General features: G+C 41.8%; 19 protein-coding genes and 1 long non-coding RNA gene across 31 annotated transcripts; 15 read left to right on the top strand and 5 right to left on the bottom strand.

Moving 5' to 3' along the window:
* The first annotated feature begins 16684 nt into the window (after positions 1-16684).
* barhl1b (BarH-like homeobox 1b) lies at positions 16685-23229 on the top strand. Its single transcript, XM_063889859.1, has 3 exons — positions 16685-17885; positions 20252-20474; positions 21676-23229. The coding sequence occupies exons 1-3, from the start codon at positions 17435-17437 to the stop codon at positions 21962-21964; spliced, it is 963 nt and encodes a 320-aa protein (XP_063745929.1). The 5' UTR covers positions 16685-17434; the 3' UTR covers positions 21965-23229.
* Positions 23230-52767: 29538 nt separating this feature from the next.
* gtf3c4 (general transcription factor IIIC, polypeptide 4) lies at positions 52768-60657 on the top strand. Its single transcript, XM_063888875.1, has 5 exons — positions 52768-53103; positions 55157-56896; positions 57955-58085; positions 58486-58574; positions 60433-60657. The coding sequence occupies exons 1-5, from the start codon at positions 52789-52791 to the stop codon at positions 60495-60497; spliced, it is 2340 nt and encodes a 779-aa protein (XP_063744945.1). The 5' UTR covers positions 52768-52788; the 3' UTR covers positions 60498-60657.
* Positions 60658-95962: 35305 nt separating this feature from the next.
* On the bottom strand, positions 95963-103053 carry LOC134868023 (uncharacterized). Its single transcript, XR_010166234.1, has 4 exons — positions 102957-103053; positions 102204-102258; positions 101745-101806; positions 95963-96221 (listed from the first exon to the last, which is right to left on the bottom strand). It is a non-coding gene; the product is annotated as an uncharacterized LOC134868023 (long non-coding RNA).
* Positions 103054-103896: 843 nt separating this feature from the next.
* tsc1b (TSC complex subunit 1b) lies at positions 103897-128537 on the bottom strand. Of its 2 annotated transcripts, none has more exons than XM_063889781.1 (22): positions 128282-128537; positions 121838-122050; positions 121645-121748; positions 120632-120784; positions 119798-119942; positions 119521-119675; positions 119361-119434; positions 119086-119264; positions 118151-118269; positions 117320-117485; positions 117092-117213; positions 116477-116570; positions 115567-115674; positions 114128-114764; positions 112531-112574; positions 110334-110500; positions 109295-109477; positions 109079-109189; positions 107525-107647; positions 106641-106828; positions 106388-106561; positions 103897-106220 (listed from the first exon to the last, which is right to left on the bottom strand). In XM_063889781.1, the coding sequence occupies exons 2-22, from the start codon at positions 121944-121946 to the stop codon at positions 105551-105553; spliced, it is 3825 nt and encodes a 1274-aa protein (XP_063745851.1). In that variant the 5' UTR covers positions 121947-122050; positions 128282-128537; the 3' UTR covers positions 103897-105550. The 2 variants fall into 2 exon arrangements, with proteins under 2 accessions (XP_063745851.1, XP_063745852.1); XM_063889782.1 differs by having other exon boundaries at positions 112561-112574.
* Positions 128538-130722: 2185 nt separating this feature from the next.
* On the top strand, positions 130723-135497 carry gfi1b (growth factor independent 1B transcription repressor). Its single transcript, XM_063888948.1, has 7 exons — positions 130723-131290; positions 131692-131792; positions 132401-132580; positions 132667-132896; positions 133614-133751; positions 134476-134641; positions 135042-135497. Exons 2-7 carry the CDS (start codon positions 131699-131701, stop codon positions 135218-135220), a joined length of 987 nt encoding a protein of 328 aa, XP_063745018.1. The 5' UTR covers positions 130723-131290; positions 131692-131698; the 3' UTR covers positions 135221-135497.
* A 6701-nt stretch (positions 135498-142198) lies between these two features.
* gtf3c5 (general transcription factor IIIC, polypeptide 5) lies at positions 142199-148614 on the top strand. The gene is made up of 11 exons (XM_063889020.1): positions 142199-142569; positions 143358-143556; positions 143665-143866; positions 144002-144185; positions 145222-145326; positions 145694-145808; positions 145948-146028; positions 146760-146848; positions 147559-147641; positions 147927-148069; positions 148334-148614. The coding sequence occupies exons 1-11, from the start codon at positions 142369-142371 to the stop codon at positions 148507-148509; spliced, it is 1578 nt and encodes a 525-aa protein (XP_063745090.1). The 5' UTR covers positions 142199-142368; the 3' UTR covers positions 148510-148614.
* Positions 148615-150271: 1657 nt separating this feature from the next.
* Positions 150272-154125, top strand: LOC134868035 (bile salt-activated lipase-like). The gene is made up of 11 exons (XM_063888902.1): positions 150272-150487; positions 150700-150847; positions 151379-151498; positions 151575-151772; positions 151879-152009; positions 152149-152256; positions 152381-152495; positions 152859-153045; positions 153156-153359; positions 153508-153717; positions 153837-154125. Exons 1-11 carry the CDS (start codon positions 150425-150427, stop codon positions 154018-154020), a joined length of 1668 nt encoding a protein of 555 aa, XP_063744972.1. The 5' UTR covers positions 150272-150424; the 3' UTR covers positions 154021-154125.
* Positions 154126-157499: 3374 nt separating this feature from the next.
* On the top strand, positions 157500-161516 carry LOC134868550 (bile salt-activated lipase-like). The gene is made up of 11 exons (XM_063889776.1): positions 157500-157638; positions 158238-158385; positions 158513-158632; positions 158715-158912; positions 159030-159160; positions 159564-159671; positions 159834-159948; positions 160059-160245; positions 160334-160537; positions 160833-161042; positions 161139-161516. The coding sequence occupies exons 1-11, from the start codon at positions 157576-157578 to the stop codon at positions 161329-161331; spliced, it is 1677 nt and encodes a 558-aa protein (XP_063745846.1). The 5' UTR covers positions 157500-157575; the 3' UTR covers positions 161332-161516.
* Positions 161517-162943: 1427 nt separating this feature from the next.
* zgc:92275 (cholesterol 7-desaturase nvd) lies at positions 162944-173818 on the top strand. Its single transcript, XM_063890023.1, has 7 exons — positions 162944-163331; positions 168134-168322; positions 169127-169305; positions 169449-169574; positions 169794-169913; positions 170314-170490; positions 171775-173818. The coding sequence occupies exons 1-7, from the start codon at positions 162944-162946 to the stop codon at positions 171934-171936; spliced, it is 1341 nt and encodes a 446-aa protein (XP_063746093.1). The 3' UTR covers positions 171937-173818.
* Positions 173819-182722: 8904 nt separating this feature from the next.
* On the top strand, positions 182723-213289 carry grin1a (glutamate receptor, ionotropic, N-methyl D-aspartate 1a). Of its 8 annotated transcripts, none has more exons than XR_010166326.1 (22): positions 182723-183460; positions 185484-185618; positions 186936-187112; positions 190858-190920; positions 191680-191777; positions 192850-192971; positions 193940-194114; positions 194808-194952; positions 196654-196740; positions 197176-197324; positions 197629-197755; positions 199016-199180; positions 199395-199513; positions 199867-199979; positions 200444-200592; positions 200963-201120; positions 201663-201824; positions 202124-202233; positions 202594-202739; positions 207144-207170; positions 207687-207958; positions 211304-213289. XR_010166326.1 is itself a non-coding variant. In XM_063890182.1 (22 exons), exons 1-22 carry the CDS (start codon positions 183212-183214, stop codon positions 211370-211372), a joined length of 2844 nt encoding a protein of 947 aa, XP_063746252.1. In that variant the 5' UTR covers positions 182723-183211; the 3' UTR covers positions 211373-213289. The 8 variants fall into 8 exon arrangements, 7 of the variants coding, with proteins under 7 accessions (XP_063746252.1, XP_063746251.1, XP_063746254.1 ...); XM_063890182.1 differs by having other exon boundaries at positions 197176-197311; positions 197628-197755; positions 207848-207958; XM_063890181.1 differs by having other exon boundaries at positions 207848-207958.
* A 2226-nt stretch (positions 213290-215515) lies between these two features.
* On the top strand, positions 215516-228915 carry entpd2b (ectonucleoside triphosphate diphosphohydrolase 2b). 3 transcript variants are annotated; one of them, XM_063890111.1, is made up of 10 exons: positions 215516-215767; positions 215880-216031; positions 219658-219775; positions 221313-221463; positions 223982-224141; positions 225236-225463; positions 225995-226264; positions 226937-227056; positions 227253-227387; positions 227475-228915. In XM_063890111.1, the coding sequence occupies exons 2-10, from the start codon at positions 215915-215917 to the stop codon at positions 227688-227690; spliced, it is 1515 nt and encodes a 504-aa protein (XP_063746181.1). In that variant the 5' UTR covers positions 215516-215767; positions 215880-215914; the 3' UTR covers positions 227691-228915. The 3 variants fall into 3 exon arrangements, with proteins under 3 accessions (XP_063746181.1, XP_063746179.1, XP_063746180.1); XM_063890109.1 differs by having other exon boundaries at positions 215517-215767; positions 215877-216031; XM_063890110.1 differs by lacking the exon at positions 215516-215767 and having other exon boundaries at positions 215798-216031.
* Positions 228916-229557: 642 nt separating this feature from the next.
* On the top strand, positions 229558-231301 carry phpt1 (phosphohistidine phosphatase 1). The gene is made up of 3 exons (XM_063890113.1): positions 229558-229935; positions 230612-230739; positions 230874-231301. Exons 1-3 carry the CDS (start codon positions 229770-229772, stop codon positions 230964-230966), a joined length of 387 nt encoding a protein of 128 aa, XP_063746183.1. The 5' UTR covers positions 229558-229769; the 3' UTR covers positions 230967-231301.
* Positions 231302-232806: 1505 nt separating this feature from the next.
* Positions 232807-246921, top strand: mamdc4 (MAM domain containing 4). Its single transcript, XM_063889037.1, is given in 30 exon segments — positions 232807-232932; positions 234483-234575; positions 234821-234988; positions 235147-235272; positions 235905-236138; positions 236277-236399; positions 237312-237467; positions 237610-237713; positions 237927-238082; positions 238585-238675; positions 238766-238879; positions 239263-239355; positions 239443-239580; positions 239701-239840; positions 240159-240267; positions 240352-240456; positions 240816-240950; positions 241151-241278; positions 241485-241701; positions 241792-241929; positions 242038-242165; positions 242386-242476; positions 242641-242790; positions 242995-243078; positions 243081-243119; positions 243229-243353; positions 243522-243624; positions 243883-244076; positions 244760-244825; positions 245827-246921. Coding segments are annotated over 30 exon segments (3633 nt in total). The 5' UTR covers positions 232807-232880; the 3' UTR covers positions 245860-246921.
* Positions 246922-250506: 3585 nt separating this feature from the next.
* LOC134868986 (glutamine synthetase-like) lies at positions 250507-254693 on the top strand. The gene is made up of 7 exons (XM_063890424.1): positions 250507-250608; positions 251247-251421; positions 252253-252414; positions 252500-252646; positions 253278-253405; positions 253535-253734; positions 254139-254693. Exons 2-7 carry the CDS (start codon positions 251253-251255, stop codon positions 254467-254469), a joined length of 1137 nt encoding a protein of 378 aa, XP_063746494.1. The 5' UTR covers positions 250507-250608; positions 251247-251252; the 3' UTR covers positions 254470-254693.
* Positions 254694-256860: 2167 nt separating this feature from the next.
* arrdc1b (arrestin domain containing 1b) lies at positions 256861-288106 on the top strand. Its single transcript, XM_063889724.1, has 8 exons — positions 256861-257064; positions 273198-273308; positions 279746-279796; positions 283336-283490; positions 283792-283974; positions 284507-284683; positions 285865-286366; positions 286590-288106. Exons 1-8 carry the CDS (start codon positions 256947-256949, stop codon positions 286652-286654), a joined length of 1362 nt encoding a protein of 453 aa, XP_063745794.1. The 5' UTR covers positions 256861-256946; the 3' UTR covers positions 286655-288106.
* A 1670-nt stretch (positions 288107-289776) lies between these two features.
* slc31a2 (solute carrier family 31 member 2) lies at positions 289777-296266 on the top strand. Its single transcript, XM_063889406.1, has 4 exons — positions 289777-290199; positions 293172-293238; positions 293998-294226; positions 294624-296266. The coding sequence occupies exons 1-4, from the start codon at positions 290191-290193 to the stop codon at positions 294787-294789; spliced, it is 471 nt and encodes a 156-aa protein (XP_063745476.1). The 5' UTR covers positions 289777-290190; the 3' UTR covers positions 294790-296266.
* niban2a (niban apoptosis regulator 2a) lies at positions 295903-321155 on the bottom strand. The gene is made up of 14 exons (XM_063889405.1): positions 320913-321155; positions 315676-315806; positions 314530-314658; positions 314329-314434; positions 313508-313675; positions 307252-307367; positions 303163-303267; positions 302911-303073; positions 301036-301223; positions 299779-299934; positions 299436-299549; positions 298817-298924; positions 298628-298739; positions 295903-298526 (listed from the first exon to the last, which is right to left on the bottom strand). Exons 1-14 carry the CDS (start codon positions 320965-320967, stop codon positions 297619-297621), a joined length of 2559 nt encoding a protein of 852 aa, XP_063745475.1. The 5' UTR covers positions 320968-321155; the 3' UTR covers positions 295903-297618.
* A 1130-nt stretch (positions 321156-322285) lies between these two features.
* stxbp1a (syntaxin binding protein 1a) lies at positions 322286-347297 on the top strand. 2 transcript variants are annotated; one of them, XM_063890013.1, is made up of 20 exons: positions 322286-322437; positions 331379-331428; positions 331557-331638; positions 331717-331793; positions 332557-332635; positions 333325-333428; positions 335008-335156; positions 335528-335612; positions 335778-335908; positions 336136-336243; positions 336337-336397; positions 336643-336708; positions 336789-336869; positions 337028-337166; positions 337941-338050; positions 338453-338554; positions 339079-339164; positions 340054-340208; positions 341714-341871; positions 345183-347297. In XM_063890013.1, the coding sequence occupies exons 1-19, from the start codon at positions 322401-322403 to the stop codon at positions 341821-341823; spliced, it is 1812 nt and encodes a 603-aa protein (XP_063746083.1). In that variant the 5' UTR covers positions 322286-322400; the 3' UTR covers positions 341824-341871; positions 345183-347297. The 2 variants fall into 2 exon arrangements, with proteins under 2 accessions (XP_063746083.1, XP_063746084.1); XM_063890014.1 differs by lacking the exon at positions 341714-341871.
* A 54-nt stretch (positions 347298-347351) lies between these two features.
* akna (AT-hook transcription factor) lies at positions 347352-362577 on the bottom strand. Its single transcript, XM_063890015.1, is given in 25 exon segments — positions 347352-348396; positions 348527-348653; positions 348861-348953; positions 349088-349201; positions 349364-349474; positions 349574-349698; positions 350083-350211; positions 350632-350782; positions 350886-351121; positions 351316-351422; positions 351539-351788; positions 351956-352105; positions 352205-352365; positions 352835-352973; positions 353058-353176; positions 353253-353312; positions 353396-353496; positions 353662-353697; positions 353700-353808; positions 354706-354780; positions 355937-356121; positions 356124-356239; positions 356324-357029; positions 357488-358091; positions 362468-362577. Coding segments are annotated over 24 exon segments (4023 nt in total). The 5' UTR covers positions 357861-358091; positions 362468-362577; the 3' UTR covers positions 347352-348146.
* A 5583-nt stretch (positions 362578-368160) lies between these two features.
* Positions 368161-497948, bottom strand: whrna (whirlin a). The gene is made up of 13 exons (XM_063889815.1): positions 496401-497948; positions 439198-439416; positions 433160-433285; positions 403691-403965; positions 400605-400641; positions 386614-386826; positions 385130-385351; positions 384662-384694; positions 381050-381124; positions 379433-380015; positions 378670-378836; positions 377204-377326; positions 368161-370037 (listed from the first exon to the last, which is right to left on the bottom strand). Exons 1-13 carry the CDS (start codon positions 497142-497144, stop codon positions 369855-369857), a joined length of 3000 nt encoding a protein of 999 aa, XP_063745885.1. The 5' UTR covers positions 497145-497948; the 3' UTR covers positions 368161-369854.
* Positions 497949-509160: the final 11212 nt, after the last annotated feature.

Raw genomic sequence — 509160 nt, 5'->3', positions numbered from 1 at the left:
CTCTGTGATATCAATCGACCAGCTCTGAGGGGCAGACAAGAGCGACACACATGCACACGCACTCACTTTTTGAGTACGGCACCATACAGACAGTCAATAACAGAATGGGGTGTGAGATTAAAACTAAGCCCACCTTCTTTTCATGTGGCAGAGCAGCCGCTGCCCCGAGATCTGGCACCAGATGGCGCTGTGCCGGTCGGTGCCAGGAGATAATCGGGACAGATCGGGCCGCATTACTACCCATTATCTTCTAATTATTCTTGTGTGGAGCGCTGATCCTGCCGTTTGTGTAAGTGGATGGCACAGAGAGCCTGTCGCCCCCGGCAGCACGAAAATCCTCCCCACTTCCCTCACCCCCTCTGGGGATGGAGGGAGAGATCAGCCGAGGGAGTGAAGACGGGAGGGAAGCAGGAGCTGGTGGATAAAGCAGCCAACCTGTATATACGGGACATTCTCCTTTGTGGAATATAACGCAGCGTCCGATAACGAGACGATGATGTCATATGGAGATCCTGCTGACCTTTGACCCCTTACTCGGTCACAAGCAACATCTTGTTCCTCCAATGAAACCAGAGCGATAACAGCATCTTTCTCCTCTGATGACTTTATAAAGTGTGATAAAGGATACAATTCAAGTCTCCCAGGCTCCATTTGTACAGCGCCTGAGTGAAAACAGGCCCCAACCCCCCCTACCCCAAAGGATAGCGCATACTGCGCGGAGGCATATGGCTTACCATGTGCTGGGTCCCACGTGCACACTCTTAAGCGCAATCCTACCCTGAACATCTTCGCTTAATTATCATCATTTTGTTCAGCATCCTCCTATTTTGCATATTAATATCTGTCAGCTCAGAACGTAATATGAGGAGATGAAGGCTTAGGCTACGCTGAAATACCAACGCAAACACAGGCTTCGCCGAGCGACAATATACATATACTCCCACGGGGGGCAGAGTCCAACAAGATGTGTGTGTTTTCAGAACCTTTTAACCAGGTCTCAAGTGTGCACCTTTGCATATATGTTTGTAAAGTGTAAAAATCTGCAAGCGAAGCACAAACTCCGTGTGTGTTTGTTTATGAGTATAGTTTGTTGTGCGTCAAGGCCATCAACATGTGTACCGCCGGTATACACGCCTGCATGTGCTCACACACATGTGTTCCTATGGCATGTGGTAACCGCTCCTTCCGACTGACATGCAATAAAACACGGAATTGTTGATCAATCTCGCCAGCCCACGGGCCGCACAGCGAGGGCATGTATGCAAATGAGGATAGCTAAATGCCACTGAGGGGGCGGGAGAGGGAGGCAATCACTTCAGCTGACAAACTACACAGTAAGGGGGGATGCAGTTGCAAAGGAGGGAGGGAGGTGGGGGGGACTTGATATCCAGGGGGACGTTTTTAATGCAAGGTGATCTAAGAGAAATAAAGACAGCGGGCTTAATTACAGGAGGCGCTGCGAGAGATGAGTTTACCTTCACTGCAGTTTGGAAGAGCAGGTTAAAGAGAATCATCACAGCGTCGACTGTGCTGATTCCTTTGCCTGGTGGAAGGAAAACAGTGCGTTGTGTGTGTTCCTGTGTGTGTGGCAGTGACAGAAATTCACAGAGCTGTGATTAAAATGTAAGAGAGGCAGCGGCTAAGACCCGAGCCATTCTCCGCCAAGCCGGGGTCAGGGCAACTGATCTGGGGGCCACTTGGGCAAATCCGAAAGACAAACACAGCAGAAGAAAGGCACAGGGAGAGCGAAGAGGCTGGTGGTAAAAAGACTGATAGAACGCGTCCATGGGAAGATGAACAGACAGGGAGATCATGAAGGGAGAGCTGATTAACTCGCTTTTAGATCTCTGGGAAATATCCAAAGGATTGTGCCTCTAGCTCCACAAATCCTGACCCTTAATGCTGAATCTATCAACCCTGGGAGCCCCTGTGCAACAATGAGGAGTCTATAAGCTGGTCCAAGCTGCTCCATTGACGGTTCATTAAGCAACAATGAGGACAGATAACCACTGCATTGCTGTATTGGTGGCTCTCGCTTTACGCTCAGAAAAGGCTTTTAGCTTACGTCACCCTGGCTTTGAAGCAGGGGGCATTCCCCTTATGCTAAGCCGAGTCGGCGCATTCAACAAGCGAGAGGCAAAAGATTGAAGCAGGTGTTTTTCTTCTCACTCATGAGGAGGCTGGGTTGCATGTTCTAACTGTCAAACGTGCCATCATCAATCGTTTTTTATATTCCTATGAAGATGAAATGGACATCATCATGAGCAGAGAAAAGGTGGGGAAGTTTTGATATTAAAGCTCGAGCCCCGGGCGTCATCCAACTTCAGAAGGCCTTTCCCCGATCAAAGATCACAGAGCAGCTGGGGGGATACTGGTCAGAGAGAGATTGTCCTGTAAATGTAGGCTGCAGATGTGATCCCTGAAGTAGCCGGCTACCAGCACCTGCTCTCCAATACTGAAAAGCCGTATCGCCAAGTGTAGTCAAGCTTCAGTTGCTAACTATTGCTGTAGTTTGTTGGTGTTTCCAGCACCCTTTCAGCATCTCTTATAACTGTATTGAGATGGCAGACTTCCACCAAGGCCATGCCCCATTTGTAACGGTATTGGAATGGTTATGTTTGTGTTTCTGCCCCAAGATTAAGGTCTGATCCAAAATGCAATGCGTCCTTTCTTGGCCTATTCTACAACTTCCCATTCATTTCTTGAAAAGCTGTCAGACAAACTTCTTTAAAAAAAAAAAGCATACCAACTTCTTATGAATCCTGATTGGTTTCACCTGCAAAATGTCTGTACATAAACTAACAAAGAAATGGCTAATAGGCTTAGATAAAGTACTTTGGTTTCCCATATATATTCTTTGCCTCTACCTTTCCTTTTAGTTCAGGATCTCAGCCTGACACTGCCAGAGTACGGTAAAGCAAAACGTTACAGTGTCAGCTGCCAGAAACCAAGCCATTTTGGAGTGACATCATTGCATATTTAACAGGGTTGGTTTGTCTTTGGCAGTGGCTGAACATAAGATCAATAATTTGCATCGAAAAATGAAGATATTGTTCCTGAGGTAAGTATTTGTTGTTTGTGATGGCTTTAATATTTCTTTTTTTTATTTGCAACTCGACATGTGTAATACCAATTCAACTTTGGCCATGTGAAGAAATCCCACATTCTAAAAAACGTAATTGCATGAATAAGAAAAAACTACGATGGTGAGGAAGATAACATCTGGGGTTTAACCAAAACGTGAGCCTGTCTGCCTGCTGTGGAAAACCTTGAGTCATGGTAAGAAATATATCTTTGGTGGTTTGCATCAGCTGTACTGACTCTCTCTGGCTAAGGAATTAAATGCTGTATGTGGTTTATTTTGAATATCTGATATTTTTGCTTCTATATTGTATATCCAAGTATATATGATATGGATATCTCTAGGGAAGGCGATGCGAGTTGGCTTGGGCTTTCAACATCTAGGAGCAATAGTTCACAGATGATGACACTGAGATGGCAGCGGCAGTTCCAAAATAGATAAAACGTGGTTCATTTTTTCTTCTACATCATCTACCCACTCACAGCCTCTTCATATTGGCTAAAAAGCAACCTTCCTATGTTTCTTGTATGGAACCAAATCTGTTTATTGCAGCCAGTATTAAGTAAAAAAATCCTTAAATGCCCACTCAAACCTCAAACTTGTTTACTTGATATTCATTTTGATGATTTTTGGCCATTTGTTTTTAAGAGGAAACATTATTGTATGTCTGCTTGTTCTTAGACAAAATATAAGAGCTTTTTTGTTGTCATTTTCTACACGTTTTTCTCATAATAGGTTTCATAAAATGGATTTCCTTGGTTGTTTAACCAACTAGAACACATTAAATGAGGTCTAGCCCTATCAAGTGTTTCAAAATACAATAGGAGCACTCTGAAATGCAAAGGAAGCTATTCCTATGTGATCTCACGTGTCCCCTTGCCATACATTTACACTCCACTCTTTGATTCCAGGGCTTCGACCCCCGACACTAGGTAAAGACACACAACTGATCACAAGGCACCTGTGTGTCACCTTCCCATGAGGCTTTGTGTTCCCTCTAAGATCGAGGTCCACCTAGCAACAAGAAGTCACAGCTTTCTCCCTCTTTTTTTTTTTTTCCTGCCTTGAGTGTCAATCAGTGGCGAGTCGTGACCCGAGTGACAGTAATCAAAGTGAATAGAGGAGTGAGCCAGGTGGTAATTGTGTATTATTCAACTTGCGGGGCGCACGCTGCTTTAGCCTGTTGATCGCTTATGTTTAATTTAACGCAATCTGTGCATGTATTATAAATGAACAGGGTTTGCGAAGTGGCAAATAGAGTGCAATTAATGTCTCGGAGCTCAGAGCGTGCAGATTGACTGTCTTTAGCCTATTTCTCCGTTGCTCATTTCCCTCTCCTTTCGTCCTTTTTTATCTCCCTCCCTTCCCTTTCACATTTTCTCTTTCTCTCCCCTGTTCCCCAACCTCTGCTGTCTCCCTCTTTCTCTGGGAGTCAACTTTATAAAAGGAGTATGAGTGAGAGTGAGTGAGTGAGCACTCTGGAGGCAGTCAATACCTTATCAACTCCTGCCGAACGCTGACACCTTGACGCCCTTGACAGCAAATTATTACTTTTTTGTGACGCAACCAGCTGCAATTACAGCAACATCTTTGCGCTGTATCCTGCTGCTCCTGCAACTGTCAAAAGGCGTTCCTGGTGGGATCCTGGAGGAGCTGAGACATCAGTCTCTCAGTCCCTCCCAGATCTCTCAGGCAAAGACAGACTGACAGACAGGAGCGAGGTACAGTAAGGGGACGGAGTGCAAAGAGAAAATCGAGGGAGCCATTCCAACATGCCCAAAGATTCAGCAAATACTTGCATTCGACTTCAATTCCTTTTCCTGGGAACACTAAGAGGTTTGTTTAGAGGCCTGTTGACTGACAGCCAGAATGTGAGCGAGAGTTTTGTTGTCGTTGGGTAGCGAGCTAGCTGCTAGCAGCGCGGTAAACAACCGTGTTTGTAAAGTCATCACACGCTCCTCACACTGTAGACCCTGTAGGCCTGATTATAAAGTTTAACCACACTTTAACACACAACAACACTGAGGGAGGGGGAGAAAAAAACACCAGGTAAACCTCAATTAAGACTTCAGAGTGTCACTTTCTCCCCGTAGCGTGGCAGCAGAAGAAGAGAACACAAAGAGCCCACAAAGCCTGTGATGCCACCCCTGTGAATATGGTGACGCTGGGAGGTGGGGGAGAAACTTTGCCATCCTGGAGGTGGATGTTGCCTCATGTCTCTTTGTGTGTCCCCTGGTTGGGAGCAGAGAGGGGAGACGTACTGTAAGGGTTGCTGTGGCAATAGTGTGTGTGTTTGTTGGTTTATATGTGTGTGTTATGGAGAAGAAGGACAGGTAAGAGGAACAGAACACACTCTGAACGCGCCTGAGACACCTGAGAGTCTCCCCCTTTCATCTCACACTCATCCACTGATCCTCACCCCTCTTCCTTCCCCTCCTTCCTCCCCCAACTCAGCCAATTTCCTCAGTTTCCCTTTAACACACCGTGCGCCTAGCAGCTTTTTTAAAACACACACACACACACACACACACACACACACACACACACACACACACACACACACACACACACACACACCTGACTTATGTATGTAATGACACCTCCGTGAGCTATTGGTTTTTCTCGGCCCTCTGGTGTTTTTTCTCTTCCTCCTGTTGCCCTCCCTCCTTCCCTTCCTCCCCCCCATCTCTCTTCAAGCACTGCCTCCTCTAGGCCGATATATGGTTCAACATTGCAGGCCCTCCTTGCGTCGTTGCGTGCACCTCCCAAAAATTGTAACCTTGCCTCGAGGTGACGCAGCCGTAAGGGCTGTGACTGGTCCGCCACAACGACAAACGTCATTTCGCTTTTCCCGGGTTTTCAATTCCTACAATCCACAAAGACCGCCATTTTAAAAAACAGCTAGAATGGACCAGAGCTATATAGATACTACGAGTTGCGACACTCCCCTAAACCTCCGTTGTAAAAAAAATGGCAGCGCCTACTTCCAGGGTATGGACATCGAGATAGTTCCAAACCACGGCAAACCTCTTAGCGCTACCACGATGCTAATGGTTGAATCGGAATTTATAAGCAAAATCACGAATCAATAAAACAGCCCAGTGACGTTAAAAGGAAAATCATGAGACGTCTATCATCAGATGTGTAAAGGAACCCAAACAATATGGTTCATGTATTTGTTAAATTGCTTTTGTTTTGTTATTTTTCATGAACAAGGATGTGCTTTTATTTTGAAGAGACGAGGAACGGAAGTTGAGCAGAAAGACGTTAACGAAAAGACGTTAACGAAAAGTACGGTAACACAGAGAAACGGTGCAGTAACACGACATATAAATAAGTAATAAGGATGAAACGGGAGAGTATAACGGAGTTTAGCTCCAGTCGAGAGGGAAACAAGGTAACTGCATCTGTGTGTGTCTAACTGTCAAATAATTTGGAGTTTATTTGTGTATTTGTTAACTTTTCAGTGCTAACAGAGTTTAGCTTAATGTGTCTAATGTGTATCATTTTGTCTTCTGTCTAATTTCTACCTAGCTCTTACGTTGGTCAATGCAGTAATGTTGGAAACGGAATAAACTACATTAAACCATCAGTCCAGGCTTGTATTAATTCGTTTGGGATGCTACAAGATGAATGATACGGAAAGGAAAAGTTAAGTTAGAACTACTAAAGCCAGTAGTGTGACCCATGCTAACGTGAACACTAAGCTTTTCCCCAAAAAACTTTGAAACTAATCTAAGTAATACACAGCTTTCCGTTGTCACCCTGCCTCTCCAAATGCAAAACTGACATTAAGAAATATGCAATAATGAAATAACAGGTGTGTGTTTTCTTTCATATTTACCATTCAATAACGCAATCGCTGCTGTCTGTCCCATAGAATAACATGACAGAACTGCGTTTGTTTGGAACTATCGGGGCTGACATGAACCACGTGACTGCCCTGGCAGCACATCAAGGAGTGTCGCAACTCTCAGTATCTATATAGCTCTGTATGGACCGAGCAGAAGAACGTCTGGTAAACAAATACAACGAGCGACGACGATAGACGTCAAAAGAATCTTGGTCAGTCTTTACAAAAAACATTGTGCCCCCTACTGTTGTGGCGATGAATTGCATTGCGTCATGTAAACCCGACCCAGAACCATAAATGTTCACGCGTCTGTGTGAGCGTTGCGTTACGTCGACATCGAACCATAAATCGGCCTTCTCTCCTTTACTCCCTCAGGCCTCCCCACTCCTCCCCTCTCTTTTTTCCTGTGGTGTCAGACACAGATTTATTCTGCCTCTGATGCGTGTAGAGCAGAGGAGTGTGAGTGAGCTGGGAGGGAGAGGGGGTGCAGGGTCAACAGGGGGGGAGGTGTGTGTGTACAATAAGAGATAAGATCATGGCTCCCCAGGGGCTTGTTTGGCCCTGTACCCGATCCATCAAACGCCGGCTCCAAGTGCCAAGGTCAACTCTAATGAGCATTTTCTGGGGTCTTATTCTCCACGATGAACACTAACACACACACACACGCACGAGAACATGAACACACACTCTCTTAACACACCTTGGACATACCTGCTTAGCTGTAGGGATGGATGGCTGTGACAGGAAATATAACATGCTTGCATGAATCCCAACAGGTATTTCCACTCAGGAATCAGACCCCGCTGCAGGAGAGGCGGGCAATCGAGAAAGACAGGCAAGGGGAGTGATCCGTGTCATGTCAGGTGTAGGGATGAGTACACACACACTCAATGTTTTCTGAATAGCAACCAAATTGTGTCTGTAGCATCACTTATCAGGCACTGTCAAATATCAGGAAGCTGGTATTGGATCGAGGAGTCCGGTTGACAGTCTCTCATGTCAGATTCACGGCTCTTAAATAAAGCTATGTTAGGGTTAACCTAAATTCAATATTCAAGATGCTTCATTTTTCAGCCAACATTTTCACTGAAAATGTTGACGTTTTTGGACACTGACATCTTAACTCGTCTTAAAGAACACAGGGTCAGTGAAGATGTCTAAGACTGAAGTTTTAGGACGCTTGAATTGCTTTAAAAAAAGAAGAATTTGTGAAAAAACTAAAGAAATGTAGGTATTGGGACCAAAGCTATGTCAATAATATCAAGGAACTTCAAATAATACCCAGGTAACCCATACAAATCATAACCCCAGCTCGCCCAGCTGTTCGCCCTACTTCCTGCCTCACCAGGTTGGACGCACAGTCGTACAAATACCGGCCGTGGCGCCAGGTAGGTGGGCTTTTAGCGTAGAGGGTCCCTCGTCATCCCCTCATCAGGCACTGATCTGACAAAAGTTGTTAGGGTTTGCGGAGCGCGGGTGTGCGACGGAGCATGTGGAGGATACTAATGAAGCAATAAAAGTCACGGCGGGAGGGGGTGAGGGCAGGGGGGCGAAGGCATGTTGAAGGGGAAGGTAGCGGCGAGCGGAGCATTGGGAGCCTCTGACAGGAGGTGCCATAATTGAGATGTTGCGACCCCACATATCACCTGCAGTATTGGCCAAATTAGGAAGCAGGGAATTTAAGACAAGAGTGGAACACTGGAGAAAACGCCCCCCCCCCCCCCTGACAAGATACATGCAGTCTGGTGCATAATAAGATGGGGTTTGCAATCATGTATGTAAAATTCAGCACAGATATCGTCTAGAGAGGAGCACACACACACACACAGGTCGTCTTACCTATATAATGTAGTCATACCGTGACGAAAAAGTAAAAGATCTGTATTCAAAATGTTAGAAGAACAAAAATATTTGAATCTAATATGATTAAAACTGCAACAAAAAAAAATAGCATCTACTTCAAGCACAATGACCCATTTCAGAATATCTTTGACGCATTCATGTGTAAATCCCTTTATGGCTGCACCTGATAAAGCTGGAGCTATTTATTTATAGACCGCCCATTTGCTTATGAATTTCGGCAAGGCATCAATTTGTGCTATACATCTGAATCTCTAAGTAACTAAAGTTATGGAATAAATGTAGGAGTGAATAAGAACACTTGCAACTGCCTTGGAGTGAATCCATCACGGCAAACATATTCTAAAATCATGTCGAAAATGTTGTTGATAAAATGAAGTTCTTCACAAAAACTCTCCATCATGTAAAACTAAAACTCGGTTTTAATATTTGGACTACAGACTTTTACAAAGCTGTATCACAAAATAACCATTTCATCACAACACAGTGCCATTATTTTTCAGAAAATGTTGAAAAAAACGCCTGAATAAGAAGCCAAGGCCATCGGTCGGGTGGAGGACACAAACAGCTCCTGCAGCATCTTGTTAACCACTGGTTACATTACTCCTGCATACGTGTGTGGGCGTGTGTGTGTCCTGAGTGACACTGGCGATGTGATTCATGGATGCAAGAACGGCCTTCTCAATCCCCACATGCAGGGAAGGGGCCAAGGTGCCAAGCCCACCTCGGCCTCCCTTGGCAGGGTACAGGGTAAGGGGTGAACCGATACGCTATGCCTCTCCGCCCATGGAGGCACAGTAGATGGAGGCTAAATCTCCACACTGTCCACCAGCTTTCCTGTGTCTCCCTGTGGCAGCTGCAGGGGACCCCCCGCCCAATGTAAGCCCACCAATACACCATCACTCAGGGGGAGTCTACATGACAGGTTAACATTGAACTTTGACACCGACCGTGGTGAAAACACCTTATCTAGCACTGGTTTGGCGGCTGAGATTCACTGGTTCAAGTTTATCCAATAGAAGAAATGTCTTTATCTTGTTAAAGAAAACTATTTGTACAAGCTTTTCATTTCCATTTATTACATTCTTGCAATATATACAATAAGACAGTAAAGAATATTTGACAGACTGATATAGACGCAGCATCTAGACGCAAGAACTTAAAAGTTAGAATTGGATTGGAAGTTTTGTTGTTTAGTTTTTCAAGTCCTAAAGCTATTTGTAAAAGATAGTACAATTCTGAACATTTAAGAAGTTTGGATTTCTCAGTAGGAAGAAAATATAACACCCTCCTCAATTTCCCTCGGGATAAATAAAGCTTCTTGAATCTTGAATCCAAGCTTAAAAACGTAATGTTTTGGCTTCCACAATTTACCAAAACTGTTGGGCAAGATAATGTAACCAAAACCCACTGGAAAAAGTAAATCAATCATACAAGTTCAGGTAAAATGTGCATTTACACAACGTCAATCCAAAGACGGGCCTCCACTGAATACTAGCAGACTGAATGAAGGCGTAGCTACTGTTGACTAGCTGGTGGCTACGAAAACAACTCTGTGTGGATGAGGAAAACCGTTTGGGTTGGAGTGAATTTATTTCGGTGATTGAACCTGCATCGCCAGCGCAAAGAAACAAATTACCGTTAAAAGAAAACTGGGAACAACACGCTCCTTTTTACAAAGTTGTGTTGTTTAACTACATCCTGCTACTTCAGCCTTTAGCTGTTGACAGAAGAGCCATAATTCACACATTTTGTCTCTTAATCTTAAACGGATGTTGTTTTAAGGCGTTGGAAAAACTGGTATGACAATCCTGCATTGCGAACAATTAGAATACTTGGTAACAAAAATACCTGACGCTCCCGAAATAAATCAATTAAAGCCAGATCCCCTCCATTTAATTCCTAATGACCTTCTTGGTTGCCGCCCAAGAAGGTCAAAGGTAAAAAAAAGTAGGGTTTGCCATAGTTTGAAGGAGTTGGCATTCCTCATGAGGGACGGATATGATGGATGGTCTTAGGTCCACGTCCTCCCCCCTTACTCACACCCCTCTCCACTGGCTACTCACCCACCTCTCTGCCTCTTGGCACGGTCCCTCCATCCCCTCTCCTCCTCGGACCAGATGTGTTCGCTGAACTCTGTCAAGAATAATAAAACACTGGCTGTAAAGGGGCACGCACGCCAGGGCCGACAGCGCTGGACCGAAGGGCGGGTGCACATCCAGAGGCATGTGTGGACCTGCGATTATGAAATACACACACATTAGTCAAAAGGCATCCTAATCGTTGTGACTATTAATTAATTGCAGTCTTTGAGAATTGTCGGGAAGGTTAGGACGTCTAGACACATGAAAACAAATGAAAAGTCATTTTAATTACAATCAACTGAAAGTGGAACACCATCAGCCTCCTTCACAAACAGTTCCTGGTAAACAAAATGGGATAACCTTTCAGGCACAGTGATTTCACTATTTAAATATGCTACCTTCAGGTACATTTCTAGCTTTTTATAACACAAGCCATCATGATTCCAGAAAAGATGAGGCAAGGGACAGTACAACAGATGTGGGGGACGCAAAACAACCTCTCTACCAAACTCAACTCTAGAAAAGTAGAAGGAGAAGGGGCCCCAAGTTAGGATGTTAATGTAAAGGATGATTAACGCCTCTTATTATATTTAGGAACAAAGTGGACAAGGAGCTGTTTCTGTCCAGTTGCAGTCTTAAAGCAATGCATTCAATACGTTTGTGAGACTAGTGAAATTCCCAGAGAAAGCATTGGCATAAATGACGAACCATTAACAAGTCACTGAGTCAAATACCTCATCAGCAAGTTTAGTACTTTCACTGGTAACACAGCCGTACCAGCATTTCACTGACATAATTACCAGGTCTTAAGGAACTAGAAATTCAAGGTTGAGATTTCCAAAAAGAGAAAGAGCCCTATTCCTATTCACACCCGACCCAATGCAGGAAATGTTCCTAAACACTTGAGTGAGTGAAAGGGACTTTTGTTTGACCATGAAATTGCAATTCCGAGATGCTGCTTCAGTGTCCACTAGTGAAACCGTGAACACGGACATATTTAAACTTGTCGAACTGATGACCGGCCATTGAGGCTTTGTAGAGACCAGAGAATAAAATCGCTTTTAAATAAAATTGAAAGTGCTGTACGTGACACCATGGAACCAGCATGGTGGCCGTTAATGAGCTACACAAGGCCTCTACTACTGAACACAAGTAAGACTGGGGTTCAATTACTTATCAAGTTGGTTTCCTGTTTCCATTTTTTCATTGGCAAAGAACAATGGTCAACACTCACATTATTAGACCTAAATTATGTTGAGATGATACTGTTGACTTTGCCCCCCCCCCTTCTGGTTTCAGACTTCCCAGCAGATGTTGAAACATTGGTAACACTGCTGTTGGGTTGTAAGGCTCTCAGTCGGTCTTCCAGTTCATACCAAATGTGTTAAACAAGGTTGAGGTCAGGGCTCTGTCCAGGATAGTTCAACCTCTTCAAAAGAACATTCAGCTTTGACTTTTAGAAACACATACTTCTGTTCTCATGTAAATGCCCTTATAAATAACTGCAACAAGTTCCCAGACCTGGTCAAACCAAAAAAAACTGAGGTTGGTAATTCAGGAAAGAATAAGAAAGCTGCACTCAGACTCAGACTGAACACAAACCTGCTTTTTGTCTTTGGCTTTAGACTCCATTTGCACTTTAGCATCAATTATTTTCAGATTCGCCCACATTCAGCAGATCTTTAATAACCGCCAGCCGGCTAGATATATATCATACAGCCCCCTCTCATAGTGACATTTGCTCTCATGGACAGAAAAAGTTTAGGATTCATTGTTTCCTCTGGTCTCAGTCGACAGAGGGGAATAAGAAAATGTCAAACAATTGCTCATCCTGTTTTTGAAAAAGCTGGCAGCTCTGTTGATGGAGGATAAAGAAAAGAGGGAAAGATGAAGAAGAGTGGAGAAAGTGTTCTCTGCTCTGATGTTGCTGCTCAGGAAGCCCTCCTGGGACAGAATCAAACCCCCGACCCTCTCACCGCGGGGGGGGGGGGGGGGGAGGGGGGGCGGTGACCAGTGGCCCCCGAAGAGATGCCACATGAGAGCGGAGACGAGGAGTGATGGCAAAGATGGAGGCAGGGCGAGCACATTGATGGCTGGAGTGATGATTTCCTTCACACACACAGACACAAATGCCCCCACTCATCCCCCCCCCCCCAACCTCTCCCTGGCCCTGCAGGCAACACACACACTTTCTACCTCACACACACACCATGGTTAGGCCTCCAATTAAATCAAAAGTGGTTTGTTTTTATTGGTCTTTTGCGCTGACAAGTGGGCTATCATTCTGACGGCTCTACCTGTCAGTGAGCAGCTGAAAATCCTCCGTTGACAATGCCCAATGCTTCCAATTAGGAGAGAATCAGACTCCTGGCGCGCTAGCCATCTTTCCACCCTCCTCCTCCCCCCCCCCCCAGGCCCACCTTCCCTCCCTTTTTTCTTCTGCACTCGCTCCACGATCCTCTACCATTCCCCTCTTTCCCTCTAACTCTTGCTCTCCTCCTTAATATCTCCCTCCTCCTCCTCCTTTTTTCTTCTTCTACCTCCTCCTTTCCTCTTTCTCTCCAGGAGAACGGGGTCTGTCTCCGCTGCAAATTACCGACACAAAACGAAGGTGGTGGCGGCGCTGGCGCTGGGAGCTGCCGGTCCAGGGCCCTGTCAGCATTAATGAGACGATGAAGGTTTATTTCGCCCGCATGCATGTGCTAAATTCTTTCTTGTGTGACAGCTGACTGGGAAATGTGAGTGTTAACCTTATAAAAGATTCAGCGGGTTCTCATTATTTTCTGTCAACTCCGGTACCTGATGGCGTTAAGGTGCATCATTTGCATCCCTGACTGGTCCGGGGTGCAGCACCAGCTCAAGAGCAAGCGCCTTTTTCTTTTTTTTCCCCTCAGCCTTTTTTTTAATGCTGTTTGTTTGTTGAGAGGAGTCGTCTTTTTACACATATCCCCCTCCAAAGACACGCTTTACTCCGTGTATCAAAACGTAAGAGATGCCAAAGTTTATTCAAAGGGGACACAGGTTTTTACAAAACATAACTAGATATATATTTAACACACCTGTTCAATTGAGCAGAGAAATAAAATGTAGCACAAAGTTTTCTCTTTTTTCTCCCCCTGCAAAAGCCCAGTAAGCCCAGCAGGCATTATTAGTAGTAAGTCTTATGGACAGAATTCCAATAATACAGAGAAAAGTGAAGACAAACTAAATAAAGCAGCACATAGATTATTAAGGCTGACTGGTCAGTCAGGTCTATTATGATGAAACTACACCTGGCGCCAGGTAATGTTTTTTTAGGTTTTAAATTGTTGATATAATAAATGAGTCTGATCAGAATTAGGAACATCAATATATGGTCTTTAACTCATGGAATTAAATTAAAGCATCAGCCCAGCTAGAGGAAATAATATTCTGCACTTCACTGAAAGGGCCCAAAGATGCCAGCTTTGTTTTGGTTTTAAAAAGCGAGTGGAAAGTGGGGGATTGTTTAATGGTATCAATAAGAAGTACGATTTTGTCATGAGATAAAAACAGATGGAGTGGTGAGACAGAAAGCCTCCACTGACCATCCCCTCCTGTTCGGTTTCCTCTCTTTAACACCAATCAATAACATCCTCTCACAACATCAGTGTGTATACTAGAAATTGTGTGTTTTATAATCGGGGTAACAGTTGCACTGGCCCTCAAATTCAGACCACTTCCTAAAAAAACAAGAACAAGTACAATATCGACCTTTCCACACACACACACACACACACACACACACACACACACACACACACACACACACACACACACACACACACACACACACACACACACACACACACACACACACACACACACACACACACACACACACACACACACACACACACACACACACACACACACACACACACACACACACACACACACACACACTAAACATTTAGAGAAAGATCGTTCACAACGCCATCTAATATTGTTGTCCCATTTGCGTATTCCCTGCTGCTTTTATTGTTTTTACATCATTGCAAACCGAACAAAATGAGCTATAAAAGAAATGTGTATTTTTCACTTTTTGGACCTTTTAAAGCCAGTATTGAATACATATAGAATGGAATATTTAATAAGGGAAATCAATCGTTGGTTCCACTTTTTGTTATCAAGTAAAATCCTAATGCACATGATGTGTTTTTTGTTTTATTTTAAATCCTTAGCATTTTTCTTGTATTACTATAACTTTATTTTGACCCACTGGTTTTGTCAGAAAACAGAGATTAAATCTATGTAATCTCAATTCACTTACTTTATTTAATTTAAATACATAAAAAAAGTGGTTAAAAAGCAGTTTGTTAGAAAATTGCTAAAATTAAAATCAAATTACGTAGTTGTTTTTAAAAAAAACAAATCAAAATAATCTTCTTTATAAGTTCTGTAGGAGGTGTGGTGATGACAAAGAGGAAGAAGTCGGTTTAATCACCTTATGATTTATTTACACTGTGGACATGCTGCACAGTGAGGATAAAGAGAAGAAGACCGAGAGAGAAAGCATCCAACCAACCACTGCTGCTTTTCATGCCCCAGCAGAGGAGAAAGAAACAGCTAAGTCAGGGTGGGTGTGTGCTGCCTTATATCTGTGTTGTCCCCGCCTCATATGTGACAGCTTGCAGCCGTGATGGGACCCCATGGGAGCGGGGAGCGGATTCACTAACCTGCCGGTGTCTGAGACCGACGCGCGCCTCCAATCTGGTGGTCACATGGGGTGGAGGCGGAGGGGGGGCGTGGGTGTGTTGATGATGATGAGAGGGGGGTTAGTTAGATTATTAGGGGCTGTCGGGGCCGTCGCGCAGGGCAAACTGTTGTGCATAGTGGAGCTAAAAGTGCAAACAATGGGATTTTTTTTACGCATGTTAAAAAGGTGAAAAGTGCACACAATGGCGCTTCACGCGTCTTCAAGTTGTGCGTCACGCTGCTCAGACTATTGTTAATCATTGCCAGACTATTAGATCATTATGAGGCTCTAAATGACCAACGATGAGACATTGTTGGAGCTCAAAAATAAAACTTTTGCTTTATATCCACAAATTGTAGTATTTAAAACGGGCAACTTTAACATATTTTCACATGATTGTGCAAACTGTCAGGGGATTTTCAGTTTAGAGAAAAATAGTAGTTTCGCTATGATAAAAAAAATTAATAGAGGCCTCCAAAATTATTTTAACAACTAAATGAGGAAGGGGTTATACTAATTATAATTTTATAATTTTAAATGAATATCCTTGATATGAACACAGATTTATATAATAATATGCTCGAGTCAGGTTTGTCAATTAATTTTGCAGAAAACAATCTGCAGCATAACCATTTTAAATATTCCAAACCAATAAATACAATTAAGAATCAAAATTATTGATGATAATAAAATGCAAAATGCGGAATAAAAAGTAAAAGAAAACAAAAACGGAGGTGTAGGTGGGAAACAAATCCAGGGAAAGAAAAGGGGAGTCGTGTGAAAAACACCGAGCCGCTGCACATAATAACCCCATTATAAGCCTCATCAATGATGTAATGCAAGCAAACAGTGTGAAAATTGCTTGTAAACAGTTGGATCTGAGTCTCCTGATGAATTCAGTGTCTCTTTTATCAAAGTGAGGATGAGCCAGGGAGGATGGGAGGGAGGGAGAGAGAGTGGGCGTGTAGGGAGGTCCACTTGCAGCTCCCCTCAGCCAATGAAGGCTTGTCACAGGGGACTCACGTGGACGAGGCGCTCTTAAAACCTAGCTCCTGACTTTTCCTCAAGTTCAATTTTTTGGGATTCCCTCCCACCCCGTCACTTCTCGTCCTTTTACTTGCCAGTTGTGGCTATTTAACCCAGTTTACCTCTCCTCTTTGAGATTCTGCAGCTCGCATCGCGTCGTCTCGCTCCTTCCTCCTCTCCTGCTGCAGCTCTCGCTCGGACTCCGCTCTCTACTTCCAGTTTTTTTTTTTGGTTGTTATACTTACAAGGAATGCGAACAGTTTTTGTGTGTCCACACGAAGAGCTGAACATTTTTGCTACTGTCCTCTCTCAGGTTTGATGCTTGTACCTGTCCATGGTGCTGAAACGCATTTCTTCCCGGTGCACGGCTGCTCCAAAGAAATCCAGAACCAGTCATCGTTTCTGCATCTTTTCGTGCCCTGCGGGTGAGATCATTTCAGCAATAACTGACGAGGCTTCTGAACTCAGAACAGACGGAGTTGGTCCTGAAGGAAGCAAAAAGAATCGACTGTGACTCTCCCAACAAGCGGCCGCATCGATTTCAAGAGGACTCATCTAGACTTGACAAAAAGACATTCGGATGCATGGACGATTATTGTAACGCACTTAGCCTGGAGATATTTGCTCTTTAAAGAACCAGTGGGGAAATCGGATGAATAGTCTTCATTTGTAGCAAAAGCATTGTTCTGGGTGCGGGGAGAGGGGTTCTTTCTATTCTACTGGATCAACTTTAAAAAAAAACACACTGCCTCCCTAAAATAAAACTTGTCCTGAATACCAAATGGTAGTTTGAGGAGGCCTCGATCGAAACAATGGAGACGTCCGCCAACGGGTCCAGTTTTGGCATCGACTCGCTGCTGTCACACAGGCCTGGAAGTCCGTTGTCCAAAGGGGACAGCCTGGTGGGGGAGTGCCGGTCTCCTCTGGAGTTCAGCCCGAGATCAGACGTGGAGAGCGGCTGCTCGTCGCCTCCGTCGCCGAGGAGGGAGTGCGGAGATGAGGTGGCCCAGAGGCAGGGTCACGGCATCGGCCTTCCTCCGCACCTGCAGCACGCGCAGATATCGGCCGGGTCGCAGCAGAGGAGCGTGACCTCCTCGTTCCTCATCAGAGATATTCTTGCGGACTGTAAGCCTCTGGCCGCGTGCGCCCCGTACTCCAGCAATGGACAGCCGACTCAGGAGGTGGGCAGGCTGGCCGCAAAGATAGCAGAAGACTTTATGGAGAAAATCCACAGCAACTCTTCCTCAGACAGTGAATACAAAGGTAAGGACAGAAAAGTGTAGCGAGATGCTCTGCTTTGAATATCAGATTATTGGTGAAACTGATTTCTGCAAAGGAATCCTATATATAGAAAAAAAAATCCTCTTAAAATGTGTATTATCTGCATTTTTTAACAGCTGCAACTTGTCTGGTCTTGCTGTTTTCTTTCCTAAAATATATATTTTAAATTCCAAAACAGCCTCAATAAATGGTGTTTGAGTTTATTCAAATCTGCTAAATTAAATAGTCATAATGAGTAACACAATTGTGGTGCATCTGAAAAAAAAAAGAGTTGGGAAGTTGCAAAACATTACATTTAATTTCAACGAAAGCAATTATAATCAAAACATAATATAAATATTAAGCTGACCTAAATGCTGAGACACCATTTCAAATCAAATAATTTCACATCAAATAATTTCAAATAATAATGTAGTTTAATTAAGACTTTTTACAGATTATTTCTGATAATATTAAGAATCAGAGTATACAAATAATGACTTTATATTTCCTTGAATCATTTTAAGAGGAAAAGGGATAAACTGGTATATATAAAATAAACTGGAAGGATAAGTTGCAGGCCATCGAGGGCTATCATTTTCTTCTGCTGCATCACAGGTGGTGGGAACATGAGATTCGTCTGCACAGTGACAGGAGATCATTATCATTAAGTTTCCTTACATTTGAAAATCAGCGGCTGCTTGTCTGCATGGGTTTCAAGCATGGCATTAGCAGAATATCCAGAAAGCATCTGTTGATGTCAGGGAGGAAGAAGAGGAGAGATGACAGGGTCGCCTCCAGATAAATGCCATCAAGGGCCTATCTGTTTCCAATCATGTCAGCCATAACACACATGTCACCTCCATTGACAGTTTAATGAAGCAGAGCCTGTAAAGAAGGCTGTAGGCTATGAGGGGAATTATTAATTCAATATATCAAATAAGTTTCATTTGTTTAGCTTTTTAGGCTCACTGTGGTTTTCTTCCTAATTCACTTTTACTTGTAAGTCACATCATTCGCTCAATAGATCCAGTGCGCGTGCGTGCGTGTGTCCGCGCGTCCACGTGTCACAGTGGATGGAGATGCTGATGGACGCGCTGATTGATTGAGGGAGCCGCGGGGCCCACAGAGCGCCTGTACGGTGGCTTTGATTCCCTCCTATAATATTTCAGGGATTTGATGCAATTTGTCCCCGGCGCTAATCAGATTTGTTCCCGCGCGAGGCCGCCCGGATCTTGATTTCATTTCCCCGGTCCTGTGAAGTTCCTCCGGTCGCGGTTGAAAGGCTTCGTCCTTCCCTTGTGGCTCAATTAGGCGGATTATTGTGCTTCTTGAGACGATTCAACTATTCAACTACCGAGATCTCTCGCCTCGCCCGCTTCTATCGCCCCCCTCCCCTTCTCTTTTTTTTTCAGAGAATTGACTATAAGGACCGTATATCAATGCTCGCCCTGACATGACACCACGCACAGAAAGAACAAAGACTGAGGCTGTGCTGACGGGAGAAATATCACATTGGAAGTGTGAATATTGGAAGAGCTCTTCATAACAATTTAAGAACAAATCAAATAGCTCCATATCGCCTATAGGCACTGTTTCCAGAGCCGTGATTTCAGTCAAAACTTCCAATCCCCCTCAACTGAGCAGAGCCGCAGCATGCTTAAAATCACAAGTAAAAAATAAATTACAATTACTATTTAAACCTCTCTTTTTTTTTGCCTTTCCTTTAGAATACACATTGAACAAATGTGGGGTTGGGGTTCAAACATATCACCTTGCTCCAAAATAACAGTTTATTTTCATGGTTTCCTATAGTTTTTATTCATTCACGTAAATTGAAATAAAAATAAATGAAGTTTTTAATAATTACAAAGGCTTTATCCCGTCTATTGAAAAAGAGGGAAGAATATTGTTAAAATGTTGTTATTAGTATTATTATAATTAAATATAGCTAAACAAACAAACAATGAAATAATACGTTTAAATGAATGAGCTGTTCTTTCTATCATTTTAAAAAAATCAATTTAAAAATGAATCAAAGTCTTGTCGCGTGATGTTTCACCTTTTAATTTGTTTATTTTATATATTAAATATTTGTATTTGATTTCTTAAATCCAATCCCTAATTTAATGCAGAAGCTTCACACTGATAGAAATGTACAGGGTCAGAAAAAGGACTTTTATCTGTTTCTCGTTGACACTGACATGTGTCTGTCTGCACAGATTTCTTCACGCCTCTCGTGTATGTCGGTATCACGGTCACACGAAGATGGATGTATTGTTACATTACGCAGTATGAGGCCTTGGCTCTGTTTTCACCTTCTTCTTCTCTTTTTGTCTCTTTTTCTTGGCACCGTTTGTGTCCTCCAGTGAAGGAGGAGGGGGACAGGGAGATCTCCAGCAGCAGAGACAGCTCTCAGGTCCGGCTGAAGAAGCCCCGGAAGGCCCGGACGGCCTTCACGGACCACCAGCTCGCGCAGCTGGAGCGCAGCTTCGAGCGGCAGAAGTACCTGAGCGTGCAGGACCGCATGGAGCTCGCAGCGTCCCTCAACCTCACCGACACACAGGTCAAGACCTGGTACCAGAACCGAAGGTAAAGACGCTGCTGCTGCTGCTGCTTAAGAGGGAGGAGAGGGGGGGTTAATCTGTTTTCTCACGGCTGGCTCATGACTGATGGACTCGGGGGCGCCATGTTTTCCTTTCACCCTAAGGTGAAGGCATAAGTTCACTTAATTGCACATGAGCCACTGCAACAATTTTAATTATTGATTAAACTGACGTTTTTTTGTTTCGATTAACCGACTACTATGTAATATGTCAGATTGTATTGGACAGACCCTCAGCATTGGCATTTGCTTATGAGAAATTCAGTCATTTATAATAGCACAATGTACTCGTTTACCATTTTAACCATTTATTAGTTATTATATTAGTTCCGGATTAAATGTTCTATTAATGAACCAATGATTAACCATTGAATTAGTTTAACTCTATTCTAAAACAACATAGGCCTACATCCGGTGGATATACCAGGAGCAATTATTGATTTACAACTGAATAATTGATCTGATTTTATGCGTCACTAATTGTCTGGAGACGCCCTTGTGCATTTTTTTTTTTTTGGCACCCTAATTTGTATTTTATTTGTGGCTTTCTATTAAAAGAAAAGGAAACACTGCAATACGTGTTTCCTTCGATGTATGAAGTACTAGTTTTCAAATCCGAGTTTTTTCTGCAGTTTTGAGCATTTTCATTCAACAAGATTTTTACGTTTTATATTCGATTTTCCGTCACATACAATGACCCTGCAAATAGTTTGAAACTCGAGGCGTCAACGTTTTGTAAATAAATAAACCTCCATGCACCAGTAAGAGAAACCGTCTCCGCCATGTAGAAACTGTTTCCTCAGTGTTCGCCTGAGTTAACTTGAGCATTTATTTGTCTACAGCTTTGACTCCGAGGCAGCTAAATGACATAAATAAATATAAAAACAACACTTCACAGGATGAATAATGCATTGTTGCATGTGTGCATATCAATAATTCAAACAAACCACTATATCTACTCAATTATCTTGATTATGAATTATTCACCTGCGTGGAGTGCATCTAACAGACATGGGTGTGAATACAAGTGGCAGGTTGGAGATGTTGGTGATTTAAAAAGTAGAAAAAAACAGATGTATTCCTTACAGAAGTCAGGAATATTGGACCCTAACAGACTTGTTTATATTTTGGTGTGTGTCAGTAATACTACATGTATTTATGCTGAAGGCTGTATTTTCTTTCTTCCAGGACAAAGTGGAAGAGGCAGACGGCGGTGGGACTAGAGCTTCTGGCGGAAGCAGGAAACTACTCCGCCCTGCAGCGGATGTTCCCATCCCCGTACTTCTACCCGCAGAGCCTGGTGTCTAACCTGGACCCCGGAGCAGCCCTCTACCTGTACAGAGGCCCATCGGCGCCCCCGCCGGGCCTGCAGAGACCCCTGGTTCCGAGAATCCTTCTGCACGGCCTGCAGGGGGGCAGCGAGCCTCCGCCTCTGCCCCCTATGTCCGGGGTGCTTTCTCGGCCACCTCCGCGATGAGCCGAACACTGATGATGATTTTTTTTTTGTACGCCAATAATGGCAGCTTTGGACTCATGAGAAGAGATAAAACAAAGACAGATCAAATTAAAAACGCGACGAACAAGAGGAGGACTGTTCGAGGCCTTTATACGGTGCGAAATGTCTGAAGTCTGGACGGAGCTTTGTGACTAACTTTCTGTACTGAAGGATTTTCTTCATTTTTTTGGGACAATGAGCTTTATTTATTATTTATTTATTTTTCAAGAATCAAAGCATCTAAGTTATGTATTTATTTGAACCACGTTTCAGTATTTTTCCCCAAAAGATAGAACTGTTGGTGACACTTTGACCTACAGTTCAATGCCAATTAGACCCCCATCATTGGCATTATTATCGTTATTACGGAGAGTTAAAGGCGTGAAGAAGCATCCTTGTCCATGTAATATGAATATAATGTAGAGGGATCCAAAGGAACAATTAATAAATACTTCCTCTTTTTTCTTTCTAAATATGTCATTGATTTCCTTTGTTTACAAGTGAAGATGATTAGCTGTCATAAACCTGTAAATAAGAATATTTTGCATTTTATTCAAAAGAGACTGATTTTAAAGAAACCTCTTTTTTTTTAATCTATCAGTGCTTCTTTTTTCAGACCACGGTGATGCAGTTGAACATAATAGGCTAGATTAGCCATCAGAAACTATAAAGAAAAGTGGAAAAAACCTGTTTGTCTGAGAAAGAATGCCTGGACCCACATAACACGAGAACTGCGGAGAGAAATACATCTATATAAAAGGCTTTTTCTCGTTCTTAGTTGAAGATTTAGCGGAGTAAAAATGTCAAGTAATTTATTAAAAAAAAAACAGTTTTATCCCTGCAGAGGGGAAAGGGGGACGCAATCACCTCAGACATGTTTCATTTTTAATTTATTTTTTATGGATAAAAAGCGATCGGACTCGGGTCCAGGTGCACCTGCCTGTTGATTTAGATGTATTTTGAACAGACGTTGTGCATTACTTATGTTATACTTCATATGAAGCCGTGATAACCCTTAATTGTTATACTCTCCTTTGGTGAAAATGTATATTGCAGATATCAAACTTGTGGAGTGGTTCTCGTATATTTCCTGGATCGTTTTTTTAAATTATTTTTATTTGTTTCGTCCCTCTAGCTTTCCCCTCGAGCTCTCTCCCCATTTGGTGAATTTCGTTTTTGTGAAATTCGCAGCAACAGTTGGACAGAAAAAAAAGGGGAGGGGGGATTTGATGTAAAAGAGAATTACTTTTATAAATGTGGAAATAAAAGTCTTTCCTTTAATCACGTGGCTGCTTGAATATGTGAACAACAAATACCACCGGGCTTGGTTGACCGATTGAATCAACACGTGGATTTACGAGACAAAAGGCGGACAAAACAGCAGCAACACCTGATAGTTTGATGCAACCAATATGCCCGTGATAAACGTGATACTTTGTGAAAGGTCTTGTTGCATTACGCTGGCCTATACATTAAACCTTAAAGGAAAGTAAGTCAGGATAGCCTTCCTATAAGAAATCACCGAAGTGTCAGACAAATACCGTTTGAATAATACAATTTCAACATCATAAGCGAACATATTTGGTTTAAAATGAAGGAAATTTGATATTTTAACACTTGTGTCTGGTGCCAAATGAACGCCTCTATTTATCTAGATCGGAAGTAGGAGAAAAGTTCCTCGAGTTTCTATTTTTAAATTCAGAAAAATACATAGGCCTGTTTGAGGTTTTTTGGGCTTGATTAGCCACCGTTAAAAATATGATTCATTAGGAAGCGATACGAACACGTGTCACTGTCAATGAGCAAAGGTTAAGGAAATGGCTGCTGAAGCTTTAATTAAACATCTCAACTTTTCTGGAAGCAGCTTGAAAATAAACAGTATTTTCAGGGCTCGCGGGGTTCTATTAGGGGAAATCGTGTTTGAGTGAATTTTGAACATGTCTGTCAAACGACTTCCTCCTCTGTTTGGTTTAGTGTCGTTCATTTAATTTGTTTAATGTTGAGATGAGGGGTTGGGGGGGGGGGGGGGGGGCGAAGAAAAGTTAATAAGAGTGTCACCAGTAGTGGAGCAGGTACTTTTACATCCGTTTTCTTTAACCTTTTCCAAAGAAGAACGGAGATTTGCCCAAAAAAAAACCATTTCACAAGTTCAAGTTGGAAAAATGTTTCCTTTAATTACATACAATGATATATTTTATATTGGTCCTTTAATGAAAAGGTAAATGCATGAACACGGGTTTAATTGCAATATAGCAAAAAAAAGTTTGATTGGAAATTAAAAGCAAACATTAAGCGCACACACGAGGGCCTATACGCCCAAGAGAAGCCATCCCTCTCCTTCTCTCTCTCCCTCTTTCACACACACTCGTTCAAAAGTGCAATCAAAGATCAATTCCAGCTAATGTCTTTAGAGCAGGGCCAACAAAGCAGAAGGGTGTTCTGTCCAAAATGGAGCCTTTGTCACTCCCCTCCACCCCCCTTCCTCCCATACTCTTCTTCACCATTCCCACTTTCCTAAATTAACAGCAGCAACTCCAATTCGTTTTCCATAAACAATGCAGGAGATGAAATATTAATGTTATGTGCACAATTGTTTAAGTGCCCTAAATGATCCCATTTGGAAATTGATTGTTTCCATCCTTCTTTTCCTTGAGGGTGCTGGATGTGCGCTACGGTGCCAAACGGCTCCAACAGCTGGTGACCGGGCTGGAGCTGACTGCAGACCGGGGATCAGCGTGGGGACAGCTGGTCAGCGGCTCCACTGCCACCCCCCCTCCTTCCGCCCTCCACCATACACATTTCACCCAACTATCCCCCTCGTAGTCTGCGAGGACTATCAGGGGCTTCGGCGCGTTGGGGGTTAAAGGAGTTCAGGCTGACGGACAAGACTTGGCGTGTAGGATGTTAACGATTAGACAAAAGACTTTAATAGGTTTTAATTGAAAGTCGATAATGGCTTTGATAGCCGGCTCCCCCTGCTGTCATCCACGCATGGCACCTGTTATCTGGGGCCTCCACTTAGTGGTTGACCACGCCGTGAAATATCAGACTGACGGCCTGATAACTGGCGCGTTTATGATGCGGAAAATTGCATTAAAAATACAGTGGGCCCAGCACAGTTCCGAGGACTGGGAAAGTGAAGGGGGGGGGGAATCAAACACCTCCCAACTTGCCAAATGATCATTATAGTCCCATCATGAAGATCCGTGACCGATTCAAATAACGACGACCCCTCTTAATGAAAAGGGGGTTATTCTTGCAAAGTGCGCAGCTTGTTATATAAGGGAAAGCCCCCGTGTGTCTTGTTGGGTGACTCGGAGGGTTTTTTTCTTCTTCTTTTTTTGCATGTGAAAGGCTGGTGGTAAATCCCCCGGCTCTTACCGTGGATTGTCCCCAGCTCAGGGTTAATGAAGTGCGGATGGAGTCTCGTTGAGCTCCCGACAGACAAAAAAAAAAGAAAAGGCTTAGGCCCAGAGGATCAGTGACTCTGCTTAATCCCATGGACTCTTAATAATGATAATAATTCAAAAGGAGAAAACTAAACAAAAAAACAACCTCTTTTGATGAAATTAAGGGTGAATCAAAGCGTAATTTGCATTGTGCTCGTGGTGTGAAAGCTTTTAGATTTTCCTTTCATTTCTTCCAGTGGACCAATGAGGCAAATCTGCAGCTTATTGTTTCAATGCACTGGCAGCGTTTTGCTTAAAAAATCCGCGGGGGAAAGATGAAAAATAGATCAATTAAAATGTTCAAGAAACGCATGGCCTATTTTGCGGTTCTTCCTAGCCATAAACGAAAGGAACTCATTTTACAGTTTCATGCCCATAAGCGGAATGTGCCTTTATATGGGCTATTATATCAGCTGTTAGTCAAAGAAGAAATTACATCAATTTATTCCCACATGTCTAAATATATATAGGCCTCTATATCACATGTATTTAGGACATTTGAAATAACGTTTGAAGGCATCATAGCACACAGAAGTGTTTCAGAAACAGAGCAAAACCTTCTTATTACACACATACCCTCCTGTGTAATGCTCCAACAAAAGTGTTTGACTTTGACTTCTTGAAATATGGCAGTGTGTTTTAAATAGGATCCTTCAGTCTATTTGTTAAAAAAGTAAATATATGATACAGTTGGATGCAGTTATGTTTGTTTTATTTAAAGTAGAAGGGAAAAGTAGGCAAATGGTGTGTACTGAACCTGAAAGTATTTTCTAAATTTATATAAATATACAATTACAAATATAATATTCACCCACCTTTATTAATGCGACCAACATTTCAATATCTCAAAAGCTGAAAATAAGAAACAAGAGAGTCTGGCATTTAAATAAATGTGAGTCAGCAATGCACACTTAGAGAGATGATGATGAAGTACCAGGCAGTTAGAGCTCCTTGCCTGGAGGTGCGGGGGCCTTAAGGAGGAATGAAAGCTTTGTGGACTGGAGGGGAGATAACCCTACTAATCATTCCCCCAATATGACGGGGGAGAACTACAAACTTGGGTCAGGGGTGCGGGGATTGACATCCCAATCTCAACAAATAATGAAAGCTTTCCTCTCGGATCAGAAGAAGGGTTAGGGAGGCAGGCAGGAGAGGAGAGCGGGAGAAGGGGGGATAGATGCAGGGAAGAAAGAGGTGGGGCTGCTGCTATTGCACAACCACACACACACAGCCTTCACCTAAACCCTCTCCTTTCTTATTTCTACTGGACTGCACAGGACAGGGAATATCCCAAATCACTGAGTGACACTATAGCATTTATGACAGAAACTAAAACCCACAAAAAAACAATAACTTCACATTCTTCAGATAGGATTCACAGATATGTGGAAAGTTATACAATTAACTGTATATATACCAATTATAACTTATATGACTATAACTCAAATTTGTCAAAACCAACCACACAGGCTGGAGTTATTGTATGTTTTATATCGCATACATAGCCTCGCTAAGCCAACAATGCTGTAGTCAAACTAACGCTGTATTCATCCAATAATGGCAGAATGGAAACAAACTGAACACATTATGATCAGGACGTCACTATACATCATAACGGCATCTTCTATGTTTTTTAAAGAGTTACATATTGTACGGTGGTTATTGGAAAACAAACTGCGTAATTGATTGTATTAGGGTTAATATTGGTTATAACTTTAATTGTGGCCTAAGCGCCATGGATGGTTTTTCACTTATTCCATTTTCTGTTGCCAATTGAGAAACATTATGGCTTACAGAAAGTCACAATAAACTGGTTATTTCCACAAATGTGATGGATTTTTTTTTGAAAGATCCATCAGTTTCATAAGAATACCTGATATTAGAGTGGAAATATTTGGAAGCATGAAATGCAACTCCTAAAAGTCACTACTGTATTGTATTAATGTACAGTACATTTCAAATGAAGCAATATAATTATTCTACACCCTGAAAACATTTTTTAAACAATATAAGCCATATCTGCTGAGTGCTTTGACAAAGGAACTGTGCAATAACTTTGCTTCAACAACACAATCCCAAGTTAAATAAGAAGTGAACACGACTATGAATTAAACCAAGCATTCAATGCTAACTTCCGGCACTTTGATAGGCCTATATGAGGTGCTAAAGACACATTTCAGTTCCCCAGTGAAGCAGCAAACCAGAATTTTGCTCGAATTGCAATACTCATGGAGAGGGGGAAGCAACGTTGGAAATTGTAGCAACACAATTAATATTCTCAAATAATAATCCTTTCAAGACAAATTAAATACGCATATATAAATGAGACAGTTGCTATACGTGTTGGAAGGTGCGGCGGCTGGTAAAAGGAAGAGTAGGCTACTAAATGTGCTATAACGTTAGGGGGATACAATGAGTTTGAATTTTCATATACTTGTCATATATATTGCATATTTATAAAAAAAGGCTACACTTAGAAATGAAAAACTTAAAAAACAACTCAATAACTAATCCCACACACAAACACACACATACACAAACACACACACACCCTTTTCCCAGGGAGTGCTGAAAGCTGTGTGTCTTGCAGCGGGGGGTCCGTGTAAGCCACATTGCTATCAGATGACAGAGAGATTATTCAATCAATATCTTGTTGTGTTACGGCAGGCTCCGCCGCCCATCACACTGCGCTCTCAGCAACCACAGAGGCCAGACGACATGGCAAAGAAAAAAAAAAAAAACACACCCTGAGGCTTTGACCCCCACCGGCCAAACCAGCCCTGGAAATGCCTCTGGGAGCATACGACAACCTGGAGCAATGAGCGAATCTCACACTGATCCGTAAACGTCCTCCAGACAAAGACATTCAAGGATATGCCAAAACTGGACTTTAATTTAAATAAAATCCCACCACGAACTGTCATTTATTTCATAATGAAAATGCAAAGTTATTCATTTTCAGCAAATACAAAGTGATAAATTCAGCAAAACAAGAGAGTGAAAAATAACCCTTCGGTGTGCAATCTCAGACTGTTTGATGTACAGATATGAGTTTCCTTGACTGCTATTTTGTGATTTATAGTGACAATAACTGCATCTGATAGACGACAGGAGGCATTTCACGACTGCGTCTTAATTGAAGTTTTTATCATTTCCATATTTCTATATAGTGAAAGGTTACACAGCCCTTAATAGATGGAAATAACAAGTGGTAAGACTGTTTAAAAATACATCATATCCCATTATACATCCAAGGTCAACATCTCATAATAAATGTAATTCTCCAAACCCTGAAAAAGCAGATCTTTCCTTGAGACTATAAACAACACAGCAGCGATTTACTATTTATAAGTATTCCCTGCATGCAGCTTATAAATGTGGAAGAGTGTCCATGATGCGGTCTCATTTGAAAGTGGGCTAAATTAAAGGGAACAGGCAGTTTCTTGGACACCCCGGTGGACCTTGGGGGTCACTGACCGGGACCACAGGGAGGCCTCTCACCTCATAAACATAAAGGGAGGAGAGGTGCATCAATAAATGATGAGGAGTGGTATACATGTATTTTTAACGGTGCTTCCGTGTGATGTCTGGCAGCTATCTCACACTCGGTCTCCTGGTGGAGGGCAGAGAGCAGAGAAGGACCATGCATTTTTGAATTAGACCTCTCCCCCCCCCCCTCTCCCTCTCTGGGTTGGGGTGAGGACGGGGAGGGGGCTGAGTTAAGGGGGCCAGGGGGTCTTTGTGAAAGTAAATAAAAATGTATCGATGGCCAACAGGTTCCGGATTTTGTCAGCAGGGTGTTGCTGTTCTTAATGTAACTGTTGATATAAAGCCATAAAAGACAATGTGATTTGATTTATTTATTATGTAACCAAGATTGAGGTATTTGCTCGAGATTGGGCTGTATTTAATCTTGTATTTAATCTTGTATTTAATCATTTTTGACATATAAACATTATACTATACATAATTTTATGGTATATATTATACATCAGACAAAAGCCGTCAAAACGTTATGTCTGCAACGTGAAATTAATTTCACTATGGAATTCTATCAAGTATTTCTAACGTAAATTAATTGATCCTTCAGTGTATACATACAAATACTATGGAAAATGAAAGCAGCCCAAATTATGTATCAGCTTTACATGATAATGTCATTTACTTATTAACATTTAATTGATTTAGCTCTTCTGCTTGCATCCCAACGTTTAGTAAAATGACGAGTTATTTTGATATATCTCCACATTAGGAATCATCTACATGAGAGAAAAGTATGTGTGAGACTTTCAATCATGGAGTATAAATAAATGTTTATCCATGAGGTGAATTACTGGCAACATGTGTAGGCTGCAAAATCAACCCTCCAAAAAACCATAAACTGTTGATTTTCTTTTCACATTTTTCTCATATTAAGCATCAACTCTCAAAGCTGGGTGAATTATGGGATAGTTGCAGAAAGGCCAAGGGAGCAACATGGTGTTGTCTGGCAGGAAGGAAATGATAGATGTTGTAGCCTACAGGGGAGCGACGACAATAGATTCATTCAGGAATAACAACACAGCCTCATTTTGATTTACACCTCCGAGCGTTCACAGAATTATTGTCATTATCAAAGTAAGGGCTACGATAGGACTTCTATTATATATCTCTCAGCAGCTTTGTGCTAGTGCAGAGCTCTCCCTTATTAGCACACCAGTAGATGACCTCCGAGTGTAAACACATTAACAATATGTCCCTTTTTATATCAACAGATTGTTGGAGCATCTATCACTGAGCTCTTTGAGCGGGCAAGCAACTAATGAAGCCTGGTCAATGGCAGCAGAAAACTAAACTTATTGTGCTTCTTATGAGCCTATAATTTAACCTGACGACCTGAAGGTGCACCACATTATGTATGAAACCTGTGCTAATTGTTTATCATGATCTAATTCATCGCTTAATCTATAAAATGAAGTAAAAAATGCTCACAGGAGCTTTACGGGGAATCCTAAAGTAGCTTTTTTTTGTCCGACCAATTCAAAAAAGTAATAACATAAAACATCATTATTACTAATTACTACTTCTGATAATGAACTGAATTAATTTATGATCACACAAACAATAGTCAATGAGTTTTTCAAGTACATTTACTCAGGTACTGGGGTATAATGGAGGTTTCCATATCACGCATATTAATCTCCAATAGATCTTACAGGGAAAATATTTTCCTCTCCACTAAATGTATCTTATAGTTCCTGACTTAATATAATATATAAACCAACTCATTATGATCTGTTATTATAGATTACACTACCTAGTTTATTTAGTAATACAAAAAAAGCATACATTTATGAGCTGCAACATTCAATGCATGCTTTATTATAATCTGAAACTATAACAAATCATCCAGGAATGAGCATCTTGCATAAAGAATGATTTTACTTTGTGTTTAATTCTATGCCAACACTTCCTGTAACAGAGTGTTATCTTTACTAAAAGTAAAATATCCATCTGAATATTATGCATACACACTCGCACAAATATCAGCCATCCTCATACTCATTAACGTGCCCCACATGCATGCACAGAACACAGTGTGTTTGTTAGACCTTGTTTGTCCACCCACCATATATCTGTGTACCTGTGCTGCTGCAGGGTGTCAGGTGTGTTCATCTAGGGGCCAGAGATGTCGGAGCATCAGTCAAGAGTGGACGAGTTGGGGACTTAAAAGGGGGGCCAAAAAGCCCCTAATTGGACAAGTGAGACTGGTGGCGGTGAGGGAAGACAATCTACCTCAGTGACCACTCCTTGACATGCCATTTGCCTCTGAGGACCCCCAGGGCTGGCCGAGCAGCTGCCCGACAGAGCCATAACTCCAGGCCGAGGCGAGGACCTCGGGCTAACAAGGCGATAACGAAAGACCGCTGGAGTGTGAGAGGGAGAGACAGCGGAGAGCGGTGGAGCAAAAGTGGGAATAGACCGAGAAGTCAAGAGGAAAGACACAGATGCGCCGCGACACTTTTTCTGCAAACTTTATTCTCTCGCACAAGCAGCAGCCGGAGATCTCACGCTGCTCAGAGGATGGCTTTAATCGCAAAAGAAGCAGTGTGGTTCCCCCTGTCTTGCTCTGGATCCTAATGCTCATTTCATCATCAGATAAACCGATATATTTACATGGAGTGGGAACGACAGAGGAATTTTGAGGCATGTTGCCTGGGAGATCAGAGGCCTGGTTTATAGAATGGAGGCAACACAAACAAACAACAGGAAAGGCCCCTGGCTCCACACACACACAAACACACACAAACCTGAGTGTAGGGAAACACACGTCTCCCAGGTTTGAAGTTTGTGTGGCGTGGCATGCTGAATAAAGCTTGTGAAGCGGGATGCCAGGAAGGAGAGAGAAGCATCTTCAAACGGTTATCAATACAATTGGCTGTGCCAGGCGCGGCAGTTTAACCTCTTTAGCACGCCGGATGTCTGCTAACTGGATGTGACGCTTTCTCTGCAAGGCGCCTTCTGTGGTGTCGTCTTCACAGAGACTCACAGGGGCCTGATGGGTACTGAGAGTCCCAGTTTAACTGTGCAGCGCCTCGTCCCTTTGACAGTCCCCAAACTCAGCCGCAATAACACCCCAAGAAAACACAACAAATTCTCCCACTTGCCAGAGAATAACAAATAAATAAATAAAAAACACAGGTTGTGATGTGCGGTGGATATTTGCAAAACAGTAAATAGTGATTCATCTCACAACAGATGTCTCAAGTTAGCCTGTTTATGGGAATCAACTTTTCCTGACTGCTCTCATAACACTTTTTTGCTAAGAATATCAACATCCTCTTACTAACAGTAAAGGACAAACACCGTGAGCCGCACAAAATAATTCTAACATATTTGTAAACATTGACACGAGTACAAAGACAAACAGGCTCCTTATACAAATCCACAGCATCAGACATTTTCTCCTGCACTGCAATCTGAAACTCCATCTTGCTTGTTTTATATATTATGCAACTACTTCCAGAGGTAATTACCCATAAACCCTTAGCTCTATCAGATTTAAAAGCTGAGCGAAAATTACGTCTAATGGTTCCCACTGGTCAAACCCCGTCATCTGATGGCATAAGTCTCATAACCTGAGGCGGGAAGAGGAAGAAGGTAAATGCATTCAGAATGAGGAACCATAAGATGGAGAGCTGGGAGGAAGAGGTGCAGGGGCGCCGCCTGCCAAGGAGGTGGCGGAGGCATTTGGGATTGCGGTTGGCATGCAGTCAGGCTGGGGGAGGGGAGGGCGGCAGCAGCCCCTGCACCCCTTGATCCTGCACAGAGGCAGGTCTCTGCAGACCCGTGGGTGCCAAGACACCGCCATCCAAAACCTGGAACCATCAGCCTCCACATGGACACATGAAAACAAGAAGAAATGTATGTATATGCATGCAGGCGCACAAACATGTCCTCCTTCGCTTTGCACACACACACCCCCCCCCCACACACACACACACCTCTGACAGGCCTGTACACAGATGTTCCCGTGATAACTATGACAATGTCAACACTGCTGCCTCACTCGCATCCTAAGTCATAATGAACTAGCCTACATTTCTTCTTCTGGGCTCCTCTCTTGACAATTTGTAGACTGCCTCTGGCGCCAGGTTGCATTTGTGACCCTGAGGAGGAGGAAGAGAAGAGGGAGAGAGGGAAGAGAGGCTCAGAGAACAACAGTGGCTGAGTATGTATATGTAAGGCAAGCTGATCAGGATGGAGAGACGTGTCACCTGGTAGCCGAGTTCTCCGTTTTACCGCCTCTTCTGAGAGTGACCCTGCGGAGCGGCTGTCCCCTTCAATTAGGCCCGGGAGAGGATTAGCAGAGAGGGGAGGCAGGGGGACAGGTAAAGGAGTCGAGGGGGGGGGGGGGGGGGTGATGGCTCGAAGAGATAGCACAGCTTACGGAGTATTAGAGAAAGGAGGTTGAGTCATAAGAGGCAGTGGAGGGAAAGGTGAGGAGTCGGCGGGGGTGGGGAAGATAGACAGGCCGATATGAGGACCAAGGCGGTGTGGTGAGAAACAATACAGGAGTAACTATAGCTGCGCTGCATCGTGTTCTGTTCCTATAGAAAAGTCTCACACACACACGCAGACACGCACACCCACTGTCTCTGACTGTGAGTAAAGGCTAGATGTGCAGTAGAGGAGGGAAAGGCTGTTGCTTTAAAGCTTAACTTCCAAAATTAGCTAGAAAATGATTACTTAAGCTTGCATAAAGGAACTTATAATGAATAGGGAACACAAGTCAATGTCAATTTTTTATAAAACATAACACCAAATCAGTTTTGGATTCAGTCAGTACAATCACCATTATTTCCTCAACGAAGGAACCTGCAGTACACTCATTCTTTACTTAGAAATAGTGTGATTTATTTTCAAAATATTGCTTTTCAACACCCAAAAGTCGAGTTGATGCTTCCAGATTAGGTGCCAGTTCTGGGAGTAATTGTTATTTTATTTATTTATAGTGATGACATTAAAAAAAAATCCCTTTAATTAGACCAATATCTGAAAGAAAAGAGAGATACAGCATTGTTTAAAATATTTCACAGGTATTACAAGCAAATATGTTTGATGATTTCAATAATTACAACATGATGCAATATTTAAGGTCTTTGATAATGAGACGTGACCTCAGAAAAGTGGTAAAGAAGTGACCTTTGCCCTTTCTTTCCTAAAGCAAAAAGCCATGGCAAGTCTCCCCTGCAATCCCAGCTAAACCACAACAACAAACTGTGCCGTGTCCTGCTGCTCATCACCATTACAGCGAACTTCGACCACGATTACCAACGAGGGAGCACTGCGAGCCCTCGGCGCGGAGAAAAAGTGCTCCACTAAACGAGATGGAGGGGATGACGGAGCGAAGCCGCCTCGAATAACTATTTTGCAGTAGCTTCCAGCGTCTGTACGCACACACAGTTAAATCAACTGCTGCTTTTTATTTTTGGATGCTTTTATCACTGAACCCGAGCTCCCCTTCAAGCTATTAATTTTAAGCCACAAAGTTTACTGCCAGTGCATCGCCTCGTATTTCCACCTCTGCTAAAAGAGGGGAGGGTAGAGGAGAGGGAGGCAAAGAGTAACTTATTGTTTTTATATGAGATCTATTCCCCCAGTGTTCTGGTCAATAATGACTTGATATATCAGTGACTGCCTTGCTATTTGCACTGTTTTCGGCGTGTTTTCTCTGCCTGTGATTGAGCGGAGCTATTTTCAAGCGTGGAGAGAGGTGGTGGAGGACCAGGGAGGCTAACGTCTGTTTGATCAAAGTTTATGTGAAATTTCCCGGGGCCGCCAGGGAAGTCGCTGTTTATGAACAGTAATAAAAAGAGTCATTTTGACGGCGTGACCCTGGTGCACGGGCAGGAGGGGGGGGGGAGGATTTGGTTATGTCTCTGTTTGCGAGGAGGAGGTGCGTTCACAGGCCTCGGAGAAAGAGAGGGAAAAGAGCAGGAAAAATGGAAAGCAAGGTATGAAGAAGTCATTTCTAGCCCAGAGGTGAGAGGTATAAGATACAAATGTAGAGGACGAGAAAAAGAGTGATGGAAAAGGATGGTTAGATAAAAGAAAAAAGGTGAATGGGGGGGAATTACACCCCTGTGTTGTCTTAGCAGCAGCTCTTAATGAAACACTTCGGTTCAATTTCTGATTCATCTCGCACAGCGTGATCAGCTTTGTCCCCAACAATCCTCCTCTCGTCTGAGTTTAATGCATCATAAATGAGAAATCAGAAGGCACACATTTCTGCAGACGCCTCTCGAACAGGAGCACAAAGAAAAGCCAGATGAAAATATGCGCCGTTCCTGCACCTATAAGTACGTTATGAGAAAAAATGGCAGTCGATAAATACGTATAAACAGTAACCTTTGAGAAAATCAAATAATGTTGACCTTTCTGTGAGTCGATAGTGTAATCCTCTGTGCTCCTGGCTGCCTGCGGAGACACTTGAACAGTATCACACATTTAATGAAGAGATGATTGGTCTCCGGGTTGAGGAGCTTACAGCTGGACTTGGACAGATGCTCTCCAAAAGCATACTAAATGATAGGTTAACATCACATTAGCTATTCCTCTCATAGGATAAAATTAAACCTGAAATCATACTTTTTCTCTCCTTCATTTGCCTGATCATATGGTGAACTGAAAACAGAGTTCCTGCATGAAGTCTTCCCCTTACTCTTGCATATAAAATAACAACTCAATGAAAGAAATCAGTGAAAGTTCTAATTGGACAGATCGATACCCCCTCCCATCTTTCAGCTGAGGCTCAGCGGAGGGTGAATTTAAATATTTAGCAGCAGATGTAATTAAAACGCTCACAGACGACACCTTACAGCGCCACCGTGCCCTGCTGCGTCTCTAAATAAAACCTCCCCGGGTCAGTGGCGCTGCAGGAAAAATCACGGCGGGATCCAGGGAAGCTTTGCAGTGACAACACTCCTGTCTAGTTCCTGTCGGAGATTTATCAGAGGTTTCACAAAATCAATGCGGCTCACTGTAAGAAAGATCACAGCAAACACTAGAGACCCATCAGCAGTAATAGCCATCTCGACATGGACGGGGGGAGGGATGTGTTTGTCAGAAGTAACGATTTACAGAAAAAGCACATGAGACAATGAGTTGAAATGTACAACGTGTGACACTTCTATTGATATACATAAAGGCAAGAAGATATTCAGACCCAGCATAATTGAGCTTTATGCACATATATGTTGCTATGTGATAAAGATTGGTGTAATGTGTCCTGGACTTCCTGCCAGCCCAAACACAAGCACACACATCCATCACACAGCACACCTATGGGTCTGTGGCTGCATGCCACACACACACACACACACACACACACACACACACACACACACACACACACACACACACACACACTCACACTCTCGCACACACACTCTCACACCGGCAGGCGGAGGATTATTGAGGTAGTATCAAACAGGAATAATAAAGCAGGTTCTTAAGATTTTAATAAGAATAAAATGAAACAGTAACCACCGAGGGGCCAGCAGGGTTAATCCCTTCTATATTACTGAAAATAAAAAAAGGATAAAAACAGACGGGAGGGCAGAGCAGGAGCCGGAGGAGAGAGAGAGGGAAGGAGAGGAAGGAGAGGGGGGCTGCGGAGATGAAATATAAGAATAGTGGTTGGCTGCCGTCAAAAGTAGGGCCAGTTAAAACGGATGGAAATTAACAAGTAGGTTTAACATAGCACAAGAAGGCTAATAATTTGGGGCTTCGATTTTATTCCCTGACACACACACAACCACACACACACACACACACACACATGTTCACACTCACACAAAGATGACACTGTTTGACTGTGTTTAGACTTGATGAAAGCTTGGTTCATTCCCTATGCGTTGAAACACCCGTGTCGGTTCAGCAGCATATTTCCAATGTCAAAGCACGTGCGCCGGCAGCAGATGGCATGAAACAGTTGGCAAGAGTGAGCGAGCGTGAATATCTGTTTACTAATAACCCTTTAATTACTTCAGATGGGCAATGGGATCAAACATCCGCACCCACACAGGAATAAGCCTTAAATGAGACTGGACTGGAAATCTAGGCTAACCCCTTATGTTGCCGTAAAGACCTTTGCTGTGAGGATTGGCGCTAAGAAAAAGCCTTATCGGCGGAAAGTAGACACACTTTGAATATTCTCTTTTCCATTTAGAGGGTTTTATTTATAATCAAACATAGCAGATGCTTTTATGTCAATTCAAGACCAGGAGGAATCCGGAGAGTCATTCAAATAGGGTTGAATTCAATGATTACTGACTGAACTATGCACATTATACGTAACCAAAGCAAGGTGACATCTTAACATAGCTAATTGTGTCCCAAAAACAGTCCAGAACCATGATGACCACAGCTCCTCCTGGCTTTAATAATGCTACGGTGCTGAAGTATCAAAGATTCCTTACAGATACAATGGACATCCACACACCAACAGTAGGACTGCAGTCTTATGTGTTGCTATTTCTGCACAAAAAAAGGACAAATAACCAGTTAGCAAAATTATTTCCGATGACTTTCCTGTCGCAAGTCTTTTTTTCGGTACTCGTACGATTCTGCTGGTCCCATTAATAAACAGAAAGGACGCCTACTCCACCAGAACCAACAGATACAAACTAAAAAGCCATTTTACATTTGAAAGATAAGAAATAATTGATATACCAGTCCTTTGCTTTCAAACATGAACCCATAACAAAACATTACAGAGGTTATGTTTTCGATACAGTTTGTCTGTTTGATGTCAGCAGTAGTACTGAAAATCTACGCACAATTTCTATGTAAATTGGTGGAAGAGTGTAGCATGGACCAACGAAGAACCGATTACGAATAGGAGCGGATCCGGGCCAGATACACCTTGGCTAGGGTCTGCGAGTGCCCTTCAAAATGGGAGGGACCAAGATATACTCTGATCCGGTCATTAACGGTTAATGGTGAGCTTGTCAGTGCTCTCTGGTGGAGAAAATGTGAAATACGATACTGGTTACACTGGTCTACTCAAGGATTTCTAGCTACTTATTGGCCAACATGTACTCGAAAACCAGTACATCTTTGAAATTCTAAACATCAAACAACCCTTTTCTACAAACATGTCCAATTTGTAAAAATTGAGCAGATTACATCATCAAAAGTATGAATCTCTTACCCCGAGTATTTGATTCCTGCAACAAGGAAGCACTTTTAACATTGTGTACGATTAATGCATATGCCACTGCTCATATGCTGCATAGTCGAGTGTTAGGAGGGTGCTCCAAGGGAGAAAATCCCTGCTGTGTGTAAATGTCATGAAGAATTCCTTCATCTGCCAGAATAACGTTAACCTTCTACATTTTGTTCCACTGAAACCACCTCTCGGGCAAATGTGTTACAAAGACGCGCTCCTTTCTCCTCAGCCCGCACATCGTTCACGGCTTATGCCTTTCATTACATGAACGGGGAGTGAATGCAGTTTGCAGGCTGACCTTTTTTCCACTGCTGGTGCATTGAGAAAGCATACATTTTAATGACCGGACCTTTACTTTGGAACAACAGTGAGGAGGGAGGAAAATAAATTGCTGTTCAAAAGGAGATAATACTCCTGGCATTGTGGGATTGCCGGGGATTGGGCAGCTGTGTGGCGACGACCCCTACGCTGAGACCAATTCGTATAAATTAAGATATAAATAGCCTCATCTCCAGTAGTATTACCAGGGGTGTGCTTGAGTGCTCCAGCACATACTTAATATATGCATGTAGGTGTGTCTTTGTGAGTGTGTGCACCCTCATGAGGAAGGCAGAGAGAAAAAGAGCATGCATATGTCCATAGCACAATCTGGTGGCATGACAATAGTGAGTGTGAGTGTGTGTGTGTGTGTGTGTGTGTGTGTGTGTGTGTGTGTGTGTGTGTGTGTGTGTGTGCGTTGAGGGGAGAACACACATACTTGTGACAGAGTGCTGGGGAAACCTAAATCCTGCTCAAGTGTAAGGCAAACAGTGGTGGCAGTGTGTGGTTATTGTATTTTCTTTGCTTGGATCCCAGTAAACACCCCCAGGCCTGTGCTGCCTGCCTGCCTGTCAACGCGGCCATCCTGCCATCAGCGGCCAGCTTCACGCTGCAGCCAGAGCCCTGGCGCAGGCCCCACAAGGAAATTAAAAGGGGATTAAAGCGGGCTGACACTTTGTGGCCGATTACTCATTTATTTTTTGTGTGTGAGAGAGAAGCGTAGGGTGGCAGAGTGGCTGGGAAGAGCTGGGTGGAGCCTGGGGCCAGATACTCAGATGAAGTGTCATAATATTGTAAACAAACACTTCTTAGTGACTCCAACAGCCTGACTATATGAGGGCCGGTGTTGCTAGAAATCTTCGTTACTATTCTCAACACCCGAGGTTGGTATGAATTTTACAATTAATTTTTTAACAATCAGACGTCTTGAATAAACATTTTTAAACATAACGGCAGAAGAAGGACTTTCATTGAATAATATTGGAAAAGTATATAGAAATGATAAAATCAGTTCAAGAATGAGTAAACGAGATTGCAAATCTCGCCAGACATTTGACGACCTAGTTGGTATGACGGCTTTAATACTGAAATAAGTATCTGATCTTACAACAGGTCCTTGACCATCTCATCCTTGTGAAATTTGGATTTGTCCTTTTATTCGACCTCTGTGGTGCATGATCCTGGCATTAAGTATGCTTAGCAGCGAGTCCCCCCTTGATTTTGATGCGTGTCAGGGAGCCCAGGTTTACTGCCTCTTTGTGTTAGAACTCAATATCATCGCTGCAGGGATAACAAATTGTACAGATGCCAGTGTTTGGTCTGCTAATTAGCAGTTTGTATTAGTAATTAATAGGCATTACCAGTCAACCGGGCTCCTGCTCGGCAGCCTCCAACAGCCTGTGAAGGAGATCCAGGCAGAGCCCCCCCTGCAGCACCACGGTGTAGTCACCAAGACAGGACGAGTTAGACACTGTGTGCCCTATCGGACTGCAATCCCTATTTTTTTTTTACGGGTTAATGCAGCAAAACGCCAAAGGTCAGGGCTGGGGTTTTGAGCATTGGTGTCTGCAGCGCCAAGTATAGAAAACATCAAACACTCGTTGTTTGTCTTAATTTGATTAGCTAGACTTCCTGAATTATTTGCCAAATGTTTGCCTGTATTTTACAAAGAAAGAGTCGTACAGGTTATTGTGTTATTGTGTTAGAGGAAAGAAAATATACAATTCAAACCAAGGTTGTAAAAAAGGATTGTTATATTATAAATAGAGTATAGGCACCAGTAACAAAAATCTAGAAAGACAGAGGATGACTACGGGCACTATACACACCATTAAGTCGAGTATACGTTTCACTTTTTCCACCTTTGCTTCTGGTGTGAAAAATAATTTCTATGGTGCAAAACAACCTGACAAGCTCTAAACTCTGTACAGTAATGTGTCCACCACTGATCTGGGTAGATTATGAGCCGAGGTGTTGTGGGCACGAGGTGAGGCAAGGTGGGGTGGAGTGGCAGAGTTATCAATTATCCAGAGCGCAGTGGCACTCTGGCTTCCTCCAGATCTGGTGTTAAATTAAGTTGTCAGCGCTGTCTCTCCGATTTCCCCCATCACACGAGGAGATGGTGATAGCGTATGACGGCCGCTCGCCGGAGCTCGGCACCGGCTGCCGCCCCGTATCTCGCCTGCAATTCATCAGCTCCTGAGCACACTGGCCCAGCCTCTGTCCACGCCAGCGCACGCCGCGTTGCACTGGAGCCAGCCAGCTAGCCAAGCGCAGTGGCAGAGGAAAAAGGATCGGATCACCTTCCAAAAACCCGCCGTAGAGGACAGGGTGCAGTGGACTTCTGCCCCCACGTCTGAGGCCTGAGTGGACTTTGTGTTGGTGTTTGAACTTGAGGTGCTGTTTGTGTGTGGGTGTGTTTTTGTTATGTTTGTGCAGCATAGAAGAAAAATAATGGTGGAGGGGAAAAAGTGGAAGGGCATCATCTTGGGAAGCACATAATGCACACTAAAGCCTCTGGCCCTGTTGTCCTGTCAGGGCAAGGCCTCAGGTGAGGGCAGAGAATATGGGACACAAAGCAGGGAGGCTTGGCACATGGGCCCTAGCCACCAGCTCCCTCCCAGCACACTGCCGAGTTGAAGGGCACACTCCTGGAACAGTCAGTGACAAAAGGGAAATGGAGGCAGTGAGGGGAGGAGACAGAAAAAGGACAACCAGGTGACAGAAATAATGGATAACTGTAAAGCAGCAGGGTGCTAAGCTCTCAGTGCTTAAGTATTTATTTGTGATGAATAGTAATGACGGCACACTTACAAAGCACTTGTTTAATATGGAAAGGGCTCAAGAGGGGCTAGGATCGTTCCTGCGCTGCTTTAACAGGGCCGGCATGCTCCGAGGCAAAGGAGGGGCGATGCCAGACCCTGCCCGGCCCTCCACCTCCTATCTGCATTCAAAAAAGACTTGCCGTCCCTTAACACTGTCCCTGCCTCGGTGCTGAATAAAACATTAAACACCATTCTGAGATATTAACCTACTTATTGAAAAAAAGTCAGTGATTTATGTCGATTTGGTTGGCTTTCAATGCTGCCCAGCTGTCACCGCTGAGCCTGTAACCTAAATTATCCAGCGCTGCTCTTTCACTCCAGTTAAGGGAATAAGCATGCCTTTAACACTTCAAAAGGGAAAAACTGCACTAACTCTGGGTTGTTGTTTTTTTTCTGCACTTCTTAAGTTCTGTAATTATTCAATATGGGTGATAATGAGCTCATGGTTGACCTTGCGGATAAAGAATATTTCCTTTTATGTTTATGCTTCATGTTTTCCAGGCTAATTTAAGAAAACAGTGCTTAATCTTTCACCAAAAGCAGCAAAACACCGGGCCCTCGGATCCTTAGAGGCTCAGTGGGAGGACCCCTCCGGTTAATAAGCAGCATCCAGGCCCCGGTGTATAACTGGCAACGGGTTCGGCAGCCATGGATCAAACAGTCGTAACCTCCTGTTCAAAAGATAAGCTGCAATCAGATCTGTGGGGGATCTTTAACCAGGAAGGAGAGCGTATTTGTGTGAAAATGAGGCAGAACAGACGGGGGAAGCAAGCATGAAAAACAATGTGAGGGCGGGAGGAGTGTGTATGTTTGCAAGTGTGTGGTTCATAGGGATGGAAAATGGCCGCCCGCTCATCAGTGACGTGCCTGAACGGAACCCAGAGGGGGGCGCGGACTGAGCCCCTGCGCTTAATTGGGCACTCAAATGTTACAGAGTCCCTTCCCAAACGACTTGGAGGTGACACATGGGAGAGAGAGGGAGTGGAGAGGAGCTTGTGGAGAGAGGAAATGGAGCAGAGGGTTTAGCACCTCCTGCGGCCAAGTTTTTTCTCTCCCTCTGGGTTTTTAGGTCGGCATGGCGGACCGCGTGAGTGATGGTGCATTTGGCCTCTCACTGTGCCGAGGATGACAGGGCAAAATTAACCCCTCTTTGATAGGCACAGATGGAAATGAGGCTATAGTTTCACTTTCAGTTTCACGTATTTGTTGCCGAGTGTGCCCGTTCATCTGTCGCAGAGGCGTGTGCAATGGTGGTAAAAATGCATCAACTCGTAAAAAAAGATAAATCTCATCCCTAAAAAACAAATCTGCACTTTGAGAATGGGTGTGAAATTCTATATAACACTTGCCTTCAATGATTTAATTTAACGGAAAAGCAGGAAATAAAATGCAGTTTTTGTTTAAGAAGACATGGACTTTTAACATGCAAGACAGGAACAAATTCATAATTTCTTTCCAGTTCATCAAAGCCTCCGCCGGCTAATCCCTTTCTTATATAAATAGCTCTTTTGGTGGAGAGGGTAGCTGCCGCATAGAGCTCTAACCCTTCTGTCCCTGAAGCTACAGCCAGGATAAGCTGTGTGTTGGATTGGCACATCGGGCTGCCTGGGGCCTGCTGCTGCGCTGGCCGCCAGTACAGATGGAGGGCAGGGCTGGGCAATGCCAGCTTGTCAGTCGGATTAAAACGACTCATTTATTCACTGAAGTATCGTGCAAAGCGACCTGGCCAAAGCGGGGTGAGGCGAAAGGGGGAGAGGAGGGTCGAACAGCGGAGAGATGAGGGCAGCTTGGGTGGGAGAGAGGGTCCTCTGCTCTCTGGCCCTCCCTCCCTCCTCATCCTGCTCTCCCACCTTTTCGCCTGTTACTTATCTTTCCAGGGCTGCCAGAAGCCATTACCGCAGTGTACGGAAGGCGGCCGGCAGGGTGGCATCTCCTAGTGCCCGGGTGACAGATTGCCGCTCGGCTTTGGCGGTGGAGGAGGTAAGGGGTGGAAAGTGATTGGCTCTGATGGTCAGGAAGTGGGCATAGAGGGCTGTACAAGGAGGAGGAGGGACAGAGAGTCAGGGAGAGGATGACAAGAACTGGCTGCGTGACCTTTGGTATCGTGCGAGTTACTTAAAGGGGCACAGGCCCTGCTTTTAAGGGCATGCTTGGCAGTAGAGGCCGCCGTGGTGATTGCAGGCCGAACACGGATGCCAGGGCAAGGAGAGGTGGCCTCGATACTGACTTCTCTGGTTGAGCCCAGGACCCCGCTGTCCCTGCAAAACCTCAGTGAGGATAAGTAGAGGACAACTGGCAACGTCTGCAGATTCATCGGAGATAGTTCACTGTGGACGGACTCACCTCTGCAACTTCAGAGCTGTTGCCAGCATCAATCTTAGAGTCCTCAAAGTCAGACTTTGACCCAAAAGAGCAACAATATTTTAAAGAAGAATATCTAAAAGCTCGTTATTTCATTTTAAAATGTAATAATTGTGACAGAGTGGTTTAAACAAAAAAGCTCAGGCCTTCTTTCACCTAATGGCACAAACTCAGGTCACTGACAGGCCAAAGCTGTGTGTGTGCGTCTGAGTGTGACAAGGGGGGTGAGGCTTGGAAGGGTTTTATCGGGTCTAATTACTCCCGATAGCTGTAATTTACAGGTTGACAGCAGGGAGAAATCGGCAAGATTCACACTTCTGCGGGTCAGCATCTGTCGCCATTACTGCGCAGAGCACACTGCCGGCCAGTCGGCGAGCGGGAGGAAACAGTAAACAACAAACGGCGTGTGACAGATTAGCAGCGCGGGCTAAAGGACCTTCCACTGACACATCATTTCTCTCGCTCCCCGAGTTTGTTTCGCGGCAGCTGTCACCAATAAAATGGAAAAGCAGGAGATGGGGAGGGGAGGTGGCGGCAGCGGAGGTGGCTTTTGTTCCAGATCCAGAGAGGTGGGTGGTGGAAGGAGGAGGAGGACGAAGGAAGGGTGGAGGAGGTGGAAGAAATGGAGATGGGAGGGAGACTTAGTAAGAGTGACCTGTTTTAAAAGTCTGGCCCTCACTTTTTAATGGAGTATTAGGCGGAAACCAGGGCAGGCCAACGTCAAACTGTTTTCTTTCCGCTGACTGTAATTACCCTCACTATTCCTCCCTCTTTTTAGGTCTGGAGTACAAATAGCCAGTGTCACTCTGAAGTGGTAATTTTAGTTCCGTTTGCATCAGCCTGTGTGGTACAGTCAGCAAGGAGCAGAGTTATTCTAGAGGGTAAGCATTATCTACAGTATGTGAACACATTTGTTAACACTGCAGCACTGCAGACCGCTCCAACACACTTCCCTCTCTCCTCCCATCCCATGTGGCTCTCCTTCTCCTGGTCCCACGCAGCTCAGAGAAGAGCCAGGTCGGTCCGGTGCCAGAGAGGGCTGGTGGGCTACGCTGCTCTCCCCCCCCACAGCCCACCTCATTGCCTACAGACAGCCTATCTGGCCAGCTCCTGTACGCGGGGCTAACGCCGCGTACATCCTGGCAAACTGATTTTCCCTTGACCTCCAACTAGAGGACGTTCTCCAAGTTGTTGGCTCATCAACCTGGACAGTTTTTGTCGGCCAGCTCAAAAGAAACAAAAGAGGAGCATTCTTGGAGTAGTAACTTAAACTGAAGCAGAACGTCCAACAGAAAATGGTATTGTTAATTAAAAAAAAAAAAGTTGTGCTGTTTCCAATACATTTGGCACCCAATACAGTTTGATGTACTTTGCATGTTTTTCTTGCACGGTAACGACACCAGACAAATTACAGCATGTTTACGAGTTAGTATCGTAGTGAGAATATGGTATGCAGTTGAGAAAAATTACTCAAAATACTGTATGTTTAGTTCTATTAAGGAGAGGATTATGGAGCCTTTCGTCGATATGCTTGTTATCTGTGCTATCAATGCTAGGTAATGGTAAACTACACTGGAAAAGTCTTTGTCAAGCATTTTAAGGCCTAAACTGCTTCAGCTTGGTAAAATGAAACAATCCCTACGTGAAACTGCTCACAACGACGGCTGAGGATTATTATCTTTAGTATAATTGCTAAGTTTTGTATGTAATTTTGTGGCAGTTTATAGCACCACGAGCCAGGTACCGTGTAGTTCCATTATATGTCCAAAGGAGGCCATCATCCCTACAGCTGATATCACAAACACTAGGCAACTCCCACCAAAACAATTTAGATTGATAAATAGCACAAGAGATAAGAGGAAAATAAATATTTTTGATTTTAGGCTGAACTGTCCATTTAAAGGAATAAAACATCCAAAAATGTCCCTGGGCCAGATGGGAGCCTCTGGTGCAGGTGTGACTCCATCCCCATCAGCAAGCACATCCATAACGCTCGGTGGTGGTGGGGTGAGCACGTAGGTCTGGCCCTGTCCTGTTTAATTTCTAACGGGAGACTGCCTGGTGACTCTACGTGCCAACCTCAAGAGCCCCCAGTTCTTCTCACAAGTGCCATATGGGCAGCCCAGCCCCATTCCATTAGCGGGGCCTGAGCAGAGGCAAGAGCAGGCCTGGACCCCCGCCCTCCTGGCCTTCCCCTGGCACTGCCACAGGGCATGTCCTGCCTACTGCCAGCTGCCCACACTGGGTCAGAGGACGCAACAGCCGCTGCTTACCTGAGTCTGGCAGCAACCACATGCTGGTTACACTGAGACAAGACGAATCAATGTTGAGGAAAGACCATGCAAAACATCTACTACCGAAACAGAACCCACAACAGGGAACAAGCTGCAGGGCTATCTTACAGCACAAGATTTAAATAGCATTAAAAAATACTTGTTTTACATTCAGTCTCAAAACACAAGAGCACTTTCTTGCTTCATGGACCAACCTGTAACTTATATTATACTAAATCAACTGTAGTTTTATGCCTCCGAAAATCCTCATGTCCCCTTTATCTCTGAGAATTATACAATTGTTTTAATTATCATTTCTTTTTCTGTTTAATGCCAAAGGATACGATATAAATTATCCAAAGTGCCCAGAATAACTAAGCTGTGTGTGTGTATGTGTGTGTTGCTCTGCAACCAAACATGTCTCCTCTCAGATTATTAACTAAATTGAAACACGTTACATCACACACTACTCGTAGAAGTACCCCCAGTCTGTGTTTACATACGATTAGCAGGCCCTGGTCTTTCACCTCATGTATTTGTGAAGTAGGTTAAAGTGTTGGGTGCACAGGCATGTAACGTGTGTGTGAGGGCACTTTCCCTAAAGACGTGCAGAGGGAAGCAGGAGGAGTCCGGGTGGAGGCACATCACATGGGAATGTCAGTGTGTGCCTCGGCAGCCTGTACCTGCCACAGGACCCGGGGCCTTTTTTAATTAATCATCACACAAGATGAATAATTCAGCCATTATCGCAGGGAATAAATAGAAAGGCTGGTTTTCCTCCACAGCTCCACCCAATCAGACTGCATGTTTCACTTAATAACCAGCAGATTAGGGCTGGCCCCAGGTAAACATACATCCCAACTAATAGATAGTGGCAGGATATTGTAAACTAAACAAATAGTGTCTTGATTCAGCAGTTCTAGAAAGTTACTGTCCTGCAGATTTATATAATCATGCAAAATGACCACAGGTGATGTACTGCTTGGCCAGTGCTCATCATTTTCTATTGCATATTGTTTAGTTACACAGAAATAGCCGCCTGACGAAGATTTGTCATATTTTCTTAACACCATGTCAGTCAACTAGTGGGGATATATTCAACATGGCCACTAGTTAAAACGTATGTAAGGGTACTATATGAGAGTACTATGAGTGCACTTATAACACAGGACGCTGCATTTGATGCCAGTCATATGTAAAATCGACCATGCAGTCACCCAGCAGCAGACTTTGAGGTTGTTTACAACAAAGCAGCTCCAAACATCGCACAGAATATAAAGTGCAATTCAATCAAATGGTGTTTATTTAATACAATAAGACTGAGCTATAAACCAGCGGTTACAGAGAGCAAACGAAAGACCAAGACAACAGCCAACAAAATACAATCTTGATATATCTAGCTTTCTTATCTCAAGATAACATGATATTCAAACATTATCAGGAGAAAATAAATGTTGATTCAGGAGTGCCATGCCAGCATGCATAGACAGCGTCTTGACAACTGTAACAATTATTATAGGCTGAAACATGAAGGAGTATCCATTATTGATTCGCTCATCAGACACTGTATATAGCCTACATATTTAACCCAGAAAAAAGCATTTAACCCTGGTTAGCATGAAGCAGATATGTCCAGCCTCCTGTGGTGCTGATTAAGGCAAAAGCAGCAGCAGCTTCTATTCTTTTTACTCCACTTCCAACTAAGGGCACTACTTGGACAGCTAATCTGGTTCTACAGCGAAGTGTACCCTTTGTAGTTTTCTTGAGAATTGGCATCAATTAATACTCAAATAATTATATTAAGAGGAAAGATCTTCACAAATACACAGCAAGAAAGCATCATAACTCATCAACGACCCAGGAGAAGCGCCATGCTGTGAAGCCAAGCGCTGGCCAAACCTCATTACAATTACCACGACCATCACGTGATGCCTTTGAGATCAAACATACTTTTCCCTCACAGACAAAACTTAGGAAAATGCGTCTGTAATCAGTATTGACACTTAAACAGCCCTTATTTATATTTGGGATAGTTAACAGTATGTTCTAAAAGCTGCAAAATGATACTAATAGCTTAATACCTCAGAACAATGAAATGTATGATCTGTTATTAACCATAAAGACAAACTAACCGCAAGAACAATTGCTTGGCTACTACCACAACACTCATAACTTATATCAATACATACATTTCACACATGTATACGCAGAAAATATACATTATTTGACAGCAGACAGGTGAAGTTGTCATAGCAGGAAGAGAACAGGTCACATGAATTAGTGAGCTAGCATGTACAGGTAACCTCAGTTTACAGCAGCTAAATGACATTTAGCCCAGAATTATTTGCGATTATTTACACCTGTCTGTGGCATTTCAACATTTCTCCCATGAGTAAATGCCAAAAAAAAGTAATATGATCACCAGCAAACAGCAAGACATTTCTCAAGATATCAAACATTAGCATAAACAGCAATTAAGTTAGCTTCTTACCTTGTTGAGGGAAGGCCTCCGCGATGTCTGGCTGCTGAGGTTAAATCTAAGTTTTCCACACAAAATAGGAAACTAAAGTTTGATGTTTGGAACGGCATTAAAGGGTTTTAGTGGAATAACTTGTCAATCAAAAGCAACATTAACAGTAGGAGTCGCAACAAGTTGTTACAGTGAAGTTACGTTGCATTTTTAAACTTTTTTTCTGTCGTAACTAGCAAACAACCACAGATGGACCAGGCGCGTGGGCGTGGCACGAGCTTTAAATAGTCCGCGTTATTGCGATGCTGCATTCAGGTAGTGTGAGAAAATCAGAAAGATCCACTCCAATTGGGGAAAATGTACGATTTAACAACTCAAACGCCACAGAAAAGATATACAACATGATGAGTTCACGTCATGTTAAGCAGAAACATAGCGGAGAAACACAAGTGTTGGTTTATTGTTGAGAATTATATTAACTGGAGTATGGCAAATACATTTTTGTTCACGGTATTTCTTGGCCTTATATGGCTTGTATTTGGTTTAAAATGTTAGTTGATGTCAACAAAGGGTGACCTGCATTAGTTAGAAAGACAATTTATGAGCATTTTTACATTTCATGCTCAACAACAACTAAACGGGTCTAGTCAAATTACACGAAAACAAATTCGTTTACTGAGCTGATAGTTTAGTAACATTAGCCTAGGGTTAACATATCTGTGTCTACGATTTCAAACATTTTCTACTTCTGGTCTAAAACAAAGTGCTGTGCTGATTTTGTGAAATGTATACTGAGTGACCAAAAATGATGTGAAACTGCTTTTTCCCTTGAGTTCAAAATTATTGTCTGTTGTTATAAGGGAATCCTTCCTCACTAGGCATGAGGTAGATGTCAGAGGTTTCATCAGCAATATTTAATAGACCACTGCCAGAAATCAATTTGTATTCAGGTAAAAATACACCCTTTGCCCTCTTGTGTGTTTTTTAACCAGTGATCATTTGTTAGTTCTGGCCTTGAGTCTGTAAAAACAGTTCCCAGCATGTACTATTATTCCTGCACTGAAGCCCTTCCTCTGATCCTGACATGCGATCACCTTGACCTTTAACAGGTGACTGAACATCCCTGAGGGGAGCTAAATAAAAGACTAGCACTGTGTTTCCCGCTGATGTCACTGATGTGATATCAATAGTCTCTCATCGAGATGGGGATTTACTGTTTCTGTTGTGAAGCAGTACATCTCAGAGCATCGCCTGTAAGAGGCTGTCAGGATGTATGAAGGGGGAGGGCGGGGGGTGGCTTCTGTTCCCTCCAAGGACAGCATGGTGGGGGCAGAGGAGCACTGATTGAGAGCAACACCTGTCAGGTGAGGCTTTCGCAGTTGACGGTGCAGAAGGAGCGCCAGGTCGACTGCTATGACTGCTAATCTCTGACGTGGCATCCTGCCGGGCCCTGCCGGTCTCCAGAGGGGGGGGGGGGGGGCACCAGGAGCCTGCACGGTGAAGCTTTTCCAGGGCTGCAGTCCTGCTAATGTCTCCCCGAACAGAGCAATCTGCGCTGATATGCTCTAAATACATTTCATTATCATCATCATGATTATATCACTAATTGTGTGTATCCGGTAATGTGCTGCAGCAGCGCTCTCCTGGGAGGTGTCTGAGAGACCGAATGATTAAAACATGTATGATGAACCATGCATCAAAACGTCCCTGCGGGCTCCCCCTCACAAGATACATGTAAGCAGCTCCGGTGACACTCAGGGCAAGCAAACAGCAGAGGAGGAGGTCTACTGAGGGTTGAGAGGCTGAGGAGGAACCTGCAGGCAATAACGAGACAGCAGGAGGATATTAGAGATGCAGGGGATTGACCTGAGCTGACCCCATCGATATCCATAAACCCTCACTACATAACCTATATACCTTTAGACATGACTCCACAGCAGCTTAAATAATTCTACACAATGCGTAAACCAAAGGCCGAGGTTCAAATCATCACCGGGCTACTTTGGGCCTGTTTCCGTCTTTACGTGTGGCTGACAGGACAGGATAAAGTTTTTGTGACAGCATTTGATAAATGTTTAATCCAACATTCATACATCCCGGGCTGGGATATGGTCCCCAGTCAAAACCCGCCAAAGACACACAGCAGGTGTGTGAAATATTCATTCACTACACGCTTCATTAAGAATGAAACATACCATGGTCCCGTTCATTTATTCATTTCGATTATCGAAACAAAAGACAGAAAAATGAGAGATTAAAACATGGTGGGCGAGCTATTCCGTGTTTGTCTCACAGATTTGTAACAATTTGTTTTGTGACAAATAACTCCTGCCTGTTGAAATCCCGCTGTCATCTCGCTGAGAGTCAGACGAGCTACTGCGAGAGAGGAGCTTTCATGTGAGGGCGGTAACAAATCACTGTCTGCCTGCAAGTCTCCAGCTCTGCATCCGACTGTTTGACCTCCGACCTGTCCTGGAGCATCTGGTGACTCGTCGCATTGAGCATGCTGATATATATCTGAGCCATCAACCGAGGCAGGGACAGTTTTCATATTTTTTCATTAATTAACGGTGAAATGTGACAATTAATGATCCCTCTGAGTGACTGATCTCAGACGGATGAAATGACTGATGTGGTGCCTGTCAGGCTCATTCTTCTTTTCTCTCAGAGCGGTGAATATGTCATTGTTGAGCGCCAGCGATGTTTCGACGTAGGCCTAATCTCGCTGAGTGAATGTGTCACATGGATTGCAAAATTTCCCCATGGAACACATTAAAGTTTCATCTAATCTAGTCTAATTAAAACAAGGATGTGCAAGTCCTGACACACTGCCCAAGGCTGCATGTGCTGTTCTGTTCCGAGACATTAAAGTCAATTTACAGCAGCAATTCCACCTAAAACAAACACTAAAACATGCTTAATTTTCATTAGGAATTTCATAAAGCTGTTTTTGAAAAAAATGCTTAATAGGTATGGGACTGTTGTCAAGGTGTGGGGTTACAATATGTTATTTATTTTTCAGCAGTATATGTGTACTAAAACCTTTAAAAAAAATCTATGGAGACAAAATATTTTACAATAAACATTTTCCAGAATGCATACACATTGAACATTTGATGGCACAAATGAAGGATGGATTTTATAGCTGCGATATAAAAAAAACCAACACATTAATTCTCATATTTTCTTCAGTTTAATCCATTTAAACTTCATTGTCATTCAACACAATTTATATCATAATATGTCTTTGTCCATTATTTTCCTCTTAAAGGTAAATGTGGAGGCATTTGAGATATAAAAATAGACACATTTATAAAAGGAGTATCCAACATGTAAGTTATATAAATTGCTAATATGCATATGAGCATATGTATGGCTAATTACAACACTCATTAACATAACATATCTGTGCAAGGTTATTGACTGTGATTCCTTCAGATGCTTGCTGACTGTCTTTCGGGGGGGAAAGGCAGCTTGATTGGCACTCAACTGAAGTGCATAGTTGAAAGGGCAATATTTCAGAGATCAGGGATGGTTTCTTCCACGTTTGATCCAGTGCTAGTTTTCCTTATGGCTACAAAGGGTTAAGATTAAAAAAAAAAGCTGATACACCTCTTTCATATTCTCACATTATCATAGTCCCACACACGTCTATCTGCTTATCTTGAGACTCATCAACTACACATTTACAGTACACCATGTACAGCTAAATAACCTAAGGGGTCTATAATCTTTTATGTATATTCAGGTATGTAGAAAAAAAACCCATGAATCAATGGTTGCTATTCTGTTGAATGGTGACCGCTTTCATAATTTGTTTTTATTATTTTAACTCTACAAGCAAAATATACATTTAAGGTAAATAAAAGTTCCAAGATCTATACAATTTTGCATTACTGTGACTGAAGTTGTGAAATTATAAGGTGTGTTTCCACGTAATACTTCATATTTGGCTTGCAAAGTAAACTCGACTTAAGAGTAAATTTAAATATACGCTTTCAGTAAAAAGGACAATTTCAGGGTTATTGAAAATGGAACACTTGTTATTCAGAATAAAATACAATATTAAACAATATGACATACACATAGTTAGTCAGGTAGCCTACACCTTAGGCCTACTAAATGTATTGCAGACTATTAACAGTCCTGCAATAAAGGATTTCTAACATGATCATTATTATAACATTATATATATAAAAGGAAATATTAAAATAGAGTATGCATGCAAATATAAATGTGTGTTTAATACTGTTAAACAGATGTGGTAATTAGTCTGACCTGCCAAAATTAGACATTAATGTTGACATCAAACACAGTGCACTATTTAACACCGCGGAGGAAGTCCCTCCTTCCTCCCCTCCCGCTCGCCAACGTCACTTCCTCCGCAGGGAAAACATGGCGGCTGCCAGTCAGTCGGCTTCGTTGCCTTCACTGCCCAGAGATGTACAGATTAAGACCGAGCCAGAGGATGAGGATGCTCTCTTGATAAGCCCGGTGGATGTGCCGGTGAAGCGGGACCCCGTCGTCCCGCTCATCGCCCCGGTCAGCGGGCTGCAGCCGCTCACATGGTCCCAGGATCACCGCCTGGCTGTGTGCACCACCAGCTCCCTGTCGCTGCTGGAGCTGGTGTGTGATGTTCACAGCAACAAACAGGAGCTGACGCTGCACCGAACTTCCATCCCCGTCCCGACAGAACCAACAAAGATGCGGGTAAATATCCGCTAATGCACTGTCCGATAAAGGAAACAACATCTATCACTGTAAGGTCAGCATAACGGGGGAAGCTGTTGATAGGACTTGAGCATGTAAACATTGAGGCTGGAAGCTCAACCTGCCACTAGACAGCATCTGTCAACATCTGAAACTGTCTGTTAGAAAAACAACAACCACCACTGCACCGCTGTCTACATCTTCAGGTGCAGGGTACCTGTTGAAGTGGGGTGTAAAATAAGCTATTTCCAAATGTGAGAGGAATTATAACGATCTGCATGAACAGGCTACAGTCTGTCCTAACAAGGAAGACGACCATGGTTTGGAGTGTATTGAATTAGAGCTGTAATAAGTACTTACAGTTAAGACAGTACAGAAGATAAGCAATGCTATGTACTGGGGAATGTACTGATGCACGGTAGACGTGCCAGGTAAAATATAAGTCACCTAAAAGAATCAATATCATTTAAAGTGTAACTGGCTCCATTGACAAAAAGACTCATTTTTACCTTGCAGAACACGTTTAAAACACTGGTCTACCACTAAGTTGTTGTTTAGTTTGTTGGTATTATTTTTAAGGTTTAATTTGGATTTACCAAAGCAAGGTAAAATGACAGTTTTTGTCAAAGGAGGGTGGTTGCTTTGAAGAGATGAATAGATAAGGGCTTCTGTTAGCTATCAGAAAGGCTGTTTTGACATATGGAGGACAGCAGATGAATCTGAAAAAGGGTTGATATTAGGATCAAACTTCTCCCATACATCGGTCTACACAATGAAGATCAAACAGTGAAGCAACAACAAGCAAAACACATTCATCATAGAGAGAGGCAGTTCATCCGAATGTTGGAAATTAACTTTAACAATCTCGGGACACAAAAGCATTTCCATTTCTAAATGTTTAAAAGCTGAAAAGAACTATCTGTAGGTTTCTGATAACAAATGCACCAAACTGGGGCAATTGTTTTCCACGTATTTTATTACAAAGGAAGTCATTTCAGCAAACGCTCCAATATACATTTTAAGGTAATATCTACGGTGGCCGACAGATGCATATGAGCTACAACGGCCCAAAACATTTCCATTAGATGAAACACGCTGCATCTTCAGAAGAGGCAAATAAAAAAGCACAAAAATGCCAATGTTGAATGTTTTTATAAACCCTGCAGCGCGTTTCTAAAATGTTCTGGGTCATTGCAGTACGTTTGCATGTGCTGGCCACCGTAAATACCACTGCTAAAGCGAGTGAAACACAAAAATCCATCACAGGTCATTTTCTAAAATACATCTGTAAGTCTGTTGGAGTAGAGTTGCTACTATTTGTCTACTTGTAAGGCACTTGTTTGCCTCAGATAAACAGCCAGGCTACTATTCACTTGTGTGCTATTAGTTTGGCAGTGGAGTCTGTTTCCATATTTTTTTTATTTACTAAAGTGAAAGATAATTTAACGAGCTGACATACAAATGAAAAGAGAAACTGAAAGACATTTTTGCTGAGGTAAATCTGTCTCGGCGCAGCTGCTCTGGTGTGTAAACATGATTGTTTATAGGTTCGTCTCCACTCCAAAATTCCACTTGGCAGAAAAAATACTGGATGGAGCTGAATTTTTATAATCCACAAGGCGCAGTGGCAGACAGGCAGAGTTGTTTCCAGCTATAGATATGATTAACTGCTTGTAAATAGAAGAGCTGCAGCAGGGAGCGGTAGATGATGGCACCCAAAGAGGTCACATCTGTCTGCTGATCGTGCTGCATCATCCATCCGCATGGATGCCGTGCTCCCATGGCAGAGGCATGATACCGGAGGAATACGCATTCAGTTTGATTTGTTTGTCAGCAGGATTATAGAAAAACTACCGGTCCAGTTTTCAGGGGTCAAGGGTGAACCCATTATATATTTGAGTGGTTCCAATAATTAATACAACAATTATTATTCACTTTTGTTATCATTGCGAGATGGTGAATAGCCTTGTTGAAGGTCTATGCTTTCCACTGCCACTGACTAGCTAATGTTTACCTTAAATATTGCTTCCATTTGTTTTGTGTCTCTCTGAAGGTAGGACCATCAGCAGAGCAGGCTGAAGCGCTGGAGAAGTTCTCTACACATGCGGACCCAGCAATCAGGCAGCTTTTTTGGGCAGACAGAGCGATGAACCCATCAATAGGACAGCACAAAGGAATAAAATACGCCAGTTGGTCTCCGTTAGGTTGTGACTCTAGCGGGCGCTGTCTGCTCGCTTGCCTAACACTAGACCACAGACTGACCATTCACCACAGCTACAAGCGTCTCAACTGGAAAATGCTAGAAGATCTTACCAAAAAGTATAGCGAGAGGCTAAAGCAGCGAGGCTATTCCCAAAAGGACGACATTCCTCCGCAGGCGTCCCTGCTGGACTTTGACGAGCTGCAGCGGCGCTTCAGAATGCAAACCCCTCTGAGGATGGAGTGGTCGAGCGTTTACACGACCAAACAGGTTCAGCCGGACAACACGTGTGCAAACATAGAGATGGTCCTCCTCGCTGTCCTGATGGAAAATGGAGACCTAGTTTTGTGGAAGTTTGTGTTGCCTTTTTTAGACACTTCAGATGTAGAGTTTTATGACATCGTCGAGTCAGGTGTGAGTCGTCCCAGCGACCTGGCGTGGTGGGAGTATGAAAGCACTGATCGGCGGATGAGTGGACTGATCGTTGGCAGCGAGGTGGGACCCGTCAAGATTGTGCCGGTCAGCCTGACGGGAGTGAAGGGCTACTTCACCCTCCGACACCCTGTCATCCTCTGGAAGGAGTGTGATGAGATCGCCGTGGAAAACCTCAAATGTGTTCCGATGATCCACCCGATCCAGAAGACCAGCTGCAGTCTCATCGTAGCCTCACGCGGCTGCTACGTCTTCTGGTGTTTGCTCATGATTTCGCCAGCCGGACTGAATGTGCACAACTCTCACGTGGCCGGGCTGCACTCGCTCCCCGTGGTCTCGCTGGCGATCAGTCAGCACGGAGTCTCAGTGTACACATGTTCTGTAGACGGGTGGATTAAAAAACTGACGCCAACATTTACAGGGAACACTTTGATTTTCAAACAAGAGGAAATGCTGCGTCCTGAGAACATCGCAGGGAGGAAGATACATGGAATTGCGGTGAGCCACAACGGAGCCTACATTGCGCTCACCAGCACACAAGGTATGGTTGGCGGCTTTCACCCAGTTAACAAGATCTACCAGGTTCACTTTGTGACCCTGAAAACGCCAGAAACGGCAGGAGCTTTGCTGCTCAAGTCCCCCGCACAGAACTTGTACAAAACCGCGGACCTGCTTGATCTCGTGAGGTGGCAAATTTTGAAAAACAAGTCCATTCCGGCATCACTGCTGGAAGAAATCGATCAAAAGATCCAGGAAGTAGACTCGCCCTACTTTTGGCGTCTAAAGCTCTTCCTGGTGAGGGCACTTTACCAGTCGCTACAGGAGCCTCTCACAGATCACCGCTGGAAACCAACGCTCGAGGAGAACAAAGTATTTATAAGGGAGGAGGAAGAGGGGGACGGAACGGACGGAGAAGACGCTGCTAAAGAGAAAAGTGAGCCTGTTGGTAGAGTAGTGAAACAGGAGAAGGAGAATCTGAAGGAGCAGATGGAGGAGGTGCAGGCTTGGATCAATTCTGTAGAGAGCCACATCATGAGGGAGAACATGAAGAAGGTGCTGGGCGTGGTTTACCTCAACACCTGGATCGCTCAGAACACCAGCATCCCGACCTGTGGCCTGGTGGAGTTCCTCTCCAGAGACTCCAACGACAGAGCTTCAGAGGTAACGCTCAGGGACTCTGACACTGTTTAACTTCTTAGTGTCAATTCCCACAGTGGCTGCAATTCAGAAAACTTACATAGACTCCCTACAAGGGTTTAATTGCTTATTTGACAAGGCAACAAACCACAGTAACAGCCTAAAAGGTTCTACAAGTATAAAAACACTAAAGGTCTATTTCGGAAGCTATTGCCTTATTGAATTTTAAATTATTTTAGCCATTGTAGTATGTCCTTCACATTAGATTATGGAAAGTAAAGTGAACATGCAATAGATTTGGGTCAAATCAGCCAACAGTCTTTGGAAAGCCTCTGATTTTCAGAACAGCATAGTGTGGCTGGTGTAGGTTAAAGGAAAAAACTACAGAGCTTTTAAAGAGGTTTAATATTCTGAGAAAACAGGGACATTTCCAGGACTTTACTCGTTGTTATATACATTTTTTATCTTCATCTTGTACATTCCGGATTTTAATTCTAGAGTTTTTTTCTTTTTTTATTATATAGCAAATTATTATTAATATTATTAATATTAATAATTGCAGAGAATACAAATATTTGTTTTCTCAGACATTTTTAAATAGTATCCCCCTTTCATATTTTCAAAAAGGTGTTATATTCTGAGAAAGCATGGACATTTCCAAAACTGAAGTCATTAATAAACCTTGGATATTTTACGAGATTCAAGCTTCAAATGCATGAAAGAAAATGTGGTGTTTCTAGGCTAATATACTGATTTTTAGATCTGATTTCTAATTGTAATTAGTTCCTCCCCTGCAGGCATTCTACACAGCAAGCAGTGGTTTGATGAGATATCCCAAACCGAACCACTGTAATTCTTGGACTTGAATTCTAGAGCAAATCACTTTATTATTGCAGAGAATAAAGATGATTTCTTTCTCTGAAATTTGAGAGTTTAATCTTGGAATTCTTTAAATAGTATTCCCCTTCATAGTGTTTTTCGACCCTTATGAGATCAGCCCTATACTCCCATTCATACTTTCACCATTACACAACTTTGATTGCCTTCACTTACACCCTCTGACTCTGTCTCATCCTCCTCAGGTCCTGATTGGCCACATCAAGAACAAGATGAACAAGCAGACGTTCTCGGAGCGCTGCAGCCTGTGTCAGGAGGTGCTGCCCTTCTCGGACCACAAACAAGCCATCTGTAAAAACGGTCACATGTGGCTCAGGTACGGAGATCATTCTCTTAAAATCACACAAAGAAGAGGTTTTGTATATATTAGCTTTAGCTTCACAACGTGCCTGACAGGACATGAATTGAATCTTAATGCCAAGTGCCTTCTTTGACGGTTTATTTACCTTCACGGAGCAGTAATCAAGCCTCCCACCTTTTGATATTTACCCATGCGCCACTCTCGTCGTCTCATAAATATCATCTGTCAAACATCGCTGCTGCTTTCTCGCTAGCTGGAATGCGGTGGGCACCGAGAGAGAAATCTGCGCCCGTCAGGTGTACCTCAGCGTTCTTCCTGCTCTACTTTTGTGTCTCTGTGTGTGTGTGTGTGTCTGTGTGCATGTCTCGGTCCCTGGCAGCCAGCTCTCTAATGCCTCCCTCTCGCTCTCCTCCAGGTGTGTGTTGTCATACCAGGCCTGCCAGACGCTGACGTTCAGACGTTGCCTCCTGCTGGATACCATCTCCAGACTGCCAGAGCCCGAGGGTAAGCGACACTCTCCATTTCTCCCCTTTCAGGCTCTCCGTCAGCCAATACGGATTTCGAGGCAGTCGTAAAATTCCTGCCGATGAATGAAAAGTTGTGGAAATTAGCTCTTCGTTAAAAGACCTTTCTGACCTAGGCTGCCTCCTGAAAATAGAGGCTTAACACACTGGTCAGAATGCTTGGTTTTATTTCTCTTCCCTTGCCAATGTATTACAAATGTATTCTCATCCCAATTTACTCAAAGTTTTGCAAAGTCAAAATGTAAACTTTGTGATGTTTTATTTGACAACAGCGACACGTACTTGAAGCAAGCGCGTAGCCCTAATTGAGTTATATGCTATTTGGGCAGATGCACAAAGCCCCAAAAATCTCATGCATTTCTCAGGAATCTCTCATTATTCCAACTTTTCAGAACTAGAAAAGGGAGGATTTCCTCGCCACGTATATGCGCAACAGAGTTTCTAATTGGCTTTTTTTTTTTAACATGCAAGCGTGTGCATGACAAAGACTCCAGACATGGAAAGTATCTGGGAGGATGACAGGAAAGATCAATATGCCACACAAAGCGATACATCCTTGTGTTATAGATAATTCCATCCAAAGCCTGCGCTACAGTTACCAGGTTATTAAAGTGTAAGGCCATTAAACTGCGTGAACCCAGACTGATTGATTTGGGCTGTCAATCATTCCTGTGTTCGTTATGGTCAATACACAAGAGTGTTATTGAACTCGGAGATTAGCATGAATCACTTCAACTTAAATGTATTTATCTCTATCAGTCCTCGACACGTAACGATTGCGTCGTCATATGAGCGTAACATCGGGTGAAAACAGATCCATAATTATGCCAATAAGAGACAGGACTTTGAATCAATCATTTATCTTAATTGGTAAGTAAAAAGCTTACTTATTTATCATGAACCATGTATGATGGTGGTTAGAGTTAAGGCAGACATTTCCGAGAGTTAGGGGATTGGCTTATTCTGGCTGCTAACATTCCTCCCAGGTCTTTATCGGCCTTCAGCACCTGAGGCAGGACTCCTCTGGTCATTCCAGCCTATCAGCGCTACAGACTGACGGGTCTGTGCACCTCTGGCATCTGTCAGAATCAACATCATCACAGCTCCTTTCTCAAAGCATCTCCCAGATTTTTGCCTTCTTTATTTATTTTTGGTTGTCCATCCATTGGTCTGTCCTATCCGATGACGTGATATCTGAGGAAGGACGTTTGTAAAATTGGCAAAACTGTCCTCTTGGGTTCTAGGAGCTGCTTAAAAGTCAAAGGCACTGTGACCGCACAAAACACTTTTTTTGGCCATAACTCAAAGATACGATTTCACTCAAATATCAAACAGCATGAAATGATGGTGTAATGGCATGTTGGAAGGACATGGATGTGAACTGCAACTTCACTGGTTGCTTAAGCATCAAACCACTAGGCCATAATTCTAGATTAGTCCTAATTTTTTATTTATTTACTATTTACTGACTGACTGATGAGCGAATGTAAACTAAATGGTCATCACCAGAAGGTCAGTTTCTACACACAGTTATCTTAATGACTAGTATATACGTGAAGCATGAAACAATTTTCTTAACCTTTCTCAAACTTAACCATATCAACTTGATCTGGCGCTTTACTTTTTATCTCTTTCCCATTTCCCTGGGATAGTCTCATGCCGACAGCTCAAAAAACCTTCGGTGACGATTTTTAATCAATATTATGACTTACTGCATCCCACGTAGAAGTTATCAGCAGTTATATTTAATATAATGCCGAACGGGGTAGTTGTTGCATTGATGTTATGGTTCTAAAGTCTTTAATTACATGCTGATAAACCCTGTTTTCTCCTCACAGATCCAGAGTGGATAAGGAAGGTTCTGCAGGGCCCCTGCACGCTCTGCGACTCGCCCATGATCTAGAGCTGATGGATAAGAGGAACCTCAGGGCTTCCCCTGCGAACCTTCAGAGTTCCCCGCTCTGACGCAGGGTCCACATCACGGCTGCCGTCTTTATTTTGTTCATATCGTGTTTACTTTAATATTGGGTTCTTAAAAGTGCAAATTAAAGGCTTTGATTATACCTTCTGAGTCTTATTTCCTCATAACCTCCAGAGAAACTGACTCCGCCTGCCACGGCTGTAAATGAATAGTTCACTAAGGTAAAACATTTTGGACTCAAACTTTACAGATTACATTATTTCCTACGTACTTAAATAAATTCCCTGTCAGTGTTTGCACGAGGGTGCACAGAAAGAAAGTTCAAAACTTGCTTATATGTGGAGGTTTCTATTATTCAGCAGGACTTCAGGGCACCATAAATAAGAACCCTCATTTTCCTTATGTTGACTTTATTTCCGAACCTTTGGTGTAGTTTTTATTCCAAGTAAGTGGAACTTACTCTGCTAGTCCTATTTCAGTTTTTCTTTTCTTTTTTTTGAACGCAACAAATAATACACTCTGAATAATACATACTCTGGAAAAAGCTCAACATACCTACTTTAATTGGCACTGTAAAACAATTTCCAAGCTCTGGGATGGGAGGAGGAGGAGGGAGGGTGGTGCTCAGTCATTCTCTCAGATGAGGACTTCCGCTAATGTAAACGCAGAAGAGAAGCAGCGGCGAGGTGGATGAGACGAGCAAGAGGCAGGAAGAAAGCGAAAAGTGTGCTTAAAATCCCGGCGCGGTCCCTCCCGTGGGAGCGCGCTGTAATGAGATTCAGCAGTAATGAGGGACAGAACATGGCGCCAGATGTGATTCTAATTCTAATCAAGGAGGGGAGCGGGGTGCTGATGGGGGGGTGGGGGGTAGAGAGCATATTGTTAAATACAATTAACCCTTTTCTCATATTTGGAGGAACAAGGGCTGGAGAGAGCTCAGCGGCATGTTCTCGACCCCGGCTCCTTGTTTTGGAGACATGGAGGTCGGCGGCCGGTGATCAAAGCTGGACCTCAAACACGGGGGGGGTGGGCAGCAGCAGAGCCTCTAACACCCCTTACATCAGCAGGCCCGGCAGAGGTGGGGTGGGGTCTGCCCTCCCTCTGGTGTCACTGGAGATGATAGCCTGCCCCGGGGCGAGGGGAGAGGAGAGAGCTCGGCTTCCAAACACAGGACTTCATGAAAGGGGAACTCCACATTTTATTCCTTTTAAACCCCACATTTCTTCACCCACTGGTGGCATTTACTGGCCCAAGACTCCGAGTGAAGATTCCTTCCTTTTGGGGAAGAAAGCGATATCTCTGGCTTTCTAGAAAGTGAATCATTTATCACATTATCCTGTCTGGATATTGGAAAGATTAGTTTGAATTAGTACAGCTGCAAAGGGGATAAAAACAATACCAGTAAAAAAAGATTTAAGACAATGATAATTAACTTAATCAACTCAATGACTAGCTGACAGTTGAGCCCAATCTTACAATAAATTCAAAGCCTCTATTGCAAAGATTTCATCTGATACGTCCAAAGATCCTGGCCCATGTGGACTTAAACACGCCTGTTGTTTCTTGTACAGTACTAACAAGAATAGAACAAGAAATTCTTGACCCATGCCGCACTTATGAGCGTATTCCAGAGCTTTTTATCACATCTCATGGTCTTCCTCAGAAGGAAGGAGTCAAGTGATGTATCCTTAGTTTTAGCTAAAGAAAAAACAGCTAATAATGTGCGGTAAAATATTTATTTCATGTCTAATTATAAAACCTAGTTTTCCTCGCACTCCTCTTGAAGGGACCCTTTGATTTCCTGGATTTATTTTAGCTGAGCACAAACACAAATGGACTTTTTAAGCCGAAACCACCACTTGCCAACCTGACATTTGACTACTCTGTTTCCCAACCTAAACCACAATGAGTTCCCATAACCTTTGCAAAAACAAAACAAGAAAATGAACCATCATTTAATTTCATTTGATGAAGAGACATGTATAAATCAAGCTTTCTGTAGAATATATAGATAATGGTGGTTTCCAAAGTTAGTTTAACTGTGACATGTGGTAGCCACCGATGTTTAATAGGAAGGCTTTCTTACAGATTCTAAAACAAAGCACTACAAGTTCAAAAGAAAACATGAATCCTGATGATTGTGCCAAAACAGCAGAACTGTAAGCTAACCTCTCTTTGGTGCAAATTAGCTGAGATCCTTAAAACGGCTTAATAACAAGTCTCGGACTCCTCCAAATAGCACGAGTTAACGGGGGAGCTAAAGTACCCAAGCGCCTCGCAATGAGCTGTGTGTATAGGAGCTTTGCGGTGTTTGGTGTCTTCGTGGCTGCCGGGTTTCCTTTTTTTTTTCCCAGCCGGGAGATTTGGTGCTCCGTTTGTCAAGTGGAAGTGGCTCTTCAGGTTGTAATGTTGCTGTCACTGATAGGTGGAGACCAGCACTGTTACAGAGGTTAGCCGTGTTTGGCTGATCCTCCTCCCACTTTAATATAATAATCCGTCAAAGAGCAGCTCAACTCGTAATTACCTGCTTCCCCTCCCTTTCTCTCCCACTGTCTTTGCTCTCAACACTTCAAACGGGGGATTTTTCTCTTTGCATACAATATTTATATCCTTTATGTCAGTGGCTGGCTGCTATAAAACATTCATGGCACCTTATCACACCTTAATTTCCTGTGATATTCCTTTTGTTTTGTTTAGATTTGATTTGGAACATGATGCGTCCCACCGTATTCTCTCAAGGGTATCAATTCATATGGTTGATTCAGTATATTTACATTGTGAGACGTCGCACCTGCTTGACACGTGACTGCATCACCTGCTGGAATCACGATGTTTTATAACCCTGCTCCTCTCAGAAGTCGCCTGTTGATTCCTTGTACATTTTGTCACAGTTGAGGAGTATTTGTGAAGATAAACGCCCCGAGATAACACAAATTTGTCAAACGTCAGAGAAGAAACGGACTACAAAGAGGGAGCTTTCTTTAATATCTCCAGTTGTTTCTTTTGTGTTGACGTGCTTTGAAAGAGTAGTGCAGGGATGACACATCGTGGAAGTCATTTGATTCTGGATTATAGCAGACACGTGTTTATGATGCTTGTTCAGCAAGATAATAGCCACAAATAAGATCACTTTAAATCCTTTTTGAAGCGTAAATGCCATCGCTAGAAGTAAAAAGCTAACGTAATAAACAAAGAGACTATGACATGACTTCACGTTAACATCACTAAGGTAATGTTAAGCGTCCATTTAGTCTCGTTTGCAACCGTTGTTTCTTGAGACACGTTTCAGACTTTATGTGGGGTATTTTTGATGTGTTTAATCTAGAAAAAACATTTGAAAACCAGAAACTTGAAACGACCAGAAGTGTGAATGCTAACTTAGCTAACTAAATGCTAACTTTAGGACTCATTCCTGCACCATTTTTATATCCTTTATGTCAGTGGCTGGCTGCTATAAAACATTCATGGCACCTTATCACACCTCAATTTCATGTGATATTCCTTTTGTTTTGTTTAGATTTGATTTGGAACATGATGCCGTCCCACCGTATTCTCTCAAGGGTATCAATTCATATTGTTGATTCAGTATATTTACATTGTGAGACGTCGCACCTACTGCACTTCTGCAGCTGTTCCACCTCCACCCCCACTGTGATTCTCAAGTCTTCTAAACTCAGCTGCTCCCCCCCTAACTTGTTGGTGCTAATGAAGTCAGTATGCAGGGTTGTCTTCTGCTCTCTGTGATCCAATGGGGTGAACATGGTTGTCTAACTGGTTGACTCCCTCGACTCTGCTGTCCCCAGGGAACCGAAAGAGGGAGGGAGGGCAGTGACCCGAGACCAGCAGAGGGCTTGTGCGATGAGGATAGAGAGGGGGGAGGTTGCATGTCCATCATTAGAGTCACTATTTGTTCCCGGCTTTGAGGGCACTGGAGTGGAACTAATACTGAACAGCAGCATGGACATGGAGAGGGAGGGCCACTTTTTACTGCTACATTAATTAAACTCATTCTCAACATGCTCCCTGTCTCCTCTCCTTCTGCTGGAGTTAAGTGGATCCTGGGCTGCATCGCCTGCACGGCTGCTTTAACCTTTCCTGACGTTAAGCACTTCATCCCTCACTGATGAGAAGTGAGTACATTTACTCAAGTACTGTGTCTCAGTACAATGTTATGGTTACTAGGGCTGGAGCTGGTGGTGATTTTCATGCTTTAGCTGTTGTTTCTCTAAACCGTGTTTGGCATGAAAATAGTAAACATTTTCCGACATGTGTTTCTAGATCTGGTTTTTTTCTGTCTCAAATTTAATGATTTTTCAATTGAAGATGAACTAAAACATGTCATGCTGAAGAAGCTGGAAGCAGAGAGTACTTGGTGCTTGTCGAATGTCATAATTACCTAATAGATTATCAAAAATGGTGATTATTTTTTTATGGAGTTATTGTTTAAGCAATATAACTACAATACCTTTTGTTTACCAGTTGCCTTTCCAGATTTATATTTTCCATTTAACATTAAACAAGCTCATTAAATACTATTTGAAAGGAGTAAGGGTATTAGAAACAAGCTTGTTTCAGCATAATAAATATCAAAAGTCAGGCTGAAAACCTCTTCTATCTTCAGTTTGGAGGATTTTCAAGGTCCTAATTTTAAGTGATGTATCTTAATGGTATGCACACCCAAATGTTTTATCGTGTGTAAAGGGAAGTGATGCACCCTAAACAATTATTGAGTGAAGCTCCAACCATGGCCGGATTAGCAACCAGGCACAGCGGGCAGGCCCTCGGGGGGCCCGGAGGTTCCTGTTCACCTCGTGGCAATTATTTGTGGTATTTCATTATTTTCACATTTGTTACTTAAAGGTCCTGAAATCAACAGCTCACTAACGCTTGAGCTCAGATAATGTCATAAAGTTCCATATTCCAACATTTGAATCAAAATTAGTTTGCTTATTTTGGTAAAGCACATCCGAGCAAACTACAGACGCACCGTCCCCGTAGAGCAGCGGAGTTTCAGAGCGTTACACTTTAAATAGATAATAACAAAATGTGTTGTTCACAAAATGTGATTGTGCTTATTTAGTCATGAATATTTAATGGTATAGAGAAAGACTTAGACTGTGTTTTTGCATCTGGCAACAAAGCACAATAAATATGGAATATTAGGGGCCTCAAGGAAGTAAAACCTAATTGATCGGCTACAATCAAGTCAACAAACTAACTATTAATAACTAACGAGTACATTTACAATGCACAGAGAGAGGGGGTGAGGAAGGCTCTAGCTTCATTTCAATAATAATGCATTTATCGTGTTTCTGCATTTTCAGCCACGTTTATAATCCAGTTTTGAATATGTGGTGAACGCAAACACGTGTTACCGTAACATAAAAGATCATAAATTGGGAGTAAATACTGTGTGTTTGTTGCCTCGTGACTTCATTACTTAACGTAGATAATATAGATAAGTCAAAATAAGTGAATAGTGACTTTCGGTTCCATGCAGGACCTGAACAGCTATCTTTTGGGTAAAAGACCCTGCTTACAAAGCAGCTTTACACAAAATGTCATTAAAAATGTATTTGCTCTACGTCAAAAACCACCAAGAATGTAAGGTGTCACCACATGACAGTTGAGATCACTTAAAAATAACTTTATTTGATAAGAAAAAGCAAAAGAAGTGTGTCTGAACGAGCCTTGTTGGACATCCAATGATTTTCAGTCTGAATTGGGCCTGACGTCTGCCCATAATTGAAAGCTGTTACGGAACTTTTGATAAGCTAATGCATCCAATTCAGGTGCCTTTTCTGGAGTAAAGATTTAAGTACGTCTCAGCTTAATGAGCCCCTTGTGATGTGGCTGTGAGTGTGATTGATGGACAGTTATTTCTTTATCGCCTCAGAACTCTATGTTCCTTCTTTCCTTCAAGACGACGGGGACAGGAAGCCCTCGTGGCGGTGCCTGGGCGTTTTTTTCCGGCAGATCTTAAGTGAAACCTACTGCTTCAGCAGGCCTGCAAGACATCAGGCGGCGTGTTCGTAAACGCGGCGGATGATGGATGTCTGTCTCCATCAGCGCCTGGCACCGGGAAGTGACAGCTCTCTGTTACGGTGACAAGTTAAGGTTCCAGCGGAGACAGATTGCCTTCAGGTGGCTCCGTTTTCAAAATCTTACCAAGAATGTGAAGCGCTTAACTTTCCTTTTGAAGGCTGAAGGGCTCTCTATGCCTTTTATATTCCACATTTCAGCAGGAAGAGAAAGTGTGGGGGGGGGGAGGGGGGGGGGAAATGGCTCATTTGAGAGTTTGCTTTAATATCTGTCTTTCAGAGATCAGAGGGTGTCATATTCACACACCTCATATTTCATAGCATCAATCAGAGGCCATGTAAAATTCCTTTAAAAGTGCATTATGCAATATAATAGCAGGTTTGGGTGACATTTATCTGCCGAAGGGAGGAAAGGCTGCTTACAGACCTCTTGCCTTTTACAAAAAGGATTTCATCACACGGGGAGCCTTTGTGGATTTCTCCGGTTTGTCTAGCGATTGCAAGCCGATGACTGAAATTAAAAATGAACTTCGTGCCTCCACGATAGATAAATATGTTTTTTGCACATGCAAATATCGACACCTTCGAGCAATTGTTTTGGGGAGGATTCTCATAATAGTTCTGGTGACTTATTGATGAAGCGTCGCCTGAGCATTTGATCTGGATTATCTTTGTGCAGTCTGCGTGAGAGCGGGAGAAATTATTTCAGGGCCTGGTTATGCAGAATTTCTAATGAGTATTTTTGTTTTCTTTAAAAAAAAGCGGAAATACCGGTAATAACTGTGCGCAAAACCATTAGAATGAATATTTATGTTGCTCGTTATGAAATATTCATTAAGTCGGTATAAAAAAAGAACAAGGAATGGGACCGGGGAGAGGGATTGTGTGTGTGAATGTGTGTAAAATGGGGGGGGCCTCATCACCTATTGCACAGGAGTACTGACAAAACCCCCGGATTGAATATCTGACATCTCTTAACAAAAGCAGCATCAGCAGCAGTAGCATCTTCCCTGTATGTTTTGTAATTTTGTTTCTCTTTCCCTCCGCCCGAGGTGATACGAGTCCCTCCGTTCATCCGATCTCCACATTTCTCCACCTTTCATTCCCTCACTTCCCCTCCGTTCCATCTACCCAAATTAAGAAATTAATGAGGGATAGGTTCTTCAGCAACTGCCCCCGCAATGTTTACCACTGATGAAATTATAATGTAGGCCCTGCTGTATTATTTATAAGCCAATTAGGGGAAGTGTTACTTGATTTGATGGGGAGCCGACACACAGAGTACATTTAACTAATGGAGACCAAGAGAGTAAAGGGAAGGAGGGGAGGGAGGACAGCTGAGGCGGACTATTCCGTACGATGCTCTAGGATTACGTGGCTAATTGCCCTGCTTTATCTGTCTGTCACGGATAGCCATGCATATTTTAGCGTTCCCAAAGACTTTGATTGTTTGCACTCGTGTTGGGGCTGTAACAAGTAGAGCAGAGGCCAGAGTGGAGTGTAGTTAAAAACTGGCAGCAGGGGAGGCAGGGAGGGGGCGACGAGGGGGGAGTAAGGATGGAGGGTGGGTGTTTTGAGGGGGGCGGTCGCGCGCAAAACTCAGACACTGTGACAGGTGGAGGAAGAGTTTTGACAAGGAGCAAAGGGGTGTCGAGGTGGGAAACTGTAACAGGGGGGGAGAAAAATGGTAGCCATTCATGGAGAGGCTGCAATTAGATGGCAGCACAAACAGTAATTAATTTCACTTATTGTAGCCTGTAGCCAAGAGCGCCTCGCTGACCTTCTTCTGCATATTGTTAAAAAACTATTTCATAATTCTGGTTGCTCATTTGCATGCATCATTTGCACAACGGCAAAGGGGAAGTTGTGACATCCAAAGAGTCAACGTGGGACCGGAAAAAGCCTTCCAGTGAAATGTAGCTGGAGAACTGTGGCTAAAAGAACGATGTAGGGCTGCCGAACAAAGCCATCTATTGATAAGCTGACTCAAAAATGAACCAAAATGTATGGCAGATTTGTCGTTTTAAGTCTTATTAAGTGAAACTGGAAAACATAGGAAGGTTCCTGCCTCTCAAATGAGACGTTTGCAGCTTTTCTCAGTTTCATCACACTAAAAATTGTGCTCAAATGGTTAGTTGGTTACTTCATCGTCTGCAAAAATGTACTGCTATTAAATCATTCTTAATTCAATATCTTGCATATTATGAATATACTTAGAAAAACTTTCTCATTGTCCTCCTTTTTTCTGGCTTTTATAAACTAAACCATGAATTATAAAGTTGTTAGTTGGGGTTTTGATTGACAGAATTAATGTCCCTGAGTGTCTTTTTAGATAAAAACTACTTAAACTAATCAATATCAGCTGCAGCTCTTTAAAAGTTACCAAGAAAAAAAACTCCAGGCCTCAAATATGTTACAAAACAGTACCTATGTAATTGATAATGTAACGGACGGGTTTTCTGTTATCTATATCTAGTGGGATAATTGTTTTCCAGCTAGTTTATGGTGCAGATCCTGCAGGAACGTCCTTAGGCCTTTGAGTGGAGCAACTCTGACTGATGAGCTTTTTGAAAGTTGATCAGACACTTATGCTAAGAAGGGGAAACTGGAGCAAAGGCATCCTTAATCATCTGATGAGGGGAAGCTTATCTGAACGGTTTCTTTTTCTCTCCTCTTTTATCCTGTCGGATCACATTGCAGATCTTTACATAACAAAAGAGCTACCTGACTGGCTTGCTTCATGTTAAACTTCCCCCCCCCGATCCATACACACTATGTGCGTGTGGGTCCGTCCGGGTTCGGGTCTAAGGGTGATCACGTACAGCGACATATTGTGTAGTTGTAATTTCCCTGAAATCCTGCGGGATAAAGATTTCAGGTCCGAGCATATTGGAACATTTAAGGGTTTTCTCCCTGCGACGAGAGTGTCATTAATTCACGATTAAAAGTATTAGTACAGGCTTTGTGTGGTGATTTATTTAAAGGCTGGTACTAACGCTGGCTCGGTTTCCTCCTTTAGGAAATGGGTAATAAGATCCGATGCCAAGCATTCTTTAGCGTGCCTCTCCACGCACACACATCCCATATTAGTGTGTCTCCTCCACACATAAGCCCTGTCACCACCGCCGTCACAGTCACCATGTTAACTTATTCATCCCTGTTAAAGCCCATGTAATTGGATAGCTGTTAATTAATATAGCTGTCGGGTAAATGGTTGCCGCCGGACCATCGCCACCATCCATCAGTAACATGATCTGCGGCTTGTGTTCATGCCAGGCCTCGGGCTCAATTAAGATAATGCTATGCAAACGAGGCCTCTCGCCATTAGCCTCATCACTGAGGGGCCGTTTATTGGCATAACTGGGGCACTCCGAAGAACAATTAATGTGGCGCCTCCCTCCCCACCTATGAGATCAGCGAGAGCATCCCGTGAACACGATGGAGGAGTCGCGAGTCGTGACCGCGGGGCGACGACTCTCGGCTGCAGACTGACCCGGGAGGTCCAACAGGAGCAGCTGGAGAGTGCAGATGAGCCCCTGCAGGCCTGCGACCTGCCTGACTGTAATTATCACCACGTCATGCTTTATGTTGGATGTGAGGATGCTGTTTGTAACGCTCATTTAGCACAACATGACTCACAGCGCAGTTGATGTGCTTTTTGCTTGACGATGCAGAACAAAACAGCCTCTTCCTGTTAGAGCTGGTTTTTGTTCTGGATGGAAATGTCATATACAATTGATTGATAAATGTTATTGTTCAATCAGTTTCTTGTCCGTGGGCCCTCATAGCAGACTTTCCAAAATGTCTTAACATTGGTTGCACTGGTTCGCTTTACTTTCATCATTAAGTAAACCAGCACATCATTTAGGTAATGGCAATGCTTCAAATGCAAAAACTGAAATTGGACAGTTTACTCTTGCAAAATCTGTATATCCTGCTGTTGTTGTATGTGGTGTAGCTCTGGCAATCTCTCAGGGTCAGATGAGGCCATCTCTGTTGAAGTTATTGGGTCAGGATTAGGCCTCATGCTGGGGCCAGGGAATACAGGTTAAGATGAGCTGACCTCTGTCAATCATGTTGGGTCTGGGCTGGGCCGGGGAAAGATGTTATTGTCAACACATTTTTTCCCCCGTCTATACAATCATTATTTCTCTGGTAGTTTAAAATAATGGCTTGCTTTAAAGATGTCGCCCCAGGAGTACATTAAACATCCCACCCTAAATAAGTAAAGAAGTACATCATGGTCAGAACCAATAAGAGGTAAAGTAGGGGCGGGTCAATGAAAATGTTGAGTCGCACATGGGTGCAAACTGTCTGTGGTTGCAGAAGCTCTGACACAGGCATAGGTAATTTGATCTGTGTAATCCCAAAATCCCCCAAAGTAAAGAGTACTTAAAAGTACACTGTGGATTTGTTGTAAATGGCACACAGACAAGCAGATTATTGTTCCAATAATTGAATATCAATGGCAGTTACACGCCAAGTTCTAACCTTGTCATTTGATTTTTCTGAAATGGAAATAACCATGCTTACTTGGACAGCCTTTTTTGGGGGGGAAAAAGTGTGGCAATGGGGGGGCAGTGGGCTGATGTTGGTCCTAAAGGAGGGAGACAGGAGGATGGTGTTGGCAGAGAAGTGGCCATGGTGAAGGTCAGTGAGGTAGGAGAGGGGGCGGGGGGTGTGTGTGTGATGTAGCAAGAAGAAGTTTGAATTGAATGTGCTGCAGGAGCCAGTAAACTTTCTAAGAGTGGGAGTGAGCAATTGGGAAGCAGAGTTCCGAATGTATTTTGAGGACTTTTAAGAATGAGCGACATAGTGGGGGACCGTAGTGATCTACTCTGCATGTGTGACACGTGTCCTACAAGTTTAAACAGATCTACTTCACATCCATGGTGTCCGCAGCTGTCTTTACACACGTCCATTGGGGAGTATAATGGAGGGCATAACACTGCTGGTGGAGAAACTGAACTGGAGATTTATCACTTGAACTCTGAACACCCGAAATAACTCCGTCAAGGAACGGAATTCGGACGGTTACACGGAAAATGAGCAAAATTGTCATTTCTAGTATGATCGTTATTGAGTTCAATTTCTGACTAAATGTAACATTCTGAATATAGCATTTGGAAAAGTTTCATGGTCCTTGCACTGTGAACCTGCCATCCTAATTTGTACATTTCCAGACTTACTGTGTGCTGAGTCACATTCCCACACACTTTCCTTCACCGCGCGTTTGTTGTTGATTTGCAGGTTTTCTCCCTTCAGCTGGAGAGACAAAAGCCATCTCTGCAATACTGAAGCCCTTCCCATCTGTTGTCTGCTCACACCTCCACTTTGCTACAAGACACACACACACACACACACACACACACACACACACACACACACACACACACACACACACACACACACACACACACACACACACACACACACACACACACACACACACACACACACACACACACACACACACACACACACACACACACACAGCATAGGCGGGCTTCAGCACTAGCACTAGCTATAATGATTCCTCTGACACACATTGGGGCACATCATTCCACAGCACAGCACAGCTTTGCAGCTCAAGGCCCCTAAACCTCGCTCACACTTCTCTCTAGCAGGATGCTTTCCGTGTGTGTGTGTTCGCGGACGCACGGCTGAGAAGTGAGAAGCGGCTCCTTGGGAATTTTAAGAGTCAAGCCCCCCTAAATCTTCTTGTTTCAACTTTAGAAAATCAATAGGATAAATATCCTGTTTGCCCCTCTTGTCCTCAGCCGCCCACCTCCAGCTTGCTCAGGTTACTGGAGCGGAGAATCTCGCTCTCACCTCAGGCTATGTTTAATACAATCCCTGTTTTTTTCAGCGCTGAACGGGCAAGGATCTCAGGTGCAGTTTTTTTTTTAAAACAGCAAGCAAGAGGGAGAATCATGTTAACATATGCCATTGGAGAACGCCACCGGCTAAGTCCTCCAATCGACCCGCTCCGTGTGTGATTAGGCTAGTGAAGCTGAGCCCGGCCCAGACACAGATCGAAGAGGGTACACTCTCAATATGGATGCGAGCCGTGCCTGCCGCGGCCACATGCAGCTGCACCTATTGATTTTTCTGTCCTCAATTATATAATAGAAGCTCTGTTCTGGATTTGAACTTAAATCACATAGTTTGGCGAGCGAGCGTGTCCCATAAATCAAGAAAAGCATTTCGACTCATAAGAAATAGGATTTTTATCGACTGTGTTTGGCAGCCCCTCCGGAGAGATTTGCGTGGCTACTGTGTGAACGCGCGGTACAAAAAGGGCCTCTAGGTTTTCCTTCTTCTTATGTGTTCCAGGTGGTTGGACTAAAGACAAAGGGGCACTGACACAAAACTTTGAGTGCACAGTTCAGCAAGCCACAACTCATGCTCTCACAAATCTGTTTTGAAAAGCCCCTTGGATTAGTTCTCCCAGTACACAGTTGACTCTTCTAATTGGAAGACACCCACTTCTTTTTAGCCATTTGATCCATTGGCAACTTTGTTGAAATACATCCTTGCTGTCTTTATCCTCCCAGGCATATCGATAGGAACATGCAGGTTAAGGCATTGTGAGTGAAAACACCGCAGGCCACTTATCCTGTTTTATGGCAAAAATAATATTCGGCTCAACCTAACAGCCATTAAAAGTTCAGTTCAGTCCAACAACAATCTGACCCCCTCGTAGGAAGTAAAAAGCATTTACCAATAAGAACAAAAGACTCTTTAAGTGAATCAAAAACTCATAATAAGCCAACTCGTTTTCTGCTGAGAGTTAGATTAATACCATGTGTTTTATTACTCAGATAATAACCCTTTCAGGGGTTAATATGGAATTTCAGATCAATCCTGTCAAAGCAGCTGTTTAAGGCTTACAGGGCTCTCTTTTGTCCCTCTCGTAACCTCCTTTCCGCCTGTTGATTGCTACGATAGGAAATATTGAATTAATAGGTAACGTTTATTAACAAATCACGAGAGGCTAAGAGACCAAAGTTATACGTGCACCAAGAACCCAATACAGTAAGCACAGCTAAAGGTTGTCCAGAAAAATGCGTCTTGGCCCGATCCTGTTGTTGTTTTTACAATTTTTCTAGAGCCACAAGCTTAAAAACAATGGGCAAAAGATACAACTGACGGGGCTAAGCTACCTTAAGACCCCATGTGGCCTTCAAGAACGTACTAAAAAAGGAAGAGTACTTTACACAACTTCTGCAAAAGGAAACAAAAATGCTTAAAAAATTCAGCATTAGTCTTGTTTCCGGACAAAGACGCCCACTCCCTGCGATAAACACTGCTTTAAACCTGGCAGTTTACACCGAACGAGATCTGCCTCTATTAGCGAAGTTCAGAAAATCTACTAACAATAGAAAGTGAAAAGAAAAATGGCTAAAAAAGAATCACAAATGAGCTTCTCATTATGCAGCCTCGCATTGTAAGTAAAAGAAACACGAAGTCATAAAAGGTAAAAGTGTTTGCATTGCAAATGTTATTTTTTAAATCCAATTCTCACCCTGAGTTTTAAATTATTGATTCTTTTCAATTGGATTTATTCAGTCACTTTTCAGTTTTTTAAATTAAGCATGCAGACAAAACAAGTGCAATATTCTTCGCAGCGAACACGGCGTAACACCACCTCCATCATTGCACAAAGATGCCACAGTAAACAAAGTATTTCATGCCCTGTGGACTTGGTAAACTGACCCATCGTGTTCCGCTCACAGAGTACAAACATCGACCTCATTTCAGACAGCCCGTCCTTCCTGCAAACGAGCACCATCATTATCACCGAGTGCCATCAGACACCTGCAGGAGGACGGTGTGGAGGCGGTGGCCGAGGATGGCCGGGGGTTCGGTTCGGTGGGAGGGAGGGGTAACCTGAGCCTCAGATGCTAATCTTGCTACGCTCGGGCATTTTGGGGGATAATTGTAGCCCTGGTTGAGCTCAGGTGATGATGCAGGTGATCCGCTGGAGTTAAGCCCCGTCAGTTTGCTCTTCTTCCCCTCACCTGTCCTTCTGCCTCTGCTTCGTCTTAATCTCTCTTTTCCTTTCTTTATCTTCCCCCTGCTCCCTCGATATGAATATTCCACTGAACGCCTGACAAACCCGCAGTAAGAGGAAATGGGGAAGGGTCGTGGGCGTAACTTTAGCTGGAGTAATGAGGCCTAATCCCCTGCTGACTGGGGCCTGTTTAAACAGCTCCTGGCTGAGCCACCCAGTAATAGAGTAATTAACCCCAGCGCCCTCTTCTGCCCAGCAGCTACGATCCTCTGGAACCAACGCCCCCCATACTCCACCGCTGCTCTGCCATTGTCCAGGATGCGATAGGGAGGAAGATGAGATTAGAAGGAAAATAAGCTGAAGAGTGCAGTGTAATGCAATGCAGCCCTTCACAGCCTCTTGCTGTACTCGCCTGACATTGCCTTTGTAGTGACTTGTCTTCATGAAGGCAGCAATATCATGTGCCGTGTGAAGAAACAGTAATGGGAACAGTTCAAGGGTCATTATGAGTGCCGTGAATCACTCAGGTGCGAAACATTTCGCTCTCCACTGATCTGATTTCCAGACAATCATACACGGCAGATTCTTTGTATTTGCTTTAGGTGGGCTCACGAAAACAATCAGCACAATCAAACAGCATGCACTACACACAGGCATCCCATCAAGCCAATAGGAGAAGCCTTGTGTGTTCACATCCCGGCTCTTGCCGTCTCCATCCGGCTTAACACGGAGAGGCGCCGGAGCGTTTGAAGTAAGCAGCCACCACACATTATGCCAGATGAAATGCTATCATGCGTGGTCGCTGAATGGTTTGTGTCATTAAGAGAATAAGGCAAACAGGGAGCAGAGCGCGCTCAGAACCTGCCTGCTCGCAATCCCTTTCTGAGGGGAAGGCAAGATTAAGGGGATGCTCAGAGGCTCTCGTCTGTCAAGACTTCAAAGATGCCATCGACACTCCTTGTTTCTGCCGGCGCAGCGACCAAATCGCACACACTCTGCCGCCTCTGTGGCTGTCAAAGCCTCTCTGACATCCCCTTTATCAGGTATACAGGCTTTAATCCAGACACAGATAAATAAATCAACACACGGGGGTCCCGCTCCTCTCAGCGCCTCCTGGTGGCAGGGTATCTGCACAGCCAAGGAATATATCAAGCAGTCATTAGCCGTCTGCTGGGCACAACAAAGAAGGGCCAATTACAGGGTGCAGAAAGGATAATTAATTCACAATTGTCAAAAGCAAGCGAGCAAAGAACTAACTAATAAGCAGTGATTTTTTTTTCTCAGTCCCGTCAGATTATTCAGAAATGAAATCTGCATGAAGGCTTACACATACTGAATTGGGCTCATCTCCCCCTGCATGCCTGAATTGAATTTCAAAGTGTATCCATCAGTTTCTACAAACAGAGAAATGTGTTGCTTTCCGGGCTTTTTTTTTGTTTTTTTCGAGGGAACAGAGATCCATTTTGACACCCAGTGCAACATCTGGAGCAGACAGATGAGAGGAGAACAGAGGAGTTTGAATTAGAGTTGACACGTCGACATGCAGGCAGACACGGTGCACATCAGACAGCCCCGCGCGCCAAGATGGACACATCAGTCTGTTTGGATATCGGCGAATCGTGAGTGTGAAAAACACACAGCTGAGTGTGACCGCGGGAAGCAATCTGAGATATCGACAATGGAATAAATACACAAGAACAAACCAAAGAAACAGAAGTGTGTACCCAATGTGAGTGCTTTAACTCGTAGAGAACTTCCCAGGAAAGGAGAAAAAAAGAAGCTGGAAAGACAGTGTTGTACCTGTCGAGGTGCATTTCCGTTGGTTCTTTTCATTTTATTTTAACAGCAAAAGCGAGGCAGACAAGAGATCACCACAACAGATATATGGTGTCTGAACTGAGAAGAGAGATCTGTTGTTCCATTGTTCTGTTTGTTTGTTTTGAAGACCAGTCTGGCAGCGGAAGGCACATCCCTTTCAGAATACAAAAGATGCCTTAGAGGCAACATAAGTGAAGTTTTATGCTGATGACTGACTGTTTGACAAACATCGGGGGTGAAGCTGCAACTCCGTTCAGTGAGGAAGGAGGAAGAAGGCGCCGGTGAATAAAATAACAGGGGTACCTGGGTAATGTGTAAAAGAGAGAAAAGGGGGTGTAAAAAACTGAGGGAGAAGACAAAAAAAACCTAATTTATATCCTATAAGAGGAATGTGAGGCACCCAGGGGGGCCTGTAAGTTGTGAAAAATTAAAGGAGACGGATTCAAACTGTCCAATTTCCACATCAAACAAACCCCGGGCTCCATGCTCCTGGAGAGGCTGCCTCATATCCAACACATAGCCTCAGAAAAAGGTGCCCCCCCCCCTCCCCCATACACTCCCCTTCTCTTCTCTTCTCTTCACACCCCCCCTGCCTCTTCATCCCCTCCACGAGTCCACCAGTGCTGCAGCCGCCACGTTATTTTTATTTTTTTATCTAGTATTCTCCATTTCCTCCATAACCCCGCGCTGTAATTCCCTTAAGCACTGTACTGGTTCCACTCGCCACTGTCTCTCCCCGGCCTAATTATACCCTTGTGAGTCTATTAATCAACTTGTGAATTATTTAAGAAGGAGAGCTCTTCTGCCTGTAACTGGCTTTGACAGTGTGAAGGAGAAGAGGAAGGCAGCGGGTAGGCGGGGGGGGGGGGGGGGGGGGGGGGGGGGGAGGCTAAAGCGAGGGGGGACGAATGTGAGGAAGGAGAGAAGGAAGGCGGTAGGTGGGTGGATGGCTGGATGGAGAGAAAGGAAATGAAAAGGAGAGAAAGGAGAGAAAAGGAGAGAAAGGAGAGAAAAGGGGAGATGGAATCAGGGTCTTCTCGCATTCGTCCCCCGAGGACCGGGTTGCCTGAGCAGAGGGCACCCAGACGAGACAAAACCCCCCCGTCAACATTCACTGTTTGTTTTTCTTTTTTTTTCTGTTGTTTTTGTTTTCCCCCACCCCCTCTCTTTCCCCCCCCTCTATTTTCATGCATAAGTTTTCATGATAAACAAGGACATTCATGAATATATGGAGTGATACAGTGGGAAATGGAGGGTGTGGGGGGGGGGGGGGGGGGTGAGGTGAAGGAAGAGGAGTGAACAGTCAAAGCCAAAGAGTGAGGCGAGCCTGGGATGTAGACAGCAGCACACACTTGCATATGTACACACACAAGCAGATGCAGTCACATATATTTACACACACACACACACACACAACTTCGTATTGCAGGTGAACCGAGGTCCTTCCGCTGTTTGACAGGAGGCAGCATCTCCCCGGAGCAGCAGGTACGCGTGGTGATGATGATGGTTGTGGTTGTTAGCGTTAGGAGTGTGTCCTCCGCCCGTCTCCCCAGGTCTCTCCTGCTGCAGCCGCCCTGCTCATCAGTCGAGAGGAGAGCCCGACCTGTCTAATGACTCCCATCGACACCGCCGCCCGCCATAAGCAGCCGGGGCAGGAAGAAACAGGCGTGAAAGTGAGATCATTATTATTTTCATAATGTTTTGTGCTCTCAGTCGGACCCCTGGCGCACACGCCGCGCTGCCCGCAGAATCGTAATGAACTCGAGTGTTTTGTGGGCCGAGAAGAAGAGGAGAAGTTTATTTGAAAGATGGCGTGCCGGTTTGAAGACCCCATCCGCCTACATTATAAAAAATATATATTTTACATCTTCCTCTTGTGGTATCCAACAATTCAGATTGTTTTATTTGCCCAAGTATGCCTACTCTCAAATATAAAGGAGGTAAATTGAATTCTATCTTGAAAAATGACATTTGAAAATGAAAAAGCAGCATCTCTTTCTGGATTCAATGTGTCTCGAAAGAATTTTAAAAGGACTATTTCTTCCGTATAAAGTGTTCACTGCACTTGTTGGTGGATAACCCAAGGTGAACAGCTTCTAGAGATAGTAAGGCTAGTACTCAACCTCCCTTCTAAGAGTATCAAGTATTAGTTTCAAAAGTTGCTTCGACGTGCCGGGTGAGATTTTAAAGCTACCAACGTTTTTAAAATATTGGCCTGTAATATTTCTGCCTTGACCCCTAATATATTTGAGGCTAATTGAATATAGAAATTGGTGCTCAAAACATTGAAATATGTGTAAGAATCCAACAGCTTTTCAAAGACTAGATTGTGTTTGGTCAATATTGCGCTAGTTTTTTTTTTATACCAGAACGCTGCAACGAATAACGGACCGTTTCAATGGAGACCGTTGATTTCCGAAGACACAGCGAGAGGACTATCTATTTTAGAGGAAGCAAAAAGAAGTATACTGAATATTCTTAGTCAAATTAAATTCAAACCCGATATGTAGCCTTACTCCAGACAATATATAATATATAACATATGTATTATATATCATTGCAGTGAACATTATGCTGTGAGCAAACCGAAAAGTCTATTCACTTTCTGTGTATTGGATGTAGAGATTTCAGAACCACATTTTCTAAAACTTCTGTGAATAATCCAAAACTATGGTCATGGCTGCAGAGTACAATAGCAAGATATAGTTTCTGTAATTTACAAACCAGCTCTTTAACACTCTGTCCTCTAGGCAGCACGCTTGTGCGTTTCCAGAAACAGCGTGTGCACATTTGCTGTATGTGTGAATATGTTTGAGTAGCACATCTCATTAGGCCCGAGCGTTGCTGTTGTCTGCGAGGGTACATAAGTCCACGCTGCTCCGTCTCTGTGGGATGTTTATTAAATTAATAAAAAGTTGCTCAAGGCGAGCTGTACCGGGGAATGCCCAGGGCTCGGCCGTGATTGGCACTCTCTGCCGCCCTGCGTTCTCTCCAGGGTCCGCCTGCGTTTGCTTTAACTAACTGGCCGTGACTGAGGAGAGCAGGCTGACATGAAGCCCCTCTTCTCACTTTACTCCCGCTACCCCCACCCCCACTTTCTTCCCATCCATCTCACCCCTCCTCTGTCTAACTGGGCCCTAGTCGCTTCGAATGAGGGGTACAGGAAAGCATTCCTTGTTATCTTGTTATACTCATTTCAGAAGTATCAATTAGCCAGCCTGGAGATTAGACTAGGTGGGCCCTGGGCAGACATCTGAAGAAGTAGAAAATACTAAATGTTTTGGACAAGTTTACACTAATCAAGTTCTAAATTCTTGCTAAATGCTATCGTGAATCATCTTCTCTTCTATAAATGCATCTACAAGGCCTAGTTTAGGAGTTTCTCATTAGGTTCGCTGTAAAAAAAAACATCTAAACCACAAAAAATAAAAGCTAGGCTCATGAGATTTAGATTTTAGAGCATTGATGGTACTTTGTCTGCTGTTTCCATTTACCCAAATGTATAAGTAGTTACTTGGAGTGCGAGGTCATGTCTTAATTTAAAAATAGAGAGGTAACCAGACAGAGCAGAGGTCATGGAGAGGAAACAGTATTTATATCCAAAGAGAATATTTAGACAGGCGGGCGGAGGAGACTCCTGAGGGGCGGATGGGGCTTGTTTGTTGGAGGAAAAAATGAGCGATTATACAACCATTTCTAACTTCACACAAACACTTTATTTAGACTACCGGCATTATGTTCCAATTAAACACAAAAGAAAAGTCTGGCATTTCAAACTCTTCAGAGAATCTGCATATCGCCTTTCAGGAAAAAAACAAAGGGAAAAATTAAAATATATTATCATCTTTTAAAAATCCTTTTAAAAATAAACAAGACAAACACAAACAAAACACAACAAAAAAGCCCCACTGTCTCTTTCACTTTATATCTCTGCGTCTATCTGGTTCTCTCTAGCTGAGCTGGGCGAATCTCTGAGGAGGAGTGAGCAGAGAGAACTCATTTGCATATAAACTGTGAGAGGCAGGGATTGTCATCGGCGGCACATTAGACGCAAGCAGCGCGAAGGGAGAGGATTTTCATGTGCAAATTTCAGCCTCGCCAAGTCCCACGCATTATTATTTCATCAGCTTCTGAGAAGGAAACCCCTCCGATCCCCAAACCCTGGCACCATCCCCACGGACACTTCAAGATTCAGACCAAATCCCCCCGTCGCGCCTCTTCCCTCAGAAGGCCCCACTACTGAGTAGCTGTTTACACCGAGTCAATCCGCCTCGGAGACGGCCATGAGATCAGATGAGAGGGAGCCGCAGGAACAGATCTACACCAGTCGTGACCAGCTATATTGGTGTTCTCTTGCATTAATTGCTTGTAAACTGCGAGGCTGGAGGCTCGCTGGCTTTCAAGTTTAAAAAGGAGATTACAGCCAATTAGCAGGGCCTCTGAAAACCCTTTACTGCCTGGGGAATAGCGGCTGATCCCTAATGTGGGACAGCTGTGAGCAACAAAGGAACAGTCGCAGTCCTGATTTTGAAAACACACTTGCAAGCAGAGCACTTACAAAAACACACACATATATGCACACACGTTTATAATCTCACATGCAAACAACCAACAAAAAAAACCCTGATTGATAGCGATAGCTGCGAAGAAGTACTATTACGGGCATGAAAAATGAATGAGGACATAAATGCTACCTTGCAAACAGACACAAAAGTGCGATCATTATTATTTTCATAATGTTTTGTGCTCTCAGTCGGACCCCTGGCGCACACGCCGCGCTGCCCGCAGAATCGTAATGAACTCGAGTGTTTTGTGGGCCGAGAAGAAGAGGAGAAGTTTATTTGAAAGATGGCGTGCCGGTTTGAAGACCCCATCCGCCTACATTATAAAAAATATATATTTTACATCTTCCTCTTGTGGTATCCAACAATTCAGATTGTTTTATTTGCCCAAGTATGCCTACTCTCAAATATAAAGGAGGTAAATTGAATTCTATCTTGAAAAATGACATTTGAAAATGAAAAAGCAGCATCTCTTTCTGGATTCAATGTGTCTCGAAAGAATTTTAAAAGGACTATTTCTTCCGTATAAAGTGTTCACTGCACTTGTTGGTGGATAACCCAAGGTGAACAGCTTCTAGAGATAGTAAGGCTAGTACTCAACCTCCCTTCTAAGAGTATCAAGTATTAGTTTCAAAAGTTGCTTCGACGTGCCGGGTGAGATTTTAAAGCTACCAACGTTTTTAAAATATTGGCCTGTAATATTTCTGCCTTGACCCCTAATATATTTGAGGCTAATTGAATATAGAAATTGGTGCTCAAAACATTGAAATATGTGTAAGAATCCAACAGCTTTTCAAAGACTAGATTGTGTTTGGTCAATATTGCGCTAGTTTTTTTTTTATACCAGAACGCTGCAACGAATAACGGACCGTTTCAATGGAGACCGTTGATTTCCGAAGACACAGCGAGAGGACTATCTATTTTAGAGGAAGCAAAAAGAAGTATACTGAATATTCTTAGTCAAATTAAATTCAAACCCGATATGTAGCCTTACTCCAGACAATATATAATATATAACATATGTATTATATATCATTGCAGTGAACATTATGCTGTGAGCAAACCGAAAAGTCTATTCACTTTCTGTGTATTGGATGTAGAGATTTCAGAACCACATTTTCTAAAACTTCTGTGAATAATCCAAAACTATGGTCATGGCTGCAGAGTACAATAGCAAGATATAGTTTCTGTAATTTACAAACCAGCTCTTTAACACTCTGTCCTCTAGGCAGCACGCTTGTGCGTTTCCAGAAACAGCGTGTGCACATTTGCTGTATGTGTGAATATGTTTGAGTAGCACATCTCATTAGGCCCGAGCGTTGCTGTTGTCTGCGAGGGTACATAAGTCCACGCTGCTCCGTCTCTGTGGGATGTTTATTAAATTAATAAAAAGTTGCTCAAGGCGAGCTGTACCGGGGAATGCCCAGGGCTCGGCCGTGATTGGCACTCTCTGCCGCCCTGCGTTCTCTCCAGGGTCCGCCTGCGTTTGCTTTAACTAACTGGCCGTGACTGAGGAGAGCAGGCTGACATGAAGCCCCTCTTCTCACTTTACTCCCGCTACCCCCACCCCCACTTTCTTCCCATCCATCTCACCCCTCCTCTGTCTAACTGGGCCCTAGTCGCTTCGAATGAGGGGTACAGGAAAGCATTCCTTGTTATCTTGTTATACTCATTTCAGAAGTATCAATTAGCCAGCCTGGAGATTAGACTAGGTGGGCCCTGGGCAGACATCTGAAGAAGTAGAAAATACTAAATGTTTTGGACAAGTTTACACTAATCAAGTTCTAAATTCTTGCTAAATGCTATCGTGAATCATCTTCTCTTCTATAAATGCATCTACAAGGCCTAGTTTAGGAGTTTCTCATTAGGTTCGCTGTAAAAAAAAACATCTAAACCACAAAAAATAAAAGCTAGGCTCATGAGATTTAGATTTTAGAGCATTGATGGTACTTTGTCTGCTGTTTCCATTTACCCAAATGTATAAGTAGTTACTTGGAGTGCGAGGTCATGTCTTAATTTAAAAATAGAGAGGTAACCAGACAGAGCAGAGGTCATGGAGAGGAAACAGTATTTATATCCAAAGAGAATATTTAGACAGGCGGGCGGAGGAGACTCCTGAGGGGCGGATGGGGCTTGTTTGTTGGAGGAAAAAATGAGCGATTATACAACCATTTCTAACTTCACACAAACACTTTATTTAGACTACCGGCATTATGTTCCAATTAAACACAAAAGAAAAGTCTGGCATTTCAAACTCTTCAGAGAATCTGCATATCGCCTTTCAGGAAAAAAACAAAGGGAAAAATTAAAATATATTATCATCTTTTAAAAATCCTTTTAAAAATAAACAAGACAAACACAAACAAAACACAACAAAAAAGCCCCACTGTCTCTTTCACTTTATATCTCTGCGTCTATCTGGTTCTCTCTAGCTGAGCTGGGCGAATCTCTGAGGAGGAGTGAGCAGAGAGAACTCATTTGCATATAAACTGTGAGAGGCAGGGATTGTCATCGGCGGCACATTAGACGCAAGCAGCGCGAAGGGAGAGGATTTTCATGTGCAAATTTCAGCCTCGCCAAGTCCCACGCATTATTATTTCATCAGCTTCTGAGAAGGAAACCCCTCCGATCCCCAAACCCTGGCACCATCCCCACGGACACTTCAAGATTCAGACCAAATCCCCCCGTCGCGCCTCTTCCCTCAGAAGGCCCCACTACTGAGTAGCTGTTTACACCGAGTCAATCCGCCTCGGAGACGGCCATGAGATCAGATGAGAGGGAGCCGCAGGAACAGATCTACACCAGTCGTGACCAGCTATATTGGTGTTCTCTTGCATTAATTGCTTGTAAACTGCGAGGCTGGAGGCTCGCTGGCTTTCAAGTTTAAAAAGGAGATTACAGCCAATTAGCAGGGCCTCTGAAAACCCTTTACTGCCTGGGGAATAGCGGCTGATCCCTAATGTGGGACAGCTGTGAGCAACAAAGGAACAGTCGCAGTCCTGATTTTGAAAACACACTTGCAAGCAGAGCACTTACAAAAACACACACATATATGCACACACGTTTATAATCTCACATGCAAACAACCAACAAAAAAAACCCTGATTGATAGCGATAGCTGCGAAGAAGTACTATTACGGGCATGAAAAATGAATGAGGACATAAATGCTACCTTGCAAACAGACACAAAAGTGCGTAGACGTTCCCAAAGTGACAAAGCGGGAGCAGACGGGGAGGTAAATATGTTTTAAAAGGTGAGGGGGAAAACGTTTGTGGGTTGGGGAACGCATTTCATCCTTTTAAATCAATTTGTCAGCTTCTTCTTAGAGACGCGTTACCAAAAGCGCCGAGTGTTTCCCTGTAAACTGCCATCTTTAATTTCTTTGTCTGACATGCCGCACTGTACCACGACACACCAGAGACGGAGCATGAGGTGAGCAAAAAGGTTCAAAGCCCAGATGGGAGCAGAGCCTGTGTACCCCTGAGCACGGTGGATTACCTCATTCACTCTCATGTCAAACAGAAGGCAGGTAGAGGAGGAACACAAGTCAAAAGATCTCCACAGGCTCCGTAATCTACCGCAATTTATGCCGAACCCCGCGACTCCCACTTACGAGTCTAGCTCAATGATTTCCTTCTTCCTCTTTATCTTTTATCGCCGTGTTTCATTCCGCTTTCTGTCTGTTTTCCCGCCTGTGTACCTTTCTGTCACGTTCGCTGTGCACCTGCAGCTACACCCCGCCATCCTCCACATTCGTACACATTAGCAAAAACAGCTATCCCGACTTCAGGTAGACATTCAGATGCTTCCCGTGTACCGAAGAGCTTCACCCAAAAAGGTTTGGGAAATATAAGTGTCTAAGATAGCTTTGTAGTCGCAAAAGTACAGGTTCTCTAAAACCCGTAACAGTCAAAGGTTTTATTTGTCATATGCACAGCAGATACAGCGTATATGTTGGCAATGAAAATCTTATATCCCAGGCTCCTCCAACAACTCAACATACACAGTGCAAATAAGATACATAAAATAATGCAAAAATGAGAGAAGAATAAAACGTATATTATATAGATGTGTGTACTATAAACGGATGTGAGTAGACATTCACAGAGCTCAGGAGTTCAGCAGTCTTATAGCTTGTGGTATAAAACTGTCCCGGAGTCTGGTGGTGTTGGTCCGGATGCCGTGGTCCTCATGCCATCAAGTGAATTTCCAAAGCGTATGTTGGCTAATGTTAGCAAACTTTAGAGGCATATTGCTGCTCTGTTACTGACATTATTGAATGCATTCTTCATGACTCTTTTCTACTACTTCTTTCTATTTATTGGACAGTTTTATCACAGATGTAAAGTACTTGTTGCCATGGACAAGAATGGCGGATGTCTGTTCGAGTACAGTACCAGCACAAATATTTCAAATCATCAATGTCTGAATCTGAAGCTTCAAGAAGTGGCTCTCTTACTTGTTGACTGACAGCCATCATATACATGGTATACAGATATTTTGTGGACAATAGTTCACTAAAAGCTGGGAAAGCTGATGCTTAAAAGGTGCTGGTGCTCACATGTATTGTTCTGTATTGAACTAACCATCATGACACGGAAATTACGAGCCTAGATCATAGTTTTCACCATGAATGTTTTCTGGTGTCTGGGAAATCACCATATGTTAGCTCAAAGAAGGCTGTGATGTTTTCTTGCACTTCCTCTTAGTGAGGAGGAGATCAGGCTGCATGCTATGGCCAACAGTCAAATGAGTTTTCTTTTAATTGACCACACATGTTTCGTCTGCCCAAATATAGTAAACTTGGCGAAAATTTGGAAATTGTAGCTTCTCCAATTAATCTTTGTTGTGCTTTTAATCATTTTGTGCGAGTAGTTGTCCCCTTCTCTCGCTGTGCTCAAGGGAGTATTTGTTTAAAGCGTGACCCTATCAGGCAAGTCAACAGCTGTTTCCAGCCCGGCTTAGCAGCGACACCCCCATCCTTCAACATGATGGCGTTTGCCTTTTAATGCATCGCAGTTAACCACATCTTAATTAGAACTAATGACTCGCTCCTTAAAGAGCTCCGCAGCTCATTGGCATACAGAACTGCAAACAGGGAAACACCACAAAGAGGTCAGGATTTTTATTTTTAAACTAGTATGAAAGTTGTAGAGCGCGGCTGACCAGGAAAAGCTGTTAACCTTCTCATCAAACTGCATTTTTAATTAGAAATAATCAATATTCAAGGCAATGGATTTACCACAGTTTATATATCCATCAAGGATCATGAATACTTAATGCTTTAAAAAACATCTCAAACCCCAACACACCCCAATTTTTATTCCCCAAGTTTATGGCAATCGGGCGAATCAGATATTATTAATTATAAATTGAACCATTACAGCGCGCTTCAGAAGCTCACGTTCACAAATTGCATCCACGAGCCGGGGTTGAACATGGATTTGCTCTCCTGGTATTTCTGAAGCTCGTATGCAACGTCGCCCGGTCTGATTCACATGCAGGGTCCGTTCTGCACCCTGTAGTTTCATTTAGATCAAAAAGACTCCAATAGACAGAGAATCACAGGATATCCAGAATATCTGATCATTTCCCCCCCACCTCACCTTGCCTCTGAGAATCTTGGAGGCTCCAGAGACGATCTCATTAAATCATAAGATGTAAGAAGCAGAGAGGGGAATATACAACTGAGATACACCCTGCTATTGTTTTTGCTATAGGACACAGTGAATCCTGGGGAAGGGCTGACGCTATCCTCCAAGCTGGTCCGACTCAATGCAAGGAAGCTTTGACAGTCGCACCACATTAGTGCAGTAACTGTAAGAAGGCCTTTCCTGGGATTTGTTCCCTAAAAATACTCACACACCACTGGAATCCGAAGCCTCTCAGGATTCCAAACCTCGCAGCCTGAGGACAAGGCCATCCAAAAGCGGCAAAATAAATAAAGATAAAACAGCATGCCCCCAAACCGCTCCTCTTACAAACACAGCATGGCAAACAGTGGAAAACAATAGAGTTATTTCAGCGTGGCACCGAGCGGGACGGAGAGCGATGGCATCTTGGGGCACAGGGCTGCAGGGCGAGGTGGGGGCCTACCGGGCTGAGGTGGAAGGAAGGGTGCTCTAATGGGCTCGGGGAGGCTGGCTGGCCCTGCTGGAGGCCCACAAGAGGCCCTAGCCTGTGGTCTTGCCTTGGGCAGGCCTGCCACAGCAGCAGTTAGGTGGGCTGACAGACTGAGGGAGAGGAGGACCTCCCCATGTGGCCTGCCCCCCCCCCCCCCACGTCCCCTCCCTCTGCACAGATGTTCTGGGTTTAGGGAGCAACAAGCTGTGCAAGAAAACAAACAAAGAAGAAGACTTCACATCTTGGAATGCAGCCATATCGCTCTAATTGAGTCAATTTGCGCTGGTTTTTAAATCCAGACGAAAGCATGTGTCGACAAGCCCGATTAAAAGTTAAACGCTTGCTCATGCAACATGGAGAAGACTGAAGTATGAGGTTTATGAATTAATGTTCATTTACAGGGTTGAATAAAACATCGACACAAGCCCTGTGCGTCCATACGTATTAGTATGAACTTTGTTTTTGTGCCGTGTGTGTAAAAGAGAAGGCTTCAATGTGAATCAACTCGAGGATTTTTCTCAGCTGTGTTATGGAGCTGCTGTACACTTACACAGGTGACCTTTAACCCCAGAGCTCCCTGAAGCCCCATCCATATAGCCCACTGTAGGAGGTAAAGATCAGGGCGGCCAGGCCTGGAGACTTCCCTCCTGACCGGCCAGGCGTGTGAAGCCTCTGGCATGACTCTCAGCATGGGAAAAGTGCAGCTATATCACCGCTGCTCAAACATTCATCACACAGCCTTCTCCTGCAGAGCGCTCCAAAGGGAGACAATAGCGCCTCCATCAACTCTCATCTGAAGCTGCCGATTTGGGCAGGAGGTGGCAGAGAGGCAACTTCAAAGTTCTTATTCCGGGGGCCGGGGTCGACGCACGCATCACACCAAAGAAGAAGAAGAAGGAGAGGAGGGACAGACGAGGAGGAGCCCCTCCCCAGTCAGATGGGAGGTCATTATCGGGCCATGTTTACGGCTGCACAGAGGCTGCTGTTTTAACATTTGGAATACAGAGCTGCAGCCATCTCTGCAGGCAAGATAGTTTATGTCCCTGTGTCTGTGTGTGTCTGTGTGTGTGTGTGTGTGGTTGTTTTACAGTCTACCGAGACGACACTTTAGCAAGTATTTGCATAATTTCCTGCATAGAGAGGTGAAGGTCAGTGTTTCCCCAGCGAATATCAACAACTTTGCACAAACAGCTGAATGAATACCTGATACTGTAAGGCAGCAGGAGAATACACTGTGAAAGTACCAGATTTAACAAGTCATTAGGTTTGTTATGAGCCCCTGAAACTGTCATTTTAGTTCCTGCTTTCCAAAAATAGAGTTGATTAAGGAGTTTAGTTTCATTTAATGAATACATTTTACCGATTATTGTCGGTATAATTATCAGGAATGTATTCATTTAATCTCAGGTGTGCATCAGATTAGACAAATAAATATGAAAGATCAAATTCACCATAATAACCCAATAGGTGGTTTAATATAATATTGTGTTACAGACATTGTAATTAGGTGAAAATGTCTATGTTATTTGTGTCATTTGTACACATGTATATCAAACACTTGATCCTTGATCATTCTAACAATATTTGCACAGAATTACAAGCCGACAATTTAGACCTACACTTGGCACAAATGTCACATCTTGCAAAGGTTTGTGTATTTAGATTTTTTTGGAAAGCACTTTTTAACTGTACATTTTACATTTACATTTAATTTAATATGCCATTCTTGCACACTAAATGTAAATAATATCCCACTTTTATATTGTGTTTTTAGCCCTTCAGAAGTGTTTTATGTGTCAGATAGTTTACATAGTTTTAATTCACGTTCAACTTTTATATTTTCACTCTTTTAGTTCTGTTTTATCTTCTATTTGGAGATGTCTATATAGTCTAATTGTTTATGTTCTACTCTTTTTTTATTTCTAATTTTCTATATTTATTCCATTTAATATTCCACACCTTCACACTGATTGCACATATTATATTCTGCTTTATATTTTGTTTATATTTTCTGTACATTTTTTGTCCAAATTGTATCTTTTTGACTTTCTTTTTAAAAGGCTATTTTATTTTATTGTAATTACACTGCCTTGTTTTTATGTGTTGTATTGTTCTGCTGCAACGAAAAAATGTCCCAAATTGGGATCAATAAAGTAATTCTATTCTAACTATATGCAATACTTGTTTTACATGCTGCTGCAACGAAAAAAATGTCCCAATTCGGGATCAATAAAGTATATCTCGTCTTTAAGATGCTATCCAGGATCAATGTATTGCCCATTTAAAGGTGAAGGAGTGTAAAAAAGTTAACAGAGGCCATTTTTTAACATTATTTAAAGACTGATTCTATAACCTAAGTAGGCTTTAAAGCACATTTTGGATAGGTGATATAAAGGCTGTTCTTTGTCAGTGTGTGAGACCTTTATTTCATCAGTAACTTAAACCTTAGTACAATTTTAGGCCGGTTTCAAGTTTCTATTGAACCTCATTGAACTACTGGTCAGAGTTGAGCAGTTCCAAGCTGTTCTAGGCTGCAGACATGTTCAGTGTGTGTGTGGCGATCTCGATCAATTCACCTGTACAGTATGACATTTAAAGTGATGTTTAAACACGTGGTGAAGATGAATGAAATGGCACAGTGTCTGCCAACCACCAGATGAGTAAACTGCTCTGTTCTGCTCTATATGGAAGTAAAAAAACAAACAGTCGGAATCCTTTTAACAATCAAGAGCGGTAAGTGTGCAGTTATATCTCTCGGTGGCGGCAGAGATGTTTACAGACCTGCTGTGCCTCTCCTGAATCTACAGAGCAGTTAACCCATATTCCATAAACATACAGTGGTACTGAAAATAGAAAAACAAAGTCAAACTATGCCATATCACTGGTGTCAAGTGAAGTATGATTGCACATTTGAATTGGAAATCTGGCAAAGTGACGATAACAACCTCGTGCACTCTCCGGGAAGGCGCGAAGAGGGTTAAGTGAACAAAGCCTTGAAAAAGAGTCCAATCCTCCAGCTCCTGCCCCGATCCTCGCGCTTACCCCCGCAAAGTACACAAGAAAAAAGAAAATAGTATCATGCATATCATTCATTAGCAGCAAATAAAAGAAATTCTCTCTAATAGTGCCCCCAAATCCCCGAGCTCCCAGCATCCACGGAGCGGGGAACTAAAGAAATGGGGGAGAGAGAGATGCAAAAGAAAGCCATCTCCCTCAAGTGCTTGTTAGGCCCAAATTATTATGGCGATGAATAATTTTAAAAATAAATAAGAAAATAAATAAATAAAAAAAGGGAAACATTTATAGATCTAAGTATTATCAGAGGAGCCGCGGGTCTGTTGCCAAGCTCTCTGGGCCCGTTTGAAATCCGCCTTTGTTTTTCGCTTTGATCTCTAACAGCTAACCTATCCATCGCGTCACCTGATCCTCCGTTAGCGCCTCCTCACCCACTTCCTGCCGTTAAACTTTTTCTCCGCGTGGCACGCCACTGCCCGCACTAAGTGGTAATCATATCCTCATCATCATCATCCTCATCATCATCCTCCTCATCATCATCATCATCATCGTCTTTCTCCTGGTTGTCGTCATTAACTTTCTGTTCTTTCACAACAATCATTAACATAGTGCACAGGGAGCAGGATTAGGCGCAGAGATGCAGGCGTAAATGAGGGAGTGCGGAGGAAGGCGGAGAGCAAAGAGACGAGGGAAGGAAGCCATGTTGGAGGAAGAAAGAGAGGAAGGAGACATGAGAGAAAGATGCGACCAGCTCCTCTACTCTCGCTTCCTCTCATCATCGCAATTGCTCTCTCCTTTTTGTTCCGACTCCTCTCATCTTATTTCCTTTCCTATGTAAATCTTTTCCCCTTGTTTGCTATTTCCTCTTTCCTAATTTCCTTTCTGTTCCTCTTGTCTTACTTACTGTGTCCCTTTCCATGTAATTCCTCACCTCATTTCCTTTTCTGTCATTTTTCGATTGTTTCCTTTTCTTCAATTTTCTTTTATCCCATGGTTTCCTCTCCTCTCACTTGTTCACTTGCCTTTTTCCGGCTTCCTCTCTTTAGGTTTAGTTTCATTGTTTTCCTTCTGCCTATCTCTTGCCTCCTCATCTCCTTGTGTCTCATCTGATATGTCTCCTGTAAGTTCCCGTTCTCTTACACTTATTTCCTTTACTCTCTTGCTTCCTCTCCTTTCATATTGTCTGCTTTCATCCAGTTTCCTTTTCTCTCTTCCTGTCACTTGTTCACTTGTTCTCACTCCTCTTGTATCCTCCTTTCATCTCTAATATCCTTTTGTCTTATCGTCTCTCCCAGTTCCTCCTCTCTTCTCATGCTCTCTTTCCTGTCCTCCTTTCCTCATCACCCTTTTATCTCCTCCTATGATGTTTCCTCTACTTTCATCTTGCTCCCTTTCTCGTTTCCTAAGTTCACATCTCATTTTGTCTCATCTGATCTATGTCTTACCATATTTTGCTTTATTTCCTCTCATTTCATAGTTTAATTTAGCCTCCTCTTTCCTCTAATCTTGCTTCCTTTCCTTTTGCATTTTCCACTTAATTGCTATTATTTTTAAATGTTCCTCTCTTTCTTTCTCAATCTTCCCTCATCAACTTTCCTCACAAGTGTGTTTCCTCTCTTTTTCTCAACTCTTATTTCCTAGGCTGTTGTGCCATTTACGTCACTTCCGTTCTCCACTAGTTTTCTCTCCCCTCTCCTCTCCTTGTTTCCTCCCCTCTCCTCCTAAGATTTCTGACCTCCAGTGCAGGGACATCCCAACACTATGCTCGTCCTCTGATTGATATTGTAATGAGACTTATCCCAACATCCCTTCCTCCCTGTACTCACCCCCCTCCTCCACCCCCTGGTCCTGTCTTCCTTGGTACCCTTCCTCGCCCCCTCTTCCCCCCTTTGCTCCCTGAGCCCCCGAGTGGCTCGCTTGATTCTGTTTCATCGCACATCAAACAGGCCTGACGCTCTCCACGCAGGCAGGACCCAGGGACTGAAACATCTGCACGGGGAGGCATGCAGGGGTGTGTGGGGGGGGTGACTCCGGCCTCTGAGGGAGGGGAGGGAGGACCCGCCGTGCCACAAGCAGATGTCACCAGGACCCGAACAGCAGGCTGGGGGGACGCCGCGGGGAAAGAGATGTGTAGTGAGGGAGCCACCCCTGCAGCCCAGCCGGGGGAAGTCTCTCCAAACCTCTGCTCCCCTCTCCTCACCTCACCTTGCAGCCCAACTCCCCCCTCCTGCTCCCCCTTTTGACAGTACAATTAGGTAATTAGTCACCTCTGCGCTAATAACCTAATCATTACTTGTCTGTGTGTGTTTTTCTCTCTATTTCAAAATGCGTATCCTCCACAGGCGCCCCCCTGAGTCCTGACGTGGAGGTGGAGGGGCCGATGAGGCGCACAATTACCTTTGTCTGGATACTCCCCGTGGCACACAGAGAGCCCAGGCTCTGATCCAAACCAAAGTAAAAGGCCCATTTTTAATGGAGACAGAGAGCCTGCTTTTTGGAGGGGGGTCAAGATTGCTCTAACATCCATTAGCACCGGTGCTATTTCATCACTGCCACATTCTGGCAGGCGGGAGCTGCGGAGGGACTGTGATCAGCCTCCGTTGAGCGCAGACGCTGACATTTCCCCAGTTAGTGAAAGTGGCAATCGGGAGCTTCTGCTGTCAATGAGTCATCAAAGGGCTTGTTTGAGAACAGCTGTTGACGTCAGTGCACTGCCAAAAGCATTAACCCTAGTTGAGAAGTGAAGTTTTTTCCTGAATTGCTGATGATCCTTTCATCTGCATGGGCAACATGCTGATCTCAAAGTTCACAGAAGTGTTATCTGTCATCAAAAAGGGATCATCTCCTGACAGTGTTTTCTGGAAGACTTTGGAGAGGATGAGCAGAACAATGAATGTAATTAATGTGTTTTTTTGCATTTTGGGTAAGTGCTTTACATAGCTGTTCAACATTTCCAAAAGCATATATTTAAAAAAAATGGATGTATATTTTTTCATGTTTCGGGAACAAATGTGATTCCATTCATTCAAGTTGTGTGCGGAACTTAACGTGGATGATACATCATTCCTTTTCTCACTTTTATGTCTACTTTTTTCAAAGATATGTTCTCACTCTGCATTGGTTTCAAATAAGTTCATGCTCTCACCGAGTGATGAAGCTTAAGACTGAGTTAAAAAAGTTATAGAGACAGGATTTATACTCCTGTGAGACTTGTGGATTGGAATAAGAAACAAATGTATTGAAGTAAAAATGTCAAAGTAACAACAACCTACAGCCACTGCTCCTAGTACTAGGATGGGTTAAATGCAGAGGACTAATTTCACTGTGTGTGCTCTGCTGTGTGCATGTATGTGACTAATAAAGAGGGTTTCATCCTCCGATTCTAACTTCTATCTGCTACTGACTCTTGTGCTTTGAGCTAAATGCTAATGTCAGCATGCTAAAATGGACACAATGCTAACACAAAAAAAAAACTAAAATCATTCCTGAATACTTGACTTGGACTTAAAAACATTAAAGCAGCTCTTAAGTAATGCCAAGATTACTTAAAGTACATGATTCACTGCTCTAAATCATGTACTTTGAACTGAAAGAAGAACAACTGCTCGTCAATTTTTCGATCTGGAAACGGAAGCAACTTCAAGTAAATTAGCAGGTTTTTAAAACATGCGGAAACATTGGCACCAGCTGATCTTTCCCAGATTGTTTTTAATTTGAAGCCTTAAACACATCTACTTTTCCCTTTTGAATCATTTTCAAATCTCCACAGACTACAATCTCCCCAGCAGCACAGAAAAGCTGCTCATCTTTACCATGAAACCGACCTCTTCCACTCCTCATAATCTAGGCTCATGTTTTTGGTTTGTGGAGTTTGGATCCCCTGCTGTGCTCGCAGCAACAGCCGTCATGTCATCCTCTTTATTATTCAGATTTCTTGGAGCCAAACAGCTGTTTTGCATGGCAGATGCCGTGCATTAAAACTCGTCCTGACTCCTGACATTCAGGTGGCAGATTGAAGGTCTTGAATAAGGCGCAGCGAGAAACACATAAAGACTAGTTGCTGTTGAAAACAAAGTTATATCGTAAATTCCCAGTACACCGGTGAAGAATTGCAACAGACTCTACTTTTAAATGTACTATGGGGGTTGTTAGTGTGAAATCTGCACATAGTTTAGATCCATACTTGTATATAAATTAAGTTCTAAAATGAATAAAACATCTAGACTTGATATGCAGGGATTTTTTAACTACGGAGACAAGCGTCAAAGCACAGAGAGAGAAAATTAATCGCCGCAGCAAGCAACAATATTTCTCCTCCATAACAAACTGCTGCAAATGGATTTCACAGGCTAGAGCGTGGTAGGCAGCAGCCTTTATTAGACGGAGCTGAATGCATTGCTTTTGCTTGACGCCGAAGTCGGTGCACTTTATCACGGCTCGGGTAATGAGAGATAACTTCCCTGCGTCTGCGGGAACCGAGTCCGGCCCCCACAAACCCCATGCATTTTTTATCAGCTGCAATTACTCAGAGCTTGTTGATTTTTCCCATTCGTTTCATTTGGGAACATTTGCATCAGATAACCAGAGGCCCGCTGTAGGGCTAACGGAGCCGCGCTGCAGTATATTATAGGTCTCCGACTGTTTGACAGCACACCCGAATATTTCTAATCGTCAGGCTGCGGCAAGAGAGGTCAGCTGGTTCCTTTTGACGTTTGGTGTCAACACTATTTCAGTTCAACTTTTCTTTGGTCAAAACTTCTAAATGTTAGATAAACTCAAACGATGTGATTAGTATCATGAGTATCCAACTAATTAACCCCACCATCAATTGACAACCCACTCCCCCTCCTACCTTCCTATCATATTCCTTCAGTTTAATTGATTTCACAGTTGGGTGCTTATCCATTTATGCTTAGAATCAGTCCTTTCCTTGAACATTAATTTAGATGTAGTCTATTTGACATGTGGTTGACATTACTATTAAATGCATTGTGCAATTGCTTATTTACATGGCAAATACACACATCTGCTCAGAGTCATTCGGCTACATTTGCACTACAGTGACACTATAAATAAACAGACCATAAATCATGGATCGTGTCCTGAATTGCTTACAACCTTCCACCGTTCATACCCAATTCTTTAATATTCCAGACATCATAGGTTTGTCTATTGCTATGTGTTTTTTCCTTGCGGTTCAGATCCAAAATCAGATTAAAAGTCATACAAATAAAGGAGGATCGTGCAGACTTTCTTTTCTCTTCTAGTAGATTTTCATAATTTTTTCTGGTGAAAAAACTATTCTGACATAAGCAATTTATAAACATATAATTCACACAACTGGTACAGAAGTGTATTATCTGTATCCATCCCTGTGCCATGCTGGCAGGCCTCTCTCATCAATTATAATTAACTGCAGTTCGGATCAATTAATGGTGCATGCTTGAAGTGAAGATGAAGGGCTGAAAATGAAAGTCTCCCTGACAGGACAGGGTAGAGGAGGGCTGATTGACAGGACGCCTCCTCACCCGATCGGGGTTACGAGACCGGGGTGGCTGCTTCCAGGTGTCTCGGATTTGTTGTAATTGACAGGTGCAGAGAGACGTTACGGGGTCCTGGCGGAGCTCTGCGCCGTTTATGCATATTAACGCGTCAAAAGTACAAATGAATAAATAAACTGGTAAGCACAAATCAGGCACTTAGCCTGAGGGGATGCCATCATTACCAGATTAAACAAAGTGACTAATCACAAAAACAATCCGCTTCTGAAGTGGAGGGAGTCAAAAGACGCCAAAGCTTGGGGGTGAAAAGCTAAGTCTTCTTAATTATTCAGCTAGCCAAACAAAGACGTGAAATTATAATGAATAGAGTCGTGACAGATAATATTTTTATTTTTCAACAGCTACTGTAGATTATGCAGCTGCGGGGTGGCTGCTTTGATGACCGGCTTTGTTCAATATTTACATGAGGACATATAGGAGAATCGGGTGTTTTTGACGATGGAAATTGCAGAATTCAAACCGAATAGGAGCCTTGAGGACGAGATCACAGGGATGGCACAAATTCCCAAAGCAGCCATCCAGCGAGGGTACCCGAGGTAGAGGCCTTGTGGGAATACTTTGGGTCAGTCTAAAGAAGAAGGTGAGAAAACAGATAACGAACAATCGAGTCCCACGCAGGGTGTTTTGACAGTAAAAAGAAAATCCTTCTTCCTTTGAAACCCAAATGAGCCGATGCGGGGTCATTGTTCCAAACACACAGCCATGCCACTGCCCATGAATCAATTCCTTAGATGTCAGAGTCGGAGCCAGACTTTCCTGGTGCTTTTTGTTTTTTTTATATCACCAAGCTGACCAGAGTAGCCGTAACCTCAGCTTGAACTTCCTTCATGCCTGGACACAACTCAGCTGTAAACACATCACTTCTCTTAAATTGGCCTAAAACCGCCCCTGGTTTCCAGACTTCCTGGCACGCGCCGCAGACACCAGCCTCCTTTGACCTTCAGACCAAGCCGCGGCTTGAACCTCGGCTATTGATTTTTCTAACTATCTGTTTACTCCTCGTCTGCACACTTTCCCAGCTGCTTGGAGAGCATCGTTTGCCCCGAGGCGATCAGCAGGGCTCAGCTTGTTCCAGTCTTTGATCATCGTTCAGCCAGCGGATTAACATATGCACACTCTCTTCCTCCCTTTGTCGCTGAGCTTGATAATAAATCTACGGCCTTCCTCTCTCTCTCTCTGTCTCACTGTGTCTCTCCTCCCTCTTTTTTTGCTCCAATATGGGACGAGCCATGAATCAATCACCCCGCTTTACGCCCTCGTGTCCGACATGGATGCAAATCACAGAAGGATCTGCTGGTAAAGCTCTGCTTATTAAATCCCGATGCCTGACTCATTACAAACCGCTCCGGCACATGCATGTCGCCAAGATGAACAGCAGGTAGCACCCGTGAAATACAGCAACATTGGTGAGGCTAAAACACAGACAGATGAGATTAACCGATTTCTGCGACTCTTATCTCAACGGAGGCCCAAACTATGCCTCGCCCACTTTGCCAGGACTAAGAGAGAATGGAAGGCTAATGAAGTTAATTACAGCATCATTACGGGAGGTTACAGCCCCGTCTAAAAAGAGGCTTAATCTGAGGAAGGCTGCAGCGCGAAGGCTCGCATTCATACCTGCCCTCGCTGTGCAGTAAGTGTACTAATTAGGTTGGTTTGAGCCTACAACCACCCCAGTTAGCTCGCTTAAAGGGACAGGACTTCTGGGGTTTAGAGAAACAATCACAAGGACTCTGCAAGTAGGACACTGACTAAATATGTGTGAGACCGAGTAGAATAAAGGGAGCATTTCCAGGTGGACAGGTTTAACTTTTTTTTCGAAAAATGCAACCTCTCTAATGGCCTCAGTTGAGACACGCCCTCTCTCTCCACTGCCTCCCTATTTTATTACGACCTAATTATATCAGTGTGTCAGCTAATGGAACCAGCACCTTGCCCTAAATGCAGCAATGCTCTCGTGGCTGAGCTTGTATTTACAGACCTTATGTTTCCGAGCCGTGTACCATTTAACCACGGCTTCTCAAGGCACGCAGGGTTGTTTAGCCTGCACTCCCCAAACCCCCCCCCCCACACACACACACACACACTCACTCACTCGGCCCATCAAGAATGCAACGGACGAGACAGAGGAGCACATGCAGTGAATAAAAATACAGTAACAACATGAGCTGAGGACTGGCAGGAGTAGGAGGAGGAGGAGGAGTGAATTTTGGACGAGTTCCCCTCTTCATCATCAGCGTGTCGGCCTGAGTGGGCCTGCGAGGTCTTGGAGCTGGGGCCCTATTAAAAAACCGAAGCCCAGCTTGTGGGAAAAGATCCGTCCTCTCACCTCGGAAAACAACAACCCCACCCGCCCCGACTGCGAGACAATCAGCCGTGCGCTGCTCGGGGTGAGGCGGCGGTGACCCGGCGTGCCGAGATGAGGCCGGTTCTACACACTGATGAGCGCTCTCACAGACATCAAACGGGGTGCCACAGACCTCCCCACGACCTGCCGGTGCTGCCTTGTCTCCTGCACTCTTCTTTTATTTGAGGTTGATACGGGCAGACGGATCGGCAAATATCGATCACGGCTCGCTCTGTAAAATTCTCCCTCAAGGTTTGAAAGGTGATTACGGGCCCTGGACCCAGCTGATGCAGACTGTGTGTGTGTGTGTATGTGTGTGTACATTTAGGTTTTTCATTCCCCACCTGTCAAGATGGGCCGAGGATACCCGCCCTATATTCTTTGGTTGGAGTGTCTCCAATCAACTGCAGAAGAGAGACGTCTTTAAAAATAAGAAACAGACAGACAGACAGGCGGGCGCTGTACACCACAGAAAATAGGTTATAAAGCGTGGAGAATAATGCATGTGAATCCCAATCATCGGAATTCAAATGATTTGGATGCATCCCCAACCAGCCATCCTCTGCTTGTCTGCCTTCTGTCGAGGCCTCAAAACTCACCAATAGGATGGGAGGGAAACAGGCTGCAGATTCGGAGGGTTTGCATTAGGAATGGCCCGTTATTAATTAAGCTTGTGGGGAAGAGTTTTTTGACAGCGGCTCCCGAGGCGGCGAGCGGTGTGGATCTTGGCGCTGACCTGGCCCAGCAGGGGAAGGAGCTGTGTCTTTGAGGTGGTGGCGGCGGTGGGGGTAGAATGGGTGGTGGGCGGGAGAGAGAGGAGGAAGGGAGGAGGGGAAGGGGGGGGGCTGGCTCCATGCCGACAGCCAGGCCTGCCACGTCTGCGTGCCCGCTTTGAAGTGTCACCTTGAGGGAAGAGCCGATGGCCGGGAAGCCGGGAGGGCGGGAGCCGCGGAGAGGAGTGGCACGGTTGGCATCGCCAGACATGGCGCTTTAATATTGCATGGGCTCCCGTCCATCTCTGTACACACTCAGGACATTCCTTCTGCTTGATTTAGTTTGAAAGTAGATCTTTGTTTTTTTTTTCCACCTCTCCTTTCCCCTCCTCTCTCGACCATGCTGCGGCTCAACACCTGTGCTGGGTTTGTGCTCATTCTTGCCTGAACAAATGTCAAGCTCTGCAGTCAGAGTAACTTTAACAACTGCCTGCGTTATCAGAGCTGACAGTGTTGCATCTGCTGAGTGAGGCAAAGTATACAGCTTGCTACAGCATGACTATATCAAATAATTACACTGCAGAAGTCCTCTCTATCCAATCAAGTCAGCTTGAATTAAAAATGATTTGAAAAATTGATTACATTTTGGAGAAAAAAAAAGGGAATGTTTTTTTTGAAATCCTTTAGAAAGCAACCGTAGAAACGACCGTCTCTTCAAACTGTCAAAATGAAATACCAAAACCCTCTCTCTGTTTCAATCTTCTTTTAAAACACAGGACCTGAAATAATACTGCAGATTGAAAAAGGTCATTCGGAGTGATTTTAGTGCACTAATGTTCTGTACATACAGGATTTGGTGATAGAACAACCTCAACCTAATTTCCCCCTTCATGCATATTAAAACAAGCAAGAACAACACAGTTTTCTAAATGCATGAAATGATTCATCTGCACAGGAAACTGACAGACTTTCTTCACTTGTTTAAGACCAAGTTAATAACAGAAATGATTTGACTGGTAAATTGATAATGCCATATTGGCCGACATGCAGCAAAAATCTGAAGAAATATTCATTCTGTTGTTGCTAATTGCCAATGCCGCTTTCATCACTTCATCAAATGGCATCTTCCTTTACGAAAATGAAGCCGTTTCACTGGGGACTAAAGTTAAACTTTTAACATGCCTCTCCAGTCGGGCTGTGTTTGCCTGACCTGCTGCCAGCGCAGTTACAGAGCGCGGCGGAGAATCAAACATGGCTTTAGTGTGAGGAGATGCAAGAGAGGGAGTTTATCAACAGAGGCTGCAGGAAGGAGGTGTTTTGAAGTGAGGAAAAACGCATTTAGAAAAACACTCGCACTGCTCGCACTTTCTACCCACTTTAACAACCGTCCCAGTTCACAAATAGCAGTTTTAACTCCCCTGATTAGCACTGACATCTGCAGCCTTTCATCTCTCCCTCCATCTTGTTTTTTTAATCAGATTAACCCAAACGGGCATCCTTTAATGGCCTCTTTTTTTAGGAAAGCTGAAAGAGGAGAGATAATTAAAATAATTAAACCGCTGGGACTGTCTGTGCACGCTCATCTCGCGCTCTTTTTCTTTTCTTCTTGCCTTCAAGTTTTGATTCCGTCTTGCTTACTGATTCCAGCAGCACAGAGAGAGAAAGACTCATCATCCTCACTTAATTGCATTAAGTTGACTCTCGGAGGTCCAATTTTTCCCTCCAACGGCAACAGCCAATGCAGGAACTGATCTTTAGGTGCATGTCAGCTTTCTAAATGTGGAAGTAGAGGGGGGAGGGCATGCTTCTAAACAGCCTTTATGGAGCATCTTTATTTAGTCAGTGGGTGTTTTTTGCATAAGGCCGAAGATAGAAAAAAAGGGGGGGGGAAAGTATCCTCTTTAATGATTATTTATTCATGGACTTTTAAGCTTTTAATGAGGACAAATGAAGCCGTTTCCAGAGTGTCAGTATGTAGTATGCTTACCAAAAAATATTCTTGTTTAGCATTTTCTTTTAGCACTGTGTCCGTGAGGAATAAACACTAACATTTGAATATAACTACAAGTTTGGAGCGAGACTTTTAAGCGATCAGTTTATCTTGATCTCGCATTAATATCAAATTTCCCACAAGTTAGGATCAGATGATGATTTATTAATTTTCAGTGCTGCTTGTTATAGGGCTAAATTGATGACATGTAATTCATGACCAGTGGATTAAAAGCAAATGGTTTATCAGAGCAGCGTTTCAAAATAAATATGTCCTTCAAATTAAAACTTTATCAATCAATGAACTCTCCGAACTTGACGAATGTATTCTCCTTTATATCAATTATTCACTCCTGTGTAATTTATTTTCATTCAAATGAACACATGTGTCGCACGTTTGTACCTACAACTTGCAAATTGACAACCGGAGAATAAAAAAGTAGGCTATACCGCTCCGTCTGAGTTATATTTCGCGCTATAGGTGTACACAGCTCCAATATTATAATTACACATCTTCAGATGAATTCAAACTTTACTTCCTGTCAGAAAAAAAGAACCTAATGAATTCTTGCATGAGGATTTTACCGAGAGCATGAGCCCCGAACATCCTCCTCCGAGTGCAGCCCCAACTTTACACAAGCTGGCATGTCTCTCCCCCCCCCCCCCCCCCCCCTCACACACACACACTTTCATTCAGATCATTTTCACAGGGCTTCATTTCAAGTTGGCACTAAAAACAGGGGAAGAATCCCTTTGCTGGAAATACTTAAGATTTATGTTTAAATTTTCATGGAATCTTTGAGAACATTGAGGAGCAATTTCACATTTGCACTGACATCTAATTTCTCAAGTAGAGTCTGAAAGCACAAATTGCCAAGGATTCCCTATGTGCCCAATTATCCTGCATCAATTTCCTTGACCCTGCGGAATGCTGGTAAATTAATCATACCACTTTTTTCCCTCTTTTTTTTTTGGACTCTCTCTCGTGAAATACATATGCACACGTTTGATAAACTAATCATACTTGGTCGGTTGTACTCACAAAAAATGATTCAGTCCTGGAAGCGGGATGAGAGTTCACAGCCAGGCCTGGGGAATAGAGAGCTGATCTCTCTCACACACACACACACACACACACACACACACACACACACACACACACACACACACACACACACACACACACACACAGTGACAGAATGCTTTTAGTGGAAAGGCTGTCGCATTTTCACCCTTATACATCCATATTTGTGTAAAAATAATCATGAATTAATAGAAATAGAAATTGTTGTAGCATCAGTCATATTCTATTTAATGTCTTTACAGAAGGGTTTTCTGCCTTTTTGATACTATTTCCTAAAAATACAGGAAAAATAACAGCTCTTCTGGTCAATATCATGAATCCAGCTGTCATATATTGAAAAGCACCATTAACAGCCTAAGCATGTGGATCATCTTCAATCATCATCTGTGTAACACCATCTTTACCACACTGCCTTACCTGTTGATCCCAACATGGCTGCGGAGTGGGCTGCATTTTGGAGCAACAGTGTCCTCTGGTGGAAACAGGATAACAAACAGAAGAATGAAAGTAAATACAAACAATAAAGAAACAGGGACACTTACAGGAGTGTGAATAAGGAAGATGGTACACTATTAAAAAAAAATAAATCGAGCTAAATCCAACATTTTGAGTGACAACATTCTATATATCCAGACACAAATCCTCAGACAAAATAAGTGAATAAACCCGTATATCCCGTTTTATAATAAAATAACTATGATAAAACCAATATGAATACATTTAGCCTGATATTGTATTTGGAGTAGGGATTACAGAGGACTCACTTCCACTCCAGCGAGATCTTTCAGCATGCAGATTCATTCTATTAAAAAGCACCACCTCCCAATTTACACTTTAAATATGAAAATGCAGATTCACTGTACAAGGTTAAATTGAGATATCCCACAACACTAAAGCAGGCTAGTCAATAAATATCCTCTTAAATCGTTGCTACAATAACTAAGCTAAGTCATTTGTGAATAATCAACATGCACCTTGGTCACACAACTGTCCTACAGTTTGTATATATGCTCTTTTCACTTACATTTATCATCACTTGAGAAATGACAGTTTTCATGCATGTAAATCAAATTACAATCATTGTTGCTGCACTGTAGGAACTAGCTAACAGCTATATTTTGTTTTGCTAACAAAACCGAAATGTTAAATTTGAGAACATTTCAGACTTACCTCTGTTGAAGAAAAGGAAATAGACCATCTTGTTGGGACTTTACGTTAGTTTAAAAGAAGATATCCATTACAGTCAAATATGCTACGATACGGCACGAGGCAGGTTAATTAGCCTAATTAAGTTCAGCCGCGCGGTGTATAACCCTTGAACAGGGCTAAGCTAACGGTTTATGCTAAATTAAGCTAATGGATGGTTAAGAGGACAGACATGAGAGTGGGAAAAACTTACTGAATGATAAAAGTATTCTACAAGAACTGCGTCACCAAAGCAGTTCTAGAAATTAATTTGACTATGTTTGTATATTTTTAAGCCGTTTTTTTTTAATGGAACAAAGGTAGCCTATTGCTAAATGCATCCCATCTGAGCCCACGCAGAGGGCCTACAGACACTATTTAAATGGCTGTGATTAGAGGGGTTCACATATTAAGATAGGGAAACTAATGAGAGATTGTAAATGCGGTTACAAATCTGACTAAAAATAGAAATAAAAAACGATAATTTCCTATAGCATTAATTGTCTGATCAACAATCGATCAAGTAAAAGTGTCAAGTGTCAAATAATCAGATTTAAGGAAATGGTTAATTAAATTACTAAAATTATGTATCCCTATTTTAATAATATCACTTTTTTTTTCATCTTAGTGACCCATACCTGTGCTTTTGTGCGTTGTTGGGCTTTATTTCACAGGGTTGACAACCAAAGACAATCATCCAATACTCTAATGTCATGACAAAGCTCTCTTTCTCTGTTTTCCATTGAGCTCGAAACCAACAGAACAGTTTAGAAGGACAGACTCTTCTATGAGCAAACATCTGAAAGTGTCCCGTCCCCAAACCAAACTCAACCTCTACTGGACATAATGAAAAAACACCATGGCACCACATAGGTACAAATGGAGGGGGAAACATTAAGCGGCAGAAAGAAAGCCAAACTCAGAATTGTAGTGCAAAACATTGAAGACGATCTTTATTGTTCACAGTTAAACACAAGCCACTGCTTTAAGAACTTCCTTTTTTGCCATTTTATCCCAGATATCTCCAGCTCTGGTCAGAGTCCTGGTTTTTCTTCAGTTTGTGCTGATTGTACCTTCTGTCTTGGTTTGCGGTAGTTACTACTGTTGGCATTTAAAGTGGATTGTTGAACATGCTTTAGATAGCGAGGCAAAAGGAAGTGACAGCAGGAGTTCCAGGTGGACAACAGGATTTAGATGACTTTCAATGCCAGAGTTTACTTCTAATAATCAGAAGGAAACGAGGAAACTCCCTGTTTATCAGACCTGCAGAAGGACACAGGATTGGACAACATGTACTTGGTTTGTTTCCCACGCTGTACTAGCTGAATGTACACTCAACATGAGAAACAAACACAATTTAGAAATCATCTTTCAACAGAAAAAGATGACTTTTTTTAATAGCTTATGGCTTGTGTTACTTGCCAGGTCTGTTTAAATTTAGGATATGTACGTCATGGGAGCCCTTCATGGCTGAATAAATAAAACATAAAAGGTACAATGGAATACATAAAAATGCAAACAGTTTTATCAGGTTTCATTTTCATACACTTTCCTCATTGCATTTCTGCTGAAATGCGAGAACCAACACGACCTACATGCTCGCCCATTCGCAAATAACACACATTCTCTCTCTGACTTAATTTGGACAAAAACTCAATTGAACTTTGTATGGAAATGTCAGTTTTTCAATTGGTTTCACTTCAAAGTTTCTCGATAATAAACTTATCACCGCTTTGATGGAACCCTCGACTTGCGTTCTGATATCTAACATATATTTCAGTCCATGGTCAACGCCAAAGCACGCCTAACAGATGATCGTGACAGATGTAACATTACTCGCTCCTTGTTTGGATTTTAAAGGGTCATTACACCCAAACTATAAAAAGGAATTCTCCATGAACTCTAGTAGTATATTGTTTTATCCTGTCCAAATGTTGAGATATCTGTCTCTTAGATTCCTGTTTTCATAGGCAACACAATGGTGGTGAAATAAGCAATATTTGGCATGCCCTGATATCTTATAAATATCACAGCCAGTCTGTCCTGAAATAGTGTCCATGTTAACCCACAAACCTCAATATGATTCTTTTTTAAAGTGACTATTTCTTTACTAGAAAGTAGTTCGAGTACAAATTCAAAATGGTTTGTGGACTGTCACTGGTTCAGAAGACAAGTTGCTGCTAACATTGTGTTGGCTGTGAAGGCATTATAAAGCGACTCGAGCAAAGTGGGGTTTTTGTATTTTGCATGAACTTTTCATTTCACTTTCAGACTCACAGTGTCATCTTGCTAGCATTAGCATCTTTGCATCAAATCCAAATTCCTACGACTAGCATCTCCACCGGTAACAACACACCTTGTCAACATTTTTTCAGGGGAATGACAGTATAAAAAAAGAAGCAAAAAAAAAAAAGGTAGGAAAACATTATGGGAAATCCTGTTGTCCACTCAGAGGATTTGAACAAATAACACTGAATTCCAAAGAGTCACTGACATGTTAACTCTTCAGCTGATTTGTAGCTCTTTCTCCATCGTTTAAAACTTGTAGTCTCTCGGCCGCCGCCCTGCATCCCGTGTCTCTAGCTGTGCTCGTGGTGTGTTTCGTTGTAGTCCATGATCTTTAGCTGCTGCTGCCGGGGGCGCCCTGACCCTGCCTGACCTCGCCCTCCGCCTGAGCCTGACGCTGCCTTCCTGCGGGGGCTTTCCTGGCTGGAGGCCCGCTGCTTGGGCTCAGAGGGCGGCTCCTTGATGGGCACAGTGAGAGGGGTGGTGTGGGCCGGGGTTGGAGTTGGAATGGGGGAAGGTGCGGGACCGATGGGGGCGTCGAAACCTGGGCACGGCGGCTCCACGCACAGATCCGTCTTCAGGCCGTGGGCGAGACCGGAGAGACGCGTCGACGGTTCTTCCTCGTCACACTGACTCTCGCTCTTGTTGCGGAACAGCTCGCGGGCCCTCATCCCCAGGAAGCTCTTGGCGCTGGGGTAGGAGCCCACGGTGACCGGTGCTTCGCAGGGAGGCAGGGGAGTGAGCGGGTTGCTGTAGGGACAGGTCATGGAGGGCTCCACCAGCAGGGGCGGGGCCGGGTCCTGGCTGCCGTTGATGGAGTTGGCCGTCGTCTTGGAAGAGTTGCTCGGTTTTGGATGGCGCGGCAATAAAGTGCTGCCATTTCCCTGGGGGGAGTCGTGGGGCGGTCTACCGTCCAACTCCTCGATGGTGTGAGGTTTGCTTTGTCCACCTGGCACCGTGACACTGTGGAGGAGAAAATATTAACACTGGTCCGCTTAAACTGCCACAATGCACAACGATTGGGGACCATTATAAACCATAGCTCAAGTGGATTACATTGTGTGGTCGTATTAGCACTGAAATTGCAATACAACACAACAGCAACACTAAAGAAATGAGCTGAGCCTGACCTGGAGTCAGCACAAGTGTGTGGGTCAGCTCTGCCCCCTGGTGGTGAACTGCAGACAGTGCTGGCAGGAGCCTCCATCTCCACCCTGCTGTAGAGCTGTAGGAGTTCAGTCTGCAGCATCTGAGTGATCCTCCTCTGGGCCTTATACCTGCTGTCTGAGGCCTGCAGCTCCGCTCTGCAAACAGAGAACGTAAGATGAAGAGGGCAAAGAGGATACGAGAAGCTTTTCTGAGGGCTTGGAGGTTCACACTCACTTTGCTTGACATTTCACATCCTCCAGGAACTTCTTCTGCTCGGCGATGAGGTGTTCCTTCTTGGAGAGGTGCGTCTCCAGCTCGGCGACTCTCTGCTGCGCCGCCTCCAGTTTCTGACCCTGAACCAGCAGGCTCTGCTTCAGGGTCTCAACCTCATTTCCGTAAGACACCTTCAGCATCTGGGCCTCCTGTGTGGTGGTGGTGGGTCATTGTCCACACAGGCACAAAGTGAAGAAAATTAGGAAACTCTTTAATCCTCACGCTTTGTCATTTCTACCTCCAGACTTTCCTAAACAGCTATTCATGCAATCTTTCTCTGACCCAGTTTTTCAGACCTGATAAAACAAAGTGCTAGTGACTATTAGGTACATCTATGTTATCTTAAAGTTCTAAATCCCTGAACTTAAGTGTAAAATTCAGTTAGTATTCAGAGTATTTCCCTTTTTCTACTTTATATTCCCATCAATCTCATTGGGAAAAAATGTACTTTTAACTCCATCACATCTTTCTGACACAATCTGAAAAACTGGGCTTTTTCCCCGAGAAACTCATTAAAAGTTGACATTTTTTAGAGATGCGTTGTTCTCATGGAATCAAACAAAGCTTCAAACATATGATAACCTGATACGATATCATTATTTAATGGAGGTTAAACTACTTAACTGTTTATAGGACTTTTAAAATGAGCAAAACCTAAAACAATAACAGCAGCAACTAATAATAATATGCAACACTTTTCCTTGTAAAGTAGTATTTTCCCAGGATGGTAAGAGTTAAGGAACTGAATACTTTCCAACAATACCAGTAAGTAAGTGTTCCTTTTTTGTCTCTGTAGTACTTTGCATCTGTCCCACACACAAAGACACGCCCTCTCTCCAATGTACCTTGGTATTATCGGCGCCTGCGTGCTGCAGGTCCTGCATGGACAGCTTGTGCGCCTCCCCGAGGAGCAGCAGCTGCTTGTTCAGGAAGCTCATCTGCTGCTGGGTGCTCTCGCTGTTGCTCAGCTGAAGGACACGCGAGACAAACAATGACGATGGAGGGCAAAACAGCAATTATACTACAAATCACACCTGTCCCGGAATATCTGGGAAAGCATCAACACTGAGTCTGGCAGATTGAGTCATTAATGATCTCTCCAAATGAGCTGTGCATATCCCAGCATACACATCTGTGGAGGAAATGTCACTTTATGTCTCTCTGTTCCTATGAAAATCCCCTGAAGAAATTCCTCCCCAGGCCTTGATATGATAGAATACCAAACCATACAGGCTATTTCTTCTGTCTGAGTATCAGAAATAGGACCTTTAGTCCGCTAAAATCCTGCTTCCTGGGTCAGAGGATGTAAACAGACCTCACACAAACCCCAGGAGGCAGAAAAACACCCAGACCCCCTGTGTCGCTGACCCAAAAATAGAGAGGGTGGGACACCATCTCCAAGGCAACGGAGCCCTGGGACAGTGTGCAGACTACAGAGAGGTGGTAGGATGAGGGTGGGGGGGCATGTGCTGCTGTAACCCTCCTATAGTCTGACCCAAGTGTCTGATCACTATCCGGCCCAAGTCCTTTTTTTAAGTAAGGCGGGAGGAAAATCTGACAAAACATTACTTATGACTCTTAGGCAGGTTGTTGTAAATAATGGTACTTTTTTTTCTTCCTTCAAATAATTACATGTCTATTATCTTTAAACTATATTCTATTAATTGACGTTCAAAATTCCCTTTATCCGTTTTCTTTCCTTTAATTGAAGTATCTTTTCTTTCTTGCTTTTATTCCTCTTTTGTTTTGTAGATTTTTTATGTATTAGAGTTTTGATTACATTAATTTGTATTATTATTGCTTGTGTAAGACCTGTAACCATACACTTTTTTATAATGCAAAAGAAGATGAATGCTCTATTTAAATTGCTCACTAGAGGAGCCTGAATGGCAGCGACTAAACACTACTTCTGATTTAACTTAGAGAAGAAAAATGCTTTGATAGTGATCATGTTTATCTCCTTATGTGAAATGGAAAACCTGTCCAGACATGAAAGATAAAACATGTAGAAGACACTCTGCTTTTGGAAGGAATCCATACAGCACAGAAAAAATCGGACACAAGTTGAACTGAAGGCTTCACGTTTGTATATAGCTCAGAAAAGTTTGGCTTTTTGGAATTTATTTGCAGGATTTTTGCATTTTTCTTGCATATATCTTCATGGTTGATTGCACCTATTGTATGTCTGTTGGATGAAAGGATCAGCTCAATGAGACGTGACATAGTGTATAAAAGGCTGACGTTTTCCGTGGCACCTTGTTGAATCTGGTTTGCTTTCATTCATCCATACAGACAGAAATAAAAACCCTTCAGGTTACAGGTTCAGTACTGAATAAACCGCCTGAAACTGAGGAATTAACTATTATAAATCACACCATGACTCGGGTGTTTTTTTTTACCTTGATAGTCATCTGGTTGAGGAGGTGACCAGTATGGCAGACTTTGTTGTTGGCCCTCTGAAGCTCCGCCTCCAGCTCATCCATCCTTTTCTGATACTCCTGCAACTTGCTCTGAAGACACGACACAGCAGCAGATTAAAGAGATGTATCTGATAAATGCAACCACTGTGGACGCGTGTGTGTACTGTCTGATTATAAGTGTATAGAGATGTGTACCTGAAGCTCCTGGTTCTTGGTGTAGTAGTCGTCCCGCCCCTGCTGCAGCTGTCTGATCTGACTGTGCAGTCGGGTCACCACCGTCTCCCGGTCGTCCCACAGCTGCCTGTAGCGCTGCTGCTCCACCTGCAGACTCTCCCTCAGAGACACGATGTCAACACTCTGCAGGTTCAGCTGGTCCTTCTGCTCACACACACACAAAATGCACACAATAAGCACAAAGTGTAGAGCAGTTAGATAAAATACATCTGTTAAGGCACTTTGCAGCAGTTTGTGCAGCCCAGACGGTCTTTTTTGCTGCGCTCAGACTGCAGGAAAGAGTGTCCTAGAATGTTAGGTTTATCCTGTGCGACTCAAGATCTGGGGGTTTTTTTTACCGGGTGAACAAAAAACTAAATCACATGATCTCTGGGAAACAGATACAGGTTGGAATTGGTGAGACTTTTACGTCACTCTAGATGGAAAACTCATCACACAGCTCCGTCCAGAAGTAGAAGCCACTGCTCCTAAAAGGCCATACCAGAAATGTAGCTCTTTTTCTTCTATAGAAATCCACCGTAAAAGCTTACGTAGGTGGCCTCCATGTTACATTTCCTATGACAGCATGCGGAGTATGATCTAATTGTTGTTTTTGCATTTGGGTCAATTCAGCACCTGACATTGCCCACATGTAAAAACATTATGTGAACAGCCAAACAAAAATCAAATCTGATCTACGCAAATTTTTCCTAATAGAGCACAAAGCTTTGCAGTGTGAACGTACACTTAGTGAGGACAGTTTTTCCCCAATAAAACTCAATTACCATGCACAATTTTCAGCTGATTACGGCATGAATGTGTCAGTGTTTCTCCACTTTGTTTACATTTCATCCCAGAAGACAAACATCCTTCTTTGAAAGCGCCACTTGTTGTCGGGGTCACCTAAGCAACTTCAGTCCCAGCTGCGTCCTACAGGTGATTCTTGACTAATTTGACAGCTGGAGTTTTTAATCGTCTCTGAAGATATCTTTGAAGTAAGAGAGAAAACGTGCAAACTTGCCATGGCGTTGTTCTGCTCCTCCAGCGCGGTGGCGTTGATGATACGTCGGAGGAGGCGGCGGTTGCGGACGGCGTGCTGCTCCCTCTTGTAGCGCTCGTACAGCAGCTGGTTGTGCAGCAGGAGCAGCTGGCTGCGCAGCGTGTGAAGCTCGTCCAGCGGGGCCGAACCTGGGGAGCCCGCGGTAATAATAATGTAAATAACAAGGTCACAATCATGACACGCATAAGAGTTTAAATGTACTAAGGTGTATTATATTTTACATTTCAAGCAATACCAGGTTTTCCGGAGTAGTATTGTAATTAATACTTTACTACCACTGTGGTTCCGCCGGGATAAACTGTTGCAAATCAATTTGTACAATATGCAAATATTTACCAAACTCATGTTAATATAAATATTTGTATTCTATTCTAATTATCTTATTGTTGCACATTTGTATTCCTTATTTATGTGAATATATATCGTTATTTTCTAATATACAGTACATTTCTTTTTGCCCTTAAATGTACTATAAATAAAGTATTCCGATTTCGTTATCATCCAGGGTGAGACACCAGAATATTACAGATCATTTAATGACAAAAGGAGCAAAATACCATATAAATACTACGGATCTTATATTTAGGGATACTTTCATTTAAAAATGTGCGAAAAAGGGTGAGTTTTTGCACAAAAAGTTACAGAAAACTCAGAGTCCAAGGCTTTGAACCCTCTCTGTTACTGACTACAATCTGACTGTAGCAGCATAAGAAATATCTCCAAAAAATAACTACCATAAATTTGCTTAGACCATCTGGTGTAACAGCCCTAATCTTGTTTATCTACTCTTTGATTTAACAGTTTGTTACTTCAATCTAATTTTCCAATTGTATTTGGTACAGTATTTACAAAAGCCTTTTGTGGTATTTGCAAAGCACAATTTAGAAAATAAATACACACCCCGACCAAAATGCTGCAATCTAATTAGGTGCAAACAAGTGAGCTGCATTGTGCAAAAAACCCTGGATTTTTTTCGGTTTCAAGAAACGATATAATAAGATTCCCAAATTTGCACTTAAACTAATCACTTGTACCTTGGCTCATGGTGAGAACTTCCCGCAGGCAAACAGGATGAAAACAACTTTAAATAGGTGACTGTTTTACAGATCCATATCAAGTGATTGTATCAGCTTGTCTTTGGATTTGAACCTCTGACCTGATGGTTAGAACTTTACCTGGCTGACCTTAAAGGGATAATTAAATGTATGTTTGAAGTGAGGTTGTATTAGGTAAATATCAAAGATAATTGTATTACTTTAGGCTTGTGTGCAGGTAAATGGTCTGCAAGGGCGAAAATCCCTGTGTTCGCTGCAGAGAGGCATAATTGCCAAAGAGTTTGGTGGGTTTGAAGAGCGTGTTTATAACTGTTTTAGTTGTGTGAACAGAAAGGGCTGTCTGAGGGTAAAGTAAAAAATACATTTAGCTGCTGCCGCCATCCGAAGCAGAACAATGCTTAGCTTCCTTTCTCCTGTGTTTCTCCAAACAAGTGGCATGCCGACACCCCTCTACTTTAGGTAAACAGACTGACTTTGGATTAGTTTACACAGCTCAACTTCAAATCATGTACACTGTCCCTTTAAGGCTGAGGTTTACCCAGTTGATCACACTGTAAGATATTAAAAATGTGAAAAATGCTGTACACTTCCAAGACAGAGCTTCACTTGTCAACGTGTACAAAGGGGAAGAGGGCAGAGAAGAGGGGTCACATCGGTTTGCAGAGTTAGAGGGAGAAATGACTCCCATCAGTCAAACCCGGGGAGATGATTACGTTCCAGAGTTGTAATTACAAGTTGGCGGAGAGTTTTCATAAAAACAACAGAGCTTTTCTGTTTTGTTGTCAGCTGGAGAAGATTAGATTCTGGCTCCGGTTGACTGAATGCACACAGGGGAGGTAAATAAACGAGGGGTAAATCTCTAATAAGTGGCAAACTTTTCGAATTTCCGAGTTGATCGGGTTTCTGCGTGACTGTGGGAACTGTGAGCGTCTCGACACAACCCTCTGCTGAACACATTCCCTGTCTGTCTGTCTGGGAAGCGTTTGTTCACGTCTCGGACCTTGTGACGAATCACTAGTCATGCCTGAGTAACGCTGCTTCTGCAGTCCTCATAATAGAGTCTTTTATCAGTGTACGGCAGTGCTGCGCTGCCAGTGTTTTACCTCCAAAGTGCGTCCAGTCAGCTGACTTACTTGGCAAAGGTAATCTGGAAAAAAAGGAGAGAAAGAAAAACATTTTAGATGGATGATCTCCCTGGGATGTTTCTCTCCTAACTGCTCTGGATAAGACCGTAAACAGAACCACTTCCAGTAGCCATTTAAATGTGTGTATAAATAAGTGTTTGCGGAAGAGTTTGTGGTTTTTGGACTGGAAAAAAATATTGCTGTGTCCAAATTCAGCCGTGTTTTATTGACGTTGGTTGTAATACAAAACACAATACATCTCAAACCAGGTTTTCCGGATTTACCACAAGTACTGTGCCATATTAAAAAAGAAACACAGGTTTTGCCAGTTCAAACAGAGCAGATGCCAGACTTTTGTCCTGCTCCAATAGAAAAAGGGAAGGGCCCAAGCAACAGGCAACAGCATTTCCTATGTTATACGGTTGAATTTGATATCACAAAAGGACAATAAATGTTAGTCAATAAAAAGCTATCCATACTATATATATATATTGTCATTTACATCAACTTTACATGTAGTGAAAGCACCCTGTGTCTTTTTTAATATCTGTTTGTATGTTTACTTAGTAGTCAAATGTTTATAGTCCTTTCCGAATGAATTAACTTAATATTTTAACTTAAGTGTATTTTGTTATTGTTTATTTTTGACCGTAATTTTACCGTAAATATTATATGGTAGAAATTGTACTGCTAATGTTATAATTGGTAGGCCTATCAAGTATTTTGATATAAAAACCCCACATGTTTTAATTAAACCAGGTTTCCTGTTTAAGAAATGTACATGCCTGGCTTTTTTTTTTACAAACAAAACTGCTGAAAAATGTGTTCAAACTTCAGCGAGGTGTGAACATTTTAAACCTCCTGTCTTGATAGACATACAGATATTAAGGGGGCGTGGCCTAACTGTACCAATATGGCCACCGTGTTGACATGTAATGCAATGAAGAGCAGAAGCCAGTGTTTGGCTCTGATGAAGACAGGAGTGCTGGACTAGGGAAATGAGTGAAGCCAGATTGTTCTGTGTCCAGCGTTGACACTGCTGACGCGGTCGTATTATTGGCTCTGACCGGTTTGCTTTGTGTGTGTGTGTGTGTGTGCGTGTGTGTGGGGAAAGAAAAAAGGGGGCGGCGGACACTGAACAATGTCGTACTTGTTCTCAACTGGCTGTTTTCCTTTCAGCCGCAGTAACAGACTGGAAACGACCCAGACAGGCTGAGCACAGGAGAGAGTTTTGATGTAATCCACTAAAGCGCTGTGTGTGTGATGGGCGATCTTCTGAGAGAATTTGTAGTCAGGAGCTCTGCCGTGATGTGTGGCAGTTACAGCAGTGAGTCGAACAGTGCACACTTGACCAATCTTGTAGAACTGTATGCCATGTGAACAATTATGGGGAAATCGTCTCAATATGTTGTGTACGTGAACGGGATTACAGGAATATTGGTGTGTGGTTAAAATAAGGCTGAAAAGGAGTTAGGGTTAGGTGGAAAACCTCTTCAGACGAAACATATTTCTAAATAACATAAAAAAGTTCATTAAACCTTGATTAGATTCAAACAAATCGAAGTTAGCCTCTCACCTCTTGAGAACTTTATCGTGGGTGTCGCTCCCCTGCTGAACAAGGCGATCCAGCACCTCCAGGGGCGAAGCGGTCGCTACCCCTTCCTCCTCCCCGTCCTCCAGGCCTTCCTCCTGCTGCAACAGCCTCTCCAGCGCCGCCTTGTGCACCGCCTCCGACGTCTTCTGGCCCACAAAGAGCGACGCTGCTCGGGGCAGAGCCAGGTCGAAGAACGACTCGTAGGGCACCATGGCCGGGGTCTTGCTGCACGGGCTCGGGGAGAACATCCCGAACTTGCCAACCTCGTCGTCCGGGGCCGAGGGGCTCCTGTGCAGGTGGTGGTCTATGGGGGTGAAGCATGACTGGAAGGACCAGGACTGCTCGAGACCGGGGGCTGACCCCCTGCTGTCTCCCGCTCCCCTTCCTTCTCTTTCGCTCCCGACGCCGCTGCTGCTCGCAGTGGTCTCCGCTTTGTCTGGCGTCGATTCAACATGGTAGGTGACAGGGTCTCCAGACTGGGCGTTGGAGAGGGTCTTGTCTTGTGCCTGACAGCCGGTCAGAGTCTCAGTGGTGTGGTAGAAGGGCGAGTCGAAGCCCCTTAGGCCCGACAACTCCTGCTTCTCCTCGGTGATCTTCAGCAGCTCCTCGGTGATGGCAGCTACATCAGAAACAACATAAGGAGGATTTTGGAGGATTTAAACCTGCATGTATGTTCAGAACTCCAATATCTGAGCTTAAATATTTCTGCCGACACTTTGAGTGCCAAGTACCTGCTATCCTAAACAGAAAGGAAGAAGATTTCTGGGCTTCTGTTCCCCCCCCCAAAGAGAGTGGAAATGTTTAAATCTAAAGCAGCGAGCTTTGGCAGCAGATCTTGTACCATTTGGCAGGTGCTTTGATCCAAAGTGGTTCACAGAACTGTAGGTGCATTTATTTTTAGTACGGGTGGCTCAAGTGGGATTCAAACCAATAACTGTGCAGAGCTAGCTAAACACACACAGGATTATAAATTGTATACGATAAGTATCTTGGATATTTTAGTCAAAGTGCATGAGCTCAGGTTCATTTAGATGAAGTGAACTGTAAAAGAAGGATCACATCATAGTGACAATATCTTAAAGTTGCATTTGGTGACAATTGTGTTGTTATTATACACATTAGTAATTGTCTAGGCTGCATTTATGTTCTTTATAAATACATATTGTTTTAATTGCTGGAACTGGATAAGCAGACTTGAGTCAGGAAACCCTGTGGTTTGGCTGGTCAAACACGTTTTGTGCACCTCCATCTTACCGAAGACAAATCAAAAACAGTTCATTTCTTTTCTCTGTGAGCCCAATGTCAGGCTTCATTTGGTTTTGGTGGATAACCTTTCTTAGTGAAGATACCCACAATGTCTCCTGGGGCTTTTCCATGCTGAGTCGAACACTGATTGTATTTTGTAGTATTTGGATACTCACCCTCTTCCCTCTCCTTCTCTGTTCTCAGCTGAAGCTCCAGCTCCTGTTTCTTCATGAAGACCGACAGCTCCGTCAGAGTCATGGAGACGTTCTCAGCAGCTCCTGCATCTGATGAGGAAGTGTGGATAATGACACCTCCAAAGCATCAACACAACATGAAACCAACTGATGTTTTTTTTGTTTTTAGGACAGACAATTAGATTTTGGTAACAATTTTGACAACATAGTGACAGCTCTGGGCTCTGGTTTCAGACAGAGGGTGAAAGAGGTGCTGCAGCACAGGCAGTATGAGAAAAATGAAGACCCTTTTGAACATTTAAGCATTGAATCAAGTCACAGTAGAAGCATAGAAGTGAAAAAGTATGCCCCATTGAGTCAAATGTGACAAGAGGCAAAAAAAAAACCACCCTCAACTGCTTGGGTTTCAGAGGGTTAATGAGCCAAATTATATAAAATGTTGGCAACAAAACGAGAGCTTAAGCTGAGTTTCAATTATAATCCTGCTAATTAAGTCCGGGTTGGATCCTGTTGTATTGCAGCAGGTCTGTCTGTCTGTATGTTGAACATTTGAGAGGATCAGAGAGGACTCTGGAGTTCAGATCACATGGCACACCAGAAACGTGCTTTTTGAGGCAGACAGGGCTGTAAAAGCGCATGAAAACTATCTCTATTATGGCACCTTTTAACTGCGGGTTAATTGCTTGCTCATGATGTTCTGTTTCTCATAGAGGTCTTTTCAGGCTAGACATATTTTGGCTCCGGTCTAATTATTCGCGCCACTGACTGCCCCCGGGTTCTTTCCAGATAGACAATTAACCATGCTAGTTGCTAGAAGTCATTTCAGATACAATAGAAAAAATGAAGGACCCTCACTTTGGAATTACTGAGCATGAGCCGCGTCGTGACTAACCTCTGTTTGCGGGAACTTCTGCGCTCTTCTCCGTCTCTCTCACTGGCTCCTGTCTCACCAGCACAGGCTTACTGCTTTCTCCTTGTCGACGGTCCTGGAGAGATACGCAGTTTATAGTTTTAATAATGAGTTTAGGATAATTATATTCTCAGTGCTTTGATTTTGCTCTTCTACTTTTGAGAATATTCCAATGATGTAATGTTGGATGAAAGACATGCAGAGGTGATTAGAGACTCTATGATAATGTACACACTAGAATAAAGAACATTTATGAGATAAAAAGCCAAAAAAAGACTCAAACAAGAGAAAATTAAAATGCGCCTTCAATGATTTTAACTATTTTTGTTGTTGCTTTACAAAATTTCTATCAAGGAAATTTGCTTCACATTTTTAAAATCCTATTTGCTTGGATCTTCCTCGTTAAGCAGCATAAGAGGAACAGGATCTGGATTAAATAAACTGCGAAGAAATTCAGCAAAACAGCCGCCTGGAAACTAACATTTATCCCAAAGTCATTGACCTTTTGTAATTCTGTTGCGCCGAATATAATTGGAAAAATTAAAGTAAATGGGGAGTGGTGTAACAATGTTAGAATGGAAGGGGGGGGGAGAATACCTTTCTAGGCGGACTGGACTGGACTGTGTTGGCTGGTAAAGAGATTATGGGGAAGTCATCTGATAGGGTGGGAGGCGGGGAGGAGGTGGCTGGAGTGCTGGAGGCTGGCGTTCCTTTCCCTCCTGCTCGGAAAACAATCAACAGGAAAGAAAATTCCAGTGTTACTTATTCAGAACATAAAAAATCACTACAGTAAATCAACAGCTGTTTGAGTGTAGGGGTGTGTACCTGATGTGCAGTGGAAGCGGCTGGGAAGGTGTGAGGCACTGTGGGAGAGCTCTAGGTTGGGCGACATGCCCCTGGAGGAAGGGGGCGTGGCCATGCCGCACAACGAGGAGGGGCTCCACAGAGGGTCCTTCCCCCCGCAGGAAGAGTTGAGTTCACAGGTGGAGTTCTGCACGGAAAGAGACCCAACAGTACAATTATTACACATCTGACAGCAAGAATGGCTCAGAATAGGTCTCAAAAATCAGCAGAAATGTATTTAAAAGCATATCTCTGATGCACATGGAAGGACTACATAACACCATGCACTAAACCCATAGATGAAGTTAAACTGATTGTGTGTTTTGAGAAGTGTGCACATAGAAACTGTCTAATTTCCTTCATTGGTGTTTTCCCAATTATTCCTCAGTATGTCTGTAGCGTCTATTTGACTCAAATCCTCAGAGAGAAATATAAAATAACACCCCTCCCTTGTGTGGAGGACCCAATAATAGAAAGTAAGGGACTTGATCTCTATGGCAACCAGCCCTAGGGAGTGTCTACATACTGTAGAGAAGGCAGGATGAGGACTGGTGCACATGTTTGATTCCTGAAGATTGATCTGCCTTTGCTGACTCAAAAACTATCCTCCTGTCAGCGCTTTTTTAGAACCACATTGTTGCTGTGATTGAGAGTAATGTGTGGTTTTCAGAGGACTGCCCTGACATATGGAGTGCAAACATGGCCGCATTCACAAGAGTAAGCGGCAAACAGAAGCTTAACGGCATGGTGCTCTGTTACTACCCTCCGAACCATGATTGTGACAGCCATTGACCGCACTGCGGATGATCTTACCTGCCGTCTGGAGGTCTGTGGGCTGCGGGAGGAGGACTGTGTCCCTGAGAAGGGGGGCAAGGACAGGGGCGGGGGGAGCGGCTGCCGTGGAGTGGAGAACGGGGTCGAAGAAGAGCTTCCTGTTGTCGAGAACACAAAATAGTCTGATCAATCTTTGAATGGATGCACCTACCGACCTGCAGTGGTGCCTGTCCGTTAAACGAGTTCAAAATCAATTGAAGAAGTCACATTCGGGTTCAGAGTCAGAGAAAAGGATACAGAATATTTCTTGTATGAAATTAAAGTGGAATCGAAACATTATTTTTGACAAAGCAACGAAACAAATGATGCATATTAGAGTAGCACTAAACATGGGCACAACTAGAACTCACTGTTGATAAAACTGAAGGATGATTCCTTTGATTTATTTTGCACTGAAACCATGAGTGGTTTACATATGGAGTATTTTGTCTGACTTTAGGGCTCAACAGTTTGGAAAAATACCAAATTGCGATTTATTTTAAGTGATATTTCTATCTAATTATCCGCATTGCATCACTTTAATGATGACTTCTTTTTTCCAATACTGGATTTGTAAATGTTTTATTATATTGTGTAATTATTTGCTGGGTCATTCAGAAACAGGCTTGCCTAAGAGATAAGATAGGACTTCATTTATCCAGAAGGAAATTGTTGTGCCAGAGTTACAAAGATACAATAAACAAAGCAGCATAAGAAGTAACAACTATATCCTTATATTACCCATAACATGTAACACACATACGGGGCTCACAAGATTTTAAACACTGTTGTTCTTGTTAACTATCCAATATAGATGGTAGAATAATTAGGCACTTTTAACGCTGAATCTAAAATTAACTCTTGCCTGAGACAAAAATATTAATAATTCCAGTATCATTGAGGAGCTATCAAGTGTGTATGACGCGTTTGCTGACCGTAGCTGCTGTGGAGGTCAGTGTAGGGGCTGGAAGTGCAGTCTTGTGGTCGCAGGTGGATTTGGGGGTAGAAGTTCTCAGGCATGGTGGCGTATCCCTCCTCACAGGAGGCCTCCTTCGGGTCTAGAGACACTTTGGCACATTCGATGACGATATCGTGGATTTCATACTTTTTCCACCTAAAGGAAAGCATAGCACAAGAGTCAGAATGCTGAAGCAGACTTGGAAGAGAAGATTCATCAGAGAAGTTTCCAGGCAGAGAAGGAAAGAGTTACCTGGTGGGGTCCAGCTCGTGGTCCTTGGTTCCCGTCACCAGTTCTGGGTGAATACGGACGTGCTCTAGCATCGGCTGAAGGGGCAGGTCAAAATCTTTGTTAGTAATCGGCTGCAAAGACTCTAATGAAGTGCACACAGCAGCAGGGATAACATCCTCACCTTCACTACTTCTTCAAAGGTTTCCATGTTCTCCTTCATGCTGTAATGGGAGCGCAGGTAGGACACGAAGTTGCACGGATACATGCCGTAGAGACGGTGGAAGAGGGAGTAGACGCTGGCGTGCAGGTGGATCAGATACACCTCAGATACGTGCCCTGAACACGTGAAGAGAGTCACAAAGAAATTCAGGTAAAGTATCAAGTAACAATAGCTACAGTCGAACTCATTGTGATTCTTGATGCTATATGTTTTGTGGGAAATGAAGGGAAGCTCCTACCTGGATTCTTAAGGTTCCAAGACGCCAGGCGACCGAAGATGTCGAAGTACTCCCACAGGTGTTGTTTCCCAGCTTGAGGGATCATGGGGAGCAGAGTGATCAGCACCAGAACTCCAGTTATCAGCACCACCACGTCTATGTCCGTCTGCAGGAAAACCAGACACAAGTATTCAAGTTAGTTATAAAGTCAGACATTGAAAGCTTGAAAAAAAGGAACCTTTAATTGTTGATCTGACAAGAGGGTCTCTTAGTTTGATGTTTCTGAATATGTTATTATAATGAGGATGGTTTTAAAGCTTAAGGAGTTTGACAGCAGTATTTGAGCTATGCCAGTGAGGACAATGGCATTGATAAGTAATTTATCGTCAATACTTAGCTTGTAGTTTCAAGAAATGGCCAGATAACTTTAAAATGTTTAGCTGGTAGGGGGTTGAGGAGGCAGGTGGTTGGTTAGGAAGACAACACCAGCTTACACCATGCTTTCAAGAGAGTCTAACTAGCATTCAATATGTGAATACTATTTTACGAGAGAAACTGGGAGTCATTTTGCTTCTAATTCAGCTATTTTCTGCAGTTTCTGGGGCAGGTTTGGCTGAAGTGTTATGGAAAAATCATAATAGGATTAATATTACCTATACAATTGCTGTTTGGCACAGCATGCTTGTAATTTAATACAGCCTCTCTCTCTTACTGTCTTAGTTTGGCAGAAAGACGTGCAAATGAGTCCATGAGACTAGAAAGGTCCATGTTTAGGTCGCCAGAACAACTTCAAACAGTACCGTGGAGTTAGAGTTAGCAGGACAATGCAGAAGAAGCCACATCTCCTTTGGTTACCTTCAGGCATTTGAGCAGCGAGAGCAGCAGAGGGTATCGAGCGATCTTGTGGATCCAGGACGGCTGCTTGCGGATGACATGGCCGAGCAGGGTGAGGGTGGGGAGCCGGCAGGCCTGTTTGGTCATACACTCATTCATCTTGTCCAGAAGGTGCTGTGAGGGAGGGAGGATAGCTTTGTATTTAATACATCAGGTGGTTGGAATTTTTCTTGTCAATGACTTATAAGCAACTTTCGATTAGAGAACTTAATTTAGTTTTCCATTTCTACAGATATTTGTATTCAGAAATCAGTTGTTTGATTGCTCTCATGGAAGTTCAGACTCCAGGATGGCAATATTGTTTTGACTAAATGCAAATAAAAGTGACTGTAGAAATAATGAAAATCGCCTCTAGGCCACAACAGATGCACATCTTTGTTAGCCATGGCAATAAGCAAATACTAAGAACAACAACAACAACAACACAAAGACAATTGATACCATTTGGAAGAGCTAAGGGCATCACCACCAAGACAATAAATGTGTTCTGTTGTTTTCATTGTTAATTTAAACTTGTTCTCATATTTTTTGAAAGAACTAAAGAAAGATTTCATTTTTAAACCTCCTTTATTTTGTGTCAACATTACCGCATCTGAAGAACGTCAGTGTGGAAATTGTGTTGCTATTTTTTTACACTGTTCTGCATAATAGTGTAGACTTTAAAATATGTATAAAATATCTTTGATCGTGACTGTGTGTATGGTTTAATGTCCATCTTATTCCTTTATTTTACATGATGGCTAGACCTCTCCTGATCATCAGTTTGTCTGTGTATGTAAATTTGATGTTGAGATTTGATTGTTGGTCCTGTCTCTCTAAACTAAAGCAATTCTAAAGGACACAGGGAGCTAAAAGGAGAAATACAGGTCAATGAGATCCTCTAATCCCGGCGTTCCTATTGGAAAAATTGATTCCACCACCAAATTGTGAATTTTTACATCCCGGTTTGAAGGCGTTAAGCGTGCATTTCTCACCTTATCGTGGGGCTCTCTGACTGACGAGAGGATATGCATGGCCTGGGCAGAATTTGTTTCCAAAAAGTAATCAACCAGTCCGTTTAGCAGCATGGAACCTCGCTCTGTAAGGACAACAGGAAGTAGCAGTTAATTAAGTTCCAGAAAAGAAGAGAAAGGAGTCTGGAGACACAAAGATAAATGTTTTTCCTACCGGTGCTGAGATGCTCGTTGATGAGGCCTCGGATCTCTTCTAGCTGCTGGAGGTCGGAGGTCTCGAGGAGCGGGAGGAGGTCCCCCACGTTGGGCTGCTCCCTGGCCATGGTGGTGGCAGTGCTGGGGGGAGGCAGCGTCTCTCTTACGGTGTCCGTCCCTGCCTGCCTGGAGGACTCCTGGGGCCACCCACCAATACAGTCTCCAGGCACCTCTGCATCACACCGAGACAAATGCATAAACATTTCCCAGAATTAGTTAAGAGCTCTGATCTTGGATTAGCAGTCACATGACAATACCAGCTCAGAACTGGGGAGCAGGGTTTGTGCTCAGGGCATAAAGGAAAAAATTGAAATGTTGTCCTTAATGAAGGGGCTTTTATCAAATGTATTCAGACATAAAGAAGAAAGGCTCTGGATGAGATAACTACATTTATCAGTGATATGATGGACTGCAGATGATATCATCCTTTCAGACAGACTGGCTTCAGTTCCCATGAGGTCAGACCATTAGAGACGTTGATATCTTCGACCACATCTTCCTCTTTTTCAGCCCTTTATAGTTGTAATACACATAAACAGAATAGCTTTGCTATGAGGACTCACACATTGTTACTGAATTCTGCTGTATAATAAACAGAGGGTATTTCAACATGATCATTATTCTATGGCTTCAAAAACCCTTCGCCCCCAAATGCTTCACTAGAGAAGCTCAGTTGCCAACAGAAAACCCAGTGGATGTGCTGGGCAGCTCTCAGGTGTGAATGTGCGAGAACTGTGAGTGTAACCCGGGCGTGAAGAAAAAGAGCACTGCTCTGAAACGTCCCTGGATAAATAAAGGTTAAACCTAATTTGCTGCTGCGGCTGAAGAAGAGGCTATAATGTTGCACACCAGACACTGAAAACAAGTCGAGTGTTGGCCATAAATAAAAAAGGCAGTGGCGAATGATGAGCACTAAGGGTTAACGTTGGACGTTCATACACCAGGAAGACATAATCAGGACTCCAAATGAATGTTGCTCAGTGTCAGCTGGAAACGAGCAACCGTTTGTTAGCACTTTAGCCCGGTTAACTTTCTAAGGTGATAATATGTCAGTGTTGTTCACACCGCTTGTTGCCATCAAGAAATTAGTCCTGCCAATGGATTCACACTATTACACAGATCTACAGGTCGTGCTAACGCGGATATGCAGCTATGTGCTTTTTGCAGTTGACAGTTGGACTTGTCAAGACAAAAAAGGAAACAGGTGTCATTAAAGTATTAACGAAGGCCGCGTTGTATTTAGAGGGCCACAGCCTGTCATGGTCATTCATTTAACTAATTCCACCTGTGATTTTCTAACGATGAGATGTTAATATGTGTTCAATGAGAGAAGGGGTAATTAAATTGAGAACATAAATATTAGCATTGATTAGGGCTGCACAAAGAATTGACGTTTTATCGCAAGTCAAAGTTATTTGTTGAAATCTAAATGTGTGTTAAAATAAAAATGAATGAAGTACGGTGGAGCTGCAGTGATATCCCAGCTAACAAATGTGATAGGCTAAGGGGCGGGACATCTCTAAGCGGTTAACCAAAGCTGGCCAGCTAACCAATCAGAGCAGACCGGGCTCTGGTTTGAGACAGAGGGTGAAAAGCACAGTTCAGGCATAAAATACAAATATGAACTTTAAATGAGTATAATGTGACCTCTTTAAGGAGCAAAGAGAAATGTCCAAGATGTAATTAAGATCTAATAAAATACAATGACTTGCATCTTCTTTGACCCCATCAATTTGAATCCTCTCTTTTTCTTACCACTTTATTTCAAGACCTAGCCTAAATTAAACATCTAATTATACCCAAAAAGTAATTGACTTGCCTAATGTGTTTACCATTTCGGATTATTAGTCTATGATACATTTAGGCTGAACGCTGAGTCAGCCATTCCCAGAAAAGGAGGCCAGTGGAGCCTTGCAGATCTCCATGTGAAAAAAAACAGGCATATATAATCCTGATAGGCAGGTCATTATCGCCAGGGTGCACCAGCAGCTTATTCCCTAAACCCGAGTAATGAATCAGCAGCAGACATCTCATCGGCTCTTAAGATCGCCCTCAACGTGCGAGAGGATGAATCTGACAAACTGTCCCATTAACGCGGAGTATTCAATCTTTTCAACACAGTCACATGCTACCAGGAGAACAGCGAGAACTAATTTGGAGCGTGGGACGGGAAGAAATGAATCAATATCCAGCGCATTTGATCTTATTTCCACTGAGGTCATATGTTGGATAACAACACTGCCCTCTGGGGAGAAACATGACAATACAAATGTCCTCGGGCCTCTCCAGCTCTTCTCAACATGCTCCTGGTCGTGGATTCACAGAAGACGTCATGGAGCGATTGTCTCCCTGTTATTAATTAACTGCTCAGGCACGGGGTTGGGAGTCTGTAGGCGGAAAGTGGATTTGAACACGGATGGGGGTGTTTTTCACCCTGAGAGGGAGCGTCTTGCGGAGGACAGGTCCGTCTGTGGCACAAACACGAATCGCACCGAGTGTGAACTCAGCTTGGGAGCGTCAGAAGGACACAAAGGAGCTTTATGCGGCCCCAGCACTTCCATTTACACACTGGAAATTGCATTGGGCTGTGTGCAAGCTGTTTACCACAAGCCTCTTTTTCTCCTGTTCTGAGTGAATGCTTTAAAGCAATTTCATAAAAGACACAAACAGCCAGCTCAGTCCATTTTTTTCAAGAGCCCTTTTCAGTTAGCAAACGGCAGATTCCTTTTATCTACTTGCTGCATGAGATGAAAGGGGAATTTCAAGATGGTTGCTGGACTAGACAGGGTTTAGAGCACATCTTACAATAATTGTCGTTACAGATTAATTAATGGGTAATTGCTATTAACAATGCACCAATCTATCAGCCAATGGTGGCAGGTTTTGAGGTGATTGGCCATGACTGGTGAGCAACCGATCAATCTTGATTATTTTGCCAGTCAAATTTACACACACGTGCTGCATGTTGGTTTTTATGCCACACACACTGAACAGTAGGGACAGTAATCTGACAGCCGCACACACACCAGTGTTATCACTGAGAACATTTTAGAGCGTTTGAAGAGAGGAACCAAGTGAAAATAAACCATGGAGGTCCAGTAACTCCTAGTAATTAAAAGTTGCTTAACTATAGTTCTAATTTGATTCATCAATTAACTAGTCTGTGAAATGACACAAAATGGGGCAAAGTGGACATCATCATCTTCCCAGAGACTACTGTAATGTCTAACCAACTGGATGTCCAAAGTCCAAAGATATTCAAAGTAGTAATTCCTTTTATCCGAGAAGGTATAATCAGACAATGTAACTTACATTGTTGCTAGAACCGTTTGCATTTACCCAATTCAAAGTTGGTGTCAGTTACTTTTCTGTCAGCTTATGAATTGATGAATCGAGGGTTTGCAAGTTACAGGATGCAGATAAAGACCATGGCCAACATTAAATTATGTTACATGGTAAATGGACTGTTTTTTTATATTGCCTCTTATTCGTCTATTCACACGTGCAAAATCCATGCACCACTGGTTGCAGAGTAACTCAACATGAGGACAGGGACAGCTGTGATCGAATTGCTAACCTTGATAGAAGGACAACCTGTACTACCTCCACAGCCACACATAAAACATCTAACAATTGAGAGGTATCGAATTATATATAAAGAAAACTTCAAACATAATTATATTTGAACAAGAGGATCAAACCATGCAATATCACGCCACTTTTTCATCCTATACCGTATATGATCCCTCTGAATATGCACTCAGTCGGCTAGCAACTACACAGTTGATTAGCTTGAATGCATAATCCTTGAGAATATAATGCAGACGTGTTTCTATCAAATATTTAGTCTACCATGATTAACATAAACATGGTGGCCGGAACAATAAAAAACCTGGTTAAAAACACAGTGCATTTCCACAGAATCCCAAACTGTAAGCTCCAAAATGACCATTCAGGTTTCTTGACACACTTTAACCATGACGAAGGTAGGATGTATTACTGGGCTGATGTATTAGACTAAGCACCTCATAAACTTAACAAGACGAACAAGACAACTTACAAAACAACATATCTCATTATTTGTGGGACATTATACGTAAAGTAATTATACTTTTTAAGAGGGATCTATGTTGTGCTGTCTGTTGCTGGGGGGTTCACTCAGCAGAATGTGTGGTTTGTTGTTGATTTATGTGTCTAACTCATTCCACGAGGGATCATGTAAATGTTACGACACAAGAATAAAACTATTCATTCGTTTATATCATAAAACATAAAACCTGCAGCATCGGCCAGACAATAATAAGCAAACTACCAACAACAGTAAGTGGGTGGGAATCATCTGAATCGCTCCTTGCTAAATAACAAAACAAACAGTGTTAGGTTTGCACTTCTTGGAAATCCCACAGACCCTCACTCTATACCAACCTTAATTTAGATCAGCAGATATCCATCTTATTTTAGATCACGTCTTGTTTTTGCAAAGGTTCTTGCAAGGCCGCTTTCGTGTATGGCCATTAAGCGCTGATGCACTGAGACACTTTGCATTATTTTGATTAAACTGTTAAAGAAACACGTCAGTATTTTAAAAGAGGAATTGGAAACAAGCATTTTTCTAATTTACATTAACAAAAAGATAGTATTGCAAGTGCTTTATAAAGGGCCACAGGGAATTTGAGGAGAGCCTCTGGTATTTCTCAGGGAATGTGCTTCCTGGGGGAAGTTTACTTCTTTAAAAAAACCAAAAAGGCTCACTCTGTTATTTTGACGCTCAGTAAAGTGACACTTCACTACTTTCAGGCCTACTTCAACAATTATACGTTTCAGCTAGATCTGTAATCCTTAAAATGCTCCTAAAATATCCCAATAATTCATTATTTTAAAGTTTTAAAGACCAAAAACTGTGGAACTCAATGCCTCCGAATAGGTCATTTTGACCTGGTCATCTGCACACTTACATGTAAATATATCTAATCACCCAAAGACAAATAGGTGGTGTGCATGTATGACGGTGACTAGATCAATTTATTTTTATTTTTTGTGAATCTGAACTGTCCTGTTTTTCACTCTCACTCTGTTGCTGCTTTAACTCCTGAATTTCTCTCCGGGGATAAACAAAGTTTACACTTGTCTTATCTCAATGTTGGAATCCAATCAAATTCATTTTCATTAATTTGGAGCAATGTTATTTAGTTTTTCATTATCTTGTGTCCCTGGTGAATATTTTCTCTATTGTATTGACTTTTATTTATACAAATTAACATATTTGTATTTTATTTTTATATTTATTTGTCTATATGAAGTACTTTGGTCTGCATATATAAAAGGTGTAATATAAATAAAACAATAAAGTTGAATACAGGTTTAATTTATTCCCTGATTTAAATCATGCCAGTCATAAGAACACTTTGAAACTGGCTTTGGGAAATCCGATATACAGAAGAAAGCTGAATAAATAAAGTATGAACATTTAAAATACATTTTAGGTTTCTGTTCGGACAAGAACTCATCACATCAGACGTTCTGAAATACTGGCGACAGCCTTCTACTCAGAAGTTAGTGTTTTCATAGCTTATACAAAGTTATGTCAAGCAGACATGAGACATGGTGACAGTGAGTTTAGTGTAATGTGACAGAGAGGTCAAGAAGGTCACACCATGAAACTAGTGGACCGTTTTGTCTCCATGGTGGCAGGAGAGCTTAATGACGACTGAATGAACACATGCTAACAACAGTACATTAATGATTAGCATGATAACGGGGTAAAAACTGGTGTATTAGAGTCTGATGCAACCGAAGTCAAAAAATGAGTAAAATGCAGAATGATGCAAAACAAATATTTTACTCAGATGCATAATGAGCAAACAATTACGCAAATAGGCCATAATTATAATATGTCGTACTGACATGCATAACGAAAGCGGGACAGAGCCAGGACAAGCCCGGACACAGCACGTCAGAGCCCGGCCAGGCTCAGGTCTGAGGACCGCTGCTGTGGAGGACTGACCACTGGCTGCTTGTCGTAAACAACTCGCAGAGAACAATGGGCAGGGTTGGGTTTACTTTACCCGATTATAAAAATATGCACATATTTTTTCCCCCTGCGAGCAGATAACCTATTCAAGCCCTGCAGAAAACGCAGATATAACCTCGATTAAACATCAAAAGCACCAACGTCTACTAAATCCATCACTGGGTCTCTCCAAAAACAAGTCAGCCCCAGCGCGAGAGCTAACGTTAGCTGGGAGCAGCGACCCACTCTCGGTCGGGGATTTATCTTGCCTGTCAGCCGTGTTTAGTGGTCCAAAAAGCAAGCCGAACACCCCGTGTACAGTAAAACAAATCATATGCGTTGATATTCACTGTCAGAAAAACACATAAGCCATAATTAATCGGACCTGTTTACCTGTTAGAGTAGCTGCACTCCACAGGGCGCCGCCATCTTGAACACCTCACAGCCCATCCCACCGCAGTCTGCCTCCGCTGTCGGGCTGCATGCAAACTAATCCCACAAGTTAGCGCCCCGCAAGTCGCAAGAGAGACTTTTACAACGAATTCAACCTTAACAATAGCTGGAAAAAATGTGTTGACTTACATTTAGTCAACAATCAATTGTATAACCATCTGTAAACCGACACATACGTCGCTCGGTTGCAGATCTAAGATTGTTGTTCCCATCTCACCCATTGGTGGAAGGATGAAATGAGTGTAATGCGGTTTCGCGTGACCCACATGTGAAGAGCGCACGCGCATATTAGATTCTTTTTTTTTTCACCAGGTAGTGGTGAGATCAGTATGGAAGCCCAATGACGCCAGAAAAAATAATTACAAATTAGATTAATTAGGAATTGCAAAATTGAAACCTATATTTGTATGCAGTATTTGGAATGAATTAAATATAATCAAACTAAAAGTGTTTGCAGTACCCTTATCTCCACTATACATGTATTTCTTATTTGTCATTTTCTGTGTCGTTAACTACTGAAACTACAAACCATTTTGGGCCATAAAACTAAGCAGTGACATTTTTTTTATTCTGACATTAATCATCTTTAAATGAACACATGGGATCCACTTGTCAAGAGTAAATGCAGATTTTAGTTTCTGTGGTTTTTTTTGTGCAAATAGTGGTGAGATAAGCATTGAAGCCAGTTAACGCCAGCAAAACCTATACAAAGTTAGGAATGGCAAAATGCATGTATGGAGTCTAGGGAGTATGACTTACATGTATTCAAAATATTACTTTACCTTGATTTTGTAGCAAATGATATATACTGTAAGTCATAAGTGGGCCTAACTCAAGTAGAGTAACATATGTCATATATTTTGTGTAGTTAACAAAAAAAGACAACCACTGTTTGTCCATAAAAGGTAGGAATTTTAATCTTGCAATTTCTTTTGCCATGACATTTGTTGAAAAGGAACAGTATATATAGTTGGAGCAGATATGATCAGATCTGACTTTTAAATCTAAATGCAGTTCAGAGTCAAAAGGGAAAGTAGAAATGCAAGTAACAGTAGATTAACATAGCCTACAAAGCCTTGACTGAATGTATTTCTGGCATGTACTGTAGACGATGAAGCAGGCAGGAGAGTGAATGTCCCTCTGATACATTTACAGTAAACATGGGGTTATTTGCAAAATGTGATGCAAACATCTTGAAAATGTGGTTATTAATGGGGAAGTTGTTAAACAGGAGCTATGCACTTTTTTATTACGTGTGTGTGTGTGTGTGTGTGTGTGTGTGTGTGTGTGTGTGTGTGTGTGTGTGTGTGTGTGTGTGTGTGTGTGTGTGTGTGTGTGTGTGTGTGTATGTGTGTGTGTGTGTGTGTGTGTGGTCCATATTAACATCATGTGTTAATGATTAAGATATTATGCTAATAACATAAACTGACAATGCACTTACTTCATTTTTGTTACAGCAGCTACCAACACAGTATATCATATTAAATTATATTAAATGAAATTATATTATATTATATTGAATTAAATCCTATTGTGTTGTATATTATTTTAAATTATATTATATCATGTCCTAATATTTGATATGACATCACATTATATGACATAATATATTATATAAATAATATTATTTTAATATTATCCTATACTATAGTAAATTATATTATACAACTAGAATTACTTTAATTATTTACATTATGATATAACATCCAGATAAAATTGTACAATTTATTAATTTTTATATCAGACAAATAATTTAACGGGTTTTTTTTACATTCAGAAAGGATGAAACAGGATGTTACCAATTTAATAAATACGTTCATTTTGATAGAGCGGAGAAATGAACTGAACAGAGATCTTTTAGAAATAAAAAAACAAACAATATTAGAGATAAAATATTGTAAATATTTAAAGAATCTCAAATCCCTGATGCCAGTTCAAGTCTCAAGAGTAGGACACACTTTGTCCGCCAGATGTCGCACCTGCACCACCTCCTTCATATAAATCCTCATCCTCAAAATGTTTATCCACTCTTCCACTTGCTTTTTTAAGATGATTTAAATAGTTAATACACATAAGTATTTAATGAAAACTTTTTCCCCTACAAAGACGATTTAACTGCCTTATTTTATCATATCAACACATCTTTTAATTCTGCAACCTGTGCGTGACAGTGAAGCATCAAACTAAGAAATCTGTCATGTCTGAATACTGACGCACTTTAATAAAGAAAGTCAGCAGTGTACATTTTGTCAATCTGTCAGACTGGTTTGGTGTGTGTGTCTTTGGAGGTGCTACAGTATCATATGATCATTTAAATCCTGCACACAACACAGTCATACAGACAGTACGATTCAGTAAATCCCGTAACTCAAACAGTGTGTGGTGAAAATAGTTGGTCGGATTTTCAACTGGTAAATTCTTGTTTATATTTTTCCTTCTTTTCGAAATAAATAGTGAATTAGTCGAGGTTTTTTTCTTCTGAAATGTCTCTGAGTTCAGCAAAAAAACCTTAAATGCATTCAAATTAAGCTAAAATGAAAGCACACAAACTTTCTTTTTGGAAGAGTATATTCATTAACTTCGTTTTTAAAGCTTATCCCTATAATATATTTGTTTTACCTCGGAGCATTGCATGTTTTGTTTGCTGACTGTTCCAGGGACAGCCACCAAGACCCTGTTATTTTACGCAAATTTGCACCTGCATGTTGGCCTTTTCATTGGTTGAAACCACAGTCAGATTCCGCTGGGAAATTATCTGATTGAAAATCAGGGAGGGGAGAAAACGGGAGAGCAACAAGTGTGATGGTTTTAGACTGCTTTGCTTTGCTGACTTTTTGGTGAAGGATTTTTGCGTCAAATTTTCCCTCATCTGAGCTTTTTTCCAACCGAAGAAGGACATTACTTTCAATAACACCAATTTCATTTTTGCAGAAACTTTCTTGGTTAACGGTGAGTCTAAAATGACTTCTAAAAACAGTTAGTACAACTTTTGACAACTTGTTATACTTTTTCAACAAATAATATGACAATTTAAGCAGTAAGATTGATTATCCAACATGTGCTAATTTAACTTTATTCTGTTGACCAAGTAGCTAGATACATATTCAGTACATTAGCGTTAATTTAATGAGATTTAAAAATATGACATTAGTGCAGAGTCTCCCACCTGGAATACAAGTAAAACATATGTAGATTAAATATCAAATTAAATGATAAATATAAAGTCATTCAGAATATTTTAGATAGCGGTGTTTTAAGAAACGTAGGCAATATTCTTTGGGGTTACATGGCAAACCTCGTTTTCATTACGGTTTGATCCTGATTGTGTGGCACATTGTTTTTGCCTTTAGGATCAGCATGCCGCGGTCCTTTCTGGTGAAGAACAAAAGGTGTGTGTCCTTTAATGTTCACCGGTCTTATGAAGACGAGCGGAAGGCCCCCTTACAAACAGGTAAGACTCCAATAAAAATGAAGTTATCTCAATATATATGTGGAAATACGGTTAAGTTAATTAAATGAAAACGGCCTGCTTGTACTTCTTTAGGTCGTTACTTTAAAGCAGCTGCTGCGTTTGAGATATTTGCATACATTTTCGATTTGAAGGCAGTTTTGATAAGAGATATGCATCAATCTTACATGTTTTAATAATGATGGCAACATAATAATAGAATGGAAGTGACCTATTTTAACAAATTGTGAACTGCAGAGTTAAATTGTTTTATAAAAAGGTACAATTTGAAGGTTTTCCTTTATTTAATTCACTCAGTTATTGTTCATAAATGATACACTGTATAGTTGACATATCCACATGTCTATATTGTCAGTTTTCAGTATATATTTAATGTACTTTTTGCTTCATCTTTATTTTGTTACATGTACTTTTTTTGAATTGTTCCTCCAACTTATTGCAACACTATGTCTAATGTACTTATGTTATGTTTATGTGTAAGGACCCTGAGACTTGTGATATTAGTTTTGAAAACTATGCTATAGTTGTTCTGCATAAGACAAATAAAGCCTTTCAATCTTTTGAATCTTTTATTGTTTGTTGCTTTGCAGATGACCCACCTGAGGCTCAGAGCACAGACTCTGAAGACAGGCCTCAGTCGGTGGAGCAGTCTTCCCCTGCAGACCACTGCTCCTTCGAGGAGGAGGAGGTGAAGCTTGAATGCCCCTTACCTGCTCAACCAGAGAAAACCAGACCCCCTGTGGCCCCCACACAGACATACTACCTAAATGGTGAGCTGCAAAAGAATATATCTCCTTCAGTTTTTACTAAAACTTTTGATCAGATGGGTGATTTTTCTGTATGTGTGCTCCCTCAGAGCCTCACATGGCTGGATTCCCTCCCTATTACAAGCCGTCCTACGCCTGGGAGCCGATGCCCCCCTCCTACAAGATCCGTCAGATGAGCTTCAGCCCCACGGTGCTGCAGCACGCCAGCAGCCTGTACGGCTCCCACATCAGCCGCAGCCCCCAGCCCCAGCAGCCTCTGGACTGCAGCACGCACTACTCCCCCACCTCCAACACCTACCACTGTATCACCTGTGAAAAGGTAGGTCAAGACGTTCAAGCAATAACCTACAATGAGTTAGGTAGAATTAGAAATGTATTATTTTTGAGAGGTACTGTATTCAGTTAATTACCAAAACTGTGTTTCATTTATTTGTCTTCAATAATGAGTGATCATCTTTGCAAATATGTCCACACAATATTACAAAACTCCTACAGTCCTGGTTGTTCCTAACCAGGTGAAGGATTTTAGTCATTGCACGTCTGGATCTTAAAGTAATTAGAAAAACAAGCTGAGCAAACGTTAATTTCAGCAAAAACAGCGTAGAAAAAACACACATTTTGAACATGACAGATCTTTAGTTAGTGTTTCTACATATTTGAATCCCCTGGTCTGATTGGTTATGAGAGGTGGAAACCCATATGGTTAATTTGGTTCCCAGCTAAAACCTTGTGATAATCTTGATCGGAAGTTATCACAAAAACAAACCGAGCAAACCTTAGAGGCAGTTTAGCTTACAGTCCTCCATGTCCTTGGAGAAGCAAAGATTATTGATGTGAACAGATCTGTTTGTAACACTATTTGTACTGGGTTTAATCACTGTGCCCTTTTGTTTTGGAGTGGAGGTGACCAGTGTGGATAATGAGGCTCCTGCTAATAACCTCCTGAACAATGAACCATGAAGTAATCCTAGTAAGAAGCTGACTGCATAGACGTTAATGGTGATGAAGACAACACCTCCCGTGTTATCTGTTTCAGGTGTTCTCGACGCCCCACGGACTGGAGGTTCACGTCAGGAGGTCACACAGTGGAACGAGACCCTTCGGGTGCAGCATCTGTAGGAAAACCTTCGGCCACGCTGTGAGCCTGGAGCAACACATGAACGTCCACTCCCAGGTACACCTATGCTGACTCTCAAAAGCTGCATACAAACGTTACAAGCTGCTTCAATTGAATGGGATACTCCATTAAAGGTCAAGTTCCTACATTTCCCAAAAGTGTTGCCATTCACCTGTCCCTGCACAGGCTCTGTTTAACATGTGTCTTCATCTTCATTTAAAAAATAATGTTAATTGACAAAAGGATAATATACAACTAATTCAAGTACACAATAGCAGCACATTTAACATGTATGAGTGATGTTAATACATATGAAGGGCATAATTACATGATAAATAAGTAGCTTTTTCAGCTTCAGGAGAAAAAGGTGAAATCTTAAAAATGGTAAAATGGAAGTTCCTGCTGCTTTTGCATTTACCCGACCTGTTTCTGAGTTTTAAAGGATTGTTGTTGAATTAATGGCACATGAAGATCATAAAGTAATGGTTATGATAAATAATAATAAATAAAGATGATACCATTATTAAAAGCTGATTTCACTGATTGATTTTATGCAATATAGAAAACCCAACCTGTTCTGATCGATAGACTCAACAGGTCCATTGAGTAGATATTGAAGGTGTTCAAACTTCCATTTTATTTTTTATACTATTAAGAACTTCTTCTCTATGCTGATTTAAATGTGATTTACAAAGTCAGAGTGCTCAGGAAAAATAGATTTTCTGACATTTTGCCTGTTTGTTGATAACTGTGTAACACTTTAACTTTTTTCTTTGACCAGGAAAAAAGCTTTGAGTGCAAGATGTGCGGCAAAACCTTCAAGCGCTCCTCCACTCTGTCCACGCACCTGCTCATCCACTCGGATACGAGGCCGTACCCCTGCCAGTACTGCGGCAAGAGGTTCCACCAGAAGTCTGACATGAAGAAACACACGTACATTCACACCGGTAGGTCACAGTACGCAGATCATTTTTACAAAAGACCATATATGAAGCTGTTCATGGATGTTATTATCTGCTCTCCAGGTGCAGCAAGCAGGAATTGTTTCGAGGAGTAATAAAACTACTGATAAATCAGAAAAAGAAACTTAAACAAATGTCCTGTCGATTTGCATATCTGTTTTTCCTGCTTCCATTCAGCGCTCAGTGAAAGGAAGTCTATGCTGACGCCATTAGTTAGAAATAAATGTTTGACAAATCTGAACAATGGCATGATTCTTCCCCCGTAGTTGTTGATGCAAACATTTTCGAGGGAAAAACACACACGCTAGTGACATTTTGAATGAATCAAATTGAAGAAATGTGATATATTTTCCTCACTGTGTTGTTTTTGTGTGTTTCATTATAGGTGAAAAACCCCACAAATGTCAGGTGTGTGGTAAAGCGTTCAGCCAAAGCTCCAACCTGATCACACACAGCAGAAAACACACCGGCTTCAAACCATTTGGGTGTGACATTTGTTCTAAGGGCTTCCAGCGAAAGGTGGATCTTCGCCGGCATCACGAGAGCCAGCACGGCATGAAATGAAGAGGAAAACAGTGTCTGTGTACATTTGTATTAAATAAGCTGATACTGATTTCTCATCGAAGGCCTTTTAACTTCAGTAAAAACATAATCTGTGTAATGAAGAAATTGCTGAAAATGTATCTGTTAATATATTAAGTGGTCATTCAAAGATGTGTTTACATGATGAGTGGGAAGATGTGTCATTTTAAATATACTTTTATTTTTGATTTCATATAATTTATTTAAAGTATGCCTGAGCTGTTCAATGCTTTCAATTGGAATAAAAGGGTGAACTGTCTGCCGATCTTGCTTTTCTTTCGAATAAAGACATGCAAAGGGAAATGCACTATAACATCTTCCACCCTTAAGGCAAAATACATGTTTGTCTAAGATGACTGAATGGGAACTGGATGAGAACTGTAAACACACGTTTACTCCTCTGTTCGCCTCTTTCTGTGTGTTTTTCTCAGTCACTTTCCTGTCAGAGCAGGATGTAAAATATCTGACTTCTGCCTTGGGTGAAAATCTCTTACTGTACGGTTGTAATGGTGTAACGCTGCATTCAAATAACAAGCGGAACAACATGCAAATATAAGCCCAGAGAGTCGACTAGATAGCAGATGAAGGATTAGGGTTAGGGTTAGTGTTGGTCTACTAATCTGAGTAGAAAATCAAAATTGCACAAACTGTCGGATGGCCTATACGAACTTTGGCCACACACCTTTGCACACATGCAGTCAGTGTAGCTGCTCAGCACTTATCGTGCATTGAGTCGAATGGGATACAGGGATTAATGCGGGACTGTGTAAAAAGGGATTGATTACTTAGTCAACTGTTACCACACCCAGCAGCCCTTTGGATTAACTTCGACAAACAAGTGTCGGCTCTAACGAAGACACACCGCCTTCCTCAAACATTAAACCTGTTAGGACATTAAGCTGCTCCAGGCAAATCAGATCATCACCTGGGCCTTATAAATCTGACACCAACCGGATGCAGGGGCTGTCAGAACTTCAGCTGAACTTATCCACAATAGAGTGGGGAACTGATGATAACATTTTTAGAGGCCGACCCAGGTTAGCATCACAAGGCAGAAAGCTAATTGGAATTTCCATTTGGTTTTGGAATATAGCAGAAAATAAGATCTGTGGCAAACAAAATTCATCCAGATAGTCCCCAAATACTATAAAAAGTGAACGTTACGCTACAAACAAACTACATCATGACCGCTAAGCTAAAGGCGGCTAATGTTAGCATTATGATGTGAAGAAGTCTCACTTAGTCGATGTTACGGTAGCAACCACTGTTTTTATGATAGGTAGAAGTATTCGAGCTTGTGTTGACTTTTTTCAGGGATTTAACGAAAGAAAATGTTAGGAAAACATTGACTTCGAAACAAGGTTCCGGTAGTGGTGAAATGCAAACTACTTTCTAGGTTTGTGGACTTCCTCCTGCATCACTCTATGGGATCTAAAAAAAGACATATGTATTAATAGTTATAAACTGGGATCATGATTTCACCCTTGTTATGCCGAGGGGAGTCACTGCTGTAGAAATCAGTGTCTGCAAGGGGAAAGAGAGGATGAGCGAGGGCTTACGGTCTGGCAAACAAATCTGAGGTCTTTATGCAAAATGTGTTGCCATTACCACGGCAACAGGGACCGTTGTGATCCACTACAGTTACAACTGCTGCAGCCACCGACACATCCTGGTGAGATCAGACGGAGCAAATCAAAATATTGCACAGGTTTAGCTTACAGTACAAGGGATGGAACTTGGGTGTGACTTAAACAGGACATGAAGTTCCTGAAAGGGGAGGGAAAAGCCTGGGGGGAAATGGTAAGGCGGTGAAAAAAGCGAGGACTTATCACCTGTAACACAAGTGTACAAGTATCTGGTTGTGAAAAGCTTAATGAAGTTGAGAAAGTTTGCTTTTTTAAGATAGAAGACTGTGCGGGAGCATTTTTTAAATAATGCGGTTATCTAACCCTTTGTTCATTTGCATACATGTGTTCCCTGAAGCGTTGTGATATCGTGAAACTTGCAAATGTGCTCTTTCTAACTGTTCATTTCCACTAGTATAATATCAGTTCCTAACGTTCAGTACTCAGCATGAAAAGGTGCATACAATATTTTGAATTTAAAGTATTGTTTGCACGGTGACCGAAGTCATTCCTAGAAGTTGCTGCCATAACAGTGGAGCCTTAGCGCCAAAATCCCAAAGCTGTTCCATCCAACAGCCAACAAATGAACAAGTCAAGACTAAAACACATCAGCACTGTGCCTCAAAAACCAACAAACACCAGTCCAAACGCAGTTTTGTCCCTCTGTATCTCACATACACATACCAGACGAACAGATAGATCACACAGCTCAAAATTTGTCTTGCAAATGAGTATGCAAATGAACCCTGGCTGGCTATGTGGCGTGGAAACACTGCAGGGTGGCAGGATAGCCTGAGGCAACTTCAACTGCTATGTTTTAGAAAAGCACATCCCCCCCTTAAAAAAAATCACTTTTACAGTTGTAGGCCCCAGATTTGTTCCTTCTTTTACTACATTTAATCTGATTGTGTGATGACTGTTGCAGCCGTTCAGGAATTTTTACTTTCATGTTACTCAGAGTATTACAACTAACTGACACTTTACCTCTTCTTTAAGGCAGAAAATTGACAGAGCAGCAGGAAAAGACCAAACTGGTAGCTCAAGTATGTTCTTAGCCGAGCAATTACCGGTTGGTAAGGACTTGCTCCCCCAAACTAACAGTTAAGAGGAGCGAGGGGTAAGCAGTCAATTACGGTATGGCAGCCGATGACATGGGTTTCAAAAAATGGGAATGACCACACCCATGAGAGCTTGAAGTCATACATGTACCCAGAAATATTGGACAGATGGATCCAGAAGTGTTAGAGATTAGCTCTTTGCAAACAGACTGATGGATATACAACTGAAAAACTAAAATATTATATAAACAAAATCTCACATTTGAAGTGATTTCACAAATATTATACATCAAAACATTGAGTAAAGAGTGTAAGGACTCAGAGCATGTGTTAACCAATAGAAAGCACCTTAGAGCTTTTGTCTTTGATCCATAAAACACACAGTTTAGTAATCTAAACGTAACAAGGAAAGGTTGGCCCTAAGGTCCATTTAAGCACTACTAAGCTATACATTGTGTTGTGTTTTTAAAGTCAGTGTTGAATGACATGCCAGTCATCCATCACGCTAACAGAATCCAAATAGAAAAAGAAACTGTCAGCAGATTTCCTCCGTGTGACTGAATACAGGAAGATGCTGTATGATCACATCCTGTGTGTGTGTGTTTGAGATACTATTTGATTGCTAGTGGCACTATGTTGTGGTCCAGGCTGAACGTTCTGGCCTCCCATTGATAAGTGCAGCGATGACGCACAGAAGGCCACGCCCACAAAGAGACATACAAGAGTGATGGGAAAAAAGTGTTTGTGGTTGCATGAACATTCCTTGATGTGGTTACAGGTCTCGGAAATTGTTTAATTATAAGTTTGTAAATGTTGATGTTTAATGACCGTCAGACTTTTTGAGGACTCTTTATTAAACAGGCTCTATTTAAATGTATTCCTCACAAAACACATTTGCTGCAAAAGATATATCAATCGGCACGCCTGTAAAATATGTAAGCGGTGGTGAGTGCTGATACCCCAGGAACCATACCCCTAACTCTGCCCTATGTTTCCCTGCCAGAAGTGTTTCACAATGGTAAAACAATGCTATACAAATTTGACTACTTGATTGGACTGGATAACGTCCACTACAAAGCTAAATCTGAAGATGCATGGCATGATAAAATGGAGAAATAAACTGAAATAACATTAAAGTTAGTTAACTTTTTATATTTTCATTTCCAGGCCTCTAAAGCAGGGAAACAAAATCCCTCTGATTATCTTAGTCATGGGATAGAAGATTTTTCAAACAGTGACATGGATCAAATTTAGACATTGGCAATTTAAGAGTTACAGCTAAAAAAACTGCATTGTTTCCTTGAAAGGTGTGCTCAAATCTATATAATTAAACTACCGATGACTTTCAAGAGTGCAGCGAAAGCAATCAGCTACAATAATCATGGATTTTGCATGCACAAGATGACAAGGCCCTATAGGTGTGGCTTTAATGCCTACACCACATACCCAAATATTGTCATGCATACGGATACTTCTTTCAGACTAACATACAGCCAGCTGCAAACCTCAGAAAGTCAGAAACGTTGGAGGTCCAGAAGCTATTTGAAGGGATGACAGGAGAGGGGAAACGCTGAGTGAGAATGAGTGTCAGAACGGGGGGATGAAATCTGAGGGGAACAGGCTCTTTTAGAGTAACTGTCTGATAACCTTATCATGGCCTCCCCACACAGTAACGGCTGGAACAGGCCTGCTGCGCTGCAGGGAGGAGTGGACAGGCCCTTGACTGAGATAGCAGCCAGAGTTGGACCACGGTTCAATGGACGAGGGCCCCCTAGAGACGAGAAAGAGCAAAAGTAGAAATCCTTACCACAGCGCACAACAGATTGTCTGTCTTCTGTCCCCTCCTTATATTCATACCACAAAACAATGAGCTTCACAGTGTGATAAGCCAGGCTGAACGTCACCATTTATGTTTTTATTGAAGCTCTGATAGTGCTCACTAAATTGATTCAAATTCGTTCTGACATGCTTCAACATTGTCTGAATATCCTCAAGTTTATATTTGAGAGCAAACCTGTTTCTATCAAAGACTTCCCAAATTATTCAACCATCATTGGTTTTTGTCCAGTCAGTGTTGTTGACGTTTTCTAGCTGATATAAGGCCACGAGCCTTTTTCATTGCAGGAATTTAACTTGTCATAGCAGAGCAAGCACAGGTGTCACTGATAACGCTAACGAAAGCTCCTCTCTGAATAATTTTCACAGTGAGCCATGTATGTCGATCAGAGAGCCTTTGTTAACGTTATGGATTACACCTGTGCAAATGGCCGCAGTTAAAGAAACAAACTTACCCAAAGTCAGAGGAATGAATCATATATTTAAAGAAATACTCCATTTTGCTATCATGCCTCTATGGTGAACAAAATGTTTGATATTCCCATGAATGTAAAATTATAATGAATTGAACTAAATTTGGGCTATGTTTTAAAAAACTGGAAAAATAAAAACATCGTTCTACAAACTCTCAGAAAACTCATTTAGTTTAATCCAGTTCTCATTTATCCAGTCGTAGCTCACTTTTTTTTTAAAATAGGGGTAATTACATTTCTTACAGCAAGTAAAGAGCCAAAGATAGCTTAATATTAATTAAGAAGCATGCATTAAAAATATATCTTAAAATATATATGTCATCAAAATGAAAAATTACTGCTGAAACACGGCTGCCACTCAAACGGCGCCCAAACCAGAAATTACTTCTATTTATCAAGATTGCACTACTTTTTTCAACTGGAGCCATTTCTTAATTTACTGTGGCCTAACTGCCTTAGCCTAGCTAACTTTGCCTAGCTAACTTACTGTAGCCTAACTGTTTTAGCCTAGCTAAGTTACTGTAGCCTAACTGTTTTAGCCTAGCTAACTTTGCCTAGCTAATTTAGCTTAGCGTAGTGCAGAGGCTGGAGACAAAGGGAAACGGTTAGCATGTTCACCAACAAACTAAAACATAATAATAATAATAATAATAATAATAATAATAATAATAATAATAATAATAATAATAATAATAATAATAATAATAATAATAATAATTAAATCATAGAAATGTTGTCTAACGAGTGCTATCACCCTTGTTTTGAGATGTTTGTGTCTCCGGCCTGTAGCTACTAAATAAAAGTTAGTCATTTTTGTAGGACATCCTCAATACTAACTGCTTTACATCTTCGAGCTAATGTGAAACGTGTTCCAGACCTGTCCTAACCTACAGGCTCATAACTCGATAGTTACCAAAATCAGCATCACATTCTCTAGCTGGTCTCCAATTTAAGGAAGACATTTTCCCAATCCCAACAACTGCACATGAATGCACCTTTCCAGCAAACCTTCCAGTCGTCACCAAAACGGCCCTCTCAAGAACACCAACAGAAAAACACAAAAAAAACAAACAAATATGAGCTGGCTATTGGCCCATGTTGTTAAGAAAACAATGTTAATTGTTGTACTTGCTTAAAGGCACAAGAGAAAGAAAGAAGACAAACTAGAATATAAGTAAACACAGTGTCACCTCATGTTAAAGACAACTTTATAACAGCATCTTACGCTTGGTAAACAAAACTGTTTTTCTTCAAAGTCTTCTTCACTGACAGTCTGCTGACAGATTCTGGGAGTGACAGCACCCAAATCCTCTTTGCAAAGGTCACAACAGTGTGTATCTTTCTGCTAAGATTATAAAAATGGCTGTTTTAATATGTGATCTTCAATATAAAATGATACTACGAAGACAGACCCGATTATTCAACAACATTAATTGAGTTACTTGCGTTGTTTAGTTTTGATGGAGGCTTCATGGTGTTCTCAGTGCTTGAGGATTTCCCCCGTCATGCATTTTCTTTGGTGTTACAGCGCCATCCCCTGGCCAAATCTACACATTGAGTTCATTGTGACTGTGGTAGCTTTAAAGATATTATATAAATTATATAAAAATAACATTTGCATAATATAAAAACAGTATTTAACACTGTCAAATTAATAGTATATATAAATTAAAACACACGTCAAATGTAACACAATCTTATCTGATTCTACATCACTCTTTTTAGTATGTGAGATAGATCTCAGCATTTATATTCCTATCTTTTGCTTTTAATGATAATTGTTTTTCAGGTTGTTTATACAGTATATGGATAAATTAAAGAATTTGTAATCGCCACAATTAATGGTAAACTAATACAAATTTCAAGGTAAATATCGACACCTTTTTGTTTTTATTTTCTTATTTGAGATGTTCAAATGAGTGCTTTGTTCACAGCATTTATTAAAGAGAGGACCTCAATCTAAAATATGGTACGTACGCCTGCGGAACCAACGTTAGCTGATCTTGTTTCCGCACGGAGTTATTTTGAACTAGGACATAATCTCACACACTGCGGTAATGAGTTGAGCGCGCATTCTTACTTCTAGTTTACACTTTTGATAATATGCCCGCGTGAATATCCCAACTAAAACATCCAGCATGTCGGAGATCAAGGAGCTGAAGCTAGACTTCATCCTGAAGGAGCTCACTCTGTCCCCTCAGACTGAAGATGTTGTCCCCGGCAGCTCGTCCAGCGTGGAGCTGCAGGACAAGAAGCTGGTGTGTGTGGAGTACCCGGCGGTGGTCACCAGTGCGGACAGGATGCTGGAGACTCTCGGGGGGGAAAGAGCAGTGTCCAAAGTAAGCAGATCATCACTGGGACACACTGTTGTGGCTCTTAAATCCTGGACGTTTATATGGATGACTTAAAACAGTCCTGCAAACCGTTCCAGTTCACTGTTATGCTGTCCATTATACCTGTATTCAAATGCCCTCACCTATGAGCTATGTTAGAATATCATCCAAATATGCACAGTATGCTGTATGCAAAGATAATATAATATAGTAATTGGTGTTATATCACTAATGTTATACAATGTTGTCTGTTATAAAACTGCATAGCTTCGTTGTTAGCCGAAATGCTAAAAAATGTTTGGCTAGCTAGACTAGAATAGAAGTGCGCTTAATGTTATAGTACAAACTAAAGTTTTTTGATTGACAATATTCAATTGTTAATTTAAATATGAAAATAAACCAGTAATAAGATAAACCTTTATTAATCCCTGTACGAAAATGCAGGTGTTGCATCGAGAGGATTAGATATTGGGAGTGATTGCATTTTAATTTGAATGCTGTTTCCCTGACTGTAAGAATATAGAATAAGGTCGATTTGCATTTTCAAATTGTAGTAAAATGACAGTCATTCTCCAAAGGCGGATTCATTTTAACTTGATATATGAAACATGCACAATTTAAGTTTAGTATATGCAGACAAAATGAGGGCCTGGATGGTTGGTTATACAGTTTTGACTTGAAGTCGCGTATTTCTGCGTACATAACAGTTAACATTACTGCTCTTGTGTATCATCAATGCTGTTTCTGTACTGTACTAATCTGATACCTGTCTGCATTTCCTGTGAATCCCACAGACCTTCGCTCACCCAAACAGGCGTCTTGAGCTGCGTTACAGACCTCAGGATCCTTTCTGTCACTCCCTGTGTGGAAACCGCTACCCATCGAGCAACCTGGTGCTCAGAGTGCGTCGTCGGGTGCGAAAGAAGGACCCCAAGGACGTCGAGATCCACATGGATATCCTGGGAGTCATTGCAACTACATACAAATTCCAAGGTTTGATTTAACATCCTTATTGTGTAGAGAAGTGTTTTCCCCTTTCACTAATGGGGGATATTTACTTGGTTTTTCCTTCATAGACTGATTGCGTCTGTTTTTGTGCAGGGATGGCAGACTTTCAGTGCCTCGCTGTTCATTCAGAAGGTGGAAAAGACACTTCTTTGTACGATAAAATCATCCTCCGCAAACCAGAGAATCAAGAGTTCTTTGAGAAGCCCATTCCCCTGTTTATTCCCCCGGCCAGCTTTTCCCGCCTCGACACCCCGGTGGATTATTATTTCCGGCCTGACGTCAATCAAAGTTTAGGGTAAGGGAAAAACTTAATTTAACCTTCTCCCTTATTTGTCGTCTGTAAACAACAATATTGGACCCTCAATGTCACTGTGTTAAAGCAGCATATCTGCATAATAGTCACACCTTTTCTTCTCCTCTCTGTTCACAGCCAGGGGCCCATCAACAAGAGCAATTTCATCGGTTTGAATCGAGCTCGTCGGCCCCACAACGCCATTTTTTGCAGCTTCAATGATCCCATCGTCCCTGCCGAGTGCCTCGAGGCGGCAAAACTCAACTGGAGGCGAGTCTGCATAAAGGACAGCGACAAGCAGGCCGAAGAACATTTGAGAGAGGTACGAGTGCTGCTGTAGTCATGGTTCCTGCTTACTGAAATCAGAAAACCTACTGTAGTTTAAAAATTATATAATGAAGGCCGAATCCAGTATAGTATCCAGGGAGGCTTCTCTTGACAAAATGTCATTAAGGCGAATTAGATAAAAAAAATCAATTCTGGCTCTTTACTTGAAAAGGTTGAAAACTACTAAATGAAAATCTTGATTTGAATGTTAATTAATTTACAGCAATCATTTGTAGTTCTTCATCATGTTGAAAGCTTATCGTTTTAGCTATAAAAACCAATTACCAATTGTGAGCATTTGCTTCCTTTTTCAGTTTTATATCATTTTATTATAAATATCTGGCTTTCGGACAATAGGCCCAAAATAAGTGAGACTTACTGACATTATATCTAACAACATATATATACTGATGTTCTTATTTCAATATTTTCTATGTTTTGATAAAAGACATGTTGCAGTTGCAGCGTTTATATTTCCTTCCCTGTTCTCTCAATAGTAACATATATTTTAACTACAGATTTTTGTCTTAGTGTGCATGCTTATTTAGTTTTGCTTTGATAAAATAAGCATTTTAAAATGGAAAATAAGGTAAAACTGAGATCACCGAGGTAAGTATTCACTTGGTTTTCTTGTACTGAAAGTTACTTTTGGTATTATTTATCAAAACAAATGGTATATCTATTAAATTCATCCCCTTACTCATACACCAATTGCCAGGTTGGATTTTTGATTTGTAGATTTTTAAACCTGCAGTGTTGACATCCATGTTCGCAAGCTTGAAGTTTTCTTCTCCACTGATCCTGCAGGTGCATTGCTGCGTTTTCAGCTAAAGGTTTGAACGTTTTGTCCTCCAGGTGCTAACAAAGCAAAACATGGCTCCACAGCGCTACTAGTGGTTAAAACTAACATATAGTAAACAACCCTATGACCCTAAATAGCTGCTTGTCACCTCAACATGTTTTTATTCAACATCACACAAGTAAGACTTTTAATCTAATCTGGAGCCAAACTTCTTTTTTTTTGTCCCTAGATGTTTGAGAGCCGGCCCATCTGGTCCCGGAACGCAGTCAAGGCCAACATCAACATCCACCCTGATAAACTGAAATTGCTGCTGCCTGTCCTCGCCTACTACATGGTGAGCTGAGGGGACACAGTGTGCCTGCTACGGAGTTAAGGGAGGGGTGGAGGAAAAATGCCAGTCTATGGATATTCCATGATGTCATTCAGGGGCAAATTGAGCCTCAGGGAATCGTTGCTTTGCAGTCGATGAAAAGAAATGTCTTGTAATAGAAATACAAAATGTAGGATTATTTTTTTGACACTGTGGTGTGTAAAGTCCCCCTGAGGATAAAAAAAATAAAATGTGATACTATAAGCTTTATAGAAGCTGTGTTTTGTAAAGAAAATGTTAAGAAAAAATGACTACACTAAATGAAAAAGGAAGAATCTTTTTTTTATTCTCTCACACAGATGAAGGTTAAACATCAGATTTGCTTTTACAGGTGACAGGGCCGTGGAGAAGTCTGTGGGTGAGGCTGGGTTATGACCCCCGGAAGACAAAAGAGTCCAAGAAATACCAGCTACTGGACTTCAGGATCCGCTGTAGCACCAAGCATGGTAAGACCCTGAGGCACTACTTGTTTCTACCAGAAGTTTATTGTCCAAATGTATTTTAAAGACTGCGTTCTTCTCACTGTTTCTATTTTTAACATCAACGATTAAGAAAAATGTCCATCTGGCACTGTTTCTTTTTCAGGGTATTCATTATCTGACATGCCAGTGAAAGCCAAGAGGAGTGCCCTGAACTACAACCTGTCTATCACAATGAACAAAGCAGGTGAGTTAATGTTGACACATCGTACAATGAGGTGCAAGAGATATGTGAAGTTCACAAAAACTGAAATAACAGCTTAACTAAAAACACATTTCATACAGCCATGTAAACACAATTAGACAGTAGTGATCGAGCCTTTGGGCGCATGAGGAAATTGGTTGTCTTTCGCAACATTCTCATAAAGTTCTCTGGGATGTGAAAAACACACACCTGCTGTTACTGCTTATTGCCGTAGGGGAAGCGGACACTAAAAACATGTTTGCACAATGCTGCCTTTATTAAAACTGCACAGCTTATACTTAACTTATCATTCTGTTATAGTGCACAGATTGTTCAGTTATTTGCTGCTGTACTTGTCTGTTATTTTTAAAATATTTTTTACAAATGATTCAAATAAGCATTTATTTTCATTAAAACATTACGTATTTTTTCACATTCAATTTTAAAATTGAAATATTTTTTAGCCTTTGACCCATCCCAGTGTTAGGATCAATGGGCTGCCGGTGAGCAGTGTGGCTCAGGGATACCTCGGTAGCACTTGGTCTTCCCTGAACCGGTGACCTTCTGGTTCCCAGGCGAAACCTAATTCTGGTTCTTTCTGAAAAAGCATATGCCTTTATAAAGTTTCAAGCATCGATACTAGATGTCCCATCTGAGAATCTGTAAAAGAATCTCCCTCCTCCCGCTGCTGTTTCCAAACTGACATAGGCCTACTGTGTGTTTTCCCCCCCCAGGTCCTCAGGCTGCGAGTGTGATGGAGCTTCCTGCGCAAGAGGGTCCCGGCTCTGCTCGAGACCCAACCCCGATCACCTACCAGCTGAGGGTGAGTGAGAGTTCAGCGTTAGTGTAATGAAGTACATTTACCCAAGTACTTTACTTGAGTACGATTTTGAGGTAAAAGTACTTTACATGAGCGTTTGCATTTCAGGCCACTCTGTTTTAACTCCACTACATTTATGTGACAGCTTTGGTTACTCGTTTTTTTTACAGATTTTTTGGCTCATACAAAATATTGAAAAACTATTAACTATTATTATTATTATTATAGGTTAAGATTTTTCAGTAATACAAAAAAGCTCCTCTATTACCAGCTCTTAAGAACACATAAATGCATCATAATCCAGTAATTCAATGACTCTGAAGTTGGCCATTTTAGACGATAAGTTATTTTACTTTTGATACATTAAGTATATTTTACCACCAATACTTTTGTGCTTTTACTTAGATTTTACTTGCAACAAAGTACTTTAACAGTTTTGTATTCCTTCTTTTACCCGAGTAAAAAGTCTGAGTAATTCTTCCCCTACTGAAGCTCAGTAACTGGAGTTATGGGACAACATCACCGAAGCATGGGTCTGACATGCTAGTTTTAAATCTTGTGATTTTATTAATCTAAATGTAGATTGATGTTAGAAGATAAGGGTTGCTTAACTTTTTCGAGTCTAAATAAAGGACTGAAGTGAACGCTTATTTTAGTCATGGAAAACTTTCCTTTGACAAAATCTTTATGATTTTTGTGTCTCGTCCTCACAGGAGTCTTCCTACATTTTCAAAGAGGGCATGCTGCCTCCACACAGACAGATGTTCTACCAGCTCTGTGATCTGGATGTGGAAAGGTACGTTAAATTGCTGACGGTGCATACTTCTTTCTGGTATTCACTTCACTGAGTATTCATTGAAGTACTGAAACTCATATCATCCTGGAGGGAAATTTGGGATTTCAGCCTTTGTAGACCATTTACATGCACAGAATAGAACACACTACAGGAAAGGGAACACCCCCAAACAGCATCACGAGGCCTCTTTAATAACAAGTACCTCAACATTTTAATTCCAGTGCTTGAGAAATTGTTTCTTCGCACCAGTGTCAGTGTGTGATTCGGCTGCTTGTGTATCTCCAGTATCAAAAAGGTGATCGCTCAGATTGCCGATGAGGATCAGCCCTGTGAGGAGCGGGACGGCTGGTGTGTCCTCGGCACTACGGACAAACTGCGGGACATGATCTCAGCCATGATCAAGAAGCTGGTCCGAGCCAATAAACCACGTAAGGAAAACATCCATCACAGCTGCTCTAATTCGGGGTGTCTGCATGGACACGTAGGACAAAGATTTTCAAAATGACACATTTATGGTTAAGGTAAAAAATACTGGAAGCCGTTAAAGGTTTAACAAGGCTTCGGAAGCTTGCTAATTAAAAATGCTGCTTTATACTTGGATACTAACCATTGAGGAAATAGATCCTAATGTTTGTTAGTGTGGACAGAAAACCCTTGAAGAATTGGTTCTGATTTAATTTCTCTCCCTCCAGCAATGCCAGAACTCCCCAAGAGACGCAGACGCAGAGGCCTTGCAATATCCCCGGAGAGTGGCTCTGATTCAGAAGAAGACAACAAGGATGGCGAAGAAGATGATGAGGACGACGAGTTCCTGCCATCGGAGGGCAGCGAAAACGAGATGGAGACAGAAATTCTGGACTACATCTAACAAAAGACATTTATTTTGACTGTTAATATCTGCCATTTCCTGCTAAAGTTCATAAGTCTGAATTATTTTTTCAGTTAAATATAAATAAAAAAGAAAGTATTTCTAGTGGTTTTGTCGTTTATTATGTTTTGGGATAATAAAGTACAACTGACTAACCCTAAGCCCTAGTCCGCCGCAGCATCTGGCAGCCCATGGTGAGACGTTATTATCAACATGCTACTCGAGGCGGGAGCCCTTGTTAACCTCCCAACACCTCTCTCAATCCCCTGGTAGCAGAGAGAGTGCAACGATATCCTGTGGGAGGTGTGTACAGGGGCGTGTACAGGGGTGTTGTACAGGGGTGTTGTACAGGGGTGTTTACAGGGGTGTTTACAGGGGTGTGTACAGGGGTGTGTACAGGGGTGTGTTGGCGGTGTGGCAGCAGGAGAGAGCTCTCATTGGGCCATCCCCCCTGTTAAAAATTAACAAATCCAATCTGCACAGGTGCTTTTTCCACAGCCATGACGATGGTTGGTGGATTGTTGGACAGCTGTGTCAACTCAGCAGATCTGGCCGCCTGATACACAACTGCAAGGCGCGAAAGAGTTAGTAAGGCAACTTTATAATGTGGCACTCAAGAGGAATTACTAAACCTTAAGGCGAATACAAGCAACACTTGATTGCTATTTATTAAAAATTCTTCCGTCTTACCCAACCCCATATTTTAGACACGAGGCCGACAGAGTAATTTGAGTTGAGTCTCAATCTGGGGTTTTGTGTAAAAGCTTAAGGTGTAAGTGAACTAATACCCTGTTTAATATATTTTTCTGCTTGGTCGCCCTGGGACTGTGTTTGCTCACCTTTACTTTATATCCTGTATACAAAAACGTGCTGAAGTGAGCATGAAAACAAAACAAAATTGATACCCAATCACTTAAGAGCTTGTCACCTGGTGTGACAAATATTTCTTAGTGCTAAACAAGTCCGGCTCTCAGTGGCGCTTGAAGTCCAAAATGGAGCAAGTGCAGATTCGGAAAGTACGTGGATCATCTGGGGCCTTTTGCGTATAGAACCTGCGTTCCCGTTCTCGGCCAAGCCCCCAGGAAGTGCGCCAGGCGTTGAAGCACATTTTCATAGTGGCCAAACAGTGTTATGTGTCCGTGAGGTCATTGGGCCCAAAAAGACATACATTTTTGAAAGAGAAGTCTGTAAATCAGCGGTTAAGTTAATCTTTATACAATCGCCGTGGCTTCTTCAAATGAATAGAGAGGGAAAATAACTGGATCTTGCACTGAATGCAAAAAAAAAGTCATACGCTGATTAGCAGATTTCTCTTTCCCACTATTAATCAATGGGGGGAAAAGTATTTTGGGTCCAAATGACATCACTAGAAAGTAACTGTAGTACCGCTGTTGGGCCATTAAAAAAAATGCTTTAATGGGACTTAGGGTTAGACTATGTATTTCAGAACTTCTGTAATAGGACTACATTAATTATGGACCAGGATGTTGGCTATAGGCTTCAGGAAGAGGAGAGCTTTCAAGCACAGAAAAGGAACAGTCGATTGCCCTGATTATCCTCATACATTATTGAGTTTGCATGTTGGCAGTTTCAAACATAATTAAGGTTGTACTAATAGTTTTTATGTGTGATATGAAAATAAAACCACACTAATGTCGGCCAATAAAGTATCTTTGAACATTGGTCTTAGGTCATAGAGATAAGTTTGTGTGTAATCATTTAAATATTGTGATTTAGGTACAGAAGTGTTTGAAGTCATCACTAAAATATATTTTAAAAAAGTGCTGAGGATACAGGGCGGTTAAGCATTACTTATTTGTGAAACCTCCTTCTGGTCAGGTGTTGTATAGGGGAGGGGGTCTCCATTATAAAAGACTGGTAAGCAACCTGAGGTAACCTGCTTGTCACCATCAAGATGTGGAAGCTTGGGATTTTGGTAGCTGTTGCTGCGTTTTTGGAGACGGTCTCTGCGACCTCTGTAAGTGTCACAAATGGGTTATTCTCATGTCACTCTTTTCAGTATCTCTTTAATAGTATTCAAGTTTATATATTTTCTTAAAACAGGCTTCCATTCTTTCATTTTTCAATCATCAAACACTGATAGATGTATTTCATTTGAGAATATCTAATTATATATCTGTGGTATACATAAGGAATGAAATAAAGAAATGTTGTGTTTGATTTCTGCAGCTCGGGGTGGTGTACACAGAGGGAGGTATGGTGGACGGCGAGAACATCCGTCTGGGCTTATTCCGTCACATGGACATTTTCAAAGGGGTTCCTTTTGCTGACATCCCGGGGAGGTTTGAGAAACCAAAACGTCACCCAGGATGGGACGGTGGGTAGAATGACTGAGATGAAGCCTATTGGATTTTGTACTTCAGATCCTTTAACAGTATTTAAACAATTTTACCTGTCATTCTTTTGCTATAATAAATAATGTTTCTGGATTAATGTTACTTCTGCATTAATGTATGTTACATTGTACAGTTATAGATGTAAAAGGCTGTGTATATTTTAAATCCTTTAGTTTGAGCTACAGCTGGGCATTATATTAAATAAGATCATCATATGTGGCTTTTGCTGTCCTGTGTATGTGTGGCTTTAGAGGGAAGACAACAGGGGCCAGTGCTCTTGCAACACTGAGCTTGGCCTCCTGTGACCTCCTCTTTCGAGGAGTCCATGATAATACCACTCTTGATAGTGTTGCAGCAAAGACTGTGCTTTAACTGGAGCTTAAGTTAAGAGTTTTTTGGTTTTCAATAATGTAATTTAATAAAATTCAATCTAAAAATGTGTGTGTGTGTGTGTGTGTCTGTGTCTGTGTGTCTGTGTCTGTGTGTGTCTGTGTCTGTGTCTGTGTCTTCAGGTGTTATGAAGACCAAAGAGTACAGGAAAAGATGCATGCAGGTGAACATGTTGATGAGTGATACCAGAGGCAGTGAGGACTGTCTTTACCTCAACATCTGGATTCCTCACGGCCGCGCAGGTAACGATTGAGAAAACTCATTGTCGTCCATATTAGGTCTACTCCACAAATGGCATTAACGTTCCCTGTCTTTTAGTGTCCTCTGGTCTGCCTGTCATGGTCTGGATCTATGGCGGAGGTTTCCTGGCTGGAGGCTCGATGGGAGCTAACTTCATGGATAACTATCTGTACAACGGGAAGGAGATTGCAGACAGAGGAAATGTCATCGTGGTGACACTGGGATACCGTGTGGGAACATTGGGCTTCCTGAGCACTGGAGAGTCAGACCTCCCTGGTAGGTGCAAGCTTTTTTTTCAAATACGGACAAATTGTTGGCCTCCCTGCCAATTTAATATACCAATAAACTTCCGTTATTAAGTGAAACATTTGATTATCGCCAGGAAACTACGGTCTCTGGGACCAGCAAGCCGCCATTGCCTGGGTGAACAGGAACATCCGCGGATTTGGAGGAGACCCTGAAAACGTCACTATCTTTGGCGAGTCTGCAGGTGGAGCTAGTGTCAGCTTCCAGGTCAGTGTCCATCCCATGGTGTGGGATGATCGATATATTATACATATATAGTACATTTAATACAATTCACAACTTTCCAAAGTATGAGTCTAACTTAATCACCAAAAAGTACTAAAATATCTGTTTTTTCTGCCCACAGACTCTCACTCCCCACAACAAAGGGCTTTTCAAGAGAGCCATCTCCCAGAGCGGTGTCGCCCTTTGCCCATGGGCTGTCAACAAGAACCCCCGCAGGTTCACTGAGGAGGTACACAAAAGCTTCACTTACATGTTTTATTTCTTATATGGAAAGTTCACTGAAAGTTGTAGCTGATAATAACTAGAAAAGTTGCCCGTTTCCACTTTTTAATATTATTTAAATTCTTCCCCAGGTTGCTATTAAGGTCAACTGCCCCACCGATCAAAATATGGCTGCCTGTTTGAAGATGACTGATCCCGCGGTTCTTACGCTGGCAGGCTCTCTCAGTCTGTCCAGCTCACCTGACCGTAAGCTGCATTACACAGACAGTTTACATTTTCTGTTCAGACATTGCGGTGCTTTTTACCAGGGCAATGGAGAGGAAAAAAAATCATCTACTTGCGCTAACTCCTTCTGTTTCTGATATGGGCTAAATTGAGATGGACTTTTGGCTAGTGAGTGTTGCTCTAACATAACAAACGTCAAACACTTAGTGGCCTCACACTGCCTAATGTTGTCTAAAATGCATACTTCAACACACTTAAGCTCATGCCATATATAAGCAAAACAATACAAGAAATCTAGAAAATGGGAAATTAGAATGCTACTTTTCGTTAGGCATACAGTTAGTACCCTACATGCTAAGGTCTCATTGTATCTGCCTCTGTCAGACCCCCTTGTATACAACCTGGCCCTGTCTCCTGTGATCGACGGTGACTTCCTTCCTGATGACCCTTCCAAATTGTTCCACAATGCGGCCGACATCGATTACATCGCTGGAGTCAACGACATGGACGGACACCTCTTCACTGGTTTAGACGTTCTTACGATCAACTCCCCCCTGGTGGACACCCCTATGTGAGTTTAAGCCATTTAGTCACAGTGAATATTCTGAAACCAGAGCAACATATAATACTTTGGTTGGAACTTTTTCGTATGTTTCTAATTTCTGACATAACTGATTGCAGCGAGGATGTAAAGAGGCTCCTGGCTGCCTACACTAAGGACAAGGGCAAGGCCGGTGCGGACAATGCTTATTCCACATACACCTTAAACTGGAGCTCAAACCCCAGCAAGGCGACCATCAAGAAAACCGTGGTGGAGATCGGCACAGACTTCATCTTCCTGGTTCCGACTCAGGCTGCCCTTTACCTTCATGCTGCCAACGCAAAGTGAGAATAAGATCTTGTTATAGGGATGATGCTGTTATTTTATTCAAGGGCCCTTTTGTTCCACATCATCATGTTGAATTTGCCTGAAGTTTTAGGCATTATTTTGTTGTGTATTCATTGTCACATACCTTTTTCTTCTTCACCAAAGAACTGGCCGTACCTACTCCTACCTGTTCTCTGAACCGAGCCGTATGGGCGGCATTGCCAGGCCCTACCCCAGCTGGATGGGAGCCGACCACGCTGATGATCTGCAGTACGTTTTCGGAAAGCCTTTTTCCACACCACTCGGCTACTGGCCCCGCCACCGTGACCTCTCAGGCTACATTATCGCCTATTGGACCAACTTCGCCAAAACTGGGTAAAAGTTCTGCAGATACAAGACATAGGAGATTCAAACAGACCTGAATAAGACATTCAAGTAGAAACCTAAAACTGTCTTAAATGTTTTGCACTTTCTTTTCCTCATCGTATCCACAGGGACCCCAACAAAGGAGATCTCAGTGTGCCCACTACTTGGCCTAAATTCACCAACACTGGACACCAGTTTGTGGAAATCCATCATAATATGAACAGAGACTATGTGAGACAGAAGATGAGAACGCGTTACGTGCATTTCTGGACCAGCATCCTACCCAACCTTCCCGTATTAGGCTCTGAATAAACTACTTGTGCAATCAGATATGTAGCTGCAGTGTGGACCTATAGGCCAGTATTATCAAATAATCATTCGTCCATGAAAAGAATAAATTGATGAAAATAGAAATGATATTTCCTTGTTTGTTTTCTTTTGTTTGACCTATTGAAATACATACTTAGTAGTACTTCAATTTACATGGAACCTGAGTTAAGTGTTTGTTTGTTTTTTAGATGATAAGAATGTGTGTTAACTAGTTTTATAAAATAGACTGCAAACCAGATATGAAAACGTGAGAATAGTGTATTTTATCATCATACAGTCTGCACTGCTGTTCATCTGTGTTGGCTAAAGTAGAAGTTGCATTTTTTTTGTTGTTAATATGCTTTTTAAAAACATGTTGTGGCAATGCTCCGTAACAAAAGATAAAACATAAGATGGGGCCAAGTTTTCTATAAAGCAGATAAAGGTCAGTCCTTTTGTTTGAATCTGCTCACAAGAAAGCTGGAGCATTTTTGAACAAGAGTTTATCTCTTTAATGACATGGACACTTACCAAAGAGGAGGCTGTTTTTCAAGACAAAACATTGAGATAATCAAAAAGATTAAGGCAAGACTGTGCCCGTTTGATGACAGATCCAGCTAGCTAACATAGCTAAAGCTAACACAGTCAATGGGTGTAACCCAGTGGCGGCTGGCCAATAGAGGACGCTAGGGCGCCGCCCCACCACTCACCTCTCACCACATTTCCTTGAATAAGACATAAAAAAAAATAAAATTAAAATGAAATAATAAAATTAAAATATTTCGAAATATATGTATATATTTTTTTAGATGTGCAAGATAAATATTTCATAGTTAATGATGAGTAAAGTTGTAGACTCTCGTTAAAAATTGTACATGCGCAGTAGCTCCTCTTCAATACAAGAGATAGGACGATTTTGGGGCGCACCTCTCCTGCGCCCCGAGCTGAATGCAGCTGGATTTGGCGGCGGGGCTGACGTCACAGCCTTCTGTCATAAAGTATGTGTATTGTCCATGTTATATATGATATATATTATTTAAATATATAGATATAGAGATATATCTAGAGATATATAGAGGGATAGATATAGAGATAGATGGATAGATATTTATTATGTATATTGGCCCTCTGTATAGTAATATAGCACATCTGTATATTTGTTCATACTACATCTGTTTATACTATGCCAATTATTCCCACCTCTTTATACTGCCCTTATCTTTACATAATCACTCTTAACTGCATATACTGTACATACTCTATATATCGCACTTGTTTCTCTTTGCACTTCTATCTATCTATCTATAATGTTGTTTTTGGTGTTTTCATTTATGTAAATACACTCGTTTGATACCTTAGTACATGTATGCATGCTTTTTTTTTTATATACAGTTTGGAGTTATAGCCCCCCCTGGAGAAAACTCCACCAGCTGCCACTGGTGTAACCTCTATTCCGACATCCCCCTATTACGACATGCCTGTATTCCGACATGCCCCTATAACGACATGCCTCAATCCCGACATGCCCCTATAACGACATGCCTGTATTCCGACATGCCCCTATAACGACATGCCTCTATTCCGACATGCCCCTATAACGACATCCCCTATTCCGAAATGCCCCTATTCCGACACAATTTTAGTACCGCCATTCCGACAGTCTACCCAGGCGCGTCGGGGCATCGTCTTTCTTTCATTTTTGTTTGTGTGTCTTTAACATATACATTTTTAACATATTCAGTTTATCTTGTATGATATAATATAGCCTATTGTTGTAATGGATGCACTGACTGGTTGGCACTCAATTTCGTTGTTGTCCGATCACCCTGCATCCGATCTGCAAGGGAGTCGCTCAAAGAAGTTAAAGCTATGCAAAGCCATCGAGGCTGCTCCCAATTCTGCGGAGCTGTAGACCGGAGCTGATGGGATGACGATGGAGAGACTTGGAGGAGCAGTGGCGGTGGATTCGGGAGGGCTATCAGAAGCGCCCAGGAGGGGGGGGCCCTGCGTGTCTGACAGTGTCAACTACCGCTCCGAAATGCTTCCACTTAAGTGGAGCTATGCAGACCCAACGCACCATGTCGGAATGGCGGAATGTTTGAAAAAAAAGTAAAGTGCCGCTACTCCGACAATTACACGTCAATGTCGGAATGGCAGCATGTAACCAGCGAACACACTGTATTAGCCGCTGTCCTAGCCGCTGCCAATCAACATTCAGTTGTTTATTTTGTCCTGCTCCACATAATTTCACTCAAGGAAGAGACATTTGAGTTGTAATAAAGATTAGGCAAAAATAAATTAGTTGGAACAGTAAGCTGACATGGCAATTAAATAATGATTTACAAAGCCAGAATAGTGAGGCCTATAGCTTAGTGCTAGGCTAGCATGCTACTAAAATGTATCCCTTCAAGAGTAGGTGCAGGAAATAAGAAAAGGTAAGTTTGGATTTAAATGAATCTTTTCTCTTACACCAGTTTAGGAGTTTAAGAATTTGGTAGTAGGGTGATTCAGAATCTGATCATTAAAAATGTATTCTGGTCACTTTGAAGTGTAAGAAAATACATTTGTCTGCCTATAAACCATGTTTTACCTATAAGTCACCAACAAAAAAAATGTCAATTGAGGCAAATACAGAGAAGTTATATTGCAGATGAGTGGGGTAAAGTAAAGATCAATAGACTACCCTAACATTATTTGATTGACTCACTTAAATTACATTGTATAAATTCAAACACTGATTATTATTCTATCTCAACAAATACATGTGCAGTGTTTGCTTTTCTAACAGTTTTACAAAGTTATCACTAAAGTCGGTTGCAGCCTCTAAGGTGTTGAGAAAGAGGCATAGCCTACAAACATGTAAAATGAAGTGATTGGATTAATACAAATTAATTCAAAACATACATTTGATCGAGGCAGGTCTACTATTTTAGTATTTTTCATATACAGATAAGCATAGCTGCCGACAGTTTGACACTTGCTAAGACAAGTATAACAATGTAAAATGATCCTCTTATCTCACATTTTGTGTTGCACTAATAACATCTGCTGTCTCTGAATCTCTACATTTAGTAGAATATTTAAGTTCAAGAACATTTTTCAAACAACAACTTAACCTCAGATTATTTTTGTAGTCCTATCTAATCTCAAACTGTGTGTTATTTGCTCGTCTGAGAACCAGTCCACCTGGTGTCAACAGAAGCATTTGCTAACTTCAGTGTTGACCTGTCATTTGGATGAATTATCTTTATGTTTTGCTGATTACTTGTATCATCACAGTTTCAAGTCTAATAAAGGAAAGATGGTGGAGAATAGTAGATTGAGTTCTTCTCAAAATGCTGGAATAAATTGTATTTGGGTAACAATGGCATGGTGCACATCAGGTTGTTTCCCATCAGGGGTCAGGAATTTGAGGTCAAGTCATCGACAAAGGGAAAAAGTATTGATGTAAAACTTATATAACACAAGTGAACAGCTATATTTACCATTCATTCTCTTGCAGGGAGGGTCTCGTGTATATAAGCGCACTGTGAGGCATTCGCTGGTTTCTGGACAGCGATGGAGAAACTGAAGATTCTGCTTGCTGTTGTCTTATCTCTGGGGACGGCCTCAGCAGCCTCTGTAAGTCTGCTTCAATTTTAATCACAGGCATTCTCGATTTACATGGCGCAATTAATATATTCCATGCATTTAAAATATAAATCAGTTTTTTGGGGGGTGGGGGAGGGAATGAAATCTGTTGTTAATAGAATGTGATAATTGTTAAAATGGTATCTGCCTTCACTCATAATAAGTTCACCCAATCCCCTGTCAACTTTATATAATTGATTAAGTTCAGCATAAGCAACATCTTCTTAAATTCTGCAAATGTCCAATGAATGCAATTTCTCAAAATCACTTATTTTTTCCATTTACAAAACATAAATAGTTTTTTTTTTCTTCCAAAAACTCTTTTAAATGATTTAAGGGGAAAGAAGGTGAAAGGATTGGAGCAAATGTTTTCAAATCTATCCAACCCATTTTGCACAATGTTACAATTTCAGTGTTATTACTAGTCATTTATTGTCTCTCTGTGGTCATTTTGTGGCTGTTGGTGGCCATTTTGGCTCTATTTGTGGTTATTTTGTGCCTCTCTGTAGTTATTTTGTGTCTCTTTGTTGCCTGTTCAGTAATCTATCCATGTCATTGAAGGTCAAAGCTCTTGTATGTCGTGTCTCTAGCTTGGCGTGGTGCAAACAGAAGGCGGCAGTGTTCAAGGAATAAACGTCCCCCTTGGACTTTTCCGCTCTGTGGATGTTTTCAAAGGAATTCCCTTCGCTGCAAAGCCTGGAACATTTGAGAAACCCCAACCTCACCCTGGCTGGGAAGGTGCGTTTAAAACCCTGTCTGACCAAACATTCAATGCGTTATCTGTGTATAGCATAAACAGCAGCTTAGAAATCTCACTTAAACTTTAATACTTTTAAGAAATGAATGATATTGTTTGATTCCCCAGGCGTCCTGAAGGCAACCAAGTTTGCCCAGAGATGTTCCCAGATCAGCATGTTCCAGACTTCCAGTTTTGGTTCTGAAGACTGCCTTTACCTCAACATCTGGGTTCCTCAAGGCCGACAAGGTAGCTTTTTTCTTCTTTGATTTCTCAAATCATTGATACACATGTGCTTGTAAAATTAAATAGCTTGTTCTTTTTCCCAAAGTGTCATCAGATCTCCCCGTCATGATTTGGTTTTATGGAGGAGGCTTCATAGTTGGTGGTTCAATGGGGCCCAATTTTTTAAACAACTATCTGTACAGCGGTCAGGCAATTGCAGACAAAGGTGGTGTCATCGTGGTGTCCGTGGCATACCGTGTGGGAACCCTGGGCTTCCTCAGTACTGGAGATTCTCGCTTACCTGGTAAGAGAAGTTCTTTACATTCAGTAACTGCTGCAAAAAAGTGGGGTATCCTGGATGCCTGTATGTCAGCAGACCTGTTGGCTTTGTTATAATTCTAAAATTTCGTCATCACTACAGGTAACTACGGCCTGTGGGACCAGCATGCTGCCATCGCCTGGGTGAACAGGAACATCCGCTCTTTTGGAGGAGACCCTAGTAACATCACCATCTTTGGAGAGTCTGCAGGTGGAGCTAGTGTCAGCTTCCAGGTGAAATGCTTAAAAGGAACAATGAATGGCTTATCTAGTTTCAACCTTAGTTCAAGAAACATTTCAACCCCCTGCAGTTTTTCAGATTTCTACCCACTCTCCAGTGCAATGGGACTTGAAGGCACTGCAAATAAATTGGGTTATGATATCTGGAATGCTTTTGAAATAAAGCATTCATGAGTTTTCTTATTTTGGCCAATACCTCCAACTCTCAGCGATGGGGTTTAATAAAGATACTAGTTTCAACGTGTACACCCCTAACAACCTTTTCCATTTGACATTTTTTAACCCTCTCACTTCTACTATGTCACAAGTGTCAAGTAAGACCTGAAAAGTGCTATTTCATAAATTATCCATAACCACAGGTGTTAATTGTATATTTTATTTTTGTATTCCTACACAGACTCTCTCCCCCCACAATAAAGGGCTGTTTAAGAGAGCCATCTCCCAGAGCGGTGTTGCATTCTGCCCCTGGGCTATGAACAGGAACCCGCTCAAGACCGCAGAGGAGGTGTGTTATTATTTTATGTCGGAGATGGACCATAAAAAAGTCCTTATTTTTCCTTTATAGTGTAATTTATAGTGTAGGGATTTAAATAGAACTGAATTCCACACAAAATAAAATGTCCTCGCAGTTGCTTTAAAACCTGCTTTATTATCACCATGTGCACAGGTTGCTGAGAAGGTCGGCTGTCCCATCGATGACACGCTGGTGGCCTGTCTGAAATCAATTGATGCTGCAACTCTCGTCATGGCTGCTCCCAGCATCAAAATGGGCTCCCCTGACTGTACGTATTATCTTCTGTCTATCTTACTGCTTCATATAGAATATAACAATCAATCACAATTCAAAACTTATGGTGTAACATGACGTAATGTTTGTGCCACTTTCTCTCAGCTCCCGGGGTGACAAACCTGGTTCTGGCTCCGGTTGTTGACGGAGACTTCCTCCCCGATCAGCCTGCCAACTTGTTCCACAATGCGGCTGATATTGATTACCTGTCAGGGGTTAACAACATGGACGGACACTTGTTCACCACCAAGGACATTTCCTCCATTGGTGACAAGAATGGAGAGACTTCTGTGTAAGTCTGATGATTTGGAAGGCTTTTTGTTTGGTTGGCCCTCAGAGTTTTTTCACTAACCGAGCTCTTTGCCTTATTTGCACTGCAGAGAAGATGTTAAGAGGCTCCTTGCTGCTTATACGAAAGAAAAAGGCCAAGCTGGTTTTGAGGTTGCCTTTGCTGAATATTCGTCCAACTGGGGATCAGCACCCACCCAGACCACCATTAAGAAAGCTGCTGTAGACATTGGGACTGACTTCATCTTCCTGGTTCCTGCACAGACTGCCATCTACCTGCATGCAGCTAACGCCAGGTCAGGCCAACTGCTTCATTCCCTTACCTAACCCTAACCCTTTCTACCTTCATATACATCTACCACCAAATATAGAATCTTTCTTGAAGTGCAATGAACCAAGATGAATGCCATTGTTCAGATCTTGCAGTTCTCCTTCACTGTTTGTTCTTAAACCTATGAATTGACGTACTATAATTTGTAAGCGTTCTGTTATGTCTTTGGAAGTTGAGAGTAAACTTTGCAACTGGCATCGTCATCTTTTTTGACAACAGTAATATCTGACAGATACAACACACTGTGATATCATTCCCAGGTCTGGCCGTACCTTCTCCTACTTGCTGTCCGAGCCCAGTTTGATGGCTGGACCGGGCAAACCCTACAATGACTGGGTGGGAACCGACCACGCTGATGACCTGCAGTACGTGTTTGGAAAACCCTTCACCACACCAAAGGCTTATGGGGACAGACACAGAGACCTGTCTGGCTATATTATCGCCTACTGGACTAACTTCGCCAGAACTGGGTAAATGCATGTGCAACACGAAGTGGACCAGTTTAAGATTATTTGATACGAAATGTGTCATGTGTGTGGTTTTTTCTACTTATTTTTTTTTTACAGAAACCCCAACAAAGGAAACATGCTGGTTCCTGTGACCTGGCCGGAGTTCACCAGCACTGCACACCAGTTCCTGGAAATCAATGCTAAGATGAATGAGAGCTCCGTTGGACAGGAAATGAGGCTACGATTTGTTCGCCTTTGGACGAGTACCATTCCAAACCTCCAATCACATGGTGTCACGGATGCTCAGTGATGAATTTGCATTTATTGCATTTCAAAACCACCAATTATACAACAAATGTAATGATTAGTGAATAAATCAGTCGGGGGCTTACTAAACGTTTCCACTTGACTGCTGGTAGCCTTTATAATCAGCAGTGGATGTTTAATGAACAACTTTGCACTTAATGAATAAATGATAAACCTTGACACAACCTCCAACCCACATCATTTGAAGGGCTTTTAAACATACTGTGATCATCAGCCATCATTTTCTGTCACTGTCATGAGTACTGGAGCAATTAGACGTAAACACAAGAGACTGTAGGCAACAGAAAACTCAGAGATAAGGTTTTATTCAAGGTTTGTGCAGGCAAGGTGAGACTGATTATAGTCAGAACAACAGTTACAGTTACAGTGATGACCTATTTACTATCATTTATCAACCCTACACAGATGATTATATGGTCTAAACAGTATGTGAATTGGCCTTAGAAAGCATATGATGTCCTGTTGTTTTTCTCTTCAGCTGTGCTCACTCCCATGTGGGGCAGATGCTGTTCCCCGCGGGCAGGCAGACAGAACTCTAAAACACCTGCAGCAGCTATCCACACTGATGTGTCAGAAGTGTGCGTGTTTAGAAAGCCTTTCAAATCAATGCAGGTTTTATTACTGTCCCAACAACAGTAAAAAAAACCCACCAACGAACAGATAATCAACACTTCATTTGAAACTGATGTGAAGAAACCTCATTTCATTTGGTATGTTCTTGGTTATGTCCAATACTAGCCTACATTAAACTGCACTTAAGGCTTGATCTTGTGCAATAACTGTGGAGCTCCAATGTCTCCCAATAAAAATCGAAGAAGCCTTTCCTTCTTCACAGTCTAGGTCCAGGAGCTTACAATTAAGAGCATTACTACTAACAGCCTACAAGAGGGCGCATGCAGCTCAGGAGTCAGGCCTTGTCACATTACAGGTTAATTATACAGGCCTACCAAAAAGGCCTAAGTCTTACATTTAAGAAACCATTCAACTTAACAAATCTAAATAATAAAAAACATAATGCATACAACTTATAACTGACATTATCATAACCATACTATAACATTGCCCTATACACTTTATTTCATACTCGAAAGTATGTGAAAACCCCTGGCTGTTTTTATGGTTTGACAAGAATACAGGATCCTTTATCTTATAATATAAACATCCAGATAGAACAAATACCACAGTGATTAATGTGATGCTGTTGTGTTGAGGATACATGAAATGTTTAATTCATTTGCAAAACGTATGCAAATATTCTTGTTACATAAGGCCCATTCAGAACTTTATATTCAATGCTGCTCTCGTGGTTTGACAGGGAAATGAATATGCAGTCTGAAAGTATAAACGTGTATGTGAAATGAGTGAAAGTAAAAACAGGACCAGTGCTTTTATTTTGAAAACTTTAGCAGTTGAACTGATCTGATCTTCAGTAATCTAATTAGCAAGTCTAAATCCAGGCAGGCTGATAGCAGCAGAGACAAAAGAGGGGGCTGACAAATCAAAATTAAGCCTCCATGCCAACACTAGGTGTGGCTTTCTGTCAGATGAAACTAACAGACAGAAGCACCACCAGATTCAGATCCTGCAGTAAGAGCATGTCCCCTGGGAAGCTGGCAATTATTTTTGGGCTGGGAGTAGCTGCGGTGCTTATAATACAAAGTGGAGACCCGCTGGACTCCTGGTACCCGGTATGGCGGGAAACCGGGCTGCTCGCACGCGCGGGGGTGTTCCTCATCGCCGGGGCTTTCCTCTTCACCCTAGGCTGGCTACACGGGTTCCTCTTCGGTCCCCTGGAGTTGCTAAGGGGGCCGGATGATGTGGGATACATCGTCGAGAACGGTCGCTCGAAATCCCAGGCTGCAAACGAGGTCCGCCGCAGAAGGAGAACCGGAGACCTGCCCCCGGTGTATCCGAACGGCTGGTACCGAGTGCTGGACTCACACATGCTGCCGAGGGGAGAGGTCAGGAGTATCACGGTGCTAGGTAGGCTGTGAGATGTACTGCTGGTTAGATAATTACTAAGCCACTTAAGGGTAGTGTAAAAACAAGTATTTGATTATTTACATCAAGCGTGTTTGAATATGCAAATTAGGCTGATTTACATACTTTTTGGGGAGCAGAAGTCTGAGATCCAGTCTGAAGTCAAGTTCAAAATGATTGAGTCAATATTTTTTTGAGAGGGAATTTGAGATATATCTTTGTATCACTCCATAAATCTAAAAACACAAAACACATCTTGCCATAGGAATAATAATAAAATAATGTCCTATGTTTGAAGGATATAATAATACATCAGGCTGTGAGTCACATATGAACAATCCCTTCAGTAAACACCTTTAGTAGATGGGAATTAACCTGGAAAGTTTGTAAGAGACTGACACAAGTTATGAAAAGCTAAATAGCCCAAACTTTTAAGACCAGCTGACACATTATTATAGGGTGTGATGCTTTTAAAGTGCATGTAAATGCAGTAAAAACACGTCCATTAGTGTCTAACCATCATAAATAACACAATTAACTAGGAATAAGAGGTTGTTCAAACATCAAATTGTGTCAAAACGGAGATCTGGTAAGATGAGATGGATAAATGGGCTCAGCAGTGGGGCAGGTAGTGAATGTGCTGACAGTGCACCCCTTTTTGAGGCATCAGATATGTGAGAGGCAGATGGGTGTGTTTACGCTGTGTGAAACTGGAGATGCCGGAGAGGAAATCACTTGCCTTTTTATGTCCTTAATTGCATCCCATAATAGAGTCTTCATTATTGAAATAATTATGAAACATTTGGATTAAATCATCTTTCATCTTCATGCAACAGTGCAATTTAGACACTGCATTTAACCCATCTTAGTGGAAAGCTACATTTGAATGATTATGATTCAGTACCTAAAGTAAATGGTAGAAGGTGCAATTGCTAATACAGAAAATTCACCTCATATTATTTGAAGGTATATTTGAATTAGAAAAAAAAAGGTCATTTTAAGTACTTTAGGCTTTATTGCCTTTCTACCGCTCTGGTATCTGTCAGTTCACCTGGTCTCTGTTGCCAGGTAGCTTTGTATTGTGGCTAATTGCCGGGATACAGAGACAAGTTCATATTACCAGATTTCTTTTTAACTTAAAGTATACATTCTAAACACAATGGCCTACCATCTATGTTAGTTAAGCGATCACGTTCCATGTGTCTTGGAAACGGGAGTGTTTATTAAATCATAATGTAATGGAAGTAATCCAACAATTGTTTTCATCTATAGCTAACTTGTGTTTTGCCAGTGAAATGCTTTACCGTTGAGCTGCAGCAGTAGTATCAGCATTAGCAGTAACAAAACATAGCGTTTTTTTCAGGAATGTCGCCACAGATCGTAGCACTTCAAATACTGAAAAACTATTGTCAGTAAGCCATTGGTTTAATCAACATTGTGTTATCCCATTTATTACAGAGAATCCATGTTCAGACCAAGGATTCTGTTATTTCAATATGATCTGCGGTGGTGGCGAAGTCCATAGGGGCTTGGCCTGGGAACTGGAAGGTCACCAGTTCAAGTCCCCGAAAGACCAAGTGCCACCGTGGTGTCCCTGAGCAAGACACTGGTTACCTACACTGCTCCCCGGGCGCCGTACATAATGGCAGCCCACTGCTCCTAACACTAGGATGGGTCAAATGCAGAGACCGCATTTCGTTGTCCTAGTACTTGTACTCTGTGCAATGACAATAAAGTTGAATCTTCTTCTTCATCTTCTTAGTTTAGGTTTCACTATAAATCAAGTATTTTTCTACTTTTGGATGTCTGCTTGGCAACTACTCTCTTTGTTGTAATGATGCACAGGATCTACTGTAGATCCAGTTTATCCAGCTGGACCTGATGCCAGCAGGAAGGTCTTTGTTCAACCTTATTCCCTGTTGGACAGGTAAGGTCAATGTATTCCTTTTTTGATTACCTGATTTTTAACAGTTGGCCTGTACTTGTTTTGGCTTTCTTTTTTTGTCTCTTAAAGTAGAGAGATATTCTGCCAATTTAAAATCTCTTTTCAGGGCTAGAAAACCTTCAGCAAAATATTTAAGCTTATTACTACTACTACTAATACTGTAGACCTCTTTACTTACCAACTCCTTCATCAGGGGGAGAAGGCCGGAAGGGTGAATGGGATGGGGTTTTTTGGGATGAAGGAGGTAGATATGGTGTTGAGGATAGAGGGCATGGGGGTGGAGACAGCTTCATTCGACCCCGTTGAATTCTCCTATGATCTAAACCTTCCTCAGATGGGGGCCGAGGTGGTTCCCCCAACATTTCAGGTCATTTGATTCCTCTTGTTGCTTGTTATTTTCAGCGGAAACAGATGGTTGACCCAGAAGTAAAATATAAAACCTCCCATACCTGCTTGGTATGCATAAACTCTGTTACAAAGTGTTCATCTATTTCCCACAACGATACCTATGTGGTTTACTTGGGCATTTTTTCATTGACGCACCTGATTTAAAACAGACGTGTTTCCCGTTTTAGATGAGTTATTCCTGTGTTGCTATGCGGAGGGACTGTTTGATCTCTTCAGAGAGTTTCTTTGCGTTAGAGTTCAAAACGGTTTCAAAGAGTGTGTGGAGCTTTCATGCTTCTGTCACATCACCCGGCATAAATAAACGCGCAGTATATGAAAGGTTTCCTACCTGAAAAAACGTATCCACTGGTGAAGAGACAGCTGCTCTTGGGGAGCGGATATGCATACAGCTTCGCTTAAAATAATTAAACTTTTAACCGAAAAATCTTATCAGCTGTATTTGCCATAAAATGCCCCATCTATGAAATATTTTCTAAACAATCAAAACAGTTCACTAGATGTGTTTTGTGTGTCTAAAAAACAGATTTCTAACTAATAATGATAAACAAAAGCAGTAAATCCTCACAGTGTTTCTTGAGAATCCATTTTAAGTTGACTACTGACCATAAGAATAACAGATCCAGTCAATCAAAGCTGCTGTCAATTCTGTTATGTCATTAACAGGAGTCGCTTAGTATCATGACGGTTAATCCTCTGAAGCTTAATAGTAGTGAAAGCTTGACTTGGCTTTTTTTTTTTGCCAAACTAATCTTCCCACTGTCAAGAATGAATGGTCATGCTTTTGACAAAAAGTAAATAAATTACAATGGATTTTGTGATTTAAAACAACATCAAAGAATGCTAAATATGTAAATTGCCATGTGAAAACTCTTAATATTGATGCACATTTTAAGAATCCTGATCATTTGTTCACTTGTTAGCTTCTCTAGATAGCAGATTTTCAGCAACCACTAGTGTTTTAAAGCTTCTACACACTCAACCTGGTACAGGCTCTGTATTAGACAACCTCTTGGTCCATGATGCTTAATATAATGTAGAAAATTGTATATGATCTGGTGCTTTCACCCCTCTTTCAGTACACGTTTTTCCTGCATCCCCCTCTCCATTTTACTGTCCCACATTCATTTGAACCAAATCCAAACTTAGCTCTCTCTAGGATCTGCGTCCTGCCGTGAATAACTGCAGCTCCTTGCTCTTAACTTTTCTGTGCAGTCATCCATTTGCATCATGTATTAAATTCTGCCTTGTCTGTCTTTTGCCCGTTGCTGCTGCGATACATTACGCTGTGGTTCAGTTCTGCCTCTCAACAGTCTGGGGTCGGCAGTGCAGTGCTGTCTCACCCTTCATTTGGATTTCTTAGAATTTGTTTCTGGAGAGTAGCCTGACTAGGCACTGCTAGAGCTGGCTCAGGGGTAACGCTGGGACACACGCTCTCCACCTATGCTAATCTGGGAGAAATCTTAAGAGTGTAGGTCAGCCAAAGGTCAAGCCAAAAACAGGAGAGACAGGAGGACGACATTTTAACATGTGCTGTGTGACCGTGCATGGATTCAGCACGCACCATGCAAAGTGGGTGCCATGCCACACTGTGCTGTAATCCTTGTCCTGGTTGAGTACAACGGTTGAGTTAGGGTGGTGAGGGGCAAAATAAGCATTTGAAGTGACTTAAATGAATCATGTTAATAGCCACTATGTATTGAATTTGAAAATCCATGCACACCTAGCCCAACTAATTATACTTTACTCGTTTTACCATAATAGTTGCATTTGCTACAAACGAAACAAAGGCCATTTTAATAATTACACACATTTTCCAATTCTACTCAGAGGGGTTTTCATTATTGATGAAGTCATTTAAAAAAATTGTCACACATAATAAAAAGAAATCCAATCACTGCAACATTTGATTCAGACTTTGGTTGCACTCAATACATTTCAAATAAAATGTATTTGGGGCCAGTTAGCTTGTAACCAATTATATCATTTTAAAACAGCAGTCGCTGCAGTCCACACAGTGACAAAGCAAGTCTACACTATCTCTGTTTGCCAGTCGCCTCTATAGTAACAGGCTTCATTAAAAATAATTGGAGTAACCTTTTATAAGAGTCTTTAAATATATTGTATGGATAGTTGCTTTTGCCTGTCTAATTTAAATCCTCTCATTAATTTCCCATGGAGAATCCTTTTATGGAGCCTCATGCCTACTATTATTCTTTATTGTAATTAATATTTACCCTAGTACGGTTGGGCAATACGTTTTATGTGCTCCAACAAATTAACAAACCATTAAATTGGCAAAATAAATGAAAAAATCACCCAAAAAATCAACCAAAGCAAATCGTAAAAAGTATTTGCCCAATCCTATAACCTACCTCTTAGAATACCACTGAATTCCAATTAGTGGCAGCTCATTCATTAAAATGTATGTCCCTACTGTCATGAATCGCTGTAGGTGAGCAGGTGGCAGTGTTTCGGGGCCAGGATGGGGAAGCCTACGTGGTGGATGCCTACTGCCCTCACCTGGGTGCCAACCTGGCTGTGGGAGGACAGGTGGTGGGGAACTGCATAGAGTGCCCGTTTCATGGATGGCAGTTTCGGGGAACGGATGGCAAGTGTGTGAAGATCCCCTACGCAGAAAAGGGTAGGAGTTTCGTGGATAGTAAAAATTGACTTGCAATGTCTCAGTGCTATTGGGCCCTAATTGGGTGGATTTTATCTTATACATTCATTGTCTTGAAATAAAAACATGCATTACTTTTTCTAAAAGAATGAAGGCCTTGCAATTGGCTAGTGCTACTTGTCCTGAAGGGGATGCTATAGGACATCTTGTAACAGTTGTCTTATGTTGAGAGTGTAAAATTAAAGAGATTGGTCCTACAGTTAGACTAGCAGAAAGGTTGAAGATCGAAAAATGAAGAACTAGATTCATATTTGAATTTTTACAGCACATTTGAAAGTATTTTGTCTAAAACTGGGCATCAGTTTGTGTCAAAAGTAAAAAGATGTGCCCCAAATAAATATCTTACATACTCCCAGGAGCATGAATATGATTAGTTACCCACAATTAATGTTCTATAGTATTGAAACACAAGCTGAAGATATCTTAGAATCAGTAAACAGACTGTATGGAGAGGACAATGTGAAATACTACCAGTTTTAAAGTAGCTATACATGTTGACTAAACTCTGAACCCATCAGCTAAAGCTTTGACCATTATTTAGCCTCTGGGGGCAACGACTATATTACAAGAGTTCCAATGCAGCCACCATAGAAGAGGGAGTCTACAGATGTTGGGAGAGGAAGTCCGTACTACACTGGCGATAAAACGGAAACCAGAATGCTCACATTACCTACATGTTGTCCTATTTCCTACAGATTCCTGTTTAATATGCAGATTCAGAGATAACATGTTGATTAAAGAGACCGTCTTTGGTTTGTCTTCCAGTGCCAGAGTTTGCCAAGGTGCGCATCTGGCCCAGCTGTGAGCTCAACGGGCTGGTCCTGGTTTGGTTTCACTGCGATGGAGAAGATCCTCAGTGGCTGGTCCCGGAGCAGCAGGAAATTACAACGGGAGAGTGGGTGTACCGCGGGAGAACTGAACACGCTATCAACGCTCACATACAAGTAGGTGCATTTGTGGATGGATGTGTTGTTACTTACATGAATAGGATTTAGAGATTTTAAATAGAAACCAATTTATTAAGGAAAAGAAGGGGCTTTTCTACTTTTACCTAACTTTTAACTCTTTCATGGTCTTCCAACTTTAGGAGATTCCTGAGAACGCAGCAGACATCGCTCACCTCGGTCACCTTCACACGCCGGCCATTGTCAGCGGAGTAGATCTGCGATACACCAACAGCAAAACCTGGGAATTCCTGCGGCATGACTGGAAGGTAAGGAGCTCACATGGTGGTCCTTTAACAGTCCTCATAGTTTTTAGGATGCCAGATCATTTCTCAACATTCAAAAGCGTTCAACACACTCTTCAATCGGGTTGATTCTACTCAGACTGTACAGAATACATGTTTTTTAGGAGGATGAAGTTCTTCTGATTGGTGTATTTCTGTGTTTACATGCCATTGTGTGTACTTATGTATGTGTTTTTATTCAAGGTTCATTGGGAGCCAGAGGCAGAGCCCAACAAGCATTGTTCTCAGATGTTAGTGAAACATGCTCTTACTGTCTTCGGATGCACCTGGCCTCTTCTGGATGTCAGTGTTTTGGCCAGACAGGTACAGTTCAAACGTTTTAAATTCTATTGACGGCATAATCATTAAACTTCTCCACGATTTGATCAGAAATGTAAATGGATTTCACCCAAATTTATAATGTTTCACCTCAACTCAAGAAAACAGAACTTTTATTCCTTAAATAACTTTAAATATAGTTAAAATGAACATGGTTTCTGGCTTTTGTGAAAGATTTGCAACCTTTAAGTGTTCATAAAAAGAACCCAAAGGACACGAACAGAGCGTTTTATAACTAAATATAAAACACCAGTGGCTTGAATACCAAATAAGTACTGAACATGCTTTAGTTTTGCATGTAACATTAGCAATTACTATGCAGTCCTTGCCTTTTCTTAATCTTGTTTACCCAGCTGCAATGATCTGACATGTGGCTCTGTTGCAGGTGGGTCCAGGAGTCGTGTTTCTGCTGATTGAACACAGCTTCTTGGGCCGGGGCGTTATCCTGCAGTGTGTGACTCCAGTGGAGCCTCTGCTGCAGATTGTCACTCACACCATCTTCTACCAGTCTAATATCCCTCCTCTGGTCCCCAAATTCATCCTCAAAGGAGAGTCCATTCAGGTAAAGCACACACTCACCTTTTACTGTGAATATCATACTGTATAGTCCGTCATGTTATATATGCTGCTACATCCAACCGTACGACAAAGATGAACTGCATGAATGAAGTGCATTTAGACTTTTGCTAGTACGTGTATAATTCAGGATTGCATTGACGGGATGGGATCATTGTGTGCTTTTGCCTCTCACGCCGCCTTTGGTTGAGTCCTGCCTCCTCGTTGCCACCAGAAGTAACACCACACATTCACAGAGAGAGGTGTAAACAGCCCTCGCTAAACTCGATAATTGGCCGTGTGGGGAAGTGAAAGAACACAGTCATGGTTTTGAAAGAAAGGAAATCTAATTCATTGGTGATTGTGTTTCTAATTCACAGTCCTTTATCGTGGTGGAGTCACTAGCATTTTTTTGTCTACACAAGGACAATTTATCTGTCTTTGCTGTTGAGATGTGTATCATTCTGTCACCTTAAAAGGGCCATATAATGCATTTTAGGGGTTTCCCGATCCTGTAGTGTGTTTTGCGCATGTAAATGGTCTGATAAGGCTCCAATCTGCATGCTCCCTCCTTTGTTTACTTCCGGGACACTACAGTATGTAACACTTGCACATCTATTGGCTGGCGCTCCATCACATTGTACGTGATAAGGGTTCGTGGCAGCTAACCAATCAGAGCAGACTGGGCTCTGGTTTCAGACAGAGGGTGAAAAGATGAGAAAAATAAACACCTTTTTGAACATTAATCATGTAAACATGTCAAAGTAGAGGCACAAAACACAAATATGAACCTGAAAATGAGCATAATAGTGGATCAGTAGATGCTTTAGGTTACTTTAATTGACAAAAAGCCAAACTTATCAAATGTAAATCGCAAGCAACTGTAAATCATGAGAAGAAATATACGATATTATTTTGGCATTCACACAGTGCAATTTTGGAGGACATTTCAAGAGGTGGAGTGAAATGCCAAATCCTAGCAACTGATGGAGTAACTGTGGCGTGACATTTAATCAACAACACTTCACACAGAAATCCCTGCTGATATATTATAATAAATCAAATCCTACAATAAGACAGGAAACAAATACAGATGGCTGCCTCCTCATTATGTAAGTGAAAGTCAGTTCCGTTTTAAATCTTCTGAAAATGGGCCACCTGCTGATTATCAAGTGCTCATGGGAAGTTATGACGAAGTGCTGGGAGCAAACACAAACATGTTTCTAATGTGACACGAATCACAACTGTGTCCACTGACCTTCCTCAACCTGTCTTATTTTTTTGAGTCTAGTTCGAGCGGGACGTAATGATCTGGAACAATAAGAAGTACATTTCCAAACCTCTCCTCGTGAAGGAGGACTCAGCCATCCAGAAGCACAGGCGCTGGTTCAGTCAGTTCTACAGCGACAACAGCCCTCGGCTGCGACACCAGCGTGACACTTTGGACTTTTGATCTCCCTGAATCACAGGAGGAGAGATCAGCGGAGAGATGTCAGGTCAGACCAGGGTTGACATCAATCAGAGGTGTCAGGGGAGGAAGTCTTGGCTTGGATGTTTTAACTGTCATATATAATAAATGAAAGGAGGATGGACCTGTTTCTGGGCTCTTCTGAAAGCCTGAACCTTAAATTACCCTTCTTTCAGTCTTACTGAAGTTGCTTGTATCGATCTACAGCTTTATACACAAGTGCCTACAGCTGTCATGTCCCCTGGTTGGACTGGAATGAATATAATATTATTTATAATGTAATAAGTGACTGAACCTACAAAGCAAGCAATACTGAGATCACCACTATTGCCTCGTTTATAACTTGTCAGAGCAATTTTACTCTGCAACATGTGAATGATTACCTTTACTGTGATACATGTAGTAACTGTATTCTTCTTAAGTGACTTTCAAGCAGTTTTCTTCGAATGTTTTATATGGGTTAATATATAAACCTCTATTTTGAGTTTAGGGGAAACTGCTGTCATGTGATTCGATATGTTTGTCTCTCACTTTGGCTTTATCTTCTTCTGCCACAGGTATAACGGCAGGTGTGTTTGTTGTTTAATTGATATCTCAGGTTACTCAACAGTTGGCTGATAGGGATTATTTAGAAAAAAGCTGTATCGAATGACAACTTTAAGGCTTTTCCTTCAACGTCGATTCCTCATCTCTCATAACAATCTTTAGGATTTTGGGTCGTCATGACCCAGTGGGAATTATGAGTTGGGGTGAAAAATAGATTAGCAGTACTGCTCCATGGGTTGACTGTTCTTTCTGAGAAATAATTACAATTACAAAGTTAATTCAAACATTAAAAGTGTTTCGCAATTTGTAAATGGATTAAGCAAAAAAAAAAAACATCATTCTGAGTAAAGTTGATAGAGGTGAATTTTATCCTCCTTTCCCATAAATCCGACAACAATCACAGGTGACCCGAGCCTGATGAGCTCATTGCAACGTAACCCAAATGTTACAATTCATTTTATTTATTAAACAAAAACACATATCGCACCAGAGCGGACAACACTGCATCATACGGACCTGGATTTTCGTAATTTTACTAAAACAACATGATGATGCTTTAGAGAAGACTTGAAACAAGCGATTGAGATCATGAACTCATAGGGAAAATGTTTACTGAGGTCATAAATCAAGTGAGAAATCAGCAAATTTTCTCATAGACTTCTATACTATCTGATTCGCCCCCTGCTGGACATTAGAAGAACTGCAGGTTTCATGCAATTCACATCTCACACCATAATGATATGATATTTTTATAGCTGTTTCAGGGACTCAAAGTCAGTACAAACAAATATCATCAACAGGCATGGATTGATAGGGCGGGGGTACCTGCAAGTATGTGCAATAATTTTACTCTAAATGTTTTATTTATACGTGTGTCTTTTATTGACAAATGCACAATGAAACCCTTTATTTAAAATGAGTGTAAAGCTAAACTCTGATCATTCATGTTCCTCTTACCACACTGTTTGGGTATTATTCCATGATGTTTCCATCACTGCTCTGGCAAGTCTACATATAAGACATCAGTGTCTCTTTATTTACTCCCAGCAAACACTGGTGACTCCGTCCTAGTGATGACTGCAATGCTTCAAGGCTTTATTGAATAAAACTAGTGTGCAATAATCTTCAGTTGCCATGGGTGATTGGGGCTGATTATGTTGGATTGCTCGGCATTACATTTTAAAATCCGAAAGAGAAGACGCAATACAAAGCAATGTAAAAAACCCTCACAGTACTTGAGGTTAATGTCAGATGATCTATGTTCCCTCTCAATATTAAGATGTATTTTTGTCACTGGCTGATCTCTATATGTATTGATTATTTAAATATGCAGAATAAATCTGTCTAATGTGTTTTGCTGGTGCATTTTTCAACTCAAAAGCTTTTCATTTCGCTGAATGCAATAGTGTGTTTAATTAAGCGGAATAAGGAAATGTGTTTTTATTACTTGTCCAGTGGCACTTTTGTGAGGCTTGTATTTTATGCTAAGCACTCCTTATCTGTGAATGTGCTTATCTTATCTGGGTTTATGGTGCCTTTTGTTCTACTGAAGCATTACATCAACATTTGGCTCACTTGAGCTTTTTCCAGGAAGAGAGCAGACTTGGTAAAATGAGGAAACATTGAGTGTGCGTTAGGGCTGTGTTAAAGGCAAAAGAGTATTTTTAACTAAAGGATGGCTGAGGCAGTAGTCCTTGAAACCCAGGAGGAAGGCGTTGTTACACTCAAAGCAAAGCACCTGGGAGCTACAGAAGAGACTTATTTAGGAGTTTTCTACACCACGAGGAACAGGCAGGAAGACGAGAGCGAGTCGGTCGTACAGCCTCTGTTGCAGCACAAACAGCAGAATCACAAAACAGACACGCAAAGGGCACCAGATGGGGCTGACCCAAAGACATCTGTTCCAGAAGAGCTGGATTTGGCTGTCAGGCGTGAGCCCAGCTGCAGTGGAAGTGTCAGGAGTTTGTGCAGTGACAGCAGTGGGCACGAATGCCCCATCTGCAACGAGCTGTTCGACTCTCACTGTGTTACCTTCCTCAACTGCAACCACGCATTGTGCCACCAATGCACAACTGGCATCATGATACGGGCAAAGGACCAGAGCCGGCTGCAGTGCCCCTTCTGTCGACAGACCACCCCGTTCCCGCAGTGGGAGATCAGGAGGCTGCAGGAGGAGTCGTACAGTAGCAGCGCTTATGAGCCGGAACCGGCCCTCGTCGGGATTCCTGAGGCGGAACTTCAGGCTGTCTTTGCTGCGGACACACACAGAAACACACGTGGATGCTGCGGCAGGGGATTGATGCGACTAAACTGTTGTTGCTCGTCCATCACTACCCTGCTGCTGGTCTTCCTGCTGATGCTGGGATGCTTCCTGTTCATAGGAGTTCCTGTTGTAATGCTGCATATATTTCTGGGTAACACATAGATTATCATTGCGAGTAATCTCAGGTGTCTGACTTTGTAACTGCTTGATAACTATTTTGATACTTGAAAGGGCAATAAGACACATCCACCAAGGCCATATCTCCCAACGTAAACTAAAGTAAAAAAGGATTCTTGTATACGGCCAGTGTTTGGGATACCCTCCAACCTCATAATCCTACTGACAGACAGACCGACCGGAAACATTAGCTCCTTGGCTGGGTCAAAACTTGACTGAGGTGGGGGAATACAAACATCAGTATGGTTGGCACATTGAACAGGGAATAATACACAGCTTGGAAGAGTCCATTTATCCTCAAACAGTTACTATTCAATGTCAACTATACTTCCATTCTTTAGTCAACATGATTTATAACCCTTTTTATAAATGATACCTGATTAATCCCGACTCACCTTTGTGTAGCAATCTTGGAATGAAGATCAGGGTTGTCCAAACTATGGCCCGGGGGCCAAATGAGTTCCTTGGTGCATTTTTTATTGGCCCGCGGGAAATTCTAAAAGTGTAATGGAATATGGCCAAAACTTGTTCTTGTTTTAAATTGTTCATCTTAAATATATCTAAAAATATATTACATGTGTTGATAAGCCCAATTTTCAAATAAATGCAGTCAGTTAAAGTTGAAAACATTTTCAAACTAATTTTAGTTGATAAAAAAAATCCTAATAAATTATTTGCATTACAAGTTTGAAATATAGCCTTCCTATTTCCCCTTATTATCAGCAGTCTGAATCAAGAATCATTTAAATTTGATTACATTTGCTGACTTATAACTTAACTTATGAGGCAATATACCTCACCTCTAGTGGGTGGCCCAGCCCTTCGTGAAAAAAGCTTGGACACCCCTGAGATATTATAAATACTAAAAAGTCCACTTTGGATTTGGTAAAAACCTAGCTTGACTTTTGCTCGTGAACCTGAAGAACACAACGTATGCCAGGCGGTTTCTATAAGGTTAAATGATAAGTGTATCCGCCATGTTTTTCAGATCACATCCAACATTTACGAAGTTCTTCCTTCGCCTATTCTACACCCTTTCACTAGGTTTTATTTGGGTTGAGTTTTATGATTAATCATGCTGACAGATAACAGAAACCAACAAACCACGAAGGCAACTTTTTTCAGAACTGCTCATTGTAGAACATTTCTAAAATATCTCCCAAACTAAAAGGCTCTCTTATCAGTTTGTCAACCTCTGATATTTCTTTGAAGAGTGCTGCAGCTTTGTACCGTAGAGTTTGGTGCCACAGATAAATGGAAGTTTGACTTTGGAACAAAACTCTACATCTCTTTCTAGGTCTAGTACTGACCTACTTCTTATCAGAACAGTTTGGATGCTCTCAGCTGTGACGGCTGCATATTCTTAGCAACAAAACTCCAGCTTGATCTCCTTTATAGTGCACATGGCGGAGACATGGCCCTACAATTTAATCCTTTATATCCATCTTATTCACTCAAAGAGATAAAGAAAGAGAGCAATGATGAAAGCTGGAATTAAAGCTCCTTTCTTCCCCTACTAAATATGAGTACTATATGAGTATTTGGTTCTATGAAGACTTTGAAAATGCATTAAGGGATTAAGGTAACTTTACCACATCAACAGTATGAATCCATCCAGGAATCTGTTATATCACCAAACATTAGTAATGCTTTTACCCATAAAAGAAAATGTTTGCCTTGCTCTTTGACAATGTACAGACAGAGATTTATAATAGGGTGAGTAAGAGAGAGGCATATGACGCGAAACAAAGGTCCCAAGGCTGGATTGGAGCCTGGACATTGCAGAAATGTGACATGAGTTGTTGGCTCCTAAATGTGAAATATGAAAGGAGTCACTCATAGTGACAACCCCAAAAAAATGACTGACCACTGGATCTGAGCCTTTATTTCCATCTTGGCTTTTGCCTAGTTTTTTTCTGGCAACCCTGTTTAGAAAGGTATCCATCATTAAAAGTTACGTGCTTTAATACGTGCACCAAAAAGTGATAACGTTCCCATGAGGTTATAGCTTTTTTATTTAACCTAAATGATGATGATTCAAAGCCTAGCAAAGAAGTGTTGTTGCTAAGCCTCACCAGCCGTTTTAAAAGGAGAGGTGAATTATACATTTCTGCAAGCGTAATAAAAGACTGATATAAACTGTCTATATAATGTTTTTCAAACGTTGACATTCAAAGTAATCCTCGTTTTGCCGGAGCGTACAATGGCTTCATTTGTTTTAACTTGCTTGTTTTTTCAGGAGAGAGATTATTGGATTTACATTCATGAGTTGGGCAGAAACATCACTCTTAGGGACAGAAATAATACCTCCTGTTTAAAAAAACATGTTAATTATTTACATGTTCACCATTGCCCTGCTGCCCCCTAGTGGCCAAAAAACAAAGGAAATAATACATGACTAAACTTGGGCAGTGTCTTTGGGCAATATAACCAATCCCAAAGTGCTTCCGTAGGGATGTCTAAGGTGATTATGGGTTTTGAAAATATAAATTGATCTCAACTATACAGATGATTTGTATATAATTTGACTTTACCTTAAATTCATATGTAACATTGATATTTTTACGATGGACATAATCTTTTTCGCCATCTTGCTTCAGTATCCTAAACTTAGAATCTTTTTTTCCTGAGATGTCCTGAGTTAGGTTCCCACTATTCTTGGTTCAGTGGCTATAAAGTCTAATGACGTACTATAAACAATAGTTAATGTCTTGTCTTTGGCACACTGATGTAGAGGCATAACACCTAGCTGCACAACATAGGCATTCTCTTATAAACTTGGGTGTGTATTCCACACTTGTATATCAGGTAGTGTGTCATTAAAAAGAGGATCAGGATCTTGGTGGTGTCTTTACATGTACTCTTAATTCTCTCCTGACTTGGGGAACTGTGTCAATTAGCCTACTGGAGCAAGAATTTGGAGCTGACAGGCCCCTCTAATGTGAAACTAAGCATTGATCCGTATTGATCTGGCCTCCCCCACAAGGCTTTGCAGCATGTTGGCCGGGTTATAAAATCCGGGAGATTCTTTGTGTTCTCTGCAGCATGAATACTTCAGCAGCGGGACAAGCGAGCACCGAGGGGGTTCACTCATCTAAAATGCATGCGAGGACTTCACACTACATGAGAAACACATCAGATAGGCAGGCATCCATCTGCACATGACTCACTGAGGCAATCCATGCCAAAGACTGTGTTTGTGTCTTTGCACTGGCAGACCTGTTTTGCTTCAAGCTCTGATCAGATAGTGCAGGCGTCCAACCGCCACGGACATCAGCTCCATGCCAAATGCTGCCTGAAGCATCTAAGTGACACATACTGTCTATACATATATATTCATGGTGAGCCGCTTCACACCATTCAAGTTGGACATGTTGAAGTTAGAGAGAAATGTGTTCTGAAAAACGCTCTCATCTGACACAAAGGGCAACACGAAGAGCAGGAGACACGCAGTTTGCAGACAAATACGCAGGTGTCTTGCTAAGCGCTAATGCATGTACGAGTTCAAGTGTGACATGCTCTGCCTGTTCTTTCACTTTGTGTTTCATACATGGGTGGTTCGAAAATAAAGTTTACCTCCTCCAGTTTTACCAAGTCAGTTTTTCTTATAGGAGGCCCTTTGATGGTTTTGGGGGATTTCTCTTTCCTGTAGAGTGTTATAGGTTTTTGTGCATGTAAATAATCAGCAAAGGCTAAAATCCCAAAGGTCCCTTGCTCTTTTATTGGCCAGCGCTCCAACACAATGTATGTCATAGGTGAAAGGGCGGAGCAGCTCAAAGCCATTAACCAATCAGAGCAAGCTAGGCTCTGGTTTCAGACAGAGGGTGAAAAGAGGTGCTGCAGCAGAGGCAGTACGAGGAACATAAAGATCTTTTTTTAACATTAAAGCATTTATCGAGTCACAGTGGAGATACTAAATTGAAATATGAACCTGTTTGATCCCTCTCTCAAGAATATGTGGGAATTTAAAAATCCATATAAAGTGAAATGTTAGATTTGTTGTTGAACACATTAAAGAGTTAGAAGAACTAAAGTAATAATAATCTAAACTATATACTAAGTTGTGGAGTTGAAGCATTAATCTATTTTTCACCATTTTTGTGTTAAGCATTTATTTAAACAGGAAATTATGTTTTGGAAACATCCACAGAACCCCTCCTTTCACTTGTTTCCTGTTTTATTCTGTAAAAAAAAACACACACTCCTTGTGTCATGTCTGGCTTCACTTCCTGTCTTTGTGTTTTCCCTCCTTTTTGTGATAGCTGGCCCCGCCCCTGATTGGCTTCACATGTGTCTAATCACCCTGCTGCCTGTGTTTCTCCAGGTGTGTCTTGTTAGTGGGATCAGGTCAGGGTATTTAGGCCTGTTTTATCCACTGTTCCTGTCCGGTGGTTGTCGAAGTTACTCGATGTTTTCTGTTTGTGTTCCTCCCTGGATTATTCCGTGTTCTCAATGGATTCGCTGCCTGTGTTCCTCATGTCTTCCAGGTATGTTCTTTGATTTGTTTTTGCTGCCTTTCCTTTACTAGCTTGGCCTGCTACTTCAGTTCTGTGTGTAGTTTTTTTAGCCAGCTTTACATTCATCAAAACCCACTCTTTGTTGTTTAAACCTGCCTCCTGTTTGTTGTGTGTTTGGCTCCAAATATACTTTTATACTGCCATTTATTTTACAAAATATAGTTGGCTGGGTTTTTTTTTTTTACCTAATTTTTTCTTTAATATGATTCCAAATGGATATTTAATTTTGGATTACCTTAACTTTCAGGCTTTCTTTTCTATGCTACATTGGTAATATGTAAAAAACATTGCAAATTTTAGGCAAAAAAACGATTTATTTGAGCTGATTTCTCAGACAGCTTGTATCGTTGCGTTTTGGGTGCTATGTGCAAATGAATGATGTTTCCTTTCCCCCTATGAAACACTTCCAATGACTGTTGGTTAGGCACAATAATACAGCTTTTTATGTGGGTTTGTATTACATTTGAATATTATTTATTGGTGTATTCTGTTGTATTGTTGGTTAAAGGTTAGCTACATTTTGTCCGTTTTGGGTACTCCATACATAAAGCATCTTAATTTCCATTTCTGCTCAAATTGTATTCATTATAAACTGAAGCATTACAGTACACGCACAACGTCCCTCTCCTAGCCTTGCAGAAGACTGTGTGGGTGGTGTATGAGTATGTATGTGTGTGTGTGGGCGGCAGATTGAAGTGTAAACTCAAGAGTGTGTGAGTGCTCTTCGGTGTAATATGTGTGCATGCTTAAGTAAAACTGCCTTCAATGTGTGCCGGACGGCCTTCGCTTATTTGTGTACGTCAGTCCGCCTGAACTGGAGATTGTTCATACATAAATTCTAGTGTTGTGTCGCTCCTCCAGCAAATGTATTATATAATGGCTGCAGAAGCAGATTGGTGTAGCTTTATTGATGTGTGAGTGGTGGAGGAGTGTGCAGGAGGAGAGGAGGGCTTCATAACCTCATTTAATAAGAGGCCAGCGCGCCGCCAGGGCCATCCAATAAGTGGTGAGTTAACAAACTGGCTGTGGCAGTCATGCAGAGGCCGGGAGGGAAATCATTAGATGCTCTGTTCAACACCATTATTTTTTCCACTTATACTCAGTGTTTTAATGGTGGCAGGGCCTTGTCTCCTCCTGTCTGGCATTTTGAAAGGCAGGGTGTTTTGTGGGTTCAGACTGTCCTAACTTTTACTCATTCACTTCAATGATAAAACAAGCCTTTGAAAGCAGGCTCCAGAGGGGACGCTGTGTATTAAAACCCTGTATCCAACCAGCGTCAGCTTCTCCCAGATGTATGCTCACTGTCACATTGCTTTGGCGCTGTTATACAATGGCTATGAAATGTGTATTCCCTTTTAAAACTGTAATATTGTTCTGTTGCCTTCAGGGTTTGTTTCTCCTCTGCTTCTGTTCTTTTTGCATTTGTTGATTTTTGAGAGTTGGCACAGTCACGTTGGCAACTCCATGTTCTTGCTGGTTTTTTTTCTTCATGTTTTTATGTTTCGTTTTGTTCTTCTGTCATGAAAGGTTTTCATTTTAGAGATACATTCATTAGACTCCAATGTTTTTTAGACATTTGTTGTGAGCACAATTCAGTATGAGAAAAATAAAGAGCTTTTGAACATTAAAGCCTGGAAACATGTCCCAGTAGAGGCACAACATACTATTTAAATCTATACTTTTGTCAAATACAGATGATGAAAATCAACATCGACCCAAGACAGAGCATAATCTTCTGTATGAAGAATCTGGAAATCGTGAATTTCAAAAGGAAAAACTGTGGTGATTTAAGGTGGATCATGTTGAAATATAAGCATTTCCTGTGCATCACGTATTTAGAGCCTGTTTTGGTTTTACTTGTACACACTGGGTGTTAGTGCTTTCAAAAATGATGCGTTAAGTGCCTGTCATTCAGGGAAAATGTGGAAGGAATATTAAAAGCAAAGTGAGGTATTATTTACAAGCTGAACCTATGTGCGCAATGGTGCACATAAATCACATTTCCGTTGTCTCACGTCAAAAAAGCTCAGTTAATCACAGAGACAGGCTCATTATGGGAGCACACAGCCAGCAGCTGATGACTGTTGAGTCCTTCAGCCTTGTGATTAATTTATCAACACACACACACACACCCACACACACACACACGTGTTGTGCGATTTATAATTCAGAACACTGTTCGATGTCTTTAAAGTGGCCTCATTTCATAAACACCTCTTTCTTCAGTGGAATGATTTGAGATCAGTCGAAATAAACACACAACACAAAATCTCTTGAGGATAAATGTCCAGATTCTTGACTATTAATAATCAAAATGATATAAACTGCTGTTAGAGTACTTCACTGGAATGACTGTTTGTTTTGTTTTTCATGTATTTTAACGTCGCCTGCTGTAATGAATAAACTCTCTGTCGGCTTGTCAGTGAATATTTCCTCTGTGTGTGTGTGTGTGTGTGTGTGTGTGTGTGTGTGTGTGATTGTGTGTGTGTGATTATGTGTGTGTGTGTGTGTGTGTGTGTGTGTGTGAGATTGTGTGTGTGTGTGTGTGAGATTATGTGTGATTATGCGCTCGCGTACAACATCTTGTTTCCTTGGTAACCAGGAGGTTGATTCTGCTCATGCAAGCTCTGTCTCTCTGCAGGGATGCTCCAAAATGCTACTGACACACTCCAAAAACGCAGATATGGATATTGATTAGCTACACAACATCACCAACACTGGCACAGGATTTTACTCAAGACACATTATTACATGTGACATCTGTCCCTGACATGCTGCGTAATTAATGAGCCATCCGGTGAAGAGTGCGGTCCACTTTACGCAGAGAGAGCTACGCGACAAACCCGTCTCTGCTTCCAGTTGGATGAAAAAATAACTCATAAAAGCCCTGCTTACATCTCACCTGTAACCTGTTAAATTGGTATAAATACCCATCCCTTCTCCCCTATCTGCACTAGTGTTAGCCGGCTATTACGTCTTTACGTGTTAATTTAGCAGGCTATCCACGCCCTGCAGGTATGAAACGCTATGCTCTCATTCATCTCCCCTTCCATCTCCACTTCCATATCTTGTTATGACTAGCTTCGTGGTCGAGTGGATTTTAAACACGAAGGTTCATTTACTTTTCATACGATCAGCTTCTACTCCTGCATCGTCATCGTCATCATCATCATCTTCAGCAGCAGCAGCAGAAGCAGCACGCCAACGCGCAAAAACCAGGAGTGCTGGAGCAGATACGACGGGAGCGCGCAGTATAGCACCGCGGCGCGCATGCACAGCTGTCAGCACCAAGGACAGCAGCCTGCTCAGTTCGGAGCGAGCAGTCAGCGACGCATCGGGCTGATCAGTCCGCACACAGCGCACCGAGCAGCGGCTAGAGGGTGCGACTCACGCCCCGGAGGACAAGCCGCGTGGAGGATGATTTAACTATCTATGAAAAAAAAAGCGATTCTGCAGAGGAGAGCAACAATAAAAAAAAAGATGGACAATGCGGGTTGGATGTCCACAGTTGACAGGCTGCTGTTAATATGAGCATGCACATTCCTCCGCATTGCACATAAATCCATCTTTTTTTTTTTGTCTTCTCCTTCCTCTTCTGGCCCTCCCCCCCTCCCACCCGTCGCTCTCACCGCCCACCTGGATCGTGCATTGAACGGGCTGAGCCGTGCCGCCGTCCAGAAGCTGGTGGAGCCGACCCGCCACCGGGGAGAAAAGCGACCGGGCTGCACTGAGGAGCTGTTTGCTGGTGGTCCACACGATGCGTCTGTTTCTGTTGGCGGTGCTCTTCTGGTGCTCCTGCGCGCGGGCCGGCTGCGAGCCGAAGATCGTGAACATCGGGGCCGTGCTGAGCCAGAAGAGATACGAGCAGGTCTTCAAAGATGCCGTGACCCAGGCCAACCAGGTTTATGGAAGAGATAAATTCAAGCTGACCGCCATCTCCGTCACGCACAAGCCCAACGCCATCCAGATGGCTCTGTCCGTGTGCGAGGACCTCATCTCCAGTCAGGTACTCTCACTACCTCTGCATGCATGGGTGCTTAAGCAAATCATCTCTGAGTCATAGGTTACATATGATCCATGCACACTTCCACACAACTGCAAATCTGGTTCTTTTTAGGAGTGTTTTTGGAACAAATCCTTGCAATAGATAGTTGCTAGTTTTTTATTCAAGTGAGGGCCACTCAAAAAAAGAAGATTGTTTGTCATCATCAGTTTAGAGCTCTGAACCAGTTGTCTATTCATCCTTACAGTAGCAGACTAGATGTCCATTCAGCATCAGCACACTAGAAATCATCCCATTACCACAGGCCTGTCATTTATCCAATTTGGCACTAACTCTACGCACACATGAGTCCTCTTTGTGTTTAGTGCTAATACAGTGAAGTCCCCACACACCCATCTGTCACACAGACATCCAGAAATAGGCTTTGGGTTCGGGGCATATCTCGGATGAGAGGGCAAGTATATGTTTCCAGGACACACAGCTGCAGATCTACTGAACTGCAAAGGAACCAGTGAGGAGTGAAAATGTGCAGTATACATCACATTACAATGAACCACTCCACTATGTACGTGCTCCATAACATCGTTCTTGCAGGGGGAGGCTGACACTTTCTGTATGTTTGTCTCCAGGCAGTCCGTATGAGATGAACAAATGTTCTTTTATTCTTGCTCTATGCGATCCCCGTTTAAAAAAGTACACAAAGAAGCAAAGAGTCATACATTTGTGTGCTGCAGATCTAACAAACAACTCATATTTCATAAGTAATGTATGATGAGTGATGCTCAACATGGCTCTTAAAAAGCGCCTGCGTTATGTCACAGCACGTTGGGGCGTCAAGTCCCACTCGCTCTCGCTCTTGTTTCTCCCACACACATAATGAGGCTTAACAACAAGAAAGAAAAAAAAACCCCACAGCTTCAGTGCTGCTTTCATGTTCTTGTGCTTCTCCACTGAGTGTAATGCCTCTAATTGATACAGGCTTGTGGAATAATACTGTCTCACTTGGTCTCCAAAGTATAAGCACACATAAAGCTGTACAAATTGCACCAACGATGCTTCAGTTGTGCAACATGCCTCTGTTGTAATCCACACGGTAGTCACAATAATAAGTCAGAAGGTCAATGGAGGGTTTCAGTATAAGAGCTTTTGGCTTGTGGGCGAATACAGTTACTGAGAAGGAAAGTCTGTGGCAGATGGAGGAGTAGATGCCTGCGAGCAGTCTTTGGAAGATAGACCTCATTTTTGACCCAACCATACGGGCAGCTCATATCCAGAAATCCATGCCTGCGCACAAACATGCCAACTTATTCCTCTTCCATCTCCGAGGCATCTCTCAACGCTGAGCTCTCAGACGATGTTTCTTTGCTCCTCTACAATTTATTCCAAAATGTTATTTTTAACCAGTTATACAACTCTACGGAGCAGCAGTCGCACCTGCTAAATAAAAAATGACGATATTGTATTTTAAGTGCGCACCACAAATGTAATCAAACTTGAGGTGAAAGGACAGATGTTTTCTGTCAAGGATTACAGACCATGCAAGGCAGACAGATGCTGAGGGGCCCTGGATGCCCTACATTCAACACGGCAATCAGTGTGTGATATTTTGACTAAATAATTAAAGTGACTCTTGCATATGTACTTCATCTCGAGGCTCTGCCTTAAAAAAGTAATTTCTTACGCAGTGTATTTCTTTAAACACAAGCATTCATTCCTCTTCTAACCAAATTAGAATGGAGAGTTCGGGGACTCAGATATGATATTGTTATAAGGTCAATATTATACAGTCATCTTCCAAGTGTGCTTAGCAAACACTGTCATGTTAATAAAACAAATGGCATTACAAAGTCGTTTCGTACTAGAAATGTTTAAATATGATGGGTAAAAATGGGTAATTGTTGAAGCAAGAAAAGTCTGAATCGGATTCCCTTTTACAATTTGATTTCGAGTAACGGAAGAGGTTCCTCCATTTGCTCCTAATACTAGTGTCAGAGTAACAGAGTCTTCTTCTTCTATGCCTCTGCAGGTCTACGCTATCCTGGTGAGTCACCCTCCCCAGTCCAATGACCACCTCACTCCAACGCCTGTCTCATACACTGCGGGCTTCTACCGCATCCCCGTGGTGGGGCTCACCACCCGCATGTCCATCTACTCCGACAAGGTGAGTGATGGATGAGATGTGAAGAGAGATAGAGGCAGAGGAAAACAGGCAGAGAGTGAAGGCGGAGCGAGCGAGTGAGGAGCTCCCGTGGGGCGGCTTCAAAAGCCTTCTAGATTAAACGTCCCATCACTGTCCATTAGGGGAGCTGTGATTAAATGGGTTTCCTGCTGAAAATTGAAAGAGCGTCATTAATAATGCGCTTGACCCGAGTTTTGTTTTTATGAAGCACATGCCACTGAAATGAACCTTTGAAGCAATGATATGAGCAAGACGTCGAGGACTTTAATAACTCAATTTAAAGCCTATTTGATTGACATGTCTTCTACTATTGTAGGTTGAATGAAATCAAAGGCATTAAATTCAGTGATTTATTTGACTGTTTTTATTATTGATGCATGGTTTCCCTTTCAGAAAACCTCAGCCAACAGCATTATTCTGGTCCAACCTGATACGACTCTGTGTTTTAAATCTTCCACCAAGTGTTGGACATGGTTTGACAACATGACATAATATGACGTTATAATGCTGTGGTTGAGGGTTGAGGCACAAAAGGACTTGGTTAGGGTTAGTATAAGGGGATTCAAACTCAATTGGGATCCCTTTTACCAAGTCTGCGTCTTATTGGTCGTAGCAACTCTAAACAAACACTGGCGTGTTCAGGATTAGGGTTAGGGTTAGAAAAACAGGATTAGGTTTAAATTACTGTTTCTCGAAGGTTAGAGAATGACTAAAGGACCAAAGGTGAACAATAAGACTCCCATTCTTGCAGTTAAGTCAGAAATCTTAATGGACCCAACCAGTCGCCCCAAATCCTCTTGCTCTATAGATTTCTTGCTCTTGGTCCTGACACGATGGTAACATAGATTTGAGAAACTCTTGGGCGACGGTTGAGGTCAGACATTGACCTTGGATGTTTACCGTTTGAACAGGGTTATCTTGCTGTGAGTCTTTTTTACTATTTAGACACAACCATGCCTCTATAACAACATCACCAAACTTCCTCTTTTGATTACATTTTTTGGACATGAGCCATTGTCATGTTGGAACAGGAAAGGGCCTTCTTAAACTGCTGGACCAATTGGTGTTAGATATATATAAATGTTGGAGCATTATTATGACTAAATTGGAACTACATCGTCCTGGCTCGAGTCCCCTCCAAAAGCATTCATGCATATAAGAACCAAAAGGAAGTCACCCATGAGGCATCATCTGTCCACTTTACTGGCATGTTCTTAACGATGAGTCATGCATTAAAAATTAAGCTGTTTTGGAAAACCACGCAACTTTAATCTCCCCGTCCTGTTCCCGCCTCCACAGAGTATCCACCTGTCCTTTCTGCGGACAGTCCCTCCCTACTCCCACCAGGCGCACGTGTGGTTCGACCTGATGCGTGAGTTCAACTGGAACCACATCATCCTGATAGTGAGCGACGACCACGAGGGGCGCGCTGCTCAAAAGAGGCTGGAGACCCTGCTGGAGGAGAGAGAAACAAAGGTGAGATGCTCCGGCTCCCAGGCTCCCCGAAAGAGTGTGAGCGCGCGAGTGTTTAAGGTTTTTAAACCTCAAAAGGTCTTCTATGTAACTGTTTTCCTTTCTGTTGTGTGGCCACATCTCTTTCTCACCATTGTGTAAACATTGGCTAACATTCCTAGAGACATCAACAGCGTCTAATGTGGTCTAATCTGACAAAAGTTTGTACCTTTATTTGCTCATCTTCACGTTGCTTTTCGTCATAGTCCAAATTATCCTGTGTCTATCCACATTTGGGAGCCAAATAGCGGACTTTAACGTGGGGCCTTGCAAACCATCACAGACTGAAGTGTGTAATCGGGGCCCGTGGCGGAAGTCAGGTGTTTCCTCTCAGAGCGTGATGAATGGCCGGCTTCATTATTGTACACAGAGGCCTTTTGTTTATTGCACCCTGTTAGCGCGTGTGCACATGATACGGGGGATTGTTCTTGCCTTTTCACATCGCGCTGATGCATCCATTTTAAGTGTAGCTCTGAGCACTGTATGTGGGTCACTGAAATGCTGATCGTCTTTGAGCCAAAACAGACTTGAGACCGCGATGATGTGTGCCCTTTAGGAACAGAGAAAGATAGCGAGAGAAGGGGAAAAAACAACTGCCATCTATTTCATCCTTTTAATAAGACGAAGTTACCTTGGGACATTTTTTTTCTCTCTTCCTACTCTCTGATGCCTCTCTCTCTCTCTGGGGCACATTGCTGTAATTGTGTGTTCAGAATGAAATGAGTCCTGATTCTGAGATTTAATTAAATCAGAAGCTGAAGAGATGCTGGAAATGACACACACCCACAGAATTCACAGAAGCAACCGCAGCCAAAGCAAAAGCTACTTAAATTAAGTGATTGATTGATACACCAGTAGGAAAAAAGTTTCAAACGTTAAGTTGGAGAGTACATCCAAATCCCTGCAGCTAAATCAATTATACTTTTCAATCTTGGATGATACTCACATCCTGAACTATTGATATTAAATCTGTGTATCAAAAGCCCTTTGATGACAATCCAGGAAGTTCCTTTGATTTCTTTTTATGAGTTTGGATCTCAAAGTGAACCCATCTGTGCGTCCCATTCAAACTCATAATACTCAGGATGACTCTCTCTACTTCTCAGATTTAATTAACCATCTATTTAGTCATTACTACACGGCCAACTCAAGCTAATTTGGCGCCATAACCACGATTTATTTCAAGATCCCAAAAGTGCGCAGCCATAATTACACTAAAAGCCTGGTCAAACTCAAAGGATAGGGCTATTATATTTATTGTACAATAAACCAATCCAATAAAAAACCCTCCTGCTGATCCTATTGTCCTGCTTACAAAGCCTAATGATTCCTATCCCTTTGTATTTGATATTATATCTTATTCAATAGATCTCCATTTAAACAGCCACACTGTTACACTGCGTTAAGTGCTCCTTAATTACAATCAGCACACACTGTATTTTATATTGAGTTGGACCCGCATGGACCGAGCTACTGCTGTAAATTCTCACTAGAGCATCAAATGTGTATTAATCCACAGCTGAAAATAGTCCCAGACAAATGTCAATGTAATCCTGCTATAAGTGACATTAATTGAAACTACAGAGCCCAGTTTTAAAAGATTAGGCTCTTAAATAAGAACCATGAACCTCATCACCAAACACTGGGTAGGGAATTTGAAAAGTACGGAGAGGTGAATATTATATGGGATAAGAAAATAAAGATATCTGGTAAAGTGTCATGCTGATAGAAATGTAATATGCATTTTTTAAAAACTGTCTCTATAAAATATATCCAGTACATCTCAAAACTCGGTGTGTTTCGCAGCTATGCACATTTGAAGATTGGCCCCTTGGTGCTATAACAACATTAGATATTCCACCTTTAGATACTGAAGTGCTAAGAAAATAAGCACAGAAAGGGTTAGGGTTAGGTGGCTACACCTCCCTGTGCAGCTACGTAGCTCCTTTTTCGTCTTAGCTCTGACATGGCATGTATGTCACCACATGAGCGGGATAATGAAACCTGTAATAGCTCTCCCATTGCATGTATGTTTGTGAAACAATGGAAGCTAAACAGCTGAACTATAAATGCATCGACAGCTTGGACGGTTTTCAGTCGATGGATGTTAGTTCGGATGTGTCCGACGTCAGTGTTGTCACATTATGCTTTGATGAGAAGTGGTGTTGTGCTCTCTAACCACCTTGTTGTGCTGCATAGACTCTGCAAATTGAAGTGTTATTTTTATCCTCGTGGCAAGTAGTGAGCGAGGTCACACCGTCGCAGGGGGATCGCAGTCACAACCAGCACAGGCTCTGGACACAGGAGAGTTTAGAGTGGCAAACGTGACCAACAGAACATCAAATATTAAAGCCGGTGAGGATACTAAAATAGAGCGCCCAGCAACACTCCAGGGTAAAAAAAAAGGACAAAGTGTTTTATTTTTGTCAGCAGTGCTGCTGGATGGTACTTGTGGATGATTAAAAATCCTTGTTTTATGATCAAATGGTATTACGCAGTAATTACACGGCAGTTGAAGTCTCATGATTGCTTTTCTGTAATCGTGTTTGAGGTTTTAACAATTAGCTCTTGACATTTAGTTTTGAGTTTTTTCTGAATGGCGTTTGATGTGAATTTGCTTGTCAGGTTGTCTACTATAGTCACCTTTTGTGAAGGTGGGACTCAGACTGCACTGAGGTGTGAGCTGTGGAGCCAGGCAGCTGCATAAGAACCCCATGAAGCAGAAAGATTATGTGTTCTCCTGCAAAATGGCTGCCAGTCTCAGGCAGGGCCCCAGAGTCTCCTCCGTCAGAACGGGACTCGAATCCAAAATGATGACACCTATGGTGACAGAATATAGTCCGACCTGAGAGTCAGTACATTGTGTGCTGTGATCGAATACCATACATACTAATTGCACACAGTTAGTACTATAACATCTTTACTTTATATTACAATACAGTATATAATCTACCTTATGGGAACAATATAGTATATCGGATGTCAACATACTTGGGGTGTGGCTCAGCAGGGGCCCCACGATACGATAGAATTACGACACTTCAGTCAAAATACAAATGAGTGCTTTCAAAAAATCCATTATGCATTATCAAACATAAAGAAATATAGCAATTTATCCCGTATTTCTCATTGAAATGAGGCATTTCTGCATATGCAAGAGCTTAATTCTGAGCCACATTTCTTTTTACTTCTTTCCCAAATGTATCTATTGCTGCTGAACTCATCAGAAACAATTTCCATTTCCGTTGGGACTCATTAGCTTGCTTTGATACGATCTGAGTACAACTCACATTTTGGTAGATGGTATGCTGGTTTCCACCGTATGATGTGTTGCATTAAGGATGGTAAAAATGTTGTGCTACCTCCAGAGGTAATAGGATAAGTTATCCTTTTGATATTTTGCAAAAACTTGATCATACTTCGGACAAGATGGTGTGTTGGTGTGTAGATGTTCTTATGGCTCGTGTTGACGACCAACGTTTATTTGTTTATTTGAGTTGTATGTTAATGCTGTTGTATTGGTTATTGCTGGAGCCAGAGCGCTTCCATCCAGCGGTCATCTCTGATGTTTTGCAAGCCCCACCGTTAAAGCTCCCAATTTGAAGCAGAAAAGTGGAGATTTGTTGGAATGCTTTACTGCCCTCCATTTTCAACTGTTTATAATATTTTTCTGTGTCTGCATATTTTCTCTGTGCACATTACTCATCAGAATAAAAAAAGGAACTATGAAAACCTCGACCAACTGTCCTATGACAACAAGCGAGGACCTAAGGTATATTTGCATGGTCAATGCACGCCGCCCACCAACTTTCCAAACGTAGCAACTAGAAACCAGCCCAAACCAGTCACCAGCCGACCCAGAAATGTTCCTCTCTTGGTAGCACGTGTTTTCTTTAATTTTTTACTTTGAGACATTTCCCTATGATTTAAATGAAGAATGATTTTGTTATGAAAAATCTATAATTTTCGGTCATTAAAGAAAAAAAAAGAGTCAGTGAACAGCGCCCCGCTTTTATCATTTTCATTTTCTCCTTCAATAAAGGAATGCATGAACTCAGAACACACATACTCACACACAAAAAGAGTTTGCAAGTCCATTCCTTTGTGGAGAACCGGTAGTGTGGGACAAAACCGTTTCCCAGATGCTACTTCCTCCTGTTCTGTAGCACTTCCCTAGTTTTCAGCAGTTTTTTTTCGTTAGGGGAAAACGTCCCCCTCACCCCCCTTCACCCGTTTTTAGTTACTGGTTGCATTGACCTTCTTCTTCCCCCTACCTAACACATGCACGTCCTTCTTTGGAGCCTTGATAACCCTCAGTTTGCATGCAAACAAATGCAAAAGTTTTTTTTCCCTCCAAGCTTTTTTTTTTTTTTTAGTTCAGCCGGTTCCCCTGGATCGCTTTCCTTTTTATATCTGTCTCCCGTTTTCAAACAAAATCGACCAAGCTCGAAACCAAACAGGTAAAGAGGCAGCATGGTGTCTAAGGTAGGGAAAAGTAGCTGGCTTGACCTTTCTTATGCCCCGATCACAGGCAGAGAAAGTCCTCCAGTTCAGCCAGGAGACTAACTTAACTGCCCTGCTGCTGGAGGCCAAAGAGCTGGAGGCCCGAGTCATCATCCTGTCCGCCAGGTGAGCTTTGTATCCCAAACTACACATACGTTTCTCCCAACGGGAGCATTGGTGAAGGTAGAAAAGGTACCTCAAACCTGATTTAAAACGGCATATAAGATTCAAGAAAGAATTGGGTAAAACATAAGCAAGCTAGATAGATAGATTTCAACGGTAAAAACGAACCATTATTTTTATTATAAAAAAGTGAAAATTGTTTTTTTCTTCAGAAGTATTTTAGATTTAATATGAGACAGAAAAAAATCGAAAATCCAACATTTTTAAAGTTGGATATTTTGGTAATTGTGCTTGATCATTTACAAACACCATAAAAGATTAAAATAGAAACAGATTATTCTTTGTTAATTCACTAATTATTCTAATGCTTACAATTTATTGAATAGAAATTCAACCTCTTGAATTTGTGGAACAAAACTAAAATGAAATTCTGCAGAAATGTCATTGTTTTTCATTAAAATAATGTGTTTGTAACATACCTTAAGTCCAGTATATAACTTAAAATAAGTCCATGTGGTGAGTTGTGACACGAACAGTGATCTCCTGGGTCTATCAATCAACCTGACATCTGGCCTCCTTGGTCCCTCTTTTATAGGTCACCTAACTTCCTGTTTTGCTCATGTTGTTATTAATACGAACACTGGAGCTTGCACCTAAAAAAGGTTTATCTTCCTGCGGTGATCCATCATATAAATGGATGATAAATGCCTACTGAGCCGACTAGGAGGTAGAGTAGGGAGCCCTAGATTTATGCTCTCGATAGAAGCTGATTTAATCGACTGATAAAATTGGAAGCAGGTGAACGTTCCTCGCTCAATTCCAGCAGTGAACTGTAATGTCCCGGTGTCTTTCCTATCGTTTCCTGACAACTATCCAATAAAGGAGTTAACAAATACCAAACAATTAAACCATTAAAGTCGTAAAATGTAGTTATAATTAATTGGACATGCACCAATCCCAAACAACCGGCAATGAATCACCTCCTAGAAATGAACACAACATCTGCTCCTTTCACTTTCATTCCACGTGCTGTGATGTCAAACAAACAAAGAAACAATCTTTTGTCAAACTTCAGTGAGGAGGACGCTGCTGCAGTGTACAAGGCTGCCCGCTTCCTCAACATGACGGGCTCGGGGTACGTGTGGCTGGTGGGCGAGCGGGAGATGTCGGGTAAAGCCCTGAGCGAGGCGCCAGACGGTATGTTCATCCAGCAGAGATCAGCGGGAATGCACGAGTTAATCCTGGGCTCTACTCAGAGGCCGATCATAACACATACAGGATTAGAGAGATAAACGATGGATGCTTTACATGATTATCTGTATAACTGCCTGTTGTGTGTTAAGCATTTAAATGTTTAAGCACTTTGTGTTTAAAGGTTTAAATGGGCCGTGTATCGACGGTACACTTTTAGCTGCGGATAAGTCAGACCATTGTGCTTTTTGTGACATTAATGCCCTGATTTCTAACGAACTACAAAGTTTTTTCAACACATAACTGATAGAATGGTAAGCGACATCAGCCTTTCTTGTCTCTACTCCCTGGATTTGTTTTTGTAACTCACAATATTTAATCACTTTGTGGTCACAAACGTCCAGCGTCTTTTCCCCCCGGGCACTCTTAACACAACCAACCCCTGCAGAGCGTTTGTTGTCCCGTCTATGTCCCGTCTCTTCCACATCCACTGCAGCTTCTTCCAGGAGCCTGCAAGGCTGACGGACCTGGTTGCAATGAGAAAACTTAGCTGAAGTTGGATTGTTGTTGGATTAAATTTAGGTCCTTTGTTCTTTTTTTTCCTTAACACAAATAATGCTTTGCCTGTGCTGATTCCCAAACCATAGCCGGTAGGGTGTTAATAAAAAAAAAGTAATCCAACTTCAAGGGACTCTTTACACATGCTGTGAAAAGGTCATCAGTGGCAACATCGGCAAATTGATCCATGTTTTCAGCTGCCTCGTTTCCTAAATGACAAGATCTTGATATTTCCAGACGGGTTATTAGATTAACGGGCAACGAAGATGGATCATGCGGCCGATGTATGACCTTTATTCAGGATGTCTAAACCGGCGGCCCTATAAGTTTTTACACTGTGTGCATTGCAAACGGATCCAGAGAGGCCGTAGTGTGCTCCGGTCAGTGATTATGTTCTGTTGTTGGCCTGGTCTCAGGTCTGATCGGCCTCCAGCTCATCAACGGGAAGAATGAGTCGGCGCATATCAATGATGCGGTGGCTGTGGTGGCGCAGTCCATCCAGGAGCTCTTTGAGAAGGAGAATATCACAGAACCCCCGAGAGGATGTGTGGGCAACACCAACATCTGGAAAACAGGGCCGCTCTTTAAACGGTAAGCATGAATACAGCCGGGAGGAACTGAGTCCTTTCTTTTTCTTTACTGATGTAAAACGCTTGATCGGATCATGTATTGTTTGTTGGCTGAGTCATGATTCAGCTATTTTGACAAACAATCTAATGGCTTTCAAGATTATCCCATTTAACTTAAACTCAACTTAAATCTGACTTCATTTAGCTAGCTGCATTCAATCCTGACTTGTTAAAAACAGCTTTTTTTAATGTGTGAAAATATGTTTACTCAGTTTCTGTTGAATTTCACATTGTGAACAATATCGATTTCTATTAAAGCTGCAATTAACAATTAATTTCAGATAACAACTGATCAGATTTGGATTCTGAAAGGAATAACTTTGATGTTTCAGGAGTGTCAGGTCTTCAGTGTTTCCAAGATGAGCAAGAAACTCTATATTTTTCACTTCCTTGTAACAGGTTATTAAATTTAGGCTGACGCACTTATGGTAGTTTCTCAGAAGCGAAACAAATAAGAAAAAAAACCTGGAAGCTCATATTGCAACTTGTTCATCATATGCAGACATTTCACCACATCCACTAGCCTCAGAGCCTTTCGCCGAACCAATCGCAATAAAATGCAATGCAGCGTTCCTAATAGGTGACACACAACACCGATGTACGGACACACGTGTGCTCATTCACACAGATAATCCTTTTCATTTGCTCGCCCCAGGGTGCTGATGTCCTCCAAATACCCCGAGGGCCTCACAGGTCGCGTGGAGTTCAATGACGACGGGGACAGGAAGTACGCCCATTACAGTATCCTCAACTACCAGAAGAGTCGCCTCATTCAAGTCGGCATTTACAATGGGACACAGGTAAACTGGTTGGCACTGAAGTAAAGTTAGGTTTATCATTTACTCCATAATTAAAGTTTAACCCGTAGTTCATTCTCGTTGATCAAGTAGGTCAGATCTGCTCTTTTTTTTGCATTTGTTCTGGACATGCAGCTCCAGTTTTCTATCTATAGTACACCACAGTTAATTTAGGGCAGAAATACTGCAGTTCATCCAGAGCAAACACCATGATGCAGCAGTGTGTCGCAGTGGATTTGTGGAAGGTATTGCAAATACCACATGTTTTTAATAGTGCTAAATGATTGGAACATGACATATAAGCTAAACCTACTGCTCTTTCTAAAGTGTGTCTCACCTGTCTCCTAGAAGACGTCAGTAACACCCACTTTTCAGGGGTGTGTAAAGTTAAAAATGACAGCAAACTTATGAAAGGGGTTTTGTTATCTTTAATCAAACCTAAATGGCAACCAGAAGCTGCATGCTACTGAAAATGAGTCCTAAAGTAGGGATACAATGCTGTTTTTATTGCAGAGCATTTTACAAAGCTCAACCTAATTTTTCAGACGAAGGTCCCACCTTTCAGGCAGCCGCTGTTTTCCATTTGTTTCAATATAAAAACCAAGGTGCCAACAAGCCCCCACGAGGCACATTTGTTCTGATTCTGATATTGTTGTACATAAATCAAAGGACATGGCAACAACACTCAAGATTTGAGTGCCTGTTGGAAAAGAACGATGTAAGAAACAGCCGTATTGCAAATATTGCTGTTTGGAGTTTGACTTGACAATAAAAACAAGTTGACTTTAGATCATCCATTTTCTTTAACCCGATCATTGTAATATAACATGACAAAAATGGGAAAAGCACACAATGTTTCTTGGATTGCATTACCCATAATGCAAGTTTTAACAAGCATTGCATTGAATCCCTTTAAAACAGGTGTGCATTAACAATAAAAGCATGAGATGTATTTGATTATTAAGACTCATCAACTGGGGTATCCTATGGCTGCAAACCTGTTCTTATATAACACATGTGCTCCACTCCAATGTTTCATAACTCAATTAATTTGATTCTAAAGACTTAATTTCATTATTTCAGTTTTTGTTTCAATGAGTAATATTTCTTTAAATTGAAAAACTTTAATGCCAGGAAAATCCGGGAATTTTAGAGGTTTTTTCTTGCAAGTCTATGACACTCTAATCTCAGAGAATATTCAGTGTTTTCCACGTAGAAGTTTCGTGTTTAGTCTGTGCATTTTCTCAGAAATATATCCCACCCTTTCCTGGCGGCAGTAGTTTGTTTTAGCCATTTCTACATCTATTCTTGAAGTAGCTCAATGAGAACTGAGCAGCCCGAGGAAGACTTTTAGATGTATCTCTGGGAAAACAAGCTTGTTGACGAAGGGTTGAGATGATTCTGTCAAATGAAATTCATTTGTGGTGAATGTTGCATATTGAAGCGGGCCGGCAATCCAAACACAGTGAAAGCACGCACTGCGAGGATCAGCACTTCACTCTGCTGCTGATGTGATAATACTAAGTTCCTGAAACCCTCAGGTATGAGTCAGAGGTTTATGAAGTAAATAAAGAAGCCGCTGAGCTGCTCTTATATAAAGCTGACTCATTAGTGGTGCTCACCCCCCATTGCTGGAGCCTCATCAGCTCTACGCCTTGTGTCAGCACTCACCGATGATGCTGTACGTGTGTGTGGCATTCGCAGGTGGTAATGAACAATCAGCGGAAGATCATCTGGCCCGGGGGAGAGACAGAGAAACCACAGGGCTTCCAGATGTCCACTCGACTAAAGGTAGGGCGCCTTTGCTTTGCTGCTGAAATCTGACAGTTTTGTCTACACAGATCCGGACCTGAGCTGATATGCACTGTTGGACAGCTCGCCTGCACTTCTTCCTCCCAGGGGAGTGAAGAAAATCTATGCTGTGATATATTTGCCATGACTTCTGATCTCTTCAAATTTGTCTTAGGCTTCCAAAGAACATCTCATCTGTATCCTTGTCAGTTATTTTTACATTCATCTGTCTGTGTGCGTCCATGTATATCTGGGAGTTTTTGTACATGGGTATTTGTGTATCTGCTGGGTTTTTCATGCATGTTTTCTCCCTCCCTCTCTCTCTCTCTCTCTCTCTCTCTCTCTCACGCTCTCGCTCTCCCTAAAGTCCCTCAGGATCTTAACTGATCCATATCTGTCTATGTGATAAACAGCTTTCTGTCCCATCTGTTGTAGATAGTGACGATTCACCAGGAGCCATTTGTGTATGTGAAGCCGACTCAACCGGATGGAACATGCCACGAGGAAATGACATTAAATGGAGTCTTAATAAAAAAGGTTATCTGCACTGGGCCCAATGAGACCATCCCAGGTAACCTATCAGGGACGTTTATATTATCTCTGTGCTTTTACTGCACCCGCCAAACACCCACTGGAGATGCATACATATATATGCAGTAGGTATCTATATATGTATGCATGTAGCTGAGTGTGCCATTCAGAATGTGTGTTTGTGGGGATGATAGGACATGCTTGGTGTTTGTGTTTCTGGCAACAGTGTGACTGTGTGTGGTCGTCCGCAGTGTCATACATTTCGTTCCGTCTTCGTTCGCCGCCTTTAGATTTCCAAACTTACGTGTTGCCTTAAGAGTGATTGTAACTTTTAACTTTCGCTGGTTTTATTGCAGGACGCCCAATTGTACCCCAATGTTGTTACGGATTCTGTATTGATCTCCTTATCAAGTTGGCTATGACCATGAACTTCACCTATGAGGTACACCTGGTGGCTGATGGGAAATTTGGAACGCAGGAGCGGGTTAGTTTTACCGACACGGCAATATTTGTTGTATGTTTGCATGAGGCACATGGTGCACGCAAATCCTCACATTCAATATGTAACGACTTTTTAATCTTCCTATTGTATTCCACTAACAGTAGTGATCTAACAACTATTCAGAGCTGAAGCAATAGGCGGTCATAAAACGGAGACCCCCAGGTATCAAAAGTGCAGCAGGTCAACTGGTGTCAGCTTTTAAACACTGAGCAGCTATCACCAAAAGGGTTTAAGTCTAGGATATGCAGATTGGTTTTCACTGGCAAAACAGTTATCACGGTCAGTCTGAACATAAGTAATATACTGTCAAGCGGCCGCAATGAAAATATAATGTCTCTACTAAGATTAAAAGATTGAGTTTGCTAACTTACATTTACAACACAGTAACGGTTTCTTAACAGTTAGCTAGCGCTTGATGTTTAGCTCACGTTTTTGAGCTAACACTAGCTTAGCTAACATTGGCTAACAATGGAAGGAATAAAGGTTAGATATTTTCTAGATAAATTGACGATTTGATGCCTCAAAGGTTGATGACTAGCATCAACATGGAAGGATTAAACATCATACACTACTAATTAGTTTGTTAAATCCCATATTTAGTGCATCTATAACCTAGGTTTAAGGTCTTCTATGGGGAGTGTTGTTTTGAATTGATCGGTTAGCAGAATGACAGAAACCATTCATTGGTTAGGGCTTGTTCCATCAGGTAAGGTGTTGACAATAAATCAGGTTTTACAACAACCTTTGCTTAATTGTTATCCCTAAATAAATATAACTTATTTTAGAGAATTTTAATGTGGACGTGAGCAATAAAACTTAATAGTCCTCTACTTAAATCCATTTGCACAATCCATTAATACGGCTATCATTCAAAAGAAAATCAATGTGACAAAAATAGCAGGGGTCGCTCGTAACGATTAACCTACAAAGAGTAATCACCTGAATCTGCAGCTTGCTGTGGCCAAGTTTCCTCTTCATTTTATCCAAACAGATTTTCTGTGGAAGAATGCATGAGCACGATATTCAACAATGTGTGTGTTCTTCAATGCATGATCTTATTGATTCCTATAAATAAGCAAGCTCTGCTATAATACCCACATAGCCAGATTCAGAGATTTGGAGCACGACTAGAACTTATATCCCCACTTGGCTTAAACCAAATCCTTAAAGTCTGCAAACATTCTGTGGTCTAGACGACAGCAGGTTGATTCTCATCTCAACACTTTCTTTCTGGGGCTTCAGGTGAACAACAGTAACAAGAAAGAGTGGAATGGCATGATGGGAGAGCTCCTGGGGGGCCTGGCTGACATGATTGTAGCCCCGCTGACTATTAACAACGAACGCGCCCAGTACATCGAATTCTCCAAGCCCTTTAAATATCAAGGTCTCACGATCCTTGTTAAAAAGGTAAGTGTCTTTAGTCCTTTTGAGGATCTATTAGTCCAGCTGTATTGTGGAATTGTCTCCTTGATTTGTAATCCTTGTGTATCTAACACTTGCAATGACCATGTTTTTCTGATAAAAATGCCACCTTTAAGTTCACTGTGACAATACTCTGTAGAAGTAAAGGAATTTAAAGTGTTGTTTTTGAAATGACAAACTGTAATCTGTGTTTTTTTAGGAAATACCTCGCAGTACACTGGACTCGTTCATGCAGCCGTTCCAAAGCACGCTGTGGCTACTGGTGGGTCTTTCGGTGCATGTGGTGGCGGTGATGCTTTACCTACTAGACCGGTTCAGGTACAAGGGGGACATCTGTGTGTATGCGTGTACCCATGTGTGTGTTTACGTGTACTCACAACTGAATGAGTGAATGTGTGTGTGCGGAAATGTGTGTACATGCACTCCTGAACGCTGCAGATCTTACCTCGGTATGGATACGGAGGCCGACAGAGGTGAAGATCAGCTCCAACCATCCCACCGCTCTGTCCCTGTCTTTGTCTGTTTTTCTTTCCCAGTTCGTCTTCCTACTTGCTTTGCCCGCTCATTTTCAGTTTGCTTCCCTGCCTGGGGTCGCCAGGGTTTTCCTCATTACAGGTTATCGGCAATTTCTCATTTTATCTCCTGCAACCCTCCCAATTTCTTCCCTCTAGCCCGTTTGGAAGATTTAAAGTAAACAGTGAAGAAGAAGAAGAAGATGCCCTCACCTTATCATCGGCTATGTGGTTCTCCTGGGGAGTGTTGCTGAATTCTGGTATTGGAGAAGGTAAGATTAAAAAAGAAAAGCCATTCCTGAAAATCTCTTAAACTTCATTTAATCAGAAGTAAATGTTGCCTTTCTGTCAGAACACTGCTATGCTGTTGAGTACTTTTGTCTTTACACAGTTTTGTAGTCGGAATAATCACAAAAATGAAGGCATTTGTGGCTCCAGGCGATGCCTTGCTGTCATGTTTTTCTTTGAGGATGACAAATGAATTCCTTTCGAATCTAATTTAGTTGAGGAAGAAAGTGACAGAGCCCATCTTTAAACAGCTTACATCTGTTCTAATGATCTGTTTCATTTGTCTTCCAGTTTCCTTTTCATGTCTGGTATTTTTAGTGGGCTATATTTGTATTTCTATTTGAAGTTATGCAATTGTAATATACGGGTAGAGGGTTCAGTATTTGCAGTAGTAGTTGAAGTAGAAGAAATTATAATTAAAGTTGGTTTTTTTTCACTCACTAACCAGGTGCACCGCGCAGCTTCTCAGCGAGAATCCTAGGTATGGTGTGGGCCGGATTTGCCATGATAATTGTGGCATCCTATACTGCCAACCTGGCTGCCTTCCTGGTGTTGGACCGGCCTGAGGAGCGCATCACCGGCATCAATGACCCAAGGGTGTGTACAGGGCGGTACAAGGACCAACGTTAGTGTTATATTGGAAGCCAGCGTGAAGCCAGTGGATATCTTGGCCGAGACTTCCTCTCCAGTGTGATGTTTAATGGTTTTCTGTCCAATTAGGATCTTGATATGCAAGAATGGAGTTGATGGAGAAAGATAATGTTTACAACCAGGTTGAAGCCAGTTAACAAGCTGATTTTAAACAACCAAAAATGAAATGATCAGACATGAGCAGATGGGGTCCCAGATTGTATCTTGATGTGTTTCTCCTTTTTCACGGTTGTATATGTCTTCAATTACATTTGTTATTTAAAACGTAGTAATCATTACTCAACTGTTTGTGTCTTGTCCCTGTCTCTGTGTCCAGCTGAGAAACCCATCGGACAAGTTCATCTACGCCACGGTGAAGCAAAGCTCCGTGGACATCTACTTCCGGCGGCAGGTGGAGCTTAGCACCATGTACCGCCACATGGAGAAGCACAACTATGAGAGTGCCGCCGAGGCTATCCAGGCTGTTCGTGACAAGTGAGTCTCGGCCAGGCCGGGCCGACCAGAGCTAGTGTCGGCCGGCTGCTCGACCTATCAGACACACAGACCAGGGCCAGTCCAGTCAGCTCAGTGGGGGGGGGACATGGACCTTTGGATCAGACGGAGGTGGCAGGACTTACTGCAGCGGTCCCTCTGATCCGGGCCCATTGCCCAGCCAGGACAGACGTCAGGGACAGGAGGAAGAGGCGTGTCAACAGCATTGGCACAAGTGTAAGGTTAAGCTAACATTGAGTCAAGGAGCACCCTTTTTCAGGTTGTACCAAGAGGAACATCTTTCAGATGGGGGGAATCCAATGGGGGACGCGCCCTCACCCATCTGGCATTGGATTTCATTTGGGCCATAAAGAGCGGTAGAGATTGCTGGTAAACGCTGAATGACACACACGATCTGGTGTGCGAGAGAGAGAGGGGTGGGAGCCGTAAATGTGTATGTAAATCATTGTACTGTTGCACCGTAACCCCCTCCTTCCCCTCCTCCCTCCTCCCTCCTACTCCTCCTCCCTTCCCCTCCCCCACAGCAAGCTGCATGCTTTCATCTGGGACTCTGCGGTGCTGGAGTTTGAAGCTTCGCAGAAGTGCGACCTGGTGACCACGGGAGAGCTGTTTTTCCGTTCGGGCTTTGGCATAGGCATGCGCAAGGACAGCCCCTGGAAACAGAATGTGTCCCTGGCCATTCTCAGGTCTGTCCCAGCCGAAGCTGCATTACTCGTATGACTTTTTTTGGTTTCTTATCAATATGATTTCATGGTCAGGTATTGACCTTTTTTTTAACCATCTAATACATCGCCTTATGTCACATCTTATATCTCTGTATCTCCCCTTTCCTTCCCTATCTGTCTGTCTGTCTGTTAGTGCACCTGTCCTGCTGTCTCCGTCTCATTTGTGTTGCGATCTGGGAGTAGGCAGCTCAGGTATTGCGCCAATCGCAGCGTGTATTAACTTTGTTACCTCTCTCTCCACCAACCCCAACCCCTTGCAGTTCTCATGAGAACGGCTTCATGGAAGACCTAGATAAAACCTGGGTGAGATACCAGGAGTGTGACTCAAGGAGCAATGCCCCAGCCACACTCACCTTTGAAAACATGGCAGGTATGGTCCACACGGCATAGAAAAAGCGTTAAAAGTGATTGGACAAAAACTGCAGTGGTAAGGTACTGTAGCCCTTTTTTGTCCAATACCTTTACAAAATCGTTGTGTTAGTGTCGGCGTGGGTGCCTTGTGGAAGTGTGCCGTACAGTATCTTGTGCTGTGACTTGTGCGGTTGTGGTTCAATTAATATTGTGTGAGTTGCAGTTGCCTCCGTCAATAGGAGCTGGTTGAAAAAGGAGGGGCGACCGCTGATCCTGACTGGCAGACCATGCATTCACGATCAGTGGGAGCGGCGATGTTATAGATCGGCATCTAACATACCTCTTTCTCTGCTCTGCGTTTGCTTGTCTCTGCCAACAGGGGTATTCATGCTGGTGGCCGGTGGGATTGCAGCAGGTATCTTCCTAATCTTCATTGAAATCGCCTATAAGCGCCATAAAGACGCCCGCAGGAAGCAGATGCAGCTGGCCTTTGCGGCGGTCAATGTTTGGAGGAAGAACCTGCAGGTAAGATCGATCCCCTCTACTCGCTCACACCCAGGTTGGAAAGGCTTTGTTTCGATAGAGCCAACAGAGCCCCCTACTAATGGGGGATCAATTGGACTCTCAGCCTCTTTAGGTTCCTTTCATTTTGCCCATGAGTTGTGGTCAGATTGCCAGATCACTGTCTGAGAAACGGTGATCTCGGATGCCTTCATGCACTGTAAGGCATCCTCAGTGGCCACCGTGTAGATCACAGTTCCTAGAGGCCAACGTGTCTCTTGTGTTTGCCTGCAGGACAGTAAGGAGGTCTCTGGAAGTCAAGCGATGGGAGGGACCCCCTCATTAGTATGTAACTAACTAGCCATCTCCACCCCATGCCATCTCTGGCTGTTAGGTTAACAATAAGATAATTAGCATTGCGACCCTCTAACATGAAGGACAACTGAGTAACACTTCACCTCCCCTACGTCCATTGCATGACCTTTTAAGGTATTTTCTAACCTGGCGCTTACACACTTCATAAGGTCAGATGACGTGGACATGGAAAGCCAGTCAAAATTAGCAAATGTCCAGCCAGAAACCTCCTAAAAAAACAATAACTACAGCCCGGATGATGCACTTTGTTTGTGTCATCATTGATTGCCTTCACTCTGAAGGTCATACCAACAGCAGCCAGGAGCTAACAATGCAAATAGCATAAAGATTCAAATCAATGCCCTCACTCAATCACATCGCAGTGCTAGTATTTTCAACACTGTAAACGTGACAGTGTGTCTCTTTATTAACTGCCGTGTGCAGACACCAAACACGACTTAAAACTTATCTTGCATGCCAGAGGGCTTCATTCATGCAAGCAGAAGCAGGCATCAATTTAAAGGGTCAGCTCACCCACATTTAAAAATATATTTCAAATGTTCTACTTGTCCAACTGTGTCTGGCTATGCAGATTTAAGTATCTGTCTTTGAATCAATTTATGTTTCGTAATTTGAGTGAGCCATCCTTTTAAGCTACAATCAAGAAGTACGGTCCTCCGCTCAGCTGATAAGGAACATGATTTGCCCCCGTTTTCTAATGCAATCAAATGTTGGTTGTTGAGCATTGGAGTACCCCCTCCTCCTCCATCTCCACCTCCACCCATACACCCGTTCACTCCCTGATTGGATAGCTTGGAAGCTGCATGGTTCACACATTTAATGGCCCGTCACACTCTGTAAACATCGAGCCGATGCTTAGTGTTTGGCCCTGCTGTCTCTATAAACGGCAGGGCTGGAGGAAGGTACAGTATAATATCACAAGTGCCTGTCAGCGAATCACTGTCCTTCTGAGAGTGTCTGCCATCGACCTGACTACTGTGTGTAACTGTCTGAGTGTCCTCATATGGATGTGCGTCCTCTAGGCCCATACGGCAGGCGAATTGCATGCAGGCGGGCGGGGGTCACTGAGAAGGGAGAGGGACACACCAAACTGCCCGTAGACCTCGCGCTTCAGACTCATGTCAGCGATGATCGTGTCGATTTCTATGCATCGCTGAACAAAGGCTGTTCATGCATGCTCATCTTGCTCATCGACCGTCACTGTGAGCCCTGGAGCTGGAATAACGGACACACACTATCTTTCTCTAAAAATAACCGCGGTAATGGATTGAGTCTCATGCAAGGAGCACACTGGCCTACCAAGTGAAGTTGAGCCCAGACAATCTGTTCTCTTCAGCATATTATTCATACTGTTTGGGTGCACAGATTAGATTATTCACCGTGATCTAATTCCCACAAATAAAAAAATCGACATTCTGGTCATGTAGGACACAAGCTCATCACGATGGAAAACCTAAGATCAGAGTTTATGTGGCCCTCTTCCTTCCTTAGTGCAGCAAGCACTGAAACCTGGAGCCCATAGCTGACATCCTTTTGAACGCTTGTGCGTGTGTTTGAATGCCATTATGTGCTTCTACTGCCTCAGGTGGGTGTAGTGCTGTGCACCCTCAAACCTTTAAACAAATGAGACGTAACCTGAGAGATCGTGCACTTCTGACTAACGAGATCTGTTTATGCGCCCGCAACATATAAGTTTGCTTTACTAAGGAATAAAGGTGCATGCCGCTGTAGTCACAGAGATGTAGTGGGGAGGTATAACTAGCTCTCATTGAGCACCTTTGTATATCCTGATAAAACATACAGCCTTTTTTTAGCCGATTAAATCTTTCTGATCTCAATGTTTAATTTGTGTAACGGATGTTCTGTACAAACAATATGAGATTATGAGACCCTGGAAACAGACATGCAAAAGGTCCAAACACTTCCCCTACATAGGGGTAACACATACAGACTTCAACATTGTTTTCCCTCTTCTTGTTAAGTGTCTCTTTGTTGTCATTTGTCTCTTTGTACTTGCTCTGGATCTCTTTGGAGTCATTAGTGTCTGTGTATAGTCATTTAACGTCTCGTTGCTCTCTATCTCTTTATCATTTAGTTTATCTTTCCGGTTGTGTCCCTTTCCATTGTCACTGTCATCTTTTTACAGATGTTTTTTTGATTGGAACGTTTCTTTTTGAGTGACATTATGTAGGTGATGGCCCTGGGCCAGCTCTCCGTAGGCAGCAATCCATCCAAAGCAAAAAGAAGAGTGAAGTTTGGATTTACATTCACCCAATAAATGCGTATGTTGCTCTGTATCTGCTGCACATGTAATTATGCAATTGTTTGCTAAGTACTTTGCATTATCAACAAGGTGATATGTGTCAGTTTTGTGTTCACAGCTTTTTTTCCTTTCCTGTAAAATGGACAAAAAAATCAGTACTGAGAACTCACTGAAATGTAGTTAATTGAAGAAATATATACAAATTGCAACAATTACACATAAAAAGCTCCCTGTATGTGTATTTACCTACACTGCATTTTTGTATACATATAAAAATGATGCATTACATCGGTCTGACTGGTGAAACATCCCTATATATTTTATATTTTCATGCACAGTTTTTGCCACCCTGTCTTAATGCCCCTAAATTCAGGTTGCTCTATGAATGTACATCATATAGATTTATGTTACTGATTTCTCCTACCGCGGTCACTGGTGCGGAAGGTTTTGCCAGCCACTACATAACTACGAGGCTACATGTCTGCCTTCCAGTGTTCCATTTGAAACCAGATGTTACTCAGAAGTGCACCGTCTGAAGGAGACAGAAACTGGAGTCTGTTTGGGATGAAAACAAAAAAAGTCATGATGATGAATATGGTATTTAATGATGAAACCCTGCAGCGGCTCGCCTTGGTTTCGGAACAGAAACAGGCGGCTGCTGAACGCTGTGCGAGTCACCATGCCACGCTTCATCGGATGGTCCAGCATGCCGTGCATGTTCGGGACTGTGCACACGCAGCTCCTCATCAGGGCTCAGAGCTCCTGCTGCCTCAGAAATGTGTAAAATATGGGGGAAAGTAATGATTAAAAGAAGTGACTTCACTTTGGCCCTTTTTTTTCCTGAATGAAGACGCATACAGTTAGTGGCACTTCCTCCATTTACTAACATGAGATGTCATCTTTCAACAGGAAAAGCACTTTATTTTATATACCTGCAATAAAATCGAGTGATGTCGTGCACCAATCACTCCTCTGCCGGCGCTCATCTATCCTCCCTGCCAGCTAACGCCACCATGTCGTTAGAAAACAAAAAAGAGAAAGCGCTGGATGGCGGGGTGATATAATGGTGCCCTAAAAGAGCCTAGTCATGTGATCTGATGAAAAAAGGATGTACTGCGGGGGCCAGTGCTGCCCAGGATTGATTTGTCCTGCTATTTGTTTTGTGTTTACTTATTCTATGTTTTCCTCCTTTTTTCCCTCTCTCCATCCATAAAAACGTTTTGGCATGTTGAAATTCACACCACACTGCCCCGCCCGGCTGAAGGGCCTCCCTCCCTGCAACTACTCACTCATCCTCCACCTATACTTTACTAACATCCATCCTAGAACGCTTTCTTTTGTTAAAGAAATAGCAATGAGAATAGCAAATATTTTTGTTTCTTGCACTTTAACTGAGATGAAGAATATATTTTGCAGCTGTAGTTGGTTGATCATTTCTTTCTACATTTCTTTTTAATGCACTCTTCTCCATTCTCCATCCCATTCCCTTGTGTGTGGGGTGAATTTCCATTATACCGCTTTGAGGTATAATGACTTTAAATGGGCTTAACTTACGGACTTTTTGTCGCTGCTGTATTCGCTCTTTGATATGCATTTATTGGCCTCCGATACTGAAGCTCGACGTTTTTATACTTGCCTGGCTTTGGATGTGGATGTTTGCTTTGCTAAGTCTTCTTTAAACACCCACCCTTTTTTTGGTTCCCTCGGCTTTTGCTTAAGGATCTTTTTTAAAGTAATAACGATCAAGTGGATGGAAATTTATTTTATTTTCCTTTTCTCCCCCTATGCAGCCCTCTTCCTCTCTAGAGACTCAGGATGTAAGAATACCTTAATATGAGTTTTTATTTTGCACACAAACACTATTCTTTATTTTGTCATGAGTAGCTGTGGGGCTCTCTGATGGTATGAGGGAGGGCCATCTCTTAAGGATACGGTTAAAAATGCTTCTCTCTTTTCATTTCTATTTCTGTTTTTGAAAGAACTGCATTTAGTCATATTTGTTTAGTAGTTCCAATTTTAAATTTGCTTGTTTGTTGAAATGAGAAAGTGGAATCTTTGTGTTCAGGCAGAATATATTTAGCAGTAGGTATCACACCCACTGACATCTTTACTAGTCATCACTCATTCCAATGCATTTGTAGCGGGTCGAGTGAATGTGTCAGCACATTTCTAGAAGGCTATTGGGCCATCTTGTGCAATCCTAGTGTAATAATGTCACAAAGTAGAACAATGCCCTCATTCAGAATGAAAAGACTACTTCCACTCTCACATCTAACAGGCTTTATCCCTTTCTTTCTCCCTCTTTGCGCATTTGACATTTCCAAATGCTGTAGTCTTTCTCATAAGGACCCTCTCTCTATTTAGACCACATACAATAAGGTCATTGAGTGGGGGGGTAGTAGTGGTGGTTGTGGGAGAAAACAGAATGGGTGAAACCACGGTTGTCACCCTGGCCAGAGGACATGAATAATGTTTCTACATATATTCATTTTAGGATAGGAAAAGTGGTAGAGCAGAGCCCGACCCCAAAAAGAAAGCCTCTTTTAGGTCCATCAGTACCAACCTGGCCTCCAGCATCAAGAGACGTAGGTCCTCCAAAGACACGGTAAGGAGACGAAGAAGCAACATCTTCCCCCTCTTTACTCTTCCTCCTCCTCTGTCTCTACTTCTCTCCTTTCTCCTCCTCTGTCCTCTCTGGCTACATCTCCATCTCCGACCGCGAGGGAGTCCCATGTCGTCACCCACCCATTTCCACACGGCTCCGCGGCCTCTGCCACGTGTCTGTCCGTTCACCATCGATCAGCCATCACCATTTAGCATCTGTAGATCCTCTTACAGGCTGGAGGGCATCAGGGCAGGAACTCAGGTCAGGCCAGGCCAGGAGCTGGGCTCTGGATATGGCGGGCAAGCCAGGATCTATTAGGGCTTTTCATGGGATTAGTGACTTCTGAACAAGGGGGGGTCACGACAAAGCAAGCAGTTTGCCAGTGGTGTTTTGTCTTGGGCTGCTCTTACTCCCCGCCTATGGTTTGGACGTGGATTCTGGCGATTGTGTGCTGTATTGGTGGCGTTGTGGTGTGTGTGTACTGTACTTTACGTACAAGATATATTTATGTCCTTGTCCTGTCCTTTTGACTTGCTTGATCCTTTGTATATCCATCGTTTCTTTGCACCTCCCAGTTCCTCCGTTTGGGTTTCAGCCGCTGTTTTTTTGCTTTTGGTTGGAAAAGCATGCGCTGGTGTTTTGTCATTTTTTCTCCCCAAAACAATCCATTTTCAAGGTTGTCGCGATGGCCGGTGCTCGTGTGGAAGAGAACTAATGTCTTATCTTTTTTATCAACATGTCTATTTCAGGATTACACTCATGGATTGATCAATTTACTTTTGGCTTTATCATATTTTCTTTGTCATAATTCTTGGTTTTATTTCAGTGTCCTTGTGATCCAAACTGTGCATGCCTTATTCAGGGTATATTTCAGGTGGTGATGACGGTCTTCTTTTATGTTTTAATTATGGTTTTTGTTTTTTTCCGAACTACAAACTGCAAAGCCTTAGACTCTCACTGTGTTACAAATATGAGCGATGCCTTCTTTTGCTTCAAATCACCATCTCTATACTCCTTTGTTGCAGCACATTGAGAGTGTCAGGTTTTTCTCCGCTCCCTTACAGTCGAGTTGAAAAGTCCTGCTCATTGCGGTTGGGAGAATGTACTCCATACGCTCGGAGTACTCTGACAAACCATTGAACTGCACTCATTTGTGCCCAGCTGCTCCTCCACATATAGCTGGTCCAAATCTGGCATGTGATTTAAAAAAGCATCTCTGGAGATAGCACAGACACCTTCAAGGAAAAGCTTCTTCCCAGGGGAGATGTGTGCTATGTCAGCTAAGCTAACGGCTCACAACAAAACTCTTCTGTGTGTTTTAATTTGATCTCATGTCTTTCTCTTTTTCTCTTGTGTTAACTGTCTTTTTTTTTCAAATCGATGTTTTCTGCATTGAATCGAACCACCTTTACTCTCCCCTGGAGGTTTCTCAATAGCATTGGTCACATATGAAGAGAAGAAGAGTGGGATCGCCTTACTATGTTTGTCTCCTACAAAGTCATGTTCCCATACAACTAAACCGCATTCTCAATAACGTTCCAGGGGTATTTTCTCCCGTTGTATTACGGTCAAAGTCTCGCACACAGTTAACGTTGAATATGAAAATATGTTTCCCTCAAAACCAAATTGACAATGTAGTTTCATTGTATGGGAATGTCATTTTTAGGAGAAGGTTTCTGATGCCTGTTTGAGAGCTGAAGATAATGGCTCAAAGTGGTCAAATAAAACAGCGTAGATACTCCAATCGCAAGATTTCCCATTCCCAGTCTTTGACCATTATTTTGATTTTATATAAATGTTCTTCTTTTATATTAATGGATATCAATGGACTTGAGTGTCAGTGTCCCTCACCCACATGCCACACTGCTCCTCTCTCCCTCTGCAAGCATGCCGACGACTGTAACTGTCATAGCCGTAGCAACAGAAATAACCTTTGTAGTTACACCTTAAGAAGAATCACCATAGCTGTGTTGCATACATAGCTTTATAACCATTACCTGTAGTTGTGATGTCAGAGAGGTGTCTCTCTTTTTGCTGGTCCACTTGACCCCAGTAGGGCGCGCTGTTAGCCGGCCCTCAAGGTACAAGACATGAGAAGACCCAAATGGGGGCTGTAAGCCATATGATGATGCAACCTGCGGGTCAAGGAGATGAGGGACATTCACTCTGACTGTCAGAAGATTGGACGTTTCTCTATTCAGAATGGATGTCGCTCCATCTGTCAGCATGTTGGTTGCATCATAACAGCTTCTTAAGCTCGTATGCTTGAATGTATTGGCTCTATCGGCTTAAAACGAGAGGCACGTTAATCCTAAGATCTTGCTCCATTGAGAATGACAAACAAAAAGTACATTTAAGACGGGTACACTGAGGCAAGACTCTTCAGTGTTTTGGTTACGCAACGTAAAATATCCATTAGTAATGCATTAAGTAAACAAAAGATGCTCTCATGCACACTGGATTATTGAAACAGGATTTTCCAACATAGTGCTGCGAGTCAAGATTATGCTGGCAAGTTGGAAATCAGGACAAAGTGTAGATGAGTTTCCACACGATCTGTGTTCCAAAACATGAGCCTTTTCTGCTAAAAACCGCATGTTACAAGCTCTAAGTATGATGCAATCGACTGTACTCACAATGATAAGCACTAATTGTTTCTATATTTGCACTTGTTAGCAGGAAAAGCAGCCTGCAAAATATGGCTTACGGCTGTCAGACCACACACATTCAATACTCAAGGCAAAATCACAGTTGCCATAGAAACTAAGGACCTGCATGAAAACGGGATCTTGTTTTTCCCTCTCAGCACTGTAGACGCCTAATAATTCAATGCACTCTGCTTTAAGAGAAGCACATTGGAGCCGGGAATGGACGTAAGAGTCCGGCACAACAGCACTTTGAAATTCTGACATTCATCTTCTTGTCCATGAGCTAAAATTAGAAAGGGCCGCCTGTCTGCATGATGACTGTGGGGAGATAAACGACCTGCCTGTGTTACCCTTGGCAGGGAATTATCACCCCGAAAAACGAATGATGCCTGATTCAAATGTGCTGTTGTCTCCAGACTTCGGACTTTACGTCTGCTCCCAACTAGCCCACCTCAGGCACAACCTTAGCAAAAAATCCAAACTGATCCATCAAAATAAAACGACAAAACTGTGGTTTGCCCGAGAGGGGTTAGAGAACCCTCATGCTTCTGTATTTCTGCCGAAATGAAGCACAGGTGTTCTTAAAATAAGATATGAATGTTTAGATAAGTGTGCTAACGTTCTGGAAAATGCTGCTTTTGTCTCGAAATGACTGTCTGTCTTCTTCCTCCCTCCCCATTTCTCTTCGTCTCTGCAGCAGTACCCACCTACTGACATCACGGGCCAGCTCAACTTGTCTGACCCGTCTGTCAGCACCGTGGTGTAAAGAGAGGGGAGATGTCGAGGTCCGCTCCCCGAGGAGAGAGGAAACGAGACGAGGGAGAAAAAGGAGAGGAAGAAGTGGACGAGGAGAGGGAGAAGGGAGAAGCCATCTCCTCGTTCCCTTCGCCGCTCAAGTCTGGGCTTTCATTTCATCGCAGGCCGACGGAAGCTTTGGAGGAAGCTTGCTTGCTGAAGAAGTGTCTGAAAAACACTGAACTTGCACCTTTTTTGAAAGTCAGGATTACCTGGCGTTAGATATTTGTAGGGTCCCTGAGCATGCAGAGAAGAACCCATCTGACTCACATATACAATCTTTTCCTTATGTATATTATTAGCAAACTTATTTAACCTTGTTTTTTGTCATTTTGCTCACTCACAGAGATTTACTTAATGTTTGATGTTCAAAGTTCCTGACCCGCTGTATAGGTCTAGCAAGCCAGGTTTAGTTTAGTTAAGTTTAAGGATGAAGTACTTTACTGTACTTTACATATCCCTTTAATTAGGGCTTAGATTCCATAGTGACAGGTTTTCCTAACAGCATATACCGCAATACAAAACGTACTGTACGCTTCAATGGATATCAGTTATTTTTTAATGCAAACTACCTATGTTTTTATCTACACCTTAAAGGTTTTTAGAAGATGTTGCTTTCTTTGAGAAGCACTATTATTGGCACTAATGAGAAGGAACTTGTCTACGAGTGAAGATGAAGGAAGCATGTGAGCGCTTGTATATGAATAAGAGCTTTATGTATCTGAAGGATGAAATTGTTATTTTGAAGGCTATATACCAGATTCTGTAGTTGTTTTCCCCTTTAATCATGTCCTAATCAACCGAATGCATGTTTTTGTGTTCTTCTAAGAACTCAAAGACATCCTGTCAAGCTTAACTGTCATTCAAAGCAAGGTACAAGCTGAATACTCCCTGAGTAATTTGTGATCTGATCAAACAGTTAATTAAGACTGGTGTTCTTACGTTCTGAAACATGTTCTCATTCGTGAGCCATGTTGCTTTTGGGGGCGCCCTCTCTCTTCCTCTCTCCTGCCGCAGCAGTCTTTCTCATTTCTAGTCTCTAAGGGGTTGCATCAAAGGGCCAAGTTTTTTACTTAACCCTCACTCGGTCTTTCATGCGAAACCTCGTCCTGGCGTAACGCCGGACAGTTTTCCACGAATGGAACCCGAGTGAATTCAAAGCAAGGTCTTGGTTAGGCGTAAAAACAGGCCGTTTCCCATTTTCTGGAGCTGAGAAACCACTGCTGTTTGTTGAATCACCTCGTGTCTACTCTCTGGCACTGCATAGCACTTTATGCTGAGGCGTCTCCCAAACTCTCAAATAACGACATCGATTTGCCAAGAAACTACAACAGAGTAACACCAGTCAGACATATTAACTTCTCCACTGTAATTTCTCAAATCCCTTTTTCATTTCACTACAGATACCTTTCTTACAGAGCCTTTAGAAGATTAATAATGACCTTGGAAACAACTACAAAACAGAATTAGGTTTTTCTAACTCGAACCTGGAGTTTGCTTTCTGATCACGTTCTCATTCCGGCCTTTGCATGCTTACGTGTTACAATCAGTGTTTGTTTTTGGATGCGTGTTGTTGCCGTGTACAGTCAGCCGAGCTGTGTCAAGCACTTCCTGTAAATAGATTTGGTGTAGATAGGTTTGAGGAGATTGTACTGCTTGTATTACGACTGCAGCTGAGAATGTCTAGTAACACACGCCAACAACAGTTGTGATTCACTGGCATGAAACATACACACACAAACACATACACACAAACACACACACATACATTGTCACACACACACACCATCACTTGTTTTTCTTACCTTTTCAAGTAATGATCTTGCATTGAATCATCTTGTTTATACAACTGTAAATAAAATATACTTGCATTGCCAAGTCTACCCAATCCTATGATGTTATAGTTATTTAATGTCGCAACAACACTATAAATAGATGTTATATTTAATTAATCCATTTAAAGTATTGTGCACAAATTCAAAGGAATTCTAAGAAATATCACACTCACATTGCATATTAATGATAACTTCAAAAACAAGAAATAAGAAACAAATTAGGGTTGCATTTGAGGAATTAGAACCCAAAAATGACAGCCTTAAATGATTGATGTATTGTCAAAATGATCAATCAATTTGACTTGGAATGACTTGTGGATTACTTCATAACTTGAATTATCAATGTTATACGCATGATGTAATCACATTTCTGTGCTTCTACAACTGCTTCCTTGAGAGTTTAAAAGTAAAGTAAGCACGTAACTGTACTAAGACTTAAAATAATTGGAATATCAAAAAGATATATACAGCTGTTAGTCCCTCTAATGGCTTCTTGTATTGTTTGATTTGGTCTGCCTTTAAACTGTATGTTGACTCCATGAATTCATCTTGTACAAGTACGAGTGTTTTTTTTTTCGACCTGTCCAGCAGGAAGCAGCAGAGAATCATACAGAAAATACTTGGCTTGACACCAAATCAAAACCAGAGTGGATACTGGACATACATTTATCAAGGGGACACAAACCCTCTCCAATAGGCTCATTATTGCGCCTTGCGTCGGGTGAATATGTACGGGGGTCTTTAATTAAATTATGAGTGTGGACAAGATCACGGCTGTATTTGGTAATTAATGACAGACTTTGATAAAGCCGAGGTGGGTTGCAGGGTATTGTCAGGTGAATAATTTGTTCGGGTCCATTGATCTTCTGCTATGATCACAGCTGACACTGTCACACTCTGTCAGAGAGATAAATGTTACTCTGTCCTGCATGTGGATAACAACCTGAGGGTAATTACTGGTTGAACCCTAGGAACACACAGTGGGATTGAAAGTTGAAGTTAGAAAGGATTTTACTTTTTAGGTAATAAACAAACTCTAGTAACATAAGAACATTATACAGTAGACCCTTAAAGTGTGCATCCCTCTTTCAAGTAAGAAAAAGCATTAGCTCTGTTCAAGTATAATGACATATTCCAATAAATGCCAGCTGATAAAGAGATAGCGTGCTAAAGCTGCATTCACATCACACCCAATGTGCTCTTAGCTCACGGCAATGCTCAGTTTGGTTAAGTTCTGTTTCTGTGGTTTCATCATGCTAGCAAGCGCCGCTCTATTCGGTTGGCCTCTGATTGCTTGAGCGTCAAAACGTCAGAAAAAAACAAGGTCAAGTTGAAATGAGTTACACCTCTGAGGCGCTTGGCGACATTTTTTGAGCTGTGGTGAAAAACGCAATTGAGTTGCATTATGGGAAGTACAGTATGCAGGATTTGTTTAACATCACACATTGTGCTTTTCTCGAGGCTAAAAGTCAGGATGTGTAAGTCAACCGTGACTACACTACTATATATGACACGATCTCTCTTATGTAGATCGTCTGAGCTTCCCTTGTTAAAATTGTGGTCTTGCTTTTCTACTTCTCTACTCTGCAGTCTGCATGTTGGGCTTTTCATAAACAAAGAGGCCACTTCATGTTCAGTACATTTGTATAAGACCTGATAAAGCCCAAAATGGAATGATGTCAAACATTTACATGTCTGCTAATTCAAAGTAGCCTATGTTATTTGTACAAAGACTGGATAAATCTATCTGCGATCAGCACCCAAATTGTAGTCATGAGACTTGAGGCAGCAATTCAGCTGTGTTTAAAACATCTATAATAGAAGAGTTTGAGCTGTTGTAATCTATTCTGGCATTTATGTCCCAGAAGATTGACAAAATCAGATGTATTATTGATAGTTACAACATTAGCCTATATTTTTAAGCATCTAGCATATTGCAAAGCATAGGTACAACGATGAAAAATAACTGCAAAAAAAAATAAGTGCAATATTCAGAAGCTCCTTCAAAAAACTCAGTATATATTCTGCTAAATTTAGACTCTGTCAGAACAGGGCTCATCAAAACATAGCTTTTAAAAAAAGTTACATGCACAGATAAAGAAGAAGTGTAGGCCTCAAGTGAAAACTTAATTTCCATGTTTTACTTGGACATTCAAATGAGGGCACTATTTGCAAGTCAGGCTTGAAACTGCACCCATTGACATGCAAATAGTGGACTAACACAACAGCCAGCCCTGCAGCTCCTGAAGTGCAACAAATGTAGACTTCTACCAGGAGAAGCCACCCCTTATTTCCCCATTGCTGTTGGAAGAATTATGATTCATGTGGTAATTAATTGTCTACAACTAGGAAGTGATTAGACTGAAGCCATACAGCTACAGCCTGTGAATGCACAGCACCTTCTCTATCAACTCTAACTATGATAACAACATTTTTCCCTCCATGGCACCAGTAGCCTTGGTGCTGCTTTCATACACTGACTGAGGCGGCACATGGAGGAGGGCTTGACAGCGCAGGAAACATAAATTCCGGTAAGACTTTGTGAAATGTTAAACAGGAGGCAGACAGGCAGCAGATAACGCCGGCAAGTCAACCACAGCTCCCACGTGGCCGCTGTTAAGTCAACTCTCGCATTTCCAGCAGGCGCAGAGAGGAGCTGCGCGGAACACCTTCTGTTCATGGCTCAGCGCTCCGCTCACCCCGCGGTGTCCATCGCGCTGCTGGTGTTCGGACTTGTTGCTATCCTGCTCCTGACTATCCCCATTGAAGACGTCCAGGAGCCGCCGGGGTTCATGGTAAGGTTGGGTATTTCTGGATTCAGGGTATAAGTTGTCGGGGCTAGAGTAACCGAAGCTGTGCCAGGCCAGGGTGCAGAGATGTAAAGAAGGTGTTACTAGCAGAGTCTGTCACATTAGCAGCGGCGGATTTAGTGATTTGGGAGCCCCAGGTCCAGGCAGATGGGTATACTCCAAGATTTTATACTGAAGTAAAAGTATTATTTTCTCAATGATAAAGTCTTGTGTTTACTTCAAGTGAAGGGTGAAAAAGAAGCCATATCAGGGCAATGTACTTTATGTACTTACCATCTGTTCAAGGTGGAACTTAGGGAGTATGCATACTAAAAACTATTTTTGAAGTAAAATGAATAACTTAATAATAAAACACTGCCATAAAAGCAGTATGTAACAACATTACTTTAATTACATTCAATTTGCATTGTTTAATTGTTATATGTTGCCGGTAAAAATCCAAATCAACATTGTAAACAGTAACATCACTCTGTCAGGTAAACGTAGTAGTTCAATATGTTCTGAAGAAGCTCACAGTAAGTAGGTTTGGTTGCATATTGCTTTGAAGCCTTTTGCAATACTTTAGGGCTCATTTGGGTATTTCTGGATCCTCTTTCTGAATCACAATAGTTATTTAAGTTGCGTTGCATATTTTATTTCAAAGTGCTTTGAAGCCTTCGGTGGTTTTGTGGGGTCAATTTGTATTCCTGTTTGTGAATGTACAAGTTCTTGGGATAGAGTAAGCAAAGCTGTGCTGGTCAGGTTGCAGACAGGGAGCACAAAGATGCTGATGGTTGTGGACTCATTAGCAGGGGCGAGTCTAGTGATTTTGGAGCCCCACGCAAACACCATCTTGTTACTTCTCACCAGTTCTCTAACTAGGAGTATTGGTTTTGCCAGAAGAAGAAAAAATACTTCTAAAAGTTGAAGAGGTCAAGAGTGGCCTTATCAGCACAATGCAGTAAAATGTACTAAGCAAGAACATTACTAGAACATTAATATAATTCAGTGTTTTATTTATATCTTATCATAATAAACATTTAGCTGTTGCAGGTCCCTTTCAGTCGGGGGCCCCAGGCAGTTGCTTATCATGCCTAAAGGTAAAGTCTGCCCCATCAGCTCTAAGACTAAGCACAGTACTAGAAATACATACACATGTTTACTTAAGTACTGTCAGTGAATGTCGTTACTTTCAACTCGGTTTAGATTGTCTAGAAGACCAGGTGTAACAATATTTTGATATTTGAATTCTTACAAACCCACAAAAAATGTCCCATAAATGTCATAATTAATGCTCGTGATTAAATAATTAATGGTCTTATCTTGTTTAACTTGTACCCTTTTTTCGTTGTTTCTTCCATGTTCACCTTCTCAGTATGGATCACATTGATTTTTTTACAGTGTTATTTCTAACATAACCTTTGACAATTGTGCAAATGTCATCCAGTTTATGTAAACCCAGCCTCAGGGCTCTGGAGTTCCTCCTAAATGTCTCTGTTGTCATCTTTAAACTTTGTGTGAATGAATGGTTCAAGCCAAAGGCGTTTGCTCTAAAATAACTGGGTTTCCCTTCCATGATTCCTCCGGTAAGGACCACATTTATATTTGACATTTTAATGACAACAGCATGAACCAACCATTATTCTAGTATTAACCTCAACAGCAGTTCTTACGATGGGGGTAAAACAGGAAGTCAGGTGACCTAGTATAAAGGGCGACAGAGTCTGGGTGGGCAGGACGTTGATTTTGATGGATGGGACCCGTGTGAAATCAAAAGCCACTTTTAACTTCCTCTTACTTACACACACACATACACATTACTCACGTGATAAACCTAACAAAAGTCTTCAACTTTTTTTCAATGCAAACCATGACCAAACGTCAGCAGTCTATTGAAGTAACTGGTGCATTAAAATGTGTCTCCAGGGGCTCGTTAACAAAGCGGCATAATTTGAGGATTATGAAGGGAAAACTCGTTCCAGAAGGAACTCTGTGAAATAAAATGTGTCGAGTCTTGCCTACGAAGAGGCCTTCGACAGAGGTGACCTCATGGCTGAAACAGTGATAAACTGTTGGTAGCTTCATTGTCATGAAAGATTTAGGAGACTGCAATATACATTTGGTATGGGAATCAAGCTTTAATAGCTTTGGCATTCAGAGGGGGTTACTCCCCAGGTCAGCTGGAGCCTCTGTTCCCTCTGCTCCCTCCACTCGCTCTATTTTGTGTAACCGTCTAAATATCCCATGGTTCCTTTTTTTTAGTATAATGTAGCCGCCCTTTCACTCGGTATCAATGTGGTGGAACAGTCACAAAACAAGACACAGTGGGGTTTTGCACAACAGTTCCCATAGTTTATCAAATGAAAGGACAAAGCAGATAACAAGGAGCTGCTCTCTGTTTTTGGCAAGTGTTAGAGCGAGTCCTTACAACTCACTGAACAGTGATAATGAGAAAATATTCGGACAAAATTAGGATGGACACTCCCCCTTTCCTGCAATTCACCTGTTTGAAAAGTTGAGTGTTTGAGTGTAGAATTTGCAAGTGTATCTACTTTTGCACGTAGATTCTCGTCTGTGTGTGTGTGTGTGTGTGTGTGTGTGTGTGTGTGTGTGTGTGTGTGTGTGTGTGTGTGTGTGTGTGTGTGTGTGGTTCTGTTATGTCGATCGTCAGCCACATAACTTCCTGCATGGCTGGATTTCTACACATTCAGAGTGTTTGCTCTCAGTTGAGCAGAGATTAAAGTTGCTTGACATTCGACATGGTAATGAAGGTGGTAGCACTGTCAGAGCAACAGAGTTTCCATCACAGTGAGTAGACCATGGTATTTGAGGGAAGATGTAGTGCTAAACAAGTGGGGAAGTCAGTACTATCTTACCAAATGTAAGGAGAAATGACTTGTTTAAAGCCTTAACCCTAACCGCTGATACATGCTGAGACACCTTTTTCTCTTGCATTGTACAGATCAGGCACATCTGAAATTGAACGTATGCTCTCAGGATTACTGGGACAGATCAGAAGCAGGGTGAGGAATAAAGCGCTGCAGATTTCATTGCGGTGACCTGTTCTTTAATATAGGAGTGTTGTAAGAGTTTACGAGTTTCAGATCATGAAGGTTATGGAACTGTATTATGAACTGATATTTGACCTCAATACACAAATAGCGGTCAAGAGCTCTAACACACTTGTTGCAACATGAATTATATTGCCTAACCCTGACAAATTGACTAGATGCAAGACGTGCATTTTATAGGAGACTACTCTTTCTAAGAATGGATATTGCCTTGCTGTGGTCTTATGCAACCCAATAGCAATTTCCTAATCCTCTGAAACAATACAACGTGTAATTTCAGTACTCAAGTCAACCTTAAGTCTCTCCGGTTATGCAAAGATTCTTGTGTTTGTATAGGTGAAGTAGATATGGTATGCATCCATTTCTGTCCAAAATATCCCTCCTAGGGGTTTCTTTGAAGATCAACTTCCCTAGTAAACCTAGGATGCAGCCAAATGGCTTCCAGAGGCCACAATTAAGGGTACACAGCCACCAGCATGAATGTCTTCAGACTCCCCTTCTCAAGGCCTTCAGCACAAATACCTCTCTTGATGTTTCTCTTCTGCCTGTTTCTCTCCGTAGTATGGGATTGTCTTGGATGCTGGATCTTCGCACACAGCTCTGTATATATACAAGTGGCCCGCAGACAAGCTGAATGGAACAGGCGTGGTCACCCAGCACACTGAGTGCCATGTTAAGGGTAAGAATTATCACTTTCTCCACCAAAAATCAAATGGTACCAATACTCCCAACTCGTACACTTGAGAGATGGATCTGAAAAGTTGTAACTCTATGATGAGGGCAGTGTGTGTAGATCAGCTCAGCTTTACAACACATTCCAACCCCAACCAGGATTAGCTAAAAATGTTGCTTTAGATTTATGCTAGCATCTCCGTATTGCCCGCAGAAACCTACATTAAGCTAAAGCCAAACTCATAGCTATAAACGGAAGTAACCAATTTGATTAATGTTTTCATTTTGAATGTTGTACTGACAACTGAACATTTCTGTCCCGCAGAATCACCCCTAATGATGCCATTGTCTGTCTCACTGTCATTAATCTATGGACCGTTTATTTCTTTGGGAATATTGTCACAGTGTAATCTGTTTTGGTTTATAAAGATGCTAAAATGTGCAGATTTTATTACTAGCCATTTACCCTAGTGATTCCCTTTTCACTGGATATACTATAAGAAGCCTACAGCTGGTTCAAAATGCCACCCCGCTGTTTCCTAATTTTTTTTTTCTGTGTGAATCACTTTGGGCTGCATGTTTTATGAAAGATGCAGCAATATAAACAAAGACGAATCATTTATATATGCCGTAGGAGGGGTTCAACACTTTCCGTGCCCAGCGTTTTGCACTAGACTGAAAGAAAAGCTGTATATCTTGCAAAATGTTCTATTATTATGAGGAAAATGCACATAGTTCAAATATACGGAGATGGACGATGACTACAATGAAATTTGGGAGTGGTTTGAAAAGTTTCAATGGACTCCTTTGTTACTGTAATGCCACACTCACTGCTTGTGGAAGTTGCTCAGGTGATCCAACATCACATCATAATAAGGCCAATTAAAGTCGATGGTTCAAGATAAAACATTTAATAGGGCTTTATCTACCATGCATGGTATTTTGAACCCTTACATAACCACGAGTTGAATGTGAATGTTCCTGACTTCTTTTAAACCCTAAACGTGAACTTCTCCTACTCAAAACGCAGGTTTTTGTTGCATATACCTTCTAGTGAAAATATACCAGGAGAGTCATTTTTCTTTTTTATTCCCCAGTGGGTGGGAGGAACTGGAAGAGTGCCAGCTGTTGCCTATAAATGGAAAATGTAATCATATCACAAGTGAAGCCAACGTTTGTTACAGGGCAATCATGAATCAGGAATGAGTCAGAGTTGAGCTCTGTGCTTTGCCACTCCTGTGCTGTCAAAGGGTCTTAAATGTGTCCTGGATAAACAAATGCTTGTTTCACCAATTAGTCATGGACTTGATGTTTCAGCTGTCATCTTCCGTAATTTAAATGTCAATCAGAAGTGAACTTTGAATGTTACATGTCAGGAGTTGTTAACATATGGCCATGCTGTTTTTCCCCTGAAAATCTCTAGTCGTCTGGGTGTGATGTGATTACATCATGATGCACAGAGTCTACAACATCTAACAGAGTAACAAGATTGTGCATGTCGATAATGTGATCAGGTGCCTTATTTTCCTTTTTTTGTCACACAGGTGGAGGCATCTCCAGCTATGCGGGCCAACAGGGAGCAGCAGGGCGGAGCTTAGAGGTATGTCTGGACCAGGCGGTGAAGGACATCCCTAAAGAGAGACACCTGCTCACACCTGTGTACCTTGGCGCCACAGCTGGCATGAGGCTTCTGCAGTGAGTCAGAGTGTTTGTGTGTGTGTATTGTTTCTGTCTGTGTGACCAGAATGTCACTGGCTGTGTTTATTCTGCTTTGTTTCTATTTATTTTTCTCACACCTAGGAATTAATCCTCATGTACGTTCTATACATATCAGACCGTCACATGTTAAGATAGAAGAATCATATTCTGATGGTCATTTAACGTAGATCTCGGCACACGTAATGGGGAGTGTTTTGGCAGGTTTGAAAGTTTTGGTAGGTGAATCAAGTGTTCATTGTTGTAATACTTATTTTGGCCACTAGAGGCAAAGTGCACCACTACCCCATTATGTTTTATTCTAGGTGAATCTTCAATTCTCCTTGAACTCTAACAGAACATACGTTGTGTGTTTGCAAATTATGTTACACCACTGTCATAACTGAGACATAACGTGCAACAAAATGTGGCCGAAATGAGTATTACAACAACAAACAGCTGTTGTTTTTGTTGTTTTGTTATTCAGCAATATTATCCACTTTTTCATTCGTCAAAAACACAGTAGAAATCAAAGACTCATATCATGGATCACCTGTTTTCTCCTAGCTTGCTTCTAAGGGCTTCCGTACCATCCTTTTATACAGTGTGATAATATTTAAACCACATTCATTTACACTACTAGATTCTCAAAACATAATCATTAACCTTATACAATAAACATACACAATCACATTGACAGAGGTCTGAACACACAGGAAAGAGAATGTGTTCTAAACTTAGTGTACTTGCGTATTTTATCTTGTATATCACACATGTGGGAACCAGAGTTGTGTTTCACGCCCTGTTGGTCATTTTTATCTTTTTAAATCAGTTAATACAAACATATAATGCCTTTCCTTTTACACATATGAACTTACCAAACCTTGCTCTGCTTAAAACAGTTCTGCAGCAGTGCAACATTACATGTATTGTTTAATAAGTATAATGTAGAATATCTGTTTGTGCACGAGGTCAACGGTCTTTGCAGGATTGTTACCTTGTCATTATCTTTGTCTTCTTTCCGGTCTTATCAGCAATCTGTTTTGATTTATCGAGGAGGCTTTGTGAATTTTTACAGCTCCTAGTAGGGGTGTTGACAGAGCACTGAGACACTGTCCACATCCCTATGTGTGAGGTTTAAATATATGAGAATATGCATCAAATAAACAGCTGTCCAATCACTCAGCCGGAGGTGCATGTAAGTCATAACATGTTGAAAAGACAAACACACAAAACAAAACCAGGATTTTTACAGTTTTAATGACAAAAACTGTGAAATACAAAAAAAAAACCTTAATTTTAAGAGAGATTTGAAAGGGGAAACAGAGCCGAGGATCTCAGGCTGGATTCAAGATTGTGAGATGTTACTATAATCAGCCCAACCTTTCCTCTTAATTTATCATTTAAATTTGAAAAACAATTTTGGAAATAGCAGCTAACCAGTGCATGAAGAGATGCTGAAATGTGTTTTCTATGAGTTGTCTTGCTGCAGCTCTTTAAACTAATTGAAGTTTGGAGCACTTGTATTGAATGAGACAGGAATGGAGCGAGTTAAAGTAGCGTAAGCCAACCTAGGACGACAGGCTGGGAAAATATCTTAGTCTTTAGATATTCTCCGGTGGGAAAAAAATAAGGTTTTTAAAGATCCAGATTTCAGAACTGGTTTATAATGCAACCGGTCAGAGAAGAAGGTCTTGACGTATTGTAATGAGTATTTCTTATCTGAGTTTAACTGCATAAACATTCAGAGAGCCCGTTTTTTACTCTTTTAAGATGATCTGTATTGAGAATTATCTGTATTGTTTTGTATTGACCAGTTGTGTTGTGTCAAAAGATAAAGGAATCCTCAAAATGAGAGGCAAGACACAGTCTGCCTATTTTATATCTGTGCGCTCTGAACATCCCTTTGCGATCATGACTTGTTGACACTCAAATAACTCCATCTGATGTAGATAAACTAACCTACTTCCTGATGGTAACGATCGGGATGAGCACCCTCAGTACTGGTTGCGGCTCAGCCTTTCGTAAACCGCTGCTCTGAATCATCTCTGTTGATTAATCTGATACAAATAGGTTTGGGGAGTAAAATACGGGACAGAGTATTTAGGTTATTGATAAACATAGGACTTGTTGCATGCAAAAGGATTATTACAGAACAACAGTTGGGCATCGGTTACAGATCAGAAGGTGAAAAGCATGTCCGTGTAGGAGATGTTCACTTTGAAGCCTTGTTGGAGTCTTGTTGGATGGTTGAAATTGTCATCATGCTGGTGCATCTGGTCCTACTGAGACACACATGCCACTGATTTCACCGTGGCCTCACAATGATACTTAAAAGGTAAACCAGCCCTTAAGATCTTTGACAGTTGTATCTCTATAGTTTTTGAGTTCATCAGTGAAACCTGAAGCGTGGGGTGGCAAGGTTTGACCAATAAACTCTCTTGTTTACTCTTAATGACAACCCATGAGAGTCCCTCACACAGCTGTAACTGAAATAAGACATCTTTCTCCCAATAAGGATCTCAAACCCGGAGCTCTCGGACCAGATTCTGCACGAAGTGGGCCACAAAATCCAGTCCTACCCTTTCAGCTACCGGGGGGCCACTATACTCAGCGGGCAAGAGGAGGGGGCGTACGGCTGGGTCACCGTCAACTACCTCTTAGAGAACTTCATCAAGGTACCACAACTCGTATGAAATGTGTTTTATTTTTGTAGTCCCAATTCTTATCCAAATCAACTAAAGACAGTTGTTTAAGCAGTACCTTTTTTGGTTAAAAAAAACATCTAACAATAACCCTTTACAAGTAGTCCTGGATTCAATGTTATTTTGTAAAAGTACAGAAGTATTATCAGCAACATATACAGTTTTTATTCTTTTTTTTCACTATCAAACCCTTCGAAGAAATATGATATAAGCCACACGTATGTTTTCATATTAAAAGGCCCTATTCTGCTCATTTTCAGGTTCCTGTTTTTATTTTGTGTCTATACTGGGACATGTGTCAATGCTTTTATGTTCAAAAAGCTCTTTATTTTTCTCATACTGCCTGTGCTGCAGCACCTCTTTTCACCCTCTGTCTGAAACCAGAGCCCCTAAGAAAAATCACATACAATATGTTGGAGGGCTGGCCAATTAAAGCGCGTGTTACGTAGATATGTCAGTATGTCGTGGAAGTAAACAAAGGAGTCCAATGGAGGCGTTTCAGCTAGGGGGGAGAGAAACACAGGGATTCTAGCCTTTGCAGACCATTTACATGCACGAAAACCTATATAACACACTACAGGAAAGGAGAAACCCCGAAAAGTATAATAAGGGCTTTTAAAAAACTAACTAGTAGGTGTCAGAAAATCCTAGTGCATTAAAAGGTACAACATTTCCCTGCTGTACATGTAGAGGTGTGAAGTTAGGCAAAGTACATGTAAATGTATTTAGTCACATTCCACCACCGACAATCTAACAGTCAAATGATGGTCCATTTTAAATTCACCTTGTGTGCAGCAACAATGGTAAAAGCAGCCTCTATTTCAACAGTTTCTCTTTATGTTGTTTAATAAAAACAACTTCATTTTTGTACTTAATTGTTGCAATGGATATTCCAGCTTCTTTTTAGAGGGTGACTGATGACACCTAGTGGTCTCTGCAGCGGGAATGATTACCCCTATTTCTTCTGATGTTTGTGGTCAACATGTGTATGAAATTGACAGCCTTTCTTAGTATGATCCCCACAAAATATTCTCTTATGCTACTGTTTACTTCACCATTTCCTCTAGTATGGTTTCGTGGGGAGCTGGTTGAGCTCCGGCAGACCCACGGTTGGGGCGCTTGATCTTGGCGGAGCGTCCACCCAGATCACATTTGAGACCCAGGATAATGTGGAGGATAAAAAGGACCTGATGACGCTGCGTCTTTACGGTTATGATTACTCTCTGTACACACACAGCTTCCTGTGCTACGGCAAGGACCAGTTCCTCAAGAGACTCATGGCTCACATCTTGAAGGTAGTGTCACATGGCTTTTACCTGTTGTGCTATTGATTCATCTCAATTGTTTTGGTTAGAGTTGCTGGGTGTTGGAGATATTGCCTGTAGAGATGTCTGCCTTCTCTTAAACATAATGGGAGTAAATGGCACTCAAATAAACAATATTTGATCAGCAATGTCTCCTTCCAGAAATCATTACCCAGTTACTCAAAATAATCTACAGACTTGTTTTGTGAGCAGTTTCATGTAGGAACTGTTCCCAAAAGGGAAGCGGTTCCCACATGAAACTACTCTAGTACTACTGGAGTTTCACTACTGATGGCTGCATTGACATTTGAGACATTGCAAAATTCAATATACTATATTTATTATGTGCATGTGATACACACCGAGAATAAAAATCCCTAATATTTGGTTATAAGATCATTCTGACTGACGGTTACTAAGCAGGACAGTTCAGCAGCATGCTACTTGGAAGGATAAAAAACTGATACTTCCATAATATATTCCAATACTATTTCAATGGTTTTGTCTTTTGTCTTCTCTCAGTCTCAGGGTTACTCTGGGTCCGTCACTCACCCCTGCTATCCTGCAGGCTATTCCAGAACCGAGAAGTTGAACAGTATATTCAAATCTCCGTGTACAGCAAAGTACAATCCCACCTCCTACGACCCCCTGGCCTCTGTCACATTGACGGGCAGCGGACAGTACGAACACTGTCTGGGCAACGTGTCGGAGATCTTCTCCTTCGACAGCTGCCCCTTCTCCCAGTGCTCCTTCGATAAAGTCTTCCAGCCAAACGTCAGCGGCAGCTTCATGGTAAGAGAGGCTGTAGGGAGAAGATGACACTAAGCTGTCATCTTTTTGACATTTCTTGAAACACAGACAGCCAATATTATAAACATAGCCAGAACACAAAACACACAAAAAATAGGACCTTTCATATTGGTCAGCACTTATTGAAATTGTCATATTTTAAATGGAAATCAAAGCTGAAACCAATTTTTTTAAACAGTATTTTTTAAATATATCTGTGTGTTTCTTTCTATTTTATAACAAAAAAGTAAAGAAAACTCCTTATAAATGTATAAAAACTGTATTTGTGAATTCCTCTATTCAGAAATACACTATTTGCAGCAAATAATAAAAATGAAACTACAAAATAAACTGTTTTGTATGAAATAACAAATATACAACAGTATTCAAGTGGAGTACAGGCCTCTCAAATGACACCTGTATTTATAACCCTTTTCCAGCCTCGTTAATGTGTTTTAATTACTGTAACTAAATAGCTGCTTTGAATACAATAACTGCAAGAAATGTGTGACTTTGTACAAACACATCATTTTCAAAGCAGAACAAGTACAATGCCTCGATGTGCCAAGAAAAACCTATAATGCGTCAATATTTCTCCCCTTGGTGAAACATTTTTCGATGTACTATTTGTTGCCCAGTGTGATTTTTGTATTTTTCGCCCTCTTTGTGCATCAGGCGTTCTCTGCTTTCTACTACGCTCACCTCGCGCTGCAGCGTACCACCGGCATCACTGCACACACTCGTTCACAGCTGGAGGACGCGGCCGAAACTCAGTGCGGCATGACTTTCAATCAAGTAATGCTCCTTTCTATTTATGTTCCATTTGTTGTTTCAATTTTTGTCTTGGCATGTATGAATGAATGTGTGTTTAATATCCAAATACCTGAAAAACTACTAATACTTCAATCGAATGAGTGATATTCAACTTTGACTTTCTAGTAAATATATTTTATTCTACAACCTGCTTACACTGTTTTATTTTGTCTTCCAGCTGATGCTTCGTGATCCCAACCAAAAGTCTCGTTTGCAGGACCACTGTGCCGGCTCTGTGTTCGTTAAGACTCTCATGTTGAGAGGATATGGCTTTGATGAGATGTCATTCCCGCATGTTTCCTTCCAGAAGAAAGTGAGAACTTAATCACTATTTTACAAAAAAGTATATCTTCAATACTCATCTGCCTATTTTCCACTAACTTGCTTGCTGGTCTTCCAGGCAGGGGACACCTCGGTGGGCTGGGCTCTGGGCTACATGCTGAGTCTGAGCAGTTTACTGCCTGCAGAGACAGTGGAGCTGAGGAAGGCCCTGACTCCAGGAGCATGGGGCACCCTCATCTTCCTCTCTGTCCTCCTGCTCGTGGGGGTCCTGGTCTTCGTCTTACTCCGGTCTTGTAATGGGAAGAATAAAGGAGGAAGTGACGGCGCCATCTAGATAATATAACGACATAAAGTTCAGTCAGAAAAAGCGAGACAGTAGTAGGTTTTTGTTTGTGTTGGCGCTGTACTCCGACATATTGGATCTGAAATGAAACTATGAGGTTTATGTAAGGGTGATTACATTAATAGATGGGAGCTGTTTCTCATTGCACACGTTGTCCCCCAAGTTTAGGTTAATGCAGCAGGAGAAAAAGGCCCGATTCACAAATTCAAGAGGTTCTAAGGAAATTCAATGACAGGTTTTTAAACCACAGAATGTTTTTCACTTGTCCCCATCGTCCACATAAAGGGCAGGAGACTGCAGGGCTGTGTCTATCCACAAGTGGATACACATTATTACTACAATTCATTGAACTTCACAATTTTTCCTTTCAAATGTAATTTCTTGGAATATAAAGCAAACACAAGGAACAAACATGTAGGCTTAAGTGTATTGTATAGTAGAGGCACTGACATTCATTTTTTGTAGAAGTGTGACTACTATGAAGTGCTGGTTTATTAAGTAACCCCCAGTTTAATATGCAAGCAAACATTATTTAATTATTTTTTAATGTGTATTTAAAAATGTATTTTTTTGAAGGTAGCTGTTTTAATTCACATTGTATCCGGCCCAAGTCAAAAGCATTCTTTTGCATATTAGAAATATCTGTTGACTTAGACAAGTTTTAGTTTCATAAACCTTGTGTTGTTTGGAGGAGGTGGGTAACTGATAGAAAACAACTCTTCAATCTAAAAATGTTTTCTTGATGCCTTCTTTATGATATATAGTAAATCAAACTCATATTTAAACCCTTCCGTGAATTGGAAGGTAAGCTACTTGTTTTGCTTTTAGTGTGCCCACCTCTAATGAATTATAGTAGGAGGAATTTGACAAGAATTTCCTAAATCCTTTTCAAATCCTGTGTGTTGATTTTTATGTATCCGTATATTGTAGGATCTTTCAAATTATTCTTGTGGCATATTATATTTTTGCTAATGGAAACATTTGGATACTCCTGTCGAACATGATGGCAGTTTACTTGATGTGGCTTTTAGCATGTTATGACTATTGCCAGTCCTTACTATCATAGCATTAGCCGTTTTAAATGGATTGTTAATATGATGGCATTGTGAGTTTTGAATTATCATGGCATTATTGGTGTCTGTTTGGTCACATTGTATGTTTTGTCATTTGTTTTACTCGAAATAACAAAATTAATATATTTTTTTCCTTTGTACAACTTGTCTACTGTATTTGGTTCAATCGTCTATGATCGTTCCAGTCTGCTGTGGACTACAACAACCACAATGCATTGCTCTACCAGGATGGCGGGCAGTTCAATAACTTCCGGTATGGTCGTATTTCAGTCAAAATAAAAGTGGGGAGTTTCGCAGTAATGCCATTTTTAATATATTGTGCTGTTTATTCAACTAAGCACATTCAAATATTAGCAATCGGATTCACCATTATGATTATACAATTATAAAATGGAAGGAAAATTGTATTAAAATAGTTTTAGGTTGTTTAAATTAACTATACGTTCGTGACATAAAGCTGGGGACTAGTCTTTGGTCTAGACCTGCATGTTTGTTTTTTAAAGATGAATCTAAAAACTCTAGAAAATATTGTTTTTGCTGAACTCCAGTGGTTTACAAGTGTAATTCAGGATCCAATGACATCAATGTTGGGGCTTTTAACAGGTGCAACAGCGCACTAACATGACTCCAATTAACATATGTGAAACAAGCTGGAGTTTTTAAACCGGAGTAGGCAGCAAAAGCCTTATTTTCAGCCTGCCTTCAGGTAAGTAAAAAAAATAGAGTGCAAATACTAACATACTAACAATCATGAGTTGTTCCTGGCTTTTATTTTGGAAGCGCTGTCACCGGAAGTTTTCATGTGCGGAACAAGCGTGACTGGAGTAACCGCGTTCAGGGTGTATTGAGTTAAAGTTTAAACATTTAAAACAAGAACATAGAAACGTACTTCAAAGCTGTTCAGCTCCGTGCATATATAGACACGGAGTTTGTTAAGAACATACCAGCGTTGTGTCTGTTTGCTAGTGTGCTAGTGAGCTCGCTGAGGAGTCTTGAGATGTGCACTCAGACCAGAGCTGCAGCCCTGATGGCTAACGTCCCGCGGGCAGACATCGACCCCTCCGGCGTGTTTAAGTACGTACTGATAAGAGTGCACAGCAGAGAGGAGGGTGACGACTCGGAGATAGATATAGTCCGAGGATACGGCTGGGCTGAGTTCCATGGTGAGTCAGGGGCAATAAAAAACAAAGAAAGCTAACGTTAGCTACGGGTGCACCACAAAACGCGACAGGTCCAAGGTGCTATTTCCACCCATGGATGACAGACATGGGCTTTATGAGGCTATGGCTCAGTGGAAACGCCTAACCAAAACGAATGCAGTCCAATACAACTGTTTACAACACACTCTACCCTCATCAAGGTTGTAATGTTCATTGTGTGTTTTTAAAAAGGTGTTGATTCATGATGTTGTCGTCATTTTTGAAAAGGCTTTGGAGCAAATGAAAATGTCATTTCAAGATTATCCTTGCAAAAAACAATTATGACTTGGATATAATCGCAATAATAACCAACCATGCTTAGAAGTGTTTACCTTACATTTGTTAAAGACACCTTTTTTTTATGGCTTTACAGAAGTTATAGTAAACATCCCTTTAAGTCTCATTAACCCATCCCTATTCCGTAAGTTAGAGTTATTGTTTTATACTGACCAATAGTCCAAGTATGCACTTTATTATCCTATAGTTGGACAGATGGGACACTACTTGCTTCATTCATAAGCCAAACATCCTACTCACAGTTATATTGAGGCCTGTATACCATTTTTTCACTGTTCAAAATGATACATATAGTTGAAATGTATGAGAAAATGTTTACACCATCACATGCTTTTTCTTGCAGCTGATATCTATGATAAGGTTTCTGAGGAACTGGAGAAAGGCGGCCACCTGGACTGTGAGTGTATCGGAGGAGGGAGGATCAAACATGATCCACAGGACAAAAAGATCCACGTCTATGGATACTCGATAGTGAGAGATTTCTGCCTTATTGAAACAGTACATAAAGCTCATGTGGAATACAAACGTAATTCGAGCATTCAGTATGAAGTATAAATTATTACAGCTTTACTAAATGTTATTTAACTCTAATGATTTTGTTTTAGGGATTTGGAAGAGCAAACCATGCAGTAACCACTGAGATACTGAAGGCTCAGTATTCGGACTACGAGGTGACCTGGGACAACGAAGGATACTGAACTGAACTGAACTGAACTGAACTGAAATTAACTCCGATCGGCCTCTGTTGGGCGCCCTTTCTCCTGGACAGTATGGCACTTATCTGTAACCCCTCCGATAAGGAGCTTTTTGATAACCCAAGACTAAAACTGACGTACAGCTACAAGTCCTAGGCCGGTTTTGAACTCATCTTAAGTAACAATATGTCTTTTAAAAAACTAATCCATTTCACATTTCGACTCAATTTTGGATGTAAAACAAAGACATGATTGTTATTGTAATCAGTACCGTGGAATATCATCTGGAATCATGAAATAAATAACCCTCATTGACTTGTTTTAGAGTCACATTGGAACTAATTGCTAAGTTATGTTTTGATATTTCATAAATGTTTTATGAAATCTACTTTAAAGTCTTAGTCCCTTCTGTTGCAGACTGGTCTTCCTCTCGTCCACTGACAAGACTGTAAACTGCTGATGAATGTTGTGCATTCATTTCAGTGTCTGGGGCGTTTTACGTGTAATAGATAGATAGATAGATAGAATCGGAGGATGAAACCCTCTTTATTAGTCACATACATGCACACAGCAGAGCACACACAGTGAAATTGGTCCTCTGCATTTAACCCATCCTAGTACTAGGAGCAGTGGGCAGCTATTGTGCAGCGCCCGGGGAGCAATGGGGAGGGGGGATTGGAGGTGTCCGTTGCCTTGCTCAAGGGCACCACAGCAGGGCATAGGAGGTGAACTGGGACCTCTCCAAGTAGCAGTCCACTTTCCACATTACACAACAAGCTAGAAATATAAAATTGTACCAGGGGTTTAAAAAAAGTCCATTTTGAAAAAAATATCAGATTTGGTCAGACTTTTACACCTTGGATATTTTCTTAAACATTTCCCCAAAAAAAAGCATTCTTTGACATATAATTCACGAATTATTTGTCATTTTAAAAGTAAGAAATCAGCGTAAAAATGTGTTTTCAATTAAAACATTTTAAGTTGCATCAGCGCAAAGACTGGAAGTACGGAGAAGTGTTTCATCAAAAGTGAAGCATACCGTCCAGCAACTACGAAAGCTGTTTTACTTACAGGTTGTAAATATTTGCTAGTATGCTAGTTTCTGGTTTCAGCAACGATACATTCATGGTAAAGTAACAGGGCTCATTCCTTCAACACCGCTGGAGGGGACCTTTTAGATGCTGTGTACTCATTTTGCAAGTGCTGTTTGTTCAATCACAATGTCACATTTTCACACTTCAATGTGTCAAATATGCAAGATGCCATTGTAGATCCTAACAGCTGTGGAGTGTGGGTGGGTGTTTGGTTATTTGGGAGCAGAGCATGCAGTTTCTTTTCAGCTCTCATCTTTACACTGATTGTGGCTTAACATATTCTTCATGTTTACAGATGACTTTGAACGTATTGATCTTGTCTTCATAATTGAATTCCCAGGATCAGTTGTGAAAACAGGCAAACAAATTGTTGGCAGGTGTGTAATTTATAAGACTATCCACCTGTAAAGCTGATTCAATAAAGATAAAGGAACTCAGAAAATACTTTCCTTGTACAGCAAGAAAAAAATCCTATAGAAGTTACGTGAGGCAAAGCACTTGTGAAACAAACTCAGTGAACTCATAATAGAGGTAAATCAAGGTGAAACAAGGATAGTATCTTCCAATATGTTCATGTAGAATACCCGACTACACTTGCAGACTGGGTCTACTTCACTTATTGTGCAATATACGGACGCATGTACTGTGGGACTCTGCCGGTTGGAGGAACCTGTTTTATGATGCTTCGTTGCAGTTGTATGCTGGGGGAATATAAAGTTCAGGTGTTATCTCTTGGAATGGGAGAAGAGGTCAGAGTGAACTCCCAAAGACTCCTGGTTGTGTTCAGACCTCCGGACAGATCAGGAGAAGAGGGGAAAATAAGATGTTCCTCTGGAGGACCCCGGCCCTCGTTCTGCTGCTGACTCTGCAGTTTGGTAAGAACACATTCACAATATTCACACTTAGATTAAGAAACACTTAAGTCATAAAAGGGGTGCGTTTATCTTAGTCTATTGTGTACATGACTACTAGTGTTCCAACACCTAGAACAAGCCCTAACAACTAGACATACCTTAGTTATTCAGAACCTTTCAAAGCTAATGAAACTAAGAATGAACTTTGATGCTCAATACACACAATATTCCACCTCTGTGCCTTCCTCTGATGAGGATAGACAAGTATGACACATCCAAAAAGATAAAATGATGTATAAATATATTTCCCACTTATTACCTATTTATTTTTAAATATAGTCCTGATCATCACCGTCATTTGTTAAATAATCTTCAGAATTTCAACCCCTTAAAGTTGCAGTTTGTTTATAAAATGCCATTGTTGTTTTTATGACCAAAATACATAAATATATATATTATTCTTTGTGATAAATGCCAGGGTCCGGAATATAGCTATGATCAGCAACAGCATACATTTACATGCTTTTTCATTTTTTTGTAAACAAAACAAAGCATATATTTGCTAAATAAGGCAAAGATAAATGTTGCTCTATTATTGTAAAATATTGTAAAGTAAAAAGTTCAATTTTATTTCCCGGGCCTTAAATGTAAATGCCTGATAATATATAAAATATAAGAAAATAAAAGATGAAAAATTGTGGTTTTAAGGAGTTTCAATGGGCACAATGTTGTCAAAGGTGAGAGTATGCATGTTAGCTATAAAATGTATTATAAACTTATTATAGGAGCTGAGGTTAAACTTACAAAATGTAGAAAAACACCCTTACACCCCTTGGTGCTGACCCACTCAATCTGTCGTCTTGAGTCTCTCATATGCAGGGCTGTAGTGACTACCTTAACCACGTTAAATGTAATACCGAAAACATGATAATATTAAATGATTCATGAGTAAATAATTAACTAATAAAGACTTATGGAATAATTAAGAACAACATCATTCATTAATTATAATAATTACAATAATAATAGTTGTCCACATTAACACATGAAACAATACAAATAGTCAACAGAAACTCTGCTATCATGCCACTGCTGTTCAAACAGGCTCTGTATTCTGAAATGTTCTCCTTATGAAAGGTGAAATCTTGAGTGTTAATCAGAGACCTTTGGATGGACGGATGTCACTTTGCTTCTGCTAACTTTCTCTCTGTCCTTTGAGCCTGTCGCCATTAGTGTCGCCATAAAGCTTCGACAGTAATGAGTCCAGATAGTGGAGATGGGCGTTGAATCCTTTGCAGGATTTTCTAAATACAATAACTTCTTAATCTCCACTTACTCATTCTGGAGCTTTTTACCTTATCCCTCAGTCTTGATGAGCTTGTGATGTTTGCTGATTGGTGTGTTTTTATTGTGGTTTTAATATGGACAATGGACGTTGAGTAAAGATTGTGTTCTCCAAATTGGATATGCATTTGAAGAAATCAGACTTCCCAGAAAGTCTTCAATATAAACAAATATTTTGTACATTACAGCTTTTATATTTATTCTTTCCATTTTATGTCGTTGCACAGTGAATTGCTTTTCAGCTGATCCGTGTGTGACTCCTGAGGTGAAATGTGACTTTGTGTGCAACTGTGAAGCTTGCAGCGATGAACAAGACTGTGGTAAGATTTAAAATATGGTTTATAACATGTTCTCATCTTTGCTTATCGAGAGTATCTTCAACGCCTGATCTCACGATAGCCCTTCATGATTAACATTTATGTAAAATCCACTTATTTAATCTGAGCATTCTCTGCTGAAATCAATTACAAACATCCTCTGTCAATAATGAAAAATAATGCGACTTAATGGATTAATCCCAAGTTTTTTTAACCTGCCAATTAAAAAAGTGTTCACACCTCTCCAGGCTACAGCGGAAACGCATTCAGGTGTGACTTTGAGGAAGCCAGGATGTGTGGATGGACTGACGAGTCCTTGAACCCATCAGTGTACAGCTGGGAGAGGCGTCAGAGAGGGGGGGACAAGCTGCCTGACAGCGGGCCGTCCTCTGACTACACCACCGGGACAGCTACAGGTAAAAATACTTATCCCTTTTTATTGTCTTCTGACCTCATGTTGTATACAGTATGCACCCCTCTCTCCCCTGAGAGTTTAACAACAACATCTTCCCAGCACTTCAATTTACATCAGCCATTTTTGGTTATAACATATCAAAATGTTCCCTTCACACAGGTTGGTTTATGGGAGTGAGTGCGGTGACGACAGAGTCCCTCAGCACTGCGGTGTTAATCTCTCCGGAGATGAAGCAGTCTTCCCAAACGTGTCGCCTTCGTCTCAGATACTTCCTGTGGGACTCAGGTAACACTATTAATAACTACAGGTTATAATCTGATCCAAACTCTGATATCTTGCATTTTTTTAAAGTGATTTCATAATTATTTTACTACTTTTATTCACAGCATTTGTATGTATTTTTGTGCATCTGTTGTCATTAATCTATGGAAGCCCTGAAAAAAAGAAAACCCAGTTGATTCATTTATTAAGTCTGATCTTAATGGTTTTAAACATGGTTTTCCAGGATTGTTTTTCTAAGATGAAACATTTCCTGTATGTTCTTGGTCCGTTTTGTGGGCGAAATGAGTATAAGAACAACAAATACTTATCCTGACAAAAACAAGAACTCATCTTTTGTCACAGAGGAAGAAGAAACGTACAAATTATACAATATTCAGGAACTCCAGAAAGGATTATCTTGGCAACATTTCTATTATTTACTTGTGCAATTTCGATCAGACTGCTTCTACTCTCAGGGTTTCTGTATTTAATTTTTACTGTATGTCTTGTGACGTTTTTTATAACTGTAAATTGGACTGACTCTACGCCCGGACCTCTTTCGACACAATTATTTCTACCAGACTTAATAATTGTTGTACACACTGAGATCTACTTTCCGTAGCAGCTGAGTTACTAATCAGATATTCCACCTGCAGGTCACTCAGGTCTGAGCTCTATTCCCTTGTGGGCGTCCATCCTTCACCAGGACTCCCGGGACGCCGTAGTGTGGCGTCCTGAGGCCACCAGTGTGCGTGGCTGGAGGGAGGCGAACGTCTTTCTGGGCCGTGTTCCCACATCTTTCCAAATCCGTCTTCACTCGCAGCGCTCCGAGGGGCAAAAAGGAGATGTGGCAGTGGACCAGCTGGAGTTTCTGGACTGTGCTTTGCCCTGTGAGTCTCTCAAATGATCCTAATACTGTTTCTAGCACCTGCCTTTCTGTGGAGTGTCCCACCAGCAATGAATTATAATGATGCTAAAATATGTATTTGATTATTTTGATGTTGTTTTTTCTCTTAATTTGTCAACAGCACCACTTAATGATACAGAGTGTCCACCTGAGTTGAAGTGTATGCGGGGAGGCTGCGTGGAGTGGCAGCAGCTCTGTGACGGCAGCGATGACTGTGGCGACGGGACAGATGAGCAGAACTGTGGTGAGGACAGAAATGATGTAGAAATCTGTACATCGAGCAAAACAATAGAGTCTGTAGAAACAGTGCTAGACAAATTGTGCAGAAGAGATTTAAGAGGCAGTTCAACAACCAAACAACATTTTGCATTTTGCCGTATCTACAGAATGGAAGACCAGATTGACTCTGCTTGCTATTTAATTTTTTAAATCATGGTAAATTAAACTTTAAGGCCTTACTGTTCAATGGGATTTTAAATGATGATCTTAGACATGATCAAATGAACCACAAACGTTGTTTCTAGTATTCTGTAATTATCCTGTGATCTCGAGAAGGGGTTTTCTTGTGATAAAAGATCTTGTTGTCTTAAGAAATTGACAAAACGAAACTAATTATGACAAGATTGTGAGCGTTCGGGCTCACACCTGGGTTCCCACTGATGGAAGGACCACTGGTACTTTGAGACAAAATGAATGTATTTCCGAACAGCCCGTTAACAACGTTCTTGCTGGGTAGTCGCTCTCGTCTGGCGTGGGAGGTGGAGACAGTTCTCCCTCAGGACCCAGTCTACTGCAACAGAACCCAGAACCAGGTTACGACCATGACTTTAATCAGCGCCTGATTACCTGATCCCGATCAGCTGTCTGGCCTCCGGCTGAGCCACTCCTACCACTCCAGCAGCAGGCGCCCTAACCAAACCCCGCTGCCACAAAGATGTATCAAGATAACAAATTATGAAAGCTGTAGAATAAAATCTAGAAGGTTTATGTGAAGTAGCTCCTTTGCAAAGTTCACAAACATTCCCTCAACTCTATCTTTATAGAAAGCACTTCTCAAAACTCAAATATTTTCCTGAAATTTGATGAGGAGACTTTACACACTAAATGTTGTATATATCCAGAGAGTTAATGTGAGCTGTGATTAATGTGTCTCCAGAAGGGTACAGGATCTGTGACTTTGAGGAGGGTGAGTGCGATTGGGACCTGAGGTCATTCTCCAACCTGTTATGGGTTCGGACCAATCAGGAGGACATCTCCATCACGGATCCTCTGCAAGGACCGGGCCGGGATCACTCCAACAACTCTGCAACAGGTATCATACTCTGATCAATCAAAGTATATTTATGTAGTTTTTTTATTACAGGCAATAAATACAAACAATGGACCCAACAGTATGATGAGATGACATCGAAACAAAGCATTTCAAATATAGAATATCATTACTATTGTTGCAGGTCACTTCCTGTATGTCACTGTCCCTGATGGGGGTCTCAAAATGGACTGGGCGGCTTTTCAAAGTCCTCGCATGGAACCCACCAATAGTTCACATCCTTGTAAGGTGAGTCTCAAGCTGATTCCTTCTTCAATTAAACAGGTTTTAAATGTACTCTAATGCTGCATTTTCTCAATAATTCACTAATAATGGCTTAACCTCTAACGATAATGTTCAATATTTGGGAAAGAAGAAGATAACGGTGGAGAAAATGGATTCAATTGAATGAATTTAGTTTTTAACCTGATTGGATCATTTTTCTGTCTGTGCCCGCTGCAGATGGTGATGTACACTCACCAGTTTGGGCCGAGGTCCGGCGGTCTGACGGTGCTGGTGGCAGATCAACAGATCACCCCGGTCTGGGAGAGGGGCGGTGCTCTGGGCGATGTTTGGGTGAAGGCAGAGGTGGAGATTGTCACAAACTCCACTTTCCAAGTGAGTACTTTACCTGAGATTGTACCTACAGCACTGATTAAGCCTTAAACAAGGATGTCAAATTCAAGGTACTTTATTGATCACAAATTGGGAATCTGTTTTGTTACAGCAGCATGTTAACAAGACATAGTACATAAAAAAACATAAACAGTAAATACATACAAATAGACAATAGGAATATATCTATAGTATCAACAGGGTCAGTTATAATACATGATAAAAGCCTCATAGCAACAAATATAAACATAAGATACTCTACACAATATACAACTCTGACAAGAAGTTACATTTTGTTTAATTCAATTTAAATAATGCTTGATAAATATGGTCATTATGAACATGGTATAAAAAAAGTTCTACATTTATAGTTTTCTTTTCAAATCAGGCTTAACATGTAATCTGGTAGCTTCTTTACTTTTGCTTTTAGACCCGAACTGATGACAATTCGGGTTAAACTTTGAGTTATATCTACATGTGAATCTGACTTACTACACCATTACAGATTCTAATAATGGCAGCTATCAGAGACTTTGCTTATGGAGGGATCGCTGTGGACAGCATTGTGTTGTCTCCAGAATGCCGCAACTCATCTGGTAATTCTTTAATACTCTTTGGGATCTTCAATACTTTCACATCAACAGTGAAGACTAATAAACCTGCCATCTCACATTCCTTCTTTACAGGCAGTAGTACCTTGGAAAAATTTCCTAAATCTCCCAAAAATCCATGTGCTGAACCGGACAAGATGTGTGACTTCTACACTGACTGTGTAAAAGCAGAGGATGAAGCCAGATGTGGTGAGTCGATGAGCGCAAGTTTTTTATTTTTTTTATCATGTATGATGTGTTCTTGTGCAGTTTTCATACTTGTGATAAAAGTGAACTAAACATTTTGACTGGCACCGCTAAGGCTAACGTTAAGAGTTAATTTCCACAAAAATCGTATAAACAACCATTTTACGCCATTTGTTAGCTAAGTTTGATTAGTGTTTTCAAATAATGTAAAAGCCTGTAACGGGTAAAGTAGCTGGGGATAACTTCAAGGTTTCGTGCTAGCTTGCTAACAGTTTAGCTAGCTGGGTCACTACAGGGTTGCGCAGACCTTTCTGGCCCCTGTCTCACGCACTGAACTTGATTCTAGTCCAATTTTGATCAAGATGTCTGCATGTCTCTTCCTGCAGGAGACTTTTCTTACACTGAGGGCAGCTCAGGCTGGACTGACTCCAGCATTGGGAGTCAAGGCTGGGTGCTTTATGAAAATGCTAAGTCCAAAGGTACAACTAACATCCCCCAACTATTGATTAACTAATAATGAAAACATTACAAAGCATTCACAAAATGTGTTTCTTTGATGTTTTTAGAGGAGTACCTGTATGTAGCCGAGGCCCCAGGCCAGCAGCTGACCGAGGCCCAGACACAGACCCCACTCCTGGGCCCCTCCGGCCCCGCCTGCGACCTGAGCTTTGATTTTGCTCTAACTGGGATCCCAGATCAAATTGGTAAAATAATCCTCTTGTTATTCGATGTGTCTTTGTTTCACCTCTTACCTTTTCCCCGGACACACGGCCAGTGGTGGAAAGATCTTTTAACACGACTGTTTTACATTTGCTCTGCCGCAGGTGAGCTGTCCGTCAGGGTGATTGACAGCTTGCTTGGCATGCGGCCTAAGCTGTGGGAGTTCAGCGGGAAGACAGGAACCGAGGAGGGGGCGTGGCGACACGTCAACGTGCCTGTTGGATTTAGAAAAGACCGCTTCCAGGTCAGCTTGGACTCCTGAAGGGCTGATTTCCCCATATTTAATGTTGGCATTGATGAAGAGATTTGACAGAGATCTGTATCACTGTTCTGAAAAATAAAAAGAGGTCTGTCTTTAAGGTTAACAAATAGGTTTCTGATAATATTAGGTGGTGGAGATATCTGATATATCCCTAAATCTACAAACATGGCATCTGATAAACCATTTGACGTTTTTCCTTTGCTGATGATTTATAGCCACATTTGCATATTGGGACACAGGTTAAAAGTGACTGTACATACCTTATGTAATTCTCCTGTTTTCTTTGTTTTGTGTCACCAGCTGGCATTCGAAGCTCGTGCTGTGAAACTTGATCCATTGTCCAAGATTAAAGTGACAAACGTTAGCTTTGTTAGCTGTCATGCTAACTACTTCCCATACTCTAAAACAGGTAGATGACAACTATTTGCAGTTCTCTCATATTTTACTGGGAATTTTCTCTGAGCTTGATTAACCTTTTTGTCTTTTCGATCAGGACTGTCATGTAACTTTGAAGACGGGCTGTGTGGATGGTACCAGGACAACACTGACGACTTTGACTGGGCGGTAATGGGTGGGATGGACCACACCATCACGATCGGTAAGCATGAAGATGGCTCATAATCTACCTAAATGCTAACTGCCATACATACTACTTCTATTCAGTGTTCATAATGACTTAAGATTTAAAGAGTTGTGAGAGTTTTAGTCCCAGCATTGCCTCAAGGGTGCAAGCTACTGTATTATGATTATACTGGTTCCCTGACAACACACTACAACCGCTAAATATAAAATGGGGTGGCTCAGGGGTACTGCTTCTTCCAATCAGAGGGTCAATCCCAAGCTGCTGGAGTCCACATGTCAAGTGTCCATATAGAGGTGTTTTGTAAGTTGTTTTGGATAGAATCGGCCAAATGAAATATAATTTAATGTCATTTCACTTCCTGTCTTTCTGTCCAGGCACCAGCCTCATCGTGGACTTGTGGAGTCCTGCTCTCCGCGGTGCGTTCGGACGCTTAGTCTCATTCACACAGTTACCAGGTCCCTCAGATTACTGCCTGTCCTTCTTCTACAAACTGTACGGGCCCAACACAGGTGAGATTCTGAAGCATCTGGTGCTTTAAGCCTTGGGGGGGGGGGGGATACCTGAGGTTTATCATACAAAGTACTGTCTGCCTGTTAAAACACCGTCCCTATGAGTAACTTTCACATACTTTGGTTTGAATTGAAATATTGCATACTTACCTGATAGAAGCTGGAACTTTTCTTTGTCTGTCCCCCCCTCACCCCTCCAGGTGTTCTGAATGTGAAGCTGTTAGGTAACGACGGTTATGAAAATGTCCTGTGGACCCGCAGTGCAGCTGATGGCAACGAGTGGCACGAGGCACACTGCCCGGTACCCTACCAGCTCACTAACTTCAGGGTATGGAATAAGCCTGCATCACCAATTATACATTTCTCCTAGGAGGCTTTACAGTGTGTTCCTTAGACCCTCAGAGCAGACAAGAAAAAATTCCAAAGAAACCCCACAATCAGAAGGGAAACATGGAAGAAACTTCAGTTGGAGCGACAAACAAGAATAAACAATGCCATATTTAAACATTTCCCTTTTCCACTCTCTGCCAACAGCTGATGTTTGAAGCGGTTCGCTCCGGTTTTGACGGGCGCATTGCCATTGATGATGTGACGTTCCTTGAAGGAGCGTGCACCGTGCCCAGGAAGTGTTCCTTTGAAGGCCAGCGCTGTGGATACACCAGCTCTGGTCCGGCTCACTGGCTCTACCGCAGGGGGCTCGGCGCCACGGTGAGCGGACCCAAGACTGACCACACTCTGGAGACTGAACTGGGTAAGAGAACAATAAGAGAATCACATTTTATGTAATTAACCCTTTAATACAAACTAAGTGAGTAAGACTAAGACTTGGTTTGTGACTCAGGTTTCTACATGATGGCTCACACCGGGGCGCACATCCTTCCTGCTGGTGGAATAACAGTCCTTACGTCGCCTGTTCGACAAGGAAACGCCAAGACTGTGTGTGTCAGTTTCTGGTATCACATGGGAGGAGAGAATCCTGGTAAGACACACACACACACACACACACACACACACACACACACACACACACACACAAATAATACAACACAAAATATACAAGATCAAGATACCTGTGTGTACTTTGCAGGTTCTCTGACATTGTACATGAAGCCGGTAAACGGAAAAAGGGTCAACATTTTTTCGGACAATCTGAACCAGGGAGATGTGTGGCGCCATGGCAACGGCAACATCACAAGTGACCTTGAGGACTGGCAGGTACAGTACAGTGGGCCGCTGGAGCTATCGTATCCTTATTCTATATTTTAAAAAAACTACTTTATTGTGATTGTTTTCATCAGCAGAGAGGTTCCAACGTTACGGGTTACATCCCCAATTCTAAACTCCCCTCCCCTTCCGAGGACCACATATAGGATGGTGTGTTTGTCTCTTAAAACAGGATGATGATGTGGTTTTGTTTTTTACTCGTGCTCTGCAGCTGGAGTTCGAAGCAGTCGGAGCAGGAGGCAATCACACTCACATTGCAGTGGATGACATCTCCCTTTCAGAATACCCATGTGAAAATCCAGGTTTGTAGCAGCCCTAGCTAATTTAAGGAGATACACAACAGACTTAATATATTACTGTATATTGCAGCCACAACATCTGTTTTAAAAGGTTCCCATTGCAGCCCCTTAACTCTTTGAAGGAGCACCCCACTTATTGTCTTTCTTGTTTTGTACAAATATCTCAGGGTCTAAATGCACTCTGGAGAGTGGGACGTGTAGCTGGAGCAACACTCAGAATGACAAATTGGACAAACTGGACTGGGAGCTGACAAGTCGGGAGGCGGAGAACCACTACCCCACCCCACCCGAAGACCACAGTCTGGGCACAGAGAAAGGTGAGCTGACTGGGACAGAGTTACTCTCACTGTGGATGATGTGCTAAATGCTTCAAATGTAGAAGCCTGATTACAGCACAGGCAAAAACAGCTTTAATTTAAAGGAGAGGCAAAAAAAAGAAGACAGATTTTTCAAGAAATGAGTCGGACCATCAAGGATGTATGACGTAGACAAAAAAAACACGTCCCTTTCCTTTTCGCCAGGCCACTTCCTGTTCCTCCCAAGCAGCAACCGGACGGCAGCCAATGAGAACGCTCGGCTGCTGAGCCCTCACCTGCCCCCGACCAAGGGACCTGTCTTAAATTCTGGCTCTACAAACCATACTCATGTAAGAATCAGTGTCATTGTGACAGATAGAGATAGCAGCCTGGATATGTGGCGCATTTCCCATTTGATGTTTTGTAACACTTGCATGTCCTCCACTCAAATGTACGCAGCGGACAGCCAGCTGAAGGTATGGAGGCTGTCTGAAGGTGCTCTCGCTCAGCTGCTGGTGTTGAGCGATCATGGAGGACCGTGGAGACGCTTTGACATCAACATCACATCTGCAGAGGAATACCAGGTCAGACATTCAGTTGCCAGGAAACACCAAATATACTGTAACCTATTACCTACTTTAGTGCCTTTATCTGTGTATAGAAGCCTCTGCTGGTACATCCACTTCTGCACAGAGTTAAATATCTTACATTGGAGAGTCATGGAGTCATTCTGTAAATTGTGTTGTTTACAGATTGTTATTGAAGGAATCAAAGGCACATCAGGAGTTGTAGCTCTAGATGACATTGAGTACACCATCGGAGTCAACTGCGCTAAAGAAGCCACAGATTCACTAAGTAAGTAAGAATTAAGTAAGTAAGAAGGATTTACTGAAACTATTTCCCTGCCGGTGTTGTGACTGTGCAGAGATGGTTGTCCATTTGCTTCACTACTATTTAAAAACCATCCAGCCAACGTGTAAACTGTATCTGAGGTTTTAAGATTGGCTTTTAAGATCAGTCCAGCAGTAAAGGAGTTTGTCTATTTGTCACCTAGCATAAACGCTAAACCAGTGTTGTTGCCCTGTCTGAATTCACATTGTCCTAATCCTGTAGCCAAACCAAAGGGTGACAATGCAGGAGGCATCGCAGCGTCCATCATCGTGGTCCTGCTGCTGATCGGCACAGTGATCGCATTCCTGTTTTACTACCTGCGAACCAGACAGAGAGACCAGGCTGGGCCCGTTCCAGATTCATCCTGCCTGGGTGGCACTGCTTTCAATAATGACTCATATGATACCGACCTCACAGTGAGTTCATCTGAGTTCATTTGTGTGATGCATGTAAATGGATCATTCTGATTTATTGCACCTTGGATCTTCTGTTTGTGGATTTGGACATCATTCCTCTGAGTAACTGAAAATCCCAAATCACACCTCCAAAGGGATTGTCAACATATGCTCTCTACGATACCCTCAATCTTTTGGTTTCATTTAAGGAGAAAATATTCCTTTGCTTGTAACATTTATAGCAGCAGACTATGAAAGACATGGTCTACGGAAGCCCTGAGAGTACATTTTAAACTTTGTAGATCTTAACAGGTGGAGAAAAGGCTGACCTGAAAAAAAACACCGAACGCTTTTCAGCTTCTTGTGACCGAGATCAGTATTACAGCAACAAACATCTGGATGTAATATTGTTCTTAGGAAACTAGAAAGACTATCTTAGCATACCTTTCTTCACCTGTTCTTAGGAAAACTATTTAGATCGGACTTAGAAAATAGATCCACATATTTAGTTTCACAGTTGTAAAAAAAGGCATGTAGGTTTCATTAACTTGGGATGATAAGTAGGCTAGGCTACATTTGAAATAGACGCTAATTAAACAAGCAACCAATGCTGCCCCCTTACACAACATTATATTCAATGCATGTAGCGGCTGTATCTTTGAATTATTTTGTCTGATTCATGGATAATTATGTGTTCATTTCAGAATGATCATGTGGACATTCCTTCGACGCAAAACCATCCGATGGCAGCTGGGTTCAATAATGTCTGTGTGAGTATACCTTTTGATTTCTCTGACGTCAAGCGGCTCTGTCTTTTAACCACTTTCCTTCCCTCCCTTGATCCACCTTAGCAACCTCTGAAATGTCCAAATTGACCAATCAGAATCAAGTGTTCAACTAAGCAGTTTAATAATACGAGATATTCCTGTTTCACTGCGTACGGGATGGAGGGATTCAGTCTGGAAATTTCAGTAGGATTATACGACAAGCAAGCAGCGTTCAGAATACCAAGTCGCACGCTGGAACTTGTTCAAAGAAACTTAAAAGGTAATAATAAAAGCAGCTATAAAAGGGCAGGGGTCTGTAGTCATTTTAATGACCTCTGAAAGTGTCTTGAACACTACAGTCCAATAAACTGCTAGCTTGGAGCAGTTCCTGGCTGAAGGCCAATAAAACTGCTCACCTCAGTATTGACTCCCAGAAAACACTGAAACACGTCATTTAGGGGACTAAAGGTTAAAGGTCTTTAGGAAAACTATAATAATATTCAAAGGGCTAATTACTTTTATCTGTCTGATCTGGATATGCAAGGGAAATACAATGTATGGAAGCCCTGAGAGGCCAGTGAAAATTAAATTGGTGATCCACTTTCAGATCTGGAGGACATTTTTCTCTGTTTGTATGATAACTACTGAAATAAAGGTTTTGCCGGGATAATATTTCCAAGTTCCTTATTTGATATTTTGTTCATTTGGGGAACAGGTGTTGGTGGGGGATGATTGGCAGGTTCAACATTTTTATTAGGAACTTGCAAAACATTGTGTTCCCCTGTTCTTAAGTCATCAGCACAATAGAGAACAACATCTAAACATCAGTAAATGAATTTCACTTGCCTCTGAGACCTTCTATAGTGGGGCCTTTACAATGTCAAACCACAACTACGGTGTAATCATGTTATGTATGAAAAACTTAGATGGGAGGTTCCTCAACGATGCAATTTACGAGACATAAAAAAATAATCCATCAACTTTTCTTCTTTGTGTTTTTCCAGTTCTCTGCTGACACCAGAGAGAATGAGGTGTGAAGCAGTGGCGGTGCTGCCATGATAAAGTGGCTTTGTGAAAATAAGGTGATATCACAGCAGAAGAACTGCTTGTGTTGCCCTTACGTGAACCATATACACACATACACACACACACACACACACACACACACACACACACACACACACACACACACACACCATGATAAATGCAGGTCTAATCGGTGCTGCTGCCTCAGATCTGATGGAGCCCTCGAGGATCAACGCTCTCTGCCTGCGGACAGACGGCTGGATGTCAGAAGGAAGATCGTCTAAAGCGTTATGGACAGAAAGTAGTTTGAAGTTCTGTAAATCAGGACTTAGCATGTCCTTTAAATGGCAAAAATGGTTGCATAGAGATTTAGCATCCATTTCTGATCTGTAAGGAAGGTGCATGGAGCTTTGAAGGAACGTGAGTTTACGAGGCAAGGAGGGATACATTCAATAAAGGACGCTACCAAGTGGCATTTTGAGAAAAAGAGCTTGAATAACATTTAAAAGTTAAATATAAATCTGTCTCTCACAAGCCCCCCTACTTTATAGAAAGATGTGGAGTGCCCATTTCACGAGATTGAGAAGGACATCTTCAACAGACGGATTTAAAGGTCATAGAGAAAGTTGACATGATGCTGCAGTTTGGAAGAAGTGTGTGTGGGACAGATTCCTTATTTTGGATTTGCTCGAGGGATAACGCCACTTGGAGAATAATAAATGAATTGATCTCTGAACATAAGTGAATTAAAGTTTAACATACTGCAACAGTCTTCTTTTTTTTCACAAACTTGATGTTTTGGGAAAATAAATAACTTATTAAGCATTTTTTAAAAGTCAGTCAGATTCTCTTAAATATGTAGGTCATTTAGTTTGAGGCTGAATATTTGTCATTTCATTGTTATACAATGTGTATACTCACATTTGCACACAGTTAATGACAATTGAGGATTTTTTTTATTGATGGGAGTAATCAATGGTCAGAGGATGAATGGTGCCTCGTTCATCTTTAGTGGATGACGACATCCTGTCCTTAGCAACGGTCGCGTCTCTACGGCAACATCCTCCGGTGTCCCCTCTCTGCAGTTACCACCGCGACTCTCTCTGTTCTCAATGACACGGGAAATAAAAACAGCGTGTTCTCTCGGGTTATCTGATGATTTTAGGGGATGCCCACCGCAGCAAGTGTCTCGCGACTTGAGTGCTTAAAGTTGGTGTGGACACGGGGCAGCTTGTCCACGAGGACCCTCTCTTCCTGCTCCTCCTTCCTCCTCCTCATCCTCCTCACTGATCCCTGCACCAGAGCGCCACCCGTCTGCAGCCCGGTGCTGTTTGGTCTCATCCGGATCCTGGAATCTCTTGATTTGCACCGACCCGGTTCTCATCCAGCAGCGCGTGCATGCGGCTGAATGGATCCCGCAGTGCTCATCTTCCTGCTGTACGTGATGATCGCGCACGAGCTGTTCTGCGGTTGGATGCAGTACCGGAGACTTAGCAGCAAGCCTCGCAAACCTGCAGCTGGACCTCTGCTCAGATCAACGTGAGTGTGCCTACATGTGCGTGCATGTGCGCGTTCAGAAGTAGAACATCAGGGTGTGTACATTGATGAATATGGAGGAAATGCAGACAGCTATTGATTGGATACATACTTTATTAACCCCTAATTAGGACATTTTGACGCAACAGCATGTTAATTAGATAGTAATAGTAAATATATAATAAACAGTATGATGATGTGGAACGTGCACATGAGCACATTTCAGAAACGCTCCTGGAAAAAGGCAGGGGAAGTGTTTGTTTCATTCTTTATCATTCCTCCAGGTAATAAGGAAGTCAGGTGCTAATATTAAGAGAAGTGCTAGTCCAAGACAAGTTTCGGGTTGATGAAAGTGTCAGACTAATAATACTCTTGTTGTGACATACCTTTTAAATGAAACCTGCGTACTAAATTGAAACTGTATGTGTTATATAGGTTTTTGTGCATGTAAATGGTCTGCAAAGCCTAAAATCCCAAAGTACCCTCCAGAGGGAGTTTTCTCTCCCACACACTCACATAGTCACGTCATAACACTCACCTTTCTATTGGCTATTGCTCCAACACATTGTACGTGATAAGCCAAGGGGTGTGGCATATCTCTAACTGCTTGACCAATAACCACAGAGGTAGACAGCTAACCAATCAGAGCACACTGGGCTCTTGTTTCAGACAGAGGGTGAAAAGAAGCGATGCAGCAAAGGCACCTGAAAATTAGCATAACAGGGCCCTTTTAACCCCTTGCCACACATTGGGAGTCTCACTAATGTCTTTCCTCGTCTAAAATGTCACAGTGTACAGCAGTAAAATCATTAAGTCCAGACTCAGAGGTAGATGAAAAGGTTTAGAAAAATGTATTCGAAAGAAATATTCCTGCACTGTTTTTTTTTATTTAAGATGGCCTCAGGTGAAATTAAAGAATTCCCTCAAGGTAATTATGAAATGTTTGTCTGAGCTTTAATTACATGTACCTTTGCCTCTACAGCCCCGGGGTGTGTCAGGGAGCTCTGAGGACAAGCAACCAGTCATTCAGGCTAGACAGAGGAGGAAGGGACCTGCGGAAGAGTGGACGGATTGTGAGAAAAGCCTGATATAGAGAGCAGCCAGACGTGTGGAGACTGGTTGAAGAATAACTTTAACCAGTAGCAGAAATCATCTTACCGAGGGCGAGATATATGAATATGTCTCTAAAGTGATGATTTGGAGCCAAATCTAGCTTTTTTTCAGATTGCATTGAGGCTCAAATTCTCTTTGAGAACTCTTGTGTTAAAGGCACTAAACTATTTTGATTATTCACAGTATCTGTGGCCATACTTATCAAAATACGCATTAAAAATGTTATGTTTTCAATTGCACAGAATTCCATTATCCTTGTGTTATGGTGGAAGCAGATGTCAACCCTTAAAAGCAAAACTGCTGAGGTAGATGGACTTTATCCGGTGAAAATGGTTTTTTTTTTGTATTACGCTTGCATGTTTGCTCTATATTGTAATTGTGGTTAAAAGATATTATGAAGGAATGGAATTGGCATGGTGAATCACAAGCTGCTGATAGTTGCTATAATATTTTGTCATTAAAGAAAGGGGAAATATGTGAAATGTATGGGCCTTGATTAACTTGTAAAAGACACACACCCAGAAATACACCCATCACTTTCTGATTAATGTTAGTGTTAATGCTTTGAACTTACGGAAGCTGGTAATTACTGTAAGTCACTGTAATAGCTTAAACTTCAGCTCTGTGAGGCTGTACTGAGGCCTCTCGGTGCTATATGCTATAAGCTAACATTAGCATGCTAGAATAGTGTACCGACCATGACTATGCTAACATGCTAATGAAAGCAGCTGTGTTTTTTTACCGTGTTGAGCAGGTTAGCATGCTTACATCAGCACTAAACAGAAATAATTAATTGCCAAAGGCACTAGAGGAAAAGTCATTAGGATTCATCCTATGGAAACCTGGCATATCTGTACAGAGATTCATGGCAATCCATACGATAACTGGTACAATATTTCAGCCTGGAACAAAGCAGTAAATTGGCCAAGAGACTGAAGTTAGAGCTACACGGTCAGCAATGCTCAAAATACAGCCTTGTTTCACTAAACGGAGTGTGAATGTCACATCACTAACTTAGATCCTTTTGTTGTTTTCCCAACACATTTATTGCTTCAAGGTGGTATTTTGCTGGTCAATCACAAATATTTGGAAGAAGCAAGAGAGCTCAGGGTGAACAGAGAGAAAGACACGCGATGAAAGTCAAGCAGCTTATTTATGTACGTCTCTTCGTTTTTGTAATAAAGGTGAATATTTTTACCCAAATCTTGATGTTTTTCTTAACCTAACCAATATGTTTAGTTGCCTCAACATAACGAAGTTGATCATGTTGGGAATGAGTATGGTCATATGCGAAAAGCTTATATTGCGTGATACAATCAATGCATTGTGAAACATTGTCGAAACCATTTAGACTAAAACAATACACTGTTTTCAAATCGAAACAAGGAAATTGTAGGCTCTTGGTAAGTTGTATACTACATAAAGTCCCATATGGTTGTTTAAGGGCCGTGGAGCCTTACTCCTTATACACCGGCTCTGTGCACACATCACACACTCAAACACACCATCACAGAGTCCCATGTGAACGGGTCTGTTTCTGCCCTCCTGCATGATCTCAGGACAGCTAACCTGACGGAAACTGAACATACAAGCAGCTTTCTAGTCTCTAATTGTGTTCACTGAGCGGCAACACTCTCAGCTCAGCAAACAGCAGTCACACACTTTCAGCAGATGGCCTCTCTGGCACAGGTGGGTGTTCATTTTCTATACCTCATGGGAGTTTGTCTCCACCTCAGCAATAACTCTGAGTTATTATGTGTGTTTATAATGGAAGTAGGAGGTTAATTTAAATGTTTTGTGTGTGTCTACAAATACAGAAGTTAATTTATTGATTCAAAAGTTTTAGTTTTAATTAAGAGACATGTAGGATCTTATTCTGTCTAATGGAAAAATCAACCTGTTTGTAATGGAGATATTAATTACATAAACAACCACACCTACGAACAGCAGTGTCGTGTTACGTAAAGGACATGGAAGCTTGTGTCATCGGTATTGTGATTTGCATTCCGGTTAAATACTGCATGCAGGTTTAGGCACGTCACACACACAAGCTACAGTTCAAGCTGTCCTGTAGTTGCAACCAGGCTACAACTGAAGTCACCTGTAACACAGTAAGTTTGACTATTTGTGTGGTAATATCTTTCATTTGCTCTGATGGATAACATTCTGTAATCTGGTAAATGCAACTCACATCATTTTAGCTGATTCAACAAATGGTTATTTAGTGACGCCAAGGGTAATGTCATTTTCTCTTGACGCATCTTGAGTTGCCTTAACTAACCAGGAGTTAATAATACTATAAAGAATAATATTTGAATTGTGTTTATGGAAGTATATGGAACAGTTTTAAATGTATATGTTTAATGTTAAGGGTAAAACTAAGAATTTGTTTTAATTGAATATAACAGAATTAGTAAATTATAGGGACAGAGCAAATAGTTTTTCCTCAATATTCTAACATGTCCAGTATTATGTAAGCTTTAATTTACTTTAAAAGTCTAATGGAGTTATCAAACAGAGTCAGAAACTTCAGGTCAAATGTTAGGAACATGTCTGTCAAGTTATTCTTGTATCTCAGAAAGAAAACATCTAAGAGGAAGTTTAGTTTGCAAATATAAATAACCAGGTAAAGCAAATGTAGTCTTACAGTAACATGAATGAATGGGACGCTTTGGTGATAACCACCATGACATGACTCTTTCTGCAATAAAAATCACCTTTTTGTTTTGTTGTTTCTTTCTGATTGAAGGTGAGCATGGCATCGGTCTCGCTCAGCTCCCGCCTCAACAAGGCTGTGCGCCAGCAGTACATGAGCTTGCCTCAGGGGGAGAAGGTCCAGGTCACTTACATCTGGATTGACGGCACCGGGGAGGGTCTACGCAACAAGACCCGGACCCTGGACTTTGAGCCAAAAACCATTGATGGTTAATGTCCTCTTTTGGAGTCGTTTTTCTCCCTTTAGTTCGAAACTTTTGCACTTTCACATAAGGAATAAAGTGTAATATGGTATAACTATTGAGTCTGCTCTTATATGAATTATTCATTCAGGGCTTCAATAACTTAATATAAGCAAGTCTAAGACGTAAGAGACTCAGGAAATGGTGGGTGTTTACAGACTAAAGACTGAGTTAGGAATTGAACAGGTTCCTTGTGGGGTTTTCGCAAACAAGATGTTGAATTATTATCTCTAATTAGTACTTCCTTCTGGGAAGACTCCAGGGTAAAGGTAATTTGCACACCTACATTGTAAATAACACAGGTGTTTGTGCTTCCTGGTGACACATCATTGATATGCAGGCTTAACTCGAGAAGGTCTATGATTGTTCATTTAACTTTTTGTTTCAAACAAAGCTTCAAAATGATCTGTTGTTGTTAAATGTTTTTTTTAATTCTATTTATTTATTTGCCTTCATCCTCATCTTTCCTTCCTTCTTTTTCAACTGATCTAAGACCATGGAAATCCCCCAAACTATTAATACCTGGTCTTCACCTGACAGGAAAAACAACTGTCTACATTTAACATATTTAACTGCTAACAACTTGTAAAATAGATAAATAGCCTATTGTTCTTTTCTTTTATGGTGCCTCCTGGGCTCCATAGTATTGGTATTGAGGATCATTTCAGTAAAAGTACAAACAAACAATGTATATGGAATTAGTCCTGGTGACATCAAAGCTGAAACTGTAGGATAGCTCGTTTAAAGGCTGATGGAAATGTGTTGACGCTAATACCTTTTGTAAATTAATCTTGTCAGATATTCCCGAGTGGAACTTTGATGGCTCCAGCACATACCAGGCCGAGGGCTCCAACAGCGACATGTACCTCATCCCAGTGTGCATGTTCAGGGATCCTTTCACCCAAGACCCCAACAAGCTGGTTCTCTGTGAGGTCCTCAAATACAACCGCCTACCTACAGGTACATATTTGTCATGTTGTTGATGTACTATTATCCTGTTCAGTAAATCAGGACAAACTAGTTGTACCACTCTGTTCATGTCTAGAAACGAACCATCGGATGAGCTGCAACAAGGTGATGGAGGAAGTTAAAGAGCACGCTATTTGGTTTGGCATGGAGCAGGAGTACACACTTTTGGGAATAGATGGACATCCCTATAGTTGGCCCACAAATGGATTCCCAGGACCCCAAGGTAAATCATCTGTCATTCTCTTCCTTTTTTAATTTATGTGGAAGAAATATCAAGAAAGAGCCGGTAATAAGCATACTTAAGAAAGGGGTTTTAAGTTGTAGTAGTAGAAGTTAAGCAATTAGCAAAAATGTTAGGAATATGTGTAACGAGTTGGGCTTTTCAGTGAGCTCTTTAGACAACCCATTCTTTCACAAATGTTTGTAAAGGTACACTGCATGGTTAGGTGTTTGATGTTATACCCCTGTGGCAATGGGACTGAAAGAATCACCTGAATTCAATGATTAAGAGGAGTGTCCCAAACCTTTTGTCTACATAGTGAACCTACATGATTGACAGCTTGTTAGACTCCTCGTCGGCTGTGATTTTTTCCTTTGTGTATTCAAGTGGGATCTTTAAAATGCAATTAGAAGCACTGGTGGGAGCAACTGGTTTGCTTTCACGGATGTTGTCTCATGGGTTTGGGTTAGGGTCAGGATGAAAGTGCATTTTTTATAGCAAATGTGACAAAATAATTATGTTATAAAAGTTGAAATAAAGTTCTCTCAGTGTTGGCATTAATGACACATTTTTTTGTACAGGTTTATATTAATTTTTGTCTTAACAAGCGACCCATTTTGTCACCCAATTTAAGGACCCTACTACTGTGGGGTGGGGTCAGACAACGCCTATGGACGGGACATTGTGGAGTGCCACTACAAAGCCTGCCTCTACGCTGGGGTCAATATCTATGGCAGCAATGCTGAAGTCATGCCATCTCAGGTAAATGTCATTATTTGTGCGCAGTGGAAAGAGAATATTAAAACTACGCTTTCAACTTGAATACGTTTTTCTCGTCCTTTTTGTTTAACACACCTAATTAATCTAATTTGCTGCTTCTGCTTACTTCAGTGGGAGTACCAGGTGGGACCCTGTGAAGGTATTGAAATGGGCGACCATCTGTGGGTTTCACGCTTCCTGCTGCATCGTGTGTGTGAAGATTTTGGGGTTGTTGCAACACTGGACCCCAAACCAATGAAGGGCAACTGGAACGGTGCTGGTTGCCACACCAATGTCAGCACCAAGCTGATGAGGGAAGAAGGAGGACTAGAGTGAGTAAACATGTTCTATAAAACTAGAAATGACCCTCTGTACGCTGCCTATTCACCAACAAAGGGAAGACAGAGAAAGATAGAGCATAGCTGAGGTTAAGTGTAACATTTAGCTGCTAAAGAGACAGATGTGGATATGGTGGGAACCAAAATAAAGCTAAAAGGAAAGTAAATATTGGACTTGCATTCAACAGGCATCAGGCACAAACAAACCTTTTCCAAAACTCATTTTTGTTTGCTGCAAAGCTTAAAAGTTATATTTGTTGTCACTTATTAATGGATACACGTCCTTTCTATAAAGCTCTTAAACTTTCTTGACTTGTGTAAATATATAACATTCATCCATAGACAGTCTCCGCAGCATCCAATATCAAAAAAAAAAAATCTTTCTCCTCCGATGACAGATACATTGAGCAGGCCATCGAGAACCTGAGCAAAAGGCACCCCATGCACATCAAGATGTATGACCCGAGGGGCGGGAAGGACAACATGAGGCGTCTCACAGGTCACCACGAAACCTCCAGCATCCATGACTTCTCTGCCGGAGTGGCCAACCGAGGGGCCAGCATCCGCATCCCCCGCCAGGTGGGTCAAGAGAAGAAAGGCTACTTCGAGGACCGTCGGCCTGCAGCTAACTGTGACCCGTACGCCGTGACGAAGGCCATCGCGTACACCTGCCTGCTTCATTCAGAAGACAGGGAAGAGAGCGAAGAGGAGAATATACCTGCTATGTAGAAAAATATACATCTGCCTGTAAGTTAGACACGTGAAAAATGTGAAGACATGAAGGATTCATGTTTAATGCTGTTGCTATATTTATTATGAGATACATTTTCAGGTGCCTAAACACTACTCTAAATGTTGTTAGAGACATCACTTTGTTTATGTTGAGCCTATATGTACATTATGAAGCATTACTACGTGTTGGGTAAAGTGAAATAAAGACACAATACTCTCTACTTGTCTGGATTGCTTGTTTCTTTGTTGGTTAAATATTAGAATGCAAAATCAAATGTAAAGTAAAAAAAAGATTTGAGTATGATTATTCAATACTGTCTGAGACTTGATTAATGTAACAGGCTATTGAGATGTGAAGGATTTTCTTCCACAGGTTTTTAAAGGTAGTTGAGATTTGAGTGATCTGAGATAATAGTGAATCCTTCCTATTGTTTAGTCATCATATTCACATTATAAATCAAGTGCTTCTTAACCCTCACCCTACCAAAACTGGGACCCACATAACAATTTTCACAAAAAACACAACAAAATGTGAACTTATTCCTTCTAAGAACACAATTAGTTATTGAAAGAATGTCCTTTTGAGAAGTTGAGATAATGTTTTTTGTGATTTATGGTAATAAACACAATTGAATATCATCTGGCCCAAAACACTACCACAGAACACCACCAGATGGCGCCACTGGTGTAGCTCTCCTCTTCCTCATCCTGTCTGTACATTTAAACAATTGTAATACACCAGTCAGAGACCCCTGAAGAGAGGTCAAAGTGTCACATACGACCATAGCCGTCTATGTGGCACTGTGAGAATGATAAATGAGATGTGGTTTGGAATAATGGAGCATTCAACCAGAAACATAAGAGGACTGCAGGAAGAAATTAGTGATGAATGAGTCCGTCTAGTCATGTTATGGCAGCCTGATGCTCAGTACACCTGACATATGGCATTTCCATCTCATCCCGTTACTTCCCGACATACGATCCTCTCACTTTTAGCCTGGCAGTGTCAAAATGACTCAGTATTCAAGCTGTTTGAGGGGAGGTTTTTTTTTGCAACATGAGTAAACAAAACAAAAAAGGAGGAATTCTGAGGAGCAGATCAGATGCCAGCACACAACAGATTTCCATGGATACAAGCAGTAACTTGGCAACTGTGATGTTTGTCTGTTGTCATAGTAACGTCTGTCTAACAGAGCTTTTAGCAGGAATATAGGGAGCCTGGTGAGATGAGGGCATGGAGAGAGAATAATGTTCATATCTGTGTGCTTGATGTCATTTTTTTTTAAGGTAAATGCAACATATAACAGCCCCATGATGAAGGCTGCATGTGAAAATCGTGCAGGGTGTCATCTTTTAATGCACCACAGCCTTCATAACTTTCATATCTGCTCCAACTGCTGATGCTGCACATTTAGACAGGAAACGCTATCAGAAACAGGAAGTGCTTTCAGACACAGGAAGTATACAACATGGGAAGTAACGTTCTTGCAAATATCGTTTTACGTTTTGAATGTTTAATGTGGGTGATGAAAATGCCAGCATGCTATAACTGAGATGGGTTAAAATAGCATATTCAATTATGATAGTCATTAATTTCTTCAAAATAACTCAAATGAATTTCACAGAACTAGAAGCATTCTTAGGAAAATAGTAATTATGCATCAGGGTTGAACCTTATGTACAACATTTTCAGAAAGTGCAAAGTAACATTCTGGAAAATACCTTATGTCCGCCATGAAACTGCATTTGCAACACTAGGTTTATTATTATTAATATTATTATACATAATAAAACAATTGAGTGCTAAATCCATCTTTCAATTACAGGATCTAAATCCTTTGTATACATGTTTGACTATTATTAAAACAATTAATCAGGGGGATAAAAAGTGACACATAAAGACAATGACTAAGTGATATTCACTTCGATACAACCCTTTTTTGTTGTCTTTGGAGAGTTCATAGTACAGCTTGACAGTGTTATTACTTTTAATGTGTGCTGACTAGTTTGAAATGTGTAATATATTTGTTTTACATTTGCACAAACATCCAGTGAAATGTGGGGTTACTTTTGTTATTTTGCATTTATGAGTGAAAAACGCAATATATATAATCCTAAATTTAAACATTAATTCAATTCAACCTCTTATCATATTCGAAATTGACTATATAATTGACATTTCTATTCTCAATTTGAACGTCGGCATAGTCCAACAAGTAATTAGTTGTAGGGCTATTTAATGGTAACATGTATGTTTTGAGATACTAGTGATTTTGAAACAAACAAACTAATACACATGTTTATATCTAAGAAAAGACAGTTATCCCTCCCATTCCTTTCAGTTGGTTGTTGGAGTGACGTCACTGGTCTCGTTGGGGTTTGGTGGGGGGGGGGTGGCTCGCGGCAGCAGGTGAGCGCGCAGCATCGCCTCTCCGCTGTTTCAGAGAGACGCAGAGCGTTGGAGTAGCGGAGCCATGGGAAAGCTTCAAGAATTTGATATCACTTTTACCAACAACAAGGTGGTCTATGGTCCGGGGGAGTCTATTAGCGGAAATGTGAAAGTACGAACCGGCCACTCGTTGCAGTACAAAGGTAAGAAGCTTTTCTTCAACATGTTTAGACAGAGGAAATGTTGCCAGCGTGTCTTTGACGAGTCAGTGAAGCGCGCGACGAAGGCTCAATGTGAATAAACTTTATTAAAACCTCTTTCATGTTGGACACGAGGAAGAACACAAAGCTAGATGTCAGTCGCGTTTTTGTTTCTCAGAAGATTTTTAGGGCTCATTTTTGCAACGGTCGACGTGTTGGTGCGGTCATTAGGGGTTTTGGTGGTGCTGTGCTGGGTGTGTTTCCACCCTCCACATGATACCAGCTCTGTTGTTGTTGTTTGCTTGGTGCTGCTGACTGAAACCCACATCCTGGTTCGCGTCCTGCTAGTGGCAACATGTTGCTTCGACGTTTGTGAAAATGTTGTGGTGAAGTGTTCAAAAAGCAGAACAACCATTCCAAGACACTTTAATAACTTCAATAAAACCATATTCAGGTTTGGGGGGTTACTTAAAAATGGTATCTGTTACAACTACCTGTAAAACATGTGTAATCAGTAAAAAGAAAGTTACGGATTACTTCCATTGCTTTATGATACAAGACCTTATTATCAAATGCAATTCAAATAAATACAAGGAAGTGAATGTCAACAAGATGACTTTGCTAGATAACAGGACCATGTAACCATGGATATTTTGTTTAAAAATGTGTCTTCGTGTTGTTTTTTTAAACCTTCCTTTCATTAAGTAAACCCAGGCAGTAAATAAACAACAAAACAAATGATCACATAGTACAGTTTACACGTATTACAACATTGTCATCCTACTTACCATGTTTTAAAGATGTACCAGCAATCTGACTACATATTTGTTTTATATTACTGTAAGAGAATACGGTTTTGTATCCTAATTATGTAATCCTGTTACATGTATTCAGTTACTCCCCGAGCCTGACCATATGTCTTTTCAGAAGTGTCCTCAGGTTTCACAGAATAGAAGGAACTTAGACAAACTGGTGGGAATAGCTACTAATGAAGGGCAAAGTAGGTGAGCAAGGTGGAGAGCAGCTTTTGGAGTTGCCATGGAGGTACACAAAGAATCCATTGTATGCAAGCGATCCTTGTGGGGATTCTTGTCTGATAATAGAGCTGCTATCAACTTCACCAAAAGCTCATTTTCAAAGGGAACCTGCCACAGAGGTATGTTCATTTAGAATCTGATGGTAAATAAAGAGATTTCCATCGGAAATGCAATGATGGTCAGGTGGCAACAAAAAAACCCTTTCAAGTTCCTATTTATTATCGGGATCGGACAAAAACTGCGAAACAGCAGGGATATTTTCACAACTCTTGAAAATGTTTATTACATTTGCCAAACAACACCTTTTTTTTATTTTTCAAAAGGAAGTTTATGGGTTATGATCCTGCAGATTCAAACTAAAAAAACACTACTTTTTTTAGAAATATTTTGCATGTGTGAAAACCGACTGCTTTGTGCGAATGTAAGAATCTCCTGTGTTTGTGTCATATTGAAAAAACAATACAAAGGGTATTAGCTTGTTACTGTACCTTATTTATTTTCTATTTTCTGTATTTATTTGATGGACAATGTCGTAAGTTAGGTTATGCATCATCGAAGTAATAATAACCCAGAAAAATGGGATCACAACAATGATACAGATTAAGAGTGGTTGCACTTCTGGCGCGATTTGTTTTTAGCATTTATAAGTGTCAACGCAAACATCAAGACACCTCTTTAAACCGAAGACAGATTTTCCATCCTTTTTATCAGTTTATTTGCCCGAATTTCCTATCTTGTACCTGTATGTAAGGCATAGTGAGATTAATTTGCCATAATGCACATGCTGACCTGAAGCAGATGGCGTTCAGCAGAGGTCAGAGCTCTGGCTGAGCTCCGTTACACGGTAAGGTCACACGGTTGCGGTGAGCCTGTACCTGACACCAGGCGTTTATCCCCAAATTAAACCATGCATGGTGGCTTTGGGCGAATGTTGGCTGTCCTTAAAGAGGAACAGACGGGTAGAGTTCTTCGCTGAGTCAAATAAACAGCTCAATAAGTGTATATTAAGATTCTAAAAAGAGCACGTGGAAGGTTTTGATTTAGATTTAGGATTTGAATTAGCATGCACTTTCATTTCTCTGTAAATCCAAATTTCACACCTGCTCCAAAGTGAAAAACCACAGTGTTCTTTCAAGGCTCTGCACTTCACATATGTACCGCTCTGCTGTACACTCTTGTACACAGATTATTTGTATGACAGAAAGGACAAGAGTCTAACCGGTCAATGCACACTTTACATATTCATAGTCATGGGACTTTTCATAGCAGTCTGTCAATGTTTTATATTTGCTGCATACATCAGGTGGGACATTTTCAACACATTTTCAGTCTCAATAATCCTCTGGCACTCTTTCAAACAACTGAAATGCCCTTATTGTAAAAGCATTGTTGTATTGGAGTTTAAAAGAACTGGCATATTTATGCAACACTTCCTGGAAAAGACTTGATCATTGTTTGTAATAGTTCCTCTGAGTTTTCTTGTAATTGTCGTGCCTACAGGTACTGATTCCAAGGAGCATTCCAGGAAGTGCTTCTCCCCAAACCATTTTTTGTCGGTTCTTGTGACCAAATTTGATTTCAAAATAGAATAAGTTGAGTTCTCTGTTTGCCTTTCTCAGTCAACAACCAAAAATAGTTTTCTTTTGCCCTGATACATTTTATATTTGTAGTTTGAAACATAACAATTATATTGAATCACACTAAAGCTTACCAGTGTAGTCTGGGTTACGGGGTGATGTGTATCATTTTGCCAGGGGACCATAAGTCCCTCAGTCCTCCACTCACTTCCTTGTAGAAAGTACTCCAACTACGGAAACTAAAGAAGCTCCATGTCTTGCTTTCAGCCTGTCCGTTAATGTGCTGTGAATGCATATGCTGCGTTATGTGCACAGTGACCTCACCACCTCTCCACTACCGCCGCTGATGATTCCATCCATCAGATGGCATGCATCATGCTGAGGAAGGAAAATGTGATTGTGTGGGAACCTGAGAATTTCCTGCTTTTGTGTCTTCCCGAGCAAAGTTATACAGAGGAGTTGAGGGTTTGTTACTGTATCTAATTGTATTCATCTTTTGGATTATTTGAGGAACAATGTCCTATTAAAATTCCAGAGAAACCTTTTCCGTACTTCTGGTAATCTTAGTGTACTTCTACTTAAAGAATATCTATATCAATGTCAACTGCAACAACGAAGACTGATCCATCCTTCAATAAGACAGAGTTTTAAAATTCTCCCGCAATGGTTAGCTTACCTATTTGTCTTTCATTAGTTTTTGAAAGCTTTATTTCCACCAGAAATGTGCATGGCGGCCATGAAAAGCCACCACCCTCCAGACATTTTCAGGGCAGGACCGCCTGCATGGTATCTTAAGAGGGTTGTAAAGTTTTTTTATGCCCTGTGTGTGAATCTTGGCTAAACCATTAAGTATCCATTACATGGATTGTGGCACCATATGATCTGTATCCTTTTATTGTTTTATTTATCCTGCATCGTGAGTAAGGTGTGTACAGTTGTGGGATGAAATGACGGCCTAGGGATATTAATAAGCATACCTAGTTCATGCAGCTTTTCTGGGATGTTCACTATTGTAGAGGCCAAATTTGCAGCCTCACTGTATTATTGATGATGGAGACCATTAGACAGAATGTCTATCGATTAGCTTCCTCACAAAGAAGGTTGTTAAAGCACAGTCATGAATGAATTAATGTAACTAGATGAATGGGCAGCTTACTGTACTGTGCTCAACCCTACTTACAGTACACACATAACATGAAACCTTTCTAGAAATGTACTTCGTTTGACATGAATCTAACTAGTATTTTCGTCTAGCTTGTGCCAATATGAGTTTGAGATTTGTACATTTGAGTTTAATGTCTCCAAAACTATTGGAAGTCATGCAATGTGGTATTCATGGTTCCCTCAGGATGAAATTGTCAAATCCTTTAACTTTGCAGATTGCACCATCCCCATGTCAGTCTTTAATTGGGACGGGAGTGGTTCCAAAGACTGATTTAAATACAGTCCGTTAAATCTGTACAACACTTTGGTTTAGGAACAACTTTCTGCAAAATTATTTTGGCTATTTGTTGTTATAGCTCTCCATGAAATCTGTCCTGTTTTTGCACTTCACGTAAATATGTCCTCCACACTCTACACTACATGTTTGATTTGCGGTATTGACCGAAATCAGTTAATGGTGAGTTATAGATCAGAAGAAGTGGGAGCAGCCATTCAGTCTGCTTGGTTCCATCTCTCCTCTTGTTTTGGTCGGTCTCCCTGCACTTAGCAGCATGTAAAGTCACCTGATACCCGAGAGTTTTAACTCCTTGTCTCATCTTGTGTTACCTTTTTCCAGAAAGATTAAAGGTGAAGTCCTGGTGACGGCGTGCTAGCTGTGATGCAGCGGAAATTAAGGAAAAGAAATCACCTGAAGTGAAAGTCCACTTGATCCGACACCCTACCCATTTGTTCCCTCATTTATCTTTATCAGCTGTATATCAAAGTAGACTCTAAAACAGCGGCGAGTGTAAGTGAAACCTTTTCAACAGTGTAGTTCTCTCACAGTTGTATCTCCAGTGACAGTATCTTTTCAGCAACACAACCAAAATTCACTGTAACCCAATCATCGTCCGTGGTGATACAAACCACCGGCTCTATGTAAACAAGACTAGACGTCACCTCGGGTTCACACAACGCTGCCCTCAGGCATGTGTACCCACACACAAACACACTTGCACACCTTTGTCTTATCTATAATGAAAAAGGTGTTTAGGATCAAGCGATAGAGTTGTTTTCTACCTATCTGAAAGTTCTCAATGTCCGTGGGCAAGAAGCGTAACCTATTTTCCAATTGCAATTATTCCCAGGGCCAATGGTGTGTAAATGTGTGGTATGCTATTCTCCCCTGAGACCAATGGCACCTTGTATGTTGTGCTCACTCATCAGAAACTCTCCACTGTGGCTAGATTATATAGAAGCAGAAAGACATGAAAAGGATTAAAAGCAACTGTATCATTGCTTTTTTAGCATTTCATTCATCACTGTTTAGCTAATCTCCTTAAGGCAAACACTGTGGCCAAATAAAACTGGGTGAAATTGACACGACATGAATCAATGACTCTAGTGTATGAGTGTCTCTTTGTCCTGGCTCATGAACACATCACTGCAGGACGGGTGACTGTCTAGACTCTGGGGCCTGAGTTTATCATGACATCACTGCCCTGAGGGAGACTGATTACAGATCTGTCTGACAAACTGCTCTGAGACCAGTGGACTCAGGCATCCGGAGGACATGTCTAACACAACAGCGTTTACTTTTATTACGGGCAATAGAAAGAACAATATAACTTAATGCGATGGATTTGAATGTGTCCAAGTTTTAATACCACTACTGCTTTTAATACTACTGATGTGCTACTACAACTGCTACTACTTCTGCTACCACCGGAAATCTGACAATTTCTACTACTAGGGGTGTAGAGTTATTTAAAGTAGGATGTTTCATTATTTTCTGATATCGTAAAGGTCTGCCAAAATACCTTCGCAACTCGATTCAAGGGCCTGAGAACGGTACGAGACATTTGCATATGCGTATATAACATAACATGCTCATTCCTTTTAACTTTGGAAATGGATTCATATACGATTTGACTGAAACAACTATTTAAAAAATAAAAACACTGCAATATTTTTCATGTTCAAGCACTTTTTGAATGTTGGGGAATTGGTTAAATTGTACGAAATGATGTCACAGATCCATATCGACGTATCGTAGTACCCCTATCTAGCTACTAGTGTTACTACTGCTGCTCCTCCTGCTGTTGCTGATGTTAACAATACTAATAATAATAATAACAATACATTTCTTTGTTTGTCCATTCAATTTTAAAGGCACAGTCAAAGCATTAGACCTTCTAGGTTTTCTTAGGTTGTTCTTTGTTTTGATACATTTTTTTTAATAGGCCGCTATCACCCTTCGGCATCCTTCATATAAATATGATTTACTTATTACTGCTTAATTCAATGTTCTTGAAGTACTCTTTTTCTGCTTACTGTTTGTATTGCCATATAAGACTTATTTGTTTCAAAGAGTCCTGCAAAAAGGCATCATTGAACTGAAGAATAAAGGGTTTTTAAGCCCTTTGGTGTCTTTTCTCCTGAAATTAAAGCTGTGACACACGGTTACTCAGTGAGAGTAACAGTGACACAGTGCAACTCCATTCTCACTGCTGCCCTTTAATGTGGGCGCATGACATGGATCCACATGTGCAGTATTCGATCAGTCACTGCGCCCAGTAGAAGTGGTAACTCTGGACACCAGCTGCTCCCTCCCCCCTCGGACTGAATCATGTTAATAATAACTATCCTCTGACCGCCATAAGCAGCCCCCTGCCCAACCCCACAGCTGGTTATTTAGGCCTATCATAATGGATTCTGTCTCATTGCCCCCTGATGAGCACAGAAACCACCCGGATCACTCCCCAACCCCCCACCCCTTCTCTCTCTGTAAAGCTGTCCCACTTCCTAGGCTTTGTAGAATGCAGAGAGGAAGTCACTCTTCTGTTGAAGTGGAACACAACATTAACAAAGGCACTAAAGATAGACGTGTTCAATCTCAGCCGGGAGATAAGAAGTTGGATTATGGTTCGACTGGTGTGTTGTGCAATGTGACGTCATGTTGTCACGCAGGCCCTGAGGGAACGTGGATCATCTCAGTCCATCTGTAATATAGAAATGCACTTTTGTTAACATTTAATCAAAAGACTGTATGTAGTGTGAGGGTTCACCCGCTGGCTCAGAGAACTGTGAAGCATTGACTATTTTTCTCTCAAAGTTTTGATTTTTAGATACAGTTATTGTGATAACGACTGTCCATTGGCAAGAATATTGAGATGCATATATTGCAACAAAGGCTCACACAAGGGTTCTCATTGTGATGGCATCTCGTTTCTTGCTTGTGGCATTGATGAGAGCGGCGGGTGCTGTCTTATCTCGTCAGACAATTTTTCGTTCAAATACGGTATTGGTGAATAGCTAATAATAAAAAGAAGGTAAGAACACATAGAGCTGCTAAAGAGACAGTTTTTTATTCTAGTTGTAGATTTGTACTACCCAAGAGACCAACAATGATATTCATGAGACTTTAACTTGTATTATTAATGAATACAGCTGAGAAGCAGTGTATGCTACCTGCTATGATTCCTGACAGGCTGGAAGGTGAAGTGAGAAACCACATTGAAAAACTCCCCGCAGGGAACAGAGATTAAGTCATCTGTGGGCCATATTTGTTTGGTGTGTGTGCTGTGTGTGTTTGTATGTGGCTGTCTATATTGTGTGTTTGGTTCAGCTTTTCAGAGGCCAAGGGAGGCTTCCATCTTCCCCCCACATGCTGTTAATCCTCCATCGACCTCTCCCTCCTCACCTACATTTACAGACAAAGCCGGGCTTTTGTCATGTTGGGAATAATTCCACTGCAGGACACTCGCTTCTATTTGGACCGTTCAGAGAGCTGCAGTGTCAGAGGGATGAGCATCCGGATAGCTACACTGTATGCTGAAATGCAGCAAGCACTTTGATGGGAGTCATAGGCTGATAATGATAGGAGCTTTATGCCACACAATATCCATTCTTATAATGATGGTTGGAAAGATACTGATATTTGTTTTCCAATGGGCAGACAATTCATCATAGGTGTTTTAATTGGTTAATTATCTTTATTGACCAAAAGTATCAAATATTCTCTGGTTTCAGCTGTTTATAATGGGGTTTGTTGTGTTTCAAATCAAAGTTCCTTGATTTAAAGGTTGCATAGGTACCTTGGGTTTCTTTTGTTCTTCAATTAAAGGTCATTATTCATTTCCACAAATATTCTGCCTACTCTTCTTTCTGCTTCCTTTTTTGGAAATATGATCAGTCAGCATGTGTGCATGTTGCCCTCTGCTGTGAGACATTATGTTTATGGAAGACTAGAAGTAGCAATCATTTTCAGTTTGAGTATGTGTTTGCTGTCACTTTTAAGCAATGATTCATTTGATAATGCAGATTTGGACCTACAAACCAAATGTCCCTCATGACACTGTACAACGTGTTTGTACATAAAACACTGTTAGTGCTATGTCCTATTAAAATACAACTGCTATAACTGGGAGATGCTTCTTCACAATGTTTAGCTCATGATAAGGGCTCTGGAGCAAGTCTTTGGGTGGTACTGATGAGTCAGATATCGACCAAATAACAAAAACACTGCTGCATTTCCAACACACCCTCATCATAAAACCAGCTGGTTACATTGAGAGCGAGCGTGCAAAGGTCTGAAGGTCACTGCCGGCCGTCAGCTGACACTATATGACTAATCACTGATAACTAGTTTGCACTAAACTATATATCTCTTTGCACGTATGTGGCTGGTAACAAAAGTTTCCCGCTTAAAATCACGTGATTTAACATTTCCAAACATAGACGCAGACATAGTCGTCAAACTCTTTGAATATACTCTGCTCTATGACTCATAAAAATCAGATTGATAGACATTAGCAGTTGTGATTCCACTCAGCTTTGTTTTGCTTTGTGCTTCAGTTTTCATCTTCATCTCAACAATTTGAAATGGAAAAAATGTTCTAATTAAACGATTTTCTTCAAATAAGCATATCGCTGATTGCCACAAAGGATAATTAAAATACTTATGTGTAATGTCTCAGATACCGTCAAAAGTGATGCTAAACTGGGGGTGTGAAGACCTTTAATCCTAAGCGAGCCTTAAACAAACACCAGGGCAAAAATATCAAGAGGATTCAATGATTCATTTCCTTATGGTGCTAAAGTTGCTACTAAATGTGTGAATATCTCTTTTTTTGTGCTGAAAGATGGAGGCAGGTCATGACATCAGTGTGAATTTGAAGCTGTTACTGTGAAATGTGTAAATATCGTAGCTTGGTAGAGTGCAGGTTATACGTCCGCTGGTTGTTGTATGATGTAACTTCTGCGGGGATAAGCCTCTTACACATGGAGGCAAACACACGCAGGGATTTGTGAGTACCGTACATGCAGATGTGTGTACCTAGACTTAAATACATGCAAACATCATACACAGATCTCACTGAGGGCGCAAAGCTCATCCTGGACCATAACTCATGTTGACGGATTACTTTGTGTAATTAATATTACAGCAAAGAAGTGGAAAGTAGTGATGAGGGATATTTTGATATGGCCGACGTCTTACATCACCCACGTCTGTTCAACTCTATGTACTACTAACTTAACTTTGGACTTGGAGAAACTAGGATGGACATTTTTCAGAATTCTCTAACATTTTATGAACCATTGGGGAATCTATTAAACATAATTGAAGATGATTGAATAATTGTTCATCGCATCCTCAATATCATTCAATTTGATACTCATCAACCCATTCAGTTAACCTCTGTGTCCTCTGTGGATGGATCTGCATTAGCTACGTTTCTCTAGTCACTTATTTATCCTTTTCCTTTAATTTATCACCAGTCTGTACATTTTAAAGGTTACAGCAGATGTTCAAGTAAGGATTATGGGTTGCTGAGTAAGCAGAATTGACACATGCATCACAGACATATGGCTGCTGGAACCTTTCAGCAACCTTTTTCAGAAACTCTGTAACTTTTCCAAACATCTGAGGACTTGATGTGCTCTTTATGCTTCTCAAATCCTTATGCACAAATGCACTACATGAAGGTTTAGAGGCTGTGTCTGAAATATGTTCCTGAGGCTGTATGGGAGAACAGCTCTAATAGAGGATATTAAGCAGTGCCTTCATTTGATCTCCTTTCACTGAATGCAGGCTCTCAATGCAGAGTTTCTGCGTGTCACTAGGCTTACAGTGAGGTATCGCAGGACATGTCTGAACGAACACCCAGCCTCTGTTCAGCTGCAGGGGATTCCCTTACAGTCAGGAGTAATAGATCATAAGATCAGGTGGCCGTGTTTTGACGTTAGAAAGGAGACGAGGGAGATGTTGGAAAAGTGAGAAGGACTAATTGTTTGAGGCGCTTAAAGATTTAATGAAGGTAGTAAGTGTACTGTAGCATCGGATTACTCGGCGCTCCTGGGGTTCAGGATGAAGGCTGTGTCCTGTGTTTGAGGAAGAAACTTTAAGAATTCACGATTAGAAATAATCAGGAAACAGGGCTTTCTGGTACTGTGTCTTTCACAGCTTCTGTTAATCCTGCAAGAATAACAATTGTCTCATACTCCCACAGAAAAACAGCACTGCCCTTGCTTGCATAATGACTCATACAGACACAACACCCAACTAAATTATTATTCCTCTTTTGCTGTGTGTTCTCTCCAAGATTACTGCAAAATTGTTGTCTTTCCAACAAAACTGAAAATATTTTGGAATGAACGTGCAGCTGTAATGTGTTTTATTAGACGTACTACGTGTTTAAGAACATCCCAGGTTTAAAACTCAGACTCAGTTAGGTCAGGTTAGGTTAGGTTAGGCCAGGTCAGGTTAGGTTAGGTTAGGTATCAAATACTAGATTTTGAAGGTTTTATATTTTCACAGAAAGTGTACACATTCAGATTTTTTATAAATAATTTGTGGGCAAAGAAGAGAAAAGCTAAATCTGGTCAATTCTGGAAATGACATCACATTGATATAATGCAACCTTTTAAACCAGGCAAAGAAATGCTTGAAAACAATATTTGTGTTTGTCAAAAACTGTATAATTACTCCAAAAATATGAAAATCGTGTGAAATGGATCGTCAGACGGTAGAGACAGCTTTGTTTTTACGGAGCTCCAGCGTCTCGTTGTTGTTTACGCCCGCGGCCTATCTTGTAAACGGCTGTCATGTTCTCGTGGGAATTTATATACAGTATCTTATATACAAGATCAGCGACACAGTATTGCCCTCATACTGTATTTTTGTAGAAAAAACCCTGATATGGATACAAAATCGAAACGATACCAAGACTGAACACCAGCTATAAAAAACTTGTCAACTGATAAAAGTTTTTAAAGAACTATTCCACAAACTGCTTCCCCTTTTGTGGTTTTCAACTCAGTCCAGTCTTATCACACAGACTCTGCTTCGGGGAGTTCCCTCTCTCATTATGCTGGAATGTATATATGACGTCCAAGGAGACTTTAAGTGCATGTGAGGAATGCTGATCAATCCCGTTCACACTCCTGACCCACTTCAGGATGAAACTCTAGCGGTCGTAAAGACACAGTTTTGCCTCAGAGGCCGGAGGGTCTCCTCATTCTGCTTTGTTCTGGTAAAGTTCAGCCCTTGAACAAACTGAGGCTCCTTTGTGCTTTCAGCCGTCAGCTGAAACTAGACTTGGTGTAATCAGGGTAAATAAGGAACTGACATTATCAGCCCAGCTTCTCGTTATGGCCAGCTGACTCATTCTTCCCATGCTCTGATGCAATAAGCAGCAAACCCCGACTTAATGGTTTTAACTTTTCTTTGTTAAGTTCAACAGTTGCTGATAATTCTTTTCACCAACTCAAGGTTTCGTACTGTTGCTCCTCAGTGTGCGAACATCATTTTCTGTAAAGAAACATCATTGTAAAATAGAGATGTTGTCTGACGACTTTTGTGTAACTGCCACATATTTTCAGGACTGAATGCCCTGAAGGACCAAACTCCTGCACAGGGAGAGGTAGGAGAGGAAGCCTTTAATACAGAGGATGCCTTAGAGCCATTTACAAAAGCTATAAAAACATTTAACCCCCGTAGTTAACAGTGATTTATCACGGTAACCTTAAATGCTGCAGTTGCTACTTGCTTAAAGTTAAGCTAACTCCCACTGTTGATCTGGCCTAAACATGGATTGAACTGACGAGTGCTTAGGTCGGTCTTTGATGCTGTGACTGGAACAAAACAAAGGTGAAGGAAATTGAACACCTTTCCATCAAGTTTCATGAAAATAGGGCCAGTAAGTCTTTCCTAATCCTGCTGAGAAGAGGGTAAAAACCTCATTTCTGCACATGGTAATTGGCCGTGGTATATGTAGGCCTTGGTTTGAAAGTAAATACTTTTTGGTGCTGACTGTCTGGTCTGATTTGGATCTTCTCTTATTCTTTGATCAGGCCAGAAGCTCCGTCTTTGTAACATATAACGCAAAGACAGATATCCGACTATCAGTCAGTTATACAGTCTGTTTCTCATCATCAGACATCTTCTGTTTGACTTTATCCTCCCTTTACCAGCCACAGAAGCATAATGGCAAACAACAAGCCATTTCCAGACATAGCCACATTCCCTTCAGTACCGCACCTAAGACTTCCACCCACATCCTCTGTGACACAGCAACACCCTTTTCTAACACACATCCCAGAACCGTTTCGTACAATAAAACACTGCAGTTATGTTTATGCAGCCTGATATGGAGACCCTATGGATTCTGTCCTCTCCCCACAGCTTCTAGTTGATAAGATCTAATGAGTCTAAGCACGAGGATCATCTCTGCCTACAGACACTCTCACTGAACCGTGGAGAGGACCTGGACAGACTCCAGTGTGTTGGCAACAAACGCAGGCAGCTGCTGAGTCAGTATGCTCTGCTGCCGGCCTCCCTCTTACTACCGAGGGTCTGTCTCCCCGAGGCAGTGCTTTATTCAGTGAAGAGCTGGCTCCTGACAGAGATTCCTGCGCTGGCAGTCTCAAGGTGTGATCCAGAGCTACTGGTGTGTGGACGAGTTGGAAATTGCCAGCTTCACAAACCAAATCTTGTGTATTGATTCTGCACTGCAGGTCTTTTCTAGTCTTCAAATGTCTGTGGTTAGTGAAGGAATACTTGAAATGAGCATTGTAGAGTACCAATTTAGCATTGATTGGAACTTTATGGACTCTTTCTTGCCTCAAATTGATTTGGAAATTGATTATACCTGTAGTTTGGGTGCTCATTATCAACCAAATTGTCCTTAATCTGTCCAAAAATTGTTCTTACCAAATGCTTCCAGAACCTGTGCATACTGTTATATTGTATTTTAAGTGTTGTTCTTTTCGTGCAGGTCAGTGTACTCTTGCCATCTTTAGGCTTGGTTAACTAGTATGCACTTTTTCCATCAACCTGTTTTTATGCACATTCAACAAAGCCTATGATTTGAGAAAGAATGACTGAAAGAAAGGAAGGCCTAGTTTAGCTTCATCCGCCATGTGTTTGTGCTGCTCACTTACATTCCTCCTATCTGCCTGAAAGCACACATAGGAAGAAAACAAAGTGGGGTGTTAAGTTACCTAACTTAAACGATAAATGCGCTTTTGTATCCCAGTTTTTGGTGTTCCATCAAGTAAATCCTATTTTCTGTCCCTTCTAACAATCATCCACATGCTGTTGTTGATGGAAGTGAACATATAACTATATACACGCTTAACTAAGGAGAGTCTTGTATTCAGATTTCTTTAAAAGAAAGGAATCGAATGAGGTAAAACACGGCTAAAGACGCAAGTTTAGGTTAAAGATATGGATGCCCCAATTAGACTCTTAATATGACGGTGTGGAAACGAACGTGATCATTGTTTTATGTGTGAAGCAGCAGCAGCCAGAGCTTAAACATTGCTTTCCCAGCATTGGTTGCATGATTTGAGATAATTATGATTTATTTGGAAATGCTTCCGACACCACTATAGAACTGGTTGGTGCAGCAGGTGTGAAATACCTCCCAACAGCCGGTATTCGCGGTAAAACCTCACAATATATCCTCTTAATGTCTGATTGTGTGTCTCATGATCACTGCTCCAGCTCCACCTGGCTCCTCGTTTTCTGTGGAGAGGCCGGCCCCCTTCTAAGCCTCAGACAGCTAGTCTCTCTGCCAAAGCATCCCGTCTCTCTTGACACAACTATTCACTATTCAGCTGAAGCCGCTCTCCCTGATGCTGCTGCTGCTGCTGCTGCCGCCGCCGCCGGGGATATTAACAGATTACCCCAGTGCTGACCTGTAGTGGGTTGAGCTTTTTTCCACAACAGACAGCTGTAAACAATATCTTTCCCAGTAATGGCTGCATATATATTTATATAAATATTGATGTTTAGTTCACACTTCCACTCTTCTGTGAAGTGTGATAACTCCGGAGAGCTGCATTAATGTGGACTATAAAGGTATTATTCTCCATCATGAATGAGGCAGATGGCTGTGGAGGCAGATTGCAGTGTGTAGTTAATGACCAACTGAATGGACGTTAGTCTGCATGGCTGAAGGGCACCGTTCGGTTCTGTGTGTATTTTTTTTAGAGCTGGACCATTTTTTCATTTTTACCTCTTCCCTTAAACCGTGCCAACAGTCGTGCCGCTGTGGAGAGCCCAGCCATCTGCCATCGAGAAAGAGAGAGAGAGAGAGAGAGATGCCAGCACAGGGTACTGCATGGGTATGAGCCTGTGATTGGTCAAAAACAGTCTTAGGTGTGATACATTTACAGAGCCTGTGTTTACTTACATTTTTGATACTAGAACTTTGTACTCTGCTTTTATTACATTCAGTAATTAATGGATCTACTTGATTTTTTTGCTAGACAAAGGACAGAAATTTTGTCAATTATGTCAGATTATATGTTCAGCTGTGTGCCTGTGTGTCTGCCTGCCTGCCTGCATGCCTATCTCTCTGCAAATCAGAATACTGAGATAATACCGGGGCTGTTTCTGTTTAATCCTCTGGGATCTGTCACAGTTTGGTGTATGTGTGTGTGAGCACTATCAGAGTGATTCAATTTCCTCGCAGACATATCAAGAGACAGACAAGAGAGACAGGGTGGTTTTGATACAGAAAGAAAGACAAGGGTGTGCGTACCAGCTGCTCACTTTAGTTTGTTTTACTTATCAGTCGATTGCTGAACATTTCCAGCACCTGTGTGAACTTTTCAAAGTCGTTTTGCAACAAAAAACTGATGGTATCTTTTTGATGGTATCAGTCAAATGTCTCTAACTCAGTATTGACTCATAATGAGGATACTCCCTGCTTTTTCCATCTGGTGTGTTGTAAACATGCTACATTATGAACGACAATCCTATTTAAAAATCACAAGGTGTTTTTAGAAATAAACAAATAATAATAATAATCCATTTTATTTATAGAGGGCTTTTCTAAAAACTCAAATACATTTTCAGAGGTATGACGCTGGTTGTTACCTACTTTAGTTTAACATTCAAATATGGTCCTGCTATTGTTTTATTATCTCAACCCTGCTTGAAAATATTGTTATGTTTATATGTTTTGAAACTTACCTTTCTTAGGTATTTCTTACGAATATTTGAGGTTTTGGCCAAAAAAGATGACATTTAATAACTCACAGGAGGGCTGTTTTCTTTATACACTATCCTTTCTTCCCCCCTTGCTGTTACTGACCTTGTTTTATTTACCTTGTCTGTATAAACTGTCTGTATTAATATTAAATTAGTTGAATTTAAATAATGTTTTTGTGATGTTAGAATTATTAAACATTTTTCAGTTACTTGGAAGCCACTCAAAGGATCTCCTTGACTTCCTGGGACGACATTGTAAACCTGTCAACGTCACTATCAGTTATCTTGATATGACCTCAGCTTTATCTAACCTGTTGCACCACCCATGCACCGTCATCACCCCCAGTAAAACTCAGGTGTAGCTTGACTCTGCAGGGAACAACTATCATGGTTTTAATCCAAACTTCCCAAGTTTCACAACAGCTCCAAGATAAAGTAGCTCCTCCTCTCTTCCATCTGTCTGCAGAAGCCCCACTCACAGCCTGTTGTGATTGTTAACCACTGCAGCAGAATGCACATGAGGAGCCCCAGACGCCCACATTGATTAAGTGAGGGGTCCCATTCTCATGCTAATCACTGTATATTGTGCAGGCGGTTTGTATTTTTCACACTGCTGTGCCCAAACTGACACGAGACAATCCAAATTAAATTATTGTGAACGATTATTCCATGGAAGTGCTCCCAGGATAGCGAAAGAAAATTGACCGTTAATTGTTTTCTGTTACATGCTCAGAAAAACCGTCGGAAATACCAAATTCAACACGAACCTTTATATTTTTCATTGTTGTTTGTCAGGACATGTTGGGGGAAAAAGTCCCAGTGAACTTGTAGAGGGCCATATGGTGGAATGACTCATTTCCTCTCCTCTCTCCGCAGCCATCAAGGTCTACTGTCAGGGCTCATGTGGGATCTCCAACAAAATGAACGAGGCCTCCTGGGCTCTGGAGGAGCAGTACTTCAACAGCACGTTGTCTGTTGCTGACAAAGGTGATTTTATTTAGCTTTTTATGCTCATTATCTTCATTCAAACACACAGGTCAATGTACAAGTTTCACATTTTAATCCGAAGTATCAGAGACATATTTTTAAATTGTTTGCAGATTTGTTGAATATACATTTGTAATAGCTGAATTTCTCTCTGACAAACCTCTAGGCAGCTGCACTTTTTCTTTCACTGTTATACAGTTTAACCCTCTGAACACCAAGCAGTTATGGGCTTCTTTGCTCTTGTCACATTATACCCACTACCTTGTGTTTACCTGCAATACATTTGTCCTGCACGTCTATGAAAACAAAACAATCATAGCATAAGACAATATAAACTTTGTGCAGTATATCATAATTAAAAATGCCATTAATCGTTTAAAAAAAAAGTACCTGTTGAATTACTTTTGATCATTTATTTAACAAAGAATTCAATCTCATACACATATAACTATTTTCATTTTTACATTCTCTACTTAACCACCTACATCGTCCTCTTCTTTCGACCTCTTTGTGTAAACAGCATGCAGTTGAGTCAAAAAAAAAATTTCAAATATGTTTTAGTAAGCACCAACCATACAAAGTGTACACAATGTGAAGACACATGAAAATATGAAACAGTGCTCACATTCCCCCCCCCCCCCCCCGTTTAGGGAGCTGCAATATATTTTTCCGCATACGCACTGGTTTATTGCCCCAAAGAAAATGTGAGATTGATTTATCTACTTTGGCAAAAAACTTCTTTGAAATAAGTACAGGGATATGTCAGATAGGTAAAGAAACTTTGGGAGAATGGTCATTTTGATTAGGTTAACCCTGCCAGCTAAGGAGAGGGGCGGAGTAGACCATCAGTTGAAGTCGTCCTCAACTTTTTTAAGCAAAGGGACAAAATTGCTAGTGAAGTCGTTGCCAAGGTCCCAGTGATAAAAATACCCGAATATTTGAAGCCTTGGTTTACCCATTTAAAAGGGGCTACATGATTTGGCAATTTACCTACTAAGTCGTTCATTGCAAATAACTCACTCTTTCCAAAATTTAGTTTATAGCCTGACAGCTGGCCAAATTGTTTTTAAAAAAAATTAAATTACGGGGAGTGAGGTAGAAGGGTTGGACACATACAGAAGCAAGTCGTCAGCGTACAGTGACAGTTTGTGTACTGTCCCTTGACGTGAAATGCCCTCAAATTTCTCTTCAGATCTTAGCCAGATAGCCAAAGGCTCAATGGCCATGGCAAACAGTAAAGGGGACAGTGGGCACCCTTGTCTTGTGCCGTGGTGAAGTTGAAAGAAGGATGAGAGCACATTATTTGTTTGTACAGATGCCACTTGGGATGAATATAACAACTTTACCCATGATATAAAACCTGAACCAAAACCAAATCTATCCATCATCTCAAAGAGAAACTTCTATCCACCCTATCAAAAGCTTTCTCAGCATCCAGCGACACCACTATCTCAGGGGTGCTGGAGCTAAGCATGTTCAGAATGTTTAGGAGTCTCCTAGTGTTGTGAAATGAGTGCCTCCCCAGCATGAAGCCTGTTTGATCTGATGAAATGATCCCTGGCAGGACCTGCTGAAGACGGAGGGCTAAAATCTTAGCAAGAATTTTATAATCCACATTTAATAATGATATGGGTCTGAAGCTGCTACAAAATAAGAGGTCCTTGTCCTTTTTTAGGAGAAGAGTAATTGTAGCATTTGTCAAGTTTGGAGGAATTCAGCCAAGCTCCAAAGCCTCATTATACATGTCACTCAGAACTGTGGAGAGAAGTGGGGCAAATTTCTTATAAAATTCTACTGTGAATCCATCTGGACCGGGTGATTTTCCACTCTGCAATGTAGTTATCGCCCTCATGATCTCAGTTGTGGAAATTGGTTCAGCTAAATTCACTACTGGCCTCTGATCCACTGGTCATTCTCGGCTTCCCAGTTTGGCAGAGAAGCGCATAATTTAATGCCCTTTTTTTAATACAGGATCTGGTCATTGAAAAGGTTTATTCTTGGCTGTATTTTAAATGAGACATGCAGAATAAAGTGATTCTGATGGAGAGTCACTATTTAAAACCTGGCAGAAGCATTTGTCACACATGATTGATGCAAGAACCATTAGAAATGAGAACATCTGACTATATTTCCTGCCTATGTTGTTTCCTCTGAAGGAAACTTACGGTATGTTTCATACCTGCCAACAGGTTGTCTGTGACTTGCTAGTAAGGATATAATCCATCAGATGTTTACTACATTGTGAGGAAACTGATGACTGCCTAGAAGTCAAGGAAACTGGTCCAAACATCACGTTTATTTGCATGTGACTGTGCAGATTCTCAGTTTACATCCTCTAAACTCTTTGATCCGTCTCCTCTGAGAGAAATGAAATTAGAAGCTTCCTGTCTTAACAACACCGTATGACGTGACTGAATCGCCTCATGTGGGAAATCTGCTGCAACAGGCTTAATCTCACAAAGGCAGCAGCAAGTTTTTTTAGCCATGTAGTGAGGAGTTAAAGCCTCCATCAGTCACAGCAGCACTCTCCTGCAGTCCTGCTGCAGCCGGCCTCTCTGCACGCCGCCTCTCTGAGGTCAGACTGAGATTGCGGTTGAAATTGCAGTCTTTTTTTGCTTTGGAGCGCTCCTATCAGAGTGAAATGACTCATAAGTGCCGAAGAGGCAGCCATGATAAGTCGAATTCCCGAGATAGTAGAAAAGGAGCTTAAATGCTTCCCTTGGTATCTCTTTCAGCATAGGATATACCAGACCATCCTTTACGAAAGGAAACAAAATAATGCAGTCCCACAAGTCCTTGCAGCCGCACCATTTAAAGGGGCCTATACATATTTTCTCATCCTGCCTGGGCAGCAGCACTTCTTTTCACCCTCTGTCTGAAACCAGTGACCAGTCTGCTCTGATTGGTTAGCTGGCCGGCTCTGTTGGTCGATTGGTCAACCTCTCAGGAAGAGTTGGAAATGTCCTGCCCCTTAGCCTGTCGCGTAGAATGTGTTGGAGTGCTTGCCAAAAGAAGCGTGAGAGTTACTGAGAGAGAAACTCCCTCTGGAGGAAACAGTTTTAGCCTTTGCAGACCATTGACATGCACGCAAACGTGAATAACACACTACAGGAAAGGGACACCCCCCAAAAAGCATAACTGGGCCTCTTTAACACCATGACACTTGTCACTGAGGACAAAGTGCTTCAAAAAAGACATCGGACTTGTTTTGTGTTTTTTATTCGATCGCAGCCTTGGTCCCCAGTGTCCGGCCGTGCCTGATCAGAAGGTTGAACACGCTCCACAGATGACAGGCTTTATTCCCCCCCCCCTGTGTCTGGGTACTGTCATGCCCTGCTACAGCGATGCCCTGCTGACCGACGGAAGCGAGGGCTTACAGGACCTTTTGTCGTGAGCGTGATCTTCCATCTTTTGTACTTGTTGCGGATACTGCCCGCAGCCAGAAGGTGAAATGTGCCATGCATGCATGAAATGTGTTGTAAATGCAAATCTCTCTGTGGGACCTAACGGCACTCATCGGAGCATGTAATCCATGATGGTTAAAACATCAAGAGGTTGTTCATGTTTAACCCTCAGCACCGTGAGCTTCCATATGTGGAATTCACTGCTCTATATGTCGATACTATAATGCTGGAAAACACATTTACATGTTAACAGTTCTTGTGTAACTATTTAAACACATGCATAGCAGGGCGCAAGATGGTCAGCATTCAACTAAATAAATACCACTATATACCAAAGTTTGAGTGCAAAAACGTTTTAGTAATAAATATGAAAAAAATAATGCAGTTCAACTCAATAAATACCACCATATATACCACATTTTAAAGTACCATTGAAGAGAGAGAGAAAAAGTCATTCCATATCTGAGCACGCACGGTACACTGTAAAACACCGGGCACACCACGCTCCAAAAAAAGGAGGACATAAATAATTCATTACACACCCTCCCTCTGTGCTCCCCTTTATCTCTGCCATTTTTCCCGTATCCCATTCTCTTCCCGAAAATGGGCTGCTCTGCCCCCAAGGGCGGAGCGGCGCTGGGAGAGCGAGACAGGAAGGGTGACAGAAGACCACCACACACACACACACACACACACACACACACACACACACACACACACACACACACACACACACACACACACACACACACACACACACACATGCTCTTACACAAAGCCAGCCACGCTCACTATGGCTGACTGATATCGTGGTATGCCACAGATGCTTGGCTGTTAGACGAGTGCAAACCAGTGATGTCAGCGTACGCTCTCCATCCTGTCACTGTTGGCAGTTAATGACCTTCAGGAGATGAGGACCCCCCCCCTCCCACTGCCACGGCTAGGTGGTGGTTAAACTGTAGAAACATCTTTTATATTTAAATCATCCTGGATACTGTTGCATATCCTGTGTTTAGTATTATCCGTTGATAAGCCTTACACATCTCAGTAAGTCCTTGTTTCTGTAAAAAAAAGAGGAAGGGCAGTCGTCTTTGAATCCTGAAGGTTGTGGGTTTGTTTCCAGCCCTTGCAGTCAACACGTCGACATATCCTTGGGCAAGATACCTAATCCAAAGTTGATCCCAACGGTGTGTGAATGTTAGCTTACTTCAGCAATGGCACTGCTCTGAAGTGGTGTTAGTGGGTAGATGATGACATATCGAGGTAAAGCTTTTTAAGATGTGGTTAAGACCGGATGAAGCGCTATATAAATACAGTCCTTTTACCATTTGTTGTAGTATTGCCATTTTATTCACATGCATCTGGCTTAAGCTCCTTATGTTTCTCCCTTTTTCACTGATGACGTTTTACCTGTGATGGTGTAGGGCATGTAGGAAATATTGTTGTTTTGGCTGTAAGAAGCCAAGTTGGAGTGCTGTATTTTTACCTCCTCTGAGGTGGGTATGTTTCCACTTCTGTCTGTCTGTCAGCAGGATAACTAAACAAGTAATGACCTGATTTACATGAAACTTGGTGGAAAGGTGTTCCATTTTCAAATCCACATCTTGGAGTGGATCCAAATCTCTGACAGGTTGCTCTATATAGCATAATATATAATGTAATCTACCCCTCTTTTTATCCTTTTCCTGCCTGTACCCATGTTAGCTAGTCTCTCTACAGTTCAGTTCTTAAAGTAGAGCTGCACACCTGCATGTTGCCTTTTTTAGAGCATGACTGCTTCCTCTCGCATACATGATGCAAATGGGCACACGGTCTGAGCGCTTCCCCTCAGGAAACTGAGACCAACGGAAAACTGGTGCCTGTCCCTAATGAGGTGAGACATGTTGCTATCTGGGAGAATTTAATTGGGCTGTCAGCTCATCTAGAGAATTAATAACCCCACTCTCTCAAGGTGTTTGTCATTGGTGCCTTATGCTCTTCTCATCAAGCATTAGCAATGTTCTTTACGGTATGCATAGATGTTAACGCAGCACCAAATCAGAGAGAATGCACCGAAAACAGAAAACACCTTCTCATACTTCAGAGCACTTCCTGTTGAGATCCCCAGAATGAAACAGATGACTCTGAAAACACAGCGAGGTCTGATAACATCATCAAAGTTTCCCCAGTACCTCGATTGACCCTTTAGTTCGTTGGTATTGAAATCTGAAAATAACCTACAAGGAACTGATGCTAATAATTATGTCCAAACCAATAATATCTTCTTCCTCTGTGCACTATTGTTGTCCAAATACTGATAAAAAAAACACATGATACTTTCCTTCATTTCCATAAAATCACACAATGTAGTTTATATGAAGTCTCTGAAAATAGTCCTCAACAAACGTGCCGTTTGCCTTTTTAGTTTGAGCAACGTTCCCTCAATTAATAGTACAGGCAGTCTGGACTCTTAGTGTTGTTTTTGTTGTTTAGCAAGTTTTGTTTATGATCCAGTTTAAGGACCAATACGCCTCGTCTTGTGTGCCACAGAGGGGGTTGACAGGGTTGTTGGTTTACCTTCTTCTTGGATTTGATGACAATAAGAAAAGTGTATAATAAAATCAGGCCTCTATCCATGTACATATCCTTTAATCTATAAGGGCATAAGAATGCACTCAGTCTTCAGTCGATACCTGCTGGCCCCACTGCTTGTAAATCATTGATTCACTTTGCTGAGAAACGCTCCAACTTTGCCGGCTACACATGTTTGCCAACAGCTTATCGCTTCCTCTGACACTGGCTAGTTTCGCTTGCTAGTTTTGTTCACTACAAAAGAGGTTACGGCTCAGGTAAACAAAGCCTGTTTGTGTAAGAAACTCCATCCCTCTGGGAAGTAGGTCCCCACAGGACATCTAATGTGTCCCGAGGGATATACGAAGGGAAATAAACACCATCCTACACATGAACCCTGAGAATTACCACTACACTTTCACCCTTGAATGTCGTTTGCATTTGTTTGTCCTGTGTAGCTAATACACTTTGTTTTTCTTACAGGAACCCTGGGGGCAGGCGAGCACAGTTTCCCCTTCCAGTTTCTTATCCCAGGTGAGTTTGGGGGAAAACCCTGATGAGCCCTTTTGATGTCATTCCTCCATGTCATGGCAACGCCTTCAGTTTCCTCATAGTTTTCTCATAAACCTGCTGTCAGAGATCCAGAGGACGTCAGGTGAGAGAAGCAAACAGCTGTGATAACATGGGAATTTTTTTCTAGCGTGTGTACTTACCAAGTGCTTGGCCCTAAGCCCTTTATCTCGCACACAAAGGAGATTTGTGATAGCGATGGGTGTGCGAAGCATCGTAACAACGTTAATGTTTAATGTTTGAGATCTGGCAGGAACATACCAGTGTGACAATTCCTCTTCATCCCACATGCCCCCTTTTTCACAAACGCCTAGATTTTCCCTCAAGTTGGAAAAAAAAACAGCTTCAGAATCATGCAGATAAGACAAAGATCAGAAACGTGACACTTGTGAGGGCACACAAAGCACAGTCAGTGTCTGCCTGGTATCTTGCACTCTCTCAGGCGTGGGCTGAAGCACGGGGGGCGATGGGTTATTTTTAGTTCCCCCTCCTGTTGTGCAGTCACTGTTTAATTGGTGTTCATGCCCCCATGCTTTGCCCTCCCCTCTCTCAGGCCCCCAGACTAGAAAGCATCAGCACAGGGCATGTTAACCATCATGGAAAGATACGGTTAAGTGGCTCATCTGGGAGTCAAGCGTCTCCTATTGCCCCCTGCTGGTACAACAGACAGACAGGCTCTCTGATAACTTTCAAAAATACTTGAGCCAATTAGAACGGGTCCTGTGATGCTCATTTCCAGGTTCATATTTGTATTTAGTGCCTCTACTGGGACATGTCTCCTTGCTTTAATGTTCAAAATACTCATTATTATCCTCATACTGCCTGTGCTGCAGCACCTCTTTTCACCCTCTGTCTGAAACCAGAGCCCAGACCGCTCTGATTGGTTAGCAGGCCGGCTCTGTTGTGAATGCTCCACTGCATAGCCTATCGTGCACAATATGTTGGAACGCTAGCCAATAGAAGCGTGAGTGTTACACTATGTTACAAAAAGTAAACAAAGGAGTCCAATCAGAGCGTTGAAGTCCTGGGGGGTAAGTGTGTTGGAGAGACCAGGAAGGAGAAAAACCCTAAAAGCCTAATAGGGCCATTTAAATCCAAATGTAAGGTAGGTTACTTACGTAGACTCCTGCCATATAATACAATTCTATTATAAAATTGTCCCTTAAATGTTCATATATTTATTTTCAACTGATTCATATTTGCAGGTTAATCAGGAGGATAAATGTTATTTTGAGAAAAAGCAATTAAAGAAGTCAAACTAATTAAGGTTGTCAGAAAAGGGGGTCAGTACATTATGGTTTTAATGACATGGTGGGGTTCACAAGCTCAAAAGTAGATTGGAGAAAGAGCCTTTAGTGATGGCTTTTGTTATGAACAGGACTGTACAGGGAAGGACTAACAGAATTTCCTCCGATATGCCAAGCTCATTTATCTGGAGTGGAGGCATCAGGTGGTGTTCTGGCCTGATCATTTCTCACTGTGGGAACAAAGAAATGCAAAGACAGGAGGAAGGCGTGGGCTGAGATAAGCGTCGCACAAGGACACCGCGAGGGATAAAATATAGGGTGGGATGAGATGGTGGATGGCCTCATTCCAGAGGGACGTGATATACAAGTTGAGGAGAAGAGAGGAAAACAAAGGAGAGGAGAAATGCAAACGCTTTAATAGAGGGCTTTAACCTTTAATCCTTTCGGGAGGAGCACGCAAGGATACTTGTTTCCCTACAAATAAACAGAATAACCCTTGAGCAGCTGATGTTAAAATTCCAGGGCAGCTTGAAAATCTAATATCCCTCTGTCTTTCTGAAATGAAACTGTCAACTGTGAGACATTTCAAAACAGGAAGGTGTAGGCTATTTCGAAAACACGTCTCGACAAAGCATTTGCAAAATACCCCAAATAGTATTCCTTCTTACAAATGAATTATTCTCCTGCAGGCAGATCTCTGAAACCACAATCTAAATCCAGATTTGTTTTTGTAGTGAAGCTCCATTTGTACTTAAGCTCTTTGAAGAAAGGTTACTTTGACAATTCATTATTTTTTGGGTGACTTTTTGAGCTCAAGCTGGGCTTCATTTAGATGAAGACTAAAATACTTTTTTTGTTCTTGTCTCATCATGTTACAACTTGTAGATCTAATATATTGAAACGTATTTTTTTTAAATGCTGAGTCTTCATCCATGCTACAGCTGAGGCTGTATTCAGGCACAGTGGTGCTTTGAGCTAAATGCCAACATCATGATGTTAAACAGGTACTTTCAAATGTCTGAGAGTTCCTCTCTACTACAGATCTGTAGGCAACGGGACATAATTGTTTTTCATTGGTAGAAGCCTTCTTGTTTCCATTTGTATTGGGACTAATCACGTGTTGAGCTAGCTTTGGTAGCATCCGAACCATCTGTGTGTAAAGCAAAAAGGCATTGGCCAAAGAATACCATCTTGGAGCACACTTAAAATCTTGGCCTGGATCATTATCTGCAACTCCAGTGGCTATACCAACATCTTGAAGTATTGGATGGTCCCCCAAGAGGTATAATTTACGTCAGACCGATGGCCAAAAGTGTCTAAACATTTTCCAGAAAACCACAAACTTGAAACACAAATGTTAAGATCTCCCAAGTCATTAGGATTCCTCTTCTAGGGACCATGAATAACCTTCACTTTTAACAAATATAGCCCATTTTAAATGCAGGTACCTGATCTTTTTTGACTCCTCATTAGGTTCCTCGACACACATTCAGAAACCTAAGTGTTAGGGAGTAATGTCAGCAGCTTGAAGTACACCAGCAGCTCACAAGGTGTTTGTCTGAGCTCATAGGAGCAAGTCGAGCTACACAGTCCTCATCCAGTTTCAGCAGCCCAGAGGAGCTCAGTGTGTGTCTCCAGGGAAAGTCAGTCTGGAGCTTCAATCTGTCCTCCGTCAGTCTGTCCACAGCGCTTTTCGTTACCAAGCTGTCTGCATCAAAACAACCGGCGTCTCCTGGTTAATTCTTATTGACAGCAGCCGCAGCGGATTTGTCCCTGCAGCCGTCTCCTGCCACGCTGACATTATCATCTGAATGAGCATCAAATAGTGAGACCAGAGTTTGAGGTTTCTTTTTCTTTTGTGTGGCTCTGATATCTGCTTTCTCCCCAAATATTTACTTTTTATCTCTCTCTGTTTAAATGTCCTTCCCTCCGGCCGTACCCTCCCTGTTTCCTCCTCTGCACTGACCTTTCCTCGGGTCAGTGCAGAGGAGTCAGTGTCCTTTTCCCATTACGGCTGAATGCGCAGGAATGAGGCTATAAACAACGCTCCTAACGTCTTCTGACAGCTCTGATAAGGGCCTGCATTGATAAGGACACAAATTAAAGCTCTGTCCGCTCCCTAAAAGGAACTATCTAAGAAGCTGGGGAACGCTCTTTTTTTTGTAGCTACTTTAACCTTTTAATAATAAACAATGTGATTTGGCTGTCCTCAGTGGTAAAGTAATCCCTGTATTGTCTAATTGCCTCTCTCTTTAGTCGCTGCCCCCACTTCCTTTGAGGGACCCTTTGGGAAGGTTACCTACCGAGTGAGGGTGGCTATCGACACGCCTCGCTTCTCTAAGGACTACAAAGCCCAGAGACCCTTCTACCTACTCAACCTTCTCAACCTCAATGAGGTGCCTGACATTGAAGTAAGTACACAAACTTCCCTGCTTTTTAATCATCTCTTATCTCAATGAGGCCGTTCTGTTTTTACTGAAAAGCATTTGGATATAATCCAGAAACAGAAATGCATTCTCTATTTGATCAACCTTTTTCTAGGTCGAGGCTTATCTGATTTCATGGCAGAGCTGGATCTAATTCTATTTCCTACATCCCCGTCTCTATCATTCACCTTCTCTCCTCTCCCGACTGAAAGGGTTCCCTGATACTCTGGAGCTAAGCAGGAAGTCTTCATAATTACTAATAACACTAAAATATCTGTCTCTGCAGCAACCGAGTTACGCTGTGACCACCAAGAAGTTCAGCTACCTCCTGGTGAAGACGGGGACCCTGATGCTGAAAACTCGCAGTGACCTGAGAGGATACATCCCCGGGCAAGTCATCAAGTTAGCCACTGAGATCCACAACAAGTCTGGGAAGGACACGGGTTACGTGCTGGCCAGTCTCATACAGGTAGATGACTGATTGAATTCATGTAAATGTGATATTTTGTAATATTATATTCTCAGGTATTGAGTACAGAACTATGGAAGCTCTGGAGGCAAGTGAGAAAAAAACGTGTTCATCCATAATCCATGTCACTTTTTGAAAGACAAATTTGTGTTTGTTGTTGTAATACTACTTCTGGCCACAAGGGGCTAAAGTGCATCACTAACCCATGTTGGAAATTGGATTTAAAGCATTGATATTTTCCAAGTGAGTCATTTTCTCAAGCCCTCTTAACACCTGGTGCATATATTGTGTAAAATGAGCCAACAAATATGTTCATCTGGTATCTACATAAATAAATAAATAAGGAACATGAAAGATAATCCAGTTTTTAATTTAGAGCTGTATTAGAAATGTCTGATAATTATGTAACTGATCCTTTCATCACAGGACCACGAACAATTTCCCTATACCTCAAGATAAAAGTTACTGTAAAGAGGTTTGAGTGAAGTCACTATCACATCCAATGTGTCTGTGTTTGGCTTTTCCACACCAGAAAGTGACCTATAAGACCAAGCGGCCTCTGTTCGACTTGCGGACCATCGCTGAGGTGGAGGGAGCCGGAGTGAAAGCAGGAAAACACGCAGAGTGGAGAGAGCAGATCATCGTCCCCCCTCTTCCTCAGTCGGCACTGGCCGGCTGCAGCCTCATACACATCGACTACTTCATTCAGGTGTGTGTGTGTGTGTGTGTGTGTGTGTGTGTGTGTGTGTGTGTCTTAAGCTCCAATAATTCATTATCTCTTGAAAATACAGTTTAATGTTTATTTTTTTGTTTGTTCAACACTTTTAGCATCATAGTAAATTAATGCTACATGGCAGCTAGGTACATTTTGTGTACATTTTCAGCGTCATATTGTTTATTTTCTGACAGACCAGCTTTGACAGGCTGTATTTAAAGCCTCCTTATTAAACCAGTGAATGATAGATCACACTGGCCTATTATAAACTCACTGTAGACTACAGTCGTATCTCATTTTATTATTTAAGGGATATTACACTGACTATTAACTTGGATGTGATCGTCCAGAACTTTGCTTTTTTCACTTTTTATCATTTTGCCAATAAACGCAATGTTAAGTGTTTGAAAAACCTAATTGAAGACAACATTTGTATGAATGTAAAAGCAGAAAATGTGCTATATTTTCTCAGTACTGTCCTCAAGAGTGTCAATATTCCTGTTTGTAATGCCATCAAACATGTAATAATACAATTCAGATAAAACCCTTGTCTATACAACTATACATTTAGCCACATTTCACAGAGCTACCAAAGAATAGGATTTTTCTCTTTATAATTTAACCTGAAAAACTGTGTAGGGATTTGGATATTTCCTTGTCTCAATCTAATGCTGAAATAATTGGATTGACTGGAAAGGTGTCGCTTAATCTCTCAATACTCCGAACTTCCATAGCCTGAGGTTAATCTTTCAAATGTCACTTCAAAAGCAGTAAGTATTGTCCTTGATGGGGACTACTTTCTGCAGCGGATCCATACTCATTTGGGGATCTAGCGACTATTTACCGCTGCAGCACTGCATGTCGGGCTGAGTAACAATAAACAACAGAGTGTGTGTGCATGGTAATAAAGGAACATGTCACCCAGAGCAACAGTGTGGCTCACTGAAGTGTTTCTATTAGTTTAAGGTCAACAATGGAGCTCTATGGCTCGGAGGAAGAAGATACTGTCTATCCCACTTAAGCTACAAACCCACTATGTGTTAGTAGAATCAATTCTCTGTTGGTTTTGGTAATTTCATTGGATTTATTGGCAATTAGAAGCATATAGAATATCATCAATCTTATCTATTAGTTCAACAATTAATTAAGGCTTTCATAATTCATGTTTTAAACAGGTGTCGCTAAAATCTCCGGACGCAGTCGTCACTCTGCCCATCTACATCGGGAACATCGCTGTGAACTTGTCGCCATCGAGACCCATGCCCCCCACTCCAGACCGCCGCATTACTCCCGTACCTCCCAGCGCAGCAGGTGTGACACCCAGCGCAGCAGGTGTGACACCCAGCGCAGCGGGCGTGACACCCAGCGCCCCGCCGGTGGAGGAGGAGCTGGAGGAGGGGCTGTGTGCAGGGGGCATGGCCAGTGAGGAGCTTCCCACCAAGAGCCACTCTCAGCAGGACCCCTCGGGGCAGTCGGTCACCATGTCTCCCAGCGCCTTCAGCCACGCGCCCAGGGCAGCGCTGTCCCCCAGCCCCAGGCCTGATGCCTCCGCCCCTCTGTTCTGTGTGTCCACCGGGGCCACCATACCTTTCTTCACCGAGGGAAACGTGACTCCTATCCCCACCTCCTGCTCGCTCATCCTCCCTCCAGAGTACAGCAGCTGGGACTACCCTCATGGTTAGTACTTATAAAAGACTCTCACTATGGCTGTCAGTCAAACCCATGCACAGATGCAAAATTGACTATCCTAGTTTCTCAAAACCCAAGGCAATGTCTTCCTATATATGCAACAACTTAATAGGGTTATTTTACTAGTTGATATTGCAACAGAGGCTTGGACAATGTGCGCTTCTCTTACTGTATTTATGAATGCTTCTTTTTTTGCCAATGTGTGTTACAGAGCCTCCACCCACCTATGAGGAAAGCTGCAGTAGCACCAACTCCACTTTCAACAGTAGACAGTAAGACAAGGGGATGAAGCATCATGGCCGCGCCCACACACACACCTGTTTCCATTTGCCTCTCGACAAATCTGTACAGAGGCACGGCGGACTAGAGAGGACAGACTATAACACACAAGAAAAGAAATAAAATCTTATTGAATACAAGTTTTAATTTCACCTCTTGTCCCATCAGGTAGTGTCAGGCAGAGCGGGTGAACATTACTGTGCCTACAAGAAGTATTTTGGATCGTCACTTAAAATATTTAGAGATCGGACATGGTTCCTTTAGGAGCGGAGTCAAATCTGTTTTTGTTTTTCTCAATGAACATTTGCATCTGTGATGCCTTGAAAATGATCTCTGCCTACTGAAGGCTCCTGTTTGGCCTTTTCTTTTGTCTTGTTTTAACTTGCACTTGTTATAATGGTCCACTGCTGTCCGTTTGTTTCTCAGTTGTCCTCATTTTCAACAGGGCAGAGCTGGACATTGAAAGGAGGACATTTCTCAGTTAAACCCCTGCACCATTCTTAAATTATTCTGATGGTCTTTGTTTGAGGACATAGGACACACCCCTTACCAAAATCAGTCTGTGTTCTGTAGCAGCATGCACTACTGTCTGCTACAGTGTCTTTTTGTATGTTATACCACTAGGTTTCTCAGCAAAACCTCTCAGTATCTTGAGAAGCATAACAGTAAAAAATCAGTATGAGAATTATAAAGATAGATATGTGTATATATATATGGCAATGAAAGCAATAAATCCATCCATACAAAAATCTGAATCATTTTAAAGATGTGCTTTTATTAATTGGATTGTATTTATTTTTATTTTTAAAAAATTATGAAAACAGTCTTTTTTTTATTAATCCAAAGACCCTTATCATCTCTTAAACGCAACCATGTGTTGTGTCATATAACTGAGGGGTTTTGCTTTGACTCCAGTTTTGTATTCTGAGGACAGTGTCTCTGCGGATGGGGCTCGTTTCTCCTGCAGATGGACCTGAGACCATAGTGTTTGTCTGCCCTCTTGTGGTCATCTCTGGTATCGGTTATCGCAACTCATACTGAAATTGGAGCAACACAATCAGCCATGCGAAGTGAAGTACTCCAATAAAGTCCCTGCTCTTGTGATGCAACAACTGAATCAGTCTGCTGTGTAAATGTACATCCTTTTCTTCGTGCAAAAGTGGAAAATTGATCGTGTTTTTTTTTAGATGTGATGCAAGTGTTTAGCATCATTATTTTCGTCTTGGTGTGAATGAGATTTTATGTGTTTTCTTCTCATGTTTGTTGCCTTAACTTTTTTTTAGTGTTACATGTGTGAGATGAGAATCCTCCGAAATTTCCATTTGTGCGGACGTGCACAAAACAGCACTTTTTACAGATTTCCAAGTGCAAATCTACTGTATACATGTGTACAAAAAAACACCTTTTGGCTACGGTCTGTTTTCAATTAAACTTACATTTTCAAATTAATTTGTGGTTATACTGCCTGTGTTTGAGTATCTGTTAAAGACTATTTTTATTTGCCTGTGAACAACGCTGAGTGACAATGTTATCATTCCACAAATGTCCCTTAATTGAAATTGAATTACAGTTGTTTTTTGGTTTGCACATATGAAGAGTTTGATCCATAACAGGTGAAGACAATTCATTTAATATGTGATTTTGCAGAACCGATCCCTATTTATATGCATATAATAATTACGAAAAATATCACCCTCCTTCTGTAAGTATAAGCACATTTTCAGGTCATCTTTCTGTGGGAAACTAATACAACGGAAGGTCACAAGCACAACTGCTCTCCTGAATGTCTGTGTGACTTTTGATATGTATTTTACTACATTAAAGTCAAATCTAAAAGTCCATTCTGTGACTCGTGGACCCTGACTGCAGATCATTGTAAGATTGATTTTAATAATGTTTTGACATATCAGCACAGAAGACTGCTGTAACTGTTATAAAAGCAGGCTCTACATTAATGTAAATGCATGCCTTAAACAGACCGGACTCCTCTTACAGGAGCTTTTGCTGGACTTTCTTCTTCTCTCTCGTGGAGGACGTCAGGATGTGCTTGCGAACTCTTCCTGTTTTGTCTCCAGTGGAGTGCTCTCGATGTACACAAATGTAGCTTTTGAAAAACAGCCAGCACGCCTGAGCTTTGACCTGTCGAACTCTCTTGTTTTAAAAAATGTGTGCAACTCTTCTCATCTCAAAGACAACAGCAGCAGCAGCTCCCTGAAGTCTCTTCACGCTGCCTTTAATCGATCCTGACTCTGTTGAATTGTTAGCCCCCAAAAGGTACTATAGCTTTATGATGCCCCACTTGTTGTTGTTTTCTTTTCCTCTTTCCCCCCCCTCACATATTGATGAGCGGTGTCTGGTTTTGTATTTTTCTACTTGATAAACTGTTTACAGGTGTGTATGCAGATAATAATAGTAGCACCTCAATCAGTACATTTCAATATGCAGTGCAGAATCAACGTTGTACTGTGAAGTATAACAATAAAAATATACAATGTGTTTATGTTTTATTTTATGTGGACAGTGAACATTCTTCCAAAACTAATTTAACAAACAAGGCAATACAAGTGTAAATAAGAGCTGCTCTTGTATATTAAAATATATGTCCAACGGTTACAATAGTCACCAAAATAAACAAATTGATGGGATAATGATGTTCGTTGAGGCTCAAACATCATCCATTTTCATAGAAACCACAGTGATATTTTAGATTAACCAGACAGACCAGTTACAAAAGATTAAAGAGTGGCACATACAATGGAAATTAATATCTTTAAAAAAAAAACATGGCAATTAGTTGCCGGTTTGTCTGCCACACATAACAGTACAGTATGACAAGGATATCTCCAAAAATGTGACTTTACACATACCGGAATAAGATTTAGCATAATATTTGATGTTGTTTTGAAGGATACCATTATTAAGTACGACATATATAATACTAACAGGCAGTAAACTCACAATAATGATGTTATTGTTCAAGTATCAGAGTATTAATCTTCCCCTTTAAGCTTTTAGTACGTCCTACAACGAGAGTAGACGAAAGGCTACGACTGGCTTCGGCTACCTCCGTCAATCACATGACCCAAGTAAGGAAAACACTTAATGCGCATGCGTAGCATCCCAACTATGTTCATCTGCTACTCCCATTCCTTGGCGAATGCTTGCTAAACAGCGGTTAAAATGCAATGTATAGGCATTTTCTACCGAACCTGCTCGATGTTTACGATAGTATTTTAGCTTTGGCAGACTTGAATGACTTGAGTTGTCATTTTTATTTATTTGTATCGTCATTTGCGTCCACATGCTGAAAAACTCCATTACCCGTCAGCCATCTGTTATTGTCTGAGCTCGGGCTAGGCAGCTGTATATTATTCCGCTGCACTGACTTGAGTTGCTGGGTCGCTTGCTGCTGCTGTTGTGGTACATTCAAGAAATTGCTCCTACTTGACTGCACACGAGCAACAACTGTACCCGGGCTGTGAGTCGTCTGGGATGGGTAACTGGAGTCCATAACTGCGGTCAGCAACTTCACCATGATGTCGGTAAGTTGTCAATTTCTTATATTTGAAACATCTCTCCATGTTGTAGTTCATTGTTAGGTCAATAAGCGAGTTGAACATGCGATAAAACCCTTAGGTTGCAGACCATAATATAACCAGAGAGGAACATAGTGGAACATGTTTGTGAGTTGCTGACCCACAAAGACAGCGTGTGCCCGAAACAGTTTGGAGAGTAGGGGAGTAGGAGGGGGGTAACACGAGCAGTACACAGCAAGTAAAGACATGTCAAAGCTTTTAGGCTATTGTATTTAAGGGCTGAGCAGTATAGCTGAAATCAATGGTGTGGGAACATGTTACAACATCTTATAACTCATTCTGTTATTGCAAAATACTTTTGTCTCATTCATTTGGACACCAACTTTACATTTATTTCTCAGTGCAACTAGGGATTATTTTCACAACTGTTTCACACAAACTTTAAAACCTATCACATGTCAGAAAATAGCAAAATGTCCATGCCTTTTCTCCCAGGTCATTAAATGTATTGTTCAGTCTGTGTAAAGAGATGTTATGAAACAAAGGAAATAAGGATATCTCCAAATTTGGGTGTCTACAAAAAAACCCTGCATGAATTCCCTGAAATGAATACTATAGTTATGCTAAAGATAGCTGGAAGTTATTTTTTGTTGACCGACTACCCTTGCAGACACGACACCATCCTCCCGAAAGTTTGCCTGGCTTCGTCCACAGTGACCCATAGTTTAATGAAATAAAAAATGTGTTCGCTTTAATAGAACATGTGCAACATCTTTGCATGTTGGTGTGCATTTGCAGCTTCCAACATGCATACCCACAGCTACATGGCAGATTACAATAAATCTCATATATTAAGATGCTTGTCATAAATTATGCACAACAGCAGATACAGTCCATGGAGAGTGAACTGAGGGCGTTTGTAGTAGAAACTCTAGCAGTTTGCCATCTCAACATTCAGCATGCAAACAAATATTAGGTTTTCTCTGGCGGTTTGGAAGATAAGCTCTCAATGATCACTGTATCAGGCCTCGGGTTGAATTGTTAACTCGAATGTCTATATTTGCCTTTCTATGTGCTGATTCATGCTACCTCAAAGACTCGAGTCCTCATTATCAGTATTACAGCACTGTTTTGCTTCGCCCTGTTGCTATTGTTTAGTCTCGGCTAGTTTAACATAAAAAATGGATTAAGTGGAAATTATAAAAGCAATAAACGACACTTTTCATTATTGTGGAGAATATGTTTGCTCTTTTCCAGCCGTCACATCTTTAGGGTTGGGCATAATTTCTTAAATAACAATTTACTAACCATGCTGCAGTTTGGTGACATAAGCGACTCGACATGGCGATACACCTGAGCACAGACAGGTATTAAACAAAGCTTAATGGTAGCCGGCAGATATTAATAATGCATGCTATTTATAAAGTGCTTTTCCAGGTGCTCAAAGACGCTCTACATTGCAAGTGAGACACTTTTATCCAAAGCGACTTACACACACTCAATACTGCAGCAATTTGGGGTGAAGTGTCTCGCCCAAGGACACACCAACATGCAGTGGGTGTCAATGTGGGATTGAACAGGTGCTCCCCTGATATGAACATGAGCGCACTAACCGACAGAAAGATAAGAAAATGCAAAAAATAGACTTGATTGTCGTTTGATCCGTCACAGAGGTGCTGTGTTTGGGCAGGGGATACAATACGTATAACGCTAAGGGGTATACATTTCCCAGATCAGCAAATCATTTAATGAGTGCCATGTTATTATAAGATATAAACACACATCCTGCTCACCTGGAACGCTCATCCTGTGACCTCCAATCCACAAGGGTACACACACACACACACACACACACACACACACACACACACACACACACACACACACACACACTGCATTCCTCTGTCCCTGTCTGTCAGTCCCACATCAACAGCAGCAGGCCGAACAGAGCGTGCTTTTGTTGGACAGTACTTCCTGTGATTGTGGGGCAGCTGAGAGCTATTTGTTGGGAACATAAATAATCATTTTTTGTTTAAGGAATCCAAAGATGATATGTAGAGTATGTAGAGCAAAGAAGGTTTTTGGTGTTGTATTAAATATGGGAAAGATGGAGATAATTCAACATGCAAATAGTATAACCTTGAAGAAAGGGGAAAAGAAACAGGGATAACAGAAGTGTGTGTGTCTTCCCATTTTACCACATTGTATTTATTTCACATTTTCTTTACAGTGCCTCTTTAGTTATTATCTGACTCTTTGAATCTGAAATGTACACTTTATGTTGAGATGGACTTTTGATTGTCATCTGGGTCTATGTCTTTTCGTTATAATGTGACAAGCAGAGGCAGACTGATCCCAGAGCAGTGCAGGAGCTCTCGGTCTTACGTGACTGATCCTGGTGGGAAAGAGGCTGAGTCAGTGTTTCTGTAACACCTGGCCCTATTCATAAAGCCGCAGTACAAAGAGTCGCTCATTGTTACGACACTCTGGGAAAAAACTCTTACATGAATGACATATTCCAACGCATCTTAGCCCTTAAACAAGCTTCTAGAAACAATAAGAGTAAGGAGGAAGTCATTTTAAAAAGCTCAAGAGTTTAGAGGTAGTTTAACAGAATGAAAGGTGATGAAAATCCAACAGATTTGATCATGCAGGTATGTTTGCAGCCTTTATCGCTTTAATCTGATAAACATGTTACACTTATTGACAAGAATGACTCGTAGCACCAAGGTAAACCACACCTTCTCAATGAGGGTACAATCTTTCATCCCTTCTTGCTCATATTTGCCTTAATAACACATAAGATCAGATAGGACTCCCTCCTGGGTTTAAGGCTCAGTTAGTAGAATATCTTTTAGAAAGTTTGTGAATATGGTGCTGCATTTATCATGTTTTTCTGAATTGGAACCATGCTTTGAAACTTAACCACAACCAGTGAAGCGTTGAGGTTTTATTGTATTAATCTCATGTTCCCTTAGATGACTTTTGGCTGGTCAAGCAGCGTGACTCTGCTGTTTGACTTCTGGGATGTGCACGGGCCTGCAGGTAAGAAGCAAACAAGCGTCTCCAGTTCTGCTTGTAAATTAAATTGTTATAGAAAATTAACCAAAACATCTTCAGAAACATGTCAAATCACTTCTGCAGCATGTCCAAAAACTCTAAGAACATAGCAAAAACCTTCATTTTTGAAACCAATACCAATACTTCAGAATGTTAAATATATCCACCATTCATTTCACACACCGTATAATACATCCCTTCATATCATGAGCATCTTTTACATTTGGATGTGAAATCATTTTGACCAGCAAGCATAATATTCTTCTCAATTTGAGGAATATTTACATGATTTTATATAGAAACTGTTGACAAAATTCGCCAAACTTCTAATTGCAGCACTGTTAAATCTGTTAGAACATGTGGTTGTGTCTTAATAAAGTTACCTAGATTTAGTCAACTTGTGATTGAAATTTGAAAGAATGTCAAGTAATCTAAATGATTTGAACACGTTATCGGCCAAATTGCCAACAGGCAGGTCAGTAAATGCTGTTACCAATACTATATCTGTGGTATTCAAGCTAAAATTGGCCAATAACATGATCTACTCTAGGTGTGTGAGCTCTGAATTTGTCATCTGCATCAGCAAGGTTAATCTCAAATTAGTTTTAGTGGAGTTTCCCATCCCACTTTAGGATTTCTGAAGCGTAAATTCAATCATCAGAGGTAAAAAGCTAACATTAGACTGTAAGACATCCCTCTCGTGTGTGTGTGTGTGTGTGTGTGTGCGTGTGCGTGTGTGCGCAGGGATGGTACTGTCGGTGTTTGTGGTCCTGCTGCTGACGGTGTTCTACGAGGTGCTCAAAGTGTGGAGGCTGTGGTTGAGCAGCAGCTCTAAGCTGGCCCAGCCTCAGTCTGCGTACACCCCCCCTCCAACCTACCGCAGCGACAGCACCTCAGCGTTGGACAGCAGCCCCTCCGAGTCCTCGCTGACCCCCATTGAGACCCCCCCTCCCACTGCGAGCACCACAAGCCGGTCAGTCTCCTGAAGTACAAGTCTCACAATCACCAGGATCAGGATACCTTTGTAACAGCAATTACTTTATTACATTATTTGGAAAGGCAATAAAATAAATGCCACACAAACAAACTGATTAGCTGTAGTTTGCCTTTCAGATTTTTTGTGCATTTGAGCATTTTTCACACTACATGTATGTGACACTGAACATTGACTTCCCTTTCTGTTAAACGGTCACATATCTGCCATAATGGTTGAACCTGAAAACAATATGTAAAGTTCACAGACTCAACTCTGAGAAAATGCATTCATGTAAGAGTTTAGACAGATTCTTTAAGTCACTGAGAATTGGGAAGCTTCCCCTCGTACAGTATATATGTTTTATACTCGATGTGTCCCTCTCTGTCCTCTGCAGCTGGCTGCTGCATGCTATCCAGACGGCCCTCCACATGCTGCAGGTGTCTCTGGGATACATGCTGATGCTGTGCGTCATGTCCTACAACACCTGGATCTTCCTCGGGGTCGTCTTGGGCTCCGTCCTCGGGTATTTTATCTCCTTCCCCCTCGTGGTTCAGAAATGATGGTATGGTCACTTCAGACAGAGTGTGGATTTTATCATTCGTATTTGTTCCCTGAGAGGATCTTATCCTCTGGATATTTAATGGCAAACTACCTAATTTGAATTGTGTTGTTCTGCTTCTTGGTTGTTTTTGTGAAAATTTGAACACTGGGCGGAGACAAGGGGAGATCCTGGTATGCTGAATGATGGGACTACTGCTGCGTGAAACTCCTCTGGACATTGAAAGTAAAATGTTATGCACAAACTGATCTGTGAGCATCTTTCTGTCCCTCTTTGGTTCGTGCCCTCGAGGCTCTTTAGAGGTCCCTTTTTAACTGGACACACTAAGTAATATCATTTGTCTTTGACCATCATTTTGGAGATGGTTCTTTTGAGTGTTTCTGAGGCACAGTCTTTCTTATCTTCTCAAACAGCAAACGTCTACGTGGAAATGAGAGTTGGTTCTTTTGAGTTTGTCTCCCGCAGTGAAGGAAACTGCTTGTTTAATCTCTGTTCTTATGCATCCTAAAATGCTTTTGTACACTCCACAGCAGAGGAACGACAAACATTTAAAGAGGGGAAGTCATGCTTGTGGCATGTTATGGTTGTTTCTGGTCTACAGTGCCAGACTTTTTTCTAGGTCCTCTGTATTTTACCAGAAAATTTGAGGTGTAACGACACTACAAAATGATTACAACATTCAATATTTGAACTGTAGGAGGAGTGGTCTGACTATGCTGAAAGAGTCTGCTACTGTAGCTTTAAGGTTTATGTGTTTGACTTAAAAAAGCCACTTTGGTGTGAACTAACCTTTGTGTATTGAACACTGAGTGAAACCTAAACACACACTTGGAGCTCAGATTGACGGTCAGAGGACATTTGACAGGGCTGAAAATCAGGAACTGAATCAGGTGATGGGTGGCTTGTAAACTTCTCTAATGTGTCATTTTGGTTCACGTGCCTTTCTCTCACGTGAAAAACAATCATGTGGTTGGTGGCAATCATTGACAAACCCTAACCTGCAAAAGAAAAGGACCCTGAAGCTGACGTGTGTTTGAGTGTTTAAACTAGATTTAGACTAATTACTATAGAAACACTTGCAGGTGCAGATGTCGCAAGAACTTAGCCGACAGAATAAAGTTGATGAATTCATTTTATTCATCCATATTTTTATAAGTATATACAGTTTATTGCAAGAAGCGAAAGGCACTAAGCATACAGCTGCTCACACCACAGACAGGTATTTGTAATAAATAAACAGGAGAAGGTGACAGACAGCATGCTCCATTGGAAGGATTGGTTCTTACCAATCTCTAAATGTGCCTTGGATACAGTGAGCGGTTTAACTACAGGACACTGAATCACAAAATGAGAGTTCAAAGTTTTCCGTAATTACATTTGGAAATAAATTGATATGTAATTGCAATTTTTTAAAGATGTTCCTGCAAAGAAATGTGTTATTTGGTACTAATTCTAATAAAAATTAAGACAGAAAATGATATATTTGTGCTTTATTTACCCAACATTTCCTTTCTGTGTTGTTTTCCAGCGGAGTTTCCTCCTCTGTTTTTTCATTTCCTGTTACTGTTTGGAACGTTTGACTTAAAAGGGCTTATAGTTGGTGCATGGCAGGTAGGCAGATCATGGAAAAACCTGAAGTTTATCCCTTTTAATCAATATATCTGTCGAATTTTTACTCTAATACCTCTACCCTTGGTACAATATTAAATGGTTATTTTTTAGGAAACTTGTACAGATATTTTTGTAGGGATTAAAGTTTTATATGTAAAGTTTATTACATTATGTTTGTATTCAGATGAGGAATTACGACCTCGTCTGAATTTCATAAAATCAAATAAAACGTTTCCCCCAGATTAAAAATTTGAATTTTACATTAGAAAATATTGGCTTTTAAATAACTAAATGCCTCTGGATTGTCATTAGAAAATAAAAACAATATCAGTGATATTTTGGAAGTTGACAATAAGAATCTCTCTCATTTAAATGGCTTTCTTTTCAAATCATGGAAGTGCAAATATATAGTATTGAAACATAACGGCCATTTGCAAATACAGGAAAAGCTTTTAAAAGAACTACATCAGAAAATTAACTTTTATAAAAATAGATACTATTATTTAAAATAAAAACAATTCCCCACACAACATCTAAAGGTTGACTGTAGCTCTCCCTGCTGCCCAGGTAGAGGCTGTGCATAAGAAAGCAACACAAAGAGAAAGAATACCTGCAGTATAACTTGGAAACATTAATAAGTTAGTTGTTGCTTATTACCGCTTTAAAATCCCTGATCCTTATCTTGGACCCTTAGCATGTTTACATAGCATAAACGAGCAGTGTCTGGAAGAAATCTGCATGGAGACTCAATTAGTTGCACAGAAAGAAACCAATCACCAAATATTATAAAGTCTAGAGGCGGAAAGGAGAGTTGGGTATGGAGTGTGCAATATTAACAACAATGCACTTTAAATTAAAGGAGTAGCTAACCTCCAAAATGATCATTTGTTTATGAATTACTAGCACTGTGTAACCTCTCGCAGGCCGTCACAATGAACAAAGAAAACAAAAAACTGAGAAATTTCTTGAAGAATTCGAGTATCATAAAGTCTGAGACAAATGGTGCAGAATAATCCAGTATATCCAGTCATTTACTGGGTGTACGGATTTATGTTTCCCATCGATTCATGCTAAAAATAACCTTTTTTTAATGAATAAAAAATGGTTATTTTGGGGGTGAACTAGTCCTTTAATCCCTTGGTAACAGTCCGTATTATTTCTCTCCCATTACCTGTGATGCACACTCCAGTTTGACAGTTCTGTTCATAGGATTGTCTTCCTACGCTAAAACCACTTCCACTTCCATCGGGTCAATAATTTTGTCCTCTCCGTTCAGACCGTTTGTGATTGGCTGTTGCTCGTCTTCATCCTGCCCCTCATTGGTTTGCGACTGGAAGCCGCTGTCGTTCTGTGAGCTCGAGTCTGTGACCACCTGTGGCGCTGGTGACGACTCGTAATCTGATTCCGCTTTGGAGACTTCCACAATCTTTTCGCTGTCCTCTTCCTGCACCGCTATCTCTATTTCCTCGATGGCGTTCTGGATGGCCGCTTCCTCCTGATCCACTTCCTGCTTCTTGCTTCTCAGTAGCTCCTGGAGAATTGTCTGCGGGGACGTCTTATCTCTGGGAGACTTCACTGGGACGTCCTCTAGCACGGTGGTGACGTGTGTCACATCCATCTGCACCCCGTCCTCCATGGTCACGGTGCCTGTTGTTGCCTCCGTCCCATTGGTGATGTCGTCCTTGTTCTCCTCTGCAACTGGAACCAACATCTCCACTACCGGGTTGATCAGACCCCTGATTTCATTCACGCTGTCAGGAGATTTGGGGCCCTCCGACGGGCCGAGGTCCTCCTCTTCCTCCTCTTCCTCCCCCTCTTTTTCCTCAAACAACTCGCCGTCCTCCTCAGGGATGAGCTCCACGCCTGGGACCTCCATGCAGGACTCAAAGGGCAGAGGCAACCCGTCGAGCTGGATCATGGACACCACCTGCCGGCGTCTGCTCCCAGAACCCCCTCCTTTAACGACGTCGCCACCAGCAAGACCGCCATGCTCATCGGCCCCGAATTCAGCCGCCCAGTCCACGGCAGAGCTCTCTCCCAGCAAGTGCAGGTTGGGGTCGCTGTTGGTCAGAATGATGCTGTCTCTGTACAGGTTGTGTCTCCTCTGGACCGCTGCCTCCTTCACAGCTGAAAGAAAGAGAACAAGACAATCAGTTGCTTTGTAAACAAGAACATCTGATAATGAGCTACCATGGCAGAAATCATTTCTTTTGGTTTTTGACCCTCACCCATCATGATGTCCTTGGAGACTGATTGCAGCACCAGCTCCTCAAACATGTTTTCCACCAGCAGGAAACGGGAGAAGTCCTCAAAGATAAACTCTTTGTAGCGAGGCAGCTCCTGGGGAAGGAGATAAGCTTTTATAATTCACCATTCATAAGTTTCTTTTCACCGTTTGTCCGTTAGCTTCTACTCACAGGTGAGCAGGATGGCGACAGCTGCTTCAGCATGTACGGGATGATGATCTGCAGCAGAGCCTCTCTGAAGAACTTCTTGCGCACTGTGCTGCTGTCATAATCGTATTTCTGAGGGGAAGACCAGAAACAGACATGGATAGAGATTACTCAAATCATCAATTAAATATACTTCAGCAGTTCCTTCTGACAACATTTGCTTCGGTTAACCGCAGAGTCAGTGCAGTGCAGTTTATAAAGATGCTGAACTGATAGAATTGTGTTTCGTTGCTTTGAACAGATAATGGTCAGGACTATCGGAAGCCAAGTCAATGAGAAAAATCTATTTTGGTAAACCATTTTTTAACTCTGACTATCTCCTGACATTGGAAAAAGTCTTTCCCATGATCATTTTTCCAAGTTACCGTTTGTTTCATATAGACGATATGAAAGATCCTGTCCAAAAACTATATATTTGAACCTGGAAAAAAAGTTTTATCTACCTGAAAAAATAAGTAGGCATTTTTTCTCATTGCTTCTCTGGCCGTCCGTAAACGACTGGCTTTGAATAATTAAAAAAATATATTTATAAATTGCTTACATCTGATGAGTTAGTGTTTATCTAAAATAGCCTTCTCTTTACCTTGAGAACCCTTTCCTGGCAGCGCTGCATTATCTTGCACATGTCATTTTCTCCGTGGGTCTCCAGAGACTGGTGGAGCAGCTGCTCAAAAGTGTACACTGCATTGTCCATTTGCTGTCAGGAGAGAGAGTTAATCAATATCACATGAAACACATTAATGCTCTCTCTGTCTCTTTGAAAACAGCCATACTCTTTTTGCCCAGCAGGTGTGAGTAGAGACTCAACTGCAGACTGGTTGCTTGTGTGTATCCTGCACTCAGAACTAAGGGAGTGTTTCAGGCCTCCTCACACTGCTTTACATACTGATTCTTTGTATTATACTATACAAACTGTATCTCCTCACCTCCCTCATGAGGATCTGAGCCCTGCTGACGAACACCGAGGGGCTGGCCACGTCGAACCTCTGCTGCAGCCCCTCCAGGTTCAGCTGCTCCACCTTCACGTAGCAGCTCTGCATCTTCACCGGGTGGAAGGCGAGCATGGAGAGCCTCTCCATGTTCTGAGGGGAGGACAGAGAGAAGAAGGTCACGTTGATGCAGAAGGTACAATTTCCCTACAAGGAGAGGTAGGGCCAAAATCAAGAAAGAGGTTAAGCGTATCGTTCCTCTCACAGAGGGCAGCTGAGGACACTTCCTGACTTCTGCTTCAACGGAAGCATTGATGCTTTGAACAAACCCCCTCGTAAATACATCAGAATATAGGAATGGGATTGGAAACTTTAGTGAGTTAGTGATTCTGAATAAGAGATTTCTGGCTCAGAATGTTGGAAAAAAACTAATATATCTCAATATGAAATCCCCCAGATGAAATCTGACATTAAGAACAACATTTTTTGGATACCAGACTTCCTAAGATGTTATGTTTGACTATGCAAATTAGTTACTATCTTATATCTTTGGTATATTTAGGGACAAAGTTATCTAAATAAACAAATGATTGTGTATTTTGGAAGTGTTCTAGTCTGAAAGAAATGTTATGGAAGCAAAACTGTCCAAGCTCTAGGCTGGAAAAAAAAAAGCAGCATGGGAAACCGATGTGGGAAAAAGAGGGCCTGTTTTTTTTGGATAACAGCCGCAGTCACCCAAAAAAACCACCATTTTTTCTTCCAGTAACCTCCAGTAATGCAAGTAAAAGCGTTTCTGTTCAAGCCACATTTTTTTCCCCTTTCATTTCAACACTATTTAATAAATAATGTGAATGGGGTAATAGTGACTAACCCAAAGGGATCGATCAACAACAAACTCTGCAGCTGTACGAATCCATGCAGCGTTAAGGTGTTTAGAATAAACAAAATGATGGAAAGGGACAATGCAGATTGGTTCACTGAAGGCAAAACAACATTTGTATTATGGTGTCATGTTCCTTCTATGTCTATTTTACCTTACTCTCAAGCACTTAGGCCTGCAGCAATTGAATGAAATGTAGTATAAATAAAGTGTATTGTTAGGATTACCATTCCTATATATGCTACATAAGAACTCATGAAGGCCTCTTTTACTGGAAATGTCAGGAAAATGTGAACCATGTTATCCCATTACATCAGTTCATGCACAGAAAGAGGGGGTAAAATAAATATTTGCATTAAGGTTAAACGACTCACGTCTCCCAGTTTGTCTTTGCCCCCTCCGTTGAGTGAGTTCTTGCTGATCTCCACCATCTCCCTGAAGAAGACTTCCCTGACCTCGGAGAACCCTCGGCTGGTGGGCTCCATCAGGGCCTCCAGGATGGAGCTGATGTAGGGCTGCACGTTCGTCCGTAGTATTTGCTCCGCCTTGGGCAACACCAGAGCTGAAGAAAAGCACACATTCATGCTGTAAACACACACTACAGATGATGAAGAGCAAGTCAAAGCATTAGGAATAGAGGCATGGCTCTTCCTTCAGAGGAACTCAATCTACAATATACAATGTGTTGTTGACTGCCAAGTTGAAATGGTTGGTATGCATGACTTTGAGTAAACACACTTGTGTCGTTTCAATGGAAACCCAACTCTGGGTTACACCCACTCGTTGGAAGTATAACCTGTGCTGGAAAAGACGAAATAGATGATGGCTGAAATTAAAGAGGCCCAGAATGCTTTGAGAGGTTTTTATCTTTCCTGTAGTGTGTTGTATAGGTTTTTGTGCATGTAAATGGTCTGCAAAGGCTACAATCCCAGAGATTCAGACAGAGGGTGAAAAGAGGTACTGCAGCACAGGCAGTATGAGAAAAATAAAGACCTTTTTGAACATTAAAGCATGGAAACATGTCCCAGAAGAGGCACAAAATACAAATATGAACCTGTAAATGAGCATAGTATGTCCTCTATAGGACTCTCAATCCTCTACATTCCCCTCATGTAAGCCTAACTTGCATCATCTTATGGCTGAGTAATATTTTAGCTCCTTGGATAAAGCTAGAAATTGCCTATGTAGTGCAGGTGAGGGAATGCAGTTCTGCCACTTCACCTCACTGTGACAGCACATGACAAATATGAGAGCCCTGTGCCAAGGTCAATAGAAAGCTCAAAGGGTGGATGCAGTGGTAATGAAAAGTCAGCTTATCAAACACAATGAGGATGACAGAGTAAAACAACACACTTACATATAAAAGCTATGCAGTGTACAGCAAGAGCTCCAGAAAGCCACATATCTAAACAAACGTGTCGGAAACTTGAGCACTGTGACGTTATTCTGTGAACAAAATGATCCCTTCCACAGCTACGTCTCACTCGGGAAGACAGTACGCGAACAATGAAGTGTTCACTTGAGGTCGGGTGGATCATGTTACACGGCAGAGCGAGCACCAAGTGAACCGAGTCATGTGTGAGTAGGTAAACAAAGTGATGTGGTGCATTCAACTACAATATGCCGTTAAAAATGAATCATGGAATTTCTTTCTGTCTGGAATCAATTCTTGCTTCAATTTTACTCCCTGGCTATTATTTTTGTTTAATAAAACCCTGTGTGACATTGGAGTTTATAACTTCTCTTACAGCCCTATCTACAGCTGGGATTCTGTGTATCACTTGTACTCTCATCAGAAAGTACACTGTTGTTGTTTTTAACAGTGCAGAATACCCCTATATAATGTAAGCATTGTTTACAGGTGAAACCAGATCAAGGTGGGCAAAAACTAGACCAATTCTATGACTGCATATCAATGTGTTGTTGCTTTACAATGACATATTGTCATTTAAATCCTTTTGACAGCTAATTTATGTGTTCAAATAAACTTTTAGATCACATTTTACCAACAGATTTTAGGATATTTTCTTCCATGGGACAGAAAATGGGGGTAGGGATTAAATGAAATATATTGGTGGTACTGTGAGAACCGATTACTGCTCTCTCCTTATGCTGGGAACCATTTTATGACTGCAAACTATATACAGTGCATAAAGTATGATACAAAAACAGACAAAGCACCACATTTTTCACATTTAAGGAAGGAAGATTTATGAACAAAAAACAGTTTCTTGTAGATGTTTGGTTACCTCGTATCTTGCCACTGACGTGTTCTTTAGACGCGATGATCTGGTCCATGTCGGTTCGAAGTCTGGCGTCCAGTGGAGCACTCTGGGCCTCGCAGGCATCCACCAGCGCATCATACTGAACGTTGGTCTGACTCAACACCTGCTTGTACACTGCGTCAGAGATCTGCAGGAGAGCGTTCAGAAATACAATCGATTTGAGTCTCTCTTGTGCAGCATGTCTGCGGTTCCCTGTGCAGTATGATAGAAACTCACCAACATCCAATGCCGCTGCCTCTGCTGCATCTTCCCCCTCAGACGAGGTGCGACCAGGCCTCTCAGCTCTGGGTGGAGGGTCTCCATCACTAGATTAGCAAGAATCTGTAAACACACACATTTTTACACACTTTTAATACATTTTTTTTTACATTTAGTGTCCTATTTTTCACATTGCACTGGATTCATTCACACCTAATGGTCCTTTTAGCTGCAAGGTCAGCCCCATCTATTTTTACCATTTATAGGTATAGTAACTAGGTGTGAACCGGGATTTTTGCACAAGCAGTTAAGTCAAAAACAACCAATATGCTCCACCCAAAGAAAAACAAAAATAAACCTTTCAAAAACGCAGCCCCCTCTTTCCTGTGTGGCCGCATGGATACAGTAGGGCGATTGATACACAGCTGGATACAGAGAGGCAGGAAGGCTGGCTTTAGTGGCACTGCCCTCACAACTGACACACACACAGGGCTCCGCTTCTACATGAGGTTTTAACTTGACTAAATATTTGTTTAAACACATTGCTGTACAAGACAAAAGTACAGTAATTTTCCAAAGCATAGGAACAGAAAGAACTGACAAACAATAGGTATAGTACTGCAGTTTGTAAGTATGAAAGCTACAAATAGGACTTTCTCTGTGTTATTATAACAATGGTGGCTGTGAGATATCTTACTTTATTTACTTGTATGTTGTGCCAGTTTTAAAAAATCTCTGTACAGCTGCCGATGCTATAAAAACTGAACTTTTCAACCCGAAATAACTTTTATGATTCATATATTTAAAAGAACAAATAATAACAAATATTTATAATAACTTTTGTTTTTCTTTCGATTTATTTTATTTGTATTCCCTGCAGCTGTTATAAGATAAAAGAAACCCAGTGAATATAAACAATAAAAATAATGTATTTTCTTTTGTTCAATATTTGCAGGATTTATTGTTGAATCTGGCTCCTCATGAACTTGCCACAGCGCTACATTGTCACGTGACATACAATTTGCGCACGGGCACACCTTTCGTAAGAAGGCGGTCTATTTAAACCCCTGAAGCCCCGCCCTCTGATTGCTCAATTACTCCGCGGTTAAAAACCTCTGCGGCGAAACTGTAACACGTTGTGACCTTTATCATTGTTTATTTAGAATTGTATTGCTAGGCGAATAAGCTCGAACAAGCTCCATGATTGTTTTCTGAAGGAAATCATTCTGTGTGAGCCAATATCGTCGGGGTGTTGGTTGTTTCACGACCTCCAACAAGCTTTAAGCTAGTGGCCGGAGTTTGTCTATCCTCCGGTCCTTAGCCTGAGCGCACTGGGATCAGTAAGGTAGGCTAAGTGAACTATATTATGCTACTTATGATATTCTGGAGTATATTGAAAGTCTACTGTATCCTTTGTCTCAGTATGTTTATGTGGTTTTAAATATCAGTTAATTTTGTGAGAAAGAAAACACGGTGAAACCCACGTTGAACTGCGGTGCGCGTATATCATGCATTACGGTACAGGTGTTTTTATTAGACTGTACATCAGAATGTCCTGATATTCTCTGAGTGACTTTCTGAGGTGGCCTGCTACCACCCTGAAGTGAAATGAGTCTTTAATTATGGACATTATGGTTTTTCATTCGTTCTTCTCTAAAAAGGGACGATAACTCGTATAAGGGATTTCAATTTTGGGGGATTTATTTTGAAACCGTACATCAGAATGGCATGTTATTTCTGGAGTGACTTCCTGTGATGGCCTTTTATCAACACCAATTGAAATGAGTCTCCCAGTGGAAATGGAAATATCCATTTTATGATCGGATATGTCTATATCTTAGTATTCACTCAGTTATAATGTGGCAGTGAATTATAATTAATTTCATTATTTACATGATATTTCTTAATATTTTAGGTACGCTAAAGGCATATTTTTTATTGACGTAAGTAAGAATAATTTATTTTATTTTGAAGGCGGTTTGTACAGGCCTCTACCATAATGCTCAATGTTCAATTGTCATGCTGTAGCTCAGTAGGAAACACACAGGTGGTTGTAGTTTCAGTAATGATGGCGCAGTAATATTGAGAGTCCCATAACAACAGTTTAGCCCAGTAATACCAGGACCCAGAAAACCAAAGCAACACAATTTATTAACAGCCATAAATAATGTATATAAGCCTATTTTCATCTGCTGTAATTTCAAATTGAAAATGTATTCCATGAAAAGGCCTAGGCCTATGTTCTTGTTGTCAGCTGGCTTTATGTCTTTCCTTTTTAAGCTGCTATACCAGCTACCTATGTACTGCACTTTCATTTATTGTGGATTATATACTTTGGTGACATGCGCTGACATTTTTTATAAAATGTGTGATTATTTTGTACGTTATAGGCTAATCTGACATTGCACTGTAACTTTTATCCTGCGTTACAACTTTTATTCATGTATATCATACCTGTTGTGTTTATTTTATTATCTTTGCTTTTAAATGACTGTTAGCCTATCTTTTAAAAAGCTCAGTTTCTGCTTTATGTTTCCCCTGCTGGATTCATAAGGCTCATAGCTTCATACAGTTCCAATGTTCATCTGAAGCTTATTTTTTCCCCTTCTGTATTCGCATAATGAATTAAAAATCCACAGGAATGTCTGAAAGGGAGACGGTAGAAAATGGAAAAGTCTCTCACTGTATTGCCTGAAATACCCTCTATTTTCCCCTAAAATCGCTCATAGCAGTGTTATCTGCTCCAGTTCCAAATCTTTATTACATTTACAAATGTTCAACATGTTGAAGCCACTGTCATTTTTAGGGAAGTAGGTAGTCGTTTGGATACGGGCAGGAAACACGGGTGCTCTAAACACACAGAGCGACTATGAAGCAAGGAAGAGAAAGAGACTCATTCAGAAGGGAGTTGCCAATCAACTGTGTGTGTGTGTGTCTGTGTGTGTGTGTGTGTGTGTGTGTGTGTCTTTGCTGTTGCTGGTATTTTGAGGGGTGGGGTCTTGGTGCTGACCCTCCCTTTGAAGGTCTTGTGTAGGTGCACTCTACTGTGAAGAAAGGCTCTGTGTTCACAAAGTAAAGGAGTGTTTTCTTGAGCTATAGACACTAGGAAAAAGCTTTTCCCTGGAAAGCAGCTATGTGTCTTTGTCTGCCAATGTTTGTCAACTATTATTGGTGCCTCTCTATATGTTGAATCATGGCCATGAACTGAACTTTGGACAGGTACTCATGGGGAACTGTTTTGTATTTGTTCCGGAAAATCTCTTTTAACTTCACCTGCAGCAAATAAGCTCATAGAGGTGCAATATACTCAGTTTCAATAAAATAACAAAGCTGGTTATTTCTGAGAAGTGGTTGAAAAATGTCTCAGATTCTTTACTAAAATAAGAGTAGAAATTCTGTTCTCTAGTTAAATTCTTGAACTGAAAACGTTACTTGAGTAGAAGTAAAGAAGCAATATGTACTTCAAGTAGTAACCAACCAATTTATGCAAGAGCTTTTTTATGTAGTAGTTTGTCAACGTTGAGCCAGTTTCAGAGTCTTTTTAAAATACAGTTACATTAGTGGTACAGTACAGACCATATAAGCATGTCATTTGTTTGTATAGGCAATAACTAACTAAGTGTTTAAATAAAAACAGTGGAGTAAAAAGTTTGCTTCTGAAATGTAGTTGCGCAGAAGTATACTGGCCTAAAACAAATATTGCACTCAGGTGCTTATCCTCCTCTGCATTGCCTGGAAGTTGGCATCAAACATGAAGCAATGTGTAGAAGGTACACTTATAATAAATAACTTCAAATCTATTTTCATAATGTATCACTAACTTATTGATTCATGCAAAAATAACTGTTTTATTTCCTGTTGCCAGGCACTGATCGTGGACCAGCTGACTGCGAGGATGTCGTCGTCCTGCCGACGGATGACGGACATCATGAAAGGGCATCACCAGTAAGAGACCATGGTCACTTCAGTTACATTTGTGTATATGCACACATGTACATCATCGTATAGGCCTTGTGGACCAGTTTTCAGAAGTACAAATGCAGCTTTTTAAAGATCCAGCCTCTGAGCTGAGTCACAGCTTTATTAGGATGAATCTGAGGTGCTGACCTGTGGGGGCTTTCCGCACATCATATCCCAGGTCCCGTAGTTTCCTTTAGCTTGTCTGTAGAGTCTCACGGAGTCGGTGAAGGCTGGTGTCTGAACGTTGCAGTCCTCTGACAGACCTGTTGGGGCAGAGCAGATGCTTGGTAACGTTACAGAAACACAAACCCCCTCTTCTCTCTTTTGGATGCTTTTGCATGGTTTCTTTACATTGAAGTGAGGTCTCAGAATGCTCAATCAGTCAATGGATGTTTTCTTTCTAAGAGAGGAATAATTTCATAGCTTTTCTGTAGAATCTTTAAGTCATTTCTGAAAGTCTCATTTTGGCCTGCGGTGCATTCAGTAACAGCTGCTGGAGACTAAGACAACACACACACTGGTGGGCCCTGTCACACACAGTTGTGTCATCCCTCAAAACAGGAAGATGCTGGTTTGGTAGACGACTGAATTTATGTGGTTGCCCTGGTTACTGCCACTCCCTGCGGAAAGGACAATAGGAGCAGCTCACAAAGTGCTCGGCAACACGTGTGTGTTTTTAGGAAGTTGGTTCTGTTATGTGGTTGTGTTCCAGTGATGAAAATACATCACTACTCTGCATCAGTCAAGGCCGCAGCACAAGTCCTGCATCCGTTACAACGGAGCGCAAACAGGTGGAATAAAACATCCCTATAATTAGCCGCTCGTCCTTCAGAGCAGTTCTTCTTTTAAATAAAAGCGACTGATGCTTCAGACGCTTTTCCTCATGTGGCAACAAGAGGCAGTGCTTCTGACGCAGAAATGTGTAATTAAAGGGTAGGTTTGCTGTTCATAGCCCGTATCGAAATGGTGATGGTTAATAATATCACACAACTTCAACAAAACACAAAGACGTATTGATGTTAGCAGGAACCAACTAACATTAGCTGTTAGCTGTAAGCAGCCTTTAACAGAGGCGTCAGAGACAGGCGTTGTGGTGCGTTTAAGCAGCATTAGTGGAAGGAAACTTGAATAAATACAGGTGTGTGTACATTACAAGGGATTTACTGTTCTGTTTCGCACCTTGGTATTAATTTGGGTATTTGAGTTGAACTGGCATTTGTACTCCCTATACTACATTTCTGGTATTGTGACAGCTGTAGTTGAATATAATGTGAGGTCTTTTAATGCAGACGCATAAATGTGTGTGTCCTTCCTGCTGGAGTCTCCATCAAGTTGTTTTGTCTGTGGCTGTACGTCTGTGACTCAGATGAGGCTGACAAAGACAGGAAGTGACCAATGAGTGAGGCAGGGGGAGAGGTAGAGCAAGACAGGAAGCAGTCTCAGCTCCAGCTCACTAACTCTTTGCTGACAGGCTCATGTGTTAGCTTGTTTTAGCTCACATTTTCCTGAGAATTTCTTGGACACTAGGGTTAGAGGTGCAGTGGGAAGATAAGAGCACAGACAGCAGCCATGTTGGCAGATGACCAGCCGACATTTGGAGGTGAAATTCATTGAAAAGTGTCTGAGAGACCCGACAGCAAGCTGGCTTATTGTAGTAGACATTCGATGCCCACAACAGAAAATAAGCACTTTTACCGAGCAGTTTTCCTCACAAATGAACTTGGATTTGGAACAAAATATGGTTAACTCAAGTTGTAGACCATAGCTAACTCACTGACTCCATGGCAACATTATACTTCCTGTTTTGTATCCGTCTTACAGGAGAATTAGCAACAGGCATAGCAAACCCAACTCCTTCTTTAAAAGCTTTAAAGCAAACTTTAAGTCTCACTCTATGTTTTTGTTGCTTATGTTTGCTTTCTAACTGTAACAGGAACACAGCACATGTATATCATGGAGCTAAGTGGGTGATGATGGACTGCTGCTCAAAATCTGCATCCTGTTGTTGAGAATGTGACCGGGAGAAAGCGAAACTAAGAACAGTCTAAGCCCCCACCTGGAATTTATAGTTATAGTAAATAAGAATTGAATCTTTACAAAAATCAGTGTGTTTACCAATGGCCTGGCACTGGTGTGTGACCCGGGGGCTGGGTACCACTGGGCTACACTATTCAGTGTTTGTGGTGAACAGTTTTCAGGCTTTTCTGTGGCCGGGTCTCCAGTGTGAAATGCCTGAAAGCCCTTCTACATTCTCAGTCTGTTGCTCACTCGCAAAGAAATGTCCTGCTGCTGCCAGGAGAAAAAGGAAATTATGTTTTGAGGATCTGCCATGCCTGTAAACCACTACACATTCTCCCTGCATCTGAACCAAGCTAGATCAAGGAACAGATTAGTTTCTCTGCCCTGTGTGTGTGTGTGTGTGTGTACTGTGTATAAATAGAACATGTGGCAGCACTTACCACGGTCTCTTTATTTGAGGCATTTCCCTCCCTGCCTTGCTCACCACACTCTGGTTGGTGGGATTTGAGTAGCAGCGTTCCCAGGCCTTCACATCCACAAATGTTTGTGTGTGTGTGTGTGTTGCTCTTGAGTTAAATATATTTGACATTTAAAACCTTTTAAGCATTTGGATGTCAAATACTGTCTCTTTTGAGTTCCACTAAAGGCCACCTGCAGGTTTAAACACATTCCTCAGCCCGACATGCATGAGTAGCATTTTCCCATATGGTGCTGCGGTCCTATGGAAGCAGCCAAACCCACAGTAGAATAAATACTCACTGAAACATACCATCAACCGCAGACATCACAAACAAACACATGACTGAACAAGACAACGATTGGAGCAGATGCTGCCTCATGTACCAACTATGTGAAACCCTGTATTGCTTTAGTTTTTGTGTAAGTATGTACTGTATATTGTGTAGAGTACATAAAGGAACCATATATCATGCTGAGAGGCACCCTGCTTTGCTGCTGACAGGCCGTTAACCCGCCTTGAATATACGTCTATCATGCTTCGAGTGTGCCCACTGCAGGTCTCTTCTTGCTGAGCGTAACGAGTCTGAGGTCTGCGGATCAGAGCAGAGGGCTGCTGTGGGGGTGGAGACTGTGAATGATGGTTCTCTAGGGTCCACGGAGCAGCTCGGTGCAGTCTCTGATGTGATGCAGCAGCAGCCTGGACTGCTGCGCAAACTGACCCAATCTTAAAGGCTAAAATCCAATTGTTGTGCCGCCCTACAGGTGAGAGCACTAAATGTTTTTTTCATGATCAAATAATCCCTTAGTTGTTAGTAGATGATTTGTAAAAGCCATAGAAAAGCCTCAGATGATGTCCTCATAATGCTTGTATTGCTTAACAGTTCCAAACCAAAACATGTACAGTATATTTATATACATTTACTCACATTTTAGAAGCTGGAGGTAAAACACTGTTTGCTAATCTTGTTTATACTCCTACTACTAAATAACGCTGACAGGTGTTGATGTTTCATATTTTGTTGATGAGTCATTAACATGTTAAACTAATTGCTTCAGTAATTCATGAAGTTCATGATGAGTCTAACCGGAACACAATAATATCCCTGGAGACTTTCTGCGTGGCCTGTGGCTTTATGGAAACTTCAGTTTGTGTCTACTGGGTCTAATGTCGGTCAACATTTTACTCACCAGGTTAATTATAGAACTATGGAGACATTGTGAGTGTTTAAAATCTATAACTACACACATTTAAACAGTACCTTTTATTCTACAATCTGTATTTTGTGAGGGTGTATCAGGTTTGCTGGTCGTCCTGATGCAACTAATTGTCATTTTGTGCAGTACAGCGGTGAGGTCATCCGCTGACTCAGCTGATTAAGTGGTTGCTTTGCAAACGATGCTGTTAAGCTAATGCAAAGCAGCAGTTCATAACTTTATCAGGTTGCTCATGAGGACGAAACAACCATAGCTTTAGTGGATGCAAATGCATCTTCAGTGCGTCAGTGTAAACATTTAACTTGTGGTTTTTACTTATCACAGCCAGCTGAACAGTGTCAGTGTCAAACTGAAGAGCTGCTTTGCATGGAGCTTCTGTGCTCCTCGTTTATTCTTCCTGGGCAAAGCAGTAGTTAATGCAACATGACTGCCATGCTCTATAAAGAATTACAAGTGTTAAATGTGGTAGTCAATTCCCACTTGATTGTATGAGCAAAGTTTTTGTCAAATCTCAAATGGTATCCACTTACACAATAACAAAAAGTGTTTCAATCGCAGCACATCCAGCAAGTGTGTGTGTGTGTGTGTGTGGGGGGGGGGGCAGAGGTCAGGCTGTCGAACCTTTTATCACCCCGAGGAAAGGTCTTTCCCAGCTCTGGTTTTCCTCCCAACACGCAGAGGTGAGACTGGGCGGGTCTTCATAGGCCAAACACATGAATGCCAACCAACACCGACACACCAGCCATGGCGACAGTAAAACAGCAACACACTCTGTTCATTACAACATACTTCTGCAGCCCAGCCTCACAGCTGGAATGCACGGCAGGCAGAGACTCTGGCTTTTACCAAGCATGTCTGAACAGGTAGTGTTGGGAAGTAACGGTTGAGCCTGATGCGTGCAGAGAGAGGCCGCTTTTGTTTGACAGCCAGAAAATGTGTGCACTGAAGTTGGGGTTTTAGACCAACACGCTCATTGATTGGATAAATGATCCTCTGTGTTTTTTCTCCTTTATGTGTTTGAATACTGACGACAGACAGCTGCTGGCATTCATGCCCTGCAGTTGGCATAAGTGCAAAACAAAGTTGAATCTGGTCGAGCAACTTTGCCAGCCCGGTGATGAGCTGAGATCAGGTGTGTTGTTTGATCTGATAGCATCTCAGGCAGTGTGGCTTTATTGCTCCTACAGGATTGTTTAGATTTGAACTTGCGGTGAAATTATTTAGACAAACTATTGAATGCCTGTTTGCATCTTCTGCGGAGTGATGGACTGCTGCTGACTTGATGACAACGACTCCGCCCTATACTTCATGATCCACCCTAACAATCCCTTAAAGCACAATTACAGATAGTAGAGCCATGCATTAGCTTTCATCTGAGGATAGCTGTTGAAGCCTTAAAGCTCACACTCAACAATACCAACAGCATTATAATTATGTGTGCACACTGGTGCACACCCAGAGGCATGTAAAACCACAAGCTTGTGTGCTTGAAAATTAGGGTCAGCTAAGGTAACGTCTTTGTGGATAAAACCTTCCGGGTACTAAAAACGATGAAAGTCAGCACCAAGAAGTATTTATCATTCCTAAAAGTTAATGAATCGTCTTTTTTTGAATAAACTTAAGCTAAAATGATTCACTTAAAAACAGAATTTACCAGATACGTTTAATATCTTTACATTTTCTATAATGCAGAGAGGTGTTAGGTTTCACAATGTAAGGTGGTTACAGTATTTTCTTTGGAGAGTGCTACAATATAGTCAATACTTTAAAGACATGTTCAATTTATGAATGAATACTTTAAAGATATCTACACTGTATCTACAATCTCTGTAAAGGTGCCTTTGCAGCCAGCAGGATCAAAACAAGCCCAATCACGTTGGTAACCGCAGCAGTTGTATTTTGTTTATCACTGAATCTCTGCAGTTTTTTCCCCCATGGTTCTTGCTCATTCTGATTCTCTCTGCCTCTAGTCTATATATATCACACTGAAGGTGATATCACACATATGCGTTAAACAAAGGCAGCTAAAGCGCGTGTAAGTGGAATATAACGCAATAAAACCTTGGCATATAGTTTGAAGTCAACGCGTGATGTAGCACCAAAGATTTGAAAGAAGGCCAATCAAATACAGCTTTAGATTCTTCTACACTAAATTGTCATGCCAAGCCAAGAGAAACAGAATGACAACATGCACAAATGAATTGCATTTTGTTGGCACGTATGCCTTCTGTTTTTCAACACAATGACACGAGTCATCCCGCAACGAGAGACAGTTACAGCAGACGAAGAGTAGTTCCCCCCCAAACAAATAACTACATATGTGCAACCAATGCACAACGCAGTCTTCAAAATGCCATCACATCACAAAGAAACCCGGCACTTGTATAATGGTGAAATGCCCAAAGCTTATCCCTAAATATGGACAAATGAGAAATAAAACACAAATAAAAGCCTGATTTTAAAGATCCAACAACACCTCTTGCTGTAACCAGGAATAATAACCGATCAGCCAGCTCATTCAGATGGCATGTAAAGGCTTCACGTTGTGACACACACACTCACACACACCCTCATCTGATCAGCCAAAAAACGTATTGAGCATAGAGGGGCATCGTCAAGAGAGTTACTGTAGTGCTCTTCATGTCCTCTGTACAACTGAACATAGCAATTTAATGTGTGTGTGTGTGTGTGTGTGTGTGTGTGTTGTTACCGTTGTTACTGTGTCTGACACAGTCCTGCAGTACTGCGTGCCACTTCTTCTGCTCCTTCTCTGTCATCACACAGAAGTAGTGGTGGCGGGCGTACGGGTGCCACAGGATGAGGGGGAACTGGCTCGCACACTTGATGAAAGGACTAGTCGCCACTTTGGCTTTGATACCTACAACATGATGGAAGGAGAATGAGACACTACAGGATTTAGAAAGTGCTTTACAGGCAAAGTTAGCATTGAAGATCTCCCTCGACAAAAAGCAATTGGATTGTTTTGTTGGATTACAGAACATACACAAAGGATCATTGCCAAATCTTGACTCCACAAGTTTTAAAGCGTAAATTGCAGTCTCTTAAAGTAAAGGGCTAACATTAGGCCATCAAATTACATGATGGTGTGACTTGATGTCACCACCGCTAAGCTGAAGCTGGCCTGATGACGTTTAGGAGTTTCATTTAGTCACTTGTTGGCAACCTCTGTTTTCCTGACACAAAGATGCTTCACACAGTCATGGGTGGGGTATTTACTGACGCATTTCCTGTCGTAGATAAAGAGTCAACATCTCTTCAGCTAACGTTAACCACAGATCCATTAATAACCCATAGACATCATGACAAGGGGGCAGGAAGAGGTAAAATGCTAATTCATTTCCAGGTTTTAGGACTCATTCCTGCACCATGTTCAGTCTTGGCCTACAATTTAAAATAAATAATATTGATTCAACACTCAGCCAAAATTCAATGCATGAAGTCCAGATTCATATATATAAACCACTTTTAGTCATGATTCATTATTTTCTCCATCTGTCATTTCCTACGTACCTGGCAGACTGGTGTTAATCAGCTCCATGTATTCCTCCATCGAGGTCAGCGCCTTGTACCCCGCACAGTTGATAGATACTTTCGGGTGGAGGCCCCGATCATGTGACTGTTGGAAAGATGGCACAAGATATGCCAAGCTGTTTTAACACAAGGTCCCAAATATCACCAAATGGGACACATGTTTGGTCGACTTGCACTCACTGTTTTGCTCTCATAGAGGCCGACGATGTAGCTGTTCGGCACGGACACAAAGCGATTCCTCCACTTCCGACTCTCCTCCTGATACTGATACAGACTCCCAGAGAAGATGGAGTGGCCTGCTAAAGGGTCCTGAAAAATCAGAGAGACGTCCAGCACTTTAGAATAAGCCATATTTAAATGCATATTATCTCGTGACACAGATCTGACATTCTTTTTGCATTAGCTCTTTTTAAACTAATCAGAAGGCGTGTTGTTTAGTTGGTGTTTACTCCAGGAAACACACCACCCACTTTGATTTCCAAGTCTTCCTGTCAGGGATCAAATAATACTGTGACTTTGCTCAGAGAGGAAGGAGACAGGAGGGAGTGGCCCATCACAAACATAAAGAGGCTCTTGTGTTGTACAAAATGTTTGCTGCTGTTTGTTTTCTTGAAAGGTTTGAATTATCTGTAGATATTGTGTGAATCTGCTGTTAATGCCACATAAATGCTTTCAGTAAAATAACTTTGAATAACGGTAAAAGGGGAATATGCAAATGAGGCACCCCCCTTCATAAGAGCAAGAAGTTAACCAACAGACCAAACTAGCCTTGTAGTTTCTGATATGTTTATATGTATTTATTTGCGTTAATTCACACATGCATAATATTCACGTCTGCCTTAAGTGCACACACAAGCAGCTTTCCTGTGACAGTGCAGAGAGCAGATGAACTGCCAGAATAGCATCCAAACAGCATCTCTGTTCATGTGTGAAATGTGCTCCACTTCCCCTTCGCTGATTGAAAATGTGAACAAATGGGACCTTCAGTGCGCCTGCTTACCACAAAGATGAGAGGAGTACAAAAAGTGGTGGAGCAGACTCTCCTGTTAGGGAATGCGCTGGTACATAGACTCAATAATGAGCTTGTTCATGCTTTAAAAATGTATCCCTGTTTTCTGTCTGTCACGAACAAAGCTTGCATTGCTGCTCGTTTGTGTTGTGTATAAACCTTACTATAGTAAACTCACCTTACTATAGTCCACAACACTGCAAGCATTTGAAATGGGTGGATGCCACATACTTTCTTTTCTTTGTACATCTTTTATAATTCTATTCATTAAACAATTATGAACCTGTCCTTTATAACTGATACAATGCAGGTCTTGCCTTCCTGTGGAGCAGCTGCGACTGCGGTCCTCCTCCTCCTTCTATCTCAAAGCGAACGCTGTTGAACAAGGCGACTGCGTACTGCTGCTCGTACACGTCACTGAAGTCTCTGATCACGCTTCCGGTCCAATCTGCAGGACGACACACAGACAGACATGAGGTCAGGAAACACACATGACATTAGAGGTTAGCTGTTTTAAGATAAAATTGAGTCCTTTTGAAGAGAAACCTCAAAAAGAAAGCTCCAATAATATCGTACAAGTTCATTTGGAAGGTCCTAAGTCAGTAAGGAATATATTGAGGCCTTTCCAATTATACAATAACATGTCTGATTGCTACATGAATCTCTAAGGATGATTTCATCAACTCTTATTTTTATTTTTCTCAATAGTAGCTGGAGCTGCTATTCTCCTTTGGACATACGCACTTAAATGAGGTCTCAGACAGGCCACAACCTCCACTGCTGCTCTCAGCTCTTTATGAAAATTGCCGTAGTAAAATGTGTGCAGCACAGCAAGAGATAACTGTACTATCAGCACTGTTCCTTCATATTGTGGCTGTCTGGCACAGCCCTGTCATTAGTCAAACTTAAGGGATGGAAAGATTTTGCATAGTTAAAATACTGTGGAGTTCAAGTCTTACATGGATATTTTAAACCCACGAATCCATGTTATTTTCACCGCACCATTCAATCAAATAGAAACCTCTTGATGCATTGTGCGACTTATGATTGGACCAAAGTTTGAAGACGTCATCTTAGAAGTATTTTCAGTCATAATCAATACTGAAAGGGTGAGATGAAGCCCTCATACCCTCTAAACTTTAGAGGGTATCTAATGAATCAATGTTTTCCTGTTCTACTTAAATCCTTTCCACACCTTGACTCAGCGTTTATTTTCCCAAACTGTCCCAGACTAAATGGTCCAAGAACCTGCAGAAGAGGAAATGAGTTTTTCCCATATTACAATGCTGGAAAAAAGGTCACTTCGTAAGCTGATCAGTGTGTTTGTTTCAGTCAGCGGCGGACGGTGATGCCTATGATCTGTTTTAGGGAAGGGGCAGGAAGGAGAGAGCCGGCATGCAGTGGGAGAGCAGGAAGGAAAGAGCTGACAGGACAGGATGGACGGGGAATGTGGAGGAGACAGGAGACAGGGACACAAACGTATTAAAAACACTGTGTCATCGCAGGAGGAGGTAGGTGGACGGATTAGAGGAAAGAGAGCTTAGACAAATAACCCTCCAAGAATTCCCTGTTAAAGGGACCTTGATACTTTTTTGATAACAACCAATATGTATACCAGGTCTGGGCTACATATGTAACAGACTAACGGGGCTCATGTGTGCAAAGAGTTGGTACTTTCCACTGGTTGTCTTGATGTGCCAAAGTCAGCAAACTGGATGATTGTACACGGACAGCCTTTTTGGGCACTTGGGAACAAAGACCACATCATAAATCACACACTCAGTTCTCCGTCTTAACCTGTATAGCCACGGGAAAAAGCTCTAGTACATCCCTCCATCTACCTCACAAGAGAACCTTCAAGAAAATGACAACATCATAATCTTGAGAAGGGGCCCTCTTTCTCATTTTTTAAGTGAATGATTTCACAAAAACCCGTATCTTACAGGGCTAACGAACACCTTGGTTTTATATTTAATGTTCTGCCAGTTTCCGGGGGCCGGGCTCAGTAAAATAGTTTAGAAGTTCCTCTCTTTAGGGACACTTTCCAGCTCTTCCTGGGTGATTGTGAGGCGTTCCCCAAATACATGAGATAAACTGTTTTATTTTGGGTCTACCCTGAGCAGTTGTTGTTCTCCAAAGAGAGGCCCCCTTATCTCTAATTTGAATCCAGCCCCCTATGGAGGAAACTCTTTGAGGAGGACCAAAGCTCATGACCACAGTTGAGGGTTGGAAATCACATCAAGTGCTAAACCAAAACGTTTCTGTCTGGCTTTGCTCCCTCTTTACCGCAATGCCTGTCTTACTGCTGATGCTGCACCAATCTGCCTCTCGAACCCATGCTCCCTTTAAACTTCACTTATGAACTAAATATGCAAACTCCTTTTTTCGGGGCAGCAACTCATTCTCAACTTTAAGGAAGCTACCATTATCTGGCAGAGAATCAAGACCTCAGACTTGGAGGTGGTGACTTTCATCTCAACCCCTTCACATCCGACTGCAAACCGCCCATTGCATGATGAAGATAACGGTCTGATGAAGCCAACAGAACCACTTAATCTGGAATCAGCAGCAATTCACAGGTCCCAAAACCAGACACTCTCCTCCCCCCCAGCTGCGCCTTGATATCCTATCTATGAAAATCACAAACAGAATTGAAGAGACTGAAACATATTGGGGGGGTTCTCAGTTCCCCCTCACTACACATTTTGGTTTACTAGGCGGTCTGTCCGGCTCTGACTGGTTTCTGTGTTTGATTGATCTGCTTGCTACTCTCTTGGCTCAAGTGTCAAAGACAAGCTGCAGATATGAGGACACCACTCATGGTTTTCTGGTACGATGTCATATGGTGTCGATCATCCTATGGTCCAACAGCAACAGCTGGCAAATAATTCCCAGAACAAAGCCACCAGTCGGGATCAGATGGGGAAGGCCGTGGTTCCTACACAGGCTTCAAAGTTAACCAGGTGGCAGGCATGTGAGGGCTAACTACTGGTAGACTGGCTCCAGGGAACCAGGACTTGTAGGGTCGGGTTATTTGATGGTATATAAAACAGTATAGAGAAGTCTCACTGGTAAGGATTAAGCAATCTTTAAGCTATTTATTTTAGAATATCAAGCAAATTAATACATATTTTAGCTTTTAAGAAAAAAAACCATCAATGGACACATCTATTAAGTTGAACAGAGAACAAGGCAAAGAGGATGCACTTTCTTTGTGTTTACGACAGTTTGACTCGAATGTTGCACATCCCGGTTGTCCAGTTACACTTTCTGCATGCATGGTCCCAGCTACACAAACAGCATCTCTTAGCGTCTATTCAAACAGCTGTGAGGAGTTTTTCACACAGCCCGATTTGAGCTAAACAGCTTTAAATGTTGTTTAAAAAAACATTATTTATTGTTGGTAACCAATCAAATGCATGTCTGAAGTGTACTGTGTTGACACTACGGGCTCGTGTTGTCAGCGTCTTTCACTGCCTTTGGATTTCATCTTAAATGTGCAGTCTTGTTCTTTGACACTTGGTTATGAAACATCTTCCCGATGGTTTGATCACTTGTAGATTGTAGACAAACAAGCGCTCAACCTCGTCTCTGAGTTCATATTGCGCATGTGTTGCGTGGGCTCATAAGGGAGGAGGACATTTGGTGGGAATGTTTGTGGAGTGACGATGAAGAAATCACCTTGTTGGGAGGTACACTCTCCAAACACAACTCCCAATGTAGAAATGCTGAGTCGCTTTTACTCACTTCCATTCTCCCACACTCACTCACATACACACTCATTTAAGGCCATGCTATTTGTTATGGTATGCATGTGTACATGGCTTCACTCATGCAAGACGAGAGCAAAGATCTGTAGATACTGCAGAGAATGAGAGGGTGTGTGAGAGCCAGACAGCAGTTTGAGCATTTGATCTTATGACATGTTTCTACCCGCTTTACCTCTGCAGTTTCACTCATTATGTTGTCCTCCCCCTCTGACTCATCTCTTCAAGTGTAGTTTATTCTCAGCCCATCTCATAAGCAGAACATATTGCAAAATCTTTGCTATTCTGGCAGAGAACTGGAACTGACTGGCTCTGCTCAGATTTTATTGGTCTTACTTTTCTCACACTTTTAGACATGTTTTTGACACTTTAGTTGGATCCATTTATTGTTGAGGAATGTGAGGCAGTAGGAGCTTTAGAAAACCTTTTGAGATGACCTTTTTCCCATCTCACTCTTCACAGGACTTCGAGTAAACTTTGATGCTCACATCTTTAAACTGTGTTTACTTTTTAGCTTATTCTGAATCTGACAGGCTGCATATGCCTTGAGTTTTAGATGCCTATCTTTTGTAAAAGTTACGACGGAGTCATTCAATTATAAGGCAGCAAAAATGATCCTATATGAACTGTTTCATTAATTAAATAACTATTTAGTCGATGTGAAAAAGTCGTGTCAAAATGCTGCTGCAAATATTTACCTTAATGCTATTTTCTGTCATTATCAATCCAAAATTCCCTCATGATTAAATTAGATATAAAACAGGAAAAAGCAGAGCTCATATCAGGCTTGTGTCTGGTTTAAAACACAGTGTTATTATTTATGAAATACTACACTCTTTTTTTCAGATGCACAATACATAAAAATACCAGAAACCTCCATCTCAAGAGCCAGCTTCTCACAATGTAATTATTCCTATTTCAAACTTTTTTTCTGAGAGTTTTTCTTTCTGATTTGCGAGAAACATCAACCAAACCCAGTGCCTGAACTTCAAGAACATCACTTTTGGTTTCCCGGAAGAGGTTTCCTCAATGCAAGCATGTGTGCCTTGCACGCAGGCACACATGCCCACAAAAACAATGTAAAGAGAAAAATCTGAACAAGCCAGGCTAATCACTTTTTTCTTGAGAACTTTTAGATGTTGGACCCATGCCAAACTGCTTTTAGCTATGACACACTATAATTTCAAGAATGCATACAGATCCATGGACGTGTTTCAGTTTCTGCTCCCATGCCTTGTTGAAATAACCACACAGACCTGCACAGATCACAGTGGGAGGCTGGAGCAATCTGAGCCTTAAATAGCAGTCGGTCCAAAACTTATACAAACATGCTCCCCTCTGGGAAACCTACTTATTATCTCTGAGTAATAGGCCTGCAGCAGAGATCGGATTCAATCGGTGAAACAGTTCAAGGAAACTAAGCAACAATGCTCTATCAATGAGAGGCTTTGTCCTAGATGGAACGGGAAAGTGACACTTGCCGAGTGTGACTTGCTTTTATCAACAAAAAAAATACTGCAGTTAATTTAATGTGTTTTAACACCACATACAGTATTGGGAAGTGTAAGTAGGATATAATATTTGGATAACTTCAAAGACTCTTTATTTGAAAGGTGAAATGTAAGACTTCTTTTTAATAATACTCCTACTGGAGGATTAAACACACTTTATGACGTTGTTTCAAACTTTCATGATCTGCAAGTTTTGGATATGAATGAAATAACTTTTACTGAACTTGAACAAAGTGTCTATAATAGTCCTTCAGTTGTAGCTCCTCTCTCCCTTACCTGTTATCATCTCCCTCTTGCTCTCATCCAGGTGAGAGGAAACCACGTCCCCCATGGTTACAGGAGAGCCAAGTGCGCGCAAGTATCCGAGTTAAAATAGTTCTTTAAGTAATCTTTCTAGTAGTCTCCACAATCCGCTGGTAAAATCACTTTCCTCCACGGCTGTGGCGCTGCTGCGTGTCTTCTCTCCCGCTGTAAGGAGGGAGGACTGCGGCGAGGTGACGACTCCCGGCCGGTGAGGAGGAGGTGGTGAACACTAGTCTGGTTCACAGCGGCAGGACACACCCTCTGGGAGTCATCACTGGTTCAACGTGTTCAGGCGGCCCTGCCAAGGGTGTGGCCACAACCGATGCAGTGTCTACTGTCTACATATTCAGTATTTACTGTGCAATGCTCCGGTGCAGCCCGACTTTATTTACCGGTCATTTTGTCTTTTAGGAATATCACTCCCAAAACACAAAGCTCCATCTACTGTTTATAAAAACAAGCCCTAGGCAATTAATTTTTTATTTTTTACAATATATACAGTAAAGCCTCAGATACTACTTTTGAAGCCCTTTGATGAAGCTTTGCCCTGACAGGTCGTTTGTCATGATGCCATCTTTTTGCGTTTTCCTGTAGAAAGATCTCTGCTGCCCCCTTGTGGACACTCTGTTTATTGGCTATTTAATATTGAGGGGCCTGTATCCACTGCAGAAAACCTCACTTTACAACGAAATACAAAGTCATACAAATGATATGAAATTACTCATTACATTGTTCAGATAAAAACAATAATGCTCACAGGCAATAAGTGAGGAATAACTTAACTTTTAATAGAAAACATGTACAATATTCTCACTGATTAAAGCAGAATCAGTGTCATAGACTATTCTCATATTAAGCTATTAAATGTACTATATTGTCAGTCAGGGAGATTTTATCGACTTGATATTTTCCACTATTGCTTGAACACTGTCTGTAAATGAGTACATCAATATGTGTTCATTAATTATCTAATTGATAGTTTGATTTAAGGAAATTAATTTACAAAGCAATGACCATATACATTTCAACCTATTACATTTGAAAATGTGCTGTTTTTAATCGTCAGTGAAAATAATAAATAATAGGCCAATTATTATATTATATTACGACAATCTGAACCAATTAAAACAATGACACCATAATTTCAACACAATGCATCACCACACATCCTATAAGACAGCTGTATATGTTTTAAGTGCTATTACAAGGTTGGGAGTGTATGTAATAATACTAGGATTAACTAGTGACTGGAGAACAAAAAGGCTATTATAAGACATTTGAGCTAATAAATCGCAGTTGTAGCTATACATCCAGCACCATCATGGGGGGGGTGATGCGGAAGGATACGCAGTGACGTTTCCAACTGGAGGCTCCTCCGCAGCGTTGTGAGGTGATCACAGAGGGAGAGAGAGATAGGGTGGAAGCAGAGGGTGAATACTCAGTCCTACACTCGGCAGCATCATGGCACCTATCGGATTAAAGGCGGTGGTCGGCGAAAGTAAGAATGATTTCTTTAGTATTTGTTTTTTACTCCAAATCTGGTGAGATGCGGTGCTGCGGTCTGCGCACAATTGCGGTTTGTGTGTTTCTGCAGGATGCGGATGTCAGCTAGTACATCTGGATGGTGATGATGATGGTGGTGGTGGTGATGATGATGAAGGTTGTGCTCTTGGTGTTCCATTGTATCATGTTGTTAACCCCAGCCGAGCAGTGTGTGAGCTGATAACCTGCGGAGGCTGGTTTTATGTCACTGCGGTGAGGATGCGCATTTGTCTTCCAAGCAGAGTAGACCTGAAAATGGCTTTAAGTAGCCGTGATTAGCCCACTGCTGAAGGTAGGCATCTTCAACAAGAAGGATGCTGGAGCACACATACGCCCTTTTAAAGCCACAATCATCGTTCGTTTTAGGAATAATGTGCACTGCTACTGTAGACTCTTCAGATGACTAATTATAGCCAATAATCGAATGAGTGCAGATTAACACTCTCCATCCGTGGGATTCCCTAATTTCAGCAGTGCCTCACCCCTATGATTGAGCATGAAACGGCTGCGTAAAACACCCTTTCTGAGCTGAATCGCTCCTGAGCTGAGCCAAGCTGCTGACAGCTCCGCTACACATTAATGGCGGATTGTATCCAAGAGGAGAAAGTTGCCTTTAAAACGCCACTACGCAAGAAATTCCGCATTATCTATACATGCGTGACCGTCCAGTAGCGATCAGTGACTGGCCTTTACTGGCGCTGCGCCACCGATCAAACCCAGCCTGTGTAATCCAGCATCATTAGGACGCTACACACTCGACTGTCCAGCGCTGATTTGGTCATTTAGACTCATTTATTGAGGCTGATGCTCCAGTAGTCTCCTGATGCAGACCTGAACATGGAGGCGCTGCGATTCTCCTGAGCAGGGTCAGCTGGGTGCAAGTGATGGTGGTCGTGTTAATGTCAGACAGGCCTGCATAGTGAAGTAAAGCCTCACACATAGAGCTCTTCATGTTAAGCCTTGACTTCTTTTATTCTTCACTGGCATGTTCTCTTCATTTCAACATGCCCTGCCCCATAGTGCAGGATTCATATTTTTTGATGCAGTACCACTATTCTCTACAGAATTTCCAAATACTCAATCAGTACTAATGTCTCACTTTCTGGCAGTAAGATGCCAAATCTTGAAATGTGCTACAATGATCAGGATCAGTGATGCATGGCATTTATCATGTGTCCTGCTGCAAATTCTTAGGCCCCCACCCCCAACCCATACACAGATACACATCCACCTCCTCTGACCGATAGAGTACAGAACTCCTCTGCTGTGATATAATAGAGGGTGAAAAGGTTTGTGCTTTGGCTGGGACTCAGGCCTCCCACATGGAGCAGGAGTTGAGCCTGCAGCACAACATCCCAACATTGAATCAGTTTAATTCCCTACGTATAATATGTATTTTAACAGATGTAATACAATTTAGTGTAATTGTTTGTTTGTTAAACTTGTACAGTTGAGTCGGGCTGGGGGATATGGATGGACAATTAATCTAATACCATACTTTATACAAATATTTTCCCATTAATAGTGCGTCACAGTATTTGGAATAAAGGTTATTATTTTGTTGTAATGATATATAATTTATAATAATGAATTACCGTCCAGCCCTGCTGTTGAGATAGGATGTTTTGAATAGGTGATTTGGAAAAATGGTTTGGCTGAGTGTACCAATGATGAATATGCTATAGGTATTGAAAGATAAATCCTTTCAAATTAAATATTGACATTTGTCAGAAATAGTTTCCTATAGCGATATATTATACAAAAATAAATATAGCATGTTTAAATCTAATTTACGCTCATGTAGTTATCTTATTTTGCCCAGTAAATGTGTACATTAATACATTTCTGCATCCACCAATGGTCCATATGGCCAAAACAATAACAGCAGGCTTGATAACGTGTTAATACCTCTACAGGAAAGACGTTCTGTTCTCTGCAATTAGGTGGAATAAATATCAGCTTTGGCCAAAATGACAAATCTGACATTTATTTGAATTTTCCAACAAAATTCCAATATTGTGCATCCCTTATATAGTGATATGTGTTATGGTTGAGGTGAGAATTGGAGTTAATGAGTCCAAATCTGCATTCTCACGACCTGCACCACTGGTACACTGGTTATACGCCTTCATGTCTTTAGACTGATTTTAATAGAAAATGTATTATCTGTGCACCTACAACATTACACAATACACCCACTATTTGCCAAAAATGATGTCATTTTTAAGACTTAAGATGGGCAATTGCATAACCCAGTTTTGTAAAACCAAAGGCAGTCACATGCAGGCTCTCTGTGTCGGGTGAATTATCTTTTCTAGAACAACGTAAACACTCCTGAATGTTTCCCAGTAGGTAAAGGCAGGGACGCACCTGCACTCTGTTTGGCTGAGGTGAAGCTGGGATAGGATTGGTGGAGGTGGGGGGGCAGAGAGGGAGGGCGACACCATCATGGGTCCTCTCTGCAGCAGTGCATGTAGCAGCCAGGAGGAAGGAGGGGGGATGGGCAGCAAGCTGAGCTTCACCCTCCCCTTCCAGGATTGTATATGAGCATCAGTCCCATAGAGCCACAGAAGGGAAATAAAAGCGATATGTTTTATAGAAAACAACTGAAGGAGCTGCCGGTTTTATAATATACAACCCTGTGATTAAAATAAACACTATTTTTGTTGCGTTCAGGAGATGAACCCTTTGCATGTTGTGCTTATAGACAGACGAGACCAGGAACAACCTGACATTGCCATACCATGGTCTCCTTCTTACCCTCATCGAACGCACCTTTTCTTATTCTCTCCTTGTGGCGTTACATTACATTTTATTTATCTAACGCTGTTATCCCAAGCGACATACAAGAAGTGCGTTCAACCATGAAGAAACAAGCTAAAAAAAAGCATGAATGCTGCTAGTGCATTAGCTTTCAAAAAGTACCAAAGCAGTGGCTTCAATAAGACAAACCTTGAACGTGCTACAGGTTCATTGGCCAAGATGCAGTAGAAACAATTGTGTTTACTGTCTGTGATGATCACTCATTGATCAGCTGTCTGTGAAATCTGTGAATTAGGCTTGTATTGTTTGTGAAACTGCGAATTGTATACTTTTACCGTAGACTACATTTCATATATCATGCTAATATTCATACTGTAACAGGAAGGGGATTAGGATACCAATGTGTGCTGTTGAGCAGTAGGAAGTGATGGGAGGTCTGTTGTGAGTGGAACTGGGCATTGAATTTGAGCATATCTTTTAGTCTTGTCTCGTTGCTTTTAGACTTTAGGATATTTAATTATTTGTCGCAGGGAATGACTTCAGGAAACCAATAACACTGTCATGACAATGCAAAAAGTACCGAGTGAGAATGAGGGAGTGGCTAGCCTAGCTGAGCGTTTAGACTTTTAGCATTGGATAAAATCGACCCTGGTTCTGTCCAGTGTTGGTGAACAAAGTCCGGGCGCAGTGACTATGCAGATTTTCGACATTGCAGTGAGGTGATGAGGTTCAGTATTGTTCCTGTGACGAGAACAAATCAAATTCTGTGATAACTGATTGTATCAGGAAACCAGGTCTAGCCGGGTAGTGTTCAGATAGATTAGATCCAACATAACTTAACCCCTAAAATCATACACTGGTAAGCTTGTCTTACTACATCCTGACTCTGGCTACTTTACATACATGTGAGACTGCTCTTAAGTGATTGATTTAACTCTTGAAAAGGAAACACATACATATATTTCCAGTAGAGCTAGAGTGATTAGTTGACTCAGCGGTTAGTAGTTAATACCATACTATTTTCAGCTCAACAAACATGATGTCCTGCTTCCTCACTTTGTTTATGTAATTGAACCGTATATCTTTGCATTTTGGACTGACAAACAAATATTTTTCATTTGCTAAGTTGTTTTTTAATCCTCTGGTGGAATGTGATGAGTGGGTTGCTCTTTCATTTCGAAGAATCAGGAAGCAAGTAGGTGTGATTTACTCTTCCCTGCGTGAGGCTTTTTAGTAAGAGAAGGAATGGGGAAGGTGAAGCTAAGAAGGACACATGCACACACTTGCATACACACACACACACACACACACACACACACACACACACACACACACACACACACACACACACACACACACACACACACACACACACACACACACACACACACACACACACACACACACACATACACATAAAAAGCCTTTATCTGACCTTGGCAGCATCACTGAACCAGAGCATCACACACAACTGCGTTCAGCGTCTGACGCAGTGGCTGCACCCCCCAGGCCTCCTTTTAAACAAAAAAACACACACACACACACACACACACACACACACACACACACACACACACACACACACACACACGCCTCCTGCATACACTGAGATAAATCCATCCCGAAATGTCATGTCGCCGTGGTGACAAAGCATGAAGGTCTGGCTGAAAGAGAGCTCTCAAAATTCAGGGTTACAGCGTCTCATAATCTTTATGAATTGCCCGTCTCTCTCACTGAGGAAGAGTGCTGTGTCAGAGCTGGCAGACATCCTACATCCTCCCACCACTCTCAGCAGCACGTGGCCTCTCTCTCCATCCTTCTTTTAAGAGACAGACTCACGCATACATTGGGGACATATTTAACAACCCGTTACAAATATGTGTTCTTATAGAATATCGGTGCCGTGTGAGAGCCAAGTAGCACCAGCCAAGATGCTCTCATCCTCCAGCAACAACAACCACAAAAAAGCATTGCTTGGTGGTGATTATTTTACCAGTTGTTAAAGAATTTCCTTTGCAAAATGATATTGGTTTGGCTTTTGTATTGTACATTAGCCAGTACAGCTGATCTGCAGAGAGCTCAGACAGAGCTTAGGCCAGGCTTTTGCAGCCTGCAGCATCACAGTCTCTCTCTTTCCCACAGTCTATTACACTGACTGCCATTTTCAGCACCCATGGTTTCTGTGAGGTGTGTACCAGCTTCTACCAGGCCACCATAAGCTTCACTTAAATGCAAAATACTCAATCTGCTGACTGTAGTCTCCCTCAATCAGGCCAATAACAAAAGCAGTAGTGAAGTAAAATGGGATCCCTGGAGTTTTTGTCAGGATCACCCTTGATGTCGTTGTTTCAGCAGTGTATCCACTTACAAGAATCAAGATAATTATGGAAAAATGTGGCTTAAAACTTAACGAAATGGGAACAGGACCCACGCTCAAAGGGGATCCAAGGGCATTTCAGGCATCCAAATGAAACAGAGTGCTAGCTTAATTATAATAAAATATTCCTCCAGGTGAGCGTACTTTAGATATTTTCTAAAAATGTAAAATCTGCTGAAATGTATGAATTATTTAATTACATATCGATCTGATAGTTTCCTGCATCTTCCTGCTCTTGTCGTTCTGCGTCAGAGCCACAGAACATTTTGCTAGTTGATTACTTTGATAAACAAATGAATCATCTGATAAGGCATCCATCTTACACTTCACAGTTAAATGGCAGTTAGAGCATCTCAAGCTCCCATAATGTGTTTTATTTCCAATCAAAATGGTTATTTTGGGTATAATTAAGAAAGGGAATTGATGCAATCGTTCAGGGATTTTATCTGATTGTTCATAATGTTCGTGCTGTAGTGAGTGTGCAGTCTCTGGAGAATCACAGTGGTTTGGAGCTGAAGAGGACTGTTAGCCTCTAGCCATGCTGTCCTCACATGAATACACAGATCAGCAGCTGAAAGGAAAAGATAAATGGAATAAATTAGACGTGTCAAATATATGTAATGTTTTCAATCAACTGTGAAATAATCCCAAGGCTGTACGGAATACATTGAAGCTTTAAAGCTGCGTTAGCAACTTGTATTGATTAATAGGCACCTATATTTCTGAATTTCCCTCACCAAGTAAAAATCTGTTGCTTTAAGATGTTAAAGCGTGCTGTGTGCTCATATGTGTCTCATCTGGCTTTTGCATCAGCTCAGATTTCAGTCTTTTGGGGTAGGCCTTTATAAACGCCCAATAATTAGATTATAGCCTCTCCTCTGATCCCTGCCATCACCCAGGTCATGAGAAAGGTCCTCTCATCAGTCCATTTCTATTTCTATTTCATTTGATCTGTGTGACCCGCACCTCTCCTTCATGTGCGTGCCCTCTGATTGATGGATGTTGGACGCCGTAGAGGCTACGGACTCCTGATCCTCTGCTGATTTTCTCATGGTTAGTGAGTTGTGTAGCAGCAGGCCAGACTCGTTTAAGTTGACGGCGTCTTTGACTGCAAGCCCTACCAAAGTGTCTGCCTGTGTCTTTAAGATCTGCCCTGTCAGGTTCTCTCGGGAATGATGTTGATCTGCGGCTGTGAAGCGGAGATCCAGAGAAAAAAAATGGGTCATGTACTCAAAGGTGAAATTCCCTGCAGGGGGAGAACCACGAGGCAGAGGGAGAAGCTGTATGTTCCTCACTGCTGTATAATGATCAGAGTCAGGGCCGTTCACACCGATCCACTCAGCAATATCATGAAGCACATCACACCGTTTCTTACTGTTATCTGGATGAAAGGCACACAGTTTATCATACTTAGTTATTATATGTATTTGGATTTGATCTAGAGATTTTGCATGTGTACTTAATTAAAATATCTGTATTTTCTTCAAATTAATTAAAGGAAAACGCTGCAGGTAAAAAGGGTAAACATGTTACCTGATACCATCATAGAAATCCCACAGATAAAAACTTATATTAAACTAGATGTTTTCTTATTAAATGCTTTGTTTGAATAAGCAATAAAGCAGTATCTTATTAAATAACGATGGGCTAATTTCTATACATTTATTGGACCGAAATTCTAGCATTTGATAAAGCCAGGTTCAATATTATTTCATTTTGTAGACAAAGGCTTTTAGAAAATACTTTGGATATCTTTCCATCAATATTTAAAATAATTCGGCCATTTTTTTCAGATGAGAAATTTAACCAGTGCTTTAACAAAATAAAGTTTTAGCCTGTTGTGTCCGTTCTTCTGTTCTCTCTTCTGTCAGGGATGTTTAGTATCCTGTTGGACTGGGCGTGAGACATTATGGGGTGTCTGAGGAGTGTGTTTGTTAGTGTGTGTGTTTGGCACTCATACTGGGGAGTTGACACAGCTGTTGCTCTGTGTTTTCTCAGGTCCCTTCCCTTCTGTCTGACTGTGTTATTGTACCTCTATCAGTGGTCAGAAAGGAAAAATCCACAGTGCCGTTTCCCCCTGACGTAGATCTGATGTACATTCACCGCCATCAGAGTGTGCAGCTTATTGTTCCATCGTAATAGTTTTGATACGTTACACGACTCAGTGAACGTCAATACAGGAGATAAAAGAGAGAATAGCTTGGGAAATATAGTCATTATATTTTTCGATCCTATTCTCCATTTTTATTCAAAGGTGTTCCCACTGTTTACAGAGGGTGTTGTAGTGGTACACTCTCCTTATAAAAACAAGATGTAATACAATTTGTAGTGTGTATTTTATTTTATTTCCACAATTAATGGGCACTTTTGAGTTTAGAAAGACAAGTGTAACATCTTGAAACTACAAATAATCCCTAAAAAGCATTCGTTATTCTAATATACTGGGTTTATCAGAAAAATGCTGCAGCACAGAACCAGAGGAAACACATCAGCTGCAGGAGAGGAAAAAGGAAAACCAGTAGAGGATATCCCACTGTTTCTCATCCTGTAGTCTGGAGCCGCTGCTGGATGAAAAACATGTCATTATTTTAGGAACAAAGAAAACCAAGTGTACGCTTTTTTAACTTTTACTTGGAGAATTAAGCAGAGAGTCAGCCAACATGCGCTTGTGTTGTGTTGATGGTTTATATCCGCCTTGCTGTTTTGCTGACACGGCAGCTAACAGAACAGGAAATAGAAGATGCTGGTCACAGTCTGAAGCTGAGTCTAGGAATCTCTCGTACCTCTCTAAGATCCTCTGTCCCACAGGAGGTCGGATAAAGTTCCTCTGACTCGCTGGTGTCCAGCCTTCTGTCAGTGTCAGCAATACTGTTTTTAAACGTTCATTTTGTAGTTTTACAACATAAATATGACATGGAAAAAGGTTAGTCATATACAGTATAGATATTGTTTTTATTCTCTTATAGGTTTTGAGGAATTTTAGTAGTAGTTGAATGGTAATCAGCGGTAGCTACAACCTTAATTTGATTCAAGACATTTTTTATTATAAATGTGTCTATACCTTTCCACTGTCAAAATGGGTAACTAGCTATCGATAGTTAGTGCTCAGTCTCCCTTTCACCTCCCTTCTCTCTTTTAATTCCTCCATCAATGTTTTTATTCCTCCCCTAACTCCTCTACTGTATCTCTCCTACTCGTGGCCTTGAGCTCTTCCAGCTTGCTGTTACAAGAGCCAATCAGCAGCCTGGAATAACTGACCATTGGTTGTTGGAGGCAGTGCATCCCTGATCCTGATATTTGATGTGTGTTCTGTAATCTTTTTTTGTGCAAGTCCTTTTAAACCTGTTATAATCTGTGTGGCCTCAGGTTTTAGCCGGGGCCTAAGGGCTTAGCAGCTAATATATTTGCAGTAATTCACCCTAAATGGATTCATAAGAACATGGCTGGCAGATGGTTGACACAGTGATCAGGCTAATGTCGTGGCTTAAACACAACCATCGTGCCGTGACCTCACAGTGGATCAGATTATTTTTGAGATCACACTTCCCAGCCGTCTCTGCGTTCATATGTTCCCTCCTCATCCACATGATTTATTCTGCTGCTGGAGAGCTGTGGTCGTTGACCTTGTTGGAGGCTATATTTGACTTTGGCATGCTATCGTCCTCCTGTGTAGGATTGCATTATGGAATCATCCTCTTCGCTCATCACATCTTTCTACGTTGATGGCAATCCTGATGATGTCTCTTTTCTTCCACAGAGATTATGAATGATGTCATCAAGAAGGTGAAGAAGAAGGGAGAATGGAAGGTAAAACACGCTTAGCTTTATTTAAATAAGACCGTTTCATTGTCAGTGACATGTAATATAATAGCTGCGGTTCAATATTTAGTTACACACTGTATTTGTATATCAACTGTTTCATTTCCTGTTGCCAGGCACTGATCGTGGACCAGCTGAGCATGAGGATGTTGTCATCCTGTTGCAAGATGACAGACATCATGACGGAGGGCATCACCAGTAAGAGACCACGGTCACATCCTCTGCACTGTTACACATCTGTCTGTGTTCCTCTCTAACTAACTTCCTTCTCTCTAGTCGTGGAGGACATCATGAAGCGACGAGAGCCTCTTCCCAGCCTCGAGGCCATTTACCTGATTACACCCACAGAGAAGGTACACACACTCTCCTCTCTCTAGTTCACAGTGTATATTCAGAGGTGTGTCTATGGCAGCAGGAAGCCGCCGTTTGTCCAAACACTCGGCTGTTTGCTCAGCTTTATTGGCAATACCATGGTGGAGTAGAGTGTTGCCAAAGCAGGTTGAGCTCGACAATGTGCCTCGAGTATGATGTGAAATATATACAACGACATACATTGCTACAAATTACACCAAAATGAAAGAAAAATAAAGGATTGCTCACTTATAATTAGAATAATAAAGGGATGAACAGTGAGTAGAATGACATGAGATGCAGTGTAACAATTTGTATGTTCAGGCAATAGAACAAATTAAGGGGTTCAGGGATGAAGCAATTTACAGTTTATAATGACAACAGTGCTCGGGGAAAAGTGGAGATTTGGCCAAAGTAAATTGAGTGATTAATGACTCAAACAAACAAAATGTCGACAGTCCTGATTGAATAGACACACTCTTTGAAAACACTCAAATACTAGACTACAGTTGACTGTAGCAGGACAATTGTCACAGGACTTCATTAAAAAAAGTGCTGACAAATAAGCTCTCACATTAAATGCCGAGCAAAGATTCTAAAATATATTTATGGATGTATATCGTTTAGTTAAGTGGTTTAGCTAAAGGCTCTGGCACCATCATTTCAAAGTGTCACACAATACAGCTTGAACGAATGAAATAGTTCCCACTAATGCACGTGTAGTGGAGTCAACACACTGACATGAACTCTGCTCTCTCCCCTCAGTCGGTCCACACCCTCATCGCAGACTTCAAAGACCCTCACTCAGCTAAATACAAGGCAGCGCATGTTTTCTTCACTGACTGTGAGTAGAGACATGGAGCCTTTCTTCAGCATGACTGTATGTGGTGCACCGTTTAGGATGTAAAACATATTAGTGTTGCAGGATCTTTCATATTTTGTGCTTTTCGCTTCCTTTCTTGTTCAACCTGGCATTTTTTTGGTAGTGTTGTACTTCCTCTCATAGACAAACTACCTTCTTGTCCTTTAGGAAACAGGCGCCCTGCTAAATGTTGATAGAGCAGCCATTTGTGTCCTCATAGCCTCCAGTTTCCTCCGATTTTCAAAGCTGATTTTTCAAAGCTGGGAGGAAATGGGTGCGGGGTGTATTATGGTGCTGTAACTTCTCTTTCTTTGATATAGTTGCTTAATTTGTATTAATGAGTCAGAGATTTTTTAAAAACCTTTGTGTTTCCTGTATATCTTGTTTTGTGTGTACATTAGGCTCATACACCTGATCTTACCTCATCCTTTAAATGTGTGTTGAGATTTAAAGGTCTTTGTAATGAATGGTTGTGTTCACATAATTTGCTGCTACATCCTGTCAGCTTTATCAAACATCAAGACCTAGTTTATTAGATAAATGCTTGAGGAACATTATCTCAAAAAATACTTTATAGGTGGATGAAATTTGTTGGAATTCATATTTTAAAATATTATTAAGACCGATGAAATAGTCTAACTTAAAGATGCCTGTTTTGTTCACCTCCCCAGCCTGCCCTGATCCTCTCTTCAATGAGCTGACAAAGAGCCGTGCTTCCAAAACCATCAAGACTCTGACGGAGATCAACATCGCCTTCTTGCCCTACGAGTCTCAGGTAAATATCCAGCTGTGCCTCACGGTGCTGTTAGAGAACACCGTTTGGATCAAATATTTGCAAACACAAGTATGCGTACCAATTGCTTAATAAATCCTACAATAAAAGTTGCTTATTGCACCCTGGATGGTTACATATTTTAGCCATTATTCTCCTATCCTCTGATCAAGCAAGGAATGAAACATGGCTTACTCTAATTCTTTGTAAGTGATAAGTGAACACAAGCGATAGAGAGATGCAGAGATATAAAGCCCAAGTTGGAACATTGAGAGATCGATTAGGACTGCTGGGTGGAGAGGGATAGAGAAAGGACACAGCCAGGAATAGTAACAGGGGGGGTAATGGTTGTTAGAGTCGGGGAGAGTAGATAGAAACACAGATACACACTCAGATGGTCACTTAATGCCGCTGACTCAGCAGTCACACTAGAGACTGCCAGACTGTTCCAGAAGGACTCACATTCATCACATTGCCTCTCCTCCCTCCAGCCTGCTTCTCCACCCTTAGCTTTATCTTCAAATTCCTGCCTCCTTCATTTTTCTCCTCCTCCCCCTCCCGCTGGTATTTTTTTTATGTACCACCATTCCTCCATCCCTGCCTTCGCACGTAGCTTGCATTCAGCTCTCCATCAAGCGTTTTTATTATATTGTTATTTATTATTACCCTTCTTCCTTTTTTCTAAATGTCCCTCTACGCCCCTCTCTCCATCCGTCTGCCCCTCACTATCTGAAGATGCTGCTGTGCCCACAATGCTTTGCTCCCCTCCTGTCTACTCTCATTAATTCAGAGTCAGTGGTTTTTTCTGCTCCCGGCACAGAGCTGCCTCATTGCCCGCCCACACACTGATGCTCTCACGCCATTGGATGAGTACAGATCCACACAGCAGGCTGTAGCCAATGGGATCCTAGCTAACATAGGGACTGCAGGAGTGAGGTCATGTGACTGAAGACAGATGGGGTGGGAGGAGGGAGTGGTAGTGAGTGATGCAGGAGAGGAGAGGAGAGGAGAGGAGAGGAGAGGAGAGGAGAGGAGAGGAGAGGAGAGGAGAGGAGAGGAAAGGAGAGGAAAGGAAAGGAAAGGAAAGGAAAGGAAAGGAAAGGAGAGGAAGGAGAGGAAATGAAATGACAATGAGGAGAGGAGAATACACAGAAAGACAAAGACAGATGAGAGGAACAATGAAATGTAGACAAGAAAAGAGAGGATATTAGATAAGAGGAGGGTGAGAAGGATAAATGTATAGAGTAGAAAGCAAGGACATTAAAGGTGAAAGGAATGGAGGGGAGGAAATGGCAGGATGGGAGAGGAAAGAGGATATAAAGCTGAAGAACAAGGAAAGGACGGGGGGGAAAAGAACATGAAAAAGGAGAAGAGACAGGCAAGGGGTAGTTGAGGTGAAAAGGATAAACAACAAGAAGAAGAAGACAAAAGACAAAATGGTAGTCTTTTCTTATGATCAAATCAGCTTTCAGATCAATAATACTTGCTGAAATCTGACCCTGGCCAACACCGTGCACCAAAACAGAAAGAGTTGAGGAAGCTCAAATCAATGTCTAAGCTGCATCCCTGTCTGTGTGTGCAGGTGTACTCTCTGGACAATGCAGACGCCTTCCACAGTTTCTACAGCCCCCATAAGACCCAGCTGAAGAACCCGGTGATGGAGAGGCTGGCCGAGCAGCTGGCCACTCTCTGTGCCACCCTGAAGGAGTACCCTGCCGTCAGATACCGAGGGTGAGCAGCAGGGGGCGCTGTGTAGGGGCAGCTGGGGGTACAGGAAGCGCTCTGAAACTAAAGACGTCTTTTTAGTGGTTAGAAAGACAATTTTGACAGACAACATAACGTTTGAGGATATCAGCTTGACTCTATTTAACTACAAGGAGTGAATTTTTGAATAACAGAGTGTACATTTAAAAACATCTGACTCAGATGTAAGGAATAAATGCCATTTATCACCTTTACAGACGTGAGTTAGGGAGACCTTTGTAGCTGGTTATGAGGAGTAGCTTTTTAGAGACCTTGGTGTCCTTTGGGAAATATAGAAGGCATATCCTGTCCATCACTTAAATGCTGACCATCCATCTGTCTGTCTGTCCTCCTGTCAGAGAGTACAAGGACAACGCCACCCTGGCCCAGCTGGTTCAGGACAAACTGGACGCCTACAAGGCTGATGACCCCACCATGGGAGAGGTGGGCTCAGAGGAATTTGTATTTTACCCTGCTGTACCTAACTTCAATGCTTAATGACTTGTTCTCTTCTCACCTGTCTCATATTCTTGTTGCAAAAAGATGTATCCTGGAAGTCCCACAGTGTAATCCCTCCTTTTAATTCTCTATTTCGTCTTCTCTGTATAGGGTCCAGATAAGGCACGCTCACAGCTGATCATCCTGGACCGGGCGTTCGACCCCGTTTCTCCAGTCCTGCATGAGCTCACCTTCCAGGCCATGGGCTACGACCTGCTGCCCATCGAGAACGACGTCTACAAGTACTAAACTATTACTATACATGGCAAATGGCACACATTTTGGCGAGGGTCTGAGTTTATTCACCACCTCATCTTCTTTAAAAAGTCTATAATAAATTGTGAAGACGTTTAAATGACATGTTTTAGCAGGATGGAAAATGGTTAAACAGGTAAAGCTGCAGTAGGCAGAATCTATAGAATAATCATATCTGAATTTATATTCTAAATGACTGTCCGTATTTCCTCAGATATGAGACCAGTGGCATTGGAGACTCTCGTGAGAAAGAGGTTCTGCTGCACGAAGACGATGACCTGTGGGTGAGCCTGAGACACAAACACATAGCTGAGGTGTCCCAGTAAGTACTTTAACTCAGACTTTATGTTATATATATATTCCTCATACACTTTAAGCTTTGGATACACAATTTAATTTCCTTTTTTGTCATTAGGGAAGTGACCCGCCAGCTGAAGGACTTTTCAGCCAGCAAGAGGATGAACACCGGGGAGAAGGTGATGATGATACGTATTGAACATACAGTGGTGTTACAATTGTTAGAAGCATGCTCGATAACTTCTGGGATTCTTCTTTACAAAGTAGTGAAGGAGGTCAAAATCTCAAGTCACATTTTAAGAACAAAGAACTGCTTTATTGCAATGCCAATGCTTTTCAGCCTGTGTGGATTATGGTAGCTGCTATTTTTCTATTTAGCGATATTTTAGACTGAATTTGACATTGCAATCTTCTCTTTCAACAGACCACAATGAGAGATCTGTCCCAGATGCTGAAGAAGATGCCTCAGTACCAGAAGGAGCTCAGCAAGGTGTGTGTGTATGAGTGTGTTGTGTGTTCATAATAGTGTGTGTGCATGTGATTCTGACCCCGTGTGTATTGTGTTTTCAGTACTCCACCCACCTGCAGCTGGCTGAGGACTGCATGAAGCATTACCAGGGAACAGTCGACAAGCTGTGCCGTGTGGAGCAGGTGAGGGATCAGATACAGAAAACACTGTCATGAGAGAGTATTGCTAAAGGAGGATATTATCTAAACGTGCACACATGTAATCCTAATAGTAGTCTTAGAAATGTGTATCTGAGGGTTTAAAGTGAGACTTGATGTGATACCTGGGCTCTGTGCTGCAGGATCTGGCGATGGGCACAGACGCTGAGGGAGAGAAGATCAAAGACCCCATGAGGGCCATCGTGCCCATCCTGCTGGATGCCAACGTCAGCACGTACGACAAGATCCGCATCATCCTGCTCTACATTTTCCTCAAGAATGGTAAGAAGGAGTCTTCAGGCGACATTAGAAATCCAATCTTAAGGCCCCGGCCGTGGCGCAACTGGCTGGGGCGCAACTGGCTGTGGCACCTGCAGCGCACGCCGGCGACCCAGGTTCGATTCCCGACCCGTGGTCCTTTCCGGATCCCACCCCGACTCTCTCTCCCACTTTCCTGTCACTCTCCACTGTCCTATCCGATTAAAAGCAAAAAAAAAGCCCCCAAAAAACAACTTTAAAAACAAAAGGAAATCCAGTCTTAGGTCTATAAAACTCTGTGCTGCTCTCTGTCCCTGTAAGAGTAATTACTTACTGAGTGTCTCTGTGCATTGACGTTGACATACATAGGTCTGATGAAGTGTAAAGAATTGCTCAGACTACAGGAATATTAACCTGGTAATTCACTAAGACTAAACTTCTCATATATGTTGTATATATATTAAGTATACAGAATCCGAGAAGTCTAGTGTCCATTTTATGTTTTAATGAAATAGTTATTTTTGCACTGGGGTTGAATTCCCTTTCAGCGCACTGAGCATATTAAATGTAAACATACAGTCTTCTCAGTCATAAGATCTGACCGGTGCGTGTGTGTGTGTGTGTGTGTGTGTGTGTGTGTGTGTGTGTGTGTGTGTGTGTGTGTGTGTGTGTGTGTGTGTGTGTGTGTGTGTGTGTGTGTGTGTGTGTGTGTGTGTGTGTGTGTGTGTGTGTGTGTGTGTGTGTGTGTGTGTGTGTGTGTGTGTGTGTGTGTGTGTGTGTGTGTGTGTGTGTGTTTAGGCATCACGGAGGAGAACCTGAACAAGCTGATCCAGCACGCGCAGATCCCCCCTGAGGACAGTGAGATCATCACCAACATGGCTCACCTGGGCGTCCCCATCGTCACAGACGTAAGACCCCTCCCTGGCAATCTTCTTCTATTTCCTTTCCTTCTGCTTTATCCGTCAGTCTCCCATTGTCCACTATCCATCAAATATTATACTTTGTCTGACAGCGTTTCTAACTTTCCAGATTACATTTGTTTGTTGCCCTCATATCAGGTTAAAGCAATGTCTCTCCAAATCTGTTGAATTAGAATTTGGATGTTTCAGATAAACTGAAGAATGACGTTTGTATATAATAGTAACACACTTTTCACACACTCTTACTATATTACTATTCATTCATTTTGCTGACATTACTTTATTATTTTACTCCAAAAAGGTTTCATAGGCACGGCTTTTACGGTGTGGAATAGTACTTGTCCTGATTTTAGGAGATACTTGACCTTCTTGTCTTGTTTCCCTCACTAGTCGACCCTCCGCCGAGGAAAGAAGCTGGACAGGAAGGAGCGTGTGAGCGAGCAGACCTATCAGCTGTCCCGCTGGACCCCGCTGGTCAAGGACATCATGGAGGTTTGTTTTCGAGGACCAGAATCACTATTGGACTGTTTAAACGGTCCGAAGGCAACCTCCTTTTCAGCATCTTTAATGTGTATGCTTCTAAAGCAAATTTTAGCTAAGGGTCACAGAAAACACACTTTTAATCTGAGCAGATTTACCTATTTGATTGTGGATTTACCTCCACAACAACCTTAGCCAAACATCTGTTTTCCCAGCCTGGTTGTTATCAACTATATTTAGCCCCTTATTTTTGCCAAGCCAATCCTCCAATGGTCGCCACACAGGTTGCTAAGAGACCTAACACAACTGAACCAGCCCCTGTGTGTGTGTGTGTGTGTGTGTGTGTGTGTGTGTGTGTGTGTGTGTGTGTGTGTGTGTGTGTGTGTGTGTGTGTGTGTGTGTGTGTGTGTGTGTGTGTGTGTGTGTGTGTGTGTGTGTGTGTGTGTGTGTGTGTGTGTGTGTGTGTGTGTGTGTGTGTGTGTGTAAGGCTGAGTATTGCTGACAAAGCTCTGTGTTGTCTTTCTATCCCCCTGCAGGATGCTATTGATGATAAGCTGGACACCAAGCACTACCCCTACATCTCCACCCGCTCCTCTGCCTCCTTCAGCACCACTGCCGTCAGGTACTCACACACACACACACACACACACACACACACACACACACACACACACACACACAGGCCTATTTATATATATATATTGCAACATAAGTTACACAGATAGAAATGGGGGTAGATCAATAGTCATTTAGGAAGGGAAATTAGTCTAAGGAATCAATACTTTACTCAAAACATGGAGGACGGGCAAGAGAGGGTATACTGATGACTCTCAGGTTAGTGAGTCATATATATGTATACCGAATATCAACTTATAGGTTTTTAGTTTGATCATTTAAAAAAAATCGTACTCTTGTGGGTTTTTTATTTTTGAGTAATGACGCCATAAATGACAACAGACTTTATCAGAAAACTTAAATTAATTTGGTACAGCCCTAATGAATATATGTTTTAACAAGGAAGAACATCTAGAAATCTACCATAAAACTCTTCATATTTTAACATTCTTCTAAGTATGCGCAGTCATAGAGGTTAATTATTAAATAATGCCATCGGCACTCGACTACACAAACTGGTTATTATCTGAAATATGGAAGCTCAAACCCCAAAATGTGAGCAAGCTGACCTTAATACAAGTCGTCAATACTTCCCTCTGCTGTTGCATGCAAGTGTGTGTGTCTATGAGGGGGAGGGATGCAGCCGCATTGAGCCCTGCTGATCCTCACACTCCAGTGTGTGTGGAAGCTGCTGGTGTGTATTGATTGTGCATCAAATCCTCTCCTGTTATGAACCGATCCTCCTCATTAGCCGTCCCTCCCCCGCAGACAGGAACACAGAGCAATGAGGATCATATGTTTCCATAACGTTTAATGCCTTACTAGCTGTGTATCCCAGAATGATGTTATGTACAAAGACTTTAATAACTTGTCCGTTTTTCTCTCTGCTCTGACAGTGCTCGATACGGCCACTGGCACAAGAACAAGACTCCTGGAGAGTACCGCACCGGGCCCCGCGTCATGGTCTTCATCATCGGGGGCGCCTCCTTCAGCGAGATGCGCTGTGCCTATGAGGTCACGCAGGCCAATGGGAAGTGGGAGGCCGTCATTGGTGAGTGAAGCAACAGTAGGCGCTGCTGAGAGCAGAGAGAGACATCTATGACAAGCTTAGAGAGTAAATTCACACGCCCTGAACATCTAGTTTCGCTGACCTCTAGTGGTTTGACTTTTTACCTTGATGCAGAGATGTGGGGTTTATCAATACTGGGTATGGTCAAAAGTGGGATAGACTTAAGTAATACATAAGTTCACAATGCTTTATTGAAAGTGTGGAAGAGGATAAGCTATTCTAGCAATCAGGTCATATAAGGGACATAGGAGGACAAAGCTTCTCAACCTGAAGGCGGCAAAATGAAAATAAAAGGATGGAGGGGAGGAGAAATGGGCAGGGGACCACAGGAAGTGAGGGGAACAGACAGTCAAACCCTGATGGGGAAGTGTAAGTCCAGTCATTAATACCAGGGCTGTCACAATACTAGACATGTAGTTTTTGATACTCATACCGGGAAAAACGAACGAAAAACAATATACCCTTCTACTTTAACACTCATGTATTATATTTGCATCCTGTTTTTCTGTTGGTTTGGGTTAGAAAATAAGATTCCTTGGTTCAGAATCGTAATTGCTGAGCGTAATATACAAAAATGCGAACAGAAATCCTTCGTCCAAAAGGACTCTCTGCAAAGATCTCTATTAGTCCCAAACACATTTTCCTTCGCCCCCGGGTCGATGCCAGTCAGAAAGTAGTTTTCCTTCCTTCGGTAAAATCAAGTGTCACGTTTTCAGAATTTTGGCATTGACATCCCCATCAAGGACACGTTTGATCTGATGAGTCGGATTGTTTTCTCAAAGAAAGGGAGGAAGTTCAATGACTTTGTCCCCGTAATGGCTTTTCTTGGTTATCATTTAGTGTCACTTTGTTAAAGCAAATGTAACGTGATTATAAGAAAGTCTTTTTAAGGAATGTTACAGAACAAAGTTGACATGGTTAAACACATGATTAAATAGGGGTTAATAACAATCATTTTGACATCTATTAGTATATATAATAGTATTTTTTCAGTCAGTCACAGTACCCACAACACAGATCAGATACAGTAGCAATCCGCTCGCAGATCCTGCCTCTCAAACCCCAGGGAAGCACTTAAAGTTCATGTGAGGTCTAGCCGTTCCACCCTACCTATCGTGTGCAGTCTGTTGAAGAAGCCCTTCATGTGAGCAGTCTGTGTGATAAATGGAAATGTCTTGTTTCTGTTGTGCTCTGCTTCAGCTGTTGTCTTTAAAAACAACTGTTGTCTTTAAATTGCAGCGCCGCCATGTCCTTTCTGTGTCTGTTGTTTTCCTCACTGTGCAACATGGCGATTGTATGTATTTGTGTGAACTGTCGGTGGACGAGTGTGTCTCTCTCTCTGTGTGTGTGTGTGTGTGTGTGTGTGTGTGTGTGTGTGTGTGTACGAACGTTTTTTGTAACCCTTTTTTGTTTTTATGAGCGAGTGGGGGAGGGGGCGTGGCATGTGCTGAGAGACGAGTGGTGAAGCCGCCTCTGTTCCTCCACAGGTTCCACCCACATGCTCACCCCCACCAAATTCTTATCGGACCTGCAGCACCCCGACTTCCGAGAGTCCACTAGGGTGTCCTTTGAGGACGCAGAAACACCAGCCGAGTGAGGCAGAGACAGATTGGGAGGGAGGGAGAGAGAAATCACACTGAAAAAAGTAAAGGCAGCCGCACAAAGAAGCCCTTTCTGATCCTCCGCAGCACAAGGGCTTCCTCCCTGTTCCTCCTTCTTTGAACACTCAGCACTGTTTGATGTAACTCCACCCTCTTCCTCCCCCCGTGTCCCTCAGGGATGGGCACCCACCGACCGTTCCCCACTACATGGGCCGCTCCATCATCATTTAGTCCCTTTATGCTGAGAGTTAGCCAATCACAGTGACAGTGCCTCTATTCAATCAGGTGTGACAGGAAGACTGAATCCAAATCTTTGACCACAGTCCAAATCCAAAGTTAGCACGAGGGCAGAATGTGACGTTATACATATTTTTATTAAAACAAAGTCTCATTTCCACTGCACTTTCAGCTTGACTCAACTCAACTCTTGGCACCAGGTATTTTCTTATACTGTATATGTTTTCCACTGCAGGAAGCATCCCTTTATTGCAGGCAGGATTTTTTGGTGAACAGCGCACCGAAACTGCTGTGACATCCCCTTCTACATCACACAAACAGAGAATGCTCAACATTTCAGGACAGGAAGCGTTCTGGTGACTCTTTCTTGTTCGATAACTATCGCCCAATCACATTTGAGCAGGATTTGATTGTACTGTATACAGGTTAACAGTTGAGAGGCTGAAAAACATTGACAGAAATCCAGTCTCTATTGATGGCAGCTATTTAAAAATGCTTCCTATATCGCTTGGAACCTTGAGGTAATGGCAGGACAGCTTTAGCTAATGGAAAACCAAAAATGAGCGTGTCAAGTTGAGCAGAGCCGTGCCGTTACATACTGTGGTGTGGAGCGGCCATGTCTGAGGGTGTCGTGACCCCATCCCTGCTGCCTCCTCCCATCATCTCAGCTGGGTGGATTAAATCGCCCTCCGACAGCCACCCAACGGCCCTTTGAGCCTGAGGAACACTCCCTCCAGATTTAATCTACCCCCGAGATCCATCTTTATCCGTTTTCACTGTCTGATTATTTTTCTGAACGACCCTTCGCACAGACAATCACTTTGTGTTGTTCCTGGTTTCTCCACATCTGGACAGCTCTTTGACTTAATGTAGGATTTCAAAGAAGGATCCTCCCTTGTGTATTTTATTTCCTTTGACTCCCAGTCGTCTGACACGTCACTCTCTCTCAGCCCCCCCCATCACATGCTCACATGACTCATGGCTCCTCTGCAGAGGCATTCTGAATATTAGCCAAATATCTCCTTTATCAGGGTGCTGACACTGAGGGACATTTTGGGGGCAACAAAGCTCAAACAGTCAGGGAACAATAACTGAGAGCAGTTGCCCAAAAGGTTTCCCTTTGTATCCCCCCCTGTAAGATGCCTCTCTGCTGACAGAGTCTGAGGATGTAGCAATGTTCCACCTGATATGCTTTAGCAACCAATTAAAAAGAAAGGATGCCGCACATGTCCAACAGCTGCCACTAACCCCCCCCCCCCCTTCCCCTAATGTAGGAAACGTCCCTCACTAACAGACTTTACTTAGACTCTAGTTTCCAGCTTGTTGATGAACATTTTGGAGAAATCCTTCTTACAAACAAACACATGGGGCACTCAAAACATATCCCACCTGACTCAGGTAACAGATTATACTTCTTTGCATAATTGCCCATGATCCCCCCCCCCCCCCCCCCATTGCCTGTCTTGGTAGATTATTAGCAAGGCTACCTCTGAACACACACTCACCCACTAAAGCTTGGAGACTGTAGACCCTGGGCATCCATCTCATCCCGACTAATCTGCTAAAGCGATATCGTTAACAAACCCCCGTCTGGTTTTCTCAGTAAGCAGCTCACCATCAGCAGTATGGCTGCCCCCACTCCCCCCATACTGCTGCATTCAACTCTTCCTGAGCAAAATGGCCATCACCTACTAAAAAAAGTCCTTGTTTTTGATACTTTGGTACAATAACGTAGTGGCGTAGGAGGCGTTGTGTTTCTGGGGCAAAAACAGGCCCACGAAGCTGTGTGTTTGGGGAACAGCAGAGAAGCAGGCGAGGCCAGTGTGACCTCTGTGGCCCGCACTCAACCCCCACCCACGACCCCTGCATCACCATAATGACCCAACTCGAGATGGGCTTGCCTCTTTCTCTTCTGTTTTCCCCTCAACCACCTCCACTTCCTGTTCCGACCCCTCACAGGGTCCGGCCTAGTTTGACTGTTGTTCAGGTAAATCAAACCAGACTGGAGGAAACATGCAGCTTTGCAACAGAAACAAACCAATGTAGGCCAATGCACTGTTCCAATGTTGGACAGGTGTGAGGAGTAAAACAAATTCTAAATCTTTTTTTTAAACAAAGGAATAAAGACGGCAGTCGGTACACCTGAGAATGATTGGACAAACCGTTTGCTTTACTCCGGTCCAGCACCTTTCAAGTGTTACACTGTCTGAAATGTGTCTTCAGCTGTCATAGCAGGTCATCTATGTGTTGCTAGGGTTACTGAGTTTCACATTTCCATTCATAAATATGGAGACCATAGACTTCTGGTTTGGGGTTTCATGACATGTAGAGGAGAGCTGCTTCTTTCCTTCGTGCTACATTTCCTTTGCTTTTGGTAGGAGAGTTCTCAGCTGTCTGCATGCTCTTTAATGAAGACAGTCATCTCCACACCTGATTGGCTGTGTGTACACACAGGTCTGCTGTGGCGGGATCGCTACAAACCCACCTGCCAGCTTTAGTTCTTCATGACATGGTGTGGTGCCGTCAGTGATCTGTGTGCTTCCATATCGTTCAGCTGCATGCGATCTAACAACCATATTACCCAGAGATGTTTACAGATAACAATCAAGATTTAAATGTGAACCCGGATGTCTGGATAAAAAGATGATTAGAGATGTAAAATAATTTCAGTCTGCTCATGGAAAATAGCATATATAATGCCTCTTGTTTTTGGGGTATTCTCACTGTCAGAAAATACTGACAAAGTGTTTAGTCTTTTCAAAAAGTCTAAAAGTCACAAACTGAGCTGTAAGATAAATGTAAGGAATACAGATTATAGAATATTCCTGTCAAATGAAATGCAGGAAAGAAATACATTCCATTTAGAAATACTCAAAGTAAAAGAACTCTCAGCTTTTACAATAAGTTTCCATCCCCTCTGATCCATTCTTACCTGCCAGCTAACTGATTCTGATTTAATCACAGCGCTTCTATTAGTTGTAACATTGTGTGCTCTCATTAACAGTAAGCATTCATAGCAAGAGCTGAAAACACATTTTGCTTCTGTTTCTTCCAACACGTGCAGATCTAACTGTCTGTATGTGTGTGTGTGTGTGTGTGTTTGTGTGTGTGTCTCCAGGATCGACCAACATCTTCACCCCCACCAGCCTGCTGGAGCAGCTCAAGGCCATGAACAAACCAGACGAGGAAGTTACAAGCTAAGATCCTCCAATCACACCTCTTTCTCTTAACCCCGCCCCCTTCTTACCTCTGTACCCCTTCCCCTCCCCCCTCCAATACCTGTGTATGCATCCTGCTTGAGAAGAATAAAAAGACATCTGAGATGATAAAAAAATATATGTTGTATCAAAGAATAAAATCGTTGCAAGTATTCTAAAGTTTTACAATGGATGCAACTAAATGAACTTATTTAACAAAAGGTTTAAATATCAGAACAGAGGGCCATTTAAAACTGAAAGTACCAAAATGTAATATTGTATGCTACGAAACCTGAGCAAAAGGTCGACCTTTTCTCTTTGCTTTGGGTTTCCTCCCCTGGGAGTTTTATCAGAAGCCGTTTGAGAGGTCGCTGTTGTAAAATATATCATATCAGTCAACATGCAATATAAATATATTCGTCAGAGAGGAATCCCCCCCCCTTCCCCCCCCCTGCCCATTTGAGATGTTCGTATTCAGTAGCATGCTTGGACTTGTGTGGACTGTTATGTGTTTGTATCCAATGTGGATGTTCTGGGAGCCGCAGAGTTAGCACTTAGCTTTTTCCTAAGATGTTGAGCTTGAATACTTCACTGAAAACATGTGTTTTGAGTATCGAAAAGTCAAATACACACCTCAAAACTTATCCACTACTCAACGTTCCATCTGTAAACTCTGTAAAGGTGCAACTATAGCAATGTAAATGTGTTGCAATATATCCAGCTGTGTCAGTCAGGGTCAGTATGCAAGCACCACAAACTGCAGCCCACGAAATGACCTTAAAGCTCTAACTGCTCTAATATATGTATATATATATTTATGTGGGATTTAAACAGGTTATATCTTAGGTGGAGTTTATGCAATTAGCACTAGCAAGCACAGTAACCATAGTTTGTTTCTCATCCTATTTTCACTTATTGATCCAAATCAACGCCTACAGTGTGACCTTGACGTTTCCCCTGCAATCAGCAGTCGCCATGGATGATAAATATAGAAATAAGTCACTAGATGTAATCATTCTAGGCAAGGAAATAATAAAAAACGACATTAGTTATAAATAAATAGTAGACATTTACTCATTTGCTGAGGGAGAAATCTTACAATCTTACCCCTCCCGGCGCTGCATCCTAGCTTGTGATATATCCGGACACGTTAGGCAGCGGCGTGATACTCCAAACATTGACTTTCTTTGAAGTATTCCTTTTTAAAGCGCTTGGTTGAGCAGATGTCCGAAAGAGAGAGCTCTGTAAAAAGCCCGAATCCCCCCCCTCCTCCGGCTGCCGAGACTGTAAAGTATTTACTTGCCACAACCTTTTTCCTTTCTCCGAAAAATTCCACGTTTTAATGTCAAAGGCCGATGCTTGCAGATATCTAAAGAATAATCTTAAAAAGGGCCAGTTGTGTTTCAGTATTGTATCCTGTCAGATTAAGTCTTATCATTGGTTAGTGGTGTTTCATTGGGCCATGCACTGAGTAGTGTTGTGCGTGTGCCATACGTTGCTGTTTTAGCGTCTCACTGTTGACTGGTGATATTCCTGACTGTAAAGTAGTGATACCTTTTCCTTTAAAAAAAAAACGTCGATGTGAAGCCGCCGTGTTTGTGATGTTCTAGCTGTAGCTGTTAGTGGTTCAAAAAGAAACTAATATCTATTTTTTCCTCCGGTGCAATGTAAAACCCTCCAATGGCGAATGGCTTTGCAAAAGAAATCCCTTAGGTCCACTTTTCTTTCCTCCCTCCCCTCGTTCCCCCGGCCAAAACAAGTTGTATATTGCACTATTATGCGTTTTCTGTGATGCAAACGCTTGACTTTGTGTTCGTTTATTTTCTATTATTTGCTGTTGTATAGGGTTTACTCTGTCAAATCAATTGATTTATATCAAATTATTTATCAGAGAAAAGATAATAGTGATGCATTAGTCTGTTCTAAAACTGTTTAACTTATTGGGATTGTATGTTTGCGAGTGTTGAAGCACAAACAATACTTCCATGTGTACCTCATATGTACTAAGGCTGTCTAATAAATTGGCTTCCATTACATTGAAGACTCTAGTTTTTATTCTTGAAAACAGTAAGGCACACAAACACCAAATGTTCTAAAGTGACCTTTTATTTGGCTCCTTAGGGAAAGAATTTCCTGAAAATGTAAAAAAAACTTGTACAAAACAGATTTAGAAATGAGCAAAAATGTAGATTTCACCTAAACAATCACAACAACAATCACAACAACAATCATAGTAAACAAAAGCCATAAAAACAGTTTGAGTCCACTTCTCTTTTGTATAAAAACATAGCTGTCCAGTTACAGTATGGTACACCTACAGCTTCTTATAAACTGTTGAACAAACCGGTCCGGAGTGGTCTCTGGTACGGCCTCTAGAACATCACGTCGAGTGCATTTCATTTACAGCGCAGCATGCTACAGTATCGACATGAAAACAAAGCTTATACGCAAACTCAAATAACACTCCTGAACGTATGTTAAGAATCACAAAAACTACATTCACATGATTAATAAACAGAGTTGCATGATCAATAAATAGCTCAAAGTAACAACTGCTCCATGACAGCCAAGTATGTCATTTCTATGACAGATTTGAAATTAATATTATTGCTGAAGAAACAAATGTATGTTGGCCACCTGAGATTCAGCCTCTGTGATTTTACTCCAATCTGTTCCTCAAAACTGTCATCTACTGTGAGTCATTCACTCATCATAGACCAAAAATCTGAACTATTCCTTTACATATTGCTATTTGAAAAGTGCCGTAAACAAAGCTACAGTAACAGTTTTTTCTCCAAAGACAAGTTACAAAGAAGGGAATGGTTGAGGTGTTTTATTGCGACAGTCCTGCTCTCCCTCCCGGGGATGTAAGCTGTGAGGTCAGGCTAGAGGCTGCAGGACTGAGCGAGGAGCTGCTGGTAGTGCAGGCCGGACGCCAGAGAGTGAGCCATGTGACCGGAGGTGTGCTTCATGCTCCGAGCGGCTCTGAGGGCCCTCTGCAGAGAGCTGTCCACGCAGCGCTGCTTATCCAGCGACAGAGAGCGCCTCCTCCTCCTCACCTCCCTGCGACCCCTGAACCCGGAGGACTTGCCTTGGCTGTTGCTGGGAGACACATAGAGGGGCGAAGAGTACAACCTGAAGAGAGGGTAAGAATGAAACAAATACATTTAATAATCAATCCAAACTATCTTTTAGTTGTTGCTGAAATCTTGTATTGAAATCTCCTGAGGTGTCTGTGTGTATGCTGAGAGGGCAGGTCACCTACAGGAGGGGGGGCGGCCACACCGGCATATACTGCAGCAGAGCAGGAGGAGCTGCAGCTTCAAAGTATCCGCTCCCCTCCGCTCTGTGGGGGGACTCGGCTGGCTGGCAGGTTGTGTGTGTGGGGGGGTCTGTGAACAACAGCGCAGGTCAACACTTCAACTCATTTCATTTCCTGCAGGCTGAACTGATGTGATCCTGAGCAGTGACCGAGCAGAACCAATGCTGCTGACAGTCAGATCTGACGTGGTTTACATCATCAATACACAGGGCCTGGGGGGTTATGAGATGACTGTGTATGCCTCTCTATTAGCAGCTCTGTTAACATCCTCTCTCACCTGGCTCCGTGCTACTGTAGGGTCCACGGCGTCCGCAGTGAGGACAGTGAGGACAGCGAGAGTGAAGCGGCTCTCTGTCACCACCGACTGGCCCTGAGGAATAAAACCAGCAAGCATTAAAGAAGACAACTGCAGCATTGTTAAGAAATCAAAAGTACATTTTCTCAAGTCCAGTAACAATAAATGCTTAGAAGGAAAAAACTAAAGGATGGAAGAAGCCTCCTTACTTTCAGATCGCCCTCGGTGACCATGTGACAAACACTGAGGACAGAGAGGAGCACGTCCTCTGCTGTCAGGAACGTCTGCTGCTGACACACCAGGCTGCTGCTGCCCTGCAACACACACACACACACACACACACACACACACACACACACGTTGAGCTCCTCCCAAAGAAGTTACAAAAAGACTGTAAGCTGTCAACACTTGTTTTTATTGAATGTCTGTATCGGCATGAGCAGAACAGCTATGCATTCAGTCCTAGTTCTATGTATGTATGATAAGGCATCTGCCGGCAGTACTTGTGCGTGAGCGCTGGCTGTCCGCTGCTGCAGTGGATGTTTGAGTACACCGGGACACCAGAGGCTGAGGGGAGGGGGGGTCTGAACCTGTGGCTGAAAACAAAGAATTGTCATGCATTAAATCTCAACCTGCTCTTTGCTCTTAGAGGAGTGTGATGCTTATGTCTGTGTACAATCAAGCCGGTGCCTTACAGATGTCAGTTGTTGGCGTGTGTGCAGAAGGCGGTCTCCTCCGGGTTGTTCTCCGCAGTGTGTACTCCACATCCTCAGGCGGTGAGTTTATTCTCTCCCTGACATCACCCCGTCGCTCCCCTGGCCTAAGAAATGGGAGAACATTTAGAACTGTCATTTTATAGCATGGTGCTTTGTTTGATGATTAAGACATATCCCATGACCAGTCTATGTGCTTTTCACATTTTTGCTAAAATATTTGGACTTTCAAATGATTTTTTTCTCATTTTAAAAATGTCAGTTTTTATCTGATATTTCTGAAATAACTTCCTTTTGTTTTTCTAATATATTGGACGTACTGTACCCTGTTTTTGTGCTATTTTCAGCACTCTATGTATGAATGCCTTGTATACAATGTTGTTTGAACGGATATTCAGTTTCTCAACTCCTCATAATATGTGCATACTGTGTGCATAGGTCAAAGTGTCAGCGGGCCCCTGGGCAGTCTCCACTGGGAAATAGAAACCAACCTGATTGGAGGGGAGGAGGTGGTGTGCTGAGCCGAAGGAGCTGCTCTCAGAGGCCTCTTATTCCTCAGACAGCTTTCAATGCTCTCCCTCAGTCGGCTCATCTCCACCTGCAGCGTCTGGATTGCGTCACTAAAACAAACACACACACACACACTTTAAAATATCATTAAATAATCTATGTGTCGTTTATGTTTACATTTAGTACGCGTGTCTAATTTTCACCACCAAGGCCAAACAGTAAATTCCAGTAAATGTGCCGGTCAGTATCTGTGCAGCTGTCCGTTCAAACATACACACACTGTTTGAAAACTGCCATGCAATAACACACCAGCACGCAGGAAACCACACAGTACCTCCTAATGTGCAACCACACTCAATAGCAGCATGTTCTGGAATGAAATGCATCAGGAATATGATGAGGGAGACATTGAGGAAGGCTTTAAATATCCAAACATTTTATTCTTATTCGTCTGCAGGGAGACATGAACCTGGCCATGTTTACTTTGCACAGCTATCGCCATGGCAGCAGCTACTGCCACACACACTCACTTGCGATTCGCAGCCTGACTGGAACTCAGTGCTCTGAGAGGATCGTCATGGTGACCCAGTGCACTAGTGAGGGAGGGGCTCTGGCTGGAGTCGTGGAGGGAATTGATGGATTGTGTGAAGTGGTCGTTCAGTCTGTCGGACACAGTGAGAGCTGCGGGGACGCAGGAGGACCGCAGGTTAGAGACACATACATGGAGAGAAGACATCAGTAACACCATAATAAGAGGACCTTATCAACACTCTCAGAGACTCACAGCTGTCACTGTCCGGTCCAAACTCACTGGTCCCACTGTCGGCTCTGGTTGGTGCTGTCAGAGGGACGCAGCGCTTTGGGGAGAAGGAGAAGATGCACCTCCTAGGCCCCGGTCTGCTTCTCCTTGACCTGGTCCTATTGGGCTCCATCGCCGGGTGATTTTGCAACAGTGGGGAAGCAGGAGACGGTGCTGAGACCGGCACCATCTGAGGAATCCTCTCCTGAGGCACTGACACACTAGGAGAAATCTCAACGTAAAATACCTCTCCAGCAATAGACTGTATAATATAAACACATGAATAATGAGGGGCTTTAGAGCTGTAGGGTCATCAGTATGCTGTGTGTGTGCCGGGGTGGGGGTTGGCTCAGCAGGTGTAATTTATGGTGCAGTTAAAGTGTGTGGAGGCACAGAATGTACCGGACATCCTCACCTCTCTGCTGCCCTCTGGTGGAGAGGACTGGCAGCTGCAGCAGGAGTCAGACGGCTGCTCTCTGAACACACAAACCCACTGTCCGTCTCCGGAGAGATGATCCCATCCTGATCAACACGGAATATTATGCAACATATGATATTGTCTGTCATAATCAACACATTTTCCAACCATGCCATAGATGTCAGAACATGTCATTGTCAGATTTCAGAATGAGGCTGACCTGAGACAGCACTCTGCTGCTCCCCGTCAGGACTTTGGAGTTCCTCCTCTCCAACGCGCTGATCTCTCCCAGACTGCTCAAGCTGCTGCTGTGGGACTTTCCCACCTCCAGCCTTCTCCTGCTGCTGGGGGGATGAGCGGGGAGAGTGGTGGTCAGGCTGGAGGCGCTACGGGGAGGAGGACTGGACCTGCTGCTCTGCGGTTTTTTAGTGCAGACAGGAGGAGAGTCCTGACGGTCCGGTTTGAATTTCCTGTCAGCAGAGAGATCATTAAGTCCAGTGGAGCTACAGAAACGAGCTTCTAACCAAACCATATCTGTTAATGTCTTTTTTTATACATATTATGACTTTCTTCAGTATCATTTTACTATTCAAGATTAAAAATAACAACATTCAGACAGAAAGTAAGTAAATGTTACTCTGCTGCGGATGTGTCCAGGTCTTCTAGAGCCCGTTTCTCTGCCTCCTCTTTCCCAGGCTGCATGTTGCTCCTTAAGGCAGCAGGAAGAGGAGCTCCTTCCCTCCGACTATGGTCTAAACGACTGGAAAGCTCTCCTAAGCTTTGGTAGCTAGACAAGAGGGAGGAAATATGTAAAAACACAAGAATATTGTTAACCTCCTTCCACAATGAAGACACATTTCACTCTTCAAAACCACTGTCGCCTCACCGATTCATCAGCGGGGCAAAGTGTTGTTCAAGGTGTCTGTGTTTGCCGTTCTGAGCTTTGAGGTAGAGAGTTTCCTCTTCTTCTTCTCTCTCTTCACTCCCGGCGCTCACCTCCACCTCCGCTGCGTCTCCTGGATCAACCAGCACAGGCACAGCCGGGCTCTGGAAGGAGAGGAAGTTAGAGCGTTATGTGAAATGGCAATAAGTTAAAAGCTCCTTTTGTTGAGTTCAAAGAGGGCTTTGAGACGGGGAGGAATAGACAATAGAATATCATTTTTTAAATCAGCACTAGGACCAGCTTTAGATCGATAAAACATAGATAGTATCGGAGGAGGAAACCCTCTTTAATTGTCACACATACATGCACACAGCCCACACAGTGAAATTTGCTTTTAACCCAACCTAGTACTAGGAGAAGGGGGCAGCTATTGCACAGCGCCCTTTAGGGATACTAACTTCTTCAAATAGCAATTATTTTGACAATTTTGTTCAAATAATAGTTCAGTCTACAACATCTTGGGAAATAGCCAACATTATCCACAACATGTGTACAGTTTTGTTTACATCCGAAGCTTCTATTGTGTTTTATAAATAAAGTTTTGTCTATAGATACAGAGAGAGCTGATGGTACCTGTGTGTGAGTTTCTCCCCCCACAGAGGAGCCAGATGGTGGAGAGGGAGGAGCCTCATAGGTGAGCTGCTCCTGCTCCACCTGCTCCTTCAGCTCGTCCATACGCAGCCCACACTGAAAGACCAGCCCCTCCAGCTCCCTGTAGGATCACATTATAAAATCAGAGTGCACAGAGGAGGGGGAGATAGATTTCAGCTGAGAGATTTTTCTCTCGGACCCTCACCGGTCACGGTCAAAGTAGCTGTCCTCTGCGCCTCGCTGCTGCAGGAGTTTGCAATCATCCCTGGCCAACAGGTATCCCCTCTCCAAAGAGTCCAGCCCCTCAGCGAGCTGCGAGACCCCCTGGGGATGAGCACGGCTTCATTAGAGGAGGGGGCTTTAAGATGTCATTCTTCTAAATGGTTTAAACTGTTCTTACCTTCTTCTGTTCCAGAGGTTTGAGTCTTTTGCTCTTCAGGAGATCCTCAAAAGTCTGCATCTGAGTGAAAACATTAGTATCTGTATCACATCATCAGCATGTACACTCTACTCTCACTGCTGACAGTTTGAAGCATCACGGACCTGCTGGAGGAACTTGTCGGCCTGATTGTAGAGAATCCTGGCCAGCTGCTGTCCCACCTGAGGGTCCGGGCTTTTTGTGGAAGAACAGGCTGATGGACTTCCTGTTGTTTGACACACAGGTGCAGAGGGAGGAAGACAATGCGAGCTTTAGAGAACGGCAGCTAAATAGTAGATGAAGGCAGCACATGTTCTATATCAGGAGAGAGGTGGCTAACAGGGAAGCTAATCGATTTTTAAGATAAATGAAATTGAATAAAATGATGTACTCTGTTGTCCATTTGGATGGAGAGAGGCAGAGCCTCCTCTGCTCTCTGGGCCTGAGGGAAATCCAGCACCATGACCTTCGAGGAGCCCTGATTTGGTCCGGACTGCACCAAGAGGCCGGGCTTTGGAGGGTCGGAGAACAGGTTCACCTGGTGGAGATATAAAAAAAAGTCTAGTGGTATATTGGAACATCTTTTACTTTGCATAGAGGAAACGTTTGAGGAGTTCCACATTTAGATCCCTGCTCAATTCTGCTGGGCTCTTTCTCTAGAAATGAAAACCTGAGCAACAGTCCGCATGGTACTGCCAAGATGGAGATGAGACTTGCTCGACAAACAGAGAGTCGACACCCCCATCTAGTGTCATCTAAAAGTATGTTTTCATTTTCACAGGAAAGACTGAATATTTGAACAGAGCTGTGTGATATAGGGGTTTGATAAACACTGTTTGTTAAAGGCAAAGTGATCTAAAGACTAAAGAAAATCCCTATTAATCATCACTAATGAACCACCAGAGTTGTGTGGCAGTGGCTGAGCAAGCACGTAGTATAGCGAGGCAAAATGCCTGGGTCACAAAGCTCTATACACAACCAGAGAGAGCTCTAACCCACCAGTGATCTACATAACCCTTTAGGGAGGCGGGGCTATCTTTATTTTACAAACCAACCCAACACATCCCACTCATTATGCTTTAACACATAACGGGGTTGAATTGAACTCACAATGAATAGAGGCCCCTCCTCTGCGAGCAATAAATCCTGATGACCTTAACCTGACCTCAACAGTCCCTTTAAAACACACATTTTTAAGATGGTGCTTCAGTGTGCTGGTGAAGGAGATGGAGGAGATGCATAGACCCTGGTTGGCTCTTTTAATTGGTGCTGATTGTGGAGCGCTGCGGCTCCAACAGAATGTACTACTCTTCCCTTCTCTGCTGCTCTTTCCTCTCTTTATAACCTCTCTTTCTTCCTAATCCTTTAAAACCCCGCACCACTGCACATGGATTCATATTGAGATAAATGACAGCCTGATTTCTAGATGAACTACCTTGGATTCCAGACGCAGGCGATCAATGGTGTTCTCCGCCTCGGCGTACTTAGTCAGCAGTCTGTAGTAGTCCTCCTGCAGAGAGGGGAGGGGGGTAAGAGGAAGGGAAGAGAAGCAAAAGTCTTTTGGGCGGAGGGAATGAAACAAGGTGTAGTGTTGGGTCTTACTCATAAGTTTGACACAGATACACAGAGTAGACACAAAGTATTTCTTCCCCCTGAGGCTGTTTTCCATCGTTTGGTCCCATTCATTCCAATAAAGCATCGACGCTACAGCTTACGATCATATCTCAGACCAAAGCGAGCTACCAGCTTTGTGTCAACAGTTTAAAGTACACCATTTCCTGTGCACAATACCTGGTCCATAAAGGAATAGTTTTCCCAGTTTGGTGTGGAAGAACTTGAACACCTTTGGGATGAAAGTGGCCAGCAGTAGCTCAGTCAGTAGGGGCTTGGACTGGGAATCGTAGGGTCTCCGGTTCAAGTCCCCAAACAGACATGAAATATGGAAAGTGGACTGCTACTTGGAGAGGTCCCAGTTCACCTCCTAGGCCCTGCTGTGGTGCACTTGAGCAAGGCACCGGACACCTCCAATCCCCCCTCCCCATTGCTCCGCGGGCACTGCACAATAGCTGCCCACTGGACTAGGATGGGTTAAATGCAGAGGACCAATTTCACTGTGTGCTCTGCTGTGTGCATGTATGTGACTAATAAAGAGGGTTTCATCCTCTGATTCTATGAACTGGAACCCCTATTGTGTCCCTATAACCTCACATCAGAGCTGGACCTGACTGATGCTCTTGTGGCTGAATGGAAACAAAAGCTGCAGCAGGTTCCAAAATCTGATCGGATGCTGTAGATGTTTAAATATTTCACATGTGGGTTTTGATATACTTTTGTTTACGTAATGTACAAAAAATGAACTCAAATTGTGATTGTGACTGCATTAGTGTGCTGAGGAGATGACCAAACCTCTTTCAAAAGACATTGTTAGTCGAGTCATCTGACATACGTACAACTTCAAAATCACCGGTATTGAGAATTTCCACTTGTTGGATATTAAATAGGGGGACAAAACGTTGTCTTTTTAACTCTCACAAGACCCTTAAAATGCTTTCCAAACATAAAACATGACGCTAGAGTAAACCCAGCCCTCATAGATTATCTTAAAGCTTTGTTCTAGCTCAGATCAGCCAGCCTATCGTAGATGCACTCCCAGCCTCTGACAGTACCTGGAGTTGGTCGAGCAGCGTGGAGGCCTGCTGGCGGGATCTGAAGTCCTGAGGCACGGTGGAGTTGAGGGCGCTGGTGGTTGGTTTGTCAGAGTCTGATGAGGCAGGATGTTCCTCAGTGGTGTTCAGCAGGACTTCTTTCACAATGTCAGCGGGGGATTTGAAGACGAAGAGGGGCTCAGGGACAGGGACTCTCTTTTGGAACAGCGTCTACTCTTAGGAGGGGTGTAACCATCTTTGGGGAAATAGACCTTGGGCTCCACGCTGGAGAAGTCTGGTGTGCGGTAACTCAGAGGCCCTTTCCTGGAAATACAGTATAAATCATGGTGAGTGCGATCGTGATGTTTGGACCGCTACAGCGTAACGTGTGGTAAAGAAATGTCTCACCTGGACTCGTCCACCTCAGCAGCATTACTCCTGGCTCTGGGTATCCTCGACCCTCTGTTAGGACTCGCTGTTTTATGTTTGAATTTTAAGGACTTGGCTTCAGGCGATAGCTGCCTCACCCTCCTTGGTGAGGGAGTTGGCTGTTTACCAGACTTATCCTGTGCCTTTAAGGGCAGTTTACTCACTCGACTGCAATGATTTGAGGTTCCTTCTTCAGCAAACATGTCTGCTGGCTGAAGAGAAGCCCTGGGCTTTACCTCAGGACAGCGAGGACTGCACTCGAGGCTCCGGTGTGATTCTGGAAGACTTTCAGTGAAGCTGATGTCTGGAAAGGTCTCTGCGTCAATGCCGGGGGCAGCTGCCATCTCCTCAGGGGTGAAGTGGAGACGATGGGGGAAAGAGGGGGCTGTGAGAGGTGAGGGAGGCTGGGATATGTGGCAGTGGTGATGGGAGACTCTAACAGGTTCCATCTCTAACAGGGGAGCACTACACTCAGAGAGGAGCTTCTCAATCTCTTCTTTGGAAATATTGCGATTGGTAGTGCCATCGTTTTCTCTCTTCCTGACACTCCTCTTCCCTGCTTCATCTCCATCTTCCTCCTCCTCTGTCAGGTCCATGTATTTGTCCCACTCAAAGACACAGTCTTTCCCCTGCCTGACCTTCTCATCCAATATTTGTGCTTTAAAGCTTCCCATCAAGTCCTCAGCTGCCAAAAACATGGAGATATGGAGAAGTGTGAAGACAGGTTTCAACACAGGGAAAGCACAAATCCTCTCTTACCAAATAGGAGTCATGCTTGTCTAGCTTCTAAGGAATCTACGAGGCGTTTGCGAGTTATACATTGAAATTGAAGAGAGTATACTGGTGTTGCCTAGGGTTGGGAATCACCAGGGTCCCCACGATACGATACTATCGCGATACTTAAACCACGATACGATATATTGCGATATGGCACATTTCTGTATCAATTATTTCCCCCACCCTTAATAACCAGTAACATCAGGACAAAGAAACCAGCAGTAAAACAGAAAGGAAAAGTATCCAGATAGTTAATATCCACTGAACTTGCTCTACATTTCAAAAACTGCTAAACCCCATCCACACAGAGTCCTGTTTTCATTATTGATATGTGACCTTGATGTAGGGATTCAAAAGAAGACTCACGTGGGGACAGTGATATGTCCTCTCCTGCTGATTCGGTGCGGGACAGATGTTCACTCAGGTTGTTACTCAGCTCCTCAGGTGTCTCCCTCTCATGGCCACTAGGGTCTTCCTCTTCCGGGGTGAGGGGTCTACGGTAGTTTGAATTACAATCTGCCTCTGAGTCACCAACCAACCCTGCTTCCTCCAGAGCTTCAGACAGTCCGATGATGCCGTTCTCGTCCACCTGGCTGTCAAAGTCGTCGTTTCTCTCCGCCTGTTCTTCATCCTCATCCTCCCACTCCTCCTCAGATATTACAGAGCTGGGGGGCGAGGTGCGGGCCGGGGCAGGGGTCCAGAAAATAACCCCTGCTCTGGTATTTTTCCTCGTCTCCATTCTCCTTTAGGCCTCAGCTCTGACCTCAGTTGGTCTTAGCCCGGCACTGTGGCGTCCTCCATCTTTTCTTGTTGATCTGACTCTGCTGGGAGGAACATGTTCAAAGCCATGGCTGCAGAAGGTTACGGATAGCAGGACATGTCAGGAAACTGGTTACAGTCCAGAGGTAGAGGAGGCTAAAGGAGGACAGTCTTCAGTCTTAGAGTCGGGGAGATCTCCTAAACACTGTTTCTGAAACACAAAAAGTTATTATCTGTTTAGTATTTTTATCCTATTACAGCACAGGGTGGTCCGAGCCTTGATACAGCTTTTTGAGAGGAACAACCTTTTACGTAACTAAACCAAATGTTTACAGGCGTTAGAAACCGTTATCATTCATTCTTGTTGGTATGGATTTAATAGAGAAAAATAAAGTGTACGGAATTTCCCTGCAACGATATGCTCTTGTTTGTATCAGTGTCGACTGTGACTCTCCTTGTTTTGTGCTGAATGGTTCAATTCTTAGACAACAGATTCATTGATCATCATGAATCAAAGAACAAATTGCAACTTTAATAGTAAGAATAATTTCATGCAGTGCGTAATAACGTGGCATACATGTTATGCCTTAAAGCAAGCCGATGTGTGTTTCAATGTTCCTGCGTAGATGTAATTCATGTGGGTTATTCAATTCCTTTTGCACTTGCCCTGGTGTCAGTACAGTCACAGGGGGATACATTTTGTCTGACATCTTACTTAAGACGCAGCACTTAAAGATTAGTTTCCAAGGTGAAGTAAAGTCATTGATGGTCATTTATGTTATTACCCCTTCTTGTATCCTGTGCTGTCAGCTTGCACAACTCAGTCTTTACAGTGAACATACACATCTTATGCAGATTGGATAGGACTGTTCATTCTCATTGTTACATCAAGTCCCCCAAGAACTGGCCCCGAGCTGCCACGCTCACTATGGCAACCGCACAACATGAAGTCGCTGTGCTTATCAGCGCCTGTAATAAATCTTTACATAAAACCCAGAGCCTCACACCAAAGTGCTTTCTAAAGTCATCTCAAAACACATTTTCAAATGTCATCAAAGTACATCAAGTCCATCTCTAGAAAAGACTTAATAATGGAGTGTAAAAGCACCAATTCTACATAATCTATTCATCATTTTATATTTTTTAATAGAGAAAGAGGGGATGACAGTGCCTGAGTTTTTCTGTGGGCTCCGGAGACAAACCCCTGTACTTGGCTGTGGATACTGATATGGGCACTGACCTACCTGGCGTCCCCTTTTACAGATTTCCTGAGATATGTGCACATATTTTCACCTTTTTAAATGGTGGATGGAGAACCAGCTGTCGGGATCAGATAAACATTCTTGATTTTACATTTTGAGAAGCAGTATCAGCAGCGGGCAGATGAAAAACATCACACCAGAATCAGAAGCGTTATTATCAGGAAATACTGCTGTGAAGTTAAAGCTTAAAGGACTCTCTAAAAACAGCACATTCTGAACAGTAGCACCTCTCATTTAAAGGAGTGGTTTCGATGCGTCTTTGTCTCTTTCATCAATATCCCAGATTACTGCAAGAAGATTATTAGCCGGATGCTTCTTACAGTGTCTCTATCTAACACACACACACCTCACAAACAAACACACATACATCATCAGGAGAGAAGGCTTATTTTTTCACTCAGAAAGCCAGACACACTCCAGCAGGCTCAGTGTGCAGGACGGACAGACCCACAACACGCTGTCTCTACAGCCCTTTCATTCACAAATCAGCAGAGAGCCACGCCGGCCCACATGGCAAACTCACCATGCATTTAAAGTAGACCACAAAGCTCAGTGGAAAAACAACTTGAGAGGTAGAAAACAATAACCTGAGAATAGAAATGGATAGAGCTCACAGGCATTATTTACTCTTTTCCTCCTCTAACACACCAGAATATCCAGGGACTCAACACGAACAGTTAACCTCAGCCAAGAGAAAACAATGATAATATGTGCAGTTGAAAAAAACGAAAAGATATTTTTACTTTACTTGAACGTCTTGATTTTGTGCAGCTATATGCCTGTGCTCCCTTATTTTAATGAGTAAATATAATATAATATTACACTACATTGATACGATAGCAGCAAAAACTGGTTCGGTTATTTTGCAAATTAAGATGTCCCATGCAAAGCTGATGCATTTAAACTACTAAACTGTATATTAATTAGCACAAATAAGCTTCACCTTAACTAGCTATACTACTGCAGATACAGCTAAAGAGGACCGGGTTCTTCTTTGGTACATTCCACAATGTATTTGTAGCACCTACCAAAGGCTGGAATTCAGTGTGTTTTACTGATGCTTCCTTAATTCCAGGAAACTAAAAATAAAAACAGTCCATAATATACAGTATATGCCAACATAGAAGTAAAACATAAAATATTTGGGTATTTTTTCCCAAACTCAGGTATCGTGAGGTATCCAAAATATAATTTAGAGAGCATTTTGACTTATAAGGAAAAGCACAGGTGTAAATAACATTAGCTAAGATGGCTCTACTTTATTTAGACAGCTCAATGTGCACTGTAGTGTTTCGACTTCTGCTTAATAACATCTCTAAATACTTCTGTGTGTTACCCGCTCTGCCATCTTTTACTAAACTATTACAGTTTGGCGGTACTTTGTTTCTGTTGGACACAGACACGTGTTGGGCTTTAACAGTTAGCAGAGCCAGCAGCAGCTTTACTATACACAAGAGATCAGACAAAGCAAAGAAATATCCTCCATCAAAGACTTTCTAAGTTTTCCATAGATTTCTGATTTCTGATCTTCTCTTCGGTCAGAATAAAGCAAAGAAACATCTCACCTGTTGCTCTGTTCATGCTCCCTGCTCATTCCTGGAGGAACTAAGGGTTTATCTCAGCCGCCAGATGGGGGGAATTAAGCTGCTCTAAAGCCCTTAGAGGGCTTCAGCGATTGTAAACAGACAATGATCATCAGTATACCTCCAGGAAAGAGGCTAGCTCAGACAGAGAGGCTGTCAAGCCGGCTCAGGTTGGACAGGTGGGGTGAAAGTATCGGAACAAGGGAGAGAGAAAGAGAAAAACAACGACAGATTTTCAGGCTCTACTGTCATCCCAGTCCCACCGAAGCTGTCGTAAAACAGACACTACCTGAATTTTCACAGGAGGACCCCGGGTGAATTCTGAGCAGATTGTAGCTGGAGCAGCTCCACAGGCTGGCAGAGCGTCAGCAGGTTGTGTGTGTCCTGTTCTGGACGGCCTGGTGACTAATACAGCTAATCTTCTTACTGACAAGACTCAGTGCGCAGAGGGAAGGACTGCCTGAATAAAACTGTGCAACTATTTAATATCAACCAGGATTCATAAGCTGAATGATAGATTCCTGAAATGGTATCATTATAGGAAAATGCATCCATCTATAATACTACTCAGTTAATCATTTCAGTAATATAATCATTTTCCTGTCTCAGCATTATTTTGTGAGGATTTACTTCATTGTTATTTATTGAATGTCACTGTGAACTAAATGTCTTAAGGTTTGGACTGCTGATTTTACTCTGGCTCTTTTAAAAAAAAAACAATTTCCTTTTATTTTATATGCTGAGCATTAATTGACAAATAAATAATGTTAAGTCTATAAAATGTATTAATCAACTAAAAAAAAATCAACATGTTAAGTGACATTGATAAAGCTGCTCATTTTAATGACTTGATTTAGAAATAATCAACCCTACGTCTGGCCCTTAAAAACGTAAGAGAGAAGCAGATTTCACTATTAATTTGCTGAAATAGCAACTTAATATAAACTTCCATTATTTTAGTCCTGTTCGTGCACATCAAGCATCTCATTCAATACCATTTAGTGATATATATATATTTTATGTTTGACTAATGTTTACCTAACTTTGACAAGTTGTTTCAAATTTCAACATCACAATCAGTTTCCTGCAGAGTAAACATGTCGTCATGCCTGGAGACAGAGGGGTCTCTTACACTGAAGCCCACACACTCTTGGCCAAAGTTTCAGGGACACTAAAGCCACGAATCAACTCATGTCCCATGCCTTACAACCACAAGAAGCCCTGTGGTAGAAGGACTTGCTCAACAACTGCCCAAGAACCAGTCAGGCTGGAACACATAGCATCAATATTTTTCACTTTTGCAGACTATGCACACAGACCTAAATCAAACTGCTTAAGGTGAAATGAACTTCCATAAGACTTTTGTCAACATTGCAAACGTACCTCATACTGCGGAGGGACACATCTTCAGAAGGCAGATCACAGCAACGGGGGTCGGTTGCCTTGAAAACCACAAAACTTAAGAGAGGACCCACCCCCGTGTCACCATGGCACACACACCACAACAAACCCCCACACCGACCGTAACAGGCTACTGAGGTTTCTTCAACTCCTACAGCTTCATTAAACTCAATTTCACTGAAAATGAAGTGTAACGGAGTAACGTAAAGTGTAACTAAGCTAGGTAACAGTCAGTGCCAGTTTCAAAAGTTGGTTATCGTTACCACTAACTCTTGACTTAACGTAAACACAAACGTAAATAACCCACATTCAGACACATTTCTACCTCATATTGTTGGTACCTTAATTCTGTAGGGGCCACACGACTCAACTTCTCCAAACAAAGCCTGGGTTTCTGATATTTAGGAGGGTAATTATCAGTGTTGTGTAGTATGGCACTGATTTAGCTGGCAGTATTCGCCCGTCAAAAAACAATATGGGATATTTTCCGTCCTGGGTTTAGTATTTCAGGCATGTTAAACCTTCTTATCGACCTTATAAAATCTTTCCCTCTATACAAATTGTAGCCCTGACTCTAACATTAACCTTTCCTAAACTTAATCTGAACATTATCATTTCATTTGTGGAGTTTCTTGTGGAACATGTTGCCTGACAGGCAACGTTCAGGACAAAAGAACGCTCCTTACCAGCTTCAAGCCAAATACTGACTGATGATTGGCTATGAGGCTACATAGGGGTGGGACTTCACCTAGGCTTGTTAATACAAGTCTAGGGGTTGCAGTATGAACATGCAGCCACGAGAGGGCGCACGTTCCTAATCCTTTCGTATCCAATTATAATTGGATGCCTTTTATCAAGAGGATTTACATTAGTTGTTTTATTTTAAATAAGGCCCAACACTAGGTTTTCTTTTTATACATATATATATATATATATATATATATATATATATATATATATATATATATATATATATATATATATATATATATCCATATACCCATATTGAACAGACAATATACAAAGTTATAAAATACATTTTGGTTAAATGAAAACTTAAAAAGAAAATACATGTTATGACATTGTTCCAGGGATTATACAAAATAAGTAATGGATGTTGACCTGTATATTTCAGAATGTATCTATAGTTTTAAAATAAAGCCTATTTCTAAACCTCTCTTGTTCCTTTAACTCACTTTCCTTGACTTTCTCCCAGGCTGACTGTTTATCCTCCTATGCACAATGCACACTTATTTTTGTGCAGAAGAACTTGACTGTCCTGACCCTCCCAGAAGACTGAAGGCTGTTATAGCAGTTGAATACCAATTATTATTGAAAGGCAAGTTACAGTCTTGAGCTCTGTAACACACTGGTTCACTTCAAAATATGCCCTCTGAGATGCTACACTGTTGAATATCTTTTTTAATATGTGAATGTCAAATTTAATATTCAGCCAGACTTAAATATTTTTGATTTACAAAGGCAAAAACAACAAGAGTATATCTGAATAGTTTGGAAAACTGGCTAAATAGAACAGAGAGAAGAAAGAGAGATGACTTTGAAGCAGACATGAATGGGCCCTCTCTTATCTTCAATTCTGCAATTAGATGTCAAATTCAAACTGCACAAAAGGAAAATGAAGCAATAACAAAAGATGAGATCCGGCAGACTGCTACATGGAATTGATAGTTAAGAGACGACACAGTTACACAGTATTATATGTTCACTGGCACTGACCCAGAACCTGTCAGCATGTCTAGAATATAAAAATACAATGACAGTGCTGCAGACCCTGTGGAACCAGGAAATTACATGTCTGAGCTGTGGCAAGGTGAATTGGAAGTAGGGAAACAAATAAATAATAGTATTATATATGAATTTATGCAGTGTGTATGTCCATCACCATTTCCCAGAGTACAATCTGATGTCTTAATTATACTTTTTATATCTAACAAATGGTGCAATTTACAATGATACAAAACAGAGGCAAGCATAGTCCTCATATTTCAAAGGTTGGAACGTGGTATCTTGATAAATGAATTTAGTCCAGGCAGGTTGGTTTGCACAGCCAAAAGCAATACATAACAAAGACAGGGCTTTGCACCGAGGCTGTGTCAGTTTTCTCATTCCTTACTGTGAGAAAGTAGACACAATTATTTGAAAATAAAAACATGTTACCAGCTTGTTGTGTCGTCGCTTTGGTAACTGAAGAATACATACTAGAAGACTTTTATCAAGGCCGTTTCCATTAGTGAAAAAGGATGTCTGTTTTCGGGCCTGGGAAACGTATATCCTCGAAAATATAAAGCCTTCATTCTTGGTCCAACAGGCTTCATGAACATCAAGCTAGATGGTTTCCCATAATCCAAAAACAAACAGACACACAAACAAATAAGCCCCACCAAAAACAAGTTTAACCCAAAGTTAGTTTTCTATTTCTGTAACAGCCTCTCATTTAGGAGGATTTGGATTGAGAGAACCCTGGTGGCCGAGAGGTGCAAAGGCGCACACACTTCCCTTAGGAGAATCGCGCTGCAGCTTCCAAAAGGATGTAAACATAAAAACAAAAAAGTGCCAAAACATAAACAAATGAAGAAGCATCTTCACCAACTTCACAACAGATACGCAGCATTTGAAAATGTCAAATTCAGATTTCAAAATAAAAGCATCGGACAGCTTGCTAGTTTTTGTGCAGTTATCTTTATTGAAAAATTAAACACACTTTCTGTATAAATAGCATGTCATTGTACAACACCCCTCGTTGAAATGTTCAGGAGGCAAGGGGAAAGGCGGATGTAGTGACGGAGGGAACAAAAGCAAAAGGAGGGGTGGAGAAATGAACACCAACATAATGAACTTGTGCAGCTAATAAAGCAGGAGGCACACTCAGTGAAACAAATAAGCGTTATTAACAGACTCTACAGGTGGGGTCGGGGACTTTATGAGTCTGACCTTTGTGAGGAAGCAGTAGTAAAGGGGTGGGGGTGGGGGGGGTCACAGCTTGCTACAGCATGACCAACAAGACAACGTCTGAGCCGGTGTCTGGTGTGGGAACCGAGGCCAGCACCTCTCTGTCTCTGAGTGATTAATGAGACTGTCAGAGGCCGCCATTGCTGCCCTCCATCATCCCTCCCTGCTGGACGGCCCTCTAATATCAGATCAAAGAGGGGGCGGGGCCTTCATCCACACATGTCCACAGGATGGAGGTTTAGAGCCTCTGTGACGAGGAGGGATGAATCTGCAGTGAAATATGCTTTCTTAATGTCTGAATAGATGTACAAGAGTTTTATGATAAGACTTTTTTTTGCTTTCTCTGAGACATTTCTCTACTTTTCACCTGAGCAGGAGCAGCCAGCAGCAGGACGGGGCGCAGTGTGTTGCTCGAGGGAACTTTGGCATTAATGGACACCTGTAGCTGATGCTGAGATTAAACCAGACACTCCCATGAAGCTGGACATGTTTACTATGGTAAAAAGGGATACGAATAAACCATAAAATAAGAGGTTTACTGTTACTTGTCATCTTTTCATATACTATAAATAGTGTTTGTTTTAAGCTTTATTATGGCTCTGTGTCAAATCTTATAACTTGTGTTGTGCTGTTCAGAAATTGACATTTGCACAGAGAAAACTGGTCCGAAATGTACTCCTAAATTAAGACTTTATTTAGGGAAAGTTATTGTGGCATGTGGATATTTGACTTCTCCGGTTGAAAGATAAGGTAATCATTTATTATATTTATTGTCCAAAAATGCTATGAAAACGCAAAAACTAAAAATGAATAACCCTTCTCCTTAATCTTCCTCCTTTCGTTGTCCGAAAACTATTAAAAACACATCAATGACACTAACTTTTGTACCCCGTATGAAGTTTGATCACACACACACTGCTGTATATATCACAAGATGTATGTGTATTAATCCGCAGCTGAAAATAGAACCCACCAAATGCACGATTTGCTCTTGCTTAAATCAGGTTGCTTGAAACTAAATTGCTCATCTGTTTTAAGGAACCTTTATTTATGTACTAATATATTTGGTCTTCAGTGGGCTTGAGGTTGGGAGCCACTGACAGGGTAGAGAATAAGGTACTATTGTTAGTTTTGGTCTTTTCTGACACTATGGATAATATGATAAGTGAATAAGACTTGCATTTTCCTTTCAATGTAAAAAGGCTTCTGTGGCTCTTTGATTCTTTTGGAATAGGTTCCAAAACCTGATTGTATTTCTCCCAGAAGGGGGAAATAAACCCTAGTAGCGAATCTAAATGAAATCTAATTGTAACAGCTATAGTATGGCATTATCATTATAGACAAATACAAACAGTTTAAAATCAGAAGGTTTCAGAAAACAAAAGCCTTCATCTTTGTGTCTGTGATTCCTCTCAGATTAGATTGTTTAGTGGAGTTATTCCACCGAGAGCACGCACTCCTGCTCTCATCTGTCAGAACGTCTCCGTCTGCTTATCTAAATCATAATATCACACACACACACACACACACACACACACACACACACACACACACACACACACACAAGTTTAAGTGTGTTTGCGGTTGTGGCGAGTATATCTTTTTTCCAGATATTGATTGCATCTCAGAAGCTAAATGTAAATGTATAAGAGCTTCTCCATGCGGCACTGAGTAGATAAACTGATGCTAGAGATTAAAACAGTAACTAATTATAAGCCTGGTGCCTTATTTATGGACAACATGAGCTGCAAAAGTGTTAGCAACAGGACAAGAGTCTCTCTTTAAGCTTTAGCTGAGACGTGTTAGTTCGATGATGTCACTCAGTGGAATTATCCCACCTGGATTTATTCCTTCATGTCGACTGTCTTTTCACTCCTCGCTCTGTGAGGGACATTTAAACATTCATGGATATCTGTCTGGTTTTGTAGGCAGCCACGTTAAAATATATATACATCTTTTTCCTGTGACAAAAGTTCTTGTTTTTCTTAAAAATAGATGCGCATCCTGATCCGGTGCCAAGTAAAAACATTTGGAATCTGTCTTCAGGAGGCTGTGGGTTGAAAAACATTCACAACAAAGTTAAAATGATGCTCCGTCAGTGTTGGACACAACCCAGTAACATACATTTGCATAATTTTACATATTTTAAGATGAATGGAGGATTTCCATGTCTGCGGTTCGACCAAAAAGCTTTCAAAAAGTTTGGATATGAACGGAAATGTGAGAGATCTGGTTGTTGTTAACCTACAATGCTGCTAACTCTACAGCAGCTCCACAAAGGGTTGTAGTTTTAGCTGATTGTTTTGTCTAGGGTGTGTTATGTATTTTACATTTTCCCTCTGCGATCAATAAAGTATTACTAAAGTTCTTCTTCTCTGATTGAATTCTTCTCATTTCCCTCCTTATTACTCTCGTCCTGCTGTGTTTATATTCACAAAGCCCAAATTCTGACTGTACACAAAGTCAGTCTCAGAGCTCTCATCAACACCGTAAAAGCTAACGTCCCGACGCCAAACAAGAGACGGACAAATCTCCCGACTAGCTGGTTCAAAAATCTGGTTGAGACCAAATCAGAGTCGCCAACATTCATCAGTTTCTAGGGGCCAAAATCCATCCATGCACAAAAACATCCCACTTGTCACGTGAGCAATCTCTTTGTGTGCTGTTTTGAAAAGCTAAATGGTCTGACTCAGGTTTTCATCTGAAGGATTATTTAAATATATATATAACATGGGATCATAACTGGGCATTACGGGTACAGGATGTGGGTATGACCTTTTAAAAAACAACCTTGGTATTCATTAAAGGTTGACATTTTGAAGAAGTATGGCGTACACAGAGCATGCCTGTGTTGTTTTTCTCTGAGTTGTCACCAGAATGATTCAGCAGTGTTTGATGATTCTCAGCGAGCTGCATCCCTTCCTCCCGCGCCTCACACAGCAACTCCCTGGATGACATTTACATTAGTCTTTATTTGCAGTCTCCGTGTTTTGAGCATATTTATTTCTCTTTCCATCCATTAGCTTCAGACATACACATACACACACACACACACACACACACACACACACACACACACACACACACACACACACACACACACACACACACACACACACACACACACACACACACACACACACACACACACACACACACACACACACACACACACACATACACACACACACACACACACACACACACACACACACACACACACACACACACACACGCTCAGAACACTTAAGATGAATTATTCTAACAACTTCATGTTCACACCTGCAGCCTGATGCCACTCTGGAGTGACACACGGGAGGATGTTTGCTCTGCATCCTCTCCACGCCTGCACTCTTCCTGAGAGGAAGGGAAATCATCACGACAACAATCACGTCTCGCATGTTACTTTTGCCTCTCTTGTACTCTCTCTCCCTCTCGGTCTCTCCCTCAAACTGATTGCTTATCTCCTAATTGCTTTCCTATGAGCGGATGAAATGTGTGTGTGTGAACATGTCTAGAGGAGTGCTACTCAAATCTTTGGCAGTGTCGTCGTCCTCTAAATGTCTCATCACTCCCCCCTCTTGGGCTTAATTGCTTCAATGAGCATGGCTGCAGCAAGCCCCCCCCCCCCACCAGGGTGAATATAATTAAAACTATGTAAAAAACAAAAGAAACATTAGCAATTGTTATTCAGAGTAGCAGGAGCAAAGCTGAGGGAACAAACGGAGGGGTTTTATTCATAAATGTGTGAGAATAAATCTCAGACGCAGCGTTTTGGGAAAAATGAAAACTAAGCTTTTCCAAATTGCTGCGTGGAGTAAATGACTCTGAACAACCTTGTGTGTAAGTGTGTACGAGGAAACGTGGCAACAGTTCAGGAGTCAGAACTGCCTCGTTTGCCAGTAAAGTACAAAAAAATGAAGCCTTGATTGTTTATGTTGCTTTCACAGAATTAATAATTCAGCCGTTTAAGTGTTGACATGGTTTGAAAAAATACAGATAAACATGGAGGAAGTGGAACAAAACAGGAAGAGCCCCTCCCTCATACATGTCCTTTTAAGTCTGATTAAAGCATGTAATGTGTATTTCTGTTAGCGTGACATATAATTTGTCTTATTGTGAAAGGGTGTTTATATGCAGACAGGCAGGTAGCATCACTAGAAAATATGTAGGGTCAGCAGGATGGCCTGACTCATCATCATCTTTAAATATATCACTATATGCTGATGACGCACCGGAGGTTACGGGTTTATAATTCATATAGGAGTATCTTTAAGTGTACAGTATATATATAGGCATCTGTATCTACATTTGTTCATTTTTACATTTACAAACCCAGGCTTGTAAAGTCGAGTGTGGATCAGTCTTAGATGTGCGGTTGTCTCTGGGGTAGAAGGGATCAAATAAATAATAATGATAATAATAAAATGAACATAGGGCGAGGGATTGCTACAAGAAGTCCCGGTAGGTTTCAACGGTTGTAAAATCCACAAGTTTTCACACGGAGATAAAAGAAAAAGGGTTCACTACTTTCCGTTTTAGTGCATAAGGTCTCACAGTGGGGAGGTAACACGTTGAGGAGAATCCTGAAGTCCACGGCGGAGGAATTGAAAAATGAAAAATCACGTAACCAGACTGAAGGGCTCAGAGATCAGTCGGTTCCTTGGTGTCTGCTTAAAAGAGTTGTGCCATTTAAAACAATAGAACATTTCTTCCCGTCTCCTTTTCTCGGTGCCGCCCTCCTCCTCCACCACTCAGCTATAGCGCCACGTTAAAATCCGTCACCAGGAAGTCCACGTAGTCCCTCTCTTTGGTCTTGAAGGCCTCTGCGATGAGGCGTGCGGCGTCCCTGTGCTCGCGGCCCCTCATGGTGGCCCCGTTTACCTCCAGGATCACCTGACCCACCTTCAGCTGGCCGCAGTTGTGAGCTGAACCTCCTCTCTGAGAAAAGAGATGGAGAGAGACAAGGTGGATTTTAATAAACCAAGTTTGGGAGAACTGATAAAATAGCCCAAGATATTAACCTCATGTGAAAACCACCAGTTTGAATAATATTTGACGGAAATTACATTTTTCTTAATAATATATTTAGCCTCCGGGTTCATGGGGCTGCTGTTATTTCATAATACTTCATCATATTTTAGGAAAGAACGTTGCCCTATGTGCCCAAAGACTAAAAGTATGATGACTACAATTGAGCAGTGTTTAAAATACATTCATTAACGATATTGAATTAACATAATTTCCACATTTATAAAAAATCCAGACTTCCACTTTTGATAAAAGGGTGTTTTTTTAAAGTCTAACCTTTAGATACTTGCCCGAAAGTATGAGCAACCCAGGTTTCAAAAGTTACTTAGGTTGGGTTCGTCAATGTTCGAGAAATGTTCGAGAAATGTAGAGAGCTCCTGAGAGTGGTTGTACAAATCAAGTTAAGATAGACTGCCTTTCTTTGAGGCGTGGAAAGATTCACGATGCCTTAATTTGAATACATTTGGAGTTTATAGGGTTCTTACATCTTTACTTTGGCCCTTTGGGTCTGGCAAAGGGAACATAAGATCCATAGTAACCTTTCAGTTCTAGTCTTGTTTGTCTTCACACAGACTACATCTAAATCTAGACCTGTCAACATGAAGTCGTACGGACAGATGGGTCAGGTGTCTGTGTTGTTGCTTTGTTTTCCCTATTTCCACTCACTGTTATCGAGAAACCTAAAGCAGGCACTTTCTGAAATATCAGGAACATCACTCCACACATGTGATCATGGTTCCCAAACTATGCTTTATAAATATTGGCTATCTGTATGTCGGTACAGGAGTGAGCAGTGCAGTATTTGGCAGTATAATCTCTCTTAGTATTCCAGCTCACATCAGCTTGACTGGCCTTGGCTTGTTTTGATTTAGTGAAGAGGTGCTGATACAGCCTGAGGTCCCTTTTCTGTTTATCGCAATTCTATGTCAGATAAATAAATATAATAACTCACTTTACTTTGGAGCGAACAGAATAATTTTCTATACCAGCGGGAGTCTAGGGAAATTAAATTAAAAATGCGGTAAGCGGTTGTTTGAACCTCAGTTGGTGATTGATTGTTATCATCATGAAATGTAAAAATACCTCTCACATCAAGAAACTACAGACCTGGTCCAAAGCTATCCAAGAAGCCCAGCTGTTTCTGTGGCTCAGGCCTTACCAAGAGTTTTCACAAGTCTGAGATCCTTGCTTTTGTTCTACAACATCCAAGAAAACAAGGTCCAAGGGGTACAGAGCCTTCATGTAACACACACACACACACACGCACGCACGCACGCACGCACGCACGCAAACACACACACACACACACACACACACACACACACACACACACACACACACACACACACACACACACACACACACACACACACACACACACACACACACACACACACACACACACACACACACACACACACACACAGTCTGGCCCTCAGACCACACAGCGAAGGCTCAGCTGTGGATGTTTCTGTTCCTTTAGGGAAGTATGTGCTTCAAACTAAATGAAATGTTTCCTCCTGACCGGCAGCGCTCTCCTTTTGAAGATGCACACTCACACATTTCATTCAATTCAAGGGAAACATTGTTATTGGCACTCCGAGACATGCACAGGACAATTCACAAAGGCCCAGTTCCCAATTTCACGAGTGAGTCTCCGCTCTTCTGCAGCGATATGTGAAGACTCTCAAAAAAAAAGTATCAGTCAAACTTCTGAATGCCGTTCATTTGAGCACCTACAGAGTTTGAGCTGCTGTTTGAAATGAATCCAAAGCCTCTCTCTGCTCTGGAGAACTCACTCGAGTGAATCCTAAACATACATGTTTCACTTTTGCTAAACCAGAGTAAAGCGTGATATTTGTTCAAACTATCTGCCTCTTCTCTACGGTCAAATCCAGAGGACAGATAAGGCTGACGAAGCAGTTGCCGCTGTTCTTTCCCATTCACCAGAATGGTCTCGGCCCCTCCCCCCTCTCATCATGGGCGTATATTTTCTAAATGTCGACTTTTAAAAATGTCCGCTTATTTTTTCTAAATTATCCCTTTTCTCCTAAAAATTCAAACTTTTTTTCTAAATGTCGACTTTTAAAAATGTCCCACTATTTTCTCATTATTCTAACTTGTTCTTCACGTGGTCCTAATCATCACACTTTTTGTCTCCCAATTTCTTTCCCCTTTCTATCTTCTTTTCAAACTTCTGATTTTTTTCCTCAAAATGTTGACTTTTTGGAATTTCAGACAAAATTATCACCTTTTTCCTAAAAAAAAATCTGACTTTTTTCAAATTTCTGAGTTTTTTTTCTTAATTTCGACTTTTAAAAATGTCCCGCTATTTTCTCACTCGCTAATGAAATGGACGAGCTAACGGCGTTAGCCAGATGTCACATGGATGCCTGGAGTGTAGTTTAATGTGCTTTTCAGGAAACATGGCGGCACCTGGATATGTCTGAGGACGACGTTTCCATCCATGGCTTCCTGACAATTTCACCATGAGTCTTCAGAGTGCCTGTGTATTGGAGGACGTCCTGCCTCGTTCCTGTGCCTCTGTGTCGCAGTGGCTACAAGGACTTTTATTGCACATTTTTACTTAAACTTCTCATGATTAGTAAAATATTGATTTTTACCCTAAAATAGTGTCAAGCAACCTCATTTCCCCCGTACGATAACTAAGGTAGTCTGACTGTGATTCTGAAGAGTCACTCAGCAGCCTCTGTATATATTTTCACATTCAAAACAACTAAAAAACAGCAATTTTTTCCAAAGTACTTTCATCACACATTCAATTTGGACCTCCCTGCTGTTCATGATTCACATCCTGTACCAGCACTACATGAAAGGAGAGGTGGCTATCTTAGGATAAGGCAAAATGTAATGGTCCCTGGATTTCTTTAGTCATCGCAGCTTTGAGACGGATCTGGACTGGAGCTGAACTCAACCTACCTCCTAAACACAAGAGCAACAAAAGAAGCCACCTGATTTTCAAGAGCTTCATCTTATCCCTTTTTCCTCAGCCTTACTTTCTAAACACGCAGCACCTGCCTAGCAACAGACAGCAGACAGATCAAATTAGCAGCAAACTGTTAAAGAGAGTCAAATATTTAGCCACTGAAAGGCCTGATGTTTTACTGAGCACTATCACCCCAGGGTCAACAGTCGTGTGATCCTAAAAGCACCGAGTAAGAAACATGAATTCCTTCCTGTCAGTTCCACATTCTTCTCCTCCTGACTCTGTCCTCATTACGTAATTACACTTTAGTGATGAAGTACCACTGGTGGGTTTGAGCAGCCAAGTAGACCAGAGATAATATACTGTAGCAAGCAGGAAGAAGTGTATCGCTCAGAAGGTCAACCAATCACAGGAAGAGTGACTCAACTGCATGATGGATTTGAGGATCCTGCATTTTTGAGGAAGACGGTATAGTTGCACATGGCAACTATACCGTCTTCCAGTGGCTGAATGTAACCAACACCAACTTCTCATAGCTAAATGATGCTAAACACAGTGAAGGATAACAAAGCGGTATCTTAAATGACAGCTTTGCATCTTTTTTAAATGAATCCCAGCCATTAATCAAAGGCTGATTTATGTTTCCCTATGCATTGAACGGCATTTTCAAAAAGGAAATGTTAACTTGCCGTGTCTTCCAGTCAGACATTTTATCCAACGTAAAGCACAGACTTCAGAATGCATGTCACAGTCACACCAACACGCTCTCTCTGAGTCGACTGGATGTTATTACATCCTCAAGAGCCTCAAGGTTTTAAATCCACCAGATATGCAGCATCTAAATGCTATGCCTTCTGGGCAAGAAGTTAGACAGAATATATAATTAAACCACACACACAGAAGTCGCATTGCATAGGAACCTTAAGTGTTTGTAATGATTGTTCCAGGTATTAGTCAAACCCTCAGGTGTGACGAAAACCGATGGTGACGTGTCAAAAGGCTCCCTCCTTCATTGCTGACTCCTCAAAGGGCATTATCTTCGTTTATGCTTAGATTGTAGAATCAAATGTTCATAAATGTAGAAAGCCGAACAAATGCTGAAATAAAACGTATAAAATATGAGAAAAACTGTTAGGAAACACAGATGAGTTAGCCTTTAAAAGTAGACGTTTGCATTGACGGGGTGCGCCCTGGGTTGGAGTCGAACCCCTGACCTTAACTTTTGTTCCAGTCGGCTCGTGTAATGGCTGCATCTTCCACTCTCTTACTTTCTTTACTGAGCCTGCAACAATTACCCCGAGTCAGTCGCCGTGATCGGTGATAACGGGCAGGCGCTTGGGGATGGGGACTTGATAACGACCGGCCGGCCGGCAACAGCTTTAACTCATCTGCACTTCATCTTCGGCAGCCGTGATTGAGGTGACTTGAGAGATCCCTTGTGCCCCGGAGAGAGAGAAACACAGAAGCTAGAAGTGTGCAGAGCCACGTCTCCACTGTGCTTCCTTTTTGCAGAGAGAAGATATTCTAGACGGCCCTTCGATGTGATCCAAAGCCAGAAACAATATAAAGCAAATGCATCATTCTGATGCTTGGTCCTGATTGAGGGGAGTATTGTGATAGTGTGCCTTGCTCAAGGGTCTAATAACATTGAGTTAGGTTTCCCCAGGTGACAGAGCAAAGTTTTGACGCATCACTTTTCCATATTGGAAAGTTAACGTGGAAAAAACTCTTCCTTTTTCTGTACGGAGTGACCTTGAGGCTACTATGTTATGAATCTCTCCAAATGACTGAAGCCATACGGTGTTATTGTTGAGGGGAGCAGCAGCGGTGTCATGTAGCTCCTGGCTCTGTCTAGCTTCTGATTGATAGGGTTATTACCCCACTAAACCGAAGTTTGGATAAATATATGCAATTGCAAAAACGGGAAAGCTGTAATAAGAGGCCGAGCAATATTTTAAACCTGATTAAATTTCCAATCTACTCGTTTAAATGAGCTCCGTTAAAAGGAGCTCATTTAATGAATTTTAACCTGATTTCGAGCAGCAGTCGTTGGACTTCCTCACACCCATCGCACCAATTTCCTCCGCTATTATTCATCGCAATCAGCTGCCTTTTTATTTTCATAAGACTCTCGGCTCGAGTATCTGAGGTTTAGAGGGATTGGTAATGGGTTGAACCATGTTAGTGACTTCATCTCATGAACGGTAATTTCTTGCTGTGTGTGCTCATAGGTCACTGGTAATACTGGGAGGAAGTGAGGTTTCCTGATTATGTGCAGCACTGGCATTCTCGAAAAGTGCCTTTTTACCTTGAATAGTTTCATAGTTTATTATTATATCGGGTTAAACAGGATGCTTTTATTTGAAAAATAGGAACTTTACTTAAACAGTGTATGGTACAACCGTGGAAAAAAATCTACTGTATTACACTTTTATTAAACAGCCATTTTCATCTAATGTATACGTGTCTGTGTTTCCTCTTTGTTGAAGAGCTGGTACTGTGAGTGAATAGAGCTAAGAAACAGATAAAAGGCAAACAATAATGAGGAAAAGACCCTACCTCTGATATAAAATACAAATACATGTGCTCCTTGTGACAAAAATAAAACACTACGATTGCTCCAACGTCCCAAACACTTACATTAGGACACACGCACGGCTCTGAAAATCCTGTAAATAAAAACACAAATGTGCCAAAACACTTGCAAAGGAAGAAACATCTTCACCAACCTGACAACACATGCACAGCGTTTACTCAAAGCACGACATATAAATTAGATTCAGAAAGTAAGACGACTCTAAATCCCATCATCCTGCATTTGCATCTCACGTTTGGGAATCAAAACACACCTGTTTAGTCGGTCCCCAATGCCTGGCCTCCCACCACCTACACACCCATCAAAACGCCCAAATGCTGCATCCATCAACAACGCCACCAGACCTCCTCCCTTCCTTATTAACACACTTCTTTTTTGCATCCTTCACTCACACTCGCCGCCTTTTTTTCCTCAGTGCACCCTTTGATTTTGAATGGGCTCATTTCCAATCCTTTTATCCCTCCCCCTCGCAATCAGCCGGCCTTTTTTATTTCAATCACTACCTCTGTGGAGTGGGAGGCTGGGATGAGGCTGGACTTTGAACACGGAGTGGACTGCAGTCTGTGGCTGCTCGCTGCTTCCCGAGCTAATGCAGGGCTTTGTGGACTTGCACATTACCCTGGCAGATAGATACAGTATATGCACATCCAGTCACAGTAATGGCTTTCCTTTCGAGGTGCCTTATTGTCAATATTTGAATCTCAAGTCTGGAAGTCCAATAGTTTCCAACAGAAATGCTAATGTGTCTTGCTCAACCCGGCCTCAACACGATCTAAACAGGAAGAAATCTGAGCTAATTATAAACTGTGTTATCCTCCATAGGTGCCAATTCGTGGCAACGCCAGAGAAAGGAAACACAGTGAATAACTTCTCAAGGCAGTTAAGCTTTTTCATGAACACCATCAATGTCACAATCTCCGACGAGGACGCAATTAGCAGAAGTCTCAGTGTGAGTTCAGCAGCAGTGTGAATCCATTTCAATCCTTAAAGGGCATCAAATCCCAGCTGGCAGGTGGGCGCAAGATACCAGACAATCAAAGAAGAAGGCACCCAAGATATAATAAACACAGCTTATAATAACATTCACCGAGAATGAGTCGGCTGATTAAAAAGTAAACTTAAGGTAACGGTTGAGCTTCATTCAAGACTTTTTTGCTATTTGATATATTCTGGCAACGTTTTTGGCAAGTGTGTTAGTGTTTCCCCACACATTTCAGAACCCAAGCTCTTATAAAACGTGTATAATAAAGTAAGTTGCCAAATAGAAAATATCCCAAATTGTCCACGGCCATTACATGATAAAACCAGCCTTCTATTATATTAGCCTGTTTCAATCAGATCACAGCTTTTATTAGTTCCACCAGATTGAGACATTTTCTCATGTTTGCCCTTTGGGCCAAATACACATTTAATTGGTTTCTTGCATAACAATAAAAAAGCATCAGAATTTATGTTGTTTTTGTAATTGTTCACATATCGCAGAACGTAGGAATTACATCGTTATTGTATACCTTGTTGGTCTTCCTCCCTCACCTGTATTGTGACAATGCGTGGCATCGGCTGGCGCGTGTTGGCTCCGCCTTCAATGGCGATCCCCAGAGTGCTGGCGCTCTTTGCCACCCTCACCAGCGTGGAGGTGGGCTCCAGCAGCCCCGGCTACAGCGAGGGAGGGAGAGGAGCACAGGTCAAATCAGAAGATCATCATTAATGCGTGTTCATAAACCACAATATATCTCCATCTCCATGTCTACTCCCCCTTTGTGTCACTATGCACACATGTATTGTCCTTCTTTTGTAGGAAAGAGCTACGTTCTGAGCACTCAAGGGTCCTCTCAATGGGTTTACACTTCCATAAAGACCTCTTCTCTATTATTATGTACATATTTAATCCGGGTGACCAATCCATGAATGAGCAATCACGTTGTACAGTTTCACAAGTCAAAGGACAAAAGAGATACCAATTTAAAAAGCAATTTCTTTAAAGTGTTTCTATTACGTATCCACTAACGTAAAGCTTCTTTTACACTGGCCTCTGTCACCCAATGGGGGGGTTTCCTTCATCTGTATGTTAATCTGAAACTGGGATTCTATGTCCATATTGCAAGGGAAATATCAATGGTGTCCAGGTGGTGAAGTATTCCCAGTTCAATTCCAGCTCGGGACATCATCCACCCCTCTCTTCTTGCTCCATTTTTTCTGTTAATATCAAATAAATGGAAACTGCAAACTGTGCTTTCCATCATTTATCTTAGAATATGGATATAACATCTGTGTCTTTTTATTGCCAGTACATGAAACAACCTGTTGTGTTTTTATGGCTGAAACAGGAACGAGTGGACGATAACAAGGTTTAACACTTGTCCTCTAAAGATAACTAAGAGCACATCATCTCAAAAAGAAAGTAAATGCTTTGCCCCTCTGCAATACCACCCAGCTTTCTTGGTACAGAGTAGAGTCAGCCGTCACATCTCCTGCCTAATGATTCTAATCTAGAACAGATCATGAATCGACCGGCCCTCTCCTCATAAAGCATCACGCTACTCCCGTCCTTACTTGTTATTTCTCCCATCAATCAATAAGAACCAGAGAGCGATTTGAGGGTTGTCACAACGCTACACACTGCAGTGAGCGGTGAAACAAATGATGGAGTGGATGATTTATTGAATGAGGAATAAACAAATGAGTGAAACAAAGGAAACTGTGTGAGCAAACAGAAGGAGGAGAGAAGAGATCACAGTTAGGGGTTGAGAACAGATTCTGGAGAATTAGCAAACAGTTATCAACGTTGGTTTGTTTTTCAGCACACACACACATTTCAATACTTGTTAGGACCCATGGCTCATGACTTTATCCCTTTAAACAAAACTAATTCTTACCAGAACCTCTAAGATGTGACATCACACACACCCAACCACACTAAACACAGTTCCCATTCCTCAGAGTTTAACAATGAATCCACTCATCCATCCATGTTTAGCTGTTCTGAATCAGCCCCTCACCGGTTTGGAAGGGTGGTCCCCCCCGCCCCCCTGGGTGTCTCGGGGGTGGCGTGTGTGTGAGGAGTGGGTTTTGCTGTCCTTGCAGATGTGTCCTGACTCAGCTATGTCCACCCCGCTGTCCTCACTGAGGGTCTGGCCGCTGTCCGACAGCTGAGACAGAGCGCCACCTGAGGGGGAAGCGGCACATGGGACACGATGATGGGAACACAGATTTATTGTTTTGAACTTTCATCAACTTTCAGATAATGTCTCAGTTTGGAAGGGCATTAAAACAGATGTAATCAAGTTATACTGAACTGCAAAACACAAGTCAGATTTGGAAATATATCTGATTCTACTTACTTTATTTTTGACGTTTGGCTTAGAGCGGCAATGATACACATTTGGGTGATAATTGACTAATTTCAGCCCATTTATCTCTCCAAATATGTTTATAATGAATGGTATCTGTACACATATCATGTCTTACTGAATATTTCCTAATTTAATAGCAGACTGTGACAATTAGCAAGCCTCAAATTTACCCAGTACGAGTACTCTTATCTGAATATTTCATAATGAGTACATGAAGAGGCGAGAAATGTTGAGCAATAATTATATTTGTACATTTTGTAAAGCCTCTATTTGTATACACAAGAACAGTCAATACATACGGTATAAGGAGCCCATTAAGTCAGTACAAATGTAAAGTGATTATTAGTTTCATCCAAACTTGTGCATGTTATTATTTTGGATATTTCGGTCATCCAGGTTTGTCCCTCACCTCTGGTTTGGGGCAGCGGCCGCACCTCGTTGACGTCGGGCTCAGCGTTTGGCCTGTGAACCTCCACCGTGACAAACTGCTGCTTCGAGCACGGAGAGGAAGGGGAGGCTTTGGACATGGACACTGGTTTAAAAGGGAGAAAAGGGGGTGGCGGAGGTGCTGGGAGTGGAGGTGGAGGTGGAGGTGAAGGGGACGGGGCGGCGGGTTTGGTGCCCCTGCTGGGGGACAAGACCCTGGGGAAAGGGCCAATGTTATGCTGTGTGACCTTAGACAACTGAGCAGCAGCTATCTGTTCCTTCCTGGAAGGTACCGTGGGTTCTCTCTTTTTAACGACTGCGTAGTCCCGGGGCGGGTCCTTGGGGTGCTCCCGTTTGTGGTGCAGTGAGGGTGAGGCGGGGGCGTGTCCTGGCTCTCTGCTGTGCTGGTGAGAGGACGGGGCTGTGAAGTACAGGCCTGAGTGGGAGGATTCGGACGAGGGGCATTTGTTGACCGGATCTCGTCTAGTTGGCCGCCTCTGCACCCCTGGTGGGGGCGGAGGCTTGAAGGAGGGGGGGGATTCAGCTGTGGTGGACTGTACGTCGTCCTGAAGTGAGAGGATATATTCATCATTGATTAAGGGTGCAATAATGTATCATGGCAATATATCCGGCATAACAAAACGTGACCTCACTGAATAGATTAAGGAGTTTTTATTAACTAACTACTATTTTATAAGAATGTTTCTCAGATGTAAGACATTAACTCTGAATAAGGTAAAGGTATTATTTATTCTTCATTTTATCTATAAAAATATCTGCTAGGTTGCTTTGTAACTTACCTGTAGTTGTTTCTACAGTCATTGTTTCGTTATACCAGGTTTTGATAAATACGTCTCCTATTATATATTTGAATGACAGTATAGTAACATATACTGTTCATTTAAAAGCACATTATAAACCCAGTGTTCCTTTAATCAATTTGAACTCAAACGATTGATTTAGAAATCTAGAAAATAACCGCCTTCTTGAGGACCTTTAACACATCCAAACGGTGTAGAAAGCGTCGCTGCTCCCCCGGGATCCTGTTTTACAAAAAACTTGAACTAAAAACTGAATAATGAGATGAACACGGAGACAGAGTGGCTCACAAAATTATGGACTGAGACATAAAATGAGCGTAAAAAAAAGAGTTTGCAAAATAAAATAAAGTTATGATTTGAGCGGCAGGTAACCTTGGACTGCAGAGTAAAAGCATTCTCCTTGATATCCATCTCATCTCTTTCTGTTCAGAACAAACAGAGGAGACTGAGCTTCACAAATCTGTTGTTGCTTTGGAAAGTGCAAACCTTTTTCTACCCTGACCGTATCCTTCTCTTTCTTGGAGAAGGGTGGGAGGACGATTGGACACGCCAGATGGCCGATCCTCTTTCAACCAAACAACAAAAAGTAGAGGAAAGGCTACACCAACACTTTCTTTCACAAAGCCTCACTCGACTTCCTTACTTTTGTTCCACTCAACCTCTGTCCTAACTACAAAGCCTGCAGGTCAACGTCTCAAGCACAGCTGTCGTTCCCTGTCTCGATACCACCCTGTGTGGAATCCATCTTTATCACGCCTGTGCCCGTCTGCCGTGCTCACCAGAGAGATGTCGGCCAGAAGCGTGTTGAGGCTCTCCGGGGGACCCGCCTTATTACTATCCACCGCGCTGTCGTTCTGAGAGAAAAAGATGGAGTAAGAGGGGCGAGAGAGCAGAGACAGGACACAGAGAGGTTTGGGGAAGAAGAGAGGGATTAAAGTCAGAGAGATGCCAAACACAGATGTGTGTTCACCCTAAATTAGATTTGTTGGATGTTCCATGCTGCCTATAAAAAAGAAAAGATGTCAATATCTGTTTGCGTTCGCTTGTCAATCTTTAAATTTGAAGGCAAATAAGACAGGCAAACACACACACACACACACACACACACACACACACACACACACACACACACACACACACACGTCATGTCTTCTAGCTAAGCAACACGCACATGCCGGGAGAATCGATAGAGGACTATCAGCTGAGTTCAAAGCTGGATTTGGAAGGTCCATCCCAGTGGCGTGGCGGAGAGGAGGTAATTTGCAACAGATCGGTGAGTGATTTCGAGCCGACGAGCTGAGTTCAGGGAAACGCTGCCCTTCATTTAACTCTGCCACTAAACCAAAACAAAAGCCCCATCAGTTCAGCTTAATCACCCCTCGTCACCGCACGGAGAGCATTTACAATTTATTTATTGCACGAGTCAATCGACTTTCCACATGCGGAGACGCTGCTCTGCACTGTAAGCGGTAAGGGTACGCCGGGTTTGTTCCTGTGTGATCATGTTCATCTGCAATTTACATCCATAGGGTGTGTTTGTGGGAACATGTCAGAGTACCCAGTAATCATCTCAGGTAATTCTGCAGAACAGGATTAACATCCAATGTCAACATCCTAACGCAGGGAGTGGTGTGATGTTTATGTTTTATGGTGGGAAAACAGTGTGGAGGTTGCCTGTAATTGGTCTGACTTCTGGGGGGGGGGGTTGTGGGGGGGGGGATATATTTCCTCTTTTTAATTTGTTGTAGTAGAAAAAACACGATTTTGCATTGGTGACAATTCAGGATAAAATCTAAGGATGTCACCATTTTTTGCTACTTGTCTTTTAAAAGGCCCTATTATGCTTTTTGGAGTTTCCCTTTCCTGCAGTGTGTTATATAGATTTTTGTGCATGTAAATGGTCTGCAAAGGCTAAAATCCCAAAGTTCAGAGGCAGTGTCCCTCCCACACAATCGCTCCTGCCTGTGTCGGTCTCCCTCTCATCAGAGGGGGAAAACAGGTGCTGCAACACAGGCAGTATGAGAAAAATAAAGATATTTTCTGAGCATTAAAGCATGGAAACATGTCCCATTAGAGGCACAAATACAAATATGAACCTGAAAATGAGCATTATAGGGCCCCTTTGATAATTTGACAATGTCTGCGATGTGCTTTGTGACACTTTCAGTGCAAAGGTTGATGTTGTTGACAATAATTAATTCTACATTCCGTCAGCAGGAATTCAAGGCACCATGATCACCATCTTGAAGACAAATGATGTGCAATTTAGACTGAACACTGATTTATTTTAGATTTGAAGCAGCATATCACTGAAGAGGAGCATGACAGCACCACAGATGTTAAACTGCATCAGTGGAAACAATCGTGATTTCAAACACTACAAATGTGCCCGCAGACGCCAGATTTCCTATGCCATGGAAGTTATGTTTTTGCTACAAAAACCTACTGGCCTCGATTTTTCAAAACTTGGAGTAAGGGTGAAGCATGGGCCAAGGAACCCATTACATTTTGAGCAAACCCAAAATAAAGGATTTTTCAATTCAGGTGTACATGGGAGAAAGTGGAGGAAAGGTTTTGTACAACCTGCTAGCCGCACATAGTCAGGTAGGTATGTTAGGTAACTACTCAAAGAGTTGCTCTTCTCTTTGCCCTGACCTCTGTATGTAGCACACAGCATACAGAGAGCAATATCTCTACAGCCATATGCAACTACTCAAGCTGAAGAATCGGCTTTCATACAGCTTTAATGATGGCAAAACTGACCCAACACTCGGTCAAAGCACAATAAACCCATGACCCATCTACTCTCTATTGGCAGGGCTCTCAAAACATTATGATTTATACAACAATAAACCATTTTGATCTCTTCATAATCACGATTTCCAGTTTATAAGCCAATAGGAGAGTGCCTTTAACTTCGTGGATGCAAAAATAAACCAGATTAGATAGAAGTCTATGAAAAAATGATTTACTTTTCACTTTATGTATTGCCAAAATTAGCATTTTCATGAAGAGTTTATGGTCTAAATAGCTAGTTTCAAGTTAGTTTTAGTTCCCTAAGTGTAAACAAATATGAACTATTTACACATTAGTAGGAATAATCTGGTTAAATACACATTTTATTTTCTTGCATCCAAAAGCAACGTTGTGTTTGTCCAGCAGGCTGCACCTGTGTTTTTGTATGTTTGCTTGGGTTGTTGTGCGAGTGTGTGTGCACCTTCATCGGTATGCAGGTTGACTGTATACCCTGTTTTTGAGTGAGTCGATATCTCCCTCCCTCACCCACAAAGCTCTCTAATCTGCTTTACGCTGCTGTGGAAGCAGTCACCCAGGGGACCAAAATGACAAAAATAGACACAGAAAGACCCATGGATAGAATAAAGAACAACACACACAAACACACACACACACTTCCACATCCACAAGTCCCTTCTCTGAGGGGGAGAGCTGAGAGGTAAAAAACAAAACATCAATGGCGTCGAAAAGAGAGGGACTGTGTGGAGGGAAAATCTGCAGTCAACAGTATATCTCCGCTGTCAATTTAGATACGGTGTGTGTGTGTGTGTGTGTGTGTGTGTGTGTGTGTGTGTGTGTGTGTGTGTGTGTGTGTGTGTGTGTGTGTGTGTGTGTGTGTGTGTGTGTGTGCAAGTAGTCTTTTTAATCCATAACATAACACCTGCTGACTACACAACAACACATTAGCTTTAAAGTTGTTGGCACATGTGAAAGCAGGACCAAAATAAAGTTGCTGTTGTTGTTTTGTTTCTTTCTGTGATTCTCTTTATTTATCTTTGTTGTTTTTGAATGTTTTAGTATTTGTTTTTGTGTAATTTAGTAGATATTTTATGTTTCATTGTGGTCATTTTGAGTATTTTAACGTTTGATACTTGGCTGTTTAAAGGTGGGTCGTCTATCTGGTAGGATCCTATGTTGAAGTAGTGCAATGCGATGAGTCCAGTTGTGTGTTTGATGCACAAGAGAAACACCGGAATAAATAAAACCTTAAGACTAATAACTAATTAATAGTAAATATCACCTCTAATTATTCCTTTAAAACAACCTTTCCTCTCTGTACTTCAATCCAATCCACACATAGACAACTGGAGTCTTCCTGCTCAGCATCAACAGAGCCTGTCAGGGTTGTGGAGAGACTGCACTTTCTTTAAAAGCACTACAGGTAATGTCCAAATCAAGGTAGCGAAGAGAAAAAGAAGGAAAAAAAAGCAACACTGCAAACAAATTCACTGCAAAACCACACAGAAAGGTGAGTGTCAGAGTGTGTGTGTGTGTGTGTGTGTGTGTGCTACACTCAGGACTCTACTCCTTATTTATTGTGTATCCTGGACGTGTGTGTTGCAAAAGCATTCATCACTTTCAGCAGCGACTCCTACCTCCATCATATCTATCAGCCAGAGCAGCCTTTCCTATAGAAGGGGGAAGGGGGAGGTTTGTTGGGTGAGAAAGTGGGAGTAAGTGAAGAAAATCTAAACTATCAACCTAAAGAATCTCAGGAAGAGGCATTGCAACGTGTCTTTGTTCAGCACATCAGAGCAGGGTCTTTTCTACATCAGAAATTGGTTCGAATCCATTGAAATATATCACACTACCCTCTTTCTCTCCTTCACACACACACAGGTACGCAGCAAGGAAATAAATAAATCATACCAAACTGAACTGTGGCTACATAATCAGAAAAATAGCAGCCTATGGAATATTTCTTACAGAGAGATAAAAAGAGCTACCAGTTCACCCTGAAAATACCCAGATTTTATGTTTCCACGTACTTCAAAATAAAAAAAGGCTGCCCGCACTATATCAGAAGGTGCCAGAGAGTTATTAAACGGATGAACCCAGCCTACCCGTGCAGAGCTGAGGGTGGTGTTGGTCATGAAGCTGGCTGAAGATGAGGTCAGAGTGTCTGGGTACGACACCATGGACAGGGAGTCTTGCTGCAGTGCCGTGGCTCCGGCTGGCCCCTGTCGAGCTTTAAGAGCCTGAATTTCTCGTCTCAGCACCAGCGCGTCAAAGTGCTCCAGGTCCTGAGGGGTGACCAGGCCTCGCACTTCAGACAGCAGAGAGAACTGAGGGGGGAGGAGGGGGGAGACACAAAAGGGGAGGAAAGGTATGATGCAACAGGCTTAGGGTGGGTCGTACCAACTAGGATGAACTTAAAACCAGGACTGAATCAAGTTGAAACTGTAAATCTTTAAAAAGGGCTTTTCAGCGATTGTTCAAATGTTGTTTTATCCAAAGCCTGATTTATTGATGGTTGCTGGATAAACTTCAACCATATCTGATTCATTCCCTCAAGGAAAATAAGAAATAATCGTCCTACCCTCCTGCTGAGTTTTCTGATGATGTTGCCAAACAAAGAAAATCCAACAGCTCTAACATCTTATTTTTTGCATTTAATGCTCAGGTTAAACATTTTTAAAGCAACCAACAGGTTATTATTTCAAATGTGACTGCTTCCAGGTCAAGTATTTATGTTCCTGTTGATGGGCTGTAGTCATAAATAAATATGGGGCTCATTAGCTTTGGCCCAAACTGTATTTCATGCTGATTCATTCATCTGTTTTATCTTTATTAGAACTGGTGAAGACAAACAAGGGGAGAAAGTGAGGGGATGATTTGCAGCAAAGGCCTCAGGATTGGAACCTGTGCTGCTATGGACTGTGGTACTGACCGTATAAGGACTGAGCTTCTGTATATTAGGGCAGCGCTTTACCGCGTAAGCGACAGTGCAGCTCCTCTCATGGTGATTTAAAGGGGGACATATTGTGCTTTTTTGGAGATTCATACTTGTTCATAGGGGGGTGGAATATTACAATAGGCCTGTGTGGCAGAGGAAGGCGTACCAAATCTGAATTCCTTATTTACTTACCAGAGAGCCCACATACATCTGACAGGATTGTGTTGTTTTTGACAGTGTGTGGGTTGGTTGCACTCCAGATACCAACATGTATGTGCACAAGAGTACATTTAATAATTCCCCTTTAAAACCACTTTGGTTTTGTTCATCAAACTGAATTGTTGACATCATTACTAATGCGATTAAATGTTCCTTTAAATCGAAACCAAGATTTAGGCAGTAAAGGACGTTTTCAGAAGCCCTTCTGGGGGTGCATGTATCTGAAATAAAACACCTTTGATTTATTGTTTACCTTTACAAGGGGAACTACTACAGCCTGTGAGAAAATCAAGACACTTTTAAGATCTGGGGATGAAGATAAAAGAAAACAGTGCTGTAAGCTTCGACAAAAAGCCTGGGTATAAATCCGCCCTGCAGGAGCACAGGAGAGTGATGCTCTCTTAAAGCTTCTTTTCTGAAACAAGCCTTCACCTTGGCATGCGTGTTGAGCAGCTCGAACAGCGCCACGACCAGCTGCTCCACCCCGATGTGCCCTTCCCTGTACTCCTCCACGTAGTAGCCCATGGTCTGCCGCTCCACCTCCGTCAGCAGGTGGCGCGCCTGCTCCTCCAGCATGGCCCGCGTCTGGTTCACCAGGCTGGAGAGGGTCACCTGTGAGCCGGCCACGCCTTTATAAAAACCAGGCTGGTGTAGATGGAGGGAAAGGGGAAGAGAAAGACAATAAATGGAGAATGTATTTATTGTATTTTGGGAATAGCGTAATGGAGTGAAAAAGGACCTTTAGGGAGGAAATCAAAGAGGTTAATGTCAGCAGCTGCAAGCAGCTGAAAATGTGAGATTTTAAAGACTTGGTGAGTCGGCATGGATGATGGGTTAGAGAAGCATGGATGATGGGTTAGAGAAGCATGGATGATGGGTTAGAGAAGCATGGATGATGGGTTAGAGAAGCATGGAGGATGAGTTAGAAAAGCATGGATGCAGGAAAAGACGATGAAGGCTGAAGAGAGGAGTGAGAATAAGAAGAGAATGAGGAGAAAGGGTAGAGGAAGTAGAAGGGGGAAATCAGGTTATCAATCTGTTAGTACTTCATCAGGAGACAGGACAGGTGATGTCGATACAGCAGCAAAGTCTGGGAATGGAGGAGGTCGGGTTGGACAAGTGTCATGATCCTTGTTTCGTATCGGTCATGTCTTTGTGTTGTGTGTTTTTATTTTGAAATGTTTTCCCCACTTCTGTCATGTTAAGCTTCACTTCCTGTCTGCGTTTCCCTCCTGTGCCTGATTGTGTCATCGTGTTCACCTGTTGCCCCTGTGTTTCTCCTCCCCCTTCCAACTGTCTCTCGTCTTGTGATTACCCATGTGTATTTAGTCCCCGTTTCCCTTTTGTCTGTTGTTCGGTCGTCGTCATGTCTTCCCTGATCTCGTCCATGATACCTGCCTGTTCCTGTCACCCTTCATGTCTGGAGCTAAGTGTTTTTCATGTCCTGTGTTCCCCTTGCGTCATGGTTTCATCAACAGCTTTTAAATAAAGCTCGCTTTTTGTTTTTGACCCTTACCTGCTTCCCCTTGATTTACTGCACTTGACTCCTGTTTCCCCAACCCTGACAACAAGTGGTTAAAAAAATAAAGGACTTTTGCTGTGCTGTTCGTGTCTCATTAAAATAGTTTCAATACTTTTAATATGCTATTTGACTTTTACTCATTATTATATCCTGTAATATGTTAATTGTATGCACCAAACACCAACTCAAATTCCTTGCATGTGAAAAAATAATGTGCACTAAACCCCTTTTCTGATTCAGATGTGATAAGAAGGATTTAAGGAAAGATGTAAAAGAGGGAGGGAAAGATGTGAGGAAAATGTGAATAATGGTGTTGAAGAGGATGGAAAGAGGAGGAAGTGGAGAGAGAGGACAGGCAGATGTTCGGCGTAGACTGTAAGGACGGTGGTGTTGGTGCTTGATGAAGGAGGGGGAGACAAGAGGAAGGAGGAAGAAGTGATGGATAGAGAATGAAAAAGGAGCAGCATAGACACAAAGGTGACGGAGGAGCAGGAGCTGGCTCAGAGAGGAGACAGAGGCAGGAATCGGATCAGGAAAAGAGTAGGTATCATTAGTCCTCAAATGCATAAATGATCATCTGCCTGCTGTCCCGCCCTCCTTTAGCACCAACAGCACAGCTTGCAGCAACTGTTCCTTTCACACATGTGGGCAGTTTTTGTCCTCTTACAGCTTTTAACTCCGCCCCGCGGTGCCAGCTGGCTTCTCCGCCCGTCAGAAGGACCACGGTCTGGCTCTTGACAAACTGATGAGCTGCCAATATCACTATCAGCTCCTTTTTCCTCGCTTCCTGTTTTTTTCCCCCTCTCCTCTGACTTATCTGCTCGCTTCCATGCAGCTTCTCCCTTAATGAACTGCTTAATCAAAGACACCACTTCAAAGTCACGGCTCCGGGCTCTGAGTCTGCGTGTTTTTGGACGGAAACAGGAAAATGAAACGGGGCCCGGCGCCACCTCCTCTTCAGCTCCTGCCTGCGCCTATCCATCCACATCAACAGCTGTAGTGATCCCAGTGTCTTGCCAACAACTGTTTATTGCCCAAGGTGAACTGCCCTGTACGAAACCTAATGGGCTCAATGCTTACTGGGAAATTTCCATCCGGTTGTTACTTAACTCAAGGAGCGATGCAATAGTCCCACACGAAGCATGTGGCAGTCAGACTGTCTCTGCTGATGTATCAGAGGGCAGATCAGCTAAGCCTCCAGGAAGTAACCAGAGTGTTGAAGCAGCTTTTTGTAGTTTTCAATCAATGTCCATACAACTTCAGTTTCAGTGCGTTCTATCATTGGGCCCAAAAATACTTTTCCCCATTAACTAACATTGAAAAAGAGCAAATAATACAAAAACAACCCCCTGAAATAAGTACAATCCCTGGAGTAACCCTTATATTCACACACCTGTTTATGCTTATTGGGGTTTTCCCTTTCCTGTATATTGTTTTACAGGATTGTGCATGAAAATCGTCTGCAAAGGCTAAATTCCCAGAGTTTCCTCCAGGGGGAGATTCGCACCTATTGGCTAGGGCTCCAACACATTGTAAGTGATTTCCTTTGGGGTGGAACAAAGAAGAAACTCTGGAAAGACAAATCCAGAGTTTCCCTCTCTATTCATTTTACTGACACAAGACTGGTCGTGACTCTGCCATGACGCAGCACGTCAGCGGTGCTAAAGGAAAACGCAAGTGCACTTAGATCCCGGGTATTTTTTAGTCAGGTTGTTTTGGATTCATGCACCACTAAACAACCTTCAGAGGAATGAACGGGGCACCATCTCCAGGCTGTAACCAGCTCTCTTTAAACATCCATGAGATCAGCACTTGAGGGAGTTAGTGAAATCGGTCATCATTTACACGTGCAGACTCCCGCTAATGAGCTCTGCTGGAAACGCAGTGCGAGAGGACGGGGCGAGGACGCCTTCACTGTAAAGCCATGTTACAGATAATGGACGTCCTGTTAGAATTGCTGGCTCTTTTATTGGACTGGATCCATCTCTGAGGTTATTCTCTGGCCGTGTGTCTTGGATGCCAGATAAGCCCCTTTATCAATGTGTCCAAAAAAACAATGCTGACCACTGCCAACATCCAACTGATAAAGAGGGAATCAGATAAAGCTGGATGTGAACATGTCACAGGCCTTATCTCGGCTGGAGCTTTTTCCATTTACCAATACAAAGAGGATTGAAGTTTCAAAAAAGCATTTTCCAATAGATATGAAACTATTCTCCTTTTTTAGAATCCCACCTCCAGTGATCATTAACTTTGGGGACACAGAAAAACACTCCCCTCAAACTCTCTTTCTCTGCACTGTGCTTATCTGTAGCCATGACTCAGACGTTCTCATCCAGTGAGTCATCTAATCATCCCATCTCATCAAATGGCATGAGTAACTCTGCTGGATTCAAACTGGTTGAAAATATCCTCCTCCGAATAGCAACAAACTTAAATTTAGTAAGCTTAATCAGACACCTACAGCTACTGTTCCTGGAGCTGATTTTTATTGTTTACTTTTGGCATTTGTACCTCACCTTTAACATGTTAATATTTATGAAAATGATCCTTCTATTTTATTTCTGACACTGTGTTCCTTTGTTTTTTGCAGCGTTGTTGTTATCCATTGTTCTATTTTGTACTATTTTCATTGGAGCTATATCTGTTTCATTTATTTAAAGTTCCCATCACTGGAATCCTTTTTCAAATGTTCCTTATGTGTCCTTTAACATTCCTGGTGAAAGTAGCGCTCTGTTTCTCGGTCCCTCAACTGCGGATATCACTCTGCATTTATAAAGTAAATCAAAAGACTTTCTTTATTAATTCTAAATTCTAAGATGTCCTTTTATCCCTGGTGTAATTTATCTCAACCATGTGACACAACTATATAAGATTCTACAGAGCCCTCTTCACATTTTCTGAGTAAAACAGACCAAGAAAACCAAACAAAAAACACCACACTACCAGCTGTGTGTGTGTGTGTGTGTGTGTGTGTGTGTGTGTGTTTCCCAGCTACTGAGCAACAGATTCTCCCTAAATTCCTCACATCCCTGCACTCTGTGTTTTCGATCAACATTAGGGTGTTATTTTTCTAGCAGGAGAGTTTGAGTGCTTTTCTCTGGAAACAAAAGGACTGGGAATAAAAAGAAGAATATTGCCATTGCAACACTGTAAAAAAAACGAGGGCACATGATGGGGGCACAGATTGTGTCTGACCTCCAAGGGCAGGTATTAAACTCGAGGCCAACAGACAGAAGTGTTCCTCTGTTGCGTTGTTTTTGTTGTTTTTTACATTTTACAAACACATATTCAGTACGTCGCTGGCACTGCACAAAGAAGCTGACAGGTACCTATATTACCTTTGGTGATTCAATGTCAAGCTATTATGTTCTTCCTCAGACTGAGAGAAAAACATGTGGATCGTTGATAACAAAGACCAAAAGGGAAGGTTTTTTTTAAAGTTTCTTGCACGCCGCTAAATGACCATTGTGAACACATCGGCAAGAAGTCATTTGACAGTTTTCTTATCAGAAGCTAAAGCTAATCAACCAAAGAGAAATCATGGCTGCTTATCACTGCAGCAGTTCCTCAGTCTCCTGTGCATCACCTCTGTGTGTGTGTGTGTGTGTGTGTGTGTGTGTGTGTGTGTATCTGTGTGTGTCTCTGTGCTATTTGCTTGAAAATCGGACACTTTCGCTCTCTTCCTACCCTCTAAATCTAATTATTACCACACATTATATAATATATAATACCTTTTATACAGACCAGAGTCAATACCTGTGACCGGATCAGGATTTAATGACCAAGGTAATTACCTGGCTGACTTATAGCAGGCAGCCAGAGAACACATGACCCTGGTTATAGGACAGAGTGCCGAGCCACAATGCATCTCTGCTGCTAATATTTGATAACATGTATTATTCATTGTATTTATGGAGATGAAGAGCCAGTATTAACCGATGTGATTTGCAAGCATTTTATGCAAATTATGTTAAATTACTTTAATTATGTGTAAAATATTGCAAAAACCATGTCCTGTTTAAATCTGGGTTTCTAAAGTACAGCTGCTCATTACTAATACCCTATAGTACATTAAAGCAGACCCATTTAAATAGCCAAATATGTCTTAATTAACACAGTAAAACAACCAAAGCACAGCAGCAATGCATGCTGTGTCTAATTGATGGATTAGATGGCTAAAACACTCCAGGAATTCTATGTGATTAAGCACATTTTTACATATTTATGATGAATCACATACTGTAGGTTGCTACAGCAGCAGCAGCGGCTGCAGTTTAACAGGATATACGGTGTGTTCAGACTGCTGTAGACCGAGGAACAGGATATAGTTATTTACAGTGGAAGCCGGGGGCATGAAGCTGAAACCTGAAAGTTAAAGTAGCCTTTACAATTTTCTCCAATGACACAATGCTGCGCCACCCAAACTTATTTTTGTTTCGCTATATCCAAATGTATTCCCTCCCCTTCAGTCCTAAAACGGGAAGGGAACAACATATTTGAATAATTGCCATTACCCAGTGCTATTGTTTTTAATATCTTGAGACACAACTTAAAAATAAATGGTGGCAGCTATTAGTGGATCGTTAATCACACAGTAGCTATGTGTGGTGCTGTTATATTTAGCTAACTTAGCTGAAGCTAGGCCAGTTTAGCTTCCGAAGCATAACGGTGTTGGAAAACAGGATTAGTTTGCAGGTAGACCAATGCACTTTGAAATTGAAGCACTATGTTTTGAGTTAGGACATTTGATCCAAAGGCAACATGTCTATCTGCAGACCGTCCAAAAGCTGTTAAATGAGTCAGTTTAGCTCTGTTGCTTAAGCTTTTGGCCCATTTAGCGGGGCTGCTAGCATAGCTAAAGCTGGACAGTGTGCATTATAAGAACTGATAGCATGTGGTGGCTAGTAAGAGCCTGTATTATCCTGTGATGTGAAGAGGTGCAGCAACATTCACTTTGAAGTACTTTATTTGTCAGACTCAATGACATGATAATATAAATGTCCATATATAGAGTCCAGACAACCCTGAAAAATGCAGTAGGCTTGTCTTGCTTTAGTCAGAGACCTCCTCAGGGACATTACAGAGATGGAACCAACAGCGAGAGACTTTTACAGGCTCTTTACATCCTTATCAGACTGACTGTCATAGCATATATAAAGTATTTATATTGCTCCTGAGCTCTCAGCTGATGTTCTTCACTTCAGACAGTGATGACGCCGAAGTGCACCGACGCGTTTCACCTGCGGGCTTCAGATTGATGCTTCAGCCGTCTTGGACGTATTAATGTATCAGTGATGAAGAATGGTGAACAGGCTCTACTAGCATCACTGCAACATGACTAGAATAAGGCAAAATGAAAAGCTGGATATCTGAGAGCTCTCACACAGCATTCACACTCATTAACAATAATCGTAACACATTATAAAGCATTTAAACGGGTGTTTTCAGTCAAATGGAAATACATCAGACATTTGTGTATTTTTCTTGCATAGATATGTTATTTCTTTAACACCTTGACCTGACAACAACCTTTTAACCCAGAGAGTGACCTATAATAACCTTACAATGCATGTCAACAGTGGTTACAATGACTTATATAAAGCTTTTACTGAATAACAATTGTGAGAATTGTCAAAAGCATGATCCTTAGAAGATCAAATCTAAGTGAAAACTAAATCAGTCAATTTAAAATACTTTATCTTGTGCTATGATTACCAGTGTGTGTTTAATTATGCATAGTATTGAACCTTATCTTCCTTATTAGAGACTGAAAACAATTGTTATTACCAGGCTGTTTATTTCGGCTGTAAAGTTTGATCTTTTGGTACTTCTGGGATTGAGTCTATTTCAACCAGCCTCCCTATAAACTGTGTTGTATATAACGCAAGATGTTATGGAGGTTAATCCCAGTGGGCTTTCCTGTTTGGTTTGATATACAAGTAAATCCATTATACAGAATGTCCCAACAGCACAGAACAAAGCCACGTAAGAGAGAATAAACCTCCCAAAAGCTGCTTTGAGTAAAATAGGCAAGTGAACCATTTTATCCCCGGTGTAAAGAGAACACAGGCAGCTTTATGTTGTGTAGAGATCTAAAATAAAAACACTCTGGGCCTTGGTGTGGAGTTAAATCATAACAAGTGCGACCCAGAACCACCTCTGATGAAGCCACCTTGTTTTATTCTGATTTATTCGCAATACCAACCTCTGTGACACAGTTTGTTTTTCCTAATGAAGTTCTTTGCACCCTTGGTGGTACAGTAAACACTAATTTTGTGAGCTAGATTTGGATTTATGAGGCACCTGTTGAGCATGCTTATCATTCCATTCAGGCCGGTGGATTTGATTCCGCCTATATTCACAAAGTATCCTTGTGAATATAGCCTCCTGCTTTTCCTTTCAAGCTGCGTAAACTTAATTTCTGTTGTTTGTTGCCCATGCTGTTTTGTATATTGACCGTGAATTATGTTTGCTGGCAGGTGGATTTGATTTGGAGGGTCCGAAAGTACCTCGCTATTGAACAAGTGAATAAAAGCTGACAGATTAAATATGCCTCGTTTGCCAGACAGCTTTGCAAAGCATCACTTTTTGAAGTTAAGGGATTTGTTTTGTTGATAGGAGATTTATCTCGCTAACCTTCAGTTTTGAGTTCCAGCAGCTGAAGAATTATGGGCGTTTATTTCTAAAAAGTCTTCAGGTTTCAGCAAGACCTTTTCAAGCTTTTCAGCAGGAATAGAAAGTAACAAGTACTTTATACAATCGTTATTTACAGTACTTGTACTTTGAGTATTTCTTTTTACTCCACTGAAAGTTATCAGTTCCTTTTGTATATAAAACATCCTGAACGCCTCCATTGTGGCCCTTTCTTACTTCACGAATAGTGACATCACTACATAACACTTGCGTTTCTATTGGCTAGTGCTCTAACACATTGTACATGATAGGCTAAGGGGCGGGATATATCCAAGCAGCCGACCAGCTAACCAATCATAGCAGACTGGGTGAAAAGAGGTGCTGCAGAATGAGAAAACTAAAGACCTTTATGAACATTAAAGCATGGAGACATGTCACAGTAGGCACAAAATACACATTAAAGGATCTCAATACTTCTTTTAGTTTAGCTATGTACTTTATGAGCCCTCCTGCTAATAAAACATGGTGTCTTTTACTGTTTTCATTCTCAGTATTCATTTATTGAGCAGTGTGTATCTCATCCTGGTGTACCTTTAAATGAAAGAGACCACAAGCTCCACTGAGCAAATGAGGTTGGACAGAGAAAAGCAATATTTACCCTTGTTATTTGCCGTAATACATTTTACTGTCTCTCAAATAACATTCATTTGCTCTAGATCCCTGCGCAAATGGGGTCAGAGCCGAATTAATGATTGAAAATTGCTTCGTGACCTAACCTTAATTAATTAGATTATCGGCTATGTCGGCCTTTAGGCTTCAATAACAGAGGCGGGGGGGAGGGACAGGCGTTTAATGCTGGGATGTTCTGAATCTACAGGCACCAGACGAGGAAGAAAGAGAAAATGATGAGATGAACACCGGTCCCTCTGCTTGTTTGAGCCGCACAAACCCTGGCAGATCATTCTAAAGGAGATTCATATTTATGCTGAGGAGGTGTAGGGGAGAGGTGGGCTCTCTGGCTCGGGCTTTGAATTATCACCTCTCTCCTTGCTGCCTGGCCCTTAAGCCCTGCTGCTACATATCTTTCCCCCTAATGCTATCTTTCGCACACACAGTCACACACACAAAACAAGTGAACACAGCAGCAACCAGTCTACCTACACATCCTCTACTTATCTTGGCTTATTCTAAGCTGGTAAACTATGACTCTGTGTTTTTATTTTCCACATTTACAGCATTTGGCATTCTTTAAAGCTTCTAAGGGATTTGTAGAGCAGCAAAGGAACAGGTTGATGGCTATGAAAACACATTGGGCTTTAAATTAAAGCACCTTAAGTACAAGACATGGCTAAATGTATGTTGACACTCAAACAGTGCACCCATAGTTGTTTGCTGAACGTGTCATTCCATAAACATGAGCAGTTTTTAGAGTCAGCATTGATTTTCCAGTTGATGGTCAGGGAAGTCAGTCATTACTACCACCAAACAAGGACAACTATTCATTTACAGAGCTGTTTTGGGATATTTTTGGTCTGAAATGGGAAAGGGACTTCCCAAATCTGTTTCCACAAAGTTGTGCTTCAACACCATTGGAAAAAAGGGAGTACCAAACAATGAAAAACAGTCCGACCAAAAGTACAAAGTATCCTGATATGTGATTGCCATTGCATTATAAGGTAACATCAGGACTGTGTGGATGTTGTGTTAATTATTGAGTCAGTATTTTTTTTACGTCTGGTTCGTTTCCAACTCAATGGGCTTCTGGTTAAAAAACAAGCTAAAGAGATTTTACATCATTTAATACTAACTTATGATCTTAGCTTTAACGAGTTTGAACAAATTGGGCGGCAAGAAGTGGCTAAATGAGACTACAGCTTGTCAGGGACACTTATTGCAGCCATGATCACATCTTTTATATTTACTCTTAGAAAAATCTAATCATGTCTTCTTCTTTTTGTATCCTAGATGTTTTACTACTAAATTCTAAATCCAATGAAAATCCCATTGGCTTTTTATCAAGGGAACAACATGTCTACTTATTTGGCCTACAAAAATGATGTCATCCCTGAATCACTGTTCATATTTTTTTTTACCCTTGTCATCTAATAGTGTCTTCACATTGGATCCAATTGGTCACAGTAAGAGGCTGATTGAGGAAGGGCCTTTAAATAAAGAGAAACAGGTAAGGGTGGGCAAAAAAACAACGACTTAGCAAACACACATTCACTCAAACAGACAAAAACGCTTCGACTCAGCCACTCACACACAAATGCAAATGCATTATCACATACACACACACTTTTCCCCACCAGTTAGGATTGTTTCATGTGGGAGAACAAAAGAGCGCATCAAACAACGTGTATTTCATCAAGGGCAGCCTTAAGGACACAGGTTGCAACGGACGCACAGCACGGTTCAAACAGCATGACACAAGAACAACAATATCAGAGAGAGGAAAGCTTGTAATTACACTCCAGATCAAAATCACTTCAAGGACCATGTGCTGCAGAGGACAGGGCCAGGTACTAAATGCTGCTTTCAAGATATTGGCCGTGCTACACATAGAGAGAGGAGGAGCGGACCCCGTCGTGCTGCTCACAAACCATCTGATAGACGGAAGGGGTTATTTGGCCACTGATGTGTTGTTATGTTGCAGAGATCCTTCCACGAAGCTATAGGATTTTGTTTGCATGCATTGCTATCTACTTCAATGGAAATCCCTACTGAACTCTGGAGAAGGACACAGAGGAGCGAAGAGATGAAAGAGGGGAGCTGGGTCCAGATTTATGGAGAACATTAGATGTATGCTGTGTCTCCTCCCTCTCATCCATTAGGTTACCATGGTCATGATGTTGCTTTAAAGTCACAGAAGAATAGAAAGAAGATCATCTTAAAAATATGAGCTTTGCTGCGGATAATAATGATTTCTTAGGAATCTCAGAATTAGTGCCTTCCTGCTCCCTCTCTGAGAGATTTCGAAATGGTCTATCAATGCAATGGCTCACACCTGATGAGACTTTATGTAAGGGTTTGCTTTTAAAACAGAGGAATGCAGTGTCTACCTCAGCCCGGAATCAGGACACGCTTAATCCACATCTGCATGCACTTGTGTTTGACTAACAGAAGGATGGATGTTGTTTTGCTTTATCACAAATCGGAAATGCATGATGCGTTGTTGAATGTTGTAAAAAATACCGTAACAGATTTTTGCTTCACATTCCATACGATGTTTCGCTCCGAGGTGGCAGATTTAAAACAAAAGACATACGTTAAAAAAAAGAAGCAACATCAAAGGCTTGGATTTGAATTTGTCACGTCAACTTGATTTCACAGTGAACCGTTGACTAATAGAAAAGCCAAATGAAAGTATTTTGACAAAAATGTCACAATGTCCTTCAGGGACGTTTTACAAACGCGGCAGAGTTCTGCACCAGGGCGTCTTCACAATGTAGAAAATATAGTTAAAAAGCCATTTCTGACCCTTCTTAATAGTGTCGGATCCACAGTCCCACCTCACAGTTCTGACTCTCTCTCACCAGAAGGAGTTATTTCTCTACCTACACTGGATAAGAGACTGGCAAGCATCCTGTAAATCCTTGGAGAGGATGAGATCAACCGAACGCTCATAAATTCTCCAGGCTGACTGGTAGAGGCTACCGAGGAGCAGGAAGTGCTTTTTCCACACACAACCAGCAGATAGAGAATAGAATAGAATAGAATCGGAGGATGAAGCCCTCTTTATTAGTCACATACATGCACACAGCAGAGCACACACAGAGCCTGCGATGCTCCTGGTTTTACATGCATGAAAGCCACAGGACAGGTTAATCGTACGCTGTTGTAGCTGCAATGCAGTGTTAGTGTTGATCTCATCAGAAAAACTGCAGCATTCGTTCAAATGTTTTTAAATCAACTATACTTGCAAATAATGACCCATTCATGAAGTTGGGGAAAACTATTGGAATTGTCAGTTATAGAAATGGCATGATATATACTTAATAGATGCAAGAATTAAAAACGTCCTGATTATCTCAAAAAGAAAAAGAGAAAGTAAAAGGAAAGAAGAGGAATGACTTGTTGGTAACCACAGTCATCCTTAGATTAATTTAAAGGGGCCCTATTCTGCTCATTTTCAGGGAAATATCTGTATTTTGTTCCTCTACTGGGACATGTTTCCATGCTTCAATGTTCAGAGAGATCTTTATTTTTCTCATTGGTTAGCTGTTCATACCCTTAGAGAACTCCCGTCCCTTAGCCTATGAAGTGCAATGTGTTTGAGTACTAGTCAATAGAAGCGCAAGTGTTACACAGTGATGTCACTATGTTACAGAAGTAAACAAAGGGTTCAAATGGAGGCATTACAGGTGCGGGGGTGGGGGGGGGGGTGTGTGCGAGAGAAACTCCCACTGGAGGGAACACTGTGAGCCTTTGCAGACCATTGGCATGCACAAACGGGCCTCTTTAACCAAAAAGAGAATATTTTCTTAACCTTTGGCCGATCATTGGCTAAATGTATCCACAACAGAAAGGACATATCCACCCACCGAAAGACCATGCATACTAACATCAACAGTTCACACCATGTTAGCTTGAATTCCTAAAGAAAAGTCAGATTTTCTTGAATGCCTCTGCATTATAATTCTAATAAAGACAGTCCCATTCACAAACTCTCACAATCCAATCAACGCCTCTTTTATCCATTCATTGGCTCACTACTTCCCCAACTCATGGTTGTTTATTAAAACCTCACAATCTCAAACACTTAAAATTCCTCAAATTGGAGCAGGCTTGCTACTCGTCCTTGTGAGTCTGGCCTCTTCAGCTTTTCTTTGTTCACCGTAGAGGCATGAGAGTAATACAAAGTGTTTTTCAACAATTCAAGGAAACACAGGGTGAGTGAATGACAAACAAACGGTCTAAGTGTTAAGTGTATAAAGATGTGTTGGTTTTCCTGAGTGGATTCGGCAGCCTGCATAAATTGGAGGCTTTAATGCTGATAAGATAGCAGTGGCTCTTATACAATCATCTGAAAAAAGCACATTGATGTGTTTTGCAAGGGTCTATGAATAACTTTTAAACCCTCTTTGTACCCAAGTTGGTTTGAATTTGCTTTATCTTACTTTCAAAATACCTTCAAAATTCTCCCTCTGCCCTAGTGTTTCCACATTACATGTCCTTCTCACTGTCAGGAGAAGACTGTCCATCAGATCGCCACAATGAAAAGTGAGCTCTCCCTCTCCTGCTTTCTCCCTCTGTCGTCAGCTTCTGTCTCCTTTAACTCTCCTCTTACTCCTGGACCCCAAAGTCACACTGAAGTCAGTTGGAGGCGTAGTGGATGCTGAGTGAGTTTAGGAGCAGTGTCACAATGTCAGGATACTGTTGCGTAGTACGAGGATTTGCTGAGTCTATTAGTACCTGGTTGGACCATGTTTGAGGGGTCGATCCCTAAAGACTAAAACTCGATACTGTGCTGAAGATACAAGATGGATGTTGAACTCAAAGAGGTTTGTTTGGCCCACTTCTGGACTGATCTGCTCTCAGGTCAAAACACCCCAAATATCCCGACCCAAAACACCCTGCAGCATGTCCGCGTTTATACCAGATTAAAGTCAATAATTGTATTTTTAATACATTTTCTCACTATTTTTATTAAAAGCTTGTTTAGTTAATTATTTTAAACCTTCAAACGATCTTATAGTCTGAGGTGTTGACTTCAAATTCCTTGTAGTTTCCCACCGACAATCAAAAACCTAATTCATCTGAATTTACAGGAATTTAAACCAAGAAAAATAACCCTGTTTTGGAAAAATGTTATCCTTATTGCTGGATAAATGACTTAAAATGACTTTTCTGTCCCCATTGTCCACACTAAGATGTCCATATAGATATAAAATAAGTCAAAAATGAGTTCTGCTCAAATTTGTATTATTTTATCAGTTTTGATTGGTTGAATGAGTGTCTGAATTCTGCAGAAACATAAACTAAAAGGAAGATAAAGTGCTCATGATGTGTGATACTGTAAAGATCTGTGAGCTTTTATTAGCCAAGACTTTAAAATGTGTCCGACAGGTGAAGGGCGAGATCTGCTATTTACTGTGATCGGTGACACCGCTGACCTTCTGTCACGCTTCAATTCAATTTCTGATCCAGTGGTGGAGTTAACTGACGGACGGACAGGCAGATAAGATTGTCATGTCCTGAGAGAAACACACAGACTGTTCAGTGTACACACACAAAGGGAAAAATCACTTCCTGTGAATCATACCTTTCCGGCTGCCGAGGCTCCTTTGTCCACCGAGAAGCTGCGGACAAACATATGAGGACAAATTAATCACTGAGGGACAGTACAGTACAAACACAAACACAGACACACCCCCCCACACACACACACCCCCCCCCCCCCCACACACACACACACTGTATTCACATCGATAGAGGAAAACCCATGGAAATCATTCAGGGAGCCGCACACTTTAGGTTCCTGTTGTTTGAAAATAACACATTTTTTGTACTTTTGAATTTTCTCCTTCATGTCCCTTTGGTGGCTCTGGACATTATGATAAATGCACTGCACTTAAATAGTGCTTCATCAGGTCTTTCCCACCCATCAAAGCCCTTTACATATTACGAGTCATTCACCCATTCACACCTCATTCATGCAGAGCAGAACCACTTGCTCTGGGGAAGCTAACATTCACACATATCCATTTTTTTTGACAGCCATGCCAACGGGAGTAACTCAGGGTTAAGCATCTGGCCCAAGGATACAGTGACATGACGACCGCACAGGCTGGGATCGAACCCATTCCGGTCTGGTTGAAAGACGACCACATTTCCTCGCAGCCGTATCACTCGCCCTTCAATTAAATGTACGGCCTTCCTTATAATAAATCCTCAAACATAGTTGTCTCATGTCTGAACCCACCCATCAGACACAGAAAGACATCTGGAAGCACTGCCACAGGTGTGTTCATTACGAGGTAATGATCAGGATATGAGGACAGATAGGGAATTGTCAATATAGTTCGATGGAAAAGTAATTCAATCATCTAAATTCAATAATGGATGAGTCATTGTAATACTATCAGACATGACTGGAGTCCAAACTGCAGCTACGCTCTTATAGACTACCTTCTGATGACTTTCTTTTTATTTATGACTTTCATTCGACCCATGAGATGTTCCCTTCGAGTCAGGTGTCATTTTCTTTGATTGAAGTTAGATATAGATAGACACAAATCATAAAACTGAGGAAACTTATATCAGAATACTGTATCTCCCTGTCCTCTCAAACACACTCACACATGTGCGGGTACAGTACGATAAAAAAGATAAGCAATATCTAAACTGACGGGTTTTCATCTTCATGAATATAGTTCTCGTTCATCGCAGGCTGATAAATGTGTAGTTCCACAGATGTTAAATCCACGTCATGGCTTTGATGTTTTCTTATGATGTGGCGGAAACTACTGCAAATGTTTCTGTCCATGTCTCCCCCTCTGGCTTTTTAGATCAAAATGCATGTCACAAACTCACAACAACACGCTCTCTCCGACTCGACTAGATGTCTTTACATCCTAAAGTGCCCACGCAGCAACAGGCTTTGAATCCAGTGGTTAACACGGAAACTCAAAGTGCTGCCCTCGGAGCACGACGTTATCAAGAACATATAATAAACGGGGGGAAGAGAAAGACTGCAGGCCCACCTGCTAAGGCACAGACCCGTTACAGGATTCAAATTCAATTAGCCAGCTTGACTTTTGGGACCAACCATGCCATTTACTCTCAGCATAGTGAATTTTTAATTGCTCCTTCCTGGCTGCGCTCTTTGTACCGTCACATAATTGGTAGTCTTCATGTAAAACATACGCTAGTAAATCAAGCAGTGTGCAGCACTGGTACCGGGGGGGTACACAGGGAGGGGGTTCACTGCGTTATCAGTGTTAAAGTTTAATACCTTTTTGAGCTCTGTTTATTTTGGAGAATCAGAGAGGCATTCAAAGTTCTGAGTTGTCGGGCTCCCGGGTAGTGTGTGATTGAGTTGATGAGGAAATGAGTCTGGCATTTACATCAGACTTTCATTTGACTGTTGGGGCTCACATTCATTCCAGGTCAGGAGCTGCAGATGAGCTGCTCAGGTGTGGCTTTTTGAGAGGAGCTTTGGACAATATCCAACAGAGCTGCATATTGCATTTTTTATTTCCCACAAAAAAGGAGTGAATACCATTCCTGCCAACAGAGACAGACGCCTGATCACATTCAGACCTACTTTGGATCAAGAAAGGAAGTTATAATAATGTCTTAAATCTTCTGGGATTTCATCAAAGTATTGGGCACAGAAAAATATTGCTACTCTTTGGTGTTAATAATATGGTAGTTCTTCTCTTCCTGGATCCTGCTATTGAATTTCAATGTCTGTGTCATTTGCACAAGGGCTTGGAGAATATTAGAATGATTTAATTAAAGTCGATGTTCTTTTGATGATGTGTTTGCATTTGGTTTATGTGGAGAACATCCCCAGCTACCTCAGGCGTGCTGTGGAGCTGCTGCAGGCATGCTGACAAATCAATGTTGAAAAAGCCCTATTAATAGTTACATTGATGTTTTAGAATACTACCATACTCATCGACAAATGCTGCAGGGTTTCCCTCATGGCATCTGTACGTTGGGTGAACTATGATATAACTGTTACTATTAATGTGAGTTATATTAAGGCTTGCATTGCTGCTTTGAGTGACAGCTTGGTGCTGTTTAAGCCATTCTGTCTCGGTAACGTAGCATGTCTTAGTGCCACCCAAAATGATATCAGAAAAAGAGTTACGCTGCATCTCAATTTCGATAATTTACTTAGTACACAGTGAACGCTCCCTCAGCTTGCTAGCTAGCAAGTTATCTCTCTAGTTTGCAAATCATTAACCCAATAACAAATATTTAGCCTGAAATAATTATACACAGATTTACAGACCTCTCTCCCAATATTAGGGGATCCCAATGTATTTTTGGGCTAATGACGTCATGGACTGACAGCAGTGTGTGTGTGTGTGTGTGTGTGTGTGTGTGTGTGTGTGTGTGTGTCCAATACAAACAACATTTGCTTCAATGGCCGGCAGTCTTCTGGGGAGCCTGGAAGTATCCAGCGTACCATACTCACACACTGTATTTTGCCATACTTTACATTGGGATGCACTGATGCACTCAAAACAGCACATGCAGGTACAGAAGTACAAACATGTAAACACACAGTTAGCCCTCCACTTCACAGAACTCTTCAGAACCCTATGTGTGATGTCACAGCGACCAGGTTCATATTTTCTAACAGTTTATGGCTCGGATTGTTTTGTGACCACTCACCCTGCCATGCTGCTGTTGGCCGAGCACTCTCCGATCTGCGAGCTGGCGATCCACTTGGTCTCCCCCACCACCGTCCTGGCGTGCGGCAAGCGTCCCACGTCCTTCACCGTCATCATCAGGTGCCGTGACGACTTCAGGACCCTGACGGCCTCGTCGTGCGGGATGCTCAGGAAGCTGCGCCCGTTCACCTCCAAGATCTGATCTCCGACCTGCAGGGAAGGGAGGGAACACGTAGGCATGGTAGGGGGGGCTGAGCAAAGTGGTCCGTGCAGAGACTGCCGCATGCATAGGTTCAAGGTCAGAGGACAGAGAGAGCAGATGGAGGTGGTGGAGGAGTGTAACATGTTGGATGGATTAGAATGAGATAATTAGGTTGTATGGTGGAAAGCGTTGGCTCTCAGGTTGGACAGCTTACAGAAATAATTACACATGGAATAAAGTGTCCTCCGCTCACTGACAGGTTCAAGACCGGCACTGTTTAATACGCAATAGAAATGGCTTTCATATGAACATTTCACATTCTACCTAGGAGCCGAACCTGAAGGCAGCGGCAGGGAGTGGATAATGATGTCCATACTAAACACCACCTTGGACTGTCCCTCCTGTCTCTGATAATGAGCTGATTTTTTGGAGCTACAACCTCAAGGTCAAATCCTCTGAGGTGTAGCAGGGACCCCGTCTGTGCTCAATGAGGCGGAGCACCTTCTCCATTTTAAACTGCACTTTTCCTACATACTTGATCTGTGCGAAGGCCTCCCTTGGTTTCATCCCACAGCTGTCAATCAGCATGACTTATTATGTGCACCTGACAGAGAAAAATTACAAATACATTAAAAGGATGATACATGATTAAACAGGTCCTTAGAGGTCAACTCAACAATGGAAACAGAGAATGGACATGAATTTGAGGTTCTGGACTGCCTCTAGGTACTTGTTCATCCCATTGTTATTCAGTTGAAACAACAATGGGGTAAGTACATGGAGGACGAACTTAAATAAATGTGGAGTTTTAAAGAATATATGTCTTTACATTTATTTATGTATACTCAGTTTATCATTTTACTACTAACTTCCTGTCATTTATCTGTTGTAAAACAATGGACAAATGACAGAGAACCCATTTATACTGAACCTTTTTTAGTTTATGTACTATTTTGTTAATCTGCTGCTTCAAAAGCAATTTGCAACTGCCCTATAATACAGAGACACACAGCAGAAATTCAAGACTATTGTACACTTATAAGAAAATCTAAGTGTTGTTATTAATATCATATATCATTTTAAAGCTCTATACGATGGAAATGTCAGATCAAGTTTGAATGCGTTTGAATGCATTTGATAAGGCATTCAGTTTGCCCTTAGAGTCATGAAGATGTGACATAGTCTAAAATCTACAGGGATATATAACGTCTTTATGATTTGTCTAGGTTACACTGTTTTATAACGGCTCTATGTACAATGGCACAAAACTATGATAATTCTAATGCTGGAGGGATGAAAACAGAAGCGATAGCATATAGAAAGCTACCATTGCCTCAACACTACTATGCATTTCAAACACTAAGGACATACACCTGGCAAACATGGACTTTAACAAAAATGGCTAATCAGACATCATGATTCCAATTACGGTAAACACAGAGTGCCAACTAAGAGAGAGCTTGATTCCAACCTCAGTCCCTGTGCACACACTGTGGTAACAAATAGTCCCTTGTCCCCCAAATGTAAAGAAATAATGGCAGGTAGTTTAGATGCTTAGTGCTTCACACTGACTCTATTAACTTTAGCCGTCACCATAACTCTAATGAATTAGTCACAGTGGACACTCTCAACACTCCCCCTTTACAACCCGGCACAGAGTCGCTGGTCTTGCAAATTACTTTGTCTGGCATTTACACTTGATGTAGTGTTTAGCATTTAAAGAAAGTCTCCAAATGTAACTTTCTGTCCCTTTGTTCTATTCCCACTTTACTCTGGTCAGCCAACCGCACCTCACGATCATTTCCAATGACTAACTGGAAGCAGCAGCCAGTGCAAACTGGAGATTAAAGACGTTCAGAATCTCTTACGTTTCAGTTTCTCTGGCGTTTTTTCCGACAGCAGGAGACGACCCGACACACCGTATGTCACAGCTAATGCACTGCAGCACATCCGAGGACCTCCTCCACTAAACCTCCACCTTTATCAGATCCTTTAATGGCGCCGTTTTTAATATGTATGAGGGCCGTTTCATTACAAATGCAAAAGGGAAACATAATCAAAACTGAATTTCGAGATGCAATCAATTTAACCCCGTCCACCTCTGCTGCCACGGCAAACATTTCTCATTCGGGTTTAACTGAGGCCTCAGGAGAACAGAAATTTGAACACAGATTACAAGTGTTTTTCTTTCAGCTGTTTGTATAACAAAAAGGCATGAACAAGTCTCAATAATATGCCTCTCAGAGACTTTATACAGTGTACAGACCCCAGAGATCAGCCCGGGTTTACCTCAGTTCCACTTGGAATCGACGCAGCTTCAAAGCACACATGGCGTTATTTCACTTCTTTCTGTTCATACCTCTGTCACTGGGAAGATAGTGTCCCAGTCCCATTCAGCCATGACGTTGTGGCAGTGAGTCAGCATATATAAAACCTTAGCTGTGTCCCATATCATTCCCCGTTTAATATATAGGTCCCTTTATTGACCCTCAGCTCGAAAAGTGTAGTAGTAGGGACTTATAGACTGTTGTTTTCCAGAGGTGGAGGAAAATCCTTTGGGCACAGATCCTGCTTTCAAAATTGTACAAAGCGTATAGTATTATCATAAAAATATAGAACATAGTTTACTTATCTCTGCATTTCACTTTCACACTCGCACTATTTGTCTTTTTATGTCTTTAGTATATTGCTCTTCTGGAGGAGCCTCAGACTTCTGATTTTCATTTACAACAACTTTGCGTAGGACATACTGGACAATAAAAAACGTTGAATTTTCAAACACAACTTGCAAAATAGCCAAATGGAAGACAACATACGGTAGGTAGATATGCTAAAGGTTGCAAGGCAATTACTGCAACAGCCACATTGTCTCGGACTGTGTCCTGGAGAGACTCAGGTGACCCCACTCTAGCGCCTCGATGCCCGACTGAAGTCATGGCCATTAGGTAGGAGCTGCTGTTATAGCTGCAGGCAGATTTTATGGCTATTTTCAAGGATCAGATTCGGGGCAGTGCTTGAAAGTGAAATGTCAGCTATAAAATTAGAAATACAATCTGCCAAAACAGAACTCTCCGACTGGAAAGCTGCTGTAAAAAACGTGGTGGCAGTGATGGAAACAACACTGTGTAGGTGTCGTGTTTTATGTCGAGGTTTTACAGCGTACAGTACAGTAACAACTTTCATCCAGGTAGCGTCCCTGGAAAAAGCTATGTGAGGGGTTTAGGAAGATCCAGGGGCAATAACATATGAAAAGTACGGGGGACCAGGACAACATAGCAGTCTCTGTGAAGCTTTAAGAAGCCTTTCAGCTCCTAAAGTGGACAGAGTGCACTGGGCCTGACAGCCATTACAGAAACAAGCGCCCCCCAGAGCCAAGGTGTCCCGTCTTTATGACACACTGATGGCACCACAGAGGCGAGAGAAGGGGAATGATATACCAGTCTCTCTCTACGCAGGCATGTGTAGGAATGTATCGCTCATTATACACTAAGCTGCGAAATACTATAGAAGACAACCTGCTCCAAATCTGTAAATAACCCCACAAAACGACCATCACCGTAAGTAAAAATTGAGACAATGCTGGATATACCACTAGTCTAATAATCCAGTCAAAGCCCAGGGTATAAAGCCAGAGAAGCCTCTCGACTTGCAGAGACTTACCCTACAAGGCTCTTAATACCGTTTCCCATTAACTCCCTGTCCCCTTAGGAAGCTTTAATGCTGCTAACCCATCAAAGATGACAGGACACGTGTTGACACGTCTCATTAAGGAAAGGCACACAGTGTGTTGCTATTGTTTACGCTGGCTCAATGTCACGGTTTACAGGAACACTTGAAGTGAGCATGGTCAAGTGCTTCTCTTACCATGGTAGGTCAAAAGGTCTGCTGTGAAAAAGACAAATACAGTGCCATGGTGATAGGGAGTGGTGTGATACGCATTAAGACATGTGACCAGCAAACAAACTGGGCATACTGCAATGAAAAAATACATACAAATGCCACTTTTCCATATTTATTATTAGCTTTTTAGGAGAGTGAAGGCATGGCTATGGTAGAAGAAGAAGGAGAACCCACGATATATATGATATACTAGTGACATGCTTTCTATTGGAGGTCCAGGTTATTCTGTATCAGTCCTGTAATTTGCCTTAGCACTGCTGTGTGTGAGCCGCAGTTAATCAAGTCAGATTATTTGCACCTGTTGTATCTGGCAAATGATTAGGAACTTTAATTCTGACTCTAATTACATGCTGATTGAGTTTTATGACCCAGTGTGTCTCATTCAAAAACCACACTGTTAATTACAGAGGAACGAGTTAGAGGATGCCGATATATTGTAGCATTCCTCCTCTGGATGTCTTTATTATTCTAATGGCTCAGGACGGGACAATCGATATTTCAGAAAATTAACAACGTTCGGGACTCAATTGTTTGTGTTTTTTTTCTCTTTGATATATTCGCAGAACAACAAGAAAACTCTGCCTGTATTATGGAACACAAACACTAGCAAACTCATAGTGATCTACGCCCACACACAGCTGCAGCTCTGCAGGATGAAAGTTGAGTCACTGTGCCGTGCTATATCCCGCCGCCATAAAGCTGACACTAACGTCTTTCCTCTCCTCTCCGTAGACCACCATGACGTCCCCTATTGGTTTATTATGGACTATCATTTTGTAGCCTTTAAATGACACTGTGGGGGCCATGTCTTGATGGTAGCCTTCGATTTTGCGAAACTCATGGCATTGACCTCCATTGATTAAGGTTAGGGTGTCAGGTTTGTGTGATTGTTTTACGGCATATTTTGCAAATCGATGGTTACCAACAAGACAATAATGGCCGATGCAATCTTCTTTATGGAAATACAACTGAAAGGTTCTAGGAAAGAAGGTGGAGCTGGATATAAACTACTGCGCCTCTATCCTGATTGGAAGCAACACCCTAAAACATACACTGCTTGTTGCTTACTTAAAATGGGACGCTGATTTAATAACGGAACATCCCCATGTAATGAAAAAGACTAGATACTAGCAATGGAGACGATAAAGTCATTAAGACAATGTTTACTCTGGAAATAAATCAAGTGAAAAGTGGGGTCATTTTCACATAGACCTCTATACAATTAGACATCTGAAGGCTTCTACTTTTTTGGCTGCGTCATCTCACTTTATCTCATTTAGCAGTGTCCTAATATTCCATGCCCCCCGTAATATACTTCACTTTGAGAGAAGATGGGCCCTGTCATGAGTCACAAGCACTTCAATTTCTGTGATCAATCTCTGCGCCACACCAGAGGCGCCGCCGCAGTCAGGGTAATTAAACGACAAACAATGGCACTGACAAAATATGATTAGAACTGTAAGCAAGGCTGCGTGTGCAGTGAAAAGCCCCACACACACATTAACTTCCAATTATTGTCTCCCAATTATGATCCCAATTATGAAGATTATACGTCCACAATGATTCCTCAAACAAACACACAGCCGCCTGACACTGAGGATTCCCCGGGACCAGGAGAGGGAGGGAGGTGTGTGTATAAAAAAAGTTTCTGTGGATTGAAAGTCAATCTATGGGGTGGTGGCATCTTACTCGTCCATTGTAAAGGATTTTAAAAGCTGCAATAAGTGTATATTTTCACTTAATCCCAAATACCTCTCACTGCCTCATTCTTCCAAGCTTGAAATAGGCCCTGCAAATGCAATTCTACACAACAGTGCCATGGTGTTTTATGAAGCATCCCAATTTTAAAGACGCTTTTCTATAAAAGCAGATGGATTTAAGGCAAAAGACAAGTTAGGAAATTAGAAAGAGTAATGAGGAATCGACTAATACATTGTTTGTGTGGGGATTTTAAGCTTTAAATAAGAATAATATCAGCAGAAAATGTAAATAGAAACACGGATGCCGCGTAATAAAGTCCTTTTCACGTCTGCACAAAATCTAAATGCTCCATAAACATGACTTAAAGTAAACACACATTTTTTTATTTGGATTTCATATCATTTCAAAGCAAGAAAGTTAGCAGATTAATTATAATTTGCTGCAAACTTCATCTGAAATCGAAAGCAGTATGACGCCACGGTCCATTGTTTGATGGCAAATGAAAATGAAAATGTGTCAACCCCTGCCTTTCTTTGTTCTCCTCATCCAAAGGCACAGCGACGGTGAGACCTCAACATCTGCTAGAATCCCTTGTGATCACATTGGATAAACTCTTTGCATACTCAGCAAGTTAGTTCACATTCAACCTTTCAGTGTCTCCGAGTGCTGACTCATTTCAGACTAAAACGAAAGTAACATCCACATTAAAAAAAGGCCCCGTTCATTCATCACAGGGGGGCGATTGCAGAGCGAGATGAGCTCAGCTATAAACTTTTACACAGCCGCTCTACCTGAATTTGTCTGGATTATGCCACTTGAGCAATGCCAGCTTTCCAAGTCAATGCAACACATTAATCAGACGGGAGATTATAGGCTCTCAATAAAAACACTAATAAACTGACTAACAAACGGGCAGTAAAAAGATTAAGCTACAGAAAGAATTACTATCATTCATCTTCGCCGCTATGCTGCTTTACTAATAATCCTTAAAGGAAGACAGTCCTCTCCGTTTGAAGACCGACTCTAATGCAAATTTAAGTGCATTGCTTGGCAAGTGGTAAGTGATGATCTATATCCCCTGTCTCCTTGTGCTCAGGATAAGTGCACTCCAAAAACCTTTTCTGGCTCCTTCCTTTTCTCTTTCTGCTTTTAAGAGTTGACTTGTGATCTCATGTGGGTACATTAACACATATTTGTGTTTTAACAAAGTCTGATGCTCTTTAAATATATGAGGGACTGTAGAGTTTTGGAATACAGACTCAAACACAAGGGCATTTTCACATCTACAGTACTGAATCACTCCCTATGTGTGTTCTACAGAACTGAGGGAAGATTGTGCTCCTATTCAGTCGTTTGGTCAGGACTATAGTGGAGGATCTTACTGACATTATCAGATCTGTGTGATGAACAGTCTGGGTCACACAGCTCAGGGCTGCATGGTGGCGGACACACTGGGGAGATAGTGGTGGCAGCTACTGATCCATAGAGATACAGGGAAGCTGTTTTATCTGCTCTTTTGGCACTTCTTTCACTCAAATGGTTTCTTTCCTCTCCGGCCAGATCTTTCTCGGAGTGTGTTTGGGTGTCCTGTTGGTCGGACTCGAGCTGTCTTGTAGATATGTCTAGATATTATGTGTATCTGGTTAAAACCGTGTGTAGAATTAGGCCAGTTTTAGTCCTCACACAATTTAGCAAACTAAAAGTAAAAAAGTGATAGGTTTGAAAAAAAAGTTTTAAAAGTCTACATTTAGAAACAAATCCAGAAATGTGTAAAAAAAAGTCTGATCTTTTAGGAAAAAAGTGATAATTTTCGGATATTTAAACCAGTAGTTTTTAAAGAAGATGATAAGGGCCACATGAAGGAGTTAGTATAACGAAAAAATAGTTGGAGATTTAAAAACAAAAGCCAGACATTTTTGTAAAAGGTGATCATTTAGAAAAAAAATCCAGGAATGCAAAAGAAAGTATGTAATATGGCTGCAACAAGACAAACGTTTGAGCTGACAGGGATTGGATTTCCACAGGATTTGGTATAAATAAAGTATTCTGATTCTGATAAAGCCATTGACTTCTATGTGTCTTTTGCACTGCGGGTCTACGCTCAAGGACGCTCACATGGCACTAAATACATCATAATTGTGTCCCTTACCAGCTGTGGATGTGGCTCCAGTGATTATATCTCCATCACATCTGCATTTATAGCTGCTCAATAGTCCATGACATGTTGCTTTCCAGAAAAAAATGAAGCTGCTTTGACTGTAATCTCTGCCGCTCCCACCTCAGCTCTCCTGACATTTCCTCCTCTCTCCCTTGGCAGAAGGAAGGGAACAGCAGAGAGATTAAATATCGACTCCTTCTAACGGCTTTTACCTATGTCTTCTTAAATGGGCATAATTCGTTATAAATTAAGGTCAGCAGATGAGTCGTCCCTCCCTCCGAAATGAAAATGGACCGGCACATCAAGTGTGCCAAAGTCCAGACAACACATTCATCCTTACTGTGAGACCTTCACTGGAAATAATTAAACTTTAATTAGACCCATTAGCTTCCTTACCTTTCATTGTTTCGCTCATTACAGCTTTTAACAAGTCATTTATTTTATTACTTTAGCAGTCTACTTTTCAATAATGTTCCCTTCCTGTTTAATTTCACTTCTCTAGCCTCTTTCCTGCCCTTCTCACACCTCATTCCCCCACCTCCTCGCTATTTTCCTCAAACTCTCCTTCCTAAACCTGTGCTTTCCTTGGCTGACTCCCCAGCCCCCTGCTTTCTCTAAAACTCCTAAACACATACTGTATCATACCGTATGTTGCTACATCTGAACAGGAGAGGTTCAGTTCATCTTCATGAAGCAGAGTGCATAAGAAAGGAAGCTGGTATGGATTGTTTTCCTGTGCACCGACAACAGCCACGATCTAGAGGCTATGTTGCTTTGCTCAAAAGGTCAGCACACTTTTCAAACACAATTCAATAGGCAGATCATGGTAACAAGGCATTGTCTGTTTGCAATAATATGTTACTCTTCCATGAAATATTTCAATCATGATGCATGGAAAGACATGTCAGCTTTAAACTTTGAAAAGGTTAAGTCTTCAGATAAATAGAAACAAAGCTTTCTATATCTTAGAAAGACTCTGCACAGCTGCTGAGCTTCAGAACGACTCCTCTGTGGAGCAGGAGAACATGTTCTCTGACAGCAGAGAAGTGCAGAGCAGCGAGAAGAGTGAAATCTGAGCGTATAAGCCTGACTCATCCTGCCTGAGCATACTACTGATACAACACACATCCAAACTGCATCAGATAATCCATCGGACCCGCACTGATGAGTTAAACTGCATCACTGAGGCCCAAAGCACAGATCAGTGTGAAGAGTGTATCAGAAACAGCAGGAAGTCTTTCTGCTGTCTTTATTTTGTTACGTTTTAACAAGCAACACATGCTGGCAGCAGGATATCTCCATCAGATAAGCTGGAGTCTGTGGAGCTGCTTTCAGAGCACATAAGGAACAGGTGTTTGGATAGCATCTGTTCTTAAACACTGGTGAGCCATTGCAATAGTCGTTCTGTTATCATGCATACAGAAAGACACACATATCATATTGAGTTATGTTTACAGCAGGAGGTAATTGTTATTACACTGTTCAGTTGAATACTCAATATTGATTGGACCATTTGGACATAAAGCTTTCTGATCTTTTTCAATAGCAGGATGTTGATTTAAAATAATCTGTGGTAAAAAAACAACAACACCTTAGCTTTTCTCCATCAGACCACGGAATACTTTTTCAACACTAGAATTGCGGAGAGCACACCACTAGAAATGTGACAGCTTAAGTGTCCCCAGTACGGAGAAAAATAGAACAATAACAAGAAAACACAGAGAGCTAAAGGCCAGAGAAATCACAACAGGAGATAGACAGGAAGTAAACAGCAACAGGAACACGGTATGGGCTCTGGCATTGTTTAAACTTTAAAGAATGGTGAATGGAAAATGAAACATGGACGGTTATAGGCTGAAAACTTTGACCAGTGTTGCCGTCATTTAAAGAGGATCTTAGGAGTAACACAAACTATTCTTAAAGGAAACAATACAATATTTAAAGCAATAAAATCACATTTGAATCAATATTTTATACGATTTATTCAGTCAGCCTTGTAATAAGTTGGATAATATGGAGGTGACCTGATCAAGGTTCCTTTTGCTATAATGACGACAGGAATCATTAACTCTCCGACTTGATAAATGACTCAAAAGATTTACAGACCAAAATTATTGCATTCCACGTAATGTCTGTTAAACTGGGGAATTAACCTTTATCGTTGAGTGGTTTTTCCCCAGATATGCACTAATGGGCAGCGGTCATCACCCATTACGAGCCAATAATGATCTTTATGATTATTGCCCCTGGGGATTCATTCACAACATTTAAAGATCTTATCTTGGTCGAAACCGCTCTTATAATATGTCTAGTAAACATTTACCCAGACATGTGCAGTCAGGCGAGGGATGATCTGTCTTTCATCAGGCTGACGTTCCTCAATAATTGGAAGGATTGGCAAAAAAAAAGACAATGTATAAAAGGTTGACATATGTGGTTTTGAGGGAAACATCTTGACAACTAATAGATGGATTACCACCAAATTCAACACACATATTGAAGATCCAAAGAGGAACACTTCTTATGGCTTTGGTGATGTTCAGATCTTTCCTATAGCCCCAACATCAGGGTATTCCTTTCACCTATTCACTGCCATATCTCCATAACTTGTACTTGGATTTGCAGAAGACACCATATCAATAGTTTCCTTACTGATGCACCCTATTTTGTTTCATATGTACTCTCCACAAAAGGAGCGTCAGCATGACAGTGATCCGTTACGCTCGGTGCTTCTGAACGCTCTCTTCAGTCACGCTCGCTGCTCAATCTGACAAACTTCTGTACGGAGAACATCTCTCCCTGTGAGGGCGAGTCAAAACACAGCGGAGTTTATCAGGGTCGATCCTAATGAATCATCGCCACACTGTCGGGTAACATCTGTTGAGGTTAATTAAGGCCATGACAATACATTTTCTGAATCAGCTACAAGTGACGGACTTCCACATGGATGTACTGCTCTGTGTGTTTCTGTCTTTGTGGCGGAGCTCTGAAGAAAAAGCCTTTCAGAATGTAACAATACAGAAGCCATGACAAGTTGTAGAGTTTTATGCTTAAGAAGTAGTCCATTTTGAATGTTATATATTCCTACCATTTCAATTAAGTAATGCACGAGTGAATGTGAGTGAACCTGCATGACAAAGCATGAGTGCTGCATGAAATGCAATGGTAACTCATTATGCACACCACTGCATTGTCCCTCATGGTGCTTGTACTGGACCCAAGTGTTCAGAGCCAGCTTTTAGTCCATACTTGATATTTTACTGCCCTTAGCATTGTGTGATGAGTAGAGCAATAACACCAAGATTTACGTTTCAAAAAGGGGCCCAATTATGCATTTTGAGGTATTCCCTTTCTCGTAATATAGGTTTTAGTGCATGTAAATGGTCTGCAAAGACTAACATCTCAAAGTTCTCTCCAGAGGGAGTTTCTCTTCAACACCAATTGGACTCCTTTGTTTACTTCAGTCATATAGTGACATCAGTATCTAACACTCGCGCTTCCATTGGTTAGCGATCTAACATATTGTACGAGAGGGCAAAGGGGCGGGACTTCTCTAAGGGGTTAACCAATCACAGCAGACTGGGTTCTGGTTTCAGACAGAGGGTGAAAACATATGAACATTAAGCATGTAAACAAGTGACAGTAGAGGATCCTGAAAATGAGCATATGTCTTTTTAAGGAAATCTTGGATTCAATGAAATGAACCCACTAGCTTTAAAGGTTTCGGGAAAGAGGTTGAAATAAAAAGCACTTGAACTGCTTTCACTGACATAGTCGTGTACAGAGTTCAAATAAATGTTTGCTTCAATATGAACATAAACTTGTGTTTTATCGATGTGCCCCGTCCCAAAACACCAAAAACGGGAAGAATGAATCCAAGTAAATATTTGTTCCATCTGTGTTTTTGGACATTGCTGTGTGACTTGTGTGTGTATAGTGGCGTTCGGTTGGGAAATATAACTATCACAGCAGTACCGACAGTCACTCGCAAAGAAAATGTGCGGTTTGCCTTTATAAAACGTAACATCTCAATATCCAAAGGGCATTCCCTATTTGTCTCTGTTCCATTTGTACGACAGAGCGGTGACTTTGTAGTCTGTGCCAACAGATATGACACAATTACTAGCATTTGGCTCAGTGGGGCGACGGAGAGAGAAGCCTGCAGGAGCCACATCACAGAGAAACAGATGGGATGTATCCACACTCGCTCCCTTAGCCCGACTCCTAATGTGACAGAACGTCAGGGTGTGCATCCATATCACTCAGAGCAGGTGAGTGTGCAGTTCACAGAATATAAAAGAGGGTAAATGTTTTACAGAGATTCCCTGTTGTTATCAACATAGCAATGAAACGTTTATATTAAATGCATCTATAAAAAGTGGAATGTTGATCATTTTTTTACCCTTTATCTGCTTCTGGCAACAAGCAGTGTCATTAAAGGGGATTATAGGAGTCCTCCTCCTTATGTCTTTGCTCTGGGTGTGAGAAAGACAATGATTGAACGACTATGACTGTGTAGTTCTTCGGGAGGACAGTGAAGGCGAGACTGGCTAATGAGACCCTCATCATCGGTGCTCACTTACTCTAGTGCTCAGAACACGAGCGTCTAAAAATACTTTTTGAACAACTGCTTTCGAGTCATATCGGCAAATGAAATGGCTTCTAACAGTGGTTTTCAGAATGTTTGTGCAGAATGTGTGTATCTATTCACAGGGTTGCTCACCAGTGGGAACACGAGCACTGACCTCTAGCTGCGGTGCAAAGGAGGAAGTCCAGTGACGTTGCATAAAAACCAAAAGGCTGGACGGAACGGAAAATGCATATCTGTATTCAGACTCACCTGTGTATGTCCAGAGCATGCAATGTAGACAATAACAGAGTGGAAAGCTGAATTTTCCCTTTGGTATGAATAAAGTGTCGTCCAGAACTCAACCTGTCAAAACCCCAATCCTTTTACAATGTTACTTTTGATCTACTTCAGTTTTCCCCCTTCTGAGGCGTTAAGAGTTGTAGTGAAAACAAAAGGCATTTACTGTGCTGAAATCCTTCAAAACCCGTAGTTTGACCGAGCAAAGCAGCGTGATCGTTATTCTATGATGATAAAACATAGGCTGTGAACAGCGTGAAGCTTTTACCCGGGTTGTTTTCTGATTGGGCGATCATTTCTTTTTACTTCCCCTTTTAAGTGGTTTTCTCTTACCCTTTGCTTCTTTGTTTGTTGTTTTTAAAAACTAAGAAACATAATCAAACAAAATCCCACAACAATAAATCTGCTTCACTGGGTTAGACATATTTTGGGCTAAGTGCAAACAATCAAGAAAAAAACAAAGAAAGAATAAAATGCTTTAAACGGCTAAATTTAGAGTAGAATGGGTGGGGGGGGGGGGGGGGGGGGAGAACAGAGAGTGGGCCAACAGGCATGGTTTTGTGTGAAGAGCAGCAGTTGTTATTTACTCCTCAGCGTTCCCCTGAGAGTTAGGGAAATGAGGAAGCCCAGGTGCCTGTCAACGGGCCAGACTTTGATCAATGAGCCTCTGGGTAGCAATCCCACTTTTCAGTTTTCAGTGTGGTCCGCCGTCGGAGCTTTTGCATTCAAATCTTGTGTTTATTAAAGCAGGAAACAAGGAACGGCCTTCTCTTATCTTCCAGCACAGCGGGGTTTATCTACTGGTGTGGGCAGGCAGTGTATAATAAGTAGAAATAAATGGCTTGCTTTGCCTTTTAAGTGCTTTCCAGCTGTGCAGCCCGAAATAGTCTAATGTGGAGCCTGTTTCCACTTCACAGAGCACATATTCTACAGTGCGTGTACCTGTGTGATAGATAGAAGTGTGACAGACAATAATGTGACTTATAATGAACACAATATCACTTTCAAACCGGAAAAGTTTCCCTTCATTGAGTTTCCAATGAACTCTTTATTGATTCGTGCGCAAAGTAATGCATAGTTAATTTCTGCTGAGACTGATGGGTAAAGCGCAACAGAGTCAGCATGCAGCATACTTTCATTCCAAGCTCCAAGGAACAGCAGAGATCTTTGAAGGGAATTTAATATAATGATCAAACCGTGATATACAATTTCCACAACGGTCAGGAGACTTCTTCAAAAAGACACCTGTAATTAAGGGGACAATCTGAGCTAAATCAATTACGCAATACTATCACTTAACTGCCCTTCGATCCAAAAGTTCTTAAATGTTCTGATAGCTCAATCCGGGGTTATTTTCCTCCTCCGTTTTTGTGAATAAAGCAAGCAAAACGAAGTGGCTGTTAGGAAACAAAAGTGCTTTGGTGTATTGGCACAATGGATGTGGAATATCTGGGTCATTTTAGACTTGGAAGTTAAACTTTTTGAGACTAATTTGTCCCTGATCTGCTTGAATGACTAATGCTGTAGATTTGAAAAAAAAAAAATGTTGTTATGAAAGCCAAAAAGGCCTGGAAAATACTGACACACTGAATGTTTTACAGGGATAGTGCTGCTTGTTCCTCCGGATTTCAACATCTCTGTCTCTGCTGTTAGCTTCTGTTTTGATGTTTCCTTCAACAGCAGCAGCAAAGTGTTGAAAACATAAATCCCTTTCCTCTTCTTTGGTTGTGAAGCTGTCCAATAAAGGCATCCTTATCTTAATCCATTAGATGTGTGATTTCTAACACATCCTGCCATGTTATTTTTCCTCCTCAGTTTAATGCTCTAAGCATATTTTTATTTTTGTTTTCTCTTCTGCTCACTTCAGATTTCAACTTTATTTGGCCCTGAAGGGAAATTGGATTTGCAAAAGGGAGTGTGACAGAAACAAACATGGAAACTTTGGTCAGAATAACAAACACTCAGCACTGTGCTGCATCAATGGACAGGCATTGGGAACAGCTATGGAATGATAACTACTCCGTGTTTCCCAATAAATAAAAGAATGACCAGCACACAATTTTAATCAGGATCAAAAGCAGCAGCAACCTTTACTTTCATACAGAAAAAAGGAAGATATGTGGCTTCAGGTCAGAGAGGACGGAGATACAGAAGTAATCAATGCACCCGGTCATGTAATCACTCCCGATGACGAGGATGGGTGCTGTCACACAGGATGGAATTTGCCCTCTCTTCCACCTGACAGTTATAAACAGATTCCGAACAGGCAGGCTACTCTACTGTTTGTGTTTAATATTTTAGCCCAAGGCTGAAAAAAATAAAGAAACATTTTTAAATTCAGTCAGTTTTGGACTTGGTCATGACGACGTGTCAACCTCGCTAATGAACCCTCCCAGAAGTCGTTTGAGTGCTACATACAAAAAGTAAAAGTGTAAAAACTAATTATGTTTGTAATCAACTAGAATATGGAAGAGGATCACCATTATCCTCTTCCACACTGCTTTAGTATTACCCTCAAACATCTCTCCCTCACTCTCTTCTTTTACAACCTCACTCAAAACCCATCCCTCTCTATCTGCTTTTAATCAGTGCTCCATTTCTGAATTTTTCATTATCTGCATTTAAAGCAGTCTCGTGTGTGTACAATTTAAAATAAAGAATCCATTAGCCCGCCCTTTCCTTTTCATTGTTTTTGTTGCTCTCCTGATTACCATTTAAAGTGAAGTGCCTTTGAGTACCTCTAAAAGCACTATACAAATTAAATGTAGTAATATTACTATTCAAAGTACATCACGAGAAGCAAGTGCAGTTCTGAGAGAACTGCCTCGTCTTTTTCTGTGCTGGAAGAGATAATGGACATTTGTTCAAAACCTGCAGGCCAGTTTCACATTGTAGTCACTTGTTTGTACATTAACTTCAATACGTTTGACAAAAGAGTCAAGCGAGTAAGCTCAAAATGAGAAACTACAGGGGTAAATGTGACAAAACGGCTGAAAATAAGAAAAGAAAGCACAGTTTGTGCAGTTTCATGTACGGGGCGCTGCACGATAGCTGCCCACTGCTCCTAGTACTAGGATGGGTTAAATGCAGAACACCAATTTCACTGTGTGTGCTCTGCTGTGTGCATGTATGTGACAATAAAGAGGGTTTCATCCTCCGATTCTATCTATGTGGGAACATATAATCTAGGCCCATAAGTGCTGGGGTTAACTATCAAACACGTTTCACCGCTAAGGGATCTGAGAACGCACACCAGCTAAGGCAATGGCACAAGGTCAGACACAGCTACTTCAAAGAATCCAAATAACTGGATAGCATAGTTACTTTATCAGTCGCTCTTAAAGGTCTCAAATTGTCAATGGAAACTTCTTTTGATGAGGGTAATGTGAGAGATTCAAAAGTGTACACTGAGGTACTGAAGATAATCACCACATTTAATCAGTTTTAATGATCTGTATTGTTACTTGCTGTGCCTGAACCTCCCATTAAAAATACAACTCTCTTCAAACAATGTCCTTTCTCATGCCGTTGCTGTCCTTCAAAATGTTGGGTGTATTTTTATAAGAATTTCCACTTAACTATTTCCTTAGAGAGGGATAATAAAGACATTCTTCCCTGTATTTTTAAGATTGATTTAACTATTATTGTGCAGATCAGGCACATTTTCTGGCTGGAAAGTGTATGTGGATGCCACAGATTATCCAGAAAGGACCTGCAGTGTCATGTCTTAGACACTTATGGAGGAATGTCTTGTTAATATTACTTTTATTAGATTTCTGCTTCATTAAAACACTCACATTGAAAACTGGCAGTAAAGATATGTCAAAGGAAAGGAATCAAAGCAACAAAAGGATCGAGGTTAATTATAAAGCGACTGCGTAAGAGCCACTTCAACAGCCCAGAAGTAGCTATTTTAGATTTTATTTGATACCCTTTTATCTTTTCTATGAACTGGAAGTAAAGTCAATCGACTGAATCTTCCCGGATCTTTTCAGCAGAATACTGTGCTGTCTGTTCGGAAATGATGTTTGACTTAAGGGAACTGCTTTCTTAAACATCAGAGGGTGGTCAGCATCGAGTTTGATCAAGGATGATTCTTAAATCTTGTTTCATTATGAATACCTCAGTTGTATTAATCAATGTCCGCCCTCATTTTGTATGAACAAATATGAACAAGGCCCCAAAATTTTCCTCATTTTTGAAGTAATGTTTGTATATTGTGTTATTGGTAGTGGAACAGTGGAGAGGCTGCATAAAGCCAAAATAAATAACACAATAGAAAAACCCAGGACCTGAAAGCAGACCCTGAGGAGCTCCACGCATTAGTGTATTGTGGGTTTTTAATGTATGAGGCGTGTGACTAAAGTCTTCATTCATATGCTAAACTGTTACGAGACATTCCTTGGGTAATATTTATCATGTTCTGAATGGGTATATAGACAAAATGTAACATAACTGGTACCGTAAGCACATCTTTTACAATTCTTTTGATCGATCATGTGGATATTGTATAGACCCAGCATTGCATATAGGATGTCTTGCCAAGTTGTGAGAACGTTTGTGAATAACCAAGTCTCCATTGTGGTGCGTTCACCCTCTCTGGGCTTACAAAGGTCCAGGGTTTGAATCTCCAGGGTGCTTTGCCCTGCTGGCAAATAACGTGAGCCCTCAGGACAATAACCCCAGCCACAGCTTGTTCACCCTGCAAGATATATACAGGAGTGCAGACTGTGGTACCACCGGAATAAAAGGCAGATTCCTGACCTCAATCACAAAAAAAACAAACGCTTTAGTTATTTTTCTACGTGGCAGAATGAGACTATAACTGCATTTAGTTGCACAACTCTGTAATGGAGCATTATAATGCAGCATTACATCTACGTTGTGCTCATTGAGGTCTCTCTGCTTAAACAATTGCTTGTGTCCATATTTAACATATTCATTTGTTTAAAAAAAAGAAGACAAACAATCAAAACACCAGTGGAGATGTTAAGATTTTTCAGGTCTCACTGTTAAAATGATGTTGCAATAACGCTTCTTCATTGTCTAGATGGCTAAGGCTATGTATTCTGGTTAGAGAGAGAAACACAGACACACACATCAGCCTTGTTGTTCGCCAAGAATGCCCTCTTTGTCCTGATTTGTTTTGTGCTCTTTCAGCAGGATTGCTTTATCATCAGAGGATGGAAAAATCACCTCTGTGCAAATTGAAAAAAGTTGGCCTTAATCCATCTACGTGCTTGGCACTCTCTTTGTTCGGTTAAATAAGGTCCATGTGTATACACCGTCTATAGGTGTGGTTGGTAAGCCTACAGTGTTTAGGTTCAAAAGCAAAATAATGTCTTATTGAATTTCAACAGTGTTTAGTTGCCTCTGTTTTGACATTGAAGGAGGCATAACCTTTTCCCCTCGGCTTTGATTAAATTAAACCGGACCAGTCAGATGTCATCAGAAGGGCACTAGGCAGGACTGACCTTTCTCTTCTGTTATATTGTGGTGAGTGGGCTAAGGTGCAGTTTGGGGAATGTTAGCCACCAGACAAAGTCTTTCTGAGGTCGTGTTCAGAGCTAACATTACCAAGAGTCGCATGTTGACAGCTCTAAGAATAGTTGTGAATGCACCCCGGACACATTAGGATTAGATAGCTCGGACCCATTTGAAGGAAACCACATCATTAAGCAGTGTGTATGCCTTGTGGGTCACATTGAAGGACTTCTTAAAGAACTTGTCGGCACGTCTGTTGTTTTTCAACCCAGATTGCCAAGATCTGGGTGTGACACTAGACGACCTGTCATTCACTGCTGTCCTTCACTGCTACAACCAGCTCCTGCATATACACCCTCTACAACATCCCGTGGATACGTCCCCTACTGACCCAGAAGGTGAGGCAGGTTTTGGTCCAGGCTCTTGTCTTCTTACGTCTTGACAACTGCAACTACTCCTGACTGGTCTCACTTCAAAACCTGACATCTGCAGCTTATTCAGAATGCAGCAGCTCGACTGACCGTCTCCATACCTACAAGTTCTCCAACACCACACCGCTCCTCTGCTCCCTTCACTGGCTGCCTGAATCAGCTTCAAGACACTGGTACTTCCCACCGTGCTATAAATGGATCCAGTCCTTCTAGATCAAGGACATGGTCAATGTATACACTCCAGCAGGTGCACTTCCCTACGTATCAACCAATCAGCTCGCTACTCCCTCACTACAAGTTGGACCCAGGTTACTCTCTACAACAACATGCCTAACCGGGCTTCAAAATGGTGGAACGATTACCCATTGACATCAGAACAACAGAGAGTCACATATGGTCTGTCGCAGCCTGTTTCACTTCTGCCTTTAAATCTAACACTAAGTAAAATTGTAGCACTTAAAGGGTTTAGCCTATTTGAAACTAATGCACCAGCACTTACAGTGGTTTTGCTTGTTTGAAGCTAATTTACCTGCATGTTTTTTCTGTTCTGAGCTTGTATCTCTGTATTGCACTTATTGTTAGTTGGATAAAAGCCATCCACACTTACAAACATAAAAGGCATTTACATTAACTTGCATGTTGACCCTGATTGAATACATTTCTGTTCTTACACATGCTAACATTAAACAACAAAGCTTTTTATGAGGCTTCCCGTCAAAAGCGCCGAAAAAGCACAGTGGTAACATTTACACAGCCAAGCTTTTATTTTCCCAAAGACTGAAGGGCGAGGAAGTGACATCTCGGTGGTGTAATGATTAAAGAAGCCTAGGAGCGATACAAGCCATCCATCAAAGTCACAGTAGCCAGATGAAAAGCAGCGCACGGACGCAGACGGTAAAGACATTCTGCTGCCGGTTAAGAAGCTGTAGCGTCGCGGACCGTGATGAGGCAGCGTCTTCTCCTGCTGAGCGCTTGACAATCAGGGACGTCTTTGCATGAGTGTGCGCCCTCAGGATGTTTATGACACTGCTTAGGATGCACAATGGATCCCTGTAAGTTATCACATAAAGGGTACTTAAATTCAGAGTTAGCTGCTTGGCTCTTTTTGTGATTAGAACAATGCAGTGAAGAAATTGCTAAAGAATGCAAACTCATACATATCATATCTTTGTCTGTACTGGGAGGGTTTGGTAACTTATAATTAGCTGAAAATACGGTATTATTTAAAGTACCGCATTCTAAAAGATAATGTCTATAATCACTATGGTATTGATATAGCAACGGATGATTTGCTCAGTTGTACGTTCTTTTGTAGCTACCCACAAGTACGTTTAAAGTAGTTCTTATATGATGTAAAGGATTTCTGATTATTGCATGAAAGTAACTGTCCCCCCACATAACAAGGTAGAGATTTGAATGCCAGTCACATGCTTCAGTGTCCAGCAGCTACAGATGAATAGAGTGGGCAAAAAATATTCATAACACCACATCACAACCACCACCCTCAGCCTAACATCACTGGCCTTTACTAGCACTGAGAAACTAAAGGCCATGCAAAGCAATTACCCAGACAGTCATCTGCCAACCAGCATCATCATCACTCTGGTACCAAGGAATCTGTCTGACTTTATCAATAGACAAGCTTTGCTGTGTAAAACAAGCAACAACAAGTAAACATCCTCACTGACAATAACCTGCTGGATTTTTAGTGGTCAAAATAACAAAGATATGAGTTGTATTTTATACTCAGAGTGTTTAATCAAAACAATGATATCTGCTTTCCGAGTTAAGGGAGCGTTGGTGTGAATTATATCACCAATCACAACAGAGCCAGCCAGCGCTGACTGCAGAGCAGACTGGGCTCTGGTGAAAAATAAAGACCTTTTTGAACATTAAATTCACGGTAGATGCACAAAATAAGAAAATACACAAACGTGAAACAATTTTTATCTGGCCTGTGATTTGGATCCAATCCAAAATATTATGGGTTCCAACTATTTCTTTTCTCTTTTCCTCCTGACAGAAAAAAACAAGCATGAAAACATGACCTCCTTGGCATAGGTAAACCTACCACTAGAGTCTCACAAATTTGCTTTATTCTCAGTGATGCCTGGTTCAACTCCAACACAATCAATTATTCAGCTGCGTGCAAACAAACAAAAGAACTAGTTTAGGCTTTAGATGTCCGCCCTGCTGTTTCAGACTGGAAAATCTGGCTATTACGCTGAACAAATTTGAAGAACACACATTTGGTTTTCCTTCCATTTGTGTAGCCACGTCATGTAGAGTGTAGCCTAGAGGAACAAATCATCCTTGAAATAATTCATGCCCGGACACAGACCTCAGTCACATCTGTTCTGCAGGTGATATAACTTTCTCTTCTTTAAAGTTTGAAAGGAAAGGTCAAATGGTCCATACGGGCAGATAACACTGTAAGAACATCAGAGTAATAGTGAGGTACAGGAGGACGCTAAATGCATGGTTGACTGGATACAAAGACACTACAGAGCATGTGGCAATAAAGCAAAGCTAGTGAAGGGTAATGCTGATGCCAACAACACCTGTCTGCTGCCTCGTACATCCTTTGCTCTTTATTACAAACAGGTACATGGTGTTGCCTCACTGAGGTATAAAACCCCCAAAAAGACACACTTTGGAACAACACTTTCTACTAGAGTCAAAGACAAATTTAACAGCGGCTTCCTCTTCATGAACATGCTGTATAGGTACGAGACTGCAGGGTGTGCAGAGTCGGACAAAGCAGTCCTCCCTTTGGATACAACAAGGACTTGAAAGCATGAATACATGTAATTCAATTTGTTCTCTCTGGAAATATAAGCACAACACTGCAACATGGCTAGAAACTGTCGGATAGGTCTTAGAATTGATGCATCTGTATACAAATTGTTTTACATTCTCAAATGTGTAAGAAATATAAAACATCACATGTCTGCCTGCATTAACCTGCAAAACAAACTAGGATATTCAGCAAACAGACTATTTTTTTAGGCTACAGGTGGACAAACGACAGACATATAAGCTAGCAGGCCAGGCATTGTTTTACACGACACACTCTTCATTTAACCAGAAAAAAAGCGCTAATAATAACACATCTGTATTACGGTTAGTTTGTGACACTTACACATCCATATGTACATCTATGTCACGTTCATACAACCTCCCATCACTTAAGATTACCTGAAATAAAGAAACTCAAACACATCACAGCAAAGTGGCTGCTTACTGTCAGCTAGGTCTAAAACCTGATGGCTTAACCTCTTCTACATTTCATACACAGGTATGCTGAGCTGCCCTGAAGTGTCTTTGTAAGCTTTACATATTACTTGTCACCATAACTGGAAAATACTAAATTACAGTTGGCATTGCATATCAGAAAATTAATGTCCACTAATGAACCCAATATTACTGTCGGTGCCACACTACACCTGTCCAAATGACCCTGAACCATCCTGATGCCACAACCACTGTCCATCTACTGCTTATATTTAGACAAGGGGACCAGCAGAGCACGTCTTCGCTGCTTTTGAGCACGCTTAAGGGCGGCACATGCTTAGCTTTGTTTTGCTTCTCAGTTTCTGTGATACTTAATTCACGCACGTATATTTAAAACTGGAAAAGAGTGGGAGGGGCTAACGTACGGGATAATCTAAGGGGAAGGTTGGCCGGTGTCGTCCCTTCACTCATTAAGCTGAGAGGTTTGACAAGAGTACAATTTTGGGATTAATTATTCAATATAAAATGTCAGAAAATAGTGAAAAGAAAAAAAAAACAGCAATGTAAATGATTTAAAAATAGAGAAGGGTAATGTGTTCTTGTAGATAGCTTTTGAGGAACATCTGCGCCTACCAGTTTTCTTAGGGGGGGGAGTATATATTCTAATTCATCCAGCAAGACAAAACTCCAACCAGGCTTTGATGCTTCTGTATTAGGCTGACATGGAGGGAGTTGTTAAAAGCAGCGTTTAACAGATGTGATAGGCAGTGATGCTTCTGTACACACAGTTTAAGATGATCAAACACCCCGATACACACCATGTGATGTCCTTTTAAGGGAGATGTGTCTAAACTGAGAGCAGAGCAGCTCGCCTCCCTGCTGATCGTTGAACCCCGGTCTCTGGAGACAGCGGGAGGCTGATCATCAAAATGTTAACGGCTTCCATTTGCAGGCACTTATATGGAAACACGGACAACAAGGCATGCATACAGTGGGGCAAAAAAGTATTTAGTCAGCCACCAATTGTGCAAGTTCTCCCATTTCAAAAGATGAGAGAGGCCTGTAATTTTCATCGTAGGTACACTTCAACTATGAGAGACAGAATGGGGGAAAAAATCCAGGAAATCACATTGTAGGATTTTTAATGAATTAATTGGTAAATTCCTCGGTAAAATAAGTATTTGGTCACCTACAAACAAGCAAGAGTTCTGGCTCTCACAGACCTGTAACTTCTTCTTTAAGAGGCTCCTCTGTCCTCCACTCGTTACCTGTATTAATGGCACCTTTTTGAACTCGTTATCAGTATAAAAGACACCTGTCCACAACCTCAAACAGTCATACTCCAAACTCCACTATGGCTAAAACCAAAGAGCTGTCAAAGGAGACCAGAGACAACATTGTAGACCTGCACCAGGCTGGGAAAACTGAATCTGCAATAGGTAAGCAGCTTGGTGTGAAGAAATCAACTGTGGGAGCAATTATTAGAAAATGGAAGACATACAAGACCACTGCTAATCTCCCTCGATCTGGGGCTCCACGCAAGATCTCACCCCGTGGGGTCAAAATGATCACAAGAACGGTGAGCAAAAATCCCAGAACCACACGGGGGGACCTAGTGAATGACCTGCAGAGAGCTGGGACCAAAGTAACAGAGGCTACCATCAGTAACACACTACGCCGCCAGGGACTTAAATCCTGCAGTTCCAGACGTGTCCCCCTGCTTAAGCCAGTACATGTCCAGGCCCGTCTGAAGTTTGCTAGAGGGCATTTGGATGATCCAGAAGAGGATTGGGAGAATGTCATATGGTCAGATGAAACCAAAATAGAAGTTTTAGGTAAAAACTCAACTCGTCGTGTTTGGAGGAGAAAGAATGCAGAGTTGCATCCAAAGAACACCATACCTACTGTGAAGCATGGGGGTGGAAACATCATGCTTTGGGGCTGTTTTTCTGCAAAGGGACCAGGACGACTGATCTGTGTAAAGGAAAGAATGAATGGGGCCATGTATCGTGAGATTTTGAGTGAAAACCTCCTTCCATCAGCAAGGGCACTGAAGATGAAGCGTGGCTGGGTCTTTCAGCATGACAATGATCCCAAACACACCGCCAGGGCAACGAAGGAGTGGCTTCGTAAGAAGCATTTCAAGGTCCTGGAGTGGCCTAGCCAGTCTCCAGATCTCAACCCCATAGAAAGTCTTTGGAGGGAGTTGAAAGTCTCTGTTGCCCAGCGACAGCCCCAAAACATCACTGCTTTAGAGGAGATCTGCATGGAGGAATGGGCCAAAATACCAGCAACAGTGTGTGAAAACCTTGTGAAGACTTACAGAAAACGTTTGACCTCTGTCATTGTCAACAAAGGGTATATAACAAAGTATTGAGATGAACTTTTGTTATTGACCAAATACTTATTTTCCACAATCATTTGAAAACAAATTCTTTAAAAATCCTACAATGTGATTTCCTGGATTTTTTTTTCTCATTTTGTCTCTCATAGTTGAGGTATACCTATGGTAAAAATAACAGGCCTCTCTCATCTTTTTAAATGGGAGAACTTGCACAATTGGTGGCTGACTAAATACTTTTTTGCCCCACTGTACATTAACATTAACATAATTGCGATGTTTCGCAAGTTTTCCAAAAATAAGCTTGGTAAACACTTTGCTCTTCCATTCCCCCATTAACTATTTTAGTAACAAGGCAAACTGACTACTTAAGAAACGTTTCATTCTGTGTGTAAATTATGAAGTTAAAAACTGACTTTGGGTTAAGTGGAAACACCTATTCTAGTTTTGAATCTCTATCTATGAAGTGGATCCAAAGTGCATCATCTAAGAGCAGAAGCACCCTTCAGTTGAGAGGTCTGTTTTCTTAAATGAGGAACTTATCATTCAAACTCCAGAACTTTATCTCAATGCAACAGTATATGTGATATTTGCCATTTTAGGAGACTTCTTCTATTCACATGGTTGATCCTCAGAAGAAGCAATACAAAAAGGACCATATTTCCTGCTGGCAATCGTAAGTATAAAAGGCGGAAGTCAGGTGGCATAAAGAGCGACAATTTCCACGAGTGATGTGTGGAAAAAGCTGTAGTATAATTGCCTGCACCTAAAGAAGTTGTTTCGTCCGTCCCGATTCCTTCAGTTTTTCAAATGTTGCTTTTACAATGTAGTTGGTGCAGTATGGACCATGTGACATACAGTAATAGAATAGTAGAAATATCCCCTGATAACGCCTATTTACTGCAAAAATGTGGAACCATTTGTCGATGAATGTGGATCACAGATTACACTTTACATTTATTTTACATTTAGTGTGTATGGTCCTAAAAAAAGTCAGGTTTAGCAATACCACTGATTCGTTTTTGGTGGATAGCTATCGTTATTTATCTATACTATTATCATTATTTGTCACATGTAAACATAACATATGATTAAATGTTTTCTGAGATAGTGACCTTGTTTAAGATTCTGTTTCCTGAGGATAGAAGCTCTCTCTCTTAGCCTCTCAGCCTCAAAGGTTCTCGTGTGTAAATACCCTGCAGGACAGGCATATAGTTTCCATCTCGGTTGTTTAGATAAAGGTGTATTTTAAAATGTTCCTGAAGGGCCCTGTTTACACTGCAAGTATTTTAATTAACTCGCCCCGGGCACTAACAATGCTAGAAACAGCCGTGACCGTGCTGCTGATGCAAAACAGACAGGGGCTTATACACTAATGAGCTCCTTGGAGATATCACATATTCAGTAGGTATGTTACTGACCCATTTTATGGCCCGCTCAGCTCGTGGTTTTAAACACTGTGACCTTAGATTTAGTATTTGTGCGTCTCAACTATTTCCTGAGTGAGCCCCGCAGAGAGAGAGAGAGACACAAACACACACACACACACACAAACACACACACACACGCACACACACACTTTCTCGCCTCCCACACATTCTGTCCCCAATTTGGCCCTAAAGATAGTGCCAGGTGCATACTGGAGCGTCATTCGAAATAAACCAAAAGGGATGAAACACAGGCTAGAAATGTGCAGTAATCAGATATGTGTTTCTTTCCATAATCCCGAGACTCAAGTATAATTGTGCTTGTTTTTTAACCCTTAACTTATTTCTGTATCCTGGGGGAAACAGACATTTGACAGGCTGTATGTAAAGTGGGTGTGATTACATTGTTATATGCATATATTGGGGTGTAAAACAGTTTAATTTGGGTCTAATAACAGTTGAACTGGTGTGTATTATGTGTCTAATAACCTAGTAATTTGGGTGTAGTAATAGGGTAACATAGGTATAATAAGGCTGCAATATGGTTGTAAAAAATGTTTCGAAATATTCAGATTTTTATTTAGGGGTTAATGAAAGCTCCCTTAAATCTTGACAATTCAACGCAAAATATTAGGCAGCTAGGCACCAAAATAGAGGTAAGGGGAGAACATTTGGCTAAAAAGAAACAACCCTACAATGGACATCACAGCACTCCACAAGCAGCATTAACAGGTCCATATATGAAATAAAGTCTGAAGAGGGGAAACAGCAGTAAAAGTGAACGTTGTATCACAGGAGTTTAGAGCCTTTCTACCTCCTGTCTTTCCTTCCTTTTCTTAATAATCATAAGCCTTTCTGCTCGCTAACAACACTCCACACACACAGACGCTGTGAGTGTGTGGGCCTGTGTGGGCCGTCTAATAGGTGCCTGTGTAATTGGCTGGTTGACAGGCGGATCACTAGCAGGCGCGAGATGAAGGGCTCAGGGGAAGAGGCGTCCATCCTCACTCTCCTTCTGTTGCCATGTCACCGTGACTAACACACATCTGTAAGCAAAAGCTGCGGAGGCTGCTCTGCAATCTATGGTCTGACACTTTAATACCATAGAAATGAAAAGATCAGTATGTAACATGTGTATGTCTGATATGGTACATCTGTGTTTTGAAACAACAAATATACATAAGTATTAGACCGAGCCCTGGAGAGAGAGGTATACCGTCAGTGCAAATTGCATATAGCAACTGCTGCTCCTCGGTGACACTTGTAGGTCGTTTGTACCATAGGAAGTGTGATTTATGATTATGTAACTGGGAACTATAGATTGCTAAAGGATTGGTAGAGTATTAACCTAATGTTAAAGGTTCTGTACTCCCCCGGGGAAGAGAACAAGACACATTTGGATGATCGAGAGAGTCGGAGCGTAAGAATATGGAGTGATACAAAAATGTTATGTGATCATAAAGCCTTTAGAAACCATCACATATTTTCAGGTTTATCAGTGATGTGTATTTACTATACTGCAGACTGGAGTCTCTTTAACAGCAGCACACTCACTGAGTGAATGCACTGTATGAGGTAGATATTGGAATTTTGGAATCATAAGGTCAAATGTCCTTGAAAAATATATTAAAGGGGTCCTATTCTGCTCATTTTCTGATTCATATTTTGTGCCTCTACCGTGACATGCTCATGCTTTAATGTTCAAAAAGCTCTTTATTTTTCTCATACTGCCTGTACTGCAGCACCTCTTTTCCCCCTCTGTCTGAAACCAGAGCCCAGTCTGATCTGATTGGTTAGCTGGCTGACTCTGTTGTGATTGGTCAACCACTTAGAGAATTTAGTTAGATAAATATGGTAAAGCCTATTTTGAAAACGAAAATTCAGTCCTTTTTAAATGTAAGAACTGCAGTGAAAAAAATCTATTTTGGTCTGAAATGAAAGAGATCAAATATAAAATATATCCGACATTTTTATAGTTTTGTTTTATAAATGTCATTGTATAGCCTAGTCTTATCTGGAAACTATATCTGGAGTTTTTGGTTTTTAAAAGACGCATTACAGTATGCAATACACCCTAACTACAGAAACCCAAACTAGAAAATATCTCTCCAACTATATAACGATGTTTTGAAAATGAATAATATATGATTTCATTTCCTCTCTCATCGGGAAAACGTACATATGTTCACGAATCCCAACATAAACTACAAAATAGTTTACTTTTCAGGACTGTCCAATCTAAAGGCCGTGTCTTCACAGCACAATGCATCCAACAAACAGCATATGGTACTTTTTCATTTGTTCAAACACCTAAAAGCAATTATTTTTTGACAGCCTTTATGGGAAAGAGGAAAAGGAAAATCAACCTGCCAGAAAATAGCCCAAACTAGTAATCAACATCACTTATGAAAGGAGAGAAAGAGGCATATTGAAATCACTCTGGGTGTCCTGTCACTGCAAATAAAATATTTCATAAGATATTTCATTGGTTAGAGGGATCTAATCATAGAGGGGTCCAGTGCTGATACAGCCTGATCCCTCGAGGCTTTTCTGCACTTTTTAATGTCCTACCCAGCAGCTGCTCTGCACCTGACGTCCCTGTTAAGATAGCAGGTGAGAGCAATGTCAGCCCCCTCAGGATGTCAAATAAAATAACGTCTTAGAGATGCATGCTGGAAAAGCTTATTCATATAACTGGCTTTTCATTCGTTCAAAGAAGGGGGTGCAGCATAGATGCTAAACATATAGTCGTTGAACTCATGTTCTGTAAATGAATACCGCTGTTTTATAGAGTTTAAAATCATACACAGGAAGTAACAGTTGTATAAAATCTTTCCAGAGGTCTCCTTTGTATCTGTGTGCCTCAGAGGAAGATCATTTACCTCACAGCTTCGTTCATTGTCCAAAATACAAGGCCACTGGATCAACAGCTCCTCTTTATTGTCAAAGATATGGAACGACCGGGCTCGATTGTGATAACTCTGGGGATATTTAGAGATGAAATTAAACTAAAACTGGTGCTTCCTGGAATATTGATCCACAGCTGCAAGAACATATCCTTTTATTTTACGAAAAAGTCCCAACATTGTTGCTATGGCACACAGAACCGAAGACACTGCAGTCAAAATACCTAAATTCATAGAATACAGCTTCTGTTTTCGGTATACAAACATTATGCAGGAGAAGAAGTGTGCTGAAAGACCTAAGAAAAAGACTCCTAAAACCCAGAAGAGTCAGCATCTTAGCACTTCCAGTTTGCTCGTCTCGAAGTCAAAGTTTTTTTGAATGTGGTTTTGCTTTGATGTCTGAAACAAAGGTCTGTACAAGCTTTAAAGAGGATCAGGTGTTGTTCTGCAACATTAACTACAGCACTGAATACCCCACTGGTGAATGTCTGAAGGTTCTGTGTGTTCTGTAAACTGAACGAGACAACTAAACATCATCACTTCAAACATTAGCCACTGTTAGCTTAGCGGCGGAGACCTGAAGTCATTTGACTGTTTTGTTTATAGCTTAGCATTAGCGTCATGCTTTTCTGTTCAACAATTCTAAACTACTATATTACGTAATACCTTTACCACTCTATACTGGAGTGAATCATTGTCTGCACTCGACTCCAAGACAGCTGCTTCACACTTCACTAAAATTCACAGTTTTCATGCGTTAGATCAAAGTGAAGCAGTGTGTGTGTGAGGCTGCATGTGTAAGATTGATTAATGTAATACCTTGAGTCCTCCACACTCTGCTGCTGATCCCTGGTCCACGCCCGTGATGTAAATACCCAGTGCATATTCTGCTCCCCCCCGGATCATTAGACCCAGAGACCGGCCGTCGTCCAACACCAAGTTGACCTATTAAAGAAAGACAGATAAAGAGATAAAAGACGACAGAAGCAAGGGTTAAATATTTAAAAGTGGTGCAAACCAGACACTTCTTAAATATCAACATTTCAAATGACATTTTACGGTGTCAATTGAGCTGCCGGGCTGCTCACAGGGAAATGGAAATGTGAAACACACCACATAAAAGAAATGACAGCCTTGCTCTGAGCTGGGATTTGCCAGATGACAATAGAGAGTTTCAGTTTGTGGTGCCTCCGAGCTATTAATAAAGAGGGGTTTTGTTCTGATTGGAGAAAAGCAGTGTTTGAATTGGTCAATCCGTCTGTTTACAAGGCTCCTCTGGCTTAATCCCTGTGATAAGAAGAGCAGATAAATGTTTGAATTCAAATAATAACAATAGTCCACCAACAGGTAATAATTGGACAACTATCAGATATACCTGGTGTTTATACTTCTGCAGGAAGCCAAATCCTTATACCACTGCATGACACAGCTCAATTGGCGCTGTTTTGGTGTTCCTAAAAGGTCCCGGTGTCTTAATATCTTGTCTTGAAAGTATCTTAAAATCCTACAATTGGGAAATGTAGAACCAAATCTGTGTCACAAATGGTATTGACCCAACAATGTTTGCAACAACTCATTAGACATAATAGAGAAATGGAATGGCTCATATTCTTCCATCATAATGTGGTTTGCCCTACACTCACCTACACGCTCATGTTCACTCTTCTCTGATAACATAAAGTATATATATGTTTGTATGATCTTTTACATCAGGATGTAAATTTGAATGTGAAAAATCAAAGCCCTAGTAAACACTGCAGTATTCAACTGGTTTGAAACTCATTGAAATCAGTCCAGGATAGGAAGTCCAACAATCTAACATTTACATCCCAACAGTTTTCTATTCTGGGAATGGATCTGCTTTCTGTCCCTGGAGTAAAACATGGAGAAGCAGTGTTCAGATATTAACAAAATACCAGAAAACTGCAGGTCAGACGCAACTCTCAGCACTTTTTAAAGGAGGCTGAGTCTGTATCTTACACTTATTCTGTTTGAGCTTGTTTTATTCTTCATCCCTTCTCTTGTCTTTGTAATGACTGTTACTAAATGTATGTAATGTCCTTTTATAATGTCCTTCCTCTGCACAATTTTGTAATGTTCTTAATGTTTTTTTTAGCCTGCTGGCTAACACTGGCACGTTTACAGAAATGTTGATCAATGTGCACTGTCCTTTAAATAAATGAAATGTTTTTTGTAAAGCACTTTGAATTGCCTTGAGTTGAAATGTGCTGCGTATATAAATAAATATGTCTTGCGGCGCCTTCTCTGCAGGACACATCTTTGGGTTGGAGGTTGATAGGCCGTTGAAATGATGTTGAGAGTAAATTCTACAATATGCATTCAGTGCTCTTGAACAAGAACTCTCTGATCAGACAAAACCCTATTTGCTGCTAACCCATCTATTTATTTAAAGAGTGAACCTGCACAGATTAATGATGGTTCCCCATTCCACCAGTCCAAAAAGCAGCTATAACATATAGCTACACACACTCTATATTAGCCCCCCAGCCTGGGTTGATCTATGGAAGCCTTTGAAAGCTTTGAGAAGGCCTATTTGCCCTCTTTTCCGGAGGCAATAGGGTTTGATGAAGGGTTCATTTGTCTGATAAAAACTGCTTTACTCCACCCCACAGGCAGCGATTCCATCGGGTGTAATCTGCTCTTCTTTGTTTGGGGCCTCTGGGTCATCTCATCAAGAGTTACGCTCAACTCAGCTGCTATCTGAGCCTTTAGATCACTTAATTCAGTAATCTTCTAAAGTCAAAGCCGTCTTTGTTCACGGCACACAACATTACACACTGGTGATTTTCAAAAGGTTTAATTTAAGTGTCAATCTCGACGATTTCAATTTAAATCAACGTCGCCTAATGACGCTGCACGGTAGTGTTTGAGCTTATGGGGGCAGCAGTAGCTCAGTCCGTAGAGACATGGCTCGGGAACCGAAGGGTCGCCAGTTCAAGGCAATATTTGACCTCCTGAGCACTGACTAGCTGCCCCTTGAGCAAGGCACCAAACCCTCAATAATTAATGTGTGTATTTAAACCTAGTGTGAAAGGTAAATAATAGAGTGAGGAATTGAATTTCCGTCCGTGGATTATTAAAAGTATGTCTTTCTTCCTTTATTTATTATTGCCCAAGGATGAAAGTATTGGAATATATGTTTGCAGTATTACAACAGGAGTGTTTGAAGCCAAATTCAGCGATAACATTTCAACGACTACGCACATTTCCTTCTTCCGCCGCCTCACATTAAAGCTTTTAACTGCTGAAACATGTTGACTTTCATTGAAAGTAGTCAGGAAAATGCACTGCGTCGGTCGGGGAGCTTGACAGCGACCATTAGCGTTCATCAAAAGTGCATCTACAGGACAAGATGACAGCCTTCTTCGGCAACGTTTGACAGCAAGTGCTTTTGAAATATTCCAGGGGGTAATTCAAGAGTCAGGATTAACCAGTGTGAGCTGACGAAGACCGACGGAATATAAACCTCAATTTCTGAGCCAGGTAACCACATTTTACTGTTCACAGAATCCTGCCGGGACAGGCACACATTAATACGATGATTGAAAAAGGCCAATTATTGCCTGGCTTTATAATTTAAATGACAGTAGTTTGTCATGCAGCCTCCAGCGTTTAGTCACCTTTCAAATTAAACCATTTCTGCTTTAACCACCAGCAAAAAGGATGAGGCGAAAGCCAAGAGGAGTCCTTCAGGAATCCTCGACCAATTCACTACAACTTTTTAATCATTCAAGTGTCACTTTTTGAGATTGCACTGAAGTAGATGAATACTCCTTGATTAAATCAAAGTGTTCCTTTAAAACACGTTGTCTATCATTCTGTATACTTGGATGAACCTAGCATTTTTCAAAACTGCATTTATTTGGAAAGCAAGGAGAGCTTGAGCCGTGCCAAACTTTAATTTATACCTCTTCCTCCATCACAAAGGGGCCTATTGATTGCTTGGTTTGATCCTAATGAAGCTGTCTCTTTCCCAAGATTGAAAGGCGGGCTGAGTAGCACCTTGGCAACTCAAACATGGCACATATGCAAATATCTCTATTAAACAATGTGAGTTGTATCCCTGCCATTTTCCCTCCGGTGAAAGTAAGGCATCTGGCACTGAAATCCTACTTTCCTCCAAAGCATAAGGCACGCTGCAGCTTTTTTTTTTAATAACAACTGTCTGCTTATTGGAGCTGAGCCAGCCACCTTTGCTCACTGGGATTATGGCTGATTCATGCTCTGTTTGACATTTATGCAGGACAAGGTTTTAATTACGAGACTCATCCTTCTTTTATTGGCAGCCCGTAGGAGCGCTTATAGCTCATGGTGTTCTCTGGCATCCGCCGCTATCATTGAATCACCTCAATTATGCTCATTTCTCTTTGAAATGAGACACCTGTGTTGTTTGTTTTGTAAGCAATGGAAGCCTTTGTATTGGACGGACAAATGACTGTAATCACAACAGGGACATTGTAATATTACACACATTATAAAGAGTTCAATCAGCGCCGGATGTATAATTTGCATTAGTTTTGAATTTCAATGACATCTTCAAAAGAACACAAATATCAATAAAATCGACCTTCATTTCTCTTTTTAAAAACACAGAACTATCTAATAGAGACTGAGTTATCATTTCTGAGCGTAATCGGCATTGCAATAACTTCAGCCTGAATTAATGGAACTGAAGCAGGTAAGATTAATGTGTGGCTCCTGGCTGCTAGAAACAAATGGAAAGTTCTCGGGTAACAAATCTTTGAAACAGCTCTGACAGCTCCTTAGCTGCAGGTTGGAAGGTGTCGACAGGGTGGAGTTTTGTGGGACTGAAGGTACAATTACATTTATTGTTTCAGTTTTTGAATTTTTACTCAATGCCCATCATTTTCTGTTTGTCAAATACTGAGATTTACTATTGTCATTTATTTTTTAAACAACATAGTCTGCTAATTTTCAGTCTCATATTTGTATTTTGTTCCTCTACTGGGACATGTCTCCATGCTTTAATGTTCAGAAAGCTCTTTATTTTTCTCATACTGCCTGTGCAGCAGCTCCTCTTTTCACCCTCTGTCTGAAACCAGATCCCAGTCTGCTCTGATTGGTTAGCTGGTCGGCTCTGATGTTATTGGTAAACCGCTTAGAGATGTCCCGCCCCTTTGCCTATCACGGACATGTGTTGGAGCGACAGTAACAAAGTGTAGACTTTCATTAAAGCCACCTTGGTCACTTTTGTTGGAATCTGATTATTTGGTGAACATTTTAATGGTTTCAACTGAAAAAAGTGTAAGTAAATAACTTGTTTTTTCGACCCAAATATACTCAGAGACTGGTTTTTAAAATGGGGAATTTTATCATATTTTCTTATGGTATTTATGATTTATGGATCAAGGACTTTCAGATTATGCTGCTGACTTTAGTTTAGCTTCTGGGCTCTGCGGTGTGAGTCCCTAAAAATAGAAATGTGTGAACCGGATAAATCATTTAGGAGCACAGTGTGTGAGTAGATTAAAGTGAAGACCGGCCTCCTCACAGATCGTTTATGTTCTTCTAGTCTTTTAGGCGGAGGGCTTAAGAAAAATCAACAGAGTGAAGCTGGATTTAAATATCAATAGCTATATTACCATCTATAATTTTCTAAAGTAAGCAATATTACAGCCTACAAAAGCTTGTGTATTCTGAACACAGTAGATTATTATCTTAAAGGAATTAGTGACAGAATGTAATTTATACTCTGCATTTAGCATAGTTTTATTCACGCAGTACACAAACTATAAGGAGTTGGCTGTAAAATACCAGTAAATCCATTGAAGACCACCCAACTGGACCGTTTCCCCTTTAATATATCAGAATAAATCCATTCTAAAATACGTCATCCTTAAATCAGCTTGTAATTAAAGTGTGTAACATTATGGTGTCTGGATACTCAGTGTGTTATATAGTGGCATAGTGTCTAGAGGTGTGCATGTTTTATATTTACTTATTTTTATGTATGTTTGTGTATGCACCAAAACAAAAACATGACAAAATCCGGGTTTGTGTTAACCTACTTGGCAATAAACCGGTTTCTGATTCTGAGATGATATGATCTAATTCTCCACTCGACTGGATTTTACCTCATAATTGTAGACAAACAGATGGAGCAGCGTTACATAAATGTGTGTCCAATATGTTGTTTGTTCAAAAACTGTAAAGTATAACACTTCCTTTTGTAGGCATATCTTTCTTGTTCTGGATTATATAAAAGAAAGAAAGATGAAAGATTCAACTTTATTGTCATTGCACAGAGTACAAGTACTAGGACAACGAAATGTGGTCTCTGCATTTGACCCATCCTAGTGTTAGGAGCAGTGGGCTGCCATTATGTACGGCGCCCGGGGAGCAGTGTAGGTAACCAGCGTCTTGCTCAGGGACACCACGGTGGCACTTGGTCTTTCGGGGACTTGAACTGGTGACCTTCCAGTTCCCAGGCCAAGCCCCTATGGACTTCGCCACCACCGCCCTGATAAAAAGAGTAGTTCCCTGACCGGGAATCGAACCCGGACCACGGCGGTGAGAGCGCCGAATCCTAACCACTAGACCACCATATTATATATGGTTGGTCAAAAAAAAAAAGTTGTATACCATTACATAATAAAGCTAGCATTTTAGCACCAAACAAATAAAAGTCATGGGCACCAATAATATATTAAAAATCATGACTCATTTTATATAATTGTGGGAAAATGTTAGTCAGAATATGGATATATCACTCCTCTTGCGTTTCTTTGGACATACAACCAAGATTTGGGTTTAGTTAAAAATGATAGACACAGCTCCAGATTTCCAGCAATTTTGCTCCCCGTGTAAACCCTCACCTTCTTCTCGTCCCCATCCTGCAGGAGCTGCATGTTGCTGCGCCGCTGGCTGTCCGTTCTCCTCAGGGTGGCGCTCCGATGCTCCGTCAGGTCAGGAGGAGGGGACACACTCCGGCCCTGGGGGTCCACCCAGGTATAAACGTGGTTGGTGACGTAGCCGCCCGGAATCCGCCCGACTGATCGCACGGAGAGGCTGAGCTTTTTATTCCCCTTCAGCACCTGAGGAGAGGAGGGTCACACATTTGGGATTTTTACAACAGAAATAATTGCAAGTTCAAAGAGAAATGTGTAATTCCACACTTCAATCTATTTCATTGATTTCAAAAGACATACATAAATACATTTTTGGTAAACAAACACAGCGAGGTTGTAGCAGTGAATTTAAATTAGGACACATCACTACATTTGGGATAAAAAGTACAGATTTTAGAGGAACAACCAATCCAGCAGTGCTGCAGAGACTCCAAATGACCAAACACACACACACACACACACACACACACTCTAACGTATTTCTTCTGAAAATTGCCCCTGGCTGTGCCTCATTGCCTTCTGATAGCCGGCCGTATGTGCAATCCCTCTGCAGATCAATGCGTTGCCATGTGCTCTGTGGTTTGAGAAATCAGACTGATTGGGTTTTAAGATCTTAATGATCAAACAATCCCTGTTCAGCACAAACTCACAGAACCTCAGCTTTCATTTCAGACTAGAGATGATCAAAAACGCTGCCATTATAAAAGCTGATTTACTATCCCGGCACAGTGGGCTTGGCTTCTCAGATTTTTTAATTAGAAAAATGGTTTCCATGTGAAACAGTTTTATACATTTTACTAATGACGAAGCGTGTTGAAGACTACAAATACAATGTTAGGATCCTACACGTTAAAGGTGCCGTATCATTGCGGACTTTCGGTGATAGAGCTTTCAGTGTAGCGTCCCCTACCCTCTGGAACTCCCTCCCCCCCGAAATCCGCAGCGCCCCAACCCTGGACACTTTGAAAAAAGCTCTCAAAACGCACCTTTTCACCAAGGCTTTCCCCACTAGATATTTAATTTGATAGGTTTATTATTCCGCTACTTGCCCCCCCCCAACTTGTCTGCCTCTTTTCCCCTACTCCCCCCTACCCGACTTGTAAAGCGACCTTGGGTTTCTAGGCGCTATATACATTTTATGTATTTTATTATTATTATCATCATTATTATTATTATTGTCATACTCTACGGTAAGGTCTCGGATATATACAAAGCATGTCTCTGAAGTCTGTAGCTTTAAATGCAAATGAACTGCAGGGTTATTCCATCCATTGAGTGGATAAAGTTGGAATAGGAAAGCAATCGGGGGGGATTTCCTCCTGAGACAGCTTTTTGTAGTGGTCCTAATACTTGTAGGCATTGTAATCCTCCATAAATATATCTATTGCTTTATTTTCCAATTTAGGGATTTCTCCAATGAAGGTTAAAGAAAAGTCAGGTTCCAGGTGTGGAAGCTCTGAGATTAAAATGACTACTCCTTTCCAAAAAGGCTTTACATTTTCTTGATAGCTACAGGCTCATAATGAAAGGGACTTTATCGAATTGACTGCAAACTGGCAAGTGTTTGGAGGAAACTGCTTTAGCCGCTGCTATCAGCAAATTCATTCAGTTAGCTGATATGGAAATATCTTGAACACTGTTTCTAGGCTGAACTAATTCTAGCAGGGAAAACTTTAAGGTTCAGAGCTCTGTTTTCGATCTCTCTAATTGAAAACAAAAGGATCATTTTTCTTAACCATGAGTACTACTGCTATACACATACATATCATCTGCATACTGGAAGATGCTTGTATCTCCCGAAAACGACAATCTGGAGACCTATACTGCGCCTGTATTGTGATAACATGGCGACTAGATGCACCCTTAATGTAGAACGTCATCTTCAATCATGTTTGATTTGGTAAAAAAAGCCTAAAACAAAGCTTTCATAAAGTGCCAAAAGAAGGTTATGTGGAAATAAAGGCTCCAGTACACAACGTATCAAGAGGTTTGTGTTGGGTCATGTGAATTCAAACCTTCCTTTTATGAGTATAGGTGACCTGGTGTAACTTGGCATCTAATCAGATACAGTTCTAGCTAGACCCAGAGTGTTCTTTTTACTTTACTTTATCTCGACACCAATCCAAATCATTTCATTTATTGTTGTTGAATGTATTAAAGGCTGTTGCTGTTGGGAGAAAATGTAACGGTATACTGTGGATTGGATCTCTATTCAGCCATTTGTATTTCTGCTTCACAATTTTTAGCTCATATTATAGGTCCTTTAGTTAAGACATGCATTTGTCAGTTGTATTACTTTTAGGTTAAAATAAATCTAAAAGGCCCAACCATGATACCTCCATGTGTTGAAAAAAGACTTCTCAGAGTAGCTCTATGTTCTTTACCAAACCAGTCGTCTCTCTATCTTCTCTTAAGTGAACAACATTAATCTCGCCTCATCATTCTTATGCCGACAATACAAGCAGGGACCCACTAAATCCTCTAGTCGGTATGCCGATTAACATATGCTGCGAGCAACAGCTGAAATTATTACCCGTCAGTGTGCTGCAGATTGCGGAGGAGCCCCGTCTCCTTGAACACAACGATCGCGGCTGAATCAATTTCACAATCCCGATGTGTGCCAAGAGATAATAACTTCAATTCTGAGGCAACAAAACCCTGTCAGCAGTGAAGATCACTGACTGGACCAAAACGCCCATCATCACTCACTCCCTCTTCCACCAAGCATCAATGCAGAGGTTCGGATGGAAGTTTATAACAGATAAGTTCAGCATTACATAAGCAGGCGAGATAAAAAGAGAAACCTAAACAGAAAGGCACAGAAAACCAAGAAGCAGCGTGAAGTCCAAAAAGGAAAGTGTCTGTCTGCTTCAGTTTATGATTGTGTCTAAAATGTGACAGTGGGATGTCAAAGGCTATCTCCTTTATCTGAACAATGCACAACTCCACCCAATGACATGTGTCACATCCCCCACAGCCAAGTATCACCAGAGGGTCCTGGGGAACCAAAACGGTCACACCGTTTGCAGACCGAAGATGCTGCAAGAAAGGAAACTAGGGTAATGTTTCATAGAAAGGGAAAGGAGGTCACAAACGTACACATTCTGCAGTTGTGTATCAAATATTACGTTGGTTATAGCATGCCAACGTCCAAACTAGACTGCAATCAACACCTGATGTCCTGTCTGTAGAATTCCTTGTGTTCTGATCATAAAACCGCTTCACAGTTTGAAAAAAACAACCTGATTGGGATTGTTTTGACTCATTTGTCAATCATAATTCTCATCTTTGAAAAACACATGAAATGATTATGGTGAGGAAACAAAGAAGTATGTAATGTGTATATGTGTATAATATGAAATATGTAGTAAATACTGTAGACTATTTATGAAAAAGAGACACCATCATCATCATTATTTGTTTTAGGAAAGGAAGAAATGTGGTGCGGATGATATGACTGCAGAAAAACCTTTACAAATTGCACTGCAATCTAAATTTCCAAGTAACTTGAGTTCTTTATCTGCTGATTGTTTCATCTCAGAACATTGGCTTCTTTCCGAGACACTTTGCCGAGCGGCCACAGAGCATCGCTTTGATTCATAGTTGCAAAGCAGAGCTTATCACCATGCACGCTGCTCTGAGAAATGTAACTGCATTTAGGGGAAATGGAGGGAGAAAAGTGAAATGAGCAGTGTTTGGATCCAATGAGAAGCAGGAAGCCAGGGAGTTAGGAAAACATGACACACAAGGAGAAATGGGAAGACGGAGCGTAATGGAGGGGGTGGAGGGAGGGCAGTGGGTTTAAGCGGCTGCTCCATCATGTGAATAAGAAACAGAGGTAATCGACTAGTATCCGTACAGTGGTCCTAATGCGGCGTGTCTCGAGGGAAAGTGCTGATTGTGACACCGGGCTGATTAAGTTCTGCCCTGCTTTCACACAGGACAAAAAGTGCTGGGAAAATAATGGAACATAAATAATACCATAGCCTAATGGGAAATGGCAGCGGCAGGTAAACTGTTTTCAGATGATGCTGTGGAAAAAAACAATACGCTCTCATCAGAGTCTGGCAAATCCATTTTATACAAATAAGCTGAAAAAAAAGCCCAGCTGTAGAAACCCATCCGGCTCCATCACTTAGAAATGCCCGGCTACACACTAGGAGATTTAAAAGGTGCCTGGTGTCAGGAAAATTACAGTCAGTGATGACTTATGAGACATGAGGGATTCAACCGTAACCCAAGGTTGTGCAAAGAGAATTAAAATTCCCTTCTGGTCCTGCAAAGTCTTCAGCTGGAGGGGGATATCATGAGCAAACACACATGCTTTGTGACTTGACAACTATTTAGTCGAGTCTGTAGATGAAATAAAACAATTTAAAATGAACCAATGTGAATCCCCTTTTTAGAAAGCAATTACTGGCTCTTATTCAATAAATAGCTGTTAATTATACCATCTTAGTCTTTATTTAAGTGAGATTAAATTAGTTAAAGTACCGAGTCATCTTAACAAATACCAAGTCTTAAACTTGGGAGATTTAGACATCAAGAATAACCCAGATTATGCAAATATTGTAGCATCAATTATCATGGCAAAAAAACTCTTGAGAATGGTTCATGCTTTTCTTTCATAAAAGAAAGCATTTATTTCTGTGTTCTTTTACAGAAAGAAGAAAATGTGTTTTTAAAATCATGGAAAATTGCTACATTGGCAAAACTCCAAGTGGATTTAATCCCCCACCAATGCTCTACCTGAGGATCAATACACGGACACAAAAGCCTCTGCTTTCTCGAGTGTTCAGACGAGGTTAGGGTTTGGACAGGTGGATTTATGTGAGTAAAGAGAAGAGAGATCCACCTATCGTCCGTTAAAAGCATTTCTTCTTCGGTGGTGGCACAGGATTTGGCTGCAGAGCTGAAACCACTCCACGCTAATTGTTCCCTCTAATTGCACACACCTGATAAGATGTCGCAAACACGCTGAATGCAGAGGTAAACACGGGTTCATCAAAGCGTGCGATCTGTGCGCACAAACAAACACACAGCCCTGCGAGGGTTAGATGTATTGAAGTGACGCGGACACACAGAGCACAGTGAGGGGAAAGCAGCCAGGGAGATTGCCTTTCAACCAGTTTATTCACTGCTGTCATAACAGATCTGTCAGCCACAGTGGATCTGTTTCACACCAAGCAAGGGCAAGGATAGGAGGACAACCTCTTTTGTGTTCATGTTTCTAATGTTTCTTAACTGGTGCGTTCTGTTTTTGTGTTCTTCTCTTTGCTGACATTATTGCTTTCAACAATCAGACTTTCTTACTCCCATCACTTACAAAAACAGATAATAGCTCAGACAAAAGGACAGGCAGATCATCCTATTACTCTGTTGTACATTTAGAAATTAAAACATGAACTCCTGACTTTTAATCTTCACTACAAGAACGGAATCAAAAATGAATCTATCCCTGTATCGTCTGACTGCGTCACATGATGGCAAAACCCAAAATATCAACCACACACACGAATACACACACTCCAAGCTGCGAGTTATGAAGTCTGAATGCCGAAACCAAATGCGGAAGTGCCCTTAAGACCCGATTATGGTCTGTTCAAAAGGAACCAGTAGAAGAATCGAGAGGCATCCAGCAGCGCAACATGAGCAAGGTTCAATTTGGGGTGCAATGCCCCCTGGAGCGAGTGGGCGACAACTAATCCAGTTTGTAGAGTTTGATTTTCAATATTAGTGAAATCCTGGCTTCAGAAATTGTGGAAGAAAGTTGACACATCTTCCGTCAGGTGTTTTTTTAGACTCAAAACCCACCCGTTTTGACTGTATGCGAGTCGTAACAGTGACAGTACTAATATTTGTCCTTTTCTTTGTATCTTCATGGCACAGATTGCAAGTGGCTCTGGACGAAAGCATCAGATAAATGTATTGCAATGAAAGAAATACATCCAATGTCATTCAAAACTAGACTAGACGATGGTACTATCTTAATAAGAGTAGTATTAGTACGAGTTGTGAATAACAAACTAAACACAATTTTTCCATAAAAACTAAAGAGGCAAACTGCAGATTCACTTTTAGAATTATTTGAGCCTTTCTTTAAGGCTAAGTAGTCAATCTCTGCCCAGGAGCTGTTGCTAGGGTCTGTTTTTGAAACAAAATCACTAATGGAGTAAACTAAAAATGTTATTTGTAGACCTAGCAACTAAGTAATTCCCTCACTGGCACTGATGCATTGTGGGTTCACCGTGTCTTAGTCCAATAACAACAGACCGCTGTGAGGACTAGGCTTGCCGGGCTCTTGAGAACGACGAGCCGTAACGAAACTACATTGTGTTTGTTCTATTGCTCGTTGGAAGCTGGGAGGCGAGCGGATCTGTCGGCGGTGTGAATGGATCATAGCAGTCGATGCTGTGCAGCGTTGGCAACATTTTCAAAGTCCGCCCCATCTATCAGCTGAATGTGTTTGTGCCTCTTTGGGGGGGGGCGGAAGGCGAAGAGTATAACTGGCAGCAAGCGTGACTGGGAGACTACCGGTGAAGTGATTTCTCTGATGCTGAGCGAGAGCAAAGAACAAAAAGCAGAAATCATGTGTTATTGTTTCTCTGGGTTTAGTTTGCGTGTCACCGTGACGAGTGGAGCCACAATGCAGTCTGATTGCGGGTACAGTGTCAATAGAATGGTTTATGCATGAACTCAGCTGACAGACATTGACAATGCAAAGGGAAGGTGCTTTAGCTTGGGGGGGGGGGGGGTGTTAACAAACATTAGTTCAAGAGTTAAGGACTTGAAGATCTTGTACTGTCCCACCATTGATAACACAGAGCAGCAGGTCAACCAGCAAATCATTGACCAATCACAAACAGCTCAATGAACCCCAGCAGGAGATACAAGCTCAGGAGGACAGGCATGGCAGATCATCTGAACAGAGAATTCCTGATGATTTTGGGTATGAGAGGTCAAACTGTAAATGATCAGATGAGATATATATACTGTATATATTTAACATGATTTTAAATGAACTATTCCAGTTACTCTTTATCCCTTATAATCTAAGGGATTTAATGTATTTACACTGTATGAATACTTCCTACACTGGTCGTTGAATGTGGATTCAAATTTTCCTCCTGTCTTATACACTTCTGCCACACCTGACGTCTCCCTTAATCACACTGTAAGGTGGCATTCTGTAATAAAATACTGATGAGTTATGCACCTTGTTATTTAGCAGACACTGTCTCCCATTGTTTTTAATAGTATTGTAGCCAACAGGCTGAACTTAAAGTGAGCCACAGCCTCACACCAACATAGCATAATGGCATGTACACATGTATAATGCAGGTAAGACAAAGGTTTTGGTCCTGTGATGCTAATGAGACCTAAGCATGCCGTCTAACACTGGAAGCTCCACACAAGCCTGTCAAATGTTCCTCTATTACAACCCAAGGAGGAAAAAACTAGGAAAAACAAACCTGCTGCAAGTGTCAGGCACTTGTGATCCATAATATGACTAATGCTGTTATTTTGAAACAGCTAATCCCTTACGCAGTGCTTTGCTGATGTTTGCATCTGGTGGATAATTGATCCCCTTAATGCTGCCAAGACAAAAGCGTACAAAATTACAAACTGTTGGCTGTACTTTCGATCTAGGCCGGGTCCATACTGCTGTTTGGGAGGTAAATGCAACCAGCGCTGCTTGGATGGTTGGGCAGAGTCAATGTCTGCTGGTGCCTCTCTAGCGCAAACACATCTGAAAAAGCTATGGGACCAGCACATAGATCTGGTTTGCTTTGCAATTAGCTTTCAACAACTACAAGGAACTCCAAGGTCAACTTGCTTTATTTACTTTTGTTTGGACTCATAGATAACTTTTTCATTATCTGTTAATTGTTTCTGAAAGCTTTAAGAGGCCGATCGATCCTGTTGAGTGAATGACCAATAATCATTACGGACTAAACTCAGCAAGGTTAACAGGAAGCAGAAGTTTCAGTGTGAATCTGAGAGCAGAAACTTCTTTATTCTTCTTAAATACAAGTCTGTCTCCGAGTACTGTCCTGCACGTGTTTGAGAATGCACATTTGTTGGACATAGAGAAACAATTCAGGCCCTAGATGAAGTAAACACTTAGAAGGATTACTGAGTAATTGACAACGCTGCCAACACACAGACTTAATGGAACCAAGTCATCAATCTCAGGGATTAGCCAGAAGAAAACATCCACAATGCACTGCACCAAACCATCTCGGCTAATCCTCCCATTGCCCAATCCATCTCTAACACCCTCTTAAATTTAATATATAGGATGCATACACAGGATGCATAGAGAATACGGATGAGGCAATGTCACAGACTGTGAATAGAGATATAACAAATGCATATTAACACAGGAATAACAGTGCAGTTCTCTTCCAAAACTTCCAACAGACTGCCTCTTATTGACCTAAAGAAACATGAGGATAAGGGAATAAACTGCTGATGGTTTGGCTGCTCTTTTCTCCACCAGGGTTATCCGGATGTTCTTTGGAGTTTCCTCTCGTCCGACTCTGTCTTTATGTTGAACAGCAGACGTTCCAAGGTGGAAAGAAAAGAAACCAATGTTTTTCTTCTTTACAAGATCCTTTCCTTGAACCTTAAAAGAAAAACCCTCCTCGGGATTATTGCTTTTTTTGTGATGTACTTAGTGTTAAAAATGTTCCATTAAACTTTTGTGATTGCTTTTTCCCGACCCACATCTCTTACTGCACACCAGGCCGACCGTAGAGAACCGGTTCTCTCTGAACTTAGCCATGTTTTTTACTTAGTTTGTATGGCTTTTATTCTCGGGGTAGAGATACCTTTTTTATTTTAGCTGTATTTCTGTGTTTGCAGTTTGGGATTGGTTTGGAACCAGTGCCGCTTTGAAGCTTGTATGTGACTCCTGGAGAAGTCAAAAGCAGTTTATGCAATTTAAAACTAAACTCAGTGGGTCTGACCGTACTTCCAGCGAAGACAAACATCCAACGACTGAGCTTTCTGCACATCTTTGCTGTGAAACAACAATATCTGCCATGGCAAACAGAGATGACACTGATAGCTTAATGTGAATTGCCCAGTGATCAACATGGACCCTGATGCTTTTGGACTGGTTTAAAAAGAGAAAGTGTCAGGAAGGCTGGGGTGGGCATGAATCAGTCTACCTCCCACACATTCATCTGAACCAGATCATTAATCAAACGTGGCTCCTATAGCTCCTCCATTCCCTCTCATATCTCCTGTATTAAGCAGCATCTTTTCTGTAATTTACAACGCCACTTCCCGGATACAGATGCCCGACATATTTCACGTATACTACGCAGAACATGAGAGCGAGAGGATGGAGAATGAGAGCAGGAGAATGCAAATTCACAGTTCCTGCAAAATGTGCCGCTTTCCCCTCGCTTGTTTGTGTCTCAATATGAAGAAACTCCTCTTGGAATCAGCTTTATCTTCTGTGTTTGGTAAAGCAATCAGCAGTGATGGTTCTGTCTTAATAACACAGTGAATGATGACTTCAGTTTGAGAAGCAGCAGCAGCAGCAGACAGGGGAATATTTTCCACCACGGAACAATGAACAGAATAACACGGGTTGTGTTCACAAGCAAAGTGCAGTACTCTTCCTTGTGCATGTTTCTGCTTTAATGTCTGACTGGGCATCAACTGTGAATAAAGCTCTGCGTTCTAGATATTATACAAAGGATGCTTCTGTGCCTGCAGGTGATTGCGGGACTGTTTTGAACCAAATCGATTTAATCACTCCCGCGCTCGCAGACGCATCGATGTACTTCTGCATTCGAACCACACTTACGCTTCAGGACATTGTAAAAAGTGTTGGCGAAATCAAATGGGATGATTTTAAGAAATGATTACCGCTTCGGCTTAGAGCCAAGCTTAAAAATATGCCAGGAGAAATTGAGTTGCAAAAGTACACTTAGAAAGGGAACATAAATTAGGCCAAACACACGCTGAGTAGTACAGCCAGAATTAATTATTTCAGTCTGAAAATGTTTGACATAATCCAAGACTGTCCAAAGAAATGTGATAGGAAAGCTCACTGATTGACATTCATAAAGGATAACTTGCAAACAAACGCGTGTCGTACACCATTACGGTTTTGTTTACAGAACTTCTCAGAAACGTAAGATAGTTCTTGGAAAGTTAGAATAATGGCCATGAAAAAGCCAGTTAGTTATTGGTGTGAATGTCATTACCATGTGGCGATTACTTAAGCACGTTATTACGCATTACTCTTGAACCATGAGACACAGAGGCACGAACCTTTAGAAAAACACATCTCATTTATGGCCTTTTTTAAAACACAAACTGCCATGGCTTCAATCTCAAACAATTAATCATCTCAAATTAGCATTTGAATGGCCACAACTCATTATACTGACTTGTTCCTGAACAGGAAAAAAAAACATGGCTGCCATCAGAAAATCAGCACGATTGTTGAGACCTGTAGTTTAATTCCCCCTTGGATTTACATACAGACACAACATTCAACACTTCTTAATCAAATACATATATTGTTTCTAAGATTGTACAAAGCAGGGGTATTTTATGCAAACAAATACAGAGCTTTAAATTGTGGATCTGAGATAACACTTTCTATTACTGATTATAGGTTATTAGAATACATTCACATTATATACGTTAACATTCAACTGCAGAAAAACACAGAAACGAAAGAGAACTTTTCGCACATACATTTATGTCAACATTTAGGGGTCAAACAAGTGACCTCTGTTTGGGGGCTGTGTTTCTAAAAAGCAGGCCAACAAACAAACACTTCTCCAGCTGAACGCTTTATTCATGTGCCCTCATTCCCTTCCAGAGGCGAGAGACGTGAATTATGGAAGACAGGAAGTACAGTAGAAACTGGTGCGTGTCTGAGTAGTGTATAAGATGGTCTCATTACTCAGCTGTGAGTGTGTGCAAAATGTGTGTGTGTGTGTGTGTGTTTCCCTGTGTCTGCATGTGTGATTTTCTTTGTTTTCAGGCTAGTTTGTTTGTTTGTTTGTGGGAAGATCAAAAGACTGTGGAGGCAGTAAAGTTTTCTCCGTGCGTACCTGGATAAGAACTTTAAAGCCAGAGGAGGAGGAGGAGGTGAGGAGATGCTACACAACTAATAACTGATATTCACATCATGCATCACTCTTCATGCATGCATACTATGATTTGCATCTTCCCACTCAACTACCTTGTATTATTTCTTTCTTTACGGGACACAAGTCCAATTTTGCCCGTTGAAACAGCTTCATTAGGGGAGTCCGACTTGATCCTCCTGTGTTTAATGGGGAGATCAAATGTCTTCAAATATCACAGAGACTGCTGCTTCAAAGACAGGCTAAAGAGCTGCAACCCAAACTGTCTTCAGTGTCAAACTCTGCAAAGTGAACATCAACGCAAAATAACAAAGAGAAAAACATATTTTTAAAACCTCCGACTACAAAAGCCTCAAACATGCCACGATCAAACAGCGCTGTTTTCCAACTTCAAAACCATGGACGACGAATGCCAAGCCTCATATAAATCAACTCAGGAATTTCAAAAATAAATACCTAAAAACGGAATATGGAAACATAAACATTAGTTTGGATGTAAGATGACAGCGTCTCTCTGTTGCTCTGCTGGCTCAGCTGTCAATCACACGCTTGGAGCCTGAAGGAGCTTTTCGCATACACCCCCTTTTTTTTCATCCTTCCTCCACAAATACTATTAAGAACTCATTGTAAGACTCATTTACATCATAATGACCACACAAAGGGATCAGGTTTTGCAATTTCAAGCCGGGAGTGCAAAATATCATTTGGAATATTTCAAACAGGTTTCTGTTTATCCTGCAGAGCAAGGAAGGCACGGCTGCAGGCTTTCATCAACGTGCCCGTCAAACATCAAGCCGAGACCACAGGAGGTCCCTGGGGTCTGACATCACCGGGGAGTATGTCACATATCGCCCCCCTCACCCACACATACACACTCTCTCTTCAGGTATACACACACACATGCTCTCTCTTCAGGTATACACACACACACACTCAACATAAAAGGTCGGCTTCCCAATGTTTTTTTTAAGCGAGCACACGAAACACAGCACTTCACATGGATTTCATACGCAGCCGTTGTCCCGAGCGACCTTTGATGTGTCTCCACGTGTGAACAAATAACACAACAGAACATTAGTAGAACTCAATAACGCAAGCCAGTGAACGCTGAAATAACCAAAGGGTCCCGTGCATGGAGCGTTATTATGTGCAACGTTTAGAGCAGCTTTGGTTGGGGTGGGGTGGGGGTGCACTTGCTCCCATTTGTTGTGATAACGATTCTGAACCCAAGAGCAGACAAGAGACGGTGTTGAATTGATGCAAGAGGGTTTATTGAATGAGGTGGAGGAGCAGGTAGAGGACGCGGAAGCCGGGGGGAGGGTGAGGCAGGCGAGCTGGATTGCGTGATCCGGATAACTGCAGGCAGAGGGAAACAGAGTTAGGTTGTGGTCAAAGGCAACAAGAGACGAGAGTTCGGTAGCGAGGTAACAAGGTAACAAGGTAAACTGGAGCCAGGCACGTATCATTACCACTGTAGAGCGAAGTACGATCTGGCACCGACAGCAGGGGATCCAAGGGTTTATGAAGGGGAGTTGATTGGAGATGACGACCAGGTGAGCATGATTGCAGATGACGGCCAGGTGTGAAGTGAGACAGACAGGGGGAGTGGCAAACCCAGGAGGAGGAAAAACACAGCAGACTGCTGTGACCACAACACCATTATTGATAATGACTTCATGATTTCATGAAAGATTCAATAAAGAACCTACTATACGCCTGAAAGCGCTTATTATTTATCCTTATTTAAGAACGCATGAATTTAATTTGGCAATAAAAGAAATAAGAAGAAGCTAATTCTAACATGACTTAAAGTCTATAATCATTGCAACAGCCCCTTACTTGAAATGACAGTCATCAGCCTTCTGAGAAAATGAAACAGTGCTCGTGTTAGGATACAACAATTTGAGATAAAATAAATGTTGACCTGCCTAAAAAACCTACAGCAGGCTATAGGAGTATGTATTTGAGCACAGTTGATCAGAAACTAATGTAGGATTCATGGGGGTATAAGTATAGGGTTAAAAAGCTCCTTTTAATCTGGGTATTCTGTGTGTTTCTTGTAAGTGAAAGTAAAAACTATGCACTCTAGGTGTAGCTTGGGCCTTTGCTGTCAGTGTCTGCTTTTTAAAGGTGACATAAAAAAGCTGGATTCCTATCTCAGTGAACAAATATAATTTCCAAGAGTACACAAAAGGGTTTGTGAACCTCTGTTGCTTCCCGCGGTGTTTGATTTACAGTGTGTTTGATTTAGATTAATAAAGCAAAGAGGAGCGATGAGACAGGAAAGGTGGGTGGGGATGCAAAAGTGATGAAAGCGTATTCATTTTTAACAGCCCTGAAGTTTTACAAGTCTTTTGTTTCCGAGGAAACAATGAGGCGTGGAGAACGCAGCAGCAGTAAAATGTAAGCGTCTGCATTACACAGTTTGCCTCGTTTGCCGTGCGTGTGCAGCGGGGGCTTTCCTGCGTACACCAACAACATCAGTCAGGAATAAACGGATTATGTTTGTTTCCATTTATCGAGTTAATCTCTTCTTGCGTGACAGGCACACATGATATGCACTGAAACACATTGAAACCCTAATCTGACATGCCATAAATGAATCAATACTGATGATGGACAGGAAACCATCTGAACCCAAAGATTCAACAACAGTTCCATCGTTCAGAACTCATCTCTTCTAGATGTTCCCGTCTGGTCTTCCTTCCTGTTGGTCCCAGTGAAGATCCACAGAGAGACCCCTGAAGAAGTTAGAAAACTTAGTGCTGTTTCTCAATTTACATACTCCTGTTAGTACACTGTCATCTAGTACACCCTAACCTTGCTATTGAGTGATTCTCAACTTGGGGATTGCTGCTGAAGTAGAACACGGCTCTTATGCGAGGAAAATGACATACGAGTGCTTCTTTTTGTTATTGTTATTTATAGCAAATTGCATAACCACCAACAAATGACTGCAACTATGGCATTCAACTTGTGTCACCTTGACTCTTGTATTGTCCTCTTCTCCAGGAGCAACTGGTTATGCTGCAGCTTGACTTCCTTGGCCGCCATTATCAAAAGATCGTCCCTTCGGCTCAATTCCAAACCGACCCCTACAACCTCTCCCTGACCGCTTCACCTCCGTTTAAGGTGGAGGGCTCCACAAATTAAGTGCTGTTCCAAACCACCTAATGGGGAGGGGAAGTTTGTTTTGTAAACCCTCCAAAAGAGAGTCTGCATCAGTGCCGTGTGCCCTACCAGACCGTATGCAATGCTATTCATGTCTTACTAATTGACGGCCGTAGAATAAGTTTCCAGTTATCATACGGATGTCAAATTGAAGGTTATATTGTATTATTATTATTCCTAATTAGGCTCATATTACCCATATCTAGTCTATAATCAGTAGATGTGCTCATTTGATTGTGCAGTTTTGTATATTACATAAAAACAAATTACTTTTTCAACAACCTAGCAACTCATAACGCAAAAAAATATGAACTGCCTCGAAAGATTTTTAGAGTTTCTTGTAAGTATTATCTGTTATTTCTACTGAACGATGCTGATCCAAAACCAAGGTCACAAAAAGTTAGGATAGTTTCTGTTTCTGCCAGATAGAGGGAGAGTGCAATCTGAATTTCCACCCAAGAAAGAGCTACATTCAGTTTACTGCATTGTGGAGAGTGAAGGTGTAGGTAGGGGTTGGTTTGGTCAACTACATAGCCAAGATGCCAACTATTGAGAGTGAAAAGCGTCCAGCGCATCATACTTAACTTTTGGACCGTTATGCAAACACCATCTGGGAACTCATGTTGGATGTTGGCCTAGTTTTAAATGTGAAAGCACTAATGCACTGGAATCTGTGGAAGTAGAAGTATGCTGAAACGCAAATTGAGACCCAGTTATGGTGGGGCTTTCTGCTCCTCCTCAAAACTCAGGATAAAAAGAAGCAGGGATGGCCAAGGATTACAACAAATCTCAGATAATAAACAAGCCTGATCGTGCTCTGCTAAGAAAGCCATCAGAGTCTCCTTAATCTACTTTGGCTGAACAATCCTTTCTGAAACACGAGCTGAGCGCCTTGTTTCTGGGGTTAAATGTTCCCCTCATGCCTTGCAAGTTAAAAGCCATTTAGCACTTTTATTTAATATGAATTAATGAACATGCTGATGCTTTTTATGGGGACGGTATTAGGCGGGGCGGGCAGCCAGAATCCTGCAGTCAGCATCCATAAATAAGCACTGCTGAGCACCAAGGAGCAGTTGATGCCATCCAGGCCTATGGAGGACACTTCAGGGTCGCAGCCAATTAAAATAAACAGCTGACTGGGACAGGTGGGACAGGTGGGACAGGTGCTCATGAATAAAGCTGAACCAACCAGTGCACCTCTTCTTTAAAACAGGCTTTCCAACTGTGATCATCAAGCTGCAGCGTTGAGCGGAAATAAATTGAAATTAGACTGAGAGAAATGTCTTTGAAGAGGCCCTATTTCACTATGTTTGTGTTTTCCCTTTCCGGTCGTGCGTTGTATATGTTTGTGTGCATGTAAATGGTCTGCAGAATTCCAAAGTTCCCACACACACCTCCCCCCTGCCTGAAACGCCCCGACTGGACTCCTTTGTTTACATCAGTAACATAGTGACATCACTAATTAACCATTGCACTTATTTTTGGCTAGCACTCGAACACAGTGTACATGATACGCTAAAGGGCGGGACATCTCTAAGATGTTGACTAATCACAACAGAGCTGGCCAGCTAACCAATCAGAGGAGACTGGGCTCTGGTTTCAGACAGAGGGTGAATAGAGGTGCCGTAGGAGAAAAATAATGCATGTAAACATTAGAGGCACAAAATACAAATATGAAACCTGAAAATGAGCATAAACATTGACGCAGTATGGAACTTCCTCTTAATAAAGTGAGGAGACTAAAGCGAGAAAGTCTCACTATTGCTTTCCCTATTCCAAGGTAAATTCATACTTATGTCCAGACCTGACCAAAAGTTTGACACAACTTTGTGTTTATGATTTTTTTTTTACAAGCAACTTGTTCTGGTGGTGCAAATAATGAAGCAAGAAGCAAGGTGTTACATAGCTGCCAAACCTCCAAGGGAAAGTGTATCAGGTGTCAGGCTGTCATCAGAGACTGCAGGTCACCTCTCCGAACAACACTCTGCATTAGTTTCTATTCCAACAGACCAGAATTAGTGCTGCAAATTCCCCTGTACATTATTTATATTAAAAAGATACATGTACTAATCGTAAAACATAGAAAACAGAACTAAAAATGAAGAATAGAGATTAAACATTGGGGACAAAACATGTAGGATCTTTTAGGTAAAACGTTAACTTGTTTCTGCTATCCATCCTAAGACGTTATCTTTAGTATCTTTAAGGTATTACATGGAGTAGAAGTTGAGAGACTCCAAAAAAAATGCTTAAAATTGTCTTTTACAAATGAGATTTCGTCCGCCTCACATTGATTTATTATTAGGTTCCATGCCATACAACGTTTTGGACAGGATGCTGATTTGGATAGCCTAAGATTGCTGGTTTCATCATAAGGAACTAAATAGAGATGTTTTAATGCAGAAGTTAGACGACAACATTGAGAACATCAATGCAATGGTGTAATTAAAGGGGTAGCAACTTTCAGTCGGACCTATATTAGAAGACTTTGCCTCTCAGGTGCTCAAACTCATTTATCTATGTAGTGTAATTAGCTTCCCTGCCCTCCCATTAGAAACAGTTTCAGCCTGCAGGCATTTCAACTCAACTGTTCCATCCACCCTGCAAGCCGTTTTTCTCCTATCCAATCAAGAACGAGTGAAAGACGGATGCCCCCTGCCAGCGACACAGCCTCTCAAGTCGGAAATGTTTCATTTTCATCTCTGTCTCATTTGCTACTTCATTTCTGGGCTGAGTTCTTTCAGCTGAAGTCAAACTGAATATGGATTTAAACATCTCAATGCTGACGGGGACAAAGAGCCTCTTTGAAATTCGACTTCTGTACATGCTGTTGTTTTTTTTTAATGTGTCCAAACATATAAGAAGATCAGATCATCTCTTAGCATGGCTGCAGTGCTGTTCATGTTCATTTCACAGCTGATGTTTTGAAATTCATACTTTCCAATTGTTCTAACAATGACTCAAGTTATATTTAAGTGCCCAGTAAGCCATGACAGTGTGGCAGTGAGTCAGTATGCACAATACCAATATTATAATATTGTTTCCTCTTCCTCCAGGTGTTTTAACCCGCAAAAGTTTGTTGAAGTACAATTTCTGTTCTTACATCCCAAGGATATTATATTGTTGGTAAAAAGCCAATATTCCATGTCGACAAGCTTAAACACTTAGAGAGAAAGTTAAAACACACCTAAACTGTTCCTATTGTTTGTGTTTTCCTTTTCCTGTAGTGTGTTACATAGATTTGTGTGCATGTAAATTGTCTGCAGAGGCTACAATCTCACTAAGCTGTTGAGCAATCACAACAGAACCGGCAAGCTAACCAATCAGAGCAGACTGGGCTGTGGTTTCAGACAGAGGGTGATTAGAGGTGCTGCATCACAGGCAGTATGAGACATATAAAGAGCTTTTTGAACATTAAAGCATGGAGACATGTCAATCAGCATAAGAAGGCCCCTTAAACATTATTGCAGTATGAACCTTCCTCTTAACAAAGTCTCAGGAAACTAAAGAGGGAAGGTTGGTTTTTTTTAAAAGGCCACTGAAATTTCACTACTGCTGTCCCTATTCCATTTGCTTTGGATACCGTGATGCTTATCTCTAGTTAACAATCACCCAAAAACCTAACAATATGGGAATATTCCATTACGACCAGCCTAAAACTTATAGAGGTAGAGTTAAAACCAATCCAAACCCAACCCAGATGCTGCTACCTTTTACACAACTCCTAGCTAAAACACATGTAATCAGTTTCTTAAAGCATTTTCAGAAACATGCTAAAAGAGTTGAAAGATGTAAAGAGCAGTAGTTGTACACATTTACACCGTTTGCATACGCTACTCAGCCTGATTATCACCTGCTTCTATTAATAAAGCAGAAAGTGGGTTCAGGAAGATATCTGAGGTGTGCTGCTGCGCCACAGGACAGATTCACAACTCAACAGAGCAGTGTGCTGCAAGCCTTCAGTGCTCGGCTGTCGTCTCTGCTCTGTAATGCACTGCTCATCAGAAAGCTCTCTGCTGCCATTTCATCAAGCAGCTACCTGTACGATCTGAGACCAAGTTTCTCTGAGAGACACGTTACTGTCCGTCACCGCTCTGCTGAGCTTGCAATATTCTTACGGGGAGTGACGAGGTCAGAGCTTGGACGGCAAATATCAACTCGACACATATTCTGCAATCGCACAGCAGCCCCGGCTGGCTGAAATGCTCTTGGCAGGATGTAGAAGCAGCGGCCACAGTGCTACTGAGGGAGGAAGTTCCCAGTTGGAGAATAGCAAGGAAGCCGAGCTGTCCTAATGGAACACATTTTGTACACAATGCAAATCAGTCAAAAGCACGGCTTTCAAACATCAAATTAAAACCTTGAATCAATAATGTTTCCAGTCTGAATTAGCGAGATAACTAAGTGCATTTGAAGAGTTCAAACCTCTGCAAAGGCTGTGCTCGTTCTCCCAATACTGAGGAAGTTGGAGCATAATCCAATATCATGATTTGAATCCACTCCAAAATGTAAAAAGGTTACTGCTTGGCCGGTGCTAAACCCATGCACCAAGGACAATCAGGCTCTACTTTTTTAGACAGATAAACAAACCAAAAACATAATAATGGAAACTGTATTTGAATTCAGCACATCATCAAATCATCTGAATGTATTTTAAAGTCAAAATGAAACCCCTTGATGAGTCGCCGAGCAACCACCATGGAACATCATCATGTGTGAAACAGGATGTCGCATTCCGACTTTCTGATCTCCATCATCATGGATATTTCATGAAATGTCAAGTCTCCTCTCCGGCCCTGTTTGATAACCGTGCACTCCATGACACTCTCCTGGGAGCTCAAAGGCATCTGAGAAGACGGCACTGCGGTAACCTCCGCTGGGCATCAAAAAGCCTGTCAAACAACCCTTCCAGCATCCTGCAGTAATGCTCCGTCTTACTGACGGCTATGTCCCCACAATACACAGCTGTTTTTTTATGCCTTCAATGCTCAGCTATGCAGAAAATTAACTCTGGCGGCGACATCCCTTCCACGCAGGCCAATCAAAACAAAGCCTCTTACTCTCTTCTGTCACACCTTTTCCCTCCAGCTCTATTCCTCTCTCCTTGCTGGATATGTAATCAAGACGCCCCCCCCTTCGCCATCAAAGATCCATCTACACCTCCACATCAGCAGCAGTCAATCACCTTTACACTATTTCAATTGCAGGCGTGCATTAGTCCCTCTGCACCTCTTCACACGTCCAGCCTCTTAGCAATAATCCGCTCTGTATTCACCACGCTGCGCCCTGAAAGTTATTGAGCTGATTTATAGTGTATGACTTATTTGCTGCAACATTTTCCCCCGGGTTAGGGTCCTATAAGATGGTTATTTTAGGGTAAGGGTGAGCTATTGAGTGGGGGTGCATAGGATTGTAGTGTTATGAGACAGAGGCGATTGAACTGCAGGTGCTATACTTCCAGGGAGAGTGTGTTTATCAAATGGATGTAAGTGGCTCAGGTGGGGAAATGGTCGTCTACCAATTGGATGTTCGATCCCTAGCCTCTGCAATCGACATGTAGAAGTGTGCTTGTGCAAGGAACCCTCATTGCTCCAGTAGGCATGGCCATTTAAACTGTACACACTGTAAGTTGCTTTGGATAAAAGTGTCAGCTGAATAACAGATGGAGAATACTTAACTCTATTATTATTTTCCACTGTTGTCCTTGCCCCAGTTCATGTTCTCCATCTGTACAGGCAGCCGGCACCTGGTCTTGGGGTGCTCTACTGTATGGTAAGCTGGAGCCTGTTTTTCCCCGGACTTCTTCATCAGCTGCATTAAGGTACGACTCCTTTCACTTTTGAATAAGCAAGGTAGTGAACATTCTCACCTTCAGGACTGAATCCTGAGTCAGAGAGTATCTAACCGATGTCTCCTGGAGTCTGCTTTTCACTATGAAATGCAACTAAGATGAAATTAAATGTCTTGCTTATGGAATGTTTGATAACAGGCTTTGGTAAAAAGGAGCCGTTAAAGGGATCATTGCTTCAGAGACGGACAGGCAGAGGCTGTGTCACTACAGTGGCGTTGTCAATTATCCTGCCTTACCCTGCAATACATCTTCAGCGTTCAGTGCCATCACTGTCGCCTCTGTACTACCTGTGTTCTGGTTCTCATCACAAAATGTACATTACATACACAATATGAATGAATAAGTAAAGGAAAAGCACTTGCACATCAAACCGGATTCAACTTGGAAACACTCCAGCTAGGGCACAACCCCAGAATCCCCTCCACTGCTAAACATCATCTCTGAAACATTTAGCGTCAGAGGTAAGAGCCATGCCAGGCAGGTCTCCCCTGACAGAGCCGACACACACACACACACACACACACACTGGGTCTTTCGCTCTGCTGTCAGCTGTCTCCTTCACTGCGACTCTTTCCCCACACACACACACACACACACACACACACACACACACACACACACACAGAGTCTTGGTAATGGCAGGTCTAAAAAGACGTGGGAAGACAGGGGATTTAGAAACAGATTGTTCCGGGCACCAGCCAAAAACCCAGAGTGTGACACTAATGGGCCAGAAGAGAGACGGGCCCATCTGGGCCTGGTACCGCTCAACCAGCCAGGAGCAAAACACAACATGTAGAAACAGAGAATACAGTGACACCTGAACATAGTCAAATCAAATTGGATTTCATGTGTGTTAGTTTATATGGTAATCAGGAGAAGGTTGAAGCCTCCCAGAAAATGCAAGTGGATCTGGACCAATTCCCCAGTTCTTGTATATTTCAGTCCATTTGTTATAAATCTCAGAGCTAACACAGTAAAGCAGTTCATTTTACAAATTGTGTTTTTGGCTGTTTAATGTTTCCCCTGCCTTCCAGGCTGTAAATGGGTGTTATTCCATTCAGTGGGCAAATCAATTCTGAATACCTTAATTGACATTGTTCATGAACAACAAGATTACATTTGATTTGCAGGCAGCGTAGGAAGAATAAAATATAAGTATAACAAATCAAGTAAGACAAATATTGGGAATAACGATTACTAAAAGGCATGGGAGGAACGTGCATGGTCACAGGTTTCTCTGGATGCGAGGTATGGTTTGCATTCAATAAAACAATACGATATAGCAGCAATGCAGTGGTACAGACATGTCAATCTTATAGACCTAGATAGCTTCCAGAGGGGGAAAATGGGCTCTGGGTACAGTTGATGACCCGCTGCAGAGCTCTCTGAGACGGTGCAGCTGATGTAGCGTGTCCAGATGTCAGAAGTAAAGATGCTTTGGATGATACAGGAAGTATAGCCATCGTTGCCCTTCTTTATGTGCTGTGGATCACCTTTGTGTGGCCGCATGAGGTGGGTTATACCAGTGTGAATTTCACATTGTGTAGAATGTCCGTGAGGGTTGGCTACTTTCCAGGAGAGCATGATGCTGAACACCCGTTCGACATGGTGCTCCTGAAGTGTGACAAGTGTGCCAGAGACTGTTGGGGGAGCTCTGGTTCTTGTTGCCTTGTTTATTCATTTCAAAATGTGCAAAGAATCTGTTGAGCTCCATCACTAGTGAAGCCTCACCAGATTTGGGGGTTTATGCTTTGTTGCTATAATTAATAAGGGACAGGATGTGTTTCCATCCCCGCCACGGGTTGTTAACCGTTGAAGTGCTGCTCGATCTTCTGCCTGTACACCATTTGGCCGATGGTCCTGGCAAAACTGCTCTCGGTAGATTCCTGGCTTCATTGTAGAATTCCGTCCTTCTGGTGGTGGATTCATTTGTTTACTCTCCAAAAGAATGTTTTACATGAAAGCTCAGAGAGTTTTGTACCCCTCGATCCCTGCACTACTTCAATGCATGCAATGATATGTCTCAATCCATGCATTCGCAAAGGCCTTGGGGTCGGGTGGGGGCAGCACCCTGGCCGTAGCTGCACCTTCCTGATGGATGGTCTGTCTCTGTTTATGGGCGGGCTATAAACTGGATTGTGGGGCAGAAAGAGATGGTCTGAAATCAACTTGACTCGTTTGAGGTTGGTAGTACGCAGGGGTTGGGATTTGTTGTTTATCAGTGCAGAGGGATTTAGAACGGCGAGGTCCTCTTTCACATAATGATCAATTAAAAAAGCTGTCCGAACGCCTGTTATATTGTCAGTTGGTAGATGAATGCGGGCCTGCTGAAGGATGTATTAATCTCTAGTGCTGATTAAAGACCAAAGCATATTTATGAATCATTGTGATGCCAGATGTGCCTTTCAATCCTCAGGCACTCAGTTTCCACTCATTCAACATAGAAACAGAATCAATCAACAACCTGGGTATACCGAGACCTCACAGTCACACGGACCAAAACTGGGCATGAAAAGTTATCAGATTCTTCTATGCTCCGAAAATTCTCGATTGGCACCCATTCAACAGAGCATTTGGTAGTTCCAAAGACACAAATATAATATACATTCTCTCTATTTCTACTTACAAATACCTACACTGCATATAAGTATGAGGACTAACCTTGTAGTCGTGTCATTAGCTCCAAGGATCCGATACAGTGAAGCAAGTCAATTAACCAACACATAATTAAAAGCACTGTTGGAGCACATTATTGCTGAGATTGCTTTGCCAACAGCTATTTTCCCTCACAAGTTGTGAGTGTGTGAGGAAAAAACAGAAGGAGAGGGAGTGAAGAGCTCTGGGTAATAAACCAAACCCTGATAGGAAATGTATTTGAAATTTGATACAATAGATATATCTTGATAGCTTTCCTTATTAATTCAAATACAGCTGCTGCTCTACAGGGATTAACGCGATTAAACCAGGATAACATCCACACCACACACTCCTAATATAAGTGTGACTGTGCCTCATAATTGGGACATTTGTATGATTCCTGTAATATCTATTAACCTTGACCCCAGAGGGAATGTAACGAGAGTTCCGCCCCTTATCTGTATCTAGAGAAACGCACACATCAGGAATGGTGCGATCACAGATTAAGAAGGTATAATTCATTTCCTCATGAATATGTGCATCAGCGATGAAGCGGCCCGGAGACAGAAGGTCAGAAAGTCTTAATTCCACTATGTCAGGGTGTTTCGTCATGGTGTCATCACTCGATCAAAACTAGAGAAAATGTAAGAGATTAAAGTTTTATTTTCCAAGCATACGGCTTCACTGAGAAATAGGCTTTACCCAAATTGTTGTGAGGAGAACTGAATGGGCTGTTGTTATTTAATCTACACTATATGGAGCGAATTGTAAAAAAAAAGAGATTGAGATTTCTGCTGGAATTTAAGGTCAAATTGACTTCGTAATCAACGTCAAAATTGATTTAAAGGGGCCCCTTTTTCAGTTTTCAGATTTGCATTCCGACCCTGTGCTTTTAAAATGTTCAAAACGCGCTTTATTTTTCTCATCCTGCGTGTGACGCTCCTGTTTCAAGATGCTCAGAAACAGGAGCCCAGTCTGCTCTGATTGGTTAGCTAGCCGGCTATGTTGTGATTGGTCAACCTTTTAGGGATGTCCCGCCCCTTCAACTGTCAAGTACAATGTGTACTAGCAATTTGGGATTTTAGCCTTTGCAGACCATTTACATGCACACAACCTTATATAAACATACTATAGAAAAGGAAAACCTCAAAAAAGCACAATAGGGCTTAAAAAATAATGTGATAAAAATACTAATATTTAAATGAGATTAAACTGCTGTTCAGACAAACATTTATGAAAACGGCACTCTTGCTTTTTGGGCTGAATTAGGATGTTGTTAAATAATTCAGTTACTGAAGAGCAAGCCAAAATGTTAAACCAAACACAAACAGAAGATGTGGTGGTCATTATTTCATTTAAAGAGTATTTATTAACAGGAGTAATCGTTTCCTTCTCATTGAAAAACACACCATGTGACTGAACTCTACACTGAAAACCATTACTGTTGTATTAGTGAAGTTCTTTCGCCCTTCAGATTTCCAGAGTATATTTAGTAGTGGAGGTAAATGAGTAGATGAGACCTTTCTGTTTTAGAACAAATTGGAAAATGTGTTTGCAGCAGTTAGCAGGGCTCTCAGAAACACTGTGGCTTTGCCGTGCAAACGTCAGGGGTGGCCTTTTGAAAGAAGGTCAGCGTCTGAGATGTTCTCAACACAACGCTTTATAAAGGAGTGAGTCACTGCAGGATGATCACAGCTGACCAAATTACACACAGCTGCCTCTGAAGGTAATCTGCTGGATATAAATCACAGCACAACCAAACAGACGCGCTGAACGATGGAGGCGCACACGGGGACATCAACACTAATGTTCCCAACATGTGTACAACCTGCCCTGCTTCAAAGAAACAAGGTCTCAGTAGTAAACAATGCTTTCAACCCTGTTCCTCTTCTTGATACGTGGGTTTTCTGAACTAAGGGGCCCTTTTATGCTTGTTTGAAGGTTTCAAAGTAGTTGTGTTCCTCTACTGGGACATGTCTCCATGCTTTAATGTTGAAAAAGCTCTTTATTTGTCGCATACTGCCTGTTATGCTGAACCTCTTTTCACCCTTTGTCGGAAACCAGAGCCCAGTCTGCTCTGATTGGTTAGCTGGCTGGCTCTGTTATGATTGGTAGGCCACTTTGAGATGTCTCACTCCTTAGCCTATACTGTACAATGTGGGCGCTAGCCAATAAAAGCGTGAGTGTTACATAGTGAAGTCACTATGTCCTGGAAGTAAACAAAGGACTACTATTGAGGCGTTTCAGGCAGTGGGGCGACTGTGTGGGAGAGAAATGCACTATGGCGGGAACCATTTACATGCACAGAAGATAGAACATACTCCAGGAAGGAGAAAACCAAATAAGTTCAGGCAATTTAAACTACCTGGAGAAGGTCATGGGGAGATCCTGGTTGTAATTAAAAGAAAACAATGGAGACTTTGAGATGTCAACATCCAATGATAGAGTTTGTTATGCAAACAAACAACAGTTTACAGTCTGCAAACACAAAGCAAGACTCTGCATTAAAACTGCATTACAACCAACAAGTCAAATGCTCCTTTTGTAATATATTAATGTCTGTCTCTTTAATTATACATGTGTGAGGGCTACAGTTGTTCCCAGAATAATCCTGACCGACTCCATGGAAGCCTGAACCTCTGACCAGAAACATTGTGTTAAGACTATTGCATATAGATAGATCATTAAGAAAGCAATCATTTGGCCAATTAAAAATGCATGGACCAGCCTCTTTTCAATTAAGGCATTAATCTGACATTTGTATCCAGAGAAATGTGGAATAGGTAGCAGAACATAAAGCACACAATGTCCACAAGACCAAATCCAACCCCTCCTGACAACAGATGTCACGTTTTATAGATAAGCGATGAATATAGAACAGTATATTTGAAATAAATAGAAGAGAGGGAGGCTGAGAGGAAACCGAAGCATAAACAGAGAATATAAAGATCACAAAGACAGTTCAATCCTGCTTTTTATGCCCTGTGGGAGTCCTGAATGTCTCCTTCAGACGTCTCAATTTAATTCATGACAGCTCCAGAAATGCTTATCCCTGCATTAGATCAGTGGAGAGGGGAGAGCGGGCATCCTCCTGCCTGCAAAGCACTTTGATGCTGTGGAAAATCAATGTGTGAATATGTCACTTTAAGTTCCAGTTATGAGAATATTAGACAATGAACTGTGAACAATTGAAGTAATTGATTTAAGAACTCCTGAAAGTGTTGTTAATGCCAGACCTGCACAGCCTTCTCCAAAATGGAAAGACTGTACACTGTACATCTAACCTGGGTATTCACAATCCAAGAGTCCACAGAAAACCTTTTTTTACTCTAAATAAAGTCAGAAACTGTCACCTGATAAACCCATCTACGTCTAAATGTTAGATGTATTTCTTCTTGGTCTTCCAATAGCAGTAAGTTAAATACAATAAATCAATATAAAAGGTAATTTTATACTTTTTCTCTGGATAATCAATCTAAATAAATCATTAAATGAATTGGAAATGAATATTAAACAGTCCTGATCCTTAATGTACAGCTGTGCAGATCAGATCTAATGAGGTAACTGCTAATTTAACAATAGGGCCTGCGAAATGCATAAATGCCCACTTGATTCTTGGTTATCTTTTGTTCTAACGGTTTGTTACCTGTAATATATATTTTGTTATTCTTGTGTGCATCTGTACTGTTTTTCTGTCTCAATCTGTTGCTGCATAAACTCCTGAATTTCCCCACAGGGTTAATAAAGGTACATCTTATCTTAATGCAATAATTCACCTGTAGAGAATTCATAATCAGCAGAAATGAGTCAGAATACTTTCATTGACTTTGCAAGTGCACCGTCTGCAGCAGGTTTATGTACCTGTACACACATTTAGGGTTGGTTTGCAATCCAATGATAAAGCCAGAGAAGAAGAAGAGCAAGTGCAGCGCGACAAATCGAGCATGTCGTGTCAACATTTCTCACACTTTAAGAGAAACTCAAAAGCAAATGTGAGATAGTTTTAGGAATATAGACATTCAGAGAATAATACAAACTATCTGTGTTAGCAATAGTAAATTAGATTTGGAATATTAAATCACCCATCTTTGCTCAATACATCTTAACCTACTCTCGGGTCTGCATAAGCTACAGGTTTTGAAATTTGAATACCTAGCTAAAACATCCAGAACTGAAGTGGATTTAGACCATGAGATAAACAGGAACATCTGTGAAGGTAGACACGTTTCGGTAAACTATACTTCCTTTCTCTATTGTCATACCTCCACCCATACCATCACAGTTTGTCTTTTAAGTTTGATTCTGTTCAGCATTGAGATGTGTTGCCAGGATAAAACAGCTGCAATAAATCTCAATCTACAAATGACTAAGAGGAATTTGGTAATGATCATAAAGTCAATTTCCATAAAAACTTGACTGTTGATCGACTGCTGGGTATTGAGTTAATGGTCGAGATAACTTTTGAAGTCTGTTCTGGCATTTGATCCATCCTGTATGCATCATTACATTTTGTTATCCATAAGAGAGATAATTGCTTATTCCCAGAGTGTGGTAGTTGTGCCTGGCTTGTTTTCTCCATCAGGCCGTATGCTAGCCTCACTAATGTGGCTGGAACAACATGAAATGACTCCAGGCTGTGAATTCAAAAGGCTTGACCATTTTAATTGGATAGGATTCAAACGGATGATTGAAAAAGTCAGTGAACATTTGAGCCATACTGAGTGAGAGCATACCAGCAGTTGTTGTCAAACAGTTACACTTCCATGACTTCAGGAATCTGTTCTACAAAAGGATGGACTGGCCCTGTTTTACAATGAGGAATAAAGTGATGCCAGTTGGGAAATCCTCTTTTCATTTGCCTTCGTCCACGGAGAGACAGAGGCCAAGAACAACCAGAACACTTTTCCTCAAGACACTTTTTAATTTGAGATTCATTCTGTGCTTATGTGGAGGTTCGAAAACAGGTCTCCTAATTCTGGTGCTCTCAACATAAAAGGTCTGAACTCCTGAAGGACTAGCAAATACATCTGATTAATGACATAACAAAACAAACAAACATATTTCTGAGACAAAATAGAATGTTTGTTTCCCTGGCTTTCCTTTCTTTTAGTTCACATTGTCATTTTATAGCTCATCATGACAGTATTTATCTTTGTATTTTTGTGTCTCTGACAGAATATTATGTAACAAGAGAAAAAGGGACTAACAGATTTGGGTTTATTTCCTCTGCATCGTGATGATGAAACAATCCGCATGAATGCAGCACATCATTCGTCCCACCAGGAAACTGCTGTCCGGCATCACTAATGTCTGTCACGCTGTGTGATTTAATGTATTAATGTGCTGATGTTTCTCTTACTGTGTGTGTGTGTGTGTGTGTGTGTGTGTGTGTACCTCTGACTTCCTGTTCTGCGGTCTGCTGTAGCATGCCAAAAGTCCTCATACTTCAGTGTCAGTGAAATTGAAGGGATAAATGCAGGCATGATGTGCACTCTGGACAGTTTTTCACCTTTGAACGGCTGCTGTTATGCGTTCACGCCACCGTTGCACAGCTACCCAATGGCAACCTTGTTTACACCAGGGACAGCTGTAGTCTGAAATCTGGAGACGGACACAGAGGATGCATGAAGGTCAAAGAGTCGAAAGAGGAGAGCTGGGTCAAGATGAAATGGTCGAGCTAGCGGCATCAGCTCGGTTTCAGACAGAACATATGGAGAGACTTTGCCAAAGAGGAAAGCGAGCTAACCAAAACCAAAAGAGGGAGGGCTTCTGTTGCAACAAATGGCTGACACAGAGTCCTTTCCAGGGAGACAGGTGGGCCACACATCCAACTAAACACTGATGCAAAAATACCCTCAGGTCAGATTGTCAGGTTGTAGCGCTTTGTCTGGGAGATGTTGTCCAGCAGAGGACACTTTATTTAATGCTAGAGACACTCGTTGCACCTTTAGAGTGGTACATAGTAATGCTTGGCAAAGAAACAGCTTGACCCACATTCTAAGAACCCTCAGGAAAAGCAATAAACATCTGACTTCCTACCCGAGGAGACACTCATCTGGCCACCTGTAGCAACTTAAACAGCTGTAGTTACAGTGAGGGCTGGGAGTGTATGGTGGGTGTTTCACCACTTCGCTTAGTGATCCATTGTATAGTCCATCTCTTATTTTTAGCTCAGTGTTTTGTTGATACAGCGATTCTTTCACTTGATGAGAAGCCATGTCTCCTGATCCCTGTTCTTCTACGCAGGAAAACATGGGGTGGGATGAAAAAAGATGAAGCAGAACTTGTGCGGCAGACTGAGATAATTATTGTGAAACAACAAGAGACAAAAACATCACAAGTGCTTTTCTACCACACACCTGAGACCAGATTGCAGCTTTGTCAGGTAATCAATGTTATTTTGTAGCAGAGGGAAAGATGTTTTGAGGAACAGAGAGAATTCCTCCGGAGAGAAGAAGCCTATCTTGAGAACTGAACATATTGAACTGGTGAGTTTGATGTATTTGGACATCAAAGAGCAGGTGACAATTCAAGGACAACGTCTCTATTTTTCATCCATCTATTTATGTGCTTCCATCCTTTCATTGATTAATAGAAATACACTTTTAACCTTCCCAGATTAACATGTACAAATATTGAATAATTATGATAAAAATATGCATTCTTTTCTAAAATGATAGAGTGCTTAATTTATTGACTGAATATTAACCGACTAGAGTTGAAATAACTAAATATTCTGAAGAATAAAAGTCCTTTTATCAAACAAAAATACCAAACCTTGTCAAAGGATGCCTTCTCAAATGAGAGGAAATGTGTCTGTTCTACATTGACTGAATATATCGAAGTTTTTAGACTGTTAGTTGTACAAAAAAAAGGTATTTAAATGCAGTATTTGAGCTGTGGGAGATTTATTGTATTGTAAGGATTTTTTAAAAAATCATTTCAATCAATTTTACTGTAGAAACAATTTATGGGCGGCAGACTTTGACTGTACCTAGAAAATAGATTGCGTCACCATGAGAACACCCTTTTGTTTGGTTGCATACTGTTATAAAGCTTTGAGTTTGTTATTTTGGGCAATGCAATCTTGTTTTTGGAGCCAAAAGTGACCATATTTGGACAAGAAGGATGGATACCCATTGCCTCTTCTATCCTGATTGGTCTTTATGAAAGCAACTTCTAAATCACAGCCATGCCCTCAAGTACAGCTCGTCCATCTTACTCTTATGCTGTTTCTATTTAAATATACCTTGCAATCAGATGTCACACAGACCTGATCTGATTACTTGTTGGCCATTGATCTGTGTCTATCTGCTGCCATCCATCCATTTGGTCCCGTAACAGTGATCACTTTAAGCTAATTAGGCTTTGACCACATTCCGCTGACTGCTACTACATTACCCATACAACACCTCCCCTGCTAAAACCACAAAAGAAACACACCTCTGAGTACCTCATGGACTGTCAGAGAGCCTCGTGTAAAGAGGCAGGTGGTGTGGCTCTGTATGCATGCGAGTGTGTGTCAGTATTGACGAGTGGCCCCTGCGGCGCTGAGGTGATGATGATTTTATGGCCCACATTGCCGCAGCCTAATCCATTTCGCAGTGTGCTGGTGGATCCTGATGGGCGGTCGCGAAGCGGTCAGTATGAAGGGGGGATGTTCCACAACCAGCACAGATATCGACTCCATCGACAGACAGTGGCCCTGGAGCCTGGCCTACTTCTCCTGGGTGCATTTAGAGAGACACAACACAGCAAGCCGATAAAAGAACCAACAAAGCATGAGAGCGACTCTGCTAAACAAACGGGACCATGAAGCATCGATATCCATACACACGTGCATCTGAACATTGATTTTCTTTTTTGTATTCTGCCGACAATACTCTATATTCAAGGTTCATTGTTTTTGGCGATTTGTATTTCGTTTTTCTGCAACGTTCACAGCTAATTAAACAACTTTAAAAGAGCTGTTTGGTTTTAACTGATTTTCATCTGCGGTTATGTCGACATGCCCAAACAAGTTCATCTTTTTCCAGCTGGATCATAACTATAGCATAAACAAACAGTTTCCACATTTAATTGTTCAACATATACAAAGAAATAACAACAACAGAAGTAAGAATTTCAGGGTCTAGCTGCAGCACCTTTTCCCCTGAGTAAAAAAGTAGTGCCTGTTTGATGAAGCTTGTAATACACCCACTTCCTGTCTACCACACAGCATTATTTACAGGAGCAGAGACACACGTCAATGTTACTGTGAGAAGAAAACAGCCCCACTGTTTGATGAAACACCATTTTTAGACACCATTACATCCTTTATTTGTCAGGCAGAGTAACAGATGTGGTAAGGCACAGGACTGCATGTGTGACCCTGTAGCGAGGCAGTAGAGAAACAGCAGCAGTACAAAGAGTGTGTGTAATATTCCAGTTCATCTCACTGCGAAGACCGTCGACACACTACATCCCAGATACTCTACACCGTTTGCCAGCACAGTGTCCGAGAAGAAATGATGCTTCTAAGGGGAACTCATCATTAGCTTGAAACATTTTATCGAGCAAATTTAAGCAACTGTTTTAACACAAAGTCTCCCTCTTCAAGTAAGGTTTCCACATTTCAATCTGTTTTGTGCAACACTACCTGGGGTTAGCTACTATGTTGCCTATAAGCAAACACCACAGCTGGTAACTGGTGTATATTTCTAGTGCTTTTATTGTGGCGATCGTACCTGAATGCAGACAGAATTTCCTAAGGCTTAGAGGAAACCAGTCTAATGCAGATTATTCTTTAGCCTTCAATCAACATGCGTTTCATAGAATTAAGCTAAAGCAAACATTTTTAACTGCCACTTAATTAAAGCTGTTTTAATGCTGTGGGAGGATAACAGCGAATGATTTGCAACACCTAATGTTTCCATTCAAATGCGATTGCTAAAAATAGCATATGCATAATTCATAGAACATTTGGTTAAAAGCCCCATGAAATTGTACCTCTGCTTCTTTAATGGAATTTATTTTCCGACGTGACGGGATAATATCATAAGGAATCATTAAAAAACTGCACAACAACCAGAAAATGGCTGTTTGATTCAAAAGGAGGGACAGATTGTTGGGATTTGAGAAAAAGTTGTGATGTTTTTATTTGCCTCGGAGTTTTATCTGTTGTTTGGGGTGTGTAGATTGAGTTTTCCCTGAAGCAGAAGTATTCTGTGAATGGTCTACTCCACAAGGTCTTTATATGTAGAGCATATGCATGTGTTTGTGGATGATGGATTTAAATCTCATCTTCTTAATCCTTCCCTGTGTGCTTTCAGAACATATGCAGTTTGGACCCAAACTACCAGCCTTAAGAAAAGCAACAAACTGTAATCTATCACCTACAAACTCAGAATTCAAACAACAGGAAATAGATTATTGAGAGAGGACATCTTCTGAAGCACTGATATCACTCCCAGAACATTTAAAACTGCACCAGACAAAAGCTGCGTCCAGCCAGTTCAGAGTTAAGCTGATTAACTTTAGGGCGTGTGTGTGTGTGTGTATATATGTGTGTGTGTATGTGAGTGTGTTGTGATCTACGTTTAAATTCTTGTAAGTCCATCTCTCTCTCTCTCTCTCTCACTTAATTGAATTACATGTATTTGTGTTGGCCTACGGCATTACATCTTTAAATTATGACTTCATAAAAGTATTTGGTATAATTCCAATTTTAAAAAACATAGACTTCTTTAAACACATCCAGAGTCTTGGAAATGTTTGCTTGTTAACCAAAAGGCAAGATATTAAAGGCCCTATTATGCTTTTTGGGGTTTTCCCTTTCCTGTAGTCTGTTATATAGGTTTTGATGCATGTAAATGGTCTGCAAAGGCTAAAATCCCAAAGTTCCCTTCAGAGGCTGTTTCTCTCCCATTGATGCCTCCATTGACGTCCTTTGTTTACTTCCATAACATGATGACACACATTGCTTGTGATAGGCTCAGGGGCGATTGACAAATAACGACAGAGCCGGCCGGCTAACCAATCAGAGCAGACTGGGCTCTGGTTTCAGACAGAGGGTGAAAAGAGGTGCTGCAGCACAGGCCGTATGAGAAACATAAAGCACTTTTTGAACATTAAAGAGTGTAAACATGTCAGATTAGAGGCACAAAATAATAATAAGAACCTGAAAATGTGATTAATAGGGCCTCTTTAATTATTATAAGGCAGATGTGAATGCAGTAATTAAAAAGAGGGTTTTAAAATCTAAACGTTTGTGCTCAGTCATCCGTAACCAAAAAGAAAAATGAGAGGAAATTATGAAACAATGACAGTGTCTGTGTACCTTTTGGTTGATTAGGCCTCCCTCACATATTTCTGAACAGCCCTTGTTTTTCACATAAAACATTTCCCTCTCAAACCTTTTGGTGAAAATTAGGAGAACTTTTATAAGTAAAAGATATAATTACAGATAATAAGTCACAGAGAGAAACACTGAGAAATTAAACTAGAATAGGAACAGTTCCTTCTAAAAGTAATGCTTTATCAGCTTCCTGCAGCTTGAGGAAGTACAAAAAGACCAAACATAAAAGTGTAGACGTAGGTGTGTGGCTGACAAAGAGGGTAGAAACAGAGGAAAAAAACAACCCTAGTTCCCTGGTTGTTGTAAATCCTGTTTAATTAATTTAGATTCCTCCAACAAAAGAAATGCTGCAAAATGGGTGGGCTGTCATTTCCCAAAAAACACTTGTCTGCTTCCATTTACACACACACACACACACACACACACACACACACACACACACACACACACACACACACACACACACACACACACACACACACACACACACACACACACACACACACACACACACACACACACACACACACACACACACACACACACACACACACACACACACACACACACACACACACACACACACACACACACACACACACACACACACACACACACACACACACACACACACACACACACACACACACACACACACACACACCTCCTCTTCCTTCTCAGAGACAGAGAGGTCTCCATCGCCCCACAGGTCCTTCCAACTGCACCACTTAACTTTGAGTGGCTCTTAAGCCAAGAGCAAGCACTAAAAGCCCCCACACTAACACACCCCCCCTACACACACACACACACACACACACACACACACACACACACACATACCCCCAACACCCCCCCCCACACACCCACACACACACACACACACACACAGATCAAACTAGGTAAGCCTTACTCAGCTGGATGTATATGGAGCCCGTGGGCCACATTGACGTCATTAAATCGTCTATTCCTGTCTACTTGTCCCACTTTAGAAGTTCCCTCTTCCATATTGAAAGTCAATGAGACGTGTGGGAACATTTTTGGAATATTTCCCTCTGCTCCAATAACAACAGTCGAGGCATTAAATGCACCGCTGTGACATTTCAGTCCTTCAATGAGTGGCAGGTTTTCAACAACATGTTTGAATCGTGTGTAATTAAAGTGAGAATCGACCTTTTTACAAAGCAGACCGTCTGTCATGGCAGGAAAAGCACAGGTGTAATTGATAAGATTGAAAATGGCTGCATTGTGTTTTATAAAAAGCCCAATGACAGCCCAATATCCCACACTGCGGAATATATTAGCAGAAAATGGGAGAGAAAAGGTCATCTTTCAATATCAAATGAGGACGGGCTGGATGTGTGCGAGGGCACCAACTCTCAAGTGTGCCTGCAGTTTGGCTGAAAGTGTTTTATTTAAAAGGTATTATCGCTGAATCAGAAAGCACATTCTGCTGGAGGGGATGCAGGGGCAAGCAACACTAGTATGACCTCTACATTATTATTTTAGGAAATGGTGATTTGGAGTAAAACGGTCCTGATAAATGGGAAATAATTTGGTATTTAGACATTCACTTGTAAAAGGCACTGGTTCCTCCTGAACTCAATTCAAATTGTTGTTACAGATAAGAGTAATTGTTGTCTTCATCATCACAAAAATGTGGCCAATAAATTGTCAAATGTTGGTTTTGTTGTGGAGGTTTCCAATGACCCTAGAGTTTTGTTTTATTCGGCAAGCCTCATTTATTTTCACTAAAATTGTAATTCTTTTTGTGTGCACTCTACCTCCAAAATGTACTTTAATACAAATAAAAAAAGATGTAGGTACAGCAGATAGTACAACACTGCTACTGTCAGGGTGAATGCATTGTTATATAAAGTGCTCCCTCAAGAATAATAACTGACAAAAGAGGAAAGGTTCTGCATTTCATTTTTCTGTAATTCAGCTAGATCCCTGGCCATGACTCGCAGCATATAAAGGCCAACGGTATAAACTCTAGCACGAAACGTCAGTCAGCCACATTGTCCTCATGTAACCTGCTCAGCGCTAGCATGAACATGCAGCGGCTCATGATTTTACCTTGAAAATCTTCACTTTCTTAAATGACAGGAACACACCCACAGGTTCCCGCCACACACTGTGCGGAAGCTAAATGGAGAGCAGGAAACTGACGGTGGCTGTGAGTCAGTACTGGGAGTGGGTGACTGCCAACAAGAAGCTTTTATGACACAATTAACCTGCCGACTGCATAACTTAGCATTCATTAGAAGCCTCAGGTACGCCAAGAGCCACTCTGTTCTTCTGAAGATCTGAGGTTTACGACAGGATCGTCAGAATTTAAATTGACAAAACACTACAGTAACAGCTGCCAGCAACAGTTGGGTCTTTGCTATAAAAGCTTTAGCCTTTATTTGTTGTTGGGTTTTTTTTACCTCCCACGTTCTGGATAAATCTAGCACCTGTGTGAGAGACAAATGCAGAAGTGACCATGTAAATGGACTCTGAAGGGCCTGCTTCCTCCAGCCTCTCTTTTTACATTGCCCAGTGAGAACTTAATTTGGCGACTTGCAGGTCAAAAGACGTCTAGACGCGTGGGTTTCAACAGCTTTTCAGAGCCTATATTTCAACATGTGGTTAGTAGAAAAGCTATGGAAACAAGGAGGTTATGTACCCTTGACGCCAAAGTTGTCAACCAAATTAAGAGTAGGCTGGTGATGACAACAACTCCCATGATCCCACGCTACTTCACGCCTTCCCCAAACCATGTCCTTTGATATTGTAGTGATTAAGAGACCCTTATAGGCAGAAACATTACATCAAAAGTGTGTTTACTAAACAGAAACTATTACAAACAAGTACAAGTGTTCCCTTCTGTTAGCAATTACAATGTGATACATACATATGGATGCCACATGGTTGGATGAGGTTCTGTGGGAGAGATGAGACTGAGGGCACATTGCTTTACATTTCATTAAGCTCATGCTCTCATCCAAAGCGACTTACTATAAGTGCAATCAACCATGAACATATATACTCAGAACGGCATGAAACTTGCAAGTACATTAGCTTCAAGATAGGCCAAATATTTCAAAGCATCAAAACCTTTACAGGCAAATGCAGAGCAGATAAAGCTACGATGTGTCAGCGTTAAAAGCCCTCACGCTCCCTCCCTCTTTTCTTTGATGTCCTTCACTCTCCATACATCCCACTTAGTATCCTAGTGTGTGTGTATACCGTATGCAAGGTGTGTGTGTGAGAGGAAGACAGAGATTGCAATCATGGTCTAACAGCAGGTATGAGTCAAGGAAAGCCACCCAGAGCTGTCACAGAGGAACTGACTAAATGTTTTCTCATCCATCAAGTCCCTCTTTCCCAGAGGTGACGAGTACAAATTCCTGCCCGCAGGTGTTTTAGGAGAGTGTGTGTCCTTGCTGCCTGCATACAGCATCACATAACCACACACACACACACACACACACAGTAAGCTTGGTCATTCTGCCTCAGTTACTTTCTTTGCTCTCCCTCAGGTACGATGTGATGGAGGCATCCAGCCGAAAAAGCCCCCCCTCGGCTACACGAGACAAGCAGCAATGAGTCCTACACCCAGATGAGTTGGCATTTTAGTATTTTGGGCAAACTCGCCTCGAAGTATCTGAAGCATTTACGTCTCCTGAAACTGTGGCTGCTAGCAAGTGATTCATTGAGACAACTGAACTCCATCACACCGAAAGGACGCTGCCTTTGGCTCAGCAGGGGTGACGGGAAGTCATGTGACCATCTCGAAAGTTTGTTAGTAGGTTAACGTCAGCTTTATAATTCTTGTGATTGCCTAAGTATGATAATTGTGTATTTTTCCGCAGATCCATTGGGAAAATCCCATTGCTTTTAGTTGGGGGAGCCTTTGTGATGCTAACTTCCAGGTTGGCCAATCAGAATACCTCACCACTGGGCTCCACCGCTTCCACCGCTCCACTCTTTCTACACACTAGGGGGCTGAAGTTGTTCAGATGATGCCAATCCGCATGCAGTGGTTTAAGGCTCGGGAACATTGGCCGGTGGCTCAAGTTAATAAAATGATGGGACACCTGAAGTCATTACCAGAGAAAACTGCTCTGCCATTATTAACTTTACAGCACCACTGCCAGCATCAGATTAAAACCCAGTGATTTATGTTTCTCAGCCTTGATATCGTACCAAAATGCTTTTTATATTTATAACACAACTTGATGAGCAGAAAATAATCTTTATTGGCTTGATTTTGATTCATTTATCACAGTTTTCGCTCTTTATTAATGTTTTAAAAAGGTTAACCCTTATTATCTCTGCTTGGTAACACTTTAACTGGCTCTACCCTGTAAAGCAAGTAGCTTGGCATGTGAAAAGTGATTACACAATTTATCACTACACATATTATTTTCTTATTACCTCTGGCTAATTGAAACTTTATTTTAGGCACGTTTTTTCTGGGCGGGTTTGGTTTTTTCGCCCAATATTCATAACATTTGTAAATGTGAAAAGCAACAAAAGGTAATGCATCTTCATTATTTTTGCAAAACGCAGACATATTTATTCCATTCAGAATATGTCTCTATACTGGAATAAGGATATAAGTTATTATCATATAATAACGACACCAATTCCATGTTGAACCCCCAACTAACGATGCAGGTCAGAGGATGGAGACGGAAAATCAATAGTAGAAAAAGCCTAAACTGGTTGATGGCTGAATATAAATCATTTCCCCCTTTTCCCGGGGTAATTGCCTCGCAGTGCCTCGGGCAGCCACGACTTCCGTGTTTTTAAAAAGGGAGGAAAGATGTGGGTTTTGGATGTAAAACTATCTGAAATACAATCGTAACAATGGTATGTAACTCACTTTAATTCAGAGAAAATGCAATTACATAAAGGGTGGGGAAGAGGGGTGTGCTGATGCTGCGCCTACTCTGCTTTAAATAAAACAAGAACAAGAGGACAGGGTGTTTGGAAATTCTGTTTCCATTAAACTGCATTTAAAATGTCTTTTCCACCTCAGGCAATCATGTTATTAGACATTTTAAAACATGTTCTTAATTAGTTTTTGCCAGTGTTTCTATATGTATGTACATACAAACAAGTGAATAGAATATAAAGTCATTAAAATGGGAATTATTCGGCTCATTTCTCAGTTTTAGGGTTAGGGTTTCTCACCGGTCTCTCACCCAAAGGGATTTGAGCAGCTTCCTCTTGGTATGTGTCACTTAGTGTGTGTGTGTCTGTGTGTGTGTCTGTGTGTGTGTCTTTCTACTCTACAGGCTGGGGGCGGAGAAGGTGTAATGGGCAGTGAATGGTGTAATTGCTCCGCTGGGGGAGCCAATGATAGGAGGTCCACTGAGATATTATAAGAGCCTCTTTGAGAGCAATCAGTCCCATGAAACCGCACCCCTCCCTCCATGCTCCCACAGAGAACGAGAGCTGACAGTATGGCTCTGGCCTCTCGAGGTGTGATGGGCTCTCCAGACGAGCGGCCACTAATGGCCGGCTCTGAGGTCAGCGCAGAGTAAGTGTTGATGTATTAAAAGGGACGGCAGAGGAGACATCCAGCGGCTCAACGCTGAGGAACCCGAGAGAACAACGGGAGACACAGGCAGTGAGGCCAGTAATGATGTGGACTGTAACTAGGTGCATATAATTATTGTACTTAAGTGCAAATTGAAGGTACTTAAGCACTTCATACTTGAACTCCATTACAATTGAAAAGGTTATTTTTGTCTTTTTTTTTACTTGATTTACTTCACAGCTTAAGATGTTTGCGTCATCATTTTTTTTTTAAAAGGATGTGTTGTTGTAAATTAAATAAGGCAACAGTTTGTGCAGCTTGGTTAGTTCATCAATTAGCGATAATTAGCTGATAATTAGCTAATAATCTATACATTTTATAATTTATTTGGAATTCATGTTTTTACGTTATTTAACCAGTTATTGTTATATTTACCTGCTCCTTCCACCACGTGTGTACTGTAAGTGTAGTGTCCCTTGACATGTATGCATGTGTGTGATTGCAAGGGAGATGTAATAACTCTCTGGGGCGGGGGGGGGGGAGTTATAGCCTTGGGTTTGGAGAGTGAACGTTATAAAACACAAGAGGACTCGCCTCCGTCTGACACCACAGAGACTGTTTCATCTCCAACACCTGACCTGCACTGAACTCCCCACACACACACGGTGCTACATCTTCACACACACACAGCTCTGCAAGTAGACTCCAGCCTGCTGACTAAGCTTGACTGCATACACACACACTCAGTTTAGGTTAATGGGGTGACAAGCTGGGGGGCAAGGTCCACATTAAAATCTGGGCTCTTTGCCACATCACACACACACACACACACACACACACACACACACACACACACACACACACACACACACACACACACACACACACACACACACACACACACACACACACACACACACACACACACACACACACACACACACACACACACACACACACACACACACACACACACACACACACACACACACACACACACACACACACACACACACACACACACACACACACACACACACACACACACACACACACACACACACACACACACACACAGCTTTTTGAACATTAAAGCATGGAAACATAAAATGGGTTTATTATACATCATTGGCTCTGCAACTTATAATGGGAATTTTGTTAGTTCTAAAGTCAAATGACAAATTTAGGACACTAGAGGACAAAACTACAGTTTCGTAAAAGCCTTGCATAGAGTATTGACTGCTGCCTCTCTTTCAGAGAATTCTCCCCTCTTCAGAGACCACATGGATCACATCAGAGCAGAGGACACACAGAGGGCTGAAGAGGACTCTGGTGATAATTGTGTATTGGATTCTGACAAAACACACAGCTGTGGACGGATGGAAAAAAAAAGGTCCAGCTCAATCTCCTGCAGTCTCTTTTCCCCTCCCACTTTCCTCCCCTCTCCTCATCTTTCTGGTTTCTCTTTTTCCACCAGTGCACTCAAACCCCATCTACAGTCCGCTTTACAAAGGCAACTCGAGCAGAAACAATCCAGGGATAAAATAATCATCCTCCCTGAACATGGAGTCAATTATCCATCCGCGGCTGGCTTTAATACTTTAAACAGGCCACCTTGCCAGGAATCAGTGTGTGCCGAATCAGCACTTATCCCTTAGTTTGACCCTGGGAAAATCAGAGGAGAATTAATGTTTCCAGATTCCCGCTGCCGCCGTGAACTCTTCGGGATGGAGCTTTGATGTCTGCGCCTGATAGAGGTTAGATGTGGCCTTACCCCAGATGGTGCTACAGCATACAGCCGAGGCCAATCAGGAGAGGTCACCAGTATTATGGTTCAGTCTTCAATCTTCGTAGGATCCGCAGTCGCCCCGTTTTCCCGGGGTAATTGCCTCGCAGTGCCTCGGGCAGCCACGACTTCCGTGTTTTTAAAAAGGGAGGAAAGATGTGGAGTTTTGGATGTAAAACTACCTGAAATACAATCGTAACAATGGTATGTAACTCACTTTAATTCAGAGAAAATGCAATTACATAAAGGGTGGGGAAGAGGGATGTGCTGATGCTGCGTCTACGCTTTAAATAAAACAAGAACAAGAGGACAGGGTGTTTGGAAATTCTGTTTCCATTAAACTGCATTTAAAATGTCTTTTCCACCTCAGGCAATCATGTTATTAGATATTTAAAAACATGTTCTTAATTAGTTTTTGCCAGTGTTTCTATATGTATGTACATACAAACAAGTGAATAGAATATAAAGTCATTAAAATGGGAATTATTCGGCTCATTTCTCAGTTTTAGGGCCGGTCTCTCACCCAAAAATGTCCGATCTGCTCCGATTAGCTTGAAAGAAAAACATGGCTCACCTTTGTTAAGGTAATTTTTAAGCCTTCAGTGACTCAGGAGGGGTTCAGTATATTCTTATGAGCCTGAATAATGAGACATATGAAGGGGAGCAATCAAAACACACTGGGACATCTCATTTCACAGAGTGTGGGATGGTAGAAAATGTTCTACAATATTTCAAACCAAGGTTTTTTAAAAGCTGTTTGCGTTGGTTAATATCTCCTGGTAGTTAAGGCAGGCACAGACGTCTTTTTATAGTCCCATGCTCCATACATCCACCATTTATGTACTGTGTGTCCACAATCCATCTCCCTATATCAGCCAACATATAGCAAAGCTGAGGCATCGAGAACACTCAATTGGCTTTCATCCCAGCACAGATTTTTATGGCATTACATTGTCGAGTGCAGGATTCATGGCATGGAGACACTTGAAGAATGAGCTGCTGTTCACATGAAAGATACCTGTAACACCGTGTGAGGCATCAGAGGTGGATCTAACCACAAAGCGCTATCGCACAAAGCTTCTCCCTGTTGCCTGTGCAACAGTTCCCTCTGTACTCATGTTCATCAAAAGCAGCTTTACAGCCACCAACCCTCACACTAATGGATCTCCAGAACATTACAACACATGAGCCCCTGAATGCATGACACAAGTGTTCACTATCTGTAGTGTGTGTGTTCCACAGAGCCGTTTCAGATGCATACATGTGTATGTTTGTGCATCACTCTAGAGCAGCCTTCTTGTTTCTATTCTGGAAGTGCATGTACAAATGCTTATATTAGCAGCCCTGACTGAAAGAGTGAGAGAGCCATAAAGAGAAGGAGGAAGCGAGGGAGCAGAGCAACAGGGAGTGCATGAACAATTTGCTAAAATGGCGTCTGAGAATAGGTTGAAATGAAAAAAAAGTACAGTCAGGGTACAAGAGGTTCTCGTTCCTATCTTTGATTATTCAGCACAAATTACTCCATTCAAATCAGGAGAAATCTTTTTTATTTCTGACAGTTTAGGTGACGCATGGTTCACACTACACCAAACATGAGCCCTGTTGCTATGGAAAACAAGCCAGTCACAGGTGTTTCAGAAATAGTCTTTAGCTTTAACTCAATGCGTGGCGCTTAAAGTGAATATTAAAACTCATTCTCTATTCCTTAAAGGCACATTTAGATCAGTTATAGTTCTCTTGTGCAATTGTATTTATGCATAAAGAAATCAGGCTGTATTTAACATGCAGGAGAGACACTCTCCCTCTCACCCACACACTCCAAACTGAACAGCAGCAGCCACCAATTTAACGTCAATCATCATCTGGAGTCCCTGTTCCCTGTCAATTCAAAAGCGGAGGAAGATCCCAGAGAGGGACCGAGAACAGGTGAACTTATCCTGGAAAACAATAACAGAGTCCATCATCTGGCGCTGGTTCAGTTTCAGTAAAGCACATGTGGACAAGACTACCATCTTCTGAGAAATATGCCACACAACGTTTGCTGCGAACAATGAAGCAGTGCCTCAAGTCTGTTCCAACATTGAGAACACCAGAGGCACACTGCAGCCGAGCCAGCCTCCACCTCCACAAAGACCGCTACCATCGGGCTCCATGTGGACAAAGTGCTTTCACTGCATGCCATGCTGCACAACTGCATGGAAAAGCTCCGGCTACCTCGTCACAGATAAAAAGGATCTTAACTTAACTTCCACATTGCTTCGTAACTTATGCGCTTACTAATAATTATGGATTACTTACTTACTGTAAAAATAACAGAGACCTCAGTGAGTTTGTCAATTACAAATCAATAACAATACATTCATTCATAAGTAAAATGTATGATAGGAAGAAACACTGCCTGCAAATATATAATATCTCTGCCCCAGTGTTAAACCGGGGCAGGGATGAATCCTGATCTGTTGAGTGATAAACAACAAGTTGAGTCATGACACTGAAAACTGCACCAATAAAGCCAGTTGATTGCACTCACAGCAGGGGGATAACGCACTTCCCCCCTAAATTATTCAAACTATAACTCGCCAGGCTCTGCTGCTACCTCCAGCAGATAAGAGCACATGTTGAATGTCCATTATGGGAGTCACTTTTGCTTTGAATTCACACCTTATCAAATAATTACATGATTCACGAAAAAAAAAGTGCAAACCACCACAGCAGAGCTCTAGCTCATCGTTTCCTTCACACCTTCTCCCACTCTTTTCTACCTCAGGTTTATGCCTCTCTTTCTTGGTGTTGAAAGAGAGGCAGACAGCAGATGGTATGGAGGAAGAAGGCGTGCAGGCGTGCGTGCGTGCGTCGGTAGGGGATAGGTAAGGCAGCTCCGCGGTATCGAATGACCGGCAGGACTCCTCTCCGATTGTCCCAAAGATAAAAGAGACATCTGGTACGGTTTATAAAAGATCACCATTGGCCGATTCTGGGAGTGTTTCAGGAGGGAAGAATGTAATCTGACAGACACACAAAGGAAGACTTAATGTTCGGCTGGTGGTCGCTATCTCCATAAGTGAGTAATTCAATCCAGGCAAATTAAAGATCCTCACTTCATCCGTGTGATTATCGCAACCGTGCCAATCTTCTCTGAGGACTCCCTGTGTTTTACCCTCATATATCAGAGGACTTCACAACCTCCCAGGAAGTCCTTTTCTCAGGAGGAGATTACTTAAAGCATCCCCTCGTGCTTACGCAACTTTATTAAATCCCTTTTCTTCCTCCTCCTCCTCCTCCTCCTCCTCCTCCTCCTCCTCCTCCTCCCTCCTGTGAGAGCAATCATTGAATGGCTGCTTGCGTCAGGCAGTGAAGGATACATTGTACACCGGAAGAATTTAAAAAAATCTTTCATGGCAGCAGCTCCTACAATTCCCAAGCCTGTTGATGACAATGATGACTAATAACCACACAATTAAATGTTAATTGGAAAGCAGATAAGAGCTTTCTATTTTTAAGAATAATCTATGTTGCATGGTGTTAAGGTCATTGAATGTGCTCTCTATAAATAATCACATCATCAGCATCGTCACTGGGCTCAATAGTGATCGGGGAGGTAGTCATGCAAGTCATGCGGCCTCATGTAAAAGGAAAGAGCCTGCAGCCACCAGACCCGGAAGAATTATTACACTTTTATGTGATATGGCATTAACCTTAGCAGAAATTGAGCATATCAGACTGCAAAGGCCACGCTTGATGTATGAGTGATGTTACTGCTTACTCTGTCATTTGGTTAGTAAATTGAAAATGAGATGAGATGCAGGAGCAGCTCAGGAGGTGACAATGAATGATCGGTCGCATGGTGGGAAAAGAGATGAAGCAGCTTCAGGATGGACCTCATTAAGGGGGCAGCATAATTCTGCACTAATGTATGCCACTGTAAATATATTTCTTAAGGTGGAATTCCTGCTTAAAAGTAGAGCTATGATTGTTAATCGATTGGTTGACAATGGCTAAATTAATCAACAACTATTTATTAATTGGTTTGAGTTTTTTCTTTAAAGAAAAAAGCTTAAAGGGGCTTTAGTGTGCTTTCCCCCTCACCTGTAGAGTGTTATATAAGTGTATGTGCATGTAAATGGTCTGCAAAGGCTAAAATTGCAAAGTTTCTCCCACACGCCTCCATTGGACTCCTTTGTTTACTTCTGTGACATAGTGACATCACTATGTAACACACTTTTATTGACTGGCACTCCAACCCATTGTACGTGATGGGCTAAAGGGGCGGGACAGCTCCAAGTGGTTGACCAATCACAACAGAGTCGGCCATCTAACCAATCAGAGCAGACTTGATTTAGACATCCAAAAAACAATATATAGACAGCAGAGCTTTTTTTGTATAGAATCAGTGTGAACACTTGTGTTCAGTGCCTGTAAAAAAGGATGCCAAAACATAAACATATTACTCAATTGTGAGAAGTGTCTGACTCCAGAAAGGCTTTTCTCAAACCACCTCTCTGGTTCACCCTGTGAGCAGGATGATAATCACCACTGAGCGTGCGTGCGTGCGTGCGTGCGTGCGTGCGTGCGTGCGTGCGTGCGTGCGTGCGTGGTAGCTATATAGACATCACTCCCTGTGCCAGACTCATAATTATGCCTATCAAGGAGCAACAGACATACCAAAGTAACAAAGAACCTTCTAAATCCTCATTAATATTCAAAGCAGTCCGACTGTAGCCTCATGACTCCCACGAAGGTTGAGGCAGAGCCTCAGAGAAAAATATCCAACAAGCTCTATGGACCATAACACCCGTCTGAGGTCAGGGCAGAGCCAGAGTCTGGAGGGTCTACTGGCACTCACCACGGACAAGAATACACTCTAAATAACACATATTACCAGTGTTTCCATTGCCTTCATTCTTGCACATACCTCACTGTACATTTGTTACAGCAAATACAATTTCCTTAGTTTAAATGTCTAATATTGTGGTAACTATAGGGGTAGTACAGTGCCTGCTGTGTACCCATGAACAAGTATACAACTTAAAACTAGACAATATTACAGATACAGAGTGTTAGATTGGAATATAAACAAAATACTAATAAACCTATGCATGCATACTATATACAGAGTAAGTGACATGTGTAAGGCCTGAATAATGAAACACAAACTCTCAAGACCTTCCAGACCTTTAAAAATGCAGAGTAGATGCACTAAAGTGACAAAGCAGAGATGTGTAGTATATAATGCAACAGCCCTTCAGTAAAACTGTTTGTGAAACTAATGTGTGAAGAGAATGCAGAATGCACTTCACCGGTTCCATATTAATGAGAATATAGCAGACAGCACCACAAGCTACAGCCTGCAAAATGATATCAAAGTTGATGTTAAGGTCCAGCAACTTTCTTGGGTTGTATTTTGTGTGTGGAAAACCCTGCTTTTGGTAGTGAGTAAGTGCTCCATTATTTATGAGAATCTGTGTGTGAGGTTGGGCAGAGGAAAAGTCGTGTTTGGCTTGCAGATAACATTTGGGCAGCTGTAGTTAACATTTGGTCAGGTCTTGGCTATATTGTGAAAACAGTATATTGACTCAAGTAATATTTAACCTCAACCACCTCAGCTCTGGGTTTGTTGGTTTGGGGACTTGGGAAGGAACAACTCACTTACCAACAATGTGGACACAAATCAGACAGAGTTAGAAGCAGCTGTTTGAGGAGGCAGCTGGTGGTACAGTAAGGGGGGATATTTAGAAAACTCTTACTAAAACAAAGCTTCACAGTTAGTTCACCCTGGGGTTCAAGCATTGGGTGTTAAAGCATTGGCTGCCACTGTTGCACAGGCCCTCAGTGGCCATGTGAAGGTGAGGGTGGAGGACCCTGCTCGAACCTCCATGAGTGAGTCTTTTGCACCTCTGCATAGGCCACACAGATTCAACATCAACCTGTAAAAGTAAAGCTGTATCTCCTACGATCTTTAACACAGTGCAGGAACTTCAAGATGTCTATCTGCTGCTGCTTGTAAACTGGTGGGAAAGAAACAACAGATATGTGTGAGCCTTTTCATTGATTGGATTATAAGGTTAAAAGCCAAAGATTTACAGGTTCAGGAAATTGATACTGAGGCAAATGATGCATGTGAAAAATCATCCGACAAAAGCGTTGTGTAAGAGAGAAATGTTTCTGCTTGATAAATACAATAAATGAATAGCCCTGTATGGCTAAACTAAATAAATTATAAATGTGGGTACATTTTCCAACAAGACTGACTTTTAGTGAGGATTGAGTGAATATCCATAGGCAAATGGAATATACAAACCTTATCATGACATGAGGTGTGACCGCGCGGTCTAGTCTCAGGCCTTGAATAAGTCAATCTGATGTCTGTAAAGCTCTAAGCACCCAATGGACTAATAGAATGAGTCATTTCCTGCCTGCAGAAAGAAGTGAGCAGAACTGGGGGAGATTCAGCTCATTGACCGGATATTAATGCCTGCTTCCGGTGATTTAGTGCAGTGGAGACCAGGTGATGGATGAGGACACCTTCACTGTGAACTGATGCATTTGGCGGCTCCATTGTGAAGCAATTAGATCGTCACAATACAGTCCCTCCGGCTTTGGATCTGTCCAAGGGACCTCATGTGGGCAAAAACCGAGGGGAATAAAAGACTAGCTTAAGATGGACATTGTGTTGAGATGTTGACACAAAAGGATGAAGAAGAGGAGAGAAAGTCCATAGTCTTCGGCGAGGAAAGATTACAGGGTGATCCGTATGTGTGTTTGCACGATAGTATAGTAAGAGACTTGAATCCAAAAACTGGAGGGAACGTCAAAAGGTATTCGTTGTATTTTTGTCCATAAAAAAAGTATTTAAGCTAAAGTATTTTAAAGGAATAAACGGAAGCAGACAGATCATGAGGATAAAATCAACAAGTGTGAAACTATGTGTCAAAAATGCTGCCCATTCAGCAGAGCAAGTCCCACAAATGTTAAGTACCTTATACGATGCATGCACACATTTATATATTTCTACTACATTTCAACAGAGAAGGAAATATTGTACTCGCACAACTACGGTCATATGCATCAAAGACTTGAATTGAGCATTTTTGTATTACAGGTCTCCTATTATGCTCTTTTATGGCATATATATTATAGGTCTCAAATAAATAAATAAAACGTGTCTGACGTGTTTTGCTCAAAATACCAAACAGATCATGCATTTTAGTATGTCCGCTATCCCTCTGTTTCAGTCCTGTTTTCCAAAGTGCTGATTCTGTGACTTTCCCTTTCATGCAAATGAGCTGAAGCTGGCCACGCCCCATTAGAGCACAGCTCTCTGTCTGAAGAGAGAAGTTTCTAACGGAGAAACTCAGCTAAACGCTGCCGTGATTAAACCCCATATTATGTTCAAACCACATCAAGCATTATTTCTGAAACACTTCTCAGTGTTTACCACTCGAACAGAGACATGTATTATATACACAACAACTCTCAGTCCCTCCTGCAGACATCCTTCACAGACACACAGAGGTGCTGCAGAGGGGATTCAGCTCTCGACTGTATATTGCGGACGATAGGTTGGGACGTGTCACGTGGGCGGGACGTTGCCAGGAGTTCAATGTAAAGCCAGCCCACATTTCCGATATGACGTCACATCGAAGGCAAATCTGGATCAGCTCGTTTGTACCCCTGTTTTTAGAGATGTGGGTAAGGAGGAAAAGAGAGAGGGTTGTATTTTCTGACACTTTGAGAGTCTCCTTACACACACTGTTCATACAGCAAAAAGGGGACCTTTAAAGAAAACGTGAAAATAGAGATATTTAGAATCGTTCTCGCTGAAGTATTGAGATATCATTTGCACCAATTAAGCAAACATGAATTGACTGTACTCACATCCAAGGGACGACAAATGTCCTTCTTAAATTATTCAAGCTAAGTTACCCTCACCACGCTCTGCTACTGATGAATCACACAGATAAATATTGTACGTTTTATCCACTATAATTATTTTCACATTTCAATTTCGATCAGATAAAACTTTATTTGAAACAGCTTGATTTAGTTAGTCAACTGAATCAAACACCTTTACTTGTTCTCAACAGTAGAACAAGTTATATTAAATCTCTGGTTATATCGACATGCGTTTAATAAACTAGTGTTATATAAGTAAAGGATCTGAAGGCTTCCCCACCACTGGTCTAACAGACTGCATATGAATAAAGATAAGCACTCCTCTGTGTGTCAATTATCTCCCACTCACTCTTTCCAACGCTTGTGAACTATTCAATCATTATCAGAACAGCATGCCACAACACAAAGCCGCTCAGAATTGGCCTCGCCCATTTAATTAAAACAACTAATATGTTTCCCATGATGATTAGAGAGAGGGATACAACTATAGAGCCCTGCTAATCTTGAGGATTTGCATTTGCTTGAAGGGATTGCCAACGTTTTTTGAAACCACACACACATGCAAGGAAGAATCAAGTTAAAAGGATGATGTTCCTTGCAGAAGAACGTTATAATCATTGTTTGAAGGATCCTTTCTGTTTCCCTCCGTCAGACCCAATCCTGCATAGCAAAGCATCTCCCCAGAACTCAATCCTGATTAGAAACTCAGTGACTTTCACTCCCCCACTTAATTGCTACCTGAATTGCACAAAAACATGTTCTATTCATTTCAGTGAGAATGAAATGAATAGAACATGTAGAGGGGGGGTAAAAAGAGGAGAGTATGCTTTCCGTTTGGTTAATTCTGTCAAGGAGGATTAACACTTTGCAAATATGTACTCACTGTGGGAAAGATACATGTGTATACATGTAAAAGCTCCAGCTGTGAATGTGGTTGATCTGAGAGGAAAGGGAAATATTGTTTGAGGGAAAGAGAAACGTATGGATTTCTTCTTCAAAACTTTGTGTCGAACCATCAGATGGATAGGGACATTACTCATTCTGCAGTACTTGTTTCGCACTGTTGATTCACACTTCATTTTGTCCTTGAGGCAGAGAGTTGGAGCTGCCAGAAATGTAAGAAGAATAAGCACTGACCCTCCAAACCTTAGCCACGACTTGCTTCACACTCTACATCCACTCAATCATAACTGGAAGCCGTCCAGTACAAGCCCAGAGCCAGAGAAGTGTTGGCCAGCAGAGCAAAGAGGTGCTTGCTCAAGAGAACCACAAGGGTAGTGTGAACTGTGGCAGCCTTCTACTTTGTTTAATCAGAATATCCCAGCTGCTCCAATAATCCAATCTGCGGTCTCGATAGAGAAGCACAATCAGCATTTCTGCAGTCCAACTTTTACTTTTACGTTTATTTCGCTGATAGTTTAACAGAGGAGGGGAAAATGTTTGGAGGGCACAGTATATGTTTTAATAATAAGCCATAAATAACCTCTTTAAATAAGTAAATTCTTTACAGTAGTGGGGAAGGGAAATGTTACACCTAAATATGTCATTAGCTTCAGCCTAAAAAAAACTGGGGCATCAGCAGGAGAGCACTGACACTGAACACTGACTAAAGAGGCGGAAAATGTCATTTTCACAACTTGTCCCTGGTAATTTGTTGACTGTCAGTCAAAAAACGAACAACACAAACACAAAGTCAGTGGGAAAACTGTCATAATTGTAGAGTCTGTAAAGGTTGTATTCTAGTCAAGATGGAAAGAACATTTTGATTCTGAGAAATTAAAACATTATGAAGCCATTTCATGCGAAACAAATAAACTAATGACCAGATTAAACAAATTAAAGTTGCTGTCCTAAGATACCACTAAACAAATGAGCTGCTATTGAATTCATTATGAAAGACGAATTAAATTAGATTTTCTTTTTGGAATATCGCCACTTTGTTTTTGCTGTAGTCCATTTTTCTTTTAGAAGAAGTGCATTATTTGTCTTTGACGCACTCAAAATCAATCATTATTAATACTGCCAGTGTAGAGAAAGAGCCAAGTATAATAAACAAACCCTGGGTAACTAAAGTGATATTAAAAAGAGCTTACTTGCATAATTTAAATCAGCTTTTCTACATTAATTAAAGCCAGGCAAAGGTCTCATCATTATGAACACACTTTGTTTCTGCAGCCTTTACAGCAATGGTACGCTTCAATGAAATATAGTCGACACCAGATAGAGGTGACATGTTTTATCAGCGACTGGTTTCTCCTATACCTATTAGACGGTGAACCTTTCATACAAACAGGAGCACAGCAAGTGCACCATGATTTGAAGACACATAAATGATTTGCATGAGTGCACACATTTACTAATAAACAGAGCTGCCTCGTAATATAAAATGCCATCTGGCGAATGGAAACATGGCAGAAAGAGGCCACACACAAAAAAGTGAGCAACTTGTTTGTTTATGTAGCATCTTGGAAGGTTTGTTGTCTTTCAGGTTAGTTGCACACATTACAGGAAACTTGCAGAAGTCAGAAAATCCTGCAGTCAAGGGAGGAATATCATGCTGAGGGGCATGGTTCTGAGAGCTCAAAATTAGGATAGAAATAACACATTTGTGCTGTGTAGCATCTTCACACACACGCAATGTTTAACTTTAGAGCTGTCTCACCTCCAGGCAGCCCAAAGGCAACAATCAGCCTCATGTTTACAAGAAACATGCTCTCCGAATTCATTTTGTGACTTGCTGCTCGGTGTCAGCACGCAAACACAAGTTAACACGAGCCCAGCGGACAGACCCGAGGGCTTTGTGTAACGCTGCCAGGTTCATTGTGTCTTAACACTAACATGAGACTCTGATGCAGACATGCTGGCTCCCACATGACATGGTCTGAGCTCTAACCACTGCTGGATTGGACAGAAGACAAAACACAGATCATCTCTGCCTTTTTTTATAAAATATATAAACATCAACATTTGATTTGTAAAAAAAGTAGATAAAGAACACTCAATCTAGATACTCCTATTTAGGGAAAATGTTCCCACCGTACTAAAAGAGTGTCCTCATCCTTGAGCTGAGTCATAAAACAATTCCATCAAGCCAGAATGTAAAGCAGGCATTTGTGTAACGCGCGTGTCAATCACATGCGGCATTCGCATTTCCTCCTGTCCGTCTCTGCAGCGATTGTGGCTGAATGTTTGCATTCCTCAGCTTTTTTCCCCTCATCATGACATTCTGTTAGGGCAGTGATTCCTGGCAGCTTGACTAATGATTCTGTCTGAGATGAGACACAAGGGTACACACTGATTTAACTGACTCGTTTTCACCCATCTATCATCTATTTCCTCCGTGGTATAGCCAAACATCTCACAAGTTGTCGGGCGCTTCCACAGTTTACACTAGGTTAGAATAAGTCAAACACAATTTCAAGAAAACAATATTGTCTTGTATTCAGACCAATAGGAGTACTCAGGGACATTAACTCTAAAAAGCTATTTAAGCATCAACATCCTCTTGTACAAGGAAATGCATCATATTAAGGAAGCAGAGAGGCCACTTCATGAAGTCCTAAGCGTTTCGAACCACTGTACCACAATCACAGGACGAAAGGTAGATAAGGCCTTAAAAAAATAACAAACAATTGTGATTCATCTCTCAAAGTTGTCAATGTAGAATTGCAAGAAAGTAAACAATCCAACAGTGTAAGAGTACTCTGTCACACACGCTGAGAAAAAAGTGAAGTTAAGTCCTGCCTGCCACCCACCATCTAATCAACACAGTGACCATGAACAGTCTGCAGTGCTGCTCCAAGCCTCTCGGCTCCCATTTCTCTGACTTGTGGCCGAGTCTTGGCATGTTAACGTGCCTGGCAGAGGCCCAGGAGTCAGCCTAGTGAATTAGCACTGGCCAAAGCTTCATCTTTTTTTTATCTCCTCTTCGCTTCAGTCCCTTTGCAGGCTGTGCTGCCTTCAAATACCCCAAAGACACCAAAATAAAGTATTTATTGGAACAAGTGCAGAAAAAAGATAGGAAAACATGTCAATCAATCTTGATTCGCGTCTTTCTTTCCTTCTCACGTTTGTGGCTCAACGCTGTCATTTCGTCCTTGTTCCTCCCCCTCACACACTCTCCATAGAGCATCAGATTAAAAAGTAAGTGAGACAGGCAGTCTGAGGTTGATGGTTGTCTCCAAAACAACAGGATTTATGGTCCCTCATCCTATCCTGTCACATCTCCTGACTATCCACCACACCACAGACAGGGATGCTAACCTTGGCAGTGACTCCGGGGACCGGGGCCTCTTAGGACGGGATTCAGAGACAGAAAGTAATACAGCTGTAAGCCCTTGACTCGTCCCCTGGCGCTAACAACAATCTGATGCTTTCAGAGGCCATCCCTGAACTCATCAGGGAACACAGGTTTGCTAAAGTGGAGCGGATTAAGCCTTAAGTAGCGGCATAGAGCGGGGAGAAAACACTGCCAATGAGTATTGTGCTGGGAACAAAATAAATTGCAACGACTTATTTACTGCCGGCCCTGTTAGTGTGGGATTATGATTTGTTATTAATGTGTGTGTGTGTGTGTGTGTGATGGTGGCAAAGCCAAGTGACTTTCATATAAGATTTTACCTGAGCAACAGTGCAAAAACTCAATGTACAATTTTTGGAAACAGTGACATTTTTCATTGTGTATATACACACACACACACACACACACACACACACACACACACACACACACACACACACACACACACACACACACACACACACACACACACACACACACACACACACACACACACACACACACACACACACACACACACACACACACACACACACACACACACACACACACACACACACACACACACACACACACACACACACACACAGGCTTGGCTTCAACGTTAGGCATCTCCATTACATTTCATCTAGCTGATGCTTTTATGCAAACTGATTTACAATAAGTGCATTAAACCATGAAGATACAAACTGCAGTTACAGTCGCTTCAAATAAGCCAAACCAGTGTAATTGCTTTTCCACTTTCTCGCAAACCTATTAGCTAACTATGTCAGCTGTTTGGTGAACTTTGAGAACAGTGGGATAATCAGTGGGCTTGTTTGCTCCAAAAAGCTGCCTGCTGCTGCTGCTGCTGCTTGAAGTGGGATTGATGAGCACTGTGAGAATGAACAACAGTTGGGTCATAACTCTTTTGGGGTTCATCACTAAGACAACCTCCACATTGCACACAGTCATTGGATTGCACATGTCGGCGCACTGGAGCTTTGAAACGGGACAATATGTGGGAGCAGAGTTGAGGAAAATAGATCGGTTGTGATTTCTGTCACATATGCATTCATCAAAAGCTTCCCAGACAGCAGCTTCCTCAAGGCTGACGTTTCACCCGTCAAATGTGCCAGAAGCCGAAATTAAACTCAGCTGTTTTTTTCAGACTTGGCTGATATTTTGTGATATGGCAGTCAGAAAAGAATGTTTTAATCCTTGCATGTGATTTAAGTAAGAAAGCATAATGAATGATAGAAGGAAAAGGGTTGTAGAAATCAAACCTATTTCCTAAATTTGACAGCATCACATATCTCGCTTTTTCACTAAAGCTATCGAGTGAAATATTCAAACCAAATATGTTGTGACCTAAAAAGGTAGAAGTTGAACAGTCTGGTATCACCACAACTTATAAAACATAATTGTGTAGGTCTGTATAATGTTTTGCCACTGTAATGAACTCACTTGTAGGTCTCCGAGGGTTAAATGGGTGAAATGATTACAGCTCTTAAAGCATGTAATGCCATTTAGACGACACCCAGAAAGCATTAAAAACTTCAAGCGTGTCAAGTCGAGCGGTAATGACCTCAAGGGGGATTTCATCTCAGAGACAGCCCTCTGGGTGCACGTCTAGTCAGACTAATAACAGAGGCAGCAGACTATTACAGAGAGCCATGTGAATGAGCAGCATACTTTACTTTTGCTTCTTTGTTTTCACTGCTACTTAGTCTCACAGCTGATCCAAATACACACATGAAAAAGGTTATCCCAGAATTAAACTTAGGAAAAATCAACATGAAATTTGGAGAGAATTGATTGGAAAACATGCATGTTTGATTCTGCCCTTAGCTTTCTATCCTACACAACGTTTGTGATTACTTCCAATTTGGAGTTTTAGAGGAATTACAAACACAAAATGAGGCCAATGACCTCATTTCTTTTACACACATCATCACGCAAGTAAATAATGATGTATTAACAGAGGGGGATCACGCATTTTCCTCATAGGCGCTTTGGCATGATATGTAAAGCACTTCACAAAATATTAGGGGTGTAAATCACATGATTTATAGGCCAATAGTCTGCCCAGCAACTCCATTCAGACACCAACGATCGAAGCAAGACGATATCATTTACATTCATGGAAACTGGGGATTGAAACCATGAACCTTGAGAGCAGTATGCATCGTGTTTTCACTTTGCACTGATGATATCGTAGTGTTGATCGTTGAATCAATTTGTTTATCCAGATCGATAAACTTTAAAAGTGTAAAATATAACAAAAACAACGTCTTTCTTTCCACTTCTAAACAAAGACGATTTCAATGTTGCTAAATTGACCCTCCTGTCTCCCTTACAGTCAGGAGAGCACCAAAGATAACAAATAATGACATTCAATGACCTCGTATTGTGCCTGGATCCTAATATATGAGAAGGAATTAATCTGCAGATGCTCCAATTTAAAATAAGACCAAACTTTACAATGGATGCCAGTTTTTGAAGAACAACAAAGTCTAAAATGTGGTTTGCAAAGGACTAAGTAAAGATTGTTTTTGCTTGACTAATTGCTGGAAATGACTTTTTGGTACTGAAGCAGTTGCTGATCACGAGGAGTAACCGTCCGCAAAAAGATATTAGGGTGATGGGTCCAGCAGGATGTGAGATTAGCCGACAGCAGACCAACAAACGGATACTAGCCAACACACCACCAAATACGCCTGACTGAGATAATGAGAAAAAACTAAGGAATGAATTCATCTTAAAATGATGGAGCATGGAACATAAAGGAACAGTCAATCAAAAAAAAACTATAGAGGCAGTATTTTGGATATGCTCAAGACAAGAGCTTAAATTACTCGAGTCAATACAAGAGGAGATAAAAGCATGGGCAGCTTCCAGATCAGTGAAGGTCAGCAAGGACTCAATTTCAGCTATAATCCATGGTTGAGAACTGACTTTTGACCTTTCAAACGACACACAATATTAAAAAAGCAGCTTATTGACATCTCACACTTGATTATAGCTTTCGACAGGGACTAGTGTTGTCTCTCTTATTAATGTAGCTGAAAAATAGTTCCGTTTTTAAGAACTCCAGGTCAGGGCAGTCTGAGTAGGTGGGATAATGGGGAACAATTATCTTTTTATTCTCCTAGGATTAAAAGAGGTAGCTGCAGCATGAGAACAATGCTACGAATACATTTATTACAGGTTTCTGAAACATCATTAGGCTCCTGCAAAAGATTCTGAATTTAGGGGTGAATGTTGGATCAGTAAACACTAAAGGCCACCATAAGTACACATCATCAGGACGCTTAATGGCTTTTGGGTATGCAAGAATATTAAAAATTGTGTATCAAAATGATGTCTTTTAACATGGTCGCTTTGCATAGACATGTCAAAAGTAAAGTGGGAAACTGTAGGGAGTGTACTGGAAAACCAAAAGACAATTCTTGACATACAAGTGTCATCTCCCATGCATTGTACCAAAACACGAGTTGTTTCCCTCAGTGCCTCTGCCGTGAGCCACCAAAGTGTCAACAAGGAATAAATTGTCTCAAGCTCAGTTTGAAAAATTGAATTCAAAGACGGCGCACCTCATGCTCCCATCATAACACCTCTTGTTGAGTTTGCACATATACCCTATCTTTGCGGAAATTGCACACTGTACTTTACAGGCCTGCATTCGACAGCATATGATTCAACTGCTAGTTATCCCTATGTTTATTCCAGTCTCTTATTTGTAATGCATGTCTATTATGGTCAATCCAAAGACTATCTTCCACATTAAAGACCATAAGAAATTAAAACTACCAACTACAATAAAGTTAAATCAAACAATGTGAAAACAACTGACCACGAGTTCAATTTTAAAATCCCTATGATGTGGAAAGAGAGAAAGAAGAAAAACGCTCAGAAGAATTTTCAGCACTGTGGACAGCTCATATGAATCATTAAACCAAGGACCTCACAAGGTGTCCTCCTAAATCAATCTTCTCAAATCAGACATGCAGTTTTATCACCTAATCTGCTAATAGATGTTATTTACACTCAGTACTAAGAGTACAACAGTACCCACATGCCATATTTATTCTCAGTGTATAGCGTGAGAGCTGGAGGGCCAACGTCCAGCTTTCTGACACACACACCACAACACACACCTCTATGGTTACCAGCTGCTTTAAAGGAGTCTGGTTACATGCATGCTGCTTAGAGATAGTAGTCACTACACTACAGTTGCAGTTCACTACACTGCCTACTGATACAACAAATAGACCAGCTGCTTCCTGACAACAAAATCAATTCCCCTTAACAAATCGTGGCTTATTGGCTTCAAGAGGTCAATTTGAGACTCTGAGGCCAAACACATAATTAACATAAGATGCATGAGCTTATTACACACAGGAGATGTGGGTCTAAAAGGACAAGGCCAGTCCAAAAGGTTCCCATGACGTTGCATTTAGTAAATAACTTCTGTTGGCTACTAATAAGCACCCTGTATGGAAAGGATTTGTAACAGCTCACAGCATGTCTGGTGTAGCTGGGGAAATCAATAACTTACCTTTACAGCTTCAGCATGGGTGACTTTGTCGAAGACTTTGTCGTTGACTTTCATGATCTGGTCACCGATTCGAAGACCCTCTTTCTCTGCCAGGCTCCCCGGCTCCACCAGGGACACGTAGATCCCGACCCCGTGCTCCGAGCCTCCACGGATGCTGAAGCCCAGGCCTTCGTTGCTCTTGTGTCTCTTCATGGTGACCTGCCGGATCTCTCCCGGCGGCTCGTGGACAAAGTTCCTCCCGAGCAGAGGCACCAGGGGAGCTGTCCCTTCGCTGCTGGTGCTGAAGCTGTCCGGCGAGCCACGCAACGCCACCTGAAACTCAGGCGGGTTGTTTGGTGAGAAATGCCCCGGGGGAATAGGGCTGGCACTGGGGAAGTCGCCCGGTGGGGGTTCGGCATTGCCATTGCTCGCAACTAAATCCGATTTTAAGTAGAGGCCCTCCGAGGTGTACTGCTCGAAGAGGAGCTGGTCGGAGCGGGGGATGACCAACCGCAGCATGGGCAGAAGTTGCCGCTTGCTGGGCGCGTTGAGGATAACGTTGAGAGTCTGGACCAGGTCGTACACGTTGCGTTTGGAGTGGTACACGTTGAGGCAGTGTATGAACTGCTCCCTCTCAAAGTCGTTGAGCAGGAGGTTGAGCGCGTTGTGCAGCTTCCTCACGTTGGCTGACAGCGTCCGGGCGCTGGAAGCCACCGAGTTGGCGGAGGAACTGAGCGACATGCGCTCCAGGTCGGTGCTGCTCATCCTGGCGGGCTGACCGGGACACGGCGCCACACTGGTGCGGGTTAGAGAGCACGCATTACGGGCTCGCAGCGCGGGGTTACACCGGCGCTTGGCATCACGACCGCTGGAGGACGGGCAGTCGGGTCATATCCATGCTGCCCGCCTCTGACAGATGATCCGCTGATTAATAGCGATTTGCTAAGTGAGGCGATGAAATGGGCAACTTCTACGGGCAATTTAGTCCAGCTAATTAAATTTCACAGCTGACACAAATTAATTAGCACTTACCATAATTTATAAATCATTAATTGGATTCTGAAAACTTCACCTGCGTCAGGACTGGACATGCAACAGCTTCTCGGAAACCCCGTCCCGCTCCTCGCAGAGCTTAGTAATGAGCAGCAGTAAGATCCAGCCTGCTGTCATTAGCTAAGGTCTAATTTTCCAGCAGGTCAGGTGGCCACCGAGCCGCGGCTTCTCTGGTGTCTCACCGTCAGCAGCTCCACGAGGCGGAATAAAACAACATTACGAGGACTTAAAACGAGTTGTAGGCTGCTTCGTTCTCTGTTTTGCTAGCAACTCGGGAAGAAAAACTATCCCCTCAAAGAAGAAGAAGAAAAAAAAGTTATTTTCGTGCTCGTGCTCAGCGTCCCGAGGAGTACAAACCTCCCGCACCTGTCTTCGGTTATAGTTCCAAACGACGTGAAGTTTACAGAAATATATTTCCAGCAGAGTTACACGGAGAGAAAGACGTGTTTCAGTCGTTGTTTTAGTTTTTAATGTTTCGTACCGCTGCGGTGACGAGATGACCAGCTGCTCCGTGTCTCCGTTACTACAGCGACAGACTGAGACTGGTGGCTCGCTCGCCTCTGACAGTCCTCTAGCAGGAAGTGACGCGGAAGCCTCGTGCAGCCAATAAGTGGCTTGTTATTACTAACAGCGTGCGCTCATGCTCGTGCTTATGACAATTGGTTACTAAACAGGACTTTAATTAGACATTAGTGTAGCCTGCTTTTGGCTGTTCAACTTGTTAGTAAGTGTTGGTTATTTTTAAATCTATATTTTGAAGAATAACTTATTTATAAAGACAAACCAAATAAATAGCAGTTCAAATGCTTTATGTTTTTATTACCTGAACCTGATATAATCTCACTACAGCCTGCACATACATATTTCTGTAATCACAGTTTGTTTTATGCCGTTTCAATACTGCTTCTTTAAAATTGAAAAATCAAGATGAACAGACTGGCAGAGGTAAAAGATTCTGCTTGTGTGTCAACAGGTGGCACAACATTGACACATCTGCAGAACTACATGTTCAAAGCTTGTTGATTTGTTTTTAATGGCTGGTATTTCTTCTTGTAATCCCATCTTTTAACTCTGATTGAAATGGTTTTTCTCCTCTATGTTTATGACCTAACAGATCAACAAATTCCACTGTTTCTACTTCATCTGTGAGGAAAGTGTTTGTGTAGGATTTTTTGTTATATTTCTGTGGTCATTACCTTCTTTATATGGATTGAATCAATCTTTGCCTGCAGTTGTGAAGGATTTTAACTTCTTCTGAAATATCAAAGCAAAGTGGAGGTAAAGTCAGCTGACCGTGTAATCTCTCACAAGTGCAAAACGGTGACGATATCAACTGAGGTCAATATGCTTGTTTGGCAGCGTTTCTGAGCTGAGGCTCCCTAAAACAAGCTTTTGCTAAGGGTCAAATATTCCCTTCTGGTTTAATAACCAGTAACTGAAGCGTATAAAAGGCTGACCAGGGCAACCTGAGGACTGTCTGCTCTCACAAAAGGCCCCATTGTGACATTTTAATATGAAACTATGGCTAAGTATGTGCTGGATAATAGAAGTGTCAAGGTTGAGAATGGGAACTCGGGAGACAAAAAAGGACTTGGAGAATGTTCTAAGATAATAAATCAATGAGATAGAGAATGCACTGAATATCAGAGGAGGAATTGAGGTTAAAGCACAGCTGACTGACGACACAGAACGAGTCAACACACTGCATCCTTAAAGTGACAAAGCAGCACTGTCAGCAAAGCAGCGACCAAGGCAACCAGGATAACATCACCATCTTCGGATAGAATATGCAAGGTTTCAGGGGATGATGTTATCCGGGCACTATTTATTTCGCTATCTCTCTATTTCCAGTCTTATTATTTCAGAAAAGCATTCCATGCACTGTCCTCAACGGTGGAATTTATTTATGGTTAACAGCAAGAAGGTATCATATTACAGATTAGACTGATATGCGGTATAAGCATTTCAGTTGAATTGTAATCGCAGTAGTTTTAACAATTGATATTTTACTCATTTAGCTCTTTAAGTTTTACCCATCCTTATACCATTGTCAGGGAGATGAGACCAGGCAGGTATAGCATAGCATCAGCATCATATTAATTATAGACATAGAGATGGTCAATATTGTTCCCAAGTGGAAGTGAATATAATAAAAATGAAATTAGGCTTCCTTAAGGAAAGGTATATTTAATACTTCTGATCCATAAGCACCCAGGCTGTGTATCAGTTAATTATGAACAAACCAATATAAGATCAGAGAGGCCCCTCCGTTGTTCAAGCGTGTCAGTTAATGTTGAGCTCAATGGTATTGAATGCCCCACTATGTGTCTCTCACCCAACACCAGCCGTGGACCTCAATGATTCTGTAATGGGAGCAGATCCCTGCAGGAGGTCCAAAACATTTAAACAGTGTGGGTGTAATGATAGAGGGACCACCCACTGTTTGCTGCGGTCACATAGTGCAGCTGTCAATGGGTTCTGTGGAGAAAACAACAAACAATTAACACAAATGGAGAAAAAACCCAGCAGAATTAAAGATAAAACATTAACAATATTTATTTAAAAATCACGTAAAATGAGAAAGAAAAACGAACCAGTTAATTATCTAAAATAAATAAAATCAGGAACAGCAATACACGAAAAAAGTTAAAGAGCTATAATCTATATCAGGAACAAATTGAAAACATGAATGAAATAAAACCCATCCTTTCCAATTGTCTAAAGATAGCACCCTCCTATTAATGTTTACTAAAAAACATAAAGCAGATGTAAATGGAAAGGTGAATATGCAACAAATAAATAGAAGAAAACCACTTCAGTAATTTGAGAGACACGGCAATGACACTGGGAGGTTTTATTTGGCTCTGCTAGATTAAAAAAATGTGATAAAGCAAACAAATGCGCAGTGTGCATGTGTTTACACTTGTGTGTGTTTGTGTGTGTGTTTGAAGTTGATTGATGATAGTAATTAGAGGAGTTCACCACTGGGAAAAATTATAGACAGATCCACGCTGCAGAACAAACAAAAATAGCGGAGAAGAGATAGGGAAAGTTTGAGAAACTGTTTGAAAACAAATGATAGAGAGAAGAATCAGAACAGAAACAAAGGAATGAAAACAGACACACAGAGCTAATGACTTTCGCTATCATCACACTTTTCCATTTTAACTGCAGAAGCTCTGAGCTGAACGCCAAGCACTACAATCTCAGAGACTGGCAGAGACGGATTCTCTCTTGGTGGCAGAACAATGACTATGTTAATGAAGAGATGACCACAGTGAGATGAACTACACTGCATTGTGATAGCAGTTCTGTTTGTGACTCTGTGTGTGTGCTCACAGCAATGCAGCTCTACTGTTTTTCTATTGGCTGCTCCCTCTAGCTGATCAGTATGACCAGTGCACTTTGTCCCAGAAAAAAAATAATTAAAAAAGGCTGCCTACTCAAGTAAATTAGCACATTTTATGGTTAACTGTAATCATTCTGAATGCTTAACAAGGCTTAAAGACTACACTTAATAGGCTTAACGGCGTATGACTAAGAGCTTAACAGAGTCATCAGTTTTTGTCAAACGGAAGATAAATGAACTCTAAACAGGTGGGCATTGAAAGAAAAAAAACAAGACAAGCCATTTATGTTTAAAGCTGCATTAAACCAGGATGTTATGTTCAGAGAGGGTCAAATGACCATGCATAATGTCAGAAGCTCCTAGTGGACCCAGAGAGAATTATCACCCAACTACGCAGTCATCATCTTAATGTAATGATCCACAACTTCACTGCTCTGTTTCCCCACTACCATCAAACTGGTTTCAGAATTTGGTAGAGAAAAAAAAACAAAGTTAGGAGAGTGAATATTGGTTTAGTGCATACAAAATCCAGCAAATTAAACGGCAGTTGCTTCATCATGATATGTTTTTTGCTAAATTCATATCTCTTCTTTTCTTTTTAGGGTGGGTTAAACAACTACATACTTAAGGTTCCCAGTTGGGTTTTTTTTTGTAAACAAACAAAAGTTATATTTACATTCAGGGATGCACACCAACACCCTATGTGGGAATAATTGACTTCTAACAGATGTTGAATGTTGAATGCATAACAGTCTTAACACCATTTGGATATTAAAGAAACTGAAGTATGTGGCCCTCACCTGAATGTGTGTGAGGATTTGAAGAAAGCAAGCTAAAAAGATACAAGTAGGAGAAGACCGGCTGCATGGAAGTGGAACAGATTGTCTGCAACATTAACACTCAGAATGGAGTCACTTCTTAATGAGTCATGCAACACTGAGACTTTCACACAGATAAACTTTTATTGGCAAGCCTGAGTATTCATCTGGAAGAAAGAGTGTCTCATTTGTATTTGAAGGATGCTCCAGAGTACATTTAACTGATAGCGACATTTGCATACTGTCACATAGATCTTTAAATGAATCAATATCTATATATAATCGTGAATAAATGTGTGGAAACTTGTTTCAAGTGGAAATTTCTAAATCAAAAAGTATGAAAAAGCTCAAGCGTTTCAAAAAACACATTAATGAGAAACGGTTGGGACCTGGTGATAAAGCGCAGATTGCTTTAGGCTGTACTGGTGGGGACTGGACCGCGGGCCGATAGTGTACATGTTTTCCCCAAGGACTTAGCATTTGCTGCTGGGACTGTTAAGTAGCACAAACCTCTACGCTGCTGGACTCAACTCTCCGTGACTTGGCTGCTGATAACAGCTCTCCTACACACTCCTCTGCTGCACTGTGTGTACTGTAGGCTACTGCTGAAGTTAGCAGAGTGCTGCAGTCTGAAGGAATATTGTTTATTTGCTATAAAAATAATATACATAGCACTAACAGAGTTATTACCATATCAAGAAAACCACTTGTTAACAGATGCAACAATCTGTATACAGCCTTTACTTTAGTGGTGGTGAGGACTGTCACTATCGCTAAGCTAAAGGCGGCTAATGTTTGGCGCGATGACATGTAGCCACTTGTTAGCCACTGCTGTTTTTATGACACAGCTTCAGACGTCCTCTAGTGGTTTAATGAAACCTCCCAAGTTTGTGTTAACAACAGACCTTATTCCAGGCACCTAACCAAAGTCACTTTCAAAAAACAATGACTGGGAGACACGCTAACAGGAAATGCTAACATGCTAACTATTTCGTGGCAACACAACACTAAAACCTCACTGTTTTGGACTCATTTCAGTTGTTCTCAAAAAAAGTATTTATACAATAGGCCTACATTGTGCTACTAAAGAGTTAAAGGCTGTCAATATATCTCTGTAGGCTACACAGTATTGTTGCAGGGCTGCTGTATTGATTGCATTGTATGGTGCTGGTGGAGCTGCTATTCCTACCTCATTTAACAGTAGAGAAAAGCTTACCATTATTGACAGCCAAGTGGAAAGAATGTTAATACTTAATCCCATATGTTGGCATCAATCTTGTTGTTTTGGTTCAGGCAGTTATTCTTGCTCTTCTTTATTATCTATTTAATTTCACCGTAATGCTCCCTTCTTTCTAAAAGAGGGAGGTATAATATTGCTTTGTCTGAAACAGTCTGTAGTCAAGGAGGCATGTGTCATTCACAGGTATTGACAGAAAAATAATGTGACCCTTAGCTTATTATTTTTATGTATAAAACGTATTTTACACACTACTTTAATCTCAGATATGGTATGAGTAATGGCAAAAACCAACAGCACTTTTGTAAAATTGTGTCTAGTTTTCTCCATGAGCACCCTTTCTGCTGGGAATCTTTTATAGCGTGAAAAGAACGAAGGTGGACAGGTTTTGAAAGACCCAGAGACATTGAGCATACGTTAATAACATAAGCCTTTTATATTTCTTCAACCCACGTTCAGAGGAAGTCTTCAAAGCAATTTAATTCTGTCAAGCTCATCGTGACTTTTAAACATCAAGGTTCTGGTAGAATCCTCTCGACTTGTCCGTTCACTCGTGATCTGCCTCACTTCACATTACCACATTGATCCATGTCTAAAAATAGCCCCACTGTGTTTGTTTGTGATTGATTATTAGATCTGACTTGGGATCACATCACATTTAGCCGAGCTGCTGCGGATGGACAGATGACACAGATCCAGGCAATTTAAATAAACACACACACACACAACAGGAAAGAAAAGCAGTTCAAAATCCACCCAAAGAGAAAAGTAAATACAAACAGACACAACAGCCACACAAACTGGCGAAACAACTGCTCTTTTGCATGGCTGTGCTCACTAGCCAATTGTCACTTCTTCTGGACAGATGGCACACTGAAGACCCAATCAGGCAAGACAAAAAAGGATCTGCTTTCTGAAGGAATGAGATACCTTGAAATTTCCAATAGAGGGTCTTCTTTACAAGAGAGTTACATTTCCTTTGAAGTAAACAAGTGCTGCCTTTTGAGGTCAATTTGGCTTTTACTTTGGGTTCAAGACATGGGGAGGTGCTCAAGTTTGGAAATAATATACATGGTGTTGTTATTAGGTTTGTCGACTTTGAACATGCACCATAGGATTTGAACGTGAACCCAGTTTGATCTGCTGCACGTCTGCTGGTTTTTCCAGGGTGAGTTGAAGCTATATGGCATGCTTCACGGATATAAGAGGATGCATGCGCTCCTCATTGCACTTTTATAACTCGTAGTTTCCTCTTCTCCGTGCTGGAGTTAACACAAACAAGTGGGACATGTTTGCTTCCATGAAATCCAGCTCTCATTAACGGAGAAGTTCTCTTGATATTTTGTGGTATTTTTTCTGAGATAACAATATAATATTTCTGAAATTCAGGGCAGATGTATTTTTCTCAAGAAAATGCACTAAATGTCACACTTCAGAGGGACCAAAACAAAATCTGATTCACATCATGGAGTGGCATCTGAGGCAAACACATTTCTTCAACAAACCTAAAGCGACCTAACAGCTTCACCAGTAGCTTTAATGCTACAAAAGCAGCTTCTGCCATGGCATTAGCTATTCACAACTAAATGTATAGAGCAGGAGTGAGCTGACACAATAAGTAAATGCAAAAAACTATAAATGGAAAGCATGGAAAATAAAAATGTCCAACATATTTCATCTTAAAAGACTTGCCGGGATAGCAAAAACCATTTCCTTAGAGTATATCAATGTAACATATGATTTTGGCCCAACCTCATCTCTTCTTCTTCCATTCCCTAATTTCCCCTACCTGTAATGCCTCATCTGAGAGACCACAGGGATGCTGCTGACTCTTGTTTGATAGATCACAGCTCGCAGCACAGCCTGGCTCCAAGGTTTCGGGCTTCTCACATGAATTCACCTCTCAGTGATCATTGGAGTCGCACAGCTCTGTGAGTCTGCACAACCCATGGATCATCCAACACTGAGGTGGAGGATCGGAGAGACCTAAGGCAGCAGGGATGTGTAGTACATCAAGATGAAATCAAGCCAGTGGTGCTTAGCAGCAGGATAGCATGAGTTATAAACACGACAGGAAACCCTAAACACAGGCTGAAAAGTATTTCTCTCGATGAAAGAAGCTTTTCTGACAACATGGATACAATCCTAAAGTATATTTTATGACGCTCTAAACAACTGTGGACAACATTGAGGAACCCACAGAAGAAGATAGATTGTTTTGCTTACAGCCAGCTAAAAAAACCTTAAAAAATAAAACTATTTTTGCTGACCATAGCATCACTGCTGGGTATTGGCCATGGTCAGATGTGTGTTCTGTTGAAGCTGTAAAAACACTTGACAGTGATGTAATGGTGTACTGAAACACCCTAATGGTGTCCTGAAACACCCTAATGGTGTACTGAAACACCCTAATGGTGTCCTGAAACACCCTAATGGTGTCCTGAAACACCCTGGAGTGCACTTGACATCAGTTTAAATTAATAGCTACTTTGCCACTTTCGCATCATTGCAAATAGCGTTATTATTGAGCCACCCTGTGTCAGTGGCCTTGGATCTGAAGCTGTGAGCATAAACCAATCATGTTTCTATTATTGCACAGATAGCGAGTCTAAGTTAACCCCTCCAGAGGCTTGCTGAACTAACATCTCTACTGTGGCATCTGTCTCTCTGTCTAGAGCCAGGTTAACCCCTAACTCCAAAAACAACTTGACATGATCATATTATAGATAGAAGTTAGAATCGGAGGATGAAACCCTCTTTATTAGTCACATACATGCACACAGCAGAGCACACAAAGTGAAATTGGTCCTCTGCATTTAACCCATCCTAGTACTAGGAGCAGTGGGCAGCTATTGTGCAGCGTCCGGGGAGCTTCACAGCAGGGCCTAGGAGGTGAACTGGGACCTCTCCAAGTAGCAGTCCACCTTCCATATTTCAAGTCTGTTTGGGGACTTGAACCGGCGACCCTACAATTCCCAGTCCTGGCCCCTACTGACAACTAAAGCTTAGAAATGACAGAACGTTTCCTGCTATGTTTTTATAGAAGAGCAAAAGAAAATATACTGACTTATCATAATACACTAGAATGGGATGTGCACAGCGCACAGTGTGTGATTAAAACCAGCCTGAACGTCATTGGTGTTTCTTCCCTGTTTAGTAAAATGACAATGAACAAACCTTTCAGCCACTCTAATTATCACAAATGTGACTGTAAACATGAGTTTTTTGCACATTTTGTAAGTAGAAATCACAAAAGGTCCTGTGAGTTTCCCCTACAGGCAGTGAGACACACATTGTCTATTGTAGACCATGTGGAACATTATCTCAAGGCAACACTCACCAAGTTTGAATGCATCAAACAAAAAATGAAGCTCTTCACAAGACATTTTTCCAGCCAATCTGTTGGCAAAAATCTTAGTGACAGCTTGTGCGTTCAGTGTGAAAATCTTTTTAAATTCTCTCCTCGGGTAACAATTAATTCCTGAAAATATATTCTTCATATTCAGTTGGAGGAAAGATGCTGCTTTAAGCCTTAAGCTAACTCTCATTGCCAAACAACAGCTTACTACAATACTCCACACAGCATCCCATAGGTCAACAGCAGCCACGTAACTCTGAGGAACATCCCACACCTAATTATGCACACTAGATTTGAAGAATGTTGGATTATATATCAAATCCAAACCATCTGGCTCTAGAGAAGTCCCACACTTGTAACAGGCAGAAACACTAATCGGATCAATGCAAGTTATTCTCTGTGGGTGTGTGATGTTTTATTGGGAGTGTTTTCATGAGTAATCTGATCAGATGTTTGGAATATCTTTCAAAAGAACCTGGATATGCTATCTGTAGTGCCCCTTTGGAAACCATACAATAGCATATTTACACTTTATCCAGGTTTCTGAACATTCTTCACTCATACAGAGCGTCGAAACTGAGATGGTGAGAAGGTGAAATAAGAAAATAATGAAAAGATTCCAAGTATTCCGGACAAAATATAGCATACTAATGTATATGATATGTCGTTTTGGCTGCTACAACAACACTCAGGGAACCTAAAGTTGAACAGGTGTTAGTTCTGGCCTCAGATTGCTGTAAATATATCCACTTACAGTATAAAGTCTCAAGTGGTAAACAACAGTGTAATATAAAGACATACCACACACTGAAATATTAAAGAAACAATGATGTATGTATTGTAATAAACCTGCTGGTTGATGTAAGAGAAGCTGACATTAAAAGACTTCTGAATATGTCAGCCAGGGGTACATGATGCCGAAAATCTATAGGTCGAACTAAATTGAAAAGGCCCTTGGTTACTGGATATCGTTTAAGCTCTGCCTCCCATGCCAGGCAGAGCTGTGAGATTTATTTGCAGTATCTTAACGGCCCGGTGCTTATACAGCCATCTTGTGTCTTTTACCTCCTTGAAATAATAAACCAATCTTATGTTTGTATAGATCCACAGTACTGGCTGGTATAGATGGGAAACACAAAATGGAAAACGATAGTATATTAATAAATAATATACCCATCTTCAAGTCAGACATTCGCCAGGGTGTTACCTCCTGCCTTCAGTTTGGTTTACACTGAAGCAAGTAATAGAGAAGTTATTACAGGCCAGGGCTGGGCAACGAGATCCGACAGTTATCTGTGTGCCTGTAAAACTGTGTTTAAATGTCAAGGGCAAACTGGGTGCACGTCTTTCATAAAAAAACACTCGACAGAGACTTGAGTATTGCAATATCATGTTTGTGTGTTTTCGGTATGGATTCTCGTCCCCATTTTTTTATTCTTGTTGCGGTTTTCCCCTTTCCTCTAGTGTGTTCTATAGGTTTGGGTGTATGTAAATGGTCTGCATAGGCTACAATCCAAAATTCCCTCCAGAGTGAGTTTCTCTCCCACACACTCCCCTTTTGCCTGAATTGCAACACCATTGGACTCCTTTGTTTAGTTCCATAACATAGTGACATCACTATGTGCTTCTACTGGCTAACGCTCCAACATATTGTACGTTTGGCTAAAGGGCGGGACATCACTAAGCAGATGACCAATCACAACAGTGGCAGTGGATAGCAATGTGTTTAGCTGTTAAAGAGTACTGCACAAAAAGTTAAGCTATGATGTAACAGGGACTATAAGAAATGCAGCGCAGACCCCACTGTTCTGATTACAATGTGCCCGAGGCATGCCTGCAGGCTCCAGAGGCTCACTTTGGTTCTTTAACAAATAAAGGCTGCTAGTAGAAGCACAAAATACTTCGTTACTGATGATGTAAAATAACAGATAAAGTTCAGGTAACCATTATCCAACATGTAAAGGCACACATCAGGCATGTTGCCAGGAGAAATACTCCCATCAATTTTGAAAGTAATCAAGTGGGGAAGTTTCATGTTGACACATAATAGTTGTTGTTTGTAGTTTTGCCCTACTCAACCCCTGGACAGCGACAGATCCATAGGGGGCTTCAGGTACTCAGGGTCTCTTCAGAGGACATCCGGCTGCCTGTCACTCACTGGGCTTGGGGAAAAAGGAAGCCTGTCTGCAGAGAGGTGCCTCATTAAAAATGGATCTAAAACAGGTACAGCAGCTCCTTCACTATCGCTAAGCTGCAAGGGGACACCCACTGTAGAGGAATTTCTCCCCCACCTTCTCCCTCAGGGAGGCTGTCCACCTTGCATACAGGAGGGCTAAAACAGCAGCACATCATTAGCCAGGTTTGCCGGATGGATGGGATGTCTTCAACTGTGCAGCAGTTCCCTTGTTGGAGGAGAGATTCTGCAGAAGGCGTACTTCTCTTTTAGCCTTTGAAAATCACTCTGTTCCAAAGTTGTAGAGAGTTACTGGAGGCAGGAAAGCTGTACAGATGAAGATGTTGTGAGACACTTCCTGGTAAAGTGCTGCATGCAGTGAAACAAGTATAACTTGAAGGTGCTGTGGTAGTTAAACTCGGCTTGAACTCTTGAGATGTTAGCCAAGTTTACGGAGGTTCTGCCAAGATGGCTTCCAGCCATTCCACAACAGGTCAACTTCCTCCTTTCTTGGTCAGTTAGACAACAACACAGTCAAAAGCTTTTTTTTAAAAAGCATCAGGGGATCATATTGAACATTGTATGGAATAAAGGTGTTTTTCTGTTGCTTTTCTGTACAGACCTTTAGCGTTAGAAGTTTCCAGGTCTCCAGCTCCAGGACTTTGAAGGCTGCACAGCAACACAATTTAGGTATGGAAATTAATTGATTGTAAAAAGAAATGCTCTTAAAACCTATAAACTCCTACAATATCTCTTAACGAAATGAGTCTTAACAGTAAAACCAGACTTAAAC

This window comes from Eleginops maclovinus, chromosome 8, assembly GCF_036324505.1.
Source record: "Eleginops maclovinus isolate JMC-PN-2008 ecotype Puerto Natales chromosome 8, JC_Emac_rtc_rv5, whole genome shotgun sequence".
Lineage (NCBI taxonomy): Eukaryota > Metazoa > Chordata > Actinopteri > Perciformes > Eleginopidae > Eleginops > Eleginops maclovinus.
Note: the sequence above shows the minus strand (reverse complement) of the source record. Positions and strands in the feature narration are given on the sequence as shown.

Excerpts from the sequence above, each read along its gene's own strand:
- slc31a2 (XM_063889406.1), top strand. Across the intron at positions 293,239-293,997 it reads GGATGTGCACGGGCCTGCAG|GGATGGTACTGTCGGTGTTT; the intron begins GTAAGAAGCAAA and ends GTGTGTGCGCAG. Across the intron at positions 294,227-294,623 it reads ACTGCGAGCACCACAAGCCG|CTGGCTGCTGCATGCTATCC; the intron begins GTCAGTCTCCTG and ends TGTCCTCTGCAG.
- tsc1b (XM_063889781.1), bottom strand. The coding sequence starts at position 121,946 with ATGGCCAGGGAGCAGCCCAACGTGGGGGACCTCCTCCCGCTCCTCGAG. Across the intron at positions 116,571-117,091 it reads AGTCCAGTCCGCCTAGAAAG|GACCGTCGACAAGGAGAAAG; the intron begins GTATTCTCCCCC and ends GTATCTCTCCAG. Across the intron at positions 114,765-115,566 it reads AGAGAAGGAGAGGGAAGAGG|CTGCCATCACCGAGGAGCTG; the intron begins GTGAGTATCCAA and ends TTTCTGATGTAG.
- grin1a (XM_063890181.1), top strand. The coding sequence starts at position 183,212 with ATGCGTCTGTTTCTGTTGGCGGTGCTCTTCTGGTGCTCCTGCGCGCGG. Across the intron at positions 185,619-186,935 it reads TGTCCATCTACTCCGACAAG|AGTATCCACCTGTCCTTTCT; the intron begins GTGAGTGATGGA and ends CCGCCTCCACAG. Across the intron at positions 194,115-194,807 it reads ACAGGGCCGCTCTTTAAACG|GGTGCTGATGTCCTCCAAAT; the intron begins GTAAGCATGAAT and ends TGCTCGCCCCAG.
- LOC134868550 (XM_063889776.1), top strand. The coding sequence starts at position 157,576 with ATGGAGAAACTGAAGATTCTGCTTGCTGTTGTCTTATCTCTGGGGACG. Across the intron at positions 159,161-159,563 it reads GAGCTAGTGTCAGCTTCCAG|ACTCTCTCCCCCCACAATAA; the intron begins GTGAAATGCTTA and ends ATTCCTACACAG. Across the intron at positions 159,949-160,058 it reads CAAAATGGGCTCCCCTGACT|CTCCCGGGGTGACAAACCTG; the intron begins GTACGTATTATC and ends ACTTTCTCTCAG.
- entpd2b (XM_063890111.1), top strand. The coding sequence starts at position 215,915 with ATGGCTCAGCGCTCCGCTCACCCCGCGGTGTCCATCGCGCTGCTGGTG. Across the intron at positions 216,032-219,657 it reads AGGAGCCGCCGGGGTTCATG|TATGGGATTGTCTTGGATGC; the intron begins GTAAGGTTGGGT and ends TTCTCTCCGTAG. Across the intron at positions 225,464-225,994 it reads TCATGGCTCACATCTTGAAG|TCTCAGGGTTACTCTGGGTC; the intron begins GTAGTGTCACAT and ends GTCTTCTCTCAG.
- LOC134868986 (XM_063890424.1), top strand. The coding sequence starts at position 251,253 with ATGGCATCGGTCTCGCTCAGCTCCCGCCTCAACAAGGCTGTGCGCCAG. Across the intron at positions 251,422-252,252 it reads TGAGCCAAAAACCATTGATG|ATATTCCCGAGTGGAACTTT; the intron begins GTTAATGTCCTC and ends TAATCTTGTCAG. Across the intron at positions 253,406-253,534 it reads CTGAAGTCATGCCATCTCAG|TGGGAGTACCAGGTGGGACC; the intron begins GTAAATGTCATT and ends TGCTTACTTCAG.
- whrna (XM_063889815.1), bottom strand. The coding sequence starts at position 497,144 with ATGAGCAGCACCGACCTGGAGCGCATGTCGCTCAGTTCCTCCGCCAAC. Across the intron at positions 381,125-384,661 it reads GGCTGATAGATATGATGGAG|AACGACAGCGCGGTGGATAG; the intron begins GTAGGAGTCGCT and ends TTTTTCTCTCAG. Across the intron at positions 370,038-377,203 it reads CACGCATTGTCACAATACAG|AGAGGAGGTTCAGCTCACAA; the intron begins GTGAGGGAGGAA and ends CTCTTTTCTCAG.
- phpt1 (XM_063890113.1), top strand. The coding sequence starts at position 229,770 with ATGTGCACTCAGACCAGAGCTGCAGCCCTGATGGCTAACGTCCCGCGG. Across the intron at positions 229,936-230,611 it reads CGGCTGGGCTGAGTTCCATG|CTGATATCTATGATAAGGTT; the intron begins GTGAGTCAGGGG and ends TTTTTCTTGCAG. Across the intron at positions 230,740-230,873 it reads ACGTCTATGGATACTCGATA|GGATTTGGAAGAGCAAACCA; the intron begins GTGAGAGATTTC and ends ATTTTGTTTTAG.
- barhl1b (XM_063889859.1), top strand. The coding sequence starts at position 17,435 with ATGGAGACGTCCGCCAACGGGTCCAGTTTTGGCATCGACTCGCTGCTG. Across the intron at positions 17,886-20,251 it reads CTCAGACAGTGAATACAAAG|TGAAGGAGGAGGGGGACAGG; the intron begins GTAAGGACAGAA and ends TGTGTCCTCCAG. Across the intron at positions 20,475-21,675 it reads ACCTGGTACCAGAACCGAAG|GACAAAGTGGAAGAGGCAGA; the intron begins GTAAAGACGCTG and ends TCTTTCTTCCAG.
- LOC134868035 (XM_063888902.1), top strand. The coding sequence starts at position 150,425 with ATGTGGAAGCTTGGGATTTTGGTAGCTGTTGCTGCGTTTTTGGAGACG. Across the intron at positions 152,496-152,858 it reads TCTGTCCAGCTCACCTGACC|ACCCCCTTGTATACAACCTG; the intron begins GTAAGCTGCATT and ends TGCCTCTGTCAG. Across the intron at positions 153,718-153,836 it reads ACCAACTTCGCCAAAACTGG|GGACCCCAACAAAGGAGATC; the intron begins GTAAAAGTTCTG and ends TCGTATCCACAG.
- niban2a (XM_063889405.1), bottom strand. The coding sequence starts at position 320,967 with ATGGGGGACGTGGTTTCCTCTCACCTGGATGAGAGCAAGAGGGAGATG. Across the intron at positions 315,807-320,912 it reads CAAGAGGGAGATGATAACAG|ATTGGACCGGAAGCGTGATC; the intron begins GTAAGGGAGAGA and ends GTCGTCCTGCAG. Across the intron at positions 314,435-314,529 it reads GCCTCTATGAGAGCAAAACA|TCACATGATCGGGGCCTCCA; the intron begins GTGAGTGCAAGT and ends TCTTTCCAACAG.
- zgc:92275 (XM_063890023.1), top strand. The coding sequence starts at position 162,944 with ATGTCCCCTGGGAAGCTGGCAATTATTTTTGGGCTGGGAGTAGCTGCG. Across the intron at positions 169,575-169,793 it reads TCCTGCGGCATGACTGGAAG|GTTCATTGGGAGCCAGAGGC; the intron begins GTAAGGAGCTCA and ends TTTTTATTCAAG. Across the intron at positions 170,491-171,774 it reads TCAAAGGAGAGTCCATTCAG|TTCGAGCGGGACGTAATGAT; the intron begins GTAAAGCACACA and ends TTTTGAGTCTAG.
- gtf3c4 (XM_063888875.1), top strand. The coding sequence starts at position 52,789 with ATGGCGGCTGCCAGTCAGTCGGCTTCGTTGCCTTCACTGCCCAGAGAT. Across the intron at positions 53,104-55,156 it reads CAGAACCAACAAAGATGCGG|GTAGGACCATCAGCAGAGCA; the intron begins GTAAATATCCGC and ends GTCTCTCTGAAG. Across the intron at positions 56,897-57,954 it reads CCAACGACAGAGCTTCAGAG|GTCCTGATTGGCCACATCAA; the intron begins GTAACGCTCAGG and ends CATCCTCCTCAG.
- gfi1b (XM_063888948.1), top strand. The coding sequence starts at position 131,699 with ATGCCGCGGTCCTTTCTGGTGAAGAACAAAAGGTGTGTGTCCTTTAAT. Across the intron at positions 131,793-132,400 it reads GAAGGCCCCCTTACAAACAG|ATGACCCACCTGAGGCTCAG; the intron begins GTAAGACTCCAA and ends GTTGCTTTGCAG. Across the intron at positions 133,752-134,475 it reads ACATGAACGTCCACTCCCAG|GAAAAAAGCTTTGAGTGCAA; the intron begins GTACACCTATGC and ends TTCTTTGACCAG.
- stxbp1a (XM_063890013.1), top strand. The coding sequence starts at position 322,401 with ATGGCACCTATCGGATTAAAGGCGGTGGTCGGCGAAA. Across the intron at positions 331,794-332,556 it reads TGATTACACCCACAGAGAAG|TCGGTCCACACCCTCATCGC; the intron begins GTACACACACTC and ends CTCTCCCCTCAG. Across the intron at positions 335,613-335,777 it reads ATGACCCCACCATGGGAGAG|GGTCCAGATAAGGCACGCTC; the intron begins GTGGGCTCAGAG and ends TTCTCTGTATAG.
- arrdc1b (XM_063889724.1), top strand. The coding sequence starts at position 256,947 with ATGGGAAAGCTTCAAGAATTTGATATCACTTTTACCAACAACAAGGTG. Across the intron at positions 279,797-283,335 it reads CTTCCAGTTTCTTATCCCAG|TCGCTGCCCCCACTTCCTTT; the intron begins GTGAGTTTGGGG and ends CTCTCTCTTTAG. Across the intron at positions 284,684-285,864 it reads ACATCGACTACTTCATTCAG|GTGTCGCTAAAATCTCCGGA; the intron begins GTGTGTGTGTGT and ends TGTTTTAAACAG.
- gtf3c5 (XM_063889020.1), top strand. The coding sequence starts at position 142,369 with ATGTCGGAGATCAAGGAGCTGAAGCTAGACTTCATCCTGAAGGAGCTC. Across the intron at positions 143,867-144,001 it reads GACGTCAATCAAAGTTTAGG|CCAGGGGCCCATCAACAAGA; the intron begins GTAAGGGAAAAA and ends CTCTGTTCACAG. Across the intron at positions 147,642-147,926 it reads TGTGATCTGGATGTGGAAAG|TATCAAAAAGGTGATCGCTC; the intron begins GTACGTTAAATT and ends GTGTATCTCCAG.